We start from the raw sequence: 576,716 nt of genomic DNA on the forward strand, positions 1-576,716 counted from the left end.
ACACTGCTTTCAAAGAAATTGGGCTTTTTCTTCATGGATGCCTGTCTCTGTGCTTGGTGTTGACCTGGGAGGAGATTTTGTCATTGGCACTTTCACAGAGATGATGCAGAGGTGACAAGAAGCATTTTTCACTTTCCACAGCTGATGCAGATTCATTTGTTTCCAAAGGGAAAGGGACAGCGCTCTGAAAATTGCTTTCAGTGACTGTTGAAATCTCTCTGCCTCAGACATACAAGTTCAGGTTCTGTTTAAAAATGTGAACAGAGGAGCCATTCTTAGGTCAAACTAGAGGTGCTTGAGCAGGGTAAAAACCTATATCCCTCATCATAAATTTATCCACTTTCTTTGTTGCTAGAAAGTAGTGCCTGGAGGTATCAATGTTGAAAGCAAGCTGTTGTGGATTGATTGTACACAACTCTTAGTTTTAACACCAATTTAGCGTTATTTACATTTGTATGGTAAATCAAGTGTTATATTGTATGAGTCTTAGTAGCTTTTAGTCATTAGCCAACTTAACACAATGATTCAGTAGAATTTACTACAATCACATACAGCTTTTCTAGTGATCGTAGTAGTTTGTATTAGATTAATTCGTTTTGTATTTGTACCTTATGTCATGATCTATATTCACCTGGTAATACAAGGAACGTCTAAACTGTATTCTCACTTTCTGAGGATGTGCTAAATTTTGCTGAATTACTTCTCACAGATTGGTTCCTTTTTTTTTTTATTTTATTTTTTAATTTTTTTCAGATAGTCATTTGAATCGTCATTTGAATCCACTGTAGTATGTGAGTTCCATTGTCTGTCCAAATCTTGCTAATAGTTTTTCATTTTCCACACCAATTTTGGAAACCTTCAGAGCTTTTAGGCTGGAAATACAGGAAGTTTCATGCTGGTTTCCAAAGCCCGTTTAACCCAGTACTACTGATAGTGGTGGGGTGACAGATCTTTTTGGAGAAGAATAACAATCAGTCATACATCCAATGATCTTTTTTTGTATTTAATCATCTCATACTCATGCAGTCAGTAATTTAGGGATATCACTTGGGAAATCACTGGTGAGCCAGTCTAATTTTGAGGCATTCTGTACTTTCAAATATAATGTGGCTGTGAACTATGCTTTAATTGCTTATTGTGAGGACAAATTTATTTGTGTTTTTAGGTTGGGTACTGCTGAGTTTTCCATAGTTCTGGCATTATGAGAAGCTGAACAATCATTCTGGTCTTGCTCTCTCTGTATCGTTTTGCCTTGTGGACCTTTGGTTATTTTAGTGAACAGACATGTCCATGACTAACTGTGCATGCATCAGATATGTTTAGGACTTTGCTTTTAAGAGAAGCAAGATAGACAACATTATAAAAAAATAATCAGAAACACACAAAAAATTGCAAAGGGATTAAATTCTGTCAAAACAGATCTCGACAGAAGGGCATCTGCTGCTCTTAACAAGCCAAGAGTATCACCTTGAATGCTCTTTGTTCATGGGAACCGTGACTTGGAAGCAGCACAGTTGCCTTAAATGCTTGAGCAGCTACTCAGTTGATCATAGATGCAGGGCAGCGTTCACCAGTATGGAGTTTTATGAATCATTTACCTTTTTAAAAGTAATTTCTGACATCCTGAATACAGCATGCTATTTCACTTCCCACTCATTACGTGTAATAGCTGGGAGGTGAATAGATCGCTACAGCTCTGCAGAGCTGAATTTTATTCTTGTCTCTGTTTGTAACTGTATTCAAGTTGCTCAGCTTTTAGCAGACCTGCCTTAAATGGGTCTATCTGATCCCAAGGAGTACATTCCCTCACTTTCAACTTTTTCCTGTTTAATAAGGGACTGAAGCAGGGCTTACCCCAACAATTAATTTTATCATAGAAGCCTCCAGGACATCTTTATGTCATTTCAATCTATCTTGCTTCACCAGCTCCGAAAGTGGTTAAGTTCCTTTCATTCATTCTTTCCATCTTTTTTGATAGATTTGGGTCACCAGCTGGAGCCCTTTGTGCCAGGTTCAGTCGATGGTACAGCATTACTGGTTATGGTGGAAGTCAGATGGGACTGTTGATGTGCATACATGATCCAAATGAGTCTAACAGGCCAGATGCAGTGCCATTCAGTGTTGACTCCCTGTACCTGACTGACAATTAGGGAACTCCTGTGAGAATGAGAAGTCAGCTGTTATTTTATTAGGCAAATGCTTAGGGTGTGGGGCATCTTACTTATTTCTGCTGCTTCTGAAGTTAAAAAAATTATGCATTCTGATACTTCTTAGATCTTGTGACGTTTTGTGCTCTGTATCATGTTCCTTTTAGCCCTGTTTCAGAAACTCTCTGCTTATGTAATTTGGAAATCCTAATAGACCAGTGTAAGTCTAGTGAGCAATCAAATTTAGCAATGAAAAGAGCTGAAATAATCCCAGTGTATTCACAGAGGATGTATCCACGCATATTTTATGATTCCAGGGTTGCAGGCTTTGATTTATACCTGAAATATAATCCAGTATTTAAAAATGTAAGTTAAACCCCTTTTCCTTAGCCTTTAAGCTGAAGAAGAACATTTCAGCCAACTATGAGTGCCCTAAAGAAGCGATGTCTTTGTCTGCACACAAGGAAAATGGAGATATAGGGTGAGAGACATTTCCACTATTCTAAATCCAGTTTTAATTCTGAAACTCGGGCTGATCAAAATCAAAACTGCTATCTCTTCAGTTTGTTACAATACAGCAGCATTTGGTTTCATCTCACTATTCAAAAATCTCTTGCTACCTGACAGTCCTGAAGGTTTTTAAGGTGAAGCTGTTACTGATGGTAAAAGTCTTTTTGGCTTACTGAAAATTCAAAAGAATGCAAATAAAGTATCGGAAGAAACAACGCATGGGCTGTAATACTAAATGCATTCAGTGGTTTCATGGATAATTCTTAAAAGTCTTCATTTTCTCTTTGAAACAAAACAAGAAAGGCCTGGTTAATTAGTGCCTGAGAATCACGGATGAAAATTATGAGGGAAAATAAAACTCTTCACTGAAATCAGATTTATATGACCTATGTTTTAGAAACTTTATCTGCTTGAGCCATTGTAGCCTGAGGGAAACAATTATCTTGATGATGGGATCCCAGATAATCAGTAACCTCAGGGGAACTCTGAAGGTTGCAGAAAATGCCGTCGGAGAAACTTTCCTTTCTTGGATTTAAAAATAAACACTTATTTCAAGACTTTTTATTAACATCCAGTCATTAGCATTAGAAACCCTAACCAGAAAACTGAGGGGTCCCTTTGCTCTTCGTTCCCCAAGGTTGTATAGATTAGATACATGTATTTAAAACAGAGGCCAGAACCTGAAGAAGGTGTTCAGTGCACTGTGATTCTGCTGCCTGGCAGAAGATCTTGCTTTGGCAGTTCCTGGGCTGATCTTGTGAAGCACTCCTGAGGGAAGGGGGCTGTTCTTTCCAGAGCTGCCTTCCCCTGGTGTGGCCATCTGTCTCTACGCAGTCATGTGGGCAAAAATATACACTACAAACAGGAAATTGCCCCGTTGCCAGATTAGCTGCAGAATACGCGCGCTAACGCTCACTCCCTCCTGAGGATTTAGTGCCAGGGCTCTTTGCTAAGGATAAAACACAATATCATATTTTCCCTTCCTGTCAGTGTTGGATTATGAACTAAATCCTGCTCGTTTTACTTTCAGAAGTAGTCCCAAAGGATTTTGGTGGGATTAACTGCGTATGAAAAAGCAAGCGGGATTTGGTATTCTGTGTACTTTGAAAATGAAAGAGAGGTAAACATTATCAAAAGCTTGAGCTTGCTGATGCTATTTCAGGTTGCCTTGTGATCTGAATCTTTTCTGCTGAGCATTTCTTTAAAGGTGCTCACAGAACTTTAGAAAAATTGCTTAAAGTTCTGAAAAGGAAAGGGAGAAATGCTGTTTGTGTAGAACTTTGATTTAGCAAGGACTTCAAATACTGCTTGTGGTGCTTTCAGGTGAAAGCCATTCATTTAATTAAGTTTCTCTATTTTATTTTAGTAAATTCCATTGAATCATTTTGTTAAACTGGCTAATGGTCACAGAATCACAGAATTGCAGGGGTTGGAAAGGATATCAAGAGATCACTGAGTGCAACCCCCTGCTAAAGCAGGTACCCTACGCACAGGTGTGTGTCCACATGTCTTGAATATTTCCATAGAAGGAGACTCCAACACCTCTCTGGGCAAAAACTCTTAAGTGCTACTGATCACACAATCTAACCTTGGGATTTATTGTAAAAATATTAATAAACCCTGAATTGCTGCTGAGCTGGAGTTGTGTAACAATCAATCTCTGACACTACTGAATTCTTTCTCCTTCTCTGGAGTTAAGCACGTATTGGGGTGTTTATTTTGATTCCAGGAGTTAACAGAGAACTTGATTTTTTTTTTTTTTTTTCCCCCCCTGTATCTTTTATTCTAAAGCTTCTGCTGGGGAGAGGATGCAAGACATCTTTATGATATGTTGGAGAATAATGCCCTGAACAAGCATTCTTTTCCATGGGTTTACAGTCTTGTGCAACAAATCTGCATTCTGGAAACAGGAATGTAGGGTGAAGAGCTCCAAACAACAGAAGTCAATGCTTGATGAACTTGAGACAGTTACAGTGTCAGCTGCCCTAGATTATTTGTGAGGAGGGAGTGGAGGAAGTTCTGTTGAAACAGAACTAAACCACTTTTTTCTTCTCTAATCTTTTGCATTCCATTTTAATGGCTTTTCAGGAGGTAAGGAATTTTCACCTACTTTAGACATTGACCTTTAGAGGTTGCCAGTTTACAATTAGAAATTGATTTTTGGAATGCTGTGTGAAATCTGTTTCAATTACTGGTTCTCTTGCATCCTAGCACTATGAGTACTCCAGAAGCTTTTGAGCAAGGCTGGCTGTAGTGGAAATGCTAAGTCATGGCTTGAACCAGTGATTGAGCACCTGGTGGGAAGGCAGGGCCAACCCAGGGGAGCACAGGTGTGTGCAATTCAATGCACCTGAGTGATTGGAAGGGGTGCAGCCAGGATCCACCCCATCCCACACCTCATTTAAGGGTTGGCAGCGGGGGAAAGGCTATCTCACTGGAGGTTCCTGAGGCCTTCCAAGGGTAAGTAGATTCTTTCCTTTGTTTCTGTATGACAGCTGCTACGTTTGAGCATATACTCACTTGCTGTAGCCTGGGACTTTGTTACTATGCTGTTGTTGCTGTGCTTTCCATCACAGTACTGTGTTACACTGGCTTTCCTGAGAAGGGTGTGGAAAGGATCAGGGAGCCAACATGGCCTGGGAGCACAGAGTGGGTGGGCAGGGAGCTCAGAAAAAAAAATGAGGCTTTAACTTACTGAAGTTTTGCAGACATGGAGGTGGCCTGGTTTCAGTGTTAGTAGCACGCTGTGGTTTGGTTGTTGCTGAACGAGCTGCTGCTGGGTTAATCTGCAACAGGAAGATGAGGCGAGAACCACTCTGGTGGTGGCCTGGCTAATGTCAGTAATCTGGGGCACCATTGTTTGTCAGAAATCGATTTCAAGATCTTGAAAATCAGTAATGATCACAGGTGGGGTTGGGGCCTGTGTGGAGGTGAGCCACAGAGAAGGGAGGAAGTGCTCCCGATGCCACGAGTGGTACAACTGTGGGTTCTGCGCTGCTGTCTGGTATTTTTCCATCTGTAAAATTAAGGCTAAATATTTTGCAATGATAATATCCACTCTGCCTTGGGCTAGAAAGGAGCAAACTGGATCTGAGGCTTTCCCTTGTTCAGGGGAGACTGACCCCACAGCAGCTTTTGTGCAGGCAGTGCAGCCACCAAAGCAGCAGCTTCTGATACATGAGGAGTTTATTACTGCCCAGCAGCTGCTTGCTTCAGCCATCTCTGTCATCCCCCGTAGCACCCTCTGTACCTGTCATCTGTCTCTGCACAGAGGTGTTGGGTCCTTTTTTAGTGTTGAGGTGCAGTTATGTCAAACACATCTTGGGCAGTAGTAACACACAGTAAATAATTCAGCTGCATTTTGCAAGCTTCATATAAAACACGTTCATATGAAGCCAAATTCATGTTTTCTGTCCTGATGTTTTTGTTCTGAGGAAGCATATTAGCTACTTCAATGAACTAAAAAGACCTAAAATAGCATGATGTGGCCTTCCCTTGGGGCAAGGACGCAATGCTCTACTTGTCTGAATCTCTACGTCTGCCCTCTAACCAAGGCACCTCACGTATCGACAGGCCAGAAGTCGTGGGTATGTAGGTAATAAATGGCACGTGGTAACATACTGTTGCTGAGTGATTTAATGCCACTCTCATGTGGTGATAGACAGACAGCTGCAGAAAGGCCCTGGGAGCTAGATGTGAAATAAGTGCTCTGATGCTCTTCGCTTCTAATTCCAAAAGAGAGAAACCTAATGCTCGGTTTAAGTGCTGAAATATGAAATGCAGTTTTAGTGTATTTATGGGAATCGTTCATGTTGTTCTTAGGTACTCATCCATCACATGGCAGAATTGTTGCTTATCAGAAAGCAGGGGAAATAAAGGCATAATTTCATGTAAGCTGATATTAGGGAAGCAAAGTGCATTCCTGACATTGCTTTTTGCATCACTTCTTGAGCATTTCTTTTGACTTATCCAGATTTGATCTCAGAGGTTTCCTACTATTTTTATTTTAGTCATCTCTCAATATTGGTAGTAACAGATGAAAACAAGAGATGCCATGATTTAATCTTGCAGCAAGGTGCAAAATTAGAGCATTTTTAAGAGTGTTTCAGTCTGAGTTTTCAACTGTGGTATGTTACCTCTGAAAGAGTACAGGATAAGACTGCTTGAAAGAAATATGTGCTATGTCTTGTCATTCTCAGTACCTGGGTTGTTCAGCATGAAGAGTTATTTTGCTGGTTAATATTGCTTTGCAGCAACATTAGTAGGAAAACAGGAAACGCATAGACTCTACAGATACTGCAACATACCACAAATGCAAGACTAATTTCTATCCTTCAACCAATCACACCCACTCCCTTCTCTATGGGCTACAATAAATTTATTTTTTTCCATCTATGTCTTCCATTTTATTTGTTACTGAATCTGCACTGATCTTGTGGCATCACATTTAGATTTTGAATCGTGTCATTGTCTTGCCATCTGTTAAAGCCCTGTGTCACTGAGCACTATTGTGAGACAGCCTCCGAGCCAGAGAAGGTAACAGATTTTTAATTATACAGACAGGATGGGAGAAGTGGGGGACTGAACAGCGAGCGGTTATCACTCGGACAGTGGTTGTGGCTTTCAACAGCCTGCTAACAGCACGCGGCCAGTAGGAGTAGCTAATGCTATGTGTGCATAACTGCTCTTTGGAGATAAGCTGAGGGATGTAGACTTCCTGCAGGGGGTCTGTAATTGCCAGGCGCCCAGCTGTGTGAGGAAAAGTGGGCACGGATACTTTATTCACAGTTTGGGTAGCTGGAAGGAGTTGAAAGCTCTCTGTGGTCCCACCTTCCAATCTAATGCATGCTGAACCTATGGCTTCTTGCTTTGATAAATGAGAAGGCCCATCTAAATAATTGCTTTCTCTATTTTCCATTGAGTAGAGTCCAGGGTAGGCTGCTTTGGAATTGAAAATGAAGAGTTTTGGTGTTGAAAGTCTCTGTCACTTGGATATGTACAATTTTCAGATTGTCAAGTGCTCATCCAGCTCATCTAAATAGATGGATCTCTATTGCCTCAAAAGATACGGCAGGGAAGAGACCCCAGCATCTCAAAGCAGTTCTGCTTTTTTGCTGGGACAAAAATCCCCTAAGGTTTATCAGTAGCTTGTTCTGCTTTATTCTCCATTCTGAGCACTTGGAAAGAAAAAGTGGCCAATAACATCTATAGCAGCACTAAACTGAAGACCAAGGAGCAAAGCCTGCGTGCAGAGGTTATTACTGCGTATTAAAGGCTTGTCCAGAGGTGGACTAGGATAGGGAGTTATTGTTCCTTTAGAATTGCTGTGGGCAAATTGGGTCTGGAATGAATTTATTCAGGATATAAGGAGCAGGGGATGCCACCCTGTGCAGTGAAGCTGTCAGAGAGCACTTGGCCTGGCTCTGGGGCCTCTGAAAGTGCTGCTGCTGATGATGACCAGAGTCAGGACCCTAGAACTGGGAGGGGACAGGATGGCTTGAATTGCAGGAGGGTGATACCTTCCTGCCAAAGCACGGTGGGGTTGGGGAAGTGGAATGTCTCTGTTAGTGGTGTTTGAAGTATGACTGCTATTCTCTAGGAGCTGACATTGCAGCAAAAGCTCAGTTTTATGGGCTGGAGCCTTTCACACGTTCTAAACTGTCCTGGTTGGTGTTTTTCATTTCGGCCCTGATGTCGTGTCAAAAAACAAAACAAAAAACCACATACTTCGGGACAATTCTTCTCCTACAGCTGCTGGTTCCCTGATAAAGAAATTTTAAAATGTGGCAAGAAAGTCTGAATTTGTTTCCCTTTCATCTCAGTTCTGCCTTTCTGCTGCGTTGGGTAATGAATGAAGGCATAAATTAATTTTCTCTGCAGAGCTTTCTCCTGTATCAGGGTGCTGTCAGGGTGCTTGCCCTGCTGGCTGTGATGGTGCAGGTGGTCTCTGCATGCCTGGGGTGCTGCTCACTGTGGGCCACCACCCTCAAGCAGTGTTTCCCAAACACTGGAAGAGCTTTAGGAGGTGAGGGGATAAATCTTGGTCCCAAAGCTCAATTGATGCCCTCTGTGTGTCAGTGCCACTGTAAAGGGATTGTATGCTGCACATGCTTTGGCTTCTTCAGTGTGGGGTTTCATAAGCTGGAGAACCTTCTATAGATATTAGGGGGTGGCTGATTGGGATTTTTTGGTTTTGTTTTTCGAGGCAGGGCAGGTATATATTTTCCCCACAGTGCCAATCAGGAAAATGATGCAAATACAGCTTCTGAGTCAGCAAAGTGTCACCCAGGTTAGGAATTAGAATAAATGGTCCAAATTTGTTCTGACAAAAACAAATGAATCTATAAATGTACCTGTTTAAGCTAATAAATCTTTTCATTAGTATTCACACCATGTCCTGGTATGACTCTAGAAAATACCTTTGCAGCTGAAGAAAAAATATAGCAGAATTGGTGTAGCTGCTGGTGATGCACAGTATAAATAATTTAGGTTAAATGAGGATGGGGAGGAGAATTTAGGAGTGTCTTGAAATAATTCATCATTTTCTGACAAGTTGCGGCATGCAGGCAGAGTAAGTGCACTTCTAGAGGAAAGGAAGTATAAATTTTGGGTGATAATGATTCAGGTATCACTGACAATCTTTTTTTTTGTACTCCAATTTGTGTTGCTGATCCAAGTTTCAAATGAGCTGCCTTCAAGTGGTTTCACTGAGTTAGAATTATACGGCGGCCTTTACAAGATGCTATTACAGCTCAGACACCTGCATCTCCATAACTAATTAGAACCTGCTCAGCGTGGGCTCTGGTGGACAATAAATTCAATTATCTCCTAAATTCCCAAGGCCAATGCTGGGGGATGGCTGTGTGCAAAACAGAAAATGGTGCTTGTTAGTATTGGCTGATTAAAACCTGTTGTGAACGTGAAGTGGTTATTTTACCACGTGGCTGTTATGTTCCCCTTTATGTGAAAGGACAGCATATGGTAGATATTTTTTGCAAAGAGTGTCTGTCTAAAAACAGAAGAAAAATACTAGGACAAAACCAAAATGAAATGTTAATGTTACTAGCATGGCATGCTCATTCAAGCTATGAGCATATTCTTAAGATTTGTATCCCTAGCTTCAAGAAGGAGCACAAAATTACAGCTTCCATCTCATTCTGTACGCTGGTAAAACACAGCTGGTACTGAGTAGCTACAAAAGCAGATCATGCACAGCATCGAGTTGTTTTCCCTGAAGGATCAGGTGCTCTGTTAAGCAGGAGTTTTGGTGTGTATAGATCCTAGGGCCATGCCAGCCCTGGCAGGAGTGGTGGGCAAAGGCTTTAACTGCCCTCTTGTTCTGGTGCCGGAGGTGGGCTCAGCACTGAGCTCTTCAGAGTCACCTTCAGATATAAAATGCTGAAGTGCAAAGTTTACAAAAGGGATAGGCAAACAAAGCAGTGTGTCAGGGAGGGCACTGATGGATGGTGCTGGTGGGTGGAGAGAAGTGATGCATTTCCTTTGGCTGATGCAGCAGGGGCAACCTAGATGGAAGACATGGGCACTGAAAGTAATGAGGTGGTTTATTATTATTGTTGTTTTTTTGGTTTGGGATCCTCTACATTCCTGTTACATTGACAGAAACAAGATCAGAAAATCTTTTACAAATAAGAGGAGCTAGTGGGAGAAGGAAATTACATCCCATATGGAATTTTAATCAGTCAAAAGGAATAACAAACCTTAAGAAAGAAGCTGAAGATCTGAACACGTTTCTAGATCTAAGCAAGGATTCATCTCTCTTTCTCTCTCTCTTTTAAACAGCATCTTTTTAGCCAGAAGACTTTCTGGTGCAAAGCCAAGGTAATAAACCTCGTGCAGTGAGTAGGGTAGAGGTTATAAGGCATCAGCATTACAGTGACTGTATAAATGTAATTGGTATTTGAATCACTCGACAGTGTACTAATAGAAGCGTGTTTCTCCTGATCTTTTTCACAGCGTATGCTCTCTTCAGTGTTTGCAATCTGAATTTTAAAGTTGAAATACTCAATACCCAATTGTAGATATAATGACTGTGCTTGTCCTCATTAAGGTCCTTATTTGTAAAAACAAGAGTGGATAATGAGTGTAAGTACGTATCTAGACAGTAGGGTCAGTAATAAGAATAGCCATCTGGTGATGACTGGGAGCTATACCTACAGAAAGAAAAATTAAACTGAGAAGCAATGGCTTTTAATTACACAGCCAAAAAAAAGCCCTGACTGGTTGTTTACTACACACTGCTGAAAGTGTTGCGGTGAGGGCACGAGAAGAGAGAACTTGTCCACTGATAAATGGCAACTGGAGATGTGCAATAAATACAACTCATGTTGGTATTTTAGTGATGTATATAGGTATACTCATATAGATATTTAGTGATGGATGCTTTCATGTTCTCTGTAAAATCTTTCACTGACCCTGGGTACTCTACCAATGTGAGGAGTGTTCTTATCTGCCAGAGAGCTAGAGAACAAAGCAATTTTTCCTATGTTTTGGGAGAAAATATTGATGTAATTTGATGATAAATATGGAAAATGTGAGTAATCTTTGACAGCTTGATCCTGCTGACCAAAACCATTCTGTGTTACCACCTCCTGGCTGTGTCTGTGGGATAGTTGCCTACATAGACATAAGGTTTAGAAAACTTCCTTTAGTTTAAATATTGCTGCAGCTGAAAATCCAGCCGGAAAATCTTGACATTCCTCACTGATTTTTGAGGGGAGGAGGGGGAGGAAAACTATTATTCTAATTTTTAGCATTACATTTGTAAGGAGTAGTCAGTATGATTAATATTCAGAATAGGCACTGTCTTGTGTCAAGCTGTCAACTACAGTGATATCAGCCAAAATCAGCTGTGAGGAAAATCCTGATAAAAATAATAGGAAGAGGTTTATCAAAGAAACGTGCAATTTAATTAGAAACACTTAGGTTGGACCGGTGATTTTTATTAGAAAAGACAGTGTGATTGCTGGTGGACCTTCTGTAGGACAGTGCAATCCTTCCCACTTATCTTGCCTGAGGAAAAAGATGCTGATGATCTTAAAGAAAGAATCGCAACCAGAAGAACATAAAGGCAGAGAAATGGGTGTTTTCTTCGGGGATGTGGTTTGAAACCTACGAAAACTGCAGTTCTGTGAGCAGTTTCATGTACGCACTGTTTTATTTTGATATATAGCTGAAATCCAGTTTTGAGGTGAGGTTGCCTGCAAAGCAGAACTTAGTGTCGTGGTATACTGGTATATTTAAGAAGATATTTGCACCTATGAAGTAGCAGTGTAGCTCTGCCAAAGCAGATGCGTATTGCATTGCATGCTTCTGTTTTACTTTTCCCCAGGTTGAAGTTAAGATCCTTTATAGCAGAACTGCTCTACTGGTTTGAAAATCTCATTAGAGCAAGTGGATAAATGTCAGTGGTAGGAAAAATGAGGAAAGATTGGCTGTGATGCCAAGAGAAACCCTGTTGTCTGCATTCAACTTGAGACGGTAAAGGTCAGGCAGGTAAAATCGCCAGTGAGGCACCTACATCTCACTTCACAAATTAATTCCCAGATATTCCCCTTCAGGGCTTGCACTCTAGTCCTGCACAGGCACTCCAACAGAAGTGGAAAAAATGTGCTAATGTAATTCCACCATCTCCAGACTATACCTATAAACCTGTACCATTTCACTTTTCTCATGTAGGCTTGTACAGGATGAACATTTCACGTATTTCCCTGTTTTTCTGGTTCTCAGCAGAACAAACAAGTGCCTCTCACTGACTGTTTTGATCACACACAGTGTGACGTTAGCACAGTGTTCTGTGGTGTCACTGGTTAGAGAGTCAACTGGCGGAAACTGGACCTGAAACAAAGGGAACTGTACTAATCAAGAAAGGATAGATCCTGTCATCTCTGGGCTTGTAATGATTTTGTTTTTGTTCCCCAGCTGACATAAACTACGCTTTACAGAATGTTTTTTTGTTGTTAATTGGCTTATATTATACACTGCTAGCAGCTGGTGATTTTGGAAAAAAAAAAAAAATTATTGTGGGTAAAAATAGCAGTCTCTGTTTTGAAAGTCTTTTAACATTTTCTATATTATCCACCATGCTAGCAAACATTCTTTTTATAGCACTTTGTTACTATATCTTAAACCAACTTGCTGTTTCATCTGTACATGTCTGTTGCCTTGTTTGACACTGAATCACAGAATTGAGTTCGAAGAGACATTAAATGCTGTCCAGTCAACTCCCCTGCAATGAACAGGGGCACCCACAGCTCCATCAAGTGCTCAGAGCCCCTCCAGCCTCACATTCAAGTGTGTCCAGGGACGGGGCACCACCAACTCTCTGGGCAACCTGTGCCAGTGCCTCCCACATACTGTAAAACAAACAAATAAACAAACAAACAAAAAAAAAAACAAAAAAACCCCTTCTTCTTTATATCAAATCTACATCTCCTGTCTTTTAGTTTGAAACCATTTCCCCTTGTCCTGTCACAACAGGCCCTGCTCAAGAGCTTGTCCCCTTCTTACTTACAGTCCCCCTTCAGCTACTGAAATGCTCCAACACAATGAAAAATCGCTCTGATCTGAGTGCTTGGCCATTGGATTTTCATTCCCAGATTTTTCCCTTCTATTTGAAAGCTTGATGTGCTTGTCACCTAGCAGTTCAACTTGTTTATAAGATGCCTCTCTAGCAATTGTGATTAGAGTTTGTATGTCTCAAACTTTAATCACTCTTCACAAATCTTTTAGTGCCCAGATGGCAAAATGGGGCACAGAGGACAGTAACAGGGTCATAGAGGATTCACTGGCAGAACAGGGAACTGGGACCCATTTTAGCCATGAAGCTGCTTTCCTTGCTATGTCAAGGATAAATTCTTAATTTTCCTACTAACTTCTATCTCTTTTAAACTCTTTCAAGGTTTGAACTGAGTTCAGATACGTGCCCGCTTCTTCTGACAGCAATGATGAGTTTGAGGGCAGGTTTGTTCTCTGGGTGTGTTTTGTGATGGGGATCCCACAAACTGCTGTCCCAGAAGAACAGGAGCTGAAACCAGAGGGAGGGTGACCAGTAGCCAGGATGGAGGTGGGGTGGGAACTGCTTACGCTGGAACTGCCCCTGAAACAAACGCAATCACGTTTAACACCTACACAGCAGCAGCAGGGTCTTCTCTTTCAGTCATTTCTAAATGGTAATCAATTTCTCAAAGCCTTAGCAAAACAAGCATGGCTTTTCATGCCTCTGAGAACACATCTTTCTTCTTGCAAAAATTTTTATTTAGTCATTGTAAAGGATTCTCTTCCCCACTGTACACAGGAGTGAGGGGAAATTACACAGCTGCCAAAGCCTGTTCATCTTTGTGATTAGTTTGCAAATGAACTGACTGCAAATGAGATCAGGAATCTTTTCTGACTCATGCTCTTTGTTTATAAAGTCACTTTCATTTTTCCTTTTCATCAAATTTTACTCTTCTTCCACATTCTTTTCTTTATTATTCTTCTGTTGCTTTCCTCACTCTCATTCTTTTCTCCCATTGTTGTTTATCCTAATCTATTTTCCTATTTCCATTCTGCAGTCTTTCCCTATTTATTCTCTTCTATCCCCCATCACTGGAGTGCTATCTCCTTCCTTTATCCAGAATACCTTCTATTGATCCATCCTTATGGAGTGGCAGACTCATTTGTGGCTTTTGTTGTGGCAGGGGGTTATGTGCAGCGTGTAGCTGGTCTCAGCTTCCTCCTGTCTCTGCTTTAGCTTCTGATGGCTTAGTTTCTGCAGCACAGGTTTTTACTGACACAGTATCACTGAGATGACGACTTTTCTTCTAGACTGAGTGATTTAGCAAGGGAAATGTCACACCAGATGGATTTTGCCATAGGGACGTATATAGGTACACACTACTTTTTCAACACCCTGATGCATTATGGGATTAATGTCTATTGAAACAGCTGCTAAACGATTTCAAAATCTAGCGCTTTAGAGCACAGCTTGTATAATGCATTGCCTCTATTTGTGAGAGCACAAGGGGCAAACAATGATGGATACAGTGTAAAGCATAAGTGAGATAACTGCACTAGGCTTTTGGGGGTCTGGCAGAGCAGGGTGGTGGTGGTGAAGTTCTCCTTCCAGCTGGGCTGCTGGAGCCCGGTGTTGCTCTCATTTCCAGCACTGGGGAGGCATGAAAGATGTCTGCTGGCACCCACTTCAAACCCTACAGGCTTCTGCAGTGTGGGGCTGGCTACTGTCCAGAAACAACATCTTGAAAAACTACTTGTTGATTTGAAAGGCGTTTATTTCTGCATTCCGTATCTTCATTTTCTTTTCGACTGACAAATCAGCAGAGAAGTTTACTGATGGCCACATACCACAGGAACAAGAATGGTTTTGATTTCTGCTGTGCAGCAGCACAGGCTGATTGTGAGACAGCAGCGTGATGTAGCCACAAATATATCCGGAGACATTTCTGGAGGCGTAGCTGATCTGCTGATATTTCTGTTATTCATGGCTGAATTACCTCACCTGCAGTGGATGGGGTCACGCTGCTGGTGATACCTGGGTTAGCACTGCACAGATCCAGCTCACTGTCAGGATCTGTCTGCCAGGGCCTTGCATCGCCTGGGCTTGGCTGTGTGGCTGCTGTGTCAGATTTGAGCTAAGGGGGGCGGTCAGATGTGTGTGGTTTAGGTGTATGGATGATTTCAATCCTGCTGGCTGTCTCAGGGCTCAGCTAGTGCTGGGTGTGGATGTGTTTGTGCTTTTGAATCCCTACTGATCCCAATGCCAGGGCTGTGTGGCAGTGGCTCTGCAGGTGGGTGTGTGGGCAGAGCTTCTACAGGCCCCAGGGATGCGGGCCGTGGTGAGCCTTACCTGTGAGGTACGCACGGTCCCTGTGGTGCAGCAGGCTGGAGCAGGTGCAGAAGGAATTACAAGAGTAACACAGCACATATATATTATTAGAAACTCTGGTTAGCTCAGGAGAACAAAGCCTGAGAATGGCTCTATAAATATGCCTAAAAGAACAAATACCAGAGAAGGATTTTTGCAAGCTAAACATTGGCACGAGTAATGAGCACAAACTGGAAGGAAGTAAATTTGGATTGGAAATAAAAACTTTGAGAGGAGCAAAACTCTTGGAAAACGTATCTATAGCCACAGCAAGAGGAGAAGTGAAGAGCAAATTTTTTGAGCGTGTACATTTGTGAGTATTTCCTTCTTTCTTGGTGCGGCGGTTATACAAAAAATCTAGGGGTAATAATTAAACACATCTTTATAGATGGACTTCAAAATTAAAACATGATTGATAATTATGGAAAATTGGAGATGTTTCTACTCTAAATTGATGACACTACATGAGGTTGCATGGTCTGTATGGTCACTTATCAAATCATCAGAATTACCTGATGACTGTGCAGAATGTATTGGAAAATATCTGGCTGAATATCTGAGCAAGAACATTACATATACAGCTGAGGAATTGTTCATCTTTGGATGCTGGTTTTTACACTGCAAACCATACCCGGCCAAGGTCTTTCCTACCAACCAGGACGTGCCTGTGCCCCCTGTCACTGGATGTGCCACTGCTACAGTCATTCTTCATTAAGAGGGGACATTGAAATGCCGTTGCCACAGCAGCAAAAATTGCTTGGGCAAAGAGAGGAGACACTTTGCTGTGACCACTTTGCAGCAATCTGCTGGTGACATGCTGGAAATCAGTGTCAGATAAATAGAGACTGTGAAGATTGTCTATGGGGAGGTCTTGTTTTGTGAGACGAGGCAGCCCATCTCCATCTTACCAAGCCTTCAGTCTTCTCCCCTGTGTCATTTCTGGTTTTAGTAATTAGATGATGTTTCTAACTATCTTGTAGTTTTAGATTTTCTCACTTGTTTCCTTGTCAAGAGTTTGTTGATTTTCATTACCTGCATTTTTTTTTGCTGAGGTTTGTTAAACACTTACTGAGTAGCAGAAATCAAGCTACTACCCAGCATCTGGTACTCAGAGCTGCCTTCAATTTTTGAAAAATTATAATCTCTTGTGAAAAGGACTACATGTGGAATTGCTAACGTGACAGGAACCAAACAGGAGCTAAAATTATTTTCTACTGAAAGCTGAATAAAACATTCACGAGTGCATCAGATTCTGACTGTCATCACCACGAAAGACAAAATTACAAAGCCAGGCAGGCGCTTTGAGACTTAAGCTCTCGTATTTCATGGAATGTAAATTTTGAAGTTGTGTGAACATGGTATGGAAGCTATTAGCAATTAGCAGTTGATAGATGTCTCCTCTTTTTTTCTAGTTAGCGAGCACATCAGGAATCTGCAAAGGAAATTACTTGCTTAAAATAACTTTCAAAAATTGGATTTATTTATTTAGTTTTTGGTTAGTACTCTCCCTCAGCCTTTTTCCCTAGCTGGTGAGATACCTGCCTTTTCATCTGTTATAGATCCTTGAAGATTAGTTATGACATTCATAGTTAAATAAAAAGAACTTGAAATAAATAAATCTCTTTAATTGGTTTTAAGGTTTTGATGTAGATGTAGGTGTTCTCATCTGTGAGGTGTCCAAGTCCTGCCTTTGTGGCTGTCTTCACTCCAAGGGATAGGAATGTGTATATACAGCTGAGTTCTGGTTTTGTTACTTTTTCCTCATTGGCATTGCAGCAGAATTTTGTCCGTGATAACACCCTTAAGTGTGATTTGTTTAAATTTTAAAGCTGTTCTCATTAAATCAGGAGACTGTGTTAATTAGTACACATTGCACTAAAAACTGAGGCTTTATGAAACAACTTTTCACTAGCAGAATATAAATTGTGTTCAGTTGCCTGGGGAAGAGAGGCAGTAGAGCTTCTGTGTGCTGGTGATCTTAGCCTTAAGAGCAGATTTGCTTTCATCTTTGGCATTTGTAATTAAATCTGCGGATGGATTTTTTTTAAAGATAAAGTGATGTTATGTACGTGGGAGAATATCTTCCTACACTGGAGCTGTTTCTGTGTGTTTGTGGGAAAAAAGCTTCTCATGTGCCACTGTGCTGCCCTTCAGCCTTAGATAGGATAAGGAGCACCTGAGTGTTGAACTGTTTGTGCTCCTTTAAAGCATTTTTAAAATTATAGTTGCTGTGAAATTGCTGTATCTGCTAAAATAATTGAAACAAATTATTACCCTTAGTATTGTCCTTTCTATGACTACCTGTAATTAAAGTTGCTTTGATTTATTTCATTTGGTTGAAAACTCTTTGTTTGAGACTCGCATTGATTTAGAATTAGCACATTCCTAGCTGACTTCTAAAGTCTTCTTTACTGACGTAATTATCTTTATTAAAACTAATCACGCTTTCCTCAGGATAATGTGACTCATTTAGTGAGGCACTGGGGAGATGGTGGACTCCTGGGTGCTTCCTAGGGAAGGGTAGATGTCACACTGAGGGACGTGCTGGTGGGCATGGTGGAGATGGGGTGGTGGTTGGACTGGTAGTCTTTTCCACCCTTAATGGTACTATGATTCTATTCTATGTTTTTGTGGGCAAGGTGTAGGCCTGAATGGTTGGTCCTGTTTAGGCTCAGAGGGTTTTACTGTAGAACGGTACAAGTGAAACAGTGCACTGTGCTGTGCCAGGGCAAACCAGATTTTTATCAGCTATAAAAAGTGGTGCCTCTTGAAAGGGTGGTTGGCTTTGCTTTATGGTCGGTATGTGCTCTCAGCATCCATAGCAGAGCCAAGCTTCAAAATGTGGTGTTTGGTGTACTCAAAGGAAAGCATATAAATTGAAGAGTCTGAAGAAGAGTTTACCAGTTCTGGCTGAAAACTGCAGCCGTTGCTTTATGCTGTGGGACTCCTGTATTTCAAGCATTAAGTGCTCGGAGACAGTCAGCTCTTGGCTCCTTGAGCACAGAACTGCTACAAATAACAGTGATGTGTGAAAGCCTAGCACAACAGGATAGTTATTCTGAAATGAGTTATCTATTTTCCTGTAGACACAAACAAGTTGTCTTCTATTTCTTTTTGTCTTTCTGATGTATGGTGATTTCCTTTCTGTATTTGCATGTCAGCTGCTGTCTGACTGCCTGTTGCGTCCAGACATGAAGTCATTGTCTTCAGTCTGGATTGTGCTTAACTTCAGAGAATGATGAAACAGGATCAAGCTCTTCCTTAGCTGGTGCAAATGTAGCGTTATAATTTCTGCAAATATTTGAGCCTAATCCATGTCCATATTTGTTAGTGAATAAGGTGGAGCTCATGTCCCTTGCTGCTATATTGCTTTGTGGCTGTTAGTTTGCTGGACTTTAGTATCCATGGTGTAGTCTGTGTGCCCCTGCTGTGCTCCTTGGTGAGGCTGCTCACCAAAGCTTGCTGTTCTCTCAAGCATATAACAAGAAGCTTCGCTTTGTCCAAACATTTTGACAGTCTCCAGATCAAAATCACCAAACTCATTTCCTCTGGTACCATAGCATTCTTTGCTCTTCTTGATTTCACCTTGTTTTAGCTACTTCTGCCGTTCCCCTTCTGGGCATCCCCACCTCTCTATTCAGTCAGCCCTATCATGTTCACTCCCTTTCAGCATGACGCCAGTTTCACTTGTTAGCTGGCTCACTACTTATTTAGCTGGATGATTTAGAGAGCACTAGAGATGACAGAGGAAAGTGAGGGCATTTGAGGAGATGGGAATGTCATACGAATAGTACTGCTTAGATAAAAATCGCTTCTTAAGCTTTGACTTGTAATTAATTCAGTTGCATTACCTGTATTTCTGTACCACGCAGTATATATTTGTATTTACATACAGTTTGACTTTAGCTTCTTTTTGCCTTAGTAAAAGTAGGCTTATAAGTGTAGGGGCTGCAGGCTACCCACTGCAACAGACTGGCTGTTATGCTTAGGGATTAGCTGTGTTATTGTGCAAGGATTACAGCCCATTGCCTTCCATCCCAGGAGGGCCGTTTGTACCTTCATCTTGTGCTCATGTGGAGTCCTGGGCACATTGCTGGGACCCCACTGCTATTCATGGAACAGCTAATGGATCAGGACAGAGATAGTAACTACAAGGTAAAAACTAGGAGAAACATTTTTTTCCTTTTAATCTTTCAGGTGTTTCTTAAGATATAGCCAAACAAAAAAAAAAACAAACAAAAACAACAAAAAAAAATCCACTGGTTATATGAATTAGATGTGTGTGCTTCATTAGAAACAAGACTAAATGGTTGGCTTCTTGAATTTTGTGTGACATATTGATCTCCTTACCTAAAACACGGTAACAACAATTTCTGTGTGATGCACAGATCTATTCTGTGTGTGTCCCTGTAATGTTAAACTATAGATCCCTAAATAAAACCCTTCCAGCAACTGGCTGCAATGTAATTGGGTTAAATTATGAAGCCACTTAAGAGAACACAAGCAGCTATAACTTAAGACTTTTGTTTTTAAAGTATCTTTATGGAGCGCATTACAAACAAACAGATTCCTAGTGCGACTATGAACCAAACTGTTGTGTGTGATGCCCAGATTTAATTTATGACAAGGCCAGTTGCCATTGAGCGCATGAGGCTTTCAGCAGCCACAGCTCTGTCCTGAGCCCCTCTGTGGCACGCTGCTCTGCTCTGGATGCTCAGTGATGGGGAAAGTCATCTTTAATTTCTCTCTTGGGAAACCAGTTCTGTGTGCAAAGTGTGGGCTGTGGGGAAAAAGCAACACCTCTGTGGTATCCTTAGCAGCTCTTCTGGGGGTGTGCATCCCTGTGCTCCTGTAGTAACAGTGAAGAAATCACCAGAGATGCCTAGAAAAATATATAAATCTGCAGTTCCACCAGACTAATAGATATTTCACTGCTTATCAAGAATGAAAGCATCCGTTTCATTTCCAAATGGACTTGGGTCTGTTTTCTGACATATGGCTAAATCCCGATGAACTTCTTTGCTTGGAACCCAACTAATGTGATTCTGTGGCTGCTGCCTGATGACCCGTTTTGGAGTACCTCCTGTGACCAGGGACTTGGCCACAGGAATATTAATCAGCTGCAATGGAGAAATTGACTTTGAGCGGTTCGCTTGGTAAATTACAAGCTGTGCTCCTAATTACAGACACACGCTTGTGGGAACGTAATTATACAATTGCAGGAGTTATATCTGGGTTTCTGTGCCCAGATTTCGAAAGCTAGAGGATAAGATATTGTATTTTCTTCACTATTTATGTATAAATTGAGGGGACCTGAGGCCACACGGCTCAATGCATACAATGCTAACAAAATAATGAAAGCCTGCTCTCAAGTAAAGCAGGAAAATCTGCCTTCCCTGTAAACATCAACCTGAGCATCAGAGCAGTTGTTTAATTCCTGAATCTTACTCCTGTCACAGGGCAAGAGGCCCTGGAGGATATTACCCTGCAGTAAACAGTAATCACAGAAGACAGCTAGTACCCTGAAATAACCCACTGCCAAGAAGGAGCAATAGAAACACAGAGGGAAGGCTGAACTGTGTCAGTGTCTCGTTTATGTAATGGACAACTTCCTGCTTAATGAATATTTGAAATCAAAACATGCCATTTAATACTGGTAGGTTTTAGGTGAAACATCACTCACTTTTCTATTGTAAAGCAGTGTGTGAGACTGCTCTGCATCAGCAGCACTGCAGGAATGTCACTGTGTAACCTAGGCTTATTTTGCTGCTGGAGCTGAATCCTCTTATTGCTGCAGCTAAGAAGCAGGTCTGTGCTTCGGCTCCCTCTCAGAACAGCAATCCCTGTGACACTTTATCCTCTCACATGAGCTAACAATTTGCTTTTTATTTCTCTCTCCTTGACATAATTTTATCCAGTGGGACAATGAGGCCAGTTCTGCTTTTTTTTTTTTTTTTTTTTAAATACATGTGAGCTGATCTTTGTGCAGCAGAGTGCTGTTTCCCCTCCGATTTAATCTAAGGGGAGACACCACTACTGGATATGATTTCTCCTTCCTGTGCTGCTGCTGGCTGTGAGGGCAACCATCAGGAGAGGTGTTACAGTTCTCATAACCAGCTCTTGCCTATCTCAAAAGACAACAAGTAGTTGGTTTGTGTCTTCTCTACTAGTGGTCAGCAGTAATGTTCTAGTGTGTATCAGTCTCACAGCATTGGCATCTTTTAGACTTCTGTGCTCAGAGGAGTTTGCAGCACTCAGCTGGTGATGAAATCTGATGGCATAACCCAGGCTCTCTTTCCTTTAAGATTCCTTACTTGTTCTTTCCATTATATTAGCAAAAGCAGAGGAGAGAAACTATGGACTGCCGGGGACGTGTAGCGTTTTGTTATGAGGCAGAAACATCAAAGGTTTTTCTGAAGAGAAAATGTGTTTGCATACTTTTATGTTAGCTAAATACCAATGAAATACTACTCCTGCTGGTGTTGAAGGGCTGCATATTAATAACTGTAATATTTCTCTTAGTCTTGCTAGCAAAGCCAGAGTCTGCTGGTGTTGGGAGGTTATAAACAGCTTCTCCAGGTCTGCTTTTGGAGCGCTGCCACTTGGGTTATTAACTCCATTTTGCTGTGTGGCTTGTTAGGGTGTCTTGGTTCAGTATGTGGTTATGCTGATGAGTTAGCAGGTGCTTGCTGTGCTCTTCCTGAGCCGTGAGGATCTAGTAAAACAGTTTGGGTATATTTCTAGAACTTAATCATAGCTTAGAAAGGATTGCTACAGAAAGCAAACTGTCCATCGCATGTTTGTTGACTACACATGTGGGCACAAAATGGCATAAAATCTATATATCCCTTTGCCATGATTCTCATATGGGAGGTGGTTATCTCAAAATACTTTTTTGCAGACTTAAAACTAGCTTTCATTGCAATACCATTTCTCTTTGCTCAGCAATATACTTAAAAGGATTTTCATGCCTCTGAAGCATTCTGTACAAAGGAAGAAAAATGACAACATTGTTAATCTTTATTTCTTGCTTCCTCTAATAAAAACCTCTGTTTTTCTGCTTGGATTTTATATGTTCAGAAGCAAAATAACTGCTTTCACTGCCATCAATCTGTTTTCTATCAAGTTACTGTGATATGTTGCTGCAACAAAATTCAGTTCAATGCAAGTACCAAAGTTCAGTAAGCTTTGCTTTTGTACTCAGCATTTGATGGACTACTGGTAAATCCCTAAAAAAATATACCAAATTAACCTCTCATGAATATGTATACGTATATTTATAATGGAGCTAACAAAAATTAGTTCACAGTTAAGCCTTTGTTGTGGGGAGAAGTAGGCCAAAGATTAGTATTAGACTACATGTGAATGGGAAGCATCATCCTCTCTGAGCTCATGGCTGGGTTTTTAAGTGTTATGGCCAAAGTGGTTATGGTTTTAAGTGTTTAGCCTGCCAGGAAGGAAAAGTTCTATGAATTTGGGGGATGGAATTTAATTTTCTTTCTGACTATCTAAGCACTAATTGGCTTTGTAATGGTACTTACCTTTGCTGAAAATAATAACAATTAAAGCACTTGTGGAATTCCTGTAGAAACTGTTAGCAGACTTTTCTTGAGAATACGTTATGCATTTTCTATGCTTTAATTGGATTTCATCATCTAAGTGGTAAATCATTTAAAATGCATATTGTCATTCCAAGGTTTTGGGTAATTTGACAGCATTATTATTACTTTTAAAAGGCACTATCTCCATTTACTTCATTTCTTCCTTTAAGCTTACATCAATTAGTGTTATTTCAAAGATTAGTAGACAGAATTTTACTTTTAAAAATTAATTTTGTTTGTAGATTCTGAAGATACTTCTACTTTCTGAAGATGTAACGTGAGAGGAAAACCTGCAGAGGGCACTCTATTGTCTTAGATAAGTTTGAAGGGCTTCAGACAACGTGAACGTAGTGGATGCAGGATTTTCTAGACTTCTGTATTTAGTAAATCTCTAATCAGAAAGTAATTTGTCCATACAGAAAGCTTCCTTGGAGTGATAAGTGTGAAGTTCATGATTAGGCAAGAAGATGAAATTTCTATTTCTTATGCTTTTGAGGTGGAAGGATATAAACCAGAAATAATGCAATTCCTGTCCTCACCTTTTCTTCAGCAGTGATTGAGTATTTCAGCTGTTCAGGTAATTGGGAAATTAATGTACCTTATTAGGGTAGGAACTGCAAATGCCAAGTGTCTGACACGAAGTGTGCAAAGTTGTCCTTCCATTAAAATAGGCTCACTCCAGATATGAGCTCTCCCTCCTCATCAGGAGAGTAATACAGAACAGCTCTGTATAAAGTGATTCATGAATGGAAATTTTTGTTGATTGTGTTATTCCAGAAAGTAACAATCACTCAACTCCATTTCTACATTAGAAAATATTTTGATGGATATAGGAAAGTGATCAAAATACTGTGTCCCACTGTGTGCTTGAAAAGTGGGTTTAAATTAATTTTTAAAGGTTTTAAAATAAAACTACAAGTTACTGCATGTCCTTTCGAGTCTTCTTGACAGTTTTGCTTAGGCAAAGTGTTTCCCTGTGAGCCAGCTGGTTCCTCAGCATTGCTGCAGCCTACCTTGTCTGTCTTCTGCAGAGGAAAATTCCTATTTAGTAGAACTTATTTTTTGGTATCATTTCTGCTAGTATTTGTTTTGTGCCTGAAATACTGTCAATGTCTTTTATCTGTTACTGCATAACAAAACTAGTTCTAATTGCTTCAGATGCACCATTAACAAAAATGCTTGTTGCTTTAAACTCAGGATTGGTTCTCACTGAAAGGTGATGCATGTAGAGAATGGTCAGCAATGACAAAGACTTCCATAGCTTGTGATGCTCAGCTAACAAAATACAGGTTGCAGTCTGCTTTGATTTGTACCTTGAATCTTCCAGCTTATCAGAGTTTTGAACCGTTTATCCTCCTCTAGTTCTGTAATTGAGGGATACTGTGAGATTGTGAGTGGAGATGTGAACGAGATGTTCCAGAGCCTCTGTCTGCCTGGCCCCTAGGATTTCCATTGCAGTTTAGCAGCCTTTTCTACCTGCAAAATCAGTCATAGTTAGTGCTTCAGAGCAGAGGAGGAGGAAAAAAATAAATAAATAGAAAAGCAGCAGACTGGAAAGAGCTGAGAAATCTGGATTCTGATCTTGCTTTTAAGGGGTTGCAAATGATTCTTATCTTTTTAGGCATCTGGCCAAACTTTCATCATTCGCTTCCAAGCTCCAGTCTGAGCAGCCCTCCCAGTGTGCAGGAGGGAAGCAGACACTTGCTGTGTGAGCAGACCTTCCTTCAGCTCAGCAGGAAGCTTAAAAAGCACTGCTGTCCTTACGCAGTTCAGTCAAGGGGAGTCAAGACAGGCCGACAGATTGCTGTCCGCAATAAAGTAGAATTATTCAAGCACCAAGGAAATTTACTTGGCAGGGGATAGCTCCTGGTTCAAGTCTTAGCAAGGTTCATTAGACTGGTAACTTCCAAATGAAGGGGGGGTTGTTTTTCTGGCAGGTCCTGTCAGTTGGAAATTGTATGTTTTTTTTTTTTAAAGACATCGATGAATGTACAGCAGAGATGTGTCAGGCCCCTGTGTCTGAGGAGTATGACAGAAACAGGAAGGCTTGGTACCAGTCCTGGAGTTCTGTTCTCTGCCTCCACATCCACTGGAGGTTTTGCTGAGGCTTTTGTGCTTCCCTCAACACCATAGGGCTCAACCTCTCAGAATGTGGGGGAGTTGTCACAAAAAGAAAATTTTAAAAATCAGAAACCTGATTTTTGCTCTTGATGCAAAATAACGTTCTATCCATCTGTTCATCTTGATCTGTAGATTTAAGTTGGAGTGAGCTATAAAGTCTTGAAAAAAGCTAAGAGTTGTTGCAATACCTAACTGTCTTTTTAGTACTGTGGCAAGTATGACAAGAAAGAAAATGCAAAAATTCTGTGGTTGTTTGTTACTGCCAATGCAGCCTGTCTCCTTGATGCATGCCTTCTGTCCCCAAGTTCCTGTGAGGCATTGTGAGAGGGGAAGTTATTAGCAGCTCTACAGAATGGTGGCTAAGAATTCTGTGCAGCTTTATACTTCCACTGCAAGAGAGCGCATTTAATTCACATCCTGTAGAAGGCAACACAATACTGAAGAGGTTGGAGAAGACAGATTTGTTCAGATCATTCAGAAGATGGCCTGGGCCTTTCAATAGCCTTTTCTTGAAAGCAGCTCCTGACTATTGCCTGAAAGTAATTACTCTCTGAGAGATGAATGGCAATAACATGTATTTGGTTTGGGCTTGTATTAAATCTGGAGAGGATGTCATCCTGGTACAAGGGTGAATTAGGAATTGAAGAAAATCTATCAGATAGTTGCTCTGGCTTGCTGTTCTGTCTGATAAAGACAGCCCAGATACTAAAGATTAAATTAAGTGGATGTTCTGTCCAACCCTTAAGCATTTCAAGTCAAGGTTCAGGCATACTCCTAATTTTGAACATTCTTTCTCTAAAATTGGGAATTCTGGATGCACACTGGATTTAAAGTGGAGCTCTGCAGGCAAAGCAAAGTTGGAACCATAAGGCTGATTTAAAAACAGTGCTTGTATTTCTTCTAAAACTCTTCAAAGCTTTCTGATTAAACTTTCCAACACCAAAATCAGAGGGCTATAGGTAACCTGTGCCAGTGCCCTGGATCTATCAGCACCCACAGACTCCAGCAAACCTGAGCACAAACCTCAGCCTGCATGCCTCTTCCCAGGGCTGTAATCCAGATGGATGGATCTGCTGTGTGGCATGGTTGGCCTCTGAGTGCCGTGTTCTTATCAGAATGTAGTAAGGGAAGGATGAGCATTTTGCTATAGCTCTTTCTAATTTATTAAGTCCATAATACTGTAGGTTGAATTGCAGGAGAGCATGAGCTCTATGGCCAAATGAAACTATCCAAAAAGATCATGTGTGCAGGATATAATCCCTTTGATCAGAACTAGGACATGTCACCATCAGAACATCTCTTAACAGTAATAAAACCTGCCACAGGATCTGTAATAATCGTGGATACTCTGGAATGCCCATTTTATCTGAGAAATCAAAGTCCATGAAGTCAGATCACTGATCCATTTCCTCACTGTTTCTATTTGGCACTGGATCCAGGAATTATGAAGCAAGATTACTTCCCCTCTCCCCCAACTTTTATTTATTTATTTTAACCCCTGAAAAACAAATCCGAAACCTTTTAAGCTGAAGATTATTTCTGTTGTGTATTTACAAACCTCTGTAATTAGAATTCTCTAATGAACTAGTAGATCCATATCTGTACAGCTGCAAATGGCACCTCTTAATGAGTAGGAACAGGCATACTCTGCATCCATCTCTATGTATATGTTGGGGTGAAAAACAGGCACTGTGTGTTTGGGTGTATTGATTTAGGTGGCTGACTATAGGGCAATTTACAGAAGATTGGAGTAAGACGAGCACGTTTGTCTCTATTCTGTGATGATTCATGTGGGAGGCTGCCTCAGCAAACAGTAATTATTGTTTCATCGGAAAAGCTTTTAATATAGTAAATTTCACCTAGTGACAATGTTATGTGACTGTTTGAAATAACAAGCCATATAGGAACCTGCTGGGAGTATCGATAGCATGCTGCCAAATTAGAGGTGTGTGCAGCAGTCTGTCAGCTCGCCTTCAGCTAACTGACATACAGAGAAATGTAGGGAAACCAAACTTGCAAATACTTCTAGACTGTTTTGTCATATACTGTTTTTATCTTCTGGTTGCCTTTAACCCAGCTGTGTGTGCAAACAACACTGACATTTTCTTTTAGGAATTGGAAGAATTCTTTGCTTTTTAAAATGTTGCTTAAAACATTATTTTCTCTCCCTGAGATCTGCCTCTTTTAAACTTGTCTGAGGCCATAATTACAAATTTAAAATCTTTATCTTGAAATGCATAGTTCTGCCTTCCTCCTCACTTGTTTATTCATTCTGTCTGATAAACGCATCTGGAGAGTATTATAAAGAAACTATATTTATTCAGTATTTTCAAATAGTTACATCAAGATGAATTCAACAACAGTAATAACAATTCATACTGAATATTTTCAAATTAATACAGTGACAACTTTCCTTGCAATCCATCCATGGATTCTGTGGTTTGGAATGTGCTTTGTACAACACAGTGTGTAGTTTGATGTTGATGACCAAATGCCTGGCACAGATTGTTCCTGCTGCGTTCACAAAGCAGTGACTCCAGGCTGGAACTGGGAACTGGTGCCTCTGATGTGTTCTAGCGTGGATAAGTTTCTGTATTCTGCTTCTAGTGTAGGACATCCTTGAGATTTTATACTCATAAAATATAGAAAAGACAAAACTCTGTCTTTGAGTGTTGTAGCTTCAGTGACTTGATTCAATTTCTTTAAAACCCCTTGCAAATAAACAGCAGCAGATATGTTGAATATTATTTTGTATCTCTTGTCAATACAGGTTCAGTATTTTTTTTCTCATAAAATTCTTAAACTATTATGCAGAGGTTTTCTTAGTGTTCAGTGTCTCTCATGTAAATTCAGTTTTAAGTCCAATCCACTGGACAGTGTCACAGTTTTCGAAGGATTCATTTTTTCTAACATCTTTTTATCCAAGGAGGCATATGTTAGTGCTGCCTTTTACTGTCCCTTGGGCAAAATATTCTTTGTCGGGTTAAACAGAATCCATGCATAGTTATCATGAATTTTGTTGTGTTTCCTGTTATGTTAAACTTTTCACTGGGGAAATGAGAATCTTCTTACCTTAAAATTCATGTTGAAAAAAATTGACAGCGGTGATCTTGAAAACTGCATTGAGAGTAGTCTTATAAACAAATATTTAAGGATGGAAACATAATAGTAATGAATAACTGATGGAGAATGGGCTTCTTTGTGTGTATCTGGGATCGTGCAAATAAGATAGAGCCAGGCTCCCCTCAGTGTTGCCCGGTGCCAGGACAAAAGGCAATGGGCACAAGCTGGAAGACAAGGGGTTGCATATAAACATCAGGAAGCACTTCTGTAATGTGTGGGTGATGGGACACTGACACAGGTTGCCTGGAGAAGTTTTGAAGATCCTCTAAAGTCACCTGGATGTGGTCCTGTGCAGCCTGCCCTGGGTGGCCTTGCTTGAACAGGAAAGATGGATCAGGTGATCTCTTCCAAACTGTTCTGTGATCCGCTGCCCTTAATTGTATGCTAAGGAGATGCTAGGTAAAATGTCTGCTAAGTTGTTCAGTACGGCTGTAGTAGTAGAGCTAATTAGTAATTTGCTCTATACTGCAATACTGAAGGAATGCGTTCAGGGCTGTAATTTATTTTTGCACTTCTGTTAGGCATTAAAGAATGCAAAATCCAAGCTTTTCACTACTGTGTGTTGCAGGCTGGCTGGTAACATTAAGAAGAAATCTTTCCACTGTAGAGTGAATGTGATTGCATATGGTAAAGCCATGTGTCTCACTCATATCAAAGCCACGCAAAGTGTTAGACTCCTTCCTTTCCTTCCTTCATCCTCTCCTTTCTGTGGCTACATTATAAAAGATTGAAGGTGTTTCTGAGGTCTACATATTCATCACTTGGGTTTCTACACTAAACCCAATATTATTCAATACTGACAGCATTAATACGCATCCCCAGTAGCCCTCATTTATCTCCTGGAAACATTAAAGAATAAAACAGATCTTCAGATTCAGGAGGGAAGTTTTACTAAACCATAAACATTTGATCTAAAGAGAATGAAGCTTGTACCACTATTGTATTGAAAGAAAAAAAAATAGAAGTGAGAAATTTTCATGGGGGATGACTAGGACATATATTAAAATCCAGAGATTTATGATCAGTAGGATCTTCTACTTAAACTTCTGGGATTTTTTTTTTCCTCATTGTTTTTGCTATGGTGTTAAAAGCAAGTTCAAAAAATTTGCTGCACATTCTTAGAAATTTCTAATATTTACCCAGATGTGCTACTGTTTTGGCAATTCCATGCATAGGAAAATCATTAAATGCTATCTCCTAATATTTGCTCATCTGCTTTTTAGCTCAGTTTATAATCAAAATAGGGAAGATTACACCATGCAATCAATAATTTTTCAGGAAACAGCAGCAAGTTCTCTATAGCCTGCCACTTCTCTAGCTCAGCACTTGGGAAACTCTGGTTTGGTATCTTCTAAGTGTGCATTTGAGAACAATTCCGTATAAAACATAATGTAAGCATAGAAAATAGGTATGTCAAACACCTAAATAATGTTCTTCTTATCTTTTTTTGCTTCCCAGTAAGCTGTCATTCTGACCATGTAACAATTTCTGGGGACAGTTTTCAGCTCAGCTGAGGTTCTCTGATTTTTATGCCATAAAATATGCTTGTAGCTGTTGGTTACTTCTAAATAATGTCTTCATTCCACTGTAATGAAATTGATTGAAATAATGAGTCATGTCAGAAGAAAACCTAAACTGGTGCTGGAGTTCATTTGGCTTGTGAAAAATGGGGACGTGGCCAGTGGGGCAGTAATTATAACATCTCCTTGAGCTTTTAAATAGCCATGGACAGACGTGTTTAATAGCGCCTGGAAGGCAGTCAGTCACCGAATCAGTCTTTCCAGAAAAACAATGGAACATTTGAACTAAGCATTGACTAATAAGTCATTTTTGTTAGGTGCTTTGTTTCCAGCTGGCCGTTGTATGCATGAAAGTGAGATCAGTCTGTGTTGGTTAAACTACCCCAGTGATGGAGTACTTTGCACTTCCTTAGGTAGCAGCTTATGATACCAAAAAAAGCAAGAAGCAAAACATTATGAATTTTTTTCTTTTTGTCTTTCATCGTTTCAACGTGTTGTAATTCATTTCCCTTTCAAAATAGAGATTTTTGGTAAGGTATTCTTTGTTCTGTGATTGTTGTGGGCTCCAGTGAAAATATTTCTTCAACTCCAGAAAAGGTGTTGTTTCATGAATACTCTTTACTTTGTTCACACTCCAGGGAGTTCCTAATGCTCAGTCACAATACAAATTACACCCATTAGTCTGCAATTTTGCTAAATTGCTTTAGTTACAAATAATATACTTGGGGGACTCAGTAACCCAAACAAATACAACATTTTTTTCTGGTGAAAGAGATGATAAAATTAAATAGAGAAGCTATATGTTTTGTTTCTGGATTAACTGAATGATAGCAAAAGGAGATCTTTCATCCCACCCCAAACACTTTAAGTTAAGAAACAATAGCACACAGTGTTTGTCAAGCTTCTGACTGTCTTTAGTAGGGCTAAAGTGGAGCTAGTGACAGTTGTAAATGAGACAGGCTGCATTTGCACCAGATGCTGTGGCATGATCTGTGTTTTCACACAACCAAATTCAGCTTTGGCTGATTTTTGAATGAAAGTTTCCAGGAAGCCATAACTACTTAATATTAATTTTCTGACGTTATTTCTGTCTACACATAAAGATGCAGCTCTGACAACCATAAGCTGATACAAGAACTCACTTGGGGAAAGGTCTGTGCTTGTGACAGATCCCTGGTCAGTATTTTACTGTCTTTTTCCTGAATGCTCAGAGCAGCTGCTGCAGCTGCAATTCACACAGCCCTGCTGTTCTGCTCCCAGGCAGCAGTAATAGGGAGAAGGGTGGGTTCTCACAGCAAGTAACAATTAGTGGGGTGGCTCTGGGCCAGGCCAGCCTCAACAGATCCAACACTTTGCTGTGACCTACTGCAGCACTGAGTTCTCCTTCAGCAATTTTTCGTGCTTTCTGACTATCGCCTGTATCACCTTTCAGCAGCAAGGCCAATTCCTCCCTGTGTACCTTATTGCTCTGACTGACATCTAACGCTTTTTCTGGCTGCAAACTATTCTCACCAATTTGTAGCTGCCACTCTGAAAGTGTTATGTTGTGGGTGAGAGAGGCTTGCTAAGAAAAGACTTTGTAGGAAACAAATAATGGTTAAAAAAAAGGGCATTTCTGTGATATTCTTTTTCCTTCCTAAGCTTTACTTACAGATGATGAAACAAATTCTTGCCCTGAATGCATTCCTTCACTATTATAGTACAGGACATGATAATTTCCTGATTTAAATTTTGGTGTGATGGGGCTCCAAAGCAAACAGAAATCTGAAGTGGTTCTGCATGGACAGCCTCCAAAGCAAGGAGTTAAAAACTTTAAAGACGGTTCTCTGGGCAGTGAGTTCTCTAAGGACACAGAGTAAAAACCTAGAGAGAACAGCATTGCTCTACTGCTCACAGAGCTTACTTTCTTCCAATTTCAGCATCTCTAAAGAGTTCTGAACTCTTTAGAGTTTTACATACATGTTCAATTATCTGCTGAGATTAGAAGTATGTAACATAGACCTTGTTTTGTCTGTACAACATATATTAGCTCTTTCATCTTCCACTGGAGGTTCTTTTGTTGCACTTCTGAAATAATGAAACTGTAAAGGACTGTGGCAGAATGAAAAGTTTTGGAACATTTCTGGAGGTTTCCTCAATTTCTGCCAAGGATTGAATTGAAATATTTGGAATGAATATTTTAGATTTAGATTCTTTTTACTGTAATTATTATTATTATTTTTTTTACCTGAGAGAGTATGAAAAAATCAGTATCCAGAATCTGGATGACAATGAAGTGCTTGAATTCAGATTCTTATATAAACTTCATTTTTATTTTCCTTATGGTTAATATCTTGATAGGTATTACAAAGGAGAATTTAAACGATGCTTAATTAGGCTTCTCTCACCTGTAGTAATGATGAAACAGGAGAAAAGCTGCCTTTTATGTTGTAGCAGTAGTGTTTGCAAATAAACGTGTTTGATCAAGTGATCTGAGTTAGATCTCAGTCCTCTCTGTTGCTGTTTGTTTTGTTTTCGGTGAATTTGTAGCACTTATTTCTGAGATGATGTAAGCACTGCTTACATTTCAGCTCATGTAAGCACTGGGAAAATGCTGGACTTCGTGAACTTATTTCCTTCCCTTCATCACATGAAAGATAAGATAAATGAATATATATACACCATAAAGTTTCCAGTGTCTGGATTCAGAGAAAGTTAGAAATGCATCTGCAATTAAGCTAGGAGTTATTTTCAAGCAACTGCTATTCGATAATTTATGGCTCTTTTGCAAGAGGTAAGATGACAGCATGGGTGCTCTATAAATCATTAAAATTAATGTTTGCCCTGCTCTATTAGAATAGCACTGTTCTTGATGAAATCATCTGGGCTCTGCTTTTGCTCCTACAGAAATCTTGGTGCAGATCTCAGTGAGATTGTCAGCTTCTCCGTCACAGAACAAACAACCTGGCTGCTCTCAGAAGGTTTGCAGCTCTTACAATGAAAATAGCCCTTTCAACATAAATCAATATCCCAAAGTCACGGAAAGTCTGTAGCCAGGCAAATAAATAGTTGTGCCAGAATATCCCTAGGTTCTCTTTAAATGTTTTGTGCAGTCACCGAAGTGCTGAAAACACTAACAGCTTTAGAAATAAATGAGAGAGTAAATGGATAAATTATTGCAGTTACCTAATTAGGTTGATTTTAAAAACATGCTTTAGAAGTTCCTACCTTTCAAATGGAGTTAAAATAGCGATATAAGAGGAGAGTGTGTTGTCTGGGAGGAATACTAATGCAAGACCCTCCTTCCATGGAAGAATCCTTCTTGGGAAAGAGACTGCTTATAGCTGTGGGGGAGAGGAACAAACAGTATTCAAAGGGCGAATTACACCAACTGGAACCTTTTCATTTATATGAAAGTATGGATGTCCATGTAGGAATAGCTGATCTTTATGTATCATTTTATTTTTTTTTTCCTATTTCTGGAGTTTGTTGATATTTTACCTTTGTTGTATATGCCAGTGGGATTTAATGCAAGCCAGCATCTCATAGAAAAGCGCTTCCATTAATGTTAGCCATGCTTTGAGCAAGGAAATGAATGAGATCTAAGAGCTTTCTTCCAGAATGAATTTTTCTATAACAAAAAAATCAGAGCTTCCCAAAGATTTTTCCAGCTAAAATTTAACAGGAACAAAATATTGTTTTTACCTACAGTTTGCAGGGGCGTTTTCAAATATTCTTCCATTTTGATTTTTTGCAAGATGCACAGAAAGCCAGAATATCAGCTGTCAGTGTTGGTCATCAGTGCAGAAAGGCATATACAGAAACTGAAGAAAACATGAGTCTATGTCTATGATGAACTGAGCAACAACAAAACCCAGTGAAATGGGTGCTCACTGTCAAGCCAGCACCATATCTAATATAAATTGATTTGGAGATATTTTTTTTGTTATACATTTTAAACACTCTTATTTTACCAAATCAGCCCCCCAGAAAGGGTACAAGTTCTGTAAACAGTTCCTCTCGATTTCATTGCCTCTAGATTCCCTGCTATGATATGAAGCACAGGAAGATTCTTAATTTTCTATAGCCTGGGGACATCTTACTTAACATAGTTAGGACTGAAGTTAATATGCGCTTTGCATGTATGTATGTGGCTGTGTCTTGTGACAATTATGAAGCATTTTCATTTATGGAGGAAAAGCACTGATTTATCACTCTGAATTAAATTTCTCTCCTCTCCCCCCCTTCCTTTCTTCTCCTCTCATCTCCCCTTCACTTAGCTGTGCCAATCCGTGTCATCTTACTAGAAAACACTCTCTTTTCCATGAAAGAAAATACTTACAAAGCACTACTCAAAACATCAGCACTTTCAGTTTTCTCTGGTTGTTTTTGACAGGGGTTAATAAAGTCCTGACATTAGCTAATTAAGCCGTAAGCAAGCCTTCTAATTGCAAACATGTCTAGTGAGGACATGAATGATATTCTTGATAGAAGTCATTCCCTTGGCTGCTTACGTTGGAGTTCTGGGCTTTAACGTTATGCAAAGTGATGGGAAACATAACCACTGCTGAAGACCCCTAAATATTCAGCTTGTTCTTAGTTAGCTGTTCTGAAGGCATGTTTCTATTAAATTAATAACAAAGGGGTGGGGACCTCCAGCATGTGTCTTCTCTGCAGTATCCACGTGATCCCTTGGGAGCCTCAGCTTAGGTGGCTCTCTCAGGCTGCCGCTTTTTTGGCTGGAAATGCACGGAGGAGTTGGGACAGCAAGGAAGCAGGAGGGTGGGCGGGGAGCCAGAAGACTTCTCAGGACTTTTCCACTAAACTGGCTTGTCCTTGCAGGATTTTGCTGTTTGGCATTTTTCTGATGGAAAATTTCTATCTATTTCAGTTGAGGAACATTGCCATCTTTGGACAAAGAGCACCCTCTTTGCCAGGCTGGATGCATCCCCTCCCTTCCCATGTTGTTTAAATAGGAGTGCAGGCCCAGAGCAGGAGCTGCAGGGTGCCTGGTCTGCTTTGGTGGGGCAGGGCAGTGTCTCCTGGTACCTTCACTAAGACCCTGGGAGTCTGCCCAAGGAAACTAATGTAGTCAAAAAAAACAACCTGTGAGATCTAGAAGTATTCTCAGCCAGCCCTGAGTTACACTACAGCATTTAAATCTGAAAATGCTTGAATTAAGTGGAAAAATTGAATTTAAAAAAAAATTAAAACATGCCTCAATGTAACATTACTCCATTAAAGTTTAGAGCGTGCACTTGATAAGCCCCTCAAAATGCTTGTCTTGCTTTTATCTTATCCAGAATGAGTGGTATCTACTGTTACACGTTATGCCCTTGCTGCCACCATTAATGAAGCACCTCTTGCCTTGTAGCTACTTGTATCATTTTTTTTTTTTCCCCCAGCATAAGTTGCTCTTGTTTACCTATCAACCTATTTATGTATTTAAGGCAGATCTCATTGTAACAGCCCTCTTACTTCCTTTGCCTTGCTGTTTGAGCATAGAATTTCAATTACGTCCTTGTCACCTCTGAAGTATTAAAATCATTTCCAGTATTGTTGACATTGGTTATAATTCCTTCCTCTGCTCTCTTCAGAGGGCCTAGCAAAAGGGAATGTGTTTGACAGAAATCAATTGTTTTGTTGGTAGCCCTTAATATGGTCAGATGAACAGAATTTAAAATCAACTTCACTTTGAATTCAGGGGAAAAAACAATGCAAGTATGATGACTGAAAATGACTTATTTTTGTTATTGCTGATTGTCTTTCCCTTCCTCATATCAGGAGAGGTTTGCATATTCATGTGAAAAAGCTTATTGACAATATACTGATGTCCACAAATTTTGCAGTGCAGAGTTGTTGGTGGTTTTTTTTTTTTTTTGGTTATGATTTACTTAATTCCAGTCTGTTTCCCAGTTTGCTAATTGAAATTTGGGTTATTAACCCGATGAAATTAATTTTCAATGCTTTCTAACTTATTTGGTACTGCCTGCTAATGAGTAGCAGCAAATCATCAGGTAGAAATGTAAGATTTGAAAACTTTGCTTGGACAAACAGCAGAAGGCAATAATATAAGGAAAACCTCCTTTATTCGTTTCTCAACAGGTTGTGCTTCAGCATCAATGGAGCTATACAAACTATGGTGATACCAAGGTGGGTTGCTCATCCCCATGGGTCCAGTGAGCAGATGCAGTCTGTAACAGAAACATCAGGTTTACTGCCCACATACAGCTCACGTGTGCTGCTTAGCCAAGGCAGGTATTTGGGTCAGGTTGTGTTTTGGAGGACACAAGGAGGAATGGCTGAGATTTGATGTGAGATGAAACTCTGAAGTTTATAGTTTTTTAAGCCTTACCTGTAAGAAAAGATTTTTTGCTCCCGTCCATTTGAAGTCTAGTTGATATGTTGGTCATGTCTTAATCACTGGAGAGAAAATCTGCAGTGTTTATTTTTGTGGATGGTGCAACCTCTTCGGAGCCTGAACTAATGGAAAATGAAATCTTGCAGCTTAAGCAGTGAAATAGAAAACCTTGGGCAATACTTGGTGTTAAAACAGTCTTGCAGCAGAATGAAGAATTTTCAGCTTTCAAAAAAAAAAAAAAAAAGTAGTAGGAAAAGTCAAATGGACAGTGATGTCAGTAGCCAAGTCTGTTCAGTTTTTTTTTCTCCAGACAGACTGATTTTCTTCTAAAGGATCAAAGATATCCAACGTCCAATATTTCCACACCAAAAGCTAATACAAAAGAAAGAAACAACAGAAAATAAAACCGCAAACTTCACATCCCCTTGGTATCAAGGATCTTTGAATCATACAAAGAGACACTGGAGAAACAGAAATTATGAGTTCTCTTGAAGAAACATGAAAACACAGAGATTTACTGTCCTGCCATCCACAAGGTCAGCACACACACTATCCTCTGCACTTTTATGGTCATTCCTTCCTATGAGCTGCACTGCTAGCAGCAGTGGAACGAAGCAGTGTGGGATGCAGTGCTAGGACAGTGGCTGCATTTGTCATGACTTGGTCAGAATAGAATGCTGCTTACTGTAACTGGGGTTAGGGGCTGTATAGTTTTTCATAATGTCCCCTATGAAGCTTGTGTTAATTTCTGTGTGGCCTATACAGGAATAAGTGTTGCCCTCCTACTTTTTCATTGTGTTATGTTTTCATGTGGCTGTAAGGTCTGGCCTCTTCCCTGGGCTGCAGCTGGAAGAGATGTAGACAGCTAGCACTTGTACTAATTTGTTAGTGGGGATGGAGTGTTTCCTCACTGAGTGACTTGGAAATATGTTGGTTCACAAATCACGTGAGAGACAGAAGTAACCTTTTTGTGCTGCAGGAGATGACAGAGCTGTGTTCCAGTTGTGGTATTTGTTCTGTCCAAGCAGCATCTGAGTGGTGGTGGAAATTCTGCCCATCAGATGCTGCACGGCCCTGAGCTGCAAGAGAAGGGCCATGAGTTGTTGCCATGCAATAGCTCTTGAGACAGTCATGGCCCACTGGAAACCTGCAGCAGGAGAGTGGCTTGAAGGCAGTACGTTGGCTGAGAGAAAGGACACCTCTACTGGGGCTGTTTATGGGTCTGAGGAGTTTTCTGCAAAGCAGGAAGAGCTGAAAAGTGCTGAGCAGGGAAAAGAAACACTGTGCAAGGACACAGTAGGAAGGGAAAAAGATTTATTCTCTGGTCGTTTAATTTTAATCTGTCCATTCCAGCAAGTCTATGTTTTTCTGCTTTAAAAGGTTACCTTGGTCTTGCTTTCCATACATTTCATTTCAATGAAACCTGGCTTTGCAGCCTGGAAACCTTTGGTGCCTTTTGACTTTGAAGCAGTTCCACCTTGAGATACAGTCTAGTTCATATCTTGTAATATATGGAAATCAGTGGAGAAGAATATATCCCAGTATGTATAGAAACTTAAAAAATTTGCTCATGGAAGAGGAATGGTAAAGAAGAAAAGCAGCATCCAATAAAAGCACCCAACAGCCAAGATGACCCTGACACCACTCTAACTTTGTCAGCATGTACAAGAAGATGCACTGCATAGAGGGGCCTTTTGTTTGATGGCTGTACCAGTATGTGCTAGAGCAAGGATCGAGACAGCACTGCTTCCTCAGTCCAGAGAAGTAAAACATAGCACAGTGCACCATTTGTATTTCAATATAACTTTGGCATATAAAATTTCCTTTTTTTGAAAGCTAAACATATCTTAAGATTGGCATTGTCAATGAACACAAAAGCTGCTGGATTACAGGAACATTCTCCTGTATTTCTCCTATTGTAGGTATGGTAAGCAAACCCAGTTTATGTGTTTGCTTCCCTCATTGTAGATCCTTCATTTCCTTCTTGAGCTCATGGATCACACTGGTAAATATACATGGGTATGAAGTGAAACTAAGAGGTGCTATTTTTGCAGAATTGACATTATTCTGTTCAAGCTATGGCTGTGTCCCTTAGGGCATTGTCAGTGTCTCAGGATTTGGGGTTTGTGCTAGGATTGCTTGGTTGTTTTATTTTCACGTTCTCATTCAATTTCAGGAGAAATTCAAATGTTCTTCAAGATAGTTATCTCCACAGCTATGTGGTTTTAAATCAGATCTGATAGGCACAGTAGTACTGGGTTAATGCTGGCACAAGGTTCACTAAGTACTTCAGATTTACCTCTTTTTTTTTTCTTTGTTCTGGTTAAGATCAGAGGGATTTCCTGCTTCATATCAGAATAATTTTGATTATTGTTTTAATTATGTAACTCGTGGACATACACTTAACCTCTTAATGTGGTATGAAAAGGTATGCCAACAATTTTTTCTAAATACTCATTTTCTCATGTTTGAGTGCCTATTAGAGCCCTTAGCTTTACTTTCAATAAATGTTATAAAAGCATGAAGAATATTGATGAGATTGAACATTTTAGCTTCAGGGTTTGACACTCTAAATCTGGCTAAAATCTAAACTCTTTAATGTTTCTTTATCTGTTCTGACAAAAAAAAAAAAAAAGTAACGTAAGCTGAAATTTTAAATGCTCCCTGATGTGCAGTGGCATACAGTGATTTCTTTCATCAGCTCTGACCCTTTGTGTTTCCCTGGCTGTTTGACAAATCATTTTTGTCTCCTATAGTATATTGCAGACCAGTAGTAGAGAAGGTTTTGAGAAGCTGTGTATCACAGCAGGAGGTTGTTTGGATCCTGTCTTTACTACTAATTTTGAAGTCTTACTGTTAGTATCAATGAAGGTTTAAGGAAAGCTGGCAGCTGCTTTGTGGTGTTTCCTTCCAGCAAGACCTGCGGCATCAGGCACTGCACACCACTGCCTTCATCACAGGGCCTCTCTGCTGCAGAGCTGTGTTGACCTCATTTTCCTGCTGAGATCCCATTCTAATGAGGAAAGTATCAAGTGCCAGATTTCTTTATTTATTTATTGTAAATGAATGATTTGACAAGCAGAAATGAAAGTCAAATAATCTTTAGGCAGCGAGGAAGTTCAGTACCTTGCTTGTTTGACATTACTGAGGCATTCTGCTGATGGTGTTTCTGTGCTTTAAGGACTCTAATTTAAAATGTTTGGTGTGAATCTAGAGAAACATTGGTTCCTTTAGAACAGGTCTTTGGCCCATCATGGGAGTGCCTGACCCAGCTGGGAAAGTGGGACATTGTGTTCAGCCCTAGTGAAGGGCTCTGAGCTCTTTGGGTGGAAGTGTTGTGGTTAATAGGAAGGTCAGCAGCAGTCCCACCTGGGGCAGCACAGAAAGAATGCTCCTGCACAAAGCACACAGGGACTCGATCAGCCCGTCTCTCTGACTACAGAATGACAACCGGGTGTCTCTTTGTGCTACCAATCCTAATTAGCAATCGGTGGATTGAGTTTACTGGTTAAAGACAGGCAGTTTTAAACTACCACAAGGGAATTCAGGACAGCAAAATCTATATTTTTCTTTCTGCAAACTGTAGCTTGGATAGATTATGTGTAATGGAGTTTACAGACAGATGGATGAATAGCTGAAATTTTTTAGAGAATATGTCTCGGTAATACTAAACACTTGAAATACATTATCAGTATCACTGTGGAGGATTTGTTAAAATGGAAGTTGGCACATAAACCTCTGGTGTTTTGTGGCAACAAATTTGAAGAAAATCATAATAAAGCAAGTCCTTATAAAAATGGAAAGTGCTAGAAATTAATTGCTGGCAGAGGGCAGCAGGAAGAGAAATGGCTGTCAGATGAATAGCTCCCCTAAAGGTTTTAATTTTTAATTATAGATTAAAGGAAGCCTTTGCTGAGTTCCCTAAGATCAATATGGAGTACAGATCATTCATTCACAGTACAGTGCGCTGGTGGCATGCTTATAAATATTCAGAAAGAAAAGGAAAATAATATAAACAGCCCTATTTTCTGGAGACAGTTGCTTTGACTTGCAACGCTGGTATGTGCTGTGGCGTACTGCAGCCTGCTCCAAGGCAGCAGCCACAATCCATAGGTCTAGGAATATGCAACAGAAAAAATATGTAATTAGTGGTTGTACATATTTATCATGACTGATTGTTCCCCAAAGCTTCCTCCTGGTGGTTTGTTCCCTGGCAGGTGAGCAGCTCGCGTTGTGCTATAATAATGCCATTCAGAACGCAGTGTCTGGTACAGCCTTGCAAGCACAGATCACTTCAGTGCATGAGCATCTTTTGTTCTAAACTATGGCGTTTCATTGTTCTGCTTGATTTTTGCTCAAATTGAGTTGCTAAATTACTGGCCCTTTTGGAGACTGTTATTCTGAGTTTATTAAATTAATAATGAATGTATTGAGTTATGTTGAACATAGCCAACAGCCATGCTATTTCATATAAGAAAATGAAATCTGATTAAATTTTAATTTAACAAACCTTTGATTCGTTTCTCTGTTTCTGAGTAATGGCGAAACAGGTACATTTATTTCAGTTTCATATTTGAGTATCAATTTTTATTTTTATTACTATTACTTTGCCAGGAGAGGTAGACTTATTGGCTATTTTCTGAAATAAAACAGCTGTAATCAAAGAGGCACACCAGTAAGCTGGCTGCATGGCTGATGTGAGCTCTGTTTATGCTATGGAAAGATTTGATTTTACTCCTGATGCTGCAAGCTAGCTTGCTTTGTTGTTCATAGAGATCATATCATGGTGACTTCTGTTTTATGAAGGCCAAAGGGCTGTAAGGGAATGAGGAATACACAGTATGGGAGCTGTTTGCTGCAGGTGTCAACATTAATTTAGAAGCCCAGTTGTGCATGCCTCTAATTCACTGTGTGATCAATCAGTTGTATGTTTATGAGTCAGATTAACAGGAGCACACCAGTGTTCTTCAAGTTACCCATCACTGTATTAGTTCTGCAGCTGAGTGTCACAGAAATATTCTCTTATTCTGGTTTGTGTGGCAGAGCGCAGAGACAGAGGCAAACAAACTGATGACTGAGGAAGGCTGTACATTTCAATGGTATTTCAGTTGAAAAAACTTCTTAGCTGTATAAGGCTACAGAAGAGAATAGCCTCTAGAGACAAAGTCCTTGAGTGAAACTCTCTTCAGATATGCAAAAAGTCTCCTGTGTTAGTGTGTGGGAGTGGGATGGATGTGTCCAGCTTGTGGAGTCAGCAGAGGACATGAAACCACGTGGGCAGCACACCCAAGAACAACTGAAAGTACCAGCAGGTAATTAATTCTCTCAGGTTCTGTTTCTGTTACCACCCAAAAAATGATTAAACAAGGGTGATGCTAGAAATCCAATGACAGACAACAGCATTGCCCTTTTCAGTTCTGGCAGCCCAGAGAGATATCTTGAGTAACCTTCCTTGTGTTTTCCCACACTGCAGTCTCGGTGACAAACATGTGAAAACTTCTTTGCATTCACTGCCAACACAGGGAGATGTGAAGAGACAGACTTGTTCTGCAAAGATGGTTTAGGTCAGCTATGCTGACAGGTTTTTTGGCACTCTGATTTAGCTCTTGTGTTCTCTGAGACAAAAAATGTTCAGAATCCTTCATCTTTTAGCAATAGGAATAAAAATGTTATTGCAATAGTTCTGGCTTAGCAGCCATACATTCTGTGACAGCCTTCCTTTCTTGCCTTCAGATTCCAGGAACAGGGATTTGGGCTGTTAAAATTCTACATGTTGTGATCTTCACTTGGTGTCGCAATTTGAATGCAGAGGTGGGGGCTATGTGACATGTTTATCCCAGGTAGGGAGTGACACTCCAAGAAATGCCACTTGCAAGAAATCTCAAGGTTACTTCAGTGCTGGATGTTGCAGAGAGACGTTCTTTGAAGTTATTGGTACGTGGGAATAAGTGAGGTTAAAAGGTGGAAAGCTGAGATGCAAACTGTGGATGAAGCAGACAGAAATCTGAAGCTTTGGTCACCAACCAAAGCATCAAACTGCAACAGAAGCAGACTGGCACTTCAAGGGGAACAAGTGAGTATGTCCCTGCCACCAGAGAGCTTTAAATTCAGTATTCAAGAACATAAAAAATATTAATTTATTTAAGAATTTTTCTTTATAACTATATACATTCAATACAATATTTAGCCAGTGAGGACACTTTAAAAGTGATGTGTGACTTGCACAGAGAGACACGAGAGCTGTGAGTTCCAAACACTGCCTCTCTGAGTGCATATGTGCTTCCCTAACTGCTGGAGGGTTGCATGGACCACTGTTGTATGTTGTATGTAAAGCAGTTTTTCTAGAGTTCCTTTCGTTTGGTCTAATTGCTTTGCCAGAGCATTCTGAGGCTAACATAACTGCAACACAGAGCTACCTATTAAACTATCATCTCGTTTCCAGCTTCAGTGCTACATATGACCATGTTTTCTGTCTTCTTGTTATGACTCATATTTTGTATGAATACCATTTCACAATGTATTTGATCTGAAATATTTTGGAAATGAATGTACTATATCAATATTTTCAAGAGCTCCTGAAGACTTTGAAAATTACAGTGAGAAGAGGTGTAGTTCACAAATTAAAGTGTGGAGGGAAGGAGCTGAAAGAGGTTTGGGCCATCTGCCCGTTTTTGTCACATATATGCTATATGACGAGTGGGCGGAGGATATGCAGATCTCAAAATGGTAATAGGAACAACTGTATTTGCAATTCATAGCCTATTACTAGCCTGTTTAGGTTACATTGCTAAACTGTGACTTGTAATTTGAGTTCATGTGTTAACATTCATTGAGAGTCTGTTTGCTTCCCTACAAATCTACTGGAAGGATTGTGTACAGGGACTGAATTAAGTGTGACCTTCTCTCCCTCTATTTTGGAGCACGTCTTCTCAAGTCCTTCTTATGACTTCCTATTCTGTGAAATGATCTTCAGAAGCTTTGTTTTCCTTATGGCTTTTGTCATCTGCAATTTGGACTCTTGCTTCCCTGGGCTATGTGATTAGGAGTAAACGTAACCCATTGCTTTAATTGAAATCTTTTGGGTGTGACCAAGAGTGGCTTTTCCTTTCACTGGCACTCTGTATGCCATCCTTCATGAGAAACCAGTGCAAGTTGTACATCGACTGATGCTATGGCCTTTCCAGCAGAGAGGGGTATAGAGCAACAAAGCTCAGTTTTGATCTTGAAGTGAAGGTACAGAGGTCTGAATCTCCACAAAATAGCAGAGATCCTAATGAAAGAAAACGTAGCAGGGATTTCTCACAAAGATTTTTTTTTTTTTTTTTAACAAGAACATATTTCAAAGTCAAAGGGGTATTTAAGCTGTCAGGGAAAATTTACAAAAGTTGGAGCTGGGCCAGCATGCAAAGTCTGGTATCCCTGACTCAAACAGCTCCATGAAATCTTAATTACAAGAAAATGTCAACGCCTCAGACTTTACTTCTTGAGCAGAATGTCATCTCCTGCATGAATTCCCTGAGGTCTTTTTTAGGCTGTTTGCTCAGTCCTCAATAAAAGAAACCTTTACTATGAATCACTTTAATAAACTCATGTAATACCTCTGTTTTTTTCTTCATTTAAAGTTCTCCCATTCAGCTTACTTCACTATTACAGAACTTTAAATCAGAGACTTTCAAAAATTGTACAGTATCTGAAGATGTGAATTTAAAAGTATTCCAAAACTGAAGAAATAAAGAAGCTGCCTTCGTTATAAAGTGGCCTTAGAACAGTTTTGCAGAAAGCATAAGATTTGGTAGTGTTCTCTAAGGTGCACTTGGGTCTGCAAACTGACTTCTTGCTGTGTCTGTTAACAACTGAGGAGGGAAGCCAGCCCTGACTTTCCTGATACATCCTCTACCAACAGACTTGATGTTCAGTAGTGCTGCAAAATAAAAATGTGATCGTTCAACAACCTGTGCTCCTAGGAGCAGAAACTGGCTCTTGGAAGAATGCTGAAAGCAATCATTAAAGAAGTTCAGAGAGTAGAAATTTTCATTTAGGTCAGGGATTTGGAGATGAAAAATTGAGCTGAAAAAATGAAATTAATTAACTTAAACAACTGCAACAAATTTTTTCAAGATGTCAGCTGCAGCTTTATCCAGAGCTTTAAAAAACATTATTGATCTTATTTAATTTGTCACTTTTTTTTCCCAACAAATATGCTGTGATAGCTACATTGTACATTCAGTCCTTCAGATTACACGTCTGCTTAAATAGCAGTAATGGAGGTTAGAATGTGGTTGATGTGGCTTGAAGTGTTTGGTACATATTGCCAAAGAATCAGAGCAGTTTTATAGACAAATTCTGGCCTATCATCTCTGTACAGCCTACTGTTATAATATCAGTGGATAAAATGTAATGTTCTGTTTGAAGAATTGTGATCCAGTTAATGAGTCTTGCTTGATATGACAGTGACTTATGGACTTTTTCCACTGGAGGACAACTGATGTTTTTAAGATGGAATTTACTCTCTTGTGTTGTCGGTTTAAACCGAGATAGGATTTGCTGCTCTTAGTTACATGTTGTGGATCTTTAATAAATCCTGCTGATTCCCCACCAGGAATCCACAGACCATAAGATTAGAACTTCTGCTTTACACTAACAGGAGACTTTTACCTGTGTTGTATAGATGTCATCTTTGGTTGGATGGATATGACTGTTTAGCAGCTGTTTGGGTGAGCGTGTGCAGCATTAGTGAATTTGTAAAACTTTTTTAAGCAAAACCTGTAAAATTCTTCATCCTTACGTCATCACCCTGCACCCAGCACAACCTGCAGTGCACGTTTCTGACCTCAGCTTCCATAGGCTATTGCAGACGTGTTAAATGGCAAGGAAATTGTGTCTCCTTCGTGCTTCAAATGTTGAATAAGCTTTCCACTAAAAAACATAACTGCATGTAGTATAGTTTTATAGTAGAGCTGTGTTTTGATAGTCAAGTTAGCAAGAGCTGAGCTTTATAGCTACTGTGTATAAACACTTGCAAATAGCTTTACTCGTCTGTTTTCCAGCTCTGATTCAAAAATATTGCACCATTACTTTTTATCATGCAGGAGCTGGCAGAAGAAGTGGACAGTGCCTGCAGTGGGAATCACTGCTAATATTAAGGTTTTATATGCATTGAATTTTTTGAAGTAGCACACTTCTAACAGCGAGCTACAGCTTCTGGGTCTTTTTCTAACTCAGAATCCTTTTGCAAGAACTGTAAGAAAAGTGATTTTCACTAATTTATCTATGCACTTCAGGTTCTGTGCATTCATCTGTTTAGCTCTAAAATATATTTTTTTAATCTGGAAAGTAGGGAGCATTTAAAATAAATCAGCAAACTCTAATGGTAGTTAATGAATTGATACTTTCAAATGTTACAGGAGGATCCTGAATTTCTTTCTGGCTGTACAAAACTAGGTCAGAAAGATATGACAGTGTATCAGGGTTAAGTAAGAGCAAAGATGGAGGAACCGCATGCAGCTGTGTTGGTAGATATGTACTTAAGTTATAATTTGGAAGATGCATGTGCGGCACTAGTTCTTAACAAAAAGAAAGTGCTTAATTTAATTGGAAATGTTTACTGAGTTATTTTTGCCTGGGAAAAATAAAGAGTACAAATGAGAGAAGAGAATGCATCCAAAATACCACTGACAAAATTGTCATTTGTCTGCCCTGAGAGGGAACACTGGTGAGAATGCGAGACAGAAAGGTCAAAGGAAGAATAATTGGAAACAGCTATTTATAGCTGCTGCTGGGTACCTCCTAGGTGTATGAAAATGCAGAGTAAACCAGGAGAAGTTAATGCAGTAAGAAAGGTCAGGCAGATAGTCACTGCTGAATGACATGAACTGGGTATTTGTGGAGTTGTTTGGTGGGAAAACCATTTCTATAGGTGAAAGAACTGACTGCAGGAAACTTAGGAAGTATTCAGCAGAAACATTATTACAGTTTGAATAATCTTAGTTTGAGCTCCTACCTTAAATGCTTTAGACGTGTAGGAAGAAGGAGTTGAAGGTGCACACCCTGTTTGCAGAGCAGAACTAGTGAAAACTGAGCTCCTCAGTGGATGCTCTCAATGAGAATACAGAACTGGGACATGAAGAATCACTCCAAAGAAATCTGTTTTTTATATACATACTTACATACATATATAAGTTGCAATTATTATAAATGAAAGATCTTCACTGAAGGCATCGAGAGATGTTATACCTTAATGATCAGAGAAAATCCAACTTCTGGTTATTCTCATTAGTCAACAGAGTTAATCTATGAATGTCAGCAAAGCCTGGGCTAAGATGACCAGACCTGCAGAGATCTAAAGCAGCCACTCTGTGGGAGATGCTGCTGCCCATAGCTGGCTCTGGGCCACTTGGCAGAGCAATTGACTTGTCCAGGTGGCTATGAGAGGTTCTGGACTGATGAAGGTTGTCTAGGCATGCTTCAGTCAGCTTCTCCTTCTTCATTATTGTTGTGATTAACCAATGTTAATGTTACCGAGCTTTAAAATGGTATCATTTTGCTCAGCAATTCTGACTAATGAGCTTATCTGCTTGCAGGAGGCACTAAACTCATTGCTATTCATTGCAATCAAAATAATGTTGAAGCGCCTCCCTTCCCATCCACGCACCCCAATGGTAGTACAGACTGGGGTCAGTCTTAGAAGCAGAAATAGAATGCTCATGCTGAACTTTTCTGTTAGAGCTGTGGACTCCATTAAACGTTAATTGCAAGGTTCTCTTTGAGAAGTGCAGCACTGCACCTCATTGTGGCATCTGTTCTCCTAATTACCTGCTAGCAATTTGGGTCAAAGACCTGATGGCTGAATTTTCTCCTTTCAATGAATCTCTCAGAGTGTAAGAACAGTAACGAGAACTGAACTCAGAAATCTTCCTAAAACTTAGAAATAACAGCTGAAGATTTTTATTTAATGACCATTAATAAAGATTTCCATTTATGTACACACTCGCTGCCTCTCATCACATTACTGACAGAGACGTAAGAAAATAAGCAGTGAAGAGACAAATTTTTAATTCTCTAGTTATCAATTTTGTGGGTGCCAGGTTTGAAGAGTCAGTAAACACAACCAGTTCAGATCACTGATAACACAGTATATAAGAAGCTTTTGTATTGCACACAAAATCTTATTGTATGTAAAAGCAAAATAAGCTTTCAATACATTTCTGATCTCGAATTTCCTAGGGATAGGTTTGTTTCCAAGGGACTTTGTGTTTTCCTCTCTCTCCAGCACCCAACAGTCCAGGAAAACTGCAATTACAACACAGCCTGCATTTTGAATGTTTGTGTCCTTTTCATGGTAGTTTTTCAGATGAATTCATTTTCTCTTTAATTTATCAGAGAAGAATAGGTTAGTTTACATCTTTGTGATCAGTCTTTAACAGACAGAATAGAAAGAATAATTTTGCTAATTTTCAAGTGTTCTACACAGTTTGTCAGAATCATAACCTTATAAAAATAATTACTATTTTTGCTATGTGGCAGTTCATTCAAAAACCCAAGAACTTTTGGTCTCCATAGTGATATGTTCTTAACATCTATTTCATAAACTTTGCAAATCTGTGAATTCAAATGAAATTCCTTGAATTTTCTCTCACCCATGTTTCATTGGTTAGAGGATGTATGTTGCTCTGAAAGTAATGCCTTCTATTTATTTCTGTAAGCATTACAACAGATACAAAGAGCACATTAACACTGTTTGATAAAGCAAATTCTCAGCTACAAAACATTCTTTCTCAACACAGTCACCACCATCAGAGATGAACGAGAGCCTGCATGCCATGCTTGTAAAAATCTGCACCAGCGGAGGTGCCCCACTGTCAGCATTACTGAAATGCACCACCCACCACCTCACTGTGCTCACATCCACTGCTTGGTCTCTGTAAACGTTCAGCAAACATTGATGAATGTCAGTGGGTGCCATTTTTTCCACATGGAGGAATTCAGTTCCACCCCTTTGCTTTGTCCACACTTACACGTCAGATGCCATTCTGTCAGACTGCCCCTCTGCTGCCATCTGTCACACAGCAACAAAGTGTAATGGAATATTGGTGGGAAGGTTCAGCCTCTGCTGCCTTACCACCAACATCTGCCTCTGATGTTGTGGGCCAATGTAATAAAAAGGAGGCATTACTTTTGGAGCAGCCCTCATGTTTCTTAAGTGGAAGGACAAATGTGAGCTGTCATCTTTTGGTCTCATGATTTTTTTTTTCTAATATATCCTAAATCACCCCACTGTAATTTTATTAAAGTCCAATATTATTTGATTTATTTTTAAAAAACCCCAACAGGTCTGAAATAATAATATCTGGGAGCAAATTCAGATTGGTTTTACTAATTGGCTTCAGTGGAGTTGAATTAGTAGCTGGTATAAGATGCTTTTTATTTTATCTATGCCACTGGCAGTACCTTCCGTGTCTGGACACAAGAAGCAAACTAGGAGTCAAACATATATTTAAAATTATTCAGTTTTTCTGGTGTTTCCTCCTGACTTTGCTTGTCTTTCCTTCTTCCCAGTGAACCAGAATTCTGCTGCATGAAATAATACTAATTGGTTGATTTGCTAAAACCAATTATACTGAATTCAGTATAATTTCTGCTTATTTGGCTCCAATTGGCAAATGTGATATGGACATGGATTTTTACAGACATCTTGATATCTGACTGTTGTAATAGTTCTCTCTTGGGAATCGTGAATAACAATAGTGAGAATCATTACACTGTGCAAATGACAAAAATACATGATGCGTGTGCTTTTTGGAACATTTTCTTCCGTAACAAAACTCACAATGTCTAAATAGTGTGACATAATGATTTCTGAAGTGTGGCGAGGCAGCCTGGGAAAGGTACAGCTTTATGCCAAGTTCCTTGTCAAGGCTTCTATACTACTGAAGCAGATGCTATTGATGTTTCATGTCTGGATTTAAGGTTTTTATACTCACATTGTGTACGGAAAGTAGTCTTGATTTCCAGATAGATTTTGCTTTTTGTACTTGGCAGGCTTTTCCTTGCACTGCTGTATCTTTCTGTGTTGGAAATAACGGAATAAAAATGTTTCTAAGGAGTAAATTTTTAAGAAATACGACCTGTACTAATATTAACTTAGTTCAAGCCTCCATCTGATGACCCACGGAGGACATGAGCTGATGCTGGAATATTTGGGAGGAAACTGCAGTCCATGTGGGAACCTTCAGCACTAGCAGAGAATTTTGACTTACAGAAAGGCAATGAGGAGAGATAAGCTGGAGGGTACAAACAATGCCACAGTGTTTTGCTATTTATACTTTTTAAATTTATATGGGCTGAGATACACAAATCTAAGTGTCCTCAGGCAAAATTAATTAAATTAGAGAATTGTCTCAAAAGTAAGTGGCAGAAATATCCCAAGGGAAAGATCAGATTTTGAACTACATGAACTTTTCAAAAGTAGCTTGCACAGGCTCATAAGAGCTAATGAGGATGCAGGAAAACATGACTGCCAATGAAAATTGGTTATCCCCATTTGTTCAGTGCCATGAAAATGTTGAGTGTCTCATTGACACTAAGGAAATATTGAAGTACGGCCTAAGAACTTTGAGGCATCTTCTAAATAACAAAGTTGTTTCTTTTGGAGAGCTGCACAGTATCGTGGCTTGTTCACTTATAGAGGAAATTATTTTTGGTGTCACATCAGCTGTGCTCAGCACAGATCCAGTTAATTGTTTTGTGTGCTTTGTGATTTATGACAATTTTTCTCATTATGTTATATCTCATGCATTTCCAAGTTTCTTCTTTCTCTTGATGGCTTCTGACCTTCTAAACGATTCCGTCAGGTGAAACAGCACCAGATGCTTTCTAGAGATTCTGGTACTTTTCTCTTGTAGTATTATGCTTACCATTTCAGTAATAGTGAGGGAGAAGAAAAAATAATTGTGATTTTCCTCTTGTAAATCCAGTTTTAATCTTCCTTTCCTTATGCACTCCAACTTTGTCTGTGATCTTTTGTTATTCTAGTTCTCAATATCTTTTTTTTTTTTTGCTATCAGGTTTGGCCACTTTGTTGCTGTTCTTATATGTTATTATTTCTATTCTGTATTATCCAGATTTCTGCTTTCCCTTTCAGGGAAACTTCAGCTAATGCCCAGACAATATCCTACTTGCTGAATTAATTATACTATATTAATGATTTTCATCAATACGAACCTGTCATAAGACTCATAAGGCTTTGGACAGCACAAAAAAATCTTTTCTCATTCTCTATTGTTGAATAAAACTCTCATCTCTCTCAGTTTAATCTTAAATGCATAAAGTGAATTAATTGGATAACTAAACTCCATTAAAGCAGTGTATATTTTGACACTGGATGATACTGGTTATGAAAATCAAATATTAAACACTTTCTAAAAAGCCTTGAAACAAAGGCAAGTATATCCATAATTCATTCTGCTTCAACTACAATATTTTGGTTCTTGTTCTTTAAAACTTTGGAGATCTATTGAATTATCAAGATGAGGATAAAACTAATGGAAAACTGTCAAATAAATGAAAGATATTTGTACTTGTTCAGTGGAACATGATAACTGATGCAGATAGAAGGAGAAATCAGTGCTCATTCCACTTGTTGGGCATGATGCCATGTCCAGCCTGTGCAGATGTAAAACCCAGGGAAGTCTCTTCCTTGCAGAGGCTAAGTTTCAACACGCAAAATAAATTGCTATGGAAGCTGTTATGATCATTTGAGATAGTTGCAGAAAAGCTACAATAAATGAATAGTTTTTCTCTGTTGCAAAATGTTGTTACGTTAAAGGCAAAGCAATTTCTGAAATGACTGTTGTTAGTTGTTACTAGTATTAATATTTGTTATTAAGGATGGACCGTTACAGGGTAAGAAAATGAAAGAGAAAGAAGATTTTTTTAAAAAAGTGCCTGTAATAGCTGCATTCAAATGGTATCTTCAAGGAATTTCTAGAATATACATTCTGCTCAGATTCTCAGATTGTTGTTCTCTTTTTGAAGCAAACTTATTAAGTCTGTTTTTTTTTCTTTCCAGTGTGAAATCAGTTTCTCATTGCTATGTTCCTGACAGAATAACAGCAGAAAAGTAAGTTCTCTCAGTTAGCAAAATAGCCTAATTCATGAGTAATTCTCTTTAGGTTAGAGTTCTGTCATTTATAGATATTGAAAACATAAAATGTTTTATTGCTTTGTATATGGGAGCAATCAAATCAGCAATAGCTTTGAGTCCCATAACTCTGCAATAGGGGAAGAGATCAGGAAAGGATTACCATATATTCAAGGTAAGTGAAACTTTTGAACAATTTATACTTGCTATTCGAAAACATACTTTTAACCCTTTAAAGACAACCACCTTGGCAGAAATTATCCCCAACCTCTTCCTGCTTTTTTACTGCTATACGTTTATGCAGTGTTAAAATCATGGGGATCATTTGCAGCTAAGGCTTCCTGGTCATACATGAGCCAGTGCTCTCCATGCCCATGAACTCCTGAGGAAAAAACATTAAGAAAAAACACCTGCCATTTGGAGCACTCCCTTGCTCCAAGGGAAAAGCATCTAGTTGCTTTCTGGTGAGAACATGAGTGAAGGTTGATGCTCTGCCCAGCCCAGAGTTTGTTCTTTGTCAGTGGCAGCAGGAGATGTGGTTTACAGAGACATTGATGAACACGTTAATGTGGAGAGAGAGAGAGAACCAAAAGCAACAGAGTTGACAGAATAATGAGTATTATGAAATGCAATTCTTGTCAAAACCGATTTAGGAAAAGCAGACAATAATTGAAATAAATGAATACTCTCTATTGCACATTCTCCTCCCCCTCCCCCTTCACCCCCCCCCCTCCCCCCCAGCAGTAAAAGGACATATAAATGTGCTTTCCACTTTTTTTGGTGTTGGCTCTTTGTCAAGGTTACCATTACTTGGCCCTCTGATACTTTGCTGCAAAATGCCTTTCTGGAATACAAGACATAGACTTGGAAACTTGCACTAGCCTCCTGGAAGCAGCTGCATCTATTTCAATAAATGCAATCTCTTGTGTGGCTTGGAGTTCATGTGATTGAAATAAGAAATAAATTTATGCAGGCAGCAAACACAGACTGTCTATAGCAAGTGGGAATGCTGGGAAAACATCCTATTGGAGAATATCTTTTTTTTCTTGTGTAAGTTATAAGTGATTTTTTTTTTTAATAAAGGTTCTCTTCCAGTGTTAGCTCATCAATATTGTGAGATTTGGTTTAGAAATATCTGAGCAAAACAAGGAGATTGCAACTGCTGTCATCTGAGAAGCTATGCATTGATGTAGTATTCAGGCTGGTTAAAATGATCATTTTGTGCTGCATGGAGAGTAAGAGCTTCCCATTCAGTGAACTGTCTAGAGCAGGATGCTCTTGACAGAGATGAAGTCTGTGTTACAGGAAACCTCCTTCCTCTAGAGTGTAAGAAGTGGCTCTGCGGTGGTTTTTAATGTATGTGTCCAAAATTTCCAAGTACTGGTTTGAATAGATAGTGAATGCAGAGGTATCTAAGAGAAGTGCAGCTAAACTTTAGAAGAGAAACTTTCTAGAATGTTCCAGGGGAAAAAAAAAAAAAGATTGTAAAGATTTACCTACCAAAAAGCGTGGATTTAGAGAAAATTTACTTGGCTTCTCAGCATTGCCAAATTTCAACTGTGACTCAGCAATGCTGACTTCCACCAAGCCTGCTACTGACATGCATTTTAAGCCTTGGAGATTGAAGTCCGTCACTTTAAATGGAAAACAAACAAACACATCAAATATCTTCTAAAACACATTGGAAAAGCAGCAAGTTAATTTTATATGTAATCCTGGTGGGGCACAGGGTAAAACCAGCTGTTCCCATTTCTCAGCATCTGTAAGAATTCAGGCCTGTATGAAGACCTCAGTTAACACAATAGAAGTGGCATGCAGTAAGATTTTTAGCATTAAAAAGGTGTTTAAAACAAATCGTGTTGTGATGAACATTGTAGAGAAGAAGCAATAATAAATCATTCAGATTTCCAATGTTATAAATGAACCGTGAAGAATCTAGCATGATCATGTGGTGATACTGAAAAAAGTATGGAATTGCTCAGTTTAGTTTTGTATGCTTACAAAAAGGAATTGTTTTCCAGATGGCCAGGTTATAATAGACCAATTTTTTTTGTTTTTGTTCCAGTGTGTGCATTTGAGAGTTTCATTCTGCATTTCCCTTTGTGTTAAAAAATAAAGAATATAGATCTGTTATTTCTCCAGCTTAAGGGCCCTGTATGCCTGATGAGCCAATTAGCTGCTTGTGGACTTGCTTTGGGTCTGGAAAGCTGGGGCTCACACAACTAATTCACATCTACTATTTGCCACAGCTATCTCCTGAGCCCCAGCTTTCCAGACCTTTATCTGTCCTTGAAGACAGATGCCCTTTCTGAAGGGCTGTGCATTTTCTTGCTGGGAGATTTAGTTCAGGGATATGGACACAATCCTTTGGCACAATCAAACAAAGGTCTCTGTGTACTTTCATTGCTTAGTCTTCATGTATCCAAAATCTGTTTGTTCCTTTGATTTCCTAGCACATTCTAAAAATCTTCTTCAATTTATTTTTGTGTAAGATGGCTTACACAACTCTCCTCACCATATAAACCTAATGGTGCCTCCAAAATTCCTCTGCCACGGTAACACCATGCTCCTTACCAAGCTTTACTTCTGTGTTCCCATGTCCTGTATGAGGTGTGCCATCATTAAGGTAATCTTTTCTACAGTAATCACTTAATTCACAGCTCTGTCTAAGGATCTTTGTGCTTTTGCATGGCCCCTCAAGATTTGTATCAGCCATGTCCCAGCTCTAATGTTGCAGAAAACAGTATAGCAAGATCTACACCTAAACAGATTGCAGATCTTCAGCCTCTCCCTCCTACATCATCTCTGATTGCCAGCCAGTAGTGAATGTAGGACCTCCAAAGTACAGAGAGAGCAGAGGAGGTCTTTCCAGGAGGCTGGAGCTTGGCAGGTGCTGCGGAAGGTGAGGGACCACAGCTGAGGTCTAAGGGCTGTTTTGCATCTTGTTTCTCCCACGAACATGTCCTATTTTGCTGACCACCACTCATGCTCTGTAACTCCCATCACACAGCCCGATCCAGCTCTGTCCCTCGGGCACTGGGAGGTAGGGGCAGGGCTGGGAGCTGTGCCTGGGCCACCATCATGCTGTGCCTCCTTCCCAGCACAGAGAATCTGAGGGGTTTGTCCTTCAGGCCTGGAGGCAATACCTGATTTCAGTGCATCTTATTGCTAAATCCCTTTGGCAACAAACTTTATTTACATTTCATAATTACCTTAAAACCTCATTACAGCAGACACCTGGTACTTGCTGTCACATTTAAGGTTGCAAAACAGTTTCCATAGCAACTGCTGTCTGCACACCACAATTTTGCAGAGTGTTTTCCTATTGGCTAAAAAGAACCCCACAATTGCTTTCTGTCCAAGGTTTAATTTTCTCATCAATCAATTCTGAATTAATTTGAGATGAAAGAATATATTATTCCGTATTAGAAAAAAAATACATTCCCATTTTCTTCTAGACAAAGCTATTGCAAAAATAGACAGGCTGAGGACTACCAGTATTCTTTTGGGTGGAAAAAAATGTTGATTTTAATTGAGTTTAAATTGAAATAAAAAATGTATGTATGTGACAGTGATTTATTTTTGATCATTTACTTATACTGTCATGTGTCTGTTCTTTTACTGGACTTGCCTAGCAGTTTTAAATACTTAATTTTACAAATATAACCTAGAGGTCTGAAAGGTTGTCTTTTTTTTTTGCCACTTAATGTAATTTGAATCTTAACTATTCACGTAAGACCCAGTGTTTTAAGACTACATCCTTTTCACATTAGCGTAGATGTAGCATTGTTAGAATCAGTTAAAGCTAAAGCTATTTAACATGCTGAGATTTGGAGGCTCTAGCTTTGCATTTATCTCTTTGACTCAACTCAGACTCAGGATTTGCTGCTTTAAGTATCTGGAACTTAAAATTAGCAAAATGATTTTCTTCAGACACATTTCTACTGACACTTAAAGAAATCTGCAAAGAAAATCCAGTATGAAGAAAATAACCATCTTAGTTCTAAAGTTGTTTGCGTTCAACATAATGACTTATGAACTGATACTTTAGTAATTTTGCTTTGGATCTCATTCGATATACATGTTCTAACACTGCCTCTTAATTTGTCTGTTGTTGGATTTCTTCAGTCTCTCAAGCTTTATGAAGATTCTTTGGTTTTTTTTTGAATATTGTGCATAGTCTGCTTTGCTCAGTTTGGTATGCCAATCAATATAAATTTAATTTAAGGATTTAAATTGTGGCAGTGTCTAAGGACAGCAAAATTCTTGGGAATCTAGATATTCAGTTACCTTTTAACAGTACACAAGCAACTTCTATTAACTTGAAAATGCATTTCAGATCCATTGACAGTTCTCAGACCTCTTGGCAGTTTCTTCTGCACCACTTCTTTGTTCACAGCAGCTGCAGCAGTTACAGGCCTCCCACTGCACTTTCTGGTGCAGTTTTATGTAAGGTTCCTCAAACTCACAGCTTCCTGCTTGACCCTTGTTGTCCTGCTATTCAACGCATTACAGCCTAGATGTATTCTTTTTCTTTAAAGAAGCAGTGCAAGTTAATCACACGTTTACATATTGAGAGATCAGAAGAAAAATTCAATTCTTTCAAAAGTCAGAACTGTATCCCTTTGAGCTGGTAGTTCAGCAGCACATTAGCAGAAAAAAGGTACATTTACCTTCACCCTTCTTTGCATCCTCATCCATTAAATTCAGACCTTCTGGGATTTTACTATATTATTGTTATGTTAATCCATAATGAGAGAGTGCAGAAAGACTGTAAAAAGAAATATGTGGAACGAGAAAGATCACAGGCATTTCAAATAGCATTTAGTGTAAGTGAAATGGGTGAATGGATCTTTTGCTGTTTCTGTTCTGGTGCTGTTAGAGGATGTTATTCCTAAGAATCTGGTGAATGTGTTTGTTTCTCAAGTCTGGCTGGTTGTTATTACAGCTCAGTTCCTGGACTGTTCTATAACAGCAACATAGTTTTTATAGTGTGACACTGCACATTACATGGCAATATTAAACCATCTTTACTTGCTGTGCTTGAATAACAGAAGCAGGTCAATAAAGCAGATGAAAGTTGAGATTTACAAAGACAGCACTAGCTAGAAAGGGAAAATGGGACTGATCTGTGCAACGTATTTGACAGCAAGCAGAGCATTATTATGAATATGGAAATGCAGGGATGTTGTTGTTAATGAGAGAATGCATCAAATAGCAAACCAACATATTGTTCCTGCAGATGAAGTCATTTTCCTCGTGATGTAGGCAACTTCTGCCATTTCCTCTAGTGTTTTTATCATTACAGTTTTTTGTGTAGTGTTTCCAAACACTACAAGATGATTTCTTTGGTATGACTGTCTGTTAATGTTTGGGGATTGAACACATCAGTGTTTGAGTTTGTCGTAGTGATACCATCTACTGACAAAGACTTTTGAGGCACGAGAATTTACATCTATAGTGGGTCTGTTTGTTTACTTGTTTCTTTGTTGTTTCAAAACAACATTTCCCAACTAGCTAGAAAAAAGCATATTCTTTTGACTTAAAGGCCTGTCAGAACACTGAGCTGAGAATGGACTTCTAGATGAACATAATATTTGCTATTTACATATGGCTCATCTTGTGTTTTAGACAAACTAGCAACGCTTGATCTAACCCTTTCCTACAACTAAAGACCAGGATAACTACTGGAAATAGGCAGCTGGAGTCTTCCCTTTTGGTAATCTGTGGGAGGGGCATAACAAATACAATGCTCAAAGACTACCTTCTTTCATGTTCTTGGTACACTGGGTTTTGTTCTGATTTTGAGTGCCTGTCATGGAATAGAAGGAGATGTTCTGAAATTGCTAATTCGTTGTATGCTGTGCTGGTAAGAGTCTCTGCAAGAGTGATGTGAAGACACTGTATATATGAAATAGCCTAATTCTATCTTACACTAAGAGCTGGGAAAAAGCAAAACTGGGCTTTTCCAGAATGTGAGCAACTGAGAATGGCTGTAATAAGATCTTTAGATCCCTAGAGTCTGCTGATGAGGACCTTGCCTCAGTTTGCTGAGGAGAGTGATTGAATTACAGCAGATTACATTACACTATATTTGTTGTTAAGTGCAATTTATATTAACAAAAAGAAAAAAAAACAGTAAAAAAGAAAAACAGCAAAAAAAGTATTCTCCCCCCCCCCCCCCCCCCCCCCCGCAAACAAACAAACAAACAAAAACCCAACATTAAAAAAAAGTATTTTTTTTCATGGAAATTACTATGGCAATTGAATAAATATTTTCATTTCAGAGTGTTCTATGGTTTCTTTTGAGTCACTCATCATATCTCTACTAAAAGCACTGTAGAATTATGGCCGTGCTTGAGAGATCACATCCTTGAATGGAAGTTACCTGAAGAAAGAAGTAAGGCCTCTTGCTAGCGGTAGAATTTACAGTTGGGTTTTATGCTAGTAGAACATGATGTAGACTAAGCTGTTTAACAAAAAATCCATATGTTGTTGGAGCACTGAACCAAATATCTGTTCGTTTTCTCCTGTTGCTTAAACGTAAGTCATGAATCTAGGGACATACTGAAATTACTACAGGTAGGAATACAAAAAAATAAATTTTCCAGCACAAAGTGATTTGGGTATCGATTTTCTGTGCTGCTTCTAGAAATCTGTCATAACTGACTTCCTTTTTCTGAGCGCTGTGCTAAACAGTGTTTTGCTTATTTAATAAGAAAGCAATAAATTTTCTCAAAAGTGTACATTTCTAATACTTTTTATTTCAACAGAGGGTCGTTTTAACCTACAATAGTACAACTAGAAAGATTTTCTGTCAAATGTATCTTTTTAGAAACTCGATTATTCCCTGACAATTTAAAAATCATTTTAAAATTACTATGGATTAAAGGATGAAAACAGTGCCTTCCTTGTAGTGACAGAGCTTCCATATTCATCTTTAACCTCAGCAATGTGTAGATCCTGTAAATTTTCATGGAAGTTGGAATAATATGTGTATATATATATATATATTTAAAAAGTGCATTTAATTAAGATTCAAAAATTATAACCAAGGGAGTGTTTACAGCCTTGTTTCTTCTAGTATGTCATTAACCTTATCCAATGGAGTTGTGTCATATTTCAAAGCTGAGCTTGTACAATTCCACCTTCTGTCTAGTGATTTTATTCACAGTGCAGCTAACTTGTCATGCAGTCCGATATATATTCTTCCTGCAGTTGTTCACTGATGCAGAGATCAAGTCTCTTGACAACCCCCTTTTCAATAACTTGAATTTGAGTTCCATCATCGTTAAGATTCAAGTCATTTATTTATTTCAGTCCTGTGTTATTTTTGTGGTCTTCTTTCCAGTATTTCTGAGTCGCTGTAGGAATGTGAGTGGTGGGAGCTATACTAGTTTTGTTGGTGCAAAGAGCTGTAGCTCCAAGGCAGTGTTCTTAACGTTCTAATGTTCCATATATCCCTTTTCTCAGCATAGCACCAGGCACACATTGAGGCATGAATTTTCAGTGATCTCTGTGTTCATTTCTGAATCACTGCTGTGAAAGGCAAGCTGTTGACCTCTATGAACTCTTTATTCCCAGGTGTATCAATTTGCATTTGCGTGATTAAGATTCCTTTGATTAGATTGCGATCATCCAGCTAGCTCTAGCAGTTGAATGTCTTCTTTCATAAACCATCATTTATCATCCTACCAAAGATCTGTAAATTTCTGAAAAATCTCCTAACATTCCTAAAAACTCATCCATTTTAAAAAGTATTCCGTGCAGATTTTACAGTCAGTGGTCTGCCCTTACTCACACTCTGGGAGTCTCTTAGGTAAGCTATAAAAACTTTCAATAGCTTCTTTGCAATCTCCCACTTGTAAATTTCCATTTTAAGACAAATATCTTGGTGATGACCAAAGGGACTATATTGACACAGTTGTTTTTATCAGGCTCCTTTTCATCTTTCTGAAAAAGCTAACAGGTTCTTTTAACAAGACCAGCTTACTTAGAAAACATCAGTTGTAATGGGTAGGCTGCTGACTGACATTGATGATATTTGAATCTCTGTTGTAAGTTAATAGCTAATTGCTTTGGGCTTCCCATTGGGCTGACCAGTTTCCGGTCTAATTTCACTGTCATCACTTTTATTGCTTGTAAACACTGCAAATATACTGGGAATATTCTGTGCTTGAGAATTTCCTTTGATTTTCAGATATGTCAAAAAGTTATCAGTGGTTCAGAGAGCTTCCAAGCTAATTATCTGGGCCTGTTGATTTGAAATTGTTACACTTTTCCAGATGCTACCTTATGTCTTCTTTTATTACAGGTCGCACATTTCTGATTTGCTCACAGTCAGGTAAGATAAATATATGTTTTACTGCTCTTTTTTAAATATAGGACAAAGAATTAAGAAGCTTATCTTCCTTTTATGAATTGGTATTTGATTTTACTAACTGTATGACACTATGTGCCTTGCTGATGAGTTCCTCTTTTTCAGAAATTGTTTTTAATTTTTTCGGGTTTTCATGTTTAAGGTTTTCATCGTCTGTGACCTCACTTGCTACGTGCATCATATTCATTTGCACTGTAAATTTTATAACGTGGCTATTAGAATTTTTCCTTGTGCTTTTCTTTTTTATCCTACTTTGTTTTAGTGATGATGAAACTGGAAGTGTGTTTCATTCCCTTTGTTTTTAAACACGGCACATTTTTCGGGTTTGTGAAAGCGTGGGTTTTTTGGCATGCAGTAGGAATTTTAGTCAGGTTTTCAATTTGAAATGTGGTACTCAGGAGTGATATTGCTTTTGCTATTGCATACACATGGGGGTTGAAAGAAGAGAAAGATTTCAGGAGATCCATACTTTATAAATATTTTCTTTTTTTAAAGAGAGAACTATTTCTTTTTTTTTTTTTTTTTTTTTTTCTAAAGAGAGGACTTAAAAGTACATTGGCTATAGCAATAAATAAAACTAATGCAAAAAAATATGAAACCAAGAAGAAACAACTTATATAAAAAACTTTGAAAACTTGGCTGGTTATACAAGAGAGATTTTACTGAGGATGAAAAGAGTGAATTCAGGACTATAGTTTTACTTTTTAACTTTTAACTTCCCAACCAAGCACAGAGTCATGGAAATTAGAGAAAGGTGAAGCAACTGACTCCTTTGAAAGTGAAACTGTATGTCTCATCTCAGAATCAGGAGGGAATTCAATGAACTGATTAATACAGAATCCCTTTCACGTGTATTAAATAAGGGTTCTCGGTTTCTGAACTTGCATTGGAAAAAAGTTGTAGCTGATATTAAAACTGTTTGCTCTATTTATGACATTGTGATTCAGCTTAGAGACAGTAAAGACAATGTCATCTGATTGAGAGCTGACCAGATTGAATTTATTGCACGGATTGCTGTTTTGTGATTTGAGATCAGAAATTGGAGATAGGCAATAGCAGCAAACTTTCATTGCACGTGTATGGTACAGATGGCAATGCAAGAGTGTGATCCTGCATTAGAGTATGATGAAGGAGCATAAGTAATGTATTAGCCAAACTGAAAGCTCTGTCTGTTGTGTCCAAGAGTAAACAATTGCAGTTAAATGCAGTTCTGGAAAACATTTTGGTCTTCCTGAGCTGCAGTTCTGTATCGACTTCTGTGAGTAATAGCAACTAACAAACCCATTTTAGTAACTTATCTCATTACCTGCATCCCACCATACACAGAGCTGCAAATCACAGCCAAAGCATCACAGAGAGCTTGATACTGGCAGAGATACCTTGACACTGAAATGACTGGACTCAAAAGTTGGCATGAAATTTTACAGCTGCATTTTGAGAGTTTTATATACTTGAATATCCAGAGTCACAGTGGTGATCCAGTCTAGAAATAGTATTGTATATCTACTGAAACTCAGAGTGATGAATGCTTGTTCTCAAGCATGTTTGGAGAAAAAAGAACAATCCTCTTTGGCATTTTGAAGCCTACAGAATTAAGGAGTCTGAAGCTTATTGTTAACAGGGCTGTAAACATGCTGCTTGTGTCTGCCTTTCTCTAGACTGTACAGATGTGAACCAAGTCTGGTGTAGAAGGCTGCTGCCTTGTTAGAGTAATGTTAATAAGCTGATAAGAGGCACTGCATATTATCTCAATGTCCTGCTAATGCAGCTGCATTACACCATGAGTGGACTGAAGCTGACACAGAATCACAGAATGGCCAGGGTTGGAAGGGACCTCAAGGATCATGAATCTCCAACCCCCCTGCCACATGCAGGGCCACCAACCTCCACATTTAATACTAGACCAGGCTGCCCAGGGCCCCATCCAATCTGGCCTTGAACACCTCCAGGGATGGGGCATCCACAGCCTCTCTGGGCAGCTGTTCCAGTACCTCACCACTCTCTGTAAAGAATTTCCCATCTTTTTCTCCCATCCACTTGACTTGGAGAGTAAAAAAAGAAGTGTCTATATAGTTCAGGGTAGACAGTGATGAATACTTAAGGTCAGGATGTCTTTGAAACAGTAATCTTCTCAAGTTCCCTACACAGAAAAGCATTCAGGTTAGTTTTGAATGTCTCCAGAGAAGGAGAGTCCACAACATCTCCAGGCAGCCTGTTCCAGTGCTGTGTCACCCTCACAGGAAAGAAGTTCTTCCTCATGTTTGTATGGAACTTCTATGTTTGTGCCTGTTGTCCCTTGTCCTGTCACTGGGCACTGCTGAAAAGAGCCTGACCCTATCCTCCTGGAAATGTTTTTGACATTTATCTTCTAACTTCACTCCTATTGTGACTGAAAGGTTTTTTTGTGTCTAATTTTGGAAACAATCCATCTGTAAAACATCTCCAAATTGCTAAGTAATGTGAAGATTTACAATGTGACAGCAACACTGCTCATTCTGTTATTGCAAATAGCTGTTTTTGTGTCTCGTTGCTGAGAGCCACCATCACAAAATATGCTTCCAAAGACACAGAGGAAAACAACCCCATTTGCTAGAAACCTTTCAGATGTAATGTTCTGCAATAACCTCATACACTTCAGTACTAGATTGGTATGTTTGCAGTTGTCTCAGGAAAGGAAATTTTTTGAAAACCGGGCAGCCTGCTTTAGCAAGGAGTTGGACCAGATGGCCTCCATCAGTCCCTTCCAACCTCAACTTCAACCCGTCTGTAATTTTGTGAAAATTAGTACAGGACAACTGAAATAGAGCTTGGGCTGTTTGTTTGGAATAGGTATTATCTCTGAGAAATAAAAGCATAAGGAATGCCATCTGGCCCATGAAAATATGCCACTGGAATGATTATTGTTTTAAAGAAAACAGTCTACTAACATTTAGCAGTGTAATGAATATCATTGCTTTCGCTTGAATTAGGATGGTAAAACTGAGGATTTTCTAGAGCAAGAAAATCCTCCATTGTTTGAGGAACAAAATTGTTCTAAGTCATTTATATAGCCTCTGGATAAATTAGCTGATTCAAGTCCCCTTAGCAATGTAAAGCTGATCCTGAATTACGATTAAAGCTTTTCTTGCGATGGAAATACATGCATGGCACTGCAGATGTAAAGCCTCCTACACATTCAGTGTTCTGTTCCTTAGTTGGTGTTTCCCTTGGCACATAAAGAACACTTTAGTTATCCCAGGAGATATCAACGTGCTGACTGTGACAGCATATATCACAGCTGATATATGTACAGCATGTATCACAAGCTGTACAAAATGAGTTTTGTCATGTCATCTGCAGAGAGTAACTGTACCGATCATTTTCAGCCAAGGGAAAGCTTTTGTCTTAGATGTGAACCAGGAATGTCTGAATGGTTTGGAAGTGACTGGAAAGTGGTGGTCATTTTACAGTGCAAGGGTGGTAGCTTTTAAGAGCCTGGTAAATTTGTCTGCATCCTTCAGACAAAGGAAATGAAGTTCAACCAAAAAGTACACATTCATCAATTTGAAAAGTCCTGCCCAGTTGGTGCAGCCAGGAAAGTCCATTACTGAACTATCTCTGCCATTTACATCTCTGGCAAAGTCATATTTCAGATGGACATACAGAAGCTATGGGAAACAAAACTCTTCTCAGTTATAAGTTTAAAACTGGCCCTTGGGCAAATGACTGAAGTTTCTGTTTTCAAATATGGCTTCAATTTTTAGGTCCTCTACACATGATACGTAGGTGTATATACAAATTATACATAAAGTCATTGGCTTTTTCTGAATTCAAGAGGATTCAATACCTGTTTTTTTTTCTATCAACTACTACTTAAAAACATATTTGAGATTTCTAGGAAAAAAAAAAAAAAGCAAACAGCTAAAAATCAAGTAATTAAACGTGAGGTATTTTTGAAGTATGACTTAATTTCCTGCAATTCAGCATCTCCACCTATAGAGTGACTGTCTCAACTGGATGTTGAGAAGGTTTGTTGGCTTAGTGGTAAGCTGGAAGGACATCATTAGTACTGCTCTCAATTTGCACTAAAAAAACTCGTGAGAGGAACAGTCCATGGTAATTCCTTTCTGCTAGCACAGCTATCTCCCTGATGCTTTGTCAGCTGAATTTCTGTTGCCCTTCAATGGACTTGCTTCTAAATCTCACAGATACTGAGATCCATCCAGTGCTGAATCTCCATCCCAGTTATCTGCTAGGTGTGACTGTGCAAACCTTGTCAGCATAACCCTAAAGGATCTGTACTTTCTGCCGAGAGATCCTGTGGAAATGATGAACGTATGCCTTCACAGTACTTCTCCATCCTGTTATGCCCATCCATCAGCATGTCTGCAATAATTGAGGAGGATGTTTTAGCTGGGGGGCCTCTACTCAAATATACATAATTGGGATTCTCTGCGGGGAGCCTTTGTAAGTCTGTATCTGCCCCCTGCAAGATGATTGCAATGCTGGTCACGTAATGTCTACTGTAGACTGAAAAAAGTCACAGTGCAAACTTGCTGGACTGGCTGTTAAATACATTAAACTCTTCTAATTGGAATGCTTGCACTGAATAGTAAAATCCTGAGTCTATATTTATCTTTATAGTGTCTAATTAACTCCCTATGAGATTGGTCATTCAGGCCTCAGGTTTCCAGGAGCTATGAACCAATTCTTAATTCCCAGTTAAACGCAGAGATTTCTCACTTTAGAAGTTGTCTTTTGTATTTTGAAATTTAAATAATTTCAACTTCAAACAGGGATTGAATTTTACATAATTTTCTCTCCTGGCTTTGATAAATTGTAAGCCTCCACAAAAGGTAAAATTGTTTAGCTGGCTAGCCCAAGCAAACCTGTTTTTGAATAAAACTTCCTCTTTGCTCAGCAGTTAAAACTTTGTGAAGAAGATTTTTGTATGTGTGAAAGGCACCTTGTCTGCACACCACAGAAGCTCACAATCATTTTCTGGAAACTGCAGATGGAGGCAGATTGTTGTGCAATACTGGACAACTTCCAACACCTCTCCTCCAGTCCACCTGTGTGGAAGGTAGCAGAGAGCCATTCTTTGCCAGCATTTTTATGGAGTCATTTTAATTTATATGGATCTCCATTTATGAAAAAATAGGTTTTAAACCCTTGAATGATTAGTCTCACATAGCCCAGAAATGCTACATTTTTAGTAACCTACTTGCTCAGATTCTCACAAAAATTATGGATTTTTCTAACTTTAACAATTGGCAGGCTTGAATTTTGGTGGCTAGAATAGCCTAAATATCAATATTCTGAACTTTACAAGCTATGGAAGGAAACTGCTTGGGGAAAATTTTCCAATTTAAGATATGATCAAATAGAAAATGTAAACCAAACCTAAAAAAAGCTCTTTTTTTTTTTTAAAGTAAACTTTTGACATTCATTCTTCTTACTCATTTTATTTAGGAGAAAAAATATACTACATTAATAAATAGGAAAAATTTGAATTTAACAGTAAAAATAGTCATCTTTATTTATATTAGCAGTCCAACTCTCCAGGTTATTGTCTGGAAAATCACAGCAATAACACACTGTGAAATATAAGAACAGTTTTACATACATTGACCCTCTTATGTACACTATCAAGTGTACATTTAATTTTAGCATATCTACTCCTTAGCTTAATATAAGATACAAAAATAACTCCACATATGCAAGTAACTATAATAGCTCTCCCTTGCAAAATTCTTTGTTTAATTATTGTCAGTGGGGTTGTTCATTTGTTTGGTCCAAAACGTCATGAGCCTAGTTCTGTTGTGAACACATCTTGTGCTGTAACTGGTCTGCAGTGTATTGTATGCTTGATCTGGCTTGCACATGCTGGTATAAATGAGCTCCAGTGGGGTGGTGAAGCTGTACCCACTAAGGCTAACCGTAACTGGAGTTACAAAACGTAATTAGAGACATGATAATTACAGATGTAATAACCCCTCCAGCAGAGGGACACAATTATATGGTTGTGCCATTGGCCTCTCAGCTAGGAAACTGACAGCTCTTCTGATCTTGTAGAAGAGGATTGAGCTTAATGACATGTGATTTCATAAAACCCAAAAATCTGATTGCCCATCACAGAACAGAATACTATCGTTCCTGTTCTGGTGAAAACAGTGCTGAATTTCAGATATGTATATTTGGATCAAAAATTCCACCTTAAAGCTTGGTTAGGCACACACTCTGGGTAGCAGCAGCAAAACTGGTATTACAGTAGTTACTCATTTCTTATGCTTCCATGATGCTAGAGTTATTTCAGGGACAATATAATGTGGAAACAGAGACACTGAAAATGGCCTAAGGTCATAGTGGTGGTACCAGTTAGAAAAAACAGGCAGTTTATTTTTTTATATTGCATTTTATAGGCACTTAAAGATGCTCCCAAACAGCTTCACTCATGAATATGATTCTCTCTCTCTCTTTTTTTTTTTTTTTTAATAAGCTGTGGGCTGCTCTGAAAACCAGTGACAATAGTGTGATTGTTTCCTAAGTCTATTTCTAGGGTAAAGCATAATGACATAGCCATACAGTATTTTTGTAACACAGAAAATGCAAGATGATGTTCTGATTCACTTCTAGAACTGCTTTTCCCCCAGTTAATGATTGAATGCATGAAATAGTAACATTGCCATTTTTGAAGGATTACTTCTAGTTTGGATGAGCAAATTTTATAAATACATTTATATAATTTTTAAGATGGTTATTCAAATGTAGTGACTAATTTTAAAAGAAATCACAAATTGAGAAATCAGAACCTAGAAAAGTCACTCTGAATTTAGCTAGAAAATTTTGTATCCAGTGAAATCTTCATGGAGGTTTGCATTGTATAAGGAAAATTCAAAACAGAACAAAACAGTGTAAGCTAAGAGCATCCTCAGACAAGAAATTTGTTCAGAGAAGATCTCTGTTACAAAGTATGGTAGGAGAAGGATGACACCAGCGCAACTCAAGTACTTTTCAAGGAAATGTTACAAATAGCAGAACCTACTGAACATGACATTCTGCTTAAATTGCAAGTGAGGCTTGTTTAAGAATGCTAAGGATGGCTTTAGTGAGTAGTAATTTCTCTTATTTGAAACAGTGTAGGGGGAGAGAGATCTACAGCATAGCAGACTTGTGGTCCATTTTAATGTCCTTTAGCAATGTCCTTTCTTCTTCTTTTACACATTTTTCTCATCCCAAATCTCAGGAACTGAAGTAATTTGCTAGATATTTTCCTTCTTTGACTGGGATGGATCTCTAAGCATTTGAATGAAAGATAAATTGCGTACATGTATTTAGATGTTGGAGAAAAGATAGTCTGGAATGTCTTTGCAATAATATTACTTTGCAAGAGTAAGGTAAGCTGTTACTTCATCTTGTAGGCACAATTCACTGAAATGCCCCTTGTTCTGTCACTGGGCATCACTGGAAAGGAACTGGAACTACTTGACTCTCATTCATTAGATATTTATAAGCACTGATAAGATCGCCTCTGTGTTCTCCAGGCTGAACAGCCCCATGTCTCTCAGCCTTTCCTCAAAAGTGAGATGCTCCAGGCTTCTCTTCATCTCTGTAGTCCTCTCCTGAGGACTTTCTTGACCTGAGAAGCCCAGTGTTCCAGATGTGGCCTCACCTGGACAGAAGAGAGGAGGAGGATCACCTCCCTTGACCTACTGGCCATGATCTTTTAAATGCACACCAGGTTATGATTTGCTTTCTTGGACATGGCTCGTGGTCAACCCTTTTGTCCACCAGGACACTCAGGTCCTCCTCTGCAGAGCTACTTTCCAACTGGTCAGCCCCTAACCTGTACTGATGCATGAGGTTATTCCTCCCTGGGTGTAGAACTCTACATTTGCTCTTGTTGAACTTCATAAAGTTCTACTCTCCCCATCCCTCCAGCCTGTCCTGGTCTCGTTGAGTGGCAGCACAGCTCTGGTGTGTCAGCCACTACTCCCAGCCTGTATCATCAGCAGACTTGATGAGGATCCATTCTATCTTGTCATCCAGGTCATTTTTAAAGATGTTGAACAAGACTGGACCCAGTACGGATGCCTGGGGAACGCTGCTGGCTACAACTCCCCAGCTAGACTCTGCATCACTGATAAATCTTCCATTGGGAATGAATGGTTTACATAAAAAGATCCTTCAGACCACAACACTGTCTTGGACACCTGTAAACCACCACATCCTAGATTTCTCTGCACTGATGACAACGCAAGAGAGTTCCCAGGGCTTAGTTTGACACTGGAGCAGTATGGTTCTTACAAACAGAGGGTAATTCAAAATTCCATTGCCTGTCTCACTAGAGACTAGTTGTTACTGGGCAACTGCATGTTTTGCATGCTTTATTAAAGCACACAAACCTGGCAGTGGTATAAGGAAGGCAGATCAAGGCGTTGGTCAACCCACATCCATTTTCATCCTGAAGTGGTGTGCAAGCCCTGAAATCTAAAATAAAACCATTAAAATTGGTACAGTGTATCCCTGGATGACAATAGACTGGGCTCTGCTTATTTATACGATGTTGATCCCTAAAGTGCAAACCTTTGAAGTATTCATCTCCATGATATTAAAACCATTGAATAAGTATCAATAGTATTGCTCAGCATAGATAGTTAAGGGAGTGGATCCTCATCCATACCACTTTGATTTTTAGACTGTTAGATATGAAACTCATGAATCTTTACCAAATTGCTTCATTCACTGAAATCCATTTTTTTTTTCACCATGAGATTTGGTCTAAACAAATCAATTTTTAGCATCTGCCTGAAAGCAGACACTGCAAATCACCTATTTTACTACAAACTCTTGGGATTTCAGTATCAGCTTTTTAAAGCCTATTGGTTTTACACGAGGAGTATATTTACTCCCGTACTAAAATGATCTTTAGTACAGTCTGTGCTAAAATGATCTTTGCACAGTGTGTGCAAGTAAGAGAGGTTGTTGTGTTGGTTTGTTATTTCAGCTCATGAAATTTACTGTTTTTTATTGAAATGAAAACGGGAAAAAAGCATGAAGGTAAATATTTGATTTGAATTTTTTGATTAATCTATATAGTGTTCTCTCTAAAGTTCTGAATTAAATTTAACATTTATCGAGTCTTTGTTTAATCAATTACTTATTTTGTATTCCGTTCACTCCTAAGTACCTTGCTTGGAGACAAAGTGCTACTATATTATATGCTATAGAAATGGAAAGGGAGAGAACAATCTGTTTTTACCATCTGCTACTTGGTCTTGCAATTGTGTGCTTATGTGGCTCATTTTATGCAGCATAAGCAGTTTCTGTCATTAAAATTAATATTTGCCATATATTAACTGAGCATATATGTAACTTTTTGCCTAAAGTTTCAGTGCTACAAGTGCTAATTGAATAGCTTTTGGTAAGGAAGTTTTCTCATTATAACACTGTGTGTTTGTGTCTAGAAGAACAAGATGTAGGCTAAAACAAATTTTGGGAAGGAGTAAAAGAAAGATGACAATTACAGTCAATGAATATAGGCTAGCTTTATGTACTTCTTCATTCATTTTTAAAGTCATGAACCTCAAAGATCAGATATTGTTTACGAACTACCCACTCCAGAATTACCTACTCCCTATTAGTTGCCTTCCCATGGGTGTTGCAGCACATGGTCTCTCCGTACCATTTCTTTCATTGACTCTTTGAGCAATCAATCTTTGGTAGCACATTTGGAGTTGTGCTTTAGAGTGTCTCTTAGTACTGCACATTTTTGCCTTGTTTCTGTCTAAGCAGAGATGGTAGTAATTTGATGAATTGTCTACCAGTGAAATAGGAGATTTATGGAAGCTTGCATAACTGAGAAAGGTGCAAGTTGACAATGCTCTGAAATGGGGGAGGTAAGGTTTCCTTGTTCTTTAACTGCCTCAGTAACTGTAAATTAAGAGATTACACTTAACCTTTTCCTGTGTAAGATTTCAAACTCCTCAGCTGATCTCTAGGATTATCTTCATTGATTTTCTATGTTGGTATTTTTTCCACACCTCCAATAAAACAAAGTATTACTTTCTAACAGAGTTCAAGCTACACACCAAATCCTTAAACAATATGTATCTAAAATTAATCGTGCAAATAATTGAAGTACACCACTGAGATCTTAAGAAAGTCAGATTCAATTAATCATTCATAACTGAAACCTTTTAGTGCTCATTGTGTTTGACTTTTTTTTGGGAAAATAATGTTTGAATGAAAACGACAACTGATTAACATTTTGTTTCTAACCTTCCTAAGGAAAGATTGTCTTCAGCTACGAATTTTTCAGGCTGTAAATATGCAAAAGCAACTATGAATTTCACTAGTCTTAAAACTGAGGAGCATATATATTCATGAACCTTTATAATTGTCACTGATGGATAACACTGCCTGCTTATATATTTCCTACCTCTCTCTCTCAGTCTCTAAAGTGACATCTCTTGTGATTTTCTCTAGGGGATGCAGAGAATGCTTGTCATGGATATTGAAGAATGGAAGGATAATAAATAGTAGCCATTTATTTAGTTGTCCCATTGTAATGTCTTTCATGTGGGCTTATGTATGTTAGTAGTTTACAAATGACTTTAACACATTTATTCTTTTGAGATTAAGTTTAATAGTGAGAAAATGTTTTCTGAGTGTAGAATGTAACCTAAATTTCCATGGACTATCTTGGTTGTATAGAAGTACCTTAATGTTCTTAGAATAGACTGCATCAGCTAAAAAGCTGTGCTTTTCTAAAGTAAATATTAAAAATAATGGTTGTTTAATACAAACCCTGCATGCCCTGGCTAGGGGTTAAAGAATAAAGCTGCCTACAGCCACTACCAGCTGCAGGGTGCTAGGGAACAGGTTTGAAAGTGGAAGAGAGATAAATTGTAGCTGGATAGAAAGGAAAGCAACCTGTCAGCAGCCTTTGTGTGTCCCAGGAGGCTGATGTGCCTAGATCTCTTTTGGATGTATATAAATTATTTTCTTTTAAAGTATTTTTCTTACAGACGTGTCTCCGTTCCATCCCTTTGTAGGCATTAAAAGCATTGGTGCCTTTTAATAAGCAAGATGTGAATACAGTCAAGAGTCTGTGAGTCTCCTATTACAAAATGGCTTCACTGCCTGAATGATTTTGAGGAGGCTTTCCAGCTGAAGATTTATTCACTTTTACTTCAAGTTAATATTTGAGAAGTGCTATATGATTATTTAGAACAAAGTGGAAGAATCACCAATTGGCTGAACAAGCACTGTGAATTTGTTCTTGTTGGCGCTCAGTCGAGTTAGAGAGCTCTCACAGTTTCTTGTAGCATCAGAATAATTCTCTGAATAGTTCTCAGAATGGTTCTCCTTTATTGTGTTCAACATACATCTTATATACCATTCACTTACAAACAAGAAATTCCTGTCCCTCTGATCAGTTAATTGGCCTAGCTTCTCCCAAACAACAGTGATAAAGTATAAAAGGTTTCTGAAGTGTGATAAGATTAACAATGCATACAAACAGAATCTCCTGTTTTCCCTTAGATGCAGACAGCTGCTCTTTGCTCTCTGTCTTACACTCCAGACTGCCAAGGTTTCACAGTGATAGGGTCTATCAAGGAGTCTGATAAAGCCTTTGCTGACTCGCTCACAATTACATTTTCCACCACATGTTCTTCCTAAGATTCCCCACTGACCCCCCCAAAATGTTGAAAACCAAAAAAGCATCCCCAAACCTCCAAGAAATATTATTTTCATTGTCTGTCAAGATGAAAAATGAAATCGAAGCTTACCTGGAAACCACAGAGAAGTATTTGAAGATGAAATCTGCCGAAAATCCATCAGAGTGGCAGAGAGAGATTGCATGACAGGGTAGTTCTCCTGTCTGAAATGGAAGGACTTTGAAGCTGCAAATAGTGACAAAATGCCTGATTTATAATTTGTATATTTATGTCAAAGTGAAAGCAAGCCAAATTTAAAATAACCTCCTGAACAATGTACCATGACAGGGAACTTTAAATGGGAAATAGTGTAATTTTATGATTAGTGACATTTGTAACACGTCTGCTTCCAGAAATCTCACAACAAGGTGTGGATTTTACTTCTACAAAGCAGCAGTTAACTTTGATCAACTGTTATTGTATACACAACTTCATTCTGAATTCATGTATGTCTTTTTCACAGAAGGTTAAGACTCTGTCTGAATGGAAAGTCAGTTGTAGTCATGTTCAGTCTGAGAACAGCACAGGTGCTAAAAACTGGATTCTACAAGTAGGATTTTGTCAGCTATTTTAGTGGTATTGCAATGAATTATAAGTGGTTCCCTGTGATTTAAGAAAGGATACAGCAACACTCAGAAATCAGTCAGTAGAAAACTAGAAAACACATTTTGTAGCACAATATCAAATTTAATCTAAAATAATATTTACATAGGCCCAATATTTTAATAGATGGGTGTCTGGACAAACGAGGTTTTTTAAATATATGAATATAATCAATGGTTACAGTTAAATGCTGGTGTAATTATGTCCTTGATGATTGCTATTTCCATCTCCAAGAACAACAGATCATACTCAGAACATTTGCAGTCGTTTGCAAAAGTTTGTGAATGCTTTAAGCTAAAATGAATCAATGAATTTGCTGCCTACTTACAGAGATAATCGTAACTGAAAAAGTTTGTTAATGATTTATTCAGCTCTAATTTAAACATACTTTAACAATAAAAGCTTTTCTAATGATTTAAATGGAAATTTTGATGAAGACACTGTCAGACTGAAGCAGTAAGCAGAGGTTTGGTAAGGTTACATCTTAAAATCAGACTTTTTTGAAATACTATATATATGGGTGTATGAATATTAAATATTTTCATAGTTAATAATTGCACTCATCACATCAGATGCCTTTCAATATGACTCTAGAATTTCTGTGAACATTATGGGCTTAAGGTTTAATCTGTGGCCTTTAAGTGTAATATTGTTTCACTTGGAATAACTAATATTTAGAAAAAAATAATAGTTAAAGAAAAGTAAAGTGTATTCTAAGGCTCTTTTTCATATTGAGTGGAGTTCATGATAAGATATTCTTAGATATGTTATGTCCCTTTTGAATAAAGTGTCTTTTTGCTGTGATTGAAGTAGCACTGGATCAGACATGATATGTGGGGCTCACAAAACAAATGTATTTTATTTAAAATCAGCTTTAATTCAAAGGTAGTTTCAGTATCTACAAACAGTGTGCCATTTAAGTCACTGCATGTCCTTTCTTGCTAGGGCCAAATTCTGCACTCAATGTTTTAATTGAACCAATGAGATCAGGACAGATGAGTGACCAGGGACACAATTTGATGCCATTTTTTAAGGACAGCCACATATCAAGATAACACTACAGTCACTGATATCTGAACGGTTTAAAATAATAGATCTTATTCTATTTAGTATTAACACTTCCTAGCAGTTAGACACCTGAAATAGCATTTTTCCCACCAGTACTTGTATATATGAATGATCAAATAAAAATAGTTTTTTATATATATCCTGTTATTACATCTAATAAGTAATGAGTAGGTAAAAATCCATCTGGTCATCAACTTTTAGCAGCAGACATGTCATGTCATAAGGTATCAGTGCTATAATTGTTAAGATGTGAGAATTTCTTGATAAAATAGAAGCTACTCAAAGTGCAACCAATTCTACACAACTGCTCTTTGATTTTTACCTTATTTTAAAGCAATCTTATTCCTCTTCTCTGTTTCCAAACATTTTTCAATCTCTCCGAGACTGAGACTTTCTCCTTTCTCTGCAGGTCTCCAAATTGCCTGATGGGCTGTAGATTGATTTCTGTACCACAGGTACATTTGCTCATTTACAACCACTCTCAGCATTTTCAAAAAAGAATGCCTAAACGGTAAGTAGTAAACTCAAGCACCCAGGTAGAACTAGTTGGTTTTAGATGAGCTGAATTTCCTAGAATAGATCATGTCCTCTTCAAAGTAATGTGTTTTTATATTAAGTAAGTTGTAAATTGAAAACTTCGAAGACTTTTATTTTCAGTTATCCAGTTTTAAATAAATAAATCTTTGAAGGGTAAACTTTTCCCAGCTTTGGGCAACAGATTCTTGCCAAAATGCTGTCTCCTAGTGACCTTATGGACACTTTAAATAGCTGTTTTCCAAACTGGTCACAAAAGAATAACATATAAATTGCAATTAACTCTTTTCTTTAACTTTAGGCTATGGTTTGATTCAGTCGTGGGCTGAAATTCAGTTAATGTCAGCTCTCCTCAAAGCACTGTAAATAGCTACCAAAAACATGCAATGTAAGACATGAGTACAAGGCCAAAGCAAGGGGAGAGGTACAAGGATTCACCTGGTGACTGAATGCTGGGAATATTAATTACATGCCCATCTCACCTGGTACTGAACTGCGATTAACACTGGCTGAGCTCCACACAGGAGATTCTGAACATCTGTTTTTCATTTCTTGATGTCATCCTGTGAGATAATCAATGCTCTGTTTTACCTTCTGTAACCCTTCACATCTCACAAACTGCTTCTATCTAGAAATTTCCGTTCTAACTACTGACTTATTCACAGTTTCTGAGTGAAGAAAAGCAGTTTGTGATTGTTTTGACTAACTAATGGCCAATCTTCATATGTACTTGTTTTCATTACAGTTCTGCTGGGATACTTTGGTATTCACATCACACAGAAATTGGTGCTATTTGTTTAATTTAAAAAAAGGTGTGTAAGCAGATACAAGCACAAACAAATAAATGGTACAGTTACTCAGGCTGCACAATGTTATGAAACATGTTAATTTTATGTTAGAAAATTTTATTTACTAAGTGAAAATGGAAGGGTAAATTACAATAGCAGATAATGATGCTGAAAACTTGTTTTGACTTACAGTCATGGCTGAGTATTTCCCTTGTAAGGTGGTGACAGTAGCTTTTCATGATTGCTATGTTAAAGTATAATATGTGGAGCACTGTATCATCATAATATCAATTTCATAGTCTACCCACCAATTCTATCTTTATAACCTGGTGCCTTCAATTTTAAGTTTCCAGAGCTGGATGCAGTAGCAAAGATATATAAATATGTATTTTAAAATTTCTATATTCTAAAATATTCAGAGTTAGATCAGAATAATAATAATGGATAAGTTATGATTTTGGCTTCATTGTAAGTATATAATCAAATGCTTAAATCTTTGCAAAAGTGCTAGCCGTTATAGAGAAGGCTGGAAAGATTCCTCTGTGCATTCTTTGTAATAAAGTAAAAAAACGTAGAAGATCTATAGCCTGCAGAACAACACTTATACTTTGGTTATCCAACATACTTTACTTTTCCAAAATTTCTTCTTCACTCATTTTAATATACACCAAGGAATATAATTTTTTAGAACATAAAATTTCAGTGATGCTCATTGCTTTGAAAAGTACACGTAACATAGGGAAGTTCTTTAAGCTATAAAATACCATCTGTGTCCTCATTCTATTGTAGCAGCATTTAATGGCACAGAGTTTTTCATTATTTTCCTCAAGAAGTGAAATCTTCAGACTTCCTCCCCCCCCCCCCCAGTGTGTCAGGACTGTATATCTACTACAGTCTGTAGCAGACACTAGAGTATTATTGGTCAGTTTTGGTTTTGTCTCTATGTATTTCCCTCACTCAGTGTTTGGGTGCTTACTGCCTTCCTCCAGGTTATGTGCCCAACTCATATAAGATCAAACCCAGGATAAACTTGTGAGCTGGCTTTTTCATACAAACTTTGTTCATGGGAAACTGATGATTCACTGCTTTGAGAGCATGAGCATGGAGGGTTGAGAATTCTCAGAGCCCCAAACTTGTTAAGAATAGGTTGTACTCATATTGATTTCCTTAAGTGAGTAGGATTCTACACTTGAGGGTTCCCACAAGAATTGTCCAGTATCAGAAATTTGTATTCTGGTTTCATGTCCAGAATTTGTAAGAGACCAGAAAGGCTATTTACACTGGAGCAAGGGCTGGAAATCAGTGGTGGGTAGGAGACTGTAGGCCACACACTTGTCAAGGTGGAAGTTTCTGACCTGGATTAGGCACAGAGAAGGGAAGCTAACCCAAGTACTGTTTTAATATTGTTAAAGTAATGAAATGGTAATGTTAATGTAGATTAACATTCTAGCCATTGATCATGCTAGGATGTTGCCTTGAGAATTCTCCATATCAGAGCATACATCAGTTCTCTCTTTTTTTTGGTATGTTACTGTTCAGACTGAATAATTTTAAAAGAAATACATTTTTCTTCCATTTTTCTTCATATTATAAGTGAAAAAAAAAACCAAAACTTAAAAATGTCTCCTGTTAAATACTTCAAAAAATTAAACAGTATCACTGTCTGAAAATCATAACACCAAGTAGTTTTCTCCTGAAAACTATTCATTTAAGAATAGACCATCTGCTCTCTAACCATATAACAATCTGTTTTGCAATATATAGGACACTGAGATTTACTGTAATCTTCTTTAGAACACTGAATATAATCTAATTTACTGAATGTTTCATCTTTTAGGAAGAATTTTCAGGCTTTTTGGAGAGTTGCCTGAAAAAAAGCAGATCCTTAAATGCAGAGGTTTTTTTTGGTAACTTTGAATAACGAGAAGAGATTTGAAAGTGCATGTATGTTTTGTAGACAAAGGAGCTTTGAGATTCTATTCAAAGTCTATAAATGAAATAAAATGTTATTTCTAGTTCTATGAGTGTGATGGAATGCTACAATATGAGATCAGGTTTGCTTCATAAGTATGCTGTAATTTGATGATGAAAAATGCATATGAAGGATATGAAACCCTTATTGATACAATGAAATGCTCATGAAAGTTTTATACATCTGTCATTCAGACGGGAATAAAGTGTAAGGTATATTCCTAATGAGGTTATACAATGGTATTTTTCAATAAAATTTTCAAATTTAAAGAAACTAATGTACATAACAAGAAGAAACTTTCAGTGAAATTATACATCCAAAAACTATCTTCAAAATCCTTTTAAGAGCTGTGCCATACTTAAAAATGACTGATTGAAAGCCTAATCAATTTGGAAAAGAAGTCTGGCCTAAAAAGTTATTGACATTGAAAGGGAATGAAGCACTTTTGAGTGAAAATTAGTGATGTACTGTTCTTCTGATTTTTATTTTATTTTTTTTCATTCTGGAATACATTTTATGCAGGGATGTTCAAAGTGTAATGCTGTAGAATTACTCTATTTGAACCTTTAAGTAGAGGTGTTGGTTCTTTGGCTTTGATTTGACATCCAAGCCCAATAGGATAAACACACAGCTATCATATTTCATTACTTGTACTTAAAATTACATAAATATGTACAATTGCTGTATTGAAGTTGCAAACTAAGAAATGATTTTTAACATCAGTAATACACTGGAGCCATGTCTGGTGGTTCCATCTTCTGCTTCGGTGTAGTACATACTGAGCTTGGTGTTCCATTAAGCAAGAATTTTTTTTCATCTGATTCACATATATAATTTAGATACAGAGAATGCAATAGAAATTCACTGTAATAAATCTTCAGCATTAAGACAAGAAGATGTCCATCATTTTTAAATTACAGATTGAAGTTAAAGATCAAGTTAAGTTAAAATGTCTAATCTCACCACTCAAGTAAAATTGTTCCTTATCAGACACTAGTAATGCATTCTAGTGAGAAGTAATCAATATGGCAATGTTCCAAAAGCAGTAATGGTGATATGATCTTGTTGCTAAGAGGCTTCACTATACAAAAAACCAAGAAACTCTTCTAGTCTTTCCACCTGAACATTTCCTTATCTAAATCCTACCGCATCTCAATTAATTTCCTCAGAACATTTAAACTTTCAGGTTTCTACCTTACAGTGTATCTTTATTCCAAGTGTTGATGATGCTTATCTTTTTGAATAAAAAATATAGAGGTTTTTGTTATTTTGTTTCAACTTTCCAGGCCCTTCAACATTAGTTTTTTTAGATTTGGAAAATATTGTACTGCATATGCATTGCAAACCAAGTATAAAGTAATGGATGTGTGTTATGTGTGTTTGTTCACCTGTCTATAACAGTGAATTACTCTCAGTGAGATTTTACCTTGTCCAGTGCCAAGGCCAAGGAAAGCAGTTTGTAGCAGTTGCTTCCCACTCCTTGCATCCAACCCCAACTGCATTATTCATGATGTGTTATTAAAAAACTAAAAGAAGTAGAGTTAGATTTGTCACCTAATTTTGTCCTAGACAGAACCTTCCTCCACCTCTCAGGTGTCCTCATGTTCAAATGAAATAATTTTTAATTGCATTTAATTGCACAGAAGTGACCTATAGATATATTCAGTACTAGGAATACGTAGCATACAGCAAAAGTAATGACATTTATCTGTAGTATCTCTGAGGGATGACTTGAATTCAAAGCATATTTATGATGTAAATGTAAATTTGCTGGTGATACATATTAGTACTGCAGACAAGACTCCAAGCCATTAAATGCAACGTTTTCTTATAACATTGGATTTAATGCCTAAGTATGAATCCAAAAAAGGTAAAATGAATGTAATTTATAGGGAGACTTACAGTTAATGCCTTTTTTTTTTTTTTTTCAAATATATTTTTTTAGTGTGTAAACATGATGGTGTCCAGATGACCATACACACAGTTCAGGTGAGTATCCTGTTTTTGGTCTTATATTTGAAAACACCTCACTAAAATGATGGCCCTTGCAGTGCTTTGTGAAGAGCAGCTCTGTGGACTCCAGCATACATCACCATGAGTATCGCTCACTGGCTCTGGGATCAGCAGTAAGGCCTCTGGAACTCAAACTGTTGAGAAGTTTTTTCTAAGAAAATAATTTGAGGTAAAGCTCCTCTTCTATTTCCACTAAAGTGAATGTGAAAGCTTCCCAGAACAGATAATTACAAAAATTCCAGTGTGTTTTCATAGGACGGATCAACATACACAAATAAAAAGATTACACATCTTTCAGCTTAGGACAAATGCATATTTTTGAGGTACTTTAAAGTTTAGAACTGCATTAGAAGCTCTTACTTTTAGATTATCTCTGATTCAATCTGTCTTTTAATAAATGCATGTGCGCAGTCTAAATTGATCCCTACTGAAATGAAAGTATAGGAATAGAAAACATGTTTTTATTTTGATAGCTCAGTGTATGGCCAGGAGAAATACTCTGCTGAGTTTTCAGACCCCAAGAAGCAGACGTGAAAGACATTAGTGGGCTATACCTAGTTATATTAAAATGCTTCTAGATCGCCTTTGGAAATGGATGATTAGGTTTAACTTGTTTTCCACTGATTAGAAAAAAATTCAATTCAAGGTATTATTTGATTTCCATGGACTTTTATATGCAAATAATGTGTTTTATTGTGTCTGTACAACAAAAGCATTTTAAATGTAGGATTACAGTCTCTCTGCATGCTACATGGCATCCCACTGAGATGGAAAAGACAGATTCTCAAATGATGTTATATACTAGAACATAGTTGTAGGCAGCAATTCAGATGAAGTTCTATTTCATTTAAAATATAAATGTAATAAGGGCTTGGGCAGCAGTAGGAAATTGTTATTGATTTCCATGCCTGATGCACCACTGGCTTCTGACAAAAAGCTGATTACAGATACCCTCTATTCAAGAAAGGATCCAAATGTTCTGCCCGGGGCAGTCTCATAGATGGTGTTCTGCTGTCAGAGCCTTTGTGTGAGCTCCCAGATGGGGCTAATGAATGGTGCATAGGCTGCCACATCTTAGACAAACTGTGCATTAACTAGAAGGGCTACAGTGGCTTGCATTTATAGCGCTGTTTTTCTTTGAATTTGTCTATTGCTTGGGAGGTAATTGGCTACAAGAACCAGTGGATGTATTATCTTATTGGAAAACTTCCTAATAGATACCAAACATTAGGTATTTCCTTCACTACATGAGTCTAGTGGGTCAGTCTCATTGATGGACCGTGGGAGCTTCAAGTCATGGACTATAGAAATTTCTCATGACAAGTATTCTCCAGAGGTTTGGTCTCTGAATGTGCTGAATCCTGTTGTCAGGGAATAAAGGGACTAAGGGGACTGTCTGAATCCTGCTGTCATTTGCAGTGAATTATGGTAAGGTTGGGCTGCAAGGATCCTGGCCCCTTGCAGTCCTGGGGTTCATCTTATGCAGAGCACAGTCCTCTGTCCAGGCAGCAGTGTATGAGGAGCCCTGTGCTGTGCAGGGCCTCCTGTGCTTCATTGGTTCTACAGGCAATGTTGTCTTGTTATCTTGCTAGGACCTTAAAAAAAACCTAAAACCTTCTGTTTTCAGAATATTACTCCCAGTGTTCTCAGGGCAGATTTTCTCATCATTCCTGGTTCATAGAAAACTAAAAGAGAGTGATGCCAAATTAGAATTAAGTCAATGTTTTCATGGAAAACATTTATTCAGGCTTTAAAGCCAGGTGTACTGACCACTGGGAAAATTCAGCTCCTAGAATTTCATTGGATGACATTTCTAATACTTGTAGCACAAAGAACAGTTGAAAAGCTCAAAAGGAAAATGGATTTTTCATTGTATATATTACTTACCAGACAGATTTTCTATTAATTGATGGAGGTGTCACCACTGAGCTATTTTCACAATTCTCTCTCTCCTTATTTACTAGTATTTAATGATCTATAAGTGCATGACAACTACTAAAGGTAATTTTCAAAACGCATTAGAATAACTATTGTATTCCATTATTAGTGTACAACTCAATTAGCTGAAGATGTAGCTGAAAGAAAGCACAAAATTAATGTCGAAGAGCTTATTTCTCTGTTTATTTTTTTCCTTAAAAAACAAACAAATGAACATGTGAGCTTGTAACTTAGCTTTGTTCAAACTTATAGCTGGAGTCCTGACACAGGTTTAACAACTTTCTGTATTAGAAGCATTGCAGTGGCTGGTTTTGGTGGTCATAGGTGTAGATGATTGGGATTTTTTGCCAACCCAAATTGTTCATCAGGCTTTGTCTGGGGGAGAAGAACTGTCAAAGTTATTTGAGGAAGCTCAGCAGGAGAGTGGAATGTCCAGAAAATGCCATTAAAATGTTATGGCTGTGGTTCCAGGTGACAAGGGACTAATCTTGAACAAAGAAATGATAATTTGTTTCTTGCTTCATATTAGTGTCTTATTTTATTATTATTATTTTTAATTTTTTTTTTTTCCTTTTCTCTTTTCCTTCTTGTTGCTAAGAATTTATATGCTTCTCCTCAGGATGGAAAGGGAAATAAGATCTACAGGGGGAGAGGGACATAAATAGCCAGGAAAATGCAGATATATTTCTTTTGTCAGAAAAAGCATGTTTGAACTAGGCCAGATAGTTCTGTATGCCACTGTGCTAACTCATATTGCTACCATAACTACAAGTATAAAAGTATACTGTTATCGATCTCTGTTGCACAGCAGCAGATTAGATTGAGAAAAAAGCTTCAAAACTTTGTGAGGGCATTTCCAGAGAGTATTGTATAAATCCTACGTGACATGGCTGTTCATACTGATAAGCAGTGAAAACTAAAAATGGCTGAGAAACAAATCCAGAGTGTGTCTTTTAAAGACTTTCATTAATTCTCTGTGAAAAAGCAGAAAGAAGCTCTCCATATATAACTGGGAAGCATACAAAGCACTACAAACTATTTTCAACATATTCCTTGTCTGCCACAAGAGAGCCCCATCTGTTGAAATCTTGTCAGGAACATCAAATTAATTTTTCAACAGATCTTAAAGCCTGCAAGTAAAAGCTCCACTTCTTGGCACAACTAATTTCCGTGCAATTCATACTTGAATGATACCGGTCTTAAATATTACTAATGAAAAATCAATGGCTGAGGAAATAGTGAAAATTATTATTGCCTTTTCCATTTTGTGTTGAAGTGTTCCTGAAATCTGTGTTTGGTATTTAGATTTATGGCCCCTGGCAAAGGATATTTGCTAGCCACTTCATTGTGCTCATAGTCTGCTTTTGTCTTGAATTGAAGTCAGAGAGTCAGAAACACACACATGTGTGTGTTACAACGTTTCATTGTAATCAATTGTAATTAGGGATTGTTTCAGATAATGCTAAGTCTCTGGAAATGTGCTATGCATGTTTGCATTCAGCTTACTGGGTTGTTCTCGGACAGTAGTAAGATTTGGGTCTTATGGTGAGGCCATTCTCTTTCCTTCTATGTAATACTCTCCTAATCTATACCTAGATTAAGGTGTAGGTTATTGAATGTGAAGAGTACTGTGACACTTTCCGAGTGCTGTTTAAATTTCTACTTTATTGGACAACTGTCTCACATGGTTGTGAATGGAGCATTAAGAAAGGACTGTGTCCTGAGATTGCCCCAGCACACACTGGAGAGATGAACACAGTAAGCAGAGATACTGGAAACTGTTCTCTAGTTTTTGCGATCATCTATATTTTTCTGATTTCCTGTGGAAAGACATGATTTTGACATACCCACTGAAATGTCACGTGTGGATACAGTTTGTTCAGTACTGAGCTTTGTGTTTCCTTCTTGTCTTTCAGAGAAAAGCTTTCCTCCTTCCTTCTTCCTTCTCCACACTCCTCGCCATTGTTGATAAGAAAACGAATACAGGATGATCTCTTCTGTTTATACATGTTTTGTTGAAAGGCTTTTGCTTTGGGCTAATTTCTTCCACTTGGCCGGCCAGCTTTTCTCTTGGGATCTCTGATAGTTGCTGTAGTGTTTGGCAGCCTGTGGCTCTGCAAGGTGTAATGACTGGCTTTAAATTTTCTTTCTTCTGGCACTATAATACTTGGTGTTAGAAGTGCTGTTTACAAACCCCTTTTTTCTTTTGAGAGGGAATGACAGATTACTATTCATCATATACACTTATAAACATTTCAACTGGAAGTAACCAGAAGAGTAGTACAATTATTCCTTGTAACTTTCTCCAATATCACTCTTCGACATTATAGAGAAACTAGCATGAATATTCTTTTTTCATCTGAGCAAAAGCCAATGCAGTTTTGTGTTAGGACTCCCATCATGACCAATTTCCTTTGCTGTCAGTCTACACCTTCTGTTTTACATTTCTTTCTTAGTAGGCTATTTAAAATATGAATGTTCTTTCTTTGCTGCATATACTGTGAAGTCTGCTTTGTACAATGTGTCAGGTTTTTGTACCTTGCATTTGCACTTATTAAAGTTGGATTTGAGCAGTCACATTCAAAATTTGCTATATTTCTAGTTCACAAAATGTGTGGAATTTTCCTGTGATGGAGTGACTGTTGTGAACTGGGCTCTTTGGCAAATAATTTCACGCTGAGGAACCAGATGGACAGGCACCCAGGCAGAATACCTCCGTGTTTAAATCAATATGAACTGGAGGCCATTTTTTGGTAACTGAGTTAATGAGGTCAGTGAGAACTTCTTATTAAAAATAATTTGAATAATCTTGTATTCTTATAATCACTTGTTATGAATTTAAGACCAATGTAATCATTCTTGGTTAGCAACTTCAGAGATTTAAATGTTGAAATGGATATTTGTGATGACACAGGAAGTCTTTGTGGAATTCAGTTTTTCCAAAAACTCAGATCATTATTTTAGATTCACAGGAATAGTAACTTTTTAAATTATTTTTAAGTTGACTTTCTCTTTCTCAGGTGTTACTTAATAAATAATAAATCAAAAATAAATAAATGCCAATTCTCACCCTTAAACCAAAATCCAAATCCTCGATTCCTTGTTTCAGCTATTCCAAACGAGGTAGTACAAAAATACTTAGAAATCTGGTTGGCATTTATGCCATGGATGATAATTTTGAAAACTGATTGGGCTGAATATGGTTGTTTTTTTCCTCTGTATTTTGTACTTAATGTTGTTTCATTCTCTACTCAGGCGTAACTTTGACTTTACCTTGTATTTTACTCTTGGAAAGAGTTTTAGCATTAAATGTGCATAAATGATATTTGCCCCACAAAGATGGTTGCTGTCAAGGCAGGCTGAAAAAGCAAACCAAAAGTCAATCAAAAGCTTCTCTAAAGAAACAACTTTTGGTGGACAGCATAAATTATAGTGAGACATTGGAAACGTTACTTGATGTAAATGCTATCTGATCAAAAGTCAACACTTGTTAAAAATTATTTTCCAGTCAGCCTACTTGGGAATTACATATAATGCTGTGCACCTATAAGAATATTGTTGATTTTTAAAGGCGCTATTGATTAGGAGTTGTTATATTCCTTTGAGAAATTACTTAAGGAGTATAACAAGTTTTTCACACAGGCTGTATTTCTGCTACATTTCTAAAATACACCTGTGAGAATTAGGAGTCGGCCAGCTGTTGCTACTGAGCCTCAGGGTCACCTTCAGGCAGTGCACTTGTGAGGCTGGGAATCAACTACAGTTCAGAAAGAAAGCCAAAGCCTTTTATAACTATATGCTTTAGATGGCCTGAACTCTTCTGGAAAACTCATAGGGTGTGAGTAAGATGACTCCATAAGGGTCACCTAATAGGATTTCTATACAAATTAGTTCTTAGAGGAATTTTCTCTGATTCTCTAGTATAAAAAAGAAATTGCACATTTAGACTCTTTGGCTTCCAGAATACTTACTGCTCTTCTGTGGCACAATTGATACTGAAATATCTCCAGCATGAGTGAGAAACCACAGGCAGTACAAAAAACACTAGCAAGCTTTCATATAGTATTCAGACAACTGTATTTCCAGTCAACAGCTGCAATTTTAACATTTTTTGATATGTATTATTTTAGCCACTGTTTAGCAGCAGAATAAAAAGACAGCCTGATGTGAATTTCAAAATGACTTCTTGAATTTTAATTAAATATTATTATTTCCTTAATTATTTCTGGTGTCCTTAGAACTAGAGGTAACATGAAAATTGGTATTTCTTGGCATCTCAAAACCTCTGTCAGACCAAGACAAAAGTACAAATTCAAAAGATTTTTGAGTGGGTATTAATATTCTTCTGTAGCTAAGGCGTGCTTCTTTATGAAGGCATAAAGAAACAAGAAGGTCATTTCTGATGAAAACTTTCTATTCTATTGATGCCAACATTAAAACTCACTTTTGTAGCTGTGGAAAGTCAAGAACTCTTGTGAAGGTATTTGTTTTGGGAATTCTATTGAAATCAGACTTGTAGGAGAAAACTGAAAGGGCCCTAAGCTGCCAAGCAGTACATGAAGCTCTTCTCAAAAATCAAAATCAAGGTACGGAACAGAAAGCATTTGCTTTTTTTTTTTTTCTTTTTTCTTTTTTGTCTGTTTGTTTTAAACAAACAAATTTTAAATTTTCCCTGTGGCTGGTGGTAGTAACTGAAGTTGAACCCAAACCTCAGTGCATGTCAGTAGATACAACCTGCATTTTGTTTGTAGTCATTTTCCTCAGTTATTGCTCCCTCCATGTTATAATTATATAAATCTTTCTATGCTATTTGAATTTTTTTAAGCTATTACAATTGCATTGCATTAGTTTTCTTTGCTCTGACTTCCATACTTAAAAAAAAAAAACAAACCCAAAAAGTAAAACAACTAAAGAAAAAAGTTAGAAGCCCAGTGTTGCTAAATAGAACTGATGGCAATTAGAAGAATGTATGAATCAGAACAAGAAGGCAGTTCATACTGGAAACAAGATTTATTGTTTTAGGTTAAAGAAATATAAATGATTAATTGCCTCACAACAGCATAATTACATCACACCAAGGCAGAATGGAATATTCTCAAGCTTGCTAACACGTTAAGAGTTTAAAAACAAACAAAAGCATAATCCCCCTCCTAAACCAAAAGCATCTGGATTCTTTTGCCTTCTAGCTACGAAGCTGTGCTAGGTACGTCCAGCTGCTACAGGGTCCATGGATGCCTAATTATTGTTTGCAGCTGAGCTAAACTGAACATGTGAAACACCTGTGCACGTGGGGCCCAGGGAAGTGCACTGGGGCAAGGCCAGCAGTGCCAGTCAGGCAGCTGAGGGGGCAGTGAGGTGAGTTCTGCTGAGTGGGGAACAGAGTTGTGAGGGGTGGCTCCTCAGAGGAGGAGAACAGGAGGAGGGCTGAGGAGTAGGTTCTAGAGCCAGAAGGTTCTAGAGCTTGTAGGGTGTGGCTGGGAGCTGCACGTCAGTCCCTGTACTATCATTAGTAAGACTTGAATCTTAAGTGGCTGGCCACAGTTCCTCTGAGTCTTTGCTTAAAATGCAAAGTCTGCTTTATCTCAGGGACTTGATGAAGGAGAAGACATCAGCTGATCCGCTGCTGAACACGACCCGGGGACCCATAGAATAGGGGCGGGTCTGGAAGAGTTAATTGGTGGTGGGCAGCACCTGCTCTGAGAGCGGATAAAAGGTGTGTGGGGAGGGACTGCCAGCAGTAGGGTGGTGAGCAGCTGAGGATAATGGCCGTCACCTCTCTGCCGCCATCTTCTTTTGGACTCTGGTATGGCTTTTTTTTTTCTTTCTTCTTAATGAGGAGGATAGCTTTGGGATGAAAAAAAAAGAAAGACCTCTACAGTAGGAAAGTTAGGGTTTCTTCCTCTGGTTTCTTGCTGGGGCCTCGCCAAGTGTCCTGTGTGGAAGGAAAAAGATTGCGCTGCATTACTTATTTCTTATGTTCAGAGCAACCCACTTCAAAATAAAAAAAAATAATAAAAATGCATGAGGTGAAGGCATGAAACTTGCCTACTGCAGCTATGCTTAAGTGGTGAATGCATTTTGGTGCTCACGTGGTTATGATCACAGTGCAGCTGCTGCCTAGAGTGTAAAGGGGCGAGTTTCAGATCAGTGCTTTATGCTGACTGCTGAGGTGCACGATGTGCTTCTTAAGGTGGGGCTGTACTTCTCCAAAATCTTCTCCTCTGATCTTGATTTTTGTTGTGGTAAATTACATCTAGGAGTAGAAGTTAAGGATGAATTGGTCTTGTAGGTTTCAAAGATATTTCGATACAACTTAAATTGATATAAGCATTAAATATTTTGCATTCTTAGATTAAAATATAACCATCCATTCTTCTGTATTTTTTAGTCCCTCTGTTTTTTTCATCCTTTCTCTAATATATATAATATTGTTATGTACTTGTTAGGCCTAATGTGCGTAGTAAAGTTATTGCCACTTTTTTTGGACTAAGCTCACTTAGCCTTTCAAGAAAATCACACAAGCGGAGGATGAATGCTATCTTTAAAAACAACTTTATGCTTAGACTTGTTTCTGTCATTTTATCGCTTCCTTTTATCAAACTTTGGGCTGCTTAATATAAAGCTCTCTGGAGGCAGCATTACTTTCTAACATCAAGTTATAAAACTGAGCTGTGTTTTTATAGCTGTGGGCTAACAGAAAAGCATGATTCCCCTAGAGGCTGTTGCAAGCAACTTGGTAAGAAAAAAGACAGAAATATTTTGGGAAACAGATTATCCCTGACAAATGTATACAGCTGTCTAATAGAGCAACCTCCTCAGACCCTGTCTATGTCATGGGATTTTTCTGGTCTCTCTAATCTTCTTACTTTTACTGAAGCCTGTTTCGTATCCATTAGTATGCATGTGTATATTCTAATAGACTATACAAATGCTGTGTGACCTACTTACTGAGAACCTGGTTTTACATCCCATTAGTGTGCATGTACTTTCACAGTAACAGACTTTTAAAAATGCCATGTGACCCATTTATTCTGCTTCACCAGTGGCTCCCCCATGAAGTGTGTGTGTCTATATGTACACATGTATGTTCTTTTTCATTGTTTGAGAAAACCTTCCAGTGCTGAAATAGAGCTCTGTGTTGTTTGGACTAAGACAATAATATGTTGGTTTTTTTTTTTTTTGCATAAAACAATACATGATACTTGAAGACCTTTGCAATGAAAGAAAACAGAATGTAGATAAAGCGACTTGTACTTAGAGGAGGATTAGTGCAATAGAAGCTGGCCTGTTTTTTAAAGAAATCCTTCTCATTTTACTGATTTATTATTTCCTATTGAATTTGCTCATGTCTTGCTTGATTCAGTTTTCTCTGAGGTTTACTCAACATATTGAGCATGCATAACTGAAAAAACACTTTTTTCTTCCTATATTTTCTTCTTAGTGTAATTCCTGAATATTGTGAATGACCATGTATTTTGTTTGCAAGCTGCCATCTGCCTGTGTCATTTGGCATGCTTTATTTTCCAATCTGCTCTTTGTGTTGGTTTTTTTTTTTTTTTTACATCCCTATAAAAATTTTCCATTGTTCTTTAAAGGCTGAGAAGTCCTTGTCGATTCTAATACAGAACAGCTGTATAGTTTGGGTAATTTTTGTCACTCCTCCTTGTACTTTCTATTTTATTATTTCTGAGGACAATAAGATCAAAGGTTAATGGCATGTAAGATTAAGTCCACTTTGGACTGCATGTAAATGTGTCGGGTTTTGTTCATTTCACAATACTGCCCAAGAATTAAATGTGCTTTTTTTGACCACCACTGTACAATTATTTGGCAGTTTGAAGAAATTACCTATTACAACCCAGGATCTGAAATCTAGGTGAAGGAATTCAAAGCTCATTGTGTATTTAGAAAGCGGCTGTATCCTTATTTGTATTATGTGGCGTTATTTATATTTAGCCTGATCTGTCATTTTGCCAAATATGTATTTCTTTCACTCCGTATACCGTCCTTTCAAGGACAGACTGAGTTTTGTGATATAGTGCTGTTCGTTAAGTGTGTCCAGAGTGTCATGGACTTGGATGATCTGTGCATGGGTCTCTATTTTTGAGCATACACTGAAGCGTTTTATACCTTGAAATAAGCATGTGATAGTGGTTCTATACTATCACTCTTCTTAGCACCCGGACTGGTAAGGAGACCATCTGCTGTATGACATAGGAGACTACTGAAAACTTCTAATTCTCTCTTTGGACTCTCATTGGCATGTGAGATAATCCCAGGTGCAGCTGTACCGTACCAGACAGATTTACTGATTTTTCTTCCCTATGTGCACCTGGGAATCACCAGTTCATGTCCACACTGCAACTCAGAGACTTGTTTACGTGGAGTGTTAATGGTCACCTGTTCTGGACTCCAACTGTAGATTCTTAGAGTTCCATTGAGAATATGCTCAAAAAAAAACTAAAACAGATTGTAGTATAGCTGTGTTACATAAATATATTTTTATTACTTAAGCATGTCAATTGTGTATGAAATCTTTACTGTTACTCCGACTGCTCATTGGGAAGAGGAAAGAATTTTATATGAAACTTTCAAGTATCATCCAATTTAATTCTGCTCCTATTGCCTGAATATTCTCTCTTCCTCATAAATGTCATTGAGTGCTCAGCTCTTGATACGTAGAAACATGACTACCCTGGAATAGCCACACAAGTAATCTCAGAAGTATGAATAGGCCTATAGAGTAGGATGCCAATATTGGTGAAGCCTCAGATGCTGCCCAGCAGAACACCATGTTTAACTGGACCAGTTACCTCCTTGTTTCTGGGACGTGTACATTTAATCATGGGACTGGATTTCTGTAGTAAAGGTATGAACAAGAGCTAGCACTTCAAACTTAGAAACTGGGAGGACCAGTGATTATCTTGTTTAGTACTATCTCTTTATAGTGTATTTCATTATGAAACTGAATAATACTCCCTTAATTGTGAATGGAGTCTGTTATTAAGGCTGAATAGATTAGAACTGCAATGGAACTTAATCTTTATTTGGAGCTCCGTCATTTTGCATTTTTATACAGTAATGGCAAAAGATTCTTCCTTTAAAAGAAAAAAAACAACTCTTCATATTAGTATCTCCTTTTCAGTGCTTAGAATTTTGACTCTATTAGTATCTACAACAAAACATTAAATGTTTGTATTTATAAAGCTACTTTATCTCGTGAAGAAGCAAGTTAAAATTATGGTTGGAATGAGCCATTATTACTAGTCTCACTTGAGCTGCAATTGCTTTTATTTTTGTCCCAAGCAGTGATTTGTGAGAGGAAACTTCTGCGTGCTGTTTGGCACTCACAAGTAATATGACAATAATATTACATAAAAATCTGAAGTTGGTGAAACTCAAGAAGTTAGTGATTTGTTTTGTAGCTGAATTAAATTCATTTAATTATTTGAATCTTTTTCCACCTGGGATCACATAATCTTGTCACTTAAAGCAGGAAGTCTTTTTATGAAAATCTTGAAAATGTCCAATTATTTGGCTAGTACTGCTGACATTGCTTCATCTGACAGCTAATCAGAAACTTCTAGGAATCTATTGCTAATTCATCTGGTGTTGATTAAGGTTAGGCTACTATACCCAGTAGTTATTGAAAACCAATCTTTTGTAAGCGAAGAAGGAAGGCTTTTTGTAATTCAAAACTATTTCAGGGTGAAGTGTTTTGAGTGCTGCATGCAGTGCTGCAGATAGAAATTGATGCTTATTCCAAAAGCAATGATAGCCTTTTGGTGTCTTATCTCACTGTTTACTAAAAACAGAGAGTGCTGTATAATATCTTGGATATATCATTTAAAATCCCCCCATCTGTGAGTGCACTAAAACAGTCTTGTTCTCCATCTGTCCCTTATTTCTGTCAGATGGTTGATTCAGTGAAACGTATGGTTGTTTTTTTTCTTTCAAAGTGTGTCAAACAGCAAACGCAGTTAAAGGAGGTATATTTGAACATACCACTGTTATTTTTTAATACATTATATTACTATTTTTAGCAGTTGTGATTCTGAGACAAACCCCAAATATAAATTGAGATTTTTTTTAACTGTGGGGAGGACCTTTCCTGTGTACTTTTTTTAATTAAAAAAAAAAGTATATATTCTATAAAAAGACATTGACTCATGGTCTGCTTATATGTTTACCTGAGTGCTTTGAACCTAAAGTTGCTGCAGTGATACTGAGGATTTCAGCTGATTGCCATAGAATATCCCTGCTTTTCTAAAGCAGAGTAAGAAAAGAAAATACAACTCAGTTTTAAGTCATAATCATGTTTTTTTTGTTTTTTTTTTACTTAAGCATGTTTTCTCTGTAGATAACTGATCTCTGTACATAAAGGGATCTTGATGAAATACTCATACCCCAAAGTTTATAGGTTTTTCTAGATAACTTTTATGCATGAGGATTCATATGTCATTCTGGCCTCTTTTGTTGTCCTGGGTCTTTATTTGTAAATGTATTTCCTCTGAAATACAGGAAGGCTGATAACTGGAGGCTCCTGTAATGTTGGTGTCGTGTGTTTACGTAAGTCCTCTGGATGAGATTAGAAACAAGGATTCTAGTTTTATCTGACTTTACTGATTTTAATGCACAGTTCTTATTCTCAGTGGAATGACTGAGAAGGTAATGTTTTCCTCATTCCTCTTCGTGACATTTTACAGGTACCAAGTTCCCTCCAACCCTCCTTTTCCCCCTTTGGAAATGTATTTCCAATGTCTGATCTCTACAGATGGTCAGGATCCTGTTTATTTCTCAGTGCAATCTTATTTATCTATTAGCTCCATTATAAAACAAGATACTCAACAATAATTCCTGAGGAATGGGGCTGTGTTATGCTGGATAATGAAGCAAAAGCAAATATATTCATTGATTGCTTTTTATGGACCGCTTTTAGTCTCCAGATTATTTTGGAGAAATTTAAATTTTGAAGTCCAATTCATGAAGTTATGGAATGTGGAAAGGTGTTGGATTGTGAGAACAGACTTGGTCTGTAAGCATTTGACTATAATTCTTGGTGTAATTTTTGAGTTGATTTATCTTTTTGAAATACTATTTTTATGCTTTTAAATTTTCAGATTAGCAAAGTCTATTAGAGATACTTATTTTCCTCTTTCTTTTCCACTTGGGCTCAAATATTTTGATTGTTTTTTGATAGGAGCTGCTATTATTAGCATAGTACTCCAGTCTGATGCTTTCATTCTGCAGGAAGAATAATTTTTCTCAGCATAGCCAGCATCGTTCCTCAGCTGTGTTTCTGCCTCTGTGGTTGCATGTTTTCCACCTGCTTTGTCCTCACTTGACATAGCTTGGTAGATGACAATCTTCAATGGATGCCTGCTGTGACTTTAGCTCAGATACCGGCTGGTGATCTTGGCTATAAATATTATTTCACTCGTTTATTATGAGCTTGTCAAAAGAGAGGAGTTCTAGTTTTGTTCATTTGGAATTATAACCTGAACGTTAAGGGCTTAGAAACATGAACTGCTGCTTCTGAAAATACATTTGAAGAACTTTTTTGATGCAAAATTTGCCAAATTGCCCTTATTTTTCCACTAATTGCTGACGCTCCTGCGTTATGGAGGACTGTTTAGCGAGGTTGTTGTTTTTCTTATATTTGCAGGAAGCCTAGCACAGCAAAACTTCAAACTTATCGACCTGTAGGTGTTGTCTCTTGTAAATGGTAGGTGTCAGCAGATGGTACAACTACATGCAGTCTTTCGAGTAGTGTTTTTTTCTTAGCCTGTGAGCATATGTTCGGTCTTGGGAAGACGTGCTGTGTTGCTGTCAGCTTTGGTTATGCAAGTCTCAGTATAGTGGCAGGTCTTTTGGAGAGGGTGTATGAGAGCAGCAGAGCTAACTCTGTCCTTGATTCTGATTAGATTAAATTCTCGAGGCAGAGCTGCTCCTTGAGAACTTCCTGCTGCTATTGAGCATGTTATTGAAGAAACTGCCTCTAGGCTATCTGATCATATCTCTTCCAAATTTGAACAAAGGTTCCACAGAAATAGAACAAATTACATTAAAGTTATACCTAGATTTGATGTCATTGGTTTCTTTTCCATTAGAAGCTAATGTGGAAGGCCCCAGACATATGGATGCTGCTGTAGGGGGAAAGGGAAATGGAAAAAAATATTTCTTACTTTTGCACACACTTGTGGTTGGTATTTCGTTCAAATGATGCATTTGACAAATTCAGTGGAGCTTATTTTTTTGTAAGTAGAGAAAATAAAGGAAGATAAGCAGCTGTACAGATGTGTTTTCTGGCGAGCTGACTTTTTTGATAATTGACTGTGTTTATAGAATGGCTTGGCAATACAGGCAAATACAAACTTCTTAGTTAAGATATTAGAGAAGAAGTGTGCCACAAGTTCTCTCACTTTGAAAAATGTGCTGATTAAAACTATGCTCACCAACAAAGGCGTTCTGGGAGTGGATCAGAAAATCAGCCTTGGGAAGAAATGAAGGTAGTGCATGTTCCTGAGACAGAAGGGTAAAGCATGTATGTTTCTCTTCTTACTCATTTTATTTTGTGCAAAGATGGTTTATGATTTTACCCTACCCGTTGCTGCTGATTCAGCCTTATGCCCTCTCCTTGTTTGTGGTAATATGGTGCTTCAACTGAGGTTTAAAATTACTATCTGGAACACGAACTTGCAGGCTGAAAGTCACAGATGGAGTATGAGACTGTTTAAGTTTACCTAGCTCCTGAGGCTAAAGTCTGAAGCTTGCAGAAGAGTAAAGCTCAGGAAAAGAAGCTCGGTGTGGGTAATGGGTATCTGGGGAGTTGAGATGAATGTTCACGAGTGCTGCGAGGACAAAATCCAACAAGGAACGAATTATAATTCAAAACTGTGTGAAGCAAGAAAACAAAACAAAACCCATCAGAACAAAAAAACAAAAACAACTGATTCATCTATTATGCTGAAAGCAAAATAAAAGCTGTTCTTTTGAAAGAGCAGTGTCCCTATCAGCACTACAATCTTCTTTTCTTTGATAATGGGTTCTAGGGAGTCTCAGAACAGGCAGTCATCAGTAGTAAATTTCTTGTGTTCAGATGAAGGGATTTTGCTGAAACTGGTAGTGATGATTGCTTCTTAGAGGTGCTTTGGATTTATATTTTTCTAAATTAAAGTCTTGGAAGCCCCGTTCAGATTGCTGGTTTAATTGGAAATGCTTCCTTCTGAGTTCTTCAGAAACACCAAATCCCTTGTCTGCCTGCTCTGTTGTACATTTAGGAATGTTTCAGGTTCTGAGAAGCAGCCATTTTAAGAGGATGCTGAACATTCACAAAACTGGAGAGGTAAATAAATTGCACGAGAATTTGTTCAGCCAACCATTTTACATTCTGTACAACATTATGTAATACATCATGTTGTCACGAAACGCAAGATATAAATACAGTTTCATTGCTACTGTCAGATTAGTATCTAATGACTGCTGTTTCCTTTTTTTTTAAACACATGGAAAGTGAGAGATCTGGCAGTGATTCAGTTGAGTTCTGGGGCATTCTACCTCCTGCCCCCTCCCTAAGGCTGGTTTTAATTTTGAAGGGATATTTAAATGTTGTCACCTTCAAATTACTTCAGTCCTCCCCTCTACTCAGCTGTAAGTAATCTGTGGTTACTGAATTCACTCTGTGAATACCTGATGGCTGATTAAATAGGATTCCTATTTACTCAGGAAGAATTATGTTTACTTCAGAAGGCTTTGTGCCTAAGCAGGCCCTGCAGGTAGTGTGATCATCTAATAGGTGCTGCTTCCCTGGGGAACCTCATAACCAGATTTTCATACCAGTGAATGGTAAATGCAGTGTGCATCTGCCGGAGTTCTTTGTAAAATGTTGCCTGTATTGAATAGTTAGAAACTGACATTGTATTTGGTCTTCTGTGATCTGGAGACTGCGTAGCACTTGAATGTCAAGCAAATTAGCGTGTAATCTGCCCAACCCACTGCTAAGGGTGTGCGAGTATAATGTAGAATAGTTGATTCATAGGAACTCCGTCACAAGTGTTTGATCACTTTCATATGTTTTAATGGTAGCTCTGGCTCTGCTGAGTTTGCCTTTACCATCTTTTTTGCTTTCCCTGGCTCTAGTGCAGAAGATAAATGTGAAATGACTTCCTTTTTAGCTCACTTTCTTTAGCTGTTTGTTATGGCAGAAAAGAGCTTGTAACATTCTTACTTGCTATGTATGTGGAGCTTTACACAAAACGTGATATGCATGTTGTTAGTTATTGCATGCTAAACTTAACTGATACTGGGGAGAACGTCTAGTTGCAGCTTCTGTAGTTTGGGCACCTGTAAAGGATATTCACTGTAGAAATGACTCAGACCTTCATTGTTTTGATAATTAAAAATCAATGAGTTGTTATTTCAGCAAATCAGAAATAATTTAATCAGTACAGTTTTCTAGGAAATGTATTGACAGTGGGGCCAGCTGGTTCATCCTGTTATTTGGTTCAGGTGTATGAATAATTAATTTTGCTAGTTCATATAAAGTTAGATGCACAGCAACAGCTAAATCTGCTTCTGCTGAGTCGCTGCACAGAGCATTGCAAGGGTGTTCTTGAGAGGATATTGGAAAATTACAAAGCAGTTCTGAGAGGATAAAGGGAGCTGAGAAAGTATGGTTGTAGATTGATCAGGTTTTCAAACATCTTTAGTGGAAAAGAGTGTATAAATATTCCTGAAAGATACAGGTGCCACCAGATATCTCAGAAACCACTTGCATGATGTTGTTATATATATATACTAATACAAATCCTACATGAAGAAAGATGAAATAAAGTGGTTAAACAAAGTATTTTTATCTTTATCTGATGGCTTTGGATCAGACAAAAAACGCACAAGTTGTACTGCTTCTGGTGTATGTGTTTTCAAGGGTATATACTATAACAAAATAGACTAATATGTTATAAATAAGGCTTGAAATATAAAACAAATTATTTATATCAATATACTTGAATGCTCCAAAACTTATTTTTGAAATGGTCAGTCAGCATGCACGCTTATCAGCTGCATCATGAAGACAAATGACGTGTGAAATGTTGTGTTGTGATTATGGAAAAGTAACACTTTATGGTAGCTAAGGCTTTGCTTTGCTGTCTGTAGAAAGCCATGTACTATGAGTCTGATTAATCATGCAAAATAAGATTAAAAGAAGGGAGAGGGGGGGACAGGGAGCAGTGGGGGAGAAAAGGTGCTGTGTATTCAGGTTTCTTCCAAGCAGGTAACTGACCTGGTGCTGCAAATCTCCTTCTCTGTGGGCAGACTTCAGGGCTGAATGAATATCAAATGACAGTGAAATTCTCAAACTGTGGTGAACCTAATTAAGAATTGGTTCTATTGCTGTGATTTCAAGAATGCCTAAGATAATCTGTTATGTCAGATGTTTGCCAGGATTGGTTAGATCATAAATCAAATGATGAGAATGCCAAGTGGAAGGACAATCCTGAACTCTTGATCCCTTGACTTCCATGTGGGATCTGATTATATAGAAAACTAATTGATGACATCTTTGATTAAAGGCTCCTGCATCCAAGCAAATCTAATATTTATTTGTTTTGGCAGATAAGTGTTGGCTTTGGGATGTTAGTACTACAAGCCAGCTGTGTATGTTTTTTATTTTTTAATTGGAAAATACACTATAAAAAATCTTGCGTAAGTTTCCATTGTCCTTGACATCTAGAAGTGTTGTAATGCACAATCTCAGAAGGCACAAGATTGCTGCTCTTGCTGTGTTTCTAACTTGCTTTTTAAAATAGGAGAATCACAAATTTCAAAACCTTCAAAAACCTTGTGTGTGGTTTTTTTCCCCTTCAGGACATTGTGATAACACATTGCAGAAGGAGGAATTACTAAGTGCATGTGTGTTATCACAGCACATAGGGGGTGTAGAGGATAAGGATTTGTCACAATAAGCAACAAGTTGTTGTCTGTTCAATAAATGGCTGGAGCTGCTTTTGTCAGGCATGAAGTAGTGAGTACTGTGTCAGGAATGAAGGGAAACCACTTGAGATGGTATGAGTATGTGACTTCTATTAATGTTCTGACTTTCTTTGAACATCAGGACAATTGCATTCCATTTTATTATCATTCTTTGTAGCATAACACCATATAGTAGCATCAAAAACTAAAACATACATTCTGTATATTATACACTTAAATTCCAGAAATTTACTTGCACGTGCAGAGATTCTGTGTTGTGATACACAGCAACATTTCTGGGCGTTTTTCACTAGCACTCCATCTAATATCATCAGTGATATCCAACTCATGCGTCTCAGTTTATTACATTCTGTATAACTGCACAGTATTTCTACTGCACTGCAGGAGAAATATGACCTAATTTCCCACAAATAGGGTCTGGTTAAGGGGTGGAAGTTAAATTAATTACCTCATCTTCACATTAAGATGGTAGTTTGAACCTAGAAGCATTTTAAAGTGTTCAGATCTGCTCTGTAATGATGTGCTAAGGACTGGTAATGAACAGACAAGGACTGAAAGGGCTCACAATATGTGTGAGTGACTTATTGGAAGGAGTACACCCACACTTTATCTTATTCACACAGTCTCTACTGATTAGGAATTCCTAAATCATTAACAGTGGAGGATTTGTAATGTGAAATTGTGGTCTAAGAGTGCACTTTGATCTCAGAGCTGAAATTTGGTGTTTTTCCTAATGGGAAAATTCAACTTAAGAGAGGTTGTATCTGAAGTACTAAGGCAGGTCAAATAACTAAGGTGATGATGACAAGTAGTAGGAGTGATGATTAAATGAATGTCAAACAAAGTTAATAGAAGTAAAAGAAGGGGCTTATCGCACTTCCAAATTTGTTCTGCCACTTGTCTCACTTTAGTAGTAGGACAGCATATTCATGGCCTGTTAAGAACATGATGGGAGAGATTCAAGGAGAACTAACTGGAGAACATCTTTGCATGAATTCAGTAAGCTAAAAGGCATTTGTTTCAAGATCATCTGAGATTCTTTCATCTTCCTGTGGTTTAATTACTGAACTCAGGTTTCTGTTGCCTTTATAACTTTCATTATTGTAGGCAGAATGTGGCATTCGCTTCTGGTACTATTTAGACCACAGCATGGATTCACCCAGCTTGCAGGATGCTCAGTAGTACTGTTAATGCTCTTTTTGGCTCAACCTACTTAATGTTTCCTGGTGAGTGCCTTGGTTTTCCAGGGTCGGGGGGGGGGGTGAAACTGAGTAATGTTGGGAGATTGAATAAGGAAGCAACAGCTCTCAGGTCTCTTGAAAAGATGTAGTACGAGAGTTATATTTTTAGTGTAGGAAGTGTTTTACAAGATAGGAAGTGTTCAAAATGAAATAGACAGGAAATGTCACTGCCAGATATGCCAATAGGCAGCTGCTAAAGTCAAAGTTAGAAAGCCAGCTTTATGACAGTGATGTGACTGTATGTAATTCCCTTCTGTTTCTCTCTCTTACATAGCTACCCTTAGCAGTGTGAAGTGCAAAGTCTAAAAATTCAGTAAATATTCTCTTATTGGTACTGGTGCTAGATTTCTGAAGTGGGAAGAATCAGGCTGTGTTAAGTGCTGGATGCTTAGAATTGGTTTAGGGGTGTGTCAGTGATATAGCAGAGAGCAGTTTGTGATGACAGGGATCATAATCTCATTTCAGAGAGTGAGCAAATGGAAGAGTTGTGTTTTTCCTGTGCCCCAGAAGTCAGAGCAAGACACCAACCCACCTTCTGAAATCCACATTTCTCTATAAATAGCTGCCCTTTTCTCTAAGGGCTACACTGCACAGAGCTTTAGTGCTAAAAGCATTAAGAAGTACTGCAAAGTCAGTTTCTATTGCATTTTTCTAACTGAATGCTATTAACTGCATCTTCTTCAGTCAGGAAATACAAAGGAGAAAGGGGAAGGTTTTGGTCTTTGTATTTTTATCTTGGCTGTTTCATCTTTTTTCCTGTCTTCTACTGACTGAAAAAGCACCTTTGTGTTTTACAGAAATAACTTGCTCTAGTCCCATAAATTTTTAGTTTCTTGAGAGTTCTTGAGAACGTTTCTTGAGAAATGTTGATTTGGGAAAATGTATTTCTTGGAGTGGAGATTTTAAAGACAGAAGAAAAAAGAATTGAATCTCTTTTAAAGAGACTTTTTAGAATTTCCTTTTATGTTTTACTAGCAACAGGTCAGGCCCTGCATATTTAAAAAAAAAATAAAATCCTAGCTGTATGGTCTTTTCTCTAGCAAGATGGTTGGAGTCTGTAACATCCAGTCAATCTTCTCTGAGCAACTGCTGAGAACACCTAGTAGCTGAGTACAGGGGCTTCTCTGTGCTCCTTGGAGATTTGGCATACAGATTCAGAGTAACCTCTCAGCGGTCACGAATGTCTGCCAGTTCATCAGGTGATAGTTTTTTTCCACAACTGAACTTTGTTGTGTCTTGTGAACTTCATACACAGACATTTAGTTTCAGTGTTTAAAGTTTAAAATAATGCTTTGATTTTTGAGTATTTTTGATTTTTCATACATGTGTTCCTCTGGAATGTGTTCTGAAGAGCATGAATTCAGAATGTAACTCCATATTATGGGATTTACATGAGTTGGAAACACAAAATTTACCCATTGATCCCAAAGTCAGCAGAGGTGAAACTGCGTAAGCAGTGGTGAATGATTATGAATGAGTTTTCTACAGTATGCAGGGTCTTGCTCAGTACTGCTAAGCTCTGTAGATTCCAACTGTTAACAGAAGGATGGTGAGCATAATTACTTAAGAGACTGATAGTCTGTATTGACTCATTTATTGTTTTTAAGTGTCTGTTAAGAGCTTTTGTGCAGCTGAGCCAGAACCAAAAGCTCTGGTGAAAACGTGGGAACATTGTGTTGTTGTGATTAAAAGAAACTGATGCATGACTTAATGACAGCTCATTTAGTAGGAAGAAATACTGAACTAAGAGCTAATCTGACTGACCATAGGCTCTGCAAGCACTGCTGCTATCACAAGCAAGGAGCAGGAGTGCCTGGCTGGGTACAGTTTTTATGGGCAGAAGCAAAAAATGAAGTTGTTTGTTAAGCTGTGCTTAACTAACAGTAACTTTGTGTAAGAAAGTTCGTTAGAGACCAGGGTTTTCTCTTCTAATGCTATTTGTGATATTAAATTCGTAAGGCCAGTTGTATGTGGTGGAATGGATGGAAACTTGGCAATCTGACAGATAGCAAGCAAGGTTTTCCCTCACAGTGGGAATGTTTACTTGACTAATTCTGGTAGTGACGGAGGAGGAAGGATGACAGTGTGATACCTTCTAAAATGCTGTAATAAAAGAAAATACAAAGTCTATCTACTAAAGAAGAAGATACAAGATCTAGCTACTAAATAATTCAATATATTTGGAAATGAGGCATCTTTAATGAATCCCTTCTGCATAGTATCCTTGATGACAAGCTTCAAATTGAGCTTAGTTTCTTGTCTTCTTTCTCAAGTGCTTGGGTTGAACTTTGCTTAAAGTATTTCTTTTCCAATATTTATTTCTCCTTCATATTTAGGAAACTTATACATGAACTCTACGTTATAAACACATACCTTTTAAAATGTTGGTTAGGAGTTAGAATCATAAGAAGACTTGGGCTGGTAGAGACCTCGAGGATCATTAAGCTCCAACCACCCTGCAGCAGGGTGAGTTGCTGGCCCCTACATCAAGTAATAGATTAGATAGCTCAGGGCCCCATCTCCTTATGTAAAGACTTTTTCAAGTTGTATGTTAAATATATTTTATTAGAAAAACCTAAATACTTAAACAGTAGTTGTGTCAGTCTTACAAATGCAGAAGTCTTGTTCTTTGTAAATTTAAGGGAAGTTTAAGTTCAAATAAAATTCTTCTTAAAAACATCTTGTGCTTGTATCATTCCAGCTACTGGAATAACCTTGATAGCACGTAGGTAGTAGCCTTTGCTCCTTTCTCATACATATGTATTCTGCTATCCTGGGACCATCTGATAGGAATTAATTATTTCACTGCTGATTTGAAGAAATCTTATATCTAATCTAAGCCATTTTCTGTGAAGTTTAATTCATAACATAAAAGCAGCTCTTGGCTAATAACTAAAAATTATATATTTTTATTTAGAATGTCTTCTGTTGAATCCTCAGTGTCCATCTCTGTTATCTTTTAATTACTGGGCAAATCCAAGATTAATAATAAAAATTGTCTTGCCTGAGCTAAAGGATGGTATAAGATATGTGTATGTTGGTTTGTTTCATCAAGAATGATGAAATTGGTTTGGGAAAAACTGAGGCTAATGAGATTTCAAGTCCTAATTTTACACTTTCAATGCAGGCACAGATTTATTTAATAAAAAAGCTGTGTGACTGTGAGCAGCTTGTAGTTAATAGTGGTATTTCCAAATGACCCTTGGTTCTCTGCCTCTTTACATTTCTGAATAGTTTTAGGAACATCATGATTAATAGTTCGCATTTAGTGCAGCCACTTGCCAGTAAATCACAAACCTCTACTTCTTGAGATCCTAATTAGTTATTCAAAATAATACTGTAGAATTGTGAGGAATGAAGCCTGCAGGTAAATTGCCTAATTGGCACATACGAAGCCTGGCTCTGTTCCCTGTTCTGGCATGGACGTATTGTATGACCTTAGACAGCTGTCTCTGCTTTGTTTTCCCTTTTCCTAGTGTGCTGTATCTGTTCTGATAATCCGTTTGCAGCAAGAAGTATCTGCTTCTGACTGTATTTTTTGAGATAATAATTGGAATTTAAAAAGAACATCTGTGCCAGATATACTATCAAACATAGTCTACTAAAATGCAAATGTAAGCAGATAACTTTTTCCTACTTTGAGGAAGATTCTTTACATAGTTTTCTTGTAACTTAATTGTAAATTCAGTATAATCATAGAACAGACAGTATGTTAAGTCTGAATTAAAAGCTTGCCAGCTTTGAATTTTAAATTTGTATCTCAGTTTGCCCTTCTAGATTCATGAATTAGTAGCTCCTTAAATGTGGAGAGTACTCAGTCTTCTGGGATATTTGGATTTTTGCTTTGGACTTGCCTTTTTTAAGATATCTAGTGTTAGTAAACATAGGGAGGTTAGGATTTTCAGATGCAATAATATCTGAAAAGGATTTGAACATTCTGTTTTGTGATTTTTTTTTTTTTTTTTTTTGTGGACTTCATTAGTTCTGGGAACAACTCTCACTTTCTGAGGTGTAATGAGATCTTATTTTGAAATAATTAGGTACTTGTGTAATCTTGTTATTCACAGATTAACAGAAAAAAGTTATTAACTGGCTAAGTGTCCTGCAGAATTATTGATTGCTTCAGTGCATTCAACACCTTTTAGTTCCTAGAAGTAGGTTGCAATTTTTAGCTGTGAAAAGGTAAGAGATTATTGAAGAACCCTTTTTGAAAAAAAAAAAACAAATAAAAAAATCTGAGTTGAGAGAAATTCAAATAATTTCAGATGATGTAATGTATTTTTCAGATGAAATAAATACATAGTATTTCTGAAAGCATAAAAGATGCCTACTATTTTAATGGTGAAAACTTGAAAATTCCTGTTAATACCTTACTGAAGGATACTGACAACATGTATGTCATATATTAATCAAATCAACAGAAAAATTAAGAAAAAGGAGAAATGATTTATATGCATTTAAACCCACAAGGCACTGTAATGGGCACAAGTGACAGAATACTGGTGTTATTTTTTCTTATGAGTCCTAATATGATCAGATCTCAGGCAGTTTTACTAGTAGTTAGCAAAGATTTATGGATCATTGTCTGTGGGTGTATGATTTCCAAGCCTTAGATTCTAAGTGAAGCTTAGTAGTTTTCTGTTGGCAAACATGATTCTGGCTACAAGTGGCAGCTGTGGAAGTTCCTGAATTATAAGTGACTTTAAGGTTTGATTTTGCTAACTTACCTGCTTAATTTGCCCAGATTGTTTTTTTTATATATAGCTCTTGAAAATCTTTCTTTTTAAAGCAAGTATTGGATACATAGGCAAAGAAGCCCTCTGAAGCATCTCAGCTAGCGACCTTAAGCTGTGAATTAATAATTATTGTCTGTGCGTATTGATATCCTTCAGCACAGTGAAAATAGATTTCCTTTTCACACTGATATCTCCAGAAATTTCAAAAAGTTGGATTCTTCATGTGCCTTTTTTTCCCCTCCATTGACTACCTACAATTACCAGAGGGCCAGCTGAGTTGAAAAGTCTGTTGAAATCTTCCTTCTCGGTCTAATAAAATCAATGAGACATGTTGAAACACCCAGAATCACAGGCAGAGATGTGCCCCATGTTGTGCCTCGGGAAAAACGCAAAGTGCAACACAGAGCAAATCCGGCTGCCTGAATAGCAATTCTGATTCTGTCCCTGGCCCTCTGTAGTTTAAACAAATCATTGAATCCTGCTTTCTCAGTTCTCTGTGTGTGAATAATTATGATGAGAATCACCCCTCAGAGGCTTGTGGTGGTGAGTAGATCAGCAGCACAAGATGAATACCGAGGGGCCGTTCTTCCAATCCTGACTTGTCAGCTTTGGCTGATTGCCCACTCAGAAGGCCATTCTTAAAATACCACCAAGAAACAGGCAGTCTTTTAATTCCTGTTTCTAGAGCAATGCATGCATTTGTAGTGGAGGCTACAAGTGAATTAATGTGCACATGGGACTGTGTGTAATCTTGTTCTCTGAAGACTTCTGCTTTTATGCAAGCATACCTACATCATGCTTGGCACATCTATTTCTGTAGGGAGAACTGTAAAAAAGTATGTGGAATTCCACATGTAAAAACTCCCACTGTTTCCAGTGGTTTATGAATCAAGCCTAAGGAAGAAAAAGACATGGGTAAATTCTGAAATCTGATGCCTTTCAAAGGAGAAAACTTGATTTGCTGCAGATGGATCACCTTTTTTGCGCTTATAACAAAGCTGTTGGATAGCAATGTAATATTATTGTTTTTAAAAAAATCTGATTAAAAACAAACAATTTTTTTTCATAATTATAAAATTTGCTCTTTGGCAAACTACAATAGAATTTTATGTTATTTAAATAAATTAACACTGCAATGCGATATCAGAATTATTTAAAACAATTTGATATGAGCTGGCAGCCAAAGGTCATTCTGACCCTTTGAGTTTTCTGGATTCTAATTTTTCTTCCTCTATCTTTAGCAATTTGTCCTTATTGACAGACTCTTACAGAACTTATTCCACTACAGTTCATTTCACAAATCTCATTGAGAATGCTTTCTTCTTGTAAATCACATTTGTTAATGAAATTGTGTTCTTGACAAATACCTTACAGTTAATTTTATCAAGATTTTCGGCATGTTCTTTTGTTTTAATGGTCCTCTACTTGCAGAACACACATCTGCTTTACTAGACTTCTGAAAAAGAATAGCTCAATTCCAGCTTTGATCCAAGGTCAATTTTGCTGCTGTTGAGATGAACCTTTTTTGGTGGTTACCTGATTGTGACTGCTCTATGAGTACTACTGTAGTAACATGGATTTTATCACAAACTGCTGAAGTTATAATACTAGAGAAAAAATTTTGCTGTCTCACGTTGTCTTTTTATAATTTAAATTTGGTTTGAAATGCAGACTGCTGTGCCACAATGGTTCCTTCTCAAGTCTTAGGGCTGCTACAAAGCTCTGCTGTGCAATTGGCCTCAACAGCTAGACTATTTTCTTTGCATTAATAATGAAAGAAGAGTAACACAAACTGAGCCTTCTTCAGGCATGCTTGGAAACAAAGGCATGACCCTGTGGGTTCCCAGGTTAGCAAGCTGCAGAAGCTCAAAACTGCAATAACGCTGGACCAGCAGTTTAATAATCTTAATAGATGGTGCATTTGTTTCTCCTTTAACTGTGGCAGAACTGAGTACAATCCACATTAGTAGATCAGTGTTTAATTTGTGTGCAGTGTAGCTTGGTTTTTTGATGTTATGGTATTGGCTGACTGTGATTTTAAGTAGTAAAATGCATTGCAGAGTGCAGCATTTGTTATCCCCGATTTCAGTAGTTTTCTAAATTTCAAACAATGCTCAGATAACAAACCTGTGAGCATGAGCTGTGGGCAGGAAGAGTAGGAAAAGCCAGTTGTTCCACTTCTGTCATGTGTTAACAAAGGGATTACTGAAAGTATATTTGGTACTCGATTTATATCTAATCAGTTTTGTTCTTGTCATGGAATCTCCAAGTGCATCTAGAGCTTCACCCCTCCTGCTAGAGCTCCTTCACAGTCAGCTCTGAAGAGTTGCGGGTTTTTGTTGTTATGGTCACCTTGGCACAGATATCTGCTAATTATTCTCTGTCAGTCAGTTGTCTAAATAATTTACATTGTAACAGTCTCAAAGGACTCTCCAGCTGACAGGTCTGATTTAGAGTAGTGCAGTCTGTGTTGCACAAAAAAAAAAAACCTTTCTCTTTCAATTTTGCCCTTTCTTCTCTGTTTTATGGCAATATATCTTGTTTGAGGTATCCCTTTTTTCAGTGATACTTTATTTGATACTGTCATCTAGATGCAAACTGTTCCTTGAAATATCAATTACCTTGCCAAGCTTTCCTCCTCTGGTGGTAAGTTTTATTTCCTGATATGCTCGCTTGTCTTCTGCATAGACAGATGTGCTCCAGGTGTTCCAGTTAATTGTGTTTGCTGGTAGAAACGTTATCTGAAGCACTGGATTTTAGACCACTTCTGTTTCTGTTTCAACAGCTAACTGTAGCTATTACATTCATTCAAATAGGACTCTTTTGGTTGGAGCTAGCCTAAATAGCTAATAACAAAGGTTTAACCCCTTCTCACAGCTTTAGGTAGTCAGTCTTAAATAATAAAATGTATCAAAATTGCAAGCTGTATATAAGCACTTTGTAAATAGGGAAGAGATTTGATACGTACATTGCATGTTATACGTAAGCTTTGTTTACTTTGTGTGTGACAGTGAAAGATATAAATTCAGCATAATACTCTTCATTGTTTCCAACTAGCAAAAATGCAGTAAGCCAATACTAAATGTAAACAGTGTTACAGGTTTCTTTCTTTCTTTCTTTCTTTTTTTCTGCTGTGGAATGTCTCCCTGATCAGAAATGAAATCCTCTGCATTAGAGAGATGTGTTGTAATTATATGGGCTATTGAACATTATAGAGCACAGTTGTTGATAGGAGTTAAGTTCACGACTGCTGTTGACTTCAGTGGTTCCTGCAATGTTTTGTTTCTTATGTCAAGCTGTGTAAGGAAGAATGAGAGCCTTAATTCAGTTTCCTAGCAGTCAGGGTACATCGAAAGCTCAGTCTGATGTGAGCTGCTTCTCACAAATTATGTAGGGGAAGGTGATACCGTTTAAAAGGCGTATTGATTTAATATTGCTGTGTAGGTGCAAATTAGCATGTTGATACATTGATGCATCATTAGATGAAAATTGCTGTTGTTTCTCAAGCTCCTCAGGAGAACATTCTACCTAGTTAATGGTATTGTGTCTTGCCTGTGCATTAGTCAGGGAAATGATCTCTCAGCGTCCTTAGTTTGAATTTGTTTCTTCCAGGCTGGGAATATATTTATCTTGTAACAAACAAAGGATAGTGAAGTACAGAGCCCGTGTATTTAGGCTTCATTTGGTACAAGAGGAGTTGGGAGACCTAGATCAAAATCTGTTTTGTACCATTAATGAAATGGCACTCAAAGGAAGGAACATTTGAACTAGAGTAGAACATGACAAAAATAGAGCTCTGCCTGTCTGTATCTGTTGTATCAGTGTCACACCCATTGTCTTCTGGTTCTGCTCTCAGTTAAGGAATACAATCTAAGGCTGGATGGCGTGTCAGCCCTGCTCCATATCTGTCTCCCTTCTTTTCTTTCTTCTGAATCTCTCTCCCGTATTGCTGGGAAAAAATGCAGTGAAGACTACAAAGTAAAAAGATACCAAAGTGGCTGATTACATTATGGAGGTGATCATATTTCCCTCCACTATCTCTGTAAAATATCCCCTTATGCCATTTTGTCTGTATTGCAGTTTGCTCATCACTCTTGCTGAGGCTCTTCCCCCTTCCTCAGAAACCAATTGGTCTTCCAAGGTTTGTCCTTCTACCCTACTGACAATGATCACAGTTACGCATTCAAAGTATCTATACTGTGTCATTTCAGTTGCAAAAGCAAGGCAAGCTGATGGCTTGCATTTGTTTCTCTCTTTCAGGTCTTAAAATAGTGGTCACGAGGAATTATAAAACAGTGCAGCTATTGTGTTTATTCAGCTTACATATGTATTACTGCTGGTGTGTGGCTGTTATGTATAAACTGTGTGGTTTTATGGACAAAGCCCTGCCGTCTACTTAAAAACTAAAATCAAGCTAGCAGGCATGGTGTAGCTACAGTGATGTCTTTACTCAGAGAAAAAACATAGGAGATTGTTATCTAGAGGAAGGGAGCTTTATTCAATGCACAGTAATTTTCCATTAGTGTTGTACTATTCAGTGTGTATTTTGGCAATTCCTTTTTCTGTGTTGTGTGCTGCTAGTCAGTCACTGACATTTGTTTTCCTACTGCTGTAACCTCAGGCCTGGAGGCTTAACTCACATTGCAGTCAACTGTCATCACTCAGCAACAAAAAAAACTTCTGCTTAAATGGGCAAGCATTGTTGAATAAAATGTGTGGGGCCTCCTAATCATCAAAAGAATGGAAGACAGAGCTGCTTCCTTGACCATCAGAGTGTTAGCAGACTCTAGTAAGTGAAGTGCAAGTGAAGGCATCTCTGATTTCTGCCTGAGACTGTTCGGTTGCAATTCTGATAAAGTCAGTTGTGCTTACCAGTGTATGTTTTATACACTGTCCAGTCAAACAAGAGCACATACAGAGCTTACAGAGCAGAGCTGTGAGTGGTTTCTGTGGCCAGCAGTTCACACTGCGTTGCTCTCTTTCCCTGTAGCACTGAAGGCTACTTAGAGAAAAAAGTATTTGTTGGGGGTCCCAAGTTAATGTAGCATCATTGAAGTTCCTCTTAGTCATCATGCAAACTTTTACAGTCCATTTAGTGTACAGCATGTATCACCTTCAGGATTTTGAGTTGTTCTTGCGTGGAGTCTGGAAAGGAAGGCCCAGCATGGCTGTCTTAAGCAGTCTTTTACAGCCAGGGCTCAGTGCTTACGGTTAATGTGAATTGAGAGCTCTGTGATCTGGCTTACAGCATGCTGTTTGCAGGCAGCGTTGTACTGTATCAAGGAATAAGGTGAACTGAATTTGTTACTATCAATAGAAAACACGCTTTCCTGTTGTCTGAGCAGACTGTTTTCTTGTTGGTAACTTTGGAGCTTCAGATCTTTATTTGTAGTATCCAACACTATTCTGTCTGTTTATGTTGTTGAATTAAATCATGAAGTTTATGCATTAACATTCCTGAGTTTGGGAGACTAGTTGATCTTCAAAGCTGCCCTTCAGAAACAGCTGAAAACCATAAGGTGTTTCAGAGCAGTTTGTGTAAATAAGCTTTGATCTATAGAAACATTTTGAGAAGATCCTTTTGTTCATTGTCTTCTTGACTGAGGTTTGTCCTCAACTTAGCTTTTGTAGGAATTTATAGATTAATCTCTTAGAAATTAATTTATACTCTATGTGCACAGGTGTATTCTCCAGGTAGATGTTCTAATGTTTCTATGTATCAACTAACACTTTCAGTGGCATCTTTCCAGTCCTGCTCATTGGTCACAATCTGAAGTTGATTATCACTTCCGAAATAAAGATTTTTTTCCTGTGAAGTCATTTCCTTGAATTTTTGGTAGTGCAACTCCATAATGTGTATGCATTATCAAAAGGTGCACATAGATGATATGAAAATATCATTGAAATAAGCAGGTCTAAACAACTGAATGATGTTCACAGAATGCTTTCCAAGACTTGCCCAGCTGTGTCTGTAAATAACACTGAATCCATTTATGTTAATTATGTCTGTCAGTTGAATTTAAATTAATAGAATAATTTAATGTTTGTCACATTTGTTCATCTGTTTTACTTAGTTTTCAAGGGATTTGTATGAAATGGGTATTTTAATTTAGACTAATGAAGTAACAGTAAATTATCCCTTTGTCTTCAGTGTTTGCCTCCAGATTTGATTTCTGCATTTACTGGCATGAGAACATTGAAAACCAGTACAATAGATTAGAGAAGTGAAACCATGAAAATAATTGTTTTATTATTTATTTTTAAGTTTCTCTACTAATGTTGTTGATAATCTGTTGGATTTTTTTTTCTCATTTTATGTTAGTGTGGAAAATCAGTGGGCCAACTAAATGCTGGGAAACTGTGTGGTCCAGAACTTCTTGTTGATACTGACTCCAAAAGTTCAAGTTGGGTTTCTCTTGCTCAGGAAAAAATACTTCTTTTTAGATATGGTATATTGTCATCTCCCCAGATCTGTCATTTCACATGTCAAGATCCAGTCTCCTGTCACGCACATCTGATATGTCATGTTTTTTTTTTTTTTTCTCAATTTGAAAGGGAGCTGAGAACTTAATCATGTCTCTTTCTTTTGATGCAGTAACTTTCTGGCTGACTGTACCATGTAAATAAGTATCCAAAGGACAAAGGGCATGCAGAAAGGATGAAATGTCTCTGCAAAAAAACTCATCTATTTTCACTGTAAAATAGTAGATGTTAGATGTACCATTTTATAGCTGCCTTTGGACAGCTGTGAGTTATTGTGGAGTTTTAAACCAAAATAATTATATCCTAATGTTAACTGTAGTGATTAAATCTACAAGTGTTCTCATTTTATTATAGCGTGTTTTAGTAATCAAAGATCTTTATGCAGAGACCCTGTAAAGATTATGTAATTATCAATATTAGAAAACAAAGATGCTAATTTTGAGACCCACTCAAATTTGAGTTAATTGCAGTGCCATGGAAGCTACTATTCATAAGACCTATTTGTGTTTATTCACCTCCAGCTACAGCCGAGCTATCTGTTAGCTATGTCTACCCTCTTAACTACGCTTGTTGTGAAACCTGGAGGTGCATCTGTCTGCTTCTGCAGTTCTCTGTGGTAACAGCCTGTTTTGTAGGCTCAGTGTGAGGGACGAGTAGGATTGGGTGCTTTCCAAAGGTCTCTCCCAACTGATTTTGTGATTCTAAGATATGCATTTGGTACCTTTGTCCCTTCTGTGTAAATCTTAGCTAGTAATGCAAGAAGTCTTGACAACATCTTTTATTTTAAAAAATGTCTATATCTCAGAAGAGAAGTTTATCTTTCCCCTAAATGTTTCTGATTCAGCATACCTTATTTTTTTACTTCAGAGTCCCATTCAACCAATAACCTTCTGCCCACAAACTGGAAAATCAGATCCAGGGTGGTGAAAGCAACTTGAGCTATATGGCTCAACTAGAATGAAGTGCTGAAAGAGCAGATTTTTCTACTCAAAATCTTCTGTTTGGCTGTTGATCAGCTGTGCTGTTTGCTGGAGAGGTTACAGTCAACTCCAATTAAAATTTTTAGAATCGTTTTACTGCTGGAAGTGTAAATATAGAAGTTTGGTATTTAAATGAGAATGTAGTAGATAATGTAGAAATTCAGATAGCAGCATGTGATTTTGGGAAGGGGTGTGTTTTTTTTGTTTTGTTTGTGGTTTTTTTTGTTTTGTTTTTGGTTTTTTTTTTTGCTGTAGAATCAAAACTAAATCTCTCCTGTCACTCCTAGTTACTGGGGAGCAGTGATGGACATAAAAAGATACCCAGCTCCTGAGGAAGGGAAATCAAATGAATTCAGTGAGTTTGCATCCTTAACAGCAACGCCCTGGCTTTATAGAGAAAATGCAAATAGAACTTGCGGGAACAGACTGTTTAGTTTAGTTAAGTATATCAGATCCAACCAATGTGCATGGCACAATGTGTGAGGAAATGGGTTTATAGCATGATTTTTATATTGACCTTTCTTGATATGGCTGACTGGCTTCGTGGATGGATTCACTAGCTACCTGAATAAAGGCTAACTTCCCTATTGCATAGAAAAAAGCTGATTATGAATGGACTATGTGTGTAATGAAGAATGGAGTTCACTACTTTTGGCAGTGAAGTTCTGTAGGGAAAGTTGTGATTGCTGCTATTATCCAGGAAGGTGGCGAGTGTATCATGTCCAAGTGTTTGGCTAGATTCAGTTCTTAGGGTGGTTTATGCTTTTGATGTATTTAAAAAATAAAATACAGAAGAACCACCATGTGATAGGGTGGATAGGAATACAAATCAAGTCTCTTCTGACAGTGACATTTAGTGCTTGCCAAGGGTGTGAAAGCAATTTAGAAAATAATGCCTTGTTTGTACTTTGGAGAGCACTTGCAATAGTATGGGCTAGCAGAGCTCTGAGGGATGGCATTTGCTTCCGTAGAGCTGTTCCCACTGTCTGCACCTTAATGAACTGCATAATTGGTTGGGCCATGGCAAAGGAGGCTGTCCTGGACACGTTCATTTCTAGGTTGAGGACAGGTACGGTGCATAAGCTCATGAGTAGTAAGTGTGTTTAAATAAGTAATAGCGATTTGCTCCATAATGCTGGTGGAAGGGTGGTTGCTTTGTAAATGTCAATTACCAGAACAATCAATCTTGTTGCTTTATTTGCATAACTTCCTATTGTTCTCCCAACGTTTCAATCGGTTAGTTGTGTGCATTAACTAGAGTTTCCACAGCTCTATCTCAGAACATGAAGTTAGAGCCTACGCCCAGCTTCTGGCCTACTTCATTTCTGCAGTTAGGCTGAAAGCTTCAGAGAAAGGATAACTGCACGTGAGATGTGGTTTTAGAGCAGTAAAATATTGTGAGTTGGAAGGGACCATGAGGAACATCGAGTCCAACTCCTGGCTCCACACAGGACCACCAAAACAAGAAATGATCATTTGTTATACAATTTCAGGTCAGATTCCAAGATACAATGGTGTGATACTGAAATTCTACATTAAAAAAAAATAAGAAAATGATTAAATTGCTGACAGGTGACAGGAAATGAGAGAATTACAGTTTACAGAATGAGAGAAATACTTTCTGAATTTTTCAGAAGGGATCTTCTGGTTGTATGCTGTTCAAGGGTGCAAATACACTTTTTACAATCATTTACAGTCTAGTCTTAGGGGAATCTTTAGTGATGGAACATACAAGACCTGAAAGGAAATTAAAATCTTTCATTGCCAATACATCTAGACAGAGTAAAGAGCACAATCAAAGCCTAGATAACAACCAGTAGGGAGGAAATAATGTGAAAAATAGTTTCATAGTTCAGTGCTTAGATTTTGATAATCCAACAACTATGTTTTTATTATTCTGATGCTAATAACTCTCCCAAAGAGATACCACATATGGAGAACCATGCATGTGAAGTTCTATCTGGTAGATGTTTCCCTTGGTATGTTCAGTTTCCTGGGTACGGAGTCTCACATGAAAGGCCAAATGCTGTAGTTCAAATGCTGTCATCTTAACACAGGTACTGTTTAAAAAATGGCATTAGACAGATCCTACTTCATGTTTATCTATATGGAGTTTTAGGGGCTGTGAAATATTTCATGGCAGGTGAGGATTGAAGGTGTTGCTGTAGCCTATGCTTCTTGCTAAATAAAATTGTTTTAAATCTGTTGCTTTCGGTTTAAGAGTGTTTGCTTTATTGAATATTTATGTATTTAATTCAAGCGCTACTAATTTTTTTGGTCAGATATTAATAGTGAAGCTCACTGAGGAAAATTTAATGCAGTTCCTTATAATTGGCTAATACATTTCCACCTCATAAAGCTAGATTTAAAGAAGTCTCTTTTAATCTGTGGTGAATTGAGTTCTCATGCTGTTAGTATACTGGTTAATTTGAAGTTTTGTTCTAGCTCAGGCTTCTCTAGAGGTATTTGTTTTTCTAGGTGCATGTCAAATGGTTTCCAGGTAGTAAAAGAACGGGATAGAAAACAGAATAGAAAACTTGTTCTTAAATCAATTTTGCCTTTTTCCTCTTTCATTCTCTTTATTTCCCAATGTGTTTATGTTATTCTCTATAGTAACAAACACAAATGGAGTTCCAACTTGAGTTTTGATTACATCAGTTCAGGTGTCACTGAGGGGTGAAATGGAAGTAAATAGCTGTTACTTCACTCACGTTCGTTCATTAGAGTTCAGAAAATGTTCTTCTAAGTAAAAATTCAGGGATTAGAAAAGTTTTTTTTTTTTTTTAAGTAAAAAGAGAACATAATTTCTTTTAAAATAGCACTGTAGACCTTTCCACATAAATGGACTTTCACAACATAGAATGTTTGAATTTACCTAGTTGTGCTACACCATTGCATTTACTTGCATTTTGATGTCCCCATGATATGTTACAATATTCTTTCCATCTTTCAGAAGAGTAGATGCAGGAAGTAATGATCTGTTAAAAATAGTGCGATATTAGTGCCTAGAGTTTAAAGCTGTTGATTATAAGGGTTTATTTTGCCAGGTTGCCTGATTACTTCTGGTATGTGCAGCTGAGACAGACTATTTATCACTGTGGACAGCGACTGACTTCCTTGACAAGTTTGGTTGCTATTTCTGTATTGGTGTGTATCAGTGCTAAGTGGATGCTGAATATATTGCAGACCAAAATGCATGCTGTTCTACAGTAGAATAAACAACAGAAATGTGCTAAATATGCTTAATGCAAAAACAAAACAGAAGCTATGCTCCCTAGCCTTTTCATTTTTAATTAATGGAACCAGACATTATTTATTGTGTAATAATTTTTTCATGTTATCTACAGTCATAGAATCCTAGAATGGCTTAGGTTGGAAGGGACCTGAAAGCCCAACTAACTGGTGGGGCTGCCCAGGGCCCCAGTCATCCTTGCCTTGAGCACCTCTAGGGGTCGGGCATCCACAGCTTCTCTGGGCAGCCTCTCATCACTCTCTGAGTAAAAGATTTCTTCTTAACTTCTAACCTAAATCTTCCTTGTTTTAGTTTTAAAGCTATTCCTTCTCATATCCCTCTTTTTATATGCTCCCTTCAGGTACTGGAAGGCTGAACCAGGGCCTCCCTGGAGCCTTCTCTTCTCCAAGTTAAACAAGCCCAACTCCCTCAGCCTTTCTCCATAGGAGAAGTGCTCCAGCCCTCTAATCACCCTTATGGCCCTCCTCTGGATCCACTCCAACAGCTCTGCATCCTTATGCTGGGAGCCCTGAGCCTTGGTGCAGTACTCCAGATGGGGCCTCATAAGAGCAGAGTAGAGGGGGACAGTCACCTCCCTCACCCTGCTAGCCAGTTCTCTTTTGATGCAGCCTAAGGTGCAGGTGACTTTCAGGGCTGCAGTTGCACGCTGCTGGATCATTCTAGCTTTTCATCCATCAAGACCCCCAAGTCCTTCTCAGCAGGGCTACTGTCAAAGATGTCTTTTCCCAATCTGTACTCATACTTGGGATTGCCTTGTTGACCCTCATTCTATTCATGTGGGTTCACTTTTCAAGCCTGTCCAGGTTGCTTAGGATGGCATGCCTTCCTTCTGCTGTGTCAACTGCACAACTCAGTTTGGTGTCATCAACAAACTTGCTGAAGGTACACTCAATCTCAGAGTCTGTGTCATTGATAAAAGTGTTTAAGAATATCGATCCCAAGACAGGTCCCTGGAAGACACCACTTCCTTCTGGTGTCTAATTGGGCATAGGGCTGTCGGCCATAACTGCAATGGACTGTGAGCATCCGACCAACTCTTTATCTACAGAATAATCCAGCCTTTAAATCCATATTTCTCTGATTTAGAGATAAGGATGTGGCGTGGGACCATGTCAAAGCCTTTGCATGAATCCAGGTGGATGGCATCTGTTGCCCTTACTTTGTTTGTTCCATTATAGAAAGCCACCAGGTTGGTCAGGCATGATCTGCTATTGGTGAAGCTGTGGCTGTCTTAGATCACCTCCACATCTTGCATGTGCCTTAATATCATCCAGGAGGATCTGCTCTGTGATCATAGGATGATTTAAGTTTGGAAGTTGAAAATTCGGTAGTTCCTACAATAATTTAATAATTTTGCTCAGAGAAGTGGTGGAGTCACCATCACTGGAGGTATTTTATGGATGTGTAGATGTGGCACTAAGGGATGTGAGATGGTGATGGACTTGGCAGTGTTAGGTGATGATTAGATGACTTAAATGATCTTGAAGGCCTTTTCCAACCTAGATCTTTCTTTGATTCTATAATGTTCATTCTTATACTGCAGGAATAACCTCATCCCTTGAGAATTCCCCCCCATTATTATTTTTTTTTTTTTGAGACCAAATCTGCTGATGATTTCTCGTGCTAATTCTTAATTGTTAATAGATTGTGTATTGATCTATACTGTACAGAGATATAGCCAAGTAGTGGTGTGACTTGCACTCACAAGTGCCATTGCTGTGGAGGAGGTATTATGCGGACTCCAGATCTTTAATTTTGTAGACATTACTGATGCCTACATATGGATATTGCTTTGAAATAACACAAAACACACCTGAAATATTAGGTTCTTGAATTTGTTTCAAATTTTTGAGTTTTGCAAGTATTTGCGATTACTTGAAACCTATATTTAGTAGGTGTTATTGAAGTAGCATTCTCAGAAACATTTTAGGAATCATTTAACGCCTAAAATTATAAACTACTTCTTGGAATGTAAAATTATCATTTCTCTTCACATAGAGAAATGCCTTTTTGAAGTGATGAGGAAAAAATATAGTCATCAAAATCTGTTGTACAAATTTGCAATGCGTAGTGATCAGTGCTGATAAGCTTAACCTGTCTTTTCTAAAGGTGTAAATATATTTCTGGAAAATCTAATTTTTAGTTCTCAGGAGGATGTAAGGTTAAAAAATGTTTTTAAATTGCTCTTTCATGCTAATATGCCATGGAAGCATATCCTGGCAAGAATTTTTGTTTTATCTATGTGAAGTCACTGTGTTTTAAATGACTGGAATCAAGTCTGTACTAGTTCTGTATCCTTCATTCCGTTTATTTATTTTTACTCTGAGCTGAAAACTCCAACTTGAGTTGGGAACGTGTAGCTAATAATAATGACACGCATATAATGTTCAGTCATAATACACATAGTATACTGCAGAATGTGTGTTGCATTATTACAGAATGTTATGTCCAGGTACATTAACAAAATGTGTGCCCTGCTGATTATAAATTTCTGTGATCTTGACGTGCATCTTATACTTGGAAAAGAGCCAAATGCTAGGCATCTAGCCATCATACTTTGATATGCTGTATTGTAACCTGTTCACTGGCTTCACTGGTATTTGAATCTATAGAAATATAAACAGTATCAAATAATATGACTAGAAGCGGTTTCTTCATACTTTATTTTACAATTTATCACTAAATATATTTACAGGACACAGAGTTTGTTTAGTGCAATACATAGTAATGTTGCATAAGTACAAACTGTTGAACTTCTCTAAAAAAAAAAAAAGAAACACCAAAAAAAAAAAACAAACCCCAACATAAAGCCCTGAACCAAAACCAACAAAAAAGCCAAAGCTAAAAACTCTCCAAAACAAAAGAAATAAAGCACTTAACTGAAGTTACAGCTAACTATGTAAAGCAATGTTAATAACTGAGTGAAAATGCTACCTGCATTATTACTTTTCAGAAACAATTCCTAGAAACAAACCAGCTTTGTATTCCAAACTATTAACCCTTCTGCAGTACCTTATCATTTAAAAATGGTTTTTGAATGCACATATGCTGTATGACAGTCTTATTCTACAGATACCCCTTTAATAGAAATATGGTATTACCTTGGCAGTTTTGAAGAACAAAGTTATTTCAAGATATCAAACGTCAGTAACAAACTCTAATAAGCACAGCTTCTTGAGAACTTGCTTAAACAACATTTCTTCACAGTGATATTTATGAAAGGTTGGAAAAAGATTAGCATAAAATATTTCCATCCTTTTTCATTTTTATGCAAAAATCATTACTTTATACTGGTAATTATAAAATTACAAACACTTCTATAAGTAACTGCATCTGTAGTCATGATAGAAAAAGTTATCAGTAAGATACCTAAAATGAGGCTAGCATAAAATGATGATTTGAAGAAAATTAGCTATTTCTTTTTTTAAGTAATGGGACATAAATTAAGTTAAAATATGCAACACAGTGGTTTAAGAGAGACAGACTATTAATCAATTCAAAAAGCTATTTATTTATAAATGTTAAAAAATAAAGGGATCAAGATGAGGCAAAATCAGCGTTTTAAAATATATAGTATATCATTTACTCTTAATGTTAGTTTTAGTTTTGGCACTTCATTGGAACAATTACTTTAACAAAGACCAAAATATGTAGAAAAGATATACAGCTCCTTGACATACTTTGCAAGTATAGTACAGAAGTACTGGCAAACACTGAAAACATAGTTAAACATTCCCACGAATTTGCACATGCATGCACTATTCAGACAACAGCACTGAATCTATGTTCTTACAGTGATAGTCTTGCATTACTTGACTAATTTAGGCTGTTTCTTCAGCAGATCTTGTTTCTGACTTAAGTCTTACAAACTCTTTAGCAACTTCATCGTTGGTCCTCTGAGAAAGTATCCTAAGAATTGTTAACCCAGTCTCATCTACAAAGATGTTTCTCAGCAAGGGATACCAGGATGCACAGCTACCTTTCTCTGCTATTTTTTGCAGCTGAATAACTGTCATTCCTATAACGCGATCTTCTCTAGCAAAGCAGTAATCTTTCACTGAGAGGTGAAGTTCATAGGCTCCTGGTTTATCTTCGTTACTCAAAATGCTGCAAGAAATAAAAACACAAAGTTGGAACAGGAAGTTTAGTTTTGCTCCCCTGAGAGACGAGTGTGCTTTAGAAATGTTGTCACAATGAAAATGGTGGTGGCGGCTTTTTTTGTGGTTCATTTTTTTTTTTACAACAGATTATCATTTAGTTTTGAACCTCCTGCATTTTAATATCTCGTGTGCTGCTGATCATGCAGTCCTTTTTCCCACAGGGCTGAACAAAAACGGAAGGAATTTAGCATTTCCTTCAGCTTCTGTACTGCTGTTACCTTTCCCCAGAAAATACCTTAAATGTGCAGCTATTTCCTCAACTATCATAACTATAAAAATACTTACACAGGCATCCTTAAATCATAGATGGCTTCTGTTTAGGTGTTACCTTCATAGGTAGGAATAAATTTTTTTACTTAAAGATTTCGCTCATTTTTTTTCCTGGCTTAGTAGTTCTGAATTGTGCAACCAGGGAGAAGTAGTTTCTCTGCTATCAAGTTTTATTTTCTGAGTGTAAATTCTATGCCTGTGATGTCCTTGCTGTCTCCCCCCTGCCCTGAGTTGGCACCTGGATTTTTTCAGTCTCCTTAAAGTGAGTTTTGTGCTCGCAAAACGTATCTGAGCTGAACTTCTGTTTCTTTTTGTTTTATCAGGTCCAAATTAGCTTGAGGATGTGCGTTACTGTTTGCTCGAGGTTCTGTATTCAGTATCTATCAATATGATTCCTAATGTAACACAGATGTTGCATTGAGGAATTAATAGGAAGCATTTCCTTTGTTGTCAGCTGATTTAAAAACTGCCATCTTATCACAACTGTTTTATGTACTCATACTTTGTATTTACTTACTGCTAGTGTTGTAATTCCTAGATAGGAAAGAAACTATCACAGTAATTTTGAAATGACAGCAAGAACCTGCTTTTAGCATCTCTCATCCAGTAGATCCAAGATGTTTTTAAAGGTTAATGGAAGATTTTAAAACCCCAACCAAACAAGAAGCTCTGCAAGCTCACTTTTAAAAGTAAAATTTATTCCCTTCCAAGACTATTGGGGATCCTCTATGCTGTATTAAAAACTGGCCTGAAAGCTATATATAGCACATGTGAGACAGCAGATATCCCCGTGAGCTTAGAGGCTACTTACATTTAATTAGAATTGTACCTACTGAAAAACCAAAGCAAACTGGGGAGAATTTTCCCTGTTACGCAATTGCTGCAATGGGAATCCTATCATGGCCTGCTTATGTCTTCATCCTGTCTGAAGTCAGAGCTCATTTTTCAGGTCACTGCAATCCCTTACGGAGAAGAGGAGCAGTTATGCTCACTGCCATAGATATAAAGGGGGCTTGTTTCCTAAAAATCAGCAAGTATTTTATTTTAGTTCTTCACACCCTTTACTCTGTGTTCTGAATCACGTGAGCATATACAGGACAGGGTGTCTCTGAGACAGCAGGTTTACAATATCATTTGATTTAATGTAAATATAAAGGTATTTGATAGACAGTGTTAACCCCTGTGCAGTGCAGTCATTCAAATGGGATTTCAGTCTTTGATTTATGTGAAAAGAAATATTTAAGCTGTAATCATAGGAAAGATCTGTGCTTATCTATAAAATAACACTGTCACAAGCTTCAGAAAGAAGATACGGCTCATCATAGAGGTGAATGTGTGTTTAGCTTTTAGGATACAGCAGTAATCGTAAGAATGAAGAAGGCTGTACATAATTTACTGTAATTTCATTTGGATTTTTGCAACTGTTCCCATTAAATCTAATTTTTAGTTGCTTCTATCCATGCAGTTGTATATGAAACTCAACATTGTAAATTTTGTGAGATTTTAATAGCCGCAAACAAGTAAAGGAAACATTTTCACTCTCTACATTTCATAGGTTGCTACTTCCATTTGCAAATATCATCTCAGTGCATTTAGTATCATTTTTTTGGAAAAAAAAATATATATATTGTGTGTGAATCATACAGTGTATGTTTGCAGGTGATGCCCCTCATCCTTCCCAGGCAGCTCTAAGGAGCTGAGGTTCCCAGGCAGTCTGGGAAACAGTTCTGAAGAGGTTGTGAGAAATATTCGACTGGAGAGCTTGGACACGGAGCCTGCTTTGCTTACGTTTTTCCTAGGGCTTTCTTCTTCACCTTGTCCTTTTATGTTCACATAAAAGCAGTCTCAGCCTGCTTGCTGCTCAGTATCCTTATAGGTCATTTAATGTCACAGATAAAGCAGTGGGATAAATTAAATTACTGGCAACCAGCCTCAAAAACAGCTTCATGGTCATACGCAAGAAGGCAAGCTCTGTCCCCCCACTGTGTGTGTGGAAATCTGGTGCTTGGAAAATGAATCAGTTTCAGTTAGTAAATAAGGGGATGAGTGGACAGGTTAAAGGGATGCACTGTGAGGAAATACTAAATTTAAAACTTCGGGTACTTAGAGCTTTGGGCATTAAATAAAGATAACACCATTCACGAAAACATACACAACGCTTTAAATATTTAGGTATGTCAATAGGGATAATGGCCTAGCTGTATGAGTTAATACATCAGTCCAGATAACTACTTAGGCAAATCATCTCCTAGGAACAGAAATACTTATTCCTACATGTGGAAATGAATTGCACATTTTAAGTAGCTTTTAGAAGATTGAAAGCATAGTGGTTGTTGTCTGTCTTCATGTGGAACAGTTATAAATTAATAAATAGTTTTGAAGTGATCCTTGTATATTATGGACTGTGATATATATATAGCCTTACCCTGAAGGTTATTTTTGTGTTAAATTGCAAGAAATTCGGACAAAATTTGCAGGAAATATAGATTAACAGGCAAAACAAACAAACAAAAAAACCAAAAAACTTACAATTGGAAAGTCTCATTGTATTTTGGTGACCAGGTGTTGCTTTTTGTCTTGGTTCCATGTTTCCTTTTCTTGTCACTTAGGTTAGGACCTAATACACAGACTTCCACAAATGGCCGGAACATAGCTGTTGTTTGCCAGTTGAGATTATTAATTGCTACAACTAAAGGGGGGAAAAAAAACAAGGAAAATAAAATTCCATTAGAAGGACTTCAATTAATTATCCAGTATGCCTGTGTACCTAGCAAAAGGTGACCTGAGAGCTTTTCTTCTGCAGGAAGCTGCATTAGGGAGGGGTCATGTTGATATTAGGGAAAGGTTCTTCATCAACAGAGTGATCAAGCACAGAACAGGCATCCCAGGGCACCGAGCTGATGGAGTTCGAGGAGTATTAGGACAGTGCTCTCAGACATGGTGTTTGAATTTTGGGTGGTCCTTGGTGAAGCCAGAAGTTGGGCTTGATGGTCCTTGTGAGTCCCTTCCAACTCAGGGTATTCTATGATTCTGCCTGGCAAGCCTAGGAGGATTTTTTGCCTGTTCTCTGCCAACTCCTGACTGTTACGTATAACTACACAAACACTTATAACTGGAAATATACGCATATATATTTATATAGCAGCAGCTAGTTCAAATGACCATCTTATGAATAATTTACATCAACAGCTCTCGTCTGCTACATTTGCTGTAACTCAAAAATCAACTTTTACTAATCTAAGTGATACTCGGTTTGATTTGGAGTTTGTATGGTGCAGAACAAAAGAATTTTATTTGTTAAAAATGGAATGCTGTAAATATTGATGCAGTGAGTTACCACCCACCTCTCCTAGAGCTTGTGGAGAATTAAACTATATACAACTAACAGAAGTATATTTTGGAAAATTATATACAAGTAATTCAGAAGTGTAATTTGGTAAATTAGAATTTATAGCTATGTAACTTTGTGTAACAGATCTCATCTACGCAGGGAAGCATAGGCAGTGCTACTTAGCTTGTGCTGATGTTGAGCAAGGAAGAAGTACAAACCTAATCACTTGAAGCATACTCACAGCTTTACAAGTACTGTAACACTTATCATTTATTATTTCACTGTTGGTATGTTTTAATTAGGATTGGAATTAGCCTGGGAATTTTAGATGTTATTGCTTTACTTCTAAAATTAGCTATTTGAAACTTACCTTTTACAGTAACTTTATGCTCACCGGTTCCAGGATGTGTAGAAAGATCCACCTGTACAGATATCTCACCCACTGAATTATTAGTGGTTTGGCCTGGAAATAATAATTGGTAGGTTAGCATGCTTGGCTTCTTGGCATATCAAGAGAAACAGAAAGTGAAAGGTGAATGGTATTTGTAAGGAATTTGACGTGCCTTTCACATTCAGATGGGAATCAGTTATTGATAAGTGATTTTGTCGCAGAAGTGCCTCTTGCAGTTAAAGGTTTCTATGAAGTGTCTCAGTAAAACAAGAAAAACCGTTCATTAGAAACCATCTGCTCTCGTTGCCACTAGCTGTGCATGCATCCTGATATGCGAAAGTTCGTGGTTTAGTAAATATTTTCTTTCACGAACCTTACTGCAAACATTGGACAGCTATTTCTGCATTGCTATTGATGAATCCTTTTGGTGTAATCTGTAATTACATTCTCTACAGTGGTTGAACATTGCAAGGTCGATTAAATACTCTAAGCCCAAGTGTTACTGCTTCAGAGAACAAGGTTTCTTCCTGACACATCAAGGTGAAGAAATTCAGTGCTCAATTAAGTTGTTCAGAATCCTTGAATCAGCTTTCCTGCTTTCAAGTGAATTTTGCACAGAATTGTCACAAATTAACTTTTAGAATTTGAGTGTTGTAGCAAAAAATGCACAGTCTAGAGTCTTAATCTGATCATGGCTGCTGCTACTTAATTGCAGGTTACCTGAAAAAATTTTGCAGCTAAATGATTCCAGTATCAACCAGATAAAGTAATTCTGAGATGATGATTTTTTTTCTTGCACGTTATCTTTGGAACTTGTATCTTTGAGTAGTATAGGACTGATAGAAGTTTCTGCTTTTTGAAATTTTATTTATTATTTAAAAAGAAACTGTTTGGAGTCTAAATGCTTTGTAAAATTTTTCTGTTAAAAAGACGTGACTTTTAAAAGACCTCATTTTCATTATATGCACTGCAATGTTTCTGGTAGAGCTACAATCAATCCAACCTGCAGAGCTATGTGAAAACTGTCAGTGTTGTCCCTTATATTTTTTTTGAATTCTTAATATGAATTAAATGAAGAAAATGCATTTTTTGACACCTAAAAATCAGAAAGCAGATTATCACTGCTCATACTTCAGGACTCCTCTATGTATCTTTTTTTATACTCTTTACTTTCTGATGCTGTAAAGGAAATTGGAGAGAGTAGAGACTGGAGCTTCTAGAATGTTAATCTGTCCTGTTACATCATGTTGTGAAACTCCATGTTTTGGTATTGCTACACACTGGACCAGTATCAACATTAACAAGTTCCCTTTTGGGTGGTGGACCTTTTTATGTGTGATGGAATCTTTTGTCCCACTGATTAAAAAAGCTTTTACTGCCAAATTGTGTAGAAGAGAGCCATGAGTTTGCAACGTCTACTAAGGCATAGGAACATTGTATGTGTAGGATTAATTGAATGTACTGGGAAGGAATAACAGATGTTTCCAAACTCTCTCCCATTCAGAGTTTAACAGTTATTTACCACCACTGCAGTAGAAGGTGAGCTAGGGTGATCCTGAGGATCACTGAAAATATCAGCAAGTGTCAATTAATTCATTTAGCTTCTAGCTTAAAAACCAAAACCCTATGTGCCGAAATCAGGAACGCTTTGGAAGAAAATGATTAGCATTTTCATCAGGTAGGCTGTGCAGCAACCTATGGGTGGTATTAATAATGGAGAATGCACTGTTAGTAAGGCTTATTAGATGCTACCAATATAAAATCTGTGAATTTAAGAGATGAGTCTTTGTTTTTAAAGCTTTTTTTTAACTGTGCAAAATATTTCCTTGCAAACAGCTTCTAATTGATCCTTTTCTTCCTTTTTTTAGTAGTCTATAATTCACAGCAGTGCTCTAAGCAATACTGCAAATATATAGTGGGATCAGTCTTGTGTGCAGTACTGTTTGATATGGTTATAAAGAAATCTGTGTGAAATGTCATACAGTTTTATATTAAAAGCAGCTGACATTAAATGACCCTATAAAATTTGTGCAGCAGAACATCTCAGCTACTAGAGGCAGCTTCTGATGGAGTCCCGAATATGAGCTTTGTTTCCTTTAGTTTACCAGCACATCCATTTTGCATTTGTTTGCTCTCACTGATTTGCTGAACAAACTAAAGGTACAATTCCAAAACATTCACTATTTGCTTATATCAGCTTTTGTTGACATTGAGGAACTATGAAACTTCATTTTGAAGTCTTAGATTTGTCTGCTGTTTTGCATTTTTTCCTTGCTACCAGCTGTTGTCACAGCAGCAATTAATGATTTTGATTGCACTAAAGGAAGGTCCTTTCCTCTTACTACACTTAAGATCGATTTAACAGTAAAAATTCTAGCCTCGTACCACAGAGGATGATTGCATTTTTCTTCCTTTAGTACTGTACTTTCTTTCATTAGAGACTTAACATATGTACAGATAATTCTGTTTTATGTTGGAAAACATTAGGATTGCATATCTGTTACTGCTCCAGCTCTAAACTGTGCTTTAGACTTTATTTGCTTCCTGATATAAATGAAGAAGTAAAAGACAACATCCTCTGGTTGGTTGGTTTTAAAATGATCACCTATGTTCATTTAGACTGCAGTCATTCCATTGCAACAAAAGGCTGCAATTGAGAGAAGTGCACTTCCTCCAGCAAAATGGTTGCTCCTCAGTGGACAGCTAAATCTGTCATCTAGTCCTTAGCATGTACCTTTGGGAAAATGGGAACTTGTGGACTCTGGTAGGGAAAATCTGACAGAACATAAAGAGGAAAGAGAGCCATTTATGGTTTCTGCAACTAAAGCAGAAACTCATGTATGAAACACTTGTGACTTTATCTTGTGCCCAAATTAAGATGGGATTTGACAGAAACTGTTTTTCTCTTCTGTTCATCTGAAATGTCACAGCTGTCTCATTTTGCATTACCATGCAGGTGTTTGTTACTTGTCTTCAACCAGTTGACATGGATCTATACTCAACTTTGAATTTTCAGGCTATAACTTGCTGCTCTACCTGAGTAACCTGGCTCTCTGATTTCCCAATCTTGCATCCCAAATGAAAGGTGATCCTTTCTTACTGATGTTTTTCAGCTATTTCCTTTAACTTTATTTGATAAGTCCTCCTCTGTCTGTAATGCCTCCTTCTTCTGTCTGTGGGCTTTGTTTTTGTAGTTCTGGAGCTAGATGCTCTTTTAAAAACTTCTGGAGTTTTGTGGCTTCTTGACATTTTCCTCCTTCCATCTATTCACAAAAGTTGGTGAAAGTGGTGAATTTTGTAGTGCCTTGGCTTCAAAATAGTCAAAGATAATAAGCTAGGCTCTGAAATAGTCTTCAAAGATATGCTAAAGGGTCCTAAATTTATGATGGTTCACATTTATTTATTTATTTTACTCTGGTTTTCAAGACTTTATCTCTCTGAGGATTAGAAATCCAGTTTAAAAGAAAAACAACTAGTTGCAAGCTAATCATCATGCGTGATATGTTTTTAGTACCCGAGACAGAAAAGCTCACTAAGCACTGGGAGTCAGGCAATAAAAACAGCTGAACTAGCAGCATCACTCTGTGGTAACCCTGTCCTACTCCATTTGCCTAACAGGCCTGTTCAGCATAAATCTCTCTATTTAACGAAATACCATACTGAGGTTTTCACCTCATTTACTGTATGAGGTGTAAGGAAAAAGTTGAACATATCTTCAGGGTTCCTCAGAGCATGATGCTATAGAAACTATGTAAGCTGTGAAACCAACATATTAATTTAGACGTACATTGGGCATCTCCTGATTAATGCCAAAAGCTATTTACATGTAGGTCTCTAAAAGTAATGCCTCCTATTCATTTCCATGTGAACTACAACAGATGCAAAGAACACAATGATACATTACTTTTTGAGCAGCCATTATATTTTCCTGGGGTTCTGCTAATTTCTTAGATGATGTATTCAACTTGAAAGTCATTCTATTGTTTTATTTTTCGTGGAATCCTAAGGCTGAATAATTTGGAGGGAAATCTGGAGTGCCTGTTTTAAAAATTTTTTATGTAATGCAAAGTGCAAATTAGAGATGAATTCTCTGGATGTAGGAAGCTGAAAGATTTTTTTTCTGTATATATAGAGAGGAAGAAGGCAATCAGTGAACATGTTTTTTCTCCTAGTGTACTGTGCAGGGAGATGGCTTACTCCTAATGCAAGAAAGCATGGGACTGGTGAGAGAACGTTTACTGTCCCCTTTTACTCGTGTTCTCAGTGCACAAATGAAAGAGGAGAAGGATTTCATCTATGCTACTGAATTTGAGATGAAGAAGCAGTGCTGTTTGTGACTATTAAACCACATCCAGAACTTGGCTGTGAGCAGCAAATGCTACTTAATGAGGTTTGAGTAGCTACTGGGCTGATGGTTGCAGGAAGGGCAGAGAAAGCTTTTAGCTGTTGTTGCACAGTCTGGGAGAGGCTTTTCAGGTAACTTAAGGACATGTACGTTTTACTGCTATAGCCCTGTCCAGGACTGCATTTTTCATCACACAAGAATTGGTAATGATAACCACGCTAACTAGAAAACATGCTTTGGTTAAATTTCAGCTGTTTTTACAAACTATTGCTAATTGATCACTTAGGGGAGAATTCTTATTTATGTGATGACTGACTTTAAGCAACTATTATTTAACCAGGCTTCCACGAAAGGATTGAAAGGATTTAGAAAGTCTGTATTTGATCAGAAGACATAATTTATCCTAAGGATTATTTTGTGTGATGGTATTAAGGTTGACAGAAGATTCTGCAGCGTTTGTACATTTCCCACTGTTTGAAGCCGTGCTATTAAATACATTCTTACCCGTTTGATATTTTGTAATGTCACGTGATGTTATATGAGGAATTCTGAGGAAAATAACACCAAAGCATGCCATTATAGGTTTAAGCACAAGGTACTCGTTTGAGTGCCAGGCTGGAACCAACACCTGAAGCTGCTTCATTTCTGCCTTGTATAGACCATCCTTCTGAATGTGTGATGAGAGGGCTGGAGATCATGTAACCCTCTTATGTCCCTGTGTTTTATTTAGCCCTCTGTGAGTTTGATCAGTGAGAAAACATGGATGAACCAGCTTTTATCTGGGAAGTTCACTTAGCAATGTCCAGATGTATCTGTATGTCTTAAGCAGCACTGCACAGAGGCAAGCGTAGCCTCTTTATAGGTCTTTATATATATTCTGCAGTCCACTGATAACATTAAAACATCCTTTTTTAAAGTGATGACGTATAACTGATGACTTTGTTACATATTATTAACAAAACACTGATACCTTTTGAATACTTTTTTTTCTTCATTTTCCTGAAGACTTAAGAAAAATCACAATGTATAAATTGCAGTGTACTTATTTCATTTAAAGAGCACTTGAAGAATTTTTCTGTCACAACAGGCTGTGAGGTAAATGTTTTGTAAAAGTAGTTGCACTTTAAAAGTTCAAATAATTGAGCTGCTGGTAAAGTATTAATCATTTCCAAATGCATCTATTTTGCTATGAAGATACACTGGAGTACGTCTGTTAGCTGTAATTCTATAAGCTTCAATATTGTGCTTATTTTCTTCTGTTGTAAATTACTGTCTATTCTTTGTGATATTAGTCTGAAATTCTGCAGCTTTCCAACTGTAATAAGCATTTGTAACAGATGTTGCAGCAAAGCAGTTTGTGATATCAACTCCCCTTAGTAAGCAATAATTAGTTTAATCTTTTGATCTTGATTCAAGTTCTCTTTTCAAGCACTTTTTTTCTTTTATGTAATTTTAGTATGTGATTGAGGCCTCAATTTGAAAACACAATGGATGAAACAAGGAATTACGTTCCATCTGCATTACAGGTTATGGCAGAACTGGAATTGTTGTACAGGAATTAAAATGTTTATAATGAAATACCAGAACAGTTTTCAAAAATTGATAATGCAGCAGTTTTGAAATGGAAAGGAGCAGGCAAACTTCTTTTTCTCCACGTATAAGAACTGCTAATTTACTACTATTAGTTTTTTTACTGTAGTTTGTGATGATGTTTAACTGCTTGTCTGAGCTATTTCAGTTTGTATTAAGTTTGCTATTGTCTATGTTAATTGTTGAATTAGTATTTAAACTTGGTTCCATGTATTTAAAGATAATAGGTTCTGCAGAGGAACGCAGTTGCTTGGTATTTGGAAATAATTTCTATTTATTTTTGAGCACGTAATTTCCTTCCCAGTGTTGGTGGCTTTGCAAGAGGGGTTACAGTTGTTCATTCTAATTAAATAAATGTTTTCCTTTCTACATATAATCATTTCACATCTTCGGGTGCTTCTTCCTCTTTCAGCTTTCAGTTGTTTAACATGAGAACAAAGAAATTCAATACAAATCAGCTGAGGTGAAAGAATATCTTTTTCTGCAGACACTTAAACACTCAAGTGGGGAACGTAGTATGAGCTCTGTGTTGCTAAATGACTATTGATTTTCTCCTTAAGCAGTACAAACTCTTTAAAGTCAAGCTAAAAAAACATATTGCAGTCTTTCGTCTTTACGAAACCTTTACAATAGTGCTTGCATTCCCTTTTGAGGCTTATAAAGTTAACCTGCTGTATATGCATCAAAATTATAGTGGGTATTTCTGGTATGTACCTGTTTTAGATGCTGGCAACTAAAGCACTGGCATTTACTTTGGAGAAATTACTGGTAAGAAACGGGATAATTTCAGGACACCAAATATTTGAGGTGAGGTCTTGTTATGTGGCTTATTAGAACTGCATTCATCCAAGTATTTCTAGATGTGATGCTAATCAGATGTAAACATTCATGACACAGACTTTTACAAAATTAAAGATAGCTAATGTATAGTAATGGTAAGCTGTCTTTTGTGTATATATATTTTTTTCTTTCATAGAAACCTTGGGGCTTTTCTTCATGCCATTCTGTGCACATTGAGTCAGGATTGAATTTATGATAAATATCACAATAATCCCATAAAATAGTGAATATATATATATATATATAAATATACCGATATATCATTAGTTATTCAAAAAGCTGCTGCTGCTTTGTGCTCAGAACTGTCTTGCTGTTTTGAGTATGCTCTTGAGGCTACAGAAGCACTTTGAAAAGGAAAATCCATCAGATTAAGATTGTGGGAGTTAACTTATTTGTCTCACTTTCTTGATTGTTTGCTTTTATAGCATGGATTAGTAACAACACAGTCTTGTGGCATATTTGGAGACAGCAATAAGGAAAGATTTTAGCTTTCAAGTACTTAGTGAAGTACGTGGAAAAACACATGAATAACTACAAATTTCACTGGGTGCTTATTCTGCACATTAGGGATGTTTTTATTAGTATTGCCCATAGGAACTTTGTTTCCAGGAAGCTCTTTAGGAATGTGTAGACACAAAGAGTTGGAATCAAAACTCTAGATCAAGCAATCTTCCTTGTTCAGAATTGGTGCAAAAGCATGCTTATTGGTTGGTGTATTTGAATGTTTCTACTGAATTTAATAACCTTGCATAGACAAGAAGATAGTATCAGGTACCAGAGCATACAGATTTAACGGAGGTCTTGCCTCTGTAGGGGAAAAATCTAATTTCTGCTTCTCATACTGATTGAATGCCTTTTTTTTCCTGAGAATCATGCGGCTTCATCATGGCAAGTGGAGAAAAAATTCTGTGGTTAAAGGTAAGCCTGATTTTTATTCACTTATAGTTTAGTGATAGTGTACGGTAAATACTGAGGGGGCACAGTGTGATCAGTGCACATAAATTATTGAGTGGTTGGATGTTATTTTGAAAATGATTTATTACCATATTGAAATCAGATGTAAAAGCAGTCATGGATTTTTAAAGAAGAAACACTTCTCCAACAGCTATTCTCACATGACGGTTGTGCCTTTCTAATATAACTATTGTGGTTAGAGGTGTTATTTTGATTGTAATGGATGTCTCCCTGGAATGAGTTGTCATAGAGTAATACTAGTGGATGCTGCAGTATTGTTATTTCTGGAGCTATTTATGCATTTTTGTTTTGTAGTTGGTGGATGACCAGTGAGTGTATTTCCTTGTAGAGAGGTCATATTTAAGTTGAAACACAGCTGTATGTGAAGAGAGAAGGCAACATGTTGGGGATGGTGCTGAAGCTTATAAAGGCTGGTTCAGCAGGAACTAGAAAAATAATTGATTTTTGTATATTGGTTTGACAGTAGAGTTCTTATCATCAATTTTCTCTAGCCATCTAATTCTGTGTGGCATATAGCAGGATCCGACTGCAAGAAATGCTTCAGGAAAGAATCATTGGCTATTCTGTGAGTGGTAATAGATAATCTAATCAACGAAGCTAAAATCCACTTAAAACGTATCCCTAGCATCATGTCTTGCAATGCTTTAATATATTTAAAAGGTGGATTGATAGTATGCAAATGAATAGATGGTAGAATATGTCTTTCACCTCAGATATGTGCATGAGTTATTACAGGTAAATTGCAAATCCATTCTTGCACTGTTACCATGGAACTTCTGCATGAAAATTTTGATGAACCAGCTGAACTTTTTTCTCTCTAGCATTTTAATTTTACATACATCTTCAGTTTCTAACTTGCACAAAGGCTCAGTGTAACTGCATGGTAATGATACAGCTATAGTTGTGAGACTGCAAGTTGTTATAGATGCGTTTGTTAGTTCTTTTAAATGAGATGTTAAAAGATGATGAAAAGCTTTGAGTTGCTTTCCTTAACTTTCATTCCCAGTGGCTATGCCTCTAATAGTACAGGTGTGTGAATATAGACCTGTATAGAAATGAACACAGATCTGAGAGAAACCGTGATGAAAATCAGAAAATTCTGTTTGCCATTCAGAGATAATAAAGATATCTGCTTATGGCTACAACCTGGATAATTTTCTTTTGTTACAATGAAAATGTGCAAGAGAAAAAGCAATTAAAAAAGTAATTAATAATGTTCAGTCTCTAAATCCATATTGTTAATCATTTCTGAAAGGGAAAAAAATGTCTATTCCTTATACTAGAACTGAGAAAATAGCTGTACAACTTTATATGAATTATTAACAAAGATCCTCAGTCTAATATAGGAGTTGTCCAGAAACTCATTCTTCATAATTAATTTTGAGGCCAGCTGCAAGTGTTTCTTGCTTTTTATAATGTGATGTAATGTGTGTCAGAGGTGAAAGCAATCAATTTCCAGCTTAGCTATCCAATTAAAACTTCTACAGTTCTAATGAGCAGGAGCAGGGTAGATATGTCTGTATGATCAATTATTTGTCGAAGTTGCTAAATGGCAGTCTGTTTTAAATGATGTCGATTGCATTTCAAAATTGCAAAACTTTACAGTTCCTAAAACAAAGAACTGTTTAGTTTGGGATATAATGGATGTTATCCATATAAAACCAGTTCCTGTATGTACTCTAGAGGTATGGAAACACTAACCTCCATCAACAAGAAAAAGGTAAATAATTACTACTTCTTGAAAGAAAGAAAGCATCTTTGCCTAAAAGAATAACCCTAAATGCTTGTCCTCTTATTGAAATTTAAGTCCTGTTCTGCAATACACCATTAATGAAGGGTATGTGCATATTTAAATTTTTAGGGTGCACTACACCAAATTTCCAGAGCACAAAACAGGAGCTTCTATGTTGGTAACATTCAGATTTCATAGTGAACTTGATTCAGCATTCTTTCACGTTCGCTGTTTTGACTGGCTTCTGGGAGGGTGCCAGAGCTGAGCTTTGATAAACAGGCATGGAAAATGATGTGATGTTCTCAGCAGAATGGTTTTGAGTCTATATTCTGAAATGTGCACGCACATAATTAGGGAGGATAATACTGTATTGTTAGCTTCCTGAAACCTTCTATTCTTTTGGAAGCCATAGCTGGCCTTTTAGAGGGAGAAGTGAGGGTGCAGAATCATTGCACTACAGTAAGGCTGCATCACTCACTTACAGTCCCTTGTTCTTAATTCAGAAAAGGAAACCTTAAGGGATATGCCATGCTTTTTTGCAATTCCCTGAGGTAAGTTATTAACAGCAATCAGCTCTGCAAGATACTAATATACTCTTTGAATTTGTTCTGTTTATGCAATTGTAACATTCACTCTGCTATGTCCTTTGCAACCCTGCTTGCACATGGAGTGCTTCTGTAAATAACCTTGATATTTAGTGGTCATGTAGAGCTATGGGACCTAGTCACAACAAGTGACAGTCTTTGCTTAATGTACTGATGAAGTGATGATTGATAGCTACAGATGGTAATCAAACCTCCACTGTTTGAAATCAGTAACTGACGTAGGCTAACATCACCTGGGCAGATTTGTGGCAATAAATTCTAAAATAATAGTGGTTGGAGACTATGATTAGCAACCAGTCATTTAGAACATGGGAAGTTTGACAGATTTGCATTTTTCTTAAAGACCACTTACTTTGAGATTTCTGCGTGTCTATGAATTTCTTTATCAAGGCATCTGTAGTTTGCGTGTAAAGACTAAGAGCGTATTTCAGGGAGTGTAGGTCTGGGCTCTTTTCCAGGAAGTTCTTTTTCAGCCCACTTCCTCCAGCATGGAAGTATTGCTAAAAAGTATTAAAAATTAAAAAGTAAAATTCCAACTTGCCTTTAAAAATAACATTGGCAGAGCCAGTTAGATTTGTGATTGTTGCAGTGAACTGTTATCATTTCTACAATTGTTCTTCTTTCCAAAAGTGAAAATTTAAGATTTATGGGAAAAATTACACGTGTAAGGTTCTTTTAGGTTGTAGAGTGAGAAAGAAGTTAAACTAATTCCAATCTATAAAAATCTAAAATTAAGGCACAGTTTACAGCACAAATAAGGAATGTATTCTTAAAAGTCAGTCACACTGACAAATGAAGTGTGCAAACAAGTACATAACGTCACCGACATGGAAATCAATGCTGCGGTCTCAGTCAAAACGTGACAAATGTAAGTGACATTGAGTGGTATTTTTACTTTGTAAATTTCCTATACATTCACAGTTCTTGCAAAAAAACCCAAAAACAACAAACCCCCAAAATGGAAACTAGAATGATATAATGAATGAAACTTAATTCAGATAATAAGATAGGAGAGGTAATTGAGGCCAGAAAGACAGTTTCATTTTTGGTAATCTATATGCTAAGGTATTTTTTTTACCTTAAATATAACGTATTATAATTTTGTAAAAGATTATCCTTTTATTTCGCTCTCTCCCAAATGTTAACACAAACATAATCTATTACGTTTAAGTTCAGTGAATTAATTTTGGGTTGAATAACTTTTATAGCTTTTGCTGCAATCAGACTACCAGACATTTGCTTTAAAGTCACTATGAAGAGCTTAGGATCAAATGGCTCTTGCTATATTAAAGTGATCTTCATTGTTCCAGGGGACCATTCTCCATTGGAACCTACTGTTTATGTAATTACATACTTGGTCATTCCAACACTGAGTGGAAAAACATGTAAAGCTGTACCTTTATAGTAGCTAGTGCTACTTCCATTATTGCACACTGCCTCAGCGTCAGGCTTTTGGCATCGTCTCGAATCACATGGTCCTGCAAAAGGAGTTAAGAACGTAGCTCATTATGAGAGACAGCATTGTGGCCTGTCTAAATTCAGAAAAGCAGAACTTTCAAGCACTCCCCAAACTCCTATGTTTAGCAGGGATTAATTCAACTTCAGGATTATTTTAGAACAAATTATAACCTAAAGCAATCGTGTTGTTCCTTGAAAACAGACTGTAGGGAAAAAGATCCAATTCTTAATACTCTGTACCTGTATCACTTTCTTTAACTACCAGAATAATTTTGTGTTCTGTGAGACAGGTGAATAGATTTCAAGTTCAAAAAATTATATTCTAAGTTACTGAAACAATTCATTGTATTAAAAAACTTGAAACATTAACTAACGTTGGTTAATGCCCCGTATTAAAAACAGTTCTTACTACAACACCAGGTAAATAGTCATAAAGAAACTACATTCTTGTGAACTTTATCTAATATAAGCATCCTATGACTACTTAAGCTTCATTTTTACTCCACTAACAAACTCAGTCATTATTTATAGAAGCACAATTTTCTGCATTTTTATGTCAGTTCTGAAGTGAAGTTGGGAAAATTAATTAGTAAACAACTGTCGTTAGTATCAAACATCTAAGGGCTCTATGACATAACAATATGGACTTCAGTGATGTGGTGCTGATGAGTCGATTGCAGAGGCATAAGTCATTTTTCAATACCTATTTTCAGTAATATGCAGAACAAATATACAAGTACTCCTATCTTATTTTTTTTTCTCAGAACTGCTTCCAGAAGTTCCAGAAGGGAACTGTTCCAGCCGGAACACAGATACCTCAATTTGTTATTCTATGATATTTAATGCATATAAGGCCAAGTTGTGCAGCATGGGAACTTGACCCAGCTAGTGATCATCACTTTATCACATAAGCATATCATCATTTATTCTTAATCTACTTGGATGAGACTGTAAAATCATTACTCGTCTATGAACAGCTACTGCTACATTCAAGTTTACTCAGTAAATAAGAGTAATAATTTTGGCCTCACAGTCACCAGTATTTCATCTGTTAGAGCAAGCCATTCACTGCTTCATCTGGCTACATTACCTTGAGTTTTGAGAGTTGTCCAAGATCTTTGGCTGCACTGAATATCATCTGGGGCCCCTGCAATCACATTGAAAGTTCAGGAACCAGAATCAATACAGTGTAGTTGCTTTGTATGTCCACTTATCTTGTTTTCTGCTAGGACATTAGCCAAAATCGCTGTTTTGCAAAGCTGAATGAAAACTTAAATTACACAAGAGACATACTTAATTTTGATAAGTAGTAGTTGAATCCCTTCAGCATGGTACTTGATGCAAATATTGACTTTCTGATAGCAGTTTCTTGTGCTTCTGTCTGCTATCTAATTCTGTCTAATATTTTTAAACTAAGGCTGGTATTATTTTATGCAGTGTGTCAGTGTCAATATGTCCATAAGTAAGTGCTATGCTAATATAGATAATCACAACGGGAAGTGAACAGCCTGAAGAACCTGCAGAAGCTTAACTCAGAGTTAAACTGAAATCCTTATTGTGAAACAAACCAGATAATGATCTAGCATTATGCCAAAGCTATTTTTTTTTAAGGATATTGTACTGTTGTGAATTTAAACCTGTATTTTTACAAGGCCAAATCCTGGCACAGTACCAAAGGACAGTGACTAACTCTTTGCATGAAATAAACAGCATCCTACTACAATTTTATGGTCACAATTTTATCGCAAGTACTCCATGAAACATAATAAATATTGTGGTTACCTGGCAGCTCAACAAGACATAGCTCTGGCTGTCTGGATTCCAGGAGAACAAAATCAATGCAAATTACATAGTGTAATACAAAGCAATTTTTCATTAGTATTTTCTGTTCCTAAAGGTTTCTGGTTCCAGATCTTGTGTCACTGTACATATGCAATATAGGGCTACAACTAGAGAGCTACATCTCAATTTTTCATTATTTATTAGTAGGGAGAATAGTAAGATAAATTAGATAATTAAAAAATAAACTAGTTTCTGAATGCCTTTCACCCTCAGAGAGAAAGTAATACTCAAGGCTGCAAAAAATAAAATCTCTGTTACAGTATCCTACCTTTCACTGATTTTGACTGTGTACTCAGTTTTAACTAGAAGTAGCAAAATAAATGGAACAGCCTGTGCCTTTGTCAGTCTGCTTCTGCTCTACCCCTCCCTATGTTCTGTGTTCCAGATGTCCACCCACAGCTTAATAAAGTATCAGTTTGCTAAACAAGCTGTTCTGAACTGGGATGTAACTAGCATCACAAGTTATTGCTTGGTGTGATTCTGAACATCAGTAAAGACAACAGCAGTGTTCAAAAGTTGTGAAAGATACACAGAAATGTGAGTTCAGTTGGCAGTGAGAGGTTCTTTTTGCTGTAGTTAGTAGACAAATAATTAATTTTTAAATAGAGGTCAATTTTCAAGCTGTTCAGGGGAAATATGTCCAAAAATGTTATTTTATAATCCTAACTAACTGATACATCCTGTTACCCCAGTGGGCTTCCTCAGCCTTAGATTGGTAATTCTGCATTCTTGGCAACTAATTAAAAAGAGCAGCAAAAAAATTCCTCAACACTGAGCCACACTGCTCTGTGATTCATTGTGTAACAACTTGTGTTGCATAAAGTAAATAAACAATAGCAAAACTCCTGTTTGAAAATGTTAACACATTTAAGCATATAAGCACTTATATGGAAGTTAATAAGTTTCGGACCAAATTTTACAAAAGCGAGTTCAAAATATCTGAAATATAAAATAGACATAGCCAGTGACAGACAGCCTGTTTCTGATTGTGCTTATGTAATAACTACTAACAAATTCAGCAACTGGAGGCCCTGGCTGGGCTGGTGCAATCAGCTTTACTCTAAAATTACTAAAAGCTCATATTTAACTTCTACCTTAGCACAATCTTCCCATACCATGTTAGATTTCCCCCCTGCCCTTCAGCAAGTAGATTTCACATTGAATTTATTAGAACCCTTTATATACTGTATACACTTACAGTTTGGTCTGTCAGCGGTGGAAGGACAATTTGTTTTTCTATTCTGTTCAAGACTATCTTCCATAGCTCTTTTAGAACCCGTTTCAGAACTGTCTTCTCACAGATTTTTGCAGAGAGGCTTAAACTGGAACAAAAGAAAACATGAACAGGTCTCCAAAACCAGCATTAAGACTTCAGAGGTGCTGTATCAGTATATCTTCAGATTAATGGCCGTGGTGGTTAAGCATTTCTGTACCAAGAATTGTTTCTCAATAGTTTAGTTATTTCACACTTTTATAAATAAATACTTTTCGTTAATAGAAGGTTTTCTGTATTCATGTAAATCCAGACTATTGCTTTTATTGCTTAAAATATTACCAATATATATTGACTGAAAATGCACGTGTGACATTTGAAATTTGATGGTGAAATGATTTAACACCTCTAAATCCCTAGCATTATGTTTTGACATATTATGTTGAGCCCTAAAGTACAAAAGAAGGAAAAGTTGTTCTGTGTATAAAATCTGACACAGGACAAGATGTTGGTTTCTGATCCGAATTCAGGGCTACCACTTGGAAGCATTGATTTCTGCATCTCAGCATACCTGTGCAATCATGTTATCTATTACTTAGATGGTCAAGCTAAGTTTTTAGAGGCTTTGCATCCTTGAGTACATTTATCTCTTTAAGAATATGGTCTGAAACTATCATATATGATGATGTGATGATACCATCATGAGTATTTTCATGAATAAAGTGCAGCAGTTTATAGGCATAAGAAAACATTTGAAAACTATACAATGCAAACATGGGTGAATTTTTACAGAATAATTTCTGATCTGTTCTCGTTAAAAAAAGATTACTGTAAAGTCATTATCAAATCATCAAATCAATAGCAAGTATGTAATTAAAATAATTGAGAACTAAAAACTAAATCATATTAATAAATGTTTATAATCTTAATGTATATATAACCCTCTAGTAGCACATAACCCTCCAGTAAATTAACTTGTAGAGCTGGGTAGACTGCCAGAAGTAAAAGGCTGACATATAAATTTACAAGTTACAATTATTTTTTGCCAGGTTAGGAAATTGTGTGCTGTCCTTAATAGTATTATAACAATAGACAACTCTTATACACTTTAAGTTTTTGCCCATTGCCTGTTGGCAATGAAATTCACATAAAATTCACATAACTTGCAAAGCCCTCAAAAATGAAGCCTAGAAGAAATAAACAAATCTATCTCTCTTTTAATTCCCTCCCCCACCCTTTGTGGTCTGCTTTAGACTTTGGCTATGCTTATTACAATCGGGAGCAGTGATTTCCAGTCATGACTACAAGATAGCAGCCCCATCTGTCCCATTTTTAGTAACTGTTAAGTAGTAACCTGGAGAGAGAAAAGTCAATTCTAAATGTATTCTTAAATCAGTGTTTGACTTTTAAACCAGAGAAGTATTTTGGAATTCCAGTCCCTGACTTCAGCATAGAGCTTTACAAATAATGGAAACAGACTAACTTACAGTGCAGAAAACAAAGAAACACTCCTTGCCACTCCTTGACACTGTACATATGTTCTTTTAACAGGGCAGAGAACATGCAGAGCTGGTCAAAGCAAAAAAATGTTCAGAGATAAGAGTGCAGAGCCTGGAAAGAAACAGACCCCAGAGGCTGGCAGGAATACTGAACCTATTCTTCCATGAGCCCATTCTTTGCTCAGCACCTTCCTCAAATCTTCTCAGCACAGCTCCAACTTTAACACCAGTTCTATCCAACCAATTCCTCCTGGTTATGCTTCTTGTTCTACTTTACTTTAAGCAAGAATGATACTCCCCCCTAAGCACGCCTTTTTCCACCTTCACTTTGAAAATTTCTGCCTTGGAGAAATACACATAAAAAACCAAAGTGTTAAAAGGGTAACTAACTAACTCACATGCTTAAAGGTTCACGCATACTTATGCAACTTAGGATCTGAAGCTCAGGTTCAGTGTCATGCTGCTTGGTCTCTAGGCCACTGCTGTTTCACAAATGCCAGTAATGATGTAGAATCACAGAATTTTAGGGGTTGGAAGGGACTTCTGAAGATCCACCAGTCCAAGCCCCCTGCTAAAGCAGGTTCCCTAGAGCAGGTTACACAGGAAAGCGTCCAGGTAGGGTTTAAATGTCTCCAGAGAAGGAGACTCCACCACCTCTCCGAGCAGCCTCTTCCAGTGCTCTATATACCTCTCAGTAAAGAAGATTTTTTTCCTCTTGTTCATATGGAACTTTCTATGCTCCAGTTTGTGTCTATTATGACCAAGGACAGCAGGGTGCTTACAGGCAGCATAGGCACATGCCTTTCTGAACAGCTGATCCTGTCACTACTGGGTGATGAGGAGAAGAGACATGCTTACTCTCAGGGCCAATGTGAGTTTGTGGCACTATTTGAAAATTTAGTTCTTTAATAAGTGAAAAATAAAAGTATAAAAATTAAGCTGTTCTGTAAATTAGTGTAAATCTTTAAATAGTGGCTAAGCTTTTAACATCGTGGAAGTGCTTATAAATAAGCAGGAGACACTGGGTGCCAGCCTAGTCAACATGCTAAGACATTTAAAGATAGACAATATACTATGTTCAGCACAATTTTCTTTGTACAACTGCTCATGGAGCACAGAGCAGACACTAGCTCTGTTACAGTGCCTCAGAACACGACTAGAAATACTAGAAATAGACATAATTATGGGAAAGTTTCTTAGTGTAAATAAACAAGATAAGTATAGCATCCTGTCCACATGTGAACACTAGAAATATTAAAAATACTGCAAACAGTTTCTAAGTATTATCCATGCTTCAGGGTACGGCCAAGCATGTATCCTCAACTAGTGTGATATTTCTAACATGCCAAACTAATTAATGTGTCACACTTACGTTTTGTCCAGGAAATCCATGAGGGGCCGAAGCACAATCTCTGCATCAATGGCCGCGCTGTTCTTATTGGCCGCTGCAGTCCCATTTCCTCTCATTTGATTGAGTTCAGAGCTCATTTGTTTTATGCAATCTTCTATAATAGATTGGAAACTATAGGAGAAAGGGAAAGAAAAAAAAAAAAGAGAATGAAAGAATTCTGGAAGAGAAGACAAGACATAACCTACTTTAGGGAACCTGCGTTAGCAGGGAGGTTGGACTGGATGATCTCCAAAGATTCCTTCCAACTCCTACTGTTCTGTGATTTACCTTTTTGCATCAGGCTCTTCAACAAGAATCTTTTTTCTACAATGAAAATGAATATTTTCCCAAATACAACATACTTCAAGTGCTACAGTCTGAAAACACCACCTCCTGTGCATTGTGTAATTAATGCAACTATTGTTTTGATTTATTTTCTTTGTTTCAGTTCTGTCATTATGCTTTTCATGCCCTCGTGGTGATGTTAAATAGTTATTTTCTGGAAGCGATGGATGTATTAGAGTCTGCAACTTAGTATATGGTAGACTACAAGCTGGCAACAACTCCAGGTTTTTTTTTTGTGCGTGTGAAAGCACAGCAGGAAAAGGAGACCAGAAATCATTTCTTATTTTATGGCTAATACGAAACAAACTTTGATATTTTTCTTGAGGACAAATAGAAAACTTCTGTTGATTTTGCCCTACTTGGCACACTTGGACATTTTCCTGGGTTTCGCACAGTCAGTACTATTAGAAACTTTACTTCTTTGCAGCAAGTTGGCACAGCTGAAACATTTAAATTGTATAAAATCATCTTTCAACAAAAAAAACCAACATTTAGAAGTTGATACAGACACCTTTTGAAGGAATCTTTTCTACTTGAAGGTAAGGGTGAACAAGTTGTTGCTCCTCAAGTTGGGTCATTTCAGCTTATGTGCAAATCATTCAGTTTCCTTATCAATAACCCAGACAAATCTGGGTTACATTCTGGTATCACTGATGTGATGCAGGCTTCAGTCAATACATTTAAACAGTGCAGAACAACAGTTATTCAGAATCAGCAGTTCAGAGGCATTAATATTGCATACACAGTAATTTGTTTTAGAATTAATTTGTGAACAGAACTGCAAAACAGAGGCCATACATATACCGAGCGTTTAAATGTGAAAAGATAAATGCCAAAGATTAACTGTAAAGCTGCTATTGAAGCGGCTCATGTAAATACTCGGGACCAGTCCCTTCAATAGAAGCAGACTTTGCTTAACGAGTACCAGTACAGCGCTAATCCCTCTTTGTTAGATTCCTTTCTAATTTGAAGCAAAAATAACTTGCAGTTTCTCATAGCAGAGACACACTACTGATGCAGGACCATGCTCATTCAAGAGTTCACACTGTTTAATCAAAGATTTTGAGAATAAGTCTCTGTCTGCAGACAGTTCTTGCAGAGCCATGGGTCTGCCCAGTTATAGTGACCATTTGAAGCAGGCTCAACACAGGCAGGTATCTCTGGTTTCCACAGATCATGTAGAAGTAGTTCTCAGTTACAGGGGTAAAATAAACATGGCCAGAGAGAAAAGTTTAACATAGCATCACACAAGTGCAAACCAGCACTTTCTGTTTTCTAAAAAGCAGAACAAAATTTCAGAGCCTGACCTCTGTAACACATTTATGCCCACAGACCATTTTCAGTTTTCCTTGCAGAGAGGTTACTGCTGCATGTGTCAGTGTCTGACACACACACACAAATGCACACTACTTCATCAGGATAGAAATGAACTGCATCTCAGGAAGTACAGACAGCCACCAAGACAGGCAACGAGGCAGGCTTATGAACAAAAATATATCTCTAAGATTTGAAGTAAAATAAGTGATTACCTTGTGGCATATGTTACACTGAGTTCATCCAATACGTTGCTAAGTTTTGCTTGAAGTTCTTTTAGAACAGCACTAGCTTCTTGATCCAACTGCAAAGAGATAAGTAATGTTATATTTTTCTTATAAAATATGTCTTGGGTTTTCTGTTAAATTAGCATACTTGGAATTATATGCAATGATATACTGCACTATGGAAAACCAAATATGGAAACACCTGTTACAACACAGGATTATTTAATAAACCTAAAAATCCAATTGCCAATTAGAGTAAAATGTTTGATTGCAGTAGTGAAAAGATTACAATGTTGGAAATCAAAACAGTGCCACTGCGTAATGACTTTCTGTGAGATAGTGCAGGTTGTGTCAGAATAGAATTACCACATCAGGCCAATGGTATTTACAAAGCACATCGAAAGAAAGATGCATGAGAAATCAGTGCTTGTGTTAATTTTTTTTTTTTTAATTTGCGCATATATTTTACCTGTGGCATTTTTATTAATTAATTTTGTGATTCCCTTGGAAGATGTTTCCATTTTCCCATTAATGCAGCATGAAAGTGAACAGCTTGCACCGGAAAAGATGGCTTGAAGACTATCCATGCTGCTTTTATTGATACGGTATGAAGGAAAGGGATCCACTGTATTTCAGTGTTTCTATATCTAAAAGCCATTAAGACATACGTAATTCAAGCTCAGCGCAACACATTCTGATGTGGGGAGTAGCTCCTGTATCTTTGATACAGGTTTTCTAAACATAGGAAAAGAGAAAATGCAGGGAAGAAATGTAATTTTACATTTACGGGGGTGAGGATCCATGCATGTATATTTAATCAAAAAGGTACTCTGTTGATATTGATCAGCAGCTTGTGTTTTTTTTGCTATGCATCCTTTTCCAAATTAGAATGACTTTTGTTTTCCTCCTTGAGTGTTTAGGAAAATAGTTACAGTCCGTTGTAGGATACGATTGGTGAGCATCAGGATCAACAACTGAATAGAAATTAATAGCTGACTTTCTTCACCTTTGAGCTACCTATTTAACAACGTTAGAGGGGGAGGTAATTTTCAGTTATAATCCTCAAATTCTAGGCTCATTTCTGCAGTAATGTCAGATAGAGATTTTCAGACAAATTCAAAGAAAATTTTGCCTTTGGAATACATAAACATGTTTGTATTTGCATTTTCATATCTTTCAACTGCATGAGTGTTTAGTGCTTGCTCTTCATCTGATGCTTCAGAGTGCTGTGGTTTAATAGGTCAGCATTTTTAATCATACTTCAGCCACAGGGGAAGTTGGATGGCTTACATAAGACTACACAGGAATTCTAAGGCAAAATAAAGAAAGCACAAACCCTGAAACACCCCCAGAGATCAACTGTGTTCTAGTATCAGGGTATTCCTTCTCTCCTTAAAGATTACTTGTGGTTTAAAAGCTTAGAAAAATCTGACTTTTCAATTACAGTTCAACAAAAATCTGAAATAGATAACAGTGTAATTAGCATCCATCCTTTAGTAAATATCCAGTGATGTGCAGTACTTTTCTAATCTGAGAAGCTGCTATTTTAACCCTGTGAATATTCAGCGATTTACTTTTTATTTACTTTGCATTATGAGATGTTCTGTTGCTTCTCCACTTTGTGTCTTAGTAGTTTCCCTGGTAGATAAACTCTGACAGTTCAGACACTTAAAGTGATTGCTTTCCATGATATGAAAAGCAGAGATTAAAAAACGAATTTTACATAGATGTCTATTAGTTAGCAAAGTTAGAGTCGACTAACAAAGGCACCAGTTTTTCCTGGAAGTGCAATTCTCTATGGGATTGTTTCTCCCCCCTTTGGTAAGATGTGTATGGAATACAAACTGAAGAACTCCACTAGAATGATAACACGCTTAACGAACAACAGAACACAAAAGTATTCACACTGAACATGATACACTTCAGAGAAAACACAGAATGCTGTGCAGACAGAAGTCTCAAAATTTCTTATCATGTTATGCACAAGCTAGAGAATCTTAATCTTCTTAGTAGGACTACAAATGTAGGTACATCCTATCGGAGGTTGCTGTGAAACCCCAGTAGTACATTTGCTAAATTCACCTGGAATTGGACTTATTCAACTTTAGAGGGATCATTTATGGATATCAGATTGTGAACAAAACACGTTGTAGGAAGTGCATGCAAGTGCTTGAAGTGAGCATTGTGCTCAAAAATTGCACAAACAAGTTTGTGAGCACAGCTAGAGGCAGTTGGCAGGACATCCAGCCTTGGGTATGCACATGCTCATGCTTATTAGTGCAGCATTGTAGAGAGGAGTGGAATAAAGAGGTCTGCAGGCTGACTGTCTGGGTGATGAATACCTGGTGGTGTTGTGATGACTGAGAATATTTTAGCAGTATTTCTAAGTGCTGTTATTAATTTTGTTTAACTATGGGGCAATATGATAACTTGAGTGCTTCATCAAAAGTAAAATGTGTGCTTTTCCTTTACTTTACCAGGTGTCCTATGTGTGCCAGTGAATTCCAAGGGCAAGTCAGAGAGTCCTTGACTAATGTCATTCAAATATACCTCAGCTTTAAGCCACATTTTCTCCGATATGGTAGAGCTGACATGGGATCAATTGTGATAAATCTATACTGTGAAAATCTTTGGGGAATACACTGCTGGGGAAGAAGGTTTGGAATGGCCTTATACAGTGAAAATAAGATGCAGCAGCTTTTGGTGCTACTGCACATCACACACTAATTATTATGGATCGTTGTCCACATGCAGAAAGTGTTACTGTTTCCCTCTTAAATAATCTATAAATCTGTGGATCACAGCCTATCTGCACTTCAAAAATGACACAGTGCTGACAGCAGAAAATCACAAACATCTCAATAAGGACATTTTTGGTGTGTGCTTTTGAAGAAGATAGTATTTTAGCAGTGATGTGAGCAGCTCCTGCTTTTTTTTTTTTTTTTTTTTAAACCAGATTTGCTTGTTCACAGGAAAGCGTTGTGTGGGAAATGCCCAGAGATGTGCAAACAGTTTAGCTTAATGAAGTTGACATGCTGCAAAACTTATGTAGGCTGACATCACAACACTTATTACTTGAGATAGAAACACACAGCTATTACTGTGTAAAACTGCTATGAGGCAAAGACATTTATCCAAGGCTTTCCAGTAAACAAGAGAAGTTCTGAGCTTTGTGGCCTACTATTGCTTTCTAACTAGAAAGTAATTTTGAAAACTACCATCTGTTTCACATGCTGATCTGCTGAGAGATTACTCCACATCTGACAGTGCAGTTATTATGGGAAGTCTGTGAGAAACTGAATTCCTTGTACTACTTTTTATTAGTAGCAACCTAAGAAAACTGAGAGAAATATATTCAGCAGCAGAAATCTCAACCACAGTCAGATGATGAATGTTAAGTCTAATCTAGCCCTACTGTTACCCTACTTTGCAAACAACTAGAATGAAAAAATGATGAAAGGAAGACAAAATACTATGGTGATCATGGTCTGAGATTACGTTATTTGGGTCTGTAGATGAAGCATCTGCAGTATTTGGGACTTTTATTCTTCAAGCCTTACATGTTCCCATGGTGTCTGATAAATAATAATAAAAGCCAATCAAATAACAACAACCAAGTTTTTCAAGAAAAGAAAAACTAACTGAATAGATAATTGTTGAGGGAAAAAAGGTTTGTAAATAATATACCATAACTAATTTAAGAATTGAAAGAGCAGAAAGACCATTTATCTTATTTTCTTGGGTTGCATTTACAATTTGTGACATGAATGTGCAGTCTAGCCTTAAAATGTGAGGCTGCTCCAACAGTAATGTCTCCTATTAATTTCCTTGAAAACTAAAACAGATACAAAGAGCACAATAGCACTATGTGATAGAACAAGTTCTCGGCCACAAAATATTATTTTTTAACACAGTCACCACCATTAGCTACACATTTGCCAGCTATGAACAAGGGCCAGCACAGCACTCTCATGAAAATCTGCACCAGTGGAGCTGACCCACTGTCACTGTCACTACTGAAACGCACCACCCAAAAGTGTAGAACTTTCAATGAATAGCTGAAAATATTAAAAAATTGTTTTTATACCATTGCTTCCAAATGCTGCTTAAAAATCTGATTTTTTTTCTAAATACTGTAAATGAGTAAAGTTCTGATGATTTTGACTGCTTTCTATCTGAAGTGTTAGATTGACCTATTCTATGCTGTAATTTAATGCACAGAAAATCTTGCTAACTGCAATTTTTTTTTACAGCTTCCAAAGGAAAGTACAGATGTGCAAGTTACTTTTGCAAGTGCTAAGTGGAACCTCCCTAATTTGAATTTCATTTGACTGCATTTATTTGTAATTTCACAGATTGAATAGCTTGTTTATGCTTTCCTAATGAAACTAACTTGTTACTTCAATTCAGAAAAAAAAAATGTTACATAAATAGTTTCAAACAGGGAAGTGACAGGTATTTATCAGATCTGGCACTTCAGTGGTTCTTTCAGTCTGTAACAGACCTCATCCTCATCCTTTCTCTACCATGACCACCCAGCTGATTGTCCTAGGTACAGTGAATCTACCTTGGACACTTCAGAACTATTTGGCCTGAATCCTTTGTGGGTCTGGACCAATGTCACTGAATCAAAGACTTGGATGTTATATTGTTGCACATAACTTGCTTTCAAGTTTTGTTGTTGTTGTTTTTGGTGCTTTTTAAATAAAAACAAAAAACAAAAAAACAAAAACAAACCAACCCCAATTGCTATAATTCATGTCTTTGTACTCTGCTATAGTTAATATATCCATTATCTAAATACTGCTTTTTAACAAGACAGGTTTCAACGCCTTGAAAAGATGTCAATTTCTTCATAAGCTTTCAAAACAAGTAGTTAAAAACAATAACTACCAACTGCATACACATGTACTTATCTGTGGAAGGTGAATTCCAAAGATCAGACTGAGATCTTGTAATTTCAGAATGCTTTCTGACACATTATTCAAGTAAACATGATTTTATTAAAATAAACACATACGGCACCTTTTGAAGTGATTACATAGCAAGCTAGCAGCGGGCCAGGGAAGCAATTGTTACCTTGGTTTTTGTGCTATTCAACTAAAATAAACGAAACCAACAGCTAGGCTTTCAAAGTCAATTCTGTCATCACCAAAATGGCATTACTTTGAAAAGGAATATATCAGTGTTTATTCTAATTAGCCAAAAATAATTTCTAACAGGTGCAGAACTAATTTTTACTCATCCGTGTGATCATTTGTCATGAGAGCTAAAGGCTAAGATTAGGAAAATATTGAAACACACATTTATGTTGCTTTACTGTTGAGTGGACTTGAGATACTTCTAAAGTCTTCTTAAATATAAAAGGAGATAAAGCTAAGCATATTCTGGACAATTGAATAGCTGCTCCTGCTGAAATAAGTGTCTAATCTTGGATACAAGTAAGCCCTCAGAGATAGTTAGAAGAGCACTTAAAAGAATGTTTTATAGCTTTCTAGAAATTCTGAAAGACTTCACACTATCTGCCTAGTAAAACATTTCAGTGTAGAGTCTCGACTGAATGCCCAAGCATAGCTCTTTTTGATTTTAGTTGACAGGGAATTACACAAATGCATCAATGAAGATTAGTAGGAAATGTGACTGTTCTTAGTTTTAGAAAATATGGTCAGGAATAATAAAAGATGCTTACTATCACAAACCTCATAAGAGAATCTCTCTCCTTCTTTCTTCTGCTCAGTGGATTGCAAGTTAAAGGCATTAGACAAAGACATGACACATTACAGACAAAGCACAGGGCACATATTCTGCACAATATTCAGATATGGGCAAAACATACTGATACATAAAAAGGCAAATTATGATCCAATACAAACATTAAAGTAAAGCTGGCGCTACACACTACGACACAGAACACCCACTGCTGGTAGAACTTTACAGATCATTAGCATGTTTCTGTGAAATAATGCTAGGTCTTTCTGGCATTGTCAGAACATTAAACAGTTATTGCATATACTGTTTTCTAAATTTTGATTTTCTTTGCAAGCAGAAGGCTGTTGCTGGATTGAAAACATGGTGCTAATGATCTCTAAGGAACATCGAATGAACCAGGAAAAGTTACCACTCACCTCCTTCCCTCCCATGGACTCAAACATTTTCTCAAGTTGCACTCGTAACTGTTGGATGTTGTTCATCAAGATACAGGGCTACAAAAAAAAAAAAAAAAAAAAAAAAAGAAAGAAAGAAAGAAAAGATATGAGAAATAGGTGTGTTATTTTCATGCAGCTGAGCTTTTAGAGAACGATTTGTGTTTCTTGACATGTGCAGCTTTTGCTTCCTGCTTTATTTCACACTTGCCCAGTCAGTACACCCACTCTGCCTGTGACTGCCCATTATGCCTTTAAGAAAATGTTGCCCCATAGGAAACTGAATCCCTTTTCCCAAGCAGTTGGGCAGTTTTCAGATCCCAGTATTTCATCAGTTGCATTCAATTAAGTACAATTAATCAAGAACTGCATCGTTATCTATTTGAGAACAGATGCGATAATGGCCAAAGTACTTTGGGAGTGAAAATAAATGAGAGGAGAGGGAGTACTAGATTACTTTCTAGACGCAGTCTTTGCAGAAAGCTGTGACAGCGCTGTAACTCAGAAAAAGGCTGATGCACAAGTATATGAATAAATCAACAGGCAATACTTTCAAGAACAGAATATTATTCCAGAAGTGTACTATTTTTCTTGGTCCAAAATTCTGTGAATAGGCAATACAATTTTGTAAACACTTTAAAAATATTGCTGCTTAAGCTAATTAAGGCATAACAAAATCACAGTGTAAAAGACAGCAACTGCTTGATAAATAGAAGGTAAACAGTAAAGCGTGGATGAGATTAAGCATCTTGTTACAAAAGCATGGAAGAAATGACCTCTTAATAGATTTTTAGTTATTCGGATGACATTACAAGCGAGTTTGCAATTGTGTGGGAGGAGCAACAAGACAGCACTTGTTAAAATAGTTCTGTTTGGCCAAGGACAGTGTATTCTAGTGCTTAGAGACACTGAAGTAATACATTTTAATGAAATAGATACACACTTTTCCAAACAAGAAAGCAATACAACAATTTGACCAATTGATGATCAACTGTACCATTCCAGCTAATAGCGTGTTTCAGCACAGTGCGGAAATGTGGTGGGATTATATTTCGTACTGAGAAAATCAGGTGCAAAATTTAGCTTTAACTATCTTCTACAGTTATGCTCAGAGGAACTCAGGGTCGTAAGCCCTTCTCAATTGAAGTAAAAAGAGAAATCTAACTTCTTAATCCTTCATTACTGCTTCTCAGTAAAACATTTGCTTTCCACCAAAAAGCAGTCGGTGGAATATAATGGTTGAAATACTGCCTCTTTCCAGTCTCTTCAGAAATCCACAAAACCCACTTCTAGTTACTTATCTACCTTCTGTTCATTTCAAATGACTAAAATTGTGTCTGTCTCTCCTTAGCCATACCTTCCTTTCTACCATACTCATTATTCTAGAATATATGCAGTATACATCATTGATTATGATTTCTCATGAGAGAAAAAATAGTTGAACAAAATGTCAGGGTTCTTTTGTCCAAAGCAAATAGAAATGTCTTTGCCAATACAGAGAAGCTATGAGATAGATACTTCATTAATGAGGCATTTTAAACATTTTCTTTCAGGCTGGCAAAGGTGGCTCTCTCAGAGCCTAAGCCTACCTTAGACCAATGCAAAATATCTATTGCTGTTAGTAAATAACAGAACTAGAACTCAAAAACTGATTTTTTACTTCAATATGTTATGTCCTTCAGAATACCCTTTGCAGTGAATTGGAGGAATCAGGCAGACAGATGCAACAACATGCAGAAGGGAATAGTGACTACAATGCATAAAGATCAGGTTTGTTTGTAAACTCTGACAAGAGGTGGAAGATGAGGGATGTTTTTACATTATACACTTCTTTATGAAAAACACCTCTGGTATATTTTCATGTGAACAGCTGGCACATACATGTTATATTTCATAGTAAAAACAGTAAAAATACTGACTTGAATCTAATTATAATTACAAGAAATATTTGTTTAAATCTCTTCTGTAAACCAAAGGCAGAAAATGGACTTTTAGTATAATTGAACTCAACAGATCAAATGATCCTTTATTAAACTAGAAGCATGTGCTTCAAAAAAAGATTGTATTAAAAGTTCTCTCCCCTAAAGGCATTTTTATAATGCTGTATGCTTTAAAAAAAAACAAACAAACTATGATAACATAATTATATTTCTTCCATCTAAATTCATAGAAAAGTTTGGCATCCTAGATTGGTTTCAGAAATCAACTACTATTAAAAAAAATTTATTGTACAGGCCAAAAGTCTACACAAACAGTGTGACTCAGTGACAGAACACTATGCATTAAAGCTCGTTTCTTACAGAAAATGGTAAATTTGATTTAGTATTTAGTATTAGTATTAAAATGGAAGAAGTAGAAAATACAGCTACAAGATTTAGATCATTTTACATTAAATTTATAGAATAGTTAACGGCTCACACTGGTTCATCAGCCCTTGTAGGCAGTGAGGCAACAGAACATCAAGTGCTTTTCTCACTGCTGCATGGAGATTGGCAGTAGTAGAAAAGTTAGCACGTATTCCTTCCATAGGAAACTTCCAGGTATATAATTGGTAAAGAGAAGCAAGCAAACCAATGCAGAATGAAAACTGAAATAAAGAAAATATTAAAATTTTTTTTTTGCTGGAAATTTGGAAATAAAATGTGGGATGGCATATTGATAACTCTCATATTTGGAGTGTACCATTGTTTAAGACATCTAGGTAGAAACAAAACACAGCTTTGTACTCACCACATTTTCTTTATCACAGTATGAACTGAAGTAACTTGAAATAATTGCAGCATACTGAAGCAGCACTTTGTTGATAGTCTAGGAGAAGAAAAGAAACTCTAGTAAATTTCATCGTGTAAAACAAACAAAAAAAAAACCAAATAGTTTTACAGGTGCTTATACATGTGGTGTATCTTATTCTACTTTAAATTTCATGTAAACTATCCTGTGAACATACTTTCAAATCCATGCAGTAAAGTCTCTACGTTATTCTTAATGGAATGCAGTTTCCAATAGCAGAGAGACTGCTTCTGAACAACACTGAAATTAGCATCTAAGTATAATGGCAACACAATGTCACTCTCTGAAATTTAGTTGAGATGCATTAATTTTAATCTACCTTTGCAAATCTTCTCATTAAATGAGACAGTGCTTCTGGATTGGGACACTCCAATTTCCTGATAATCTCAAAGCTTTGATTGAGCTGGGTGAAGACATCGACCACTGAACACGAAAAAAGGGCATGGTCTGATGTTTGCTGAAACTAGAGAAAGAAAACATTCAAATAGTTAATACTTATCCAAACTGTATAAACTGATTTTCCTACTTTTAACATTCTTTCTAGAGACAGAAAAAGTATTAAAATCTTACTGCTAATACAGAGACTCTTCACCTTGAAATGACTTTGAGTCCCTGTAGAAATAAAAGAAGAATTCTCTTTCGTGACATCAGAGTTTAACAAAACTCAAGATGGAAGTCAGTGGGGAGCTTAGACAGATGAAATTAGAGCAGGAATTTGTGCACAGGGTTATCTTTTTATACTGTTATTTACTGTGCATCTTGGGAGGTCTTAATGAGGGTACTGCAGGATCAAGTGTACTTCTTGTTTTGCAACACTAATTAACTGCCTTGCCTTTTTGTTTTAAAAAATATGGACTCACCCCATCTTTTTTGTCTCTTTCCAGTGCTCCATGAAGAAACTCCATTGAGACATCCTCATTTTCATCCAGCCACTGAATGACAAATGGCTCAAACCATCTGAAAATTAAAAACAGTTTTCTAAAGTAAGTACATTCCTTAAAGATTTGTCACTGTGTCTTCGAGTCTATTCTAGTTGCTGTAAGATACTGTAGCTAACAAAACACATTTCAGCTTAACTGTGCTGTTCAACCTGGTCTTCCCCAATAATGTAAAGATTGCAGTGGCCATCAGAGAAATGCACTCATGTTTTGCAGAGGATTGTATTCATATTTATTTTTTGTGTCTTTTCCATTATTGGTTCTTTTTTAATATTTATTTGCATGTGAAAGTGGAGAAAAGCTTTGCTTTTCTTTAATAAAATGTCAGATGTTTAATCTTTCTTCCATTTATTTAGATTTTTTTTGAAGCAATGACGTCCACCAAACCATTTTGGAAAATCTGCAGAACTTGTAGAAGATTAAAGATGTAAATAAAGATTTCTCATACAAAAGGATAGAATTGAATGTATTGATTTCATAAGAGAAAAACTGAAATTTAAAACATCAAATGAACATTAACCCAATGCACTAAGATTCATTTCAGTAATGTATCCCATTAGCATTGTGTCTTGATCCAGAAATATGAAATAAGAAAAACGTATGAAATAAGAAAAACGTATGAAATAATGTGTGCACCAATGATCAACATTGCTGTTCTTCCAACATTTTCTATTTTTTCACGTATTTTCTGTTACCTGTGAAAATGACAGCTGCTATAACAGGCAGATAAACTGTTATATAAAACAACAAATAACAGTTTTAGTAATTATTTTATAAATTGTAGAATTAAAGAGGATGAAGTACACAACATGTACTTAAAATTAGTGCTGTATAAATCGATATCTTGCATAAACTTAAGCATACATTTTTGAAGGAAATAAACCTTATACCAAGCCCAAACTCATGGAAGCCTTCCTTACACACTACTTACAGAGAATATTCAGGCACTGCATCCTTGAAAGCATGGAGCTCTCGCACATATTCATTATAAAACCATTTCACTTTGAAGTGCAAATTCATATAATCTGTGCTCTTGCATAACCGTTGATTTTCGTGTTCTGTAATAAAAGGAGTGGAAATAAAAGCATTTAATAACATTTTAACAGTAAATGACATTATTCTGCCTCAATGCAGTAGTGATAAAGTACTTGCATTTTGAAGGACAATCGGTTTGATTATTTAGAGGTAGGAGCACCTGCAGTTTCTGAATATCCTTAGGAAATACAAACCAAAGAGCAGGTCACTTCTAGAAATGAGCTGCTGCCAAATGATGGGCATATGTTTGCAGGAGGGCACCATTTATACAATTCCATCCCTTTAAAGTTTATTTTTGAAGTTAAGATCTAACACATTAGAAATGAACATGAAAGTAATTCATGAGCATTTTTTAAAATTTTTTTTTTTCCATTTTTGTAAGGGAAATAATCTTTCACAAATTTCTCAGCTGTAACCTGTAGCTACACAGAACTGAAAAATACATCCTAATTTCCTAATACTAACCTATGAGACGACCAAGATGGCATTATCCACCATGAATGTAGGTGAGAAAACACAAGAACATCACTAATTTAGATTAGAACCCATGGATACTTTCTAAAAAGTTTGTACAAGTCAGGGCAAATGTGAATGAGCACAGGCAGTATATTTTCAGTGTCATGATCTAGTGCTCTACTCTTAATCCTGGTAACATTGAAATGAAGTGAAATAATATGATTGAATGCAATATATTGGATCAGGCCACGAAGAAAAATGCAAAGTTCATAACTGATTTAGAAGGACATATTTATGTACTACTTCACATCTCACCCCAGTATTTTTATACTTTGCTAAAGGCAGTGGAAGTCAGCGGTTATTATCTGAAATCCAAAGAAAGCCAACTAATTGATAATTATGTGTAATTTACATTTATTTTGATAATGTGAAATACTACTGACCTTTCTGAAAGGGCTCTTTGTGTCAGGGTAAATGTAATGAACTGAAAACTAAGCCTGAAAAACTTGTTCTGCCATTTTTTTTTCTTTTCTTTTTTTCATTTACTACAACTGATTTGCAGCTAAGAAAAAGAACATTTTCTAATTCCCCTTTTAAAAATACATCCTTTCACAAGAGGCTTCTAGGTATTCAGTCTTACCACTGCATTTGCTTGGACATTTTCATCAAAATATCTTTGAACACTTCACAAATGTAAAGGATTCCACTTTGAACATTTCTATAAGATGATTAAGTAGTGCTATTCACAATTTATAGATGGGGAATCAGAAATTTTACAAACGGAACATACATAAAATATGAAACAGCAGCATAGATTTTGTTCATAGATTTCTTAACCACAGAGTCATATTTCCTCACTGAACAGAAAGTTGGAAAGGAAGGCAGAATTGATTCTGAATTGTGAGAAAAAACAGATTTACAATTCTTTTTTTTTTTTTTTTCTCCCCCTCTTGGCAGCAGCAGAAGTGAAATAGTCAATCCTTGACTTAACACAGAGTGCTTTATATTTGATTTGACATTGCCCTTTACGGTAGAGGAGGAGCTTTCAAAAGGAGAATCTGTTTGTCAGAGAGCTCTACTTTGCTTCAGGTTTCACATGAGGTAGGAGTGACTTTAGGGCCAGCTGCCTAGCATCTGAAAAGACAGATGTGCATTATTTTCCTGGAGAAATAAACTGCTTATGGGGACTTCAAGGGCATAAAACAATAATGTTGCATAATATCTAAGGGACACAACATGTAATACCATGAGGGATGTGTGAACCTGCTGCAAAAAAACAGCTTATTTTGAATTATAAAACATTGTGTTTGTCACTTGCTCCCTGCTGTGTTACACTGATACTTGAAACATTTCAAATTACTTTTGACAAGTGAACTTTGATATCTTCTCAATGTTACTGAACTGCTTTGTTACTCCTTATTGAAAATTTAGCTTATTAGTCTCATCAGTTAATTACTTATTCAGCATCAAATACTTCTCACAAAGTACCAGAAGCGGATAGGTGTGTCATAACGGGACAATTCAAAGATACAAAACAGACGAAGCACAAGCTTGCTCTGCCCTGCTTGCAACTAAAATAGAAAAAGAAAATAAAATAAAAATACCAGTACAGCAAATAATCAACCTCAGTATAGCTTCTACCCTTCAGTATCACATCAGATTAAAATCTGTGCACCATGAAAGCCAAACCGATCGATAAAATCCAAAGAACAAACACTCAAACATAAAAATTCTGCCGTTGGGTATACACAGCTAATATTGACTACAAAAAGAAATAAGCACTTGTTTCCAAGAAGTTAAATAATTTTTAATTGTGCTTTTTTACTGTTAGTGGAATTCTTTGTACATGAATTGATCATAGAAGGCCTAAGGAATGGACCAGAAGAAATCGTCCGTTCTATCAGGCGTGAGATCCATGACAATTATTAAAGCTCTTGGTCTGAAACATATGATGGAAATTGCAAATACTGAAACTTCAACACTGTTGCAAAGTAATCATATAATCAGATAGTAATTGCATGTAAGAGGAAAATTAATGCTGGTATAGGAATTCACTTTACAATTATTAGGCTTTCATAAATCTCTAATACGTGCCAATACTTGTGCAACAAGTAGAGCATACATTCATGTTTTGGAAACCATTACCTTGTTAAATGCGATACTATAATGCTTGAGTTTAGGAGGAAATAGAGAATAAAGGTAATAAAGGTAGTTTTAATTGTGTTGTATATCAGTTCAGCTTAACATCTTCAACATTAATTTTAAATACCTCCTTCCATGAAGGAAACACCTGGACTTGATACACGCCTCTCTGATTTACCACAAGAGTGCAAGTTGAGTACAAAACACTCATGGTAGTATTTTATAAGCTATTAGTGGAAAAAACTTCAGAACTGGAGGAATCAGGCAGAAAGATAAATGCAAGACTTCAATTATTAACAGCATTGTATCTAGATCTGCCTCTGTAGCTGAAGGGAGAAACAGAGATGTTCAGAAATTGCACATGAAGCTTTAAAACAAGTTAACATGGAAACTAACAATTTTAATGGATTCATCTCTCCTGAAGGGTGCTGGGACGAGCGTCAAATGTTTAGTTTAGAACTAATGGGCTTGCCCATCAGGGGAAATTTACCACTGTATCTGTGTTTAAAAAAGACGGAATGAAGTCAATAAAAGAAGAGCTTTCATTATGAATTACGCAGTACAATATACATTTCCATTATTGACTGACAACTTTAAGATAAAATAATGATGTCAGACATTCACTGCATTTTCTCCAGTAAGATCTGGCGTAATGAATACACTGAAAAGAGAAATAAAGCAGCTTTAACTTACTAAGATTACTGTAGGCTTGCACTGTGTACAAGCACCCAGCAGTACTTGTAGTTCTAATTATGGTTCAGTATGCAAAATTGAAGAAAATGGCTTAGGGAATGACCCAGAGATACAGTAGATATATCTCCAAGTGCAAGGTAGTGCCATACTATAGATCTCTGAGGTACAGTGGCAAGTAAGATCACACAATGATACAGCACAATACAATGCCATGAAAAAGTATTAAATTAGCCCCTGGGAACAGTTCTGTTCACTTTATCTGTCTTAATTAGTGCGTCTAATTAACTTCAACAAAATAGTGCCATTTAGTATGGCTACAGTGCTTTTTAGACAAGAATTGGGATCTTTGTGTCGCTTGAGATCAATAGTCAACTGGATTGCCGTACTCAAAAAGCTCAGGCACCCTTCCAGTACACACAGAATGTAGCTGCTGTTATTGTCATCATTGCCAATTATGCTGACCAAATAGCATTTCTAACTTCCTTGGTCTTCCGATCATGACATATTCAATTTAACTGATTATCTACCAAAGGAAAATTGTTAATTAACTCCAGTAGTAATCTGCTCCTCTTTGCCCTTTCTCTCTGATTTCCCCATGAGGCTGCATTTGACTCTTCATTCCTAAGGTCTTAGGAGAAATGAGGATAGAAGACACATTTGCTGAAGTACCTGAATACAGAACAGGATTTACTAAAATCAAGAAGTTCAGTAGTTCGATGGATACTCTGATGAAATGCAGCGTTCCGGTGGGTGCCGCCTTTCTCTTCCATAACCTGCCCTTACTACCCACCTCACCCCAAATCCGCTGTGTAGTCTTCATCTAAGACAAGGGTGTATCCTGTATTAAGGGGAAATTTGTAACTTAAGCTGAAGAGAAAACTAATTTGATATCTGCCATGAAATGGTGTGACCTTTCTGTGAGCAGCGTTATTATTTTTTTCTATGCTGACACCGTGCTTGGAATCAACTCAGTAACTGCCTCTTTCACATCATTTATCAGTTTCTGTAATGAACAAGGAATCTGTCAGAGAAACAAAGAGATATTTGCTCATGCATTGAGGACAACAGCAATCTGCGAGGCTGCTCTAAAGGTAATGCCTCCTAATTTATTTATTTTTTTATGTTGGCCTACAATGTCAGAGGCAGATGTTGGTGGTATGACAGTAGAGGGTAAACCTTCCCACCAACATTCCATTACATTTTGTTGCTGTGTGACAGATGGCAGCAGAGGGGCACTCTGACAGAATGGTGTCTGACATGGAAATGTGGATGAAAAAAAAGGGGTAGAATTGAATTTCTCTGTGTGGAGATGGTGGTGACTGTATTAAGAAAGTGTTTTGTAGCTGAGAATTTGCTCTGTCAGATGGTGTTACTGCGCTTTTTGTATCTGGTGTAGTTTCCATGGAAATATATAGGAGGCATTACTTTTGAAATATCCTATATGAAACCTATTTGAAATGCATAAAATGGTGAAACAATCTCCCTCCTCTTCTATATTTTTAAGATCTGACAACTCAGAATCTCTGCAGAACTGAGGCAATCTCCTGCTGTATCTACACAGCAGCCAATTTCTGGCCTGATCCTGATCTTGACTTCTGGCCACTACCAGAATTAGATTATCATAATAACAGCAATTAGAGTGCTCTATTTCTAACAGTCTGGATAACTTTGGACATTTGATCTGACCTATTCAAAATTCAGAGATGCAAACTATAAGAGAAAGACATTTCTGAGGACATAGGTTAAAAAAGACACTTTTCAAACTGTGTGTCTCGTTTCAGCAGTTACTCTCTTATCATCTTCCAACCTTTACGCCTTCCTGCTTAGAAAGAAAAAGATTTCTTAACATACAAAGTCAGTAACAAATCATTTGCACTGCTGCTGGAATTCTCTGTGTTCTCTTTGGTTTATACCATAAATAAAGAATATTTCAATGACCAGACAGAACGAATTTAAACATCTTGTGAGCTCAGATAGGCTTGTATAAACTAAATGCCAAACAACAACATATAATCAATCTTGCAAATCACTCCTACCTCTCAAGATAACTCACAAAGAAGAAAAAAAGCCAAACCTAATGAAGTGAGTTCTCAAAGAGAAACCTCTGATACCTTCTCCATGCAGCATCAGTACGTGACAATAATCCCAATAGCTTCAGATTTGAAAAAAAAAAAAAAAAAAAAGAACTGGAGTGGGATGAATCTGTTCAAGTTTGCATAGAACTTTTAATACTAGCCAAAGACTAAACATTGTTATTAATCTGAAATGGAAAAAAATCTAGGATAAAACAATTAGCTCAATGCTAGATTTTATTGCAGTCTCTTGTTTGCAAGTCATGTCAACCTGGAACAGTGCAACCCTGATCTCAGCAGCTGTGGAGTCTGGATCTGTCCTTCGGGATGCCCTTCTCCCCTCACCCATAAAGAGAGCTGGCTGAACTGACAGCAAGAATCTATCCTGTCACACACCGATATGCTACCTTAGCATTTGTACCATCATGCAGCCATTGCAACTGAGCAAAAGGCCACTGCTGTGGAAGCTGCTGTTCTGTCTTCTCAGTCACACAGCAACAGCCTTCAGGTACCCTTCCTTCTCATCACAGAGAGCTGGAGTGTTCCTGGGCAAGAACTAAGGGAAGGGCAAGATGAAGAGGTGTAACGACTGCTGCCTGCCTCCTAGCACCAACTGGCTCTTATTGCAATGGGGTCAGACAGCACTACTGAAGAGCAACACCAGCAGGTGCAGCTCCCTGCATCCCCGAGTGGACAGATGAAGCGTTCAGCTGTACAGTCAGAGGACAAGCCCTGCACAGCCATTCTCTCTGCTCTCGGGAAAACGTGAAAACAGATGCTAGACGTTTCAGTATTCATCTTCTGTTAGAGAACAGAGATAGGACATACTAATTCCCTGAATTTACATTTATGGGAGTTATAGGGTAGGAACTAACGAAGTGAGAAAAAGAACAGAAACAGGATCTTAGGTGTTTGGGTTTTTTTTATCAATCAGTGATCCTTTTTCAAATGATTTTGGACTATGTCATAGCTTCTTGATCAGACACAGGAAGGAATCAACTTCACAACAATAAAGATGATGCTTGAGAAGATTAATACTAAATTGGATCCAGCAGAGGTTGCAACAACCCTGGACTCTACATATGAACAGATGGCAGCCTGTGTTAATAGCTTGGAAGGCTAGACTTGCATAGCTGAATGTGATACATTTTAATGAGAAATACCATTAAAAAACTGTATGGATTGAGGTTGACCATATTTAATGGTTTACTCTTAATTTTGCAGAATTCACACTGAAAGGTCTTCCTGCCATTAACAATTGCAGAATCAAATTCAGTTTGTAGAGGATTCAGGGAGATAGTGATTTAAAGAACAGTAAAGTTGGAGAGAGGAGCATGTTGATCTATATTTTGTGACTACATTTATTAAGATTCCGTTGCAGGATGGAAATCATATACATTTATCATAATTTGTAATTAAACTCAGTTTCCTTTACTTATTCTTTATACACAGAAATTGTTTCACTGTTGATTCTGGGAATGATTTGAGATGTTTAATTAGAAAAATGGCATTTGCTCCTCTCAGAGAGTATCCATAGCAGCACAGAGGCAAGGCCAAGCACAGGGTCTGGTTTGGAACAGACTTAAAAAGTCACTGCCTCCTAATTAATCCTCTGTACCTCTTTCTGAACAGTTAGGACATACGTTATATATTAATCATGTTTAGATACATTAATATTTGTTTTCAAGTCCTGACCCAGCCAAACCTTCCATACTTCCTGTATTCCTCAAGAGCTTCTTGTTCTGTTCTTCACAACTGGAATACAAACCCTTACTTGACCTAAAGCTGCTTTTTTTGGGATCAGATACACCCTACCTGGCAAATAAAGTGATCTTGGGTGAATAGTCTTCCTGTTGTACAGAATGTTTGTAGTTGAATGACTAAAACACTACTAGAATGGGAGGTGCTTATGGCCACCTGTGCACAAAGCATAAACTATACATTCAAAATTATGGGAGCCTGACAATATATAATGGCTATCAGAAATTCTTATGAATCTTTGTGATGTTATGATCAGAAAATTCAGTTGCTGTACACTCTCTTCTGTTGATACCTACTCCTGATTTACAGCTTGTTAAGGTAGAAGGCTATTACCACTTATGTTTCCAGGAACGTGTTCTAACCCAAAATCATGGCTTTCATTTGGTCTTCCTGCTTCTCAGTTTCTGGTGGCTTTCAGCTTCATTGATCACTCTCAAAGGATTATCTCCTGCCTGACATTAGCTTTCTCAGTCTACTCCTTTTGATTCTCTAACATGACTATAGAACACTGGCTTCTAATATTGGTTTTCAAATCTTCTCTTACCCACATTCTAGATTTGGTTTCTTATATCTTCTTCTGACATTATACATATAACAATCACTGCTCCTGCAATTCCTTCCTTCCGTTCTTCCCATTTTTAAGGTTGTTTTTTTTTTTTTCTGATTAGTGTGCAAATTCCAGAATTCAAATAACTAACGAAACAACACCACAGTAGATGAACAAATTAATTCTTCCATTAGTAAATGCTTTAGTCACTTGTCTTTTCTCTGCTCATCATGATGAAAGTTTGTATCATCATCAGAGTATCCCATTATCACATTCTGGAGAAAATACTACAGAAATTAATCTTCAAACACTGCTTTTTCCTTAAAGTCTGACCTTATAATTTCACCCAGATATGCCCTGTAGTCAGCAGCAGGCTTGGCTGAAGACAATGTATGATTTACTTTCCTAAAAGTCACAGCATCTGGTTTATTCGAATCAGCTACTTTTGCCAGAGTGCAAGTAAAAAAAAATAAAAAAATAAAAAGGGTACAAGACTAACGGAATACATTTCATTACATATCTTGTATTACAAAAAACTATTTTTCCAGTCAAATGCAGTTTTGATCCATTTACTTTCCAGTTTATTTTGGCTGCACTTTTGATATCAGATGGAAGCTAAAATCTGCTTGCATTTCTCCCACATTTAAATCTGAGCTCTGTTTAAGAGTGAAATTAATTAAACACTTTTTGTTGTTGTTGTTCTGGAGAAATACATTACAATTTGAAAAATTTGTGTTCAAGAGATGGCTTTAATAATTATCTAAAAGAATGATTATGTGTACGTGGGCTGGCAATATTTCCATTATTTATTAAGCCTATTCCCTTAATTCCATCTCTTCAGTATTTTTAATATTTCATGTAGTAATTTTTACTCGGGATTTCTGCAGTAATCATACTTTAATGAGTGGGGCTGCAGATTATCTGGATTTTAACTCTTGTATTGAAAAACATATATTTCACTTGTGGTTTGCTATCCTAAAGAGCAAAAGAGAACTGTATCTGATCCTGTTGGAAATAACAAAAATGTCTTTACATTCTGAAGACAGGTTTTCTACCTGTATGCACTTTTTCCATAACTTAATTCTGTAAATATTTCATTCTGTAAATATTTCAGGGCCAAGCAAGCAATGTTCAGCTAGTAAGAAAGATGGGAATGCCTACAGTGGCATGCTTTTGATTCTTTGGACATTGAAGATGATTTTGTTAGATTTGGATAATTAGAATTTGCATTTCAGTTTATAGTTCTTTTGCCTCCCGGTTGCACAGTTTACTTCATATAGTGCCAGTACATTTCTTCCTTTACAATGTATTTTTACTACCATGTGAATAATCTCAAGTATATCAGAAAACTCTTTCCACCTGTGAAAATGCAGTGACAGGTGTGATTTGCAATGGACATAATTGGGAGAACTCTCTAATGTAATTCATAGGTTTTTTTTACACTTACCTTCCAGAGCATACTTCATGTCCTGGGCAAACAGAGTCCACATGATTTCAGCGCTAACTTTTCCCATGTTCAGCTCCTGAGGGAACCTACAATCAATCACATTACATCAGTTAGTCTGTTGCTAGAAATTATTCTTACAGCTGCACAACAGAAAGGCAAATATTTCCAGAAGGAAATTATTTTCTGCCAAATAACTCCCTTAAGATGCAGTCACTGTATTGCCTGTTCTGTACAATTGTCCAGGCACAGAAGCAGATCTAAGTGGGGCACCCAGCTAAAGAGCTGGAAGTACTGCACAGAACCTTGGAGTAATAAAACAATCCTTAACACTGCTGTGATGCAAGTGAGGATGCACTAGCAGTTCACCATAAATTTATAAAATCAAAGACCAAATTCATGCAGAAACATGCAGAGCTGTGTGCCTTTTGTCTTGAGTTTGCTACACTACTTGATGCTAGCAAAGAATTTGATCTAAAATATTTTTACTGAAGCACTAATCACATTCAGAAAATATGTTGTAATTTTTAAAATAAAACTTCTGAATTGTAAAGTTCTCATTGTCAAAGAAAGATTGGGAACAAAGGAAAATTTGATAGAACTAGCAATAAAATCTATAATACTTAAGGTTATGGAATGGCTAACAATCATGTCAGATCTAGGTCCCAGTTTAAACAAATACACCTGTTTTCAATCTTCCTAACTTTTACCACGTATTTTAAACATCTACCCCATAAAACCGTTTGAGCATTCATTTCAGAAATAAGGACAGATACAAAACTTGAGACTTCAACAAACTGACCAAGACTTTCTGCATGTAAGCTCTACATACAGGTACTCTCCTTTTTTCTGTGGGAAGCAGTAGCTGGTATCACTAAGGTATGCACCACTCCTGCCACAGTTTACCCTCAGAGATAGCTTTACATGTGAATAGCCACATTTAACATTTAACATTCATTTGGTTACTCATATTTCTAAGATTAGAATTAGAAGCTTCTAAAAAGTTTAAGAAATTACTGTTCTGGAACTTCAAAATTTGTAATAAGAAAAAAAAGGCTGTGCTAGATGAACACTTAATTCCAACTTCTCTCTAAACTTCCTTTCCATAACTTACACTTGTTTCCATACTTAAAGCAATCAGAGACTGGTGGGCATTGTGCAGCAGTCATAGGAATTATGCAAATACCATTGTTTCAGTGCTGCAGATCTGGGAGAAGCTAACAAGGTTTAACATACAAAAGAATTGTAAAAGAAATCCTTATATTAAAGATAAATGGTAAACGGTGGCAGTTGATAATTAAAGGTTGAATTCTAAAGCACCTGTTCACACAAGGAATTTTGTACTATTTCTATTTTATTGCTATGTCAAAATATTTTTTTCTGAACAATTTCAGAATTTAATCCGTAAGCAACAAAATGTCAGAAAAATTTCCCAAGCAAAACTCTGCATATTACATTTGTAGTCTTTGTAAAAGCCATAATCTCCACATTTCTTAGGGACAACCAGGAGGGTGTTCTATGAGTCACTTTGTTTTTCTTGCTACAGTTATTTCTGTCTCATGGGCCCTAATTTTCCCAATTTCTGTCATTCTTCAAGGAATACTGTAAAATCACAGTTTATCTAAAACATCGCTGTCAAAATCAACTTCCACACCCACATGACATCTCTTATCCTCAAGTCATAGATCAGCCAAACAGTGCTATTTGGTGAGACTTCTCAATAAACAGAATATGCTAGGTTTTCATGACAAATAAATTAGCCATTTATACAATCTGTCTAGCTAATCTGGTCTTAAAGTGTGAGATACATATCTTCATGAGAAACAAGTAGACACCAGGAATTTCACACTAGACTGTGTAAATGGAGTAAACAGGAAAAATATTTTGTTTCTTCTTCTGGATAGAAAGCTGTTCCTTAATAAGGTCAGTGGAGGAAATGATTGCACAGAGCTGCTTATTCCCCAGGGCTGAGACAATTCTTCATTTATTTAAAGGAATTACTGGAATGAGAAGGTAAAAATTTTCCAGTTTGTGGCTATGACCTGGAGGTTTCTTTGGTAATCATAATGGAGAGTAAGTCTGAACTCTCTGGGTCTGCAGACAAGTACATCTACCTGTACAGAGTGCTTTTCAGTATCTGTCAAATGCTGTCTGAAAGAAAGAGTCATTCTTGCTCCCTTTCAGACCATTCTATTAAATTTCTCCTGCCACTGCAGATGTCTCTGTTAATGGCTTAGCTGTAACAGGTCTAAGATGCAATTTTAACTTTTGTATAAATCATCACAATGAGATGATGCTCAGAATCTTAGACTCTGCAAAATATCTCTAAGGAGCTAAATGAGCTAAAACAATTCTGGGGGCCATGACACGTTTCAACTAACACCATCCCATTTTTTCAGTCTTGATATGTGAGGCAGGTTCCTTGACCTTCACCACATATTTCATTTTCAAAACCCTTCCTCTCTCACGCCAATCGATTGGCTTGCTCTTCTCTACAAGTATGTCAGTGATTAGTTATTCAATTTGTCTTGGCTACTGATTGTTCCTTCCTTGCATACTATATCTTGAGTTCTGAGAAACTAACTTCCACCTATGGCAAGCTCAAGATACTGCTCTCTGTTTCTAGAACTTTCAAGTCAGTTAAGTTTCACTTTCTCTCCAACCAGTCAAATTCAGTGTCCCTTTTTGAAGTTCAGTACTTTTTTTCCCCTCCCCAAAAAACCTCTGTTACAATGCCTAAGAGAAGTCTCATCACCATTTCAACAGCTTGTGTACCAAGACACAACAAATACACTCACACTGTTCCACTGATCTTTGCTTTCTGTCTACCTGTTTAGTTCTCTTGCATAATACATTTTTTTTTTTTTTTTTTACTTTTTGGGATGGTGCACATACCACGTGCCTCTAGTGTTCCTAAAGCAAAAGACTTTCTTTCCAGTGACTAGAGTGCAAACAATCAATTCTATAGCCTAAAAAAAAAAATAAAAAAAAAAATTCTACAATCAAATTATGTTTAAAATACAACTGTTCTGGTGTATTTCCTGTTCTTAATAAATCAATGATTCCTAGTTTTTATGGGGAAAGTAGTTACTTACTGGTTCAAGACAGGTGTGTATGCTGTTTTGTCTTCATCTATGATAGTGACCATCAGAGTAATAAGCTGTGCCCAGAAATCCAAATTCTTTGTTGTTGGTCCCTGTTCTTCTTTAGGAACTTCTTGTTTCTTACCCTGTTAAAACAAGATTTTAATATAGCGTATATTAGAAAAAATTAGAGAATTAAGTAATTTCCCACCTACATCTTATTACTTAGATGTATTAAGAATCTTAAAAAAAATTGGATAAACACTGTCTTCAACCTAACCAGATTAAAGTAAACTATATAATAGTCTGTAGCTGGCTGCAGGCACAGTACTAAGACACCCAGGTCAGCCAAGAGCAGATTTTACGTTTTGTGCATATCCATACTTTCATTAAATACATTCTTCAAGTTTTTGTTGTGCTAAAACAGACTGTAGGTAAAATAATCTGCTGAAATAGAACTTTTATACCCTAAATCATAAACAGTGAATAAATTAATAATGAGGAACATTTGTTGTTTTGTTGTGGATTAAACTGTGCCAAAGTTATTGGGTCTAATACCGTCTGTGTTCTTCACTCTAAATAAAGAAACAGTTACATTTTAATTTACTTTGCAATAACAAAAATAACAAAGGCTATCGCCCAATGTATTTTGCACAGACATTTTACAGGGTCTGATAGATTGACAAGAACCACAATATGTGCATTTAAGACAAGCAAAGGAAAACAGCGCAGAGTAGGAAGAAAAAAAAGCCCTGGAGATACAGACACACTAGGAAAAGGCACCTCAGAATATTCAAGAGGGATGTTATCTCTCCAGGGATTTATGGCCATGAGCAAACCCAGACATATTTTATTCCTTTTTTATTTTGGGGAAATGGAATTTTGTATACTTTTGTAAATGAAAGGAACCAGAACTAGGCTTGCATCCAAAACAGAGCCTGAGGAGCCACATTATATTTCTGTAAGGACCAAGAATGACATGAGACTCTGACGTGTCAGATGGATTATCAACAAAACTCTCCAATCATTAATAAAAATCTGGCAAGTAATGCAGTGTTTTACATGCTTTTTGACTGAAAGCCTGCCCTTTGCACCTTTTAACATTGTTATAAGTACATATTAATACTCACCACTTAAAACTTTGCCTGAGAATTTATTACTATTCACCTCACTGAAATTTGCATTAACTTTAAAAACGCATTCTCTGTACTTCTCATTTGTAGTCCAAATAAGACCTCTTCAGTGGATCCTTTTTCTCTTTGGTTAGACCTCTATTAGTGTCATAGTGAATTAATTAAACATTATCTTAACCTCAATTAACTTCTATCTGTTAACAGTATCTAGAGTGGCAAAAAGGGAATTTCAACAACACATAACTGAAAGTGTTTTTGCAGCCACTGGAGAATCTCAGATAACCCTGTTGCAAACTTAGTTCATCTACAAATACTACAGCTTCAGTGTCTAACAGCTGAAATCAAGGTAAGGCTCAGAAGCAGTTACAGTGAACCACCTCTGCAAGCAGAAAAGTTTTTCGAAACAGAAATGAATATTGGAGCATTAGTGTCACTCACAAGGCCTTCCCCTGGTGTACGTTAAGATTTTATTTCTATAAGAAAGATATTTTTCAGATAGTATTTATATGTGTTTCTCAGAAGCTAGAGCATATTTCAGGCAAGCTAACTGAAAGGTACCTGTATAAGATAAAGCTGGTTCACATTTAGTCCAACATGCTATCCAAAAGTTGTGTCTCACAGCAAAAATCTACCATGTCTTGCAGCTGAAACTACGTTTTGGGACTGTGAAAATTAATCACAGAATGTGAAATTCTATGCTTTATTGTAGGTAGAAAAATATATTTAGTTCACAAAGTCTGAGTAGCACAAGAAGTGCTTTCCAAAAAGCTTGAGTTGCAGAAATCTTCTAAAAGTCAAGATGATCTCTGCAAAATTGCCCCCAAAAGAGTAATTTTTTAAGCAGTCTGACATTAACATATGTATTTTATGCTCTGAAATAAAAGCACATGCTTTGCCCACACCCAGTTTTAATTTCCATTCTGAATCTTAAAATCTAACAGATAGGTTAGAAAGGATCAAAGCCGTTCAAGTTATTTTTGCACTGTAATGGTTGCTGCCACTATTATCCCATTATCAGTAACTCCATTCACTCATGTTATGTACATCAGAAAAAAAACTAGTATAAAAATGTGAACCAAATACCCAGTGTACTCAGTTTATACACAAATGCACAAATACAGTGAAAAGATACATAAGCCAATGAATACTGCTTGTTGTTGTAGAGGATAGTAGTCATAAGGAGATTTTTAGGAATACATTTAAAAAGTCAAGGAAAATAAATTCTCAAGTATATAAAGAAGATAAAGTCACCAGTTAACAGCTATTATTCATGATTCATTATTTTTTTAAAGTAATTTTCTGAAGTTTCTTTTTCATTTTTGGTGGATGTAAAATTCTCTGAACAAGCTGAAATCAAGCATTGCTCTTATACCAGTAATGCAGTAAGGCAGTAATGGGAGCTTCCAGGAAATGCTGACATGAATCAATTAGCAGAATAAATTTCCACGACAGTATATTAACACTAATTAGAAGCATGACAACTTATTTGGAAGATATGAAATGGGAGAAAGTCCTAACAGCAACCAGAGCCAAGGGTGACGCTGACTTCAGCAGTGATCTCACACCTATTGGAAAAGAAAATCTAAAAGAGCATCATAGTATTAATGTATAATAAAATCACTCACATTGTATCAAGCTTACTAAGAGTTTGGGTTAAAATTTTGATCAGTTTCAGGGAAAAGGACATTAGAAGAAAACTTAGTACCTTTACAGTGTAACAGTACTTGTGCAGTATTTACATACTGTCTAAAGTAGTGTGTAAATAGGATAAAATCCATCACAGCCTTACTACACTGAAATGGCATGCCTGAAAAGTAGCATTCAGAGAGGAAAACAGTTTTTGCTACTGCGTAACTTTATTTTCTGTTTCATACTTTCACACCTACATTGCATACGTTCACTCGAGACAGAACTGCAAGAGGATTCCTGAAGGAACTTCATTTATTGAGAACATAAGCAAAAATTTCCAGAATTTTTTTGTTTCCTTAAAATGGAAACAGCAACATATTTGTAAAACTGAGGCAGAAAGTTAGCAACGTTCTTCCTAAACTGGCTTTTGACAGCATTATTCTTTTCAGCATAAGACATCTAGCTCTTCCCTGAGATCAGTGTCAACTGATGATACTACATCTGCTGCATAAGGAATTAGACAGTTCCTCATTGAAATGTTTTGTCTCAAATAATGAAAACTGTAACAGATATTTGTAACATTGTCAGAGCGTCATGTTCTACTTTCTCTTGTATTCATTTGTTGCTGTTTATTTATTTTATTCTGTAATCAGCTGTTTTTGTATCTTGCTATGAAAACGTAGGATGACATTTTTGCATACTGTTAGCATTTGCCATGCTTCACTCCAGGAAATATTGTTATTCCCAGAGAGTGATATTTTGCTGCAAGACATTTGCTTTCCAACTGTGGCTGGCTGTCTGACATGAAGGTAATAAAAAGAGGAAGCAAAGATTGCTGAGCATATTCGGTGATTTTCTGCTCACTCCTCTTGCAGTGGAAACTCTCCAATCCCTACCTTAAACATCCTCTTTTACATCATTTATTTCATTTCCACTCCACAATCAAAGAACTACACATGTTCAGATACTTAGCATATTTTATAGTAATACTGTGGAAGGTGCCTTTGAGAATTTCAGGTTGTAGAGAAGGGCAAATGTAGGAGGTAATTAACATGGGTTGCACACATAGTAGTATAATGTGCAGGAACCTACCACTTCTGTCCAGATGGAAATACTACTGTTTGAGTAATGATAATGCTGTCCACAGGATGATTCAGGCAAGAAATGAAGCATGGTAAAGCTCCAAGCCTGCAGTGGGCTTCAGCAAGACAGCAGCTGCCAGTCTTTCCCCTGAGTGAGAGCAGGTGGTGGCCTACATACAAACCATGTCTTGTTGCTTTGGGGTTCATCGGTTTCAGCTCTCACTCCTCACAGCTCAAATCTCAGCTGTGCAGCTAAAACGTGACCCTCCTTTGCTCCCCACCATGCTACCATGAACTCAGTTTCCTTTTGGAGGAGGCCTCCATTGGACAGGGAAGACGGCAGAGATGAGAGAACGGTTAATGAAGAAGGCTCAAGGATGAAACCTGTGGTAACTGGACTAAAGGTTTTTGAAATAAAGCTAATAAAATATTTATTACATTATTGTTTTCTGCTTCATAATGATATTTGCAATGCCACAACTCTGTCTGCAATATGCCTTGATTCACCAGAAATCCTTCAGAGCTCTGGATTCCAACAAACTGCATTTAGCAGCTGTTCTGTGTGCAGATGTATTGGTGGCAAACAGTAAGAGGACAGTGAGGAATACTACTCTAGAGCTGATGCAGAATTTAGGCTGTAATCTGAATCATCTTATTAATTTCTTTATTAAGGCTAATTAACTAAATCTCCTCAGTTACCTACCACCTGCCTTGAAACAGAAACTTTCCCTATCAGTTATTAAGACTGCATGTGATTGTTTGATTTCTGATGAGTTATTTTGTAAATAGTCTATTTCTATTCAATTTATATTGTACTTTCTTCTCATTTTCACAAAAATTCCCACATTTGCTCAGTTATTATCAGTTTATAGTTTGTAGATGCTTGCCTTCATAAAGTTTTGACATACAAACTCACCTGCTGGGATACCTGCTGAAAGGGAGCAGACAAGTATGTCACTACGAGGAAACTGCAGTTAATTTGTTTTTGCAGCTGAGTGAATGTTTGCAGATTATTATTATTATTTTAATTTCAGGACTTCATACCATTCTATCAGTAAGTACAGGACATCAAAATAATTATGTAAGATATGAATAATGTGATAAGGCCTCACTCATCCTTCTGTCCTAAAAAGCTAATCTGGAGAGAGACATCAATTTAAACCTGTTTTACATTCTCCACCAAAGCAGTCTATAACATCCTTGCATTTTAGACTATCTACTGCTGTAGGCTTTGCAGTGCTGTGAAGATTACATTATATTCCACGTTTACCTGTTAACTCAAGTGTTTGCTGATAAGCTCTGCAGACTTATCAATATCCAGCTAGCAATTACTATGTTTCACAAACAAATTCAAATTGCTGCAAAGTAAATGTTAGCAAAAAAAAAAAAAACAAAAAAAAACAGAGCTGTTGGTAAGGCAAACAGATGTGATGCTTGAAGTTGCTGCTCCTACTGATTCACAATGGTCTTCAGCTTGCAGTATATTCTGTTGGAGAATAAATGCACACATGAACCCTTCAGAGTGTGCTTCTTGATTATTTGGGGGTAAAAGTTGCTTGCAGAAATGGGTGTTGTGCTACCTGCAGCCATTTGAGTAAAATGGATAAAATTAAAATCGCCACCCTGTGCTCATAATTAGCAGGTTAGTGCTCTTTGACTAAGCATGCTCTTTTTCAAGGTTATCGCAGAAACAAAGAGCAAACATCCTTCAGAAGACAAGGGATGACAACAGTTTCAAAACAATTCTGCATGACGAAAGTGTAACATAAAATCAAGAAAAAATGGCATCGCATGAAGAAGAAATGAAATGCAGAAGTATAAAAGCAACAAAAATGCATGCAGGAAAGTGGGAAGCCTTACACATCCCTTCTTCTCAAAGATAAAGCTAATGAAAACGTGCTAATTCGGGTTAGCTTCAGGAGTGCCAGACTATCATTGCCCCCCCCTTCTCCTTACAGACTTTCTTTACACAATCCATTTCTCCTCCTACATTTAATTAACTTTTCTTCTCTAGAAAATAGAATAAATGTAATTCATCTCTGTACAAACAAACAAATAAAAAGCCCCCAAGCAATTCTGTAGAAAACTTCCTTCTGCAGTAATTCATTAACCATAATATGAAAAAAATAAAGCTGTATGAAAAATAGGGGAAAAAGACAAATCACCTGTTAATCATTTGTACTCTGTTACACAGGTAATACATACAGCTCGTACTGTACATTATTTAATACCTACAATATGCATCTGTTTTCAGTAGTATCAAGGTAGCTGCAACAAGATAAATTTTAGGCACTTTCTTAGAAATTCAAATAATTCAACTGTTTCCTGTTACCCAGCAGCAAAAATCAATATGAGCCTACGACAAATCACCTTTCAGAGATTTCTTATTTAGTGTGATTTGATGCTTCTGCAGCACCACGAAGCCTTAAAGGTACTGAATTTTGTATTTATTAGGCAGTCATTGCTACAGCTGAATAAATTAAATTGATTTTCTAGAAGAAGAGTTCTGTCTACAGGTGTTGGTTGGAGTTTCTTACACTAAAAGTTTGAAAGCTAGAGGTAAGCTTCTCATGTGTTGGGAATCCAGTATTAGAAAAAACATTTTCATTTGATAAAGTAGAACGGATGGCCTGTACTTCCTCTTCTAGAATGCAGGTATTTATCTTTTTAATTCAGTTGAGATGTGCTTTCAAATTAAATTTCATGTCTCATATCATGTAGTATAAATGTTTTTATTTATGATACACTACACAGCAAATGTGTCTTTGCCTAACAACATAACTCATCATTTCCAAGACAGTAGTCACCAAAATACCATTTTTCCAGTGTATCACCCAGAAGGCAAAGCTAGTGAACAGGAGGTAATGTGATAAAGCAGTGATGCTCCTTTTAGACAGTAGCTTAATTCTGAAAATTTCCTTATTTTAGCATTATTTATAGAATAAATTCTGTCAGTATTATAGAAAAAAAAGAGCATTTTTGAGGCTTTTGCATGGCATTTGAACATGACAAATGCTGTAATTACATTGCGTGGAAAGCTCACCCTGATAGACTATTATTTAGAAATGTTACGTAATTATCCTCTGCTTCTAAAGCCTGAATCTAAGTATGCATCAGAGGTGATAAAATACTAACCTGGAAAGACAGTATATTATTTTCCACAGACTATAATACTTCTTTCCTACAACCACTGAAGTGCAATATTGAATTTTTAAAAATTATTTTCCAATTACTAATCATAAATGAACAGTAAGCAATTAAATTTCATCTTCCCCAAAGTCATTGGACAATTTTATAGCTGTGTCCAATGTGAAGTCTAACTTATAGGCTGACATTTTCATTTTGAAACTCATCTTGCAAACCATTTAAGAGTTCACATTTGTCTGCGGATTTATTTATTATACTATGCTCTTTTTCATAAAAATAAAATGAAAATAACTCAAGTGCTTTCATATGAGGCAATGCTGGGATTTTTTGTATTTACTTACTGTAAGCTAACTGGAATGACTGAGTGAAGCATGAAGCCTTACCTGGTCTATTAATTGGGAGTAAAGATCATAGCAATTGTCAAAAATGTATTTGTATGTTGAGTCCAGGCAGGCTCTCACACAGTCTTTCACCACAGTACTGGCTCGAGGTGGGCTCTGTAATTCAAGGACCTAAAAAAACATTTCATAAATGACAATTTCAGAATCAGGTGGAATATAGAAAATCCAAATGTTGCGATGAATGTGGCTTCGAAATACAAGAACACAAGTGTTGAAATACAGTAATGATAATGTATTAACTCACATTGACTTCACACTGATTTAAGTTTAAAGATGCGTTAACAAATACTTCAGTTAAGCAAATAAGTGATATCATCAAATGTTATTTGAATGAAATTATTCATCGAATGGAAGAAACATCCATGCCCAAGGTTAAACATTATAATATCATCATAGAATGGTCTGGGTTGAAAGGGACCACAATGACCATCTGGTTTCAACCCCCTGCTATGCGCAGGATTGCCAACCAGCAGACCAGGCTGCCCAGAGCCACATCCAGCCTGGCCTTGAATGCCTCCAGGAATGGGGCATCCACAACCTCCTTGGGCAACCTGTTCCAGTGCGTAACCACCTCTGTGTGTGAGAAACTTCCTCCTAATATCTAACCTAAACCTCCCCTGTCCCAGTTTAAAACCATTCCCCCTTGTGATATCATTATCCATCCTTGTAAACAGCCATTCCCCCTCCTGTTTATATGCTCCCTTGATTTTCCTCTTTTTGATTGATTTTTCCTTCTTTCCCTTGAGATTTTCCTCTTTAAGATAACATTAGGCCATATGATTATGTGATTTTCTCTGAATACCAGCCCAATTGCATTTCATTTTTTGCAACAAAAACTCCAGCTTTACTCCACTTTACAAAACATTTGAATTCCAATTTAATTAGTCATTTTAATTCTCTTTATGTTGCGCCTAACACAGTAAAATTGCAATCTGTTGTTACAAACTCCATTTAGTGTTTCAGTATTCCCATCCAGTAATATCAATTTGTGACACTTCATTCTGGAACTATTTCAGAACTCTATCACTTAGATCTGAATCTCTAGATTGATGAAAGAAATGAAGAGTTATCTGTAGATCTGTTTTTCTATTTCACACACGATATTACTAGAAGCACAGTCTAGATGATTCATGTTCTTAAGGAAATTAATTTATTTTCCTTTATTTATCTTGACTTTAAAGTGTTGTTTTTAATTGTTGTTGGTTTTGTTTCCTTCAGAACATGTAAAGTGATTATTAGGAAAAGATACCTGAAAATTTTTCAAAGAGAATGGGTTTATTTTTACCACATTGTTAGTGTGATCTGTTAACATTTACAACAGTGATCTTGGGAAATTGAGAGACTGAAAAGCTGCAGGAGATGAATTGATTAAGAAATGATCAAGAGGATTATAATACTATCTTCCTAGATAATTAAAGTGCAAATAAAGGACAATACCTTCATTCGAAAAAAAGTAATGCTGGTAAGAAGATCTACAGTTGATTTCAGATCTTGAAGTCTTTCAGAATTGCTGGCAGGAAAATTATCCTGGTGAGTGAGGAAGAGAGGAATTGTGAAATGGAAGTTGAAGGTAAGATACGTGAAAAACTAGGAAAAAAATTATCTGGAAAAAGAAAAGCGATGCTTTGAAGGATTAGAAATGTTCACCTGTTGCCTTAATTCTGCCTGTGAGGAAGCTAGGAATAAATATCTCCTTTCACGTGAATAGGAGCACTTGTGATACTACTATTGGGTCTGTAATATGAATTATTTAAATTACTGTGATGTTTTCAAAACATTAATGATATAAAAAAAATACAACAAGAAATCTGGAGAAGTGCTGCTAATGAAAATCATTCATGCATTTTCCACGGCACACAACTCACTGGTGACCATAGATTCAGTAAGCTTATTGAAGGAATCATTCATGAAATTTATGCTGTGATCTTTAGGTTCTCAGGAAGATTGACGGTAAGTACTGTTACTTAAATGGATTCACGATAATGAAACATCAGCCAAACATCTTTATGCCCCAGTATAAACTGAATAACATTCTTCAACATTAAAATAACTTAGTTAACTGCAAAGGGTTAGGTCTTAAACACAGAGTATATGCAACTTCTATGATCTCTAACGCCTTAGGGTTCTTTTAAATATTCTCTCCATCTTTCCATTTTAAAAGCAAGCCAGATTGAACAGAGACATTCACAGAATCACAGAATCACAGAATGACCTGGGTTGGAGGGGACCTCAAGGATCATGTAGTTCCAACCCCCCTGCCTAGCAGGGCCACCAAACATACACCTTTACTAGATCAGGTTGCCCAGAGCCTCGTCCAACCTGGTCTTGAACACCTCCAAGGACGGGGCATCCACAACATCCCTGGGCAGCCTGTTCCAGGACCTAACCACCCTCCTAGTAAAAAACTTCCCCCTAACATCCAACCTAAATCTTCCCTCTTTTAACTTAAAACCATTTCCCCGTGTCCTGCTATTATCAGCCCTTATGAAGAGTTTACTCCCCTCCTGGGAGTAAGTTCCCTTCAGATATTGAAAGGCTGCAATGAGGTCGCCCCGCAACCTTCTCTTCTCCAGGCTGAACAAACCCAACTCCCTCAGCCTGTCCTCATAGGGGAGGTGCTCCAGCCCCCTGATCATCTTCGTGGCCCTCCTCTGGACCCTTTCCAAAATCTCCATGTCTTTTTTGTACTGAGGGCTCCACACCTGAACACAGTACTCCAGATGGGGCCTCACAAGAGCAGAGTAGAGAGGGACAATCACCTCCCTATCCCTGCTGACCACCCCTCTCCTGATGGAGCCCAGGATCCCATTTGCTTTCCGGGCTGCCAGAGCGCACTGCTGGCTCATGTTAAGTTTCTCATCTATCAGGACCCCTAGGTCTTTCTCTGCCGAGCTGCTCTCAAGGACAACTCCCCCCAGCCTGTACAGGTGCCTGGGGTTCTTCCGGCCCAAGTGCAAAACCTTGCACTTTGCCTTGTTGAACCTCATTAGGTTCACCCGAGCCCAGCTTTCCAGCCTGTCAAGGTCCCTCTGAATGGCCTCCATTCCCTCCACCGTATCGACTGCACCACTCAGCTTGGTGTCGTCAGCAAACTTGCTGAGGGTGCACTCCATTCCTGAGCTTTATGCTGCCATTCCTAGAATTTGAAAGGAGTGCTAAAGCTGATGGAGTCCTTATTAATTACTGTTCATTAAAAAACATCATGATCCAGTGAAATGCAGATAGACAGAGAGAATGGTATCATAAGTGGCAGGTTTTCATGCATGCCTCTTTCCAGAAATGCTGGGTTTGGGGCACGACTCAGTGGAAAGAGCTTCTATAAGGCATAAGTAAAATTAGGATTCCTATCATCTAGAAAAATGAAGAGTCAACTCTCAGCATTCCTAGGATCTAATCTTGGTGGCTGTAGCACCTCTCAAAATAAATCCATCAATAACTGCAATTTACACTACATCAGTGAAAGGTAAATCCCAGTTCAATTAAATGGTGAATTAATTTACTGAAGTCATTGAATCTTATACTTTCCTGAATGTCTGCTCATCCTCTGACTTCTTTAGTAGCTTTTGGGGAAAAAAAAAAAATCAAATTGGAAAAATAGTTAAAATGCTTAAACACTGCAAGTTTTGATCTTAAGGATTTGGGGTCTTCTATTAACACTCTTTTACAGCTTCTATACCACAGAAAGAATTAATCTCTAAAACCCCTTTAAAGCAGGTAAAGTGCACAAGAATGTTTGTAGGAAAACACACTTGAGTCGTCTAGGTAAAATATGATGAACTTACCCTATATTTAGATAAATCAATCCTCAGAGAATTATGCAATTGATCCAGAAGTTTAATGAACTTTTCCCTCTGTAAAATGAAAACGAGAATACTTTGCATAAGAACTAGCACATTTTTGTAAACAAGGGTAAAAATTACTACTCAATTATTTTTTTTTTTTAAATCTCTAAGAAATCATTTAATCTGTTTACATTCTTAATTCATTTGAAAGATAGATTATTTTCCCTTCTTTCATATAAGAGTACTGTCCAAGATATCTGGGCTTTGAGGCAGGCAATGTATCTTTTACAACTGTGCTTTTGCTTTTATTTTGTACTGCCATTTACCTTGTACACATTCAACACTGTGCAGCCATGCAATGCATTAGTGAGATGATGTAGGATTTCCTGTACAGTCTTTACCTTTCTGACACACTGTTAAATAACCCAGACAAACTGCCTAAGAATTGAAAAATGTTGTCTGCTGTCTGTGACAAAAATGAAACTTTTCAGCTATGTTATCATGGCTTACTAAAACAGATGAGCTGCTTAAGTTTTTTTTATATTTGCCTTGCAATTACTTATACTCTTGAAGAAATGACTTCGTCTTGCCACGTAAGAAATGATGTTCATTTACATCAGAATTTGATGTAAAACTATGATTGAAAACAACAATTCAGAAACAGTGGCTTTTGGAAGAATAAGCCAACTAATACCACGCCATTACATTTTAAATGTTAAGATTACCTTGTTACCGTCATAGATGGGATGCAGTGAAAGCATTTTGCTATGATATAACCAGCTAATCTGCACCATTCCTAAGCAATATTGATGAGAGGTTTTAATTGCCATTCTTCATATTAGAACATACATCAATGCACTGCATAAATTCTTACCAACATATGGAAAAGCAGCAGAACGTTGGAAGTAGCGAAATCTGATAGCTCTCATAATGCTACCTATGAAACAGGATATGCACTAAAAATAAAACAGAGCCCTTTGTGCACTGTCTCCTGTCCCTCAGTGGAACACTAACCTACACCTAAAGCCACCAATTTGGCATGGTTCCCTTAAGGGATCAATCAGAAGGATCTTTTTCTGTCATGCTATAAATCTGTACTAAAGTATTCAGTCAGCCAAATCCTTCCCAGCTGTAGTCTGAGGTCTTGAATTTGAGATGTTCTTTTTGATGAATGATGTGCAGCTATCCACTAACAAATGCCTTTTGAACAAGACAGTAATTTTTTGCTTATAAGTCAACTTTTTAAAGAAAGATCTCAAAAATCTGTGTTAGCGATCCTTGCTACTCTACTGTCTTTCCATCCATCTGCTGAACCATGAATTGCATTGGAAACTGCGTCAAAGGTAAACACTGGCATTAACATCAGAGAGAGGATTTAATCTCCCTCCAATCTGAGGATGAAAGAAAGTAATTCAGATCATTAGCAAAATGGAAGGAAAGAATGGAAAATGCATTCATAATACATTTCATAAGCTGGATAAAAGTCAAAAGTCTAATAGGGCTCAAACATGGAGTGAGTTGTCTTGTTTCAAAACGATGTACATTCATTCCACAGTATGCCGTCAATTAGTTTATACAAACTAGAATAAGTACAGAGCAATATTCCAGTAATTAAATCATAAATATTCTGATTTTTGTAATACATATAAAGGAAACTTAATACTCATATTTCATAGTGAACCTTAAAATATAAAAGAGCATCACTACCTCAGACACTACTTCATATCACTATAAATTTGTACTCAGTTATTTTTAATTGCTTAGTATTTGATTTTATGTTCATAAACAGTATTTAAGGAAACTTTCATATATAATGTTAATTTATGATTGTCTTGGATATTAGCTATACAAATAAAAGAGGAAGGTGAGAAGGAATTCATTTTTCAGTATCAAATTGTGTCCATACACAAACACTGACCACATCACATTTAACAGCAGATATGTAAGCATTGTTCTTGAATTAATCCTCCCCCTTCCTGCTCTCACACCCACGGTGAAGGGAAGGAAATAGATTAGAATATACCGTGAATTTCTTTTTTAAAAATCATTTTATATTTCCACTGTGAGATGTAAGTCCACACAAGGAAAGTTAACAAGGACAACAAAGTCCTACGTCATGGCAGGATTCTGAAATTCTGCCCAAAATTTCTGATACCTAAAGCTAGGGCTCGGCCAATTCAGAACTATTTCATAAAATATATGTCTATAACAACAGATATATATATGTTATTATCTACAATTATGTATGCCTGGATCTTTTAGGTTAATGAATTTGCTAATGTCATACCCAAGCAAGCAACTGCAAAATGTACTTAGCCTATGCAGTTTTTATAGTCTGTAAGACCCACTGCAGTAAACAAGTAAAACTGATTGATAAACATTTTAGTTCTATACAAATATGCTAGATGATTTATCCCCTACCTTCCATAGATTTAATAGAGATTGATTGTAAAGACTCGGTAAAATCTTTGAAAGCTAACAGCTCATTCTTTTAAATGATCGACTTTTTTAAAATTAGAATTCAGAAATTGTTATTTTATCATATATTAGAAAGTAAGGGTTACTATTCCATTAAAAAAGAAGTCCACTCACCCCAAAGTTAGTAGCAGCAAACCTGTCTGAGGCAGATACATTTGTTGTTGCTGTAGTATGAGCATAGAAAGCGTTTATATTGGCCAACAATGTACTCATAACTGCTGGAACACCAGGGCACATATATTTAGAAGACAGGCAGGAGAAGTGCCTATAATTCAAACAAACTGACAGTTATTAAAGGTGGCAAGGAGTCTGCACTTTCTGTCATTATAATTTCATTTCAGTTGCATTCATTACAGATTCAGAAATGAGCTTAAAAATATGCTCTGGGCTGCCAGTACCTCACATCGCTCTAAACCAAGCCCTCCCCAACACTTTCATTTATTTCACAAATGAGACATCTAAATTGCAAATTTTACTTCAGAAATCTGTGCTAGGTCACATACCCATTAACAAAAAAGAAAATTCCAAAACTCTGCAGATGTCCAGGCTCATGAATCAACCTTCATTAATAAACCTGATAGCTGCCATCTTCCATTCAGTACCTGGATATTATAAATAGGCTCTATAAAACCATTGATCAACCTGTTCTCCACAATATTCTTTGTCAACTCATATACCTGAAGACACACGAAGACATTCTAGGTATAATCAACTACTTCTGGCATCTACCTATCACTACAGCTAGATGATCACTGTGGTCAATATAGGACAAGTCTTGAACTCGTTCTGGGTATAATAACCAATGAGTGCTTAAGAGCGTGTGTGATCCATGAGGTAATTTACTGTAAAGATGAAAGCAATTCATTCTGTAATTGAAAATGCAACTGCCTGGAAAATTGTAATTTTCACTCTTTCGCATCTCACTCAGGATAAATCCTCTTATAATTTAAATCAACTTTCAAGAAAAAAAAAAAGAGTCATTAATTACGTATATACAAACATCTAAAGAAAATCCAAGTATATATATATTCATGTTCATTTATGTCCAAAATCTTGGAATGATTAAGGAAATAAGATTACAGCAGAAAGGGATAGTGTGATGAATCAAGGCCTTAATCCCTCCCAAAGCTAGACTAAGAAGTTGAGTAATTGCTGGATTTTCTAGTTTATTTGACTAGGCAAAGAGGAAGGAAAGAGATCCAGCTGGGAGGTAGAAGAGGCAGGCTTCAGTGTTTGTTTGAGAGGCCCCTTTGTATCTCTTGAGGCCTTTTGAGGCCAAGACAGGAGACCAACTCCCTGGGCTTCTCTAGCATTAGACTCCCTGGAGTATTTAATGTTCAGCTTATAGATCACAGGCTCGGACTTTCATCAATATGGTGATCGTATTGATGATATCGTGCTGGTCACATTCAAAGTGTTTTGCAAACATTTCTCAGCATTCCTGTAAGGTATATCTTTAGGTGCTATTACCCAAATTTTCTGAAATTCCAGGAAACTGCTCATCTCCACAACAATCAATCACATGGGCACGTAATAGAAGTCAGCATTCCCAGCTGACTGGAATAATACCAAACATTTCATTAATTGCCAGTGCTTTTCAGAAGTGCTTTTAAATACTGCAGCTTGAATCTTATAAAAATGTAACCCAGCTATCTAATTAAGATCTTTCAGCAGGTCACGTTTCCTATAAACAATTGGAAAAACAATTTCCTTCGTATAAAATAGCGATACGAGGTGATATTTCCCAGTTGCGGGTAAAATTAAAGTTAAAAGAAATGTCACCAGATTTATTCATCACATGAATTTTGAGAAATATACATAGACACACATGCTGCACCCTCAGCAAGTTTGCTGATGATACAAAACTGGCAGGAGTGGCTGACACATGAGAAGGCTGTGCTGCCATTCTGAGGGACCTGAACAGGCTGGAAAGGAATCTTATGGAGTTCAACAAGAGCAAGTGCAGAGTCCTGTCCTGGAGAAGGAATAACTGCATGTGTCAGTACAGTTTAGGGGCTGACCTGCTGGAAAGGAGCTCTGCTGAGAGGGACCTGGGTGTCCTGGGGCCAAAAGGTTGGCCATGAGCCAGCAGTGTACCTTTGTGGCCAATATGGCCAATAACATCCTGGGATGCATAAAAAAGTCATGGCCAGCAGGACAAGGGAAGTGATCCCCCACCTCTACTCTGCCCTGGTGAGGCCACATCTGGAGTACTGCATTCAGTTCTGGGCTCCTCAGTTCAAGAAAGGTAGGAAACTTCTAGAGAGTGCAGCAAATGGCAACAGAGATTATGAGGAGCTTGGAAGCAACTCCCTTATGAGGAAAGGCTGAGAGACCTGGGGCTGTTCAGCCTGGAGAAGAGAAGGATGAGAAGGGATCTTATCAGTGCTTATAAATACCTAGTGGGCTGGAGTGGATGGAGCCGGGCACATTTCAGTGGTGCCCAGCAACAGGATAAGGGGAAATTGACACAAACTGGAACATGATTAGTTCCACATGTACACGAGGAAAAACTTCTTTACTTCAAGGGTATCAGAGCACTGGAGCAGGCTTTCCAGAGAGACTGTAGAATCTACTTCTCTGGAGATGCTCAGAACTCACCTGGATGCTTTTCTGTGATCTCCAGAGGTCCCTTCCAACCGCTACAATCCTTTGATGATCTACCTTTTTTTTTTTTTTTTTTTAAATTGACACCAAAATAATTAACATATGATTTTAAAACTGACTTACAATTTCAAAAAATTGTGTAATAGACCTAAAGATCCTCAGTGCATGAGGAACCTCAAGCTGGAGATATGAAGACAGTGAATAATTACCCTTAGGAACCATACTTCTAGCATATGCTCTGCTCAAGGGAATCACCAGCAGTTGCTATAGGAAAACCCATTAAGATAACTGCCCACAGGAGACAAGACAGACTGTGGAAAAATTGTTTGTGTCAACATTTTGAGTTCAGTGAGGTCACTTCTGCAGGTTCTTCTAATGAATACACACATTGAACTACCTAACACATGGTCTGAGCTCCTATCTTGAAAATAGAACCAAATTATATTTATTTGTTGTAAAGAAAAATTAAACCTATAAATATAATTTTGTTATGTCTTTATTTAGATCACTCCTCCATTCCACCAGTAATTTGATTAGTGATGTTGATGATAACATCACTGTCAAGGTTATGTGAATTTTTTGTGTCATTCTGTAAATCTCTTCTGTAAAGTTCACAGAGCCTATTACATTTATCACACTTAAGAATGGCCATAACTCTGAGAGTGCTGGTAAACCAGGTAAGAAATCTGAAAGCTTGCTTCTGCTTGCTGAAATAAATTAAAAAAATATATCAAAGGAAATTCCTTCTTTGTCTTTGTCAATCTCTGACAACAGCAACCAGTAGCATGAGTAATAACTCTTTTCAATGTGCACGTATATCACAGCAAACATTACCAAGTATCACATATTTTAGAGTTTATATTGCATTGTTTAACCCAGAGTCATATATTTTAATTCAGGTCTGCCAACTTTGCAAATTTCTTACTATGCCGACTCCTGATGATCCCTCAGTGCCTGGGAGTCTTCCAGTACTTCTGGTAGTGTGAATAGGCAAAGAAAGAAGGCTCATTAACATGCACTGCTCAGTAAGCAAAAGCTATCAATGAAAATTACTTCAATTGATGATTCGTGTGCCTTTTGGAAAACAAGATGGCATAGTTAATGCCTATCAACTTCCCAGAATAAGAAAAATGTTGCTGATTTAGAAGCACTGAAGCTTCCTGTAGTGACTCTTGCCAGCAAGAAGATCTTAATAGAGCTCTCACTGCACTTGACTCTACTACAGAGTAGATCTAGGATGGTGATGCTATATATACTTCATTATCTAGTCAAAACCATTTCAGTATGTGCCCTGTTTTTTTTGTCTTCCAAAGAGAAATAAATTACATTGCAAGCGGAATGATAGAAAATAAATTCTTCCTTGCTGATGGGGAGGTTGCTTAATATGAGTAGGTAAATAAACTTCCTTCCAGTATGACTCCTTCAAGACATTATAATCACAACATAAATTACACCCATCACTGGAGTCATCAAAATAGAGGCCATTTGGATCACTGATTTGTTGCTTTTGTTCATCTGTTTACTATTGTATCTCTTTTCATTTCCATTTTCTTCTGAATTCATGTATATGCATAACATTAACATAGCTAACTATGTTTATTTGACTACTAGAAGAATAAATAAACAAAGTCCTCTTCCAACCCAGTCATTTTTCATCTCTTTACCCAACTGAAAAAAATAAAATAATTTTAAAAATAAAAGGTGAATTACAGAATCTATTAAGTCAATTTTTTTCAAAGAGCTTTAGTTGTAGCAACACAAACAGCTTTTTTGTTTTATCTTAGTTTTGGGTTTGGCTTGATGATTGTTTTTTTCTTTCACATGAATTCCACATGTGGATTTCCTTGTTTAGAAACAGGATAGTTGGAATCTGTATCTTGAAATGAGAATAAGCCTTTCTAATTTGGCATCCTTCAGGAAAGAACTGTCTACATTTTTTCTGGTAAAAATGTGGATTGCCCGTCTCTAACATCAGGGTTCAATCATACTTCAATTCATCCTAAAGTTTTACTGGGGTACAGAGTCCAAAGGAGATACATCAACATACATGAGATATATTTTGGATTGATTTGCACATTCCAGTAATCTACAATAAGATACAAAGATGTACATGCCTGATGGGAAGGTAAACATGAAAAATCAAACACAAGCAAAGAATATGGAATTAGAAATTCCAATTTCTATTCATGAAACTTATTGCATGTGCTCCTCCATATGTAGTGTGAATATACAGTACACGTCAGAAGTGTCAGGCTTAAATTCTTCTGTGCAATGTTGTTTAAGGTCTTTGGAGGAAGACCATTAAACAAGTATATATTACGAAGACACCTCTACTTTCCTATTAGACGTACAATACAGTAACTCATAATGAAGTGAAAGACATGTTCATTGCAATACCAGATTTTGTCCTTATATCTTGAAATAAAAAGAAAACTTGCTGCGTTTATGTACCTCCGTACTATAGAAGAGGATCATATTCTTAGGTTGTGCTGTAAAGTGATGGAAGAAACAAAATAAATATTCTGATTAAAAGTTCCTTGTCAGCTTTCTGTAGAGATAATGTACTCATTTGGAGTCCTCTCTTTCCTACAGCTGCAATAGGAGCAGAATATAGTCCTTTTCACCAGCAAACTCTTCACTGAACAAGTCAAGAATGTATTATGTAGCTTTCATATCCTCAGGCTTCTAACCAAGCTCAGAACTGCTGCGTTCTAAAGTAATCATAGCTACTTAAATATGAAGGATGTAGTGATATGTTCTAATACCATTAAAAGCAGTTTGCGTTAGTTATTTACATTTGCTGTGGAAGGTTATTATATCCATTGCTGGCATTCTGTAATTTCTGTATTCCTGGGGAGGGGTACACATCTTGTTCTAGCTAGCAAAGTAACCCAATCCCAGTTAAGGAAGGTGAAGTGTCCCTGATCCTTGCTCAATATCATAAGAATTAAGTGATGCATTAGTGATAATACCAGTAATAGTTTATAAAATACTTATAAAATATCTTAATGCTAGTGCAGCTAAGCAGCCCTTCAGAGGGACACAAGGGACAGTCAGAATTCAAATTCAGGAACTGGTGTGAAATGGAAAACAGAGTCACAAAGTCTTGGAACTCATCAGTTCCCTCAAACACATTTTTGACAGCAGAGTAAGAAAAAAACAGACATGAAAATACTTACGTCATAGCTTGATAAATATATTCAATTCCATAACGCATTGCAAATTCATCTACAATTTCTTGTGCAGCAGCATCAAAGTACACCTTCCAGGCATCATCACCTCTAACTTCAGGGATTTTTACCACACCATTAGATTTAACTTCTGTCAAGTAGTGGAATAGATTCTAAATGCAAGAAATTTTTCAAATAGGAATATGAAGTTTTTAAATGAAATTCTAAAGGTATATTTTATGTAATCAGCCATATGCTCATTAACTCAGATTTTTATTTTTTTCCTTTGAAGGCTGGCATCAATGAACCATCATTTGGCAAACAAAATACCCAAGACACTAAATGCTTTTGTTGAACTCTAGTAGTGCAGGCCCATGATTCAGCACTTTGATCTATCTTCTTGACATAAGGTCACCTCAGAGAACTGGCACAGAGAGACTGCAACATAAAACTGTGCAGAAACTCCTCTCCTAAATGCCCTTGCTAATCCTGATATTATAATGCTCACTGGGGAGTCCTTCAACAGGAATTGGATCTGTAATTTTAAATCTCAAATTCACAATTTAAAAAAATATGTTGCAGGAAAACAATTAGAAATATGGAAGAAGCCACTGAAGCACTGAAACATGTACAATAATGTTCAAGTTTAGCAAACTGTAAACCAAACCTACTATTTTATTTAGAGGTAAAGTCATGGAATGCTTCTCAGATTACTGCATAAGTATCCACAAACTGTAGATTTGATTTCCTGTCTGCTTTCACTGGAAAACAAAGAAACCCCAAGCAACAAACCAAGTCTTAAAATTTTGAAATAATTTAAAATGTTCAAATTAGTTCATAAGAGTTTTGGGGATTATTCTACAAGAGCAAGAAAATCTGTGGGCACAGATGCTGTGAAAATTCAGTTTTACACATGGTGAACAACAGCATTTTGTGGATGCATACTAGTGATGAACTTTCAGCTATAAGTTCTCAGAAAATTGATACAATTTTAGAATAAACTTCAATGTGGACCACTGCTTAAGGGAAGAGGAATCAAATCTCTAAAAGATACAAATCAGTTGAAGATTTGTTTTTCATTATTGATAAAAGCAATCTACGCTGGTGAACAAATATTCAAATTTCTGTGCTTCCTTGCTTTTTTTCCCTTCATTCCAACCCATCTCCAAACTATGGATAACTGTAGCATGAATTATGTCCTTTTCAATTAATAGTAATATTTCTGTAGTATTCAGAAATGGTTGCATCTTCTTGATGCTAGCAAGCATGTTTGTTATAATATAAATAATAAAAAAAGCTTCCATGACTTCATCTCCTCTTCTGACTCCTGCTGGCCAAGAATGATCTGACAGTGTTACATTGCTCTGTCTTTGACTCCAAATCTTAATATGCCATCAGTGATACAAAAAGAGAAACAAAAAATGAACTTGTCTTGAAGCAGCAGTTATTTGCATCAGCATTCTAATATTTTCTCATTTTTTTCCCTTACCTCTGCAAAACTGAGTACTAACTTCTATTTAGCTTGCTTCCTTTAATTTCTGCAACATACCTCATGTAAACAGGTGTACTGCACATGGTAGGGAGCAACTTTCTCCTCTCCTTCTATTTCAACATTGATTTTCAATCTAAGAGCACCAGAGACAGCTGATTTGTCTGTCCGTTTTTCTGAAGGGCAGAAAAATGACATGTTACTAACCATCAGGTATACATACAGTCACACAAAATACATTAATTTTAAAGCTAGAAAGTCCTGCTGTTGAGAACAGAGAATACCTTTTAAGTATCTCCCATAGATTTCAAGCCACAAAGGAGGACATGAAGTTATTAAGAATCTTTACTTCTTTTATTTGCCAAAGTACATACCACTTTAAGCAACCATTTGTCTTTTCAATACAAACAATTTTCCATTCCCTATCTGGTATATGAATTAATAATAATTACTGTAATTATTAATATCTGCCACCAGTTTTGAAGACTAAATCTGATTTTGTTTTTGACCATTTCACGCCTCTTTCCTCTGAGTGATGTGATATCAGTATACTGCATTTGTGTCAATACGTGCATGTATCAGATTAAAACCTGTCATTCCTTTTCAGAATGTTAAATTCCATTTACTGATATTTCTTTTTAGATACTGATTGACTTTTTCTAAATGTTATTATTTACATAAATATTTGCAACAGCTTAATACAGTGAAACATTTGAAGCGTTAACATTTGGAATACATGATGACACGTTTCTAATAAAAACAAACCTCATTATAAAAAAGGAAATAAAGCAAGACTTTTTTGTCATTGTAAAGAAGACATAAAAAAAATTTCAGATATATCCCTATATTTTTTACTGGGCAATGAAATGCTATCCAGGAAAACAAGGACCACTAATTACAAAAGATACTTTACAATTTCAGAAATTTATGTTATATAACTCACCCGATGTGTTTCTTATAGAAAGAAATGTTAATGAAAATATTTCTAACATTCTTTTGCTACTATACATAGGAGATCAACTTTTAAAGGTCTTTTCCAGAACACTTAGTGCTAAGATTTTCAGAATTGAACAAGAGCTTCATGCTTAGATTTAGATTAAGGAAATGTATTCTGAGACACTTCCATTGATTTATTTCTGGCTCAAAGAATGATACTACTTAAGATCTGACCAGACAAGAGAGTACCATTGGATATCAGAGAATGTTGTCTTCTGCAGCAGATTGCATTCTACTTAAGATTATGCATGTGCATATATTTCAGATATACAAAACAAAAAACTGAATCAAAAAAGTTTTGTGAAGAATGACAGATGTAAAGCTGTTGAAAACGAAAGGTGATTAGGTATAAAAAATGTAATAAAGTGAACGTGCACAAGGAAAATATTTGCTAGGATTTTCTATGCATCTTGATAGAACTGTTTACCATATGTTTACCAATGATACTATGAATAGACTAGACTGGAGTGATGGCTTTTCTTACACATTTTTACTTTTTTTTATTAAAACCAAATATTTGTCTTTGGTGTTGCTGTGACTAGCTCAATTTCTGTAATCCACCAAAACCCAGAAAATATCCGCAATTTTCAAACTGACCTGTAACATCTGGGATTTAAAAATATGCATATCAGTATCAAAGCTGTGTATTTTGAATTCCCTAAGGCACAGATGCTGAGATTGTACCTAAATTTGTTGGAAAAAAAAATCAAAAGGAATCATACCTAAATTATACCACACATCCATTTCTCCACTCAGTGTTCTTACTTCAATGATTGTTTGCCCAAGGAAGTCATCGGACTCCTTTTTGAAATGTTGTTTTACTCTAGATTTGATGTCATCATCTTCATCCCATACTCTCACTTTTATTCTATCTGTAGAATTATGGCATTCACTGTAAAAATAATAATAAAATAAAATCTATGAGACAGTTTTTACTTTTGTACTGCTATTCATTGAGCTTGATTTCTGTAGAAACATTTTAAGTGACAGAATACCTACAACTACAATATTCAGTGAAACAGATGGCCATAACACACTGCTAGGGGAAAAGGTAGAATTGCTACATGTAGAAAGTAAAGAGATTAACTCGAATGAATTATGTATACATAAGGATAGCATTTACGAATGTCATGAACTTCTTGTTGAAATTATTAGCAGGTTTACAATACGTACTTCTCAATATTTTTAAAAATACCTTCTGAATGTTCAAGTCAGATAAGGTTTATTTATTCACAAATGTTACGTGGTCTTTCTAGTAGGCCACAAAAGTAGTAGCCTATAATGTAATAATAAAAAATGTGAGAAAATCCTAATCTTTTTAATATGCAGCACAATAGGTTTGAAATTGCAATGAAAAAGCCCAATAAGTATGCACAAACTTGGCCACAAGACAAGATGGACAAGGATGAAAAACAAAAAAACACCAAAATTAAACCAACCAAGCCAAAAAAAAAAAAACAACTCAACAACCAACACCAAACCACCACCACTCCTGGGAAATAAATAGCTGCTCTATTTAAAAGATATGTTACTTTTGTCCAAGGTCTCCATTTCTCTCATAAGAAGAAGTACAGACAGACTGTTGTATAGTAAAGAATTGTGAATTCATGTGGCTTGTTAAACTCTCATGAGTTAAGCTGATGTTAGAAACTTCTGGACTTCTGGATGAGTGAGGTGGCTTCACTTGTCATCAAGAGTTCTCAACTAGATAAACTTTTTTATACCTACCTTCACGATATTAGTTTGAGCTCTTCTCTGAATTCTATTCCAAGCACTAACACTGCTTAATGATCTATTTCAGCAATTCCAGCATTAAAACAGTAATACTATAACTTATCTCTCAACTGGCACCCCTCAGTGTTTGTTCTAAGAATTAATTAGCAGTAGTAATAGGCTTTAGAAGTACCAAGTGCTTTAAATGTCATTATTACTGTCAGGGCTGATCAGTCACTAAAAATGGTATTCACATCTCACTGTGACATCATTCAGTATCACAGAAATACTTGTGCCTGTCCATATTCCAAATTTTAATACTGAAGATATCTCTGGTAATTAAAAAATACATTATTCTGTGATTAGCAAGACTAATGAAGCCTGGTTTCCTTTTGTCTTATGACTGCCTTTCCTGACATCTAACAAACTGCAATCATAAATTGAATCTTCTCCCATAATTGGGGTTTTCATAAATTATCCCTTCATATGGACTCCCTAGTGTCTATTATAGGGTGAGTTCATACTGAGGACACTCTTAGGACCTTATCTCTTGGACTGTCTTTTGCTTTTCAGAGAATGTGACAGAACCACTATAAGGCAATCTAAAATTTTTTCTGACTGCAAAATTCAGAAGTTATTAGCAAGGACAGAATAAGATAGGAAAATACAGATGAAGATGGATCAAATAAACATTTTACGTTAAGAAATTGGACTAATCCCAGAATCAAACAATCTGATGTACCTCACGTGTAGCCTTGAATTACTGATTGACACAGTCCAGAACCATATTTTATTATACATCCAGTTTAAACTTTAAACAGGAATTTTCTGTGATATAGGGAGATCTAACACTGGTGAGGCACTTACATGACTCTAATTACCACTAATTACCATCTATGCTAATGAGTTTTGTTTCTTGGGGAGATGACACATATAGAAAGTCATTAAATGGCATCACAAATAACATACTTTATTCTCCTGCTACAGCATATATTTCCCTCTGATGTACACTTAGCTGATTAAGGAATTTCAGATGGTCAGGAATCATGTACTTTTCCCCAATATCCTTTTATCCTTATCACATTTTTTTTTTCCTTCACTGAGGCATGATGATACCTATCGCTACCTATGTGTTTGCTCACAAGTTCATCTTCTCTAAGCCTCCATTGATCAATCAGCTTTGCTTCTATGTTTTTTTGCAAAGTTCATACGCAAGGCCTCCAAACTTGTACAGACTTGTGATGCAAAAAGGGACTGGGTGGATGAACACCTATTTCTACTGGCTTACCCTGCAACAGTGAGATTCCAGAAAGATTTACTATTAAGCTTACAGAGCTTTCTCTGTATAATTTGCTTATCTGTATAGAAACACCCCCTTAGATACAGCACTATATAATGAGATGAACATTCTTCTTTAATCTTTCTATTAACAGAGTTTTTTTCCCCATTCTAAAGTGATACTGCTATAACTTCCCAGTTTTCTATCTCAGTGAAATTCTGCAAGCAATCAGCACAGAAATTTTGGCTGTATCTATTGAACCATGGAAATACTGCTCTTTAGGGGAATTCTAAACAACATCGAACTGGTGGCCTGAAATAGCTGCCAAAAAGTCTAATTTCATCAGAAACTCTAGACTGAAATATCTGAAATACGAAGCAGTTGAACAGCTTCTCTGACTAACATGGAGTCCAACTATGATTGCATCTAACCTACATGAATGCCATTCAGTGCAAGAAGATACTTTTTCTCATTATGATTGGCCATACAGCAGAAGGAATGCTCAGGAACAATCTAGTTCATACAAATATAACTTTTTCTCCCTTAAGAGTTATTGGAAATCTTCCCAGACACAATCAATTGGATTTTGTATCTTCAATGGTGTTTGCAGTGTACCACGAGGAAATCTCAACAATATTAGACATTAAATTAATGTAACTGTTTAGTGATGACCAAGATCTTGTCCAGATGGTAATCGTTGTTTTCACAAAAACCTTTTCACTGATCTAAGTCAAATAGCATATGTATTCGTGCACTGAATAGGGTAACAGATATCCAGTGAAACTGTTTACTGGAGACATATGGTACTCTAGTGAAAACTAAAATAGAATTAGTAATGTAAAATAATCATCCAGTTATATGAAAAGCTTTTGGAATATACAATCATAGCTGAGGTGTTAACTTAATGAGAGATCAGAGGAACACGATCCCTGCAGTCTGCAAGGCTGTCTGGACAGGTACTTTTGCTAGCAAACAGAGAAAGAATTTGACAATCTGAATCAACTTTTGAAAATAGTCAAGAAAATCATAAGAGTGGAGCGGACTCCATTAGAGTTGGGTGCAGGTAAAATATCAATAGACCTAGAGGTCTGTAAAAAGTTGAAAACTCTACAGCCAAAATATTTTTCTCCCCTGTAACTGAAAACAAAAATGCAGCCTTTGTTTGTTTGTTTGTTTTGCTCAACACAACCTGAAGAAAGTAGAAAGCAGACAGCTGTAGGATTCTTCATTTGTTCTAAGGTTGAAAAAATCACCTATCACTGATACCTTGTTACTCATTAAGATAATAAAAAGCCCTTGCTGCCTTTAATACATTATTTAAAGGAGCATCTGTAGGTCTATTTACTTTCCTAGCTTGCGTACAAAAAATACACATTCCAAGGAAAGATTCTTCCTCTGATAGTCTTTAGTTGGCTGTTTACTGAATTGCATGCAGGTGTACATACGCTCCCCTTTAATCATCATCTATGAGTTCTCACACTTCAATCTATCCCATATTTCTGTGTCACGGTTGTTTAGCAGAGCTCTACTGAATATGCTGTTAGAAACATTCACTCTCTGCTAACCATACAATCATGTTAGGATTATGTGTAATTCTACAAACTTGAATACTGCCCTCACTCTGCTATGATAGAGCAAATGAGCACTGGGGAGCCAACATTTGTTCCAGCTCCTTGTTTTAGCACACACTGGGAAATTCAAACGAATGTCTTGGCATTATGATTAAGTACACAGTGGTAAGGTTTTGTGATATGCTTAATCTCTGAATTCAGCATTTAGGAATTATAAGGATGATTAGTGTTCGATTATATTCAGGACTGACAAAGATCACAAATAAAGCCAATTTTAAGTGAAAATTCCTGAGTCAATGAAATAGTTATACTGATTACTTCAAATTTAAATCTTATGATTAAATATTTATAGTGTGCTTAATACACTTCAGGTATTCCCTTAATTGAAATCCAATATACTAAATAAGTCAGAAAGATAACTTGTAGAAAATGCGAGTGTCAAAAATGAAAATGCACATAAGTTCAAATCAGTTCAAATGTATATAGTTCAAATTCAGGGGATTTAACTGTAGTAGCTTTGTTGTTGTTGTTTTAACATTATTACTAGGGCAGCAGATTATAATTTGAGTGGGAAAAAAAAAAAACAACAACACAATTTCAAGTTTCCAGTGATTTTCTGGTAGCTCTGCTTAACATATTTGAGAAAATAAATTCAGAATTTCATACCAAGTCTCCTGAGCTGCTCACCCACCTCCAGATATTACACAATTCATATATTTAAATACAAGAAAGTAATTAATCTTCTACCTTATATTACAGTCATTCAATGAGATATGATATTTCAACAGCTATTGGAGTCATGAAACCCCCACGAAGAAAACACAAAAAAAATACAAATAGCCTGTAAAAAGCTTCTGAGCGTGAACGTGCTCTGAATTAATTTTTCATTTCTAACACTGGGCTTTGAATCTGTGCAAGGAATGGGTATACATTGTTTAACACAGATGGATTTTTCTCTGAGAAGTAGAAGTGGCACCTTGGGTCATACGTCTTTCAAACTCACAAGTAGAATGATGATCTCCTCAGTCCTAAGGCAAAAGATTTTAGTCAAAGAGAAGAGGAGATAAAATAGCTGTTGTGCTACATGACAACACTGCACCTTCTTGAAGAAAACAAAGTTTTTTTCAAATGCTTTTCATGTTCAGGAACCTGAACATTTTTTGTTCAGATTTTTCCCTCCATGTTTTGTATGGACAGAAATAATGAGAACTGATGTCTTCAGAAAGGGAAGGGAGAAGAAATTAAACATTACAGCCTGAAGACAATTACTTTTCATTGTGAAACTGTATTTTGCATATGTTTAGAAACTAGTGATTCTGAATCCTCACTGGTCAGTGTGCAGGATCCTGAGCAGTCCTGTAAGCTGCTTAATAAATTCACAGATGCTTATAAAGATGATGCATTGCTTTTATAATCACCGGTACAGGGTTTCACTGGGTAAGTAGTACCAAATTAACATCCAGTTTTGAAAAGTATAATAGGTTTCTATACCGTAGATTATTATAATGTATCACCTGTTTGTGTATATTCACAGTAAGAACACAAATAAGACTGTATTTTATTTAACAAAGACTGGAATTTTGTATCATTTCAAAAATTATTATAATTTCATCTTTCCATTATTTACTACTGTGTTTATTCCATAAATTATCTACTAATTTTATATGATAATGCTGTTATGGGTGCTTTCAAGGTTGACAAGAACTTTACTGAAAATTTAAACATCTGCCTAAATGAACAGTTCCCTTTCACATAAAGTTTTCTAAACAAAATCTAGAGCTTATTTTAGCCTTTCGGAATCCCTAGCTGACTTTAAGTAATTAAGAGTAATTAAATGCACATCAAATACAGTGGCACATAGTAATCGAACTGAGAAAAAAATGAATGCTGAAATACTTTTGATACATGCAGAGGAAGAACGCTAAGCAAACTGATACTATTATCAGATCAGTACAATTCTCAGTCAGGAATGCGTTGTGCCCTAAAGCAACGTTTCAAGGAAAGGAACAATACAGTACATGTGAATTGGAATTTCCTCTGCTGTAACATCCCTTTCTGAAAGAGGTTCTGGGAACGCTGCCAAAATTACAACTGGCACAAAATCGTATTGAAACCTTAGTCAACATATTACAGATTGGAACATCTACTTTGTGGTCAGAGTTGAACTTCAGTAATGTGCTGACAGCAAATGATACCATTATCAGTTCTGGGGCTGTAGCCAAGGAAAGGAGACAGAAGGATCCTATCAAACTCTTCAGAACTGACCTCTAGACAACATCCTTGGAAAGGATAACCATTATGAACAACTCAGCCCAGTCTCTGAAGCGTACTAAGTAATGTCAATGCCCCAGTTTCACCTAGGGTAATCATGATGCTCAATACAGCCATGTTTTAACTCTCATAGCCAGCGCCTGAGGCCCAGGAATGCATTTACATCTTTTAGCACCTAAGGTGAAAGTCTGAATAACTTGTTATTGAAGTTTCTTACAAAATAAGGAACCAAATAGACACCATCAATAGATTCCCCAATAGATATGAGTTGTATGAATACTATAGATACACCTGTAAAAACTCCTATGCTCTCCCCATTTAGAGCTAGTTTATTAATGCATGGTACAGACAACAAATGCTTTCAAATTAAGTAAGTTTTCCACTTGACAGCATTATATTACCTAAATATAAGATAGAAAAGTAAGAAACAAATGTGATGTTCTATACTTACAAATAGAATTTCTCATCCCATACTGGATTCAAGTTTCCAAAAATAGTCTTTGTTCTCCGTTTGGTTTTGCCAACTTGCACAGTAACATACGGGTCACTTGAGCCAGTTTTGTCCTTAGCTTGTAAACCCTGAGCACAAAGCACTGCAACAAAAGGAGAGAAACGTACTTTACCCTCATAGCCTTTACGGCAAGGAAATAAATGAGACAGTGACAGCAGCAACAGGAAACAAAGTCCTCAGAATGAGGGCTGCTGAAACAAAGATTTCTAGGTCATTTTTCCCAGCTTCTGATCCTCCAGAGATTTTTCTAACTATTTTTCTGGACTGAATAAAATCTACAAAAATGGTTTGATAGAGGAATAATTTAATGAGTCAGTGGGAAGCACAAAACGAGTATTTTTCTTTCCATGCATAATTCGGATACTCAAACTTCAGTTTAATCAGCATAGCAACATAATACTGTTGTATAATTTGGCTTCAATATTATGATACCTCGAATCATAAAATTTCTTTATTAAAATTCAAAATAAATTCTTTTTTTCCCCAAATATGAAAAAAATATATAGAAAATTTAAACCCCCAAACTTCCAAAAATCCACACAGTGGATTATGAGACTAGTCATGAGGAATGTGATTGCCATTCCTCTTTCTCATGTGAAAGATAAACTATGATGTTTTTCAGAATATTTTCCATTCTTCTATAAACACTGTGACAGTTTTATTCATTTTTCTTTAACTGTTTATGTATTTTTGAGCATTTATGCTACTTAATGTTGTATATAGTTAATGTGTATATGCACTTTGTGGCAAGCATAAATCCATATCATTCCTTGAAAAACTCAGGAGAAAGCAGAACTCTCAAAAAGCAACTCATCAAACCCAGAAAGCTACAGCTAGAACACTCGTGGTAGCTCCTAACATCTGCAGAGCTAGGTTTTATTATTTTGCACATACTGTTTAAAATGTCTCAGCAGAAGCATTTAGTAAATATTTTCTGATGTCAATCATTTTGGATAATGAAGCTCCCTCAGTGCACTGAGAAAAATGGATACATAAAAATGGCTGAGTATTCTGTATTCTTACTCAGCACATCATCTCCCTGTGGGAGTCCAGCCATACCTGCTTAGCTCAGTGTTAAGAAACAACAAAACAAACACACTCTGAGTGGTGAATCACTGAACTGGTTGCCCAGAATCTGTATTCTTTCAAATCTAGTTTGGACAAAGCCCTGAGCAAGCTGTGTAACTTCCAAGTTAGTCCTCGTCTTGATAGAGAATTTGAATATACTGGAGATTACCCTTCTAAAATTACCTCACGTTATTTTGTGATTCCATAATTAGGCCCTGAATCTTCAAAACTAAAATAGCAATGGGTTTTTCTTCTAAAAAGAGATGAACCAAACATTCAACAATGCAAGTTTTGAACCAACACTAGCAAACTGATATTTACTCAGCAGATAGACAGACTGAAAGCATTTGCATATTTTCTGAGTAACTTGCTAAGATTGCCCTTTGTATGCTGAGTATTCTTATTGCTTGGTTTATAAAGAGCAGTACAGGACAATCCTGTAATTTTTAATGCTGTGAATGTTCAATCATACAAACAATGTTTCAAAAATATCTTATAAAATCTGTTCGGAAAATTACAGACAGGTCTGAAACATCAGCTACAATCAGAATTGATTTAAACATACATTTTAGCAAGGTTGCTATGCAGCATTGAGAAGTTTCTTGACCCTTAGTCAAGAAATAAAAATGGATGGTAAGTCCCAGGATCAGGAATTGTGCACTGCAGCATTTATAGCATGTCGGTCATCATGACCTTTAACACTTGCAACTAATTAACACTTGGTAAAAATCTTCTCAAACACAAGAGTTATTGGAGGGAGAGGCAGAAGAAACTGAATAAAAGCTTTTACTTACCTTATCATCTAGACCAGTGTACTACCTAGAGCAGCAGAATATAAAATATTTTTGCTAATGGCTGTAACTTAAAACTCTTCCAGGTTTGGATGATCCAAGTTCAGACATTCATAGATGTACCAAGTATGCCATTTATCATGCAGATCCCATTCTAATTATAATAAATGTTATTCCTGAACAAAGAAAAATAGGAAGAATAGAACTCTGAAAGCAAACGATTTAGAAGAATATTTACCTGTGATAGTTATTTTTGCTGACCATTTGGATGTCCCATCCAAAACACTTTGCTTTGCTGCTTTTGTATACTGTACAAAATCTTCTTTGGAAATATCAAACATCTCTTGGATCACTTCAAACACCTCTGGTCTATTTTTCTCCCTGATCTTCATTCTTTCCTTCATAGCACTAATAATGTTCTGTGTCTTATCTTCTGCACCATGTTTGGAACTTTTCTCAGCAGCTCCTAAAAGGAGAAAAAAGGTCAACACATTTCTTAAAATACTGCTCTCTTAGTTCTTTCTCCCATTTAGAGTCTTTACCCAACTTTTCTTTTGGTACTGCAGCATTCAAAGCAGGTATATGTTTCATATGGGCAATACCAAGCTACTTATAATTTTTCTTTGAAATACCTAAAAATTAGCAATTGCCTAAGTTTAACATGAGGAGTTAATATACAACTTCATTCAGTTACGTGTTATATGCAGAAATATTTATAGAACCAGTACTATTCAGTACTGATCAATACAGTGAAAACATCAGAATATCTTATGGTTCTTATATGGTTAGGCATGCTGATTCTGACAGAAGTGTGTACAGAAGTGTTCAGTATCTGGGTCTATTTGCTCTGATCTTGCCTTTGTTATTAGCTGAAATACCATAATGTGTTTAAAATTTCTTCTTCAAATTGCATGTACTTTTTTCTCTAAGTCAGCACAGTGGAATATTTTCATTCCTTTCTCCTTTTAGAACAGGATGATACAGGAAACATACTTGTTCCGTTATGACAAAAATATTAATAGCAGAAATAATATTTAAAACTGCTAATGTTTCCACTTCATTTTTCAGAGAGTTTGACAGTAAGAAGATTAATCTGGACTCCTACTATGCTCTCCAGCAGTGGAAATCTAATGAACAAATGAAAAAAAAAAAAAACCCACAAAACAACCCACAAAAAACCAGCCATAGCAGATTCAGATGCTTATTTGACCAATTCCAAATGCATCTCATTTGCTGACTGCCTACGCTCACAGAAAATTTTTCATTCCTTCCTTGAACAGTGTTCATATATATGCGTATATGTAATACTGTAATTACCATATAAATCCTTTTAACTAAGACATTCAGAATCCACTGAACTTAAACATTTAGATTATTTTGAGACTACCCTAACTGCCAAAACAGGTCAGTAATTGTGACTTGACATCCTCACTCCAGATCAGATTGCAATACATTGTCCTTCCATGCCCAGTCTCTAACAGAGTGAATGTGACCTTCAGGTTTCTGCTGAATAGATTAAAGGAAATGCTTTTCCAAGAGTTTCAATGCTGGGACCATCCAGGGAAGGAATACTGTGTCTAATAGAAAAATGAGAATCTGGAAAAAATGAGATGGGGTTAGAGAATTTTATGAAGTCTGGTTTTGCATACTAAGAATTACGTGAATCTCCATTACCCTGCTCTTAACAGCTGCAGGCCAGGGGTAGGATTCAAGGGAGAGATTTGTAGTCTCCTTCCTAGTACGAAGTAGAAAGATACAGATGTATTAATAGATACAAACACCAGGGCAGAAGAAAGCAGTGAATCTTCAAACTGAAATCAATATATTTGCAACAAGGACATGTATTGTGTTGCTGCAAAGGCGTGTGTCATGTACAGAGAAACTACATGATGGAACTGTCAGTTTTAAGACAGAACAACACTTGCTCATTATGTGTTGATACACTGGTAATTATTTGCATCTTGTCTGGAGTATAACATAACAGCACGTTGCTTTCACAACACTAACAAATGTCAAAAACATGGGAACAAAACTTAACGGCAAGCACTAAATTTCAATATTAAAACTCAGTCTACACAATACCTGAGCTTGCGTGCTATCAAAATTCATGGTCCTTTGGAAAACACTTACTGAGTGACCACTCAGCCAAAGAATATACTACAAGTATGGAACAGAGATTCCATTTCTCAGTAAGATTTTTGTTATTAGCAATTTCAGTAAATATATGAGGATGATAGAAGATATCAAAGTATATTATCCAAATGAGAATAACTTTTAGACTATATTAACCTATGGTGCTATGTCACATTTAATCTATAAAATAATTCCAGAAATGAAATAAAAATAGTCAAGCAATTTGCTGGTTTTGAAGTCCCAGACCTATCACTTCAGATTTTACTGTTGTATAACAGTATTTCAGTGTTGTACAAGGAGACCATGTTGTTATGGGTTTGATTCATTATTCTTCCCAGGAGATTTCTGGAGAGATTTCTCCTTTGAAATTATAACCCATATCAGAGTCACTTTAAAGCCAAAAGAAAGTTCTCCTTGTGAAGCATCATTTGTCTGTCAGACTAAGCGTTCCCAGTCAATGTCTCTGCAATGCATATTGTATTGGAGTAACTTGTGTGCTCTTGAAAAAAACTGTCAAATACTTCTTATCTTGCAGGTGGGTATGAGGAAGGAAACTCAGACATTTGGCCAGAACAGTATTACAAACAGCTGAAGCAAAAGCTGAAACCCCCACCATGCTAAGCTGGCTGTTCCAATTCTTGATGGAAATCTAAGGCCAGATACAAGAATAATAAATAATACTTTATAATCAATGTGATATTGCCATTTGACCAAAGTAGTACTGAATTGTAGCTCATGTTTTTAGAAGCTGTTCCAGAATATGTGGCACTGAGCATCATAATCATCATCACTATCACTATTAGCATCAAGAATTTTTCAAAAAGGTCATAAAAACATTATCTTGTTAGCATTCTAAACACAGCTCATGAAAGGTATGCAAAGAATTATGGCTCCTTTTGAATGAATAGTCAAATTATGACAAAGATGTTAAACATCTTGCTCTGCAATTACAATTCAGATATTTCAATGCTTTACTCAATCTAGAGGATCTCAGTTCATTTCCTACAATACCAACAAACAATTTTGGTGGCTTTTTTTATGGCCTTTTTTGAGATTCTCACAGCTTGCAATGAGAACTGAATCAACTATCAATACATCTAAAGAGCTGGAAAAGATTATCTTTCAGCATAAGATCTCAGCAAAATCTTAAATAACTGCAATGTTATAATTTGCTCTCTTTATTGTTTTCATAGTGTCTGAAGTATCAGTTCTCTCTCTTTTTAACGTCCTCTGATGTGCTAAAAGAGATATATATAGTAAAGGAGAATGGCATAAATTCATAGGATTGAGAAAATGTAGGATGAGATTCCGGATACTTACGATATCAAATAGCTAAAAGGCTGTCAAAGTATTTTCCATAGCCAGTAAATCCCAAGACATCCTGGAAATATCTTGATCTAATTCACTTGAATGGAAAAAATCAATGTTCAAGTGATAGAATAGTCTAGTTGGAAGTGACCTTCAAAGATCATGCAGTCCAACTACCTGACCACTTCAGGGCTAATCAAAAGTTGAATCATATTTCTGGTGGTATTATGCAAATGCCTCTTGAACACTGACAGGCATGGAACTTCAACCAATTCACTAGGAAACCCGTTCCACAGTTTTACCATTCTCACAATGGATAAATGTTTCCTTATGTCAAGTCAACCTCCTCTGCTGCAGCTTTGTGACATTCCCATGTGTACTGTTATGGGTTTCCAGGGAAGAGAGACCAGCACCTCCCTCTCTGCTTCCCTTTCTCAGGATTAAACAAATGCAGTATTTTTTTCCAGATTAAACAAATGAAGTATCCTCAGTCTCTTATAAGGCACGAGGAGTTCAGGACACTGAAAAATTAGGAATTAATACAAAAGGCACTAAATACTACCATGAAATTATGTACCAGATGGAGAACTATCTAGTAACGCTATATCAAGAGATGATCACTGGGCCGATTTGGAAACTGTGACAAGTCATTCCTAAAAGATGAAGGAAATCAACATTTTCTATTTTCTCTTCCAGTCCTTTAAAAATCATGGGTATAACATCATGAGCCATGGACACGTTCTGAATGGCAACTGTGTATTCTCACAGAAAATCTTACTGATTTTAGAGAGAGTGTAGATAAAATTGGAATATGCTTCAAAATGCAAGTTTTAAGTTAGAGTTAAAATAAATAAATAAATAAATAAATCAGCATTTCTTTCAATTTCTACCAAGTCATTTACTGCAACAGCTTTTATATGCTATGTTGCTGACAGCTAGCAACATCTTTATTTTGTGCAGTATTGATCAGAATAATTAAGACAATAAAACTTACATTGCACAATAAGGTAACAAGCCCCTTCCACCTTAGGGACTAATACAAACACAGCAAGATTAAAATCAATTCTGATTTAATATTGCAGCTACTGTTAGAAAGGTGAATCTTGTTGAATAAGAGAACTCTAATGAACATAGCACTGATTTTTTTAAACCTAATTTAAAACAAGGTATTGATCTTAGCTTGTGATGGTAATTTGTTCCTATGGCATATAATACCAGTTGCTACACATTAAAAAAAACAAAAAAACAAAAACAAAAAAACCCAAATCAATTAACCAGACAAAAAAAACTCCAAAAAAACTCCACAAGTTTGGGGGCCAGTCCCAGTATTTATGGGATATCCAAAATGATGATGATGCTAAAAGCATCCACAATGACAGGATGCTCAAAAACTACTGTGCACTGATGTGAAGACCAGGATTCTTTAGGTGTGTCAATTTTTTTTTTTTTGTCTGCAGTTTGTCCTTTAAAGGTTTACTCTTTTAAAACTAAATTGTCCACTGTTTCCAGACTTATTACCACAAAAATCTAGCAATTCTTTTTTAAAGTTTTTGTAGGCTCTCTCTCAATCCAACATGTTTCTAAAAATTCTAAAAAGGCAATATGGCTCTCTGTGGTATTACTTCCACTTTTAGTGCTGGGTGCTGGCAATAGTCAGTGGGGTGAGGTTTGCTTCAAAGAAGCTAAATGTACAAAAAAAGAGATAATATTACACAGTGTTTTTAGCTAAGCTTTAAGTAGGATAGGGATGGATGCATCTCATGCCAACTTCAAGTTTGTTGTACCTAGAAAAGCAGTTCAGCTGTTATCAATTTGGCAGTAGTGGGAAAGGTGGAGCAGGAAGAATTGTGATCAGCATGTAAATACTAACTCAAGGTGTTGTGCCATGTCCAAGTAAAGAATTACCAGTTTTGAGTGATAATAAGATCTTAGCCCTCCACAGATGTGTGGCAATGTGAATACTCAGAATCAGCTCCTGTACCCTTGAAAAACACAAAGTAAAACATGACCAAATTGGAGGTCATGTCAACACAAATACAAAAGGTATTACACTGGAATTTTATTGACTTGCTTATAGTTTCCTAGTCTGTAGAGACTGGAGAAAAAGATTTTTAAAAGGGGGCTATTTTATCTTAATTCTAGTCCCAAAGGAATTCCTGTATTACTGTTTGGTAAGAAAAATATCTGATTTACTCCTAGTTTTGTGTTTTTATTACTGAAAGCACGTTACTATGACTACAATGAATATCACTAGTGTTTCCTTTATCTTTGCTCTGACATTTCTTGTATTCTGAGTCAAAACAAGGAGTTAACTTCATGCAATAAATTCCACTGGATATTGCCATTTGCAATGCAAAGCAGATAATATACTGATACTACAGAACATTATTTTGTAACTGACCAGCAAAGTTCAATACATTCCAAGGACAAAAAAAAACATTCACAGTTTCTGGCTAGATCCTAAGCCACTGAAAACGTCTTCACTAGTATCTGATGATTTAGCCCTTCACTTCAAGAAATATCTGATTGTACAGATAAAATAACAGCGTCAAGTACTGCAAAGTGTTAGCTGTCCACAAAATACTCACTCTGCAAACAGTCAGCATTTAGGAGGTCTTGGCACTTTTCATGACATTTAACACCACATTCTGTGCATCTCATTCCTTGCCTGGCTATGCCCCAAAGTAGACCTTCACATTCGTAACAATACGTAGGAGTTGTTGCTGTCCAAACTTCAAAGTTATGAGGTGTCGTTGATGATATTGGGTAGATCAAGGCCTGCAATGTCTTCTTGAAAACATGTATTTTCTGTTGAGTGAGAAAAATATATCAGGACTTGAGTTGAAGTACTGCTTCATGCAAGTGAACTGAAATTAAACTGTATATTATTAAGTATATGTTATTACATTTACAATGTCATTTGAAGTATGAACTTATCTCTGAAATACTAATTTTCTCATTGTCTTGCACTTTGAAGACAAAGGAAGCCTAGGTTATGTTTTGACTGATTACAGAAATGGGAGAGTTAAGTTGGAAAGCGTTTAGTCAATTATTTTAGTAGCAGTCCCATCATGTTTTGATGCAGTAGATCAAAAATTCAGTAGCATTACATTCCCTGATGATTTTTAGTCTCTAACATTGTTTCTCAACATTTAAATAGTTCCCATGGGGACACAGACACACTGCACAGAATATATTGCGATTATATACCTTGATTATATAGTGTCTGCACAATAACTTTATCAAATAAAAGCAAGCTAATTTTATGGTTCCATTATTGTTATTGACTCTTTTTACCTAGTAAACTAGAATGGTTCATACTCTTAATAATATACACCATTTTTTGGACTTCCTTTTTGGCTTAGCAGCCATGTTCAGTTCTAGCAGAACAGTCAGCTTAATGATCTGAAAATTGGCAAAAAAAAAAAAAAAAGGAAAAAAACAGTCACTGAGAAACAGTGATCTGATTTACTTGTTCAAGGTTTTCCAGCCACACGGATCCACCACTTTTTTTTTTCTTTCAAATCCAATTGATTTATTGAAGATGAAAAAAACTCAGCAGTATGTAGGTAGAAATTGGCCTCCACGCACAAATATGACTGGTTCTTTTTCTCATTACATGTACAGGTGCCTGCTACAAATGATTTAGAAGCTCTAGACCTGTTCCCTTATCAATGAACAAATGGTCTCTTTTAGGAAAAGAGGCTGCACAAGATATTTCAGAAAATCTGTTCTGCCATCACTTCATCTTGTGCAGATATAACCCAAGGCAGCCATATGCAAGCTGCATGGCTGTAGCAAACTGGGGGAAAGCACTTTGGAATGTGTTACTTGTCAATGTGCTTTATACTTATTATCAGAACTGTAGAAGTAGAGATAAAAAAGGCAAGGATAGATCAGAATACCAGTTCAGAGGAGTTAACGTGTTCAAAAGCTTGAGCTTAAGAAACAAATAGCTTTATTGTGGAGCTAGAGAAAAAGAATTTAAACTAGAGCCAATGAAGTGCAACAATTATTCTGTGAGCTGTGTATTTCTTCCACAAGAAGTGTTGTAGCCACAGTTGTTTTCAATTGATTATACTCTGTTAAGTGCTTGTTAACACTCATAATTTTAACATTTCCTCAGCTGTGGGAAGTGCATTTCAAGTACAAGATATTATTCTCTCTAATAGTATGTTGACATATTCTTGCACTTAATTCTTCTACTTAAGTGGCTGCATCTCCCCTCAAATGTGGGATAATGTGCTAAAAATAACTTATAAAAATAAAAATATATCTGCATAATATTGCACATTCACAGCCATGAAACAATCAATTTACTGCCTCGCAGTCATAAATCAACAACTTCATAGGTTCAAGCACTAGAAGTAATAAAAACAAATATGAAGTAGCTTAGGCTACAAGAACTCTGATTGATATTGCTAGTTATGTACTAATAACAGCTTCTATCCTGTGATGTCAGACATTTCATTGACCCTAGCACCTGAGAACACTGTAAAACTAGGAAGAGATGAAAATATAGCAGGAATGACCAAAAGCTGCATCTTTATCCTTTCCTAAAATATCAGCCATCTAATAACTCCTCAGAAAGCAAGCGAAGTCCACTCTAGTTCAATTTGGAACACCCTATCAGGGACTGGGGTAGCCACAACCATCGAACTTCTTTGTATATATCCACTGCCACCTCCCGTGGACGCTGTGGAGACCAAAAAGAAAACTTCTAAAATGTCCCAAAGTTAATTTATGCCACTTGCTAAGGAATTGCGTTTCTTACGAATCAGAAGCCATCACGTCTTTGAAGATTCATGTGTAGATCAATCTTACCCACCTGAACTCTGGTAGTATCTGAATAAATCTTACGCTTTCACTCTGTTAACTTCACTGATTTTCTCATAAAATATAAATCACTTTGGAATTTTGCCAGCAACTTTCATCTGCTTCTGAAAGGGCAGCAGGTAACGCAATACACACACAAAAGGGCACAGCTCAACCAGCCTTGAAATAAACATCTGAAGGTAAATGATGTTTTCAGCTGAAAGACACAATCTCTAGATGAGTTTTGCTGCTGAACATGATCTTTCCCTTTCTAATTGGTGTATTGTTAATAAAACAAAATACGGTTGTAAATAAAAATTCTATTTATTTTTTTGTCCAGAGGCTTTATTTCCTAATACTCTATTTTAAAGTATACCATGTGCATTCACTGAACTCTAAGCATGGTAACAGCACAGTTAACATTTAGAAGGATTCTCTATGTATCTGCTTATCTTTCCAAGTAATGTTTATTTTTGCTAAATCTTACTTCAGATGATTTATCAATGTCACCCAACATATTATTTTCACAAACTTGTTGCTCCATCTCTTTGCCCAGCAAAGTAATTAAATGGATGCTGAACAGCAAACATGCTTCAGTTTCACTGAAGTTAATACTTTGACAGTGCTTAAAAGGCCTTTGGATCAGTGCTTGAAAACAGAAACTCACTGTGTCAAGACTGACACACTACTAATATGTTACATTAGAAGGATAGTGGTGTGGGGTGTCAAAGCTCAGCATTTATCCTCATCTATTAATATTTTAGATAAGTGACATTGGATCTTTAAAAAAAAAAAACAAACATTAGTTCCAATGATTCCCATACTGAAAGCATTTTGATAATGATTTTCACCAGCCAAACAACCTGTTTTCATTAGTGTCACTAACATTCCCTCTGGAAAAAAATTGAAAAGTAAAAAAAAAAAAAAAGAAAAAAGCCAAAACAAAAAACAAACAAAAGCCATAATCAGAAGTATACCTTGCCTGAAAAGAGCTTTCTTCCTTAAAGTTCAACAGTGGATGCTGCTTCATCTGGTTTCATGGACATTATCTGAAAAGTTGTTTTATCCCTGAAAGTATCTTTTTGTTTCTGTATCTTGCTCTGTTTTGATCAGGCCTTATGGCATTGAGTTCTGCTGCCTATTTGCACACTAAGCAGAAATATATTACTTTTCACCTGCTTTAAATGTTGAAGCCAGTTCTATCTGTACCATTATCTACTGTAGAACAAGCACTTCAGTATGTTTAGAGAGGGACAGCATAAGTCTGATTTCTCTTATTCACCTCTTCTCTGAGGTAACCTTTTATATTTTCCTCCTTAAAAAAACATTTATGTTTCTAAATTGTATCTGTGGTCTGTTTCTTCACTAATGTTTTAAAGATTTCTTAAGAAATTTCTATTTCTGAAACAATTTTTCATGTGGACTGGCTCAGACTGAGATTAAAAGCGTATAATATCATAAAGAAAATTCAGCATATTTTCCCCTTTCAGTTTCTCCTTGATCATAGTACGTTAGTTTTTCCTGACTGACAATAAGCAGCAGAGAAATCTTTGCACTGAGCTGTCCCCTGAGATTTTCTGTTGTTTTTTCTTTTTTTTCTCCTGAACAGTACATCTTAATTCAGAATCTACAAGTGTCTGTATTATTCTTTCTGCATTTGCTAGCAATTTATACTAGCTCCATTAATTTACACTTTCAGTCTCCTAGCTTTTGCATGAGGGCTGACACATGTGAGTAGTTGAATCTGAACTTATTACAAAAAGCTAGTAATATTTATGAATGATATCTGCTTGCTTTGTAGACGTTATTTAGTAAAACATATGGAATATCTTAGGGCCTTTCCACTGAACTCAGGTATTTCTGTGTCAGCTACAACATGGCTGGAAAAAGTTTTCTTTTGAGCTGATTCCTTGACATAAGTCTGTTCTCTACAATTTTCCCTCTGCTTCACGCTGCTTCTTAAGATCCCACAGTTGTTTGTTCTATCAACCTTTCCTACTATTTTGAGATCACAGAACAAAATAAATAATGTTTCTACTGAAAAATCATTTCAAACAACAGCTGCTTCCTCTCTCATCAGTCCACCCCTGAGCATCAGCAAACTGTTTTATGATTACCATATAAGCATAAAAGTTTCACAACAAATCAGGGAGGACTGATGGATGTGCTTGCACTTGCACTATGTGTTTCAGTCTGCTTTTCCATCCTCCTATGGACATTAACAACAATAAAAGAAAAATTAAGCACTTTATTTTTTTCAGTGTAGAGTATGTTCTGGAATACTCTATATGCATAAGGATTTTGAGGAACACAAAAGAAGACTTTGTTCCTTCATAGTAGTAACTTCTCTTTTTAAGCATGATGAGCTCAGCCGTACAAATTTGCTAGCATCACAATAAAAAAATTCCCAAACTAAATATCATCTGTCTTGTTTTTGTTCAAAATAATTCTCTTCTGCAAAATCTAAGTGAAGTAAAAACTGGATAACAACAACACTCAGGTTTTAACCAACTATGAGAATGTGATTTTTTCAAAAGGTTATCCTGGTAAGCTCTTGTATGAAGTAAAATCTTCATCTAGGATCACATTTGTTATTGATAAGAATTACATTAACAAAATTCAGAGAATGTCTCAGTCATCCATAAGGACTTAAAAAGCCTGCACAGAAACACTGCAGTCATCTCACCCTCACTGATGGTGTGATCTCTTTAGATGTTAATGGCAGGCAGGTAAAAAGAATGGTGAAACTGGACACCCTAAAATTAAGAATTTCACCAAATAACTATCTTGTGAAACAAAGGTTTTTTGCACAGTCATTTCTGACTGTCACAGATACATGTCAGCAGAAGCAAACCTTGGAAGTAATTCAGCCATCACTGTGGGGCTGATTGCGATCTAGGGTTTGCAGTAACATTCAAAAACAAGTCTGGGTCAAAGAGCTGAAGCTGTAAAAACAATAGACTGTTTTCCCAGACTTCTTAGCAGAAGGTGACATAGAAATCCCCATATTTCATTCTATTTCATTTTATTTCAGAAGTTTTTCTACTCTGTTTTTCCCCCCATTTTTTTTTATACTTTCATGCTTTCTCTGTAGCAATGAAAAAGTAACATGTTATTTAAGGATTGCTTTATTTTTCTGTTTTACACCCAAATATATATGTTAAGAGAAACAGTGAATAACTGTTACACGTATATTTTCACTGTACATTCAGAATTGCATGGGTCTTCTCTTAGCCTTCTCCTCTCCGTGTAGAACAGACCTCATTTGTTTGTTCTTTTCTTGCATGTGATTACATCCGCATTTTTTATGTCTTGATTATACTTTTTGTGATTCTTAGCACTGTGTTTTGAGCTATGCAATGGGTCCATGCAGCAGTATAATGAATCCCAGAATAATTCTGTTCATTTCTATCAATTCTTAACATTCTATTTGTCTTTTTGATTTGCCTTTGGTACTAAATTATCTTTTCAGACAAGTATCTCTAACCACAAGATATATAGTGCTAATAGACAAACTGCATGATTGAACAGCTAATTACATTTCTTTTCTCATGTGTTACTTTTCAACTAGAGACACCAAATTCTATAGCCTCACCATTTAATGTTCTGAATTTTCCATGCAATTCTTTGCATTTAGCTTCAGTTTTGAGGAGCAGAATTTCTAAATGCGAAGCATTCTGAACAGCATAGAGAGGGAAATGCAAATAGCACAGCACTTGCAGAAGACAATGACAATCAAGTTCTGTCACAGTGGGTCAGATAGTAAATAGAAAAGTTCAGTTGTGAAGAACCTTCAAAGTCCTTCTAGTCCAACTTTCCAACCTCTTTAGGGCTATCTAAACATTAAAGCGTGTTATTGAGCGCATTATTCAAATGATTTTTCAACACTGACAGGCGTGGTGTACCAACCACCTCTCAAAATCCAGTGTTTGACTACCTTCAAAGTAAACAACTTTTTCCTAATGGTCAATCTGAAACTCCGTTGGTGCAGCTTTGTGCCATTAAGGTCCCCAAAAGTTCATGCACAATTAAGGAAACACAAATGCATGCAGTTTTACCCTGTTTAATGATGAAATAATTTCTAAGAAGCTCTGAACAAAAACACCTCAATTATTTAAATGAATTAAACCTGCCACTGAAAGCACTTACCATTTCCTCATTGTTTATTGATGTCCGGATGAGCATGGCCATAGAAATACCAGATTTTCGAGCTGCAAGTGTCTGTATAAAACAAATAAAAAAACAGTTAAAAATCATAATATAAACTTTGGAATCTAATGAAAGGCAAGCAGATTATATTATGCTAAACTAATCATACTTAAGCATCACTGCAGGAGTTACAGAAACTTTTAGCTAATGTTTGTAGTGCACCACTTCTGAGTTCTCAGTACACAGTGGAAGCGTGATTTCCATCATCATTGCTGTTTCTTTCAGCAGTGCCTAACTGAGCTGCTGTTTCTAATATAAAACCTGTTATACAGGGTTTGTGACTCAGGTTTTTCTTAAGTTTTTTTTTGTTTGTTTTTTGTTTTTTTTTTAATCACAGGCTGTCACTGTTTTTCTGCTTTACCAATCAAGTCAATGTGGTAAAAAGATAGGCATCCTGCCTTAATTTGGAAACTGTCTGTGCTTGCAGCAACATGGGAGATCATTTTGCAAGTCTTACACTTCAGGTTGTCAGTCCAGATAATATCTTGTAATTCAGTCAGCACTTTTTTTTTAACAGCATATATATGTATAAATTTCTATCTGCCTTAAAAAAAGTCTTAATGAAACCTAAAACTGTTTTCCTAAAAGGCACTGAATATTCATTCAGCGCTATGAATAGGTATCTGAAGAAATACTCTGGTTATTCTAGGAAGAAAAAAGGCTCAGTCTCTATTCTCTTGATCACAAGACAAGTATATTAACAACTGCCAGTTCACTTCTGGTACAAGGATTATAATCTTGTTGTCCTGTTATGGTTAATATGGTATGTGAAGAACCCCTTTTTTTCTGCTAAACTCTTAATGGGTTAACTAAACCTATGACATTAAATTGCTATCAGTTTACCCAGACTATTCTTAAGAACTAAAGAATTCTGCTTGTATCTCCATATCTATCTCTTGATTTTATTTCTGCAAATACGGCAAATCTCACCAGTTTGGGCCAGCAAGATCAAAAAAATACAGAAGAGAAAACCCACACCTTGCTTTTTCAGACTTTTTGTGACAATACCAAACTCTACAGTACCTAGATATCAAAGTGATAAATGGCAAGCAAAACAGGATCATCAAGAGGAATAGAAAATTTTCATAATGACTAGAAGTTTGGGTTAAAATAACTATCTCCCCAACCTTCTTGAAGCATATGTTTCTTCTCAAAGTCTTGGAAAGTAGCCATTTACATTTACTTCCCTGAAGTATATTGCTTCTATGGTTTTTATCTCTAATATTCATATCCCTTACACTCAGAAAGTGATTTGATCCTTTTAGTTCTAAAAACACAGTGATAGCCATTCTGGGCTATAGGACAATGTGGACTACATATCAGGAACAAAGGAGGCATAAGAACATTAATCTTGAATATAGAGTAGTGAATGATATTATGTTGTGTTCTCAGCAATCTATCTGTTAATGTATGTGAGCCAGCAACAGTTACATGCTATTTTCCTGTAAGAAAAAATTCAAATTAGGGAAGTAATTTTGATCCTTTCACATGTCTGTGAGGTCTCAGTCTCCAGGAGCTGTGCCTGGAATCATGTAACTCAGTTTTACTCTTTAATCAGAAATGTGCCTAAAATCACAGGATAGTGTCCTATACACAAACAGATAACTAGGTTGTTCTTAGCAAAGTTTGTAATGCTGGGGCATAAAAGAAGATAGAGGATTTGTGAGAAAGCAGAAAAGTTAACAGCCCTTATGGATTAAAAAGGGATTGTTTCTATTTATGCATTTCTGTCAGAATTAAACACATCTTTAAGAGAAGGCACACAAAATGTTTCTGTTCTCAAATGCTTTAGGTGGTAATGAATCAACAACTAAAAGTACAAAATTGAGATAGCTAGGTGACTTTTCTTAAGGATGGGATGAAGCAAAGAAGAGACTATTTTCCAAAGAGGGATGGAAAGATGTTGCCAGATTCATCTATGGGAAATAAGGTGACAGGTACCGAATGTACAAAAAAAAAATATATATTTCACCATATTCCCTCACCCAGATACAAGCAAGGATTAAAGGTTCCTGTAGCTAGTCATTTCAAACCTCCAGGGAAGAGGTCCAGATTGTCAGAATATCTGAACAGGGTGAGAAACACTATTCTCCTTTGAAAGGAGATAACACTGGTCCAGTGGTTTACAGTTGCTAACCTCATCAAATTGGTTCAGATACCATGTCTCATGTCTATCATTATATGATAATTTGAGTTTAACAGAGTAAAAATTGTCTATGTAGGTACTATTTCATCATGAGAATATTGCCAGAAATATATAAAGGAAAAAAACCTAATGATCAAATAACCCAAAACAATAAGGTGGTTATAAAAGAGAACATAATCTATTTAATTTTCACGTTCTTACAAATCCCTGCTACAGAATTCAAAATAGCTTATGCTCCCCTTTGTGCTCACGAATTTTATGCCTCCTAAAAACTTGTAACTACACTACCTTATGTATTACCTCTAAATTTGCCTTAGCAGATTAAATAAATAAATTAATATACCTAGAAGTCATTCTACCAAATTCATTGAAAATTGTAACTATAAGCACAAGAGGATTAGACTAAAGCTACAATTAAGTGTTAAATGAAAATTGTGTGGGTGAAAAAAGAGCTACCTGTCTTGACAAAATAGAAGAAAGCTGCGTTTTGAGAAGCTAAAGTAACAGGGAGGAAGAAGGCGGCAAGCTAACATTCTTCAGCTATTCACAAATGTAGGCTGTGCCATGCAGAACCCATTCCTCTGTTTTTGAAATTGATTTCAATTTTGCTGCTCATCTTTTCCTTCATGAGCTTTTTCTTCAACAGAATCTATAGATCATTTGCATCAAGAATCAACATATTTACAACAAAATATTTGATAATGCTTTACAAATACTGCTCTTCTTTTTCTTTTTTAATGTAACGCAAAAGCTACCCAGTGGAGGAGAGTGTCACAAAACTCCATTTCAACATTTAAAAACTGCACTATTTCATAACTGTTTCTGTTTGAGCGAGTAGAGGAAGTTCATTTCCCTGAAGATCTATATTCCATTATTTGGAAAAGCAGACAGTGCTGCTGCGTGTTTTTTTGGGGGGAAAAAAGGTATTGTTCAAAACTACTTATCCCCCCTTACATTGACAGAAGCAAAGACTAAACACAGTGAGACAGATGAACAGGCCTAGCTAACCTTGTCCATGGCTGGCCAGAAGACCACACACCTACATGGTCGTCATTAACTATGAACTTTTTCTCTCTGCTAGAAAGGCTGCTGCTGTTATGATTTTTAAAAAATGTTTTCAAATCATTACATGGCACAAAAGAACATCATGGAACAGGTAAATCAACAATATTAAGGAACTGTCACAAAATTATTTTATTAAGAAATACAGAAAATTCTAGACAAGCAGCTATAACTTGTAAAACATAACCCAGCAATACCAGGAATTTAGGCAGTCATAAGTCTAAGAGTGAGTCATTTTCCATTCTGCAGTATCTCATTTGGAATTGGTTCTTCAGTAGAATGTTAGGTCTTTACCTTTCTTTGAGTTCACTTTAAATGAAAACTGGGTTTATCAAAATGTGAAGTTATGGAAACAAAAGGAGCTAAAGATATTGTCTTAAGAAATTGTGCATTATTTTGAAAACGTAGATCACATGCTGAGAACATAGAAACTATGCAGGGGAACAGGAAGTGCAAAGGGAATAGGAGAAAAAGGAGGGACCTTTACAGACACAAAAGTCAATGGAAAAAAAATATTTCCATGTGCCATTAATTAGTTGTCAGACTAAATTAAGCCATAATACCTAAGAGTCTATCTCTGGTGGGAAATATATATTTTACAAGAGTGAACAAATAATCCAATGGATTGAAACAAGAGTATTACAAATTAGGGAACACTTCTAACCTCTAGCTATTCAATAAGGTTGTTCAGTTCCAAAGGGACATGACTGGGTTTCAAACAATCTTCTTACGTTATCAGAAAGGATATTTGGATTACATAGATAAACGTGAACTTTATCTACTAATTTTAGAATATATGATATGGAGCACAAGACATCTACATAAGCCATAATTTCACTTGGGATTAATTGCTTGGTCATAAAATAGGTTCTCTATTTTGCAATAAATGGCCAGCATAAAGAAGGACATGCATGAAATTCCTGAGACCTATTATGAATATCTTAGAATATTTATCAGTATAAAAGCACTTACCATAGCCTGAAAAATCCAGACATGATAGGAAAGAAATTAGAGAACATTAATAACTTGTTTGATTTATTATAAAATATCAAATGATATCTATTCCATTCACTGTCAAAAGAGACTAGCACTCATTTCAAGCAGTATTATTTTTATGTCTCTGAAATCGTTATATAAGTAAATATAAAGACCATTTACAGTGTATCAGATCCTAGAAAGACTCAAGAACTAATTTACTAAATTAAATGAGTTATTTTCAAATAAAACTAATGAAACCTCAAAGCTGAAAAGGAGTTTGCTTGTAATGCATGTATTTTCAAATATAAATAATATCTCAATATTTCACCCTAGATCTGAAATAAGTTTCTCATAACTTGGTAAACTTATTTTAGATTTGCAGCAGCAAAACTGAAATGTACTATAAGTTGCTGTTTTAAAATAACATACAGCTAGGTAACACATTGTTAAGAGACAATTATATGTTCATAATTATTGAACTCCAGAATAAGTTGCAGATTTATGAATCTTACTTCCAGTCAGAATTACAAGATGGAATTTCTCCAGGAATAATTATCCTTGAATGACTAGACACCAAAACAATAAATAATACCTTTGATTATATTAGAATAATCAAATGCAAGTTTTATTCCATCTTTACACAATGCCATTTTTTAATTCCATTTTGATGTTTTCAATTATGTTTTTCAAAGACAAGAATATTTAAGATTCTGATACCCTTGCTCATCATAATGAGAAAAATTTCTGTAAATACTTCCAACAATTAAAAATAAAGCAAAGTGCTTTATTTATTTATAAAGATATTACTTATAAATGCATTCCAATGCAGCTGTAGATTACACTTGTGTAACACAACTTGGAGTAGAGTAGCCACTGTCAAAAAGATGATTTCAATAACTACAGGCTCTACTATGCCACAAATTTCAACTTTTGAAAGTTGAAATTTTGATTTCAGAAAGAATTCTACTGTAAGACTGTTGCTATGCTTTCTTGTTGTGATGCAGATTTTATGATGATATCTCACAACAGATTAACTGAGAGACTGAGAAAAAACTAAGCGATAACTTGGGAAAGGATGAAGACAAACATATTTATAATTTACTTTAGCTGACTCTCCTTCATTTCTCTATCATGAGAAACTGGTTTGAGAGCTGGCTGCTGCCAGAGACTAAATATTTATTTTATGGAATTATGAATTCTGTTCTTCAGAAAATCAAAAAGAAATGTGAATGGTACTTAAAGTTCTTCAGCTCAGAGAGATATTACTCAATTTTGCTTAGACTCTAAGTCAAAATAAATATTAAAGTAACTCCCATTCCTTTCTACTTTCTGAAATGTATTTGCCTAGATCGTTATTGCCTACAGTGACTGCTAAAATAACATATCCCATCTTGCACTGAAAACACATCTTTAAAACATTCACATTGAAGTCAGTGTTACTTTTTAAGAAGAATATTTTTCCTCTTTCAGTATCATAATAAATCAATCAGCCAATAGCTCAAGCACTTAAGAACAGCTTCTTCACATAAGCTAGTTCAACATTAAAATTAGTTATTTCAAAACATGAACATTGCATGACTCCACAAGTATTATTTGAATATTCTGTGAGATACTCAAGACCACTGTCTAACAACTACAGTATACAGTACTCAGACTACTGTACAACAACTGTAACATTGACTTTTCCTAGTCTCAATCCATTCTCTCAAGATAGTTCTTCCCAAAAAACAATTGTAGACAGACAAGCACCATGCACAACAGCAATTAAAAGTAAGATCTAGACAAGAGAAAAAAGAATGGACACTTTCATGTTATCAGAAGTCACTTACCACATCTCGAACAATGGGGAAAGATTTCTTCCTGCGAAGGTCTGGCATACTATCAATTCCATATAGTCCACGGCCAGATCTGTAGGAGATGAAAATGTAAACAAAATAAAAATCTAGAGCTTAAATGCTTACATTCTTAAGTTGTGCATGTAGTGCTGGTGCGCATAGTTAAAATTAGATTATTTTCTATAGCTGGAAACTGGTAATTCTTATGAACTTTAATGTTTAGCAAGCAGTCTTTACAAAAGAGAGATCAATAATTTCTCTAACACTAACAAATAGTTGACAAAATTGTCAGCCACTTATCTTTTTGAGAACCCTATAACCAGAAGAGAATTCAGAATGTTCTTTCAGAAGAGTTCTGCTCTAAATTGTTGTTAGTATTTGTAATAGTTCATCACAGGAACATAATTCTCTTTTTAAAGTAGCCTGGTGATTAGAAAACATATCTATTTGCCTTCTAAGGGAACAAAGGCTGAAGTTGTACTGTTTTAGTCATATTTTGATGCTAGAAGGTCACATTATTGGTCACCAGTGCGGTAAGGAATGGATGACTACCAGCTGCCTTCCTACCAATGGAAGTGGATTAATAACTTCTACCTGAGCTACTGCTTCACAATCTTTAGTATGGAACCATTTCCCCTCTCTTACATATTGTTCAAAACACAGCAATGCATTCAGCTCACACACAAATAATCATCAGTTAAGCTATCTTTCTATGCAATCAATTGGCTTCACTTCAAATCCACCAGACTCAGAACAACAAAAAACTGATTATTCTAGTCTTACCAACCCAATGCTCTCCTACTTGGAAATATTTTTTCTTTATTACTATTATTATTTTTTTTATTAAACTAAATTGGAAGCTGGAGAATTCTGAAGTTCAAAGTGCCACCCAAGGGACAAGAAGATGAAGAGTAGAGAAAAGCATAAACACATTTTTAATGGAAGGTGAGTGCAGTTCTTTCCGAAATCTTCCTCCAGAACTGGATCTGCCTTATTCTTGGTGTCACATGATATTTTAAAATAAATTAGATCATGCCTATCTGTACTTAGGTTATGAAGAAAAAATTTCCCCAGAGATACAAGCTTTCAATAAGATTGTGATAGAGATTAAAGTAAGTCACGTGAATGACTTTAAAACATTAGAATAAATCCTTTCCACTTAGTCACAGCAGCAACAACAACATCCCATTTAAGCCTGATGCTGCCAGTTTTCATCAGGTCCACACTGTTCATTCAAGTGAAATTATTTTCTTCTTTACTGCAGATAAACATAGGACTGGAAATCAAAGCACCTAAAATAAATTCTGATGAAAACAACAGTATCTTCCAATAAAATCTGATTTTTCTCTGAGATTGGCAATTTTGTACAGATACATATCCTGGTAGTGAAACGCATAATACCTTCTCTTGTGTAACTGGTAAGTAGCCTCTCTGGGGGAAGAAGATGACAGATGATACGTATGTATGTTTATGTAAACTGATATCATTTTTTGTTAATGAGAATTTGCTCAAATGTATTTTCCTTTCGGAACATACAATACAATAAACATAGAGAGATCAGCTACTAGACAATTGGAATCTCTATAATTGGAAACTGTATCTCTGTATGGTATCCTCTGTAGTATACTTGATATATCTAATCGTCTAGAAGCAGCTTTGGGTGAACTGGGAGGCTGGAACCACATCACACATCACCCCTATTTAACATTTTGATTCACCTTATATTTACTAAATGGTTTTCAGAAATAGAAATCCTCACTTTTTTACTTTAATATACATAAGCCATACAGAAAATAATACAAAGCAATTCTATTCTAAGTGACATTCATCTGAATATCTTGATTCAGCTGGGATGCAGCAATATGTATTATAAAGATCAAACAGTCAATTGGTAGAATGGAACTTCATTGACAGTGAAAATGAATGCAAACTTATTTCCTTGGAAACCAGCATTTGTTAGAGCCAGGCATATGCTAAATATTTCATAATTTTAGTGAAGAAATAACAATTTCTAGAGTCATAGGGAGCATAGAAGATTATGGGATTTTAAAGCTATTTACTTTTACCCAAAAGAATCATTAAGACTGAAATTCCAGAGAAGCAATCTGTAATTCTAATTTTCATCTATGACCCTGGAATTGAGTAAAAAACATAACACTGACAGCATACAGGAACATGCAAGCTATTGTCTCTAGTGCAAAGATGCATATCACCTTGAGGGAACAAAATACCCATCTTTAAGTAAATGCTCACTAGCCACTAAAGATTATGCTGAAGGCAAGTGCAAGGGCAATGTTTAAAACAAAGAGTAACAGGCTACTAAAAACTATAAAAAAGAAAAGCTATTGTTAAAAATGACATACAGTGCCTGTACAAACATGTTTTAATTATTTTTTTAAAAATATGTCACTAAGCAGAAGATGTTCAAGGGTTGCTCTGAAAGTAATGTCTCTTATTTTGTTACGTTCACTCATGACATCAGAGGCAGATGGTGGTGGTATGGCAGTAGAGGTTGAAGCTTCCCACCCTTTGTTGCTGTGAGGCAGATGACAGCCGAGGGACAGCCTGACAGAACGGTGTGTAATGTGGAAGTGCAGAGGAAGCAAAGGAGTGGAAATGAATTCTTTCATGCAGAAAAAATTGGGACTCACTGACATTCATTTACACTTGGTGAATGTTTATGGAGATGAAACAGTGGATGTGAGCATGGCGAGGCAGTGTGTGGTGCATTTCATCGGTGGTGACAATGTGAAAAACAAGCCATGTTCTTGACAGCCATGCACAGCTGTCACACCATGAAATTAAGAGCACCTCAATCAGCTCATCTGTGCAAATGAGCTAATGGTTGTGACTGGTAAAAAAATAGTGTTTTGTAGCTAAGAATTTGCCCTATCAAATAGTGTTATTATTCTCTTTGTACCTGTTGTAGTTTCCATGGAAATAAATAGGAGGCATTACTTTCAGTGTGACATACATAGATAATGTGTCAAACAGGTGCTTAGTCTGCATGGAAGATTAGTAGAATTCTTACCTATGCATTTGCAGAACCAATAGAGAGAATCTCTGTTGATTTTTTTTATTATTATTCTTATGTATTTTTAATTATTATTACCTAAAAATTGCACAGTCGTTAAAGATTTTTAAAGATCTTTAAAGAGTTCCTCTAGTTTTCTTACATCTTACTTCTCTCCCTGCAGTGATTTCTGGAGTAATTCTGTATGTATAATCTCTTGATTCTTGTCTACTCTCCTTCATTTTGGTGTACACTTATATTTCCCTTGCAAATTCTGGTTACACAAGTATTCACCATTTCTTCATTGTTAAAACAAAACAACAAAAACAAAACCCAACAAATCGATAAACACCTCAAAGTTGTTCTGGTTGTCTTCTACTGAAAACACTATCACTGAACTCCATTTATATTATTTAGCTAGTTCTGAGACATATCAGCCTTAATAAAAAGGCTATCAAAGGTATAAGAAGGGAATGAAAAACCTATAGTCACTGAAGTTGATTTTATTCTAGGCTATAGATCACTTTTACAAAGAATTCTCATGTTCTGCACATTCTTAAGACCTTCTGAAATGAACTGAGATAGTAAACAGAAACCGCTGCACACGTTCCCTGTCCTCTTAAATCGTAGAATCGTTAAGGTTGGAAAAGGCCACTAAGATCATCTAACACAACCACCCACTACCACCAATAATTGCCCACTACACTTGGTACCTTGGTACCACCTTTACACATCACTTGAATCAGTTTCTTGAGACAGTCGAGCTATTGGAAAAAATAACGTTGCTTGTAAAGGAATTCCAACCTTATTTCCTCCTGCTATGCTTCTAGTCACATAACAGAGAGCTGATGCTGGCAGATTTTGGGCAATGCAGCCTCAAAGTAGCAAGACTTCAAATTGTAAACTTTTTTCCTTTCCTCTCTCTGTACTATGGGGAAAGGAAAAAAGCAACACAAAATCCAAAAAACCCACAAACCAACGCAAAACCTAAACCTAAAAGCAAACAAACATACAAACAACAAAACTCAACCAACTACAGTTATTTTTGGAAAATGCATTCTGTAAAACTACATTTACTGATATTCCTGATCTTTACCCCAGAGCTAACACCTGTGGTAATACTAATGGAGATGGAGTATTCACAGTGCTGCAAATAGTGTCCAGAGGAAAGATCTGGACTTCAAGCTTGCAAGAAAGAAAAATCAGAACACCTTGCTCAAAATTAAGGCTCTGTTAGTTGGAATGTTGCTGTATCATAGAATGAAGGTCTTAATCTGAATTTCTTCTGCTACCCCTGAAGTCTAAGTTATTTCATCAGTATCAAGATAATAATGAAAAAAAACTAACAAAAACAATTCACATAAAGCTTATGAGAATGTATAAGTTGTAGACAGTAAGTTCCACAAGAAAATATCATTTGCAAAAACAGAATGAAGACTGCTTGAACTAGAGTTTTGAGCACATATATCTCTGTGGTTATCATTGTCATAGGATCACAGCTTCTAATCAAAACTAGAATATAAGCATCCTGGAGCATGAAACTGATTAAAAGAAATACTCAAACATCTGTTACACCCTAATGAAGGTGATGAGATTGTACCTCAGCAAAAACATTTCTAGATCTCGATCTTTACCTTAATTCTTTCATGGTTGATCATCTCTACTACTTTTCCACCTCTGATTAATTATTTCTACAGGTATGATGTCATAGATAAGAATTCTGCAGGAATACATAACTGACTGTCCTTAACCTACACATTTGCATCTGGTGGTGTCAAATTAAAGCTTTGCCAATAAAATGAAGAAAATTTATTTTTACACCATATGCTGGGTTAGAAAGTCTTTCACGGAACAATTAAGCAAGAAATAAGGAGAATTCAGTAAATCTGAAGAGCAGAATCTGAAAATATTTGGAATGTGGGAGGTTGAGAATTCCTAATGCGTGTGATTGACAAACAAAGCACAATTTATCTGAGAGTTAAGATGAAGGGTGAAATGCAAGTAGAGAGCAACAGAGATGATATCTGAGACAGGATAAGAAAATCTTGAAAATGAAGAGGAAGACTTTAATCTTTTAAGATTTGGCAGTGGCTAGTAAGCAGGCTAAAAGAGACTTGAACCTCATTGTAATTCCAGACAAATCATTCTTGGCCTATAAAATTCGAAAAAAAAAATCTTGAAAAGATAAGAAGGAAGTCATTTTAATGACTTCAAGCTATTACTGAAATTCTTCAGATAAACAAGGAGTGCTGATTTTTCTAAGAGTCTAGTTCATATCCAGTTCATTTCTTTTTAAAAATACATTATTCTGGATTGTCATTTATTCTTCTAATGCACTGTGCAAGGTGACTTTTTTTTTTTTTTCCCCCCACAAAAAATTCCCAAATTTTAGGCACATCAAAATTCTCAAAGTATCCTGTTTATGTTCCTAGAGTTCTGGTTACAAGTGCAAAAAAGAGTAATCCCTTCTGTGTATTAGTTAAGTAGACAAAAAACGTATCCAGAGTTTAGGAGATAAATAGGAGAGTTTTAACCTTACAAACATCACAATGTTCCAAGCAGTATCCTAATTTTTATCCTATAAATCTGGGAGACAATCTGTTTCTCCCATTATCTCCTACTGATGCACCTCCTCCACCATCCTGTAAGAAAGCAAATGGGATTCATGGACTGCTTATGATTTTCTTCTGTATTTTCACACCAGGAGTCTTTGATTTATGAGTTTTGATCCTTTTATGAACATAAAGATCAAGGTAAATCCCCCCAAATGCACCTTCCAGACACGTCTATAAATCTCAGCAGAAGCATGATACAATTAAAAGAACATTCTGAAGTTGTGAAAATTAAACTTACATGAGATTCTCAGGGCTCTGTTATTTGTCAATGCTTTATATACATGATGAGTTTTATTCATTCTTATGCTAGAAAAAGCTAATTTGGACAAGAAATGGCTGTAAATTCACTCCTATCTCTTATTCTGCTCTATAAGACAAAATCTGATTAAAACCAAGGCCCTTACTGAACTTCCTTTACTGATCACTAAGGACTAGCTATAGCAATGAAAAAAAAATGCTTGAAATTCAATAATGAATAATAATATTTCCCAGGAGAAAAAAATTATGTCTGAATTAAGAATGCTGATGATGTTGCCAAAGTAAGAAACAGATGACACAGACTTTGAGGGAACAGGAAGAATGATAATGTGACAGAATCAAGACTGATGGTTACATAGGACAAGGAGATTTTGTTATGACATGAGTGGTGTAATTCATGCTTAGTCAGTCATAAATTTGCCATAACTAAAATCCACTTCTCTTTAAGTCACTTGCTTTTCTTCCCACTCTGTATTTTTTCTCCCTCTGCTAATCTTTTCATTATGATTTCTCAAATTCAGCTTAGCAAAAATATCTACATCTGATTTCCTTTCTGTGCCTCTATACAATGTTGAAAATATTTGCATAAAAGTTAAAAATGGTCAAGATATTCATACCTCATTATTTCTAAAAATTATTTCAAAAAATCAGTTCTATTTTCATCTGAAAAATATTAAAGATGTTTTAGTTTAGGAGGAACTTCACCATCTCCTCCGACAGCACTGGCGCAGTACTGCACCTACCAGAAGTATATGTACTCTATTACCAGGTTCTGCAATTTCTTTGCAACTCTTATAATTACCTAAATATGGCAATGTCAGAGAGTTGCATATACATACTTCATATCTGAATACTATTTTTAATAGTATTTTAGACTCAAGAAACTACCCTGAACTTAGGGAAGGGCAATTTTGAAAGGAAAATATCTGCATTTTATGCAATGAATCAGTGACAAGATGAAGATAGAACATAAGAATGAATATCAGATGACAACATTTTCTGTCGCTTCTTTGCCCATCATTTAGCCATTGCATAGTAAAGATCATAAAAAAAAAGTTGAGACTAACAAGTTCTACTGGTTTCAGTTTCTAGTGTTGAAAAGGTGATTATGTTTACTTCACAGTTGTTATTTCTGAGCGTACTTTAACCCTAATTATACCACGAGTTTATATTAATCCCACAAAATTATCTTGTTCTTTTATTGCTGTGAGACAAAGTGTAATCTGACAAAGTCTTATATCTAACTTTTATAGTCTATTTGGGTTTGTCAGAAAATGTGAGCAAAAGAGATGTTTTGCCATAGCCAACATGTCACTGAAGGAGAAGAGTAACCATCTATATGCAGAATCATCTGTGCACCATTAGCAAATTTCAGAATGGATTAGGCCATGTGATAAAACGATCAGCCTCTGACATTACCATCTCCCCTCACTTCACTTTTTAGGCTGAAGTGAGTGGGAAGAAAAAAAAGGAATTACAGCTAAGGCTACAGCCAGTTACGCTAGCAGTGAACAGGTTGAGGGATGCTGCGTTTAGAATTAATTTTTCAATGTAGGAAGTAGAATGGGAAGAGAGCCATGGCAGTGACTCTTCTTCTGAATGAGAAGTTAAATAAAAATTGTATCATCATTTTCAGGGGGCCTGATGAAACAGGTTTGCAGAAGGAGTAGGGGCCCAATCTAAATTTTATCAGAAAAAGATGAAAAGTTTAATCTAAGAACATGATCTAGTATTGAGCTACCATCAGTCATTTGAAGGGGTCCTATGCTCTGGTTATAAGATGCCTACACAAGAAATTGACACACTTTATCCTCAGTGGATTCATACTTGGAACTTTTTCAACTACAAATGAAACAGAGTGAATAAAAAAAACAATTTATGTCTAAAAAGTCCCTGTCAGTGACAGAAGGTCTTCTTACATACAAGATGTATATTTGTCCTTTCATTTGCTTTACAAATGTGCAACACACTTTGAAATACAAATTCTATATACTCTTATACATTAGTTTTCTAGGTCCTACAACATAATTACAGTTGCCCGAATAAATTAAGTAACTGGCAATAGAAAATGGAACACACAGCTAGACTGTATAGTCACAGAGCTTTCTGCAGCCATAAAATCAGTGTTTCATTGTCAGTATCTGCACTGACAGACTCTGCTTATGAAATGCTATTCCTAATCTACACAATAACTAGATGTCAAACCTTTAAACCAACAAAGAACAAGGAAAACTATTTTTCTAGGTTGCAAGCAGCATGAGAAAATGAGCTAATCCTTATTAAGTTAGCTCATGTAGGGGGCAATATATAAAAAGCAACACAGCAACTAGAAGTGGCTTATAGAAGAAAAAACAATGGAAATTCATATGAAACAGAACATTTTCTCATTAAGGTTTTGGTTATATTAAGAAACAATTAACAACTTAAGCAATGGAAGTCCAATCACCTGCAGTTATTAAATTGGGACATTAAAAAGCATAGAGAAGAAATCCAAGACAGTTAGGGACCAGCTCTGTTATTACTATTTGTTTTCAGATTTTTTCACAGGGAAACAAAACAACACAATTTCTACTCATTCTTGAACTATAGCATTGGATGTAACAAACAATTCTGCACTGAACAGCATCGATTAAATTATCTAGAAATGACAATTTCTCAGTTGTGGTCCCTTAATTTGAACTGGTTTTGGTAGTAAATATTTTCCTCCTAATTCTCAAAGCTATGCTGTGACCTACACACCAAACTTCTCAGAAACAACTGCTGAAAGTAATGAGCAGAACTTATTTTTTTCAGACTAAAACATTTTTGCTAGGCCTATACACTAATGCTTCGCAGTATGACTTGTCTCAGTTTGACTAAGCCACAGCTTACTGTAGTCAAGATGTAAGATTCCTGCTTCTCATTAGTGAGGTATAATACTATTTGTGGTGCCTCATATCCTCAGTTACTCCAATCAGAGGCCTTCAAGTGAGAAAAAAAGTGATGTGGGATAGCAAAAAAAAAATATATATATATATATTCATCTATATATACCTTCTTCTGTTGACATGTAAAGAAAAAAGTTGTAAACAAATATCACAAGCTGCTTGTGTGATGTTTCAAAAAAGAAGCCACCAGATATACGGACATACATCAAACTGAAAGTTTAGAATCACAATTTGCTGTCATAGCTGCAATCTCTAATAAAAGCCATGGAACATCCTATTGCAAGAATTAGATGAACTGACACAGAGTGAGTTTTGGTAAATGTTTTCACGGCTAATACATTACTGAATAAGTCTTCAAATCAGTAATCTAACCAAGGGAAAGCTGTTACTGGCATTGCTAGTTTCTTGTTGATGGACAATATCATTTGCATATGAATACCAATGCTTTTTATTTAAAAGTCAGGAAAAAAAAATCACATATATTGGTCTGTTTTTTTCTGTTATATTTTTCTGTTTTTGAAATAAAGGGAGCTGCGAGGATTCAGAATAGCATAGTACTTAGAAAAGGAGAAGTAGTTTTGGCATAGTAATAAATAAAGCTGGACAATATAAAAGATGAAAGCTCATAGTTCTAATCGTGACAGACTTCTCTCCAGCCTTATGAGAAAACTGCAGCTAAAGAAAGTGAAAGCAAACAGTCTGTGTGTTTTGCAAGCCAAAAAAGTATGCTACAATTTTTTTCTAATGTCAAAAAGCAAGTTAATTAAAAAATTCAGCAATTATCTCTCACAATATTTAATTTTTTTCACACCAAGTTCAGCTATTCATCCTGAGCAATGTCACCTCTGGCACCAGATGTTTCTACAGTCTGGATAAGGTAAAAATACAATGCTTGGAGGTATGACATGCTGTGCAGAACTATTTAAGCCACTGAGAACTGGACAGTGCTCCTAGACTTGCCCGAAGTTATCTAGTCATAAGTACAAAAGTTACCATGACTATACCACTCTCCACAGCATCTTGCAAATTACATTAAGCAAATAAATAATATCAATAGCCTTTAGGAGAAAAAAAGCCAGAGGAATCGAAGTTGGAATACATCAGAGTATCTAGATGCTGTTGTATAATTCTGTTGAGTAAGTCTTTAAGATGTTCAAATGAAAAAATAAATTATATAATGTGATGTCATCATGTTCTCTTTGTAACATAACCTAACTACAGCAAGCAGCACACCAATAAACATAATATCTCTTTTAAATAGTTAAATAAATTAGATTTTACCAATACTTTTCCACACGCACACACACACCTTCAAATTAAATAATGAAAAGATGAGCAAAATATGAAAGAAGAAATCCCTAGGATTGGCTTCAAGATAACTCCTTCTGGAGACAACCACAGCTTGCAAGTTCATGTCACATTCATTTTCTTTCAGCCACTGAAAGAGCTTTTTCCATTTTTCCATTCAAATTTCAAACATTAGACTATGTTGTTACGTTATGGCCCATTTACTAAAATGGGGACACAAAATCAATCTACAGCATTGTAAGCAAAGAGGCAAAAACCTTTGTCCTCAAATAGATCCCTGCAGCTGAATTATTGCATTAATTTATTTTGACTTTAGAGAACTTAAACAGTTTTCTTATAAGAACAAACCTTAGAAAAATTACTGTAACATTATGAGACTATTGTGCAGATATAGATGAAATTCATATGGCACTCACCCACTAAACGCCTGGATTGCATATAGCTTGGAAGTGTCCAAGGAACTTCCACTTACTATCCGAGCCTTGAAAGAAAAGCAGAAAATCACAGTTACTCAGTTGCTCTCAGTCTTGGACAAAATTTAACTGTGACAAACATTAACATCTACTATGAAAAAATGTTTAGAAGGGTCAGCTCCAGGCCAAAGCTCTTGCTTTTGTATACATTTTAGTCACATTCAACATTTAATGGTGTACAGTGGGAGAACTTGCAATATTTTCTATCACTTCCCAAATATTCTTGCCCTTCATGTCTTACGGTGTATGCAACGTAGATGATAATTAGAGGCAAAAATCTCAGATGTAATGTTTGACAGTAGCAGACCCCTATGTTCATAATTACAATAAGCACAACAGTGAGGGATATCCTGCTTATAATGCAATACAACTCAAAGGAAAACGAAAGAGTGAAAAGATGGAAAAAAAACCATGCAAATTTCACAACTAAAATGAAGGAACAAAACAGCTCAGCTAAGTCACAAACACATATCAACAAAATGCATGATCCCTATCACAAATACATAATTTTAAACCTTTTCATCCACAGAACCGCTATCTGAAAGAGAATTGAGAAGGGAAATATAGGTTAGACAAAACAGTTTCTGAAAAAGTATCTAATGCTACAAAAAAAAAAACCAAAAACTGTCATAGTTTTAATCTGCTAGTGCAGAAACAAACTGCATGAACACCTTGTTCAGCTGTTTCAGTGCACTCCAATCACTCTCGCTACACTGTAAAGAAACTCAAAGATATTTTCTGCAGCTAAGACCTGCTGACACTGTTGGATACTGCAGGACTGTATAAAGAACGTATGATCTATGTAATCTCACCTCTCCACAGCATTTTTAGCTTTTTTTTTTTTTTTAAATATATATATATATTTAGTACCAATAAACAAATACTATGGAAGTGTTAAAAAATGATGTTTTATTTTCAAAATTAAATAAAGGCTTTCTCCTAAAGGATATGTATATACACACACACATTCTCCTGAATTTCATTTTGTTCTACTACAACTACTCATGTAATGATATAAAAATTATCATGAAAAGCAGCTAAGATTTACCGCGTAAGAATTACAACAGTGCAAGTTTAAGATACGATGTATATCACTATGAATTTTTTAATATAAATTATGATGCATTCAGATTTCTTATCACATAAGAAGTACCTGTTGACAGGAATGTATGGCCTTATTTTTATATTTTCTTGTCAATTTTGAAATACAGGAAAATTTGAAATTGTTTTTATATGCAGCATTCCATCAATAAATTGCCTCTTCTGTTTGGATGGTTTGTAGTAGAGTACATATGCAAAATTTCATTGTTTTGTCATTCACTGAGCTTTCCATTTTTCTTCCACAAGCAGAGTACATATTTTTCTACAGGCCCTCAAAACAGTTCAGCTATTTTTAGATGTTTGGAGATACCCCAAAATATGTATATTACATAACAATTATTTTTGTGTTATGTCACGTGTTATATTTTAGAACAATTTATCTATAAGAAAATAACACATTCATATATATATATATATATAAACACTAATGTCAGTTTTGAAAGTGTATACTTCTAAAAGCATTGACAATCCAGCAAAATCAAAGACCACTGTTGTGCCACTAGCACTGCCCACTAATTTGAAAGCCTACTTTTATGGTCAAAGCTAGCATGTACACAAGAATAGGCAGAATAGAAACTGGACGTTAGTTGTTTGAAATGTGTTTTTACTAGCTAGATATATCTGATTTTGTGTTATTAAAAAAATGGAGAGATCAGGCTACTACATACTATCACAGTACCAACACCAAACATGATTCCACAGAAAATTTAACTACGCAGCAGACCTACTCCATTGTGAGACCAGAAAATTTGCCCTTTTCTTATGCTTGCCTGCAGATATTAGCTTTTCTTTCAAATCTGTTGTAAGCAATCCATTTAGAAAGAGCATGTCTAAGAGAATGAACTGCTTATTGTCTTAAAGAAAAACCAATATGAATTATACAGAATACTAAATTATAACTATTACTAGCATTAAAATCTTCCATAATTTCGTAAAAATAGAGCAAGCTCTTCTTTATATAGTAACAATATCTTCTTGCCACGAAGTGATTCCTTCTAAATTCATTCTTCTGAATACAAACGGGGACACAGCATCATATTTTTGGGGGGGGATATGTGATCATGGGGACTAAATAAAAGAGAAAATATATCAAAGCACTGGAACAGCATCTGGACAGGTGAATCAGAGGAAAGGAAGTAATTTGCAAACTCAGAAAAGGCAAAGTGCAGAGGGTGAAGAGAAATTTTGGGACTGAGGAAAGTTTTAGATAGGAAACAGGAAGTTCTAGACACTTGGAAGGTAAGAAATCTCACCATAATTTGTTCATGCAATTTGTATCTTCCTCCTAGAATATCTATCTAATCATAACTAAATATTCATATTTGAAGACTCATAATAAATCTTAGTACTGTGTGTGGAAAAGGGAACTTTTAAATAATTTGCAGTTGCTTAAGTAGTTTGCAGTTAGAAATTTTGTTACCAGCTGCCTAAAGAATCAGGATGAGTTATACGCTTAATTCAGATGGCTTTTGTTCAGAAAGTTATATTAAAAATACAAAAATATTCAGACTTGCATTCCATACTAAATGGAATATTGTATTTTGGAACATGAGATGGACATAGGAAATTTTCTTTACCTCTCCTTGGTTTCAGCCAGCTTCATCTAAATCCACTACACTTCCTTTACTGGAACCTAATTTTGCTTTTTCCTAAAACTAGGAAGGAGAGTAATAACCAACAATTAGAAAGGGAAACAAGGTACTACCACCTTTTTTTTTTTTTTTTGCAGTTGGTAGTTAGAAAAGATGTATTTATTTCTCAGTTCAAATATATTTCTATTTCCTTTTTCAACAGTCATCCTGTGAAGCAGGCAACTGGTACAAAGTTCCCCAAAACAAATTTTGAGGACATCTTTGTTATTTAATTTTGAGAATTTACTGCAACTTCAGAGATAAAACTGATCTGAAAAGTTCAGCATTTATTGCTTCTTCTGAACTCACCCTGAGTGAAATAATCTGAGCTAAGGAAGTGTTTTCTATGTGTCTGAGAGCACCAAATTGGGAAGCGTACAATCACTAAGCAATTCACTTTGGTAGTCATTAGACTGCCAGAACAGACAGCAGCATTCTTTGATGCAGATAGGAAGTGAATTGTGATTATGTAAGAGACCACTGAATGTACTTTTGTCTCATGGTACAAGAGCAGACATCTCCGATTATACTGCAGAATGACAATGATTTACTTAAAAGAGCTTATCTTCATAGAACTCATCCCTTCCATCTACCCATCCCATGGCAAACAAGAAACATAAAAGAATTTATGAATGTATTAAGAACAGCGTCACACTGGTTCATTTAGTTAACCCTATGGGATGTTACTTAATTCATTTAAATTAGCTTCTCTCTCCTTATATTATGTTTTATGTGAAGATTCACTATATACCCAAATATCAGTATAGCCTTCTTGTTATACACTCTTATTTCTGCAGGGAGTTTTACCAGGGTTAGAAATAAAATTCAGGGAGTAACATAGTTCCAAAATACATTATTTCTGCCCAGTATATTCCATATACATGCATCTGTGCAGTAGAATGGTTGTCCAACTACTTACTAGTGAAAATTATATTTACAAATGTGAAACAGAAAAGGCAAAAAATAAACTTCTTTATATTTCTGTTAGTCTAACAGTTTCAAACTCGATAATAATTACTTAGGTAAATTAGGCAAAGAGAGGAAAAACCTACTTTAACTTAGGTTAAGGGTACTGTAGTGGTACAGTGGCCCTCTTTTCCATTTAAATATATCTAACAACAACAATTTAATTAACACAGAGAAAAGGGAAAATATCACTGACTGCAGCAGAGAATACATGATGATCTGTTATCACAACACATTTCCTCAGATAAATACACATTCTATGCAGTACTCCTAATAGTTGATATAAAAAATATAAAAAAAATAATAAAAAAAAAAAAGGAGAGGATAATCTTAAGGAATATTTTGCAATCCATATTTTCAGGTGGCATTCTTGCTGGGGTAGAATATTCTTTACAGCTCTATCACAGTCTCTAACCCTCTCAATCCCTTGTTACTAATTCTCCATTCCTTCTTCCATCTCTATCACTCCATAGGCTTCTCATAAGCAGACTCAAACATTTGGGTAAACAAGAAATTCTGATTAATCACTTGCTAAAATTCTGCCAACAATAAGATATTGAAAGGCTATATAATTTTCAGCATCTCCACTAAATACTGACTTCTGTTGAAAATGTATCCATTGTGGTAAGCTATTCCCATGACAGGGGAAAGTGAGAATAGTTTTCTGGTGTTCCTTCAAACGAGGCCACAAGTGTCCTTCTGTCTGTATATCAGTTTACACTGTTTGAAGCAGGTCAAGTAAGACTTTCAAAAAGTGTCTGAGTGCTGCTTAATTACTATACAAGCTCAGTGTGAAAAACAACAGATCTTATAAATGCTGAGCTTTTCAGTAATCAATTGTTTTCAAATTAACAAGTGATCTGAATTGCAACATTTCTAGGCAAACTATTCCAGCATCAACTACCCTCATTATAAATATTTTTTTCCTTATTTCTAATCTAAATCTCATCTTTTTTGAGACAATCAGAAAATCAAACCTGCACCCAAGACAACAACCTGATCAGTCTGCCTTTAGCAATAATCCCATTAAAAATGTTTAAAAGATTGTTATTATTATTATTTTTTTTACCATTAGTCATAGTGATCCTTCAAGTCTTGTGGCATTATTTAATTTTTGCACTTTTCTGAGCAGTGGAATATCATAATACACTTTCATGACTGCAAAAATTTAGTTTAACTTCCTCCCTACAGTACAAAAACGGCAGTAAGGTCATAAAAAAATCAAAATATTAGGAAAGATCAAGATGTTATTATGCATACAATCTTAATTTTCCTCTCTTATAATTATGCTTAATTGTATAACACCAAATTGGAAGATGACAAAGTTCATTATTCTCTTAAAGTAACATTTTAATCTTTAATTCTAGCAAACTGTTCCAAGAATGTCAAACTGACTGATAATTATGCTATTCCTGGAAGGAAACCCTTTAGACAAAACACTTGAAATAGATTTAAAAAAAAACAACACATCTGTTCTGTGGAAATAACATGTCTAAAATCACCCAGTCAGAAGCAGTGCATAGCCTAAGTTGGACAATTCTAAGTAGCATTTAACTGCTAAGAAAGGGAAAATAATGATGAAAACAAGTCCAAATAAAATATATTATTTCAATGTAGTGCACAACACAAATTAAGACGAGCTAATATAATAAATACAGTAATGAAAAGCTGAAATTATCAGTACAGAACATTACAGAATCTGATCCTAGAGAATGTTGTATTGCTAAGGTATGTTTGAGGAAGAGATACTATGTAATGTTTGAAAGGTAGTATTAAAGCTAACACATCATATGAGATGAGTGATGCTTGTCTGACAGAGAGAAGGTCACACTTGAATAAAACTTGGTTGACAGGAGAAATGGAAGAATTGCTGCTAGCACTTTACTAGCAGTGATGTAGAAAAATTACTAGCATATACATTGAGAGCAAAAACAGGAGGTCAGCTTGGTGAAGATAAAATCTGCATCTGTGTCTTTACAAACAAACTGGTCTGAAAATCTGAAACAAGAAGACATGATTTAAAGACATCTCTGGTGCCTAGAAATCGAGTTGCTTATCCTCAAACAGCTACTAGATACATCTACCTACTGCTCAAATTTATCTCTTGAAGAATAAATCTTTGTCAAGAAGTACTTGATAGTAATATGTGAAATGATATTACTGTTTCTAAACACTTGGTGTTCTCAAACAACAGCCCTCTTAAAGACTGGGCTTTCATGACAGTTTCCTTCTTGCCAGAGTGATCTTACAGTAAGATGCAGAGTGCATTTAGGAACTCTTCCAAATCCAAAAGGCAGAGGGATTGTAAAACAAAATCTGTGGAGAATAAGGAGGAATATCTTATCTCTTTTGATACTGTAAAAGGAACCAAGTCTATGAAATCAAACAATTGATTGTTCTACACAGCCAACATACTCACAATATATTTGACTTGGAATACTATATAACGATCTTGCATTTTCCACAGGCTATGGCGTTCATAGGTGTTGTTGATTGTTTCTTCCCCTATGTGTTTGCATTCACTTCCTAGCTAAGGCTTAAGAATCTTTTTAAAATAGTCTCGAATGCCTTAAAAATGACCTTCAAAAGTTTGAAACCAGGTGGAAAACTTGAGATAAGTCAGAATAATTTCATGACTTAGTAGAGTAGAGGTAGAAAACATGAGTGAATGTATAAGCACCAACAGAATAAGGCGGTGACATCAGCCATTTTTGTTTACTGACATAAGACAAAGAAAGTTCATTTGTTGGTAGGAAAATTGGTTAACTAGTATGAGAGAAGGAAAAGACTTGAACTACTACAACACTAATATGGTTTATCATACAAGATAAATGGAGTAAAGATTAAAATGATAGAAAATAATGTTTAGACGTGATATTTGGGAATAATTCTTTGGGTAGAAGAATTCTGTGGGTTATTAAACTGTATCATATAAGTCAATTTCAGGCTATGTTCTCAGTAGCAAGTTAATTGAACACAATTTTGTACAGGTTGTAGGAGATATTGAACTGGAATAGGTTTCAAACATTTGAAAGAATTAAAAATACTATTTGCATGCTTCATGTGTTTTGGCACTAGTCCTGTAAAAACATCAGCTGAAATGGTTTTCCCTGTATTTGGAATCACAGTACAAGTAAACAAAAATGGAGGTGAAAACAAAAGCCAGAAGAAGAAAAAATTTAAATATAACTATCTTCATTAAGCAGCTTCAGAGAAGCTACCAGCTAATCAGTTGGCAGCTTGCTGTCTGCTACTACTTGGTTAGCCCTTCCATTTACAAGGGTCTCTTTTTTTCCCCTCCCTCCCTATTTAACATTTTATACACCATACACTTAGTTTTAGACAGTGTCAAGGACATTTGTAAACATTTCTATCAGCAACACAGCTATACAAGGCAAGGCTATTTTTCAGGGCTACCTGAAAAATCTGTTCTTTTTGTGGATTTCAATATGAAAATTAGTAAAATTTTCAGCAGAAAGAATAAGGACTTCATGTGAGGCCAGTTCAGGAAATAAATTTGTAAAATTTACATTTACATGTATGTGCATCTTTTTTTTTTTTTACCCCACGAGTTTATCAGTCAACTCATGTTATTTTTAAGTTATTTTTTAAGTTTACCAACATTTCTCAACATGTGAGCCATCTTTTGAATACTGTCTGCACATCAAGGCAGGTACAAAGAGAAATTCTGTAGATGTTCTACAGATCACCTGGAAAATGTGCATAAAGAGAAAGATGGGCACATGTTGCATGAAAGTAGTCAAAATTCTTAGGCAGCAAAAGAGAACCTCTTCAGCTTTTTATTTTATTGCAATATTCTGCTTTCTCAATAGGTCAGAAAAAGATTTGAGCATATTTATGAACTCATGACTTCCAAGACATTACATTTTTTCAAAATATACATCTAGATACTTTCTGGTCAGTTGTTTTAACAAAATTCCTTTATCCTACCACTGTTTTATAAAAGTATGCAGTGTTTTTTGTTTCTAAAATACAATTCTCTAAAAAAAAAAATGTTAAAATAGTTTAGAGAAAAAGAGAATCTATTTCTTAATCTGGGTAATAAAATATTAATTTGTCCTCATTTCCTCAGCAGAATCAATGTAAATAAATGCTTGGAACTGGTATTTATGCTTAGATTTTCTCTGAGCTCTTAAAAATTTTATTTTGAATCATTAAAAAAAAAAAAAAGCAGGGAAATTTCACAAATACTAATCAATCTACACCAATTCTAAAGTTGGTAAAAATAATGCTAAATTATCTTCTGTTCTTGTAAGGACTATGGTAGCAGAGATTAGCTCAATGCAGCTTGTTTGGATTTAATTACATCTGAGTCTTCAGTAGCTCCACAACACCGTTAACTGAACAGGATAGCTATAAACTCAGGGTTATATTACGTCATATTTTTAAGCAACAAAATACTTGAAGAGATGAGAAGGTAATAGCAACAGAGCAACTGAAAGATTTTGAAGATTCCAAACTGTTACTTCTGTTGTAGCAAAAAAAGACTGAGTAAAATGGACAGAAGTCCCCCATAAGTGACAACATTCGTTTCACTACGGTACGAACAATACTGATGGTACTTAAACTTTCTGCTGGTCAGTCAAAGAATTAGCAGCTCGTTTTGGCATAATGCACACTGATAAACACATTCTATTTTCACTGATTGTTGTGTTATTTTATACACCAAACCAGAATTTTTCCATCCCACTAGAAAGCCTTCTCCTACACAACCACATCAGTTGACTGAGAATAAACTTTATTCTTAAACCAAACCAAACAATCAAGAAAACACACACAAAAAGCTCAAACAATTAACAATATTTCAACTCATTTTCATGTGAATCACAGCACTGATCGTCTGAAGTCCAAATCCAAGATTCATATTCATGCAGCAAAACCGGTACATTAACTATTTTAGTTGTCAGTTAATAATAAATGTGTACCTACACAAGTACAATAAAAACAAGTGGAGGTAAGATGGAAAAGGAAAAAAAAAAAAAGCACAGAGTACAGCGAGACTAGATTATTTTCTGAAGCCTATACTATTTGAGAGAATAATCTGTTCATATTTCATAATATGTGCATACTGTTCATATTTCAAAATAAGAAAGTATACACTCGTTTCCAGATACTGTTGTTGAAATTGCCAGAGTTTGGAACGTATATAGGTTATATACTTCTTTTACTGACAGCTTTTCTTAATCTGCAACCAAATGACCACATTGCAAGGCAACTGTAGTAATGCAGTAGTAGTTGGTTTTGTTTCAAGCCTTAACATTTCCTTCTACAAAGGAAGAAGAAAAAATACAAGCACCCTTCTCTATACAAAATAAGGCTTTTATTGATCCTAATTTCTGTAAATTCAGTTCTCTAGTAAGAGACCAAAAAAGATAATGCAAATCTCTTCCTATAAAACAACAAGAAAAGCAGGTCTCATACAATTCTAAGACAACTCCTGTTCCTGGCCACTGCAATCTGACTTGCTAATATATGTATGCATAGGGTAGGATGCATTCACCCATCTTAAAATAATAAACAAACATCTAGACCAAAGGCTTACTAAAATCTGTCCAGCCACCAAACGTTTAACAAGATCTTCATCAACAAGATCATGAAGCTACTAGTTGTAAATTAGCCTTCACAGACAGAAGTCTGTATTGTCATTGGAAGTGACTCGCAAGAGTTGGAAAGCTTAGGCAGAGGGATAGTTTCATCAGGAGATAAGCTTATCTAAGGCATCTACAAAAGATAAGGAGAACAAAATTGGAATGGAATGAAAGAAACCTATAGGGAAAAAACTAAAAAGAGAGGAAGTAACAAGTGAAGACTGGAACAACGAATAAAAGGGTAAAGGTTTTTCTTGATTATGGTGCACAGAAAAACAAACAGCTTAAAAATAGTTTTGATATTTTTTTCTAAAATTAATATTCACACATAATTACAATGTTTCTATGTCCTTACAAAACTTTAAATCCTAGGTTTATTTCTATGTTGCTCATGTTTCCTCTCACCCTCATATCCTATTACTCACTCCAGTATGCCTCCAAAACCAAGTTGTAATAAATAATACATAAGCAATCAGCCCATAGTGTATTTTTTCTCTTCAGCTAGCAGCACAGACTAGGGCTATCCAATAGGACTCTTGTGCAATCATACATTATTTATGTACCAAAGTTTAATTGACCTTACCTCAAATGTTACTAGATGAAAAGATTCTAAACTTTTTTTCATACTAGATTGGAGAAATGACACTATGATGTTATCAAGCCATGCTTCTTATTGTCCAGATTGCTTATTACCCTCCCTTTCTTGCCTACATGGATGAATGAAACAAGTCACTAAAAAAATAGGCAATTATTTTCAACAAAAATTAAATCACACTACTAAATAGTTCTGGTATTGTTCACTGTCATCTAGCCCATTTACTCTCCAATTCTTCCTTCAAAAGCATGAGTCCACTTGCAAAGAGAGTGGACAGAGTAGAAAAACTTAGAGGCTACAAACTGTACAGTTTGTGTGTTTATGCATAAAACATGACAGACTATACTGTTAATAAGTATCACCATGCATACTACAAGACCCAAAAGTATATTTTTAACAAACCAGTCAGAGAATACTGAGCAGAAAAAAATTGTCAGGAAAATAATGTTTGAAGAGAAAACAGATCTGCCACTAAAATAAATAAATAAATAAATAAATAAATAAAAAATCAATGCATATCATTGTCTGGATAATCTAAGAAATACTGCTGTTTGTGTCTTTCTGTAAATTCCCTTTAACCTTTATTTCAGTGGAAAAAAGGTTCAGGTCCTAGTATGACAACTTATGACACTGCAAAAACGAAATCCTATAGCGTACATCTAACAATGCACTTTTATGAACTGGGTTTGAGGTCAGTTGGCTTCTCTGTAAGTATAGTGTAAGAAAAACTTCAGTAGTTCAGAAGAAAAAGAATGACAGTAGAGTAAGAGACTGAAAGAGTTCTTTTACCTGCTTGATTAAAGGAATTAGAAAAGGACTGGCCACACAAGACATGATATCATATTGTATACATTATATAATACTATATATACATATATATTATATATATATAGCATATATATAGCATACTATAAAACTGCAGCAAAACACAGATCTACAATTTTGTTACACTGTTTGAATATAAAAATAGACTTTAATATAGACTTCCAAATTAGTAATTCCAATTTCACTATAATTTTATCATAAAGTGCTTGTTCATTTACAAAATAAATACCATGGTACCTCAAGATTTGGATGCTAATTACTACTATGACAATCTTTAGCCAGAAGCACAATTCTTAATCTCTAATATGAATGTATCAGATGAATATTTTCGCAACGTTGATAAAGAAAGCAAAGATTCAGACAAGATGACAACTACCATCTGGCTAGCTGTAGTAATTATGTGATTCCAATTAAAAGAGCAAGTAATATTAAAACATTAGAATTTGTGTAGGCTAACACTGAAAATCATTATACATGTGTATTACTAAAAGTGTTAAAATTATGCATATGGCTGTCTGCTTTGACGTCTGTAAACAGGAAAGTTAAAGATTGTAACAAATCTCACTAACTCTCTCCATAAGTTAAATTCATTTCCTACACATTCTTATACATGGATACTACCTGTTATGCTTCCTTCCTCTTTCAAATCCTTTCTCCTTCCCTCTCCGCCCCCCTCCCCCCACCTTTTTTTTTTGGGGGGGGGGGGGATATTTTGCCAATATAATTAAGGAGAAAACTGAAATCAGATTTGACTTGTACCTTTTTATGTACTTTAGAGAGCACATGTTGCAACAGAATGAAGACCACTACTTATCAGTATGAATATAGAAACAGACACATCTTAAAAACTGTTAAGAAACACTGATCTGAATGCTATGTATTGCTTGATTACAATTGTATCAAGAATATTAAATTGTTTGGTTCTTTTCATAAGTCTTGCAAAATTTTATTTTCAAGTAGCAAATTAGAAGCACTGCAATTGCTCATAAGTATATGTTTGAATAAATGTAATCTGAAAATTGGACAATTTTAGCCTTTTGAATTCCTTAGGATTGTTTCACCTTATAAACCAAACCAGAAATAAGCAGAAGCTCTGTCACAAATTTCACCTGAAGCAGGATTGTATACCATACAGAAATTAATAACCAACCCTAACAAGAACAACATTTTGCTAAAATACAATATAAAAAATATTAAATTTACCTCCAGAAAGGATTTTGTCTTCCAAGTCATTCATTTGTTTCTTGTATGCTTTTAAAGCAGCTTCTTTGAATGATGGTCGTATTCTTTTTTTCTTTGGAGCTTCAGGAAGCATTTCTTGGACATTCTGATTTTCATCTTCCCTTATTTCCATGTGAGCACCCATGTGAGCATCCATGTCACTTTCAACTTCCAGTACCTCTTCGCTGACCAAACCATCAAACTGTCCATCATATTGTTCCTCTGGAAGTATTGCATAAGGACTTTCACATGGAGGTTGTCCCAGTTCATATTCTTGGACCTGCTCGCTTGTTTCACTACTGTTTGTTCTATTTTCTAGTTTAGCAAGGACTTGTTCCATTACTTCAACATAGTCTGTTTCATTCTCACCAGGTGGTTCAATTAAATCTTCTTCATAATCTGCTTTGTAGTAATAAGGCTCAGCATAAACATCAGAATCTAGAGTTGTGCTAGATTCATTTGCAGTAGACTGAGACAAAGTTCTAAATCTCCCCATGAAAGACGATCCACTGTCTTCATATCCACTTAAACTTTGTGTACTTTTATTCCAGACAACTTCTAATGCTGACTTAGCACGTTGAAGTGTAGATCCAAATTTAGGAAAGCTAAAAGTCTTATCAGAAAGATCTATGCTTAATCTACTGTGCCATGACTTAGGGGCTGCTTCTTCTGAGTCATCACTTGGTAGTTCACTCTGACTTCGGTACATCATAGGCAATCGGTTTTGATTCTGATAAGGTGATTTAGAATTTGTTTCCTGATAATCGTCATACTGACCAGTCCACTGACTTTGTGATTCACTATCAAGGCCTGCACACGATGGGGAAGTTCCGTCAAGGGTGAAATCATAGCTTTCAGTATCATACTGTAGGTCAGAACTTTGGCACTTTCCAAAATCTGCCTGCTGATCTGAAGGACTGCTCATATCATACACAAAAACTTCTTGTGTAGATGAGTCTAGGCCCAAATCGGCCCCTTGTTCCAACTGATTCCAATCCTTCCATGGTGAAAAGTCATCATGTAAAGAAAGCTGAGAATCACTATAGTGGCTTCTGTCTCTAGATACACACATTATTCCATTGCTTAATCCACTGTCAACAGTTTCTGTATTCTCTACTTCATTTTGCTCTGGATACTGTTGTGCATCTTGTGCAAAAGTCTGTTCCTGAGAACTGCCATACCAGTTGGCAGAATCATCTTGCCTTCGCTGCCAAAGTTCTCGATCTGAGGAAGACAATAACGAACTACCATTTGTTTTGCTAAAATACTGATTTTCTGAAAAATCTTCAGAGTAGGACTGACACAATTTTGAGAAATCTGACTCTGAACGGCTAAGTTTAGGTGCAGCAAAGTCATTCTGCAAATGCCATAGAGGAGTCATGTCTGAATAATACATCTTTGGTTGCTTTTCCACATTGTCAAATTCTGGTGACTGACTGTCATAATTTCTTCTGTTTGAAAAGGTGTTATTATCAGCAGTTCTATTAAGGTCTTTATGATCTGGGGACTCAACATTCCCCTTTGTAGTGCTTGCTTTTATTTGAAGTGCCGATTTAGATACCTTTGCATAACTGTTCTTATTTATATCTGATTCCATGTCTTTATCGCTGTCAGGTGACTCCCAGTCATGCATTTTAGTTTTTGTCTCCACAGAAAAAATCTTCATATCCATACTCTCGTAAGTTTGAGAAGAAGGCAGCCCTCTTTCTTTCTTCTCTTTTATGTCATGAGAAAAAACATCTGTAGAAATTCCAATACCAGTTCCCTTAAGTTTATAAGACTTTTTTAGAAGCAAATCCCTCTGTTGTGATGACTCAAAGTAAACAAGAATGGGTCTTGGTTTTGCATTTGGACAGTCTCTTTGTTGCCCCAGTCTCTGGGCAAACTCAATTTTAATAGTGCTTTGTGCCTCTGAGAACCCCATTTTTTCTATTAGTATTTTGTAAACTATGTTTTCAGTTTTTTCAAGTCTCTCTTCAGGCACATTTAGAAACCTAAGACTTGCTTTGTTTCCTGGATGGCCTATCTGCTTAATGTAATCATGTATGTCTCGAGTTTCTCTTCTGGATTGTACAAATCCAGTTCGCAATTGTTCAATTTCATTCTGCACCACTTCTACGCTACTGGAAATTTCATCAATTGATTGTTTCAGAGCATTTACATGCCCTCGTAATTCAGAAAGTTCTGTTTCTATTTGGCTTATTCCCTGAAGCTCTTTAAAGATCATTTCCATGACATCATGGGTTTGACTAATACAACCTGTTGAACTGAAGCCAGGTTCAAGAGTATTTGATTTCTGGTGACGGCCAGTTCTATCTAGAGATTTACTTCTCAAGCCCCACGTTTTCTTCCATGTACTTAGTTCAGAGTCTGATGAGACACATTCTTGACTCTTCTTCCATTTCCTCAGTTTGCGTAGAGCTCCAAGCTTTAGTGTATGTAAAGTACGTTCTCCATCAGAACTTCCATCAGATGCTGCAAGGCTGCTTAAACTCTTTCTGTTGCGTCTCACAGGCATTGTGTGTGAGAAGTACTCGTTTTTCTTGCTATTACTTTTTACCTCACTTAATGAATCAGAATATGAACTATCATTTGAGGACAGATCTTGTGTTAAATCTTCATTATTATTGTTTGTTACAAAAACATGCTTTTGCAGTCCATTAGCAATAGCAACTCTGTAACTGAATGTTGGAGAAAGAGAAAATTCTCTATTAGTTTCCTCTTCTTCAGTTGATAAGTTGCGAGCAGATGGACACTTGGCAATCTTTTTAACGGTGCTTTTTAAAGTATTTGAAAATTTTGGATTCTTTGTTTGTCCAGTTGGAGTTAAATCTTGTTCCTTTTTGCTCTGACAACTCTCTTTCCTTTTTGTACTATTTCCCAATTTCTTTGTAAACATTCCTTTGCAAATCTTATATATGTAAGATGAGATCAGGCTCTTTAAGCAGGAGGAAACCATGGAGTGTAATTTATATAAATATGTTTCCACAAAACATAATTATTGATCCAGCCAAATATTTGCATCTCCAGCAGGAACATCGGTAAGTATTTCATCAATAGAGACTTTAGACTTGTAGACTACTGATGCTTTGGTATCGCTTCACAGGAAAAGGAAACCAACAAGAATTACAACAACCCCCAACCAAAAGCCATATGTTCTTGTTAGAAACAAAATCCTGAGGGCCTTTTGTCTGTCTTGTATAATCTCACTCTCCTGCGCGTGGCATCTTGAAGTGTCTAAAAAGGAGGGAATTATGTTACTATGGCTGCCACACAAGTAGCATTCAATAACACTAACATTAACTGGGTTACAATGCAATTAAGTATTTATTCATACTTTCCCCATAATTGTCTGAAAATAACTTAAATATCAAAGCTGAAAGTGGTTCTTCGCAAATGTGTTTAAAATAAATGAATTAGGTATGCTTACAGACACTTCTGCACAATGATTTACTGAGATACTTGATGTTAATGTTGTCTGCTTTCTTCCCACAGTAATGACATTTCAATCTATATCTATATGATGTACAGCAATGGTTAAAAAAAAAAAGACAGGTTAATATATTGTTCCTAGCCAGTAAAACAGAAAATAGAAAAAATTCCTTTTGGTACTGTTTTCTTTTTAGATTGGTGTATACACATGACATGGTTTGAGAAATGGATGCCAAACTAACATGTCATGGTCAGCCACAACTTCAAATGCGTTTGCATTCTAGGTTTCTTTTCTCTAAGAAAGGAGAAAAGAATCCACAAGAGAAAGTAAAAGACAATAGTAAGCTGAACTGATGGAACAATCTCATTCAGTTACTAAGTTTTAAACTGCACCGGTCATGGGGAAAAAAAAATTAAGTACACATAAGTAAGTAAGAGAGAAACAAAGTTGCTTTACAAGTCTCAGGACAAAAACAGGTGGCATTACAGCAGGAAAGCAATTTGTTCTGAAGAAACATTAGAAGAGATTCCAGTAGGTACCTGGAAACTTGTTTTCCATTGCAGAGAAGTTTCTATTCCATAAAAAATGCAGTCAATACATTTTAATAACCTACAGATTCTTATTTTTTTTTATTTTTTGAACAGCATATAATACTCATAGCTGCAGGATAAAACAAGACAAATAGCTTAGAAAAATCCAAAATAGTAATCCTAAAAATGATTATTTCAGCTTCTTAACCAGCAAAATATTCTCTGGCAGAATAAGAAGTTTATATAAATATAGGCTACGTGAAGTTTGAAACTTACTCTGTAGCAGCATAGGAGGGGTACAGGATATAAGTTACAAATTCTCCACCAAGTCTGCAAATGGCGTGGTAACGTATGAAGCATTACAGAGTGTTCACATGCCTTAATATACAGCATCTTCATTACAAGGCTTGTCTTCATGGAGCCTATTATTAATTATATTCCTTTTGGTACTTTAACTAGTTATTCAAGCAGTAACAGGAAGATATGTTTAATTGATTCAAGCAAAACTGCTAAAAGGCTGGTTGGTATATGGAGTGCTGGAACAGTTGATGTTAGAAGATATTTCTTATCCAGTTTATAACTAAATTACGAGGAAGAGCAAAAGCAAACAGAAAAAGAATGTACAACAGTCTTCACCCTTTCTAAAGTTGCTGACTTCTGTTTCATGAAAGCTAAAATATTTGTGGAAAATAAAGTATCCATTAACATACATAGCTTTGACTTTTTTCTTCTTCCAGGTTTATGCCTGATTTCCATGTATTAAAAGTCATATAAGGGCAATAAATTTGGAAGAGAAGTGCTGGCTCAGTGGGCTGCATATGATCTTTAAGGCATGCAAATGGCATCTCAGAGTAATATGATAACTCTCCCCTCTCTATAGCTAATGCTCTCTATCTTTCACATATTATTAGAGGATAGAACTAGCCTGGGACACTTCTCAAAGGCATGATTCTAGAAGTAGAAAAACTTTAAGTTTTAAGCCATTACACTGAATTTTTGTAACCGTTTCTTGAACAAGATTGGAAGTGACTGCCTGCCTCCTCCACCCAAACAACTGACAGCATTTTAAGTGCTCTCTTATAGAAAATTCTCTCAGGTCACTCGGATTTCCTTGAAAAGATATCAACAATGTACAAACAAGCTAGCAGCCTTACTTATTGTCTCGCCCTAGAAAGCAACAAGAAGCAATGAAGTAATCATTGTAATTTGAAACATTTTACTCATTTTAAATGAAGTTTAATCACTTCTTTGTAGAAGAACCTTGCTATCATAGCCAGCCACACTTTTTATCCAATGCCTGAGCTATGCTCTTTATCAGAGACAATTTAAAATACTTGTAAATTAAAAGTTCTACTGTTAAGCACATAAATCTGCTAAATTAAGCAGATTTATGTTCCCTCATGCAAGTTGCATTTGTTCTCACTTATATTAGTCATATGATCCATTTTTCAGTTTACAACCTATCACTGCTCTGTTAAGTACTACTTTTCCAAAAAGGTTTCTCTACACATTGAATCAGGATCTATTTTAATCAAGAAAAGGTTACCATACTTCTATTTTAAATGAGTGCTCTAAGGGAGGTTAACTCTGAGAAATAAGGAACAGTCATTTGTGAGGCATGTAGAACAAAGAACTGTTTGAAAGAGCTGCAAATTGTCATTCAGTAATTTTCTGGTTTTATCCAGGTCTTCTAATGAATCAACATGGATCTATTTTTCAGTCTTTTTCTGCTTGTTACTACAGTAAACTGACATACATGATAAAGTTGATCATGGAGGGGTTAAGTCAGTCTAAGCAGAAGAATTCATTCTCAGATGTTTAGTTTATCATTATAGCAGTAAAGTTAATTAACAGAAGTATAACAACAATGCTAGGTGAGGAAACTGGAAAGTTATATAGACTGTGATATTAGAAATTAAGTCATTAATGGGTTCCTTCAGTAACAAAAACGGACAAGGACGTTTTCTTCCATATTTTCCCTTTAGAAAGTCTGAATTTAAGCTTTTGTCATTCACCTTGATTATGAAATTTGAACTGATTCTAAGAACACTGTTAATAGCAAGGTAATGTCCAGCTCTTCAGCTAGAAGCATCAGGTATAAGCAGTCTTATTCCCAAAGCTAAAACTTATGCATCAGATAGAAAAGACACAGGGGATCAGTTAAACTAAGTTGCAAAGAATGCAAGTTCAAACATGAGATCTTCATAGATTATGAGATTTACTTTTCCATTTTTATCAAATCAAAACAAATAAGTAGATCACAGCTGACATTCTGCTGTATTACAATAAATGAAGATGTACAGCAGCATCCCTCTTCCAATGAGAGATAAGTTTGTGGATTAGGAACATTCCCACTAGAAGCAAGAAACAGACAAGACCACAGCTCTACTTAACTTTTACAGCTTTACACAGCTACAAGGGGCCTGCATGTATTTGGAAGGAGGCAGAGAAGTAGTAGCTCCCCTCTTTAAAAAGACATGTAGCAGTTGGTGTTCACAACACTGAGTGGGGCAAAAAATAAAACAAAAACCCTTTCCGGCAGCAATGCCACTCTGCACTGCTAACAAAGCAGTCAGTATTGCCTATAGGCCAAGGTATCCATTGGGGATACATAAGGTGCTTCTAAGAAATGAAGTAATTACAAACAAAATCTAAAAATATTATCTTTGTAGCTACAGAAACTGAGGTTAAAGCAGTCTTTGTTACTTTCAGGAACACAAGAAATCAAAAGCACAATAACCATAATTCGGACCTACAGATTTATCAAGTATGGTTTTTAGTAGTCTCCTGGGAATAAGGCTACGCTGACATAACTGTTCTTCAATCAATGTATTTATGTCTGCTAGGTGAAACCTACACTAAAAATTTTATAGCCTCCAGACTGTTTCATTAATTGACAATAACCATAACATTGCACTGAAATGCATCTCAGATGACAATTTGTAAGAATTTAATTTGAAACTATTATTTGTTGCATTATATTCTAAATTCTTCTTATATTCGTCTTAAATACTGACATTTATGATTTGTGTTATTGGTGAATCTCTCAAGATAAAGCAATACTGATGCTAATGCTGTATGATATGTAGCTGACCTGCATGCACACCCTGGCAAAGAGAGGCTTAACAACAATAAATCTTTTGGATTACTCTCCTTCATTTCAGGAATTTCTCAGCAGAGTTCAGCCCAGAGATTTTCTCCCCACCATTCAAATGAAAGTGTGGAGTGCTACCAGAACACAAAATTTACATCTCAGCTGGATGCAGACTTGCTTCTCCTATAGTAATACTGAGAGAAAAATCTTGGCTAGACAATATCAATTTTACCATCAGTCCTAATGGAGTAGAAAAAAAACTAGCTGGCTGTCAGAAAGCAGCCACAGAAGCTGTGACACATGCCATATACCTTGGCTTGAAGCTTTAAAACATCCATCTATGAACATTAGAAAGCTAGCTGGATAACATGAAATACATAATAATGTTCTAATATCAATAATAGTAAAGAGTTGCACTCGCTCCATTTGGCTAAAAAGCTATTCCTCTTGTCCTTTATACCGTTTCGAAAGTTCACTATATGTTGTTTATCCACTGATATCTCTTTATGAATCCAGCTATCTCTGTATCTAATCACCATCTAACCAGCCTCATTACTATTCTATTACAGGACACGTAACCAATACAACTAAGCATGAAACTCATCCAAAGGGGCAGGATTTTTATTTTATTTTGTCTTTAAGTTGCACCTTTCTCCACAGCTTTGTGTAAGTTCATGTTTTTTGCATTTCTCTGATAAGTTTTCTTCTGAGAAAGAAATGTGTAGTATGGCATTCATATCACAAACATGAAAATGATGTTTGAACCAATATATATTCAAAACTACTTCATTACAAGACAATGACTTAACTACACCTACAAAAGAAAGATTTATGCAATGATAGAATAATATTTAAATGTAAACAGATGCTGAACACATTCCTAAAGTTAAAATGAGCTCCATCTGGAGAGCAGTAGACTAATTATTTTAGTGTAGTTGAATATATTAATGCACACAAGAGTTAAGAAGTAGACCGCACATGATTGGAACACAGCTTCAATATTATCTGCCTAACTCTTTTTCTTTAACGTTTCTTTTTAAGAAGAAAAAAATAAAAGACAGTATAGTATAAAAAGAAGAGCAACAGGGAGCCTGAAAGTTCTCTCTCTCTTTTTTTTTTTTTTTTTTTTTTTTTTACAGCTGTACAATGTTATGTGTCCTACCTGATCTTATTTTTAGTCAATATTTTCATGTCAAGAACTGGAAAGCTTTATGGACAATTGTATTTAATAACTTGTTCCTATTTAAGTGCAGGCTACAGAAGGAACAGAAAACCTAAAAATGAAAGTTATTTGTTAAGATTCTCAGGATAACTGTATTACTAAGTCAATATGGGCATATCAGTCACTTTCTCACAGGTATAGATCTTCAATCCTCTAACCATACAGACATGAGCTCTGGGACAGGCAATTCCCTGCCATGAATTAGACCCCTTCTGGACAGAGTCTGCCATGGAGCTTTGGATCATCTTGGAACTAAATCAATCCATATCGTGTGGATAATTTTAAACAGTGCTGATTTATTTGGAGGACTTTTGACTAGGGTGGTTGGTGTTGTTTTCTTTTCTCCTCTGTTCTTGCTGTTTAAAGCCACTTACAAAAAGTATCTGTGAAATAATGCAACTTGTAAACTGACTTCTACCACAAAAATATTTAAGTATTTTCTAAAATATACTAATAGTGTAACTAGTTATACTTTTACAATATACTGTACAAAATAATTTTTAATAAAGATATATTTCACTCAGTGAATAGTAGTGACCATTTGTGTTTTTTTACATTTGAAAAAGGTCACAAACTCAAAGCACCACAGCTGCTGTTGATAGCATACACTACCTAGCATACACCAGAGGAAGTAGACACAAACATGAGCTGAGCTTGCCAAACACCTGAACTGATGTTCACTAACAGAAATGGTAGACACGAAACAAGTTTCTAAATGTCTCACAAAAATCAAGTTATAAAAGAACATCTCTTCTTCCTTTGCTACTAAATACTGACATCTGTAGAGCAGTAGTTAGATCTCCACCCCTACTTTAGAGCAACGAATGTAATTGAATGACATAGGTGATAAAAACCAAGCCTGCATGATAACCTTCTTAGGTGCCAAAGGATTTCTATACTTCAAAGCTTGTTTTGCTGCAATGGTTTCATGAGACAATCTATGACTTTCTTCTTCCTAGATTTTCACAGCACTACAATTAAAAGAAAATTGGGAATTTTCAGCCTTCTTTGATACTTTCATGAACTGGGAGATACTCTGAGCTATCTGCCTTCTCCTCCAGCTTGATAATGCTCTGGAATCTCAGTACTTCACCTGTGACTTCTTGAGTACCCCATACTCATATATAGCCATTATAACAATGCTGTTCTGACATCAGTGCAGGATCAAATAAATAGTGCAGTGTCGGAAGACCTTTAAACAACTCTGCAGTTTGTGTAAATTCCACTGGAAAAAAATATTTATCATGTATTATGGCTTGTTTCTTTATGTAATGTGTCTTTGAGACTACACTTCAACATAATTTCTACCATAATGCCATTACAAAAAATAACAGACAGTGAATAAAAGGTTTTAACCTAATTTTTTTGACCCTTTCAAGCCTCAGCACTGTCCTTTTGACACTTTCCTCCATACATTGATTGTATACAAGGTAAGAATTAACAGTAGTTTCAGAACAGTCAGATGTTTCAAATAACTTTAAATTTTCATTTGCTATTGATTGTTGCATATTGCACTAAGGCATTATTTTATGTAATCGCTGCCAGCTGCATTTAGGATACAAGCACTGTATCACCTCCTCTGTGAAAAATAAGGTCTTTATGATGAACAGTTAATTCTCACATCAGAAAGCAAATTAGTGCAACACCACGGAATTCTTTCAAGGCACAGTAGTTCCTGTCAGCTAAAGGTTAACTCCAATATTAAGAGGCCACAACTCACATTAACCCTTTCTGTATCAAGATATTATAGAAAATTATTATTAAAACCTGGCCTGCAGCCAAATTACCAATGTAACAGAATACTTCGAGAGAACATTTTAAGATATCTCAGGACTTCCAAGCAATCATATAAGCATTATTTTATTCCTAAATGTTTTTAATACGCTTTTTCCCCCCACTATACATTTCTTAAAACACATTAGTGTTCTTAGTTTAAAGACACACTGTTTTATATTGTATTTCTACTTCACTACATATAACTGGTCTATTAGACAGAAATGCAATAGGACACGTAGGACTAAAGAAAGTTGAAATTTAATTAATACAATTGGATTTTTATATTTTTATAATTCTTCCACCTACTTATTACAAAATGTATCACCAGTCTCTCAGTAAGAAAATACTTTCAGCTTCTGTAAATCAACCTCTAAAACTGCCAGAGACATAAATGTGTACTTAATGATTTACCAAAAAAAAGTATTAAACAGATTTGCATTTTCTTAGCCTGTGGCTTGGACGGTAGATAAGGAAAGGTATTCTAACAGACTGGTTTAGCTTTGAGCAGAATCAAGCATGTATTCTGAGCAAGCTGTCTTTTCAAAGCAAAGCTGCAGGATGTTCATCTTGAAGATTAATCAAGACCCAGAAATACATAAGCATCTGTAAAGCTCAATTTATTATTAATCCTATGATGAACTAGGAAAAAAGTATGAAGGGATATAAGCAAAGCAAACTACATTTTCACCACGTATCCATATTTGTATTATTTAACGTAGCTTTTTATATCATTTAAAAATGAGTTGGAACATTTTAAATCAAACGCTGCACTAATTCTACACTGTGAACTTACCAACATTGCAAAATAAGACTCTCCCCTCCCAAACACACACACAGACTTCCTAAAGAATTGTTGATTCTTAACTCTACCAGACCTGACAGTTTCATCAACACTGTAGCATTACAAAGAAAATCAGTTCCAAATCAATGCATCCCATTAGCAACAGCAGGAGGTACACTCAGAATGAAAATAAGGGAAGGAAACAAAGGAAACAGAAAAACGTATGCAGACTAGCTACAACAACATGAAGAAGATACGTACCTGGATTAAATTCTTCTTAAAAACAATAAGATACAAGTTACATACCACCATCTTTATATTTTCCTCTTATGAAGAAATACCGTGCACAAATCCATTCCTATTTCCCCATTCTTCCTTCAGCCTTAAAAGCAGTACAGTACAGACATGAGGCTGCTTCTCAGCGATTCAACTCAAGTGCAATCAGGCATGCTGTTAGTCCGCAACAATATCTGTTCAAAATTCCATCGTATTCCCTAGGCAGCATTAAACGCTTTCTCCCAGCCCCCTGGCTTTATCTCTCGTTTTTTTTTTTTTCCCCACCCTCCTACAACTTGTTCTAACAGCTATGAGCAGTTGTATTTATAGCTACTAATTCGTTCTGCTACTAGTGCAGCTACTAATTCAGATTTATTTCTCCGCTGTGATAGCAAGATGGGAGTCAGCGTTGTACTCCTGGTCAAATACAACATCAACACGAGAGCACAGCAATCCTGGTGCTTTTGGCGCTGGTAACTTCACCCAGTGCTGTTTTCTTCTGCCACTGCTTCTGCATGCAGTATTCACTGCAACAGCCACAGCCTTCCTGTGTGGAAGGCAGCCCCTTCTCTTCACAGATGGAGTAAAATAGGCTTACAGAGAGCCCTCGCTCACAGAAACTGCACAGTGTTCCCTGAGAGCCAGCAGGTGCATCGCTGGCCACAAGGATAACAGTGACAGATCACATCTCTTGCTTGGTAGGGCCATGGTTCACATAACACTTTATCAGTCTGACATGATGCCCGGAGAAACAATTGCATAGCTTTCTCCTTCGGCAGGGATTTCCCAAAGGGCTGATTTTTTTAATTCCTATTTAATAAAAGAATCTGCTACACAGATTCATAACAATTAAAATTTAAAAGATGCTTGAGATAATAAGCATTGCTCCCTTTCCCCCACACAGTATTTTCATTTAATTCCTAGACAGTAGGACTCGGTCACTTATTTGGATTCAAACAGCAGAACAGATGATTATTATTGTTCATGCAGGGAGTAAATCATTATCCTTTACAAAATGTAATTGTTTTTAATGTTAACTGACTTAATAGTGTGTGTAAAGTCACAATCAGCACACTAAGTATGTTTTAAACCTTAACAGATGAAGAACTGTAGGACAGCCTTTCATGAAACCAACTTACAAAGCAGTATCCATATAACATAAGTGGAAATGTTTACTTAACATGTGTACACGCACACCACCACAAGTACATTGTTACCACATCAATCTTGGGAGATAGCAGCACTGAAATGCCATATAAAATTCTAAGTACTTTTGCACATAAATTATGTATAATTCCTGTATAAAAATTTGAAATTTGAAATTTCTGGTCAGTGTTGACACGCTAGTAACAACAGAACTACTAATTCGGTTATTTGCTTCTAAAAGACATTAATGATACCTTGAGTCAATGGCAGCACTTAGAAGTATTCAACAGTTTTTAGTAATAGCTATTTAAAGCTCTGCTGGTTGTAGATTGCGTTTTCTGCAATCACTGTATTATTAGCAATGAGATCTTACAACATAATGCTTTTGAAGTATGATTTACAGATGGATCAGTTCTAGAATACCATCATCCCCCGCGATAAAATTAGTAGTTTGGATTTTTTTTTTTTTGGCATATCATTATAAAATAATGATGGATCATTATTATGTTCTTTTGAAATGAACACAGCCTATAAATACTCCTTTTAATTAGATTTATAGCTAAGAACCAGATTAATGAATGCTTTATTATTCAAATCTTATTGTAGTAATTAGCCTGTAGCGATTACTTAATATTCTGTCTAAACTTACACAAAATGATGCTGCAGATCTACCATGTTGCATGCCAACAGGAATACAATAAAACTTTATAGACACACAATAGGAAATATTCATCTGATACAAATTTTCAGTAACATAGTCCTAATTACATGAGATTCAACTATAGTGCCTCAATCAATTGAATGGCTTATTAAGGGTGAAAATAAATAAATAATTGGGCAGCTAAATCAAGTATGGCCACCAACTGTAGAAAGACAGTAACAAATAAGCTGTGTTTTCATCAAGGTTAAGTAAATGCTTGTGTGTCTACAAGCAATGAAACTGAGATTGTTTTGCAAAAAAAAATGATTTTTTTTCATTTAATAAAAAATCTTTGTGAATAACATTACTCGTAACATGTAAATTAATGTAGTCAGCATCAAGCAAGTTCACAGAATCATAGGGGTTGAATGGGACCTCAAGAGATCACTGGGTCTGGATGTTGTCAGGTGTTACTTGTTAAGACATTAGTTGTATGGTACTGGGATGTGCATCCACACCACTCTCAATAAGCTAACACAAAGGCTATCTGCATTTTTTTTTATTTCACACACTGATTAAGCTAGCCTTAAAACACACACTTTTAAGAGCTGACAATGATGTAATGCAATTTACCAATTGCTAACAACTACTACATGTATAGATAACAGACTGCATACACATGCTGTAATCTGTTACACTATTCTAGCCAAATCCTGTACTTTGATCATGCCAGCAACCACCTTATCCAGCCAGCTCACACATGAAGAAAAACAGCAACAAAACAAAGCACTACCCCGTCCAAAACCAACAAACAAAACCACCCAACCACCAGTAGGCATCTAAAAGACTTCATGGAAAGAACAGCTATTCTGTATGCCTGTTTCCACAATTTCGTGACCACAACTGCTAGTGATAATTCCTTGGAGCAGTCATCCATCAATGGTGAAAAGTTCTCGATATGAAGAACACAGTGCCAATTAAGTTGCATTGGTAGAAAAAGAGACACAAAAAAAGTTCCAGGAACACATACTTGGGTTTGTAAAAACACTAACTCATATAAAGCAGAAGAGAACACCCTGAGCTAGAAGCCACCCAAAAGATTCCCCAAATCCAACTCCTGATCCATACAAGAATACCTAAAAATTACAGCACAGGTCTAAGAGCATCTTCCAAACACTTAAACTCCTGCCAGCTTGATGCTGTGACCACTACCTGAGGAGACTCTAACTTAATGTTGTGCACCTTGAAAATACAGAAGATAGCTCTAATATGGGCAACTACTGAAGGGAGAATTGATTAAAACTATAAACACTCCTTGATCAAATGACTGCTAATGCAGCCACTGAGTTTCACTGTATGAAACTCAGTCTACTAACCTTGAGGAATACTTCCACACACCTTTGCATCTCCAAGACAAAAGAAATCACTTCAACAACTGCGGGACACACTGGGAATGTAATCTTTCACATCTTTTCTAGAAAAAGGCCTGATTGTCATTCCTCCTCTTTTGATTGAAATATATTTGAAATAATAACTACTATAAATGAATAAAATTCTGAAACCACAGCTTCATGTATTTAGTAATCTCTCTCATAGTTATTATGATTTAGCAAAATACTGTTGAGGAAAGACATAGTAGCAGTCTCTGACCCTGATTCAATAGATTTAACTCCAGAAGTCTTCTATAGGGGAAAAATGAACTCAGTAATTCCAAAATAATAAAAACTTTTACAGATTATTAGTCTTGTCAACCTACAATATGACTTGCTTATAAAAAAAAAATTGAGTCCATCTGCACCCAAACTATACTAGTAATTACTTCATTCTTTAAGCTAAATTATACTTTAGGATATCAAGCTCAGCCTGCAGAACAAATCCACTTAAAATATAGTGTAATATTCACAGACAAAGCAGTTTTATATTTGGAACCCAATTATACCAAGAAAATGGGACAAAGCTTTTCCTACACAGTGATACATACATATATTTTTACAGACATACACAAAATTCAGCAACAGAAGACAATTCCTATTGCTTAGGAATAATAGCCTGTCAAGTGAAAATATTTCAGTAACGTCCATCACTATCTGTAGGTAATAAAACAACTGTTAAATAAATCCTATGGGGCATTAATGGACTATTTCTGTTGCTCCTACTTATACTGAAATTATGACAATTATAACTGATTAGAAGCAATTTGTACGTAATGACAACTCTCAGCCTAAGTTTGCAAAAGCTGCCACAGAACTAAGCTGTCCATCCTCCGCCTCCCCAGCCTGATGAGAGGAGGGATATTTCCTCTCTTTCGTTACAAAAAGGCAATAACTGTGTCAATCCTTACGCCGAGTCAATTAGAAATAAATCTGATCAATCACTTCCTAAGTCAAACAATTCTAAGCCTAATCAGAGATTCGATTTTTCTTCTACACTGGAAGGACCGATTGCTCAATCCGGCTCGGTGCCGCTGCCAGCCCGCCGGCACGTAGCCCGCTGCGCCGGGCGGGGCGAGCGCCGCCGTGCCGCTCCCAGCGCGCCCCCTGCTGGCCGCCTGGCGGCCCTGCATCGCGGCTACCCTCGTGCCGGGCGCTGCTTGCTTCCAATAGTACAATTGAGTGGGTTAAGAGCCACACAATTACGGGAGGTATCATATGATTTTTATAATAATAATATATATTTTTTTTAACCTATGGAAAGCTGTCATGTCTGCAATGCTTAAAATAATTTTTAATTCCTTAAAGATACAAAAGAATGTGTTAAGTACATCCCATTTTATTGGGAGAACACAGAGTTTTAAAGATGTTCTCTCATATAGTGGTTATTTTCTTTATGATAAACCTCACTGTTATTAGAATACAAAGGCTTACTTTTAGAAAGAAAAAGACAAAGCTATTCGTGATTCACAGATCTTGATAGTGCTTGATGGGATCCACCTGTCAGTTTCCAAGATGGCTACAATGGCAGGTATTTTGGAGTTTCTGAAAACATGCAGGCTCAGACCATTACTTTCTCTCCGCTAAAGATCCACAGTTTCTTTATTGCTATCTATGAAATTATGCAGTTTAAATGTCATTAAGAGAAGTGAAAGTTTTTCATTAAGGTTTTTAAATTAACAGAGAACATGCAAACACTTTTGAAATTGTAACAGCTCTTGGTCAACTGCAAATTAAACAGAAGCTGGCTCTAGTTTTGAAAGAGTCACGACATGTAAGCCAAACAAACAAACAAACACCAGGAAAGAAGACCAATATCAAAGCATATTTCAGGACAGAAAATGATTTTTCTCCCATTTGGATTTATTAAGCACCCAAAGTCATAATGTATTGACATGATGTAGACGTTTAAGAATAAAATACGTCACTCTGAAGCATAATTGCATTGCACTCTCCTTGCTCACTGTTTCCCTCCAGCAATGGGGACACCCTAGAGACTGTTAGACTGCCTTGCCCATGAGAGCAGAATGCTTGTCAAAGAAATTCTAAAAACCAGAAATTCACTCAGTTGCCACTTCTCATGCAAAAAATTGATTTTATCTTGATATTTTGCTGACTCTTATTGCATTTCTTTATGTTTTACAGTACTTACAAGACTTTTTGCAGTAACTAAGCTCTTCAGACACTACTATTGACACATGCATCTCTTCAGTTATCACAAAGTATGAATTTGTACCATTGCTCTACTAAACTCTCTCCAATTATGGGAGAAAACACTAAGCATTTTAGCAGAACATCTATCATTAGTCCTCATATCAGTAATGTAACTTAACAATTGTGCAGCTTCTTAATAAATGTAGAACAAGCTGATCTCTGCAGGACTTAACTAAAAATGGTTTAAGGCTCACAAAATACATATATAAAAATTTATATATATGAGACATAATCTTGAATATTTTTTCCTTTTATCCTAAAATAGTTAATTTTCAAATGCATAATGCAAATACTAATTTTTGCCATCTTAACATTATATATAAACTGGCAGAAAAGAATGATGAGCTCAGAGTATTAAACTTGTCTGCTTTTTCTCATTGCCCTATTATAAAAGTTAATTTCTACCATTCCCAACTTTAAAGGTAATTTATTTCCATTGATTCTTTACAACTCAGTTCAAGACAAAATAACCTATATTTTATGCTAACACTACCACAGATCTAACTATAGGCATTAGTCTTTCCTGGACCTCTCTTTGGTCTGACAGTGCATGCATTCCAGTCCCAGCTGAGGAGCTGATTGTTGCCTTCGGCCAGGGGTTTCTGGTATCTAAGGGTTTTGGAGGCAGAGACAGTAGGAAACAGAATTGGAAAATGGCAGTTCAATATCAGCAAGTATCAGCCTACTCCAAGAAGCAGTAGAGCAAACCTTCCCCTCTTTGCTCATCCAGTGGAATATGAAAACAAAACTGAAATAGTCTTATCAGGGTGATGCACATATTAGTGATTAGCCTAGTAATTTATTCATCCTAGCTTTCTATTATTTGTATTACGAAACAAAAAATGTTATTTTGCTCTCAAGTTACATTTATCCTACTTGCAGAGTCTTTTTGTATACTGCAAAGCTCTTTGGAAAAAAAGTAATCCTACTATGGAAATATCTCCATTCCATGCAGGCCTTAATCATGCACTTAAAATTAAGTATATGAATAACATCCATAATAACGGTGGTAATTGAGAGTCTTCTTGAGACTTGCCACAAACAGTAGGAGCACGGAGAGATTCAGCAATGAAAGCCAAATCACCAGACTGCGCAAGAAAAATTTGGCAGTGAATTTAAAACAAATGACCTTATTTGAAAATAAGTAAGGATTGTGAGAAGACAGATCACATGAAAAATCTGTGTCAGTCAGGCAGGAACACTAAAGCAGGTGTTGCAATGATTCTAAAAGCTGAATGTTTGTAACTGCCCTGCTCACAGTGCTAGGACTGCTGGAGCAAAGGTCTACCTCATGTATTACAAGCCTGGAAGCACAGCAATTTTTTTCTCCTGGATATTTTTTCCCGATCCTTCTCTCTGAAGTACCTGCTTAGATTCCAACATTATCTTTCATTAGGTTTTCATTACCTATCATTCCTTCTGCCAGGGTTTTATCAGTGCTCCATCCTCAGATGCTTTCATTGCTTTTCCTGTTCTACATCTCCAACAGATACAATGACTGGTCAATCCAGTATTTTTCTCCCTTCCTCACCCTTGGACTTCCTTACATTTCTTGCTATTATGAGACTACTCCTCCAATTCTTATCACTAAGATCTCCAACTCTTTATAACTTAATGGATCCTGGCCTTCAACAATCCTAACTTCATCTTCAGCACCTTCTTCACCTTCACTGCATTCCAAAAGTTATCTGTTTCTCCCACAGAATGGAATTCTTGAAAGATGTTCCAGCTCATTCATACCAACAAGGTAATTTTTGACTGTTTTATGAAAAGTACACATTCTCCCTTGTAGACTCTCTCTTAGAACTGTTACATTTCACCCTTTCAAGCATCACCACACATGTTCACAAAATGTCCTGTTATTCAATTACAAATATGCTCCAGGAGCTGTACAATTCTGTAGTGTATCAATTTAGCCTCAGATTATCAATAAAGCCAGTAATAAATCATTCCTTCTGAGTCTAAGGACACCCCTGTATGTCACTGTAACAGGGTTACTGGAGATAGATAAAACAGGGAAAGGTAAAAAATATTAGTGGTCTCTCTTGGAGCTCTGAAGCAAAAGAGAAAATTGAAGTTTAATTGTGGAAGAGAGTATGTTCTGTAAAAGAGCAGCAAGAAGGTTTCTTGTTCTTTTTTGATGTGAATCATTATATTCTTACTTTTAGAAGGGGAAAGTAAAGCAAACTTTTTCTATCCTTGCATAACTGATCTCAAATGATGGTACAGCAACTCATCAAGGTTCTTCCTGGGTTCTATCATTCTTAACACCTTCAATTAAATTAGGACAGCAATTTTTGAGTTTCACATTAATTTAAGGGGAAAAATAAAATTAAAGAGTTTATCCCTTTAGATGGTATGTAAACTGCACATAAGCCATGAGACACAGAAGTCAAAATGAAGGAATAATTTTTCATTTGAAACATAAGCCAATTGTAATTTGTATTTTAAGTAATTTGTGTTAAATTATTTGCAATCACTTCCATGCAACTGCTCTATTTATTTCTTACCATCCTTTCTTTCATACTTCTGACATGAGGGTCATTCCTGACTTATTACCTCAATTTCTAATCCATTATTTCTCTACTTATAATCACATATTGCAGGCTGCTGTCATTTACGATTTTTCTTGTATTTAACTACTGAACACAAGAGGCTCATGCACCCTTTTCTTTTCCTCTTTGAGAGTTAACACTGGACAGTAAAGGCCAGATTTTCCTTACTCTTCAGCACTTGCATGCATGTTTGTTGAAGAAGTTTTTTCAACAGGCCAAAATGTATCAGTTTGATAAATACCGTACAGCTTTTCTGTGCTGACTGAATTTATCTTAAAGACCCAAGGAAAACCATTCAGTGACCTCAGAACCATTAGTCTGATGTTTTCATGTTGCCTCTTTTACCTCCTTCAAGTACATTCAAAAAGTTCTGACAAGATACTCAAGATTAATTTTATCTTAAGTGAAACTACTTAATATGACTAGAATTTTCTTCCCAATTAATAATACAATCAATAATGATTAATGAAGAAAATACATCAGAAAGTCTTTCATCTCCTCCAGTACTTTGAACCGCCTCGTTTCATCAATTAACATTCTAAACCATTGTTTAAATCTTAAAATGGATGAAATTGCACTGAGACTAAATTCAGTTAACTGAAAAGACAGTGCACTTAAAGTTCTTTGTTTTCAAATTGTTGTTTCATTTGTGATCTTAAGCATTCTGATCTTTGAAATAAATTCACAAAATATGAAAAGAAATGCACCTAGTTTGCAGACAGTCATTTAGCTTAATCAATATGTTGATTGTCACTCAAACACTATAATTACATTCTAACTGAGTTGAGATATGGGTATTCATTAACAATTTTAAAAAGGGAAATATTTGTTTATCCACATTCAAAGACATATACCAAATGCTACATGGAATGCAGGGACGCAAAAAATGTTCAGCTGGACGATTTTTTTTTTTAATTTGCAATTTCTTGGGCCCGTTAAAATCTTATAGAGGGAACCTTTGCATTCATTTCACAGTAGCACAGCTCCTAAACAGAGTGATGTCTGCTTACCCAGTCCCAAACCCCCATTGCTCTCTGCTTTAGCATTAGGTTGTCAAGTTTTATTTCTGAATAAGGCAATAAACCAATAATGCTGGCTACAGCATTATTGTGAGTACTCTCACACTGAACATCACTGCATCTATCATACAGTTAACCTCGAATCACAGAGAACAGCAGAAAAAACCAACCCACAGTGAATTCTGAGTTTTATATAGTATCTTCTAAGTAGTGCAACACACACTAAATATTTTAAAGGTATGAACACTGTGATGCTTGGATATACGATGCTCATTTTGCAAATTAAGAAATAAGGCATGTAGGAAAAATTGGCCAAGGCCACTTTAAATTTTTTATCCCTGGGTTATAGAGCCAGTTAATACAGTGCCAGCACCTCACCATCTTTTGTTTCCAATTCTTACTGTTACTAATAAACAGCGCTGTGGAATGGTACAAGGTATAATTCTTTACACAAATGGTCTCTTCTGCTTAAAGTTAGCTTTTGAAAGCAACTATTATTCTCAGTATTTTATTTAAGAAAACCTAGGCAGTAATTGTTCATTCAGATGATTACATTTCAGCAGCAGAAGTGTCTCTAGTGTGCATAGGATTATTAATAAAAGATACAATCGCAGTGACATACACTGTGGAGAGTAGGTGGGAAGCAGGAAAGGGGTAAATCTATTTCATTGTACTTCAGGCTGACACCAAGTTACAAGAAAAAAATCTTCTAAACTCATCTTTTCATAATTGTTGCCAGTACTTAAAAGCGCCGATTTCAAATCTGTTAGAATTTCTGTAATCCCATCCTAATATCTGTATTTTAATTTTTATGTTCACCAAACAGTGAACAAAGGATTTTCTTGTTTTCCTTACTTTTCTATTTTGGGTTTTTGTTTCCAGTCAACAACTAGAGCAGCAGTTCAAGGACCCTATCTAAACCTGCACTGTCTTTTAAAATGCAACTTACTCCTTATGTAGAGTTTCTCCTCATGTGTTTAATTACTCTTCCCTCCCCAGTATTGAAAGGATTTCCTAACATTTGGTACTCCCATATTCTGAACAACTGCAAGAAGGCCTAGTTATTTCAAGCAGAAACTGGGGCAGGTTTTCTGTTTTTAAATATAAAAAGTCAGGCTCCATACCTATAGCTTGGCACTTTTCCTATCTGGTCAGTGTTTGAGTAAATATTCATTAGCTGCCATGCCTCTGGTGAAACACTAGCTGTCATCTCATATTTAATCATAACAACTGCCTAACTCAATCTCTCAGTTCCATAGGCTAACAGAAAAGCATACATCCCAAATATTCCTGATGTAACTTCAGGTCCTTCAGAACAATACTTGGTTTTCCACAGAATTACTGCAAGCTTCCTACATATTTTCTAGTACAGGAAGATATCTAAATCACTCTCTCCAAGAGTGATCCAGCCCTTCAGGAGCTGCATTTACACAGCCTCCACTGTTCTACATGCATACTAAACATAAAATTAGAAGCAAATCAGGACAAAAGTTCAACACATGGGTTTCAAAGAAAGCTGAAGATCTGAAAGATCCTTTTAATATTTCTCCAATTCATTAAAACAAAAGAGTTCCACGTACAGGGTACTTGCTTACATCTGCCATATGTCTTACTATAAAATTTGTTATAGTCTTGAAGTGACTTGGTCACCATCCTTTAGTATCAATGCAATAAAGACACAGAATATGGTAGCTACAGGAACTTTTCCACGTGCACAAAATGCACAGGTGATAGGGAAAAAAATCCAATTTATTGTTAGGTCAATACAAATATCAAAAAACAGATTTTGTGTTTCTCAGAAGCTATTAACTGCAGGTTTACAGCACAGTCAAGGCTGTAAGGTAACAGATGACATTATTTTTCTGTGCTTTTACATTTTAATTCAATGCACAAATCCCCTCTACAAGGTAGTTTTCACCTGCATAACAGTCACTGTGTGAATAGTGAGCAGGAGCATTTTTATGGAGCAAAGTTTTTATTAGACTTCAGGGGAGTTAAAATACAGTCTCACATAGTTTATATTAAACTTCTATCAAATCAATCTGAAAAATCTCTGTGAAATAATTTTCACTCAAGTTCACTTTCAATTGCTTTGAAAGAGTCATGGAATGATTTGAGTTGGAACAGACCTTAAAGATCATCTAGTTCCAATCATCCTGCCATGGGCAAGGAACACCTTCCACCAGATCAGGTTGCTCAAAGTCCCATCGAGGATGGCCTTGAACACTTCCAGGGATGGGGCACCCAAGGTTTCTTTGAGCAACCTATTGTTCTGTGGCTCACCACACTCAGTAAAATATCTATTCCCAGTATCTAATCTAGATCTACCCTACAGAAATTAAAAAAAAAAAAAAAAAAAAAGAGGTAATTAAAAGGAAATACAGAAAAGAAAAAAAGCACAATCAACCAATGTAAACAACAAAACAACACAAAAATACATCCAAAACCACATCCTGAGAAGACTATTCAGTCAAAGACAGTAAGTACTTTCTTGCTTTTAACATTATTTTTTTTTTCTAGAAGGGTATAATTATTTTTCATTACTGTTTTCTTCCTTATTATTTTGTTAGTTAGTTTTACTGCTGGTATTGTTCATTTGGTTTTTTTTTTATATGATCATTGCCTTACAAAGAGCTCTGGGAGCACTCAGTTTAGGCACATGACGACTTCTTGCCCTGACCAGTGATATTCACTGATCCCACTGCCATTTCATGAGAATAAAAAAGTGTTTAGTTCAGGCAGTGCTGTCAAATTTAAAACAATTAGATTCTCTTCCTCCTGAGAGTACAACTTCCCTGGCACCTACAGCCCCTTATAGAGACTGGGAAAAATGGTTGAAAGTAAGGAGGAGGAGTTCTAACCAGTTGTGTTCTACAGACAATCAGACCTACAAGAATGAGTTATGTGGAGGGAATGCACAGCTGTGCTCACTTGTCCATAGCAAACACTACCAGCAGCCAAAGTAGAAGACTTTAATGGAGGAAAAAAAGGTTAGAAGAGTTACAAGTTATTTCTCCCTTTCCTTATTCACAAGAGGCATCCAGCAGACACAACAAAAAATAATGTGCAAATTCCCATTTCTTCATGCGAGGCAACAGTTTGTACAGTTTAGTAACTGAGTGTTACTGACCAGAAACCAAGCAAGAAGTCATAAAAATTTCCCTTCATTACCACATGTAAAGAAGAAAAAGCCTGTTCAGGCAGTGATAGCATCAGTACAAAATAACAGTTTTCTAGGATAAGTTGTTAAATGTTTCTTAAATACATTTGTTTTAAACACTGAAGTAGTGGGCTTTGCCAACATCAAAGTTACTCAGGACTAGATGTATGAAGTTATGATTTCTGGATCAATTCAGAATGTTTTCCTTTCCATTTCAGGAAAAAAAAAGCAAAAACAAACCTTGAGGAGAGGTAACCACATGAATGTAGAGAACCAATGGAAGGAATTAGCTATGTTGCAAATAGCTGCCGAAGTCAGCTCCTCAAATCCTGCTATAAATAATAACTTAAACAAGAAATCTTATATGAAGTTCTTCCTCAATTCTTCAAATTACACTGAAGCATCAATAATTTAAAGATGAGCTCTTACCTTCTGAATAGCTCTGGCCCATATTGCTTTTGCAAAATTACTTCCAAATTGATCATTGTTTTTCCTGGAGAAAGAAAAAATAATTCAAAATCTTTGAGAAGGACATGGACAAACTGATCAAACCTAAGTACAGCCATTATTTGCTTTCTCAGTATTTCTTCTGCATACAGTATTTTCCACATACTAGATATACACTAGAAAGTACTAGCTCTGCATAAGTCCTCCTTAAAAAGGATTTTATAATTTTTTTTCTAGTAATTAGTGTAAGGGTAACTTTTTACTTTGTAGGGAATGACCTTATCTGAAATCACACAGCATTATCTTCCTACTCAATAATACATTAATCTGTACAGTAAGCATTCTATCAGTGAGTAGATTCATAAGTGGCTTTACTTTGCCCATTACAATTTCAAACACACTAGGCTTAAGAATATAGGAACTCTTCATTAGGATCTCTTTAGCCCTCATCTTGGAATACTTATTTTATTCATTTCTGATTGATATATTTTGAACTAGATCAATATTTGTTACAGGCAATAAACAGGTTAAAAGACAAATCATCTATCATGCTTTTTCTGAGAGGCAAATAAAGTAACAATCTATAGCAACCTAACATTATTATTTTAAATAGCTTTATATTTAAAGATATTAATTGTCAAAATGAAACATTACATATAAAAATATTATGTCTTGATGATTAATACTTCTATTGCCTTAGCTTTATTACAATTGAATATAAAGATAGGGAAACATTTTTCTCCACTTTTCCCTATTCATTCCTGCCTACACTGACACTCTCCACTTGTGCTGACAGCTGATAAAACAGAACGGAATGTTTATAGTGAAGAGTCCTCAAATCTGCTGGTGATTTAACTGTAAAGTTACTGCGTGACACACACACACTTGATTCAGCACACAGAGAAAAATAAGCAGGTACTAGAGAGCAAGCATAGCAAACATGCCAGTGACTCTATATGCTGACATTCTCAGCTGTAATGCAATGTCAGACTGCAGTTCTGAAACAATTCTTATCTATCCAGTCATTCTGAAGCTATGTTCAAGCAGAGGAAACTGGCTCACAGTAACTCCTTTGGATTACAGGGAGTAATTCTAAGAGTATATACCTGGCTTGCAAAGACATGATCCCAACCCTAATATTATTAATAAGGTATAAAGAAGCATTGGCAAAGGAATAAGTTTTCTCATTATACTGCTACATCAGTCAGGATTAGAAGACCTTTGGCATCAAATGGTGGGAGAAAAAGGAAAACAAAGGAGGAAAATTAAAAGAAAGGCCCTGAGTTTTCTCTGTAAACATAAATCCTTTTAAGACAGAACTATTAGCATTATCATCTGCTCTTTGCAAACTGCAAAGGAGTTACTGACAGAATATCTTGGAACCATTTACTTTTTAAGGCTTTCAAGGTATGGTCTAAACCTCTCCAAGGGGAAAAAAAAAAAAAAGCCAGCACAACAAAAACTTACATTTGATCAGCTAAGCATCATTAACAAATCTCTGAAACAGAACTCTTATGCCCCCATATTCAGAAATTGCACAAGACAATTATAATGGAACTCCATTAACCAACTGTTTTTTACCACAGCTGTGAAGAATGCCAGTTTGTGTTCTCCTATACTAATTCAGATCGTGGCTGTTAGGCACAGGTTAAAGTCATTAGTATGGTCTCCAGGACTTTGGCAAGAATCTAATTAACTCAAAAGAGATTGTCTGTTAAGTAGTAAACTGAAAGTATACAGTAAAATACACCTATATATATAAAAATATATAAATGACAATGGCAGCCTATCCACTAAGTAAGGTTGCAGAGTATTGATATTATACTTTAGGTTCACACATTCCTACATAATTACCTTGGACTTTTGGAATAGTGTTCTTTTATTTGAGGAGAAAAATGTTCTCTTTGATATGCACAGCTGAGTGAACATGATGCAAATGAAGTATGAAGAGGCTTGTCTCACCCTGCTCCCATCTTTGGGGCTGCCTATTTGCAGGTCCAGTCCTTTTTCTATCCACATTTACTGTTATATTTCCTCCCTTTTCCCTCCCCCCCTTTTTTTTCCAGTTATTATTACAAGGTAAATCATCCAAGTTATGTTAGTAATTAGTCCACACCATCTTACTGCTGTTGACTGGATGGGAAATATTAGGTAATAAATAACATCAGAAATTTTAAAAGTAATGAGCCTCAAGGTCAGACGCTGTTCCAGAAGGAAAAGATAGGAACACCTTCTACTGTCTTAACTGGCAGTAAGTAGGGTCAAGTTTGTTCTCAAACAAGGATAACAAACAAAAGCAGGAAAAAAGACATTTAGCAAGTTTGGATAATTTTGCAAAGTCCTTGGTCTGTGACCAGCCTGCTCAACAGTGCAGACACATAAGGCTGTTCAACACATTCCTCCTCATTCCAACACAAATGAGCCAGATACTATCTCAGCAGAGACAGGGCAGAGGCAGCTTTTTTATCCATCCTCTTCCTGCTAATACAGATACTGGTTCAGTTTAGATAACCAGTGATTGTAATTTTCTGTTTGGATCTATTAAGGCTAACTAGTTACCTGGCAGGAAATAGCTTCTCAACACTGAATGAAGGCAACAAGTGGCACTTTATAGAAGTTCAGAGTAACAAAGACCACCAGAAACTGTTGTCAGGTGATCTGTAGTGCTAATTGAGCGAAGTACAAGAGCCATATTTTGTTCCAGACATACAATTTTTGAAAAAGCAGATTAGGAGATCTTTACATGAGCACAAAGTCAGAAAACAATGGAATCCTATCTAGTAATCAGAACTCCCCTGGTAGACCAGCCAAAAAGCTTGGTAAAAAACCAATCCTTTAAAAAGAGTAAAAACCCCAAATCATACTATTTCACTGATCCCTACAGCATACTTCCATTTTGCAAGGATCAAAACAACCGCCCTAGCTGAAGATCATCTACCAGCAGAAGGCACACACAGGAACGCACAGGCTACATAAAAACAAAAGCTGTTTACAGTCAGATCAAAAGCTAAGGATTTTTAACAGAGCGCAAAAATTACACTGATACTTCTAGTTAGTAGATATTTCCCTTATCAATTAGGTTGGCCAGATGCATTAAATTTAGTCTAATATTTCATATACAACTTGCATTTTCATGACATTTCCTGTAAAATTAAATCTCACAATAGACCGCGTTATAAAGCAGTTAATTATAGAGCAATTGCAGCATGGCCACATCCAGACAAATAATGACATCCTCTGAATACTTATTTGTTTGCAGCAGACAGGCTAAAATACCTGCATTGATTTGTAACTATTCATCACTAACCTTGATTCAATCAGCTCTGAATGCAATTGGAAATAAACAACAGAAGAAAAATTGAAATAGTTACAATGTCTTTGCCTTCTTAAAAAAAAAAGTGTATTACGAGACACTTTTTAACCAGTAGTTTCCACTCCCACACTACCAACTGCCATGCAGTTGTATTATTACATACACCTGGGCTTCAATAACCTTGTCTTTGTTAAGGCACCTGTCAAGAATTTATCTGAAGCTGGCTGCAATGAAATTGTTTCCAGCTGAAAACAAAGTGCTTTGTACCAGGAGTTTTCACATAATTCTCCTATTTAGTAGAAGAGAACACTATTCTTGTAGAAAAGCATACGTGGAATTTGGAACCTGTAAAAATGGCATCCCAAAATTAAGAGTTATCATGCTATAAAGCTATAACTTCATTTTAATGCCTTTCCACTGCCCTAATCTGTACAGATTAAAAGAATCACTAACATTAAAAAACTGTGTATCGAGTCACAGTTTAGTAAAACACTGGGAAGAACTGTAGGTCATACACATACATCTTAGCTGCAACACGTTGAAAAGAAACAAATGACAAAATATAAAATATTGAAAGGAGAATTAAGAGAGCTAGGCATTTCATAGCTAGCTAGATCACAGAAAGATTTTCAAATTAAATGTCAGAGATTCATAAGATTTAGCATTATCTATGTCATACATATGTACACGTTTGTATTTCTTCCTACTCTTATGTCTTTGTGACAACAGAAGGCAAACTTTGCTCTAAGATACCTTTCCTGTAGCACTAAATCTATATCCCTTTACATGTTTCTATTTTCAGATTCCCAAGATGCACTTCATAATTTTATTTCCAAATATTACAGCAGAGAAACAACTTGTTAGTAGGTCAGCTGCTTATTCCTACAACAAATTTTCATTTTAAATTTGACTATACTATTTTTTGTTTGCATTTTCTTTCTTAATATCTCCATCAACAAATTATGGAAGCTTTACTATTATCTTTAATTATCTGTCCACATGATGCTTATATGAGAACTGTTATTCACTTTTAAGAATTTACACTTATAGTTCTGGGTGGCTTTCTTTATATTAAATGTACAACTTGAAAGCATGAGTTACTTTGGGACAAGTTGCTAGATTTCAATTTTCCATATTGTAGTTCGAAAGCAACATTTTCTGTACCAATGCAACAATATTTTCTGATTTCAAAATCATTTTGTTTACATGCCTAATTGAAAACTTAGTACAGCAATAACATCTACCTACTAACCATTCCAACCCAAACATTTAGTAACATGTGAAAAGAAACAACAAGGTCACTTACAAATATGTACAACTTAAATAATTGCTTAAGAGATTTTTGTCTCACGCTTTTTTTTTTTAAATTTTAATTACATAATCATTAAGAAGTTAAGGCTTATATCAAGGCCTCCATGGTTTGACTCACCTCTGGAGCAAAGTTCCCAGGTACATGTTTATTCCTGTACTAAAACTCACTTATATATGCTTTTTTTTCTTAAGTCTACGTATTTTCTCTACTTCTTTCTAAGATTTTCATAGGAGCAACTCACCCCTATGGTGATCTTCCCATTTTTCAGAAGATATTTGTTCTTGCTTGATTCTAAGGAACACCTGAATTACAGCATTACCTGCACAGCTGCTGAAGATACCCTGTAAATAGCTGCAGCCTTGTTACCCCTCCTCTTCCTGGAGGTAATTAACCATTTGTTGCAAGATAATTTCTTCCTTCTTCTTAGCATTTCACCCTTAAGACAATACGTTTATGGATTGTTACCAGTTAAAATAAAATTGATTTAGGAAGCCCCAGCTAATTTTAACAACTATTTTCCAATAAGCTAGTTTGAGGAGTTGAAAATGGTTACTGGGGAAGGGAGATAACTTCTTAAACTGCTGCAAGTGACAAAGTCACTGATTTGATATGCTGAAGTAGTGCTAGCATATGTTTTACTGCTATTTTTCGAGTAAGGTCTTAGAAACATTCCAAACCCTCTTCGAGGCATCTTGTTACATTCCTGCAGCCCTGAATCTACTGCTCTGAGCATTTTCAAATTAAATTTTTTGACACAAAATGGAGGATAGAAATATTCCAAGAGGGTAAGGTGAAAGTTAGTTTCAGAACAGCCAGAATAGGATTAATCTGGTTACCATCAATATTTGTGATAACAACTTGAAAAAAAAAAATAGATACACTAAAGGAGGAAACAGAGGTATAATCCATACACTTTGTTTATTGGGAAATGGCATTTTGGAAGGACTAAGCTGGAACTGATACCAGTTAGTTAGCTTTCCAACCTTTGCGTAAGTGCTTTTAGTGTCCCCACCTCCCTGTTTTTCCTAACATGAAAATAAGCAGAGGCATAAAGCAAGTTAAGACCTATTGTTAGATCTTCTGTGACATAACTTCATTTATGCCACCATTTACATGTTGTGACAAACTAAACACTCTCCAGGGCACAAGTCCACAGTAATGATAGAGGTATTCTATTCTACTCTGACAGCAAAGGGCTGAAAGATTTTCTCTTTGTGAGTCTTCAGTTGTTAGAAATCCATCAGAAACCACCACACAAGGCAAGACTGTTTATACACAAACTTGGATTGATACTGAACACTTGAAAGCTGCCATTCAGATAGGTGACTTTTTTTGATTTCAGTCTTAGTGTACTTAGTACAGTGTCAGTAAGTGCTGATACTTTCCCCCTACACAGATATAGAATAATATCTTTGAAGACATTCTGTATTGTTTTCCCCAAAGTATGTCAGACAGTAAATCAGCATCTTACAAATTGCCTCCAAGCTTTCCTGATGAATGCAGGGCAGTTTGGCTAACTGAGAAATCCTCTCAAGATGCATTATCTCTTCAGTGCTGTAACAGTTATATTCATCTTCTCCCAAGTGTAAGACATTTATCAGAATAAAAAGACATGCAATTAGGATAGGAAGTGATGGACAAGACCAGAAGCAATCAGAAAAGACATGCGATACAAAGAAACACATGCAAGTGTGAATAGGATACTAGTAAGACACCTTTCTATTCCTGTCCAGTGAAGTACCAGCTTCTAGTTCCTCTTGACTGCCACAAAGCATCACCTAGCACAAATAACAACGAGGTATTTTAATGTTCTCTTTCACAAGTTTCAGGCAAGTGGACATTAGGAAATCAGAGCATTATTTACAGTAAAACAAATGGAAGAGCTTTAAGTATTTTCCCCATTTCTTGCACATGCATTTTATTTGCAGTCACATCTATAACTCCAGTTCATCTGTTCAAATTCCTCTAATTCATACAACTTTGCTCTTCTCAATATACAGTTTAATCATGCATATTTCTTTATGAAATCTGCACCCACAAACACCATCATAAAAAAACAGCTTTTTATTTTTCTTGCTGTATATAGTCTTCAATAATATGAATCGTGCAATGCAAAAATGTTATAAGAACAAGCCTCTGCTTCACAGCATAACTGCATCATTAATACACATTATTTATTCAATAAGCATCTTCTCTAACTTCTTCAGTCAATACAGAGTGGAATTAAGAACAATTGTCTGTCTGCTTCACTTCTGAAAATTGAAAATATTCAATATAAAAAAATCCAGCAACAAAACCTAATTACAGTTTTCCAGAAACACGCTGGAATATAGCAGGGCCTAGTCTTACTATGATTCATAACGTCAGTGGCAAAAAAATCCCTTAAGATTCACTCTAGGAATTTAATGCTCTTTATGTTTACCTTCCATCTAATATGATTTGCAAATAAGAATTAATAGAGAAGGCTATACTGTCATAGATAAACATCTTTAGATAAATCATTGAAAAAAATGCACATCTGTTGTAATCTGATCATATTTCAGTCCCCTTTGAACAGAATCTGACACCACAGAAAGTGGAAGGTTTTCATTCATACTTAATCCATACCTGTAGTGTCTGTAGTTGTGATGTTTTCCTTGCCCTTTAGCAATTGTTGCAGCATTGAACAAAGGAGCTGCCTGTCATCTCTACCTACAGAGCTTTTTTGAGAGAAAGAAATGCTTCCAACAAAGATGATTGCACTGTTTGAAACTATTTTTGAATCTACTTATAACTGAGTTCAGAAAGAGAAATCAAAATATATTCAAAATATATAAAAAACACAAATATATGCATCAACACATCAGCTCAGCTCAGTATCATCTGTTCTAAACTGTAATTTGCCTTGCCAAAGGAAATTTCTTCTGTTCCCTACTTCTATTAACAGCTTCATTCATAGTCTGCTGGCTGTTGTGACAGGATTGCCAACTCCCTCAGTACGTTTCCTTGTTTGCTCAATTCCCCACGTATTTTTTTTCCTCAGCCCGCAGAGTATATTTTCTCTACATACAGCTCCCAGTGAATTATCTTCTTTTCCTTGTTAGTTTTCTCACTCAAAGTCTTTCAACATATACAACTGCTACTAATTTTATTCCTACAGTTAACACAATCAGAAAAAGTATGGGCATCTTATAGAATTCCATCTCTTAAACTTCAAATTCACCATCCTTACAGTACTTAGTACTCTCCAGTTCTGATTTTGAACATTGACCATTCTTTCTCTGCTGTGGAGAGCTTTCTTTAGAATTCCTTGTAAAGATTTTTTTCTTAAACAGACTTTGAAATAACATTTAACTCAAGATAAATAGTTCCAGAAAACTGAAGGAAGGACATTTTTGAAAAAAGCTGAATCTGAACTCTGCAAGGGCAACAGAGCAAAGACGAACATTAATGAGTGTACTAACTTGAGTGACAGATGAGAATTAAGCCTGAGGAACAACAGAATGAACTCTCAGCACTACAGTACTCTCTCAAAAAGGCTTAATTTTTATGAAGTGTAAGCCACTGTTACAACAATTATCTAACATTGAAAAGATCTACCTTGCTGTAATAAAATAAATGAATAACATCATTTACATGTAGTTTTAAATGTCTTCTATAAGGCAAAAATGAACTTCACCTAAAGCAGAATATCTTTCTACTCACAATGTTTTCTATAATTCAAGTAGAAAACTGCTGCCTAAGCGAACAAAATTCTCAGAGGAATGCTTTTCAACAGTGAGAGATGCTCATACCAAGGGAGGTGTCATGGTGGGAGCTTGCTGTGAACAGTGATCTTACCCTGCCATTGGAATGTAGAACTATTAAAGTTACCTAGAAAAAAAAAAAGCTTAAGTAGAAAAGCAAGCCAAAGTACAGCTGCAGCAATAATTTATCAAGATTCCTGTTTTTGTCTAACTGTTCTGACCATCAAAAGTTTGTTTTTCTTACAATACTTTCTATAAAGATGCTTTTTTTTTCAGCAAACACCATCAAGCATCCAATACTACAATACCACCTTAGAGCAAAAATGCAAGTTTAAATCAGATGAGGTTCAAATCAGATAGACATGCAACAGCTATTGCTAATACTTGGTCTGAGGCCATCTTGTTTAAAGTTTTTGCTAGCTATCTATTGCATATGTTTTCAATACTTCAATTTCAGATCAGTTCTTACTTTCCCACTGGGGAAAAAAAAAAAAGAAAATCACAGTTATATTTTCTACTTGCATTTGGAAGAACACAACTGGAAAACAATAATTTAGACCAAAGGAAAATAGCACACAATAAGAACGTATTATGAAAGCATCACCCATTACACAGAGCACGCAGATCCCACCATGCTATATACTCCAGAAATGAGGAAAAAAAATATTGGTTTTCATCTTGAACACCTGCCTACTGTTCCATTTGTGTAAACTAGAAGATGACACTCATTTTCTCCTTCCATATACCATGAAGTTTCACATATGTCCACTATAGTTAAAGTATCAAAGCTCTGTTGCTATTCTGAAAACAGATTTGATACAGCTCAATTAATTATAATTGAGATCTAGAATTATTTTTCCTCATTAGTTGAGGTTTTGAGGAGGAATGCAAGAGTAAGTATTTCATATTATCTTTTTTAGAATCGGGTAATTCTTGTCCCTGAGGCTGTCACTTGACAAACCTAGTAACTAACTTGCATTGCTCTCCATGAGGCTATTAAATCTCAGTGCTGACTGAATTGCTCAGATATTGCTGATGGACAGAATGCCTTTGGGTGACATTTCTCAGTGTCTAAGGACATTTTAAGCAAGTGCTTTTAAAAAGAAGTTTGTCATTTTTAATCCAATATTTAAAGTTCAAGGATCAGAAGCATGTCTAGTCAATTCATGGTCTGACTGAACCTTACCCACACACTTTAAAGTAGAAGTAGACTGCAAAAAATGCTTACTAGATAAAGTCTCTTTTAAATCTTTTGTTTTCAGAACAGCAACATACTTTCCTAGGATGTTTTCAAAGAACTTGTGTCAAAGACAACTGAAATGGTGGATATATATCTCCGAAACAGGCAGAAAGAATCCAATTCAGACACCTAAGCACAGGTATTTGAAATCATCTGGCCTTCAGATGCCACTTGAGATGAGCCCAGGCATTCCAGAGGCAGTATGAAGCATCTGCTATATATGGAACTGAGTTACCATTCAGGGAATATTAATAACACTTATGTTTAAAAAGAATAAAGTATTCTACAAAATCTCATGTTATAAGATGCCTTTCACAACCTTCCAGAACAAATGAAGCTGTTGTCCTTGGAAGTGATAGCTTTGTTCTTTAAATGTGTTGAAAATAATACAGCATCAGTCATGAGAAAGTGAAGCTCAGTGATCCAACTGGAGCAGTGCAGCGCACATGGAATGCAGTCACAAAACACACCTTGATTTTAGAAAACTGCCCCAGAATAGCAATTAAATGCAAAAAAACCCACAATCACCAAAATCCACTTCTTGAAGATATCAGCTGCCTTTTTTTTTTTCTTGGGGGGTGAGGGGTTAAGAGGTAGGTGCATGAGTACTTCTTTTTGGCAGCAAACATGAAATGAAACAATGTGCATCACGGAATAACAGTTATTCTTAGCTATACAGAATACTGTATTCTTAGCTGTACTGTAACCCTGAGGAACAAGATCACAACAGAAAACCTATGTGGACAAACATCATCTGTTTAAACAGCTGTAGCTATGTAATGGAAACATGGCTTTCATCTCAGAAGTTCCTTATGTGTAGCTAAGAAGTAGAAGCAGATATTATCACAGTTTATCAACAATTTTCTGCCTGCTCTGCATTCTTTTGTCATCTGTACATGATTAACTAAGTAGCTTACTGGACAAATGGCTGTAAAGCAATCACTTCAAATGAATTCAGACCTTAGTGAATACTAATCCCATAGAAGCAAGTCTTCCTTATTTTTAAATATGTTTAAGAGACTATATATCTTTCAGGATATTTCAAACTTTAAAAAACTTTTAAAACTCAACTTATCACATTTAAGCATACTTTTCAATTTTCAACCATGTTTTAAATAATCAGTATGTCACTATCAAATCACATTGGTTTAATGAAGATTACTTTAACAAAGTTCTCATTTAAATCAACACTGTGAGTGATAATGAAGTCCAGTTTTAGTAGTACAGCTCTCTAACACTCAGCAGTTCATCTCATACACATTAGTTTGGAGAACACAACATCAGAAAACCAAATGCTGTAGAACCAAATACTCAGGCCCAACTTCTTCCATCAGGTTTACATAGGCCTACTGTGGTTTTGTATGCACATCCTTTATTTCCAGTATGAATATAGGAATGCATAAAATCTACCCAGATGTCTATGCAGGTGGAATAATAAACCTGAAGAACAACTTTTTTTTTTAATATTTCTTATATATAAATCAGCAAGTCATTTTCATTGTCATATGATTTATACTTCTGCATTGAGAACAAGTATCAGAGAACATGTTAAAGATTTTTGTTTTACAATAATATTCATCTGTGTTACTCTAATGCTTTAGACTTCATTGAATTTTGGTTTGGACATGCACCTTGTCAATGCAATGCCTTATGTTTTGTGATTCACAATTGCACTGTACTTTTGTTCAACTGATTAACTGCTGACCCCAGCATTAACACTGTCTAACATATTAGATAAGTATTCTTAAAATACTGCATTTTCAACACTTTCAAAAGCTGAATAACTAAGTTCTTTTGTAAATAGCGCATAAAGCCTATTTATTGCTCAGCATTTATTTAGTGTACTTTTATAGTACTTTATAGTTCTTTTGTTTCAAACAGTTGTCATACAGTTTTTAAAAAACAGATTTTTATTCTGATTATTTTGCATTATGAACTGATTAAAGGATTCATTTCAATTACTAAGAGAATTTCCATCAAGAGCATCAGTTAAATGAAGCGTCTCCAGAAGAAACACCATAAACTTAGCAGATACAAACATCTCTTGTGCTGTTTTTAGCCTTCATATGTTTCAGGTTGCAAGGATCTCAGTACTGCACAGATTTTTTTTTTATCCCAGTATAACTCCACTTGCACAGAATGTATAGTTTTCATGTAAAGATCTTTATGAATTTAATCTTTCAATATCATACGTACTTAATTCAATTATCTACAGTACTAATTCCCCTCCTTGGGGCAACAACATCACATACTCTTAAATGTAATAGATTTATATGTTAAGTACACAAAGAAAGCATACATATTGTGTATGTATAATTGTACTGAATTGTATATTCAGCATAATTGTACTGAAGAGTAACTCAGATACTTAAACACATCTTCCCTGAAGTGTCAGCATACAATTACATGAAAAGCTCATTCACTAAGACATTCTCCAGAATTTATCTTTTAAAATCATATGCTGTTTTCCAATCATTGCAGTGTAAAAAGTACATGGCTAAAAATATATATGTAGAATATTGCATTGCATCTCAATGGCAGAAAAATAATTACCATGATGCCCATATTCTGGCTAGCACCAGCATCCAGCAATGGATAATAACACCACATACAGAATGAAACAATTGATTTCTCATATGGTTACTACACATAGCCAAATGTATTTAGTTTATGACTTGCAGGAAAAAGTTGATCAGTTACACTAAATTAACAGTCTATAACCAGAGTCAACAGCCATAAACACTGTATGTATGGAAGTCCAAAGGACTGACAAATCAGGGTAAACAACAGATTAATAGCAAGTGAGCTTTGTACACAGAAACCCTTAAGTATTTACAGGATACAATTAATTTGGTGCATTCACAACAAATAATCTATTTTAATTACCACAGGGTTATCTGATTATTTCATTAATACAAATGTAATTTTTTATATAAATACATGATTATTTTAATCTTTAAAACTATTATAATCTTCCCAGATAATCTTTGGAAGATGCCTCTAATTAGATGAAAACATTCCCATTTTAAATTATTACCTTGTAATTTAGTGATAACTCAATTTAGTAAAACAAAAGTTCATTTAAATTCAAGAAAATCATCTGGGACAAAAAGGCTGAGGAAATAACTTCATTATCAGGACAGATTAAGTTACTTTCATTTAGATTAATCTGCTCAGAGGCTCTCAGATCTGTTGAAAAAGATGCATCAGCCCAGACAATATGCTAATGACTGAATGCATTCGTATTAAAACACAGTGAAATTGCTCTTGAATTATTGACATTCCTCACACTAAGGAAGCAGTTGTACTTCTCCACTAATATGCTGCAAGAGTTTGCTGGTAAATGCAAAAAGATAAAAGATAACAACCAGAAAAAAAAGTGCTGTAGCACCCTGTATATGTATACTTTCTGCTGACTGACCACACTGATGAGCTTGATCACCTTTTTGCTAACTCATGTACTTAGCAGTAATTCTTTGTTGAACCTACAGGCATCAGCACTACAGCTTTTACCATACATGAAGAGGTCTTAAGTATGTACACCTTATACCTTCAGAGAATACGTCCCTTAATAATGTAATAGCTTTCATTGTCTTTTCTCTCTGACAGCAAACACTGCAAGTGTCTGAATTTTTAACGCCACTGAAATGATCTGAATGCTTAGCCACATAGAACTTCTCACCAGAGTATCATAAAATCAGCTGTCTGTCAACTTTGCTGTCCCACTAAGCACTCTCAGAAATATGTATTTTTCCTATAGTTCTCAGCTTTAATACCGTCTGTACTTTAAAATTAAGCATCATGCAGGCAGCACACTGCTTGTGAATCACAATCCAGAAAATCATAAAAATAATGCAAACAGCAGTAACAGACTGTTTAATTCCTCCTCTTGTAAGAGAATTCAGTTCACAGTTTTGTGAGAAACTTTACCTGTTCTGTGCTTCAGTGTGCATCTCATTACTTAGACTTGTTCAGCCTCTGACAAAATGCTGGAGTAAGCAAGGTCTGCCCCTGCTCATTCCTATTGTTTCTTCATGCTGCCACAAAACATTTGAGCATCTGCTGTGTTAAATGAACCACAGAGCGGGGCTGAAAATTAACCTGGCAAAACATGCTTCATTTACATGCAGAATGGTTCCCCAGGCTGGTTTATTGACTAGCAATACAAACTGTTGTGATGATATGGATAAGGGGGCAAAACAGGGAACAGTGGTAATCAGCTGGCAGGGAGGATAAAAAGATCGCTCCATTCATCTCTGAACCTACTTAATTCACTAAACAGGCAAAAAAAACTAATCAAGTGAGAAATAGTGCTGCTTGCTTTTTGATTCAGAAAAAGGCTCAGAGCCCATTCCAACAAACAACAGTTCCAGAAGTGATGAAGATCAGGAAATGGGATGAACCACCTGGTGACAACTAAAAGGAAATGCAAGAGTAGGAGGGGTTGGAAACAGGGATGGTAGTGAGAGCGACTTCCAGTTCTAGCGAGATGTTCCTTAATTTGAAAGAAAATTACCTTTAAAAAAGCTAATGACTGACTACATTGTCTTTAAAATAGCGTCCTTCAAAAGAATCACCAAAAATTAAGGTTAACAAATCCGTGCTTCTGAAGCTATCTGTACATAAGCATGTATATAGAGTCTCTTGTACAGATTTTGCAGTGTTTACTGCTTTTGTACCAGTAACAAATTACTGTTTTATAAGTATTTCCCAAATAAGTATTTCTTATGCACTTCTAATGCCTATATTTTTATTAGGCTAAAATCCCCTTTCCTGACAACCTGCAATTCAATGAGAGGAATACAGCAGGAAACTATTCTTCACACTTTTTCCTTGAATTGAATATGAAGATATTATACTCAGTCCTACGATGAAGATAAAAAGGTGGTTTTTTTATAGCTTTATATAGGTTAATGAAACTTACAGACACATACTTGCTTAAAATAACTGTGTATCACTGAATGTCACTCAAATTAAAAATAAATACGATACTTGCTTGATATGACAAATTAACATACCTTAACTTGTTTTCTTGTTTGTTGGCACCACTTCCCAGGGATGACAGACCATCGTATGCATCTTTATGTGAATGTTTTGTTTCTTGAAGTAACATCCCCCTGTTGCAGCCTCCGTAATCTAAATCTTCATGCATATCTGAGGAGGAGAAATATAGAAATATTTCTGTCCATCTTAAGGAATGAAGGAGCTTCTAAAATAAGTGAATATTTATCCATGAACAATAAACTTAATAGTGGAGAATTAATCAAGTTGATAATGAAATAATATTATAATTAAACTCAATTTTCCAAAGAAAAGCAGAAATGCTTTCAAGATCTACAACAATGATCATCTTCTGAAAACATTACCTAACTAAACTTAACCTAAGCTGGTTCCCCTTAATGACACACAAACTTAGGAAAGGATTATTTCAAAACTGAAAAGAGAATTATTGTTGATAAAGAAAGAAGTCAAAACCTTAATCTTCCAGCACAGCTCTTAACTGTTCTTATACCTCTTGTGTGACCATGCATAGCATTCCAAGATTAATTTTTTTTTAATCATATTTTACTGTAACTCTATTTGCTATTGGCCTAGAACCATGCTTGTTTCTAGTTATCCCTATGGAGGAACCTATTAAGTCTCAACTGCAATGAGAGTCTTTTATTTCCTTATTTTCCTGTTATTTTATTCCATTAACCATCATATGAGCTCTAGTGAATAAAAAAAGTCCATCTGATCCCAAACCTGAAGAACTACACTTTTCTAATGCTTAGAAAAATTCCTGTGCCCTTCTCTTATCTTCTATTTTTGATACTTTGTTTGCGTATTAGGTACTGTATTTTGATCAATTTCCTCTCACAGTTTATTGCATTACCTGACAAAGATGATAATACTTAAGTAATATTTTGCTCATAATAGAAGCAACACCATCATGAAACAAAGGTAAGTTGAAGAAAACACTCTGGAAAACAATGAGATACTGTGGCTTTCCAACTGCGTAAATTAATGCCAACTTTTAGGCTCGTTGCATACATATGAATTAAAGCAGAAACTGAGGCACTTCATATTTGGAATTTCATACTTTGAGGCAAGAGTTTACACAAACAGATTTTTCAGGATCATGCTTTAAGCAAACAAAAAAAAACACTATGAAAAAAATCTGTTTTGTTTGTTAATTCCTTGGTGATAACTCATGAGGTTACAGCCCAGTGGATGTTCAGCAGGCTACTTGTAGTCACACAAATAACTTCAAAAACTATAGCTATTGCCAAATCCTCTTCATTTAAATAAAACTATCTCCATCCGCTTCTGTTTGCTTTCTGCCAAGTTAAATCTTTTGGAAGATATACTCCACTTTATACTACACACACTGAGTGCTTCAGAGATTAAACCCTTAAGGGAAACTTGCAGGTTTAACTAATTTTCAGCAGGTCCTTGCTCATGCTTGTATTCCTACTCACAAGACAAAAACATTTCTTAAATATGAGCTCAACACAACTGTTGAGTTTCTAGGTAAATATATTCAGTGTTCAGCCTAAAGTAATATAATGAAACAGTAAAACTTGTTTAAATGTATTTAAACAATCACAAATTCATCTTTGATCTAATGTTTCTATAATGTGTTATCAAAAAAACAGTTGCTTCATATGCTTGGCACGTCACATTCATTGTATTTTCAGCTATACACAGATCCATGCTGTTTTACAAGATCATGCTTTTCTAAGACTTCATGGCCTGCTCTTGTGTGTAAATAAAAAAAATCTGCCTATTTTTATACTTGCTAAGGAATACAGGTCCAGCTAGAGAAAAATAAGAGGCATCTCTATTACTGTGAATTTGAGATTCAAAATTCAAATTTGAGATTCCCATTTTACTTAGCAGTGTTTTTACAGAATATGCTGAAACGACCACTTATTACTACCAAGAGTAGCATTAACTTATATTTATGGAAAAAAGCACCCATTAATAAAAGATATTTAATACTAAAAGCAGTAATTCAATTCCACAGAATCAGAAGTTAAGAAAAGCATGGAGGGCTCTTATTTCTACTGAACATTATTTTTTCTTCCACAGATTAAGGATGTGACATTCTCAAAGGGGCATCTTTCAGGAAATACAAAAAGCAACAACGGTCTTTATCTTTCCAATGTAATTTGCTTAACAAAGAGACTGGACCAACTCCAAAAGTCAAAGACAGATTCTCAGTTGATGACAGCTGAACTGAAAGTCATTCGACAGAATCAGTGATCAAAATGTAATGATTCATTTAAACTCCTGATAGGGGGGTGAAAATTAACATCTAGCTTTCTCTGCTTCGAAGTGCTACCCTCTGCAAGGAGAACTGTAGTCTAAGAGTGACCTCTATAGGATTTCCTCAGCACTCTATCTAGAGTACCAGGGACAGTCTAAAATCCTACTTCTTTCAAATTTGGTAGGAGTACACTGATGTTCCTGCTTAGTAGCGGCCTGAAATCATTAACTGAATTTGGAGCTTGTAAACACACAATTAGAGTTTTGTTTTTTGTCCCCCCAAAGACATCCATCTGGTTTCTATATAGGAAAGCTGTACTGATACAAAGGAGATTTCAACAAGTACGCAATATACAGCATAAATACCAGTTGTACCAGTTTCTCTCCGTTTATAATAGGTATTTTACTGATATGGAGCATACTTTCTTTTTCTGTAATCATCTTTATAGCTCATTATTGCTTTTCACTAGTGATCTGTTTTGGTTTTTCTTTTTAATACACAAGCAGTCAGAAAGAAGCACAACCAAAGAGCAAAAAAGAAAATCCTACACTGAAAATTATAGAAGGTCGATGGGGAAAAAAACCAAACAAACAGAAAAACCACAAAAAATACAGAATATTAAGACAACTAACTTAGCTTTTGAAATGCTATATAATGCTTTTGTGACAAATAACCATTTAAAAATCTATAGAAAAGTTACCATTTGACTCTATTTTAGCAATTTAAAGTAGACCAGAATGGTTTAAGAACTGGCATTGAAACTTACTTCTCAGTATCTCCATATTAATTTTTTTGACAACGGTATTTACAGATGCTTCCCTTCCCTCCTCCCCAGCCTCTAACTCACCAAATGGTATTGCAAAGTAGACATCCAGTAAGAGCTCATGTGAAGTTGGCGTTCTTGTGCCTTGAATCTCAATTCCATTTTTTATTACTTTGGAATACAGTGTCCACCAGGCACCTGGACCTTCCTAGGAAAAATATTCAGAAAATATGCCTACATAGGATTTAAAGCATTATCCATCAAGTTTCCCGTAATTCAACGTGAATACATTTATGAGACCTCATTTCCCCCCTCTCCCCCCGGCCTTATTTTTGTAAGTAGAATCATCAAAATGTCAGTTAATTATACATATAGGTGTTATTTTTTATGGAGAGATGAGGAAATGTATGCGGGGATGCTATTAGAAAGCTTTTCTGATTTACTCTCCTTTAATTTATCACTTACCTCTTCACAAGAAAAAAAAGAAAGCTTATACTGAGGGACAGAGCAATTACTAGGCAAGATTATTTTTATGTGCAAGGAACAGGTGAAGGGCAACTCAGGTGCCGAACTTAATCAATCTTCTCTAATTTAGGGTTACTTTCTTTTTAATAAATAGACCCCACAGACTACACAGAAGAGATGTATGGATGCGAGAATTGAGGAGTATTAGAATAAGGCATCTCTTCTTACTTTTACTCCTTTCAGACAATTTCACAGCACTTGCAGTTTGGTTCAATATTTACTTACTCCTTGAAATCTTTTTTTCTTGATTTCCCAGCCTGAGAGCAAGCATGCTTACTCCAGTGGCTAATTGTGACTGTGCTGGATACTTAACTTCTGGGACTGATGCGTTTTCTCCACTCATCTTTCTTTATGTCCTCACTATAATATTTCCTTCCTTATTACCATAAAGCAAATTTCTGTTCCTGTCTATGACACAGCATTCTATTCCCATGGGACAGCAAAAAAGGGTTTTTCTGGCCATTTTAACAGATTCTTATTCAAGGTCACACAGTGAAAAGTCAGGCCAGGAACAGTAATTTGAAATTCCCTTGCTCAAATCACACAATCCAAAACGTTCCTGCCTAATAATTAGAGTACAAATGAACTCTAACCCACTGACTGAATTACACCTAACTCAGTAAGAGAGCCTGTTCTCCAGGGTATGAACAGCTAATGGATATCAGCTGTTACTGAGTCACATTTGCTCTATACTCTCAATATTAGAGACTGAAGTAAGCAGAGACTATACCTTTACATCAATTATGCCATTACACTGGTCTGAGTCTAAAAAAAACATGAAATCATTGGATTTTACTGTTTTGTATTTTCACAGAAAGTCAACTTACGTCTGTTGCGTGCTCCACAGATGAAAGAGGAATCCATAGAACTCCTAACATGCTATCCCAGAGCAAACCTTTCTTCCACAGTTCTACAGTGAAGCCTTTTTCACCAGCACCAATTTCACTAAAAACAGTGAATACATAAACTGTTAAACTGAAAATGGTGGCTCTTTATCACAGTACCTTAAGTTAGTGTCTTACAACACATTCAGAGGAGGTTCATATTCAGTATACCCAGAACACAAAATAGCAGGCATAATATAAGCATCAGACTGGAAGAGCCATTCGAAGTGTCATTGTTACCAACTGCTTTTTTTCCAAATTGATGTTTGAAAAAAAATGTGGCACAACTTCCAGCTGTTAGTAACCGTATTCTGCTAGAGTAATTTTTCCTTTGCTTTCACAGACTGTAAGCTGTCCCACACAATATCAATCGCTCAAACAAAAAACACCAAAGATGCAACAGTCAGTTGATAAGGATCACCTGAAACTTACAACATAAAGTCCTGCTCCCAGCAAGGTTCACTTCCCCTTCTTTCTATTGTAGCGCCTTTCAGATTTTGAACTTTCAAAACAACATAGGTGTCAAATGCCTCTATAAAAGAACAAGAACAATTAGTTGCAGACCTAAGTTGTTTTTATTCTTTTACTCTAGAAGCCAGAAACATTCAGTTTGAAGGTTTGAAGATTTTACTCTTTCTCCATAGAACACATTCAGTGATTGCTTTCAAACATGTGGACTTGAACAAGGAAATCCTTATAATGATATTATAAGAGGAAAATCCCATTACGGGTAGGAAATAATGTAATCCTAGATGCAAGCAATTATTTTAGGGATCAGATTCCAGATATGACTTCCCAGATTATTTATCAATTCTCCTGACAGATTTTGTATGAAACCAGTATGTGCTCTTCACAAGTTTTCTTCAACTTTCAAGTGATACAATAATATTAGTGATTGACTATTTGACATTCATATTCAAGTAAGGCTCGACCAAAAACTTGTCATGATGCAGTTCTGTCATGTCTTTGTGTGGTAATCTAGTTCTGTCTGTAGCTAAATATGATTCAGATATCGTCCCATAGAAACTCAAACACTTATCTAAAATAATAATAAAAAAGGACCTAAATAGCTGACAGATAAAACAATTTTTTTTTAAACTATCCCTGAAAGAAATGCAGAACTACTCTGCCATTCTGGGCCTTTTGCTACCCTACTCCAGTAGGAAGATGAGTACAACACAGCTACTTTCTCACTCCTCCCCATAGTGGGACAGGGAAAAGAATCAGAAAGGTAATAGTGAGAAAGCTTATAAGTTGAGATTAAAGACAGTTTACTAGGTCAAGCAAAAGTTGTGCATGCAAGGAAAGCAAAACACAGAATTCTATACTTCTTCCTGTCTGCACACGGCTGTTTAGCCACCTCCGGGAAAGCAGGGTTCATGACTGATAAGTTTCTTTTCAAGCCAAAATGCCATCACTCCAGACATCCTCCTTTTCCTCCTCCTTTACCTCAGCTTTTATTGAGGAACATGACATTGTAAGATATGGAATACCCCTTTGGATGAATTTTTGGTTATATTCCCTCAACCTCTCGTGCACACTCCAGCCTCCTCAACAGCAGTGTGGCATGAGAAGTAGAAACACTCTAAATACTCTGTAAGCACTGCTCTGCAAAAGCTGAATCATCATTTTGTTATCACCACTATTTCAAATCAAAAATTCCAGAACACAGCACCACGCAAAGCTCTGTGAAGAAAGCTAACTCTACTCCAGGCAAACCCACAACAAGGCATCACACAGGAATCTAAGGTGTAAAAGGGCATATTATGTTGTCTTTATTTATGGAGCCGAGCTGTTCAGAAAATCTTTTCAGCCTGTATGCATGGAACAAGCATTATTAGCCTCCAATATTCTACGTGTGGATAAACACCAGCAATTTAAAAAAACCTACAGTCAACATATACATTAGATGTTTTCAAGAAACAAGTTATTTTTGAGCTGCCTGTATTAACACAGGTCAATCAGCCACCAAGCAAGAGGGAAGCTGTTTCCATCTACAATGGTCTCTTGAATAGGTTGTCTTAAATTACATCGCAATGACTAAAATGCATGAAGGAGAAGAGTCAGCTCTTTGCCTCTGTCTGCTTATCCTCTAGGTACACCTTATTAATTAGGACTGATAATATTTGACAAAAGGACTAAAAGGTGTTAAGTAATGATTTTTTTTCCCCCAAAGAAAACCAACAGCAGTCAACATTTTCTGTAATGCAGTACACCAGTGTTCTCAAACATCTTTTATTCTTACTTTAAATGCACTGTTGACAAAGTCAATATAGATGTAGAAGAACAGTAGCTTCTTTTTGAAAAATGGTGTCAACAATGCATGATTCCCATGCTATCCTATTACTCCATTTAAAATGAGGCAAAAGGTGAAATTTGCAAATCTTTTGTAGCTGCAGAATGAAAATATGGTTTGGAATATGGCAGCTTAAGTTGTGAGAAATTTTCAAAATAAATCCCCATTAAATCATTTTGCTAAAAAATAACCTGAAACATTTAATCCAACATCTTTGAGCACCTATACCCATTTCTAAACTTAAAAAGAAACAACTCCACAGCAATCTCACCCAAAATAATCTCCTTTGAAGAAAACAACAGAGAAGGTAGAGCAATGAACCAGATTACTACTGAAAATGGTTATAAATCCTGACTACTTTCCATCTTTCCTAGCTCATTTTCTAGCATAAAAACTAAAAATATCTGTCTGCTTGCATTATCATTTTTTCTTGCTTGAAAATTTGTCACCTGCCCTTTAGAACTGCTATTTCTCCAAGAGCTCCTTGGCCTCTCTAGCTTTTCCCTGGATATAGACGCTGTCTTTCAGTGCTTTATCACTAATTAGTCGTCTTTGGATGTCATGGGTTATATTCAGTAACAAAATATAAAAGCCATCTTCCGCATTGGAGCAGATAGTGCATTCTACTTCAAGAATAACTGAAAAAAAAAAAACAGACTGTTGTTACTCAGCTACTCTGGTAGTAGAAAGCAGTCACAGATTTTGTTCAAAGACAGCCAACTTTGCTTCCACAAGTCTATTACTGCAATTCTCAGTCAAAAATGGGAGCCTTTGGTCAATGTTGTGTGAGAAAAGAAAGTGAAGTTAAATAGCTTCTCTTGACTCATGAGCAGTTTAGGTCAAATTGAGTAAAATTACTTTTTAAAATGGAAATATCTTAACTTGATTGAGAGACAGTAATTAGCAACTTAGAATAAGAAATTGCAAGAGTCCATAATTTTTTTTTTATTTTTATCTTTAACATACTTTTATTTCCTCATTTGTTTTGTGCTGAACTCCTGTTGAGATGCATGACAGTCACTTAGTTTACTATGAAGTATATGAAATAAAATTACAGCAGAAATTAGAAGGGAATTCAGACTTACCTGCTGCTTTATCCAACCTTCCTTTTTTAACTATAAAAGAAAAAAAGATTTCATACCTTGATAATATATGATTAATATATATATTTAAGGAAATCAACGCTATTTCAATGGTTTAAAAAAAGCAAAGTATACACTTCCACATATAAACATCACTGTAATATTATTTCTTAAAACACTTTCAGAAAACGTGATAAGGTTTGTTTTACAGCTTATTTGAGCTTAATAAATACATGGGTCCAGTACAAAGGTAGAATGGAGACTGGATAGTTCTTTATTATCCATTATCCATCACTTCATAATAACAGTTCAAAATTCTAGGTAGAATTAACATGAAGCTCACAACTTTCACATAATCTAAGCTAATGTCTGGCATCCTATTAAGAAGTAGCTTTCATTCAGTATCTATTCTGCCTGCTAGAAAAGACATGCTGCAGCAAACACTTCACCAATTTAAAAGCTTGCATTTTGAATTTTGATTCATTTATTTATTTTACAGCTGTAAGATCCACTCTGTGGTGTCACTCCCACTTCTCTGGAACCAATTGCGCTGTGATTGACATGGATTTTTCTTACACATGGAAACCTGGTCATTACTTCAGATCTGGTATATGACTATGAAATATCATTTAATTTAGTCTTTAATCCAAATAAACATTATTTTTCCTGCCATATCAGCACATGTAAGGCAGTTCAGATACATTTGACTGAAGCAACACTGCAGCCCTGTTATTTTTGTCTATCATGTATTTCACTGGTATAATTTTGATTTAATAATTGCCAGTAAATTAAAAAAAAAGCAAATTTTAAATATTTAGCTTTATACTATTGAGGTCCCGATAGCTTAGCACTATTTTCTGACGTCCACTTGCTTATCTACCTAAATATCTTTAAGTACTCTATGGTATTGCAATGCACTTATAAAATGTCTACCTATGTGCTTTGTACGGTGAGAATTCTTTCACTTTCAGGGCAAACAGAGAGACTGTCAAACTGTCTCCGAGCCACAGGCAGACTGGGACTCCAAACACAGCAGCAGTTTGACCACACTGCAAGAGCACAGGATTTACACAGTGCTTGCTTGACTTCCCTAGAAGAAAACACTACAAGAAGGATCCCCCCTTCACAGAAATCAACAATGCACCCACAGCCTCTGAAGTGCTTCACATAGCCACATACTAAATATGTTGTACAGGAGAAGCCTGCTTCGTAAGAAAAACCTACCTTTTACAGAGAGAAGTTCCATTCCAGAAGAAAGGTAATTTAGGAGACAACTTTAAATAGTTTGTCTTGGTGAACATTAAATTACACTTCACCTCCTGTTTCTTCAGTGCAAGTGTGTTACGTGTTTCACTTTTCTTACACACTCCTCCCATGTTTTACATGGAGAAAATCCAGCCAATTAAAAGACCAGTGACAAATTCTTTCTGCTTCAATAAACATCCAGAGATGGAAAAGGAATGGAAAAATTACAGCTGTTTCCTCTCCCTCATTTCCTCAGCGTCTATCTGACGTACACAGCTGCCTCCAGTCTAAATAACATTCCTGAATGCCATCTCTGTCCAGCAGTAACAAACATGGCACAATGATTTTATTAGGAACAAACTCTGGGATTTCTTATACTTTCATTTTTAGTACTTTGTTTAAAAAAAAAGCTTAATATTCTACACATTGATTCACACAGTCAGAACTTCTATTTTACTATTTTACCATATTAGCTACAGCTATGTGAAAGTAGGCTAAATTTACTAAAACAAAAGGAAATAAATATTACAGAGACAAGCTTAATTTTAATGCACCTCATGAACTCGTGATTCTATTGTTATACCTGGTTACTTTGCGTTGATAACAAATAATCTGTTGCAGTGATCCTTGACTTTGAAACCATACTCAAAATACTGAAATCACTACAAGAACCGAGGCATTTTTTACTGTTTGTGCTGGTTGATTGGGTTATTAATGGTGCTATTTTTTGTTTTTAAAAATGTTTTAATATATAATCATATAGTGATGAAAAACTTTACTTTTGTCAGTCTGTACCATACAATCTGATTGTTGTTCTTAGATCTTAAGTTCAAGTAGAGAAATCGGATCCTCAGGGCAGAAAAGGAGACGTAGACCTTTTAGCTCAGGATCTACTGAGAGGTTGTTTGAGGTTCAAGAGAAATTCAATGAAAGGTGAATGCTGAGAAAAGAGAAAGAAGCCACTGGGGTGAGGGGAAATTTATCAGTGTTTATAAATACAGGAGATAGTAAGTGAGACTAACTTTTCTCATCGTTTCCTAACAACAGTACAGGAGATAATAGGCACAAATTTTAATTATTTCATCTAAACAATGTAAGTATTTTATCGTGAAGGTAATTTAATAATGAAATAAAGTTTGTCCAGAGAGAACGTGCAGACTCCATCCTTGGAGATGCTCAGAACCAGACTGTACACAATCCTGGGCACCCTTGTTCTTACTGGCCCCATGGAAGCAGAAATGCTGGACTAAACTATCTCAAGTGCTCCCTTCCAACCTCAACAATTTGAGAATACAATGGCCTATTTTATGTTAAGTATGACACAATCAACTATGGTGCACAACTTGCCCCATGAAAGTCTGCAGTCACTCTGCAGGATGTACCTGGTCTTCATTTTGGTACCATGTAATTGTCTAATACTGGCTTTAGTTTCATGCTATTATATTATAACATAAAGCTGTCACAATTACTTTTCAGACTAATATGCTCACACTTCTCTGCTTGGAATACCATTTATTTGAACCAGTCTCCTAGAGCCAGCCTTATGCAAAAAATGGAGTTCCAGTGAACTTAGCACAGCTAAGTCTAGCATTCAATAGAGAATCCAATTCTGATGTCACATTTGGACCAAATTAAGAAGCATTTGCTCAAAACAGAGGTGTAATAACTGTTCTCCAGCATTTTGACTTATGCACAACATGCATATAAGCATATAATTTCAAAAGCTCAGCCAGCACAGACACTGAAAATTTAGAAAATAACTCAATTTCAGTGAGTATTCACAAAAACAACAGAAAAAAAAAAACTCAAGAAACCCACCCATGAAGGACAATCACAAGAAAGATTACATTTACAGATGGAAGCAAGCTACTAATGGAAAATACTTGCAATTAAATCTTCCAGTTCCTTAATTAGTCTCTTGAATACTTGGGTTCCAGCAGCTACAAGTCATTGTGGTTTATTTGCCGTGATGTCAAAGCACCTAGGAAAATTGCTATGATTACATAGCAGGAAATATACAGAGAATACATGAACACAAGCAGAGCATTGCTATGGATTGAAGATATGTTTAGCATAGGTAGTCTTTCACTTAGAAAAAGCATTATGCTTAACAAAAGAACAGCAGAGAGCTCTGAGCAGAAACAAGAGTCAGAACAGCATTTGGCTAAAGGACAAGAGCAGAAGCTGCAATATGACAAGAGTGTTTCACTAGTTAATAGTTTCAGTACATTCAAGTAAATATCTCATCACTTAGTCATTCCTTCCCCTATGTTTTCCTCCTCCATTTTGTCATTTCTTAATTAATGCCTGAAATAACAGGTTCTAAAAATGCAGATCCATGTCTAGAATCAAGAATGCAGGAAAATATTTTAAGTGCAGAATTAATTGCCTTGCATTTCTAGCCAAACTATACAAAAACCACAATGGGTAAGAAGTATAAATAGAGAACAAGGTACGATGCTTCTATTAAGATATCAAGCTGATACTTGACATCACTGAGTGATCTTCTGTAAAACATATGGAAATCTGTTCTGTTGCTTTTTGTTTTTAACAGTACTTTTGTTGCAGTATTTCTTTGTACTGACTTAAATTGCACATAATAACAACTTGGAGCTGCTCAGCATTGAAAGCAAGGAGGTTTCAGTTTAATTATTTACCTACTTGGCATTAGAACCACACATTGTTCTTCTCAGGAAGTTCTTTCTCTACAGGATACTTGTGATGCAACAAATATGGTCACAAACATGTGATTTATAATGTCGCATAAGGAAAATGAGGATCAAAGCATATTTGAATGCGACTGTCAAAATGTGGAAAATCACCTCTCAATTCTCACGGAAAATATAACAAAAAAAGTTAGGCCTGGTAGCTGCAGGCCTATCAGTCTCACCTCGGTGCCCAGGAAGGTCATGGAACAAATAATCTCAGGAACCATCATGGACCAATTAAAGGTCAACCAAGGGATCAGGCCCAGTCAGCATGGGTTTATGAATGGTAGATCCTGTCTGACAAACCTGATTTCATTCTATGACAAGGTGACCTGCTTAGTAGATGCGGGTCAGGCTGTCAACATGGTCTACCTGGGCTTCAGTAAGGCCTTTGACACTGTCCCCCATAATGTTCTTGTGGGGAAGCTGGCTGCCCATGGTCTGGATGGGTGTACACTCTGCTGGGTGAAGCACTGGCTGGATGGCAGGGCTCAAAGAGTTGTAGTCAATGGAGTTGAATCTAGTTGGCAGCTGGTCATGGGCAGTGCCCCCAAGGCTCAGTACTGGGGCTGCTTCTGTTTAACATCTTCATTGATGATCTTGATGAGGGGATTGAATGCACCCTCAGTAAGTTTGCAGACGTCACCAAGCTGGGAGGGTATGTTGATCTGCCAGAGGGGAGAAGGGCACTGCAGAGGGATCTGGATAGACTGGATCGATGGGCCAAGTTTAATGGCATGAGTTTCAATAGGGCCGAGTGTCGGGTCCTGCATTTTAGTCATAACAACCCCAGGCAATCCGACAGGCTTGGAAGGTGTGGCTGGAAAGCTGCCTGATGGAAAGGGACCTTTGGTGTTCTGATGGACAGTCGGCTGAACATGAGCCAGCAGTGTGCCCTGGTGGCCAAGAAGGCCAATGGCATCCTGGCTTGCATCAGGAATGGTGTGGTGAGCAGGACCAGGGAAGTCATCCTGCCCCTGTACTCGGCATTGGTGAGGTCTCACCTTGAGTACTGCATTCAGTTTGGGGCACCTCAGTACAAAAAGGATGTGGAAGTACTGGAGCAGGTCCAGAGAAGAGCAACAAGTCTATTGAAGGGCTTGGAAAATCCGCCCTATGAGGAGAGGCTGAGGGAGCTGAGGCTGTTTAGTCTGGGGATGGATGAAGCAGCTGAGGGGAGACCTTATTACTGTCTTCCAGTAGCTGAAAGATGCTTACAGTGGGAGTGGGGTAGGTCTCTTCTCACTGGTGATAGATGAGAAGACAAGGGGAAACGGCCTCAAGTTGCGCCAAGATAAGTTTAGGTTGGACATTAGGAAACACTCCTTTACAGAAAGGGTGGTTAAACACTGGAATAGGCTCCCCAGAGAGGTGGTTGAGTCACCATCCCTGAATGTGTTTAAGAGCCGTTTGGATGTGGTGCTTGGAGATATGATTTAGCAGAGGGTTGTTAGAGTTCGGGTACTATGGTTAGGCGGTGGTTGGACTTGATGATCCTTGAGGTCCCTTCCAACCTGAGTAATTCTATGATTCTATGATAAGAACTTCATGGTATAATAAATAATATGAAGAAAACAGTGCAAAAAAAGACCTTTTAGCCAAATTTCAATTGATACTTAAGTATGGTTTGTAGGAAAATTTCCCTTGAATTGCATTTCTATATGAATATTATGAAGCCATCTTTTCTTGGCCATTTTTATTCTGAGCCACATACAGATTCAGAAGAGAACCCCAGACTGATGATTATGTTTATTCAGTCTGGATACTCTTCAGACTCAAAGCCTCTACAGTGATGGAGTTATTTAGAAATACAAAGTCACATACCCCAAAAAGTCTTTGTATAGGTAGAGATATGCCTTAACACAAAGAAAGATAAAACTAAAGAAAAGCCTATCTGCTTTTTAGCATCTATTTTTAGTCACCATTGATTTTCTAGAAATTCTTACTTCATCATTAGTATGATGTGTAAAACTGATTGCTCCTACTGGAATTCAACTGTTCACTATCATTCCAGAGGAATAAAGGGCCAAGGCTCCCCAGAGGCCCAATGAAACTTTTCCAGTCTTCCAGGTGTTTCATACATTCTGATGTGCACACACACAGTTACTTCCTAGACTACCTTTACTTTACATTTACGACACCTAGTGGAATGTCTGATTTGCTCTGGAGGACAGCAAGAACTTGATAGAGAACAAACTTCAGTTCTTCTCACATTTAATTTTCCTCTTAAGAGACCAAAAATACAAACAACATGTGAAAAGCCTGGGATGGGGGAAAAAAAGAGCCACATTATTTCTTGATTTAAATACAATCAAGAAGAAAAAAATTATTTAAATTGTTTTTAAAATTATTTTCAATTATTTTCAATAGAACATAAAAGTAGTACCTTGCTTTCAAAAGATTTCTTTCTTCAGACCAACCAGTTTTATTCATTTTATTCACCAGATTTTTTTTTTTTAACACGGTCTATCTCCTAAATACACATTTCAGGTGTGTGACATTTTCTTTGTTGACACATGCAAAGTTATACAGTCATCCTTCTGCATTAGAGGTGCAGTGGAGTGCTAGTTAGCTCTTTTGTGTCAGTGGAATTATAGCGCAGAAAAAGTACCTTCTCCAGCAACAATGAAAATAAATACAATTAAAAACAAAAATAAGAAGGCAGATAAGTCTGACAACCTTAATTTGACTATATTGGGATTTAGCAGAATGTTTCGTAAACCAGACTAAAGTTATTTGCAACGTGCTGTAAGTTGCATGTGTGTTCTCTTAGTGCTTTCAAAAGTTTTCCATGTTTGGGACACTCAGTGGTCACATTTAAACCACTTGGCCTCTTTGTTTCTCTTTCCATAACTGTAATCTTTCCAACTAGCTGTGGAATTCTTGTACTCAAGAAAAGCATTTGAACTATCAGAACTACTCCTGTACCTCTATTTAGCAAATAAGTGATTATATTTCTAGCATTCCCTTTAAAAATCCTCATTTCTAACTATCTGTAACAGCACTTTCAGCCTTCATTTCCAACATCACCTTATGCCCTAAAGACAAGCACTAATATTTCCTGCCCTTCTGAAAAAAAGGAGGTACAAGTTTTTTTTCCCCTGCTTTTCCTTGCTCAAAAGTATGTGAAAACTATGTGAAAAGCTCCCGGAAACACATATAGCTTTCATATTTGCCTTTGTTACACGATTGCACAGGATATTACAGGGAAAGGTGTGGTTCATGTCGTTCATCATGAGGAATTTTAAAGTAGGGAAAAATGGCCCCACAAATTCTTTTATGATTTACTATTAAAAAGATAAGAACTTCACATTCTTCCCTAAAGAAAACACAAAACTAAATATGTCAAGAAAACGGTTTTAAAATAGCTATGAGATGAACGAAGCAAGATGTGTACTTCTACTTAAGCCTTAATTTAAACTCCAATTTAGCTTACCGAATTTTGTTTCCTCTTAGGAAAATTAGGCAGAAGTGTTTTTCTCCATCTTTTCCCCTGGCTCCCTCTAGCGTCGCAAAAAGCGTATTACAGCTCATGCTCCACCACCTCAAATAAGCAGAAGCATACATATTAATAACAACCATGGTACTACCATACTTCTGAACCTAGAGATCAAAGCATTCTTTTTTTTTTTTTTTTTTTTTTTTTTTTTTTTGGGAAAAAGAAACAGCAAGATACATTTTTCAAATCTAAAGAGATGACAGGAGATTGAAATTTGCCTTGCTTTAATTCTATACTGTGACAAGTAGCAACTTCCATTGTCTGTTTATGCAATAGTAATTTGTGAAACCACATTTATTCTCATAAAAGCACTGATTTAATCAACAGCATCCTTAAGTCTCCAGGAGTGGTGAACGTACCCAGAGCTTACCTTAGCAAAACAATAGCTCAGTTGCTACAAAACTTGACATTATTATGTGAAATGCTGACATAAAACAAGTTAATACAATGAAGTCCCACTACTTGACAACTCCGTCCTAATGCAGTCTAATCTACAACTGCTTCACCCTTTGGTGTGTGACATCTGTCAATGTTGTTAACCCCTAATTTCTCATATTCATCTCAAAAACAAGCTTTGGTTACTAAATTAGACCATATGAATACTTTAGTTCACAGAAGTTGCATTGCTGCTCATTCAAATAAAAGGGAAAGTTCTTGTAGGGAGATGAAAAGAAAGCTGGAGAAATGAATTACTGGGTTATAATAATAACAATAAATTACTGAATTATTACATGGTTTTGAATATTAAGTTCATGTACTGAAATTTGTAGTGAAAAATGCTACATACGCAATGCCAGATCATAGGAAACAGCCCCCTCCCTTTTTCCTTTTTAAATAAGATCTGTGAAGCTTCCAAAGTTTGAGGGATTTTTGTTTGTTTTTGGTGGATTTTTTTGACTATATTTTTTTTTTAAGTGCTTTTCATTCACAATTTTCAAATCTTACATTCATTATGATAAGCCTTATTTTTACAAGTTACAGTTTGGTAAAATAAGACACTAAAGTAGAAGCTAGCTGCTGGTGTTTCTGCATAGCCTGGTGCCCAAGCTTGCAACAAACATAGCATTACTGAATGAAGCACTCAGTGAACTTAAATAAGCTCTCTTCAGCAGAAGAAAAAAAAGAAATCACACATATAAAAAAAAAGTGAAATAAAGTGGTATGTACATCAGACAAAATTGGGAGAAGAACTGAGCTTAGAACACACAACTTCTGTAACTGTACATGAAAACGGTACTCAAGAAATAGAACTAAAAATGACTGTAGCTTTAATGCAGGAAAGTTTTCTTTCGGAGCAAAAGAAACAAACCCACAATTTATCTCCTTCAGGAGAGATTCTCTCAGTGTCCATTTCATTCACTGTATGCACCCCTGTCCTTTGCACATTTTTTGACCTATTAACTGCCCTTCCGTTCTGGATCCCAACAGTTCAGAGGTCTCCTTTTCTTCAGCAGAGAAAAGTGATCTCTGTTGAGCTCAAGAGTAGGATCAGTTTTAGCCTCATTCAGAAATAGCACTCAGAAGTGTCAGCAATGACACCTGACTCATACTTCACACAAACTGGGACAAGAGTTCACATGGAAAAATGACATAAAAGTATTTCACTTTCTAAGAATAGACTACAATAAGTATGTTTTGAGTATGGCTATTACCAAAACCCAGATCAAAGCCGGAAATAAGTACTTCTGAAAGTTTTCACACAAAAAATCATGTTTAATGTTATATAACTTGTAGGGATGCAATCTAACTGAACATCTCCATTCACACCAGAGTTCTATTTTCAGGGGTAGTTTCCTTATGTGAAATTACTCAAAATGAAAAAGCATTAGAAGTTCTTCTTCTTAAAGTTGTTTGGAAGAAATAAAATACATTTCCAAGCAAACAATGAATCTTGCAAAACCTAAACTGCAGAATTAGGTGGGGGGGAGGGAAAGCACATTTTAAATTTACACAAGTTCTACAAGCTTCTTTTCTTTGTGGTTACTCACCTCTTCAATCCGCCCCTTAGATGAAGACTGCAATCACAGCAATGTATTTTGGAATATCATTCTTTATCTCAAAGCAGATACCTTAGGGAAACATCCCTAATATACGTGTGAGCTCAATAAAACAAAGATAAGAAGAATATGCATAAGGCACCATAGTAGTTACTGCATTAAGATATGAAAACTATAGGCACTAAAAACATACTTAAACCTCTTTATACCTGCTCAGGTCTCCATACATTTTAGTGTTGTTTCAATAACCGTAAAGAAAACAAATTTAGGAAGTAGTACATCTAGAGACACAAACTTCAGTAACACTGGTTCCCACAGCTTTGTTTGCAGATGTTTGCACAGCTCCGTAAGAGCTCACAGCACAACCTCACAGCACGCACCACAGCCAGCCCATGCTGGATACTCACAGGAACAACTTCCAGGTCTCAACCACGTTGTTTACCACGCAGAACAAAAAAAAGCACACGCTTGTGAACCAACACCACGTTCATCTGCTTCCTTCCCTCCTCTCTCTCACTTTCTATTCACTTCAACCCACCTAAGCTCTCTTTAAGCCCTCGAAGCTGAGCGGCGCAGACGGCGCCCGCCCCGCGCGGCCCCGCACACCTTTTGGAATCGCGGTCCCCCGCAGCGCCCACCTGGGAGCCCACAGCGGCCGCTCCGCGCCCCGCCCGCCCCTCACGGGACACCTGCGTCCCGCAGCCGCGAGCAGAAGCGCAATGGCTCCTTGCCCTGTGCGGCAGTTAAACATCACCCGTGCTCCATCACCGGCTGTGTGGAGCTCCGAGGGGCGGGCGCTCACCTGTCGGACCTGCCCTGGGTGGGGCGCGACCTCGCCTCATTAGCGGGGGGCGGGTAGACGGACGTGCTGTTCTGGCGTCACCCGAGTTTAATCCTACGTACTTTTTGTTTTATACATTTTTTTCTTTTTTCTTTTTTTCTTCTTGTTTTATTTCTCTTTTCTTCCTGTTCTCCATCCTTCCCCCTCGAGGTGGGGAGCTGCTGTGTGAGCGCGTCACCTCTGCATTCCGACCGTGCTGCGGGCGGAGCGAGCTGCGGGCGGTTCGGACCAGCCCTGCTCCGATCGCCGTCCCGCGCCCGACGGCGGGCGCAGAGCCGCGTGTCACCCCTCTGGAGCAGAACGCAGCCTGGCCTCGCTCCCTGCCTCTCCCCTCGGTGCTTTTCTCACTCGCGGTGCCCGGAGCGGCTCCAGGTAAGGGGTTGTGCCGGCCCAGTTCGGCTCCTGTCAGCGCATCGCGGAATGCAGCCTCCCCACGGCGCGAGGCGAGGCGCGCGCTGTGTCCGAGCCTTTGCTTCTGCAGCCCCCGCGCGGGGCTCGGGCTGGGCAGGGTGATGGCAGGGCGGGTGATGGGGGGGCAGGGCGAGCTCCGCTGTGTGCGGCCTCTGCCGTCCTTCTCCTTCCACTGGCCAGCTGGGGAACTTGCTCGAGTAGAGCTAACTTTTTCTTTTAACTGTTATTTTGTATTTGCTTTTGGCCTGTCTGCGTATCTGTCAGCAACAGCTCTATGTTTGTGTTGTATTTAGACTTTTTAATTCGTTATGTTTGATGTGGGTGTTTAGATTCCAAAATATCTAGAGGTTTTCGTACACCTTCCATATGTTGTCTCTTAGCAGTGGTTCTGGTTAGGAATTCTGCTCAGTTAATCAAGAGGGCTCAATTAGAGCCCTGTGGTCACGGTTCTTTCTTCAGTCGTTGCTCGGACTGCAGCTCCCTGAAAGGAGGCTGTGGGGAGGTGGGGCTCAGCCTCTGCTCCTGGGTAATGGTGATAGGATGAGAAGGCATGGCCCTAAGGAGAGGTTCAGGTTGGATATTAGGAAAAACTCAGGAAGAGTGGCTGGGCACTGAAACAGGCTGCCCAAGTTGCTATGGAGTCACTGTCCCTGGAGGCATTCAGGGAAGAGTAAATATGGCACTGAAGGGTATGGTCTCAGGCAGTCACAGGTGTGGGTTGGTTGCTGGACTGTGATCTTAGTGGTCTTTCCAGCCTTTATCATTCTATTGCATAACATAGTGGTGTTTCCTGAATATGTTTGTAACTAACAAATTGCTAATGCCTTCCTTAAGGGTACGTGAAGTTTAGGAATGCTTGTTACAGAAACTGCTGTTGGGTGAGCTGGTTCTGCTCCAAAGGTCTGTGCTGCTTTCAGGGCTGATGTGTGACAAGAGCAAGCTTAGGCACTTCAAATGTTAAAATTAGAAATATACTGTAACAAGGAGTGCAGTCTGTGCGTTGCAAAGCATTGAGTCAGATTCGGACTTTGGTTTTGCTTCATAATAAACTGTGTCTTTGTATGGGTCTGGCTGTGTGTATATTATAAATCATTCAGGGTTGTTTACACTAAACAGCTGTGTGCCCCACAGCAGGGAACATTGTGTAGAGGCCTGTTTGGTAATAAAGACTACCTGAAGAGTAAAAGGGAAAAGTGAAGAGTTCTCAAATAGTCACAGTCGGAATCTTTCGTGATGATGTGCTTGATTACACTACTAATTAGTGATTATTACATCACTATATAAAAGCCAAAGGCTGGTGAAATGTTTTATTTCTAGCATATGATTCCAATTTTGTTTGTTATTTCAACATTCTGGAGTACAGTGTAGCTGAACCCAGACCAACACCCTTCTGACGATGTATCTTCAGTGACTTCAAGGTCACTCAGGGAAGACAAACTGAGAGGCTCAATCTTTGATGCACATTTGCTGCCTTTCTCTTGGGGACTTTATTCATTTTTAAGTTTTTCAGGTTTAACATTTTGACCTTGCTAGATTTTCTTCTGTATTAAAGCAGTGTAAATAATGAATTCTGTAGGCTTAGTTATGGCTAGTTTGTTACAGAATATGGAGTTTCATAAAAATGAAAGTTCATTGAAGCTCTTGTAGGTGATACATGACTTTGGCTTCTATCTGTGAGTTCTTGACACAGACTTGAAGTTCATTACTCCGTGTTTTCCTAGGAGTGTAGCTTACAAACTTGGAGGTGGAACCACCTTAGCAGACCCTTTGATGCATGTAGCAATCTTAAACTCCTTATGGACATCAATTCATTTGAACGGAGTTGTTCATAATTAATGTGAAAATCCACAAAGCTATCTGTTTGCTAGCATAAGGAAGCAGCACTTAAAAACAAAAGAACTTCCCAGATAAGCATAATGTACGTATAACATATATAGAAGTTAAGGTTAAAACATGTCTTTCTGTCAGTAAGATGTAGAAATCTTGGTAGAAATCAAAGCTTAACTTTTGCAGGTACTGATGGCTGTCTTCTCCCACACGCTTTCCTGTAAGAAGGGAGGAATGAGCTTCCTAAAGCCATTTTAGCAACACATTTCGCCATTTAAATGAGTAACTCCGCAGATGACTTAAGTGATCTGTATGTATACTTAAGATTTTGGAAGTGGCCAAGAATTCATGCACTTGAAGGATTGCTCAAAACCTTTTCTTATAGATAACTATTCTACTGGATGTGATGTTAGGATAGTAAAATTGCAGACAGTAGAACAAATATGATTTTTCCAATTACGTTTTTATGTCTCTGAGCACTTGCATATTTTTTCCAAATGAACTGCAGTACACAAGATCCTTAGTATGTGATTTAAAAACAAGTTTGTTAGCTCACATGCATTAATGGTTATCAAATGTGTAGACAGCTATTATATCCAAGATTGTTGCTGAAGCATTTAATGATGGTGGAAGAAAGGGATTTTATAATCTTGCAAAAATTTTTTGGTTTTTGTGCTTGGAAAAGTGTGTCTCAATGCTTTTATAGCAAGCTTAAAATAACAGGTTATGGGGCAGTGCTAATTTCAAGGAGGTGCAGGTTATTCTACTGTACCCTATAACAGTGTGTACAGCACAAGAGTTCCAAGTTGCTGGTGTTTTTGCTGCCCCGCTTTCCAGTTTAGGAGCAACATAAACTATTTTAATTAATATTGTGTCACCAAAAGCTTTTCAAATGGCCAATTGAATTCTGCCAAGATAGAGTCTTTTGATGAAAACATATCTTTATTGATTGTTGAAGAAGAAAATCATTCTTAAAATGAAATCCAGAGAAAAAAATCATATCCCTCAGAGAAAATTTCTGAGTGGCAGGCTGAGATTAACATCATAAAATTGAATTTGTGCTGCAAACCTTTGATGTAATCAGCAGCTGGGAGATGGTGTTGCCCTTACTGTGCTCCTTCTGATTGTGGTGAATTACTGTGTGGAATGAAATAAGTGTTTCTTGTGTCACTCGTTCAAGAAATACAAACAAGGTATTACTAGGTGGTTCTTGCTAGTTAAAATGAGTTGTATTGATTCCTGGTCCCAGGCTCTTGCTCCCTTGGACTGTAAAAGCAGTGCAGTCACATCCCAGGGGAGATCTGGTGGTCACTCAGCAGTGACTCCTCTGGCTGATGAAGGTGTAGGCCTGGCAGGTCTCAGAAGAAGTCCCATTAAATCTTAAACTAGCAGCGTAGTGGCAGCCGGGGTCTCCAGAATGAGAATGAGGGGAAGCTACCAAAGCCAAGTTAGAGGGAAAGGTGTGTGATGGTTCACGTTCTTGAAAAATGTATTAAAACATGAAGAGCTGGGACAAAGAAAAGTCTTCCTTGGAGCCTTTTCATCTCCATTGTATTCTAATTTCTATAAGTTTCTTTCTCAGTATTTCATTTTTTCTAATTTACTGCATTGCTTAAACCTATAAAAACCTGCATGTACCCTGCAAAATATTGTTGATTGTGTTCAGATTCATGAATACAATGGGATTCTGAAGAGCAATTAATAGCTAAGTTGTGAGCAGCACTGCAGGCATCGGCGTGATGTCAAAGCTTGCAAATACAGCATTAGGTCACTAATATTTAGAGAGAAAAGCTTGTAAGGATATTTTGGTATTTGTGGCTCTTAGTTGGGCTTGTTCTGTATTGTGGACAAGAAAAATTCTGAGAGTTGGCTATATAGAATGTAGGGACTGCAAGTCAATGCAGTATTTAAGTAAAGTTTTTACACCAGCTAAAACATTAATTAAATGGCAGATAAAGGCAAAGAATAGACAGAAATCCTTAAGGGTTTGTTGTGAATGCCTACCAGTCTCTAATTAAAAATAAGCTTCCTGCCATAATATTATAATAAAACTAAGGAAGATTGAAGGGGCAATTTATGCTGTTTGGTGTAGCTATCAAGTATATAAATGCTTGGGCAAATAGAATTTTGATGGACTTGAAGATGCATGTTGCCTTCATAAAATTTCAGTAGCTACTGTTAATCAGTTTGCCCAAATATTTGAGTTTTGAACCTAAAATGAACAGCTAAGTGTTTCTCATCTCATAATACTTCCAAGATTGTATAACAATTTCTGTGCTTTTTTTCTGCACGTACTGATCATTGTGTATGTAACTGGATTTTGAAACAACTGACCATGTTGACAGTACAGGTTGCTTAGGAAATGCAAAATAAGTAAATGTAAAAAGCCCGAAAAGGGCTCCTGACATTGTGACTGTTATCTGTGGAGTGATTTTTTTCTTTAATTTTATATATGTATACAGTCTTTCTCCTTCCCAGGTAAGTTATAAATTCCTGTTTGGTTGCTTTTATCATGGAATGTTCTGTAGCTATGAGAAGAAGCATTCTGCCAAAAGCATTGTTTTATTGCTTGAACAATTTGAGATTACATCTCAGGCAAGTTCACTTCCTAGTTATGAAGACCTTGACAAGTACTGGAACCAATGAATTCTGAAGTCTGCACTCAGGATATGTTTTTTAATGAAATGATTCCTATAGCTGGACTTAATAGCTTAATATTTTCCCATATATGAAGTTTTGATGCTGTATAAATGGTCCAAATTTGTTAAAACAGTACAGCTGAAGTCCTCTAAGCTGTACGAATTGTGGTAATTTTCAGAGTTAAGAGGCTTGTGCTGTGGTTCTGGTGAGATGTGTTCATAAAAGTAGGGGCAGGATGGTGGAGATGTGATGTTATAGATGGAATGAACTGGTATATTTTTAACTAAGAACAAAAACTTTTTTTTTTACAGTTATGAAGGAGTACTTTCTGGCAGTCAGAGGAAGGCAGGACAAACGAATTCATTAGGTTGCAAGCAGCGAGAAATGGGAACATGACTGAGGAGCCTGATTTAAAGTTGGATTATGAGTTAACACAGTGAATCAGACATGCTTGAATGGGCAAAGCTGGAGGAATTTAAAATGTGCTGATAAGCTTACATGCAGGCGAGAAATGCCTTGGGCAGTATTTGACTTTCTGGAAATGTTTTACCTCGTTAAAGGAATAGTTTGATAAATCATTTGCTTTTAAAAAGTAAGAAATTTTGCTCTAGGTGCTATCAGCTTCACTATATACCTTTGATAAAACTAATATTTTCAGACAAAGTGTGAATATGTGCATTTGTGCAAGTAAGCATGCAGCATTTCTAGGGCAGTCGTGGTATTTGTAGAGTCAAAGCATTTATGCAAAGTACTCTTTATCTTGTACATCAATATCATGATCTTAAAGAAAGTTAGGAAGAGGAGGAAGATTTAAGGACAATTATATTAATGCAAGTTCATATGCTTTGTCCTCTATTTCTCTTGCACTTCAGTCACAACACAAGGACAAAAGTGCAAAATGTTTGTGTGAAAAATTACATGAAGGATTTTAGAATGATTTGTCCAGAGTAATATCTGTTTATAAATTCATAACAGTTATATTCTGAAAATGTACAAATGGATTATCTTAGGTTGCTCCAGAAGTAATGTCTTCTATTTATTTCATGGAAAATACAACAGGTATGAAGAGCAGAGTGGTATAAACCTAAACCACTAAAACACTATTTCAGCATAAACACCACACTTAGCTATGCATTTTCATCAGCAATAAACAAGAGCCTGTTTGCCATCCTTGTAAAAATGTGCAGTAGTATGAGTGACCCACTGTTTCACAGCTGCTACCATGATGTTGCTCTTAGGAAGATGTTGCCCACATAGCCTATTTTTCATTGGTGCCAAATCTGGACTATATTGTGTGTGTGATAGGACAGTCCAGCCGAGGCTGGCAATGTGCTCTGTGGTCTTCAAATTCATATGGGGTCTGGCCCATATTGTGTTGCAAGAGAGAGGTTATCTACTTCTCTGGCCTGACTCTGGAAGCTCAAGCCTTCAGCTTAGTGAGCGGCACGTCAGCGCTGATGGTTTGTCCGTGTTCTAGGAAGTCCAGAAGAATCATCACTTTGTTATCCCAAAAGACACCGCTCATCACCGGACTTGCTGAGCACTTTGTCTTGAACTTTTTTATTTGATCGTTTGTGAACAGGTTATATTTTCACATGTATTGCATATTCACTACATTCCCAAATTCATTATCCTATCCACCCCCAATGATTGTCCAAGGGACATAGCCTTATCTGGCTATCTTCAGTGTCAGCTAGCCATCTAGCACTGTGATGGTCCACAATAGGTCCATTGGGGTGGTCGTTTACTTCCTCCCAACACTCCTTTTGTCCCAAAGATTGCTGTAGAATGCAAGGACAAGTCTTTGCATGCACAGATAAGGAAGACAAAGGGTAACATCCTGATGCTGTCAAGTTCTAACCAATCCACTGTTCATCACCATCTGAAACACTGCTTGCGTTTCATGATCCTTGTTGCTACTGCTGAAATGCACCACCTATTGTCTCACTGTGCTCACATCCACTGTTTGGTCTCCATAAACATACAACAAGCACCGATGAATGTCAGCAGGTGCTATTTCTTTTGCACGTGGGAATTCAGTTCCAACCCTTTGCTTCAAGCAGTGTTCCATCAGACTGACCCTCTGCTGTCGTCTGTCACACAGCAACAAAATGTAATGGAATATTGGTGGGAAGGTTCAATCTCTGCTGCCGCGCCACCACCATCTGCCTCTGATGTTGTGGCCTAACACAACAAAATAGGATGCATTACTTTCAGAGCAACCCTGTTCAATAATAACAAATTCTAGAGATTTTAATTTTCAATTTGTAGTTAATTCCACTACACACCACTTGCTTAGTAGGTGTGCTGAGAATATTGATCTTGATTCTGTATTTCTCTTACATGAAAATACAACTTAAGGTTTTTATTCAATGCAGTATGAACCTGCAATCTGCTGCTGTATGGTGTTTTACACTAACTGAACATTCCCGTGGCACAAGTATAAATGGCTATGTGATATGCAGGAGAAAATACACTTTAAAGACCTGGGATTTGGTTTGTCACTCAACTCGGAACTTAACTCAGAAGACACCATTTTGTAAGGATCATAAAAACAGTGAAGTTCTGTTTCTAGCCAATACCTAAAAACATGCTTTTAGACTTTGGATAAAACACCTTCCTTTTCTGGGCAGTAAGCAAAAGAAAAAGGCTTTACTCTTGTTCATTAAGCATTATGCTTATATGTGCAGAAATTTATAAAAATAAGTTTTAGAGAAATCGTTCTAAAACTGAGATCAATTACTTCTCTAAATATTTTGATGCATACCCACAGTGAGATTAGAAAGTATCCTAAGTGTGATTTATCCTAAGAAATTCTTGTAATTAATTTCTGAGGTTCCTCTTCTGCTTTTGATGTTCTGGCTGATATTGTATGGTAGGTTGACCTGCCTTGACAGACTGCCATACTGACCATTTCAGTCCTTTGTCACTGAGCTCTTCATCTCATGTCAGTATGTGATGTATGCAAGCACTTTGACATTGCTGAGACTCCTTCAGCTATTTGTCCATTTTTCTTGGGCTCGTGAAAGCCAAAATTGCCTTCACTAAAGCTTAAGAGAATTTTGGTTTTCTGGGGAATTGTTTGATTGGCACAAGTCCATTTCACACCATTCTCTATTCCTGACAAGAGCTAGAAGCAGACAACAATGTTTTGGCAATATTTTCTACTAAATTGAAAGGGAATGGAGGTAAATAGATGCTCCTGAAGCATCTGTGTAAGTTTCCTGGAAAAATGCTCATCTACACCTTTCTTTTGCAATCAGTCCTTTCACATAAGATGACCCAAAGCAAGTAATTGTGTGTGCTAAGTTCCCTGAATATTTGTCTTAACAGGAGAAATAGAAGCTTTTTAGGTAAAACTGTCTACTGAAGTACCAAATAATGTTCTGTTACTTGCTGGCTTTCATTTTGAAGACATTGTTGGGATTACTCTAGAAAGATGTTAGACACTTAGGAATACGAGAACCTGAAGGCAAGAAAAATGCAGTAGAATGATTATGAGATCATTGAGATAGCATTTTAATCAACTATTTTGATTGAAGCAAAGTGAGTACAGAAGGCTGAAGTGTTTCTAAAATGTGTCAAATTTTATAATTGGAGAAGTTGAATTTTTTGTTAAAAGGAGAACTTCTGTACTGTTGTTTGTATGTACACTGGACTATTTTCTTACATAGTTCACAAGAATGTAGTGACCAGTAGTCATTTTGTACAGTTCCAATTTCTTAGTACTGATTGAAATCTGTTATGCTGATAAATCTTTGAGACAAGGCACAAATGATTTAGGATGAATTAACTGTTGTGTTCAACAACTCATTTCCCATCTATGTCTCTGCCTCACACCTTCCTATTGGGCTGCTTCTGTCTCTGAGAAGTTCTGCTCTCCTGACCACCCTCAATCCTTTCTCTCCTTCAGCCACCATTATCTTCATCTTCCTTTACCTTCTAAGGAACCATGAACTCATTACTGATACCCATTTTCACCTGCCAACTTCTGTGCTCTGATAGCTTGCTGCTGGGCTTTATTAACACCCGTGGTAGGGGGAGGTAAGGGAAGTATGGTAGTACTACCAACTAAATCAGCAAGAAAACAGAGTGGCATATGCCCACCAGAGCTCAGGCATGTTATGTAGGGCAGGGTATGCTTATATTGTAATAGCACTTGTCCTTTTTGGCACAGCACGGATTTATTATAGCAGCACTTCTGTCCCTTCTTTCTTCTCAAGCTATTAATAAAAGCGTTAATGAGATAATGGCAACAGTCAGTCTCCCTCATCAGCTTTTCTGAGCTCCCCTTTTCAAATGCTGATTGAATTGCTTGGTTGTGTTTTTTTCTCAAGTGTGTTGTTTATTTTTCTGTTGTGGTTTTGTTTTGCTTATTTGGTGGTTGTTTATTTTAATTATTTATTTTATTTCCATGTGGCTTACAATCACCTTGACTTGTTTCTGTTTTCAGGTGTGAGCTATGAGGTTATCAATACCAGCTGTGGCAGTGTGGGGGAGAACTGCTCCTTCTCACAGCATCACTGCCATTATGATTACAGATGACCAGCAGACTATTGTTACAGGAAGTCAAGAGGGGCAAATATGTCTCTGGGATCTTTCATCAGAATTAAAGGTTTGTTTCTACCAAATTGATGAATTGAGGTTTTACCTTTTACTATCAACAATGGAATTCCCTAGGCTCTTGCATTTAAATTAATTATTAAATATAAATTTCCTATAATAAACCATACATTATGAAGCAAAGTTGCAAATGTTAAAGCACACCTGTATGAGTAACCAATTATTTGCAGACATCAGAAAAATTTTCATAGATGATTGCTGATTTATGGGTTATTTTGAGATTATGTGCTGTAATTGCTGTAAGTAATCATACAACTACTGCAGTTCTTACACTGTGAAATCTTTTTTCTTTAATACAGTTGTTGAGCATGGCCTGTCATTTCAAGACAAAAGATGAAATATTGTAATTATGATATAATTAAACGGCTAAACTACTGGCAAATTACTGCTATTCTATTTCATGTCTATCTCTCTGAAAATGGAATGGAGTCAAAGCAATTCCAAATTTCTGTTCTATGTTTTTAGTGATGGTTCCATTCTTGGATTTTGCTGTGCCATTTCAGTGTGAACATATCTTCACACTTTAGTTTACACTTTTATGCTGCTTGCTTTTTTCCCATTAAGGTGATCTTTGCACGAGATGAAGCTCATCCTAGACAGGTGTTACTTAAACACACACTATTAAATATGTGCTTTGCTATATCAATTCCCTGCTTCTCTTGCCATTTCTCCTTTTGCAGCATGGTGTAGGCCAGAGAGATTCTGTACTTTGCCTGTTCTATAACATTTGACACTCCTGAAATTCTTCAGGAACAGTTTCTAGACTACAGTGATCAAAGACTATAATTCCTATTGGCAGCATGCAAACTTACACGATCTGTACACATCTCTGTATATTTCAGAAATATAGCTGAAGAACATAAGAATATAAAGCACATTGTCATTTACTGATGATGTCTACAAGTAGGATTTGCTAGCTTTTAGATCTTGGTAGTTTATAAAGTGCTCTGTTTAAGTTAAACCATTGTGTTATTCTCCTAGATTTCATCTAAAGAAATTCTCTTTGGCCATACTGCTTCTGTAACTTGTTTGGCAAAGGCAAGAGAGTTTGAGAAACAGCCATATGTAGTAAGTGCTACTGAAAATGGGTAGGTAACTGAATACTCAATTTATTTTTCAAATCATAAAATGTACCTCAAACATAGATCAAATTCTGCATTTGGCAGAAAGTTTTTAATCCACTTTCTTGATTCTATAAAAAGAATAGCAATTATGGTAATGACTATTTCTTGTATACAATAGGCTAACCAAGAATTCATCTCTTAGGCAATAGAAGAGCTCGGCACGTCCGGGTAACCAGTTAGTCAGGAGAAAAAGTTATTCAAGAGTCAGGCCCCATTCAAATGGAGGATAACAGACTATGGAGGGAGGGATTGGGAGGTTTAGAACTTTAATATCACAATGACTTTTTCTTCTTGAGTTTGATCTCAAGAATTGAATCAGGAAGGAGGCTAATGTACTTGATGCAGGTTGTGCTTGCTCAGTGACAACATCTGGAAGCCCAGAAAAAACAACTCTTGAATAAAAGGTGTTAATGTTCTTTGTCTTCACTTAAATTTCATCAGCTGTCTTGGTATATGTCCCTTGAGTTTCTTGATCTTTCAGATTTTCTTGTATGTTTGTTGCGATTTGGCACTCTACTTAAACTAATTTCTGCAGTCCTGCCAGAGTAACATATGAGTTTTTATTTCTTGATTATTTTATAATCTTTTGTGCTGGAATCTGAAGCCTGTCTGTTGAAGATTTCAGCTTTTGAAAGCAGTTAGATCTAGTTTATTACTTCCTTAATGACTTTTCTTAAAAGATTTTCTCTTGATACTTGATGATATTCCTCATTCGTCTTAGGTTCACTTTTTTCAATTAACAAGGCAGCTCTATTAAAACCTCTTCCCATGATGAACACTTGTCATTTGCCCTCTCCAAGCTACAACTTTTGTTGCCTTAAGGGTGCTACTTTCTCACTGAGAACATTGTTGAACCTTTCCATCCAGCTACTAGGATCTCTAAGTCTCTCAAACTTCAGGTTGCAAGGAGAGGATAACCGAGCAATGTGATTTGGGCATTTTAACCAAACTGTTTACCTCTGTCTCCCAGTGGGGCAATCTAAGCTTTAAGGATTCATCAGAAAAGAAAGGTGGGAGAACTACAGAACTAGTTTTTGATTGCTTACTGACAACTCCGCTTGAGAGTTCAGAATTGAACCTATCTTTCATCTTAATTCTGAAGTTCTATTAGTGCAATATCATTTGCAGATCATACTGGAAGACAAGACACTATTTCCAAAAAAGCTGTGATGAAATGTGCTAAGAAACAAATGGGGTTTTTGCTATAGATGTGATACGTATGTTCACAGTTCTGAAGGTTCTGCCATATAGGGCTTCCTTGGAATGAATATTGCTAGGACTAAACAGTCTTTTCTGCTTTAAATCTTGCTTTAAATACTTGCTTTCCAAACTATTGCTTGCTTAAATCCTATATAGAATAAATACAGAATATTTTTCACCTATCCCTGGAAGGTTACGATATGAAGTTGAGAGGTAGAAATAGGAAACCTCCTCTTCAGGAGATATGGAATTAAACTATTTTCTGGCCTGTGAGTCCTTCAATTCCCTGCCGTTTTCAAGCCTCTATCTCCTTGCACTGGGGATAGAGAAAATTGTGTGGCAGATACTTCCTTTCTTTTCTCCACTCTAAATCCCTCATCAGAATCCTTCAAATGTTTCTTTAACTGATTTATTCCAGAAGGGCGACTATCAGTCACTGTTGGTACTTTTAACAAGGAAATCTTGTAATTTAATTTAATCCACTATTCATAAGTTTTCACTCATGTCCTGTGTCTGCTTGTGCCATGTGCTGTAGGACAGTATTATTAATGTGCTTCACCACTCCTTCCTTTCCTTATATACAAAGTAAATGAAGTGCAGCGTGCAGATGCTGAAGCTATATTCTGGTCTAATTTGTGTGTGCTTGCATGTATGTGTTATAGCAATTTCACTGAAGTGGTAAAATTCCATGTATTCTGATATAACCAAGAAGTAATTCACTGCCTTGAAATGATTACTGAAGACTAAAAGTTCTTATTTTTGTTCTGTGAATCTGGCATGCTATGTATATAGATTGTACTCCTGCAGAAGTGAAAAAAAAAAAAAAATTAAGCTAATGAGTAGATTAAAATGCAAGTTACTAAGTATTTTTGATATATTAAAATGTTTCCCCTAACGTTTAAAACTCTTCTTATTAAAAATGCCTTTGAATGTAATCTGAGAAATCGTGGATATAATTATTTAAAATTTGGAGCAGAAATTATTATTTAATTGCTCAACTATGACTCCAAGCCAGGTAAAAATTCATTTACAGCACTTAAATTGGTGTTTTTTTCTGTTGCACTCTCAGTAGCATGTTGACCAGTATTTCAGTGAGGAGGAAAACTAGCTAATGGGACTTTCTAATACAGCTCTTAAATGTTATGGAGCAGAGCTGACATTTGGGTTGTCAAGAGAGTCCGGCAGCAGCCTCATGGTGGCACTGTTTCTTCTTCACTGAGAGAGTCAGTTCCTCCCTAGGACTGAAGCCTGCAGCAGAAGATGCATTATGTGTTTCAAAACGTGTGGTTTAAGTTCAGTTGAATGAATCATTTCAGGAGGATGTCGTTCCAACGAATGATAGTTATAGTGACACTTTGACGAGCTATAATGGCAGTATACCTACAATTTGTTGTAGACCAGAGTTGGCCTTAAAGTCAGGTTTGCTGTGAGGTAGCAGGGTGTAATTACCAAAACAAAAAGCAACAGATACTGTATGTCATGCCCTGCTAATGACCGCGACGTTTTCATACCCAGTAATCTGTAACAAAAAGCCACATAAATGACCAGACTGCACTTAAGTACAGCACTAAAGAAAAACTTGGTGGCACAAAATTATTCCGTCCAATTGAGTGGAAATGACAGAGAATAATATGAAGTTATCTTTGGCAGGGAGATGTGTGTTTGGAATGTCACTAGTGGACTGTGCATTGAGAAAACAAAGCTTCCTTATAGGCATACAGCAATCTATGTAAGTATAGAAACTTTTCATGAAATATCTCCCTTCATTACAAGAGGGGTTTTTCCTCTATTAATTGTATTTTTTTCAGAAATACATAGTTTTAAATGCAGTTCTAAACATAATTCATAGAAAATTGTTGCAATACTAGTTGTATGTTATTTTTCCTTTTAGATTCCTTCTGAGAAAATAACTATGACTTAGTATTCCTTAATCAAATCAAACTGATTTTCATTAAACCACATGTGTCTAGAATGCAATCTCATTTATGTATTTTAAAAATATGTTGTGAAATAAAGTTGTCTTGTAATCTTTACTCTTGTCCTTTGTTAAAATAGCAGGGGAGCTTCAAGTTTTAATGCTGGCTTCTGGATGAACTATTTCTGAAGCGTGAGCAATCTAGGCATAGTGAGAGAATTTGCTGAAGATCTTATCAAAACCTTTCAAATGGGTTTAAAAAATGCCTTAATGACTAACCTCTAAGACTGCTCTGCCTCACTACCAAAAATGCTCTTTCATTCATTGCAGAAATCAGGGGGTAGATTACTGTTGTGCTTTTTCTCACTGGCCAAACTGCTTTAAATCTTCAAATCATTTCAAGTATCTGACTTGACTGGATAAAGTATACATCAAATATATACTGGAACTGGAACATGAGGGTGTTTAAAATGTGATTTAGAGCCTAACACATACGTTTGATTGAAAGATGCTTTTATTTGTGGAAATACCAGCAAAAGAGCTCAGAACTCATATATTAATTAAAACGATGATCTTCAGTGAAGAAGTCTACAGTGGAATTAGATCTCCAAATGATGGCAATCTGAGACTTCACTGAGTTCTCATGTGACTCTTAAACTATGGCCGAATCACAAAATAGAAACTATAGATGAATAGCTTCTTAACAATCTGTTTACTTGTGTATGTACATGTATACATGTATAAAAACAGTAAGCTGTTTTTCTGCTTAGTATTTATGTATACGTGATAGAAGACATGCTTTTAGTGTTTAAGTACACATAATATTAATGCTCAATTATGTATCTGAAGTGTGGTGTGATCTGTGTTGTGCATTGCTTTATTAGATTTTAATAGTTCTGGAGATGTTCCACAGAGAAGCAGGCAGATGTGACCTGGCTGATTATCTGATGATGTGTGTGCTTCTGTGAAGAACAGAGACAGAAGCTTAGTTCTTCTCCTTCAAGTAGGAGAAGCAAATACTTTCAGAATAGTGTTACTTTTCTATTAAAAGTAGTGCAATTATGACTGGATAATGATTTTTTTTTTGTTATTATTTTAGCACGGTAAGATGGCAAAAGGAAAATGTGAGCATCTAAGGACAACACTTTTCTAAGAAAGAAAGTTCTGTAGTTAAGACAAGAAACAGTTCTTAAAATATAGTCTTCAAGTACTAGTAATTGTTTTGTGTTCTTTGATATTGTTTGGCTGCGGGTTTTTTGAGTGTTTTTTATGCTTTTTTCTCTTTTTTCCTGCGACAGAAGTTCAAAAAATATCATTTCACACAATGTTGTTGCCTGGGAGTTGTGGTGTGTTTTAGCACTGTTTTAGCATCATGATTTAAAAATACTTTTGTTGACATTATCTGGCTTAGTATGTTCCTTTTGTTCAGCATCAATAGTTCTACTATAAATGGCAGATGTCAAAAAGTGCAAACAATACTTCCAATTTCCAATGAAACTGAACACCAAGGTCAACTGCTAACCATTTGTGGGATCTTAAGAGAAGTGGGATTTTCTCATTAGTGGACTGAATGATTATATATACTGAGGACTAACCAATTATATATTTGAGTAACAGTTACAGATTCTTCCTGTTTCTGAGCATTTCTCCATCTGATTGTTCATTTCTGTGATGGTACTTATACTATTCCCAGTTATTTATGGGTCCTTTATTTTCAGACTTGAATTAGTTAACTGATACTTTGAGAACCATCTAACCCAAACTGGAAGTACGGAAAAACATCCTCGAACATATAAAATACCTGGAAAAAAGATAGTCACTCTGCACCCTGTTATCAAGCCCTTTGCTATGTGTTTCTTCCATTCTTTATTTGATTTTTGAGAAATAATGGATTTCTTGAACAGGAGGGCAATTACTATCATACTGAAAATATCTTGTAGAGTAGAAATTCTTCCTGGAAAATAATTGGAAATTCAATATGAATCCTCTGCATTTTTACCTGACTTATCCCCAGTCTTTATCCTTCTTGATAAATGAAGTTGTATCAGATGTTTGGAGGAGATGAGCTCTCAGAAATCACTACCAAACTGTTTAGCAATTTACAATGAAATTAACATCTTCAGTGCTTTCAAAAATCCTAGTTGCTAGGCAGGGCAGATAATGATTTCAGTATTAAGTCCCCTTTTTTCTAAAATTTAAACGTATGTTAAATTGTTCTAAATTTATGTGGAACACTTGCAATTCTACCAAAATTGCTTACTGTTTCATGTGTGTAATTCACTATATATTTTTAGTAATTTAGTGTTGAATATGTTTCTGTGATATGCTTAATGTGAATGATATGCATGCACACTTCCTGAGCTCGTTATGCTGACTCTCTTCTCTCCACTTGCACAGTATTACCACTGCTCATTCCGAATGACAGGTGAAGGCTGGCTTCTTTGTTTTGGAGAATATCAGGATGTTCTTATTATTGATGCTAAGACTTTGGGTGTTCTGCACACTTTGTCTTCTCAGTCTTCTGATTGGATAAACTGTATGTGTATTGTCCGCTCTGCAAGAATTCAAGGTATACAGTATAGATATTAATACAACCGATTAATTTAAAGAAATATTTCTGTATTACTTGTAGGATCTTACTAGATTAACAAATATTCAGTCGTGTTTTACAGAGCAGTTTTACATGAGACGTTGTTTCATTGTTAGAACTAAAGGTGTCTGTAATACCCTTAGTGTTGGTCATGTTTCATTCTTTGTTTCATAAAGAGAAAAACAAACGACCTGCAATTGTAAGCAGCTTGTTGTTTGGAGATAAGTACAAATTAATTTGGTAATATCAGGGAAATTATGGACACAGAACTGCTATTTTATCTTTGTTTGGAACGTAGATGGTTGGACAAAATTATTCACCATTTGTTTGCAGCTTTGTATTTCTAAGCATGAATGAGTTGTTTCGTAACTCGTTTAAACAGTGCCCTGTAGAATCCATCAGATTAAGTGCTATACAGCACACCAGTGTCTATGCCAAGGTTTTTCTTTTTGTTAGGCACTGTTTGGACTCTTTCAAACTGATTATCTTGCTGTTATCTTTTCACAGAAGACTCATTGGTTGCTGTGTCTGTAACTGGAGTTCTTAAAGCATGGGACCTATCTTCATCTTTGACCAGCATACAGGTCAGTTCATGAAATGATAATTGCAACAATAACATAAAAATAACATCAAGTGAAGATACACTGAAGTAAAATATGAATGAGTGAAAATCTTATGGCTATGATTTAATCCAGATTGATTAATTTTGTCTGTCTTTGAAGATGCTGGAGTCTATTAAGTTTCTACAAAATCCTGAAAACTCATCCTCCTACTGCTGTTTAAAATTAGTTGGGATATTGGCCAGTTTTTGCCTGGCATTGCAGTGTTCATATCTTTCCTTAGGCTATGAGCTCTTAAAAACCCACCCTTTTGTACTCCCTCTTCATCCTTGTTACTTTTCTCAAAATGATTCTTTAGATTATATTTTTAAATATTTTTCATAGTACTGTCTTCACTTAGAAAATACTCTTGCTGTGTCAAGTGCTCAATTTGTCCATCTTCAGACTGCCTGATTCTGTCGATTTTTGTCAGTAGTCTCAGCAGCAGTCATTTGACTTGCACAGATGATAAAAGTCAAAAATGGTGTTCTGGGTTCGAGTCAAACTCTGAGGACTAGTTTCACAAGGAGATCAGAGCATTATAGCTAAATACTAGGGATTGTCATCAGAAATGGCAAAAAGTCATCAATCTTCTTTGGAGCATCCATAATACATTACTGCCTTATTTGACAAACTGCAGAGCATGCCACTGCACAACTTGTTAATTGATAGGATCAGGCCCCTCAGGATACTCTGTCAAGTTTGATACTGTACAAGTGTTCACATGATGTGTTTTTGACTGTTCTGCAATGTTTTGGGACTTCCTTCTAACATTCCTAGGGGAAAAAAAGTCCTGTTACACTGTAGAAATTCTGGGGACTGTAAAAACTGATCAGCACATAGCACCATATCGTGTGCTTCTGCTATCCCTGTATTTTACCGTCTGGGACTTTCTTCGTAAGAGAGGAGAGCAGAGTTGGTAAAAATCAAGTTACTGTAGATGCTTAGAGAACAGAATTTTAATAAATATTGTTGGACTGAATTGATATTAATATGAGGTGAAATGAAAGAATGGTTTGTCCTCTTTCTGTGCAGTGATTCCCTAATCAGCATACCTCATCAGGGAAGTTATGATACTGGCAGTACCTTTCAAAGCAAAAAATGTAATTTTTCAATCATTTAATCAGTAATTAAAGTAACTCCAGTTTAATCATAAATGAAGATCTGAGCCATGCAGGATATGATTTATTTATACTTGTGTAAGAGTACTTCTGAACTCTGTCTTCCAGTCTTGCTTTTAATTAGGAAATATATGTTGCTTTACATACAGTTTCTTTCTATTCTAAAAGTGAAAGTTAAGCTGTCTGGAATAAATCATAACTCTTTTTTTTTTCTTCTCTGCTCAAAGGAGAGGCAAAATGTGTATGAAAAGGAATCCAAGTCTCTGAACTGCATGAACTGCCGAGCAATACGGTTTTGCACTTACACAGAAAGGCTCCTTCTGGTTGTGTCTTCCAGATGCTGGCAGGTATGTTGTTGAGCATTATATTTGTTTGATTTAGTTAAGAACCTTGAAAAGCTGGTGTAATCAATTCTGACATGTAAATACTTCTCTTAAAATTAGTGCTTGCTAATTGTCAGATGTGTGCTGTCTTCCCTTCAGTTATCTTAACTGTCTTACTGAGGTTTTCATTTTAAGTATTCCTGCTTTAAAAGATTGACATTAAATCAGCTCTGTATGAAGGGGATTATTTTAAGTATCCCTCAGTTCTAGAGCATTGGGTGCATTACAGCACACTCTGTGGTACATTAAAAAACAAACTGGTGTTGTGACATTTTTCTGAAGGTGATTTTGGACTATTAGCATTAATGTCTGATTCAGGTGCCTCTGGAGGTGTGGAAAGCTGGAGTTCATAGAGCTGAGTCAGCTTTGTCTAACGCTTTTGTAGGGTATTCTTGAGTTTCCTCTTGGGCTATTTTGAAGAAAAAACTGTATAAAAGCACCGATTTTCTTCTACAGAACGGGCAGGTTTTGCATGGAAAAAGTGTAATATCCTGTTGTTTATAAACTTCTGATGTTTTTCACAAAATGCATGTTTCTTGTTGTGTTTGTGTACTTATCTATATGGCTTCTTCAAAAGCAGAATATGTGCAAGTGGCTTATTTTAAACTTTTGTTTTAATAAATATATAGCTCTAAAGGAGAAGATAATGATGATCTTACTGCTTAAATAGAAGGTCATGTAGCGCATGCCATGGGAGAGACTCACACGTATCCTTAGTGACTCAGCTCACTTCTATGGTTATGAAAATATTGAGCAAATTATTTAAAAGTCCCGTGCTCCATATAAATCATAATAATTCTCATTCTGAAATTTCTCCTTATGCTGTTGGAGTAAGTTGTAGAATGTGGCTAAGAAAACTCTTTTCAAGATTACTAGGAACATGGACAAAGATCATATCTTGTGTTGCCACGTTTTTGTTAAAGATGGGGAGGCCAAAGGTAACAGGATATTATTTTATTTCTAGTCTTCAGAAACAGAAAAGCTACAAGAATTCTCCCAAGTAAATGCTCCTCACTTTTAATTAATCTGTGAAAAAGAAAAATCTGTTGTTTTTCAAACAAAGAAAAATCTGTTCTGCTAAAATCTGCTGTGATTACATTAGCAAATTATTGGTTAAAGAATGCATAAAGAATAAGAACAGAAGCATTAACTGAACGTATCAGTCTTCAATGTTATATTGTTATGTACTAAACTCATTGCTTCTACTCAACAGTCCAGTAAACATTAATGAACGCAAAGCAAAACAAACTAAACTCTATCTAAAATCCTCTAACGTAGCAGAAGCCCTTAATGTTATTTTTTTTTCAGTTTATCTTTGTGGTATATGGTTTGATTCTGACGTTATGCTAGTTTAATGTTATAAATATTGCTTTGGCTTTAAAAGAAGTGGTCGAACTACAGAGTCAAGCTAATGTTCTTTTTCTTGATCCTTTGCCTAAAACTAGCTTGTTTAAATATGATTGTGTCAATATTGTTTGTGTTTTACTCTTTTTTGGGACTTAGGTCTATGATTATTGTGATTTCTCCTTGCTGTGTACTGAGTTCTGTAAGAGTGGCCAGTGCTTTGCTGGTGGAGAAGTACTAGCAGCTTACAGGCTTATCATCTGGACAGAAGATGGTTACAGTTACATCTACCAGCTGCTAAACAGGTGGGCTCAGATGGGAAATTCACACAAAAAGTTCAGGTACAGGATGAACTTTGGGAGGTTTATTATGGAAAATCTCTGCATGTTGCAAGTGATCAAAAACCAGAACAAAAACACTTTGGCACTCAAAGATTTACCCTGAATTTGACAGCTCTCAGTCTTTGTTTGACACAGCAGGGGACCCAGGAATAAGATTAGCCATGTAGAACTTGGGCAGCTGGCGCTGTGATTTCACAAAGTCGCTTGTAATTGCTTGGTAACTTTTAATTTAACTTGCGGATCTTAGATGTTGCTGTTCTCCTTTCTTTAAAAAAAGAAAAAAGGAAAAAAGACTTTCTAAATCTTTTCTTTCTGAATTATGCAGTGGACTTTCCAAAAGCACGTATCCTGCAGATGGGAAGGTGCTGAAAGAAACTGTTTATCCTCATTTACTCTGCTTTACTGATGTGAAGGAAAATAAGGTAAATTCATAAAGATTTACAGTGAGATTCAAAAGCTGCTTCAATATATGTTTGTAATTTCCAAAATTGCGACGAAGATCTAAGTGCTGTAAGTGTGGGTTTTTGACTTAAACAAGTAGGACATTTCTTCATATGAATGTGTTTACTTATAAAGTTGGAGATGTTCCCAGTGTTGTCTTTAATTCTGACTTATTTAATTTTTTCACAGAAATCCTGCATTTTCAGCTACAGGTGTTTCCTTTTTATTAAAGAAGCAGAGGTTTTCTTTAAGCTAAAAGCACTCTAAAATAGCTTTAGAACCTTTTACTCTCACATCTGCTTTAAAAAAAAAAAAGCAAAGAAAACCAGGTTATTTAATTCTTGTTCTATTAAGAAATGCTTGCATGTTTCAGTGTATGCCTATCCTGACTTGAAGGGTTTAGAGTCAGTGACATCTTATGCAGATTACTGTTATATCAAGCCTTTGTAGTCATCGTCACACAGCTCACTCTTACAGCGTGGGCAGACTGACAGTATTTACAGTGAATGAAGTTAAACAGGTTTTTAAGCAGTTTATGTAGATCTCCAAAAGAGACCTATTTTTCACTTGTTCCTGGCCAGAAACACTCAAATACATAGGTTTTTTTTCTATTGAGCTTTTGTTTTTGTTGGCAGCCAGACACTCTTAGAAACTGTTTTTGTTGCATGCAAAGATGGGATAACCGCTGAAGGATGCCAAAGGGTCAGATACCTTTTGGTAAAAAGAAAGAAATAGCCAAAATACATGGTTTAGTGATGCTAGGGTGTTACAGCAGGAAGCTCATGTTTTTTCTTCCCCCAAATATATGCATTTTTAATAATGTCTGCTGCCATTTTCTAATATTTTTACTCAAGTATTTACCACCTGAATAATTTTTATAGTGGATTTGTTTTACAGGACACAGCTCCCTTGGTGACAGTCTGTTTTCATCTCTTTAGATGATAACCTGAGTTACATAAAGATAGAGTTGCTTATTGTGAAATTTACTCCCAAATTTCAATGTTGTAAATAAAACACATCCTGCTTATGGGGATGTTATTAAAAAGCCTTCAAGGAGCATACAATCTAACTGTGTTGACACTACTAATTAAAGCTGCTCTTTAGAGGAAAACTGTGCTGATGACTGTTCAATCCTTGCTACTGAGCATGCATTTTTTTCTGGCTTGTTTTTGGCAAGTCTCTTTGTTATGCACCTTTGTGTCTGAAATGCAGCATCTGTTCTCCTGCATGCATCTTTCAGTTTAATTTTACCCAGAAGGAATCTTGATGTGGTACTCCAGGATGACTTCAAAACACAAGCAGCACCAATTTCCAAAGTACACTCCTGCTCTAAGTTAAAATGTCTTACAGGAAATACACCTGGAGTTTCCTATTTTCTTATCTTCTGGAAGAGTGCATCATTCCATTTCTGATATTTCTATGGCTTCTGATCTCAAACTTGGAATTTGAAATTAATTATTGCATTATTTTATCACCTCTTTCACATCAGAATTGTGACTTACTGTTATTTTTGGCAGAGTTTCCCTTTTGTCATGGGTTTTATGAATGAAAGGAAGGAGCCTTTCTATAAGATTCTTTTTTCTGGTGAAGCTTCAGGAAGAATCACTCTGTGGCATGTTCCTGATGTTCCTGCATCAACATTTGATGGTTCACCAAAAGGTTAGGTAATTCTATGCTCTCAGTGCAATCTCTTTAGTTACGTCTGTAAATCATGAAAACTTGTGAAAACACTTAGTGGTAAAAAATTGCTGTGTATCCATCCGCTGTGTGGTGACTCTCTATAGTCAGCAGCAACACACCAACAAGGAGTGTCCAGTAACTGACGCTTCTTTTTCATGTGTTTGAATGAATGAATATTCTATTTCCTTTCAATCTGCTCATAAGCACACCTTTACCAATTGTCATGGAAATTTGCTTAGTTGATCCTGCTTATGGCTGTTCATAGACAGGTATATTTAAAATAAAGGATTTTAGTGAGATGATGTAACATGTTGGAGTGGCAAGCACAAACTCCAACCTAAAAGTACAGGAGCGATAAGTTTGGAAGTGGTTGTGAGATGAAAAATACATTTTGGTTTTCTTTTGAATTTAAATAATGTTCCTGTCTTTTTCTCCCCACACTCTAGAAATCCCAATTTCAACAATGTGGACTCTTCAAGATAACTTTAATAAAGCCCATTCAGTGTCAGAGGGCATTATAGATCATCTTTGTGAGTCTAAAGATGGAATTGAAAATGCAGTTGTGACTTCCTCCGTGTACATACCCAGTCTGGATAAGCTTGTGTGTGGATGTGATAATGGGAAAATATTCATAACACTAGGTCTAGAAACTGCAAGAGCAAGATTTCTAGAAAATGTGTCTCTGAAAGGTAAGTTTTAACAATTTTGCTTAACTATCTGAATGAGGCATGGAAGACTTCATGCTTCTAACATTCCTTTCAGTCATCTCTTTGAAGATTCCATGAAAGTGGAGGTGAGGCTCAGGGTCTGAATGAGGAAAATAGATTATGATAGTCTTTCCAGCCTCCCTGTAGGTGACTTATCAAATCACTAACAGAGCACTTTGCACTGCTAGTCCTGTGATGGATGTGGGGATCGGAGTCAACTGGAATTAGAGTTGTGGGATATCATAGAGGCAGCAGTCATCTTTGTCATTTTCCCTCTCAAAGATAATTCCACTTCAGAAATAAAAAAAGATGCTTTCTGGTGGATGAAGGTCAGAATGTACGCTTTTGTTCTCCCTTTTAGAGAGAACGTGTCTAAAATCTCATGTAGGAAGATACCTTTCTTAAAACTCTTTAGTTGAAAGTTTAGTTGTAATTAGTCTTCTGAATCTCTTGATGTTTTATGGAACCTCTATTTTTAAAGAAGATAAATAACTTACTGTGTTGTTTCAGGTAATCTACCTCATAAAGTTTTGAATGGTCATAGTAGCAGAGTTACATGTTTACTTTATCCACATGGTAATTCAGTAAGATTTGATCCCAGCTGGCTGTTATCAGGGGGCCAGGATTCTACTGTGATCTGTTGGGATATATTTACTGGAAAAATCTTGCACCGATTTAGTCTGCAATCTGGTCCAGTGACAGAGCTATTGAGATCTCCAGACAACTGCAAAGTAAGTATATATGTGATAGAGTATCTCAAATACATGTACTTGTGCCCTGCCACACTTGATCTTTGATTTGCAGTTGTTAATCACTTAATTGTTTTGTTTGAAAGTTGCTTTTAACTTCAGGGTGTTGATTTTGTTAATTTATAATTTCAGTGGTACAGAAAAATGCTGAAATGCTGATGTATTTAATTCTACTTAACAGTCTATTCATCCTTTTTCATATCATGATTGTAAAATTGAATTTGAATCTGACAAATCTTTGTAAATGGTATATATTCAAAAACTTCATAAAGGCTAGTTCAAGGTCTTAATGCTTGTAAGGCTCTTAAGCAATTTTTCTGGAATCTAGATAAACTGTATTTACCTACTTGGATGATAATCCAATTCATTTATGGTGCTGATATTTTCCATCAGGTAAATTCCTTCATATCACCAAAAATTGCTATGAGAAAGAATCATAGGGGTTAGAAGGGACCTCAAGAAACCATCAAGTCCAAATCCCCTGCTAAAGCAGATACCTTACAATAGGGCTCACAGGTGGGCATCCAGACCAGTCTTGAATATCTCCATACAAGCAGACTCTACAACCTCTCTGGGCAACACATTTTAGTGCTCTATCGCCCTTAAGGTAAAGATGTTCTTCGGCATGGTAGTACAGAAATTCCTATGTTCAACTTTGACTGCTTTAAAAGGCCAAGTATTGGTGTCTAAACTATTCTTAAATTTGAAAAATCAGAAGAGAATCTAAGGATCTGTTTTACAGCTTGCCTGCTAAAAATGACTTGGAGATGTAGTCTGAAATAAAACATTTCCCGATATCAGTATTTTCTGGGAAATAAATAACTACATAACTTTTTCCAGGCTTATGACAATGGTATCATCATGACTTTTGTTGCAGTATTGATCACAAAATTCTTAATCTGTTTTGCAGTTGCAGTATCATAGTGTAGTGTACTGTGTGTGCAGTGATCACTCGGTAGCAGTTCTACACCTTCAGAAGAAAGTTTGTCTCTTACATGCCAGAAAGCATCTGTTTCCTGTGAAGAAGATAAAATTTGACCCCACTGAAAATCTGCTAATTGTTGGGTGTGAAGATGATTCGGTTTATGTTTGGGAAGTTGAATCAGGTAATATCAAGTTATTTGTTCACTTCAAGTTTTGTCTGTGATGTTTATGAACATCTTAGATTAATTAGGGAGGTTAAAATTTCTATACTGTTCACAGTATGTCACTAACATAATAGCTTACCTATAGCTTGTTATGTAGAAATTTAAGTCAGATTCTGATGACTGAATGATTAGCTGGTATTGCAGTGAATTGAGCTCAGCAGTCATTAATAAATACAAGCATTTGTATAGAGATTATGGTGTTTGAAGATGCTACCAGTCTCTAACTGTTCCATCTACATGTTTTTCCTCTTCTAAAATTGATGGTGAAAACAGTATGTAATTTAGGTGGGGAAAATGTGATGTAGAATGTTTTTCTTGTTTAATACACAACTAAGAAGGGCACTTCTCAAAATCATGTGAATAGGCTGTATGTAAAAACTTGAGTCTGAGATGTCCCTGAAGGTCATTTAAATTTCATTGAAGATTTAGTTGCATTTGAAACTGTAGTAGAGCTTGGCAAATGTGACAAAGAGCCACAGAACTTTTGTGTCCTTATTAATCTGTTCTTATCACTGCTATCATTTTAACTTGTTTTGCATCAGTTATTCTGTATCACCTTTCTATGACCATACAATGACTAAAGTAGCCCAAGAAGTTAAGATGTTTCAAGGGAGATGATGATATCTCAGTTGCAATTTTATTCCAGTGTGATTAGATAATATCATACAAAAGTGCAGTGAATTATTTGTAAATCAGTGGGACTTAATACCGTAGGATTGTACTGGTACCAAAAAGGCAAAAAAAAAAAAGTATGCATTGAACTATCTCTCCTTTAGCCGTGAAAATGGTGCTCATTTGACAGGAAGTAAAATGGATGCTCACATATTATGTATTCTAAATGGGTTAACATGATTAAAAATACGTTAAATTACTGTTTCTGTATCTTGTTGCCACTGGCTAGAATGAGGGCTGCAATCACTACTTTTAATGAATGTGTGGAGCATAAGGGATGCAGTTATTTGCTGCATAAGCCTGTATCAACTTTCTTTTCTATTCCACTTCTGCACTAGGAGCTGAAAAATGCCATCTAAGCCCACCAGGATATACTTGCTTTAACATAAATTAAATCTTTATTACAGGAGAACATGAGAGGTTGTAGCATTGATCCTTGAAATTGGCCTGACCTAGATCGAGAGCAGTATAGAAACTTCATTGTCACTCAGGCAGACAGAGCATTGTTTAGATGTATGAGAATGGTGTATCAAACAAAACTCAGCAGAAGCGAAGTCTTGTAATACAGTTTTCATCTGTCAGTATTTGAACAGACAGGCGTGCCTGTACCACTTGCAGATTTGTTTACCTGTGAGTTCCCAGAAAGTTGGAGAATAATCTGAGCAATAGCCTTGTGCTCAAATTCCATCGTGGATTTGAACATGGAATAGTTTTAGTAGTTTCTGTTGTCAAAAAGTGGTTTGGTTCTTTTTTTTCTCTTCTGACTGTGCAGTTAGTTTCATTTAGAGGCAAAGCCTCAGTCATGAAAGTCAGCAGAGGACCCAATTTTTTTTGTCAACCTCATACATCACTGTTTGCAGTTCAAAAAAATACTGAACACTGTTACTGTACTAGAGATAATGGATAACTGGGAAAACAGCCAGTCTGCTTATAATTTGGGGATGTGAAATAAGGAATCTCTATGAATATTTCAGTATTTACACTGCTGTAGAGTCAGCAGTAACTGTTGAATTTGACAAATGACTTCACAAAAATTCAGGGACTTTTAGTATCTATGGTAGTTGTTCAGCTATACCACTTTAACTTCAGAGCTGTCCTATCAGGTAATTAAGAAAACAAATCCTTAAGCAAATGAAAGCCTTTATTATATATTATAGTTTATCTTCCAGATTTCAATGAGATACTGATAGCTGATACTTTTTTCAAAAAGTATTCTGAAGTTAAATTTAAGGTGCTTTTTATCAAGTGTACTTTTGTTTCTCTTATGGGATGGGAAAAACACTGTCATACAGATTAAAATCTAACCCAGCATTTGTGTGTGCAGCCTGTACCCATTTCTTGGTTAGCCTGTCAAAGATTTTATTTTGCCTCGTAAATGATAAACTATCTCTGAGGATGATGGGTTGCCTATGTTATTCCAAATAGTCATTTAAGGATGGCTTATGTTGAAATGCATTAAATGACAGGAGTATAGTTAACTCCAATTGGAATCCATTGAACTAGGGACATTCATTTATGCTTATAAATATAAGCTAGTAACTATCAGCTAGTAGTTTAGGCCATGTCTTTAATGTTTAGGAGGAAATAGGAATAAATAGAAAGGCTCCATTGACTATAAGGGGAGCGTGAAGAAGAGGGGTGAAAATAAGTTGCTTGCTGCTACTATTACAAGTCCCCAATAAGATGAACTGAATCTCATCCTAAGTACTTCGATTTACTGAATAAAGTGAAATTATTGTAAGTTTAAATGTTGTGCTGAATGTGCATGTGGTTAGTGATAAGGAAAATAAAATAGATGCTATGAACTAGTATTTGTGTAGGCAAACATTTTGCCTACATTTTAATATATGGATATGGTAAGTTCCCATTAACGTAGAATATTTTCCATGATAATAAATATCGATCTAATAATACATATGGAATATTAATATAGCATGTGCACAGGGTATGTTCCAAACTTGTGTGCTGGAAGATGAATATGAAAATCAATAACAAATTTTGTTCTAATTAAAGTGTAAAATATTTCTTCCAATAGCCACCACTTGAAGTCCACTTCAATAAGGAAATTAGCTGTAATCTGTATTGCTCTTATGTTTTTCTGAGCACTTGATATATTTGAGATTTTTATTTAAAAGGTAATTGGTATAAGATGTAACAACAGGATCATGTTTTCTTTCTTGGTTAAAAAAAAGTCATGTAGAAACCTGCCAATGGAGCTACATTTTGTCTAATACACACTGAGAGCAAGGAAATAGTAGGTAGACTTTAGAGGGATCTTTGTTTTGAGGTAGCAAAGCAATCCTCATTTATCAGAGGTAGGTTTAGTTTTAACTTTAATGTGACTTTATTCATCATTCTTGCAGAATGTGACCTCTAGTAATTTACTATATTTTATTCTGCCTTGCAAGTCTTGTTTTATTTTATTGTTCAAGTATGTGCTTATTGTGAGTTTAAAATAGAATAATATGTTAAATCAGACCTTTTGTTCTGTTATGATAGTTATATAGCAAGACTGTTTCTGCTAATGGCAATGATGATTTTACTGTAGTTGCTTGAAATATGGGCTGTTGGGAAATACAGTTCATAATGTAATGCTTGACTATTTTGTTTAGATTAACTTTACATCTGAAACTGTTTATGGATCTGTTATCTTTTACTTGTTTAATATTCTGTACCATTTATTACATGCAGGGTAACTTTATTAAAAAGAGAGAAGCGAATGGCCCTCACTTTCTACATTAAAACAAATCGCTATGAAAGAGTAAAGACATTAAAAGCAATGTAGTTAGTCACATAACTAAGATGTGTGTTTGAAAGAAAATCTCTTGCACCATATACATGCAAGATACCTCAGTGATATTTTCTTTGCTGTTCTTTTCCATTTCTGTCACTTCAGCATTACGTTAATTCTTTTTATAGTGGTAAGTGAAACGCTGTGGTTGCTGCTTAAGGAAGGTTGGGTCTGTATGCTGATATTTGAGATGAAGTCTGCATAGCTGTCTTTTTGAGCAAACAGAAGTGGTAATGAGACTACGTAATTATTTCACTTAAAGTTGTCCTGTTCCCACCAGGAGGGCATTAACGCTGACTGTATTTCACAGCAGTGCTCCATTCAGTTATGAGACTGTGTCTTAAGGCATGAAGACTTTATGGAATGGTGTTGTAGATCAAGTGTTGTAGACCAAGCTTGGTTCACACTGAAGGGCAGACTGGAACATCTTCAAATGCTATTTAAAGTTAGCTTTTAGATATCTGTGGTCCAGCATTTTTGCCATCTGGTGCCAACAAGAAATCTTCCAAGTCTGTGATAAGTTCTGCCAGTTATATGAGCTGCAGAATACGTGGTGTTTCCTTTCCTTTTTGTAAGCTGACCTTCACTTTGTATTTCCAACAGCTTTACTCGCTCCAGAACAAATTGATTAAATTGTTAAGAAAACTAAGATTTAGGTTTCTTCTGGAGTCTGTAGGGATATAATCTGGACATTTTTAATGAAACTCTCACAACTGTATCAAAGTAAACTTAATAATTGAGTGTGTTTGTGCCTAGGTAATTGTAGAAGCAACCATAATTGCAATTCTCTAACCTTTCTGTCCTTGTAAAAGTTAGTGATTTACAGTCACCTTTGATATCTTTCATTTTCCTTTTTTTCTTTCCATCTCTTCTTTTTTTATTCTTAGGTCATTGGTCAGAACTCGATTTGAATGGATGAGTATGGCCTAGCTGATAAATCCCATAGTTGCTTTTCATATGCTAGAGGCTGTGGTGCAGCCAGGGTCAAGATCGTAGCAGTCAAGCTATTTTTTTTTTTTCCTCCAATGCCCTCTGCATAGCTTGAAGATCCTGACTGATACAGAATTCACTTTTAGATTCCTTGGTAACTACATCTGGCAATGTTTTTATGAAGCACCATGTGTACAGGAAAAAAATACTGCTATGTTACTGGGTGCAAAAAACAGCCTACAAATATTAACTTAAATCTGTTTACTCATTTACTTTCTCCTGGCTAATGTATCTTTGCCTTTTGACCCTGTGCTCGCGATCAGAAATTCAAGTTGCTTACATTTGTGAATGTAAGATAGAGTAACTGTAAAATGGTTTTGTAAGGAAGAGGGCACCAGACTGATCTCTGTGCAGTTCATGTGGGCAGGGCAATGAACTTGATGTAACTGATAATAAAACACTGGTCTTCAAAAGTGGTAAATTGCCAAGTTCTGTGATAGGCGTTACTTGATAGAAAAGCCAATCAAATCTTTTTTATTAAATCCTTATTAAACATTTGGCTAGCAAAATAATGGTAGTATTGGTAAGCAAGTTATTTAAATAAGACTTACCTTGTCGGATGTATATTTGTGAATACGCTTGAAGTCTGCTTGCTTACACAAAAACTACTTTACTTTTTCTGATATTAGAACAAATGGTCATTTGATAATAATGATGTAAGACTGTTGTATTGCACATAATTTCATCAATCGCTGTGGCTCAAATATTAAGTGTTCTGTTGCAATATTAAGTGTTTATTGAGGACTGAAAGGCTTATTTCTTTCCTGAAGGGAACTTTTAGCATTTGGAAAAAGGCTGCAGTGATTTTTAGCTCTTCTGTTCTTAGGTCATGGTCTGACCTTCAATGTTGAGGCAAACACCAGATGGGCTGAGATCTTCACTTCTTCCCTCTTTCCTTTCATGTTTAAGAGGTATCCTAAGAGAAAGGGAGACTTTGCAGGGAGTGATTTATCTTTGTTGTATGCTGATGAACTAGAAAGAAGATAACTTCTTTGGCCAGAAGTAAGGAAAGTTATGAACATGCAGTGCAACATTAAATTCTGGTTAAAAGAATGTTTCTCTAAGAAGAAAGCATCTCTGTGCAGAAATTCATTGTTAAAAGTGTAACAGTGCAAATGATGGTGTAGAAGTGAAAAGTGGAAAGTGATCTATCAACTTCTTCCCGTTGCCTGACTACTTTCTTGGTGAAGAACTTATTCCTAGTATCTAGTTTGGACTTCCCTGATGCAGCTTTAGTCTTTTCTTCATCCTATTACCAGTCACAAAACAGATCAGCATCTCCCTCTCTATTTCCCATCCTGAGGAAGATGCAGAAAGTATTGAAGGCACCCCTCAATGTCCTCTGCTCTGAGCCTAACTTACCAAGCAAAGACTTAAGTTCCTTTCTAAAAGGCAAATGATCAGGAAACTTCTATTAGTTAACTTCTTTTGGAAATGTGAACGATTCAAAATATTTCATAAAAATGAAAATACATATGCATTGAAGAGTTTTTCAGTTTATAAGGCTTGAACTTAAAACTCTTTTTTTCCATGTCATCAGATGAGTGTTGTCTGTGCCTTGTGTCAGTCAGTAGCATGCACTTTAACGTTTTATAGTTGTCTACATTTGAGTCATTGTTCAGTAACTACTTCGAGATGCAGAATAATAAAAGGTACTGCAGCTTGGATGAGTATGTCTCAAAACCAACAAACTTCTGTTCCTCAATCTGGGGAAGCTAAAAGCGCTTTTATGGAGAGAATGACAATATATATTCATACATAAGATATATACACACTCTATACTTGTGTATACTTCATGGATATTCAGTCATGCATGGAAGCTATATGTACTTAAATTCTTACAGTTGATAGCTGCCCATTCTTGCTTGGTCAGTGTAGTTAGAAGAGTTCAACTATATCATGGAAGACTTTAATTCTAGACACTGGGGTGGCCTTTTTTTCTTTGTTTCACATGGCAAAGTAGAAATAGAGAAACTGCCTGTTTATCTGCTATTCATTTCCTCTGTTCAGCCCATTTCAGTTCATTTACCACGTCTCAGCAATTCCTGTTACAGGGTTATTTTCCTTTGCTGTTTAGGATAACTTAAGTGGAGTCAAGAAACAAATGTGAGTTTTAATGGCCCTTCTATCAGAGTATTTTTGCTGCAGCAGAATACTTGAGATAAGAACTAACTACTTTGAATAACTGCCCTTTTTTGCCTATTATGTAAGCCTATGCTATATATAAAATATTTCAGAGGCTTTCTTTGTCTCGTTCTCAATTACTATGTTTGATTAAAAGACATTCTGACAAGTTTGCTAATGCACACCTGAAATGTCAGCGATGTTCAGCAGTTGAGCTGTGTGATGTAAATCCTCTAAATGAAAAAAAAAATCACAGCAGTGTCTGCCAAGTCTGTTTTCCTCTATTGCTCTACATGATCTTTCAGAACACTCAGTGCTGAAGTTACAGAAAAATATCCTTTTATAAATCCTTTCGAGGAGGCTGGATTTTATTTGATCCATCCCATCTATGAAGACTACCCTGAAAGTGATGCCTCCTATGTTATTATATGGAAGACTACCCACAGCGTCAGAGGTGGATTCTGGTGGGATGGCAGTAGAGATTGAACTTTTCCATCAGTATGCTGTTACATTTTGTTGCTGTGCAATAGATGGCAGCAGAGGGACAGTTTAACAAAATGACATCTGCTTCAGAAGCACTTCCACGTCAGAGATGTAAGATTGCCATTTTGTTCTGCGTGGAGGAATTCACACATTGACAATCGTTGCGTCCTGCTGAATGATGATGGAGACCAAGCAGTGCTGTCTGCACTCTGAGGCAGGGGGTGGTGCATGTCAGCAGTGACAACATCAACATAAAAGATAAGCTATGTTCTGGAAGCCATGTAGATTTTTGAGTGCAGCATGCAGGTTCTTGTTCTTAGTTGGCAAAAAAAACACAGCTAATAGTGGTGACTGTAGAATGCAGTGTTTTGTAGCTGAGAATGTGCTCTATCAAGCAGTATTACTATGCTATTTGCATCTGCTCTAGTTTCCATGGAAATAAATAGGAGGTATTACTTTTGGAACAATCTACATATATTCTTCTAGACTTGTGTTTATTAGTCTTGATATTGGTTGGAACTGCATATTTTTACTTCTAAAAAGAGTTTGTTCCATCTAATTTATGCTGTGTGATGTTAACAATAGAACCAGCAATTGAGATTTCTTTCCACGCTCCCAAGTGAAGTGCTGGAACAGTCTTGAAAGAGAGCAGTAGACTTATTTAAAATAAATAGAAATCTTGTGATGAATGCAATATTTGTTTTTCTGATTCCACTAGAATAGAAAAATATGTGGTTGGAAGTTTTTAAGATGATAAAGGATGGAAAGGAGTATCTTGACAGAAAATAAAACACTGAGAAATAGCTAATACTTGACAGGTAATACTTGGTCCAAGAAGTGAGACGTTTTTTGTTTTGGACACTAGTAAATTTAAATAAAAAGATTCATTCTTGACCACGTGTTCTTTTTGAATAAAATCAATTCTAAAACCATTTTTCATTCACACAGATTACTTATGCTATAAGACTCAGTTGAGTTACTAGGTCACAGCAGCACTGCAATATTGAGAATGTCTTTTCAATACTTTAGCTGTGACAGCGAACAGAAAGCACTGGAGCCTGATGATATGGCAGGTCATGTGATGCCAGTGAAAGCCTCATCTTGAGGCAGCATAATATGCATGACCTCCCCAGTAAAAATGCATTATTCAGTAAGAGCAGAATCCAGAGACCTGCACAGATAGCACTAACACCCAGAGACCCAATTTGTACTACTTGGTCCAGAAGAAGAATAAGATGTTGTAATAGTCTCTAGCTAGTCACATCTGGTGGTCCAAAGCTGCCCAGGAGGATGAAATACTCCACTCTTGTCTATTCAGGAGACTTGGTTGCCATGGTCACAGCCTGAGAGAGACTTTTCCCCTATTTTGTGTGTGTATTATGGGGTCACAGCAGTAGTGATGCTGCTATGCAGAAAGCACTATCTTTTCTCATTCATCCATTGCCATTTTATACTTCCCAATATAATTTTTTTTAGGTTTCCCTTGTTTAAAATACAAGTTTGGGACTTGTGTCACTTATACTCTTTCCTACCACCTTGCTCTTTAACTTCCTTTTCCTTCAGAACTGGAGAACGTTTATCCAAAAATTGTTTCTAGAATAAACCACTTAGCCACTGTACTCCTTTGACTGTGTGTGGTGTGGTATATTCAGGTTCACCAGCAGCTAGCAAAGCCTGTTTTGCATATTTAAGCTCTAAGACATGATTTTACGTACTATTTGTTATTCAATTTAATACCAGGCCCCTGATTTTTCTTTTATTTACTGAGGATTTATTTATCACAATCTCTACCTTAAAGATTTATTGTTATTTCACAGTATTTAGTATTTAGTGAATTGCACAGACAAAAGCAAGACAGAAAACAGGAAGATGTGTGATTTCTAGGAGCAGAAGTAGAGAAAGCCAAGCTCTCTACACTTAAGAGAACTATTTTTACATTGGGTTTGGTCGTCTTGTGTTCTGAACATTGCAGGAAGTTGTTTGCATGCTTACAGAGGTCAAAATAATATTAAATGAATAACTGCATTATTTCCAAATACGTTAATACTTTCAAGCATGTTTACTCATGCAAGTCTAGTACAGGTTGCATAATCCTTCCTTGATCCTGTGTATACTTATGTACGTATGTTTTGTTCCTGAAATAATTAAATATTATAGTTTTGGGAGCTTTGCAACTGGTGGGGTTTTTTGTGTGTGTTTTTTGAAGTACCCAGTACTTAGAAAATTAATCCTTATGGTTATTATTCACTTTTGTAACAACCTCTGGCACTGGCTGCAAATCCTGAGGCAATTGAATAAAATGAGATATTAAAAGGAATCAAACCTCATCCTGTTTTGTTTTTTTTTTCTGTGGCATTACAGAATAATCTATGGCACTCAATTGAGTTGTAGTGGACAAAAAATCAGTTGCATTGCTTTTTTCTGCCCTGAGTATAGACACTCTTGGTCACATAAATAACTGAGGTGATGCTACAGTTAGCAGAGATGGGTGAGTTTTGGAGAAATAACTCCTGATAAAGAAGTTTTATACACACAAACATGTGGTATGAGATCCCTCAATCCCAGTCCAATATTTTTTAGCAGGTGTTACTGTTACAACTTCAGTGTTACATGGTGGGTGATTTTTTTTGTTTTTGGTTTTTTTTTTTGAGTAGCAGTGAAAAGGGAAATTCATGTTGTATTACTTTAGGCTACAAAGAATTCATACTTAAGAGAAAAAACATTTCAGGATGTAGTAGATATTTAATACTTCTATATCTTTCCCATGTTTTATTTCTTTTATTCATAGGAAATGGGTAATTACAGTTTAACTCCTACAGGAAATTCATGGTATATAAGAGCTCATTTAAAATATTAGGGCTACTCCAAAAGTAATGCCTCCTATTTTATTATGTTGGCCCACAACATCAGAGGCAGATGTTGGTGGTATGGCAGTAGACATTGAACCTTTGCACTGGTATGCTGTTATGTTTTGTTGGCATGTGACAGACGGCAGCAGAGAGGCAAACTGACTGAACGGTGCCTGATACAGAAGCGTAGGTGAAGCAGAGGGGTGAAACTGAATTCCTTCATGTGGTAAAACAGCACCCGCTGACATTCATCAAAGTTTGCTGAATGTTTCTGGAGACCAACCTGTGGATGTGAGCGTGGTGAGGTGATGGGTGGTGCGTTTCAGCAGTGGTGACAGTAACATGAAAGTCAAACGACGTTCTGGATGGCCATGCAGGTATTTATGAGCATGGCATGCTGGCTCTATGCAGGTATCACTGGTAAAAATGCATAGATAACAGTGGTGATAGTTGAAAAATGTTTTGTGACTGAGAATGTGCTCTGTCAAGCAGTGTTATTGTGGTCTTTGTATCTTTTGTAGTTTCCATGTAAATAAATAGGAGACGTTACTTTCAGAGTGACCTACATCTATTCAAGCTTAGTTTGATACTTAACATTAAAGGTATATTTATTGAACTGATAACTAACATATATGCTTCCTTGTGTCATGAATAACTGTTTCAGTTGTTTATAGTTAAGTGTTCTGCAATCTTCAGACTGATGTTTTTCCTCCAGAGTGTTATGAAGAATACATAGGGGATTCTTTTGGCGAGACCATATCTAGGGGTGTGGTTGTACTGAGAAGGTAGTATGGAATGCTAGGTTAGAAGAAACATTAAAGATCTAGTTCCAACCCCCTTGCCATGGGCAGGTTTGTCACCCAGTAGATCAGGCTGCCCAGGATCCTATCCAGCGTGGCTCTGAATGCTCACAAGGATGGGGCATCCACAGCCCTCTGGACTGCCTCTGCCAGTGCCCAATCACCTCTGAGTAAAGAATTTCTGCCCAGCATCTAACAAATCTCTCCTCTTTTAGTTGAAAGCTGTTTCCTCTTGTCCTATTGCTGTTAGACCACGTAGAAAACCAGTCCTCCTCTGTTTATGAGCTTTCCTTGGGTACTGGAAAGCTGCAGTCTAAGCTGAAGAAGCCCAGCTCTACCTTTCTTCACAAGAGAGGTGCTTCAACCCTCTGATCATTTCTGTGGCTCTTTAGATCTACTTCAGCAGCTCCATATCCTTCTTGTTTTAAAGGCTGCAGACCTGGACACAGAGGCCTCATGAGGGCAGAACACAGGGAAGCAGTCCCCTTCCTTGCCCTGCTGCCACCCCTCCTTTGACACAGCCCAGGATACTGTCGGCTTCCAGACTGCAAGTGCACACTGCTGCCTCCTGCTGAGTTTTACCTCTGAGAGGACCCTCCAGTCTTCCTCCATAGGCTGCTCTCAATGGACTCTTATCCATCTGTCCACGTACCTGGGATTGCCCTGATCTGTGTGCAACACCTTGCACTTGGCCTTGTTGAACCTTATTACATTCTTGGGAGCCCACTATAAACGTGTAAAGAAGAAGAAAGAAAAGTCTAATTGGGCATGTAACCTCAAGGAGAGGGAATCAGGGCAGATCTATGTGGCTTTCATTCTACCTGACTGACCCGTGAACAGTCCGAGGACCGTGGAAGAGATGTTCCACTGTCTTCAAACAAAATTAAACAATCTTGCTCTATTTAGTAATGTCAGCCTCCTGCCCTATGGCTGGCTTGATAGCATTTAATTCCTTACACTAACCTCGGAAATCATATGAAGTGTGGAAAAATACAGCAAGAAGGAAGTAAGGAGAATTAAATCACCTGTCAGAAGTTAATTGGTTTTAGGCCCTATGATTTTTTCTTTTTCATTGGCTGTAATAAAAGAAGCCTAAGATAAGGAGCTGTCATTCAGCATATGCTACCTTTTTTCTGATTCACTCTCTGGGAGGAATAGGGAAAGTATGGTAAGAATGAAAAGTAAAACTGAGGAAATATCCGGAGAAGAACAGAGACAAATTCTTCTAATTAGAGAAATAGCACTTAAATCTGTTTAAAATATGGATATGATGCTTAAAAAAATCAGATTCTTTATATCCACACAAGTGAGGAAACAGTCCTTTAAAACTTGTATTGGTATTTTGGGCTGGTGTACTGTACTTGTGTTTATACTGTGTTTAAAATGTTTCAGAGGGAAAAAAATCGAGCTTTCCCTGCTGTTTGTAATTTAGAACGCTAGAGGACAGCACTAAAATATTACATAAGTATTACAGTTTACACTGTTAATTATGTACACAGTGAAGGCTTGTGGGAAGAAGACAAATGACAGTTTTGAACAAGTGGTATTCTAAAATTCCTTTTCTCCTTTTGAAAAATGCATCTGGCTTCTTACATCATACAGAATATCCTAAGTTTCCTGAAGTTTAAGATATTTGCTGCAGTCTAAAGAAGTTAAGTTTTTAGGTTTTTTTAATGTAGTAATACAGTGAAATAGAACCTACTTTTCTATGATCTAGAGAGTAAGGATTTAGTTGGCTAATTTCTAAGTGTAGTTTCATGACTTGCACGCTCCTGTGAAATATACTAATATAAATTGCCATGTGAAAGACTGTAGTTCTTAAAAAAAAAATTACAACTTGTGTTTCTCTAGGCACACTGGAACGGCATGAAACAGGTGAAATAGCAAAAGCAATCCTTTCTTCCATTGAAGATTCAGAATACTTAGTGGCGGATTCTCTACATCCTGTATCTCAGGACTCTAGAAGAAATAAGAATGTTCAATACAAATCCTCCAGTTCTTATAAGCGTGGTATGATGTCCTACAATCTTACTCAGACAGAAAAATCTTCAGATAAGGTAAGAATGAAAATTAATGTGTGAGCAAACAATTGTGATCCAAGCTTTTTAACTTTTTACCTTCCCTGTGTAGTCCTGCATCTGTGTTGTGTAGGCTCGATGTCAAGTTTGTAAAGCCTTGCTCCTATTTGTTCAGTACTATTACATAGAACAGTTTGAGCACAGTTTGAGCTTACAAACTTAGCTTAAGGCTGCATCTATGAGTCATACCCTCAGAGCTATTTTGTGTGCCAATTCAGGTGGATGCATCTTGGGAAAAGTCTCATGTGTCTTTTCTGCTCTTCTACAGAGGTAGATTTCATTTGTTGTCCAGTGGTAGCTTTTACTTGGTGTTTGTTTTGTTAACTATGGAGAAAGAGTGAAAGTGCCTTTCATTGATGTGGGTGCAATTAACTTGGCACTTTATTGCTTTAAAAAAAAAAGTTCATTGTGTGAGATATTGGGCCACAAATGTATATATCAGTCTTCAGGAGTGATCTGGCCAGGAAAAATACCTAGCTTTGTCTCGCAATTTTTCACTGATGTCATTAAACTAAATAATTGTGACTGAGAAAAGTTGCACTCTTTGTTGTGTTTTGTTGTTGTTTTTAAGTGATAGATGGAAACGCCTTACTGTAACTACTACTAATGTACTATTAAATCTGAGGAAACTAATACAAAGATACTAGAAAATGAGAAATGAAGTTGAAAGTGCGATAGTAATTGTTTATTTATTGCTTAAATGTGTATATTTTTAATTGTTATTGTATATATTTAAAAAGGCTGTATTTGCTCAATGTAAAACCAGATTTTAATACAACCTTGGTTTTGTTGCAATCTCAAATAAGATATGTATAACCCTTATTCAGACTGAGAGATGAAGGTTAACACCCTGTTTCTGACAACTAGTTTGTATATCAGGAATTAAGTATATTTAACTGAACTCTTGATACAAAAGGGTCTTAAGAATGGGGCTTCAATGTTGCTTGTTCAAACATAGTCCTTCTTAGTTCCTAGTTTTTCAGGATGGCATTTCACTGCAATAAAATAGACGAAGCCATTGAATGTAGATCAAAAATACCTTCTCATAAACATAGGAAGATGAGAAATGCTTTACTTCGACTTAAATCTGGAAACAGCTTTCTGAATGGTCTCTGGCCTTTCCTTCTTTAAATAGCGTTAAACAAAATACTGGATTTTCCAAAAATCAGTTTGATAAGGGGTAGTTTAATCCAAGTCCTTATTATAAACTTTCTCTTCTGGTCTTTTTCCTAATTGTCCTTACAATTTAAATATGCCTTTGAGTTTATAATTGTTCAACTCTTTATATTTCTCTTTGACCTTTTACTAATCTTAGTCTGATTTCTAAAGTTCTTTTTGATCCCATTTTCTGAAAAGTCTTATTAAAGCATAATCCTGCTGAGCATGTTGTGGGGCAGATGGTGTGCTAGTTGGCCATTGACACAGAATCTGATCTCACTGTTACTTTAGTTAAAGGAATAATTTCTTCTAGCTTTTTCAAAAAGAAATAACAAAGTTATAATAGATGTCTTTGGAGCAGAGTTTTGGCTGTACATATTATATTTCAATTTTCAAATTGCTTGAGTTTAACAAAGTGTTTAAGAAAAAGAATGTGCTGTTCATGGAATGTGGGAAAGTAGTTTTTGGCAAATTGTGAAGTGAGGAGTTTAATGTACTTTGTGGATTACTGTGATTTTAAATTTGAAGTAATGTCACAAGAGGTGACAGAGTTGAAATAATTTATAGCACTCTTCTTGATCAGGCATGTGTCTTGACTGCTCTGATTCTGAAATGAAATATTCCATTTTCATCTTTCAACTTTGTTCATTAGTTATCTTGTCCTAATGAAAACTCCTTAGAGAATATTATTGATGGCTCTTAAACTTCCCTGATTGACAACATACTTTTTTTTTCTTTCACCTTCTCTTTTTTGTCCTTACAGTCATGTTAGTCTAATTCCCTAACAAATAAATGTCTGTACTTGGAGAAACAGCATTCATCAAACTCAGCCACTCGTTGCATCCAACATTTCATCTCACCTCCAACCCAGTTAGACCAGATTCTGTAGATTAGTGTGGGAGATGCTGGTGGCTAAATGTATAGGATGTAGCCAACTTGAGAAGAGAATAACAATTAAGTGAACAATGGAAGTCTGCATAATGTTATTCTAGAAACCTGGTATGGTCTGCACAAAGGGACCATGTGTCTTCTTATAGTTGAAGCTGTTTTGTTATGAAGTCCAAATCAAGGCTTTTTAAGACAAAAGGCGTTTTTTAAAGTTCTTGATATGGAAACTTTTTTCAGTTTTTTTCCCAGTCTTTTGTATTGACTCTTGAATCACAGCATTTTAACATTTTTAAATATTTTCTCTGGTTTCATGAAGCTAGTGGAAGTTCCATGGATATAAGTGAGTTCAACACCTTCATACCATATTGTATACAATGTCCTCTCAGATTAAACTATCATGAAAATCTGAGATGCTTTAATATGCATGTACACAATCAATATTTCATTATCCATTTGCTTCTCTCACGAATTGTATAATAGGAAGTTAACGTGCTAAATTGATAATAACACTCCAATTTTATCAAAAACAAACAAATTTCACTTCAGCCTGCTTAAAAATTCAGTTTCAAAGACTTATGTAACAGAAAACGTTAGGATTCCATCTATTCTGTCAGGTCAGCATTATGTTTGTAAGAAATACTTTGTACAGTGATCCACATGAAGTTCATAGGCAAGATTAATATTTATTGCATTTTTTTTATCATTAATAATATATTTAAGACAAAAAACCCGTCTGCAAGACAATGGTCTCTTTCTTCCATCCTAAGAAAAATATCCTCACATAGCAGACCAGCTTCAAAGGCTTTCTTTCAAAAACATTTGTCATCATGTGAATCACAGATACAAAGGCAGAATGCTTTGATTTCATGGTGTTTTGACCATTTTAATTCTCTTATTGTGCTGCACGTGCCAGTGGGAGTACCAATAACAGATGAGTGTGACAAATGCAGTTAAGGCAAGATCCATGTTAGTATTGTCAAATACCCTAGATATATTTAAACAGATTTTAATTATTTTCAATGTCAAAAGACCCGAAATATATAGTTTAATAGTTCTTCAAGAAAGCTGTACTTAGTATGTGAATGTAAAAATCTCTCATAAAAATGAAACTTTTATATTGGCCTTAGTCATTGACATAGGGTATTCATCAAGTCAGCAATTTGTGTGGCAAAGTGCCATTTGAATAGTGTATTGTTAGACTACTTATGGTCCACTTGACAAGGGTTCTTGCTGTAAATAGTGCAATTTGACTCCAGCTGTTAAAGAGTGGCTTTGACAGCAGCCAAATAGAATGGAGATGCTTTACTGCACCGCAGAAAAATCAATATTGGGTTCTTGTTCATAGTAACCTGTTTTTTCTTTTTTTGCAGATTTATAGAAGACTATCTAGAATTCATTTTTGGAAGTTTAAATATTATTTTAAGAGTCTGTTGTGATTTCAAATTAACATTAGTGATAAACAATGAGCAAAAAAAAAAAAAAAAAAGAGAAAATACTTTGTGGATTTATGCATGCAATGTGGTAACAGTGTTATTTTAACTCCAGCTTATATGGATAGATATTAGGATGTTGATGCATAAGTTATGTAACTAATGAGAAAGAGAGTCTTTCCTTCTTTGTATTACTTTTAATGATCCTACCGTATCCCTATCATTTTTCTGTTGTTTTTCTTTGTTGTTGTTGTTGTTGCTTTTTGTTGGTTTTTTAAAGGATTTCTTTTTTGTTCATTCTGTAACAACCCCCACAGATGTTGACAATCTGTAGTGCCATTGTAGATTTTCCTGAAGTGTAGTCTTGCTGGTGCTGAACAGTTTTCCAGTAGTATTCAATGACATAAGGTTGCTATGATACCTGGCCAGTAGCAATAGGTATTGAATCTCTGGTCTTAATTACAATAGACTACATACTAGATTGTGTGCTTTGGTGTTTGTATGGAACTAGCAGTCATTATACCTTTAAATCAGTTATTCTTGAAAATGAAACTGAGTATTTAAAAAAAAGCATTTTTTTTTAATGCCTTGCTTTATGTGAATCAATTGAATCTTCACATAAAAATTGAATGGAATCCATTTTCCTGATGTTTCACAAACATTTCACATTAGAAAATTTTCCAGCCTTGCAGCTGGAGTAATTTGGATATAAATCTGTTATCATGCATTGCTATTTTTACTGCGTGGTTAAATAACGTAATTAGAGCTTCCTTTATGTAAAGATATAGGAAGAAGAGAGGCTTCTACAATTTGAGCAATCACTGCTAAATCAAATTCCATTGAAATCCTCGATCTGCTGAATTATACTACTGAAGAGCTAGATTAGAAAAAAATAATTTTTACGATCATTTACTCATGTGAGATGAGAAAGATAATGAAAGGGGAAAAATACATTTTTGTAGGAAAATTTATAGAAAATTTACAGCTTGATATATTTCACTTGACATTTCCTTAAAATATGAGTCTTTGGGCACATAGCCATTAGAGAATGGTGCAGAAAGTCAAAATTTCTTAAGTGTCAATACAAGATCCATAAGAAGTCATTGGGCTTATGCAGCTGTTAGAAGTAAATATAACTGGAGTAAAGTACCAGTTACTATAACAATACTAAAACACATTTTAAATTTGTTGACATACCTAATATTTGTTCTGAAGAGCTTCCCATTCACTTATGTGATAGCATATATATTCTGTTTTAAACAAAATATGTGTAAGCAGGATGCCTATGAAACAAAAGTATTTCCTCAGTAGGAAGTTAGTATTTTTATAGAATTTCTTAAATCAATATGCAATAGAATGTACAGAAGTGATAAATAATAAACTACTTTATGTTGCCAAGAATAAGCAAGACATGAGTGGACTGAAACAATAGCAGTCGTTTGTTTTAGTAAGTTATTAGTTGCAATTTAATAATTATTGGGAAACTGGAAAAATCACTACAAGGTAAATTTTACCAATGTGAAAACTGATAGAATAATGGAAGTGAGATATAAACACAAATACCAAATATTACTTTTCAAATATGAACTTGGATACTGTAAACTGTGGATCCTTAGATGTGTATTCCTTTTATTTCAGTTTGATGTCTAGAGTAGTGTAAAGATTTTTGATCATTTTGATTTAAACTATTAACACCAAGTGGGAGAATGCTGGTAACAGGAAAAGGGTAATTTTTGTTCTTCTGTCAGGTTATTTCTCTTCTTATAAATAGATTTGTGTTCAGAATCAATTTACATATATTATTTTATATATATATATATGTATTTAGTAGTAAGTTATTTAAATATATTTAAATGTAATAGTAAGATAAGCAAAGAACCAAAGATCTATATATGGATTTTCTGTAATGCAGATGCAAAGCATTCCAGCACCATGTTTCCTGTGAAACATGCAACGGGACCAATGTGGCAACATAACTACAATGAAGGAATCACTTCAGAATTATTAGATCAAATGGGTGACAGTCAAAGGGCATCGTGATCCTGAGAGAGTGATAGCCTGGACCATATGCCAGCTTTGCTGAAAGTTACTGCAGTTTTATGAACCCCTCTGCCAAGTTATGAATTTGTTGATTTTGGTGTTTTCTCCACTCATTGCCACAAATCAGAATAAATAAAAGGAAAGGCTATCTTTGTGATATTGTAGCATATTTCACTTGTACAGATGAGGATAGGAACCAACACAGGCAGGCCTTTGCTGAGGGGTACTCCTTTGTCTATGCAAAGCAGTGGTAACTTTTTTAGAAATATATTGACAGTTTAAATGTAATCATGGGGCTAGGCATTGCAAAATGACTTCTGAAACCAACACCAAATTTTATTCAGCAAGAAAAGACTCACTGTCTTCCAGTTTCCTTCTGATAACTAGTTCATTTCTGTTAATTATTAGAGAATTAAGTACTAAATTGTGGTTCAATTTAAAAATAACAGAAACAACAAAGAAGCAACACCAGTGCTTACATTTACGTTCTTCTATTGTTTTTCTACATTTTAATACTCAAACCTAAATTTGTTTGGATGGCCAGGTTCTGTTCTTTCAGTAGTTCTGAGAAAGGTGAATCAACAAACCAGGTTTGTCTCAATATTTATTTTTCAAATATTGTTCTCTTCAAAACCTCTGCAATACTACTGCCTTCAGTAAGATTAAACTGTCAAAGAAATAACTGTATGAAAGCTAGGGGCACAGGGATGTAGCTGTTATTCTGATATCTCCCAGGAAACTCTACTAATGGTATAGGATCTTAAAGTCCAGTCTGTAGTTTCATATGTTTTTAAGAATGACATTTTCAAGGCTAGACTGCATTATACTCCTTAAAACTTAACTGTAAAACTATTACTGTTGGTACTAATGTGAACTAGTGGTCACTTGCTTAGAATTTTATCTAGTAGTTCTATGTAGGTAAATTTTATTTTTAGAATCCAGCATGGAAATTGCACTACCAGAGAATCCCAGGGCAAAGACATTATCCCAGTTGGAGTCAGCAGCTAGCAGTGTATTGGTAGCTTAATTTTTACATACGTGAGTCCTTCTTGGAACAAAGAAATACTCCCATGTTTTAATCTCCTTTAGTTATGTTAGTGGTTTCTCTGCTCAGCATTATTCTCACAAATATTTGGGTGTTCGTTCATCAGGTAAATAATTCAGTACAATAATTCCCAGATGCAAGCATCGTGTCTGTGGATGACCATGGCATTGTTTGTGCAGTTGATTATGTAGGAACCACAGTGGATGTTCCATGTTACAGCTTTCCTTCCTAAGTGCTGAGTAATGCTAAGGAAGTTTTCACTGCCACCCATCTCTGAAATCTGTATGTTTCTAGAGTTGCATCATTTTTTGTTAGAAAATTTACTTCTACATTGCTACGTTAAGATGCTGACATAATTTATGTATTGAATGTTCAAATACTAATGTCTTCCTTTAAAAAAAAAAAAATCTCATACTTTCCTACCATCTAGGGTTCTCATGGCTCACAGACTGTCAGTGTAGAAGGTGGGTCATATTTTGAGATCAGTGGGTCCTCGGTTCATTTTGATGTTCTTTCTACAATAAAAATCTCAGAGCCATTGTTAAAGGTACTAAAAGGGTAAATGATATTGAAAATTATGTATGTCCTTCTCAAGAGGATCCTGTTTGACCAATAAGTAACACCTCTGGTTTGTGTGATCCTCTGTGCATAAAGACAGTGTTGCTTTGGAGAAGGTAGGTCCAGCCTGTCTGTGCGAGCTTTAGGAGACTATAGAAAATTCTAGTGATAAACTGTTTATGTGTTCCCTAAATTGAAGGGATCCTTAAGCAGGGTAGGCATGGGAGTGTGTATGTATCTGTAGGAGTTCTACTGGGATAGAAGTTGCTTCTTGCCTGTTAATATGGAGGTGAAAGAGCAACTGATGATTTTCATCCTTCATCCCTGGGCAGGCTTTTAGAGATGGTGTATGTTTTAGCCATTTTAGTTGCACACCTATAATTTGCAGCTTTTTTGACCAAAAGCATCTTTGCCCATATCCTGGATTTCTCATCAATTCAACAAAGCTAAGAAAAAAAAAAAAGCTGCATATTTACAGGGTTCATCATTAGTAAGGCTGCTTTGAATTGTTGATTGAATTCAGATTGTGAATTGAGATTGTGGAAAAGAACTAGAAAATGTTTTAAGGCAGTATTTGTATAAAACATAAATGACACTCTAGCCGAGCATGCAGGTCAGAACTTTACTTCCTAAGTGATTGTTTTCCTGAAAACAGAAGCAGTGTAAAAAAAACATAAAACAAAAAAAACCCCAATTTCATCCAATTTAATAATTTTTCAACAATGAATCTAATTAAGACAGTATTACCTTTGTTACTTAAGATTATGAACTTAACAATGCAGATTTCTGATGTGATTTAGCTGAAAGGATTATTCAATGTCATAAATGAACAAGATTTATATAAAACTTATACTTATTACCAGTTTTTCTGACATCACTATGAACTTTTCTTTCTCTTTAAGTGTTGTATGACTTAAATTTTGTGTACTGATTTTAGAGAGCTTTTTTGAATGCTTAAGATCAGGGAAATTTGAAATTAAACTCCAAGCTCTATTTGAGAGCTCTATAATATCTGTTTTAGTATTCCTCCACTGCATGATCCGTTGGAACATTTGGTATATATTAGTCACAGTAAAATGCTGGATTAAATTTTCATTAATGAATCATTAAGCTTCATATATTCAGCAGTAACTTCATGATAACTAGCTGTGAAGGCTGTATCAAGCCTTTAGTTTTCTATGTTGAAGTTACAAATATTTTGTAGTTGATAGGTGTTGTATTCATAGTATGAATTTAAGAAACGCTATTTGTAATCTGAGATTTTTTTTTGGTGAAACTTGCTTGCAATATTTTATGTTCATAAACTAGTTTGAAGCCCCAAACACAATTTCATTTATCTTTATATTCTAAGCTTTATAGAATCTGCAAAAGTGTCCATCTGTTCAGCTGAGATTGCTTCAAATAGTGAGTGGTCAGAGAGACTTAGATGATAAAGGTCAAAGGAGCCTCTTGACCCTGTGATACTTGCTAAAGCAATTGGAGCATAGGGACTGATATACAGTTAGATATAGCTTGCTAACGCAATCTCCACTTTAATTGGTAATGATAGCAGGAATACACAGTAAAGTCATTGCTGAAAGAAAACAAAAAGTATCCAATATAGTAATTTATTACCAGTCAGTGGGTTTCACGCATAGGTTGTTTTACCCCTGCAGTGGTCAGAGAAAGCAAAAAGGTACTCTAACACTTAACTGAAAATGGATGCCCTGCTGCTATCAGAGATGCATGGTGGTCAAATGATTGCCTGTGCCATTAGCTTGGTAATGTTTTCTCTATTGTAAACTCAGCTCCCCATGTTCTTCCTGTGCATCAGCTGCAGATTGAAGGCTTTCTCGTTTGTCTTCTATTTGTGCTGCCAATCATCAAGCTGCTGTCCACCAAGCACATTTCAAGGAGGCAATTTTTTTTTTACTACTATCGACTACCATCTCCAGCAGCCCAGGGCTCAGAGGATTTAGAAATGAATTTAATGCTTTAATTTGCACTGTGCCAACCATTTTGTGCATTTTTAGAATGTATTTCTCTTTGAGACAATTCCATGAGAATTCCACTTTCCTATTTTGCAAAACTGTAAAAGATTGCGCCTGCAAACATGTCCCTGGAACATAGTTGTTTCTCTTATGTATGCTACCTAGTTTGCTCTGAAAGTAAGACTTCCTATTTATTTTTGTGGAAACTGCAACAGTTACCAAGAGAACAATAATACTATTTTAAAGAACCAGTTCTCAGCTCCAAAACACTATTTTTTCAACCATTAACCATGCATTTTTACCAGTGATGAGCAAGAGCATGCATGCTGCGCTTGTAAAAATCTGTGTCAGTGGAGGTGACTCACTGTCACCACTGCTGAAATGCACCACCCATCACCTCACTGTGCTCACATTCAATGCTTGGTTTTCAGAAATGTTAAGCAAGCATCAGTGAGTGCCTATGGGTGCCATTTTTTCCACTTGGAGGAAAAATGTTCTGCTTTATCTGCACTTTCATGTCAGGTGCCATTCTGTCAGACTGCCTCTCTGCTGCCATCTGTCACATGGCAATAACATGTAATGGAATATTGGTGGGAAGGTTCAACCTCTGCTGCCATATCACCAACATCCACCTCTGATGTTGTGGGCCAACATAATAAAATAGGAGGCATTACTTTCAGAGCATACCTTGTATATGTAATTCATCTCATTTAAAAGATTGAAAAGGATCTATGAAGATGAAGCCTTTTATTAAGCAATTCCATATTCTGTTTTTAAAATGACAAAAACAACAAATGATATCACAAAGGAAGTAACATTTGTTTCTTCCTGCTATCGGGGACTAAATATCAAGGAGAATAGAGTAGAGCTATCCTTTCAGTACAAGTGGATTTTTAAGATCCCTGTGAGTGATAGACTTGCTTCAGTCAAAATATTTCTTCCAGATATATGAAGCAAAAATGTAAGAGAGGGGATAGGAGTAGTAGATGGTTTCTTGTAATCGGCTGTATGACACTTCTGTGCTTTTCTTATGAGCCTGGATAAAGACCAGTGCTGGGTCATGATTCTGAGAAAAATTAGTTCTGAACATCTGTTGATATCCCGTTAACTATCATATGATCAAGAGACAGGAAATTCTTAGCCTCCAATAAATTTTGGTTGGCAAATTCTGTTGCTCCATCTTCCCTTACTGTAGTGTTCATTTTATTGAAATGAGCATAATGATAGTCTCATCTCACACTTTGGTGCTATTTCAGAAATATAGTCTGACTGTAAAGAGCAGTTTTAATGACTAAGTTGTTTTTTTGCTTAAAAACATTTGTGGAATGGTGTAATATATGAACTTTTGTTTACAGATTGTCTTACTTGAATACACATAAATAGGATTATGGTATTTGATAAATTAGTAATTTTCTTTCAATACTTATATTTAATAAGGGATTGTTTATTCTTTAAAAGTGAAAGTCTTGCTCCTCTGACGCAGATTTTATCATGGACTTTAAATGCTCTGTTTTGTTGGGTCAGTGTTAGTAGTCTATTAAGAGTGTATATGTGAAAATAGCAAAATTTAAATCTGCTAAGAAAAAAAAACCAACAAAACAAGAAAATCCTCAGGATTCTTAGAAATTATACCTTCCAAAATCAGAAGCAGTACAGCTTATTTTAATGAATCTTTCTTTTGACAGTGCTTTGAAAAATCACTACCACCTGCACCCAAAATCTAACTGAATTCTATTTTTGTGCAGTGGGGGATGGAGAAGTAGTAGCACAGGAAGAAGGGGACTGATATTTCTCATCAGGCTAACTCACATTTGCATTATTGATTCACATTGCAGGCACTGGGAAATTTGTTAGTTGTACAAAATAAGTACAGTGGATAAAGAGGACCAAAAGTATATAAGAATTGCATTTAATACTTTCAGACATGCTTTTGTGTAGAAGTTGATACCACCCACACTTTGAGAACTATTTCTTTCAGTGGTATTGAAGTGACCTCTAAGTATATTTTGAGCCTGGTTAGCCTTCCAAAGTCTACTTGCCACTTTATTTCTTTTATGTAAAATGAACATCAAGACCATTTTTGTCAAATGTATTTTTAGCACAAAACTCATAAAAGAAAAAAAAAAGTGCTTCTGGTGAGGAAAAGTGGACTGCAAAAAAAGTACATATACCCGAGGATGAAACAATACAGAGTCACTGCCAGCTAATGGACGTGTGTATTTTAAGTGGAATAGTGTTCCTAGATTAAGGAGGATCCCAGTGGGAAAGTGCCTTTAGAGAAAAGGCAGCTAGACAAAATAACATTTGAATTGTACTTCCCATGAAAGTTTTGTAATGTATATGTGTTTAACTTTTTTAAGATAACACTGATGTATTTCATGGCTATGGAGAAGGCAGCCCCCAAATCCCACACATGAGAAAAAAATCCTGTCGTGGGTGCTAAGGTGATTTGGTAAAGACTTGTAAAGGAAGAAGGAGGAGCGTAAAAGAATAATCTTCCAAGAGCAGGAAAGGATTCCATGTTAGAAGAAATGAGACATTCTGCAGTTTGTTGCAATGGCTTGTGTCCTATAATATCTTTAGCAGCAAATTAGGGCTCTATTATCCTATAGTTTCTATGCACACAATATAACTTGCCATTTCAAAGCCCTCCTGAGTCCCTGTTCTTTCTTGGATATGGAAAGCTGTGGTTCAGAGATGACACTCAAGGGATTCATGAGTGTGGTATCATTTTGGTCTGTAGCCATGCTTCTTTAAAAGCTCACAGGTGAAGGCTCAAAGGGAACATTCTCAGTGAATGCAAGCTTCTCCTAGAAGCAAAATGTTCTGAATTCTAATTGCTAGCATGAATGTCATCTACGTCTTTTTTTTTTTTTTTTTTTTTTTGAATGAAGGATATCTGGCCTCACTACTAAACTTTAGCATCTAATGTTATTTTGTTAGCTTGGGTGGTGGTAGCAACAGTCTTTTACATTGGGATTTGGGAATTTTTAAAATAAGATTTTATAAGTCTTTAAAAGCTTGGTTTGATACTTTATTTGTGAATTTTTTTAGGGACTAGGAAACATTTTAGCTGAAATGGTTGATGGTTCTTTTGGAATGATGCACACTGACACCATTTTCAGATGGAAATGAAGTACTTCCTACTTAGTTTTAGATTTAAAAGAATGAGTTAGCTATGTTATGATAATGAAAACACTTTTAGCTTTGTGTTTCAGTTTTTATACTTCATGAAAATGTTTATTTTTTTATAAATAAATTCATCTTTCTTGACTGATACAGATATACTTCAGATAGATTTCTTAAACTTATTGCTAGTGATGCAGAAGGAGAGTATAATCAGCTAATTCTTATAAACGAAGTACAGTGGAAATGTCTGAATGTTCATAATTATTTTAGAGTCACACACTTCGACAATGATGAAAAGGACAATAGCTAGATTTTAAAATCTAGATGAAGTTATTAAAACCATGAAAAGCTTTCTCCCTACAATAGTTGTCAGAAGACTGTTAAAAGTAATTTTCCTAATTGCTAGTAATGGAAGTAGGTAAAAGAAAGTTGGTGTATTCATCAGTGAAGAGTCAGAAGGTAGGCTGTATCAAAAATAAATTTTTTAATTAGCAAAGGTGAATTAGAAAAAGAGGAGATCTCTATACTGTCCTTTGAAAATGGTGATTATCAAAATCTGTGGATTATGCTTAGTGGTACAACATAGAGTTGTCTCTTAACTTGTAGAGTTGAAGGAAGCCTTTGTATTATTGGAGAATTTTTTAATGTAATAATTTGAAATTCATTTGGGGAATAAGGCTCGAATGGCTTGATATTTGGATGTAGAATATGATCACATTAACCCAGGATTGTCTTTCAAACTTTAAATGAAATTGCATTGAACAAAAATTGTCAAAAAAAAAAAAAAAAAAAAAGACCTATGTGCTGACAACAGGTAGAACTGAGTTAGACCACATGGCTCAGAGGCAGTCCATTCTTTATTATTGCTGCTATTAGCCTACTTTCTGATGCCGAGTTATTAAACTCTTCATGTGTTTATTATAAAAATAATAATAATAATTAATGACAATACCAAAATAAGCCAATAAATCTGGTTTTGTAAAATACTTCTAGAACTATAACAAATACACCATTCAGAATGTAAATAACTTAATCTACTTTTCAATAACCATCATCAGATGCTATTCCCAGCACTCTAGTTCATAGTTATTTTTATGGGTTTCCTTCCATTTTCTGTCGTCTTATGTTAGAAAGAATAGCTTGTCCATATGTCCTAAATAGTGTTTTATGTTTGTAGCTTTAGATGTCCACCTGCTTTCACTGAAATGAAATGCCTGTTGCAGAGAGCTAAGATAACTTGGTAGATGCTTTTAGGATCAATGTCAATAAGCTTTCGAATTGCCAATAAACATTTATTGTGACCTCACGCCCAGTAGCATCACCAGATTCCTCAACCAATTGACATTGTCAAGATATTTTCTTGTTCGAATGGTGATTTTTCCTAAAAGCTTCTAAATGTGAATCAACAAAATATAATGTATAAAACAGACAGAAAAGTACAAAAAAAAAAGTACTTCTATTTATTTCAGAACTAGTTTGTGAATTCCAGTGTGTACTTTACCTAAGTATTAGGAAGCAGCATAATTAAAGATGGAAAATAATCCTAACGCTTAACTACAATATTTTTTTAAAGGGAAGAGGTCGCAGGGAAAATGAAAAAAAGCATGAACATGCTGCTATAACCCCTTGTTTATCTAAGGATCTCCATAGGGAGGCTTAATGTTTTGTATTTAGAGTGTGTTTTCATCTTTTGATAATATCATTCACTAATTAACAGAACATCAGGTCATTTTGTTACCCCAAACTAAAAAGTCAAATAACTTGTTGAGTAAATAGGCTCAAAAGTTTTGTTTGCGTTTTTCTGTTTGTTTTTTTTTTGTAACAGATTAGGAACAATTAATCCTACAAAACTTGTTTGTAATGTAAAAGGAGTTATGTAAAGAGTACTCTAAAATGCAGTGTTCATTAACACCTTTTTCAAACTAAATTTAGCTGTCAATTTTTCTTTTTTTAACTAATATCTAATGGTTTATTTTAAGATTCAGCTCATACGCGTAGCAGAAACAGCTCTTAATTTGCACTAGTAGAATATTTCTGATTATCACAAAAGAAATTAAGTGATCTAGAAAATCCTGTTTTCCTCTGGTATGGAACCTGATGCTATTGCCTCTCTGCAAAACCTTCACTGGGCTGAAAATTTGCTTCTCTGTTATGTTTCTGCTTGTACATGCTTGCTTATAAAGATAAAATCCCTAGTATGAACACACTGCTGAGAACATAGGCTAGTGGAGGACGATAAAAGCAGATGAGTTGTAAGTGCTTAATGAAAAATGTAAAGGAATCAAAATGAAGTTTCTACTCATGTCTGCTGTTTCTTGAAGATAGAAGGTACTTCTTCAACAAATAAATCAGGATTCTGATAACCATTTTGTCACCATCTCAAAATTTGACTGTAACACTTGGTGATTCTCTTAGTACATTCAGAAAGCTCCCCTTGGCAAAGTGACTCACAATGATTTCTGTGAACTAAAGTAGTTGCTTTTCTACAAAAGCATCTGGAGTGTGTCTCAAAAAAAAAAAAAAAAAAAGTATTTTGATCTCTGCAATGCAAATGTATCAGACTATTCTGTATTTCAAAGACATTAGAGAATCCTGATTACAATATTTAAAAGCATGTCACTTTGCCTAAACTATTTAAAAGAAAAATCTTGTTCTGAAGTAACAAGTGAATAAATGCAATTAAGTTGAACTTAATGGGGGATTTAATGGATTTAGCCTATTCCTTGTGCAACTTTGCTGATATCTACAAAACTACAAAATACTATGGAATTTTTTGAATGCTAAATATTTTTCTTTCAGGTAACAGATAACAGCCTTATTCTACAGCCCTTTACTGTTTTACCGGTTAAGACAAAATGGAACGATGAAAACTTTCATGTTCTCTTATTTGATCTGGAAAAACTTGTGGATATTCTGCTATCATCTCAACTGTGTGGGTTGAAGTCATCAAATTCATTCCACAACTATGACGCTCTAGAAAGAGCCAAAAGTACTACTGAGAAAAGAGCGCTAACATTAAAAAGAAATAAAACTGCTGGGTTCACCTTGTCCATGGATGGACAAGTAGATACTGTTTGTGCAAACCAGGTCAATATAGATTCTAACGCAATTAGGCCCTTGGAAGAAAGTGGTGGCATAAAAAGACAGAAAAAAATGAAGAGTTCAAGAAAGACTAAAACGCAGCCATCAGGAAACATTGATGTGAACATCACCACAGATACGGCTAAACTGCTTTTGTCATGTCTCTTACCCTGGGGTGTAGATAAAGAAATAGATAATCTTTGTGTTGGGCAATTAGATATCTTAAGGCTGCGGTGCCCGGTTGCTTTTGGACTCGTGTCAAATGAAAGCCACTTCTCACTGATGTTGCCAGGATGGAAATGTACTGATGGTGGTGTGCTAGAAGAACACACCTTAAGCAACTTATTTTCAAAAAGAGTGCTTGATTTATCAAACAAGTACCTTGCTGCAACTGAAGGACACACTGGTGAGAAAGATGGAACGGTGAATAATGTTTACGGAACAAAGGGAGCAGAAATAATTTTTTTCTTATTAAGCAGAATAGTTTTAATCAACAGAGTTTTTAACATGCCTTCAGCAGATACAAGTCAAATTGAAAGGTAAGAAAATCTTGTTTGTCTTTTCTTCCTTAACAGCAAATTGCATTTTTCTTTTAGAGCTTTGTTTTGTAGAATGCTCTTCAAATGAAAGGAGGTTGCAAGAAAATTAAATATCTGGTTTTCTATTTAGCTGATGAGTAAACTTGTTTCAGCTGAACAAGAATTAGAGCTATCCAACTTCACATCCTGTCTTTTCAGAGGGAATGCTTTTTCTCAGAGTTTAAAGAGAATAATGAGGTGTCCTATGACATATTTGGACGCATTAACACATTTGTGCTGTGTTGACTTTCACTTCCTGTAAGCAATATACTTACCCTGTCTTCACAGATAAACAAAATGTGAGCCAAAAACAATCTGTCCTAGTTATCCTATCTGAAGTAACACCCTCATGTTGTAAGAACCATCCCAAATAGCATTTGTTACTCAAAACAAATTTATTGACTTAGTGCTTCTTTCAGCATTAAGGGAAAAAAAAAAAATAGCATGCTCAACATTATTTGACACAGCCAAATAGAGCATACTAATCAGGCAATGGATATTGTCTATCCACAGAGTGTTGTCATTCAGAAAACCTATGTTGGTCTGTATTTAGTATTTTCGGGACAATTAACTTCAGTGTTGTTGATGCTATAGCCTAGAGGCAAGAGGAGGAACAAAAAATATTGATCCTTGTGCTGCAAAGGACTGTGCATCTTCCACAAAGCTGTAGGCGTTCAAGATGCCTCAGGAGATATGCAAGATCCTACAAGACAAACATGGATTTCTCAGTTGCTTTTCTTGCTTATTACATTGCCTGCTGCTCCGTACTTAATGCAAGATGTTACACAAAATGATGTTTCCAAGATTCCAGATTGGACTTTAATTTCTTTTTATACAAACAAAATTTGTTTGCAATTTGTTGTACACTACTCTGGCAGAGATGTATAAATGTAGGAACATTTTAGATTTGAACATTTTTCCAGACATAAACTCTGTATTTGGAACATCTCTTCCATAAAATTATGAAAGCTGTATAGAAAAAAGTGACCTCATCTGAATAAGAGCCTCTTGAGTTTCTCCCTATGTTTGTTTGTTTTTTTTTTTAAATTGTTATTTAATATGTATGCATATTTTTAAGCTTTATATTTTCCTTTTGCTCTCCTTAGCAGAAATAGCATGTGCTATAAGTCTGGATAGAAATAACATACCTCTTTTTGTCCTGACTGTACTAGCACACTCATACTACATTTTGAGGCTATTCCTTCTTTATTCTTTGTCTCTCACACATCTGGAAAATAACTGAGAAGAAGCTTTTTTTTTTTTTTTCCTATGGGGATAGCACTCATTTTCAGGGAACTAGATCAGAACTAGACTACATGAGCTGAATCAACACAGACCTTAAAGGCTCTAGTCACCTGGCCTTTTCCTCTGTACTGCTGATGACAAAGTATTTTTCTCATCATGGCTCTCTCTTCAGACTGTATTTTTTTCCTATATATTGCAAAAACTGTTTCAAAATGTTTGATATGTGGTCTGTAAGTTCCTTTCCCTCTTTTTTTGTTCGCTAATTCTAAGCATAGCATAAATAGGACTATTTATTTAATGTGATATTGAGATTCATCATTCATTTAACTTTTTCTTCTATGATTTGTCTGAGTGAATTATCACAGTCGATGTTAATTTATTCTTGACATCTTCCTGTGTGATTTATCCTTTTCATTCTTCACTTTGTATTCAAGATTGAAATGAGCTTTGTTTATGTTGAGTTGTGTTACAATAATGTCCTTTGCCTGTTTAAGAGTTTGAAAGAAACTAAGAACATGTGACTTTTTACAATTTGCTTTCTAAAAGTACAGTAAGTAGCCACACTTGTTTGAGCAGTTGATTTAGTTAAAACTACTGCATGCTCAAGGGAAAAACTAAATATTGAATTCTAATTTGCTGCAGCATTTACTGAAGAAGTTAGTAAGATGTTTTATACAGCTTGCAAGGGTCCTGGTCTACTAATTATTACTGCAGTAAAACAACTCTTACTAGCTCAGTTACTAATATGGAAGATAAAATGCAATTTCATTTTCTTTAGTTAGGATTCTTCTACCTTTTCATTATTTTCATTTTCAGAGCTATATAACCTTCCATCCTGTGAAAGTTTATTTTCTGTTGGCACATGAGTACAAATCCAAGAAACCTGAAGCTTTATAACCTTTAAGTTCAGAGCAGGATAAAAACATTTGTACAGATTAGCCAGTGAGTAAATACTTAATATGTATGTAGCTGGTATTCACATTCCTGCCCAATTTCATGTTAATGGCCTAGCACGTTTATTTCTTGCAGTGTAGCAGGATGTCTAGGTACATAACTACTACAATACTACCATGGTCTTGTGGTTTAGGATTTTAGGATTCCAACTTTCTTCTGCTAATGCTGCATCTCTTTGCATATGGCAATGAAATACTCATTGGTCTATAGGGAGAATTATTTTATTGACAGACAACTGTGTCTAGATCCAGGGAATACAATAATAAAATTTATATTTCTTTGACATATCTGATTTTGTTACTACGGGAGAGCGAAAGGATTTTCTTTTCTGTTAAATAAATACACTTTTAATCTGGAGAATCAGAACTGGAAATATGCAGTTCATATACTATTGGGTATTCTTGGATGAAAATAATCTTATTTTGAGCAGAAATTCTGTCTTTGTCAGCATGTGTATCTGTATGTTTCTGCGTAAACCATGAATTTGACAGTTCAGCACCCCTCTGTGAACATGGGCTGAAGAACTCTTGACTAGCTGTTTTAAGTTTTCAGGTAATGGCTTCAATCAGTAAGTTTCAGGATGTAGTATAGCTGAACTATTATCTACCAGATTGCATGAATAAAATTGTTGGGATGTGAAAATAATGAACAGTGAATTGCATGTTTTGAACATGCTATCAAGCCAGTTCTAAACTGTTTTAAAAACAAATGAAAATATGAGTATCTTTCAATGGGATTTGAGCAGTTTACAAAACAAACAGTTCGCAATCCAAAGAAGAAAAAAGCGTGGAAAGCATGATTTTGGAAGAACTCAGAGATGAGTCTATATACTATTACTCATGAAGATGTTTTTGAATCTGCAATTTTTTGCAATTTGATCACAGTTGTGAAAATAGAGGAACTTGCATAAAAATGTCGTATTATAAAAGTGGGATATTAAAAGCAAAAGTTATCACAAGATCTTCATTTTTTTCCTGGTGCATTTTTTTATCTGTATCTATAACTTAGTGGTCAAGCTGACAGTTTTCAGAGTTTAGTATCATGAAGTTCTTGTAACAGTACAACTTACTAGTTGGTTTTAAAAGATGAAATATTTTTAAATGCTATAACTTCAGAGTCACTATAGAAAAGTGTTTAGAACATTGTTTACAATAGTGTAAGAGTTCAGAAAGGCTTTTCCCTTCCTTTCTTCTCTTCTCATTCTTTTTCTTCAGGGGTTACATTCCTGAATTAGTCAGAGACAAGTACTGAAGGGTTTTCCTAAAGAGGTATTCATATACATGTTAGTCTCCTAAGTTCTAGCTCTGTATCAAAATCCCAAGTATTACAACCATATTATAAATGAAAATTTAGAACTCTGAAAAACTGAAAATCTATAAAATAAAGCTATTGCTGTTAGACTTTTATTCTATGTAATAGAAAGACACCCCAAATACTGCATGAAAATTTTATCTTAATGCAATTATTTACATTATGTTAAAGTCATAATCAAAATGTTTTGGGTTGTATGTATAGTTCCTGCATCTAGATGATGGTCTTGGACTTATGGATATTTCACTGTTTCAATAGCAAGTCAAGAGTGAAAGTATTCAAATTATTCTTGAAGAGAAATTATATCATACATAAGTGAAATAGCTAGTAAGAAGATTTAGATTAGATGTTAAGGGAAGTTTTACACTGAGAGGGTGGTAAAGTGATGCAACATGTTGCCCAGAGAGCTTATGGATAGACTGTGCCTTGAGATGTTCAAGGCTGGGTTGGATGGGGCCCTTGGCAATCCAGTCTAGTACATGATCTAGTGGTTGGCAAACCTGCCTGTGACAGGGGGTTGAAACTTGATACTCCTGAGGTCCCTTCCAATCCAAGACATTCTGTGATTCTATGAATATTACCTTTAATCAAACATAAAGTTTTTGTATGTTCAGATTTTATTCAAGTTTCATATTCTTTCAGCCTACAGCAACCAAAATCTGTACACATCAAATGGCAAAATATGGAAGCAGCCATATCTTCTTTCCCCAGTTTCTATGGAGAGTTACCACGCAGTAAGTATATGGAAGTGTGGCAATACTAGCTTTTTATGGTGTTATGTTTTGCATATAATTCATTGCTTCAATATGTTGCTTAACTTCAATAATGAAAAGAAATATACATTCTTTAGTTTCAATGAGTTCACAAAGAAATTGTATTAATGTAAGTAAAGAAATTAATGTAATAATATTATTTTCTTTTGTGAATATCATTTTTGCATACAAAAGCATGTAGACTGATAAGCAATACTGTATTCAAGGAAACATTTTGTGCGGTGACAAAACACTTTGGCTGAATTTCTAAAGAGATTTTCTAGCTATGTGAAAAACTGAAATGTAATGAAATGGTCATCTTTACCCTCCCCCATCTCCCTCAGCACTGTTACACTCTCACCCTGCAATATATACAACCCTTCAAGCAAACTGTTGCCTTAGTAATATGAGGGTTATCTTGACTGTTCAATAACGCCCTTAGACTTTTGGCTCAAGGCAAAATAAAGTAATCTCTTCATGCTAATGTCCCATAGGCAGTCATTCACTGATTTTTGGCTTGCAGGCCACTGTAAATTTGTTCTTACATCATGCAGTGAACCAAAGAATAGAAGTTGGAATGTAGATTTTTTACAATATTTACCTAGCAGACAGTGTTCCTTTTATAGGTTAAGTCCTGTCTAAACTGCTAACACGAACTCTTTTAGGTGAAAACTTGACCTTCTGGTATGTAAATAAGCCTTGAAAACCCAATCTAAATCAGCTTTTATTGTATCTTTCATTCTCTCTTAGACATGCTGTAACTATTACATTATATAACTTGTATATAGCAAAATATACTTGTATATAACTTGTATATAGCAAAAATACCTGCTAGAAAAAAGATGAAAGAAGTTAAGGGATGATAAAAAGTAAATGGATAAATTGCACAGAAGTAGAGATTATTAAAATATTAATGACAAAGTCACATTAGAACAGGATCCTTCAGTGTATTTTTACATACAGGGACATAAATCTGAAGTTTGCTTGGATGAGAACAGAGGATAATGTTGGATAGGATACTATGCTTCCTGTACTCTTTTTTCAATCACAGGGATGCTTGTTGAAAGATCTCTTGTTTACAATAGAGTTGCTTCAAGTTAGCTCTTCTATCAGCTAGTAAGAACCATCTCAGTGGATGGATGGCTGTTGTGTGTTTGGGTTGCTTGTGAATTTTGGTGTTGCTTTAACACTTAGAGTTGCCAAAAACAAATCAGTTTCCTGTTTTCAAGGCACTATATTGTATTGGCATTCAAATATTAGTGTGTGGATTCAACGGGTCGTACAACTAATTTGTTTGATTTATGCCTGGCAAGGAACCTCATACCAAAGTACTGAAATGTGTGACATTTGTCTATTGAAGTCTAAATGAGGAAGAAGTGGACTAAACACATGATGTTTAAATGCCTGAAGTTTAAATTGTGCTTTACTTTAGAAATCACCTGAAAAGTCAATGTATAATAATAGAAGCCATATACAAATGTATGGAATGCACTTCATAACTAATGGCCCACCAGTTTTCTTGCAGTTATGTGACATTCTTCACCACAAAAAATTACGGTTGTCAGTAAGCAGAAAAGCAAATTGTGCAGATTAACTGCACAAAATGTTATTCAGTGTATGTTTATTGGTACAGAAACATAAAAATTGTAGAATTTACCTAGCAAAACCCATAGTTAAATACTCCAAATCTGAAAGTATTAACAAAAGAGAAAGTATGTATGAAAAGAGAAAGAATGTAATGAAATGTGGTGGATAGATTCTTAGTAGCTCCATTCAGAAGGACAAACAAAGTCACATGTAGAAGTTGGAGACAGGGTAGAACTGTATGAAAATGATTTTCTGATCTTACAACTTAAAAGTATAGGTATTCTCTTTAAAACTGTAAGTTACATCATTTCATAGATCTTGAGGAAGAGAATCCTGTTATGAGCACTGGAGGTAGAACAGACTAAAACACAGTTATTTCTAGTTTCTTCATAGGATCTAGCTATGAGGTGGCATAATAGTACAAATAACAAAAAATGTCAATACTCTGCTTGTTTTACTTCATATATGCAACTTTAAAACTGTCAAAGTTTTAAACTGTCATTTTATGAGCATACTGCATTACAGAATCTGTAGATACACTTTTCATTGAATTAAGATAAATTTGCTGCAAGCTGGAAGTGGGAGCAATGTAAGTAGAATAGAACTACATTTTTCCATCTGAGCCTGTTTTCTCTTCCTTATTGTCATACACTTACATTTTTACCTACTAATCTGGATATGGTAGCTTTGATTCTTCTTCTAGATTTCATTGATTTTTGTCTAATCTAAGAAAAAAAGATTTTCAGTTCTTTCATACTTAGCCTTGTCCTATGTGAAACATATCCTAGAAACTTCAAATTTAATTTGTTTGAAAGTTCTTGGTACAAGTGTACAAAATGAACATTGAAATGCTCAAAGATTTGCTAGGCACAAAGCATAAATTCCTAGGTTTGCATAAATTTGCATGCTTGTATAGATCTCTTCTAAATTAACCATTACACTGTACATAGCATAGTATGTTTAAAAGCTATGATGGAAATAATATCTTTGCAAATAATTAGATCACTGTAAACAAAATGGACCAATATGATGTTGGATGAGCATAAACGTATGCATGCCTTGTGCTTATGTTGTGAGATTAAAATGTTTTCTGAGAAATTATTTTTGCTGATGCTGAAGTGAAAAATTCAAAATGTTAAATATCCTTTTTGTGAACTCCTATGTATTCTGTCAGTTCGTAAATTACATGTGTTTTTCAGATAAAAGTAGACGCCGTTCCTCTGATTTTGCGAATGCTTCACTGCTGAAACTCATTTGTTGTTGGAGTGACCAATCTATAAAGGTAGGAAATAAGTTTGTGCTAATTACAATAATGAAATCTTTAGGTAATATTGACCTTAGTATTTGGAATCTTTCATATGGTACGACAGTTAGTAATTTATGGTAAAAATATCACATAATTCTTGTTATTAGTATCTTTAAAAACCAGATTATTTCAGTATGGGATATGCTACTAATGAAACTATCTTGCCTTTCAGTTCGTGTTTAAATATGAGAAAGCAACTGTTCTTTAATCTGAATGAATAGTAATTATCAAGCAAAGCATGCTTAATGATATTTTATCTTGTTCACAGTGTGTTTTAGAGACGAATTACCTGTTCTTTGATGGCTAGATGTAACTTACATAAATAAAGGCTATAATAAGGGCAACATCATACATTAATGTATTATCCAGGAAACAGAAAATGCATTCTTAACGGGATACAAAATTAATCCAATGTCCTTACTCCTTAGAACACTTCTCAGGAATGAGCTAGAAAATATTGTAAGTTATAGGTTTCCAGGTCAGTTGAAGTTGTGTCAGTAAAATCTTGTGTTAGTAAAAATCCCATGTCTGTAGAGATAAATTGCTTTTTCCTGAGAATTCTACAGGAAACTACGAAGTAGTCTGAAGAGTGGAATATAGAAATCATTTTTAACGTTGGAAATATGCATTTCAATAATTTTTTGTAGTAGCTTGAGTCAATTAACATTTGAAATTAGGAAACTGAAGACATGATACTGCATCCACGAGGGATTTTACTCTAGAAAGGGAAATAACTGTAGAAGGTCTATTTTATGATGCTACTTTTAAAATTGACTGCAGCTATTTGCTTGATTTCAAGTGAATGAGTATTTTCCAGGGCTGACACAAGGGATAGCAGCATGCTGGTAGTTCTGTGTTCTATTACAGAAAGACTTTAATGGTTTCTGTAAATATATCCAGTTGAATTCAACATTTTATCTTGAACTTATCCGTTAGTTATCATATCTCCATTGTCTGCATGTCTTGCATATTATTTCAGCATTCTTCCCTCACAAACTGCCCCCACTTCTCTTACAAGAGGTTTTTTGTTTTTTTTTTCTGGAATCTTTTTTTTTTTTTTATGAAAAAAATGAAAATAACACCTTCGTTTCTGTAGCTGCAATTGTCACATGAAATCCATTTAATCCCTTGCTGGCCTGACCAGCTGCTAAAATTCTTTATGGAGTAGAGTTGTACAGTCATGAAACTTGCACTTGCAGCATAGCTGATTATGTAAGATCTCTGTATTTATATTTCCCGATGAATTTAGTGCCTGATCAATTTATACAATGCTAATGGTCTTATCTGCCAAAGGAGATTAGTCTGCAGGGAGATAAGATTTGAAATAAGCTACATCATATCTTTTTCTTCTGAAAAGATTTTATATCCAATGAAATTGTGAAGTGCTGCAAATACCATGCAATGAGCTCTACTCACATTTTAACATTATTCAGACACCGGTTTGTAGCTGCAGTGATCTTTGCAAACCAGTTTTGTAGTGCAGTGTTTTGTTTGCACTAAGCAATTGTAAATATAATACTCAAAATCATTTTTGTTACCAACAGTTATGAGTATTCAGCTACCTATGGCTTACATAAAATGATTGTTTTATCGATAATTGGATGGCATTATTAATGCTCTCTTTATACACAAACAATTTCATTGCCAACCTATAAATCCTGAGCAGCCTGATTAAGCAGTCATGTACATCCACCCCAAGTTATCCTGCTTTAAAAAAAGTTTCTTCTTTTATTTTTTTTGTGGAGAATACTGATTCTCAAACATGACTCAAAGGACTTGCCGTTTATTGATTCCTCATCTCCTTACTGTGCTGTAACAGGTTCTGTGCAAGCAAGGAAACTGAAAGAACCTGCTGCAAATGATTGATCATGGCTTTACTGACTAACTGACTTATTGAAGCTGAAGGGCCAAGGGAGGGTCTTTGTCTTAAACTTTAAAAATGCATGTATTTTTAAAATATTTTTCCAAGATTTTTTCCCCAACTGATTTTAAAGGAAAGGTCTTCACACACTTGCCTGTTCAAGTGAAATACAGCATTTTGTTGCCACACTCCAACCTTACCCTGAAATTATGCTGGCCTTTTTAGAAGTGCGTATATACACACACATACACACACATTTTTTTTCAATTACTTGCCCTGAAATACATAATAATGAGGTAGCGGTGATTGTACTTCTGCCCTTAGTTGTCCTTTTTCTATATTTAAAATAATCTGCTACTCTATGTTATCTATTTAGTTATATTTTATATACTATTATTAGTATATTATTATTATACTACACTAGTATTAGTATATTATTGCTGCTTTATGAAACCTTTTTATGTCAAGGAGTGCACATTAAAACAATTTCTAAGAAATAGTGCTTTGATGTTGTTGGGTCTAACAGAGATAAGGATTTTTTTTTTTCCACCAGACACTTTCTTTTAAAATCATCCCTTTGCTATTCCTAGCTCCTTTAAATGATACATGTTGAAATGTCTCCTGTCTTTGCTTCTATAGACAAGGATTCAATTACACGACAGCATGCAAGCAGTCTATCATACTTGTATGGCACACATCAGTCTATAGGCCCTCAGCACTTTGCCTCTGTGTTAAGTATGATGCTATCAGGGCACTGTGGTGTAGCACACCCATATGGAAATGTCTGCTTAATCACGTTAACTACTAATACCTTCATGATTAATAGGAGTCCTGCACCTGTTCCTACTAGTTCAGATGTACCTAGCCATCAGACAGTTCTAGTCTTGAAACTGTCCTGTTATATATAGCCCCAAGTAATAAGATCTAGTTAGAACTTTGCTGTATTAATTCAGGATCATCATCAGAAAAACAGTTTATATAGCTTCAGTGTATAGCATTTGGGTCCTGATTTGGATGTTCACCCCCACCACCCTCAACAGGTATTTCTGTTCTTTGCAAGCAACTTTGCACTCTCTCTAATTAGCAAGCCATTTAGCTAGGTAATTCTCCCCTTAGGAAAACTGATGATGTCATATTTAAATCTCTGAAGTAATCGTGTGTATGAGGATTGTAGTTGATTTAGCTTCCCTCTTTCATCTATGGGAAAAGAGGCACACAGAATAGAAACCATTCAGATTTTAGGAGGATGAATTGTCTCCGGACTTTCTCATCTCTTTCTATTAATTCATGCAAAACATCTGTATTTTTTTTTTTTTGCTTGTTTTAGTTACTTAATTTCTATTAATACCTAAAATAAGATGGATGAATCGGAAATATTTTACAAAGATTTTTACTTACAAACATTAGACCGCTTCATTTCAAGAACCTTGCTGATAAGATAGTCTATCTTCTCTATTGATGTTGCTTAAGTTTACAATAATTTCCCTAACAAGCTCTGAACGCATTTCTTTTTACAGTACTTGATTCTTTACCTGTAGCCAACTGGCTACATTATTAGTGTCTAAACAATAATAATTCTCTTGATAGCTGCTGCCCAGTAGATCCCCTGTATAGCCACACCACTGTGCTTCAGAATGAAGGAAATTAATTTACGCTCAAAAACTGCTCAAAAAATCATTACAGCCAGTGCATGGTAGGTCACAGCTTCTTCTTCTGCCCTTCACCACCTCCCCCCTCCCTCCCCAATATATCTATCTGTTCTTGTTGTAGGAGCTTTAAATTAGAGGAAAGCAAATTGGGTAGTGCAAGTCTGATGTTTTGATCTGTAGGGTTTTGCTCACAGATGTGACTGTTATGGAGGTATCTGGGAGGCAGCTTCTGGAAGGCTCAACCCTGCAGAGGTTATGGTCTGAGCAATAACCAGGGGTGATGTCTAATGCCTTTTCTCATCAAGCCCAGTCATTATAAAGAGAATAGTAATGCCTGGAAATAATTGATTAGGAGTAGAAAGGAAAGCCAATATAACTTTTCACTTATCTTTCTGAATTGTTCTCTCGTATTGCAGCTGCAGATCCTGATAGTCAGGCAATTGCCTTTTACCCTTGAATATCTCTATTTGTAGTTGGACATATGCTATTTATACTTCATCAGGCGTAACCTTAGAGAAGCATAATTTCTGTCGTCTTTCACAATCACGGATAATAAAAACACATTAGCCAACAAGATAGCCAATACATATAATCCAGAAGGATGCTAAGAGTAGACTGGAAAATGTCAAAGAAGACTAAAACTATTCACTTAAATGTGCTTTGTGTTAAAAACAGGTAAATCTTCATGAGGTTTTTAAACTTTTTGATAATGTCAGATGAGATATATGGATTGCTGGGGAAAATACAGTGAGAGAACAAAACCAAACGTGAAACCACAGTGAGCCCTGTAGTAATGTGGATTCAACAAATGATAGACAGGCTGCCTGCAGAGACATACAGGTGCTTCCACAATATCATGTTGTGCCATTTGGAACAGTTTTTTTTTATTCTACTCTAAGATGTTAGAGGAAATTACATGTTACATATGCTGCCTGGATGGCATACACTACAATGGAACAGATAATGAATATCTGATCCAAATTTCTGACAGGTTCTTAGCAGACCAAAAAACATGAGAAATAGATAATGTGCACAATTTCCTTGTGTGACTCTTGTCAGAAATATGTTTTTTGTCAGCAATTTTCCTAAGACAATGAAAACTTCTCAGGGCTTCAGTCTCTTAATTACTGTAGATATGTTGTAAGAGTCTGATATAAAGTAGAATCTGTAATCACCAAAGCTCAGTGTTTTATGTATGTGAGGAAATGGAAACTGCCTTTGGTTTCCCATGTAAGATAAAGTACTATTATGACAAGATGAAGGTTTACACTATGTCATAGTATATAGGACTGGGTTCATTTGCTGTGAAATTTCACATTGTGGACCTGACCAGGGTATACTTGTCTATAATAAGGTATTTTGTCATGAAGGACACCTAAAGCCTTTGTTCTGCTTAATGATTGGAATTTATAAGAGTGGCTAGCACTGTGATTGAGGATGGCCCATGAATTTGCTATATTTGATTAGTGAGATGAAACTCCTCCAGGCAGTTTGAGGAAGTCTGCATTTAATTTATTAACATAACTTTACACAATATAAACATGAAAAAGTATATTTATATTATAAATATTCTATATTTAACTTATTTTCATATGCAACTTAAATTCACATTTATATGGGTAAGCTGTCTTGGAAACTTTAGATTTTCTGTCTTTCAGTAAGTTTCTTGTAGTTGAGAATGACTACCTGAGGGGGTGAGAAACTTTATCTGCTTTTTGTAGGACATAATAAATTAAAAAAAGATACACGTGCTGCCATTCTGTGCTATGCTGTAATGTAGACTGATCAGGAAATGCACAAGCTTGGGTCCATTGAGAAAGGTCTCAGTGTGATTTAGAAATGCCTTAGGTTTTAAAATTTCCCAAGTTCTCCTTGGGCTTCTCTGCTTAAGCAAAGACAAGTAAAAATTGTAACTCTGCCATATCATTTACAAGCTGCATTATCTTAACGCCTGTATGTGGTGCAACGCGTATCACGTGCCATTTATAGGCTGTCCATATTTACAGCTGTTTCTTTTGGATAAGAGGAGTTAGTGGGGAATTTTACTTTTTTTATTAGGCAAAAAAATTGTATTAGCGTGGTTAAGCTGTTGGAAAAGGAGATTACTACTTATAACAAAATATTAACAAAATATTTCAGAGACTAGACACACTTCTAAAAACATCAGAATAGGAGGTTCCTATTCAGTCCATAAATCACCGTTGCAAACAGATACAAAAGAAGATATTTTTATTAGATGGTATTACCATCTGTGCTTCACTAACTTGTATTGCAATGGCCCCCTTGTACTGAAGAGGCAGTAAACTGTTGAGTCTAATTTTGAGACTAAGGAAAATGTTTAATTTTTGAGGAGCAGTCACAATTCATAACTTGCATCATTTTACTGCTATCCAGTTAACATTTGGTTATTCATATAGAGCCACGTGGTTTTCACTGTTTAATATATTGGTAAAAGTTACTTTTCTAATGGCATCTGCTGGAACTGTCTTAACATTGTCTAGTATTTGTTTAAAATTGTGAAATGAAAGATAAATTAATTGAATTATCGGTATCATCCAATAATAATTTGCATTTATGGCAGATTATTGAGGCAATGCAAGCAGTGCTGTTGGCAGAAGTTCAGAGGACTATGACAACCTTGAGAAAGACAGCAGCCTGCAGAGAGCCACTGGCTATACTAGAGAATGGAAATGGTAAGTTGCAGACATGGCCAAAGACTGGGAAAGCTAATCAGATGAATTTGCAATACGTTAAAAACTTTGTCATATAAGTAGAAAATTTGTTAGTATATTCCTTTAGCAGAACATTTCTAATACTCAAAAGAAGTTAGCAGAATTTCATAATACATTATTACCATGCAAGACAAGTTTACTGATCTACTTCTGATCCTAGCAGGCCTATATTTTTTTTTCAGATGATTGTTGGGGAGTTAAAGGATTTCTATGCTCTCAACATTAAAGAAGAACAGATAACGTTTCTTTGCTTGTGCAATTTTTCTTAAAAATGATAGTTCTGGTATTATAAATACATTTGAAAATATGAGAAGCAGTGTGCTTGAAATAGGAACAGTAAAACATCCTTAACATTTTTACAAATTTCTTTTCCATGACAACAGTCTTAGCACTAAAAATTAATTGCTTGACATTATAACTTTGAAATCTAGTATAGAATATTCTATTTTTCTTTTAGAAATAATCTCTCTGCAAGGAGATATCAAAAGCATTTTACAATTAGATCATTTCATTTTACAAGAAGCCTACCCTCTGCCACTTTGCAGTAGTGCTAATGTTTATAGTAAAAAAAAAGATTGAACTAGATTTTATATTATAAGAACCTAAACCTTCTTTTTCCCCCTACTCCATTAGCTGAGTCTTAAAATAAAATTGCTTGCATTTTGGATCCTATCTTAATTGTGAGCCTTTTCTTGGGAAACCAATTTATAATCTCACTGGATGTGTGTGTCTGTCACGAAAATTTGTTATATATTTGTTTCTTTCAGGATGCTAAAACCAATACTTGTTTCAGGCAGCAAAGCAATATGGTCTCTAAAATTTAGATTGCTGGAATGCAACAAACTGCAAACACTTGAGTAATTTCTACGTATGAACTTATTCTTTGTTTACATTTGAGATTGCTTTGAATCACTTTATTGCTAGACAGTCTGAGAGAAAATGCACTGTGACTGAAACATCCCAAAATATTCATCGCAAGTATATAAGCAAGTAATCTTGTTTTAGCTTGTATGGTTTTCTGATAGGCACTGCAAAACTTGCTGATTTTATTAAGAATTTAACAAAATCTTCAAGGATTTTTCATATGTTAGAGTAAAACTGTTTTGGGGATGTAATTATATGTATAAATTGTTTAAAACCCACTCAGGACTGAGTCCAGTCAGTGTAATTACTGAGACACATAATTATGTCTGGTTTTACTCATTCATTTGACACATAGGTTATTTTATATCTTACTAAATCTGTATAGATGAGTGGCACAGTAGCAGTCATCTTGTGCAACATGAAGATAAAGGTTAAATATTATTTCAAGTTCAAGTCATAATTCAAGACTAAGAACATGCTCTGACCTCTTTAGTAAAAGTACCTGAATCTTAGGGATCAGAATCAGTGTATGACATGGAATTTCTGTTTACCTGGAATAAATAAGTTCCCAAGATTTTTAATGTTTATTTATTCATCAGGTTGCTACTGAAGTAAACTGAATTTTTATTTAAGGTGTTGAATAGAACTTCCAGGATTTGGCGTTCTTTTCTTTAAAGTTTTTACAGATTATTGCTCACAGGGCATTAGCTGTGTCCTACTACATTCTCCTATTTATTAAAAGGAAATATAAATGCAAACAGTTGTAATTTATTTGTTAATGTCAGAGATGTGATCATTTGGAGCAAGTTCCAAATATATTGGTAAACTTTGGTTCTGTTCATCAGAGAAACTGAAGTTTTCTGTTTTGTTTTCTTTCTGACATTTATTTGTAATTCTAAGGAAGTACATTGTACTGATCTCATCTTGTTTTTTCCTAAACACTGATAAACTCATATTAATGGTACTACTAATGATGTTGTTTCCCACTGTCAAACTAAGAGGAAATGAATCTGCTGGTGTTCTTTTTTTGTCTTTAATTTGAAGTATTTGATCTTACGACACACATACGTAGTAATACCCAATCATGTGCTGAACTTGCTAGACTAGAGGAAAAATGGCAGAAAGTCTCATTCCATTTCATCCAACAGTCCACTGATTGGATACAAGGAAATGGGATAGTCCCTTCTGTAGTTCATTTGAACCCACAGGGCATTCTGCAGTGATTTTTCTTATGAAGTTCTCCAAAAATTGTTTCTTTTCTAATGGAAATCTCAAAACACTTGCAAAGGTAAAAGTTAGAAAGTAGCTTGCTTCCCCTCTAGTTAAGTGTTGCATGTAGGACTGTAAATTCCTTTTAGCTAATGCACTGAGGCATTTTCCTATGTGCCATCCTTGGATGCCTATTTCTTCTAATGCGTAAGGATCCAAAATTATATTATCTGAGACAGCAGTAGAGCAAAAAGGTTTTTCTGGCATTGTGCCTCAGTTTTTTGTTAAATGTGAATAAATATGTGAATGTGGATTCAATTACATTTTAGGAAAATTTTTAAAACGATTTGTGTTCTGGTATTCATGATCAGACATTAAATTGAGGATTTGATGCAGATGATATGTCTGAAATACTGAAAGCTGGAAAAATTAAAAACAAATACACGACTCATGCTTTATTCCTAAATACAGAATATTATTTTAACTGCCACTTACATTTGTAAAAATTTACACTGCAAAGTTTTGTTTGCAAAAAATTCTGTTTAACACTTAAAAATCCTAGTTTGAGAAACTAATAATTATTCAGGGTTTTAAGTATGTATATTTGAAAGCTATTACCTATAACCTTGTCTTTTGTATGTGATTTTGGAGCTTTTTAAACTAATCAATTAAGTAAATAGGTTCTTGCAAGAAAAAACAAACTTCTTCCTATAAATACCAGCATGAGAGCAGAGTCTAAGTTTTAGAATTTAGTGTAAAGTGTTGTCAAATACTAATCTACATATCTACAAATAAGGAATTCTATTTCCTCATTAATGATAAACCAATGTAAGCCAAGATATAACTGCTTCTGTTCACTTAGATATGTGTAGTGATCTGCAGTAGAGGCTTTCACTTATCTTAATTTCAGAAATCAGTCTAGGCACATACAACTTTTCATGTGAATTTCATGCACATTTTTAGGAAATCTTTCTGTACAACAAGTGAATCTTCTTGCTTGCCTGAAAAGTCTTATTGTTTTGTCAAGAAAGTGCAGATGAGGACAAGGGTTGTTCTTCTATCTTTTATACTTTCTTTCATTGTGTCTTCTTCCTGTAGTCTCCCGATTTTTCATATTAGTGGAGGTAAGATTTTCTGGCTGTATATTTAAACAAAAAAAAAATTGGATTGTTGATAAGATTACCTTTAATGAAAACTTCAGCTTGATTGCCTGATTGCTGAAAACATGACTGATGTCTTTACACTTCCCTTACTATGCTAGTTTCAAGTTTTGATTTACCTCTTGACATATCTAATATTCATTCTTTAAAACAGTTTTTCTTGCTGTTGCTTAGTTCCATATCCAAAAGTGAGTAATCAAGCAAAATCTGGAAAAAGGTGTCCAGTTAGAATATCTTAGAACTAGAAGTCACCAGAAAAAAAAATAAAAGATGAACAACTAAAAGGGAAAGGATAATGGGCAGAAAGAAACTAAAGTTTAGATTAAGTATTTTTAATAGAAACATGGCAATGTCTGAGCAGCAGCTTATCAGTCTTTTAGAGGAAATCAAATCCAAGAAATTGGGTATTGATTAAAAAACTTTCAGGAATAGAATTTGATCATCATTTCTGATATGATGAAGGTTATTGAGATTAGTTGTAGATGTGGTAAAAAGGACACTTTGTCAGTGCATGATTTTTCCTTGAAAGAAATTCACAATCACAGAATCATAAGGATTGGAAGGTATCTTTGGAGAATGAGTCCAACTCTCTTGTTAAAGCAGATTGCCTAGAGCAGGTGGCATTAGAGTTGTGTGCAGCTGGGTTTTGAATATCTCCTCAGCAGGAGATGCCATAACCTCTCTGGGCAGCCTGTTCCTCTGCTCTGTAGCCCTCAAAATAAAAAAGTTTTTTCTCATGTTCATATCGAACTTCTTGCATTCCAGTGTGTACCCATTGCCCCTAGCAGTGTCAATGGGCACCACTGAAAACAGCTTGCCCCTACTTGATACCCATTCTTTAGCAATTTATAAGCTTTAATAAGTTCCGCTTTCAGTCTTTTCTTCTCTAAGATAAACAGTAATCCCGAGTTTCTCAGCCTTTCCTCATAAGGGAGGTGTTCCACACCATTAAACGGCTTTGTAGTCTTCCAGTGGACCCTCTAGAAGTTCCCTCTCTTTCTTGTTCTGAAGAGCCAAGAGCTGGACACAGTACTTTAGATGTGGCCTCACCAGGGCAGAGTAGAGGAGGGGGAAAATCTCCTTTGATCTTCTGGCCATGCTCTTCTTAATGTGCCTCAGGATACCACTGGACTTCTTGACACTCTTCTGGCTTATGGACAACCTGTTGTCCATGAGGACACCCAGGTCCAGGACCTGCTGCTCACCAATGTGGAGGTCCTTCTCTGCAGAGCTTCTCTCCAGCAAGTCATCCCTTAGCCTGTTTTGATGCATGCTCTTGTTAAACTAGATTCCTCCCTGCCCAACTCTCCAACCTGTCCAGGTCTTGTTGAATTAAAACAGCCCTCTGGTGTGTCAGCCACTTCTCCCAGTTTCTTATCATCAGCAGATGTGCTGAGGGTCTTTTCTATCCCTTCATTTAGGTGGTTAGTTAAGACAGGACTAGATCCAGTACTGACTCCTGGGGAGCTCTGCTAGTTACAGGCTTCCAAGTAGACTGAACTGCTGATCTCAACACTCTGAGCTCTTCCAGTCAGCTAGTTCTCAATCTAACTCATTGTCTGCTCATTTATGTTATGCTTCCCAAGCTTACCTATCAGGATGTTCTTGGATGCAGTAACAAAAGTTAATCTTGCTAAACAAAGGTTAATCTTGCTAAAGTCCAGATTGACAACATCCATTGCTCTCCCCTCATCTACTCGGCCAGTCATGAAGTTGTAGAAAGCAACAAGATTGGGCAAGCATGATTTCCCCTTGATGAATTCATATTGACTAATACTGATAACCTTCTTCTCTTCCAAAATGAGAGAAGAGATTAAATGTGAAAACAGTTAAGGGTCTGACAGTGTAGGTTTTGAAGTGGAGCATACATTTATTATTTTTTTTGTAAATGCTCATTCAAATAACATGAAGCAAAAAAGACAAATACAAGTCATCTGGAAGAAAGCCAAAAAGAATTAAAAGCACCATTCAATATGGCAGATTTCCTAACAGACAGAAAGTAAGATCTGTGCAAGCTTTCATAACCTATTTGTGAATCTCACAAATCTTATCATATTTTTTGATACACAGATTTTTGAAGGAAGCAAAGATGATTTACCTCATGCAGACTACTTTAAAGATTTTTATTGATGAAGAGGAACCAATTGTACTTCCTGCTTCTTTCTCAAACTAATTCAATTTATCAAGGGTATGGAGATTAAGTATCTTTGGAGTTCATTGTCTAGAAAATCTGAGCAGGTCACCCCCCCTAGCCCAGAGTGATAAAAATGGATGTAATAGAGCCAAAGAGGTACTGAAGTTAGAGACATTTCAAAGAAAAAGGATAATAAATCTACCCATTTTGTTAGAGAGGGAAGTAACACATAGTAATCACTTAAGGAAATGGTTTACAAATTTTTTTAAAATGAGTGCAGGAAATTATTTGGAGATTATTGATACAGAAGAGTGACTATACTTCAGAGATTCTAAAATCAAAATTAATCTAAAAAGATAAACGTGGAGTTTCACAAAAAGTCAAAAATTTGATAAGAGTTGAAATGAAACAAATATGATCAACTTTTTGAGTAGTGTGAGGGAAGAAGTTTAAAATGCTTCAACTTCTTCCTGAGTAAATATATATTTTTTCTAGAGGAAAATTCATAATTAGTAGAGATTTGAGCAATCAGAGAATTACATGAATTATGTCTTATTCAGTAAGATGAAACTGTAAACTCCTGAAACATACTTTGCTCAGGGAAGATTCTTGGGTTTTATTTGTTGAAAACAAGCATATTTTCACTCTGAAATAAGAATGATAAAAGTTATCTATAAAATGGAATTTCTTTTCTCTGTTCTCTTCTTATTAGCACACATATCTTAGCCAGTAGTAGCAGAATGCTCTGTAGGCAAAAGTGAAGTTTTATACTTTTTGCCTTGAACAACTTCATGTGTTTAACAAAAGCTCATTAAATTATTAGAATTACTTCAAGCCATTAAAAAAATTTCTCTGACCAATGTGGTGTGCGTGCACATTAGCAATAAGCAATGTAAGAAATGATTGTATAATCAACCTTTTCAGCACTTAATTGGAATGAGATTTATTTGTAATCTCATTTTAGATTTTGAAAGAGCAAACAAATTAATCTAGCATTTCTTTGATGAATAGACTTTAAGTACAGGATGGTAATAGCAGTAGATTTCTTCTGTACTGAATATGCATTAAAAATGAGTGTATTATATCCTAGGTTCATGTTGCAATTATTTCCAGTAAAAGAATACAAATCAATGTTATATTTTAGCATCTAACCTGTGGTTTATCTATACTACTGTATCATCTCCTATATATCTAATTAAAACTGTATTTTGATCCAGTAGTCTTTAATATTAGTGGTCAAGTATTAAAGGAAGAAAGCTTAAAGACTCATTCTAGAACTACAGCTTATTTCATTCCACGCATCATATATTTTACTAGAGAACTCCTTAATGTAGCAGAAATCAGATTTAGTGCATATTTTTACACAAAATCAAATTGTACAGGCGCCATCTCAGACTCCTCCAAAACATTAGGAAGGATAGGATTGCTCTAGGACACTGGTCAAGGAAGGATTAAGGATGACACATATTCTAAATTCAAATGTACAATATAGTTTTTATGTGCTTTTTTCACTGTTTACATACTGAACAGGAAAATTTTCAAACAACTTTCTATTTCGAGCTTTAAAAATTAACAATTTTTTGCTAATGTAGACAAAATTATCATTGGCTCATTCTTAGTCTATTTCTGAAATTTATTTAAAGGTTCATTTGGTAACAGCAAACTACAGTACAAGACTAAAAAACATGACAGTTGGTTCTAAGTTAAGGCTTCAATATAAATGAATGGCAAGTACTTGTATAAAGTAGTACCTTAGCTGTTTTGAAATAAGCCTAGCCACCTCTGTCTTCTGTTGTTTTATTGAAGATCCATCTCTTGTCACACTTTGCTTCCTTGTTCTGAAGGTGTTCTTGCATAAATTATTTTTCTTAGTCAAACAGTTTTCAGATGTCTCACATTTGATTATCCTTACTGTTTAGTTTGAATCCTTTTTTTTTTTATTCTATCACTGAGTATCCAGAGCCCTGAGTCAAATAAGCCTCTTGGTGCTCTCTTAGAAATGAAAGAGATGTGAACATAATGTGGAAATTAAGTGTGTAGATTACAATGTAAAGTTTGATTTCTTGTATGTCAGAATTTCTTTTCACCATTATCTATGAACATGAGCTCATCAAAAAATGGAGAAACTACAAAACCTTTCTTTAAAAATTCTATTACATTAGATTTTGAAGTTTATGCTTCTACTATATTAACTTTACAATATCTGGAATTTAAGGGCTCAGATTCCCAGTTGTCCACTGTCTGTACTGTTAAGCAACTCACTGAGCACTGTTTATTTGTTCTTATTCCACTCACTACAATGATAATGAATAAAACAACAGAAAAAAAAAGAATACACGGAATACTTTAGTTCTAAGAGCAGCTCCGCCTCTAGAACTCCTCTGCTATTACTTGTTAAGTAGAGAATTTTCTATATATCCATCATGAGAAGTAGGGGGAAAAAGTACCCCTATGTATAGGCATTCATTATGAGTAGTTGCTTAGCTCCATGCTACAAGCTACAGAGCAGAACAAATCAATAACATAATACTTAGAGTAGTTTTCCACTATTTTTTCTGAACTGAAGGTGATGCTCTGCATTCACCTTCCTACAATGTTTATTAATTTCTTCCTATAAAATAACTAGCTTCTAACTTTGCTGTTAGAAGTTCACAGAATCTTCTTTAAAAAAAAAAAAAAAAGTCAAATGCAGCCTCAGGCCTGTAATGAAACACTGCATGTGGAGTCAATATGAATTGAAAAGCAGGATGTATGTATGAAAGACTTAAATCCTATGCTAGAAGGCATGGAGAGCTAGATGCTTCTCTGAGAAAGGAGTAGGGGAAAAGATAAATAAAGAGGGCAGTTCCCTAGGTTAGGGGAGTTTTCTTCTGCGTTTTATGTGCCCTGCTTGGAAAAGGTTTGGAAGAGGTTTGTAGTACTTTGTTTGGGCTGTGTTTTCTGGCTATTGCCTATTGTAAGGAGTAAAATGTTTTGTGTGGTTTTGATTTCAGGTAGTTATGACTTCTGTTGTCTTGGACAGCTAGGAAGCCAGACCGGTGTGCCCTGTGCAGTTAATGGATTATTTCATGCTTTGATTAGTTTTGTTATTGGAGTAGTATTTGTTTTATTTTAGTTTTTTTAATTATGTAAAGCAAACTTCAGTTTGTACTCTTCTTTGTATTTGTGGTTTTATTTTATTAAATTTTAAAAAGTTGCTTCCTAGCATCTCTTTCAAGCATGCAATTTCATCACGTGTTCCTTTGCTTCTTAAGCAGCAAACAGAACAGGATACTTCTGTAATTTTGAAAATATGCATTCTGAGGGAGAGCAGCAGTACGGTTACTGCAGACTTGAAAGTATTCGTAGATCTTGTAGCACATTATGTTCTTACATCACTGCGTTTCTCCAAGTGATTTTTACCAAATTGCTGGTAAAAGTCTGAAACTGGAAAAATATGTGCAGCTTCACTGGCCTTACACTCAGTCATGTGAAGGACCTCTAATGCATAAAATCTGCTAATCTACATTATTTTCTGATTAATCCTGGATTTAATTTTTTGAGCATACTGTCAAACCTGGACCAGCTTCTTTCCTCATAGAAAGCTTTCTTTAGCTCTGTGTTCACATAATGATTATTTTGTTGTTTCAAAGCAGATAAAAAATAATAACAGAAATAGTATTTCATGTTTAGGTGGTGCGTAGAACCAAATAGCAGAAAAAGATTTCCAAATTTGGGAAATTCATAATTGTGTTCAAAGTTTTCTCCTCTCATCCCTGTTCCATACCAGGTGTTTCAACAGAAGCTTTATTTTAAGTCATAAAGTTAGATCCACCAAATATCTTGCTTCGCTAATCTACTTTAGATTCACTTCTTGTGTTGTATTATACCAGAACAAAGTTGATTCAAATGATAATAAATGCAGAAAATTTTCCAATACACCTAAGGATTTTGCATCAAATCAAAGTAAATATCTGCACAATATTTTTTTTCCTACTCTTGGAAAACTTCAGCTTCTGTCACACTTGAAATACCCATTGCTTATTCCCTAAGGACCAAATGCCAACATTGTTCTCATATGATGGATGTTAGTTGCATCACCTGCTGCACTACCAGAAGATGCTCAGATAGCCTAGTGAGGAGGGTGAAGGAATCTGAATCTGAGACGTGTTTTTTTTTTTTTTTAAGTAATTAATAGTTGGTATGCACGTTCTATTATCCACCACTGCTATATCAGGTTAGGCTTAGGATTTCCTTTAGCAAAACCAACAGGTTTTTGTATATAGATATAACATAAGCAGGCACTAGTTTTAATCTCCATTTTCAGGAAAAAAAAAAGTAACATATTGATATAAAATAAGGGAGATCAAATAGGTATGCCCCTGATCAAGTTAGCAAATTAAGGCCTTCTTCAGCCACAGGAAAGAAATTAATTAATTAGCACCTCTTGGAAGGTTCAAAAGGAGTCAATTTTACCAGTGACCATTGTTATCGATGTCAAGGCATGATATATGGTATATTATATAAATTGTACCACTGGCAATAGGCTACATTGAAGAGTAGTGAGGTGATCATGATTGCAAAGCTGTGCTTTCCTTTGTGTAATGAAATTTAATGATTTAGCTGCATGGTTAGGAATGTTTTTAAGCTGGATCATATGGGGTTAAGGACTTTTATGTCATAAGAAAAAAAAGAGCTAAAACATCAGTAGGAGGTCTGATCTGACAGAAAAAGCAAGAAGATCTACCTCACGTGTATCAGGACAGTAAAGTGTTACACTGATAGAAAAATAGAGCAAAGAGAATCACTTTTTCCAATCTCTTCTTGTGATAGTTGCATATAATAGCCATATTTGCAAAGTAATTTCTCTGAAGTTTGCAGTTTATAAGGGTGTAATTTCTCTCTGAAGTTAGCCTGGAGTAAGCTGTTTTTCATACAAGATCTTGAATGATCATCACAGATGTGTGCTGTTTTTTCAGTTATGCTCTAATATAGTTCACAGTTATAAGTCAATGCTCTTGAAATCATCTTCACTCTTTGACTGTACCTCTTAAAACATGCATTTCACTATTTGTGGTGAAATTCACTGCAGTCACCTAGAGTGGATACATGAGAGCTAGCTGCTGTGGCATAATAGCCTCCCTCCTCTCACCACTTATCCCTATAACTCCAAAGTTGGTATTGCAGTTTAAACCTTAATCATGTGATGAAGATGCATTTTTCCAAAATTGATTAATGATAACATTATGAGCATAATCTACTTTATGGAAAAGCAAGATTAATAATTTTGGGATCAGCAGTCAGATACGTTACAGTATGTTTTCTGTTCTGTGGACCATCCTAAAAATAGATGCTTTATAAAACAATAGAGGAGAATATAATAAAACAAAATGAAGAATTTTCAGTATTTTTCCCAGCTGTGTGATATTTGCAATTATATATCAGTCTTTTTAAGGAAGAGGCTGTCTCTTATAGAAAAGATGGATTTGTAGTGCTCTGTGTTTTCAGGAATCAAGCAGTAAATGTCTTGCAACAAAACAAAAACCTTTAAGACCTTGTTTATTGTATTCTGTTGGCTAAAACTGCCAAAAATAAATTAATAGCTGTAACTACTGCAGTGGTTTTTTGTTCACAAGAAAAATATCTTGACATATTTTTTCATTTTGTGATTGGTGCGCATTTCAAGGGTATAAATTAATCTTCAAAGGATCCTAGGGAATATCTTTCCTGGACACTTCACTTATACATCAAGTTGGCCATGTTAGCAATCTAATCACAAACCTGTAATTCAGTGAACAACAATTTCTTATTGTGAACAGTGTAGCAGCTTTTACTATCATTTAGGTCAGCCTAAGATTGCTGATGCACCATATGTTTCAGGCCATGGATGATGGATGGTATCCTCTGGTGCCCATCCCTAAGTGATTGGAAAGATTGAAGACACACAGTTCACTTAAGCTTGCTTACTATTACATCAAGTAATCAGCGTGATAGGCAAACCTGTGCTCTTTATGTCACACTGACCAACTTTTTTTCAGGGACATTGTGTCAGAAAAACAATCTAAGAACATTTCCAGATGACAGGCCAGTTACTAGAACAACCATTTAACAACTGGATTCATCCAAAAATCTTAATGAAATGAAAAAGCCAATGCACATTTTAAAAACACCTTTACTTATTTGAAGCAGACGTGGTGTTTTATATTTAAAGGGTTTTCGTTCCAAGGCTGACCTTATGCAACCATGCAATCTTATAGATCAATTTTAGGATATAAAAACAGTGTTTCCAGTATTAGACTAAGAGAAATGCTGCTTTGAAATAATTGAAAACGCATTGGATGTTTCTTTTGAATTTTGTGGGTATTACACACTATCAGTTTGAAGTTTTAAGAAGGAAATCTTTTTCCTAACATTTGTCTCACTAATAGTAACCAGTGTTATTTTCATTCTTCAAGTATCTAGCCCAAGCAATTGAGGGCCTCTTTATCAGGTTGCGCTGTGGTGAGGAAAGTCTTTTGTATGTTATAGGAGCAAAATCCTAGTTAAGACTAAAGACCTCCTTTTGCATAAAATCCCTGCAAGACTTGTTACCTGTATGCACTGGTCAGAATAAATCCAAACAAATCAAGTGAAGTGTTTAAAACAGTTTAAATCTATTATTGGCATATGTTATTGTGTAATTGGGTATTTTTTCTTTTAAAGTAACTGAGTTGAAAGCTGAGCACACAAGTTTTTACATCCATAGCAACCATGGAAAAGGAGCTTGTGAATTCAAACTAAAATGCTCATTATTACATTCAGAATGTAATAATGCTATCATTAATGTATTTGTCTACGTATTTACTAATTAAAAACCATATCTACTGCATGCACTTTGTTTTTTGAGCAGCTCACAGAATTACATAGTATTTTCCTGACATAACAGATATTGTTTATTTTGAATGCCAAATCCTGGCAGGTGTTCTATTGTCAACTTTGCCTTATTTCATCAGATAGTAGTATCCTAGTTGTTATATAAATTTATTTAAGGTGACTGTGGATTAACATCTAGATAAATACATTTGTCATATTTGGAGTGCACAGTTAGTGAGGAAAAAACAGTAAAATCATTTTAAAAACATTTTGTAACCAGCCCTTCCTGAGTCAAGATTTCAAAACAGATTTCCTCCTGTCAACCCTGTGATAGTTAAGACTGAATTCCATAACAGGAGACAATTCTGGCAGCAGCCTCTAAAGTAAATATTAAACTAGGGTAATGGAAAGAAGAAACTGTTCTGAGGAAGATGGTCAGGGGAGCAGTGATTATCACAGACTTTAAAAATAAGGCAGTTAGAGGTAGTGAAGAAATGTATTGAACAGATGGCTCATCAGTAAGACTCATTCCTCACCTGTGAGCAGAAATTGTTAGAAAGCTGAGTAGTCTGCATATACAAGCTTTCTGTATTAGAATTTTGCTTTTTGCAGCCACTGACACTTCGCTTTTCTGCTAAACCATCTCCTGAGGAGGCATAAGTATTTTGTTCTGATCTAAGCTCTTGCACTTCATTGAAACAAGGGAGCTAACAGGATAGTACAAATTGAAATATATGAATGACTGCAAAGATAAATGAAAGTCTTCCAAATATCAGTGGCACTGCCTTGGCTTTGCCAATGAGAGAGAGAGAGAAAGAGAAAATTAAGGAAAAACCTTACATGTCTGAAAATACATTTTTTCTTCCAAAGAGTATGAAAGAGAGTGAATGTGAGTTCAAATTCTGCTGAGCCTGCTATGGGCTTGAGATAGGGACTTGAGCTAAAAGAGGGGATAATCAAACTCATACACTCTGAAAAATTATTTGTGGAAATTTTTGCTGTTCAAAAATCAGAAGTGTCAGTCAGTGTGAAACAGGCATAGTCTCCCTCCCTTATCTTTTCACTTCTTTATGACTCTTCAGAGTTGGACAGCTGTGACAAGGTGCTGGTCATCTTCATTTGAAAAAATAGAGTCTGAAAGTGTATTCAGGTATCCAGAGCACAGGATAACCAGAGAGAGGTTCTAAATACTAGTGAACAGGGTTTAGGCAATTAAGCAGGGAAGAAAATGTTCATATATTCTCCTATATATGTGTATGTTAGACAATAATATGAGGCTTAACTAAGCGCGTTAATTTTAAATGTTGTAACCTATGTTTGCTTCACACTGTGACCCAAATGACAGAGCCCATTGGTTTCTGAGACTGGGAAACTTGGAACTGCAGGTAATTGGCTATAAATTTTTTACATCACTAACAAATGCAGAATTGACTCTTTTGCATTGAGGATATTTTTCCTGTATAACTCAAGCATAGAGATGAGCGTATCATTTTTGCTAAAAGCAAATGTAGTATAATTTTTGGTGACTATATAGTTAGTCTATGAGATCTATCAGTAGCATCGTGTCAGTGTAAAACAGAACCACACTTGAAAAAACTGGGAGGAGAGAGATCCTATTTTGGAAGAGCACAGCAGGTAGTTACTGCCTTTTATGCACAGTGGTGATTTTTCTACTACTTTTAAATGAGACACTTGCTCCTGAACAATCAGCCCTCTCTCTGCAGTAAGAAGCCTGTGATAAAAATGATTATATTATTTTCAGTCACAGATGGGAGGCAAAGCTTTTAACTACTGCAACCTACTGTCCCTTTTAAAACCATTTAAAGATGGCAGACATGTTAAACACAGTGGATTGTTGGTAAAAGTTACCCGTGTGCATCCAAAAGTGGCAGAATATGGACTAAGGTGCAACCTCAATCTGTGCTGTAATAAAGTAGCTGTTCATCTGTGGTCAGAGATCGTCATGAAAGACCTTGAGTTCCTTCACTTTATTTTGCAGAAAGGCCATCAGACAGCTTTGCATCATCTAACTCTATCAATCAAGGACCTCAACCACTGCTTTCTGCTGAAAGCTTTCCTGTTTGGCTCTGTTTTTCACAGACAGCTCAATAACTTGTCTGTGGAGCTGTGATAAATGTACCGCGTGCTTCTAAACTGTCTCTTTAACACTGAACTGAATTTCAACTTGTAATGCTTGTGACTAATTGTTTTCATCAGAAACATTTTGTTTCTGTTATCCAGTAGTCTCTGATTATCTCATGTTTTCATTTATTCTCAAGGAATGGTAACACTTGTAGGTTGTTTCATACTTTCGTACAATTGATTGCTAGAAAACTAGATTTTATTCAGTGAATAAGGTACATAATGTAAAGAATAAAATTAAAACAAATTCGTATGAATGTGAAATTTTGAACACTCATTTTTTTACAAATTATTTTTCAAGTCTATTTTTAATTATAAATTTTCTTGTTTCTGATTGTGAGTTAGTCATAAGTGAAATATCCTTGTGTTTTTGTCACCATATGTATTAGATGGGGCTGATATCACAAAACCTCGTGCTATTTGGGCACAATTGCCTGTTTTTGCTGAGAAGGCCCAAAATAGAGCTATTATGGCAAATGAATAACTTCTCACTCTGAAAGAAGGTGGTTCTTTCAAATCAGGTTGTAGGTCAATGGCAGGGCAGGGTAAGGAAACTCATGTTGCAGCTGTCTGCAAATGAGCTGCGCTTCTGATACAATATAAAATGGACTTCAAGGTTGGTAAAGGTTAAAAAATGGATATGATTGACAATTACATAAAATATGGGGATGCAGAAGAGTTTTCATATATAGATACAAACTTTACAAGCATTTGTGTAGCTCACGCATTTTTAGCATTTTTTCTTTTGGCCTTAAAATCTAAAAAAAAAAAATAAAATAACAAAAACCCTGAGAAAGAATGTTGCTTTTTGACTAATGGAAACCATATAAAATGTGTTGCTGCAAACTAAGATTAACTGTTGCTTTGAAATAAAACTAGATTAGAATATGTTTAATTGCTATAAAAAAGTTGAAGTTCTACTTAAAAAATAATCAGTTTATGCAAATTAGAAAACTGCAATATGCAGCCAGCATCAAGGCGATTCATAATTTTCTCGTGGATAAAATGGTTTGTGAAAATACATTTTAATAGAGTCTAAAAGCCACAGAATGCAAAATCTGTTCTGGGACATACAAATGTAGGTCCTCCCAAGCGTAATTGTGCTCAAGATTAGCAACTAAGGCTACAATTTGGATCAAGATTAGATCAAACATGCACAAATGAAACATTAATTTTCTTATTTTCTCTGTAGCAGTTCTAGTAGAAAAAAAAAGAAGATAAGGCATGTTAATTGGTCTTGGGAATACGTTATTCCAGGTTAAGAAGAATAAATATTGTACAGTCTGGAAAGCATGTTGATTTTTAGTGGACAGTACTAATTTACACTTTCCTCATTTAGAGTTCAGAGGTAACACTTAAAATGCATCCTTTGTGAAGTAAACAATACAGATATAGAGACAATTCTCATTTTCTGTGTCACCACATAGATGTGCAGAACCAAAACCAAAATTCTGTGTGGGTTGGCATTGTGCTGCATGAAAAGGAGGGCAAAATTGCAGCTTACCTTGAGTTAACTGTTATCACAATTGCACAAGGACAGGGGGTACATTAGAGCACAGCTAGAAGATTTGGTTAACAAATTCACTGTGAAGGACCTGTCTGGGATGATTTTCTATGAGAAATATTTGCCTGTTTGCTGTTATTACATTACCAGTTGAATACAGTAACCTTTTTGACTTCTTCCCATAGTGAGATCCACTCTGTAGAATGTACTTTTGGTTCTTGGCTCTCAAATAGCATGCATGGGAGAAACCTGCTGTGCAACGCAAAATGGAATTTCTGCTTACAGGTGATACCATTTGCGAGATCTATGGAGCTCCTCCTCTCTCTTGAAAAAAAGTATTTTCAGATATTGTTTAAGAGATGCATCTCAGGACTGTGAATCTAATTCCAGACTGCACTGTTCTGCCTCCCGTTGTTTTATCAGTAAACAATTAGCATAAACATATCTGATGTATGTAATGGAAGATTCACTCTGTTGGGCAGAAGCTTCTGCTGGTGCCTATAGCCTCTAGGGACTCATCAAGAATGAATTTTTTGCAAACAACTCTTCATTGGCTTTCAAAATGACTTGTGCTCTCATGACTATTAAATAGAGCAGTCTGGATAGAGGGATTTTTGTTTGTTTATCCTTTCATGATATTTTCCAAAGATCCTGGAGAAGTTCTTTTTTTTTTTTTTTAAAGACTGGTATGATGTTGGAATACCAAGGCATTCATCAGGAGGATGAGGGAACAGCATGGAAGAAGTTAAAGTTGGTTTGACAGTGGTTGTCCACAATAGAACTCATGCCAGTTGTAAACCAGAGTGAATGTAATATTTTTAAGGAAATCTAGCAGACTCCCTGGAATACACATGCTATTTTGTGACAGAAAAGCAATCGAGCAAGCCTAAATACTTTTCCTGATGCCCTGGATACAGTAAGATAATTCTTTTTCCTTATGTAGTCTGCTGCTGCCTTAAATACATGAAGCAAAGCTACATGGAGATTTTTTTAAGCAACTTTTATAATCTAATATATTTATAATCAAATTTTATTTCAATTGCATACAGTCTGGAAGTACAGGAGCTGGTTACTGTTACTGGTTCCCTAAATGAATGCAGTAAGATTTAAAAGCTGGGTTCACTAACAATGAGTTTAATTGGTATCTGCACACAATACTGAAGTCCCGGAATTGCATTCTGGACACACACACTTGGCTCAGTGAAAAATTGGGATAGATTATGTAGAGACAGTGTTTAATTCTCCTTGCAAAGTCCTTACAAGTGCAAAGGGAGGACATGTGGTCGAGACAATCCCTTGTGCTAGATATCCTAGCTATTGGCTGCTACGAGGTCTTTAAAGGCAGTGATAAATTTGAGGATAGTCATCTGACTTGCCTTAATCAGCACTGATTAAAAAGATCTAAATGGCTCCTGGCAGCCCCTGGATCAGATGGATGCAGATTCTCTCTCCCTAGTGGTATGCCACTCACCACTGTGGAGGTAAATTTCATCTATAAATGTCAGGTGTTGCATTTCAGTCAAAAGTTGCACAGCGGCACTCAGAAGAGCTGATAGACTGTGGGGGTATAAGAAGAATGTAAATAACTCTGCAAATATTACAAAGTTATTACATACATTGATTGTATGGCCTTTTGGGGAGGTCACGTTCCTTTCTGTTGACTCTGTCTCTGAAAATATATGGCTAAAATTGAGAAGAGCTTAAAGAAAGGCAAGAAAAATTAGCAGGTTTCTCTATAAACGTAATTTTTAAAACTGGTTGATTTAAAGAGAATATAAATATTTTAAAAAGTCACAGAAGTATATGGAATTACAAATGTTTTGGCAAAAGTAAAGAGCGTGCCAAGAGCAGGTAGATGTTCAGCTAAACTGAAAGGTTGGAGCTTTAAAATGATTGAAGGAAAATCTTCATGATATATAGTGCCTCTGTTTCTCCTATTAAATGAGGCAGCAGTTTTTCTCCATCTCTGTTGAGTGTTGAAAGGTTCTAAGTTTTTAAATACCAGCACTATGTAAGTTAAACACTACTTATGCACAGTAATACAGAACTGTACAGACCACAGTTACTTTTTTGTAGAATTTTAATGTAGCCTCTAGACTTCTGTATCTAAGGAGCATTCTTTGGAAAAGTAATTTACAGTAACTTTTAAAAGACATAAGTTCCTATAGATTTTGTAGCTCCTATATTTTATCCACAGACAAGTACTTAGATATCAGGATAACCAAGCAGTAATTAGCAGTAATTCAGATCTCAAAACCTTTCCAAAAATGGTATTTAGAAGCTTAATATGAAGTTGCTAATTAATGGAGGACAAACACAAAGTTGTAGAAGTATTGCTGCAAATTCATGCAAGCAGTTGGAGCATAGCTGACTAAGGAGATAGCAATTTGTGGAGCTCAGACCCAAATGGGGTAGTGACCCTAGGCCTTTTGTAGAATGAAAACTAATGGTGGATATTTAGTTCCAGTATTGTGTTCTTTCTTCTTCGTGAGCCATCTACTTTGTAGCTCTTTCTGATTAGCACAGTTTATGAAATGATCAGGAGAAAATCATTGTTGGCCTTACACACTCTAGGCCTCTCTTTTAGCCCCTAAATAAAAAATTCAAATAGAATAAAACTGAATGTATCTTGTAACTAATTTTTGCTGACTCATATTTCAGGAGGTGCTATCAAACTTATGCCTCTTCTAAATACATCCACCAAATGGGAATTGTATAAATATGAAGAGAATAGACCTTGTAGGAAATGTTAGTAAGGTTTTATACTTTGTAGCTAAAGGCAATCTAGATGAAGCAGTAAAATAATTGCTGTTGCGGGGATTACAATGTTGTATTACACCTCTCTGTAAGTATCACTTTAATTTTTTATGGTGTAGATTATTTGGAAGTTTATTTTATATACTGCATAGCACTTAAATGTCACTGGATATGAAACCCTTATGCAGGAAGCTCATTAGTTGAGCTGTCTGCGTCTGTATATCTGCCATCAGCATCTGGTGAGAGGACTGCTGCTGACCCTGCCAGACTCGGGTCATGAGGTCAGCAGGTCTCATTTATTATTCAAAATTGCTTTCTGACCTTTTATCAGCTAGGTCAAAGTATGCTGCATTCTCCTTGGTTGAATTTTATAGTGAAATCAGTATCATGCGCAGATAATATAATTACCAATTCATGTGAATCTCATCCCTCTCTCTCCTAAAATGCACTCACTTTGAGACTGATGAAGTTCATTTAGTTACCTGTACAAATGCACATATGCCTCAAGAGCATGTGTATACCTCGTCATAACACATGTAGCTTTGCATCTAATTTCGTACTTCACATTGTCCGTCTGCTTTCCGCTATGGTGGTACTGAAACAGCTGAAGGCAGAGCTCTGTTGCTCACAGATAATCTCTCATTTTTATCACTGCCATTCTTTTAGATTACTTTCCAGTGTTTTTATTTCAATATACATATTCACTATGTTCTTCAGTAGGAGCTGTACCTCCTATTTCGGTTGCACATATGTTTTTCCACTGACAGTGGGAGTACTAAGAGAATTGTAAAGCAAGAAAAGCTAATAAAAATGAAGAGGGATTTCCTGGAGATTTTAATAGACTTTGGAAGGAAAAACAGTGACAGCCCCAAATAGTTTTAAAATATCTCCTGATTACAGATGCAGTGCAGATGAAGGAAATCACTGGTAGGCATGATTTCCCTGGTCAAGCAGAACTAAGATTGTCTCTAGTGAAATAAATGAAGAATCAATTATTCAAAATTTTCATTTTGTGGTGAATAAGTAGGAAGTATAAATAATATCCAAATAAGAAAAATATTTTGAAGTTTTACTAGTCTAAACTTGGAGGAGAAAATTAGCCAAAATTAGCTTAACAAGACATGCTACAGTATGGAAAATTGGAAACCATATATGTCAGATTGATTCCTAAAGGGAGCTGTGCAGTATAACATTATTCCTGTGGAATGATTTCATCCTTTTTAAAAGTAGGTGTCAAAGGTCACATTGGTTCTTGCCCTTGAAGCAGACAATATGAGATGTCAGCGTGTGTTTTCTGACACTGCATATGATGAATAACCTTGACATAGTAATAAACAAATAACCTATATTAACGTTTATAAGCACAGTGAAGTATTAATGTAGTATATAATACTTTGACAATGTATTGTGAATATACAGCTTTCATAGAAATAGATTTCCTCTAGTAATACTGTAGTAAATCTAAAGTCAGTTAAAAATTGCTGTAAACTACATATTCTTGAAGTATCAGAATTTATACATACCTGAAATGTGGCCAACCCAGTTTAGAGGATAAGGGTAAGAGAAGTACTTTAAATAGGCACTGGTTAAGAATATGTAAAACACCTGAATCTTTGTATTCACAGAGAGACTTACATTGTTGTGAAGAGTTTTTGTCTTCTAAATATCTTACAGTCAATTGTCTTTGTAGGTGCAGCTCTGTCATAAATCAGTATTCAATGAAATTATGAGCTGCTCTCTTGCAGTAAAGAAAAATAGCTGCATACAAGTATGAATTCAAAGCATGCATTGCATCTGGTTGGAACAAGGGGTTTTCTAGTAAGAATGGGAAGCTAGGAGATTTGTTGTTCTGGAAAGAATTATAACATGACATAATAGTCCTTTTGATCAATTATTTACCTTTAAAAGCAGTTTTGTATCTGTTACGGCTCTCTTGATGACACAGTGGTTTGTTTGTTTGTTTGTTCACCGAAAATTAAGTAAAGCTAATGCACAGTAGTGAAATGCAGGCTAACTTTATAGGCTATTACTTGGTCCCACATAGGACATTTTGAAGTACAGCATTTCACTCATTCATCAGTAATATCTGTATCTTGCAAGTATTTTTTTCTATATATCATTTTTATTTGCTTTAGCTGTATAGCTGTGTACCACACTCCCAAACAGGTAAGCTGTTTCTGGTATAAACAAACTGTATTAATGTTGGTTTTCTTTCTGAATCTTTCAGAGAAGTCACCATGTACTATCACCTGTGGGTTAACTCCAGGTTCTACTACCGCTTTTATTATGCAGACTCTGTATAGCCATGGTGCAATAAATATTACCACTATGTCACAGAATCTGAGAAATGCCTTCACTTGTGAAACATCCTAGCACATATACTGGCGTACTTTACAAAGTGGAAAAAGGCATTTGTCATTCTTTTGTCTATATTATAAATGTTGTATGTCCATGAAAGATACCTTGCGGGATGTGTATATGCAAGAGAGGTCAAGAGCAAATTTCATAGGGTTAAATGTAAAGAAAAATATATAGAAAACGTAAAAGTAAGTTAATGAAAAAGGTTTTATTTTCATATTTTAGCAAATGGTTATCTGCTCACAAATTGTTGTGCCTTCGTGGGGATCCATCATTGTTCCTATAATTACATATTGTGTAACTCTTCAGGTGAGCTGTACATATTGCTTTTTTTTTTTTCTTGTCTAATCTTTGTCATAGACATATTTTTCATGTGTGTACCTGCTTTTAAAGAAAAAAATACACTCTCTCATTGTGGACTTTTTGGATCTTCAATGAGCTGTGTTAAGTATTGTACATCTGTTTCCCATAAAGAGATGACAGAGGGTAAATTAGTTGGAACTGCAGTGTGAATTATTTCATTTAAGGATAGCTAGATAGCTGGGCAGTGTTTACCATGGTGGAACAATTCCCAATTCAAAACTCATCTTAAATACATCATTAGTAATCTTTCCAGTCATGATCGGTTTCTGTGAATAGCTAACATGAACTATTATGGGTTTTCTGTAAGATACTGTTAAGTCATTTTTTTAAGGAACATGATTTATGTACAAAGAGATTTGCTGATTCCGCTAGAACAGGCAGGAATTAGTACAAAAAACAATCAAACAAAAAGTAAACTAACAAAAATAGTAAGAAAATGGATAGATGGATCTTTACATAAAGCATTAAGTAAAGCTGGACTTCTTAAATACTGAAATGTAAAGGAAATAACATGAATAAACATACAGTAGAGTTCATCATCCCAATGAAGCCATAAAATAACATCTGCTTTTTAGAGGACGTCATTGTAAGAATAAAAAAAATAAGATGAAGAAAATAACCCTTATTCATTTGCACTCAATAGCTTTCTTCATGGACTAAAACAAAACAAGTTCTTGTTCCAAAAAACCACATTTTCACCTTTCTTTAGCTCTGAATAATGGAGCGATTCCCTTGAAGTAAAACCTGAAGTGGTGGTTGGAACTAAAAGTGTCAGATAAACGGAGACAAAGTATTTCATAATAATATAATATGGTAATACTGCTGTGAACCCAAATATGTAAATTTGAATTTAACTCTCTACATTGATAGAATTCCTTTAAATTGTTCTTTATCCTACATCTATGTGCTTTTTCCAGCTGGGACAGCGTTGATTTTTTTTTTCATAGTGTCTGATATAATGCTATGTTTTGCCTTTAGGGGAAAAAACATTGTCGATAATGCACCAATGTTTTGGTGGTTGCTGAGTAGTGCTGCAAAGACCAAGGATGTTTCAGTTTTTGAGCTTCTCTTCCTGTCCTGACAAGGAAGGGGCTGAGAGGGACAAGGGAGAGATGGGGTCTAAAAATGTAGCACTGTAAAGTGTAGCTCTCTTGGCAGAGCAAGGCATTTCTCTTCTGTAAAAAGCATCAGGCCTTGGGAGCAGTCTGTAGCTGGAAGTTCACCTGCATTTGTCATTTGCCTGTGACTTTGGTTGTGCAAAGACTGAAATGCCCAAGAGCCTCAGTGGACTCTTGCATTTAACTAATCATTGAAATTGGGTATATAGCTGTGCTACAGCTATATATGTGTGTATTCTCAAATTTTTGGACTAAGAAAACTGAAGCTTTATTTTAGATTTGGGTCATGATTTCACTGTATCTAGGAAAGGATTAGAAGGAATCTAGAGGGCCAGTTATATTCTGGTGATGGCAAGCTCTTCTGAACACAATTATGGAAAGTTGTTTTACACACTGTATCTGTTCTTCTCTTTTTTACATACCCAGAAGAATTTGGGTGCATAAAAAGCACTATTTCCTTGGCCAAATTCAGGTTGTAATTAAGCAAAAGCAGTTCCATGGGGCTCTAGTCAAAATGCATCTAGGTAACACAGGTGTGAACTCAGTACCCCGGGCAGGGAGCGAGCATTTTGTGATTCACTTTATGAGAACTATGTGTTCTCTGTTAATAATGCTACAGTCATTGCACTGTGTCTTTGAAAACTGCAATCAAGGTCCTGCTGCACATTTGTACCGTTTTTTGTGCAGGAGCCCTTTTGGCTTTTCCACTTCACTCATCTTACAAGCTGGTGTGCAACCTTTAGTGCTCTCCTGAACAGGCAGTTTTGTTTCCTGAAACACTAAATTTGTTTTTATCCTTCAATATGTAGAGGGGTATATGTGACTGTCCCTAGATTCACCTCTGACTGCGTAGACAGGCTGAAAGCATATAGGAACAAGAAACAAATTAACCAGTAAACGAGAGAAGAGTACCAGGATTACAATTTGGAAAAGGTAGGGAATTTCCACATGGAATTTCTTTTTGATGGCTGGATCATTTCCAAGTAGTGTATGCTTACCTTTAAAACACAGGAACTACCTTTTAAACACAGGAATGTGCATGAATAAGCACCACTATGGAAGAATTAGGTTTCGGAAAACCTAAATATATTTCCAGTACTTTGAGTTTTATATACAGACTCCTGCTGGTGTTAATGCAGGAACTGAAAATCACTTCAGCAACAAAACACCCACTTTTAGAATCAGAAAATCAGAGCTTGCATGAAATGATATATTTATATTATTAAAGAGACAAAGATAGACTCTTTACTGAGAAGATGCCAACAATGGAACCAATTTGGTTTAACATTTTCTATGATAACTGCTTTTTTTAATGTTGATTTTAAGTTAAATAGAGAGAAGTTCTCACTGTATAGGCCCTAAGGTAAAGCTTTGATTCAGAATTAACAAACTAATTATCAGACATGAGTGAAAAATCAAACTCTAAACACTGACTTGGCTAAAACGATAAGAGAAGTTACGGTGGATGTAACATAACTTCACTAACTTTCACCATTTTATGGCCAGTCTTTAGCTACACTGTGTGTTTCTTTTCTGAAAGTTCAAGCAAAGACACAAACGCGTGTAGGAAAGAAAAGAAAAACAGAAAAAGAAAAATAGTGCATTCCTGAAGAATAATTAGGGCTCAAAAACTGTAAAGACTGAATATTAAAAAAAAAAAAAATAGCTTGGAAGAGCTCATACTCGTGTAACTCGTTGGCTCTTCACCTCCCTGTGAAACTTAACTACAGTAAGAGCATAGTCTTGTACCGTGTTTCACGTATCAACAGAAAGATCATCTGCGTTTTTAGAACAGTGCTTTTCAGTTCTTCACGTGTGGTTTCACACAGCCTCTGAACCACAGAGATACTGGAAGTCACCTTCTTAGATGCCTTTGTCCTTGCCAGTGTCCAAAGTGTCTTTTTTACCTATTTATTACCCATCTCAAAGCAGATGGTCCAGGCCCTTATTTCCACTTACAGATATTCTTGCTGATGGTTGAAGTATAAAGTCAAACACAGGTGAATGGTGTTAAGATGCAGTATTAGAGAGAGGTTCTCTTTTACCCACTGTTTCACCATCACTTGCCTGTCCTCTCATTTCTCTAGAGCTTGAAGTGAAAGGATCTGTTTTCCAAATTTGCCTGTTGTATCTGAAAGCGATGGTGAAAATTCCTTATTAATATAATTAATTTACAGATCAGCAATGTCCAGATTTTGTTCTCAATTGCATCACAAGTGTAACTCTATTAGAATTAATTTAGAGTTATGCTTCTGTAACAGAGGCCAGAATCATTGTCCACTTACGCAAAACAGGTTTCCAACAATATGAGAAAAGGGACAGTTAATTGGAGCAGTTTTTGTTTGCAAACAAGCACAAAATAATACAAATGTATCAGATGCTAGTTTGCTGCCCTAAACACCAGTTCACTACAAAATTTAACCATGTAACTGAAAATAATTAATTAAATCCTGTGCAGCCAGGAATCATGCATAATGTAACAGCTACTGCAAACTGTCCACTCCTGCTCATTTACATTTTCTTCTTGCTTCTACAGACACGAGGAGCCAGTATGTGAAGTAGTCCCTTCTGAGATTTTGCTTTCACATCCTTGCAGAATGTCCCATTGTGTATTTATAGGATAATGCAGAAGGATTACATATGTGGAATTTTGCTTTTGTAATATTAACTCTAATCACTGAAAAAATACACACCTTGGCAAATATGTCCTACACTGCATTGCATGACTATATATGCATAACTCAAAATTTTTTAGACTGGATGGAAAATAAGTGGCCTAATGCACCAAGCCCTTAGGTAATGATACTATAACGAGGCTGTGTGTGTGAGATAGATGCTTGAAACTAGAACATGAAATTCCATCTGAAAAATAGGATTTCTGTATCTTTCTTCTATTTTTATGACTACATACAGGATTTTAGTAAACAGTCCACTATGAACAGCAGTGTTATTTTTGTAGTGCCATCATGTTCACGGTGAGAATATGGGTTCCTACAGCATCGTTGCTAATGTTCAAAAAGACAACTTGTTTAAAGGACAGAAGAGAAAGCAAGCAGTATTCACAAATTAAAAATTGCACAGCAGTTTCACTACAAAACCAACTACTACTCATACAGAAGTATCCAATTAATCCATTACTCTTAGAAGAGGAATCCCTATATATCCAGGTACAATCCTTGCCAAATATCTGGACACAATCATAGGCTTTTAGGATTACAAGTAACATAATAAAGGATAATGACCAAAATTAAGCACACCAATACAGAACGCTTGGGTTAACTGGGCCTGCCATGTGCACTATAAGGCAGCAGTCTGTTAGGTTTAAAGTGAGATTAAGGAGTTGTGTAACCTACAATTATGCCGTTTTTCATTAAAGAAATAAGATGATTGGGCTCAGTAGGGCCCTTCCTTATATTTACCTCTGTTTAATTGGATTGGGAACTGCTTAAACATCTTTGAGTTGGAGCTTAGAAGAAGATGATCCCAGCTGTTTTTCAAAGCTTAAGACAGCAGGCAGACAACATGATCATGTCAAGACTCATACTAAAGCCTTAATCCTACTTTTTCATCAACTAGCACTACAGCTGAGTCTTTAACCTCCTAAGTACTAAATGTGCTTTGTATCTCTCACAGTACATTTGCTGTGAAATGTTACTGTCCAATATTATTAATTTTGCTTCCTTTCTGACAGGGACTTTAAAAAATACCCTCTGTCTACCTGAGTTTGGAGAGCTACGGTGTAAGCTTGTGTTTTCAGACTTTTTAAAAATATAAGCCTGCCCCTATTGAAGTCTGTTGTTCTCTGTGGAGGTGAGGAATTACATCGACCCATATCTCACTGTTATACTGTAAAACGCCGTGTACTGGTAACTGTTATTCACAGTACATGTGTTACCAGATTGAATATAAATTTATTTTCAATAGGAAATAAATGGCAACAGCTTTAGATTTTTTCAGGTCTTTTTTTTTTCTTATTACCTTTTAGCATGATCAAAAGAAATTTTATAGATTCCTAGCCTCAAAACTTACTTACTAGAATGTTATTTAGTTTGATAATCCTCAAGTTGCGTAAAGATTAAATGTTCTAATGAGTTTTCCCTGCTTTTGTTAATAGTGTTCTGTGTAATGCCATAATCCTCTTCCCTCTTCTCTTCCTTTTGATTTTTTTTCTTTTTTCTTTTTTTATCTTTTTGCTTTTTTTCTTTTTGCTTTTTTCTTTTATTATTATTTCTTCTTCTTCTTTTTTTTTTTTCATTTTCTTTTTTTTTCTCTTCTTTTTTTTTCCCCCTTTTTCTTTGTCAGGTAGTGCTCCTATTTGTCCTAGTGACACAGGGCTGCCAGCAGGAAAGCAAGCGTAGTTAATGCTCAGCTGCTCAAACCAGTCAAGCAAGCTAGCAAGTCCCAGCTGTGCTACTTGATGTTTTTTGATTGCACCTAGTCCTCAATCTGTGAACTGTTTTCTGGACTTAGATTCATCAAGCTCTGCCGCTTTAAAAACTCATGCAGGCAGGCATCCTAGGATATGCCATTATAAGCTGCTGCCAGGGGATCTTCTAGGAGATAAATGGAATCTGTGTGAAGTAAATTAGTGTGAACCAGTCAATCTGTGTGTCAGCCTCAAGCCACATCCATGGGTAACTAGCTTGCTGACTGAAAAGTCTGCTGTCTTTTGCCAATCAGAGGTCTCAGCCACCAGGAAGCAGTCCTATACAACATTAGTTTCTTGGAATAATGCCTATTTGACCAGTTTGTGAAACTCTTCAGTATACAGTACTGTACTGCCTGAGTTTACTTATTGCTTACAATTGAACTGAAAATCTTTTAAAGTCAGATAACATTTTAACAGTAGGGAGCATCACAGAAATGTCCTGGAAATAAGTACTTCCACTTTCATACAGCAGCCATTCAGCAGCTTCATGCTGTGCTGAGTTGGCTTTACCTCCCTATCAGTAATGCATCTTCAAGGCCATAATGCAAAATAATAACAATAATCTGGCCAGAAGAGGTTAATAAAGATTCTCTGTATATTTTTTTCCCTGTGGATTAAGCCTTTTGGAAAGCTTTGATCAAGAGACAGGAAGAGTATGCAAGTGATAAGATCTGTGTTATGCACAGGGATATGTGAGTGTCATAAAGTGCTGCATGTTGTTGTTTCATTTTGTTTTTTGAAAGAAAATTGAAGAAATCAACAACTAGAATTCTTGTGAATAAATGAAGTAATTAAAAGCATTTTACAATTGAATACCAAAAAAAATCTACCTTTATGAAAAAAATAGCAATAATGTAATTTTAAAAATATGAAGTATGGATTTCCCTATTTGTTTGTTGTTTTTGGAGAAGACATTGATGTACTGATATGCAGTTATGTCTACAGTATGGACTATCCAATACCACTGTTCTGATATGCTTTATATTTTTTAGAAGTACAGACAGGATAGATGACATTTATTTAGTAACTACCAGAACTGCAGGCCTTCTTTCCTAATTCCTGTAAGAAAAATATATGTAATAAAAATAAAAAATAAAAAAATGAGGTGCTAATAATGATAATCAACTGATTAAACTACTCAGTCCTACATCATGTTTTGTTAAAAAGAAATGTGGGCTTTCTGGCTAGAGAGGATATGGAGAAGAAAAAGCAGTATGTAGTGGTAGAAGAGTTAAGGATGGTTTGAGGTTACATTTTCCTTTTCATAATCCTCCTAGGTTTTACAGAAGCATATGCTCTGAGCTTTGCAATAAATGCTTTGTGGGATTTTATGGGAAATAATTTTATTTCTTGTAGCAGAACCCACTGAGACAAATTTAACTAGTTGGGTATTTTATTATACACAGTACACAGAATACATAGACATTCTGGTGTAAATCATAACTAAGATTGAGACAACTGCTTTAAAATTGAATGAATGTTTCACTGCACTAATGAAACAAAAGTGGGATGTCTTTTGAGAATATAATTTGTTACACACTGTCATATTTTAGTTGCGAGAAGTAGGGAAGTCCCTCTGGGTGAATAAAACTGCAAGGTATATTGGGAAAAAAAATCACTGAAAATTTTCATTTTCCTGTCTGGAGTAATTCTGTCCTCTTAGTTATAACGAGGGATGGAAAATGGAGTTTATAGTGTGTTTTTGTTCATTTGTTTGTTTTAATTTAAAATCTAGAAAAATCTTAGAACAGATTTTAGACTTTTATAAGGAGATAAATTCTTTGGTTGCAATTCAAGAAGGGAGTGGAATGAACTTCATTTACATGCAGGTTCCCGGAGTGCAGCAGTTGGCTCCTGCTCCTCTGGGTGCGTGGTTCATATTTCTGCAGAATGAGCTGTGCATGTAATACACGTTAGTGTTAGGACCTGTTACTGCATTTAATGCAATGATTTAAATTACTTTTTGCTTCCAGTGTGACATGCTGGGTTATTTCAAAAACTGTTCCAGCTCCTGTGTGATGCTACATTCACTTTAGAATTACACATTTTGCAGGGTTACTTTTTTAATCTCTATTTTTAAAATTAAAATTTAATGGAAACTTAGAGAGTGTGGCATTCAAACATCAGAAAATGACATACCATCAGCAATTAGGTGTTGACTAAATACATCAGTAGAATGTTTTCTTTATTTCTTGTTTGTTTATTTTTAATGGGACTAAAGACTATGAAAGGACCAGCAACTGAGGTCCTTCATCCCTGGAGTGAATTAGTTGTTATATGGCCTGATAGATGTTTTGGAAAAAAAAAAAAAAAAAAAAAAAAACAGAGTTGAATTCAATTTGGAAAGCAAGGTTTCTAGATGGACTTAGGTTAGTTTGCATACAGACAGGATGGGAGGTAACAGGAAGGCAACAGTTTTTCAGAAAACAATCTTGATACAAACTGAGAATGATTCAACGGTGTTCACACTGTGGCAACAAACGCAAACCCCGTAGCAGGTTCTGTGAACTGGAGTATCACCTGCAAAACCTGTGAGGTCATCCCTGTGCTCTATTCAGCACTGGTAATGCCTAGAGGACAGCCCCAGGCTGGCTCCTGCCTGCTGGTACACTGCTCCATTGCACTGCTCTCATCCCACTGTAAGGGAGGGTGCTTCTTACAGTCTGGAGTTGGTTCATCCTTCTCGTGCTTTTAGATGATTGTAGTAAGTACTGCTATTTCACCTGCTATTTCATGAATACCTTTCACATTTTTTGTATTAGTGAAATAATTATTTCCTTTTAGGTTAGCATCAAAATACATGGAAAAAAAACTATGTAGCGCACTAATCCTTAGCTGTTGAAATAGGATGCAACAAAGGACTGTTAATGACAGACGTCATGGAGATGCATAGGGCTCGTGCACCTTTTCTCATACCAGAGCTGGGGGGGTTGACATGAGGTTAACGGGACTTGCTATGTGTATAACATAGAGCCTCCCATGTTAAAGCAAGTCAGGATGTAGGGTGCAAAAATTCTAGACATTTAAGGGAATCACAGAATCACAGAATGGCCAGGGTTGGAAGGGACCTCAAGGATCATGAATCTCCAACCCCCCTGCCACATGCAGGGTCACCAACCTCCTCATTTAATGCTAGACCAGGCTGCCCAGAGCCCCATCCAATCTGGCCTTGAACACTTCCAGGGACGGGGCATCCACAACCTCTCTGGGCAGCCTGTTCCAGTACCTCACCACTCTCTCTGTAAAGAATTTCCCCCTGAGGTCCAATGTAAATCTCCCCTCCCTCAACTTAAAACCATTTTCTCTTGTCCTGCTGTTATCTACCCTTTCAAAGAGTTGATTCCCCTCCTGTTTGTAGGCTCCCTTTAGGTACTGAAAGGCTGCAATGAGGTCACCCTGCAGCCTTCTTTTCTCCAGGCTGAACAAGCCCAGCTCCCTCAGCCTGTCTTCATAGGGGAGGTGCTCCAGTCCCCTGATCATCTTTGTGGCCCTCCTCTGGACCCTCTCCAACAGCTCCCTGTCTTTTTTGTACTGGGGGCTCCACACTTGGATGCAGTATTCCAGATGGGGCCTCACAAAAGCAGAGTAGGGGAGAACAATCACCTCCCTGTCCCTGCTGGCCACCCCTCTTTTGATGAAGCCCAGGATACCATTTGCCTTCTGAGCCATAAAGGCACACTGCTGGCTCATGTTAAGTTTTTCATCCATCAAGACCCCCAGGTCCTTCTCCACAGGGCTGCTCTCAAGGACTGAAGTTTGCGGAACAGAAATATACTGAGAGTTACTACTTGTTAAAAACAAAACAAATAATAAAAGAAGACTATTTTTGGAACATGAGTTTCAGTTTGGAGTTTTAGAGACATTTCTAGTGAAGTTTTACGAAGAAACGTCCTTTTTAAAATGGTACCCTAAGCATTTCCCAGCTGTCAGCCTAGCTCCTTGGGTGTAATATGGTAACTGTAGGCCCAGGGCATCCTAGAACTGCCATTGCAGCATTGCAGCAGAGTTGTTTTAAAGCCCTTTGGAAGTGAAAACTTATCAACAGTATTTATTTAATTTTTTTCCTTTTTTTACTTTTCCCTGCAATTTTATTTAGATTCAGGTTATTTTATATTTTGCATTGAGCCTTTAATACATTTATGACCCGTAGCCAATCTTATCTAATATTTCTGATTGAAAAATAATTTTTGTTGCCCTATCAGCTTGTTTTGAAATGTCACATATTGAATGACAAATACATTATTGTTTTCTCTGCAGGCACACTGCCCTCAAATTATGAATCCCTCTCATGAATACACAAAGCATCTTATTAAAAACAAATGTTTTTGTTGATTTACATCTGTTCTGCAAGCTTTCTCCAATATGTCTGTCCTATGCAAGATTGCTTGGAGTTTGGCATATGATAGTTCATTCCTGAGTGAAACAAGGCTTTCAAGGCTTCAAACATAACATGTAGAAATAAGATAGTGATTGGCTGTTGCCACAATTAGTACAAATTCACAAAGAAGAGCTTATCATTTTGCAGCACTCTCACACAAAGACCATCCTTTCATAGACTTATCACAGATGAGTCCATTATATTTTTATGGAAAAAAATCTGTTTGGTTTTCTTTTTTGCACTTGAAATATTTGGAAGCTGTTTACATGAATGTTTCATTAAGTACTCTGATAGCATTCATTTGCTATTCTAAATTTTACACTTATTTGCCTGTCTTTTTTCTTTTTAATGCTAATCAAGTTCAGTAAACAATTCTTAAGAGCTTATTAATACGTATCAGGAAAAAATTACTGCAGTTCTCGGGACTAATTCTGTACAAGGAAGATGTATCTCATTTTAATATGCTGTTTGATGTCATTTGCCTCTATGAAATTTGTCCTTTTACCTTACTTAACAAGAGTAATTTCTATTATCCATGCAGCAACTTAAATTACATCTCATGGAACTAAAAAATAATTGGGGTCATTTTATCAGAAATGGAAGATTCTTAATTTTTTTCTCTGACTTGCAGATTTGGAGCTTATTTACACTCTAGATATTTACATCACTTTAGCTACACAAATTATCTTTCAAATGGAATCAAAAGTAAAGTTAAGATTCATTTAAACCCAGTATAGGATGGGGTATCCTCAGAATGAGTAAAGATTGTACTGTCTATGGTTCCATTATTCCTGAAATTCCACCAGTGTCCTGGGTATGAGAAATTCAGAACTATGTTTCCACTACTGATGTTTGAACATAAAGTTCTATAATACAATAAAGTAGATATCTATTTAAATGTAATATTTAAAATATTTTTTTCAAGAATTATATAATGCTTTTTTAAAATTTCATACTTTATTTGGGCCAGACTGTTCTTTTCTTATTTTTAACTTTTCAGTTCCCTTTGTTCTTTCCTCTTTTATGATATTTTTAAGGTACCTTTCTCTTCAAATTGAGCATGTAACTTGATGTTTAAAAAAAAAAAAGAAAGACCTGAAGGCATCTGCCTGGGTCCCTTTCCTGCTCACTACACTTTATGTAACATCATAAACTAGGGTACTGTGAAGTTTATTTGCCTGAGTTTTATGTAGGAAGATATGTGTACATTGGGGTAAGTGACAAGGCTAAGATCCATTCCCTTCACTTGCACCAGTGTCCTTAGGCTGATTTTCTGAAAGGTCCACTTGCCAGCCTCATTTTCACCTGATGACCACCATTCTTCAGCATCTCTTTCTACTTTAGCTATAGCTAATTGAGGTTTGCTTTTCTGTCACTGTGAAAGCCCTTCCCATCTCTGCTTTCTGCTTCCTTTTATACTCTTTGTATAACTCCTTTTCTACCTGCCATCAGTGAAAGTGTTTCATCCTTGTTTTCCATCACATCAGGTTATATCTGCTCTGCTCATGATCCCTGTTTTCTTACTCCTGACTTCTTGGGCTTCTATAACTCCTTTCCTACCTGCCATCAGTGAAACTGTTTCATCATTTTCTTCCATCACATCAGCTTATATCAGCTCTGCCTGTTTTCTTATTTCTGTCCTTTTTGGGCTTCTATAACTCCATCTTCTCTGGTATCTCCCATCACTACACACCGTCCTTCTGATGTCATCTATGTCAGCTGTCATCTCATCATTACCAATTCTCAGCTATCTGGTGTTTCCTGTGACATTTTAACAGACCCCTCTATTATGTCATATTTGCGCGTTTGGCCCAGACCTGAGCCAAAGCCTTTACTCTGCTAAACTTTTAGACACATTTTGTGTCAATCTTAGTGCATGCTCTGCATGTATCTCAGCTGAGAGATGTGATTTCATGTCTGGTTGTGGGGATGTCTAGAAAACTGTGCAGCCAGTAGGCCTGCTTTAAGCAGTTCAGCTCTTTTAGTTAACAGAATGAGCTGAACTGAATCAAAAAGTGTGTTATATATGGTAATGAGTTTATACTATTTGGTCCATCCCCATCAAAGATCAGTTTCAGAGATGTATATTTTGCTTCAGCACCACATTGTGTATTAAATTAAACACCAAGCCAGTTTTTTGTTGTTGTTCTTCCACTGGAATCACCTTATCTTAACTAAGCTCAAATTATGTACTTCTTATAACTAGACCCAAGAAAAACTCAGAGTCATTTACTGAATAAAAATATTATTCACAGCTGATCCCAAAGCTGGGAGTTTTCCATTTTAAAAGACTGATTCTGAATTTTTGGTCAATGTTATGTTTTTTAGAGAGGACACCTCTTGTGACTTTTGCTTCTCTCTAGAGGTGCTGTTGTATGCTTTGTTTTCTCCCTTTTACCACAAAATTCTCTATGGGAAATTTTCTTATTGCTCTACTTCAGAAGAGTTCTGACTTATAAATTCATGCTGCTGTAATGGCTCAATCTATCACTCAGCACAATAGAGCTGAGTACTTGATAGGATGAACTGTTTTAGAAAAAGTGTTGCAATGAATTGGGAACAAATGTCTAAATATAATATGCAAACTTGTGGTTTCCAGTTTTTCTTTTTGAAGTGGGAATCCCAGCCTACAGATAGTATAGTTGAAAATTGTTTAGACATTGTAAAAATCAGAGGAAAACACGAAGAACTTTGAAGACATTTTTTTCCTGCACGTCTTAGCGTTTCATGAAAAAGAACATATTTATTGTAAGTTATTCTTCAGTGTCAGTGTTCCTCATGCAGGTTATATTGTCAACGCTTCCATGACAGAGTTATGAACTAATATTCCTCCTTATGTGGAGAGGTTGACCACTGATGCAAGTCCACTGTCATTTCTTGTAATGTTAGAAACGTAACCTGTGTTCCTGCTATTCCTAGGCAGCTTGTATGCTGCGTACTTACCATCTCTGGCAGATATTCTTAGCAAAACCTACTTTTTTTCTTTTTTTAATTTGCTTTTCTTTCCCAGATGAAATGTACAGTGTCTCTATCATAGATTTTATTATTTTATTATGTTTTAATGCATTTTCAAGGATCTGCCTCCACAGCTGTGCGGAAGCATCATTGATTCACATGGATTCTGGGTAAATGTAGGAGTTGAGAATGATGGGAAGTTTTGATGACCTGGGATCAATAGCTGCAAACCAAAGGAATGTACAAAATAACAAAGTGGAATATGTGTATTTTGACATCTTCCTATCTGAATAGTAGACAGAGGCTTTTTTAATTCACTCAAATTCTTGGAAAATTTAAATGGGTTCTGAAATTAAGTAATCATTCAGCAAATATTCATCTGATAAAAAAAAAAATCCATCAAATGCTAAAAGGGAATACATATCTTGTTTTGAATACAGGACAAAACTGGAATTGTAGCCATTGTGATCCTCACCCACATGGTCTGGCTTGAAGTCTAGGACTTTTCTTACTTTTAAAGATATTAGAAAAAATGTCTTTATTAATGCCAGTCGCCACTGTTTCCTTAAGAAATGAGATCAACTGAGAGTTTTAAGGGGACTGAATATTTGAGACTTAGTCCTTAGTCTGCTTTTTTTTTTTTAATGTAGCTTTGTGTTCATAAAAGCAGAAGAGAAAGAAATGAACGCTGTCAAGAGAATTACCCCTAAACTTTTCAGGAAAACCTATGTGGAGTTTGTTTGAAAGCCAAGAAAGCTACATGTTGCATATTGACAAATAATTACTTCCATCAAAATATTTCCCTACTCAAAAATGAAAATATTTTTAGCAATTAATTAAAAGAAGAAATCAAATTTGACCATCTCTAAACTGCATTTCCACCTGTATTCTACTGCACGTTGAGTTATAACTGATTTTATTGCATATTCTAGCTTTCAACACTATTCAACACTTTCAACACAATTCTAGCACATTCAACATATTTTCATCTTAACATATTTTTTTCTTCCTACTGAATGTCGCCACCCAGTACTAAACCAGCTAGTCTTTGATATTGTATACTGCATTCTTTCGTGAAACAGAATAACACTTTTTATGATTATGAGATTATGTTCTTGTTTTAGGATCGAGCCAGAGCCTCAAACTTCTCCCCAGATGAATTATTTTCTATAGACTTTTCAACAGTGTTAAGGCTGCATATAAAGTATTTTGAGTTTGGGTTTTATATCAGTCTATCACTTGTATTTATAAAATACATCCTCAACATTGAATGATCTGCAGAATATCAGGAAGTTTTTGTTTCTGAATATAAATTACGTCTCTCCCTCCCTGTTTTTATTCTTTATTGCTCCAGTTAGTGTGCTGAAGCATGACAAGAGCTCAAACTCGGCAAACTTCCAAGATGTGGAGGATGCGCCTGACAGATGTGTCTTAGAGGAATCTGAGAGTCCAGGTGAGAACCATTTAAAGACAGTTACCAAGTACCATGTGATAAATCTGACACAGCTTTTGGGTCGGTAAAAAAGGCACATTGTAATGCTGTTTCCTTTTTAGCAGCTGCAGTGTCAAATTAACAGTCACCTCTAGGGGTCACAGTGTTATCCTTTCCTCTTTCATCAAGAATTCAGGTCTTAGAAAGGATAAGGTCTTTATGACCAAAAAGAAAGCTGACACAACTAGTTCATTATAATTAGTTTTGGACTACACTTCTTAGTTAATATATGTGCAATGTCTGACCCTTTGAAGGTAGAATGAGGTTATGAAAAATTAGAAGCACTGTATATACTGCAGTTAAACTTAGCAGTGGACATTCAAATACTGTATCTCTGGAGGAAAGCAAATTGGTAGTGTTAAATAGCTTGATTCTTTTCTCTAAATCAGTTCACAATCATTATTTCATTTTAATGACTCTTAACATTGATTTAGTTAAATACAAGAACATCCATAAAGTGCATTATTTTTGGTGACTAAAAGATTTATCTTCATGTAGTATCATTATCTTCCTAGTTATGGAATATCTAAGAAATTCATTAAATGAATCCCACGGGGAAACAAGTATGAAGTAGATCCAATCACAACTGATTAAAAACATTCTATACAACTAAGTATTAAAATCTTATAAATGGTCTATGAGCTTGATCCACATATACCATATACGAAACCTGCACATAGTACTCATTAATGAAAGAGTTAAACATCTTTCTTCACTCAGTATTTTCCTCCTCTGCTTTATCTGGTTTCTGTGTACCCTCTTGCATCTTTGTGTGCTGATCCGTGTATCATATTTTTGATTCATCGTCTCTGTGGCCTGTCAGCTTAGTTAAGAGATTTCCAAATCTTGCAGCCTGTGCTGACAGGGGGCAGCTGCCAACAGTCCCCTGATCCTTCCCCAAGGAACACTGCTGAGATTTAATTTTCAGTCAAAGGGTGCAGTCTGAAATCCATGTCAGGTCCCCTAAGTCATCTCAGAACCCAGAAAGGACCCCTGTCTGGGGGATTATATTTCAGCACACTCCACTCTTCCAAGATTCCTTGGGAGTTCAACTGCCGTCATATACCTGATTTGAACTACATTCCTTTTTCATCTTTTCCACAGAAATGAACACAAGTATACGTTAGAATAATTGAAACCAATGATTTGTAAATTCGTATTCATTTTAAAGCCACATTGGCTTGAACTCACTGCTGTACAGCAGAAGGCAGCATGAGATTTAGAAAGAAATATGTAATCTACTTGGGAAGGAGACCCGTATAATTTCCTTGCCATGGCCACCTCAAACTGTTTGTGGTGCATGGTACATCCTTCCGAAACCATCTGTACAGTGGTTTCTACAATGATTCTGTATGAAAGTGTGGGTTGTCCAAGAGCTGATCTGTTCTAAGGTGAAAAAGAATTTAAGCAATGTGATGTGAAAGTGTTGAGGTGAGAATTAATGTACGTTAAAGATAACGTTAATTCGAACCTTGATTTAAATTATTCCGCGTGGCAAAGTGCACACATTTGGATGGGAACTTGAATACCAATTCTACATTCTGCAAGTCTATGTGAAGTAATGGAAAGGATAAAAAACTATCAGGAGGTGAATGCTGGCTAGCAAAAATACACGTTGATAAAGCATCTAAACTTAAAAACTGAGTTCCGTGCGGTCCATCTGACATCATTAAACTGGTAATAAACAATGAATTACTCTGGCTTTTGTTTCTGTCCATTCCTGCATTTTAAGACATCTTGTCTTATAGGTCTGAAAACCTCAGGAGATTTCACTACTGGTCTCACTGCTTTCCACAGAGAATTTGTGGCTTGGTTGTCATGGAGACATCGTATTTCTCCAAGAATTGCTCATATTGATCCGTGGACAGGCGTAAATGGCCAGGCGAATGTGAGGAGTAAAGGGGGTTGGGCAGTACTATAAAATGACCAGAGGTTATGGGTCGGAAATAAGCTCATAGCAAACACTTAGGTAAAGAGAAAGAAACAGTTTCATTTTGTTTCAGGATTTCGTTTTTGCACTTTATGCCATTGTCTTCTTTCACTATAGACTGAAAGAAACTTGTTAGTCACTTGTCATGTCAGATCTTTGGTGCTTGTCCTGACACAGCTGTCAGCCTTCCAGCTCTGTGCAGTTCAGGGACACACAACAAAGAGCCAGGAACATGAATTATTTATTGCTCCTTGTGCGGATGAAATTCTGTGATAAGAAATTAAGACACTTCTGACCGAAGTGCTTGTTTGAAAGGAGAGATTTGATAACAGACTACATTCACTTAAAACTTACTACTTACTTTTAGTAGCAAACATTGAAACAATAATATGGCATTCAGTTGGGTAAGATTTTCTCTAGTGTTTCTCAGGTGTTTTGACTTTGAAATGGATCTTGGAATTTAAGTGTGCCTGGAAGGTCAGCATTTGATTTGGTAAAACCTGTGAATTTAGCTCTCTCTCTCATATTCAAAGTGAGCACAACAGACGATCATTTATAAGCTTTAACTAAAGAGTTGTCATTATGTTTGTTTTGCAGACTCTGTTGCATTTCACTTAGAATATGTTGTTACATGTGCAAAAGTGATGTTAAGAAATATCTTCACTTTATTATCTCTTCTGATGAGGAAAAGATGAAAGTATAACAACATACCAGAAAGGAACTCCAAATATTTCTAGACAGGGTTCCTTATTGCATCTTCTACCAGCATCAGTAAGGCTGGAGTACATAGCCATTAGTAGACATATCTGTTTACTGTGCTTTCTACTGGTGAGAAGTGCAGCCTCTAACCTTGACAGAAGAGTGAAAGTTATTTTCAAAGTGATCTAAATTTTCTAAAATCACATAAAGAGTACTCTGCTTATTTTACTTTCACACTCTTTATGTGCCTGTACATGTTCTTACAGCTCCAGAGGTGGGCCTCCAGCAGTCCTGGAAAAAAGGCCTATACTCAGATGGCAGGAATCCATCTGACTAACCAAGACCCCAGTCTGAGATTTACCTGTGATTTCTTGTATTCAGTGTGTGATCCAAGCTACACTTAGGTAGGAAATGAAACCCCTCAACCTGCACTTTTCTCTTGGATAATTCACAGCAAACACTTTTCATGTGTGATGGACACAGGTAAATTTCAGACTGCAGTTTCTTGTCTAAGTGAAATAGATTTTAGTTTCTCCCTTCATGTGCCTACAAGCTGCCATTATCTGTGATAGTGGCTCATGTCTATTTTAGCCCTCACACAGAGGAGATACTGGGCTTCTCTCTCAGATGCCTAATAGTAGGTTTATCACTGCCATTTTCCCTACATGCTGAGGGCTACTTCTGTTTGATATGCAAAGCTTTGGCTTTTCAAACTCTGCTCTGGCCTTGAACATAATAATCAAATAGGAATTGCAACAGATTTTTGTAGAACTTAACTTTTAATCACATTAAACTGCTGCAAAGAATTCACTGCATTTTAGAATGATTCTTCAGTAGAAAAAAATATTCACAGTATTGTTTTCCATTTCAGCAGTCAAATTTTACACACTTAGAGAAACCGAGAAAGAAGCTGAAACTGATCAAATATAGATGTCTGAGTTCTATGCCTGAGCTATTCACCCAAATATTCTTGTGTAAACAATGGTGGAAAATTCACAGCCCTAGAAGAGAATCCTGTTCGTAGGGCATTGCTTAAGTTTTAAGGGTATTGAAAGTGCTCTGAATTTTGTCAGTCTGAATCTGAGAGGAACAGAGCAAGAGTTTACACAACTGCAGATGTTTTAGTTTTCATATGTGCTGCAGTCCCTTTAAAGAAGCTTCTGCAAGCATAGCACTCATGAGATTAAAAAAAACAGATTTGAGTGGAAGTCAGAAGGAACAGTGTAGGCACAGATGCCCCTCACCTCTTGTTTTCCCCAACAGAGATATTGCAGTAGATCAAGCAATAGGTTGTTGCTTTCTTTGGTAATGGAGGAAAATTGAGCTTGAACAGATCAAGCAAAACAAAGCAACAGTTGAAAGCTGTAGATTGGAAATAAAAATTTTTCTATCTTTTGGATGAAACCCTTGTAAACAGTAAGAATGTATGTATGGCCTTCAGTAGGCAGGAAGTTTGGCTGAGTCAGCTGGTCCCTTCTGCAGCTCATGATTGCTCCCTGTGATATCTTCACTGCAAAAACATCATTGATATTAATTTTTTCCTTCTTTCAGGACAGAATGTGATTCTGATCATATGACAGATTACAATGAGAATACAAACAGTTTTCACAGTCTGCCATAGTTGCATGTCCTAGGTAGACCTTGACACAGAGATGGGAGAGATCTTTGACTGCTCCTGAAGTACAATCTGCAGGAAATATAAATGAGAATGTGGACGTATAACAAGAACAGATACTAATCAGCTGAGTATGAAATGTTAGTGTCTAGGGGTAATTCCAGAAATTAGGCCCATAAGAATTTCACTGCATTGGATGTGTTGCCATGTCCCATCATCATTCAGCATTGCTAGTATTGAGTCATTGTTTGTTTGGTTTGGTTTTACCTTGTAAATGAAACTGTAAAACCAGAAGATTACATAGTTGACAACAGGAAAATGTGTCTCTCTTATGTCTAAGACATAGATAGGCAGATAGATGACAGACAATAGGACAAACTGAGAAGATAGCCATTAGGCTGAGAAAGAACAGCATGTTTCATGTACTCATAAAGAGTGCTGAATCTTCATGAGCAGTTTTTCTAATTTAAGTGATACTTCAAATTCAGGTTGTAAATATATAAATATATATGCATTAAATGGGAAAAAGTCATGAAGCTAAAAACTGATGACTGAGATTACTCCTTACAAATTTACCTATTTATGCCTTAGTAATAAAGCTTCTTACTACTACTGTTTACAGCTAATGCTGGATTGTTTCTGTTGAAATATATATATATAATTTGAAAATGCTTTTTCCATAGGAAATGCAAATACTCTATTAGCTATAAACTGAAATTATTTTTTGCTTATCTACTAGAAAGTGTTTCTTTCAAAACGAAAAGGTGAAGAAGATGAGAGGAGGACTGTTTCATAGAAAAACTCTGAGGAAGAGTATGCATTCTCTTAAGCTGCTTTGGATTCCATATTGCCTCATGTAATATTGCAATTATGATGTGAATAGAATAGAAATTTTCTGCATGTAGATTTTTTGTTTTTTTAACACTACTGTGTTTATGCTGAAAGTCTTAATTTCATTACAAAAATAGACTAAATCTATAATAAAAATTTCAAATAACTTTTTTTTTTTTTTTAACAAAATACATTTCTTTCCCAGATGACATGAAGGCACATCCCTGGATATCTAAGGTGTGCTCCTGTAAGGTGTGTTAGAAGACCCCACTTAGCTGAAAGAATACGAAGATGCACAAGAGCAGCCAAGACATAAGATAAAGGTGGAATGGACATGGGGTGGCTTATTGTGGTTATTATTTTGTACCTTTAACACTTCATTTTTGGAAGAAATATCTTCCATAATGTCAGCTGCTCTCTGCTGATTTACTGAATTCAATTCACACTTCTCTCACTAATGGATTTACAGTTATTCAATTTAATTTGATATTTCTAATATAGAAAATATCAAGTCCTTATTTTAGATGTTTTTCATTAGCTACACTAGTGATTCCAAACACTGATTGACTGTAAACTCTTGCCTCAGTTTTAATATTCTTTTGAATGTAACTAATTTAAATAATCAAACTTATTTTTTCTCTCCTTTCTTCTCACTTTTATTGCCAATAGCATTTTAACACTAAGCAAAATGAAAAGCATTTGGCTAATTTGAAAAAATAGAGATTTTTTTTATTATTATTTAAAGGAAAATGCACTGAAATATTTAGAAACAATAAAATATAAACAACTTTGTGCTCACAGGTCTGCATGGGAAATTGATTTTAAGTCTGGTCATGTCTAGCATGTGAACTTTCCTTTTATACTGCCAGCAGTATAATCTGAATAAAGGTGCTCTGGTATGAAGATGGGAGAAGCCAATCTGAGTTCTCTTCTCAAGTGATGCACTTTGTTGAATTGCTGTTTGTGTTCATGGGAAAAGAAGACACGCATCTTTGTCCTTTAAAAAAAAAAGATTGTGTTTGGAAAATATTTGCAGTTCTTGAGATTTATATATCATGTAGAGTTCTGAAGTATTTCTGCTGGTCTGCTGCTCTGAGCAGCACATTTTCTTCCTGTATTATCAATAGTAGGAGAACTAATGAAGTCAAAGAGACTTGTAGATGGTATTGTCTGGATTGGTATGATGGTGGAAATCATACCCTGATATTATGCTTTCTGTTATGTTAGCCATAGTCTGCCTTATCTAGTAAATTGGGGATTTCTTTAGTGTGACAAGGTCCTCTGGCAATGAATTCCTCCCCTCTTTGTGGGGAAATGTCATGGCTGTAGGTGTGACCAAAGGTTGTTGTTATTACTATGGCTTGAATTTGGCTGCGACATTGTAAGAAATAGTATTTGAATTGTCATTCCGCTGAAAATACGCCATTAAAATGGGTTGAAGCCCACGGCAGATAAAGATATTTAATTTTCTTTTTTTGGAATTATGTATACCATGCATAAAATGACATCGTTTATAGAAAAGTCAATGTGTTTTACATACTTGGTATGTTTCAGGAGGAGCTTTCATAGAATCACAGAATATCCTGAGATGGAAGGGACTCATAAGGATCATTGAATCCAACTCCTGGATCCATACAGGACCACCCAAAAATCACACCATAAGCTTTCCTTATTAGGAGTCATTTTCATAGATAAACCATACCTTTTGTTTATACAGGCTTATATTTGAATTTTGGTGACTAAACAAACTAGACATGGAGTGGTATGGCTTCATTCTTTCATTTATCATGCTAGATGTCCGTAGTAATTTCACTGACATATTTATACTTGCATAACGCAAGTTCTGCACAGCCAGTAGCAGCACAAGCCTTCAGCTGACGTATACCCCCTTCTTAAACTTTATGGTAAAATCAAAGATCAAAATATCAAGAAGGTGAAAATAAAGTTACAAGTATGATTACAGGAACTTACTACAAAAAATCTGCAGACAGTAAACCAAATGTACTATAATGCTTGAACATCGCTATCTTCTTCACCACATACCCTCATCAACAGTCATCTCTATTTTGCTTAAGTAATCTTCCACATCCACTGCAACATCCATCTTCACTACAAACGTAACGGCTTTGCGTCAGTATCTACTGACTTGTACCAGCTATGTTCTTAGTACAAGAGTAGCAAATCTCCTAAAACCATTTGTGCAAGGTATTTTTAAAAACTGTGTGTTCAAAAAGGTGTCATAACTCAAGGAATTGGCATTGTCCATAACACCCAGTATTGCTGTGGCAGCAATTACATTTGTGCAGCACAATATTTGATTGCTTGTCTTTAATTCGTCAAAGCAGTGCACATCAGCAGACTGCCAATACAGACAGCCCTTGGAACAGGTTGTGCGATGATGATTGGTGTTTGCTACGTGCTTATGTGTGCTTTGCACTAATTATAATTGCGGTCTCAGGAAGGTACGTGTACTGCGTCTGGTTAGGATGGAGTTAGCTGTGCTCTGGACTTGTATCTCCAGGTCTGCTGCGCCAAAGGCCAGCAGGCTGGGGTGGGCTAAAGGTGGGGAGAAGCACAGCAGGACAGCTGAACTAAACTCACTGAAGGATATTCCGTACTGTATGATGTAATGCTCAGCAATAAAATCTGGCTGAAAGAAGGTGAAAGGGGGAACTCTGTGAAAGCGTTGGCCTTCTTGAGTGTATTTAGGCCATGCTTTCCAAGAACTGGATGAATAATTTTTCTCCTTTTGCTTCCATATGACCTTTGCATTTTTTTTCCCCCTTTCATTAAACTGCTCCTTATCTCAACCCACAAGCTTTTGTTTCCTTTCATTGTATTTTCTCCCCCTGTGTTTCTAAGGAGGGGGAGTGAGAGAGGTGTGGCGGTGCTGAGCTGCCCATCGGTTGTTAAGTCACCTCAGGAAGACAAGAATTTTTCTTATAGGGTACATTTAAGTCCCAGTAAAATGAATCTATTTCCAGTGTGGTCTGGATGCCTTTCAAGTAACAGCTATACAGTATGTGCTCAGGATGAACTCTTGCTTAGAAAAATCTTTGTGTATCAAAGTGATAATTTTAGAGCTCTGTAGAAAAATACATATTAACCTCCTTAAATTGTTTCTTATAAGCCATAATAACTGAAGAAATATTTATGTACTAATGCACTCTGATGTACCATTGTATTCATTGTTATGGAGATTGATTTTACAACAAAGTTGCAAGGTAATTATGAATGTATTTCTCTGTTGTGCTACATTGGAGGAATCCTACCAAAAGAAGTCACATAATAATATTTTAGAATACACGTCCAAATTTTAGGTAGGGATAAAAATTTAATGAAAGCCTACACTGCTTGGGGAGCAAGGCCTTATTTTTTGCTTCCTCCAGAAGTCATAGGGTCTTTTAAGTCAAATGATCAATTCATAGTGTTTTAAGCAACATTAGGACATCTTACCATTAAACAGAGCAGCTTCTCCCCACCTCAGCCTATGTTTTTATGTCTCCTCACTTGAGTTTGCACTCATATGACTAGGCTACGTCAACACCAGTCTCAGTGCATGGAACAGAGGAGTAACAAGCAGCTCAGGCCAGGAGGATGGGTGAGATACCATGTAAGTTGGTGGAAAGCCACAATTACACCAACATTATCTCAGCACAAAATTGGAGCTTTAGTATGCTTTATGAAAGGGTCTTTCTTGAAAATAGATATTCGGCTTTCAAATCCTATAGGCATATCTATAATTATGCTTATAATTCATTACATTAAAAAAAAAAAAACAACAACAAACCTCTGATTCTTTATTATAAGCCCAAGCCTAAAGTCATTGACATTTCTTTAATCTGATGGATTTTGAGTTTTCCAAATGATTCATACTTGTTAAATGATCACTGATAGAGATACTTCTGCCTGAAAACATCCCTAAATACTGAACCATTCATTTATAGCTCTAAATACAAACCATTACATTTTGAAATCTCATGTATTTCCATTCCTGGGTTGTATTTTTTTTTTATTTTTTTAAACAAGGCTCTTCCCCAGTACAGTGGAAAATGCCCTTAAAGTACATTAGCGTAGAACTTGAAATACTCATATGAGATTCAGAGAGAAGAGAGTGAAACTATTCAATGAGACCACTATGTAACAGAGCCACAAGCTCCAAAAAGCACCACGAACCTATAAATGGAAATGATTTTGCATATCTGACCAAGCTAAAGGTGTTGGAAATTCTGGAAACAAAATGGGAAAGGGTGTAACAAAGAGCATCACTTCAGATTTTTACTCCTTTTGAAAGAGTATGTTCTCTGAAAGCAAGCTAGGGGAATGAGCTAGAGCGTAAATCTCAAAGTCACTGTGCCAACATTGAACAGCTAACAAATATGCACACTTCTGCTGTAAGTTCTATGAAGAAAAAGTCCTGTTCCTCATGTTTCAGATATTTCTGTTGAGTTTTACAGGCCATTCTTGTATGATAAAAGCATGCAGAGGAATTTCAAGGATTGATCTTTCCCTTTTCCCTCGCTCATGGAAAAGCCAGAATGAAGTGCTGGACAGAGTTCTTGGTAGTATTACTACAGACTCCATTGGTTTACGATTTGAATCCACTGATCCCCAAATAATTATTATTACGGATCCTTCAACAATATTATTTGAGAAGTAACACATCTATGGATGCAACCAAAGTAAAAAAAAATAACAACTCAGAATTGTCTAATTGAGGACTATGGGAAGTTTACCTTTTGATGGCAGCTGCTGGATAGTCTAAAGGGTGACCAGGAGCTGTGCTGCAGTACAAAGGTACCTCATGTAAACACTGCCTTCTCCACGTTCTGTTGAATATGTGAGTCCTGGCTACAGTATGATCAGTAAGTACAAATATATCTGCCAAAGTGAAGCAGCACAAGTTCTTAAACAATGTTAAAGTATCTAAATATCTGCTGTTTTGGTTTTTTTTAGGGTGGACTGTATACATGATGAAATTGTTACTTGTTACTAATTTAATCGCACTTGTGCATTTATGTAGTTCTAGAAACTTTAGCTAAAGAACAGAGCTTTGTAGCCTGATTTCCTGTTAAGTGTCTCACAATGTAGGGCTAAAAGCCATTTTTCTTCCTCTGGCAATATGCTCAGTAAGATAGCCAGGAAAAGTACCATCACTCGAGTAATATATGTGGTTTAATTAAGTACATTGCTCCCTCCATTTTTACAGCAACTGAGAGAATTATTTTTGTATTTATTTTTAGCATTTGAAAGCTTAATACTCAGCAGAAAAATATTAACAGTATCCAGAACTAGCAAAATAATTGTATTTTTCTTATCTATTCTCAGATTTTATATAAACAATTTGTAAACTTCTTGTTAATATGGAGCTGGAGAATTCTAAGTGACTACAAATTTCCCGCACAGAAACTTAAGACAATCAAATATTCTGTCCAGTTTCATAGCTTGATTTTCTATAGCCATACTGGCAAACAGTGTGCCAAGTGAAATGCAGCAAACATATTGTTGTTTGTTTCGGTTTATAGTCTTCCTGCCATGTAGATGGCAGCAGCACTCAAGCCTTGAAATTCACACCGGTGAGCTTATTCCATATCTCCATGCTTAAGAATATTATTGTCATAAATGAACTGAGAGTAAGATTATTTTTTAAGATGGATATCAGGTTAGTTACATGTACTCTTAAACAAGCCTGTAACATCATGAAGTCAGTTTTTAAAAGGCAAGGTATTTTATCTGCCTGCGAATATAGATGTCACGGTTTGTTCTTTGTCCATTATGACATTTTCTTTCTGTAAATTAAATTGCTACTATTTTTTTTATTGTGTTAGGTTTCAGGACATGTGCAGTTTCTGAAGATCCAAAAATGTTAAGAGTTACCAAGATACATATGTTTCCCTGCAGAACGAGAAGCAGCTAGCAGGTGCTGTTGTCAGAGCATTCTTGCTGATGGGAAATGCAGAGAAAGGTAGTGGAATGCACAATGTAGGGTTTTGTGCTGTAGGCTCTGCTAATTATAGCACCTCATAAAAATATCATGAATTATCCTGAAAGAGTACATTTTGAGGTACAAATATCTTTAATTGTATGGAATTGTCTGTGCTCTGACATTTGCTTTGCCTAAGAAGTACAGAGAGGTTTTGAAAGAGAAGCCACAAAACAGATACCCAGAATCAAAGCTGTCTTTACAGCTTCTGTCTCTTTGCAGCATCGGCTGAAACCTCAGGGAGGCTTTGTGGAATCATCCTTAAGTCCTGGGAAGTAAAAGCAGGTGTTACATGTGTGACTGGAAGTATTCACTGACGGCACGGAGGAAAAATTATCACAAAAAAAAAAAAAAAAGAAAAAAGTGTAAGGATATTAGTTTCTTGTGTTAGGAAATACTATTTAAACACTGGCTGCCAAAAGAAGTTGTGTATCTGTACATTGTCTGTAGAATAGAAATAGTGACGAGGCACAACCTTGCTGTTTTGAAAGGGTGGATGGGTGGTCACTGCATATTGTCAGTAAAATATAAAACAAAAATTACTCAATAAAACGTCGATAAATTTTTGTTATCCCTGCCCAAACTTTTTAGGCTGATCCTTTAAAGCATGTATTTCCTTGGTGACTTTTTTGCAGAATCACCTTGGAGTATAACTTAAAACTGCTCTTTAGGAGTGTGAGACAAGCAACAGTGAGATTTTTAACTTTTAAAGAGGTTGAACAATTTTAATGGATTGGATCCTGAGAAAAAATCGGGGATGACATTAGAAGGGAAGATTCATTCTAGCCACTGCTTCTTATATTTGTTGCTTTCATTATATGGAGTGACAGCCCAATGAATCACTGGGTGGACTTTTGGTCTGACAATTTGGGAATCATCTGAGCAATTAACAGACAGTCAGCCAATTGCAGTGGCTGGTGATTAAATTACAGAGGTTCTTTGGTGGTTTCCATAAAGAAATCTCTGGGAAGAGTTAGGCGAACCCACCATCTATCATATCATGAACATGAGTCTTCTTATGTGTACTTGCTTATTCAACTAAACACTCAAGAATATTATATCACTTGAAGTGTTGGTATTTGAAAGACATTTCGTGCATTTAGTTTTTGCTGTGCTAAGTCTGGGCATTAGGAAATCTTTATCTTTAAAATTTGTTTTGCAAGAGGTTTCAGAAAGTCCTTTCCTCGCGTCTTAAATCACTTATCTGACTAACTCTGGGTACTTGACTGATTTCTTCAGTTTTATTACTAAAAAGTGCCTTCTCTTTATTTAAGTTCTCTACACAGATGTTGTTGGTTAGCCCACGAAACCATATCAACTTTTGTTACTCCTCTGTGCCTAAATCTGTAGATTTGTGTGTGCTTCTTTCTCCCTTCTGTGTGTGACAAATCTATCACAATGTTCCCAGAATTCTGAGTTTTTTCTTCCTTCAAGGACACTCAGGGGTTAAACTTCCATAGGGAGAGAACAAGGTAAAAGCAGCAATAAAGAAGAATAGGAAGAATTAAACTCTATTAACAAGAGTAAATATACTAGCATGGCCAAATTATGGTCACAGTGACCTCCAAGCTGCACTCTGATCTTTTATGGTAATTTTGACCAGAGCTGCTGAAGGTAAAAGGTAGGTCAGTATGCTAGGAAGAAAGGATTCATGGGAATTTACATAGGATACAAATAGCCATAACCACAATCCTATACACAAGTGCAGCGGGCAAAGTCCTCCACTGCACTGAGCTCACTCTCAGAATTCTTGATAGGGAAATGGGACAATAAACTGGACCTCAGCAACATTAGATTTTCTTAAGCATTTAACTCTTTCCCCTGGAGCTAGACTTTTTGAATTAGCCAGGAAAGTGTCCTTGTTAGCTAGCTAAGAGGGAAGGTAGTTCTATACATTTTAATGCTTTTACATTTTCTTTAAAGGTACTAAAACATACTTAAAACAGGAGGGAGGCTTGCATGACTCCCTTAGAGACAGATTCAACTCCCTTGCACATAAATTTTTTGCAAGGTATTGAAAAAATGAGTCCCACATTAGATGACATGATTTCTTATCAGGCATTCAGTCTTCCACCCACTTTTACTCGGCCAAAACTACCTCCAAAAAGGCTCAGAGGCACCAACCTGTCAGCATCAACTAGTGAGTTAATACAGACTTACTTCTTTCTCTCCTTAATGTTCAGGAGAAGATAATGAGAAAGGGACAGAGCCAGCAGGTTAATGAGATAAACCAACTGGAAGGTAGAAATACGAAGAGACTTGGGAAGCAGATGATGAAGAGGGAACATTAGAGTTTTTATGTTCAGGTATTATACAATTGAGAGAACTGCTGCCATAAGATACTTTTCCAGTGTTAAAAGGACCATTTGATTTGTTAAAGCATAGCAATAAGTGATATAAAAGAGAACATAAGCAACTTGAGCTTACTAATCTGCCTGGCAAAACAGCCTTTTACATTCCTATTATAGTCAGTGTTGGACTATGTTATGAATTCTGTTATGCTAAGTAAAGTAAAAAAGTTAAACTATATGTACCTGTGGTAAGATAAACAGTGAAATCTCTCTAAGAAATTCTAACAGATGCTTGGATAAGCATTGCTAGAAATCTGTCTTGGATTTGAATAGACTGTATTGATAAAATTAATGAGTAGAACTTAGACAAATATAGAGAGATAATACAGTAAAACAAATGGCCCAAATAAAGGGCTATCCCGATTTGAATATCATCACAAAAGCACTTAACCTATTGCTGAATCTTTTCAATAATCCTGGGCTGAAAATGGTGCAGCCATGTAAATAAGACAGTTGCACCTTGACCACATAATGTGAAAAATTGCTAGTTCTCCATAATGGCACTGTCAAAAAATTCCTTATCAGTATGCAACCTCCTATTGCAGACAAGCAGAATGCAGAAAAATCTACACAGTCAGTCTGCAGCCTTCAGTATTCTATTCTTACTGTTATTATCAGCAATGGCGATTATCTCAAAACGTTCAACAGTAAATTCAGGGGAATAAATGGAAACATTTCTCCTAAGTGGTGTATAACAATACCTGACATTTGTATAGCACCTTTCATCTGTAAGAATCCCAAAGTGCTGTACAAAGTCTGCTGGGATCACTTCACCCACCACTGAAATGTAACTATCTCCACGGTGAAATTCAACTTCTATTCCACACGAACACCATTGCACAAGAGTGTTTTTGAAAGAAGTGACAACTGAGTGAAATGCATTGAACTGTTCTTGTGAAAGTTATCATAGAATCCTCAGTGACAGCCAGTGGTTAAAGCTTTGGTTTGGCATCTGGAGCAAAAACCAGCAGCTGATTCACTCCATCTGCCCTCACATGCTTCCTTGCCAGCACACACACACTCCTGTTCTCTTTTTTTTTCTCACAGTGCTGTGCTTACGATGAGACCACCAGCTCCAAGCATGCTGACCAGTTTGGCCTTGCTTATCTCAATTACAACCAGCAATGACTATTGAATAAAGTACTACTAATGAATTCAGTACTGATGATGAAAGTAAGTCTGTAGTGCCTGGAGTTATCCTTAGAAAGTGAGTCATAATGAAAACAGAATTATTACAATTTATAGCAAAAAAGATGGGCACTCCTAATCTAAGACTAGGCTTCTTTCACAGCGTGGGTCTATTTCAGCTTAACTCTGTGAAAATAAGTACTAAGCTCTTTGTTTCATGAAGTAATTTTGTTCTTTTCCACAATCTTAGTACTATAGTGTTTGTAACATACACAGTATTCTAGGAGTGGGTATGCCTGTGCCATCACAGAAGGTGGCTAGATTCAGATACTGTATCTATAGTAGTAAAATAGAGCAAGAGAAAATTGTCAGGTATGGAAACTCATCTATCTGTACTGATAAATTAAGGAGACACTCCGTGTTTTTGACCTGTAGGAAATAGCACAGTCCCTATGAGAACACCTAGAAAATGCTTGAACACATATGTCTACGCTCTTCTGGAAGGCAAAAGCATTTTTCACTCAACTTTTCTTTCAGGTCTTTCCCTGCCAGTTGGCTTTCTGCCAGGAAGCCAATGTAGGCCCACTTATTTTGCTATTACGTATATATATACCAAAAGCGTGTACACGAAGTATACATTAAGTGTAGTGTTGTGCATTTCTGGAAGTGATAAAACTCAGATCCTCTTTTATAAGTGGATCTTATTGCCTTCAGGAGAAACATACGGTATGCTGTGTGAGTCATCTTGAAAGTGCTCTACACGTATTAATTAAATTGTGGAGCTGAAAATGCATGTTCTTGTGACAGTTTTCTAGTACGTTTTCCTCTCATAGAAGGCTGGGAGGAAGCCAAGGCAGGGGATACTGAATTTTGGAGAGCTTAGTTCCTGCTATTGGTACAGATCTGATCCCTCGAACTTAGGTTTATGTCTGTAATGAGTGCCTTTAAAAAATGAAGGTACCACATGGCTTCAATCCACTGCTGGGTTACTATTTTATCTTACATGTTATCACTTCTACGGTCTTGTCTGTTCTTTGGCAGTATGGGACTCTTTCTTTTTTAAGCCTGGGGAAACATTGTGCAATGCCTCTACAGGGCTGAGGAAGAAATTAGCTAAATAGATAGAACTGCTTTACCACTAAGATTGTGATGGTTTCTGCTCTTCAATAGTTACAGACAAGGAAAGAAATCAACAGAGGTTTTTCTGAAGAAGATACTGACTACTGTATTTCTTTACTAGAACAAATGCATGTAAATAAATTGCGTTCTCATTTTGTACATTAATGTAGACAAAATATGTATACATGTTTATTTACATTATATAAACTATATACATAATAGATTTTATATTTTAATATAAATTTGCAACATTAACTTTTAATGCATTTTAAACTCTGTCAAATTATATAATTTAGCATATCTGACAGCAGATATTTTATATCCTAACATAGAACATTTTGTATTTGTGTGCAAGATAAATTGTAATGGTCTACTCACACTATGCTTTCTTAAGATGCCACTCAGAATATCTCATGCTGGATTTAGAGTTATTATGTAGAGATATTGATAGATTTTATTCTTAATATTGTTACATAAATAACAGATGAGAAAGTTTTGCATATTAACTTACAGTTTTAATTTGGTAAGTATGTAGAAATACAAGGGAAAATCTCAAGTGATTGTAATTTACAGTAGCAAGTCCCTTTAAATACATCTTTTGCACAAATACAAAATATTCTACTGCCAGAGAAACAAAAAGATATGTGCTTATGACTAATATTGGTTTTCTGGAATATATGTTAGGATGCAAAATACCTAAATTAAATCATTTAATAGCGTTTTAAGGTCATTAAATTGAATGTTATATATTTATATTAAGATAGTATTTGCTGTGAGTCCACTGAAATGCATTCACTGATTACAGATGATTTCAAATCGAGTCCTGTGTATGTATACATACATACACACACACAAATAGACACATATTTTGATATATCAGTTATTATACATTCTTTATTGAGTCCTATTTTAAAACGGAATGTGAAAATTTCAGTTACATCATGAAATGTCAGTTTTAGGACTGCAGACAGAATACTTAACTCTTTCCAATGTATCTATTATGCACTATTATTTTTATTTGTATTAGTTCATATCTTTTCATAATCAATAATATAGCCTCATAAAACTTCCATATTTTTATATACACATTTAACTCTCTGAAAGACATTTTAAAGAAAAATTGGTCTGATTTTTGTCCTGACAGTCAGACCAGAACAATACAACTGATATGTTTATCTCCACACTTGAAACAAGGCAGGTCTTACCTAATATGGTAACAAAAGAAACCTAGTAGAACCTGACCGTTGATTTTCCCTGTCTTCAAAGTCAGAGGCAGAAATTCATAATTCTTTTTATAATCACTTAACATCTGACCACCACAACTTCAGTAAAAGCCATATCCTCCTTAAATTTGCAAGCTTTATCCTTTAGTTGACAGACAGTTGCTAATCACATGTATAATACCTTGAGCAAATTTCAGGCCATATGGGGATAGAAGAGCTTCCTGCATATTTTACCCAATTCCATCCTTACTTTTCCCACTTTATATTTGAGACTGGTTTGTATCTGTGAATGAATGCTATGATGTATACAGCCTGTGATGAGCACAGGGACAGTTCGACTGATAAATCTTTAAACATAGATGATGAAGTTTAACACAGGCATTCAAATTCACTCATACAAAGTCTACATTTACTACGATCTTTGCCGGCTTTGAGGGGCTCTGCAAAAAATCTGCTAAGTGAACCCAATAACTTTCCCTTTTGTCAGTGCCGGACAGAATATTTTGCAGTTTGCCTGGCAGATAGGACAGGGTGGCATGCTGTCCTCTGTATACTGCCATGGGCTTTCCTGCCAGCCAATGCTGTTGTGAGCACAGGTCTGTCAGAGTTTTTAGCTAGCTATCATGCAGCAATTAAAGAGATTCTTTATTTTGATCTCTGAAAGGACAGAATTGAGGAGAGTCACCTACTTGCGAGACTGGATTAGAGTTTTAAAGATTTGGCATATAGATTTTGATCTCTGAGTTGCCTTAACAAAAAGCAAATTCCATAACTTCCTTTGCAAGGTCTGTTTGACTTTGCTGGAATAAGAATGCTTGTTCAAAGCTAGCCCTGCAATCACCATTCATCACGTTGTCAGTCACACTCAGATACCAAGGTACCTTCAACAAATGTTTTGTATTGTAACCTGTTGGTTGGTTATTAAATTAGTTTCCCACAAAGTTCCGGTAGTCAAAGGACACTTTGTGGATCTATATGGGATTTATATTAACTCATACCAATCTTTACAAGGTTGCCAGAAGGTGTAAGAAAATAATGATTAGCTAGATTCTTCCTAGTAATTTAGAGATATTGATGAGTGCTAGCTCAAGTCGCTGTTAGTGGTAAAGCTTTACCTGCAGTGCTTGATTCCTGCTTACCACAAGAATTAAGAAGGAAGTTTCCCACACTCAACACATCCTTTCTTTTCATTATTTTGTATTTTTCATGTGAAAAATACCATTACTGTATCTATCAAAATTCATTTGCTAAGTTTATAGAAGAGCTGAATAAATAATTGCAGCCAAGAATTTATGGCTATATATTCAAACTGTCTGAAGAAGTCATCTTTCAGCTTCTGTTATTTACCAAAATCTAGTAATACTGTCCTTCAACTGCTGGCTTTGATGCAGAAATGTATTCCTTTTTCTATACTACTGCAGTATGAATTCTGCGATTTGATTTGCAATGCTCAGAAGCAACTGCTGAAACATTGAGGCCAAAGAGAGGGTCAACTATAAAGTGAGTCCTGAGTCTAAAGCAGATGCAGTATTCTCTTCAAAACTTATTGTGAGTAAATATAGTTACATTGGTTGGCACTAACACTGGAAATGTCTTTTAATTTCAGAAACAGTTAATGTGATCTCATAATATATCTGCAGGTTATCTTCAACTACAGATTTATTCTTATTTAACACAGGAATGCAGGTTTAAAAATATTCAGACTTTGTTCCAACAGTCTTGTGTGCACTTCAGAAAAAGGTACATATCTGATAACGTAATGATAATACCACATGCACCTGTTCCCAGAAAAGGCTGTTTATTTAAGGTCTGAAGCAAGGTTTGATTCTGAAGAAAACTTGACAAGGACAATTTCTTACTTTCCTTTGCTAGCTGACAAAGAACAATAATAATGATGATAGGTGATGGCATTCCAAGCTTTCACACAAAACACACAGAGCAATTTATATGTATTTGTTCTTTGCTTTCACCTTAGTTTTTCACATGTCTAGTTGAGATTTCCAAAGAAGCCCAAGAAATAAGGCATTCAGCTCTGAGAGTTACTGAAATGCACAAAGCTATGCTTATTCATCTACAGCAATACTCAGTGTTTTGGTGGTCTTATGTTCAGGGTGGGAACGTCGCATTCCTGGCACTTCCTTGCACCGCTCTTTCTCTGCTGTGTTGTCAAATGCAATACTGGACACTTTCTGGAAGTATACATCAATTTTCTGTATCTTCTTACCTATAAAAGCTCAGCTAAGCATCTAGATCTGTTTTCCCACATCTTCTTTCCAGTATCTAAACCAACATCCCATTCAGCCACTTAGCTGCACTCACTCACCTGGGGATATCTGAGGGATACAAGAGGTGCTTTCCCCAGTGCTCTCCATGAGCTGAGCAGAACAGAACACTGGGAACTACTGACACAGAACTGCTTACTTGAAAACCTCATCTCTCACAGGAGAGTGATTCTCCTCTGATAACTGGCCCTGATCTCTGTGCAGTACTGTAATGAGATGCTTTATCATTCCTCACACACACTTTCTCTCTGTTTGATCAGTCCTGAACTAAATACAAGAAGCCAGTGTTTCCTGGTCAGCTTTCTAATGGATATTCAAAATAGCTTACAATTAAAAGGGGCATCCATATTGCTCTAGAAAATCCATTTGTAGACCTTTTGTGTTGAAGCAATGTATACTTTTAACTTGTCTGTAGAGCTCTCCATCTTGAATCATGTACTAATCTGAAACACTGAAGTAACATTTTAAGATCTGTCATTTCTGCATCTTTCTTAGATTAGCCCTATCATCTTCTATGGAATCAAGTTTATACCTTTATCCTCTAGCTGGGCAAACAGACCTGGGCAATTTTTAACCAGTTGCTTTTGTGAAGGGATGGAGATTTTTTAAGCTCCCTAATTCACTTATTTTAGATTTGGGCAGTAAGATCCAGGATTTTAACATACTTCCCACATACGTCTCTGTGGTTATCTGTATGAGATGCTAAAATCTTTCCATGGATTGAACACCTTTTGTAGGGCAGGCTTGTGTGTTAATCTGACTCAACTGCTGGTTTCAGGCTTTCCATACAGCCTTTAAAAAGACAGAGGTATCAGTGAGCAAACCAGAGCAGGCAGTTTCCTCTAATCATCTATACTATCATCTGTGCTGGATCATGGCAGCAGCTGATCAATAGAGGAGTATTTAAATATGTTAGAGCCTGCATCTGATATTCTACATGTTTAACTGCATAAACAGATCAATGGGACAGAATTGATCTCCATTGATATTTGGCAGTTTTCAAATACAATTAAACCACATTTGGAGTACTGAAAGCACTTGAAATAAACAACTGGGCACTATTTATAATTTACAGAGCTACTCAAAAAATTTAATAGATCAAGCAGTTGTTTCAACAATGCCAGCGTCAAGGGAAAAGTTGAAATCCATATACTGTATATAAATAGCAAACTGAAATTAATGGCAAACTGAAATTCGATGTGTTCCTTAGCACGTATTATTATATACAAATATCTCAGTATTTATGATGATAAGCTTGTACAATTAAATTGGCATTAGCTGATGTACATGAATGATTATGCCTGAGTGGAATCTGATATTGCATTATTTGTACAGTAGCAGCACAAACTCTACAAGAGTATAAATGCTGCCATGGATAACTGTCCCAGTGTGAGAAAGTTACCAGTTTATAAATGAGATGCTGATGACAGAATGGCAACTTTGATTTTCCTACATCCCATAAAACAGCAGAATGGAAGAGTTACACAGCTGTTTGGAGGATTTGTTGACCACTGTTGGCTGTAACCACGTGGTTTTTGACAGGGCTCCAGCAATTCCCTGTATTCCAAAGTACTTCCATGATTTGACACCAGACATCTCTATTGTCCCTTCCAATAGCCTGAGTGCAGGCTCACAGAGCTAGATACAGAAAGTCATAAGACAGACAAGTGCCTGCAGGTTTTCTCCCTGGAAATTTCATCTGAGTCACACCGAAGCTCACCAGAATATTCCTTTTGGGGAATAAGATATATTGGCCATTCTGGTCTCCCTCTGGGCAGTTTTGAAAAGCAATACAGAAGCTGTCATAGTGAAACTTAATGTGAGAGTCGTGGATTTGATCCAGAACATACAAGATGATTAGGAGATTTACTTTCTAGAGAATTCTTTGCTGAGAAAGGCTTATGGTTTAAATCTATTTGAAATATGTAAAAGAAACGTGGATATGTAACACTGTTGTGCTATAAACCTTATTCTGACAATGTTCTGAAACATATCTAAACACTATCAAAAGGTTTTACTTTCCCAGAAAAATAATTCCATCCATCTATGCTTATGTCCATATCCTGAAAAGGTGGGAAAGTGATTGCCTTGTGTACTATTTTCCTAAACCAATACCAGTGAATATGTGAAAAATAAGGCTTTTTTATTATGAGGATTGAGAAGAGAAAAGTAAAGCAAGCTCCTTTTGTCTTGGGGGAAGAAGCTGTTAGGAAGCAGAGAAAGTACAGATTCCCCATCTAAATCTGTTGGAGATGGGACATTACAGTCCTTGACTCTTCAAGTCTCCCTGAGCCCCTCTTAGTTTACAGAGGTTTCAGAACACCTGCATATGAGTGTGCAACCTTCTACTGAAAGTATATACATATCTTTCTCAACAGAACTGCTTTTCCTGTTAACAACACTAGAAATATTTTTACCTAAGAGGCTCTTACAGAGTAAGATTAAGAGGATACATTCAGTATTAAACTCTCCAGTGTTCTGGTAGCCATAAGTAATCCCCTCAACCAATCTATGTTGCACAGAGCAGTGCAGTCAAAACTGTACAACAGGAACACTTCGGCAGTTTACCTGGAGAGACATGGTGATGACTTATAGTACACCCTGAATAATATTTCTTCTCTGTGCTTTATCTAGACCAATAAATGCTTATGCTTCTAGATGCAGGAAGAGCTGTTTGTTCTGTTCAGCTGACATCCCATTACAAAGAAAATAAAGTAAACATATCAGAATTAGTCCCCTAAAGCTTCCATCAAGCCTTCTGCCATGAGCACTTTGCTGTTGTTTTTGTTTTTTCCCTTTGCCAGCTTTTGGCACTCAAGGGCAATCTATCTTTGGGAGAGAGAATACCATCACTCTTCTTCCCCAGAATGTATAATCCAAGAACTAAAAATAGTGACCATCCAGAACAACATCAGAGAGCTGCATAATAAATAAGTAGTCAAAACTGTTGAAAAAACCTTCTTCAGCTGGCAAGCAGTAGAACACACTTAAATAGAAAATCTTGCAGTGAGCAATTATAGGATAACTAATTGAAAGAAAAAGTTATTACCTAACCCTACTCAATAGTGGTTTGTTTAAATGCTAAACTGAGTTTATGAATAAATGCAGTCTTTCCAGGATAACTGTGAGGAATTATCTGACTTCTTTAGATTGTACTGCATAAAAATAATATTCCAGTTTAATTGTTCATTGTCAAAAGGTAAAGAAAGAAAGAATTGTCACCACCAAGAAAATACACTTGATTTATTCTGGAATGACAGTCAAACAATGGCTTTAGGACCTACTGGAAATGCAAACCTTCTAACAGCTTTCAGACAAACTCCTGTTTTCAGCTTATCATTACTACTTCTGACCTTTTAAATCCTCTGCTGCTAAGGGAGAATCTGGTCTTTACAGAAAAGCTGTTCTGTATTCCATTCATAGACAGTGGAGAACTTAACTATATTTACTGGTATTTAACATATGGAGCATATTTGCCTGGAAGGTAGATGAAATCTCCCACATTTAAGATCAAATCAATTTGAATTTAAGGTCACATTTGCAGAAGTCGATGTTCCATAAAATCAAAGAAAAGCTTAATTCTACTATTTTTTTCTCTACCGATCAACTGAGTAGTTTCCAATAGCACAGTTCTGCAGCCTTTCTCCCTTCCTGTCCTTGCTCACACAAATATCCATGTGGGAGCCAGTGACATGACTTGAATCTGACTCATTTGAGTGGAGTTGCAAATGTTTAGGTCCAAGACAAACATGAACTGTATCCTGCAAATTTCATATTCTTGCTTCCACAGCCTCAACTACATTACTGAGACTACTCACACAGCTATCCTGCCTTACTGCTAAGAATCAAACTTTTTTTTTCATAAGATGAGATATACCCAATTTGGACCATGTAGTTCATGTGCTTTCAGGACTAGACAAAGACAATAGGTTCATGTGATTTCAAGGTGAAAATGTGTGTATCTTCTTCATTCATAAGCAAGTGCCGCTACTTCAAAGGAGAGGAGATTTGCAGGAATCAATGATCTGCAATATCTTTTTGCTTAAGGTGTAATTGCCATCTAACAGCACTTAGGGATTTTGCTATTGCAGAGGTCCAAAATACAACTTTCTGGTTGGGAGATTTCTAATATTGGAACACTGTCTTTGCACACTGCTAGCACAGAGCCTTTCCCACTGAAAGTCTAAACAGGAAAAGAGAGAATAGGAGCTGCACTTGATTTCCACTTCCAGCTTCTCTGTGAAAGTGAGATACAGCAGGTCTGGAAAAGGCATTTATGTTGTTAATACTAATATTTCTTTATTGCTCTTTAAGAGAAAGTATTGATTACTTACGCTTAAGGAAATCATGAAAATATATAGTCAAAGAGGAATGGAAAAAAAGAAAATGCAGCATTAAGTGCTTTCCCATGGCCTTAAAGAAGGACTTCTTTTAACACAAAATAGTGCAGAAAAGTGGAGAGAGCTCACAAACATTTATTACTGGATTTAAAGTGACATACTGCACAAGGGATAGCCAACTGGAATGTGTCTAGCAGCATCTCCTGTTCTGATGAAAAGCTGCCAGCCACTTGGGCAAATGGTTTTGAAAGATAAAAAAGTATGTGATAAATCTTCTTTATTATCATTATATTACTAACAGCTTGGGGGAAAATTTATAAGGAATATCTTGCTGGCTGCTACTATTTGGACCTTAAGTAAACGTGGCAAATTGTGATTCCTCTTTGTATTTTGTAATGTTTGTTGCTAAGCTGACAAACCACTCCTAACCTGTTGCTGCCTACCAGGATTTGGACCTGTGTTTCCATACACTTACAGGGACAAATTCACCTTGGATGTAAATGAGCACAGTTCTACTGAAGTCAACTAAGTTTCTTTCTCTTGCAGCAAGGCTTGATTTGATCCTAGGAGTTTAGATCACTAAGCTATGCCCTGTAGCTTAGCAATTCTACAGCTGAAAGAAAGAACTTTCTGACTGTGAATGCCAATAGTCTTTTTACCTTGGTAGCTGAAAAAGTAATAAGTGCATATAAGTGTTTCATGAACTGCTTCACAGGTGAAGGGAGACAGCCTATTTCATTCTGAAAGCGTCTCTCACCATTCAAAGGAAGAAGAGAAAGTCTATGTGAATAAAAGGTTAGTGTATTTTTGTACCTTTTGCATCAAAAACAAAAGAGTTTGGACCATTAGACATGAGAGAAACCTTCATAACTGGTTTCCCTAATGCACTCTTTCAGCTCTGAATCTCCAGAGCTTGTAAGCCTCTGGCATATGGACTGACCTGAGGAGGGCAAATGAAATCAGGATGTAGTTGTGCCAATTAATTTGGAAAGCCAACCTGGAGGACAATATCTTTAAAGAAAGGTTGATTCTGATCTTAGGCCAGTGTAAATCCAGAGTGATGTCAGTGAAATAAAAAAAGTATCTTCTACGTATTGGTTGTAGCCTAAACCAGAATTTGGCATGGAATTAGTTACTCATCCTGGACAAGCTTTGGTAATTCTAGTCACAGCTCTCTAAAGGCAACTTATGTATTAAATACTAAATATTTTCAGAGCATTATTAAAAAAAAAAAAAAAAAAAAAGAAGAATTAACAGTTCTGTTTAACTACCTCAGCATTTTGCTATGAAATATTTTTTAAAGAAATTTTGGTAGTACTTACCAGGAAGGGAATAGAAACAGTAATGTGTACAGATCTGATTAGTAGAAGTATTCTAAGACCTGTTGTATTCTACAGAGGAGTCAGGACACAAGGAAGCAAAGTAACATGATCTCCACAGCAGAATGGTGGCAGTGAGCCATCCATCATTTTGATCTATTTTACATTAAGAGATTAGCAAGTCTGGAAAAGAGAAAAAGTATAGAACAGAAGTACTTTATCCTTCTTCCTGAAAAATGGGTCATTTGTGAGTCCCAGGGATCCCTGTAGAACAAAATAAGAGGTGCTATTGCATTCTGCTCCTTTTTTCCTTGCCTCCTGTCCCACTGACACAGAAGCAGAGTGAGCCTGTCTGCTCGCTTCCTATAACAGGTGTAAGCAAATGAGAGGGGTGCAAAGGTGTCACCTTTGTATGTAATTACAACAGAGAGGACTGTGAGCAGGTAGCTCTTATCCTTCCAGTCCCACTTCCTGATGCAGGATTTAACAGTTTAAATAGAAGACACACTGACAGCAAACCCATAGCTAACACATAATTTAAATAATTCCTGACTAGTAAAATGATAATTTTAGGAGATATTGAGTGAATTGGAAGTTGTGGAGTCCCACTGAAACATAATATTGATTCGATGTCTTTAAATTTGCTAGAGGCAGTAACTAGCACTTGTATTCAGTTATTTACTCTTTCCAAGTTATTTATTATTGACCAGAAGTAGGTCTGGATGAGAGCTGTTAAAACAGAAGTGCCAGGTACTGGCTGGAACTGAATGCAGAAGAAAATGGTTGGAGTGGAACCTAACACAGATCTGGCTGTAGTTGAGGCTGTTCAAATACATTTTTTTCCAAGTCTCTCCATTTTCTAACTCTTGTTCTGCTGCTTCTGAAAATACTCTCCACATAAGAATAATTTTTCAAACATCACTCAGATTGCAATGTCTTAGCCCGGAGCCACTCTAAGTGACCTGACAGTAATGATAGCCTACAGAAGAAGGCTTTTGTCTTGCTTACATGCATCATCACTGAAAATGTCAGAAAAAGAAGGCAGAGATGGTTGTTACCATATTTTGAGCAAGAGTTGCTCCATTTTTAAAATTACTTTGAAACTATGCTGTTTAGTGTAGAGGAAACGTGTGGGAATCTTAGCTCCTTGGCTGCTTTTAGCATAGTCACTGGTGTGGGTTCACTTGTTTGGTCTACCAGGGATCTAATTTAAACTGCCATAACTAAGTTTTCCACTCACTACACTGAGGGTTAGTGCTAGCTGATCCTATACAAACCTACTAAAATCCTACCAAATCTTTCAGATTTGATGGCTGCCACCACTGTTTCTTTGGCATTCCCAGACACAATGAGACATTAGATCTGGATTTTCTAATTCATCTCTTTTCTTAGGAAAATGCTGTTGGGAAATTTAAGATCTGATCCTGTAAATTCTGTTTCACATGAGCAATCTCATTGCAGATTAAAGACTAATCATAGAAGGATTTGGAGGATTGGGTCCTTTGATTTCTCTTCATGTTAAGGCCCTTTTTTTTATCTGGATCATCCCATTGATTATCCTTCTCCATCTTTTATATAGGGCTTTAGGAATAATTAGAAGGAAATAAGATTTTCCAACTTTAGAGTTTAATCAGTAACATGTGTACTTTGAAAAGTTACAGTTTTACACGACAAAGAATGCATCATCCAAAACAAATACCTCCAGGGTATTTGGACCTGCTTCTAATTGACAGCTTGGACACTATCACAACTGTGTCGTTTCTCTTTGTTCTGACTCACAGACACAGTGAACATTTGATAGATGTTCCCTTTTTAATTCTTGATAACATTATGAAAATGTTAAGAAATGCAGCAGCAGATAACCTTTCTAGACCCAATAACAGCATTAACCATGTGAAGTTAATAACTGACTACAGGTCATTTACTTAATTTAACTTAAAAAAAAGTTTTACTCGCACTGCTCAAACTTTCCCTTCATTTTTATCTCCTTTTCTCCAAGGCCGCAGATAAGCTTTACCTCTTACTTACTTGCAGGTCAGCTTTCCATGAGACTCAGGTCTGCTTACAACCAAAACCAAATATTTATGGGCATGTGGGTATGAAACGCCATAATGATAAATGCATGATAGTACACCAGAATGAAAGATTTCAAGACAACAATGTTTGCTGTCTGAGCTGGACATTTACTTAGTCTGTGTAGCCAACAGCAGGGACTTTGATATAAATCAGATGAAGTGTTTTTGAATGAATAAGTCTATACTCTGAAGTATGACTTCAGGGATCAGGACATACGAGTGCACAGGTGTCATTTTGCAATGAAAGCCATACTAATGCTTTCTGTGCATGTCTAAAAACACTTTGTTTCAAGGTTGTTCTTCAGAGAGGATATAGCTCTGAAGGTTTCTTTTAAAAGAATGAAGTGCTAAATAATGGATTAAAGGCTAAAAAAAGGATTTGAAAGGCCTTTGCCATATTCTTTGTACATTTCTGTTATACGTTTTACTCCTCAGAAACACACTTACAGACTGTATTTAAATTTGAAGCATGTCATGGCATTGCATGTACTCAGACTGATCAGGCAGTATTGGAAAATTTGATGTTTAACCTTCATCAAGTATTACAGAGAAATTTGTTTTGACAAATAAATGTAGTTTGGTTTACTTTAGGTTCTTACTGGCTTTGCATATTTGCACATATACATGTATATATGTATGTATATAGACACCTAACTTTTATCTCTATATTTTATATATATATAGTATATATATAGTATATATATATAGTATATATTATCTCTTCCAAAATCCTTATCGAATAAAGCAGATGCTTGATTTTAAGTGTGTTAGTAATCACACTAATTTTATCCTTAAACTCTTTGTAAAACTGGGGGCATAGTGAACTCTCATGAAACTTACAGCAAGTCCTGCAAAAATGTAAACATATTCTTTGCCCTGTGCACATAAGTAATGAATGTGACTACCAGTGCTTAAAGTAAACATTTTTTGCTGGCTGAGAATCTAAGTAGGAAATTTCTTGATAATTTTTTCTGTACTTTGAAGAAATAATTTTTTTAAGTCATGTTGTAATTCTACTCTATTTTTCAAGTAAATATTAGAGGCAGAATCTGTGTCTTAATGCAAACATTGTTTTAATAATTTTCCAGCTTGTTCCATAAGACCACAGCCATTCTTGCAACAAGATGAGTGACACCGTTCAATCATTTAAATTTCTGTAAAGTTCAAAGTACAATAGAAACAGGAAGGTGGAGAAGATGACCATTTTACTCCTGTAAGATAGTTGCTAGCAGTTACTAACAGGGTTGGAATGGTTCGAGCACATTACATTTCTTTAATGAAATGAGATTGGAGCTGATATCAATTCTCATTGTCAGTGTTGAAGTCCTTAGCATTTTCAGTTGTTGTTCTTTTATTTTACTTGGCACTATTTATATTTTAACCTTAAAAATGAACCACTTTCCTCTTGTTTAGTAGACCTGATTTACATTGTACATACAGCTATGACATCATTGGAGATGTGCTTGATTGTGGTGACATACTACGTCTGTTGAAGTGAACATCAGAAGATCATTTAATCACTCGTAATGTTTTCCCCTTATCTAGGCCGAGGTTTTGTAAGGGTAGAGTTCTGCTAATGCACACTCCTGCCGGGAAGCTTCCCAAGGTGGGGCGCAAAAGATGCTAAGTGGCAGGAGGAGGATGAGTAGAAGCCATTAACTTTCCCCCAGCAAGGTCAGATTTGATGCTTCCTTTGTTTGTAGTATCCAAATTAAGAAGATGCTTCTGTGCTCTCAGTGCTGCTTCTACGTAAACATACTCCTGGGTAATCTCAGGCTGGTCACATCTCCTTACTATTAGCTACCCATTAACAAGCTGATTGAAAAGGACCCAGCACAGTTTACACAAAGCGCCGACTATTTTCCAGGAAGACCAAATTTCTCCTGGGCTTCATCAACACTCCAGACTATCAATATACAGAATAAAACACTCTTGTTCTGAAAGACTATGATCACAGGAGAAACCTCTGCGTTCTCTCTTCTGTTTTTATTGCAAACATGTTTGGGAGAAAAGGTGTTATCTTGCTTTTTATTTTTTTTCCTGAAGCCAGTATTACCAGCCATTTTACTTCTACTTTACTATTATTATCTAGGTGATGGCTGTGACATGTTGATCATATATGGCAGTGAGAAAATTGATTTCCCTCAACAAAAATGCTTCCAATTTTCCCTGGGCCATAATTTTATGTCCACAACAAAATAAAAGGGTCATTTTCCTTAAGATGGGGGAATTGAAATCTTTGATAAAAGCCATAGTAAATGTTGTACTTTTGATTGCAGAAACTGCAGTTCTCACAAACATCTCTTCTGTCTGTACTGTGCGTATGTGGGTTTCTGGGGAGTAAGTGAAAGAAGGAAAGAGAGAAAGAAGGTAAAAAACAGCTTTGGGAAAGGCTGAGGTCACTTTAAGAACGTCTGAAAATCTGAAGCTTCTTGGACACTATCATTTGTTTCCTGGGAAAACTTTAGGAATTTATTGCTTACTTTCAGTCAAGCTTCTCCTTTTCAAAAAATGACTAATCAATGCCATACTTCTTAACCAGGTGGTTTTAGATTTGATTGCCTTTCTGCATGTTCTGCATGTTTTTAAACAAGTGTTGGAAAACATTAATATCAAAAGTTTAGTAGACCAATATAAAAAGATAGTACATCAATTAAAAATATATATATATATTAATTGATATATATATGTTTTGGTGTTTGGTTGGGTTTTTTTGTTTTTTTTTTTTTGGCTTGTTTATTTTTTGTTTTGTTTTTGATTTCCTGAAGGAGGATCTCTTCTATCTTCAAATAATCACATTTCTGTATTTATTAGATCACCAATTCTGGCAAAATACAAGTTACTGGCTGGTGAGATTGAAAGTTACTTAAGTCTGATTCTGTCTGTCCAACAATTTCTTTGAACATATAATAGAAATTTTTGGCAATGTTTATTTCTTCTTTGGCTTTTCACATTGAAATCTGGGAAGCTGACCAAACAGTTCAACTTTTTATTTCAGAATGCTTTTACACAAGTTGGATTTGTTCAGCAGTCTGGACAAAATTTATGCTGAATCCTGAAATACTCAAGAAATCCTGAAAACTGACCTTTCAGTACTCTGCTACATTGATCTTTCACGGCCACGGTCCCGTGTGTCAATGTAAGACAAGAGGTAATGTCTCACTAGAAGGCTTTTTCTCTACATAACTCACTTCTACAAGATGAGAGGTGCCCATAATTATCCTCATCTCAGTTTGGTTTGTGGAGTGGCAGGGGAGATGTGCCCAATCAACGGTGTGTTTCCAGGGTTCACAGCAAAGGAAAGAAACAAAGGGCCAACAATCCTCTCCATGTGAGACTGATCCAAGTCTAGTGCCCAGAACAAGACCTAAAGAATCACCATTTATTTTGACTGAAACATATTATCAGACACACATGAACTTCTCTCTTGCTCTCATATGTGAGAATTTACTCTGATGGCTTGATGCCTTATATATGGCTGCGTTTTTTTCATATATATGATACCCCATCTCTTTGGAAACTGGTGAAAATCAAAATTGCTGACATTCCTTAAAGATGTTTTTCAGTCTTTCCTCTGCTTACAGGCAAAATGTGCAGAAATCCATCATATAGGGAGCACAGGAGTACAAAGGTTAATTGAGATGCTGAGGTACTGCTAACATCTAAAAAGAATTGTGGTTTGAAAGTCTGACCCATTTTTGCATGTTACATGTGTATTATTTGCAACATCCAGAAGGTGTGCATCTGACAGAAGAGTTAATCCCATGATATCTTTGATTATTTAATCTGTAATCAGAGAGGAAAGAGGTGGAGGTGAGCTGTGACGGATACACTGTGTTCATTTCATTGGGACCATAAACAGGAGGCAGTAAATTGTGAAACAAGGATAAAGAAAAAAAATTCACAGCAGATTTTTTGAGACAGCAATTTTCACAGTACCAACAAAAGTAATTGTTCTTTCTTTTTTACTTAGAAGGTATTTTCTGATTAATAGCCAATTACTAAAATCATATTTCTCAACATTTTAATGAAAATTAGAGATTGGATTACATCAACTAGTGAAAAAAAAGAAAGATCGAATCTTTTACATGGCTAGTGATGGAAGGGCATGATTATAAGGATTTTTGTATTTTGACTTCCATGCATGGTATGTTAGAGAATAGAAGTGGCCAGTTGTGAGAGTTTGGGTTTCTGCTGCTGTTTTTTGCTTTTTTTTTACTGAGGCACAGCACACACATTCCCCATGCATTTTCACATGCTGAACTAGTACAAAACTACAGAGCCAAGGGAAATACATCTTATGGGAGAACAGAATTCTACATTGTGTGTAGAAGTGTTGGGAAAGAGCATGTGCAATCAAGAAGCAAGAATCACTTTCTGTTGGAGTGAGCAATGAAGAAAAGTAGATGGGTTTAATATGACGTAATGTCTCATCAAACAGAGAGGAAGCACAGAAATGAGGCACTTAAGAGGCAGAAACAGATGCTAGAATGAGGCCTTTCATTAAGTTCCTAGAATAGACATGCTCTTGAGCTCTCCTCTTAACTATTACTTCAGGAAATAGTGTAAGAAAGGAAAAGTTTGACTCTGAGGTGACACTAATATCAGCAGTGACAATATTGGTGACTGTTGCCATTCTCACCCATGAGGACTCAGACCCACTGAAAGGCTCCTGGATAGCCAGTGGCAGCCAGATTTGATTCCAGCTGAACTCAGAGACTGACAAATTTGTTGTATATGGGCTGTGTTTTGCCTCTCTTGGTTAACCATCTGGAAATGTGAATTGGAAATGTGAATTGTGGTACACTGGGAGCAATCACCCATTACAGCTGAGAGTGGATGATGGGAAATGAGATGGGAAAAGGGAGCACAGGGTGTCTGCTGGGATTCTGAAATCGGCCTGAAAAAAACAACACAGAGGAGCAAGGGAGGGTTGGAAATCTTAGGGTTATGTGATTATACGTAGTTCACATTCCCTATCCTACTATACCCCAAAAAACTTTAAGGGAGACACCTTCATCATCTTTTCTTGCTATGAAAGTACAAAACATTTTGGGACATCAGATAATATTATGAAATGGTTTTCAGTATTGAGTAGGCCAGGCTCTACCGACAGTCACATCTGATGTTTTCACACAGTTCTGTTCACTTCAATAAATTTAGGAGACCCTAATTTCTCTCTCAAACATTTTTTTCATCAGAATAAGAAATGTTTTTTATTAAGAATCAAATCCTTATCTACATGTCCTTAGTTTGAGAATTCTATGAGCAGACACAGCAGATGTTGCCTCAATAAAATCCGCAGAGATTTTCAACTTTTCAAGAGTGGCAGATAATGGCAGATCTTAATTGATTTTCACCAAAACCTAAACAGCACTCCAAACAGATACATTTATCTTTGGATTTTAAGTAAAAATTAAAATCCCTACAGTGGTGTATTTCACCCAGAAAGTTATGATAAGTAAGAGGTTAGTCATAAACAAAGACATTATGAAATATATATATATATCACCCTTTCATTATACAAATATGAAAACGTGATTTTTTTTTGTGTATTGAATCATGGTTTTGTATGAACACGGGTCTACATACTAAGTGTGGACCAACATAGTATGGAGCACAGCCATGTCAACAATTTCCTTTGTACCTCAACTAATCATATCTATTAGGTTACTAAGCCCTTACTGCTGATGGACCAGTGTAAATGGGATGTAATGGAAGAGCAACTTTAACCCCACAGCAATAACAAAGTTATACCTATGTCTCTGTATCCTGCTATAATGCTACAGACTGTATTCTGTTTCCTGCTTATCCATTTTAAACAGTGTAGAATTTGGTACCATTTATAAGAATAAGCCTTTATTTATTTCATAATTTTTAACTGATTCTTCTTGCTTTCTCTTCTCAACCAAATCTCATAATTCTGTACTATCAGATTTGGTGAAATATTACTGCATATTATCCTCCCTGCAGATGGCAAGTAAAATTTCAGATTTTCATTTAAGGAGCTTACAGTGGTGGCCCTACCATGAGGTACATATTTTCATACAAGAGGAGTCTGTTTAGTCTTCACCTAAATTCACAGCTAGAGGTTGGAACCAAAGCCATTTCAGAGGCCAAAGCAACGTCCTTTACTCTTCTTTTTTAATGGGTAACAGGCCTCAGAAACTATTATAAGTAATTTGGCACTTCAACATGCAATAGACATAGAGTAAGATGTTTCAAAACCACTACTTATCTAATTTGCATTGACTGAAGATCCCATGAGGCACCTAAATACTTCTGGACAACCTTGCTGTGTCAATTCATAAAGCTCACATAGCTTCCTCTTTCTCATATTGTGCACACTCTTCACCTTGTGAAATACTACAAATTCCTGTTCCCTTAATTAAGAGGCTAATTGTACTCATAAACAATTTTTAGCAATTATGGGAAACCTCTCTAAACAGTGCTTTCTTTTTCTTGTAATATTCATTGCAGTTCTCTGCAGCCATCCTGCTGCAGAGCATGTGATCAGATTCAGATCAAAACAGTGTGATGCAACAAGCTGAATTTCCTGACTGACCTTCAGCTCTCTTCCTCAGTAGTAATATGCAGCCCTGTGTTCTGTTAAGTAAAAGTCACAAAGAGGAGCCAAGTGATTTTTTCATTCTTTTGCAGAAACAACAAAAAGGTTGCTTCTCTATATGAGAAATTCTTTTGCTCTTCTCTACTGGAGATGGGATTTTTTATTGTATTGACTGCACATCATTGGGGCTGGGTTTTAACAAATATGACAATTTATCTGTATCAAGGATTGAGGAAGAGGGGACAGTTTTGAAACATTAAATACCTTTGCAATCATTTTTTTCTTTCTTTATTTTTAGCGCTAAATCTCAGCATGACTGTATCCTGCAGTGGAAAATTACTACCCATTCAGAAATGTGCCTTGTTGCATTACAGTCATATATTTGAAGATGCAAAGCTCTATCTGCAGAACAAAGGCATGTTCAAAAAATGACTTAGCATCTTTATTCCTTTATCATAACACTTTATAGCAGCATTTTCAACTTCTTATAATCAAGTTATGCTTTTAAAATTAATCTTTTTGCTTTTTAGCTTGTATAATAATCACACATCTTCATTAAAATTGCAGATGCAATCTATCTGAATTTCTTTCTAGCAATTTATGAATTAGTCTCTTAGTGAATGAATGCTTTCACAGCTCCAGATGACAAAATTTGCCGTCTCCTACCTCTTTTTCACAAAGGTTTCCTGGGACAGCATTTACAGCAAATTGTTTTCTTAGACCAAATGCAGAGAGGCACATTCCTCATCAGCTCTGTGTGCAAGATGCAAAAGGTAAGAGGATCAAGCTACACCTACCCTTTTTGGAGGGGTGATTGTTAAGAATTTCTCTCTCAATATGCACTCGGATCCACATTAGAAGCAGTCAGAGGCTTTTAAGGGTAGAAAATCTCAGGACAGTGTACAAAATCAGAGCCAGGGTCATGACCTTGACTATTGATCCAGCCTCTCTTATTTCCACAGCTTGCTGAGGCTTGTTCTTCCAACCTGCTGGTGTACATTAGAGCAGAAATCCATAACATGGCCATGTTCATCCAAGCACAGGAAGAAACTAAATTAAATGTTAAAAAACAATCTGAGACTAGAGTTGGAGACAATTCATCATGATCCTAGACGTCAGGCAGGTAGGATGACCAAGAGTTCCTCAGCCAATAGACCCAAACAGAATATGGAGGGACCTCGCTGCCTCATTTGTCAGGTACCGAGGAGGTAGTCGGAAAAGCACCAAGGAAAAAAAAAGTCTACTGAAGGTCAGTGTTTTAATTCCCAACCATGCACAAAAATTCATCTGCTGAAATACAATCTATAATTGAGGTTTAGAGCAAAAAGTGAGGGAGTTAAAAAAAATTATCTGAATTTAATATATTAACGGTAAGAACCAGGAGGGAAAAAAGCTTTGCATGGAAGTAGTGTACTAAAAAGTGAGCACAGCTGAGTTCTTACAAATCTGGAACTCACGATCAGGTGAGAGAATATGAGCACCAACTTTGGTAGCCATTAGCAGTCTGTTTTTTCACTTTCAAAAGGTATCTTAGTGGAGTGCTAACCTTTCTTCTTGATGAAAGGGGTTTAAAGGTATATAATCTGTGATGCAGAGAATGAACTCAGCATGTTAAATAAGAGAAAGATTCAGTAGGCTGGTTGAACTGTTTAGAAACTGTCCTTTGCTGCTTCTCAAGCGGATCTTATTTGTACTGGACACAGAAAACATGTGCTTTATATACTCATCCAGAGCATGTAACCTGAAGGATACTCCTTGGATTTTTTTTCTGCTGGGAACTACAAAACATACATACCTTGAAAGTACTGTGCAAATATTACAGTGATTGAAAATAGTCACAAACCCTACTGCAGTCACACAGCTGCTGTTCTAATTTAGCTATCTTGTGAAAAGAAGCATTTGCCAGTTTTGTGAACATGAATTGCATTTCCTGTTGTGGTTGAATTGTGTTCTCTCTCAAAACATTGATAAGCAAGTATCTGAGCTGAAAATAGTCTACTGCCCTTTAATTTTATTCCTAAGTTATGTTACATTATTTGTGTGTTATCAGCATGTGCTGTTAAACCTCATCATGCTGAGTGCCAATCTGATGAAACATAATAAGACATAACACAGTTTGACAGCTAATATTTAAAGAAGAAATCTTATCTCTCACTATCTAAATAGCAAAGGGCTCCCATTCAGACACTTAGAGATTCTGAGTGGATATCTAGAGAGAACAGTTAACCCAAGCTTTCTTGGTATGATTCTCAGATAGAGTGCAGCTTTGTACATTTATAAGTGTAAAACAAAATGCATCCTCACTGGTCATTAAATTCATGCTGAACAATTTCTGTACTGCTTTTTCAATTTGTAGTACTCTAAGATTACATAAGAAATATGAGCGAACTGATGGAACTTTGTTCCCCCAACTTCTTTTACCAAGTACTCTGTAAAATTTGAATCAAAACATGTGTTTTTGCAAGACACTTATAAAACTGAATTATTTGCCTGTTAACAAAGATGGGAAAGATGTGATATATCCCAAGTGCAGGAATTTGCTGAACACAAATTCCTGGAGGCTGTGCATCATGTTTTGCTCTAGTTTCTTTTCTGGCTCTTTTCCAGTAAGTCCAGGATGACTGTAATTCCATTTACCTGTGTTATTACTACTTGCTATTTACACAGCCAGAACCAAGTACTTGGCAGTTCTTGTACGGTTAGAAGATCTGTATCCCACTCCTAAGGGTTTATGCTTTGCCGTATTATCCACAAATGCCTCAATTTCTGGATTGTGTTCATCCATCACTGCTTTAAACTATTAAAGCTCACAGTTAATGCTGTGTTTCAGTAATTTCAACATAAAGAAAAAGATATGGATATTTATGGATAAATATGGTCAATACCTTAGGTTCACCACTTGAAAAATGGAAGCATTTCTAATTACATGTCTTATTTGGAAAGTTCTAGTTGTATAAATGTTTTATGAGTTTTTAATTTTAGAATTTGAAAGTAATCAGTTTGAAAGGAACTTTCAAAGCACTAATGAAAAGATCCCAAAGCATATTTTCTTTTCTGAACATAAGGAATCAACTTTATACCTAGCATCATCAAGCACACTGTATCAGATGTACATCTACTATGACTGAATTCCAGAAATATCTTGTATCCAGACTGAACAATTTGCTTGTGTGTGCAAATTCAGATATTCTCTGTCCAGATGGTAAAATGTAGCAAGGTCACTGCCCACCCAGTACACCACTGAGAAAAGAGATGACAGCATGCCACCTCCTTGCAGTGCCTACTGCAGTGCTCACACCTATCCTAGCCAGCGTGCACACACAAGTGTCCATCATCCAATAAATGTGAATCCTTTGCAAAAGTAGAAACAGCAAAGCCATTCTCAGCTCAACTAGGTAGGATCTGTCCTTGTGCCATTTTTGCTGCATACTGTGGGACAGGTTTTTGTCTTCATACTCTCTGACTTGCAGAGAGTAAGGCTTTTATTAAAGGAAAAACAGATGGTCTATCTTGCAGGTGTTTCAATATCAAAATGAAACAGTTCAGGTTTCAGTCAAAAAATGCAACTGAGCACTGTTAGAAAACATTTTCATTTTTTACATTGTTGCCACATTAATGTTGTTCTATTCAAATACTCCAACAACTCCAGAAAACTTTAATGGTGCAGATTGGTGAATACAACCTCTGACCTCTTCAGATATCAGAGAAATTCCTAATCATACCTCATATCTGCTAATTAGTACAACTGCCACCTACGACTGCAATGTTTTACCCCTTTTCAAAGACAAAAGTTTCTGCTTTCTCCTGCTGCTGATCATTACTTCCTCAAGGTATGTATCACACCTTCAAGGGAGTGGTGGTTCTGTTCATGAAAACTGTTCCTACCTGAAGGAAGAGATTCTTCATCTAGTGATTGAAAAAGACAAAGGAAGGGGTCCCAGATCTTGAATTGTTTTACTTATTTTTGTTCAACACTTCAATCTGTTCCCTGTTTAAGTATTCAAGTGACCTCTTCCTCCATGACTATGTCAACAAGGGCTACTGCTGCACCTCGCACCACCACACTGCTACTTCCTTCAAACACAGAAGCAGTGGGAAAAGAAAAAAGAGCTCCAGGAGGCAAGTTGTTGGAAATGTGATGATAATGCTCCATGACTGCTCCCTGCAAGCAGCTTGGCCTTGTGGCTGTAGGTGTCTATGGAATCTGTGAGTTCTCTCACCAAAAGTCTCGTGTAGTTGTTCCTATGACTCTCCCTTAAGGTCCTGCCTTGCATTTGTTGCTATCATCCAGTCTGTGAGAAGGCCTTCGAAGCTTTTTGGCTGTTGCTACAGAGCAATTAGATTTGTCTGAAAGTGTGCATAAGAAGAAAAGCAAAAGGGGAAAGTATGAAGTACTGATGTTTTGCACAAGAATCAAACACAATGAGAAATAAGAAAAGAGGATCTTGGAGAGTTTCCATGTCATTATGAGGACTCATCAGGTGTCATGGCCTTAATTTTCAGCTGTTTTCTTTTGGTTAGACACGGGTGGGACATTGTCTCTCCTTTAGGGAGTACTGTATGCACTTTAGACCCTATTAAAATGTAATAATACTCTGTATCTCTGTGCCAGGTGATGCAGTACTTCCAATCTCAAGCTTGGATTCTCATGATAACATTTATCTTTCTATTTTTCGAATAATCAAATAACTGAGAGCACCAACAGCAGGGTCTGGGATATTCTTTCAGGGAAATGCAGACAAAATTGGTCAAATTCAGCAACTCTGATGTATTAATTTGCCATAGCACATTAGTAGTTTGAATGTAGCTGTTTGTAGATGATTTCTACTGTTGCATATTATTGCTGTATCTGACAGAAAAAAGTTGCAGAAAAAAGCAAAATTCTACTTCTTGTAGCTGGGACATTACTAAATAGCACAAGCACTAGCAGATGACCTCCTAGTGAAATAACAAACTAGTATTTTTAATTTTGTTTTTAATTCTAGTACATGTGAGAAATTTGTCTGTATAAGGTCTGGCTAGGTTAGAAGAATAAAATTAGAACAGTAATGGTATGTGGCAAGCCACCTTGCACTGACTTTGCAGTTATAGTTAAATCCCGTGTGTTTATATTTTAATGGTGTCAATGTAATGTTTATAACTGTTCAATGCTAAGTTTTCTTTCCCCAAGCTAAGGTCTCCTACAGGTCATTTTGACCAGCTCTGAAATAAGAAAATACTAACTGAATGACATAGGCACTGGTTAATTAAATGTGAGCTGAACACCCAGAACCAGACTAGATATTTTACTTCATAATGTAAAGATCCTTGGACATTGTTATTTGATCATACAGATTTCTGAAGACTGACATACCATAAAAGCCTTTTTTCACCTGATGTGGAATTGACATTACCCTGATAACATCTGAAAAAATTTGAAAACACAATTTGTGATCCACAAATTAGAATCAAAGTTCCCAAAGACGTGGAATCCTAATTGTCTGCTTAACTTAGCCACAAAATTTGGCTCACCTGAACGTTATGTTTGAGCCCACCCCTCTCTGCTGCTTAGCTAATAAGGGAGTGTGTGCCTCTTTAAAGTCCTAGTATTTTATTTCTTGCATGAATGAAAGTGGAGATCAGAATTTAGGAGTGCTACATTATAACTGGAACAAGGTTTTAAAAGGAGAGTCCTAATTCATTGTGGGTTAGTCGAAAGTCTTTTCAGGGGAGATATTCAAGTATAACTCAGTAATATTTTGCAGTGAAAGAAACACCATCAAAAGTAACATTTGGATAATTTTTTTCATATTACACAGTTCTGATTGTCTTTTTTAAAACATCACAGAGTACTTAAAGGACCATGACAGATAAATGCAGTCTTTAAAACTACTCATGCATTCTTAATGGACAGCTTGTTAATTTGAGGTCTAGGTCATGAATTTGAATGCCACTCACTAAACACTTCTTTGTCAACAAAAGCTAGTTTTCCCTTAGGGTAAATTGTAACTCATTAATTGTAATTAAATTAAACATATGCGACAACTAGAAAACCCAGAATGCATTCAGTAAGGATCACTGGTACAGCAGTCCATGGCTGAGTTCTGGGATGTTGAGGTTTTTTGCAAGTGAGAAGAAAATAAAGATCTGTAATTTAATAATAACCTCAATAAAGAGGGCAAGAAGTAAGTATCTTGCCCATTTAATAATTGTTTTATTATTTTCCCATTGGATATTAATATAAAAAGGTATATAAATATTACATTAGCAATAAAAATCAGGGTTTCCAGTTTTTCAGGTTTGAGCCAAAAGTCATGATTTTCAAGGTATTTTGTATCCTTTAAATCAACCCTAAGAGGATGCAATTTTCAATCTGTATTTATGTTTATAGTAGTGATTAAACTGTTTTAACAGCAGATGCCTTTGTACTTGGAATCACTGTATAATCCATCCTCGGGTCCTGAGGTAAATCAGTTTGGTTGTCAAAGATGTGTCCCTAATGGGCAATGGTCCACATCACATAGCTATCACATAATTGCCACTATTTGGCATATTTGGCAGTTCCTATTAGGAGAGGCCCAGGACTGAGCTTGTACACTGAAGCGTTACATCATCACAGATTGGACACCAAGAAACAAGAGCTGGGATGAAAAACATAAACTGGTTTGTACTTTTTGTTGGTTTTTTGTTTGTTTTTGTTTTTTTCAGTTAAAATGTGGATACAGACTTTTTTTATTGAGGTGATTTGCAGGCTTTTATCACTTGTCTGCACGTCAAAGATTTATTTAAGTGCCTGACTTTCACTTTTTTATCATTTCCTTTTTTTTTCAAGATTTTTTTTTTTTAACCAATTAATTTGCTAAAACTATTTCAAATTCATGAATCGTATGTCATATTTTGGTGGGAAGAAATGCTTTCACTAAATTGCTTAATCCACTTTAATACAAAATGTATCAGTGTGCTACAGCCTGATACATGAGGAGAGAGTGAGCTGCTGTGCACACAGACACTGAAACTGCAGATGTGATTTGAACTGTAAGTGGTTAATGTAGAAGACTGAGGGCATTCAGAAAGAGTAGATAACTGACCTTGTATTATTTGTTCAGCTGAGATATGTGCTTATAAAAATTCAGTTAACATGCTCTCTGCAGCTTCCTAGCTGCAACTCTGTTGGGAGCACATGTCTCTATTTAAAACATGTGTGTTGTTTAGCATCACTATTTGTATCAAAATCCCCACTGTGAATAGTCAGGTGACAAATATTAAAGTGGGGAATCTTGTATAAGCAGGAGTGTTAGGCCCCTTTGAATGTGTTTGGTGAATGTTAAAAGGAGTGTTGGGGAAAGAAATACTTCACCTCTATCTGATGTTATGATTTACTCATGAGAAACCTAATAATGTGTTATTAATGAACACCACAGTGTTGCAGTTGGGTGAGATTTACATGAAAATTAACCCATGAAATCCTGCATCTAAGGCTTACTAATTTTAAGGTTCTAAGATATATCTCACCTTTATCACTGACCTAGTGCTGGAGAGAAGTGTCTTAACAGCAATAAAGATATACCATTTCTAATAGTTCCGATTCAAAGAGGCAACCTGACTAACAGACTGCCAGTACTGTAAAAAGCGTTTGACTGTCTCCCCGTTGTACAAAAGGCAAACTACTCTGCAAGCAATATGAGTACACGGGAAATGCAAACTCCCAAAGAAGAATGAAAAGCAGAGGGAAACAGGAAGATAAGTGTCAGATTCGTTTCCTTGGGTTTAGAAACCTAATCTTGAAAAAAAAACCATTGCCTGGGAGCTAAGCAAGCCTTAATGCACATGCTGGCTTTGTCACAAATTGTTCCTGAGGTCTTGGAGTTAATAAACCCAACTACCACAGGGAGTTACTCTTCCCTACTTCCAGTCACAAAATAGAAGCACTTAAATAATACAGGGATGATGGCTACAAGAGTAAGCCATCATTTAACTCCTGTAACAGAGTTCAGCATTAACTAGTTTTTCTTCATTTCTTCTTGTTTTCTACTTACTTCCTATTCATGTCAAAATCCTTTCTGAGAACTAGCTCTTTAAGATCTGGAAACCACTCTTTTACTAACAGGTAAATGCAGGCTGCAGTGGAATTTTATACATGTCAATCTCGTAACAGACCTGTGAAATTATTTGTTCTGCCCTCCGTATTTGGCTAAATTTTCCTTTTCTCCATCTGCAATCAGTGTCTTGTTGACTCAACTCTGTCATCTGTCTTACACATTTTATGTGTGACTGGCATATCTATTTTGCTTTCTCAGGTGTCATAAGGTGCATTATTGCTATGGAGTACACATTTACTTGCTTTGTTCACCATAGTTTTTTTCACTGATTTACTACTTCATGAAGACAAATTGCTTTCCAAGCTCTGACTTTTGTATTCCCAGTTGTGTCCTCTCTGGCTACCAAAACTCAAGAGAGAACTCCCACCTCCACTGAACTATCTTGTATTCAGTAAATCTAGATCTGTGGGAGCAGTGATCAGGGGTGTGGTAAGTACTAATGCATATAATGTGAGGCTTTGCCATGATGCTTGACCTCCTCTGGAAAGCAGATAAATGAAGCAAGTGCTTCCCAAAGTTCTATGTAGTCTCATTGAACTGAAAGCTTTATAGCATATTTTGACCTTAATTGGACACAAACTTAAATCCATCAAGCCCTTTTCCCAAACCCCAAGTTTAGCCATTCATTTAGCCATAACATTTAGCACTGCCTATTGACCACAGCTCCTTACCTTCCCACTTGGCCACAGATCACTTGATTCATTACCACAACTTCTACCCATAAAAAAATGTCGTGCAGTTAGGGCACATTATCAAATTTAGATTTGAGTCCAACTGGCTTTGTTTTTATTGATGTTGTGACGGAAGGTTAAAATCAAGCAGGTATTTTTTCTATCTGGTCATCTCAAGAAAACCCTTTCTTTACCTCTGCAAATACTAGACATCCCACAGCAAGTATCAAGCATCAAGCTATGTGTAATTATCCCATGATGACAGTGATCACAGCTTTATCACTGTGGTCACAAGAAAATTATGGAGGCTCAATAAGTGCAGACGAAATACACCTTGCTGGCACCCTTGAGGGGTTGCTTGTGACCAGAATCTAAAGTCAGGAAGGGCTGCAGTCTCAACCTCCTCTCATTATTCCAACCCAGTCAAATTCTTCCTCTCCTTATGGACAGATTGTGGAGAGAGGGCAGCAGTGCCACTGTTTTTGTTATTATTTAATAATTGTACAATCTTCCAAAAATGTGAAGAATAGGAAATCATCATTAGAGCTACTAAAAAAGAAAACTGGTCACACTGACTGAAAGTACTGAGATAAGTAATGCATCTTACTCACAGGTTAGCGTTATCTTTCTTGGGGGATGTCAGCTCCTTGGCTGTCTGGCTGTATGATTGCCATTGTTAAGATCTGTCAACTACCTGTGATTTGATGAATTATGTGAATGTTGGGCTTCTTCACAAAATGAAGTTTCATATAGATGCATCTGTGCCATTGGAGATCATTGCCAGGCTGCTCCTCTAGTGCAAGCATATCCTGTCCAAACAAACAGATCAGATGTTAGCGAAATCAAATTTCAATGGAGAAGATGTAGGTGGTTTTATGTCTGTAATAAGTCTGGAAAGCTATTTGTAACCAACAGCATTAATATTTCCTTTCTTGTGTCAAGAATTGATGGCATTGTATTTGTATGTGTGAGTAGATTTTTACTGCTTCTCACGTCAAGAACCTCTTGTGTTTCTTGGCAATTTCAGACAAATTTAATGTTTTTTTTCTTCTACTTACTTATTTTAGTACTGGGCGACCCCAAATAAGAGATCAGTCTGTGGAAAATGAAATTATTTCTGAGCATGCAGAGTATAAAAACCCATATCATCAGCAGTTTTAACAGTGATGTTGCAACAGCTGCTCATATTGTCCTATAATGATGATGAATTGGATGTTAAAAAGCTTCATCCTCCCAAAGAAGGTAGAGCAGAAAATTCTGTATCATATCACACAGGAAAGTGTGCTTCGGTGAGATGGCCACTACTGGTTGGGTGCTGATCAACCTCACCTGTAGGCACAGGTGGAATCCCCTCAATAACATATCCCTAAACATCAAATGTTTTACAAAGAATCACTTCTTAAAGCCCCAGTAAAGTAAAATGATTAAGGTTAGCTAAATACATTCACTGTGCTCACCTGGAGGCCCACACCTGTGCCGGCACACACACTGAGGCCTGTGGGATGGTGTGGATGGTGAACTGTGAGCATGGCAATGCTGGGGGCACCACCACATCTGGGTGGCCCTAACCAGGTCCTCTCAGCATCTCCTCTCCCCCAGCTCGGCTCTTTGTGTCAGCTTGCCCTGCCTCAGCCTTGTTAGTATCCAGCAATGACTCAGCCCTGGCTCAACCTCCCGCCTCTGCACCACAGCCTCTCTGAGGGAACTAAAAGCACCCAGCCTGAGGCCCTGTGCTGAGGTAGAGCACATAGCGAGCAGTGTGTGCTTGGGCAGGCCTCAAATCACCTCATCTTTGGAGGAGGGGAGAAGGAGCACTGGAAAGCTCTATGCTGGCAGCAGCAGCAGCAGCAGCTGGGCTTGTTTCATCTGCTGGTTTTAAGAGAGACTGCACAAGTGCTGTGACAAATCCTGACTGAGCTGTTAGAGAAAACCTTAAATATTCTCAGTAATAGGAACCTCTTCCTCAGGTGGCACTGATTTGGGCCATGGGAAAAGAATTAGCATGCACTGCGTGCAGCTGCCTCACCCCACAAAATGGAGAGGACTGCTGCTCCACATACATGGATCCTGCTCTTACCTCTTTCCATAAGCAAAGAGTGGTTGTTGTGTCCTCATGTGAAAAATCTAATGGACTTGCTCCAGAAGGCTGTGTAAACTCAGCTTTTCCCACTTGCTCCTGCCACAGCCTGGGCTATTCATCTTCCCAGGAGGCCATCGTGACTGAAGTGAGCAGCGGCCTCTTGTTTCCTCTGTGCTGCAGAGCTCTATCCATGTAACATATGAGCTTTCTATAGTGGACATAATGACTCTGGGACAGAAAAAGAAATACTTCAAGGAGCCATGCTGACAAAAGAAGATGGATAAAAGGCACCTTGCGCCTTTCTGTGACAGACTGCATAAGGACACTTGAAGCTGAAGTGGTGGGTGGTACCTGCTGAGCTGTCTGGGGAGAGCAGCTGAGGTACAGGTAAGAGAACTGGCACATGCTGTGGGTGCTCTCCTGTGTTTTGGATGTTATTACTGTATCCCTATGGACTGAGGGAACATGCAACTCTGTAAGGAAAAACAATAACTAATGTTGAAAGTGCAGAGGGAAAATATTGAAGAACATAGAGAATGTACTAGAAATGTAGAGAAAGTGACCTTGTCCCTAAATTTCTAGCTTCAGCATCACTCATTTTTGGTTACTTCATTTTGCTTTTTTGGCTGCTTTATAAGTAGTAGAGGCAAGAATAGTCAGAAGCAATTGCGTGTAATTAAAGCAAACCATTTCACCTGTTGCTGTGGTTCTTGGTTGCTGTAAAGTTGAAAGAGAAATATTTTAAAAAACAGATCATCTTAAGGGTTGATACTGTGGTATGGATTAAGGGTTAAGATATTAAACAGCAGATATATTAACTGTTTTGCATCTGGTTTTACAAATGAAGAGGGTGGAGATTTACTTAAACTGCATCAGATGTTTATGGGTAACAGATGAAGAATTAGGAAGTGTGCAGATTAACACAAGTAATGATTAAAAAAAGCTTATGGACTTTAAACCCTATTAAGGTCTATGACCTTATAAATAACAAGTGATACAAGAAGGAGATGCACAAGTGTGGTTTGAAGGGGAATGAAAGCACAGAGCAAGGGCTGCTTAGTTGGATTTTGAGTCTTGGAACATCATTAGAAGCATAAAATTAACTTCAAAAAACTCGAGCACTGTAGATACCCTGTTGTTTATTCAGTTCTATTCCTGTGACCTATTAGGTCTGAATTTGATTGTTATGTGTCTACTACTGATTACGTAGTATTTGGAAGCCTGCTGTGGCTTGGAAGCCATGTTACCTACTAGCATGTAACTGCATATAGTCAGACTTGAAAGGGAAGTTTGATTCATCTGATCTCTAAATATCAAATAGGCTGCATCCTAGCACTCCATTCTTGCTTCATTTGCAATAAAAAGAACTTACAATGCAGACATAATGTGTTTTTTGAAGAAATCAGCATTGTTGGTGCAAAACAAAGTATGGCGGGTATTTTGCAGAATTAACAGAGATTTGTCTGTATTTCACAACGACTCTTCTACCTCTTGCTCTAGAAGTATGTTAGCATCTGTAAATGTTTGCAACTAATATTTGGTAACATTTTTTTTCTGGAGCTTGCTCTGTTATGTCTGGAGAAAGCAAAAGGAGAAAGCTCAACCTTATAGATGGCCTTGGGTTGAAGGATTACAGGAGCTTGTTTGAAAATTGACAACAACAACAACAAAAAATAGAAGGGGCTGTAAGAGAAGAGGAATTGTGGAGTTCTGGAGAAGGGACTGGGCAAGTGCAGGTGCTTGGAGATTAAAAAGAAAACAAAAGCAGAGCAAAAGAGACATGAAGTATGTTGCAAGAAGAATTTCACCATCAAGTGTGGAGATGAAGATTCTAAAGGTAAATTCAAAAGGCAGCTACAAGTAGTAAGCTGATAACTTTCATGAATTAATTAGGAAGGATCTGGTGCCAGTATAGTGCTGGTATTAGTCTGAAAATATTGCTGAGGAGATTTTACAAGAAAAAGGTCTTCTAAAGGAAAGATATTGGTGTTGTGGTAGGAGCAGATATATGCTGTTGTGCTGAAAATATTTAGAACCAACAGGGAGAAATGCTTTAGTGAGCTAATAAATAAATAAACTGTAGCAGAAATACTATGACATGGCTTGAACCAGTGATTAAGCACCTGATGGGAAGGCAGGACCAACCCAGAGAAGCTCAGGTGTACGCAATGCAATTCAATGCACCTGAGAGACCAGAATGGATGCAGCCAGGATCCACTCCTTCCCAGACCTGATTTAAAGGTTGGCAGTAGAGGCAAGGGTATCTTGCTGGAGATTTCTGCATACCTGAGGCCTTCTAAGGGTAAGCAGACTTTTTATTTTGTTTCTGCATCCACAACTGCTGCTCTTGGGCTCACTAGGACTTTGCTACTCTGCTATTATTGCTGAGCTTTGTATTGCACTATAACATTACACAAAGGCAGGGTAAAAGGCTGAGGTAGGAGGAAATCAGGGGGCTTAAAATTGCAAACGCAGTTTTCCTGATGGTTGTTTTTTTTTTTTTAAATTTCCACTCCTTTCTAAAGCTGGGGAATTCACACTGTTCAATAAGAGCATGAAGGTGGCATTGGTTCCTTGTCATCCTTCCTTTAGTCAGGAGTTTGTGGGGAGTTTTGACTTGCTTCACTTTTGTTCAGTGTAACCTACCCCCATCTGTGAAAATGCAAGAGTGAAATTTGTGTGAGCAGTCATGGTTGTTGTTCTGCTTTCTGTTGAACTTTGGTGTGAAAACTTCTGCTTTTTTCCTTTTGACGCTCAAAAAACTACTTCAGTTATATAGCATACTGTAAAAATGTTATACAGCTTTATGTACCCTACTGATTACAACAACTAAAATTTGAAAACCAGGGTGATGGTTACAACTGAATTTGTAAGCATTTTTTAAGGGGATGTTCAAAGTGTACCATAGTTCAAAATGTATTCTAGTAGTTGCAGCCAGAAAAGTAGAGGATTGGTTTTGTCCCTGATGTTGGTTCATGTAAGCAGTTCCAGCAGTGACTATCAGGTACTCATGGTTCACAGCACTAAGAGGCTCTTTTTTCCTTCAAGCTACCAGTGGAAACATTGCTTGTTTTTTTGTAGAATATCAGTTACTAGTCAGAAGTGAAGTAACACTTCCTTTTTTTCTTCCCTTCTGTGATTGTATTTTTGGTTCTGTTAATCCAGCCTCTTCTGATATTACCTTTGTTCACGCTTAGGTGTTACATCAGCTGAGAAGCAGAGTTACTGTAACTTAGGTTCTTCTTAAGCTAAATAATCTGCAAAGTGACCTTGTTTGATGTATTTGCTAATTGGAGGAGATGACTGTTTCTAGTGAGTTTTGGATGAATCAGTGACTGAATTCTTTGTCAGTACCAAATGTTGGACTTGTTTTAGATCGGATCTTGGCTATAATACTTTGCCTTTTGCCCAGATGTAAGTGATGCTTTGACTTGCTGCTTTATGTTTCAATTACTAAATCTCATTGAATATTCTTAAATAATTACCATTTTGCCAGAAAAGCTGGTTTGCCAGAAAACTACATAACACTTGAGGGTTTTCACCCTAGGCCATATGTGCATGTGCAGACCATATGTGCATAAAGTAATCAAGCACAGGCTTCTTTAAAGTTGCCTGTCATATTTTGATAACCTTGGTATTCACATTATTGAATATGCTGATTTTCTCTTTTCCAGCTTTTTTTCTTTTTTTTTGCTCCCCAATATGAAATATATGAGAGGACTGGGGAAACCAGTGTCCTGCTTCTTCTGTACTGGATGCTGTTTGACTGGATAGATGTGGGAGTGGGTGGGAAGATATGTCCTCATCTAAGGGGCTCTGCTTTCTGATCCCAACTCCACTGGGGCAGAAAGAAGGGCAGAGGGCAGTTTCCAGGCTGAACAGTAATAGAAGGGCAAGACAGTTGTACAGCGTGTCTGTGTCCAGCTTTGAGCAAGGTTTAGCGCAGAATCCCTCTGCCTGCTGATCACAGTTGATATATAGAAATCCTGACAGTTCATAGAGTGGAGATGTCTGTGCAGGGGATCTAACATTGTTCCTATGGGAAAATGGGCTACCTCATGACAATGAATTGGTAAGCTGGACTATTGCTTGCTTAAATCAATGGATGATTTTCAGTCTGGAAGAGGTAATGAGAAATTCAGTTTTGGGTCGTGCTTCCAGAGTGCGTCAGGAGGAGACGTACAGTTTGTAGTTAAAATTGTAAGAGAAAATGCAAGTTGGACTATTTCATGGCTCACATTTGCTCCTTAAAAATTCTGCGATAGTTGGAATGTGTTTAAAAACACAAAATTCTGAAAGGTCCTCTAATGACAGAGACAAAAACTGAAAAGCAAACTAAAATACAAGTAACTTTTAAATTAGCTACAGTAAATCAGATACAACTTAACAACAGGCCTGAAATATTCTTTAGCAGGTATCACATGCACAGGCACCCTACTTTAATGTGAAGTTGCATTCTCCTCTTGGTGTGACGACCATAGCGTCACCAAAGACCAGTGACCAGTAATGAATGTGTTGTGCTCGAAGATCCCTCCAGGGTTCTGATTCAATCTTTTGAGTTATAGGATCAGGACAAAATGAACTATTTTTCAGGCTTGTAAATATGTGACAAATGACAGTGCAGGAACTATTGATTCCAATCACACTGATACAATGTTTCATAGTCAGGACGGACCGGCTTTACAAATTACTTGCAAGTTGAACAGCAAAGCCATACATAACATGCTTCAAACCATATCAATCTTCTAGGGTGTTTCTGTCACCAGTTGCCTTCAGATTTGAATAAAGTGCCCCACACATTGAAATGTGTTTTCTTTAAATATTTCTCTGGATGAAAGCAGTGCCACAGAGTTTTGACTTGAAACAGTCAGATAACAGGATCTGGGCCCCCTAGGTAGAGTTTGGGCTCCTGTATGGTGCATGTACTGTCAATTGCATAACATTAGCAATGTTTAAGTAGTCTGTAGATGTGGATAACTATGTATTTTTATGTAGAGGTGGTTCCTGCAATTACTACAGCATGAGAAACCTGTAAAGATAAAATTAGTTTGTCTCATCTGATTCTGAGGAGCCAGTTGTGGCTTCAGGAATTTCTTTGAAATAATGGACATGATTGTAAATTAGTTTGAATTTTCTGAAACCAAGATGATAATAAGTAATCTTGATTTTTTTTTTCTTTTTAAAAAAAGAGTATTTTAGAGCTTGTGCTAACAGAAAATTGTTACCCTTGACAGTACTTGTAAATGTCATAAATGAGCTATGTCTCGCATAAACTGTCTTCTCTCCTTGGAGATACTCAGAGGAGCCAACCACATGTGGCAAGTTATTCATGTCACTAAACAGACTGATGCAAAGAGTTTAAATGCACTGATGATGAAGGCAATGCAGTAACCTAAACAAAAAGGAAAAAAAAAAAAGCGTCATGAATGTTGTACAGAAATAGCTTTTTCAGTTTCTGTTATAGCTGGGGGGCCTACCATGTTTATAATACTTGAAATCTTTCCCCTGTGTACAGAAGTCAAATGAAAACTTTCTTTTGTACGGATAAAATTTGAGATTTAGGGAAGAAATGTTCATTTGATTAGCTGATAATAAATAGCATACAATGCATTTCAGTGGGATACGAATAACAAGCTTTACCTGAGAGCAGCTCTTGGTCATCTGCAGACATCTTCAAAGTTAGTTGCAGCAGGAAAGCAATAAAAATTCTTATGTTACTGATGAATGATTATAGCATACTTTCAGCTACAGAAAGGGATGCAATAGTTTGAGCTATGTAACTACTACTTCCATTTCTTGGCTTTCCACCATTATCCTAAATTCAGCTTTAGTTCACTATACTTTATTTCCTTAAAGGAACTCTATGTGGTGATTTATTACAGATGTTTTTCTGATGCTTGAAGAAGCAAGTCGTGTGTATCACAATGATGGAAAAGTTTTACTGTCTTTGTAAGGCAGAACAGTTATTACAAAGAGAAGTCCTTGTTCATGAAGGTACTTCGACCACTGCAAGCACTGCTGAATCAGCAAGGGTACAGCTCCATCCTTGGCTTCATACCCAACCATAGAATCAGGTTGAAAGGAACTTTAAAGACAATGTAGTTCTAACAGCTGCCATTGGCAGGGACACCTCCCACTAGAATAAGTTGCCTAAAGCTCCATGCAGCCTGGCATTGAACACCCCTATGGATGAGGTGCCCGAAGCTTCTCTGGGCACCCTCTTCCAATGCCACAACACCCTTCCTTTCCTCTCCATTGTCTCAATATCTATTTTTCTCCTCTATTAAACTGTGGTAAATCAAAAGATGAGAGAAGTTAGAGCAACCACTACCAACCTCACATTAGGAAGTCAAGCTTCTGGCAAGGCCATAATTAAGTAGACTTTTATTTAACTACAAGCCAATATCAGAACATATAACTGGCTCACTTTGCCCAGTCCGAGCTTCAGCTAGTGACTTCACTAAGTGAAACTGTTGTCTGGAAGCTATTTTAACTTTAGCATACCGCTAAATCTAAATTGTAGTTGCCTGAAATTTATTTGCTGTGCAAGCTGTGGGTGTAACGTAGTCAAACTGCAGAGAATTCAGCTTTGCCAGGCCAGGTTGAGCCAGAAGTGTGGTTTCCCAGGTGAATTTTTCTCAAGCTGGAATCCATTCCTTTGCCGCTTCACTTGGTTGATCAATGGGTCCCATTCAGTGGTAATATTGACTGAGGAAACTAGCTCAGAATGTCAGATGAAGTTCATACTGCTCCAGTCTACAGGAGGCAACGATAATCATCAGCACTTTACAGAATGGCAATGGCACAAAGCAAAGAGAAGTTTTTAGTTCTTCCCCAGATCTCCAGGAATGTGCAGTTTCAGTGCTTTGTCATGTGGCTAGGGAAGTGTTTAATTGCTACTTTTTCACTAGCTCCCATTGCTTTCTGAACCCCTGTGTTTGCTATTCTATAACCAGCTTGGTTCACAATTTTCTATTTGATAATTCACAGAGAAATGCCTCCGATTATAGTGTTGTATGCAGCAATTGTTTAAAGTCTTGCAGTTGATCTGCTACACTGTGACATTGCTTGACATTCACATTTGAAAAGGGAGAATCACACTTTTTTGTTTCAAACAAAGCAAAGGGAAATACAATAGTACGTTCCAAAACTGCTTTACAAAATAACTCTAAGGATTAGAGAAAAGTTCCAACAAACAGAAGTTTAAATATCATGGATCCTTACGTTACCTCAGTTAGTTCAGGTTTGAAGCTGGCATTATTATGGTCATCTTTATTTGATGTTAGCTAGCCAAACATTGTAGAGGAGAATATCGTATTCTTCCCTTTCTTTTTGGTTTTCTAGAGAAGTTTGACATTCCTCAATTTCTTCGCATTTGAGCAATGTATTAAACAAGGTAATACATACTAATGTAGAAGTGTGAGGGGAAAGGGAAAAAAAAAAACTGATTTCTTACTCCCTTACCACTCTCAACAAGAGTCACTGCTGGTTGGAAACTTGGCAGCTCCACAAGCAGAGGTACGGACTTGGTACAGAAAGTTCAGAATTTGTATGAACCTGCTGAAAAAATGTTTCTGAAATGTCTGTGAGAAATCTATAGGAAGGGGAAATGGAGTGAGGCTGTGATCCTCAGCTCTCGTGTTCTCAGAAATGCATGCTGACTCCAGCTGAGAGCTTTCAGGAAAACTACAATTAAGCCTTTTTATATTTATAGCCTACATATTGTGTATGATCTGTGTGCTGGATGTACGTGGGTTGGAAATGTTAGTAACAAAAAACTCTGGAAGGCTATATGGGTAAACTTGCAATGCCTCACCAGATAAGAAATTTCTGAATCTTGCATCTAAAAGAGACTCTGTTCTTACATTCATTATGTTCTGTTCACAAGAACAGAATTCCTAATGAATATAAAATTCGATCTTGCTCAAGGATTTCATGTATTATTTTTAGAATTGCTAGAATTGTGTTCTTGCTGAGGACTCTCATACTAAATTGAGGTTTGGAGAACAGGCTGAGTGATTGTCACAGAGTGGTGGAGTCCAGAAAGGACAGCTTGAGGTCATTTGGTCCAACCACTGTGTGTTCAATAGGACCACCTAGAGGAGGTTGCTCTGAACTTTGTCCGAATGTTTTTTGAAGATGTCCAAGGGAGATTTCACAACCTCTCTCGGTGCCCCATCTCAATACTTGGACACCTTCATAGTACTGGGAATTCTAGGTATGGTGGATTTTTGTGGTGTTTTTTTGTTTTTTTTTTTTGCTGTTGTTTTTATCAAAAAGTGATTTCTGATGTTTGGATGGGACTTTCCATGTTTTGGTTTCTGATCATTGCCTCTTGTCTTGCCACAGAGCACCACTGAAAAGAGCTTAGTTCTATCCCCTGTGTCCGTTCTTCAGATTTTTATAGACATCGATGAGACTCCTCCCAGCTTTCTCTTTTCTAGACTGAATTGTTGCACTTCTCAGCCTTTCCTCATAGCAGAAAATCTAGTCTCTACATCATCTCTGTGGCCCTTTTTTGGGGTACTCTCCAGAACATGTCACAGTTTTTTGTTTTGTTGATTCCTGTATGCTGATCTATGCAGCATGTTTGGGCTTAAAGTTATCATCTACTTTCCTTGTAGCTCCCCCCCAAATCTGTAAGAAAACAGGTATATGTCTGTTCTGTAACCTTCCATTCACAGCTGTTGTGGTTAGCCATATGGACACTTGCATGTTAAACCCAGATGCATAATAAGCAGCTTTAATCATGGAATTAAAAGAATACCCAATTTATTCTGATTTCTTCTTTAATTTTTATTTTAATATTGGAGCCTAGATACAGCCATGCTAGAGAAGGGTGCACTGCAGTGGTTCACAGCAGGGACCCCCACAGAGTCCCTCTGCTTCTTGTGACCATGCTGATGGTGAGAAGGGATTATGTCCTGGCAGGGTATTTTCACAGCCATACAGAAGATATCTTCTGTCTCTGAACTTGCTCAGAGGGTGACAGAATTGCAAGGCTACTCCATCTGCATGCAGACCTCAGGAGCAGCAGATGGCTGGCTTGTGTTATTAAACTGTGCATCTTTCCCTAAAGAATTAAGGTTGTCCAAGTGTAATAACCTCTCCTTTTCATTTCAAGATTGTTCTCAAACAACAGTTAAAAGGACAAAAGCATTCATGAGACACCATTGCTTCATCTTGGCAATTGTATTTAGATTTGTGAATTTTGTGTGATGTGGCCAAAGACATTTACATATTTACTTGGTATCTGGATTAGAGGAAAATGGAGGAACAATATCTGTTCAGTTTAAATGGAAATCAAATGAATTGCATGAATAAAGCTTGTAGACTTTATACAATTGTTAAGAAAGGTGGGGACCCCAGAGCATCATAGCAATACTGTCACACCCCAAACAATCCCATGAACTCTGGCTCCTCAAGCGTTTTTCCCCCATTCGGAGGGAATGTTCTTCGTTGCTTGTGAAGACAAAAAATTATTTCATTTAAAATAGGTGCCTGCTATATTTCAGTTATACTGAGTGATGTCACCCATTTAACAAATGAGATGCATTGCTAATAGAGCAACACATTTAAAAGATATAATGGTGGGCTTTCAAGTCTCCATTACTTGTAAACTCATCAGATGTTGTTTTAATTTTTATGGCATTAAGTCCAGTAATTCTCACGTTGCTTGTTCACTCAAGACTTCTCCACTGGGGACAGGAGGGAATCAGCATAACTGATTCTTAAAATTCAAATCTGCTTGTCAATTCAGTAAGCACTAGAGTGTTCTATTTTTGTTATGTGTGGTTGTATCACTGCTTTATTCAGTGCTTAAGGCAAGTCTGTGTGCATGATTTTACAGAAATAACTGATGTCCCATTACTAATAGCCTAGTTCTTAAACCATATCATGCAACCTCTCTCAGCATGAAACAAATTAACTATTGGAAATCTAAACCAGAAATCATTGATAGATCATAGTCAGGTCTTCAGGGTTAGCTTGAATCATAGTCTTTGGGGTGAAAGGTCAGAACTTCAAATACTTCCCAATTCGTTATTTCCTTTCTTAATAACATTCACTTAGGTACAGCTGTTAGTACTTCCAGGCCTAAATATGTGGCCTTGTTTGATAAAGATGTCATTCTGGAAAACTTACATGCAGTTTCTCCTTAACTTTGTAGCAGAAGCTTTAAACAAATCACCTGTATGCACATTTGACTAAACTGAATGCTGAGTATGAAAGGGTAGAATAGGAAAAACACTTTGGTAATGAAATATTTTTAGTCTCTTCAACTAACATTAGCTGCAAATCGAAGGGCTTGGGATGGATCTTTAGCAGAAGTGAATTTTCTTTTCCCACTTGTGGATAAGACCACTATAAAGCAAGTTCACGGACTGTGAGCTGTTTTGGTATACCAGTAGTTGTACTGGTCTGCTGTCCAATAATCCCCTCCTGGTAGAATGGGTCCCCAAGGGGCCAATCTGGTTGGCATAAATTAGAGCAATCCAACCTATGTTTTACAAGGCTAGACTCGCATTTTACCAGATCGTTGGGTGATCTAGGGTGCTCTGCAGTAAAAGGAAGTCTGAAAAGGCTGCTTTTGTGAACAAGTCTCCTGCAGTATAGTCAATATGCATGCCTTCTCAACTAGGGGTAACTGGAAGAGTTTGTCAGAAGCGGTGCATTGCAACCCTTTGGAATGGGGGCTGGTGGCATCAAGGTATTTTCCTAAGAGGCTGCAGTGCTAATAGTGACCTGCAGGAAGCTACTAGTAGTCTCTTAAAGTAGAATTTTGTAATTTGCTTGAGTATCAAAGTTTGAGCGCTAATTTAATCAATAGTTCACAAATGATTGGAATTAAATGTCAAATGATATTTCAGAAACTGGATAAGTGCATTAATTTAAAACAAAAGCTCTTCTTTATTATTTCAGTTACGCAATTAATGTTTGCTGTTCTTAATTTTTTCATTTATTTCTTGGGTTTTTTCACCTTTAAAATAGTTTATTCATTTTCTGACCAATAAGGAATTACAATATGGTGGTTGTTCTCATTTTGTTTAAAATCAAAAAACCACCACCAGTATTTGGGGAAGTGTTATTTCACCTTGTACATCTCATTCAGTCCATCATTTCCTAATTCAGTAAATCATTCCCTTGCATACGCTGAATGCAATGGCTATTGCTTCTTTGTCTTGAAACTTCAAGTGCTGGCTCTGCTAGGGTAGGAGGTGAAAGCACACCTTGGTTCTGGCTGCAATTATCACATACAAATTCATTAGATGACAGTAAAGCCTTGTGTTCCACAGACATAATATTTATTTACTTTCCTGTAGCTTGTAACTCTGTCACTGTCTAACCACTGCCATAATATTGTTTGTCTATTAAACAAATACAGTGTTTTGTTGTTATAATCTTGGCTACCTCTTGCTACTTCTGTTTACAGTCCAGGTATGTCTTTAGTCTTGGAACTAAGTTAGTATTTATTCCATGAGCTGTATATATTCCTTCTCTTTCCTTAGCATGCTGAAACAATAAAATAAGTTCCAAAGTAAGAAGAACTGCTAATGCATTGAAGATTATTTATTTGGAGGCACAGCATATTTCATTTTTTTCCTCTCTGCTAAATACTTTGTTCATTAGATGCTTTTTGTCATCTGTATCTTCAAGTGTTCAGCTGAATGGGTAATTCATGCTGTGTCTGTATGCATGAAGTTATTTGCCTCAGAATACTTATTTTGAAGTTCAACATTAATTCTACAGTGTACTGTTTTCTTGTTGCAGTGCTATATTATTTCCACTGTTTTTCTTGTTTAGTATACTGACTGGAGACACAGTGAATGAATTTTTCTTCTTGTTTTTCTAAGCATATGCATACAGAGTGCCATTGCTTAGTGTAGTGGTAGATATGTCCATAGCTTCATAACTAAAAATTAAATGATTTGAAAGGGAACAGAAGGCTATTGAAACATATGGTAGGTCGTTCTGATTGACCTTACAAGCATCCAAAGTGATTTCAGGGCCAAATCTAAATCGATAAATACAGTTTCTGTCTAGAATAAGTTTTTCTGTCATTGTCAAGAGGTAATCTGTGTGCATCTGAATTCTTATCAGTGCTTCCAGGTTTCAAATTTTGGATGCACATTGTGCTCTCAAGCTGAAACTTGGGATGTGACATTGCATTGCACGCAACTAGAGGTGAGGTCAATAGAAAAATAGCAGAGCTGGTGTGCAGACGATCAGCATAAGTTTAGAAACCAACATGCTTCATTTGTGTGTAAGCTGTGTATGCTTTTACTGCGAGAGAAATATCAATCAGAGTACTAAAATGAAGGTCAATAAAAGTAAAACTGAAGCATTCAATATTAACAACAAATTAAGTTTTTTTTACTACTGGATAAAGCTCTTCAATTATGATCTATTTCATTTAATTTCAGAGGGAGAATTGGGTAAGGATAACAATGCTGTGAATCAGATCGCACTACTTAGGTGAAGTACAAATTATGAAATACAACTAGCTTAAACACATTTATTTAAAATGGGAGTTAAATCTATAGGTTCTAACTGCAGTCACCACAAATCCATGTGCAGAGAAGCCAATGGTCTGTGATTGCAGAGGAAGCAATTTCTGGTTTGAGAACTTAAACCAATAAAAAAAAACTGTGGAGAACGTAGAGCTACATTTTTCCAGAAGTCCTAGTTTGTCTGCAAATACACTAGTGCAAAGACTTTAACGGAGTCTTTCTATTCAATCATTTATAATGGGATTATGCTAGTATACAATATAGAAGGGATTTTCTATGCATCAGCTGCTATTGTATGACCATACATAATTGGGTCTAAGTGCTTACATCAGATGCCTATTATGTGAAATTAATTTTTGGAACATATGCTGTTGTATTTATACCATTGTTGTTTCATGCTAGATTAATTCTTCAAGGGTTATAATCACATGACACTTATCATTTTAATTATGCCTCTTTAGTTGCAACATATGACAGCTTTTGACTTCTCACCCTCTCCTTCTGCATGTGTGACAGATAAAATTATTAATAAATGCTTGTTTATTATGTAGTTATGCTGTACATGTCCACAGGGTGTAGGTTGGCCTCATGTATTTTACTCGGAGTACAGTGTCAGCAGAGCCTTTGTGGTTTGCTAATGAGCTAAATCCCACTAACACCACACACACTCTAAACTGCCAAAAGCCCTTTACACATTCAAACACATACAAAGACTCAGCTGGGTCCTTTGTATAAAAGATTAACTCTTTATTCCAATTAAAGACGAGCTGGCCTGGCTTCGTCCAAGCAATTAAGAACTGGAAGTAATGAACAGAACTGATGGCAAGGTGGTTTCATATCAACAATCAACTTTGTCCTAGTAAGCAGGTATTTTTATAGATTTTTGAACCCAATAAGGAAAAAAAAGGTAGGTTCCTGAGAACTCTTTTCCTCGTGCTTATCTCTGAGAGGTGAGATATACTTGCTTGGTGAAACTTTTGTTTCTGCAAGAAGCTAATCTTGGCTGGGAAGATAGAAAGAGGAGTGTTTTGTAACTTAGTGCACTTAAACCCTGATGTTTGCTGCACTACCACTTCCTTCTGAGGTTTGAATTGCATGCTATTTGTTGTAGAATTTACGACTTCAATTAAGAGAAACTGACTAGGTGCTTCAAAAACATTTTGGCTTTAAATGAAGTTTGAAATCGTCAGGTTCACAGCATGCTGACCAAGTCTTTTGTTCCTTACATTTTCTTCTTCCATTAATTTTCTTTCACTTGTTATGCTAGAACACCTGAAGCTAGTTAAGTACATGCTTGAGCTTGGTTATTGAATTGTTATCTTGGTGGAAGCTGCCTGGCTGAGTCATGGTCAAGGGCAGCTGGCCATGCAGTGGTAATGAGCATGGAATGTGTGAAGAAACTCTAGAATGTCTTCTGCCTCTCTTTGCAACAATAACAATAAAGTGCTGATGGTAATGGCCAGTAGCTTTCCAGACAGAAGAACAAGTTGAGTGTTTTTAAGCATGTGTGAATATGAGGCGTTACTTTCAAATGATCAGTCTTACTTTACTCAGTGGCATAGAATCCTTCTAAACTCTTGGACTTTACAAATAACAGGAAGCTGTGTGCTGTGGATTCCAGGTGCAAGTTTATGGTCTAAAATTCTGTTACTGATTTTTCTGCTGTTTAGACAGCACTGTTCTATGTAGGCAGAGGGATGCCCTGGCCCTACTTGCTTCCCTCTGCTCATTAGGACCATTTGTTAGTGCTCAGTGTCCTTCATTTGAGGTGGGGCCCTGTCACCCATGTGTAGGATGGTTTGGTGGCTTTCCCATTAATTTATGGGAATGCCAGCTGTTAAGAGCTTGAGCAAGCTATTCCCTTACAATCAGCACAAAATGGGAAAATGTTCTGATTTTGTAAATGTGTCTAAGCACAGAAGAATGGTTCAAGATCTATGTGACCAAGATAATATCTTGTGTTATTGTGTTCACTTATAACTTATTACATCTATTAATACTGTTCTTGACTCTCATGTATACTGAACAATATGTACTCTCATGTACATTGCATATCATTTTTTTTTTAAAGAAAGCCTTCAAAAGTATTAACAAAGTCCCAAATATTATGTGATTTGACATTAGGAAAATAGTATTTAATTCAATAGTATTTAATTCAATTAGAGAGAACTTTATCACAAGGATGGAGCAAGGCCTATGTGGTCTCTCAAGAATAAAAATCACTACTGCTCCAATCAAATTTGACTTTGCTGGATAAAAAAAAAGCAAAGCTTGACCAGGTGTGATACCATTTCAATGAACAGAGTTACCTGACCTGAAGGAAAGCAGAGTTTTGTGTCCTATTACTGTTTGCAAATTATAATGCTATTTTCTACCTTAAATGTAGTAATAAAGGCAGAAAAAAAATCTTAATCTAAGCAAGCTCTGTAAAGCTATTTAAATGTCTCAGATATTGATGAGATGATGCAGGCTTTTCAAAATCTCCAGTAATCTGACATCTACGTTCTTGAAAATATCAGTGGGCAAAATCTACTGTGTTAAATTCTTAAATACCTTTAAAAATCTGAAGTTTTGTAGGTTACTATCAGTGAAAAATTTATGTAAAACCTTAATTTCAGGGCTGGACATAAATCTCCATTAACTTTCAATGAAATGAAGGTATTTTTAAAACAGTTTCTGAAGTATTTGCATGTTGCAATCACACTTCTGATGTCTTTTATAACTGCATAATCCAGCAGAAGCGTGGCACAGAACAGCCTTCTCACTGCATTCGTTAAGGCACATCGCCAGCAGCTGGGGGGAGGGCTGGTTTTGTACTTGCTCTGCGTTTTTACGTCTTCTGTTTTTTCACCTCCATAACCTTGTCTGATGGGCATCCCTCACATTTACAATGCCTGATGTGCTTCCTGACATCTGTTCAATTTGATTTTCTATAATTTCCATTGATGCCCCTGTTTTCCTGTCATTAAACTAGTATATTGCCCAGCTGTATTCTGGGTCAAGAATGGGCAATCTTTTAAATCTAGTATAAGGTGAAATATGACTGTGGAATGGGGAAGGGAGGAGGAGGGGGAGAAGAAAGGGTAAGACAAGAATTATAAAACTGACTGAAGGACTGTCTGTCCTAGAAAGGAAAGGGATAAGCTTATCTGGGAGGGCTGGGGAGAGAGAAGGTACATGTATATTTAAAGGAAGAATATATTTGCTGGCACTGGAAGGCTGTGCAACACCAGCAGCTGAAATTCTGTGTCTGTAGCTGAGATGAATACAAGCAGACAATATCAGCCTTTCTACCCCACAGTGACTAGCCATTGACCTTAACCCTGAAGGAAAGGGGCACTCTCACTAGGGGAATTGCATGCTTACTCAGCCCTAAGCCACATCTGAGCCGAAGCTACCAATTTTGCCAAATTGTGTGTGATGCTTTTGAAATGTGGACTATTGTCCACCAGGGACCAAGCTAAAATGATCGAATTCATTTCACTTAGGTTTTCAATGGCAATAACATTATTTAAAAAAAAAAAAAAAACACAACAACCAACTATAAAACATTTATCATTCTGATTTTATTCATCTTTGTCATTTACTTATGTTTCACGGTAGTTTGTAAAAGGTACTGAAGTTAATGCCCCATTATTTCAAACCCCCAAGGTTATATTTTCAGGCTTAAATTGAATTTAAAAACCACATGTATTGTTAATTTGTACATTAACTAAATTTCTATCAATCACAAGAGCCTTGGGCTCTTGCATATTTTTGTGCTTTTTTTCTGGAACTGTGAATAGCTGCAAAAGAACCTGGAGATGCTGAGACAGATACTTGGAAATTCTTTTAACCTGTAGACACAAAAATGCTTTCTCAGGTGATTCATTAGCATTCCTTTGCTGTGCAAAATAGCAAAGAGAAAAGTAAGAGCTGATGTACCTTTGGGTTCTTCGTGCAGTGCTGTCAAGACATCTTCTAATGCTGTTGCTAGCATATGTAGCAATGCTTCTGGATTTGTGTTGGTAGTGTAATTAAAAAATAAAAATCTAAGCCACTGAGTTGATTCAGTTAAAAGCTGGTAAGTTTTAAAATTGTTACTTTGTCAGGAAATCTGTAGGTTTTGTTTCTTTCATAGAGAAAATTTTAGAATTGGTTCTGTCATGTTTGCTTAGAAATGATGAAAATTGGTCACAGAACACGTAGGTCTTGGTGACAGAATTGTTTCTTATTAACATGAAAATTGACATTAAAAAAAACAGATTTTTGTGTAGGAATGAGGTTTTGGGGGAAATCCTGCTGTTAATAAAACGTTTTGAAAGTTAGTAGAAAATGCCTACACAAGAAAAATTGCCTGTGTCATGTGCTGTGACCAACACTGATGGAGAATGGTGATACTGAGTGTGTCGTTTGATGCCTCACCAATGAGTCTGCATGCATTTGGCTGCTTGCAGCACCATACGTTTTGTAAATGCCCATAAAGCTGCCTCCCATCTTGACTTGAGCTGCAGAATTAGGGACAGCCTTAAACTCTGTCTTGCTTCAGCACTCTCTAAACCTGCCTGAAGCCACGCAAGTGCTGAAAAATCAATTATGTGATAGCCTACTCCTCTGTGGTCATTTGCTCGTAGTACAAAACTAACTTTTGGCAGAGCTGAGGATGAGCAGAAGTAGAACTTGTCAAGTGTGCTCCACTGGGACAAAGAATGGAATATAGGAGCTGTCCGGAAATAACCAAGAGATCCAAGGTGATCTTTCTAAGCTTTTAAAATTAAATAATTGTTTTTTTGTTGTTTTTATTTTTAGATCTTCTCCCATAAACTGCATTTATTCTTTCTTCCACAAAAAGTTACGCTGCTGTATCCTCTGGTCTGTTTCTGGAAACGTAAAAATCTAGTGGTGACCCACAATTAATATCCAGGCAGTCATGGCTGTTGTTTTCCTAATTAATATGGTGGAAAGGCTTCACCTTCACTGACCTATATCCTGTATTCACACTTCCAGTGCTTGTTTCTGTAACGTCTTGCCTGTTTCCTGTTACCTGCTATGTTCATTTATTGTACTTCTGGTTGGCCTGTGCAGTTGTATTTTGCCTCTTATAATATAGCCTCTAAGGAGAAAAGTGTATGGGTCCTTGCACCAGTCAGCTTTTATTAGTGTGAATGCTGTTTGGGAGCAGGGTCACTCAGACCACTAAGTCAACGCAGCTGCAAAAGCCACTACTTGTGTCATGGACCTTAAGAGAAGTGATGGCACTTCTTCTGATTGTTCATCAACTTCTTTTTGTTGGAGGAGACAAAATGATAGCATTTGTGATTTCCAGATCTTTAGAAATAAAACTCTAATTTGTAAGCATGCTTATTTTAGATTTTGGAAGAGAACTGGAAATTACCTGCTGAGTGTTTTCACCCCCATATCAATTCAAAGCCTACTTCTGCAGCTTGAAAATGGTTAAAAGAGGAGCTTAGTATCTTCCCAATAATCATGTTTCCTCCTGCATTACCTAATGTTGTGGTAGAACTGAAAATGAATCCCCTCCTCAGTTTTAAACCACCTTGACAATAAGTTCAGTAGTTGATCTTTGTCAATGATGCTTTAGGAAAGTCAGTGTAGCAATGGTGGCAGTCTGCTGTGGGGATGCAGTGGAAGAATTATATGAAAGAAATGTGATTTCAAGCATACCTGTCATTTTTCATCACTGAATTATACTGACTGAAAAGCTTCTATCTACCCCAATTAGAATCTCATTACAGGTCAACTTGTAAAGTAATACTCAGTAAAAGTAAAAGTGATAGAATTTAGGTCTTAATTTCCCAGCTGGCAGATGGCCCAATTTCAGAAGTATTCACCTTGGAATAGCAGTCATGTAAATAATACCAAATAGATTATTAGCAGCAGAAGTATTTTACATTTTACCAGTGTTTTATTATATGTGCTGGAATAATAGCAAATTCACAATTTGGAAGTGGAGAACCTATTGTTGTCTTGTATATTATTTACTTTGGGATAACTGAGATGCAGCAAATGTGAGGGTGTCTGTCCCAGGTTGGCCATTATCTTTGCTCTGATAAGAACCAGGTGCAGATTTCTAAGAAAAAAGTGCTAGAACAGAGCAAGAACTTAATATTTCACCAACTTCATTTATACTGCACAGTTTTGCAGCTTTGGGAGCTTTGTGTATGTGATACCTTTTCTGTTTGCTAGCTCTCAATGGGTTTTCCTTCTGTAAATTTGCCTAGACACATTTTGATGTATACCTATTACTAGGTAATCATCAGAATTTTTTAACCTGTGTTCAATTTGGATGAAACCTGCTCTGTTACTTTTTTAACAACCAAACTGTGGCATTCTAAAAAGACTAATGTAATGGAACAGATGCAAGGGAGGTTGGTGAGTCCTAAGTTTTCTGCCTCTAGGGTGTTCCACAGCACTGGCTATGGAGGCATAGCAGTTGAAAACTCTTCAAATGGGTAAGAAAAAAGAATCGTACTTGTATGTGTAATTGAATGCTAATATAGCATAGATAGGTAGAGGATGAGGGAACATTACAGTTGGAAGACAAAAAAATTCAGTCTAATATTCTTTATTCTCAGGAAACTTTGGTGTAATATCTTAGGAACTGAGGGAAGCCAATTTGAATTATTCCTTTCTAAGGGGAAAACACATTTCCAAAGAAAAAAGAAGAAAAGAATTCCGGGGGGGGGGGGGGGGAGAGGAAGGTTTATTCTATGTATCTCAGTTTCTATTATGAGGATTTTGGCTATTATTTTTATTATAAATCTTTATTACAGACTGTGTATGTGTGCTCATGTGTACACACAATGATTTTGTTAGCTGTCTACAGAAGTGTCTGCCTTTGTAGAGCCTTGCTGATTCCCTCAGGTCCAGTTTCTTGTCTAAGGAGAGTGATGCTTCCCCAGAGCTCTGCTGTCTGTCTACAAAGCTGGTTCCCTCCCCAGAGCTCTGCTGCCTCCCCATAGGATTAAAGCCACTTGTCTTTAGGGTTTTGTCTGACTGAAAGCTTTCATATCTATACTCTGCAAAAGTTCACTTCCATTGTAAGGATTACTGTGTTTGCTTTACATAGTTTACTGCTTAGACACAGCCAGCTTTTCTACTTTAATTTTGATTTTGGAAGAATTGTCCTGTCCTAGAAAGAAATAAAGATGAAATGATGACGATTTTTCTGTCACAAAACAATATTTTATTATACATTCAGACCAAACAACATATTTTCTCAATAGAAAAAATTTTTAGTCCAGTATATTAGCTTCACTTAAATTTTTACCATCCAGTGGTATTTCTGTAAAATCCTACAATACTAACCTTTCTGACTTTCAGTTCTTAGTGTGCCAATACTTGCTTGGTTCTAGGTGAGCCAGACATTTCATTCTACTGTTTGGCAGATGTGATTCCTACAACCACTTGAAAATACTTTACTGACAATACTTTTTGGTTTAATGTCTTATAATGAAATTTGATTTAATGTCTTGGTTGTTTTGCTTTGAAAATTAATATTATACTTTTCTGCTTTCTTTTTTGTCTTGCCTGATACTTGTAGTAGCCAATAAGTGTTTTACCTCTCCAAAAGGCTCTGCCACTGGAAAGTCAGAATAATTAGAAATTTTCTCTGGTATGATGCCTGCTGTCAGAGCTCTGTATGCTACCTAAGTTCTTATCCCTTACCCATGAGGCTGGAGATGATGACAGGGAGGATGTCTCCTGCGTGATTGAAAGCACCAAGCAAAGAGTGTTCTTTCTCTCCAATTATCGTATTACTGTAATGCAGATGAGGCATTTTAATTGTCTCCTGTTTTTCAAGGTATGGCTCCTTCGTTCATTTGTATCATCTTCCTTAGCTATGACAAACATCTCTCAATCAGGAAATGCAGTGATTGTGGTCCCTTTTTTCACTTGTTTTAGTTTCAGAAAATGTTACCTCAATAGCTTGGCAAGTCAGCATGGATAATTTCCTGCATTCTTCATCAAGCTGCAGCCTTCTACGGGCACAGAGAAAGCAATGTCTAGATAAAACTCGGCAGCATCTGAATCCAGGAAAGGCCTGCCCAATTGACAAAGCCCCTCAGTAGTGCTACTGCTGTTACTGCTAAGAACGTGCTGCCAGACAAGAGCATGGGCAGATGTGGTGCTTTGTCTGCTGTCAGTTCCAAGAATCTCCTTGCCTGGTGTTTGCTGTGTATCCACATAACCTTCCAGGAGACAGATTTTCCAAGGAGAAAAGCTGTGCTCAGCTCCCCTTGCTATTGGAGCCCTACCAAATTTGGTCGCAGGAAACTTTGTTTTGTAACTGCAACCTGCAACTCTTGCAGTGAATCCCAATACTATACTGACAAAAAGGTGAACAGTAACATAATTGTCCTTTTTTTTTTTCTTTCCATATGTTTGTTGGGACTTAGCATTTTTGTGTTCAATGTCAGGTATGTAAATCTAGGCTGGTACTATCCAATGTAAGCTAAAATGATGTGTTTCTGTTTAGCTTTTGTCATAATAAGGGGAAATACAATATTTTTTTTTTTCCTCAGAGTTCCAACTTCATAAGTCCTTTTTCAGCTCCATTTGAAATCAATCAGGAAATTGATTTCAAAGCCAAGTGAATTCAGTTGGAGTTATTCCATTGACTTTTAATGTGCTTTCAGATGTGCCTTGTAGTAGTGGCATGATCACAGCTAAAACGGGAAAATTTTAATCTGAAATTAAACAATAGGATGGTGAAATTATTCTTTATTAAAAATTTCTGCCAGCTGGAATCTCAGGGTAGTGCTTGCAACAGTATTATCAGTGAACAAAGGTCCTGCTAAACAAATGCTCTCTTCCAGTCAGCTTGGTGACTGAGAAATCTGAGTGCACAAAAGCTGTGATAGATCTGGTACAAGTTTTAAAAACTAGAGGAAGTATTCCTGAATTCCAAAAGCGAAGGCTGTACTCTAGAGTCTATCAGCTGTTCTTAATGCACATAAATTATATAACCAAATGTTGCAGTACCCTCGTGAAGTGCCTGGTGATACATGTATATGGCACATATCAAAATGAAAAGATAACAACAATTGGGTTATGTTATCAAAATGGCCTTTGCATAATCCCGTGTGTATTTATGAGAAAACACAGAAAAACATTCACTTTTGCCTATTTGGAGCTTCTTTCCAGATGAGAATTGAAATGTTAAAGTAATCCTTATGATCACATGCATGAGACCTTTAGCCTTTTGCACAGTTCTTGTGGAACTGTACCTGATCACACTGACTTCACAGTGACATGGATGGTTATGTTATTCCCTGTACTCAGTGTTAACACTTTTTTTTCTTTCTTGTGCATAACTGCATCTGCAGATTCGTTCCGAAGAAACCATTAAATTAGTACAGTAGGCAGTTGCTCCTTCAAATGCTATGAATAGAAAGCTCCCTAGCGAACAGGGCAAATGTCACCTGTATTGGATCAGGCTAGAGGTTACTGTTCCTTCCGCAATTAAGTACAGACAGCCTTCAAATTCAAGCCTATAATAGCTGATGTGGAAATGGCTGTGAGCACAAGCACTCAAACAGTATAAATGAATATCAGTGCCTGTTACTGAGTTCAACTTTGAAGACGTTCATTGGTTTCCTTTATCTTGGGTCCCCAGGTCTCTTAGCAAGAGAACAGAAGCCTGACTCAAAGAATACTTCTATCTCCAATATTACTCTTTAATTTTAAAAACAGGGAACTAATTCTTCAAATGAGTGCATGAGATGGTTTGTGTTGATTTAAGTGGAGAAATGTTTAAACATAAGTAGTTGTAAGGCTTTCTAGAAATATTGGCCTAGTTCTTGTACATGCAATCAAATGCATTTTCCTTGTGAATCATGGAGTCATAATTCGTCTTGATACAAACAAGCTGCTACCATTTATCCAAATCCTGCAGGGGGAAATGAATATTGCAATGTCTCCTGTGCTGTTCATTAACATACACTATTAATTTTTTCTCTAATACCTACTAATCCAAAAGATGACAAACATGTAGCATACCGGAAGAAAACCCTAGTTAAAATGAGCACTAAAATGAGCCTGAGTAAACAAAAAAATCAGGTTGTTTTGTTTAAAAAAGAATGACAAGCATTATCTCTAGGCTGTGTTTGTGTAGTGAAACATGAACTGCCATTACAGTGCTTCTGGTGTTGCTCGTGTAACCTTTCCATGAACAGACTCACTACAGGAGGAATGAGGGGATGCCAGAATTTTCCCTGATAAATTTCAGTTTCTAAATCCTGTTAGCCAGTGGCTCTAGCAAAAAAAAAATAAAAAATAATAATAATAAAAAAAAAAAAAGCAAAGTGTTCTACACCACCTTCCTCAGGATGCCAAAACTTCCATTTGTTTCCTTGAAAAGTTCTGAATTCTAGGAAAGTTCCTTAATGACTCTGTGAGCTGGAAGTCTGCTGAGGTAGATGGCACCTCTGCATCTCTTAGTGCTTCTTTAGCTGTTAAGTCTGCCCAAAGGCAGGAAAACAGAATGAACCGTGTATTGCTTTAAACCTGCTTTAGTTTGAATGTTATCTTGCTCAGGTCTTCTACTTGTATGTTGTTAACTTCCTGAAGAAGAATAATCAGGAATCTCTAAAGTGGGTGTGATATTTTTCAGTCAACGTTTCCTTAGTGTTCAAGATCATTCTTGTAGAAAACTCAATATATATACACAAAGTAAAGCACTTTCTAACAGAGGACTTCTGGCACAGCAGTAGGTAAGCCTAAGGGTATCTGAATTCATGTTGAAATAAATTATGCTGCGTATATTCAAATGAAGAGCCCTGTGTGTGGAATAAGACTTTATTTGGCTAAGTGGCAGAAAAGTCTAAAGAAGTTGGGGCAAGGAATAAAGCCCAGAATGAGAGCAAGGAGAAATCCTCAGGGCTTAGCCTTGGGGAGCAGGTGTGTCATTATCCATTAGAAGTTGACTTTCCAGTTGGTATACACCCTTCTGGAGCCTCTCTGGGTCAGAACAGGTTAATGCCCAGCTGTGGAACTACCAAAGGGAGAGGATGAAGCTCATTCCTGTAAATACAGCGTTTCCATAATGCCACACCAGTCAGTGAGAGCTCATCTGATGTATGAGGGGGAGCTGCAAAACGCAGCCTTGGGGCAACTTTGCATTTGTTACCCCAGTGATGCAGCATATAAAAATAAACACAAAATAAAATTCTGTAACTTAGGAATGATTTGTGCTTGAGTACTAAAAAGAGTTTTTTGTTGTTGCTGATTGTGATATTTATTATTGCAATTAATAAGTTTGAATCAATTCTTTAAGCATCCTTCTATTATGATTTACAGTGGATATTGAGCCATCAAGCCTATCAAAAGCATTAATCTTTAATACGAGGTTAATTCATTTATCTTACTAGAAAATTTTAATTAGAAATTCTTAATCTCTATGATACTTAACTGTATTAATCTTTCTGCATCACCATATCAAGTTTTGGCTGCAGGAACAATGTTTTTCCTCAAGAATTAATTAAGTTAAAAGTTGCTCTGAAGGATGAGCTTTGCTAGATAGCTGCTCAGTGCCTCTTCTGCCCTTGAGAAGACACTTGCTTTTATGAATTGTACTGGTTCAAAAACTCTTATGTGTTTTTTTTTTTTTTTGAAAGCATGTATATGTTATGTGTCCCCTTAGAGTGCAAGAGGCTCCAGATGCCCTGTCAAGGGATGGGGTCCTAATACCTTCCCAGTGGGCTCTGTAACTCATCCCACAGCCTTCTCACAGCAGCAGGATCATAATCCTCATTGAGATCAGGATGCAGAGCCTCTAGAAAGCTGATTAACGTAGATGATTTTTCTCCAGATGAAGCAACAGCTGTAATTGGTCAGAAATGATATGCAATTAAGTCTTTTTGTGACATGATACACTATCAGAATGAATTTTTTTTCCTTTGATTCCAGGAAAACATTTCAGCCATTATTATTGACAATATATTAGTGGTAAGCCTTGATTAAGATGATTTGCACAACAGTGAAGCATATTTCAAAGTTTCTAATTTATCCTAAATTACATTATGTAGGAGCTACAATTTCTCTTCGGCCAATTGCATAAACTAAGAGAATGCCTGCTTTAAATGAAAAAGAAGCTAGCTCCAGGTATTTAAAAAAAAAAAGTTCACATGAAAAATTCCTAACCTAAGAATGATCTAATCCTACCTATATATTTATCCATTTCCCACAACAGTGGTTATTCATTGTAATTGCTGAACTTACAGGAAATAGTTAGTGTTTTTCTATCTCATATTAAGTAACAGGTGCCTATTTCTTTTCATATCTTTATGCACGTATCTCTTTCAAGTAGCAAATTTAATTTGTGTTATATCGTGCCTCTTCCTGACCACATTCTAACAATTAAGATGTGAAAGTAATACAAGAATTCTTTGAAAATATTTTTAAGACTCTACTTAACAACAACAACAACAATAAATATTTGATATGTAATCTGGAGCTTTTTGATTTAAAAAAGTTAAATTCTCTGAAATTTGCAGCTTTCCTCTTCTCCTTGAAAAAACCACTCCCTGCAAGCATTCTTTAGAAGCCTGCTCAAGCTACTTACTTTAACACATCTTCCACAGAAGGACCTCACAGAAGGTCTCATTTCATTTTAGGTTCACTGTTTTGAAAGCATGCATGTCTTTGTGCCCTCGCTACACTGAACTCTAGGATCTAATTAGTCTTGTTCATAACGGCCTGAGTACGCTGACACTGGGAAATGCAGCTCAGGTTCTAACAAACCTGTGCTGGTGGTGTTTCTGTGGTTAAATTTTTCACTTAAGTTAATCTCTGCTGTATGTGAGTCTAGGTTTTTTTTCTCTAGTATCTCATAACTGATGTTATGCTATGCTACAAGGAGTATATATGAGGTTATGTTCTCCATATAATCAATTTTTTGTGACGTTTTCTTTTAAATCCAACAGGTTATTGCTATTAATGTTCTCTTTTTCTGGGGAAAATGAATGCTTGTAATGTTAATGAAGATATAAGTGTCTGAACCAGGGCTGACCTTAAAGTTGGACAATTCAGTTGGTGTTCTATGTGCTATGAGGAGCCTGTGCTAAAGGCATAGATGGACCAGAACAGTGTGCTCTGTAGTTGTGAGGAGCTAACATGGTCTTATACTGAACCCTAGACTGTCCGATTTATGTGTCACTTAGGAGACCTGTAGCATGGAACAATGAGCTGAAGGAAACAGCTTCATGAGAGGTATGAAGTCATTTTTGAGCAAGGATGTTTGTATTTTTTTGTCTTGTGTTTGTGAGATGGACAGCATCTAATGCAGATTAATAGGCAGAACAAAAGACAGTGGAATGATCTGAAATTTTCTTTGGACTATCTCACTTTTTCTAAGCTGAAAGATCTGAGATTACATCTTTTTTTAACCAGTGTTCAGTGACCCTTGCTATCGTTTTATTTTAAGGCTCAAATATCTGCCTCAGAATGCTTTTTTGAGATGACTTAAAATGTAGGAAGAAAACATACTCTCATTTGTTAAACTGTTTTCTACCATTTTAAGAGTGAACACAGTAGTTATCTGTTTAAATAAATAAATCTATAGCATGTTTAACTACACTTGTTTGTATCTGCACCTCCTGTAAATACTAGTGTCCAGACCAACAATTCAAGATTATTGTGCACTAATATGTTATGTTTAAAAAAAACTCTGTAACCTGGGTGTTGTATGGATTCTCACACAGAAATTCAGAAGTCTTGAGCAATAGACTTACGGGTATTTTGGTCATTCAAATAATGCTGCTAGTTGTTTTATGAAGACCGTAAATCAGTAAAATCCAGAAGAGATGCAAAGGTTCTCTTCTACAGATCATGGAATTGAAATCTGGATGTTTGTGCAAAGAGAAGTTTGCTACCATTTTAGCAATGACAGCATCACAATGGCAGCATATACAGTGATTGTACACTTTCTGGTCCTGATTGAGAAGTTCAGTGAGTAGGCAACTTAACTTTTCTCCCTTCTGGAGATGGGCCCTGGGTCGGGAGTGAAGCATGTTGAAAGAGCTCTTCAGTAAAGAGCTACTGTATACTGTAAGTGTTCTCTGTAATGTATTTGTGTGGTGGATCAATGGCGTAGATTTTCAGTGTCATAAATCTGAAAGTTCAACAGCTTTCTAAAGCAATGCAGGCACTTACAAAAAAAAAAAAATCTAATGGTTGAGTAGAGATTTCAGTAATGGGGATCAGCAGTGCTCATGGAAAGCAAAACAAGCAGGAAAGATTTTCAAGCTGAAGAAATCCTAGCAAAACAGAGCATTAATCAAATAAGGCAAATCTGTATAAATATATTATTTAGTTCCTAAATTCCAGATATGAATAACCCAATACTACACATTCAAAATTCATAAATGAATGTGCTAATGGGCACTTATCAGAAGGCTTTCATACATGTCAGATACCCAGACCTTGAATACACTTATGCCTTAGCTAAATAGCTATCTCACTTCTACTTCTAATCCCTTTTGCATGAATATTTGTGATATGGGCCCAGATGCTGGCTGAGGCACTCAGATGGGGATTTTAGACCCATAAAATTGTATTTAGAATTGCAGTCCCAAATAGGTACAGCAGCAGAAGAATCAAACAATTATCACCTGAAAACTGAATTAAGATCCATTTGTGCATTTTTTTTTTTTTAATGCATTTGCAGGACCTTAATGCATCCATCAGATTTGCTCTACTTTATGTTACTACTCTGTAATGTGGGGGAACGCAAGGAATTTATAACAGTGTGTTTTCTTGGTGATTAACATACTCTTTCCAAAACATGGAGGTGATACAGACTAGTGTGTTCATGTGTCTATGTCAGAAAACAGAATCCTATAGATTTAATATGCTATGTCAAGAAAATCTTCAAGACACAATATAAATAGGTGCTACCTTCCTTTATTGTCTTTGTAAATTCTCTGGCTCTCAAATTCTGTGCATGAAGACCTACTACATTCTCCTTTGCTGCAGTAACGTCTTGAGACACTGAAAAAACTTGGTTTTCAAGGATGCTGTTATAATAAGGTTTAAGATATTTGTAGAAAATTCATAGGGATTAAGGAGTAGTTTATGAAATACCTTCACATTCACTTGCGTGAAGCAGCAATGCAGATTTTAAATTAAATGCTCAGTTAATTTTTAACTGTGAAAGAAGTCACTTTTCTAACTAAATCATTTCAATTAGAAAAAATATATATATTCATTGTTAAGACTTTGTGGAAAAATTTTCTTCATCTTTGGTCTAGGAAGCTAATATCTGAAGTGGATATTTTCCTGAAACAGTGCTGAGAAAGAAGCGCATCAGAAACTGCTTTTTGCCCATAGTTGAACTCATCATTGTAGCTGTGTAATGTGGCTAAGCTGCTCTTGATTTCTGAAGATGGAGTATCGCTCTGCTTTAGAATTGCTCTAAGCCAATTTTGCTCTTTAGAAATACAGGACAATGAAGAATGAGGTTCTGCTTTTTTTGTCTATCAGTCTGCATAATCAATAGTTGACACAAAAGGACTAATTGCTCTTAGCATTTAAAAGGAAGTGCTTATTAGCACAAAAGCTGTGTATCCTCTTATTGTAGTTAGTAACTCTACTACTTTGATACTTATCTGCAGTCACAATCAGATCAAAAGAGTTGATTTCAGCAGTCAGGATCTGGGGAAGAACTAAGAGCTACAGGAAGGTGGGAAGAACATAAGAAGTGTAATCCAGTTGTCAAGAAGTTTCTTTGCTGTTATTGAAGTATTGGTCTGTTGCCTTTCCCTGAAATTCAATTATATGACAGTTAAAACTGTAATGTCTGTTCTGCATTCCCTTTCTGGTCTGGAATCTAGAAACACAATAGAGTTGCGGTGAAAAGGTAACACAATTTCAATATGCTTTATTTTAAAACAGTGACCAGGAATAGTCATAAACAAAATGTAAAGTGCTTTCCACTGGTTGACTACATCAGATAATGCTCCAGACAATTGATTTTATTGCTTGCACTTATGTACGAAGCAATGTGTTGGCCTGATTCAGCACATATGTATCATGAGGCTGTGGAAAAGAGAGGCTAATTCCACTGAGTGTTACGGAAAGTGTGTGCACATAAAGCAGGTCGGTGCACATGTGAACAAGGAGGACATAAAATTGGCTAGAATGCTTGCCAGTTACACAAGATTGCTCAACGTTTCCCACTGATGTTTTTGAAATTCTCAGCTTCAATGTTATTACAAGCTTTCTGTAGAAAGATTTCAGAAATGTTAAATAGCAGTGCAGTAATGTCCTTCAGTGCCATCCACTCTCAGCATTCTCCTGCTTACCATAGAATACAACCACACTCTGAAGTCTACCTTAATGAGTGACAAGATGCTTGCAAAGTTCTGTGGTGGTTGAGTCAGAGCCCACTTTCCAGGTGTCACTGCCAAGTAGCTGCACAACAGCTTGTACTGTCATCACATGGTGAGAATCAAAGTTGTGAAAGTGGGAGGGCAAGGAGTGGGGCTAGTAGCAGAATTCCTCCTGGAAGTTGAATTGCAGAGAAATATCGTTTCCAGATTGGATTTTTCTACCTCTAGGTGTCTAAATCCATGATTAAATATCTACATGGACATAATCTGGAGTTCACTGCTTCCTCTGTGGTCCATGAGAACTGTAGATGTACAGCATGTATGCAAATTTCTAGGTAGAAGGCCTAGTTGGGCATTAACCCCAATTTTATCCGTGTTGATCAAACTCTAATTGAAAAGCATGGGAGCTGCTATTCAAGTGAAGAAACAGGACTACAGCATAACAGGACATCTCTTGTGCTTATTGGCATGCCAAACACAGCAATCTGCCTTTAGCTGGGGGGTATTTAGAATTTGAATCAAATCTTTTATGCTGTAAAATAAAAGTTTATTTTTGGGTGAGGAGCAATTGCTCCTTTTACGTAGGTACTTTTCATAGTGCTCTCTGAAAATTTCTTTTGAAAGATCTGCTTCCATGAATGTTTTACTTATTGTCCTGTCCTGTGCAATTTTAATATTTCTTGCTAAGATTCTCTGCACTTTCATGTTCTCGGCTGTTGAGCGTTCTGCTGATGTTTCAAGCATCTTCATTGGTATTTCAGAGCTCTGTGTTTGATTTTGGTGCCAATTCCCAATTTACCTTTAACTAACTTCTGCTTTTCCTTCTGAATTCCTTCTAAAATACTCGCTTGGGATCTTTTAGGAGCTGGGTAGAACAGATTTATTCTCTGTCTTTGTAGGTCCACAGTATACCTAGTATAGAGTTTTGCTGTATTTCATGTGACAATGCTGCTGCCACCACCTCTAATTCTAACTGAAAGATTTCTGGTCTCTCTTCCTGATTATATTAATAGAAATAGTTCTATTACAAAAAAAAAAAATTATTAAACAGAATTTTTCCGGTGTCTAAAACATGCTTTTACTACTCACATTGCTGGGAATTATCTTCTAACCAGTTATCATTAGCAGAATGCTCAATTTGCTCCAGAATTTATTAAGTGATTGCTATAAAAATCAGTATTCTTGCTATAGAAATCTGACTAATCCAGAGTAAATGGATCCTGGCTAATTAAGGACGTGAAATGGAGTTATCTCTGTTTCTTAAAGATAGCCTTTTCAGTGATGCCCCTGAAAAAGTAGGTCTCCTTTGTATTTCTCTCTTATATTTATTCCTAAGGACTCTTTCCAACAATGCATGACTAAGTCATTCTTTTATCTCGATTTCTGTGAAAAACTACTTTTCCCTTATGGCTTCTTTTGGCCTAGAGCCTGTGAACTTCAGTCTTTGTCAGTATGGCATGAAGGAATACAAAATTTTCTGCAAATTGCCCCAGTGTATTAGCACCAGAGCTATGTGAACTTTTCCAAGTGTGATTTGAAAGTAATGCTTTCAAATCATAACTTCTGTGGGAGATCCAGTTCTTATGGGTTCACAGGCCAACCAGTTAAAGGAAAGGTTTCAGGCTGAGCTGCCCCCTCCCTTCTCCCTACATGTTTTCCCATGAGTTAGATCTTATTATAAACCCACAGGCAAGGTACAGGGTCAATCACACCATGTTAATTCATACAGGTTGACTGGTTCATGGGACTGGATGCTGGATTAAAGGTGAGAAGTTTATCACAGCAGCAGAACTCTGATCTTAGAAAAACAAACATCTCTAAAATGGGTTTCTAGTTATCATAGGAATCAACATTTTTAAATAAAACCAGATTTTTTTTTTAATAGTTGAGAGAATCATTTGGGGAATCAATCTTTCCCTGCCAGGAATACTCAGAGGTTGGCTCCACTTCTAGCAGAAGAACTCTGATCTCAAGGAACTATTCCTTTCTGAAACTTGGGTATAATTACATGAGCTGAAGTATAAAATAATAATGAGACAGTTCTATATACCTGGGAGAATAGGAGTGAAACACACAAGGGAAGGAAACATTTTAATGACTATTCTGTCTGGAGAAGTAAACTCAACTGCTTTTTCTTTCTATGGAGGAAAAATAAGTTAAAATGCCCTCAGCTGAGCAAAAAATGACACCAGACAGCTTTAGTCCCATGCATTAATTTTAGCTAATCAGGGAAACGTGGGAAAAATGAAATTATTTTCTTATGTGAGCTCTCCTACTAAATACATTTGAAATATATCAGGAATATCATGAATTTTACTGTGATTGATCTGAAAGCAGTCAATGGCATTCCAAGCAGTTCTGGCTTCATTTCTATTCACTTTTTAGTATTTTAAAATCAGGTTGTATCGAGATTGGTTTTTGTGCTGTTTTTTTTAATCTCTAAACCTAAACAATGCCAAATGCAAGCAGTTTGCATTGTTACACTTTTACTGGATGATAATGCAGACTTGAACACCTCATTTTTCTCTTTACTTGTGCTCTCTTTTCACTAGGCTATTCTCATTTTAAAAAAAAAGCCATTCACTTTGATTTGGATATATGCCATAAACACAAGTTACCTTTGCTAAATACTTAAATATTTAAAAGTAGATGTATATTATATGCACATGTATACACTACCGAGTGGATATGTTACATACCAGCAGCAGTTGCTGTACTTTTGAAGGTAGTGCTGTACAGTAGATCTGAACCTAAAATGGCTGACTAGTTTCTAAATAATCCCCTAGGAAACAGTTTAGTCTAGGCCATTATCTTGATAGTTCATAATTAGGTTCAATAATAAAGCTTGTTTTGCTGACCTAGGTCAGATCATGGCGTCCACCACATCTGTGCGCAGTGACCTTGCTCTGAGAGTGTATTGTTAGAAAATCCATTATTATCATCACATACACTTCGGAGAAGTGGCTGTTTTGTGAACTGATGGTGTGATGTTGCCACTTTAGATAAAAGAATCCATGAATTATTGACTTAATGAGTTAATGTTGCTTGATTTCACAACAAGGTCTTTTTAGGCTGGATGCTATTTACTGAACACATAATCACAACATATGAAGGAAAGCACAGATAGTAATACAGTACCTTTGCAACACTTCACTTCTGACAAAGCAGTGTTTGCTGAGAATTGTTCTGCCTCCTTTGGAAAACCATTAAAACTTATGCAATCATAAGTAATTCCTGTTTAAACAATTAACAAATAAAATATTTATGTCACTGATTCCTTATCCTGTCCCTCTGTTTGGCATAAGGTCTGTTGCCAACAAAGCATTTTCACATTCTTAAAAATTAGGAAGTTCTTTGTTCCTGCACCTAAACAAAACGTTGCTCTCATGTGGAGGTCCGAGGAAAGCCAATCTGTGTCATCCAAAGTACATCATATTCATGTTATTCTTTTAAAGCACATACGTTTTCTGATAAATTTATGATATTCAGAAACATTGATGATATCAAGTTTTCATTATAGAATGTAACCTGTGAGAGGAAAGCAGGAATACATACAGCACATGTCCCAGAGCAGATCCCTTAATAGTATAAGCATCAGGTTTCAAATACTCATCCTCCTTTGATCCAAAGGTGCGAATCCCAGCTCTGTTAACTGTTCACACTTACAAGATGGATAAAAGAAGGTCTGTGTCCAGTATCTTACAGAAACACATCCTATGGAAATGTGCCTCTCACTATGATTGAAGTCAAATTTGTTTTCACAGAGGCAGGAGGGCCGTAGAATTCAGCTCCACGTATAGATCTTTAGGATTGGATCATATCAGTCAACATCCTCACGTTCTTCTGAGATCTTTGTTGATTCTTATACAAAACCATGACTGTACAGCATTGTCTCCGTGTGTATTTGTACGTACAGTTTCTGCAACAGTAGATGTAGTTCAAATGTACTGTCTGCGTATGACCCAGTGTCACATGAAAATTTTACTCTGGCACTTAATGGTGATTTCTCTTGTGTTTTTTTGTTCCTTTTTTTTTTAACCTTTCAGTCTTCAAATACTGTTAATTGCTTCAGATTTCTACTGTTGTCCTTGTTTTAAAAGAAACTCCCAAAAGGGAACATACCAACAGTGGTGGATAAACTTACCCTTCTATATACGCACAGGAAACAGTTTAAGGGCTGGATATAGTAATGCTTCCATGATTCTTCATGTTTGGTACTACAGAGAACTTTAGTCTACCTGGAAAATGGATGCTGTGGACCTATGAGTCCAGAAGTACAAATGGCAGTGATGGTTTTGGACTTGGCTGTGTGGTTGTGTGGGAACATGGAAATGAGTTATCCTGTGCTTTCTGGAAATTTCTTGTGAAGATGCTATGAACTGAGTCTGCTGAAACCTACTTGCTTAATCCTGGAGTTTATCCTGTGCTGTGAAATCTTGCCATCTAAGCTCACTGAAAGAAAGCAAGGATAACACACATAATGGTGCCTAACAAGCACAACTTTTCTAAGTTTGTTTGAATCATTAAGTTTAAAAAATAATCAATATTCTAAATATTTTAGGACATTTGGTTTGCAAATGGTTAAAAAATGTCAGGAATCCAATAACTAAAAACCTGAGTGTGCACATGGAATATTTCCTGGAAAAACTAATTCTGTACACTTGACCAGCTCTGGTTACAGACATCTTATTTCAACATATCACTGATTTATTACACATGATGCTCAAAGCCAGGACCAATCTGCAAAGAAGTAGAAAGTTAACTGATGTACTTCAGTGACAGTGAAACTTTCTTTTGATGGAAAAAGTATTTCTTTCAAGTTTTCAGTTTTCTTCATCTTCAGTCTTCCAAAATTGTTGAGAAAATTATGTTACGCTAATGTTGCTTTAGAATAATCTGATTCTTAATGTTAAACTGCAAATGAGTTAATAATAGTTATTTAATTCTTCATCATAGGATGATGAAGGACTTTCGAAACAATAGTTAGCAGAAGGAAGAGTAACCTACTTTTTCCTTTTCACAAGGAGAAGGAAAACATCAGGGCTTCAGAGAAGCTCTCAAACAAGCCCTAACATTTTTGCAGTTACCAGTTCAGTATTACATGCCTATTCAATTCAGTGGAGATGTCTAAATTTAGACTGTTATGTAACTCTTGTAAAATTGGATAAATTATGTTCTTCTTTTTAACAGTATCCATGGATATATTAGGATTATTTTTTAAACTAATTCCCATGATAGAAAAGTACACCACAGGATTCCTGTCCAAAACACAAATATTTTGAGAGACAGTGAAGAAGCAGCCTAAGGTTGTCAGAGGCTTATGAAACAAACTGCATCAGTTGGGGCAGCATCTGCAAATTTCCTTTTGTGTCTACCCTTGGTGTACAGGTTTACTGCTGTTGCTTTTCAACAACCCAAAACAATGTTCCGCAGGCTCTGGTTTCCATGTATGTTAGGAGTAAGGGAGGGGTCATGGCAGACTTGTGCCATATGTGTTTCTTCTCAAGTGCTGCACTCTTCATAAATTAAAGAGGGCAATCAATAGGGCAATAAGGAAGGAGGACAAGTAGCCTAGTGGTACACACTGCATGGCATGATCAGCCTGTTTCCAAGGTCTCAGAATTTGCTGGATCATGCTATAGCTTGCCAGTAGTAGAGCAGGGAAATGAGATGAATGGGGTTTTCCTTAGGAATGCGTATGAGAGCTTAGGAATACAGTGAGGCACTTTCTTGCTTTATGGTGTCTTGTACCATTCCGTCAACATGCGTTGCACAGAGGTGGAAAGGTGGTGATGGTTTAATTGGTGTTTTGATTGAATATTGTTTTTCTGTGCAATGGATATGCTGCTCAACCCAAATATGATAGGCAAAATGCTGTCATTCTGTTGAGGCAGAACTTCAAGGCCTTGATTTCAGTAGTTCTCTCTGAGTGCACCAAGCTGCTAGAAAATTTGCCCATGTCTCCTTACATTTTTTTCTCTGCTATAAAGGGGGAACAAAGACATTGATTCCATCTGCCTATGCTTGGAGATGATTTGGTGAAATTAAACTGGAAAAACACATAGCTACACAGCAATAGATGTATTTTGGAGTACTTCAGAATTGATTGTGTGTGTGTGTGCGTGTTTGTGTACCATCTATTTTCTTCCCTTATACCAAACTTCCTCAGTGCTGTGAAGTTATTTGTACAGGGTTTTCAAGGCTGAGAACTTGAATAATTAACTTTAGAACATCCGAGTGTGATCTGAGAGCCTTTCAGTGCCTCACAACACTGCAACTTGAGAGTCTGATATCTTGTGATTTACCAGGACTAAAATAAAAAACTTGGACATCTGATAAAGCATATACTGAAAAAATAAAGGTGCATGTTTATTGCTTTCCCCCACTTCTGAGCTTCAAGTGATTTGAGATATTAGATTTTAAACTTGCTGGTGTTCTAGAGTGCCCTGAACCTCAGATGAATACATTTTGGGGGCATATTTCTCATCTGTGGGAAGTAAAAAACATTCTTTTTAGTGGGTTGTTATCTAGAAAAAAAAAATGACAATTGCCTGCCAACAGCTGATAGGTTTAGAAGGTTAGAGGTAGTCCTGGCGAAGATGGATTAGTGGGCAGAGTGCAGGTGAGGCGGTCAGAGGTGCTGGAGAAATGCAATTTATCACTTGGTTTCAGAGTCCAGTACATATATGTCACTGCTGCATATATGGTACGTGTAATTATTTTATATGAAGGACAATACTCTTTTTATCCTTGCTGTAAAGGGTAGCACCATCTGTACTGATAAGACAATATGAATTAGGAGAGGGATTATAATGATACTAACCAGAAAACTTCTGAGCATCTTTTGCCCAAGCAGTTCTCTGTGGTTCATTAAAACGCTTGCATCTTGTTTGTTGTTTGGGGTGTTTGCAAAGCAGGATCTTTTTACTGAGATTTGATTTTCTTCTGGGTTTGGGTTCTCAACTACTTGAATTAACTCATCAACCACACTTGCAATGGACTCCTTGTTTGCTCCCCTGTGCTAGTGCCCCTCGACCACACTTATTTTTGGTTACCTACTGCACTAGCCAGATTTTCTACTCTCCACTTCTCTAAAAACCCATATTCTCCTCAGGATGAGTATTATTACTGTCTCTGTAAGAAATATCAGTGACTTAAATTTAGGTGCCCTTGATAAAGCTGGCCGTTGTAAGCAGGAACAGCAGTGCCTAGCTCACTGGATTTTACTGGATGTAAGAATTTTTTTCAACTGATTCACTTGGTACCTTTACAGCTGTGATATCTGTTGGGTGTCAAAGAAGGTGCTAAGAGCATCAGATAATCTTTCTGCTCTTTTCTAAAACAATAATAGTAATTGCTGGGAAATCTTCTGCAAGGCTGTCTGTACTGTTTCTCTGTAGCTCACTGGTCTGCTTTTGTAACTGTGGAAAATCACAGTAGACAACTGGCACCAGAAGAAATCTAGGTAGTAAGGGCAGAAGTCATCAGAGAGGCAGTGTTAATGAGAGCGCATCTGCTTTTGAAAAGCATCAATAAATTATTCAAAATACTAAAATGCTTAAATGCTTCCTCTTCAGTCTTACCTTTTTTTTTTTTTTTTCCCTTGCATTTCTCTACTGGTATAACTTCGATGGCATCTGCAAGTATTTTCTAGAGGAAATTGACATTTGATGTGGTTTAGGGACACTTTAAACACACTGATACACAGCAGTGAAAGAAACAGTAATATATTTGGGGAAAAAGGTATGTGGTTTGGTGGTTTGGGTATCACTGCATAAATACAGTCTTTAATTTTCTAACTGAATTAACTTCTGGTCTTGTATAACAGCAGTGTTATCTTTCAGACAGAGACAAAGAAAGTGACTTCTAGCTGGCTGAAATGTAGGTGTCTCACAGATTTTCTTCTGTTACTCTTCAGGCAAAACCTGTAGTCAGACACCTGTCAGTCATACTCAGGAAACCTTTTTGGGCAGCATTTGACGGTAGTCATGTCTTCACAGGGTGGTATATACTCTACTGGGTATACATATTACCTCCTGCTACACTATGAAGCTGCCTTATAGGGGGCATGAAAGGAAAAACAATCTCAAATGTATAAATAGCTGAGGGCATGAATTGCAGTTTTGTAAGGGAATTAATATAGGTGGTCCATTCTACCATCGTGACTGATAAAACAGACATCACAACAAAATCTGCAAGAAATCAGTTTTCATTAGAATGTATCATCTGAGACAAGTCAGTGCCAAGTGTAATGCACATTTCAGCTCACAAATGTAAATGCAAGGCAACTTTATTCTGTTTTGTTATTTTAACCAGTACGAGCAGAGAAAGCCTCCATCTTCTGATTCTTCTTGTAGCAATGTAAATGGTTCCTGATGCTGCAGTACCAGGAGCCAAATGTAATTGCTGCTCCAATTCTATTTTGCTCAGATATGGTCACATCTCCCTCTGCCAAGCAAAATAACACTTCAGTTATTGCATTCCTCAGTCTTTAGCAAACCTCTTTGCTTTACAAGAAACTTGACCAAGAGTTTCAGCCCTGACCATCAGTGAAATACTGAACTGACTTGCCATAGACTTGACTGTAGAATCTTTTTGCAGATGAAGATGTCAAAAGGCAATCTGTAGTGAGAATGACAGCGTGATTAACCAGAATGAGGCCTAAGTCAGAAGTAGCACGGACCACTGGGAAATTAAGGCACCAATTTTTGCCGTCAAGATTGGCTGTGATAGGGCTGCATATCCTAGCAACAGCAGAAACCTTTACCTCACCATCAGCAAAAACTAATTTTGTTGTGTTATCTGTTCCAATATCTTTTAATCCAAGGTCTTTAAACGGAAAGTAAATACTCACATACTACTTTTCCAGGAGCTGCTTTCTTCTCTAATTAGGAAATCCCTAATTCAGTAAATTAAAGGTTACAAAAGCTTTAACCCAAATTTCTTTTCTTTACCTTCTTGGAAAAAAAAAAAAAATGCTAGGGAAAAGGCTCAGAATGTCATTTTTGTTGCACCTGCAACAGGTTAAGAAAAGTTTTAATGCACAGCATGGTTTTGATTCTGCTTAGGGTAAAACCTGTATCTCTAAATATGTACTGCAGGCTGGAGCCAGTCGTACAAGCACTAGTTACAGAAATTACTAGTGGATAGCTAAGGTAACTTTCACAAGAAAGAAATGGCAAGATTAAACACTGTCTTCATGAAGGGTGTATGCTTCACACTGTGGGGAGCATAGCTTATGCATTTCAGTTTGGAAATCCTGGTGCTACTCATCGCATCAGTGGCAAATGAAAATCCTTTTATTCAAAGGATAATCAAGAACGAATCAAAGAACATGTTGGTTTGCTTTTACAATTACTAAAGTGTTTTACAGTCCAATCATCACTAAAGTGGATTGCTTTGTGTATTAAATATGGTCACAGTGGTGCGATTTGCTGTTAATTTTGAGTGACACTGGCAAATATTTGGGTAGGACTTAAACTATTTTGGGTGAGTCTCCATGATTCTGAACATGGATGGGCAGAGATTTTCTTTGACTAGCATAGTTATGTAAAATATCTCTATTTTCCTAGCTCATTTTCTTGTGTGTGCATATAAAAGAGTATGTGTGCATAAATGTATAAATAGGCAAGAGTAGACTTCTCTTCTTGTCAATTCTGTTCTGCAGTGAGAGTGCTAGGTCAAGACAGGAGAAGATCTGAAGCTTGATTCCCTCTGGGGGAGTTCAATATCAGAATCTGAAAAGCAGGCAAACATTGAAGTAGGAGAGTTTACCAAGGTTGTTCTTTTTGATCAACTTTGAAAGTCTTAAGAATGGGAGGTTTTTAGACTGATTTTCAAGGAGATATGTTAATGTTTTGGTATGTCTGACAATTAGGCTTTCAGTAGACTTAATATTGAAAAATGCTGCCTTTGGATTACACTGATGTGTGCATGGTAACTTCAGTAAGGCACGTTTTCTATGCAAGGGTACCTAAACGTAGATTATAAAGCATTTTCATACATCTAGGTAGAAGCTATATTTTCCAAGCTGTCAAGTGCCTATAGCTTTCACTAATTGCAATGGGATTTATGAATGTATATCACTCTTGAGTTTCAAGTAACTTCTATTAAGAGCCCAGCTTAGGTTCTATGTAATGTGTATTCATTAAGGAATACAAATTTTGGCTTGACCCCAAGCGTATTATACTTGAATAGCAGTAGTTGTTACAAGTTCTTATATTGCCAAAAAGGAAAATAGATCTTTCCTTTTAGTTGACTAGCTCTAGAATTGAAATTACAGCCACAACTTTTTTTTAATTTTGCAAGAAAGTGAAACAGAGCTGGGTAAATATTCCACTGTTGTCCTGCTATGCTTGTTGATTTACCTGTGTAATGTGCATTCTCATTACCTTCCATAAAAGGTTTGAATATCCAGATGTGAAAGTTTGTCTTGTTGCAAGCGAACTGTCCCATATTGATGCAAAAGGGAGACAGAAGAAGCCAGGAAAATGCTTTAATTGATTCGTCAATGCGCAAAGTGTGAACAGGCGTGATGAAGTGTAAAGAGGGATGTGACACCAGTGTGGCAGAGCTGTCACAGTGGAAAGGGTTTCCTATAAAAGTGATGGCACTTAAATATTATCTAGGGCTCCTGTCTTAGCTCTCATATTCCCTGGAAACTTATGCCTTAGGGGGAAGTGTCTGACCAACTTGTGAGCAGCCAGGCATCATGCCATCTCAACAGGTAAACATGCACAAACTGTGAAGAACTCCCTACTTGTATCACATTTGGGAGTTATGAGGGTTAGGTAAACTTGGATGCATCCAAACAGTAAACCATTTATGTATATAATCTTGGTGGAGAGGTGGTGATCACTAGCAGTGACTGCATGCAGTATCTTTTGTCTCAAAGCACCATAAGATCAACAAATGAAGTTCAAATTGGAATCAATATCCTCGGTGTTTAAATGATGGTCTCTCTAAGGTATAATGCAGCAGTTCCTACACATTGAACATTAGACTACATTTCACGTTGGTACTGCAAGACTGTGAAGGAGAGACCATTGATAGTGAAATATAATTGCAGGAGATGGATTTGAGCCAGAGTATTGTACCAAAGTGTTGTTGCAAAGTTCTCCAAGGGATTTTTACTAAAGAGATTGTAGTATGCATCTCATGCAAAGAATAGGAAATCAAACAGGGTGGAAGCCCTTATTTGATTAACTGGATATAAATGCTACTAATTTAATATTGATGCTTCATACAATACCTAAAAATCACTTCTGGGGGTACGTTCTGTTTGTTAAAATTGCTTGTAGGGTATTAGATGTGAATTATTCTGAAAGGGTTTTGTCACGTTTACAGGAGCATGTTTGAAGAAGGAAACATGTCAATTATCGCTGGGCCATTTGCTTGTGCATTCACAGGTGCACCACTTGCTGTTTAGCTCTGGAAAACCAAATTCAAATATGGTCTTGAACTGAAAATATTGGCAGAGCTACAAATGCAAGCAAATGTGTAATACTACTACTACTAATGTTACTCTGTTATTTTCAAAAGCACTGGTCAGACTCCATTTGGATTATCTGCAATTCTGTAATGTGTTATAGGAAGGACATTGCTGACCGAGCTGGTAAAAGTGCAGTCGAAGGCAAACAAATGCATGATTTAGTGTTTTGAAAGTATGACTTGTAAAGAAATATTGACCTAAGCTTTATTCTGTAAGTTGAGAAGAAGGATTTGAAGGACTGAGGAATATTGGTATGGACAAAAAATACTTAAAGTCATCTGGAGAGAGAGATACGCAACGTGGCCAAATCAATAGTATGTCTGAGGCTAAGACCACTACCACCATAAGGCCCATGACTGCTGTTCACATCCCATGCTCAGAGCTGTGTCAGCCAGGGAGTGAACAGGCAAGGGAAATTGGGACCATGAGGCACATTGCATCAGGATGGAAGGCAGCCTCTTGGCATGGGGCCAGGCCCATGTTGGCAGGGACTTGACTGGCATCACAGGGAACACAAGGTAAGGTTTAGGTGAAGGTAATGAAATCCCTGTCTACTTACCAGAGGTTGTTGGAAAGTCCAGGCCAACTAAGAGTAACAAACACGGGACAGGGTGTAAGTGCTCTTTGTAAAATTGTGAGGTGTGTGTGTACTGTTGCCATTGCCCTTCGTATGAGAGTAAGATGACAAAAAGTATTTATCGTCACAGATGTATGTTACCTGCTGTGGGAAAGATTTTGAAGTAATTCCATTTGAGTTTTTAAATTGTTGTATTTTCAAAAATCTACAACAGGACAGATTCTAAATGAGCTTGCAATGGTTGGATATTTGCATCAGTATTTCACTGCTGATTTTTCTGAAGTTGTAAGATCTGAAGCTTTGGCTATGGAGACAAATGATACAGTTCTGTAACATGGTTGTGATCCAAGTCTTTAAGAATGAGTTTTAGATGCCTAAAAACATTTTTTGCTGGTAAGAATTGATTTCCAATCAGTATGATATCACTTGAAATTGAGTCTTTCATTTAGAGTGAATTTGTACAAAGACCAATTACCATTGATTTCTAAGTTTTAAATTGTTCCCTTCTTTTAGCTACAAACACAGCAAAGACAGCAACAGGGGCATAACCCAGAAGCAAGGTTTCTCTCCATCAGTGAAAAGGAGATAGCTTGGATTTCCATATACTAGAAAGGGCTGGATAGAGATCCACTTCTCCACCCAGCCGTGATATCTGCCTTCTCTTCAAAATGAGTAATTTTAAGGGAAGAGCACAAAGGTACTGGGAAAGATAATGGGAAGAGATAAACAATGTAAACAACTTTTATTTAAAAATGCAAAGACTGCTGTTTAAAGAAAGATTAATTATTTAGACATGAACAGCTCAGAGCGTCTCTTAGGAAGGAGCTACTGTGGGGCAGAAGGGAGCAGCCAGGGAAGAGCTGGGGTGAATCCAAGCTCCAGCAGTCTGTATCTGTGGACAAGCTAAGTGAAGGCAGGTTGAGACAGCTCTTCACATGGTGCCTTGTGCTAGCAGCAAACCAGCCTCATCTGCTCTATAATAAAGGATTTGAAAATTCTACATTGCTCAGCTCCTATGCTGTGTTCTCCAGAAGTGGGCTATCCTTCTATGTATTATTTTTAATTTGCAGTAAGCATATCATCATATTACCAAGTTTCTGTTTTCTGTAAGTTAATTCCTGTAAGAACATGTATTTGTCCACTTATTTCTTTGTATCATACACATTTACACAAACTGAAAGCATCTGCAACTCTTAAAAACCTTCAGAAATGTCTCTGTGGTCATGAAGAGCTCCAACCCATGAGCTAGAAGGAAGGGAGCATTTTTTCCACCAGGTCAGTAAAAAGATAAGTGGATTTGAGGAAATCTGCAGTTGAGGGCACACATTCCATTCACTGTAGGAACAGCTGAAAATATGAGTTTATACTGAAGTGGATAATACTGAATTGGATCGTCTTGCAGTGCACCAGAATAAACTAGAGAAGATTGCCAGAACATTGCATATTCACTTGCATCAGCTTTTATATCTCTATACAGTGCACATTAGGGTAAGAGTCAGATTTGGACACGATCTCCAGGGGAAAAAGTAATGTTAGCAAGGTTTTGGTAAATGTAGCACACATTGAGTTTATATTTAGATACATCAAAGTCTGATTTTCCTCTCCTGATCGACCTCTCTTGATTTCAGTGCAGCTATTCCTGATTTATACTTGTAGTGAGAAGAGAGTCCCACTCCTGAGACTGATTTTTTTTTTTTCTCTTTTTCTCCCCATTATCTAAATGTTGAACCTTGTAGTTGTTTCTGCCAAATGCTGAGCTCCTCTGGGGGTGTCTCAGTTCTTGCTACAGTACATGGCCAACCACAAATGCTTCAGTTCAACACTGCCTAAGCCTGCAGTCCTATAAAGGTGTAAAAATGGCGCAAGCTTAGTAGGTGGCATTTTGATTCAGCAGTTTGTATTCTATTTGGTTGTAAAATAAAGAGCTAATTGTGCTGACTTCTCAATATGCTGTTTGAAAAGTCCTCAATATCACTGAACGTAACAGACTTTATTACAGCATCACATCAACAGCGAAGAAATTTGACCTGAAAGATTAAGGTATTTTCTCAAGCAAAACCAGTGCTAACTGGTGATGAGCTCAATTCTTCAGGTCAAGTTTACAAAAGAACATAGGCATTCTAAGATGTAGACTTGGAAAATCAATGATTGACAGGTGTCTTAGACATTTATGCCAATCTCCTTCCTAGGTACTTGCCGTGCCTTTGAATAACATAATTATTCTACAAACATACTAAATGAGCCAAACTTACAATAATAATAATAAAAATTACTATACTATAAACTCCCAATTGAATGTGGATATAATTACTTGTTACAAATATTTGATAGAAGTATATAGGCCTTTTATTAAATATCTCAATTTAAAATTAGCTAAAACTGAAAACTGCAATCCTAAGCACTAGAAATATGACAGTCCATGTACTGACCCACTGGAAAAGTCTGGAAAGTATTCAGTAGCTTGCAGCTCTTTCATTTCTTGCTCTTAATGGGCTGCTTAGCCATTAAACCTGCAGATTAAAACAGACTCTTGTGCAACCTCTGAAATGGCAAAAAGTAACCTCAGAGGCTGTGTGGTTAGTGGAGATCGTTTCACTTTGAGTGAGAACATTATTCCAGTTCAAAGCAAATTGCAGCTACAGTATTCCCCAGGTGCACAGGTGAGAGCTGCACCTGCATTGAGAACAGAAAAGTGCTACAGCATCTCAGGCTGGGACCCAGGCTGTAGTGTGAACACAGAAATTAAAGGCCATATCTTTCCCATAGAGCACCCGCAGCTCAGATCATCTGTTGCGGTTTCACCTGTGCAGATCTCATTTGGTATTCATATCTTTACTGATGTTTGTTTTACCTTAGCTGGCTCACAAACATTCCAACTTTTGTCACAGTGATCAGAACTGGGAGAGAAAATGTATCTCAGGAGAGCTGCCGCCCTATGGAATGGGGATCTGCTCGATCTGGGAGAAATTCTCTGAGGGCTATGGGTAGAAATACGTGGCTGATGCATAGAAAGAACTCAAGCAGATGGAAACATTTGTGGTTCCATTTTAAATGCAGATCTGATCTCCTGCAAAAAAGGCAAGGGCACAACCATCACTTAAAGAGCAAACCAAATGAAGGACACTGTTTCTCTGATGCTGTAACATCTCACACATACAGCAGTTCTCTCTCCGTGGAATGTTTTTTGAAGAAATGAAACTTAGAGTTTGTCATTTCCAGCCATATGAATGCTTATTGCTTTTACAAGTTGCACATCTTGTCTTTAATATTGAAGATTCTTCTCTCTGTCATCACTGTATTGCCAGACTTTACCTGTTTAAGGCACTGAGTGAAGGGAAACAAGTATAAAATTTTTGATGTTGGTCTGATTCTCTGTTAGAATAAGCAGGCAGAATTCCTCTGAGTTTAAAGATTTCTGACAGTTATGAATTTAATCTCATATCTTCCTTGAATAAAAAGATTTAAAATAATGTGAGTTTAGGATACAGCAGGAAGCTCTAGATGAAATATGTTATTGCATTGATTTGTCTCTTATTTTCTGTCTTATGAGAGATATTCAACTTGCAAATAAAGGGTCGAGTTGGACATTTAACAATGTATGGTCTATACAATATTAAAAGACCATCTCATGGTTAATCATATGATTAATTTCTACTAGAAGGCTCCACTAAGTCTGCAATAAGAAGAAATAATGAGGTTTTATAACAAAATTGAAAAGCTTTTCTATGATGCACACAGAAGTCTTTTAAATAGAAAGGTAAGAAAAATCAGCTGTCTTCCTTTCACTCGGTGGTTTGCTGCAATAGCTTTCTGTGGGTGTTCTTGGGCTCTTTAGTGACATCAAGTCCTGGATTGAAATGGTCAAGTTACAGGGCATGTTTAAGGATCTTCTTCTGTTTGCAAGATGTATTTAAAGAGAGTAAGAGGAGGTTCACAAACTGTCTAATGTACTGTTATTAGCTTACTGGCATTTTATAATAAGAGCTGCTGATATGCAGGGGGGTTGATAGGGTGTGTAGGAGGATTCTTTAATTGTGTAAGATCTGGCTGGATCCTTAGAGACTGAAGGCACACTTTTATGTTAAAAATGGCAAGCAATAAGTCTTACTGTAATGCTAACAGCAGCCATTGTTACAGTGACTTGGCACTTACACACTGTATTATCAGTTTCCAGTGAGCGCCTTAAATTCCACTGAAAAACTCAAGATGTCCATACAGACACTTGTTTTGATCAAAAGATCAAAAACCTGAGAAAAATGCATGTGTGCAGCAGAGGGGCCAGAATAATGCAGCTGAATACTAATCCACTGGCAAACCACACTGTAAACTAGATTTAACTAGATTTAACTAGATTTACTTTCAAGTTAAAGCAAACTGGAGAGATTGCCCTTACACAGACTTCAAATCATGAGGCTGTAGAGGAGAAACGTGCATCTTGGTAATCTGGCTCTCACTTTTCTGCTCACCAGAGAAGATGGCAACCATTGAAAATGCCATGGAGGTCTTATACTTTCTGTTAAGGATCCATCCAGGGAGAAATTTTTACTTGCAACATTTCATCTCATAGGAAGTAACTATCTTTGTTGTTAATGAGTTAGCAATGCACTTGTAGTCCAATTTAGCCCAACTTTAAGGCTGCTTCACTGGATTTCAGTCGCAGAATACATTTGTTGTCTATGGATATATGTTTTCTTATTTTACTTTCTCAATCAAATCACCAGCAATCAATCTGTATACAGTAAATGCTTCCATGGCACCAGTTACTGTGCGATTTGATTCTTAGTATTATGCTATGTTCTGGATAGCACATCAGTATACCTCATTGCAGTATACTTGGCTTCCACTTTGTGCCAGCGTTTGCACAGAGGGCACTCTTTAGAACACAACCAAAATTTCCTAGAAAACAGAACAGCCTTGACTGAAGCAAGCAACGAATTTAATGGCATCCTATTTGTCTGTAAATGTGACAATGAAAAATCCACAGAGAATTCAACCTGGCCTACAAAGGAGATTTTCAGCTGAGCTCCTATTTTCTTCTGTGTCTCACCAAATGGAAGCAATCATTGCAATAATTCTTAGCATTATCCAGGGCCAATTTCATAAGATCTCCAAAAAAAATCATAGTTATCTGAATTTGAATTTTGTCCTGGCCATGAGAAGGTATACATAACAGTTATTAAGAAACAAATATATCTCCATGATAATGGATGACTTCCAGTGGCAAAATTGTATATAAATCATGAGTGCTATGTTCTAAGTTCCTGCCTTAAATGCAAGGCTGCACAGATGAGTGTGAGATAGGTGAAAGTGCAAAATGTAGTGATGTGTTAAGCTAACAATCAAAATAAAAATCAAAGATAAAGGAAGACCCAAAAAAATTAATTAAAATGTCAGTCCCTTTCATTCTGGTTCTGAAATAATTTTGTTTTATAATCATGAAGGACATGATTCATTTCGAAGGAGGTAAACATTGCTCAAGAAGTAGCAATATCATGTACAGGAAACTATTTTAACTACTTGGATTCTCTTGTGTTTTTTGTGGTGATTTTCTTTTTCCTCAGCATAACTTGAAACTTTGCCCCTTAAAATATAGTTTTATAAGAGGCTTTTCACTCATCAGAAACCAAATATGCTATTAAAATGAGGAAGGAAATTTTATCCCCTTTTTGCAACAGAATTCTACAATTTTACCTGTAGTCCTTTGTGTAAGTTTGCAAATTTAAAATATCTAGTGTAGGAATACCTGTAATTTCAAAATATGTTTTCTTTTTTTTTTTTTTTAAGGAATTTTTTTCCTTACTAAAGACGATTATTTTTACACGTTTGTGTGCAAGTATTTTGAATCCAGTCAGCACTTGTTGTCTAGCAAATCTTCCACATGTTAGGGTTAGTAGTAGGGTTAGTTCTAAATCCAAAGATTCTTCCATGGTCTATAGACTGTCTTATGGTCAGAACTTCATCTGGAGCAAAAATTTGCCTTATTTAGTCTATTAGTGCAAGTTTAGGAGTAAAAGAGAGGTGTCAATTTTTGCACTTAAGAAGTTCTATAAGGAATTCTATAATACTCGTATCTTCAAAAACACCGTCAATTCCTGACTGATTCATGTAGAAAATGTCTTCAGGCAGATTAAGCTCTTTGAGAATCTCTATGAATTTCCATACAAAGTTTCTCCTTTCAGTTTACCCTAAAACCATTTTTCTTCTCTTCAAAGTAAAAGATGTGGACAAGATGAAAGAACGGCAGCTCTACAGAGTTGGGCAAGCTAGAATTGAAAGCATTGCAACTGTGCAACTAACAAGCAGTTTGAGTGCATTAGCCACATAGTTGCATGACATTCCAAAGATTTACTATGCAACTTAGTTAAATAATTCTATTGTGCACTGCTTTGGTTGCCCCTAGATGACAGTGTCTGCAGGTCTCAGAAAGCACTTACAGTTGAAGATCAGACAGCAACTGATCTCTGGTTTTGTAGTTTTGTTTGCTATTATGGTTTTACAGCATGCTGAGATAACCATGTTTCTGCTAAAGGGATTTACATACCTTAGATACCTCCATCTGCCTCTAAGAAAGCATTTCTTATGACATCTACTCTAATGGACTAAATGTTCTTCTAGATTGAGGACAAACTGGAGGTACCCTGTGATTCCTCTTCCACAATGCTTAATAACAGTAGGGCAAATCCTAAAGTCCTTATAAAATCATCACTGAAATCATTAGGTGTTTTGTCTGATTAAGGACTGACTGTAAACGGACCAGCAGTTTCATGGGACTCTGAAGGCTGATGAAGGTTAGTTACTAATCTGTGCAACATACATCTACAAGAAGAGGCTGAGGTAGCTGGGTCTCCTCAGCCTGGAGAAGAAAAGACTTTTTCTTCAGGACCTTACAGCAGCCTTCCAGTACCTGAAGGGGCCTACTGGAAAGCTGGGGCATGTAGCAACAGGACAAGGGGAAATGGTTTTAAACTGGAAGAGGGTAGATTTAGACTAGGTTCTTTACTGTGAGGGGAGCGAGACTGGAACAGGTTGCCCAGCTGTGGATCCCCCTCCCTGGAGGCATTCAAGGCCAAGCTGGATGGGGCTTTTAGCAACCTGGTCTCTAAAGGGAGGTGTCCCTGCCTATAGCAGGGGGTTGGAACTAGGTGACCTGAAAGGTCCCTTCCAACCCAAACCATTCTGTGATTCTATAATATCCGTTTATGACTAAAATTTAGAGAGCATGAAAATAGACTGAAACAGGAGACAGCCATCAATTCTAAATATTGCAAAAGCTGATAATCATAATCATAAACATATGTATGCATACGTTTTATATTTTTGCATGAATAAATAGGCACAATTTATCTTTTTTATATTATTTCCTTATCTTATTTTCTTTTTTTTATTATCTTTTATGATTCAGTGAACACATAAGCATGCAAGAACATTAAAAAGCAGGCAGCATTTTGTTATCTGTATTACTGATGTTGATTAAATATTAGTACTGGGCTACATAACACAATGACTTGCCACAAAATTCTTGAGCATACAGCATTAAATATTACCATTTGGTAAAGCGGTTCACCTGAGTCAAAAAAATATGGAAATTTTACTCCATATGAATATATAGTCTTTAAATTGCAGTGAGGAATATAGACAGTATGTAGAGAAATGTCTCGTGGGTGAAAATCTGGTCCAAGAAATCGAAGGCAAAATTCCAATTTGTCATGAATGTAACACTATATTTATCATTTCATCTGCTCTGCTAATATTGACTGCTTTCCTCCAGACTATATGAAGATGTAAGCAGTTGGCAGTCCTGGTAACAATATGTAAATTACTCTGGGTGAACCTAATCTTGTATAATAAATGCCAATTTGACTCTAAATTTGTTAACAGTAATGTAATGTGGTAATTGAGGTCAAGGAAGGCTCCGGCTAAATACTGTGCTATCTATATCTGTCAATGTTACATAGTACTTAGGTATCCTAGCTGAAAATCTGATATCCAGGTTAACATTTATCATTGGGTTTTTGTGGCCAGAAATCAAATAAAGTATATTAGTCTTGGCAGCATGTAAGTATATTAGTTTATAAATGTGAAACTGCAACTATCCCTAGCTTTTTGGACTTGTTTTGTATTATAACAGACCAGTAATTGCACTTTTTCCTGTTCTGTATATAATTCTGATTAGAAATCAGGTAAGAAATACATGCCTAAAGGCTCCTGGAAATTAACTGGCATGTTTCTGTTCTGCCAGCTGATTGACAGGGCCCACTTTTAACCAATTTTATTCATGGTTTAACTTATCATTGCTTCTTTAAAAAGCTTTCCAACACCTTGATAGACATGCAAGTGATGAACTTCTATAGCAACTACACCGAATTGAAAAAGTGCTGTCTATTAAAATGTTCTAATTTTCCCTGAAGGTGATAGCATTCATCAAAAGTATGTAGGCAATGGTGAATCAAAATATGTCCATTCTCAAAGCTATTTTTACAGTTTGCATGCAGTTACAGCTATTATGGCAGAGAGTTCCATGCAACAATCTTCCTCATTTCCCCTCCATTTAGTAAGTAGGGCCCTGAATTGCTTCCTTTATACCCAGGAGCTAATTTATATCAGACAATGGAACCAGCTTTGCATAGGCCCAAGGATATCTAACAATTCTTTTCTGAAATATGGTTGAGGTATTTTTTTGTTTCAGCTGAGTGGTTCTCTGTGAATGTTCAAGCTGAATGTTATTTCAGTCAAAGCAGACTTGTTTAAATTTCCTTAGCCTTATTTTGTTCTTTTTTAAATGGCTGCTGTGTTCAGCATAAGAGGACAGGACTGCTCCAGGGGAAGTCAGCCTCCCTCAGCCATTAGATGGCTGTTTGCAAAGGAAATTATCACCTGAGCATAGTAGTCTGCCTCCTTACACTGCACTTGGTGTCAGTGGCTCTGAGCCCAGCAGGGAGCACTGGCACAACCTCCTGTGCAACACATGTGGAAGGGCTCATGTTGATAAAATGCAGCTACAAGTCCCTCACTTTCTTATAGCCCTACACAAATCTCTCCTCATGATTAAAAAAAAAAAAAGAGCCAGGAAAATCCCTGTGCAATTCTTACTATTGGGACAGGTTCTCTGTGCTTCTTAGGGTAAGTTAGATAACTTCTTTGTACCACTCTCCGTGGTGGATAAATGCAGAACTGTTATATTTCACCTATATATACACTCCTCTTAATGAAATAAATCCTTGACTACCTCATGATTTCTGATATTTCATATAATCTGATGCAGGGCACTATCAGTAAAGAGGCTGTGATGGTTTGAAGTCCTATAGAATGGCAAGCACTTCAATGCAAGTCATTTTTAAGTTACATGGAAAATATTGGTTCCAACAGCACCTGCATGGGACAGACAAAGCTTGTCCAGCACTTCCAACAGCAGGAGCCTTATTCTTAGTGGAGTACAGTATGGACTAATAATAACGGTGATTACCAGTATGTTTTAAGGGATTTACTGTTTAATCCATGGGTTCAAACCATTGTAAACAATTTCTGTTTAATTTTTATTCCAACAAGGAAGGGTAAAATCTTATTTTATCCAATTCTCTAAACATAAAGCATTGTCTTCTGTCCTGAACACTCAGGACTTTGCAGATGTTCTTATCGTGTATAATAGTACCCTGAAAGCTATCCCAGTTAATCTGGTTGGTCTAAGTTTTGTTTAGCACCTTGTAAACTTTGCACATCTTACAGCTCTGCACTGACTGAGTCTCCAGATAAGTAATAGCTTCAATAAAATCTTCTCTGGTGGAAACACTTCATGATCAAATTTACAGAACATGTAAGAAAGTTCTGTATATAATCCTTTCCTTCCTTGTTAATGCTCGTACAGGGTAGCACTACTATAAAGTATGTTCATCCAGTGAATAAAGGTACTGCATGATAAACCAGTTAACAAAAAGCTGGTATTAAATTTAAGCTGACTGGATCATTTCTAATTTTACTGATTTCAAGCTTCCATTGCAGGCAGTGGGGATATTTGTCTGGGAGAAGGAAAAGGGGCTGGTCAAAGACTTCAGGATTTAGCCCCTGGGCTTTAAAATGGATTTAATAAAAACAAGTAATAACCTGTGATACGGCATAAACCCTTCAAGGTATATAAGGAAAGAGAAGGTTGGCTGAAAATAACTGTAGAGCCTACTTCCCAGTACAATTCATAGTTAAACACAGCAAACCTGGAGTGCCTGATTCAAATCCCACTGAAATCAGTGCCTGTTACACAGCTGTGGTTTGTGCATTCACTGGGCAGCACAGGGTTTCAAGAACTCTCTCTCATTCTGTGTTCTGGTGGTAATAACTTTGCTAATTCCCCATTACTTTAAAAGCAGCTTCACTGATGTTTCTTAGTCAGGGCTCATCTGCCTGTTTGCAAACAGCACTCCTCCAACTATTACTGTGGCACCTGATCAGAAGGTTGTGATTTAATTTGGAGAAGTGGTACTATGGTACTACCAGATACCCTTATAAAAATACACCAGGACCAAATGCACTCTCTTGATTGTCAGACTTCAATAAGTCATACCAGAATAAATGTCCTTGTCTCTATTGGGAGCCAGGGCTGACATACAAAATAGTAGAGCAGCTGGGACAGTGCAGTGGCGCCGAACGCAGAAGCACTTCAGGCACAGAGCACCTTTTGTCTAGTAGTATTTCCTGCTCATCCTCAAGGAAATCCAACCAAACTGTGGACATTCAAACCCAGAAAACTGTTTTGGCTTTAGCTAGACTAACAGAAGTCAAAACTTTAATCAGACACTTATTAATTGCTTTGCATGCATAAGGTGCCTTTGTTGGTGGTAAACAAGTGCATTTGCAGCTTGGAATTGATAATGGCTTTTTTTTTGTTGTTTGGTTGGTTTGTTGTTTTGTGGGTTTTGTGTGTTTTTTTGTGTGTTTTTTGTTTGTTTGTTTTTTCACTTTTGTCTTTGCTCAATATAAGGTTAGGATTGGGCTGTGTACCAGATATTCTACCAAGTTAATGCCATGAAGGAATTGCACTTAAATGGAATTCTTTATATCTAAACTATTTCACCTGGTTAATTCCCTACTTTTTTCTTTCTGACGGGTGGTATTGGCATATAGAATGATTCAGACAAGTTGATAAGTCAAACAATACACAAAATACCAGGTTTTGAAAGAGTCAACAGCATTTGCACCAGTTCTTGTGCTGCTTCTTCGAACTGTAAGTTCTAAGTATCTTCTGCTTTTTATCAGCCTTTCAATAATATTTTTACAATTTGACTCTTGGTAGGAAACCTTAATTTAGGATAAACCAGGGATATTTCCCTGAATTCAAAAAAGATGATTTGCAGTTTCATCTAGTCCTAGGTAACATCATGAAGTAATTGCTTTGAGCACTTCTGTACTCCTATCATGAGAAAATTCACACACAGAACAAGTAGGTGCCACCGGAAAAAGTGAAGTCATGTAAAGATTTCCTTTGTAAAGGGACTCTGTGACAGTGCAAGCAAAGCTGCACCTCATGCACTTGCCTTAGTAATGATGCTTTTCAGGAGTACATGGAGTACATACCAAACCTTCAAGATGGTGCTTGGTCACCTGATATGACAAAGCTCTTCTTGTCCCTAAGGTTATGACAGGAGAAAATGATTCCCAGAAATAGGGAAAGAAAAGCATAATATAAGCAATGTAGGTATTTAATGAAGTCCCATGACAATATCTGACTTCAAATTCCCTGAGTAGGGCAGACTTTCTAACTTGATACTTTGTGGAATGAAAGGAAAATAATTTTCCATTATTTTATAATATGAAATTATGTGCACCACAAATGCAAGGGTATGGAAACCAGTTTTGTGCTCTGGAAGTACAAAATGAAAGAAAATAGAAGAAAAAGAAGTCGGGGTGATGAGATTCCTAACGCAGTTGGGTGGTTGTTCTCACAGCAATAACGTAAATCTAGCTTTCAGAGGCAATGCTAAAAAATAAGAACTCTACAAATAGAAGCTCACAACTCCAAAATGTTGACCGACAGATTTTCAAAAATTTTCATTATATTAACATTTTTTCTTGTGTCTAATCGATGGACTTTTAATCAGTTAATTTGATTGTATTTGCATTCTTATCTGCTTATTTTGATGAATTATTTTAATATACTCTAATTTTAACTATGCAAGTACAGGCTGGCAGTCAATTAACTTTAATTTGAAAGGAGTGCTTTCACCACTGACAACAATGTAATTAAGTTTTTGTGACTAGGAAATAATCCTTTGTTGTCCTACCACCTGAATCAATTGTACATGATTCTATAATGGAGCTAAGAATCTTCTCTCAAATATTTGAGAATTAATCCCCATTAAGAGGTTCAAGTACATCTATGTAGTAACTACTGATTGGCTTCATAGATTTCTAAACATTTCTTCCATGTTCACATTTTATGTGAATAACACTTTTCGTTATAATTATCATCATCTTGTTAAATCTTATTTGATCTTCTTTGAAATTACAAGAAAAAAAAAGTTCATTTTACTTCATAAGATTTTTGGCAGCTGTTTCTCCGAGATTGTATGAAATAATTTTAAAAAGGTTTTAGATTATTGTCTATAGAAAGACTACTACTATTAAAATATTTTCAATATAAAAAGTGAATAAATGCTAGAAAATCCAAGAAGAGAGTTAGAATAAGTTTCAGGCAATTTCTATGTGTATTTTCACACTGTATACATAATTACACGGTGATGCAGCTGTTCCTGCGCACATTTGACTGACAAACTTCCCCTGTATACCACATTAGAGAAGAGGTAATGCACTCAGCACTGTGGTCCATGGCAAAGTTCTTATTTCTCAGCATTTATCCCAGACTTTCTCCATTTCTCAGTAGTATAATGACTGACAGAGAGTTTCAGCATTCTGCTGGTCCTTAATGCTTACTGCTTTGTGGATTACAAAACAGGGATGTTCTACTGGTATAGGTAGACTGAGGTGGCTCTTCACCTCAGCTGAAGCTTGAAGTCTCATTTTTCTCTGCACTCTGGGAGGTTCTCATGATTCTGGGGAATCGTGAGAAAATAGGAAAATTAGAGGAAAGGCTAACTTTTCAGATTCCTTTCCTCGTGTCCAATCTAAGGTCTCTTTTGCAACCAGTTCTAAATCTTTGCAGCTTTGTGTCTCTTACCTGAATCAACAACTATTGAGGGATCTTCAGCACTCTCTGTCATTTGTCTCATGCTGGAATCTGTAAGATTCTCAGGGACTGAATTTCCTTTGTATTTGAAAGCCCATCAAACTAGTATGGACTCACAAACAGGTTTCTTTCCCCTCTAAGAGCCAGTCACCTTGAGAATTTCAAGGAGGATATGTCCAGAACAAAAGCCACTACAAAATAATGCTTGGAGATGAAGATGAAGCAGGTGTTTAGCAACACAGGGATGCGAAGACAAGTGTGTTAATATCGGTTCTGTGATACTGGAGTAGGAAGCACACCCAAGAGGAGGAAACCAAAGACAAAAATCTTGTGTTTTCAATAATTCTCCTTGAGCACGATTCCTTTAAAGATGCAGTGACTGTGTCATTTTGGGGGGCTTTTGTTTTGTTTTTATTTGTTTGTTTGATTTATTTTATTTTTATAGCCTTCTCTTGAAGATTAAAATCCTTGTGGTTTTTGAAAAAAGTACTATGTGAAAGAGCTATTCTGCCTTTGGGTATCTCTGCATGGGTGCAGATGAAGTAGGTACACATTTTCAGAACATATCCATTATCAGCTGATAATTTTAGTCTTGGTACAGCAAAACCCTGATCTTGAACTCCATTTGCACAGACACTCCACAATACAATTGCTTTAATTGCTAAGGCCATTATTCTTCCCAGTACTTTTCTGTATTTCCTGCTCTAATTTCCCTTCTATAGTATGTATCCAAGGAAATAAATGTTTGGAAATAAAGGTGTTAATTCTGTACAGATTTACTAAATTTCAAAATATGAAGTTGCTTTAAAAGTTGATTTTAAACAACAATAATGAAGGTTATTTTCCAATTATCAGACTTGGCAAAGTATATTAAAAAAAAAAAAAAACCTTTTATACTGATAATAAACTTCCGCAAATTTATAATTAACAGCTGCAGTCACGTTACCTGGAATCTTGTCAATTTGTTTCTGTGTATGGGAAAAAGGAAAGCTGCCACAGAACAACCCAATATGAAATTCTTGCCTTCAAGCCTGATACTACACAATGTGATCTACAGAAATTATGGCCACATTTTCTATTTTTTTTAATTGATAGAATTTGATAAAAATCATTTCATCCAAAAGTGATTTTTATGACTATTTAGCAATAGTTGAAAATTTGTTTCAGAATTGTTGCTGGCAGGTCTTTTAACTACAGAAACACACCAGGTACTCAATAATCAGAAGATGATTATTAGGCTTAGATTATAAAACAGCTATGTTACTGCCTACAAATAATATAAGAGAATAAAGCGAATAGAAAATGCAAATCTTAAATAGCAGGAAAAGAGTGATTAATCATCCTATTCATATAAACAGGGTTATTTTTCTTTTTATAACATGACATCAAGCCAGAAGTGTGATTGATTTTATAAATCAGTCACTACCCTGTTCTTGCCATCTTTTTTTTTTTCTTTTAATGCACTCTGCATTAATATCCTGCCTCTGGCTTGTTTAATTTCATTTTTTCTTTGCTGTTAGAAAGTAAGCAGCAATGTATGCTTAAATTCAGTAAGCACTTCTCTGGAGAAGAAAAAAAAAGGAAACAAAACACAATGAAATACAGAAGGTAGAATTTGGGGAGCTTCTAGTGGGAATTCAGTGATAAGCATGATAATCTTGTTTTGTATTTGGAACTGAAGAGTTAGATTTTCTGTTAGGCTTTCAGAAATTGCTCCTGCAACAATAGTTTTCGTACTGTTAAACCTCCCATATAATATGCAATGCCTTTCTGACTGTTTATAAGAATTTCCAATATCTAGCAATAGTGGATAATGCTCAAGACTACATCCTGACCTCGAGCTCTACAACTGGATAGGGCATTTTCTCCATCATCCTTGTGAAGCACAAAGCTTTTTCTCGGTGTTTGTTTGTTTGTTTGTTCTAATTGCTAACCAGGCAGTAATTCTGCTAATTTCTCTATCATAGAATCAAGGAATTTAGCAGTACATAAAGCCAGAAATCCAGCCAGAGGAGAACCTGGATTACATTTTGAATTCTGTTTTATTATTGTTAAGCTATTTATTGGTCCCCATGCACTGGCAATCTTACTAATACATTTGATAAGTTCATAATAATTATCATAAATACATAAGATACAGATCTATGGTTTGCCACTGGCAATTTTTTAATCAAAGGAATTTTTCTCAATCCATTAGTAAAATTTTCCTACTTTCTCTGAATTGGTGGTTTTGTAAGAAGGGAAGGCACTAGGAACTTTACCATACATTTTAATAAGTCCTAGACCAACAAACTACTGATGAATATTTTTTTAAACCTGTCTGTAGAGAAAAGATCTTATATCACTTATCATCTGAGACTGTCTACCTTGTTTTATACTGTTGGTATCAATTCATCTGCTATATTTAAGCTGCTCCTAAAGTTTCTCCAGGAAGTCCTCTTTTCCTCACAATAGTTGGTTTGCATTAGGTGAGTTCTGAGTCTTTCCACTGGTAGTTACTGTCCACAGCCCAAACATGTTAAACATGTCCTATTTGTTCTGGAGGATCCAAGCTTTTGAGTAAGTTTTACTGATTTTTTTCTGATGAAGTCTCTCCATTTAACATCCAACATCTTTCATAATTGCGTGTATATTAGACAATATCTTTTTTCTACTTCTATTCAGCTAAACATTAACATTTGTGGGGTCAATAATACAGATTTGTCTTGGCACTTACCGATTTCAAACATCCTCATATTTGTCTGCCTTGTCATGATGCCTTGGTTTGGTTTGTTGTTGGCACTGTAAGAAACATCTAGAATTTTACTGAATTGAGCCTGAAGAAATGCAGTATGAAATAAACTCACAATTCATTTACTGTAAATTCCACTAAACACAATGTTGAATGTATTGCATCAAGAATCTCTCATTACATTTTAGTAATAGTATGGGATGGTGTTTCACCCATGTATTTACTTTTAGAATTTTCTACTTTGTCAGCAAACTACTTTTCTTACACCTGAAGAAATCACTCTGATTTCACAACTCTCACAGTTAAAAAATGGTGCTCCTTACACTGTGTTTTGTGTTTCACTCAATTCTTCTGTTTCCCATTTCTTGTTTTCATTCTAAAAGCCTACCGATCCCTTCTCCACATGATGGTTTATATAAAAGCTATTCTTCCTTGTGTTAACTTACATTTCTATTCACCTCCGGATCTTGTGGAAAATTATTAATTTTAGAGCAGTACTTATTTCACATCTTTCCTAGCACCTGAGTTTAGTACTCTCTGGTACTCCTAGAACTGGTTTTACTCTTAAGAATCAAAACTGACTTGGGAATCGTTTCAGTACCATTGTTTCTGTGTATGCACCTATTTCTTATTTGATGGTACATGTCACAATGCACTGTGCTTTTTCTTACAGTGCAGTTCCACAGAATCTTTTCTCCAGCAAAACATGAGTCTGTCTGTTTTCCCATTAGTACAGCTGCTTCACTGTCAGAGCAACTGGACAATACCTGTGGTGTGCACGTACACAGTGAGATTAAGATGATTCCAGTATCCCAGCTGAGTCAGAGACAATGTCACTACCTGGGAAAGCCCACAGACCTTGGCATTCACATAGTATGTAAAATGCTTATCACTTGTAGTGTAGTGCAGTGCATGTGTTCTCATCTGTTTGCATGTGGTAGATCAGCTGCTTTTTTCTTTATCACCCTCATAAAAAACAACCTCACAATAAATAGCCTTTTTCTCCCCTTCAGTTATGTACTGTTTTGTTTCATGCGCTTATTAAACATCTACTGGAAAATAATTTTTACTTAGCACAGTGCAAATGATGGCACGGCTGTGTTAGAGTAACATGTAGTTTTTAAATGTTTTATGTTTGGAATGGAAAAAAGGCAAATGGCTAGCTACTAACCACATGATCACAGTAGTTAAATGGACAGCCCTGGACCACATATTTAAAGCTGTGCAGTAGATGTGTGGCTGTTTGTTCAGTGCTATCCCATCACAGAATTACACAGCTCGCTGTGGTTTCAGTCTGATAATTATTATTGATTCGCTCTCAGGCTGTCAATCTGGGGACAGCGCTAAAGCAGTCCATGATGGACAGAAAGAGGATTGGGCAGCCACCATCCAACAAGGAAACTTCATCTTGAAAATGAACTTAGATGAGATGGTGCTAGTGGATAAGGGTAATTGATGATTGTTTCAGAGTGGAAGAAGGGAAAAAGGAGAGATAAAAAATTCCTCTTTGGCATTCATCCTTAGTGTCCTGCAATACTCCAGGGACTGTCTGCAAACTCTATAAAGTTTAAAGTTTCTATTTTCAATAGTTAGCCAAATATACTGCTCTTCCTACAAGTGATTAGCTTTGGGTCACCAGGAACCATGAGAAAGAACAGTACTTCAGGAAATAACTTTCTGCAACCTAGACATATGCTCTTGATCTCCTCTTGAGTTTCTAAACATAATGAAATACTGGCAATTTCAGGCTGGTTAAAACATTTAGTACTTTGTATATAGTTATTAGAACTATAGATCTGTGTGTTCATGAATTGCACCTGTGAGTGACACAACTATAAATTATATTTTCAAGCATCCATACTTTGTTACATATTTCTCCAAAAATCTGTCCTAATAAATTGTCAATTCACAAGAGAACAGATGGTCACAAGTGATGTGTGATGCTCCTTGAGCAGTGTCAGTCAGAACAGTCAGCCAAAGCAAAATGGAAGGTTTATGGAGAAAAAGGTCATTGGCATCTCAGATTCCAAAGATTGTGCTTGTCCTGTTTTTGTCTTTTTGGGACACGTAAATGAGGCATCTGTAAAGATAGAACAAAATCTATTTGGTTTTCCCAATAAAACTAGCTTAATAAATGTAAGGTGATGTTACAACACCTGGAAATTTTGTTGCAGCAGTGTATAAAAACACAAAACACAACCTGGATTTCCTCACTATTATGTCCATGCTAGTAATGAAACCAGAAGCAAGTCACACATTCAGGCAATGACTCACAGTATGTACTGCTGATTTTCCAGCACAATCCCTAGAATTATTTCAGCTTGGACCAACTTGTGCTCCTCCAAATGGGTAAAGCCAGGGTTTGCCTGATAATGGAGGAGGCAGCAAGGAAGGGCATGGCTGCACAGATGAAAGGTATGCCATACCATACCATCTAATATAAAACTCAAAAAACAGGCTCTGGCCTGTTTGCAAACATAAAATCCCTGGTCTAGACTTACATCCAAATCAGACACTGCAGTTTTATGGTAACTGCTGGTTGCCTTTTGGATGGGTAGACCCATTTTTGCAAAGGAAACTATAATAAATTGTAGTAGCTGGGGCTCTTCAAAAGCCTTGAGCACTGAGACTGTGATCAGAGAGAGAGCAGAAATCTTGAGAGGTCAGATAAACAACAGAGCAACTCTTCCTTTCTGGTATCTTTGTTTCCAACCATTGATATTCTCAAAAAATATTCTGAAAGAGTGAAATGCAACCAGGAGCATACATTCCCCTTCCTCTCCCATCCAGCAGACATGAGGAAGAGTATGTTCTCTCTTCCTGGTCTTGGAAAGGAAAAAGAATTGCCTCCGTGGGCTTTGCAAGGCCATGGGACTGCCATAAGACATGAACTGAAGGTGTAAACCTGGTGAGATGGATTTATAATCTTCTTTGCAGGTAGCCAGGAAGGTTTATTCCCTGGGATACAGCTAGAAAATGGTTAATCCTCCTTCCCTCTTATATTCTTTCTTTTTAGATGAACTTTCTGATAAAGCAAAATTGTATGAAATTTTTCATTACTGTACCTTAGAAGTAGCAGAACCAGAGTATTTCAAGCCTGATAAACATTTGCTGTCAGTCTGGGACTAATTGTACCAACATGTAGCCAAGAAGTCTGTTTATCCTCAATTTCTATTATAGAGCAGATAGAGCTTTGAAATGAAATTGCCTGGATTTAGGTGGGAAAAATGAGAAGGGTTGTGATGGAAAAGACATCACTTTCTCATTTGTGACTCTTTAACATTTCCAAGGTTTACCTAGGTCACCTGAAGAATTAGCTTGGGCAGGTGATAAGGCAAGATATTTTGTTGCCACTTTTTACAGGGGTATCTCAAAGGCTTCTAAATCAAGTTGTTTCCTTAACTTGGCTCTACCATCACCTACTGCCCACTGTGTAGACTGTTTGCATTATTCCTGCCCTTTTGATTAACATCTTCCTCAGGAAATTAATACTATTCCCAGAAATACTGTGCAAAGGCTCTTTCCTATCTTATCCCTTTGAGTGCTGTCCCTATTAAGGATGAGGATGAGTCCAGGAGGTTTTCCTCTTCGCATCTGATGAGGGCTGCATAATGCTAGCCCTGGTGCAGCACCGTGGTCACCATCAGTCCTGCTGTGGCTTCATCCCTGGTCCCCACAGCAGCCAACCTGCAGCCTCAGGTGGCATTCTGAACTCTGCCAGGCTGCCCGATTGATGGTATATGCAGCTTCAGTTAAAGCTGTGATTCCTAGAACCTTAGAAATCCCCCTTCTACTCAGATTTGCTGACTCTGACGGTTACAGCAAGGTCTGCTGGATTTTCCATCCCTTCCCAGAAATTGTGAATTGAATAAGGCTGTGTAAGTTGAAGAATTGTTTCTCTGATAGGATTGTGGTTTTTCACTGTTGATACTAATTTGTATCTTTATTATTTATATTAACTAGCCTGCCTGGCTATCCATACTTGTGACAACAATAACTGCTGGGACTGGGGCTGGGCCAAGCTGCATAAATGCCAGGAGAAAGCAGTCAGCTGCCCACTGACTATCTGTGCACTGTTCAGAAATAGCTTGAGCCTCACTGTGGGTAGTACAGCCTTGGAAACTTTGGCTCCAGTAGCTTGTCTTTTGAGCAGGTTGCCTGGTGAGACAAGTGACTGGTTTGCAGCCTGCCCAGACCACAGGGCAGCAAAGAACCAAGCAGTCCTCAGTTATATCAGAGGGTGGGTTGTAACTTTGAGAAGCCAGTACTCCCAGTGTTTACCTACTGAGCAGCAGAAATAATCTGCAGTTCTTCAGGAGCTCACTTCTAGGAAGTAACATCCCATCCCATGGGCCCACCAGCATGGGTCTGCCCAAGCCCCACCGATCCCTTCCAAAATAAGAGAGTTCAGGTTCTCTGGGGCCACGCAAGGATTCGCTGCTGAGGGGCGCTGATACCAGAGCCTAGAGCAGCACATTTTACATTCCGACACGGGTTTATAGGGCCGGCTGTATTTTGACTTTAGGGGTCATTTCCTCAAGTTACAAGCTGTGGCTTTAGGATTTCAGCAGGAGATAATCCCATGTCCTGGTAAATCCTTGAAAGACAACCACTGAACATGGGAAAAGGCAGGTACCTGCTGGCACGAGTGATACAAGGAAAGGACTGTTCCATTGTCTCTTTGAAAAGCGCTGCTGATGGGTGGGTGTCACACCAGTATCTTCTCTTAGCACAAAGAGTGTCTGTGTGTTTGCAGCTGAGAGGGAAGAGGGCTGCAAACTGGTGCGTGCGATCCGTTTTCTGGAAGGCCTGCAATTGCTGGGAAGAAAACTGCAGCTGAAAATATTGAATTTCTTCAGATCCCTAAGCAGACCTGCAGATATAATAATTGATCACAGAACACTGTAAGCTGTTCTGAGATGTGCAGAGATGAGGCAGGAAAAGGCACGGCACCTCAGCTGCCTCATTCTATTTCTCTCTCTCTCCATCATGCTTTGTGTGCGTCCATTGCCTGGGGTTCAAGCATCTCCACACCTCTGAGCTTCGTGTGACAGCTGCTGCCAGAGGTGGCCGTCACCAGAGGCTGACCTTTACCTCTGTGCGCATATGCATTTTGTTAATGCTGTCGCAGTTCAGATGAATCCTTTCAGACTGTGACACCATTATTTTTCTCTTACAATACCAATACAGTATTCCGTACACTCGTTTATTTGGAAGGAGGACTGGTAGCTTTCGCCTGAGGCCTAAAACTAATATTCTGCGCTGAGTAGGTTAATAAGTTTTAATGGTTTCTTAAGAAGCAACATTGCTTCTTTCCTAGTAACAGGGTAGTAGTGCAAAATAAGACTCCTACACTACCATAGGTATAAAAAACAGCAGGATATTTATTCCTTCCATACTCCACCTCTGAGTAGTCAGACTTTCCACAGAAGCACTGTTACCTGATTTCCGGCCCGAGCCAGGGTTGGGGAGTACCAGCCTCATGAAAGAGAAGCACAATAATCCTATAAATGGTCGGGACACACTTGTACATCATTTGAATGAGACTGTGTCAGTCAGCAGGTAAGCAGTTTTGCAATATAAAAGAAACTGGTTTGCAGGAGCTGCCCAGCAGTCCCACCACTTGGAGCAGGTGTTACGATAAGATAATGGTCTCCGGTAGTAACCCTTGTGAATCACAATCCTTGAGGAAAAAGTAGGGACAAGCTCTTCAAATTGGGTTTCAAAAGCATATAAAGAGTTGACCTTACAGAGGTAGTTCAAGGAATAACCTAATCTTTCTGTCCCATATCCCCTCATGTACAAAAGCTTGCCTGAAATTGAAAGGTGGGGGGGGGAGGAGGACTTGTAAAAGCAATGTTGATACCAAATAAAGAGAACTAGCGTCCCCACAAAATCATTTTACAGCCTCTCTCTGCAATCTACAGAGGATTACAGGTTTGCAGCATGTTTATGTCTGGCTGAGACCAAGGAGGGTTTGCTGCAAAATGCTTTATCAGTGCAGAATCAAGGCATGAACAACAGTATGGACAGAGAAAGCTTAAGAATTCAAATAAATAGAGTGGAAGAAACTATGCATCTTATAGCAATATTGCTAGAACAAAATATTTTCTGCTGTAATAGGTTGGTTTGTTTGTTGATTTGTTTTTTTTTCCATTATTAAGCTTTAGTGAGCTCATACACGCTCAAAGGCTCGCCTTCTGCAAAACTAACATGATTTTAACAATTAAAGATTGAAGTGTGGACTTCTGAGATGATCCCTTATGACCTACACTTTATTAGATTTATGTTACCTTTTGATATGTTCTATTTGCTGGAAGCCCCAGCATCCTATCATTATGATTCAAACAGGCTTTGCTCTCTGCTCACAAATAATTGATGCTCCCTTTGCACAAAGCATAGTTTTCAGCTGATAAGCAGCAGGGTAATTGGCACCTTCACAGGATATTAGGCAGGAAAAAAAAGCATCACACTTAGCAGGCAGGAAGAAGGTAACCAAATAATTGTGGTAGTGCAAGCGGGGCTAAATACTACTTGACAAGTCCTATATGTTTGCACTTCCTGTAGTAAACACTGCAATTTCTATTTATCAGCAGAGAGGTGATGGAGCGGAGTGTACGTATGTAGGGGAGGTACACGGTCAGCAGTATCAGAATTTTAATTGATTCAAAATCACTGATGTTTCCTTGTATGAAACATCTACGTAGTCTCTTGTTTGCTAGTGAGGGTGACAGGATGGCACTGTCATAGCAGGTAGGTGACTGTGCATAATGGTAAATGATAGTGGATGCCTGTGCAACAGCATGCTATGTGCTCTATCCACAGGCTTGCAGCTTAAAAAAAAAAAAAAAAAAAAAAAAAAAGTATTTGATGGAGCCAAGAAATGCTTTCAAGCCTAAAATCTTACTCTGTCCGAAGCTGATAAAAAGCTTCTTGGCTGCAGTCACTGGCAGTGTCATCGTGTCTCTCAAAATATTTTTAGTTTGCTTGACTTTGCAGCACTATTCTGGTTTAACTTTTGTGGTGCCCAGAAGCTAATAGCTATACATTTATTTTGAAATTATCCTTTCAGGTTTGACCATGGGCCTCCTACAACTAAAACCATCGAACAAATGAGTCATATCAAATGTGCACTCTCATCAAAAGTAGCTTCTTATGCCCTGACTGGTATTTTTAATAAGTGTGGCCTTTCTCACCGGTAATTGCTTTTCATTTCTTTTCTTTGTATAGATTATGGACTTCATAGTAAATTTATTGATGCAGAAAGGTTAAAAATAAGTGTAACTATGCAGTGCCATATGCTATTTCTAGCAAAAGCATTCCTATTTGCTAAGATCCACTTTTATCAGCTTCTACTTATAATTTCCTTACGTGTTTGAGAGGAGAAGGATGTTACATTAACCAAATAATTTGGTCATGAATTAGATTCTATTTTCCAGGCATAGGCCAAGTCTTAACATTTAGCGGTCGTTAGAATATCCCTTTGAATCAACACAGAGCACCAATACATATGTATGAGGTTTAATTGTTACAATAGGGTTGCGAAGGCTGTGGCAGAGTACTTTATTAGATAAGAATAAAGAGTGTCAGTGAAAATAAGATCTATCACATTATACAACGACTCGCTCCCAAGACAAGCACTTGTGTCTGTCCTGATGATGGTGTTGCTGTATTTGTTTTCCAATTACATTTTGAGTGAGCTCAATAGAACACAGGGCATGATGGGAGAAATCACCTCTCACTGCAATTACTGTTTATGGTCTGCCCAGAAATAGGTGAAGAAACATTCTTCCTTGCCATCCGTACTTGATTTCTGAGTGCATTCCTCAGTACTTGCACCAAAACGTGAGCCTGTAGCAGAAGGAGGCACAGAACACAGCTCTCTCAACTTTGGTCCTATTTCCCATTGGCACACACAGCAATTACAGCAGAGAAGGGGATTGATTTCTCCAACCAATTATGCTTAAACATGCTAAGCTTGTTATCGAGCTATGTTGTTGTTATGTAGAACACTGCTTACGTGGTACAGTGCTTTCCACTGTTGTTAATTGCCAAATGAGTTCTTGCTGTCTTCACTGCACACAGATGGTGACAGTCTTGGTCTGAGTAATGTATATAGAGGCGGTGGGTGATAATTCTTCATAGAACATATAGTTTGGGTGACTACAGCAGTGTGTTTCACAGTAGTACTTGTCAAGCAGAATTAGTATTTTAAGAGCTCTTAGATTTATTACATATCAAATTTCACTAAACATTTTCTGCTTACTCAACGTATCCACCATAAATACAGAAATAATAATCTGCCAGCTTGAATCAGAAAAACAAACATTTAATTTTTCTCCTCTGAACATAAAAATAAGTTCCACTTGGAGGATGTTCTGTTGCTTTTTTTGAATATTTTGTCAATCCAATTGGTTCTCAAGCTTGTAGAGTGTCTGGTATAATTATAGTACTGTCTACTCCATTGTAACGTTTTATTTAAACCACTTTATTGTGGTCAGCATCATTGGCCATTATGGCATGCTGTAGCTGGAGTGTTTGTGTATGCCCTCATCTTGTTTACATGTGCAGAAGGGCTGTTAGTTGGCAGCAGTGTCCAGCATTCCCTGCACGCTGCATTTCCATTGCCCTTGGGGTAGGTACTCTGAGTGCAGCTGCTGCACAGCCATGTTTCTGCAACTCTGATCTCACAGACTTGAGCAATATTGGCCAATGAAAGCCTTGCTCCTGCAGCTCACCAGGCCAACGTGACCGGTCTGGAGCTGAGCTCCTGTTGAACCTGTCCTGGTGTTTCACTGTGTTCTGCTCCTCCAGAATCTGCTGATATCCCCACTGTGTTACGAGGAATACCAGGCTCCTATAATGTTGCTTGAATACCCCTGGAGTCTGGAAGCATTAGCATCGCATTTAGAGAAATAAACCTTGCCTGGATTGATCTCAATCTTTCCTATACTTCTAGCACTTACTCTGTCCATGGCTTAATGACATTTCTTCCACTTAGCCTGTCCTTCTCCTGAGCTTCTGTTTGACAAAAGCAAAATGCACATAAAAGGAAAAACTTTTAGCTGGAAAACCTGCCTCTAGTTGGACACAGATGGAGGAAACAAAGCATCTGAGTCACTGGGTCAGAGTGAGCTGAGTTTCCCACAATCTCTATGGCCACTACTTATTTGTTGCTACCAGGTGCTTTTCAGTGACACAAACCACTTCCAGAATAACACCAGGCTGAACACATGCAATATTGTCTTCTCTGTCTTGTTGAATTTACCATTTGGAAGAGAAACAAAGCGAGGAGGTTGCACCTCAGTCTTTGCCTCTAATTTTCTGTGTTCCAATTCTTATGGCAAGCTGAGAGGTATCGTTTCAAATATATGCTGTGATGCATTAAATTAGGGGGACTTGCAGTACAGCCTTGTAGTGCCAGTCACTGCCACAGATGAAACTCTATGTTAAGAGTCTGTGCTAATAAAGGACATATCACTCTTCCTCACACAGCACATTAACACCATATTGCTCAGAAAATAAGGCCATAAATTAAGGTGTAATTTTAGTTATATCAAGGAACCAACCCTAGCCCAGGGGAAAAAAAACCCTGCTTGAGATGCCATCGCAACATCTGCCTTGGATGGCCGAGGCTGGAGCTGCAGCCTCACAGCAGCTAGCCCTGCCTGCAGCAATCCGTGTGCTATGGACACAGCAGGTGGCTGTTGCCTTGAGCTATATGGGGCTACATGACCCACAGCTGTAATGCTCCCTGGGCTCTGCCATCCTTTCCCTGCTGTGGCTGCTGTTTTAGACAATCTTTTGCACTATTTCTCTGTTGCTGGCAGAGACCTGAGTGAAGAAGTACATTGTGGCTTCACTCCACATGCACCCTTCTAATCTTAAGTGTCAGAATACTTAACCAGTTCTACAGATCTTTATCTGTATGTCACACCTTTTTCTCCTTTTCTGTATCCCGAGCATGAATAAGGATGATGCTTTCAATGCCAGGATGGCAATTTGGCATCCTTGATATGATGTGCATTATTGGAACAAGGGAAGGCAAAGCCTGCCTGTTTAGATAAAGAGAACACTTAAGAGGATACTTACTTCTTCCAAAGTCATCATTAAGGTCTGTTAGTATTTGTTAAGTGGTCTGAGACTTTTAAGTGAGGGGCAATGTGTTATTTACCTCCTATTACCATTTATGTGCAATAGAGAGGAGGGCTGATCTTGTGGTTGAGGCAGAAGCTGTAGAAGTGAGAGATGGGTCTCCATGTCACAACTCTGCCCAAGATTTTTTGTGTGACAAGTCATTTAATCTCAGTGTCTCAGTTCTTGGGCTATAAAATGGGAATAATAGCAGCTCCTTGTTCCCAGCTTTTGCTTGTCTTATTATTGATGACTGCATTCTCTTTGGGGGTTAGACTTTCCCTTGCTTAAAGGCTTAACACAAAGAGATCCTAATCTCAACTACTTTAATACAAATAACAGCTACAAAAAATAGTGCTATTACTACCTGGGCATCAGCATGACTTGTGACATCAATATTGTGCTGACAAGCTCCTTACCTCTCAGGATTTGCTTTACCTATCTCTGGTCCTAATCCTAATGTATTCAGTCCTGCTGGTGTGGAAAAAAATCTTCATGGTTAATGCTCCCCTCTCACAAAAGGAACATTACTCTGGTTCTCTGCCTCTCACTGCTTGTCAGGATGAGCTGCTGGCATTGCATCTTGCATACATCATCACTGAGTTGCACTCAAGAAAACCTTTATTCAGTCCTGGATTTTATTTCTCCATTCTGTGTTCTTTTTTAAGACTTTTGCTGATTTTCTGAAGACTGCAACCTCCATTTCTCACTTTGAGCACATACAGTACCTTTATTTTAATGTGTCACAGTATCAGCTCCCTCTTCTTCCCTCTTTCTTCTGGTCTTTACACAAACCTTTTCTTTAACAGCAGAACGTAAACAGTACAAAAGTCAGCCCTGAGCTCATCTGTTTTATCAGGGCAGTGTAGCTGAAGCTCTCCATCAAGGTGGTTTTCAAGGTGCTTAATGGAAGCTCTAGAGGAACACGTGCCCTACGATGAGCCCTGCAGAAGCTGAGTTCTCCTCGGCCGGCACCTTCTCAGTGTGTCTGGGTGCCAGCAGTAGGGACAGGCCTCGGGGTGGTGGCTATGGCTGTAAACCTGTTCTCATTTCTGGTCTAGCTACTTGTAGGATTTCAGACAGCTCTGTAATGTGGGACAGCATTCTCCATAGGCAAGCATTACACTGCCCTAATACAGCAACAGACTATAGGAATCCCAGATAGTAACAGAATATTTCTCTGCTATCATCCTCATTAGCAAGAGCAGGAAATGCATTTATTCAGGAGCGGAGTTGACTTGCAAGGCGCTGAATGACGATGAAGTCCAGCTACAGAACATGTATGATAGTCTTAAAAGATCTGAAATAATAGAAATGAAGGCTACCATTAAAGAAAATTTAGGGCCATGTTAAATGTTTTTATGACAGGCAGAAGTATCATAAATTAAAGTATTTCATGGTGTTTATTACAGTTTCAGCCAAGGGAAATAATAAATGCAATGACTGGCTAATTAAAAAATATCCTATTATTGGCTAAATTATTAGTGGGCAATGACCCTAATTAACACAGTAATAAACCTAAAGATTTGCTTATGATGCAGCTGTTGAGACACCATATGCTCCAGGTAGAGTTTTCCCTGCAAAAGAACAGAGCGCACAGTTCCTGGAAGAAACAAACCAAACAAAAAATTGGTTGATGAGAGTCCCTGGATTACTGGAACTGACACTGTATTGTAGCTTGAAGACCATAATTGTCCTATGAATTTATGGCTTGGGTAATAAGAAAAGGCTACAACATAGTTCTCAAGTAATGCATAGAGCAAATGTGAAGGTCAGATAAGAAAGCCTATGTCCAAGCGTAGGTTTTGGAAAAAAGACCAAATTCTCTTTCTCTTCTTCATTTCTTCTTGCAACTTAGCAGAAGGGTAAACATCTTGTTTAGTCGCTGCCTTACAAAAATACCTTACACAAGGCATTTGTCCAAATGGGGAAAAGAAACAACTGTAATAACACAACCTAATTGACCTGATCTGCTTTGTAGCCCATTTCCTCTTTTGGGGATTTCTCCCTTGCAGTATCCTTTTTCCAGTCACTTATTTGCCTTGGTCTTTTAAATTCATAGGCTGATCAAGGTGATTGTTCCATGGTTTGTGCAGTGCCTGGAACAACTGGGCCTTCCTCAGATTTCAGCAGTTCATCAAGAAAAGTCAGAGAAAACTTGCAAGATGGAAGGCTGAAACAGCCACATTTCTCTGATATGCCCTCCACATGTGTTCTGGGGCTCAGAAGTGGCCTCAGAATTTCTGGTCCATTTTACCTTTAGAAACAACAGCGAACTTTAAAATATTTGTGCAGTTTTATAGATTGAAGTAATGGCTGATTAATTTAATCAGACTTAGATGTCCAGCTATCTGATTTGCATGTTTAATCCAGCCATCCAATGTCTAACGGCTATGAAGTGCTCATGTACTTACTCTGGGTATAAAACTGATGGATAAAATTAAGGTCATTTTCTATCATCAGGCTTAATTATATGCAGGGCAGCCGTCAGGCAGCAAAATTAATCTTGTGCATTTGGTGGGGCAAAATGAAGAGCACCAACACATCTTGCTGCTTAAATGATTTTTGTTTCACCACAAAATAACATGCAAGTATGAAATTCCCTGGTTCTCTCTCTGCTTTCTCATCTGCTGAGGGAGAAGGCATTTATCAGAAAAGCCCATAGTGTGGGTAGCTATATGCTCTTAAATGTTGTTACACATCTGGTTATTCAGAATTCTCTCTTGAGCTCATCAGCAAATTAAAGACAATATAGCATAACCATTATCTGCAGGTTGGCATGGAGTAATAGAACAGTGATCCCCCAGGTCTCCCATACATGAACCAAGTTTCGCTGATTCTGTTGGGAGCTTCTTAAATGCTTGTGAGAGGTTTTGGAATAAACCACCTGTGGTCTAAAATGAAAGCACAGAAATGCTTCACCAAATGTTAGACTTGGTGACGGGAATGTACTGCTTTGCTGTTGTTCACAAATTTACTGATAAGCATGGAGGTTATTTAAGACAAACTCTCTGGGATATGGGTTGAGTCTTATGTGTACAGCAGTCACGTGGTGTTTTTCCCCACTAACACACCCTACAAAAAGCCACCAAAGGCACAGCGGTACTTTCATTGTACCCTTTCCTTGGCAAAGATCCCAACTTCCCATAATGCCATCAGGCATTGCTTGCTCCGTGAAATTTTTACTGCTCCTGTGATTATTCAAAGGAATTGCCATAAAATATACATGAATTATGACCAGAAGTCACCCTCAGTATTTGGGGCTGTGATCAGACACAAAGGCTTTGTGTAGTACATTTTATTGGTTCCAGGACCTCGCATAAGAGGAGGAGTGTACCTGCTGCATCTCCCATTAATAATCCTGGCATGGCTGGAATCCTGCGCTGCATTTATTTCCCACAACTGGTAGCTTAGGATCTGCTTCCTGCTAAAATTTAGAGGCAACAGAGCATTGTCTTCTCCATCATCTCTGTGTGTCTATGTGTATATAAGTATAATAATGGTTGAAAAGCTTTCATGCACTTCCTCCCTCTGCTACCTCCTTCCCCAGTAATTCAGTCACTTCATATTGTAATACTTTGTTGACTATTGATTTTTGGTTAAGGTTGGAGCCCAGTACAACTGTATGAGCATTCGTTGGCTTTAATTTGATGTTATGCTGCTGCCTTCCATTCCATATTGACAGGCATCCTCTTATTTTCAGATTGGTGTCCATTCACTGATGAACGCGCACTAGGGGGATCATGACCTTTTCTCTTATCTGGACAGCTCTTGGCTTCATGAACATTTTTTGCTGCAGGGTGTTATTAACAACAGGGTGATAGAACAAAGAAATGAAGCAATGGGAAGCACATCAATGTATGAAATTTGCTTTATTAGGATTCCCCTGAGGCCAGAGCAGTCCCTAATTACAGAGGTGTTACATCCCTTCTTGGAATAACAAACTATATTTTTAGCAGTAATGAGAACATGATTTTGAAATCACTGTGTGGTCATCCTCCCACTGTATAGATGCTTGTTAATTCACATGTTCCCTGATGCTGATTTTGAGAGAAACATACGATAAAAGAAAACATCCCTGAAATTACCTGCTACCAACTGAACAAAGCATCACATACTGACAGATGGATTTCAATATATTGTTTCGAATTTGGGGCTTTCCTGCATTGGATTTCAGTATGCAGGAACCCCATGTAATTTGTAAAATAATCTAGTTTGCTAATACTGTTATGCAGAGAATAGGCCACAGTGTATTAGTGATGTGAGTCTGAATCTCTCATAGCATCTGGTTGCTCTGTTTAGACAAACACTCGGAAGTATTTTTGCTTGTAGAAATCTTGTCTGAGTATGCCTGGGAGATGAGCTGGTAGAACAGGCCTTTGCTGATAATTCCCAGGTTCTCAGTTTCAGCTGGATATGAATTCTTTTCATTAAACACTTTTTTAGTTTTATTTATTCCTTTCCCAGACTTCTAAGACCAAAGGTAAAATGAAAAGCAACCAAAATGCATTTCTACCATGTACATGCTTATTATAATACATACAGCTCTTAAAAACAGGCTGAGCTCAGTAAACTCATGTTGGCCTGCCCAGGCTGGACACACTACCCAAGCAGAGGGGATGAGGAGGCCACGTGCAAAAGCTGTGGGCTGCTGCTGACCCAGCTGAGCAGCCCCTATGCTTCTATCAAGCTTCTGACCTCTTGTGTCAAATATGCCTGCCAGATTGGCCTTTCTCAGGGCTCTCAGTTTGCAGATCTCAAAACAAATGCAGGCAATCAACAAAAAAATTATTAAAAAAAAAACAAAAAACCACCTTTGTAAAGCACAGGAGCCAACATTCAACTATGTGAGCACTCCAGGAAGCATTGTGATCGCACCTTTCACTCACTCACCCCTGCTTTTTGCTCCCTCCTTCTTACACTGCGCCATGCAATTTGTGCACAGTAGTCAGGACTGCTGCAAATGGTGGGGAGGTTCTGCCTGCCTGGTCTGGGACCAGCTTTAGCATCTTCCACAGTGTGAAGCTGTCTCAAGTCAATGTATCCCATTGCCCTCTGTTGGGCTGATCCAGCACTACTCTTTTCCTGGCTCCAACAGCTTTATCTGATGTTAGTGAAGGCAATTCTCATCCAGAGCAGGGCACGATTTCAGGCCCCTTTTGGAGACCTTCTGGAGAATCACAATAGGTGGTAAAATGATAGCTAGCATATAATCTAATTTTAGAGATACTTCTTTGTAAAGTCAGGAAATCTTCTATTTTAAAGTTCTTCCTTACCTCAAGCTTTACGGAAAAAAAAATTATTTCCCTGACAGTCTCCTTCATTATTTGGTAATTAATAGTGAAAAAAGAACAACCTACCCTTGAACTGATGAAAAGTTTTATAGCAGTGTTCCTAACTACATAGTAAATCAAGCTTATATTGTGTCTTCTTCAGCCTTTAAATGCTTTCTCTCAATAATAAACAGATCGTAAAGGATGGAAGTGCTCCCCTGTGTTTCAGAACTTTGATGGCAATGTCAGCCACTGCTTTGTAAAAAGCACCAAACATTCATCCAGACAGAAAAGGAGGGAGAATATTTTTGAAGCCTGAAAAGTAGGGTTCTCTTGTGATGGGACAGAAATTCCTCTGCTCAGCTTAACGTATGTTTATTCATAAAAGAGGAAAAAAGTTTGGAAAGGTGAGATCATAGCACTGGTGAGAACAGGTGAGCTGCTCTCCAGGCAGTGAGAACAAGGCTCTGTCCTTGCTATGGAGCAGCCCTGGGGATCAGTCCCAGGCTCCAGCCCTGCAATGTCAGCTTCACCCAGCCCTGCCTCCACTTGTTATCCCACCTCTCTGCCTGCTCGGACAGGCTCCTCCTTCTTAAAGGTCTTTTTGTTCAGAATGCCAGGAAAGGAAAGATTGCTTCCAGTCAAAGAAAAAAAGGTTTTGCTCTGCATGGAAAAAAAAAAAAGAAAGAAAGAAAGAAAAAAAAAAAAAAAGTAATGTAAAAAGAATCAGGACGATATTTTTGATAAGCAGTTCAACTCAGCGTGTCAGAAAGGATTCACGTATGCAAACGTCTTGCTATGTTTGTTCTCCCTCTCGAGGATCCAGGTAGTTTTTTATCCATGATACATACTTTAGCACTCAGGATTCTATTACAGGCGTTTCCCTCTTTCCGACAATAATTCAGTCAGCCAAATACAAATTAAAGGAAACACTTAAGTGGCTCACTCTCTTTTAAAGGAAAAATGATACCAATAAAAATATTTGGCATTAGCCCTCTTCTGCTCCAGAAGCTTCTCTTAGTCTCTTCTGCCTCTCCCCAGATAGTTGTTTATTCAATATTAAGCTTCCCTTTCCCAGAAGACCAAAGCATTCACATTCACACTTCAGCAGCAGCGTCGTGATTCAGTAATGAGGATGAAATGCTTTCGGGATCCTGTGCTCATTGAAAGGGGCAGCAGGCTGAGGCTAACCAATCTGCTTGGTTAGAAGATGACTTTGTTCAGCCAAGAAATATCTCTTTACTGGCCTCCTAAAGCCCACCCTAACTACTAGGGAGAATGCTAATTGAAAGATGAGGGTGTAATTGCACCAGACAAGTAACTTTTATTGAGTAATTTTTCAGTGTTAGGTGGGCAGAAACAGCACAGGCTCTCCTATTAATGTTAAGGAAAGATGCACAGCTGAATCCCAGAACCTGATAATGAAAGTCTTCCTCTTTATTGTTACGGTTAAAACACCCAAAATTCTTCTGCAGTTAAATTGCAATTAAACGTTTTCCTTTTCTTAGGTGGCTGAAAGATTTACAGAACATTTTTTTCTTCAAATAGGTATCTTTGAGCTCAGGGTGCATTTGAACCCAGCTATCCTTCAAAGTAGGGAGGGAAGGCACGTTCCTATGCTGGAGAAGAGGCTTAGATGGCTCATCCTTCAGATAAAAGAAAGACCCCTCACTCTAAGAGGGAAGGAAGCAGAGGGTGTATTTGTGCATCTTCTGTTGTGGTATGCCTGTATTGTGTTGTGAAAGGAAGGCGGAGAAAGCAATGGAAAGGTGGCAACACTTCACAGTCTGATGGGTTTCTCTGTTTGGATGGTACAGCCTGACTCAAAAGCAAAATCTGTAGGCCTTTGTGTTTAAAACCATTTGGTAGCAAGATTAAAACAGAGCTAAGAGTATGCTCAAGTCTATGAGCTATTCTACCCTGTTACAGCAAAAATGTTTAAGATAGCAGACTCCAAATTTTATCTTGAAATTGCCATAGGACATTTACACCTAGTGTCCTAGTAACCACACAAACATGAGGAGTTTCAGCTTTCTCATAGATGGGACAAAACATCAGTTCTGCATTTACCTTTGATGGCTCAGACCTGCATCTGCGCTGACACCTGGCCCAGCAGTGCTGCACAGGGCTCAGCCCACACATCTGAGCACCACTCAGCACCACTCACCTGTGGGAGAACAGCACCTCAGCTCTGCCTGAGGTGAAGCATTTTGTGCTATGGCAGAAGAGCAGAAACACACGCACTGAGGGGTTTCAGCATGGAACAAGAAAATGCCAGAATAAGAGCCTGACCAGAGATAGCCTCTATCAAAAACAGCCACAGGAACTACAATGAGAGCAGCTGGCAGAGAGACTAAAAATAGAGCTTCCCTAGCACCAAGCCTCCTAACATTATATTGAAATATTGGCTCGGTACTGATTAACTGCCTCCGCTTCTTACCACTGAGTATTGAGCCACTGCAGCACCAGTGGCCTCTTTGGCCTCACAGCAATATTGTACGTATCTTGTTAAAATGAAAACTTCAGGTAGCTAAAAAATAATTTGGTTTCTACGCAAGAAAACTTATGAAAATGCAGTGAGGTGGGATTTCAGGTGTGAGCAGTGGAAAAATCCCCCCCCCCTCGACCCCTTGGCTGTATCAGGCTGGAAATCCCTCCTGTGAATGGTGGCATCTGCAGAGCTGCTGTGGTTGTGGGAGCCAAGGAGCGCAGCGCCCTGCAGGGCTGAAGGGAGGCAAAGGGCTTCCAGGGGAACTGCCCTGTCCCCTGATCAGCAGCCTCAGAGCTGCTTTTCTCTCACACTAGAACAGAGGGACGTGCTCTGTGCTTACCTGAGGGTGCTTTTGGAAACTTAGCTCCATATGGAGCGAAGTGTGGTACCAGGACACACTGTGCATTGCTTTTGGCCAAATGAATGGCTGGTGCAAACAGCTTAGGTATAATGTGAAACATGGAAATGAATTTGGTCCAGTATGTAGTGCTGACAAAACCAAGCATCTCTTGGTGCCAGCTACATACCAAGTATATTTGCTTCCCAGGGCAAGTTTTCTATTACGTTTCTTATCCTGTATTACCACATTACAGGGCAGTGTGTGAGATACGTAGCTGTGACAGGAACTGAGGAGTGAAAGTGAATCTGGGTTTAGTGGCAGGGGACCAAGGGGATAAGAGCATTTGTGACTGGGGTAAAGGGTTAAAATTCAAGCTAACTCAGCAACATCTGGGCCAAATGCTTCTTGCTGAAGATATCTGTGTGAACTGGCAGTAATCTTACACCATTGCAGAGGTGGCCAAATAATGTTTGCAGTGTTGTATCTTTCTAGAAGGGCCTGAAATGGGGCCCAGTTGCTTTTCTTCAGCTTGCGGGACTAACCTTCAGTTTGCTGGACACCTCCTTCAGGATGATAAATCCTTCAGCTTTTCTGATTTCAGAGAAATTCAAGGACAGTCAGTGCCCTGGATATATTTTTCAAAGCTTTTGGCATTGAATGAAATGGTTGCCATGCTGGCTAATAACAGCTATCTTGAAAATCTATCTGCAGCTACAAGTTATAAATATCTTCTGCTTTGTAGTAATTACAGAAAACATAGGTCTTTCCTCTATTCTTCAGCTGAGTGGGAGCTTTCCAAACCAGCTTCATATTATGTTTAATGATGAGTTTTGAAACTTAGCTACAACAAAGCTTGGAGGATTTGTGTGCTGATAATTTACATCAAAATGTATCAGGCTCCGGTAAAACTCAAGTATACATATTAAATTTCCAATCTGCATCCTTAACATTAAATTAACTGTATCCACCATTTTCACTGTGTCACATAAAATCTTTTCCCTTGCTAGTCTTGATCTCGCCTCACTGCAGGATCCTGGCGGAGGCTGCAGCAGTCACCATGGGGCAGCATCGCGGTCCTGCTCTGTGCCCACAGTGCTGTCTATGTGCCTGGCAGTACCTGCAGCTCCATATCAGTAAGGAGATCAGTGGGAGGCAATACAAAGATGCAGGAGGTGATTGCAGGTGCAGATAAAAGGTGCAGGAGGTGACTGGCACTATGCAAAGGGTTTTCTGTGACTGTGCAGTGCTCGCAGTTCATTACACTGCAAAAACCACTGCAAAATTGCTACTCCTGAACCAAGTGATTAAATAGCAGGATTGTGGTATGACATTCATGTGACATCTGTACTGTTCTGTTGAGCTTGACTGAAACATCTGAAGTTCTTTGCTGCAGTGTGTTGTACAGCACAAATACATCACACAACCCAGGGCTCCAGCTGCATCTGTCCGGCACCTGTAGCACCTCGCCAAAGGGCTGCTGCCACAGCTGGAAAACTGAATTACATCCACACAAACCTGGGTTTAGAGTAAAACATCCCCTAATATCTCAGGTAATTTACGTGTTAAGGAGCACTTCGGCATGAATTACGATGTCATGTCAGAAGCCAGGCTTCAACTCCGAAAGTGCCAATCATTATGAGGCTGAGTTTGTTGGGCCTCAGATACAGGGACCCAGCCGAGTGCCCCGGCTAACGTCCGTCCTTCTCAGACATCGCGGCCCCGGGGAGCTTTTCGGAGCGCGGCTCTCGCCGCCTGGCCGAAGCCCGGTAATGAAAGGCGGTGGCACAACAAAGCGCCGAGCGGCCGTCCCTACCGGGGCAAGTCGGCCCGGCCCAGCAGACGGGCAGGCACGACAGATTCGGTTTTCATACTCCCCTATTTTTAGCGCGTTTGCCAGAAGACATCCCAACGCGTCTGCGGCATCCCCGTTGCCTACGTTCTGCGCCTGCCTTTGCAACCCTTGCGAAGCGGCGACAGGCTTCCTTCGGCCGGCTGGCTGCCGCCGGGAGCCGCCGCTTTGTGCTGCGGGCAGCTGCGGGCTCCGGATATCGATCGGCCGCGGCTCCCGGTGCGCTGCGGACGGCCGAGCCTAGGGGGAGCCCGCTGAGCGGCGCAGGCAGGGCGGTGCGGGGCGCTCCGTGCGGGGCTGCTCGCCTGCGCAGCGCGGTACGGTTTTAAGGGCTGGAGGAAGTTGTCCAAATTGTCACCCGCGTCGTACGCAACAGGAGCGCTTGCTTGCGCTTGTGTCCTTGTTGTCATATGGGTCAGGGTAGTGATTTCCGCACTGCTTAAAGCTGTTGGTCAGTGCAGTCTACCCCTTTTATTTCTCTCCTGCAAACTGCTTTATAATATAATGACCAGATTTAAATCCTTCCAAGAGGAGGGCTTAAAGATAAGGCTGAGTACAAAGTTGTATTCTAGCAGAGAAATCGAGTGCATTTTCTGTTCTGAGCGGGTTGGGGAAAAGGAGCATCCATGGGGCAGGAAGACTGCATGCTGGGCATGGGCAGTGGCAGGTCTGCTACCCCTAACGGATCACCTCAGATTTCCATTGTCTTTTGAAATACTGTGGGAAGCACTTGCTCGACCTCACTATGGCTTTTACGCCTGGGTATCCAGAAAACCCAAATCCAGTGAGCCCTGTTTATCTTGTATCAGACTTTAGCTTCAAGGCATAAGCAAAGCACTGCTGGATTTACTCTTACCAAGAGTGCGAAAACAGTGCTTACGTAAAACATTTATTTCTGCGTTTAGCCAAATCTATGTCTATTTTTAAATGCACATCAATGAGGGAATGACTAATCAGGGATGGTTAACATTTCCTATCTGCTTTTTAAACCTTCCCACTGCAGATTGTCAGCCTTTCAGAAGCAGCAAGAGAGCACGAGCAGGCTAGTGTGTGCCTGTGTGTGTGTGAGAACAATTCTATAAAAGATTATCTTGCACACAAAGCAAATGGCCCTGCCCCCATTGTGAAGGCAGAGATTCCCCCGGGATCAGCAAGGAGGAATTGCTCGTGGTCAGCAGAGGCAGCAGAACAATAGAGCCCAAAATGGGCAGCAGCAGCACGGCCGCTGGGGTGGGTGGGACAGTGGCCAAATGGCCACTGCGTGCTACGCGGCATTGTCACCGACACCAGAAATGGCTAAGGGGTCTCAAATTAGCAATTGTTATGATTAGCAGGTGGTTTGAGAGATAGGAGTCCAGAGAGGCGATTGGTGGGTTAGACATCACATGCTATTTAATCACAGACACTCTTCACTTGCTCGTTAACAGAGAATTATGAAATTACTTAAAGGAAAACAATTCTAATGAAATAGACACAGCTATAGAAATCAATTCTTTAAAGGGGACGTGACTTTTTATAAAATTATTACAATTCCTGCAGATTTTATTTTTGTTAAGGCATTAATTGTGCCAGAAAATCTGTCAGGGAAACAGATGTTGTTCGATAGTATTTCATCTGATGAGGAAGAGCTGAAAACATTGCTTTCTGTAACATCTGCATGCCTCTCATTAATAACTCATGTGTGTTTAGACTGTGAACCTGCTCTTAAGAAGTATCCTAAGGCACAGGATTCAAAAACAGATTAATAGGAATCAAAGCTCAGAAGTGTCCAGAGGTTGGTTCAGTTTAACCCACTGCACTAAAGGAAGATCGCTTACACAAAATGTGAATCCCCTTCTATTTCTTGACTTTGAAAATAAATTCAAGGATGTCAGGACTGTATTATCACTGGCTCTTTTAAAAGCTAGGACTGGATTCTCCAATTTCATGGATGTGCAGATACCAATACTCTCCTGAGGGCTGTCTCTGTTCCAGACCCAAAATCTGGAGCACAGCAAGTCCAAAGGCACTCTTGAATAATATCCATTTACACATTAAGAGGCTGCTCTCCTCTTCCTTAAGATATAAGCTACCTCTTTCTATTCTTACAGCAGAGACAGAAATGACTTGTACCTAGCTTCAATGTCATAACCACTCATTGAGTGCTCTTTAAAACCCTGTCCTGGGCACGCTAGGGGAGCTGATTCTGCCAGAACATCTCTAATTAAAGAACTCAATTTTTGTTTAATGTTTATATTTAAATGGTATTATACTGTACCTGAAAGGATGCAAAAATACCAACCTGGCTGCGTTAGTACTAGGCTATACTGCTGCTACTTACTGCATGAGCTCTGTGCCACTGGGCAGTGAGAGGACCTTATAGAATCATAGAATCATTAAGGTTGGAAAAGACCTCTAAGATCACGTAGTCCAACCATCTTCCTACCACCAATGTTCCTCACTAAACTCTGTTCCTTAGTACCGCCTCCGCATGTTTCTGGAACATCTCCAGGGATGGTGACTCAAGCACTGCCCTGGGCAGCCCATTCCAGCACCTGATCAATCTTTTAGAGAATAAATTGTTCCTGATATCCAGCCTGAATCTCCCTTGGTGCAACTTGAGGCCATTCCCTCCCATCCTAGAACTGGGCTGAAATGTATCATCTGAAGGCAAACCTCAACTCTCTGGTGCTCCTGGCTGCAGCCAGCACAGGCACAATGCCCCACCTTCATGTGTTCACCTGTGAGAGTGGGGAAAAAGGGGGATAGCCAAAGGAGCCTTGCTTTTAGCATAGCTGTGTAGAAGGGAAATTAATACAATGACTATTTTTCTGACCTTGCAACAAGGAAAATAAAACCATAGCATACATTTGGATCTGCAGGCATGAGGCATTTCAGCAGCTTTCCAGCTGTCATCGCAGGGAGCTGTGTTCAGGAGAGGCCTGATCACAGTCACAGCCTAGGGAACACCTTTCCTCAGTTTGGCATTCAGACATCCAGAATTTGGAGGGATGTACCTGCAGAGTGACAAAGGAGAGGAGACAAGGATAATGTGGCAAAGGAGAGTCTGGTTCCAGACTCATCAAGCAAGGATGAGTAAACATTTGTTCCAGGCTCCCAAAATGAGGAGCCTGGCTGTCCATGCCACAGTGCAGTAGGTTAAGAATGGAGAAAATAAGCAGTGTGATAGAGGAGTAAGAAATGCAAGTTTACAGCCTTTGTTCTCCCACTTCAAGTACTGAAAAAAAAATAGTTGGGTATGACTCATAAAATTATGATAGTGACGTTATAATTGTAAGAATTTTTAAAAGCATCTTTACATCAACAGTCTTACTATTAAAGATATTGCATTTCCTAAATGTGCCTTTTGGTGAAACCACCATGACAAAACCTTTGTTTTATATTCAGTGATGGCAGAGGTGTTATTTTCTCACAAATGAGATCATCTCTAACTCAAAATGATATGTGCATAATCATACATTTTCTAAATAAAATCTTGTCATAAACCTATCAGCCCATCTTTCTGTCAGATAATTTATACTTGCAGCTTATACAGGTGCATTGTCTGAGCATTTTTTCCTTTGCGGAGAATTGGGATGTGAAGGTATTCACATTCAGATGAAGGTATTCACATCCAAATTTGTACCTGAAAATCAGGGGCAAGAACAGAAAATACAGGGCAGGTAAAAGGAAAAAAAAAAAAAAGACACTGTCCCTTTCTTACAACTGAAATCATATACTATAAAATAAAGCAGTATTCAGATGCTTTCACCTCAGGATAAAGCATTCAGATATAAAGAACGCAAGTGATTTTTATCCTAGCCTTTCATTTCTGAAATCATTCCATGTTCTCTTTATTTTTTTTCCCATATTTAAATAAATACTGTAGTGCCATATTATACCTATATGCAATTTTTTTTCCCATTTCTTGTAAGTAGAAGGAAGCACCAGGTCTCACAGATTCCCCACATGTGCCCGTGTATTCCTTCCAGTCCAGGTGGGCACAGAGTCTCCATGTGCTTCCCTTCCTGTCCTATAGGCACCCAGGTGGCCTCTGGGGCAATGGTGAGAACATGGGCTTCTTCCTGCTCCTCTAGTTTTCTTTCTTGTGATATGCTAGTTTTACCAACAGAAAAACAAAGGAAAAATTTAGGTGAGTTTTTCATGCTGTCATAATTTACATGTAGTTTTTGTATCGTATCAGACTAGAGACAAATGAAAATAAGAAGAATGGAAGCCTTCCTTGTTCCTGTTCTCTGTCTCTAAGCAGCAAAATCCATCAGCTTGACTTCAATATACGTTCGTATACATCACCACCTTTTCTTCTGTGGTGAGAGAACAAACCTTGCTGGAGGTGTGATACCAAGGGCACCGGACTGCACTGTGAGTCAGAAAGATGCTTCACTGGTACGGACACTGGTGCTTTAAACCCTTTCCTGTGGATATAGCCAGGCACCTTTCGTCCTCTCCTCTGTGCCACTGTGTTTTGCTTGGAGGTTTGGCTGGATAGAATCTGCAGGTTGAACATTTGTCTTGTTGCGGAAGATATTCACCAAGCTTCTGATATCAACTCTGGGATTCAAAGTCTTGAGTTTGATGAATCAGAACATATGAATTTTTATAAAGTACCTGGACATTCATATAATGCCCTTCTATGGGAGAGAGAAACATGAAATGTAGTCTATCTCCTCATTTAAAAAAAAAAAAAAAAAAAAGGAGTAAGTTTTAAATCTTTGATTAATAATTATTTCACATCAGATATTTACAGGCACTACAAATCTTAGCCAAAAGGGTGACCTTTTCAGAGAGCTGTGGAGAAACTAAGTTACATGAGAAACTGCAGAGCTCCAGTGCTGCTGATGTGGATGTGCAGTGTACACAATGTAATGGTGCTGGTAATCCTCATCAAAAACTTTGAAAGGATGCTCGGTTTGAAACTTTTGTATCCCAAGTGAATTATTCTTTTTTGGTCCCCACTAGAAGTAGTGGGTGAGGGCTGATTAATTAAAAATAAGTAAGAAGTGTGAGAAAAAATAGTCTATCCTTAGTCATTAGACAGCTGGAAGGCCCAAGATGTTGTTTTAACTCTTTCTTCTATCAAAAGAAACATGAGAAAAAGGAGAATGATAGGAAAACACAGCTTGCTGAAGATAATTTGCTGCCATCTATGGCTTTTCCAGTGGAATTCATCTGTGTTTTGCAAAGAATTATGACAAACACTTTTCTGGTAAGAAAACTGGATGAGGACGAGATATTTGAAAATAATGAATAGCCTTTCAGTAAGGCATCAGCTTTTCCTGGTTTTACATGCTTTTTCTTTTTTTTTTTTTAACCAAACTCCCAGAAAGGTTACTTACCACATTTCACGCTGGTGCCATGAGAAAGTGGCTAAAGATGAGGTGGCTCTGTGCTTTTGGAGGCGTAGCATTCTTTTCCTTTCTCGGGATCCTCTGGCAACGAGGAAGCTGTAAGCTGTGTTCAGATACACCTGAAAGGTTCCCCTTTTGAAGGAGGTAGAATCAAAGTTGGAATGAGAACAGGAGCTTGTGGAGGGGCTCCCAGCCTGGCAGGCTGGGCACGTTCTGGGCAGAAAAACTGAACTTCTCAGTACTGAGAAGCAGTTAAAATGCGTGCAGATTTTAAAAGAAAATAAGGTACATTTTAAATATGAACAAGGCTCCGTTGACTTTGGCAGCTTCTGTCAGAACATGTGTAGGAGGAGAGAAGGAAGCCAGGCAGGAAAAAGGTCCAGGAATGTATCTGGAAGCTCTGGGAGCAGTAGCTCAGGAGCAGCCTGGGGAAAGCAGGACGAGAAAGTGCCAAGAGGACTTTGGATTTTGATGGCAGGGAGAGAATCCAGAAGGCCATGTAGGTCTGTGGAGGCTAGGGAAATAATTTTTTTCTTTCATGGAAGCGATATGGAAGATGAATTGGAGGCATAATATAGGTCCAGAATGTTTAAACATGAAGATTAATCCAAAAGGGATTAAATAGCTTTACACCAGAGTTCTGTCAACACCCAAAGAGCAGCGGGTCTGGTTAGAATATGTTATTCTCTGTTTAAACCTGCAGAACTGAGCTGATTTAATGTGGCAAATTCAGCTGAAGTTTCTGCAGCTGAGAGCGGAATACTACTAATACTTGTGCAGGAAATTCAGGACTCCAGCATCAGGAGGACTGAAAGCTAGCTGACCAGAGGCTTTTCAGGTCACATTTTCAGTTAGTCCTTTGCAGACAATTCACTCTTTGCAGTAAAGTGGGATCTTGTGAGGTTATACGCAAGTGATCAAAACATGAAAAAAAAAAGAACCAACATGGGACTAAGCAAAAATTGGAGTTTATTCAAAGCATCCTTTTTCAGCTGGTATTCATGGAGGTACACACATGCTGTATGTGCACAGACATAAGACACTTATCTTCACATGAGGCTAGCAATGCTTTGGTTAGAAAAAAATATATACTTTTCCTTTCTTTTTTAACCTTATCTGCGCATTCTTGGGTCATGCAGCCTTTGTGCTGACTCTGGACAAAAATCCCCCTTTGATGGAGGATACATGCTGAAAGGTAGAATTCTGAATTATGTTCTCTAAATTATCCCGTGCTCAGAGAGCAAGTATTGATTTTAAAAATGACTGAGCCAGACCTCGCACTGCAGTCCCCCCAAAGCACAACAAACAGCAGTCATGTGTTCAGCTACCAAGAGGCCACTGTGCTGGCATTGTTTCAAAAAATCAGAAAGTCATCAATCAACCAAATAGTAATCGGAATAAGTACATGGTATCTAAAGACACATTTTATCCAGTTACATGCTCCAATTCAGTTAGCTACGAGGAGAATTAGAGCAATATTGGACCGATTAACAAGTCTACCTTGGGATCTGTGAGCTGCTAAGTTATTTATTTTGCCGCCATGTATAAAAAGAATGAGCAGAATTTCATCTGCATAGTTAAGCATTCAGTAACTTCCCCCAATAAATAACCCAGCATCTCCTTGTGCTGCTGTGTTTGTTATGGACTCTGACTGAAAACGCCAAATTTTACTGTAATTGTTGTCTGCAGCTCTCGAATGGCGTGGGCACAACTGTGCTTCAGGAATATTTGTATCTATTGCTGCAGGAGCCGTTAGTCATCGGTGTTGCAATGGAATATCGCAAACGCTGAAATTACCAGGATCAGTGTATTCAAAACATCATTGAATTTTATTTTAATGATACGATTTAAGGATCAATGCAAAAAGCACGGTTTAGAATTTCAGTCTTGTGCAATTCAATTGAATCAATAATCCACGGTGTTGCTATGCAGGATGCGCTGCACAATAATATGAAATATACCATTTCTAAGGAGGTACGTGGCTGAAAAATGCACCGTTGGAATGAATACACCCAGCCCTATGTACTCACCCCTGTCTTTTGGGGGACACAGTACTGGAGCAGACAATGTACAAAATGCTGTGGAAGTTAAGATAATAGCTCATACAATTAAGACGGTTGAATTTTTCAGTACTGCTGTACAGCACTTCTGTTCATGAAATCTCCAAGTTTTAGGTTTAGAGGTTTAGAACTCTCAGTCTCAAATTGCAACTAAACATAGCACAAGGTTTTCAGAATAGAGAAAATAATTTAAAATTATTTTAATTAAATAAATGGAGTGTTTTCTAATTAAAAAAGAAAAAAAAGAAAGTGCATCTGTATTTAGATGCCACAGTATTGTCTCCTAAGACCTTTGCTAATTTTCACACTGAAAATGTCAAACATTTTCTGTGTTTGGAGAAGAGGACATTTTTCTCTTTTCTGACTAATGATAAATACAAATGAGCTCACATTTTCCTCCCTGAGAGCAGCCCACCTGTGTTGTGTTATTTCGTATGAAACTGCAGATGTGATTTGCATTCATTCACAGGGACGTGCTGTCCGAGCTCCCTGTATCACACAGCCACTCCCTGCTCTTTGTTTCCTTAGCTTTCGAGAGGCAGCAAGGTTGGAGGAGCGGAGCTTTAATTGCCAGCTCCGGGCAGGGAAGGGTGGCTTCTGGGGGCATGAGCCTGCTTCGTGGAGCTGCAGGCATCAGAGCTGATACGCACCATACCTGGCCGCTGGATCCTGCTACTTGAGGGTCATCATATTAACACGCTGTCAAGTCCCATCCCTCTAAAAAGCACTCACTTCTATCCTTTCTCTTTGGGAAAAGAGAACAGCTTCTGGGCAGCAGTGTGTTATTTAAGCCAAGTGAATAAGCAGCGGTGAATCTTTGTCTTCCCTTGCAATGGTCACTGCAGGAAACTGGAAAATACACAACAGAGGCATTGCTGATTTGGTTAATAGGCCTACGTGTAGAGAAAGCAACAGCCAGAAAGGAAATAGCTAGTTCTTCTTCAGCATTTACATGGAAGGACGTTTTTGATTATCTGTTCAGGTCTGCTCAGGAGCTTTTCATTGCTCTCCTCTTCTATGTACTCGAGTACAGTGGAAGACTCAGGTCTGTGGCTGGAAAAGCTCAATCCTATCAGGATCTGTTCTTCCAGTAACCATAGTGTTCTGCCACATTCTAGTTTAACTAAATTAAGGAGCAATAATGAAAACAAAGATTGTTTATTATAGTTCTGCAGAGGCATGCAGCCTATTATATCTTTGCCAGTTAGCTGATAGGTCTCATTTCAGGAGCCTTTCCACTCTGACATCTCTCTCTGCGTATGCGTTTGTCTTCATTGTGAAACTGTCAGAAGGCTCTGTCCTGTAAAAAAAATAAAAATCTGCTGTAGCTGTGGGACCTCAAAGCACTGAAATCAGAGTTCTTTTTGCAGTTAGCTGTTATTAATACTGTTTTTATGCAATGAAACAGTGTTTAAGCTCACTTGGGTCACATTATTATTATCCAGCCATTTTCCTCTAGGCCTGATGTTTGATAATAAGAATAATGATTAACTGGAAAGGCAGCTGTTTTGGTTTGTGGGTTTTGGCAGCAGGAGCCATCACAGGCCAGGGCACATGTTGCTCAGCTTACAGATAGGGGAGCTGGAAATCAATACAGCGAATGTCAGTTGCAACACTGAGCTCATCTTACTTCCAGAAAAGTAAATAATCTTCCTTTGGTGAAAAAGAAATACAGAAGTTTAAAGATTCACCTTTACTTCCCAGAGAAGTAGATTTCTACAGTCTGTTGCACTTTCCAGTTTTCCCCGCGTACATTTTGAAGGGTCAGCCATGAGAAAAATTAGTTGCTGCCTATAGTGATTAACCTGTATGAAAAACAAAGTTGGAAAGCATTAGAAACTGTTCAATAATAGCATAAAAAGCTGTTCGTCGTGCACTAGTGGGGCTTGTCCCAGAAAGCTTCAAAATGAGACCCACTTCTTAAAGGGCGGCTGGTTGAGGACCACGGCTTTCCTTCTCCTTTCTCCAGCACAGCAGACACTTTCTCTCCCCACAGTGCCAAGTGGGCAGGTGTTTCTCTGAAGAAGTGGATCTGTGACAGGTATGAGTTTTTCATGCATGGGTGTTTGTAATTTTAGAGTAAGGAGGGCAGGAGCAGCACAAGAAAAAGTAGGAGACAGCGTAATTCCTATCTTTTGAAGTCCCACGTGCTGCCTAAAAATAGCCTTATGCTGAAACTAGCTGTTTTTCAAATACCTTTATGTTGCAGACAAAACTTATACGAAACCCAGGATTAAGCATGGACACAGTGTTGGAAAAAATAGGTGTTTTCCCTTAAAGCTGAGCTCTTAAAAGTTTGTCAGTTTAAGTCAGCTGGTAAAGGTAGAAGCAAGTCCCTGAACAGTCACCAACACCCACAATGGCATCGTCCAGCCATTGAGCAGCCCTGGAGCTCCCATGAAATCCTCCAACCATGGCTGTTGGCTGGCTCAGGTTGGGCAGGAAGGAAAGACACACAGGCTCACACCCCAGACTTCCCTGTCAGCTGCTGTCAGGTTGGATTCGTGCCCATATGTGCGTGGTTTCCGTAATTTATGTTATTTTTATAATGAAACTGGGACTGAGTGCTTTAGGGATGGATTGCAGAGAAAAGAAATCTGGATTCTTCTCCCATTCCACCCATCTCTTACTTTAGCTTAAAGACAAGGTCATAAGATGACTTCCATGGCTTCTTCACCTGCAAAAATGGGAAGTAGAAGAGTTGCCTTTGTTATCGCACAGTATGAGTGTGATGTCCTCACTGTCAAACTGTCCTTGTCTGTTGCAAGAGGTTTTTTAGCTTCTAAAATTATGTGTTGCAATATACATTTACCAGAAATAAGACAATTTATTTGGCACTTTGCTTTTTTTTTTATTTTAAGCAAAAAATATTAAGTTGTCCTAGATTTTTTTTTGCTTATTACTGAGAGACTCTGAGAAGTGGAAGATATAAATGAAGCACAAGGAGCACACGGCTGCAGCCAGCTGTGGCAAAGCTCTGTGAGTGAAAGTTTGGTTCACGTTCACATTCCCAGTGGGCTGGAATAACATCAGGTGAAATTCACACACTTCAAAAAGGCTCCTCATTTGCAATTTATGAGATGGGAGCGCATCAAAGGCATAAAAGGCAGCAAGTGGTCAAGAGTTAAAAGTGAGGGGTAACCAGGCTTCAGAAACTTAGTTAACTAGTGATGCCATTCTATGAATAAAATAATTTACCTCAAGAAATCCATAGCTATACTCTTTACCTTCAAATGAAGCTCTCTTCTGATGTGGTACCAGGCACTGCCAGTGGCTGTGGAAGCATCCTGCTGCCTCCAGCTCAGTGCCAGAGCCTCGGACTCATGGAGTGCCCAGCACAGACAGAGCACTGGTGGCCAGCCCGGCTTTGGGAGCAGCCCTGAGCCAGGCAGCAGCTGTGCCCAGCAGTCCCACAGCACTGCTGTGACTTCTGGTTTTGGTTTCACTTCCTTGAACAGGGGCTGTACGCCTCTGGCTTCTATTTCATCGGAAAAGGTCCTGTCTATGTTGATCTTGTTGTGTGGCATGGTTTTCAGCTGCTGTGACCCTTGATTCAGTCTACTGTCTCTTTCATCATAATTTAAAGCTGTTATTATGGTTGATGAGTTCAGATTCCTTCTGACCTGGTAATGGTTCATAATGTAGTCAGGGAATTTTTGGCCTGGATGCTGATCAGTATTTAAGAGTGCAAAAAACACTGTTTAAGGGGGGTAAGAGCACTTCATTATAGAAGTCTCTCACGCCTCTCTGTGGAGGAGTCCACAGCCTGCATTGTGCATGTATTACTCTCTCTAAGAGGTGTCTAATGGCTGTGTTCTTGTTTCACAAACACTCTGAAACAGAGCTGTCATTTTAATACTGGTTTTAATGATTCTTTGACCATGAGATCTGTGATGACACAGAAGTGCAGTTCTGGCCTACATGGCATCTCCATTTCTGGAGAATCTGCTGTTGCACACTGTCCAGGCTGTCTGATGTTCCACTAGTCTCTCTCAGAGAATATGCCATCATCCATCTACAATGCTTCATTCCTATTCCTCTTTTCCTGTTTCTCAGTGTATCTACTAGGTAGTGTAACATGAATCATCTCTTGGACTTCTCAGAATATGCCCAGTGGAAGAGCACTTTTTCTCATTTCAAGACTACATTTGTTTAGAGAAAGAATAGGTGGGGTCCAACCACTGTTTCTACAGGTGTTCTTTGGTCAGGGTATGAAGGAAAAATTATCTCATAAAAGGCCTTTACTTATTCACTAAGCTGTTCTATAGCCACTCAGCAATTACTGCTAACACTCGTTTTGTCGGTGCTTTGCTAGCCTTCTCTCCCTCTAACATCAGGCTGAGATCAGTGCTATAGGGAAGCTTTTATTCTTCTAAACAAAAGCTTTGTTCTGAGAGGTTCATCCGAGTCACTGGCCAATGATGGGCTGCACTGGGACTCCAGCAGCCAACAGTCAGCCTACCCATCCCTGCATATTTTGATGAAGACTGCTACTACCTGATTCATTCACATCAACACAATTCTCTCTGTACAATAAGGTGCCCTAGGTTCATTGTTTCCATCTGCAGTTTTTAGGGACTCTGCCTTTAAAATTCACGGCAGGCGGCTGAGAGGTTATGTCCTTTTCATGACTCACTTCAGGGAGTTTCACAGATGTCTTCAGTTTGTTCAAGCAAGATTTCTACCTCTTACTCTTCAAGCAGAAGAGAATTGCCATTAGCCTTTTATACTAGACTTAATTGCCAATTACCTGCAGGTAAACAGCTTCATAACACCGCATTGCTCCAAGCTTATTACACTTTGCAAAGGAGTCCTGTGCAGAGAAATCTCTTTTCGATTAGCAGAAAGAAGGCTAAAGGTCACTAAAGAACCTTCCTGCTTCTTCCCAAGTTTCCGGCCTCGTAGGTTTGAGAACATCCCATACATTTAGCTGGAATGCCACATTTTGTTCCAGTTAAAAATCTTATAATATCTCCATCCAACAGTAAACATAATTGTCTTTAGCAAAGAAAAACAAATACATTTTGAAAAAAAGTGTCAATATAAGTGAGCATAATTGTCCAGGTGATTTTTGAGAAACAATAAATTGCATATGCAAAATGAAGTAAAGAAAGGAGCACCTATTTTGTTCTAGTTTGTTTAATCTCTTTTCTCCGTATTTTAAGCAGAGTAGGTCACAAGCACAGTCCAGTGGGGGAAGTTCAGTATATTAAATGCACCAGCAGTTTTCTCTTGCAAATTGATTATTTAAATTGAGCTACTCTCAAGTAATGGACAATACCCGTGCTTACAAATATGAGTTTCTGTGAACATTTGCATTCCAATCTATTGTTCTTTCTCTCTGTACTACCACACACATCCTGTTTAATTTCTTTGTGCTTACCTCAGCACTTGCATCTTAAAATTAAAACTTACTGGAGTTCATAAATTACTGTAAGGAAAAGGTATGCTTTTCTTTCTGCTTTTCACTCTTTTCTGCATTTCTTCTCTCAAGGTGCCAAGCCACACTGGCACACTGACATGACCAGATGTGAGAGATTGTTTGCTGATGAAAGTAATGCAGAACTTTGTGAAGGTTAAACAAAAGCTTGCTGCAACATTTCGGCTCAGCTACAGTACCTGTAATGCAGGACTGGAAGCAGAGTACGTCCTCCTCCTCATTCTGGAACAACCAGAACCAGCCCAGAGTGGGAGAGCCCTTTGTCAGAGGAGATGAGGGAATCACTGGCAGTGGGAATTCATCCAAAGATTCTTGGAAGGATACCCAAGCTCTAGCATTTTTGCTGCTCTGAATTTTTGGATACTACTCGTGCCAAATCAAGTTGTTCTTGTATGTCTTGCAATATCCACTGCTGTCAACAGCATCATCACAAATGGAAAGTAATTCTCCCAATTGCTTGAGCTGAGCTCAAGCTCTGTACAGAGTTCTGTAAATTCAAGCATTCCTGTTGCTGTTTCTCCAAGGAGTTTGAAGGTGAGTTGTCCTATTTGATGTAAACAAGAGTTCCCATGTTCATCGGGGTCATCCCACAAAAAGTCTCTTTGCAGACCTAACTAAATTTCACTGGCAGATCTCAGCTGGGCTTTGTTCCACTGAGGCTGCTTGGCAGCTTGGTCATATCTCATAAGCCTTTGCTTTTGGAGTTAGACTTGCCAGCACAGCTTTAAACTAAATGGGGCTGTAAATCAAAATGTCCTCATCTACAATTCTTCCCTGAGCATCTGATTACAATCATGCTGCATGCTATTTGTACAGGGATGTTTAAAACTGCCTATAAAACAACAGTTAATTGCTGATCTGCTTAATTAAAGAGAGCCTTTTGTTGTCACATATACAAAGATAAATGAAATAATCAGCTTTGGACTAATGAGAGATAATTAGATTATGCAGTCCGATAAATAAAGACAAAAATCCTGCAGATTGCCACTGTACTCTGGGCAGCTGAGATCACAACAGGGTTTGGAGACGCACTTTCCTTTCCGTTCTATTATTTTAGCTACAGCGGTTTGGATTTTTTCCATCCCAGCATTAACACTGATCAAAGCTTCTTGGCATTAATGTCTGACTTTATGTACTACAGTTTAGGATTTGTTGTTTAACAACAATGTGATTTGCATGGACACAGTTTAATGTACTCAGAATTTAAGCTTCCATTGAAAAAAAAAAATAATAATAATCCTAGATTTTAGTGCTCAGTGATGATCTTCTAGCCTGAAAAGATGCACACTGCCAACGAATCTTCTTCAGGGAGGTAGGTAAAACCAAATGGCCATGTTTGTTCTTCCTGTTACTTTCTTGAGGCTGATAAACAAATAATCCTTTTTTCTTTTTTTTTCCAGAAAGGTTAAAATGGATATGCTCAGAGGGTGCTAGCACTGCAGTCTAGGAATAATGATTTAACTATCTTTAGCAGAAAGCACTTTTGTAGTGGAATATTACAGTTTCTCCAAATTGGTGTCCAGAGCTGTGGGGGAAATAGCTGAGAAGTTTTCTTTAGTCTTCCTTACATTTGTAGTCTATGAAGAAATAACTTTATCTTACCAAAATATGTTCTTCAGGCATGCACTTAATGCATGCAAGCTATAGGATCAAAGGAGAGCCTGCAGAGGTGCACAGATTCCCACGATGACTGTTGTCATCTTACCTGCCTTTCCATCAGAGCTGTCCTTGAGGTGTGATGCAGTGTGAGACTGAAAGGACAATATGTGTCCATGTCCTCATGTATGCATACTGAAAGGACTGGGTGCTTGCATACTTCTTCCATGTGTTGTATGAAGGTCACCTTCACAGGGATATACTATCACACTGGCACCTATTTTCAACCTATTTTTCAAGCCTCTTAAAGCTAGATTAGACCAGTTAATTATTTTAATGCCTTCACATTCAGAGTTAGGATGTTGCATGGTATTAATGCCAATTTAATTAAAGATAACCAGCCAAATCTTCCATTTAAGCTTCATAAGTTTTGCCTATTAACAACATTGTATTTTGTCTGTCCTTACATGGATCATGACACGGACACAAAGAAGAAAGGTGGAGAAGTGCATTTAATTAAATAGCAGGCATAGGTCAAGTGTCTGCCTCATATGTCACTGTACAGCAAAGACGACTGTAGGAAAATATCAGGAAAATCAGCTACCCGGTAAACAAGGTCTGCAGGAGAGCCCTCTCCAAAGGAGAGCCCTTCCACAGAGCCTCCTGCCCTGCCTCGTACCTTCATTTGTATGACACTGTATTTATTTGCTAAGGTAGGAGAAGGGAAGCAGCAGGACCATTGGAAAGAGGGAATGCTGCTTAGCGTGAGCAAGAGAAGCTGGGCTCTCTGTTACTGGGCAACAGCCTTTTTTCATGGATTTTCGGGAAGATCTATATACAGCGCACATCCTTCCTTGTTAAAGGCAGCTCTAACACTTAGCAAAGGTCAGCTCCTACCTGGGGTAAAGCTGTGGGGAAACAAGAGGTTAAGGCTGGTAAAATTCCCATGATATCTTATATGGGGTAAAGAGATAGCATATGAGAAAAAATCAGAAGACATATGTCCAGCTACTTAAGAGAAATGAGCTTTAAACTCTTGGAACTTCTGCAGTAAATATTTGTCAGCTGATATCTGAGCTGCTCATCGCTGGCTCCTCAAAAACAATCCTCTAGCATTTAGTTTCTGAAAAAGCCTTTTCCTATTTTCTTTATCTTCTGAAAAGCTGCGGTACTGCCGCAGGAAGCCAGCCAGCATTCAGCCCTGTTATCTGCAGGCCTGGGCCTCGGGTCAGGGCTCTCTTCTGACAGGTGCTGCCCAAATGCAGGGCAGGAAATGGTCCCAGCTTTGGTAGTTTGTGAACAAATTATTCTTACACATTCTTCTTTGTTTGTGGATTATGGTAAAAGGCTGTATTGTATTATCTTTTCCTTAGGGACGGGCCAAAACTGGAATCCCTTTGAAGTGGGGATTTAAAATAAAGTGCAGAAAGTGAGTGCTCCCTTACATCTTTATTTAGATCAAGACTTGGCATAAGCAATTGCAAATTTATAGAGAGCAAAAACGTGAGAGACCTCCCTCAAAACCAGCTTTTGCACTTGGTCGGGAAAGGCAATTTCTTTTCCTCGCTAATGACTCCGAGGCTTTGCTGATGCCTCTGGTCGCTGTGAGGACACCTCGAGAGCGCTCAGTGCGCGATGAGCCAGCGGCGCTGCACTGCCCGGCTGCAGCGCTCGTCCCGCGGGGCTCAGCTGGGCACGGCAGAGCGGAGGCGCAGCCAGCAGGCACGGCCGTCAGCAGGTAACGGGATAGCACTGCTGCGGCACTGTTGAAAGCAGCAGCAACGCCTCCATTTGTCAGACCAGCCGCTACAGATTGAGGATTAATTCTAAAAACGAGCAAGAGCCAAAAAAAAAAAAAATACTAGTGACATTGTCTTTGTCTTCTTTTCCTTTCAGAAGTTTAAAACTTGGTAGCCACATTCCCTTCCTGACTTTCTGGTTTCCCTTTTCCCTGCTTGAGCTGTGCCGTTGCACTCTTCACACAGCAGTTCAGAGATAATAAATGTTTAGTGGCAATTTGCCAGCTTGAACTCACAAGTGCTGAGCTTATTCATTACTAGGAAATAGTGGTTCTCTTTGGGGAAATGTCTCCAAACATGATTAGCACACATACACACATTAAAAAAAAAAAAAAACCCTCTTATGAAAAATGCGTGCACTGCTAATCAATGGCAGATAGTTTCTTTGTACGTTTCCTGTCACATCTAGAATGCTGCTGAATATGAAGGGTGAGGTGGGAGAAGCGGAGGCAGCACCACGTATCAGAGCAGCCTTTGTGCAGGTAGCCTGGAGTGCACAAGGAGCGCTTGGCCTCTGCAGCACTGCAGGATGGAGGGGTGTAATGGGGAAAAGATTTGACCCCTGGCCTCTTCTGTCTGCAACACAACAGCGGACAGTTGGTGTAAAGTGAGAATATTTCACGAGATAAAGTGAACTTGTAAATGTTGCTGTGTCTGAGATTTAAAGAATTAATATGAATATGCTTTTCATTATCTTAAATGTGCATAACAACACAGTGGTGTTATAATATAGGTAAGTGCCATACTGCCTGCCTTCCCATCAAAACTTTCCTAGAAGCAGCTGATTTCTGACAGCACGTGAGGTGCTTTTGTGTTAACATAGAGACCTCGAGGGAACTAAAAAATGATTCCTGAATCATTTTTAAAACTAATTGTGTTTACGCTCCCAACTGCTCTAAGTCCTCTTTCATGTTCATTGGCAAACATGTGAAATGCGTCTGAGCTCATGAGATTTCATCATCAAGGGTAGCACTGCTGCAGCAAAGCACGGATTCCCAAAACAAATGGCAGATCTTGCCCCTTTTGGGCACACTGGAATTTTTGTTGGTGACTTTTGAGGGAGACAGTCCCTTTGTTCAAAACAAAGTGCACTCTAACAAACATTTTATGTCGTGACTTTTAACATCTGCTGCTGGGGACATTTTGCAAGATGCTGATGAGAAAGCAGGATATAAGTTATTTGGCTCACAGTTTCAATATTAATAATTCTTCACATTCTTGCAGCACTTTTCAAGCTAGGAGTGCCCAGCTCTGCATAGCGATGGGTGTGACGGCGAGCTAATGGCAGCCTGTAAGGCAGCCTTGGCTCCTCGGGGCTGCCTGCTCTCTGCTGTGGGGAGCCCACAGCTCACATCCCTGGGAAAGAGCCATGGGGGCAGTGGGAGGCGGCACCCCGCTGTGCTGCTGCCATGGGAGGGTGAGGCACTGCCAGCTCCGTGCCTCCTGCAGGGCTGTCAGCTGTCCTTTGCTCCCGGAGCTCTGCAGTCCATCACAGGGCCCCTTGCTCTCCATAGCCAGGGAACATTCTCAGAAGATGGTGAATCCTGGCAGTTCGTGTAATAAAGGACTGTCACTGCCCCTCTCCGTTTCGGTCCCAAAGCATTGTGTTCAGGATCTGGGTGGGTGGGTTTTCTTAAGCACTTACTTGCGGGATTTGGCTTTTAATCAAGTGTGTATGGCTGTAGATGGCAAAGTGAATTGCATGTGTACAGAGACCCAGTAAAAGCTTGGTCCTTCACAGGCTCAGTAACAACTCAGTATCACCCAGCACACTGTGATAGTGCTATTTTTCAGTAATAAATCAGCATAATTTCTTCCATAATTTCAGTCATAAGCGATGTTTCCTGCAGCACTGGGAAGATCTGCTTTTGCCTTAAAGGGTAGATAAGTCACTCTATATTCATTGAAGCAGATGAAACTTGCAATTAGCACAGAAGAAAACAATTATTATATTATTATATTAAGCACATGCAAAATTCACAATTAACTGTTGTTACAGTTGTTACAGTGTTATAGCTGCATTGATATTGTGAAAAAAAATATTACAAAAGTAGAGGTTTTAATGTAAACTTAATTTATCTATATTGTCTGTTTTCCCACTTTTACAGAGCACACACACCAGACACCAAGCTCACTATTCATCATGCTGCTCCATAGTAAAAAATACATGCTGCAGCCACAGTAACTGTGATTGTCACATCTCTCACTTTTGGTGACCGATCCTGCAGTTGTACTAACCCTGCACTAGCATGGTATTGTTGGCATTTAGTTTTCTTCTTTATTTTAATACCTAGTGAAAAAGGAGCTAGTGCTGTTGAATTATGTTCACTTACCACTATCATTTGCTTTCCCAAAAGTTTGCCTTGGCAGATGCATACATGTATACATTGTGTAAGTTATCCGTAAAGGCCATTACCTGCAGCAGAACAAGTCATGATATTAAGTATAAATACTTGCAAAAATTCTTACGGGATCAAGTCTTCAGTATTTAAAAGGAATCAGTTAAAATTCACATCTTTTTGGGTGAAAGTGAGTGCTGCATCACTGTTTGGGTAGAAATACTCTTTATTTGGCACCATGATATCTCTTGGCAACAAACGAGCAACTTTTTAAAGAGCGAAATCTTAGCACCTAAGCAACAGCAACATAAAAACCCTATAGATGTCCTGGGCTGGCGGGGAAGACTTCCTACAAGTGTGCAATGAATAGTTTTAAATAAGGAATATTTTGACTGTAGGAATTCTCTAAACCCCACAGCTTTCAGACCCCACTCATTGGCACCATAAAATAAGGCAAAGAGAAATCCTGGGCTTGCTTCATAGGCAAAAACAGAGATAAAGACCCAATGGCCTTTGTTTGCTGTGTTTCACACAAACCAAAATCTACCTTACAGATATAACAATGTCAGATTTCAAAATATTGTTATGGCAGCATTTTCCTTCCAGTACGTATTTCTGTACCCCTCAGTGGGTGTACCAATGCAAGAGGGCAGCCCATGGGGATCCTGAAATCAAGGGCCAGGAGTTTTTGTTGCTTTATTTACTGGTTTACCCTTCCGAGGGAACAAAGCACCATTTGATCCCCCTTTTTTTTTCCCACTAAATCTCATTTGTTCGGTAGTTTACCCCCTTCCATGTGCTCAGCAGAGGTATTTACAGCTCTAACAAGAGCATTTTTCTATGAAGGGTCAAAAATCATTGCTCTTATACTTTTGTGGATCAGCTTTTGAATGTTATCTGTTAGCCGTAGCAAGTACATTATAGTGGAGACTGAAAAACACTTCTTTAGTGTCAAAATTATTTAATAAATTATTCAAGCATATATTAGAAGACTTCTTTCTTCTATCAGCAGTGGTATGTGTGAGCTGAGACCTGCTGTCTTCATGTGTCTTATTTTTAGCAACCTACCTGCAGAGGGGAAAGCTGCCGTGTTCTCAGTGCTGAACATGTGGGAATTCAGTGGTCTTCTCTTCCAATACTTTATGTCTGCAGATCAGAAGAGACACAGACTCATCCCTGGCCAGGAAGCTGCTGGCTCCACTCTCATTATGGCAGATTGATCAGTTTATACTGATTGCAGGAAATGGCTGTTAACGGGGTGAATAAATAACATATCTGTGAGCAGGGATTATCTTAAAATTTATGATTCCTTTCTCCAAAAATGATGATGTAGAAAATCAGAGGAGGGGCAACGATGTTCCATTCAGTCACAAAAAGATTTTCTCCATTTCTAATAATAGCAGATGTTCACTTTCTAATTTAAAAAAGAAGCATCAGTTTCTGTCCCAGCAAATTTTCCCTCACAGGCATGCTGCATCCCAGCTAATATACATAGTGACAAACCCGTAGCATCCTTGAGTTATTACTGTATCATCTTGGTGAGGAATGGTGGATTGATACCAGCACAGTAGCCGTGTTTCAGGCTGACACAACCTCCTGTGCATGTGCCTGGGACACGTGTCAGTACCTTCAGAGCTGGCCATTTTGACTTGGGGAATGCTTCTCTAAGAGATGGGGAGAGACTGGCGAAAAGTGGGAGTGTCATTTATCAGAAAACAAGTTTTTTGCATCATATTATAGTTATTTGCTTTACCATGAGCATGAATAAATTTAAAATAAAAAGAAATTATATTTAGATATTACTGAGTGTAGAGTAAACATGTTTGCAGTGAAAATTTTCGCCTCCATTTGCTTTGGCTGCTTATTATAACTTAATAAGTTTTTCATTCAGTTTGTAAAGTGCCCCTTTTTAGCCTCTAGCTGCTGGATGACACCATCTGTGATTTCCAATGAAATTAAATTAAGTGAAAATTCAATCAACTGAGATTGTTGCTTCCACAACTTCACTCTGTGGCTTAGGATCCTAAGAACATGATCTTTCAAACTGGAAGCACAACCTTGTGTGAACAGTTAAAGGAGATTTCCCAGAGAATGGACTAGTTAACGTACTGTTTGCAGTGCATCATGCTCAGTTTAATTAATGACTAATTATCATTAATGACCCTGGCTCAGTCCTTCTTGGCAATAGGCATTCAGGGGAATCTCTGCATTGCTCTTCAGCTAGGAGTCCAGCTTTATGGTCCCGCTGTACACTTGGAGCCCCAGTCCCATCGCCCCACCTGACCACACAGCACGAGCAAAGGGATAAGGAATGACAAAAAATAGTTGGTGTGATGAAGAAGACAGAGACACCTCCATTCTCTCCCTTTGCTTTCTGCTGAGATGCACTTGTTTACTTTATTTTCTCCTTTCCCATAACTGCATTGTAATCTTCTCTTTAACCAGTTCAAAACAGGAAGCGTAATGACAGGAGAGTTCAACAAAATACCAGTAAAAAAGTCTCCTGGGAAACAGTTAAGTGGTCAAAGCTTGGAAATGCAGTTTGTATTATTATATCTGCACTGGCATTTGGCTTACCTCCCCATACTCTCTTGTGAACATATCAAAATAAAAAGTATAAACCAGTTCCCCTTTCACTGTGCTCCCCTTCCAGTCAGAAAGATGTGTTTATTTTTCACTGCCTAATTTTTACAGGATTTTCCAATAGGACTGTGCACAGCCCTTGGCCTAGATGGCTCATAGTGTGGCTACCAGAGAATAGAAGGAGTGATTTCCATCACAGTGGTGAGCTGGTTTAGTAATGGACACAAATGATAACTTCCAGAGCCAGAACATCGGAATATATGATGACGATCCCTGCACTTCCCAGCAAGCACTTGGAGAAATTGGGGATCAATGTATAATAGCATCAGTTATTATTGGTATCTTCCTGACACATCTAGCTTTTTTTTGTCTTATTTAATAAAAAACGAGGTCACTTTGAGACTACGTTGGCAGAGAAGTGTTGGAGAGTAGAGTGTTTGGTTTTGTTAAACCCAAGACAGAATATCTTTCTGTCTTCTAACTATTAAGCTGGCAGAATTCATTGCAAAGAACATGAGATTCTTAGCTCTGGGAATGCATACCACTGAAAGAGGACTTAATTGCTGGCAACATAATTCATTTTTCATTTTATATTAACATTTAGCTACAGCTTCCTTTTCCGGGTGGACCATGCAGTATTTGATACCTCTCCTTGAACATGACAGCACAGTGAGTAAACTGCTTGATGAAGGTTAGCAGTGTCAAAAAGGGAGCAAAAGCAAAGAACAAGACCTTACTCCACATTCGTTATACTTCAGTGTTCAATTTTGTAGTTGCCATTGATCACTTAGCATAGGTTGGGAGTTTTCAGTGAAACCCAGTATATTTGGAAAAAGAAGAGTGTATGTATAAACAAAATAAGCATCACCAGGTGTCACTATTACACATTTCTTTTTCGTTGTATGTGAGCAAATGACCAGTCTGGCTAAGATATATTGAATTATCAATTCATGCTTAAGCGTTTGGTACCGTGCTGTGCTGTGGGTAGGGAGGGCTGTGCAAGGACCACAGAATGCATTCTGTTCTTTGGGCCTGGCATCTTGCACATCACTGATCTCTGGGGACAGGAAGAGCAGCTGGGCAAAGGTTCCTGCTTGGGGGAATTGCCCCAGGTATTGCTGTAGCAGCTCTCCTCTGGAACGTATATAATTATGTGTAAATAAAATGCATTCTAATATAGCCTGTAAACATATTATATGTTATCTCCACTGATAAATTGTCTGCAGAGGCTTAATCATTTGCTGTCTAGCAGAAGATCGGAGGGATACTAAAACAAGGTGTATCGCTCATGTGTATTTGCTTTATAGTGCTGGTGCATTATATTTCAAACAAAGAGAACAGAAACATGAGTATCTGGAGAAGACATGATAGAGCATAAGGACAATGGTGATGGCACATTCCCTTGTACTATAAAATTACAGACATGAATTTACCTTAGCAAAGAATAAATATGTGCTGTATTTGAAACTGGACTGTAGCAGATACCATATGATTTCCAACACTATCTTGCACTTCAGAAATCCTAATTGGTGTGTGGGGAGTGACTGAGGGTAATGACTGACTCCAAGATTCCGCTCAACCTAAAGCTTTATGGCAAATTCTACTTTCATTCATGAGCAACTTGCAAATAGCCCCATTTTTATCTTGCCACTGGTGGGAAGAGCATAGGCAAGCACAGGAGAAAGTTCAGATGTTTGTGAAAGGAAGCAATATTGCCTGGCTATCGCATGAGAGAGGCGTAGTCTGGGTTTGTATTTGTGCATTGCCATCAAAGCAGGTGGCAGATCTGCCAACATCTGATAAGAATCGAAGTCAGGTATTTTGCTGGAAGCTTTGGCTTCAGCCTGCCTGGTGGCCAGGGGGCAATGAGGAAACTTGGTGCATCTGCTGTCCCCAAGGGCTGTGCTGGAGACTTTGAGAGCAAGTGCTGAGATGCTCTGAGGCATAAGCAGCTGTTGCTTCAGTCCTAGTAGTATGCTAGAGATGCTTTAGCAAAAGGAATTTCTGGCAAATACAACTGTTGTCTGTGGCCTCCTTTGTAGCCCTTCTCCAAAGCTCACTTGAGTTGATGGGCACCTTCAACCTGATTGAGCAGCTTTTGCATCATTCTCTTAAGATTTCTTGCTTCATACCTAATGCTATGGGCTGTGATGTGCTGCACTGCAGCTCTGTCTCTGGAAGAAGTAGTATTGAGGCGGATGAATCACTCTCCTTCTTGAGATATTGCCATATAGGCCTGTAAATGTCATAAATAATACTGCAGTGACTAAACTTAAAAGTCACAATCTGTGGAGGAATCCAGTCCCCTCTGAGCACTCCCAGCTGCCTGCCTTTCATTCTTTACCACCAACTTTCACCTGATTCACTTTAAGGGGTAAACCTCTTTCAGGATATTTTCTTTCCTTTGCTTAAGGAAACACTATCTCTGTGTGCTCTGACATTGCTTCTTCCCTGGAAGCTGGTGCCCTTGGACATTTGAACCTCATTAAATTTAGAAAGCCTGGTGACTTGGTTTTGTTCCCATAGTGATGCTGCAAATCTTATATTTGCAAGGGAATTGCATGGGATTCTTTTTAAACAGGTTCATTTTCTTCTGTGGTTGCTGCCAATAAATGTAATATCACGGCCTCTTTTATTTAGAAAACATAAATCTGAGACCTTTCCATGGAGCTTTGCAGCAATGCAGGAGAAAGGACACAATACAGGAAAGAGGTGTGTTTGCTGGATTTAACACTAGGGAAATTGCAGAAGGTAAAAAGAACAATGAAAACAACAACAGCAAAGAAGGAAGAAAACAGATACAGTGCATGCCAGTGTCAGTTGAGGACAAAATTTGGATTCAGAGGGAAGCACTCACAGCCCCCTCACCTGTCCCAGCATGAGGAGGTGCTGCTGTGCCAAAGCAGCCATGGTGAGCAGCAGTCCCTGCTGGGGATGGCTGCACTGCCTGCAGGCTCCGTGCTCAGCCCATGCCGGGCACTCAGAAGGCTGCTTTTATTAAGCCAGGTTGATGTTGTCAAAGAGATGGTACTGCAGATAGCTCAGGGCTAAAATAAGATAGTGCATTACACATTGTGTAATAAAGATAGCTGGAAGCATTACAAAATGGCTGGAGAAATCTCCAGCATTAATATTTGATTCAAGATCTTTTAGTTGTCCGTGGCATATTTTGATTGAGGAGGTTTGTGAGTATATTTATTTATTTTTAGATTTATGTAAATGTGCACAGTCAACATCTCCTGAGGCACCTGTATGGATGGCATCCAGTAACATGGTCTGTAGCCTAAGTCCATTTCCACCAAAGCAAGAAAACAATCCTGCCCACCCCACCCAAATCAAAAAAGCCAGCATCAGTCCTTTCACCAAATCTTTTCTTTATCAAGAAGAAAAGTGGGGTGACAGCATTTTCCTCAAAATAACAGGGATACCAGTTCCTCAACTTTTATGTTTGTTTTTTTTTTCCAACAGCAGCATTTCAGTGCTCTTCAAATTATTTTACACCTTGAACTTATTTTTAGTTAACCAAAATACCATTTAAATGTTGGGGTATTTTTATGCTTCAGTTTCCTCTCAAGTGAGTATAATTTACAAAGCAAACTTTCTTCCAGCAAAATGTTAAGTTAGAAGGTGGTCTCCCCACAAATGTCCTTTTATTTGTTCTCCAAAATCCTCTTCTCTGAGTGAAAATGAAGGCTAAAAAATCTTATGGTTTCCCCTGTCCTTATTTGCCCCTGAAAATTTCCTTTACTCAAACACAACTGTTTCATCACTTTGCTCTCTGCTTCATGTAAAGTAATGTGAGGTAGGAGAGAGGGAAATTTTTCTCCATCTCAATATAGGAGAAGTTTTCTAAAAATAAATAAGTTAACTAAAACAAATAGTAAGCAGTCAACCAGAACTCTGATTTCTCAGAAATATTTCAGGATAGAAGCCCTGCTGTCCCTGTCGGGATGCTGACCCTCCTCACCATGCCCTCCTTTGCCCACCCACAGAAGGTCTCTCCCCTTTCCCCTGGCTCCTCTGATAGTAGCACAGTTTTAGACTTGCCACCATTTTCCACTGGTTGGCGACTTCCAGCTTTCTGAGGATTGCTTTTGTCTGATCCTTTGGGTAAGTAATTCAGCTGCAGCCTGTGAGATGACAGCGAATCCCCGTGGCTGACGTGGGCTGCTTTGTGCTCATGTCACAGTGTCCTCAGAAAATTGTTAGCTCACGCTGTGGTAATTTAATTTGGTTGAATACTCTGTAACTTAATTTACGCTGTGGCAAAACACAATTGTATAAACAAATTGGTTCTGTCCACACCCATTGTACCTTCATAGGGCATGATTTTAATATTAACTGGTTCAAACTATGATAGGTTACAGTGTAGGCTGTGGCAGCTGCTGGCATCTGAAACTTGAGCAGGAGCCCTATATTCCAGATAACTGCCTTAATTAAATTTGATGCAGGTATAGCTAAGGTCGCTGACTGTGGGGTTACATTTTGGTGAGGAACAGCTTTTTTAGTTTTTGAGTAACAGAAAATTGAAGGCAAAATCCACAGAGATTTGCTGTATTATGATTGCTTTGAGTTACAGGATTGTTGCACGCAAATATCAGAATTGTAACGTTTGAGGCTAATGAAGGAGGAAAAACGATGTCAGGGAAGTGTTGGGAAAGGTGAGGTAGTTCTGGTCCTTTTGTTTCCTTTAGAGCCACACACTTCAACTTTCATGTATGCAAGGGCTGCTTTGTGCAGGCACAGCTTTACCTGGGTAAAAGGATGAGGGAGGATCTTTTAAAAGAGACCAAAGAAGCTGTCTCTCTTTGCACCATTATAAAAATGCAGTGTGAAGCTGTCCAGGTTCACCTTTCAAAAAATCCTGATAACCCCATTGATCGGAGCAGGATTATATCAGGGGTCAGCTCAGCCCAGTGTTATTTCCAGAATTACCACCACTGTTATCACCACCGGTCCCCACGTCGTGCCCTCCGAACATCCAGGCTGAAGCTGCAGATGTTTCTGAGCGCTATCAAGGCAAACATGTGGCCCAAGCTCCTTGCAGGTTTTCTATTAATGGATCAAAATGGTCTTAGGAAGGTGTTTAGCATGTGCTTCCCATTTGCCCCCTCTGCAATACATGGGGAGGGGCTAGCAAGTAGATACTGCCCAAGGCTATTGCCTGCCAGTGGAGGCAACATGCTATTTTAAGACCACACTAGTATTAGGATCGTACCTTTCTATACTCCAATGCATGTGCATGTCTGCCCTTCCATCTCATACTGTGCTGCCTGGTGCTCAGTTCCCCCATGGCACAGGACCATGCATTGCTGCCAGCTCCCCAGCAGGACAGGGCTGTGTGGCTGTGGCCCACTCACCAGTGAAGCAGGTGGGTTTGTTGGAAGCCTTTTGGAGAGGTTTCAGCAAGCAGAGAGGACTAAGGGAGGTGCATATAAACATCTAAGAAATCTCGTTCCAGAGAGCAGCTGCAGTCCTGTCTTGGGTCTCGGATTTTCATTGTGATTGGCATTCATTCTTGCAGCGTCGGTCAGATAACTCAGGTTTTTAGCCTGGGGGTCTCCTTTTCTAATCTGCGCATCTGTTATTAAAGGAGAAAGCTGAAAACTTGAAAAATTCTGCTCCAAACCATGTTAAGGGTACAGATGTAAACTAATGACACTTTGCAGAGCAACCAGAAGCTGCTCAGAAGAGTATTCCTTTTGCCCATTGTGTGTGGGGACCCAGCATTACTTCTGCTCCCTGCCCAGAGCAAGCTGTGTTTTTTTGCAGAGAGCTTTGGTCAGTGCTATCTTGGACAAACTGAGATTTCACTAATGGGGTAGTGAATATTTACAGTTAACAGAGAACATGATCATATGAGCAATAACAAATAGCATTTAAACTGCTTATTCCAAGACCGCTTCAAAATTGCTTTTGTGTCTTGGAGTGGTTTGAAGGGACTAAGAGGGACTTTAGCCCTATGAGGTAGACTGCATTGGCCTTCAAGAGCTGGAGTCATTCAATGGTGCTATGGTTTGTAAATGGTTACTTTACACATCTAAAGCTACGTGTGGATCTGCCTTTTACCAGCAAGTAACACACATACTTGGATGTGTCCTGAGCAGGACCAGGTATAACAGCCTCTTAAATGCTTTACAAGCTCAGGATTTAGTTAACAATTTTAAGTATTTGTATAAACATTTGCAGTAGTAAACTAATAATTGGGTCATCTTACAAAAATGGATACAAAATGGAATAAAAAATGGAATCAAAGCATTCCTCTTTCAACATAATTAGAGCAGATATATTTTAACAAATACTTTGGAGTTTGATCCTTTGTATTTTATCGTTGGTTTCAGGAGTTTCTCAATCGTGATGTGATCTGCTTCCAAGTGTAAGGCTATTTCCACCAAAGGTGGTCTCAGTATTAAAATGCAAGCTTCTTTAACAGCAGATAAACCATTGTGATTAATAATGATAATGGATGAAGGCTTTTGTCACTATCAAAACTGCATGACTGCATATAATCTTTAAAAACACATTAAAAAAAATAGCATTGTTTAATCTGTTTCAAGAAGACTGTAAATGCCTTGAGATATTGATCCAGCATGTGAGCCTGCTTATAAGGATACTCTCTGCCTGCTGCAGTGTGCTTAGATACAATCTAATAAGAGCTCATTGAATAATAAACAATGATGGCCACCCAATCCTAAAAATTTAGATTGACGAAATTCCCTCCCCGGTGAAGAGAAGAAATCTGGAGCTGTCCATAAGCCCATTACTGTCCACTCACCCATAAGCCAATAGAAGATCCTGGATTATTGGAACTCTTAGCTTTAAGAGAAATTGCTTTCCTAAATTTGACCTCCCACACTAAATATAAAATATGGACCATCTGTAATGAAGGGATTGCAGCCCAAATAGCTATCATCTCTCGGTAGCAAAGGTTAGAAGGTTGATGCACATTGGTTCCATGGGGATAGGGATGGTGGTGACCTTTTGCCATGAAAATGGTCACTTGGAGCTGTAATGTGAGAGAAAGGGGTCGGGTATTAGCCACTAAAGACTCTCTGATGCTGTGTCCTTGTTAAGCTTTTACAGAAAAAGCCAAGGGGGCATTATGGGAAACAGAATCAAATCCCATCTACCAGATCTGAATATGATACAGAGGAAAAGTGAAACTGGATATATGGTCCATTTAGGTAACATTTTTTCACTTCTTAAAAGGACAAATGTCATCTGAGCTTATACAGAATGTTCATTTCAAAGGAAAAAAAAAGGTGAAAAGGCAATTTAAGTGTTTGTGGATTAATTTTTTGCTGCTCCTGGATTCAATGTTGTATTCGACCGCTCGTGGTGGGCCAAGCATATGAGTACAAAGGTGCATTTGATTTTTGTATTTACTTAAAGCATTAAGCATTATAGGAAGCAAAACAAAAAATGGTATGTGGTTAAATGAAATTTCCACTGCCCATACCCTGTGTTTTAGTGTAATTCCTGTAAATGATTGCGAGGGGCTATAGAGAGAAACGCAGTGAGCACAATGTTCCTCTCTGATCAGCAGCTTTTAACAAAGGAAGGATGTCGAACATCTGAAAGTAGGGAGTGCAGAGTTCACCGCGGGTCACCATTAAGGACAAGAACAAGGTAATGTAAGAGGCTGTGTGATTCCAGGTTGACAGGAGGATTTTAAAAGATCAAAAGTGTTTTATATATATGTTATAGAAGAGCAGAAGTGCTTTCGGTCAACAGATGAAAATGCTAATGTTTAGAAATGATGAAAGCAAGACAAATGTGGTGGTGAATTCCAACTGAGTCATCAAAACAACAAGTATTCTTAGGCTGTGGTTTTTAAAAGATCACTGCAAATTGTCCATCAGTGCAGGTGTGGTAACAACGCTTTTTCTGCTGCCATCTGAGCAGCTCGCTGCATTTGTTATTTTGGGATGGCAGAGTTGACAGTGAGTTGTGGTTTGCAATATTTGCTCTTTTAGCTCGAGATGGATTTGAATAAGTCTGTTCATTTTTTAAGTTTTTCAGCGTGCTGTCCTCCTATCAGTAACAGCAATAGAAATGTTCCCACTGTATAATTAAGAAGCTGGAGAGAAAAGAAAGAAACAATTAATAGCTGCTTCTGATAGAACCTTCATCAGTTCAGTGTGCAAAAGAGAAATGATGGAGTAATATTGCCACCAGCGGTTCCCGAGTCAGGTGACTCGTGCTGGATCAATTCTGGTTGCTAGGCAGCCAGCAAAAAGGCACGGTTCTGTTTGGGCAGATCCTGACTTTGGAATATTGTGGGCTGGAGCTGCACGTACCGTGTCTCTCGCTGATGCTGTTGCTTCAGGACCCAGTCAGGATCCTGACTTCCCCCAGCCATAAAAACCCATCTTTTCTTATTTCGAAGGGATGGTGTTGTTTAGCTTTCAGAACAACTTCTGTGGAGAATACCTATTCAAAAAGACAAAACATTTTCTGTGATCAGAAAATTTGTTAAAAGAAAACAATGGAAAAATCATTAAAACAACTTTGACATTTTTGGTTAATGATATCTACATTAATGAGTTAATTGCCAATGCATCACGTTTTATACCACTATCAAATATTAATGTTATCAATGTTATAATAATAGCATCTATTGATATAATTGAAGCTTGCTTTCCAATAGGTGTCACCATGAATAATACCATTGCTGTATTAAAATCAATAATAAGAATATTAGGAGGGCATTATAAAATGTCAATACAATGAAAACCGCTTAAATAAACGCTAGATATAAAACAAACTCACTAAATATACTAAGCCGTAATTTAAAAGAATAAATTCACAACCCTATGCATAACAGTTTGGCTCTGGCAACTTTACTGTTCCTAAAGCATCGGGCTGAAGCTAACAATAGAAGAGAGCTCTTCACAAAGAAATCTTCCTACAGCCAGTGAGAACAAATGTAAAGATTGTATGGTGTAGCTGAGGAAGTTACGAATGTTGGAAGTGGTTTGATGATACATTTAAGGTGAATCTTTTGTATTGCATCCTTCCAAAATTATGAGCAAATGCCTGAACTGCACTGATGTGAGCTGAAGGCAGGTGAGACTGAGGCAGACTGTGTGCCCAGCAGGTTGTGCTGCACATAACAGAATGGGCAGCCTGGCCTGTTCTTCTAGGCAGAAGTCTATAATGAGTAGAGTCCACTTTTTGCCTTCCCTCCAGCTGTGTAGCTGGTCAGAGCGCAGAGGACAGGGGAAGGGAGCCTTGATACCACAAGGATAACCCACCCTACGCAACACCTACCCTCAAAGACATACCTGGCCGCTGGGAAGTAGTATGTTACTGCTTACAACTTTGCCTTCCTTTCCCTCCCAGCTGTGCCCTGAGCTGGGAAAGGGGCAGCAGGTGAACCCAGCAGCTGCAACCCATGTCCCTCTCCTCACTGTTCCAGGAGCTCTTTGCAGGGCCTGTAGCATCAACAGGTTGCCCAGGCAGCAGTAGGTTCGTTGTCTCTGGAGGTGTTCGAGAAAAGGATAGATGTCACACGGAGTGACATGGCTTAGTGAGCTTGGTGGTGATGGGTTGGTAGTTGGACTATATGATCTTAGAGATCTTTTCCAACCTTGAGGATTCTGTGATTGTATGATCAGCTGGGGCTGAAGCAGCAGAGCTGCCTTGCCATCTGTCCTGCCTATGGCACTGATCTCCATGTCACCCAGTAGGATTACCTGGTGCTGGAGATGCATTTGAAAGTTTACTTAAGGACTCAGGAAATCAAAACCATTAATCTGAAGGTTGTTTTATCACCAGTGTCTTCTTTAGCTACATCTGCCAAAAAAGTTTTAAGACAACTCAGGTTTATTTGCCCAAGACCATTTGACATTTACTTCATTACTCAGTGGACTGCATTCTCTTTAAATAAATTTTCCACTGATCTGGACTTTCACCATGAAAATCTGTACAGTGAGCTCCTAGTTTATTATGCCTACTTGAAAAGGGTAATTTAATAAGGCATCAGTACAAATACTTAATTGTGCAATAGCTATTGACAATGCCTTTAAACAGTTGCATATTTGCCAGATTTAGCTAATGGAAGTAGAATTGCCACTTAATGTCTCAGTTTGCACTGACTGAAAATAAATTGTATCTGACATTCCTTTGGCTTTTAAAGGACATATTTAGATATTTACAGTCGGATTGCTCTATTCTTGCATTTATGTTTCTTGTGTGAAAAAGTATGAAGTAATTTAAATGGAGATACTTATTTACATGTTCAGTATTTGTAATAGCATCACACAGTCTGACAGTTTGCAGAGTTGAGATATTGTTATCAAAGAGAGTTGACAGAAAATAACCTGTCAAAATCTATTTTTTACAAAATATGTGGATATTTCAAGTGTGAAATAGATTGCTGTAGTAGTCTACCTTTCAGATTTCATTTCCATTTATAAGATGTATTGAAAAGTAATTTGCAAACTGTTCATGCAGGATTTTACATCATTTCCTGGAAGTTCAATTTCCTTACGTTTTGTTTGGAAATATATAGCAAAAAATAGAAAGTGGGAAAGGTTGCAGATTTGAATTCAATTAACAGAAACAAATTTTTCTTAAATTTTTGCATCAAAAAACTTTTACAGCTTTTCATTCTCATTTAGGATGCAAATAGTATCTACAATATTGAAAATGCTCATAAGATGGGAAAACTATTTTTAATTGAGTTTTGGTTCAAATAACTTGCTTTATTTTCTCAGTTAGAAATATAATTGCTTACCTCTGTAGTTCTCCTTGCCTCACACCTCATTTAGGAAGCAAAAAACTTTATCTAATGGAGCAACTTATCATCCCATTAAGAACCTCAGTAACAACTGAACTAGGAATATTGTGATGTTGGAAATTTTTCAGTGGCCAGGGCTTTTCTGAACATTTGTAATAAACGTATTGTAAAGTGTAGTTCTTCTTAATTCTGGTGAAAGAAGTTTTCCTACTTGACAGTTCTCTCTAAGTGCTGATATCATTTGTGCACTGACAAGTAAAAAAGTTTCTGTCGTGTTTTTCTGAAGTGCTAAGTGATGGCATTGAAAACAACCATCTGAGAGCTGCTGTTTATTTTAAATTAGATTCAGCTTTCACTTTGTTGCTCTGTTGGAAGAGCAGCATTTTGTGGAACACAAGGTTTGGTCTTCAAAATGTAACTGATCTATGCTTGGGCAGTTTATACAGACAACATACACCTCTGCAGTTTTAATTTCCATAGTTTATGTGAGAACAACACGGTTCACTTAGCCAAGGACTTAAGAATGGCCATAAACATAAAACTTTGTTATTGTGGGGTCTTCCCTTCAAACTGGAGGAGGCCTCCAGCCCATTGCCAACCCTGAGCCCAGTGAGGCTGAGAGGAACAGGGACAGCAGCTCTGCAAAGTGTAGGAGGTCGAAACCACTAAGAGCTTTTAAGTGAACCATAAAATGTCAAATTCAGCATAGGAATTTTGTGGACAGGCAGTGTATGGAGTATATTCTAACACTGTGTGGATGAGTTTGAATAATCTGTGACAGGTACTTATAAAACCTTTGAGATTGATGCTGTGTTCTTCATTCCATCCTGTATTTTGCACTGGCCATATCAAGTTTAAATTAAAAGGCTCCATTAATTGAATGTGTCATCACTTAGCAACTTCTCTCCCAAGCAGGAAGCCTTTCTGCAGCCCTTCCAGCAGTACTCCACATCTGCTGTCTTCCATCTGCATGATCATCATGAGTTATAGAGTCTAAAATTACGGCTCGTGGTTTGGGTGCTAGAAGTCATGACATGTCATGATGCTTGTTGGATAACAGGGTTGGATCAGTTCACTGAACTTTAAAAAACAATCAAGCATAATGAGAGAAGGGGCCATGTAAGTGTCTGTTCCCCTTCCTGCTGCCATCACAGCATTCTCCAAGTGTTGTTGATGCCTTGTTCAGCATCAAGTATCAGATCCACTGATACTCTTGTGCAGTAAAGTGCTGCTGAACAAGGCGTCACCTCCTCTGTTGCAAACCAGAAAGTATGTCAAAGAATTTGTGGAATTGGTTTTCAATTTAATGATACATTTTGGTACCTGTTACAAGTCTATTCTATTTAAAACCACAGACAATTACTTTTAAGGCATTTGAGGGTTTTTTCTCTGTTTATTTGGTGGGTTAATATTTCTGATTCATTTACTTAGATGGAAATATCCATTGCAATGAGAAGTATTAGGAGGAATTTTAAAGCCTAGTTTCTCAGCTTCCAAAATGTCTGATGAGGCATAGAGAGGAACTGACTTTCCAGTCCACAGTGTGGTGTCCTTTTCTATCTCCTCTTGCTTGGGCAGCATCATGCAAAGTATGTCATCTCAGCTCCCTTTTACTTTGCCTTTTTAAACAGTGGTTGAGAATTGCTGTACTTTCCCTCCCTTAACTCTGTTTTTTCTGACTGATTTTATTTCCATCTTCTTTGAGGTTGATTTCCTGCCAGCTGCCTTCTCACTTAGATGAGCTAGGCACTTCTGAGCATTTCTGTGGGTCGTGCTGCATCATACGGCATCTTTCTGCACAGTGCTTTGTAATCAGCCCAAAGGCATGACAAGCAAAGAGGAAATTCATTCTCTTTAGTGATCAGTTTATGCCAAATCCTTCCCTAAATTGTGTTTTCTTGAAATGAAAACACGATACAATGTTAGTTAGTATTCCTTTTCAAAAATATTGTATCTTCCTCCTGGAGAAGACCTGCAATATTACAGCATCGTGCAGTAACACAGGGATTGATCATAATGCCAAATGATAATACCAAGTGATGGAAATAGGATAAGAGGGAAGCAGTAGAGGAACTAGATTACGATCCATGAGTACAGCAGGTCTGGGAATGGCTCAGCTCCACTGATGAAATGACACACACTGCCCCCTAATCCACCACTTCTCATATTTGTAGTTTGCTCTAAGTTGATTTAGATTTACCAAAGTTCATTATTTCAACATTAAGCAGCACTGGAAAATTCCACTCACTGCTGGAAAGTGAATAGATTTTTGCAGCAAAAAAGAGTGAATAAAAAGCTACTGCCTGGGTTTTTGTCTATGAAAAAGCGCACAAGGGGACTCCTTTGTAGGAATCTGTGTTTGTGTGTGCATTCATTCTTTGGTATATTTTCAGCAGTGAAGCAGATATTTCAAAATTCCCTGCCATTTATCTAATGCTGTAGAATAGCTGTTGCCAGATTATTGGGAAAGTTTTTCTGTTGAGAAATGGGGCAGACCAGCAATGTAAGGGAAAACTATTTCATGCTTCCAAAGAGTGCACATCTGTAACTAAACTTTCATCGAAAAGCCTGTAAATGTCCACAGGGAAGATAACAATTTTCTCCTCTTGCCACTGTTTTGTTAAAAAAACTAATAATAGAGGAAAAAAAAAACTTACAACAAGGAGTAATAAAAAGGTAATCCATAGTCTGGGGCCTTGTGTAAACGCAGTAAACATGAAGAATTTATTACATTTTCTTATTCCAGGTGGAGGTTGTTAAAGGCAGCCTTACTTCTCCTGAACTGTTCAAAATTAACTTTCTTGGAGTGCAGAATTTCACTAAGTGTCAGAGCCAGCCTGAAGTGGGATGCTCTGAAAACACCCCAGCCTAGGCTGTACAATGTGGGGCAGCAGAATGGGAAGCCCAGCAGCTGTGGAAGTGGCTGGGAAAGCAGCCAGCACTCAGCCTACATCCACGCCTGCAAGCAGGGAGAGAGCTGCTGGTGGTAGGAAACCAAACCACTGTCTGCAGAATAGGCCTGGGAAAGCACAGAGAGGAGACTGGCAGGGCCCTGCAGTGCTGGAGCAGTGTCCTGTCCTCAGCTCAGGGTGGGCACCTTTCATCCTGTGGCATTCTCCCCTTCCACCGCTGCTCTGTCACTACCTAAGCAGTGAGCTGGGGCCAGATCTCTCCTTGCAGCACGCTGTGCCTCGTGGTTTGTGCTGTCACAGTTTCCCCAAAACCTGGTAGTGCTGCTTGGTGCTGGGATGCTGTTCAGTTGTGCACTCAACACCCTATTCCTTCTGTGTGAGTTTTCTCTGAGGATTGCAAGCTTCCTGGGACAGACTTTGTTGTCTGCTTGTTTGGACAGGCTGTAAAAAGAACATCTAATCTTTTGGTCTCTGCATAATGGCTATCATGATGTGCTTCACAATAAAGCCAGTTCCTAATAACTAATAAGAACTACTCAGATATCAAGATCAAGTTAAAAATAAAAATAAAAAACAAAAATAAAAATAAAAAAACACCTCTTTTTGTTGTTTTTCCCATTTACTTACAAATATGCTAACAGACATTGTATGGTTATGGCTGTGAGATCTTTCTACATGACATTTTAGATCACAGCACTTATACCAGGACAGGACCTTATTCTGCAAACTAACAATTTTTTCGGCACTCCCAGACAAAGAGAGCCTCCCTATGGAAGGCCCTTATCTGCTTCAGGCAAATGCACGTCCTTCTCTCAGCAAATTCAATGAGACCCATGCCGCAGTTATACTAATAGTTGAGATAAACTGTAATCTTTTAGGAAACCTGGTATTTGGCTCACGATATCCCATGTAAAACATTGTAAAGCTCACAACAGACTGCAAACCTGCGATTCTTTGTTTCCAAACATAATGAGAGCTGTTTATAAAAGATGTTTATATCTTCATTTCCACACTATATCAATTTTTGAACTTAATGAGACTTTCAGATACAACATCAGCTCCAGGTCAGCAGCAAGAACCATTATTTTTTTCTGCAGGCAAAGTTAAGATTCTTGCTCCAATATCATGATGGTTTTAAGGTAGACTGTTAAGGTATATTAGGCGTGCTAAGAAAAGCTACACAGAATACCAATATGTAACACCAGGGTGAATCCTCTTTCTTTCATAAATCCTCCACAAAGCCTTATAGGTGCATAGTCTGTGCAGGACTCATCATTAAAAGTCTAAAACCACATGAAGGCTTACCAACATCAAATGAGTCTACATTTCAAACATGAACAAAGGACAATGGCTTCTTTTGACTGTAGACATCTGATCTTGCAGAAAAATATCGAGGCCTACTCCCTACATATTACCTATTTCATTATTTTTTTATTGATAGTATTACATGTGCTAATAGACCTTCCTGAGTTCACAGGCTGCCCTGATAACAAAAGTGACACGCACAGCTGCATGTGTTGCTCAGCCCTTGCACACTCCTCTCCTGTCCCTCCCTCTAGTGCAGAAACGTGAATATGGGTGTGGAGGAGTTAAGGCTGATCAGCATCGTTCCTGAAAGAGAGCACCCCTGAAACACACCAACACACAATGGTTGGAAAACATGTGAATACTTCAACAGTTCTGTAATTAACGGCAAAGATGGCCACAGATAGATTGTCCAGTGACCCCTGGATCTGCAGGCACTGCCACAGCTCCATGCCAGGGAACGCTAGATGCCAGGCAGCAGTATCCAGCCCCTCTTGAGTACAGATTCAGTGCTTGCCCATGCAGTGAAGCTGCCTGCATTCACACACATAGCTCAGCAAAATCAGTGGGAGCGTTTCCAGGGAGCTCAGCATGTTCTGAGTGGAGTTTGCTTTGTGCACCATAAATGACAGCTGTCATGCTCTGCCTCTCGGATCTGTTGGTGCACATTTTACCATTTCATGGGGATACCCATTAATGGTGTTAGAAAGAGTTCAATATTGTAAAGGTATACAAGGATATAGTTGTTGTATGTAAAATAGAGTTCTGAAGGCAGCCTGTGTCGAGCTCACTGCAGAAGAGATGCTGACCAGTTGGGTAGATCCTCCAATTCTTCATACAGATTTAGTGTCAGAATTCAGTTCTTGCTTACAGACTGATTGCTGAAGAGGAAATTACTGCTCAAAGCCAAATTCCGACCTCACTTGCCAGATTATAAATGCAGAGCAATTTCTTTAACTTTGGTGAAGTCATCTGTGCTAGAAACAGTGGAAATGAGAGAGAAATGGGAGCTATATTATAAAAATTCAGCAAGGGAACAAATTATGAGATAATGCATTAGGGCATTTAAACATGAGCTAAGTGCATATGTACTTTATCCCATGAAAAGTCTACACTTGATCTACTATAAGATTACATGTAGTTTTCAAAGTATTCTGTCTTTATTCTAGATTACTTCATTAATGGTAATAGCATTAATGCTGCAGTCCCTTCCAGTGTGGTGTCAGATGCTCTCTTCACTTGCATGGAGTAACGCTTTGAAATCTCAAAATACTTGAAGGTACTGTAACAGCCAGCACTGCCAATATAGCATGGAACTGCTACTTCACAATTCAAGTAGTCAGCTATTGACTCGTGGCAATCTATATCTGCATTAAAATGGTGAGTTTTGGATTAATGTGGAGCTGAAAGCCCAACTGAGGCTCTTTGCTGCCAGCCTGTCTCTGTAATTGCAGCATGGATTTCACCAACCACAAAGGGCAAAATGAATGTGATCATCCCCAGCAGTCGATAGCACATTGATTTTTTTCACTCTACGATTCGCACAAATATTGAAGCTCATTTTTTAAGCAAGGAGGATTATTAATCTACATTTCTTAAAAAATAAGTCCGTTTTGAAGCATGGTACCCCGAGTGGCTTATTCAATGTGCGATATGTAAATCAGACAAGCATAATATTCTTTTTTTATTATTTTTGACCAAAAAATGGTATTCTCAGCAGGCTGTGAAACCTCATCCTCACCGTTGCGCTGTCATGTGTCATATTGTTTGGTTAAGAGATTAAAGAAGGAAATGTTGGCAGGTCTCGTTCTGGTCAATGGTCTGCGTTTTCTTAGTTTGGTTTCATTTTCACTAACCCCGAGGGTGTAAACAGACTATGTACGACATCACCTGTGGTTCCTAAGATGAAACAATGATTCAAGACCATCTCTTCCCTAAATGGATGCAGTTAATCTGTGGTATAACAAATATACTTGAAGTCAGGGAAACAAAGTTCCTGCCCAGTACTGGTAAGGTTTCTGAGAACTACAACATTTCTTTTCGTCATTGACATTGGCTGTTTCTTGGACAGGGCCTTTCTGGAATTATGTCTCAAACCATACGGTTGCGAGAAATCTTCAGGACTAAGGAGCAGATTTACTGCCATTTCCTCTGTGTGTACATGAGCTGACAGCGACTGTTAATACGTGCCAGCTGCAAAATGGGCAGCTCACCTGTGTGAATGGACCAGATTAATTCAGTCCTTGACGGACTGTAGTCAGTTCCATGTGAACGCAAGGTGAGCCATTCACTGGCTACAGGTTGGCTTGTTTGAACGTGGATTTTCCTGATTCTGACTTCACCTTCAATGAGCCATAAACTACAGCTGTGTCTTTTACAGCACTTCCTAGTTTTGCAGGCCAGATCACAGATATCTTCAAAACTGTTTCCACATCACTTCTGCACGTGAGTGCAATTGCTGGGCCAGCTCTCTGCCAGGTTTGGTCTATTTGTTAAAACTTTTCTCAAGGGAAGTGCAACTCATGATAAGAAACATTCCAGGAGTGGCTTTAATGAAAAAGTAGCAAACAAGCACAAATTAGATTACCTTTATAAATGTCCAAGGTCAATCAGGGCTCTCCTGTTCTTTCCTTCATCCCAAGGCAATATTAATGAATGCAAAACCCCTCTTTGCCGAGGGGCAGCCTTGAATATCAAGTCTTGGTTTGGATGAATTTCATTCAAATCAGTGGTAAACCTTGGGAAAAAAAAAAAAAAAAAAAAAGGATGGTAGTAAAAGACCAAGCAGGAAAAAAAGTCTGAGAGACTATTTGCCCATTGCTTTGGTCTTTTCACAGGCACCATGTTACTCCCACAAACAAACCCTCATTCAGCCCACTATTTCTAACTTCCCTCTGTGTTCCCAATTAAGTTGATCAGGCACATTCCATGAGACAGAACTGCTCTTTCAGGTAGATGTTACAGGACTAGACGCATTTGAAGCTGATCAAGCTGCTTGCAGTTATACACTCTGCTTCTGGTTTTAACTGTTTGCTCCAGTAAATCCTTGTGGTAGAGCAGTTGCTACATGTGATTAGCTCGGTGTTTGCTTTCCTCGAGGTATTTAGCTACTTGCTCTTCAGCTCTTACTGCACTTAGCAGTACAATAACATCTCAGTGCCCTGCCCTCAATTCCAGAGAACAGTGAAATGAATGCATATTAGTCACACAGAAAGATTATTCCCTGAAATACAATACAATTCATGTTATGATCTGAAGAAGCTCAGGCTTCAATTTCCTTTACTTCCCTGAGTGTAAGAACAACCTCAAATATGAAACATAGAAAGCATGATCTGTGCTTTCTGCTTTAGTGTGCAATTAACTGGACTGTAGTGCTCAGCTCGCAGCCCACAGAACAACCCCTTCTCCAGACCAAGTGGCTGCTGGTGACAAGCTGAGTTTGCTGGGAACATTTCTTCTTTCTTTCATGATAGTCACCTGCAACCAAGGATGAATTATGGTGATAGTTAGGTAGTAAGTCATGCAGAGCCTTCTGGGCATGACAAATAAGATAGCATAGCAGGTGTATATAAAACAAACAGTCTCTTAACTAAATATATTCCAAGGTCACTACTTGATTACACTGTGAAATGCCTTGGCTGGACTTTGGACTTTACCTACTACTCCGGGAACTTGGAAGCAGGAGGAAGTTTTCAAAGTATTCAAGCAGAGGTGTTGTGAGCTTCCCTGAAGGCTCTCTTTTATCTCTTTATTATGCCTTTTTATCCCTTCCTGTTCTTCACCCAACTTCTCACTGCCCCACACACTAGGAAGTGCTCTGCATACTCCTGCTTCCACTGATAGTGGGGATTTCAGGTGAGATAAAGTCATTTCAGTGAACAACTGACAGAGCAACAGGAAAAATATGGCCTGAGAGCATAAATCAAGTAGGCGTGGAGTTAAAATAAGGCATCTGCAACATTGCGAAATTGCTCACAAACAGCTTATTTTATCTATTCATAACATGAATAGGAGAGTTCCCGTTGTGCAGGAGCTCTGCTCTTGTGTTGTCAGATTCCTTCTGAAGAGCATGGTTAGTTTTTGCAGGGTCTGTGATGCTAACGACAAAGTAGAGAATAACTTCACGTTTTTCCACAACCATTTTGTTGCATGACTGTGTGACTGCTAATGTCAGTGACCTTTGCTTTTGCCCTTTTATCAGGTCTGTGGTGATGGACAGACTTATCGCAGCCTGGGAAAGAGGGAATATTTTTAAGAGAGAGTTATTCTTATTTCCATCAGATTTTACCTTTAAGATTGTAGACACAGGTCACATTTGAAATAGAGCTCACAAAGGAGAAATGTGCACCACTGTATATTAAGAAGAACTCATTTTTGTTTTCAATAATATTTTAGTTCACTGAATAATGAACCCATAGTTGTGAAATAGATTAAATGGATTACACTACAATTCCCTGTCTAAATTTAGATAAGCTAATCTAACTCTATATGTTTGCTCTTCTTTCAAAATATCAGCTGTTGCTAAAATGCTGAGTTTGTTTATGCTTTCTGGTTTTGTTTCCATCTGAGCCTCTATATGCTTCAGTGTAATAGTAAAGCTTTTAAGAAAGGCAGGGTGGTTTGGGGGTTAGTGTGTACTAATAGGATTCTGGAGACCTCAGGTCTCGGTGTGATGCTGCCACAGCCTTCCTCTGTGATCTTAGGCAGATTACTTAGTCTTTGACTGATTTTCCTGTTCTGTAAAAGGGACATGAAGATATTAAGCCCTCGGAGAGCTGTGTATCAAAAGTACAAAAAAAAGAAAAATATAAAGAAATAGATTTTGTAGATAGTCCAAAAAAAAAAAAAAAAGCAACACCCATGTAACCCTGGGAAAAGACTGCTGAAAACCTTCCCTAACAGTGCTGTATCATAAATTCTCAATTAAACCTGCAGTGGGATTGGGGAGAAGCGACATTTGCACTGCTATCCAGCTAAGGATAAAGCACTCCATGGCAGCAGTGTTCCCACTCTCTTCAACTCATTTACTTACACGTATCTGCTCTGCTTTAACTAAGCATGTAGAATGCTGTCATAAGTTACCATAGTGAGATTATCAGTGTGTAATTAAAATAAAGAACATTATTTAAACGAGACAATAAACTCCAAAGACATTTGTATACAAAGCAGTGCTGGAAGCACCTCGCAATTCCTCTGCAAGTGAATAAGTACATTTTCTCCATGGATAGATAGTCTTCTTTACTTAGCTATTGATTAGCTGAGTCAAACAAACTTGTAACCTTACCTAATGCATTCCCACCCTCCATTTGCCCCAGCCATAGATTAAAATCCATACTTAAGTGAAAGGACTTTTCCCTCATCCACCAGCAACTCTGCAACCTGCAGCTCTAGATGACACTCAGTCACACTCTGTAGTCCTCTTTAAAGCCACCTAAGGTGTTCCTGTGGAGACAGGGCTGCCTGAAGCTGGGCTCAGGTCATCCCAAGTGCCCTTTTCCTTTCTGAGAAAGCAATGAAGGCAGGGCTCACTTCTTTAGGACACAGGTGGCAAAAGCCACAGCCCCAGCTTCTAGCAGTGCTGCATGCTGCTGTGCTCAGCTCCATGAGGCCAGGCCTGTCCCCAGCTCATGGGCAGACAAGTGGGCCCTGACCTCAACCCACTGCTTGGCTGGCACCTAATCAGTGCTCTCTTCCACCAAGGCTGGCCCCAGCATTAGCAGAAGGAGCCTGCCCTGTGCTGACAAGGCTGTGAGGAGAGACAAGCTGCAGCAGCTAGTTGCTGCTCCTTGTTAGGAACAGTAACACTGCATAAGGGTTTAGAGGAATGTAAAAGGTAGAGGAATCCATATATCAACATAAAAGATGTCATTCTTAAAGTGTGCAGGAATAAAAGACAAATGGTAATAGGTCACTGTGGAATCAGAGTTGTGAATGACAGAAGGAAAGCTAGGAGTGAAAGAAAGGGCAGGTAAATGTCAACAGTTGGGGAACAGAGATTGTGAACTCTCTCAGCTGGATGAAAGAGCTCAGAATATTCAGCAAAAGCTAGTTCAATTGTAAAATAAACTTACTGTCTTCAGTCTGACTGCCTGCCAGCAACGTTTTCCAAATTACTGGGACAGAAGAGCAGCAGAATGAAAGAACCCATTGGAGATAAGAGGTCTGGAGAAGGCAAGGAGCAAATGGCTGTGATACACAGGCAGGTAGCTCCGTGAGGTGTGGATGGCCTGCATGAATCACAGGTGCCAGCAGGAAAGGAGAAGGCAGAATAAGGGAAAAATGCGCAGTAATGGTGTGAGACATAAAACAGGTGGCAGGAGAGATATTACTGATATTATTGACTTCTGGAGATGAAGCAACTTCCACTTTTTGGAGAGATGAACAAATGTCCACCAGATGTGAATCTTACCTATTAGTGTGTTTCTCATGCCATGTTCTTGAAGAAGGACAAGTTGCCCATAGGAAGTTAGCGTTTGTCCAGAGTTAAATTTTGGCTTTTTTTAAGTATCCTTGAAGAAGACCATAAGCTTTTAGAAGTGGCATTAGGATGTGGAACTTCACTGGTCAAAGCTGGCCTAGATTAGCGAAGCATAGAAGGTGATTGATCCTCTGACAGTTTGTTGGCATGTGTGAAATAAACTGTCAGGATCCAGTCCACCCTGATGGCTGCACTGCTGGCCCCAACTGCTGCTGGTGGTGGCACCAGCTGAGCCAGCACTGGAGCCATCCATCAGTGCACCTTGTGAAAACTGAGGCTCTACCCAGTCTGTGCAAACAGCCCACACCTTCAGGCGTGAGAGAACCTGTGTTGGCTTTATTTTTTCCACAGATAAAAAAATATATATAAACTGTTTCCAAGATTCTCAGTCCAACATACTGTGTGTTAAAAAAGTAATTTCTAATGTTCAGAGCAAATATGCGGTGATATGCAGCTAGCAAAATATTTTACCTCAGCCCTGAAGCTGTTTATCTTACATGTAAGATAGAAGTGCTTGGGTTTATTTGGCTTTAGAAATTAGAGGGCACAAGCTTTTCATAAAAAATTATGGTTTATCTTTATTTCCTCTCTTTCTGTTTGTCAGCAATCTGTGAGTGGTCTTGCTTTGGCAATGGCATGGTTAGTTAGTCTGCAAGATATCTATTCCCTTTTGACTAATCACTGAGTCCTCATTGTTCTCTAAGATGTTAACAGGGTGCATTTGCTCAGCTCCATAGAATATTCTTCTTGATCTTCTGTGATCAAATATCTGAAAATATCCAGCAGAAAGCGGGAAGAGGGTTTTCAAGATGGGTATACAAACTCTTTCATCTTGAAGTTCCAATCAAATGCGTTTGTGTGATTATCAAAAGATTTTTATTTTCCATTAACAGAGAAACAAAATATTTCTTGTGCAATTCCAAAGACAAGTGCACGAGGTAAAATGCCTGGTGCAACCAAAGTGAACTTCTCTTTTTTAGTTTCAATAATAGCTATGGAACTACTTTTTTTTTTTGTAACAATTGCCCAGATCCACCCGGAGCCTTGCAAACCACAGTATAAAAAGAATATCCAATGCCACAGCTGGAGAGAGAATCAAATGCTTCTTACCTTTCTGACAAACTGTTTGTCACTATCTTTCCTCTCCCACTGTTACATTGCCTTGCCATGGGTGTAATTTTTTGGCATTTCAAAAGGCTGTTGTTGATCTTCATACAGAAATTATAGATCTATGCAATACTTCTCCTTCATTATTTGTAATTTACATCTTTCCCTGCGATCTAAATACTGTAATAGTCCCTCTCTCAATGTTTGTCCTGCTGTTACTTTATGCTGTCCTTTGGGTCTGTCTGGTGACATTAGTACAATTGGATTCTGATTTTTAATTAGTATAAAAGCTGTATGGCACCAACTGGTCTCTACTCAACGTAAAACAAACCTGACCAGAACTCGTCTCTGTGTTAGCAGCAAGGCAAGTTACTTGGTGGCTGTGACCAGCTGGAGGACAGTCGGTCCCATTGCTGTCCCCCTGCCCAGCAGTGCCGTTCTGTGGGCCAAGCTCTGCACAGTGCCAGGAGCAGAGTGCAGCCCTGGCAGCACAGAGCTTTCTGTAGGGCCACCCCACTGACTGGCAGCTGCACCATTGGCCTTGGAAAGTGAGACTTTGTAAGCAGATCATTTTTAACACACGGAAGCTTTGAAAAACTTCTGAATTGGTTTTGCATCTTTTTAATCTCATATTGTTAATCCTTAAATAATAAATAGAATTGTTCTGGCTGGATGCTTTTCTCTGCAGATGTAGAGTATTGCTAAGGCTTCCTTCTGCCCAGAAAGGGCTTCAGGGTTAATTTATATCCATTTAGATAACTGGTGCAATTTTTGTGCTTGTCATCTTTCATGTCAGCCTAAGACTGATTATGTAAATTTAGTTCATGCCTGTAAATTCATCAACACAAATTAAACCAATGTGTGAATACTCCCACGTAAAAGTTGCTCCAGTTTAATTAAATCAGTATCAAACAACACTCTCCGTGCCTTTGTGTATAGGCCAGGCCTTAGTGGCTTAGGTCACATGGCCAGAAGTGCAAAAGTCACCTGCTGCAGTGGTAAAATCTTTGGGAGAAGCTCCTTTATTTGCAGTACGCAGTTGTGCAGTGCCAGGCACAGCGAGATGCTGCTCTGTATGTATTACCTCACTGCAAACCCTGGAGAGCAACACAAACACTCATTTTATAAATAAATAGGAGCTGTTCCTATTATTACAGTGGTTACATAGCATCCTAATCAGGTTTCTTGGTTTAGGAGGTTTAGTTCTCTATGCTGTAAATAAAATCAGGCTCCAACAGGGGAACTGATTTCTAAAATCATCAAAGAAAAAATTCCCCTTGGCTGAGAACCAAGCTGAGTCCTCAGAAGCGCGTGGATGCAGAAACTGCTGCGTTCACGCAGGAACAGAATCTGTCTCTTCCAAAAACCTGACAGAATGTTTAAGGGCAACAAGGAAAATGGTATTTATAAAAGCAGTGCTGACATCACTGGAAATAACAGGGCTCACACTGCTGTGATTTCAAAAGCTGATCCTGAATACTCAGCAGCTGGTGAAGCCCAGTGCTTAACTTCTTCCCATCAAAGAACAGTTCTAGCAGAATTTTCTGGTGAACTGGAGGGAGATAGAAAGCAGCTTAGGGGATCATACTGTTTTCCTTACCCTAATGAACTTCTTTACTAATGATGAGAAGTTACTTTTCCTGGGTTTCTTTCTGTTGGCACAGCTCAAGCAGTTCTGTCACAGAGTTTCATCCACGGAAAACTCGATGCCATTCTTTTTATTGTTTTAATATTTGATGCATCCTTCTTTCTCCTCTTCTCTATCCTCTCCTTTTTGATGAAGATGGAGAACTAAAGGACTTAAATCCTGAAGGGTTAGAAACAAAAAAGCATGTAGGAAGATTCCCCAAAGGAACTCATTTTAAGAACTTCACAGCCTTTCAACCCAGCTCATTATTTGTTAGTGCACTCCTCCTTAGTTAGCAGTACTGCAAGCAGAAGGTACTTGCAACTCAGCCAACTCTCTTGGTGGAGAAAGACAGCATTTTTTCTTGAAACAAAAGAAGTCGCATGCTTTCTTCAGAGTCCAGCAAGTAGCACTGCTTCCTAATATTTGACCTTCGCTATGAGATTAAAATCCAGATTTTTATTACTATCAGCATTGTAGACACAAAAGTAAAAACAAAATACTCTTTGGGGCGCTCTGTCTTTATTTATCAGTTATTTGTCCTTTTAAAAAATGTATTGTCTCTTTCAAAATTAACCGCAGCCGATAATGAAACCAACAACAGCTTAAGCCAGCAGTTGTTTCTGAAGCAGGCAGTACCCTCTGAGCTCTACTGTGGGGACAGAAGTCGTGCTCAAGTTATTCTTTGATATATTGCAAGATATGGCAAGATGCCCTATATCAATTCCATTTTAATCAATGGAGTTGCATTGTGTGACATCTCCCAATACATACATAATTACTTCACAATGAATTGCTAGGTGATTTATGTTACCATTTTAGGTCTTCTAAGCTTGTATTTGGGTGCCAGGTCCCAGAATGAGTGTGTAAAATTCACCATTGCAAGACATTTGTTCTCCTAGTGAGCACTTTGCTCTCACATATGAAGAGGACATTTCTATGAAATCGGTTGAGATAATTCCTATACTTCCAAAACTGCTGCATATTCAACAGCATTACTATTTTGTCTTGATGAAAAGTAAACATGGTATTTCTGGCAAGCACTGTTTGAACCTGAACACTGCATTCTAAGAGCCATCATCGCAAAACCTACAAATGAAAACAAAGGAGCTGGCTCCATACGTTGCTTCAGCTAACTGCCTGACCTGAGAGCTCTCTGGAGGAATCTAGGGGAAGATGGCTGAGAAAAAGAGCAATAGAGGTGGAGAAATTCTCCCCCCATCCTCTACCCAAAATGAGGAGAGCTGCTGAGGCTCCTGAAGAGTCAAGGCATGTGTCAACCAGTGAAGCCAGCTGCGTATTTCCAAGGAGGATGCATGGGCTGAGCTGGAGGAGAGTTATGAGACAGCTGAGCTAGGGACTGGCTTGAACCTCTGGCTTCCAGGCAGAGGCAACCTTCCTATTGTCAGGGAGGCAGTTTAGCAGGGATATCCTAAGTCTCAAGAGGAAAAAATAGCTCATGAGGACAAAGAATAACCAGGGTCTGCTACCTGCTAGAAATACCAGCAAGTCCCTAAGTAGATGACTGCTGTTCTCACAGCTGTGAGAACATAAGAAGAGGCAGGTTTCTGTGAATAAGCCTGGTTGCCATCTAATTTGTAATAAAACTTCCCTCCCATGCTACTGAATTGTTTTCTCCCTTGTTTTCCCTGTTATTTTCTCATATCATCTGTATTGCAGTTCAATTTTATTATTGTCACTGATAGGAAATGTTCAGATTGGAACTGGGTTCTGAGGAGAAACTGTGGGGTTTTTTGAGAATTATTTTCTCAGAAGCAAATGTTTCAGACTTTCACTCAGGAAATGACTGGACATCTCCTACTATGATCAACTCTGTTGTTTATCCTTATTTCATATCTACATACAGTCAGAAACTAAATGTACAAAACCAGTGTCTATCCCACATTCACACAGCTACCTTCGTATAGGATTGGTGAAAGAATGCAGATGGAGCACATAAACAACTATCTTTGCCCTGACATCTGCATTGGTATATCAGTCCTTCCAGGGTACTCTCTCATTCTTGCCTTCTCTCCCTTTTTTTCCTCCCTGCTTCCCTCTCATTTTTACTGACCCTCTGTTTGAATGAAATCAATCTCTGCTTCTGTTTGTTCTTTTCCTGGTTTTCCTATATCATTTCTGATCCTGTCACCCTCATATTGTGCACACATAGGGAGATTGCTCTGTGTCTGAAGAACAAGAAATCGTTTATGGCTGACTTTTGTTCTTGAAAGCTAGCTCTAAGTATGACAAGGGGGTGGGCTCCTTGGCCGTACACTAGTAGTGCAATTTGTAGTATCTGAGATGAGAAACCAAGGAAAAATCTTGTTGGGGCCTAGGTGAGGGTTTGGCAGGCCTCGATGGAAAAACAGAGTGAGGTTCCAAAGGAAAAGTAGAAGAAATAGTGCTGCTTTGAAGTCAGTGCTGTGAGAGGTCATGGCTACTGTTTTGTATCTCAGAGCTGGGAATGGTTCAGCTACAGCCACAGGTAATTGTTTCTAAGGCTAACATGTGGAACTGAATGACAGCTGTTTTCTACCTGATCTTTGCTCCACGCCTGGGTCAGCCCAAGTGTTCTGGGAGGCAAAGAAGTGTTGCATAACATTATGTTCATATTTGCGTGAACTTTAAGTATAGCCTTTCTAGTCCTTGTTGCTTTTTCTCACGTGGGATTCCACAGCTGTGAACCTTTGGAAACCACTGGCAAGCAATATACTACTACTTCATTTTCCATTTGATCATTGCTGTCTCATTTCAGTGAAGAAAATCCAAATGTACATTGCTATAATGCATACAGCATATTTAAGAGAAAAGTTTTAGCAGTTCACTTATTACTCTAGGACAGTGAGTGGAAATATCTTCCATCATATCTCTACTGAATGTGTCATTGTTAGCTTTGATTGCAGACATACTGGGACTCTGACCTTCACTGACATTGCCAGCAGATGTCTGACAGCATGCCACACTGCAACCCCCTGCTGCACATACCCATCCTCCCAGGAAAACCTCGTCCCTCTAACAACGTTCTTGTGCTCCTGTCTGTAGCCTATGTGAGATGCTAAAGTAAATGGTAAACCCAAGAGACTGTAATTATTTAAACATATGTTACCAAAAAATAACCAGAAGGAGGTTTTCAGCTTTCCTGTATGCCGCTACATCTTCTCTGATATTTGCATGCAAATTTTATCTACAGTCTCCAGATTTATGGTACATGTCCGTAAGATCTGAAAGCAAATGCTGATGCCATGTGCCATGCATGACTCTGCTCATGTTTGCTTGCTCATGTTTTTCTGCATGGAAAGATACTATTGGCATGGAGCCTTCGTATGTGTACATGTGATGAATCCATGATTGAGGCTTTCAGGGGCTCTGAGTTCAAGACCAGACTGAGGACTGGCTGGGAGTCATTGGGGCGGTTTCTGAAGGCTGCTAGAAGCTATTTTAAAATATTAACAGATTTTAGCTTCCGCCACCTAATGTCTTCCAAGGAACAGTGTTCAGTTTATTAACATCTTGATATAGCAGCCATGCTAAGAAATTCAGAGGTAATCACAAACTGTGCATCATGCCTAGTTTCTGCAGGTCCTGTCCTGGTCAGTGTGCACAGCAGGAGGTGCTCTCATGGCTGTAAGGCTCAATAACTGTGGTTTCCATTTCAGGGCCTTTCTCTGCTGTTTGTAGGTTGTTTGGGATGGTTTGTTTATGGGTTCTCTTCAACAGTCTGCCTGGCTCTGTGGCACAGTGCCTGGTCTAGCCCAAAGGTGTATGCCTGAACCAAATCCTGTCTCAGGTGAACCAGAGAGGTTCCAGCACACTGCTGCTCACGTGCTGCCTTGTGCCACAGCCTGTCCTTGGCTGCCAGCAGGGCAACGGCCAGGGCAAAAGTCAGTGGCAGTGGTCCTGGTTAGCCCCAACCCTGTACCCTGCACCGGTGCAGGGCTGGCCCTGCCGCGCTCTGTGGCCATGGCTGCTTTGCCCCACGTGCCCCACTCACCTCTCCTTCCACTCCCTCAGTCTCTGTCTCCCCATTGTAACAACATTCAAGAGGTTTTAACTGTGTTTTCAGTTTGGTTGTTACTGATCCCATATGAATAACATCTCTCACCATCTCCTCCCATGCCCCATTAGTTTTTTATTAAAACTTTCAGACTCTTGTCCTTTAATATATTTTTAATGCATTTTTAAGTTATTTCTGGAATTTTGCATGGTGTCCCAAATGCTTGGAGAGTGAGGAGATTTATAAATAAAATGATTTTTATTACGCTATAAAAGAAACTGCAAACTAGTGCTCCAACGATCAAACCAAGTATGTGTGGAATCCCTTTCCCTACATGCCGTGGGCTCCAAGAAATTCTGCTTATATGCAGGATTACAAATGAGCTCGGCTAACCCAGAACAGTATTCCCAGTATCAATCAATAGACTATGAACACATTAGTATATTAGCAGTTTATGACAGTATTTAGGATCATATAGTACAATAATGGAATACGCTATCTTTGCAGATAGCAGGCGGCCACGCTGTCTGGCGGGGTGAGCCATCCTGCCCAGCTCCTGCTGTTGCCTGGGCAAAGCAAACAGCTCTGCGGGCACCGGCTGGAGCTGCGGTAGCAATGCCCTGTGCAAAGGTCTCTGATACAGTCTGTTTGAACAATCACTGCTGTATCTTATCTTTTCTGGGTAACAAAGAAATTCAAATTTAGGGGCACCCCAGAGGACTGTGGCCAGAACTGCTAAACAAAATAGAGTCTGTTGCATAAATTTACTTCAACTTTACAGATGAATTTTCAGGGCCAGAGAATGTCCAGCAACTCATTCCTTTAGTCTCGACTGTGCCCCCATCGATGGTGTGTATTCCAGACATGGAAAGGCTTGGTCAGGGCCTTTACTTACTGAGATTGCTTCTGTGGTGAGCAGCGGAAGAAAAGAAAATGTAAAATTTGTTAATGGGCATGTTTCTGTGATGGAAAGGGGCTTTATTACATGTCACATGGGATCCCACTATGGCTATCTGGTGAGGACTTGCTGAAAATGGAGATAGATTGTGCAATATTGATGATTCCCCCACTCACAGAAAAAAAAATGCCTTTTCCAGCTGCTCCCTTTGCATGTAAGAAGGAACAAGACCAGAAAACAACCAGCATGAAGCAAGCACATGTAATGGTAGCAAGGGACAGAGAAGGAAGCCTGGTCTGTGGTTCGGCTGCAGTGTCACATAGATAAGCCTCTAGGGAACGGGGCAGGACAGCATACAGGCATTCCCCTGTTCTCATGAGCCCAAAAGGAGACAGAGAGTGAGAAAAAACAGCTTGAGTATTTGTTTGGCCCACTGACCAAAGTCAAGTTCAAGAACATAGCATTGTTGGCAAAAGTGAAACCTAAAATAAAACTGACACCACAAATGTGGGGTGTTTGCTGCCAGAGCCAGAAACCATCCAGAATGCAGGAAGCTGGTTTGTGATGGGAAATGCATTTTGTCTGAAAGAGCTCTCCAGGATGCTTCCAGCCACAAAGAGGATGAGGAGCTGACATTGCTCACTGTGTGAGCATTTACTTGTCATCTGCAAGGTCATCGTGCTCTCTCCATTCAAATCCTTCCTGGAAAGCTCCTTGTGCTTCACTGCCTCCGAGAAGGTGATGGCTGGAAGGGGAAACAAGCCCTCCCACTGCCCCCCAGGAGACACAAAACCATGCTGGGCCATGCTTAGCCCTGAGCCTGCACACACAGGCTTCCTTCCCTGCAGCTGGCCCTCACCTGGCAGGCAGGCTGTGAGCATGGGGCAGGCTGAGAGAGGGAGGCTGATGGCAAAGAACAAAGAAAGCCCATTTGGACCTGGAAGGATAAGGGCTCCTGACTTCATGCCTGTGACAGAGATCACTAGAAATAGAGAATGAGTCCCTGATTAAGTAATAGTGTGGGTGGCTGAAGAAAGGGCAGTAGAGCTTTACAAAGTGCTTCAGTAGTTGTCAGGTCTGTCCAGGACCACAGGTCTGGTGGCCAAAGGGTTGTTTCCTCAAGGAAGAACAGTTGGCTCTAGGATCCTCCGCATTTTCCCCTCGCACCTCCTGGCTTTCTCCTCTGCCCTGCCAGCAGATCAAAGTGGTAGAACCTGCTGTGCCCAGCCCAGGCTGGTACATTCCTGACTGGGTACGAATGCTCTGCTAATGACATCATCTTCCTAAAATCATTTACTAGGACAAGAACTTTCCCCTGTATGTATTTAAATACCAGCTACCTGCATAACAGCTGTCTTACAAAACTTGTGCAAGCAGGTCTTGTCAGAAAGGTGTTAGCATGTTTCAATGCACCTTAAAGGCAGAGCGGAGAAAATATTTTGCACTGTACAGTACGATATGTATTTCATAATTAAATAAACAAAATGATCTTTTCATTAGAATTTATTTTAAAATTGCTCAAAAATAAATTCTCAGTAATTCTGCCATGAATCCTGAGGAGATAAACAAGCATACATTCATAGCAATCATTCTATTTAGTATGACAAAAATTTTAAATACTAACACCAGAAATATCTGTGTCTCATTCCATAAGAGCATGGTGAGATATGCCGTCCTACTCCACTTTTCTCCCCGTTTGTTTATTAATCAGCATACGTGAGCCTTGTGGACCTGATGAATGATTGAAACGTGCAGCATCACATGTCAGACTTTTTTCAAAGCTCATAAATGATCAATATATCTTTGAGAGGGGATCTGATTTCTGATACATTTATGTTAATAAGAATAGAAACACGGGGCACTGGAAATTGAGATATAAATCAATAGAGAGGTTGGACCTTCAAGAAGTTTGGTGTACAATAAAATAGACAGCAAAATATGCTTGCTGCTTCTCTGCAGTGCTTGCAGTGACTACAGCTGACCAACAAGGTAAATCAAATCTGCTGCCAATACATTCTTCTGCTGTCCAGATAAAACAGCGGACTAAGCCGGTGAACTTTCACCCTTCACCCGAGCTCTCTAAGCCAAAGTACAGATTAAAAAAAATCAATAACCCCAATCGATGGGAAAATATTTTTAGTCTCTAACTGAACGATATGTTTTGACAAGGCCAAAGAGGCGCACAAAAGAATGGGAAAAGATAAAAGACAGAAAATTAGGATTTTGTTTTATTGGTTGAGGTAGGATCACTATTCATTCCCCCTTCCTCCAAATCCCATTGACACTGGCTAAAATTATCTCACAGGAAGGAAATAAAATGAAAGGTTATGAATTCATTAAATTGTCTGATATACTGTGTATCCCTGTAGCATGTTATCTTTTCTGGGTTTTGTTTCCACTACTGGACACTTAACATTGAGAAGATACTTCAGAACATATTAACAAGAAAGTCGGCATTATAAGTATTTTGCAAGGTAAAAAACAAACAAACAAACAAACAAAAAAAACAAAAAAAAACCAAGAAATGTTAGCAACTTGTGCCTTTTCTTCACACTGCTAGAAATACAACTACCTAACACATAAACACACCAGCAGCCCCCAGGCAGAGTATGAAGCCTATGGTAGTGCCTTGCAGAGCACTGTGTGAGTAAGGTGAGCAGAGGATGTGCTAGCAGAGACACGGGGATCTTGAACACCAGTGAGGGAAGGTGTGAGCAGTGCTTTTGTTCAGCAGATGCACGTGCCTTGTCTTGCATTGCCTTACATGCCACCCAGAGTGCTACAAGGGCACAGCACAGACTGGGGGAGACTCCCAGCCCCTCCCACAGCCCTCATAGAAGCATAGAATATCCCAAGGTGGAAGTGGCCCATAGGGATCATGGAGTGCAAAGGACCATCCTCACTACCACAGCACAGCCCTGCAGCTGGGGACAGGGCAGCTCAAGGCACTGTCAGTGACAAGAATGTCCTATTATTTGCAAATAATAAGGTTTGAGCAGAACATGGATGTTATTACCTTTCCTAAAAGGATGGCAGCAAACTCTTATACTCATTATACAGTATCTGTTTGTTGTTTTGTTTGCAAACATACAGACATACCGGGGTTATTATGGGTGAGATAAAGGTGATGTTGAAGGGTATGCCCCTCTTCAGAGAACAGCACGGAGCTTTTATGAGCACTGCTTTTTGCATTGCCTTTGCAGTCAGAGTGCTCACGGCTGCCTCCGGCAGGCCAGCATTCGCTGGCAGTGCTGGGTCACTGGGAGCCTCCGGGCTGAATGAGCACAATGGAAATGGGGGGAACCAAGGGGAGAGTAACCAAACCCCCAGGCAGAGAGGGACAGCAGGGATGGGCTGAGAGCACTGACACAGGCTCATCCTGCGCCTGCTTTTCTGGGCGTTTCTCAGTGTGTGATTGCTGCAGCGTAGTTTGTGAGATGGGGCATAGACATGTAGGGATGATATTATTGCCTTCTCATTTCCTTGTGTGCTTGCACTTGTATCTACTTTTTGCTTCAAATGTAAATTAGTGTAGAACTTTTTTTGGTTCATATTTTTGCAGTAGGGAGTGCTGGTCCAGACTCTTTATTCCTAATTATTGCCTCATTTTCATGTAGTATTTAATAGCAATAAAATCAAAAGCCATCTCTCCGAAATAAATCCCTGGAGGTGCTGGCTCATTATTTTCACATTCAGTGGACGTCTCGCCTTTTTTAGTGGTCTGAACACCTCTTCCTGACTTGTCAGAAAAAAACATCCTGAAGCACTCGCGGAGTAGTGTTTACAAGACAGACTTCCATGACTGAAATGCTGTAGGTAGCTCTTAGCCTTGAGAGCTTTCAACATATGCAGTGAAGTATGATGACTGCTAGAATTAATTAGAGAAAACAGATGCCAAGCATTTACCAAGAGTTATTTAAAGAAAATCTATTATGTACGGATAGTTGATGGTAGGGTTTGAATGTTGCTAGCAGCTGAGAAACAGCTGAATGTTTTTCGACTTTGTAGGAATCGTACCTAAAATACATTGAAAAGAACACTTTTGTCACCCATAAAAATAAAAGCAGGATATTGTGATGATGACCATATTTTTTTTCTCATTAATGCTTCTGTGAGACCCTTAAAGATGATGGGCTTGCCAGGGTTGCAAGCAGGAGAAGAATTTGACCCCTGGGACAGCTCCTAATACGTTCATGGACAAGGTGAGACCTGGGATACGGAGCCCATTTCTCCAGCAGAGGCTTTGGGAAATGAATCTTTCAGAAATGACAGGAAGAATTAGGAGGGTGACTTGGCCCTGGCTCACATACCGGCTCCAACAAGAAAATATCTCACTCCTGTTCCTATGCAGATTATACCTACGCTTCTGTCATCAGCATCCACCAGCCCTCTGACAGAGTGACTTTGACTGCTCTTCTCTCTGCAGCAGCCGATGCACCCCATGGCCCGCTCAATCCTTTCTGCTTAAATGACTTATGTCCTGGCCTTCATAATTCTGTCAAAGAAAATATACAGCCTTCATCTTTGTTATCTTTCATTGTGCCTAAAGAGGTCAGAAGTTCACAGCAGTTCGCCTAGATAGCCCGGCTGAATGTAAATGTGGCCATCAGTTTTGATGCAAAAAGCCTCTGAGACAAAATTGACAATCTTCTTCCCCCAAGTTTTGTGTGTGCAAGCATGAAACTTGCCTTCCACCAGCATTTGTACTGTCATACAGCATTAATGGAAAGCACAAATACCTGAGAATGCAGCCAAAGCCAGTTCGCAGGAGGAGTGGATGAATGCTTGCAGGAAATTCAATGCTTCTCTCATCCATCACTATTCACATTGCCTTCCTTGCCTGCAGGTAGAGGCACAGAGACTTATTGGATGGGATTCATCTTACCTAACTTTAGACATATATAGCACAGATATCTCTATCTCAGCTTGTTGTCTAGACTCTTGTGAAAGTCAATAGAGAGAAGCAAGCAGTTCCAAGCACAATTCATCTGACCTATTTTAGACACCTTCTTTAGGAAAAGATGAAGCTTTCCCTAAAACTGCCTATTTCTCTCTAGTGACTTCAAGAGAATTTAGGCCATTTATTCAGGTGCAGACATGTATTCTGTGCTATCTACATGTGGTGAATTCCACCCCTCTGGTACATTAGATAATATTTTTTCCCACAGTTGAATGAGCTTAATGGGGCCTTTTTGGCCCCAATAAATTACCCAATATTCTCATGGGCTTTTTTCCCCCCTAAAAGTGAAGCTGGTTACATAAAGCAGTGGCAGAGCACAATCCAGAAGCAGTCAACAGGTCAGTGTTGGCAGGTCGGCGCTGGCAGCCCAGGGATGCTGCTCCCACCTGGGTGTTCCCAGTCTCCCTTGCTCCCACTTTCTCCCTGCACCTGCCCACTGCTGCCTGCCTCTCTGAGCAGGTCCCCAGGCATCCGTCAGCCCATCTGCCTCCTGCTGAGGACTGTGGTGCTTCAGCACACACGCTTCTGCTCAGGCTTCAGATAATGGCTTTTGCTGTTCCTGCTATCGCTATATGAGAGCCATTTAATTGCATCTTCCATTCAGCCTGAATAAAGGGTGAGTAGGACATCTATTTGCTTTGACTAGACTTGTGATTGATGCAACCGTTAATACCTTGCAGCGTAACACAATCTTCCCTCACCTCCCAGGGATGCTCTGCTGGTAACATGTCCCTGCGTAACTTTTTCAAGGACAGTCAGAATATGGTACAAAAGGAGAGAGATGGCGGTGGAAGTGCCAATGAGTCTCTGCCCGGTTGCTGCAGGGTTACCTTTTTCCAGCATCTGTCTCACCCGTCGCCACTGCCCTTGGCGTCAGCAGAAAAGGTGCTGTTTCCTTGCTCAGCAATCATTTCTAACAGACCACTGGCAACTTCTCTGAGCAGAGCTGCCTGCAATGTCCTGGGGTCATCCTGCCCCCTGGGAGAAAGCCAGGAGAGACACATTCTGCCGTTAGGTATATAATGAGCTTTCATCCTTTCAGGTAGAGCCTAGGAAAGTCATCCTCCCAGCAGAGCTCTGGTGAGCAGTCATCCATTGCTTGCCTAGATGTGCTGAAGTTCTCAGGGATGACAAGTCCCTGTGTCGTGCCAGCAAAGCACATGGGCAGCTCTGCCCAACTATACGCTGCGTGCTTGTGCCAAGGTGGGCAGGGGGAGCTGCCTGGAAGGTCTTAGAGCTAAGCCATGGCTCTTCAGAGGGACCATTTACACCCAGACAACAAAAAGCGTGTTACCATAAAGAAAGAACTGCACACGCAGATAAATCAATAAAACAAGACCAACTTTTATTATATTTTTGGCACTGTGTAACTGAATTCCAGGTTACTGGAAGTCCCTGGGATACAGCAGTGTGTAAGGAGGAAGAGGAATGAGAGGACAAGACCATGACTTTAGCCATCAGGAGAACAACCATGGAGCTGAGATCAACTCTCTCCCCTTTCTGCTGCACACAATTCCACCCTTAAGCCTCCCAGCAGAGCATGGGTAACTCTATTACTCTTTTGAGCAACCCTGATAAAATTGATTACATTCGGAGATTTTCAGTGAAAGCCCACCATGCAGTTCCAGCAGCTTACACTCTGTGTGGGCTTCTCCTCACGTCTCATGCAGCACGCAAATAAGCGCAGTTCATACCGAGCAGTCAGGCCACAACTAGCTGCAAATGTGGGGGTGTCACAACATGTTAAAGTGAGCATGGCAACAGTAAGAAGGGTAGGAAACAAGCTACATGATCAAAGTGCTGGCGAATATGGTTGGAGCACTGCAGATGTTGGCTGTTACGTGGCTGAGATGCCTTGTCCAGAGCAGCAGGGGAGGAAAAGTGCTTCCATCAGCTATACGCGGGGGTTCATCTGACTTCTCTTCAGCATGGAAACAATCTCATCACCTCTGCACAGTCAACAAGCACACTTATCATTAGGAATGTATCTCAAACACCCTAATGTGTCGTTAGTCATTCACGAGTCAGTGGCATGTGTGTGCAGGACTGGGCAGTTGCATACCACTGCAGTCAGTGCCCCTGGCTGTCGGGCAGGACAGACAAGCTTTCTGAACACTTGTGCTTATTTTCTTCTTGGTGTTTGATTTCTGACAATGTTGTTATACATCTAGCCTTGCTTTTGGGAGGCACTGCCCAGTGTTTCCTTTGAGCGCTGTACTTTTTCCCCATCCCAAGCTGGAGCAGGAGTCAAACCTTCGCACTGTGTCCATTTGTTTCCCTAACACAGGGCCTAGAGGCCAGGATCAGGGCCTCCGTGCACTTACCATCTGGGGCAGGAGGAGGACCGTGGCCAGCAGAACCTCCACCATCTGCCACTGCCTCCTGCAACTGCCTGCAGCTCTGTGCTGTATTTCTGGAGCAGATCGTGCTGCTTTTCCGGACCCCTCCTCAGTATTGCTATTGCTTGAGATGAGACTGGGAAACGTTGAAAAATTTCTTAGTGTGAAGTATTTATTTTTCATAGGAAATAACATAAGAAATAGAGTAAACATTTGGAAAGCTTTTTAAAAATTATGAAAAGAGCTGTGAACCTATGTGGAGTTCTTGCAGGAAAATGGGAAATACAATAACAGCAGGAGACCCCAGGGAGATGAAGTTTTGAAACTCAGAGAAAAATTGTAAAACTATCAATCGTGAGATACAGAAAGATAATTTAGATACTGTAAGGCCTCATAGTGGCTTTCTGCTATTTGTGTCATAATTTTCTGCCGTGTTATTTTCTGTCAAGCCTTACAGTACTTCTATAATGGCTAACCCATTTGTTTTCCCAAAACTTATCTTTGAAAATTATACACAAGGTCAGAGTTACACATCTGAGCACCCCATTTATTATCAGGAACAAGAAAATCTGTCTGGGCCACATCATGGCTGAGCTATCCACCTAGCAGGATGAAATAGGTGGCGAGGAGAGTAACCGCACGGTACAGACAGACACTGCTGGTGACAGAACAAGAGTGATAGGAGAAACATCAGCAAAACTAAAAGCAGGAGGAGATATATCATTGGCAACAAAACCAAATCAAGCTAATGTCTTCACAGAGCAAAGTGGGTAAAATAGAGTGACTCAGTAAATGAGCTGAAGTCATTTGATGAGACACCTCTATAGCAGATCACTTTGTTCATGAAAGGATCTGACTGACATCCTTTGCGACTGGAGTCCAGCCTGATACGTGTGTTTATGGAGTGACAGTGGTAAAATTCTGCCTACCTAGTAAATAGTATCATTTCTGAAATATGCTCATGCTGCAGATTACAAATTCTATTTTTAGTGCTTTCCTACAAGTTTATGCCTCGTCTTCCAGCGTGGGGTGGGGAAGCATCACTGCAACGAACCATTGACTGGGGCTTGCTGCAAAACAGAGCTCAGCTCGGAGCACCTGAGCCACTGAGTCTGACAGCACTCAGTGCTGAAATAGCCGAAGTTCTGCAGGTCATAAACTCTGCTTTTGGGTGAACTCTGGTGCCGTACCAGTGGGGTATGTTGGCTCACACCGAGGGCTGGATTGCACACACAGAAAACCTAAAAATGCCTGTGCCTCCCAAAAGCAACAGTGGTAAAAATGTGATGAAGGACATGTTTCAGGGTTCATTTAGGTGATGTGATGTGCTATGAATCTCATCTCAGCAGAGGGCCTGTCTTCAGAAGAGGTGTGATCGATAAATCATGTGCCAATTGCATTTATTCAGTATGTCAACTTGCACTCCTGTACCACAGGTCCTCCTAGCAGAGGAGGCTTTGCTGCACCTTGTTCCCAATGCTGTGTTAGGGCTTGTTGCTTGGTGCTTGCAGCAGCTGATGGAAATCCAGCTTCAATGGCTTTCTTCCATGAAAAGAAGAGGAAAATATTGACATGAAATCCTATAAATGGCAGGCAAACATCCAAGAAATGCCCATGTAGGGCACAACATTCTGCTTTCTAGCAGCAAACTGACGATGCCCAGCCCTGATAGGTTCCCAGGGAAAGTAGGCAGGCTCTGTCAAGGCTGTCCTGGAGCTGTCAGCATGGTGAGTAATCTGAAACTCTGGCTTCTACTGGCAGAGTGGCGTGGGCCCTGCAGGTGAGCACGAGGTGGGTGCACAGGCAGAGCAGGAGATCCAGGCACCTTACAGCACATCCCAAAATGAGAACTGTGCTGTTGAGAGGTTTCCCCACCTCATGCTGATGAATTACCGAATTAAAGAGCTGATACAAAGCACACTGAGGGAGACTCGGTGCTGTGCTCGGTGTGTTTGGGATCAAGCTTTAAGATCCCTGTCACTAACTCAGAGCTGGCCCGTCCCCCTCCACTCACAGCCAACGGGCAGTTCCAGGGCTCTCCCTGGGATCCTGCAGGTGCATGTTCCCAGAAAGAACCCCATCCCTCTGCACCACTTCAAACAGCTGCAGATCAAGCAGAAAGCCAGCAGGGCTTGGATGTAGCTGTCTGCAAATTTAAGAGGTCTGAGAGATTTTTCATTAAGAGAAATCAAGTGAAATAAGCCTAGCAGAGACTTACCTTGCGTTCAGACCTGGATTATGATTTGTGCTGTTTTTTCTCTCCGTTCTCCTGCACACATATGGTGAGAGGGGGAGGGAAATAAGAGCTGTAAGACATGTAATTGATGGCAAAAGAGGTCCAAATGTGTGCACCAGATCCAAACACTCTCCAAAATGTAATCCCTGTTTGTCTATATGATGGGGATAATAGCCTTCCTCACAGGGGTACCGAGCAGATCAATAAATAGTTAATGTTTGTCTAGGGAGATGCACAATGCCTGCAGTGTAAATCAGAAGTAGCCCCTTGAAATGCATGTTGTTACATATGGACAGAGCCAACGTAAAAGTGTGCAGACGCAATTTCCTAAAAGAACAGTGCTGATTACCATGCGTACATTTTTCTTGTGTGTGGGGCAGCAAGTGGACTTCAGACAAGGTTCTCTGCTGGTGTAAATCTGCATCATTTCATTGACACCACTGGAAATATATCAGCTTAAACAAGAGCAGGCTCCAGCCCCTGACATCTGCCGCTCGCACGGCTGTTACCTCTCCTGCAGCCCTCCTTCCACACACGTTCCCAATTGAGGCAGGCAAATCTACTTCTTAGAGTCCCCATTATCTCATCAGTACTGTATTTTCAACAAATCAGCATCAGCAACACAGGCATGGGTGATGTCTTTAAAACCTACACATGTTTTTCAACGCTTGTGCCCACGAGGTCTTGTATGAGGTGTTGCAGAGCTGCTGTAAAGGCAGTGCCAGCCCTGCACACCAGTTCCTACAGGCAATGCAGGCATGGCTTCAGCGTGGGCACCTCTGCACCTCTCTGAAACAAGTCCATGAGGCTCTGTATCAGCAGTTTTGCCGTGAGCAGATCAGTCCCTAAGGAGCTAAAGGAGCAAAAACTCTGAGGAATCCATACCTGTATTGGGGCTGTCCGCAGAGCCA

The 576,716-nt window shown here is 37.2% G+C and overlaps 3 protein-coding genes and 3 long non-coding RNA genes across 10 annotated transcripts; 2 read left to right on the forward strand and 4 right to left on the reverse strand.

Moving 5' to 3' along the window:
- The first annotated feature begins 51,309 nt into the window (after positions 1 to 51,309).
- On the forward strand, positions 51,310 to 133,922 carry LOC116225570 (uncharacterized). Of its 4 annotated transcripts, none has more exons than XR_016470353.1 (8): positions 51,310 to 51,363; positions 59,699 to 59,728; positions 73,547 to 73,648; positions 78,377 to 78,420; positions 127,879 to 127,962; positions 128,864 to 128,913; positions 129,462 to 129,585; positions 129,977 to 130,060. It is a non-coding gene; the product is annotated as an uncharacterized LOC116225570 (long non-coding RNA). The 4 variants fall into 4 exon arrangements; XR_016470355.1 differs by having other exon boundaries at positions 127,879 to 127,923; XR_016470354.1 differs by lacking the exons at positions 129,462 to 129,585; positions 129,977 to 130,060 and adding an exon at positions 133,530 to 133,922.
- Positions 115,865 to 238,809, reverse strand: UNC13C (unc-13 homolog C). 2 transcript variants are annotated; one of them, XM_031616543.2, is made up of 31 exons: positions 235,828 to 238,809; positions 224,413 to 224,435; positions 223,841 to 223,905; positions 213,298 to 213,376; positions 207,223 to 207,294; positions 200,847 to 201,066; positions 195,056 to 195,283; positions 192,899 to 193,040; positions 186,336 to 186,505; positions 184,678 to 184,793; positions 183,138 to 183,301; positions 177,466 to 177,616; positions 174,874 to 174,942; positions 172,529 to 172,618; positions 171,074 to 171,202; positions 163,712 to 163,845; positions 160,620 to 160,705; positions 151,398 to 151,524; positions 150,389 to 150,485; positions 149,848 to 149,991; positions 149,469 to 149,546; positions 146,721 to 146,798; positions 140,584 to 140,672; positions 138,692 to 138,841; positions 135,806 to 135,929; positions 133,856 to 133,912; positions 132,705 to 132,785; positions 131,660 to 131,807; positions 121,200 to 121,292; positions 120,028 to 120,187; positions 115,865 to 117,175 (listed from the first exon to the last, which is right to left on the reverse strand). In XM_031616543.2, exons 1-31 carry the CDS (start codon positions 238,802 to 238,804, stop codon positions 116,890 to 116,892), a joined length of 6,627 nt encoding a protein of 2,208 aa, XP_031472403.2. In that variant the 5' UTR covers positions 238,805 to 238,809; the 3' UTR covers positions 115,865 to 116,889. The 2 variants fall into 2 exon arrangements, with proteins under 2 accessions (XP_031472403.2, XP_090004973.1); XM_090148847.1 differs by lacking the exon at positions 224,413 to 224,435 and having other exon boundaries at positions 235,828 to 235,943.
- A 198-nt stretch (positions 238,810 to 239,007) lies between these two features.
- LOC116244677 (protein unc-13 homolog A-like) lies at positions 239,008 to 282,554 on the reverse strand. The gene is made up of 8 exons (XM_090149280.1): positions 282,458 to 282,554; positions 281,964 to 281,993; positions 279,015 to 279,114; positions 278,526 to 278,643; positions 277,258 to 277,381; positions 274,177 to 274,312; positions 259,551 to 259,614; positions 239,008 to 239,082 (listed from the first exon to the last, which is right to left on the reverse strand). The coding sequence occupies exons 1-8, from the start codon at positions 282,552 to 282,554 to the stop codon at positions 239,008 to 239,010; spliced, it is 744 nt and encodes a 247-aa protein (XP_090005406.1).
- A 9,492-nt stretch (positions 282,555 to 292,046) lies between these two features.
- Positions 292,047 to 400,492, forward strand: WDR72 (WD repeat domain 72). The gene is made up of 20 exons (XM_031588036.2): positions 292,047 to 292,622; positions 301,582 to 301,743; positions 302,733 to 302,839; positions 305,726 to 305,804; positions 308,388 to 308,559; positions 309,088 to 309,164; positions 310,528 to 310,647; positions 312,187 to 312,332; positions 312,694 to 312,790; positions 314,327 to 314,468; positions 314,936 to 315,178; positions 315,707 to 315,927; positions 316,856 to 317,051; positions 329,654 to 329,859; positions 344,898 to 345,718; positions 349,910 to 350,001; positions 352,806 to 352,888; positions 359,004 to 359,115; positions 394,711 to 394,809; positions 400,129 to 400,492. The coding sequence occupies exons 2-20, from the start codon at positions 301,591 to 301,593 to the stop codon at positions 400,182 to 400,184; spliced, it is 3,222 nt and encodes a 1,073-aa protein (XP_031443896.2). The 5' UTR covers positions 292,047 to 292,622; positions 301,582 to 301,590; the 3' UTR covers positions 400,185 to 400,492.
- Positions 400,493 to 437,657: 37,165 nt separating this feature from the next.
- LOC149916264 (uncharacterized) lies at positions 437,658 to 438,836 on the reverse strand. The gene is made up of 2 exons (XR_016470519.1): positions 438,518 to 438,836; positions 437,658 to 437,869 (listed from the first exon to the last, which is right to left on the reverse strand). It is a non-coding gene; the product is annotated as an uncharacterized LOC149916264 (long non-coding RNA).
- Positions 438,837 to 544,588: 105,752 nt separating this feature from the next.
- LOC149916265 (uncharacterized) lies at positions 544,589 to 546,618 on the reverse strand. The gene is made up of 3 exons (XR_016470520.1): positions 546,490 to 546,618; positions 545,503 to 545,635; positions 544,589 to 545,282 (listed from the first exon to the last, which is right to left on the reverse strand). It is a non-coding gene; the product is annotated as an uncharacterized LOC149916265 (long non-coding RNA).
- Positions 546,619 to 576,716: the final 30,098 nt, after the last annotated feature.

This window comes from Phasianus colchicus, chromosome 12 (assembly GCF_987193195.1).
Source record: "Phasianus colchicus chromosome 12, bPhaCol1.hap1.1, whole genome shotgun sequence".
Lineage (NCBI taxonomy): Eukaryota > Metazoa > Chordata > Aves > Galliformes > Phasianidae > Phasianus > Phasianus colchicus.

Coding starts and splice junctions, on each gene's coding strand:
- LOC116244677 (XM_090149280.1), bottom strand. CDS start 282,554: ATGACCAGGTTTCCATGTGTAAGAAAAATCCATGTCAATCACAGCGCA. Junction 278,644..279,014: donor TGGGAGCAGGACTTTATGTT/GTAAGTTTCAGG, acceptor CACTGTTTTTAG/TGAAATTGGTGCTGGTGAAA. Junction 239,083..259,550: donor GGGCCAGAGCTATTCAGAAG/GTAAGAGCTCAT, acceptor CCTCCTTTTTAG/ACACTTCAAGATGCCACGCG.
- WDR72 (XM_031588036.2), top strand. CDS start 301,591: ATGAGGTTATCAATACCAGCTGTGGCAGTGTGGGGGAGAACTGCTCCT. Junction 317,052..329,653: donor TGTTTGGGAAGTTGAATCAG/GTAATATCAAGT, acceptor GTGTTTCTCTAG/GCACACTGGAACGGCATGAA. Junction 329,860..344,897: donor CAGAAAAATCTTCAGATAAG/GTAAGAATGAAA, acceptor TTTTTCTTTCAG/GTAACAGATAACAGCCTTAT.
- UNC13C (XM_031616543.2), bottom strand. CDS start 238,804: ATGGTTTCCTCCTGCTTAAAGAGCCTGATCTCATCTTACATATATAAG. Junction 195,284..200,846: donor AAATGCTGACTGTTTGCAGA/GTGAGTATTTTG, acceptor TTCTCCTTTTAG/GAGCTGCTGAGAAAAGTTCC. Junction 193,041..195,055: donor AGCAAAAATAACTATCACAG/GTAAATATTCTT, acceptor CTTTTGTTGCAG/TGCTTTGTGCTCAGGGTTTA.